Below are 514,500 nucleotides of genomic sequence, written 5' to 3' on the forward strand. Positions count from 1 at the left end.
AACTTCTTCATTTCCATCAATTATTACAATTTTTTTTATTCTTATTTTAATTTGAATACTTAATTTTCCTTATAAACTTGATAAGAAGGTCTTTAGTAGAAGTACAACAGAATATAATAAAGAGTGCATAATTAAAAACCGAGATTAGGGATTAAGGTTTCTCTTTTTATGATTAGATAGATAATTAACAGATCTGACATAGGCTTACCGGATTTTTAAATGCTTACCAGAGTATGTACCAAAGAAATACATTTTTTAATAAAAGTTTTTGTTGTTGTTGTTGTTTTGATTTTCGAGGCAATATATCGACGTAGTAAATTCATGCGTAGGCTTAGAAATTCCCACCAAAAAGCGGTTAAAATTTCACGCCTCCAAAACTTTGAAAACTTTTGCAGGATCATACTAATTAAGGCGATGCTATACGTAGTAATGCAGAATCATGTGTTTTTGTTTTGAAAATTTGGTCGCCTAGAAATGTTTCAAATGCTTTAATTAAATACTGCGAGTAAAATATATCTTAGCCTTTGAAATAATCGAGTATTTTTTAGATAATTTTTTTTATAAGCTCAGAAAAAAATAATGTATAGGCCTATGAAAACTGCTTTAAAGTTCAAAATCTCCTACTTACGAACCTATTTTGGGTTATGATTTTATTGTATAATGTGGCAAATTAAGTTATTTATAAAATGATTGAGAAAAAAATAATATTTATGCCTGAAAATCCACAAAATAAAATAACAGGCACTTTTTGGCCATGTTTTTTTCTTGCATAAATCAAAACAGGCGGATGGTGTTAAGCGGGAATTAAAACCTTATCGCCATGTACGTAAGGGTTGTTATTGATAGCGGCTCAATTTAAAATAGGCGGATGGTGTTAAGCGTGAATTTAAACCTTATCAACATCTACGTAAGGGTTGTTATTGATAGCGGCTCAATTTAAAATATTACACGACGAAGTGCATCGCCTTAAGATGTAATTTATCCGCAACAATTTTGTAATACATGAGTATGCTATGAAGCAAGTTAGTGATGTATCTCTTGGCTAAAAAAATTAACAGAAGCCAACACGTAGACAATTCCATGCTTTATAAGGCAAAATGAAAACATTGGAATTTTTCAATTTGGGAGGCGGGTATGGATACTATTTGGATATATTTATTGGGTAACCAAAACCCTTGATATAGGTCACCCCAAGTGGATCGCTAAGTTTGTTTACTTAGCAGTGGTACCCGGGTTCATGGGGTGAGGTTTGTCTAGGTCTTGGCGGCGGATATGTATGCCCACATGCTGCGTGGCGGACCGGATCTGGAGAGACTAGTTAAGGGAGACCTTTCGACCTCTCCAGCCATTCTCTCTCGACCCATCGCTTTGCACAGAAGTGGGAGGTATGGATTCATACATCCGTCACTCCTGAACACATTGACCACCAGATTCCTACCCACCCATCATACATTTTTCCTTTCCAGAACTTCCTCTCATTCTTTTCCCTCTACACAGCAACCCCGAAGATGTCATAAGTTTTTGTGAGGATTTTTTCCCTCGGGTCTCCTGTGTGGAGCTCATGTTAAGAAAAGGCACACGGTCTACGCTGCAATTGCATCAATTCGTACCGCGGGCACTATTTTTCAACTCTGCAAATAATGTAGGGGTCCGGCCTAAAGCGGTTAATAAATGATGTACTTGCATAAATTAGTATATTCCCTTGGGGAATCTCAAAAGTTCGCGTGCGCCACTGGTCATGGTATATTTACCGGACATTTAATAAATAAATCTTTGGCTGCAGTCACTCTTTGGTAATGAATGCATTTAATAATCATTCTGTCGACATTGCACTATTCGTCATTGCGTCACACGCCGCGCTTATGGCGAGATTTTTATTTACCCGCAATCTAAGGAAATTATTTAACACTTTCACCATTGAGATTAAAAGCAAATATTTTTTATTATTGACGACTAGATTTCTCGCTAGGAAAGTAATGCTTTCATGCTTATGGTTATATTTTCGTTTATTTATTTATTGATCTGATGTTGTAATTTTTTATGTATTGTAGTGTTACGTCACTACTTGACTGGAACGTTATTCTAGAAGTTTCCAAACAAGCTTATTTTTATTATATTTGTTTCTGTAGCAACGAATGTTCGAGAATGTTTTATTTTCCACCCAGATAAGCGACAAAGTGAACGAAATGGTCAGTACAGTACCAGCAACCGCGACATCGAGATCGAATTATTTTGCCTATGTGACGCGCTTCGGAACATTCTCGAACCTTCCTTTCGTAAATCATTTTGTTGTATTTTCTAAGTTTATTTATTTTTTTCGGATGTATTATTAAAAACCGCTTCAGCCAAATTTCGTAGTTATTTATTAATAAAAAGAATACCGAATATAACTACAGTATCATGTACCTTACTAATATTTTATTTTGTGTAAAATTGGCAAAAGTGCAAAAGTTAATGCAATAATTTTATATCCCAACTGTCCGGAAGCACTGGATGACATATAATATTAGGGTATGATTTGAGGCTGAAGGGAGTGGGGAGAGGAAGAAGAAAAGACACAAGAAGATTGCAAATTTCCTTACAATTACCTAAATAATTAAATCACCCCAGAAGTTTTGCGGTATGAGCTTGGAATACGGTCTACAAGTAAATAAGCTTTTTCAACGAAAAATTCTGTCCAATTAATTGAATTAACCAAAAACTAATCAAATAATGACAATTTTCCTCATAGAGTAATTCGTCACAGGTCATGAAAGTGTTAAGCGCATTCGCGACGCCAATGGCGCCAAGTTTAATAATATCACTATGGCGAATGCACGCGGTCTTTGTACTAAGAAGAACTCAAATTCCGTTTTGTTTTAATTAAAATTATTCTATTAGATTATTCACATATATAAATTTAGATCATTATAAGATCGTTAACTCTTTTTCTTCTTTTGATGTCTTCTTCTAACCGAGGTAGGCTATCATTATGGCACTGAGTGGTAGATACTACGCCTCGTATGTTCATCACCCACTAAAATGTGTTTCTGCATTCCCTTAGCCAACCTGTTATCCAATTACCTGTACCTGTCTGACAGTTGGGAATACCTACGTAAGTGACGATTGCAACACTTTATTGAAACCTCGTCAGTCTGCTAAGAAAACGAGGACAGTTAACATGAGTTCTCAGTTTGTATAATTCGTATATATTCGAATCTATTACGTGAATTACGAGGGTGGTCTGAAAAGTTAACCACCTCAACGCAAAGATGGCGGTACTCGTCAATAAAAGCTAGTGAATATAGTTGTGCATCTTTTGAAAGTTACTCACCAAAGTTTCGGCCATTTTGGAAGCGCAGTTTTTAGATGACAGTCGTTTGAGTGAGTCGATGTGTGTGTTTTTGTGAAAATGGAAAAATTGAGTATAGAGCTGTTATTAAATTTTTGTTTTTGAAAGGCAATACGCCTACGCAAATCAATGATGAGTTGGACTCTGTGTATGGGGACTCTTCACCATCATTTACCACAGTGAAAGGCAGCTGAATTTAAACGTGGCCGTAAGAACTTGGGAGACGATGTTGACCCGTGGTGTTCTCCAGGGCCAGAATATCGATTCGCAAGTGCTTCAGAAGATCAGGGGTAAGTCAGACTCCGTTCCCAATTCTAATAACTGTTAACCAGAGATGTGCGTTATTTCAAATAAATCCATTTCAAATGGAAATGCAAAATGCAAAATGGGTATCTTCCATTTTGCATTTTAAATGCTTTTCTAAAAACCATTTTGCATTTTGCATTTTAAATGCTTTTCTCAATGCATTTTCCATTTTAAATGCTTTTTTGCAACATTCTTCCTACTATCTCCACTCATCTTTTTTTCATAAGCCCCAAATATCAGTCGGTCCTCAACCTCGCTATGAGAGATAATTTACATTTGTCAAGTTGCTCCCTGGTAGGAGCCCTGGCAATTGAGTGATACCATTACAAAAAATACTGATTCAAACACTGAACATGGGGCGATGACGCTGTAATATTAAATATTAGATAGCAGTTTCTATGTTTGTACGTTGGCAACATTAGACCCGCGCAAATTTTTTGTGGTTTCATCTTTCATCGTTTATCTGTAGTCGTGGTGTTTTTGGATGTACCATCATGTAATATGTTTGTTCTACATTGATGTCCATTATTAAATGACAAAATTGTTTAAAAATTCTATAATTATTTTAATTGTTTGACCTGAGAAACCATTTTGAATTTTCAATGCATTTTGAAAATAGGTATTTTGCATTTGAAATGCTTTTCTAAAAACCATTTTGCATTTTGCATTTTCAAATGGAAAAGTTTTGACCCATTTCCATTTTGCATTTCAAATGGTTTTGGGTACCCATTTTGCACATCTCTGCTGTTAACCAGCTATCCCAAGTAGTTGTGTCAATTTAAAAGTTTAGAAATATTGATTATAGTTCACTACAAACTGATTCGCAAACAATTTGCGACCATAATCACCCTTGCGAAAAACAAACAGTCAAAACTAACCTTTGCTTGAAATCGCTTTAGGCACGTTTAATGACTTTCCAACCTCCATCTTACTCGTCTACTTCCCTTACCTCCCTTTGGCCTTAATAATATACCCCATTGTTTATACCAGAGTCCAACTGGCTTCGGACAGTAGATGGTAGTAACTATTCACATGAAAATTAAAATAAATAATATAACAGAAATGGGATTTGAGCCGTTCCAGTAGAACGGCCTACATTTTCTGACGTTTTGAGCAGCAAAAGGCTGTTTAACGGTTATGAATTTGATCGCTTGTCAGCAATTCATTATTTCACATGCATACATACAGTATCCATATTCCATACATAGTTCATACAGACATCCTGTATAACGTTACCCCCTGCCAGAGCCAAATGACACTTTTGAGCGGAGATTCATAAAATACATACAGAACTACAAGATACGTACTGTTGGCGTGATCATTTAAACGGTGGTAATAATATTAAAGATAGAATTTTTATTTTGCATTTAGGTAGGTTAAAAGTAAACTTTTATTTTTCAGTAACATATGTACACAATTTGGGGGTACCGCCGCCCGGGGAACCATTTATTGGATAACTAACTGCTCTGCCTTAAGTCACCCAAATGGTTCACTTCGTTTGGTGACTTAGCAGGGGTGCCCTGGTTCATTTGTGGGGGTGAGGTTTTGGCGACAGATGTGTGGCAGGCCGGATCGGTAGAGACTGGTTGAAGGAGACCTTAGGACTCTCAGAACCGCAGTGGGAGGGATCGATTCATAAATCCGTTACTCCTGGACATACTGACTCCCAAATTTCTACCCAGTAGTTAGTTCTCGATTTCAATTAGTATCCGACTAACTACAATAGCAGTACAGTGAAATCTAGTTTTGTTAGAGATAAGTTTTAGAAGTTTTGAACGCATTTCACTACTGTCCATGAAAAATCTTAAATATAACGTTGACATTGTAGATGCCTGTCATTTATTTCAAATATAATGTTCAATATTGGCTTTAGCGTTAAAAAAAATCATTAAAAATTATTCGTAGAAAAACAACTGCCATGAAAAGGCTTTTCGAACTTATTATAATATTTAGTTCATAATATTATTAATCCTTGAAAACCATTTTTTTTAATTGCGGTAAAAGTGCTGGTATTGAAATAAATGCATTAATAATTTGCAAAATGTAAACATCTTAAAAAATATTAGTGCAGCGGTCAAGTCACGTTGGATTACCTTAATGTCTGTACCAACGTGCCCAAATATCAAAAAAGTGAATATACACCTCATCACCATTCTTATCATTCGCAACGATGTCAAAGAAATCACCAAGTAAATCGTTTGATTTTTTTATGAGGTGGTGTGTTTATACCGGGTGTTTTATTATATTATTTTCATCTCTGATACCCGCCGTAAATGCCGGTAAAAGAAAGATGCGGGCCGTATCACGTTCAGTTCGTCGCCTGGCGCCGAACGCGAAGGTTGTGCATATCCCCAGCGTTCATGTCCGTTGTACCAACGATTTCTTACACGAAAGAATTCCGAAATTTTCCGCACTAAATTCTGTGCCCATTTCCGCGAAAATTAACCCGTCAAAAGCTCACACTGCATATGAGAAGTGAATTAAATATATGTTTATTAACTTTTTAAAGTTATTGTGATGTTTTTTACTTTCGAATTTCGCGACAATGATCAATAATAATAATGTGCGAAATAAATATTTACGAGTCACTTTCGCAAATTGGATAAGTGCTGTGGACCTTTTTTTGTCCGTTTAAAATATAACGTATGTTGTCACTAATGGATTTTCATTATTGGCGCTGAGAATCAGAGTGTCCCTTCAAAGGAGATAAAATAAAAGTGAAGACGTGAAAACAAATTATTTTTTTGAGGATTTATCTGGACTGTCGGTTGTAAATTTGATCAGGAAGAAACGAAAGTGAAAAAGCGAGTCAGTAAATTGACAATGACAATTGATGACAGATAAGTGCTTATTGAATTACGTTGCTTTCCCGCTGGTAGGAAAGAACCGAGTACCGACTTCTCCACTGACATTTACACGTGTGGCTTTCCGGATAGCGCTTTTTGCCGATGTGTTGATGTTTTTTTCTTATTGATTGAAAAGCTTTCGATGGTACAAGGCTATTGGTAAGATCCTTATAACATATTTCCACTATTATTATATATACCTACAATTGACTTTTCTGCTGACTATATTGTCTAAAATGCACAGCACTAAATTAACTAAAACAAAAACTTTAAAAAATACCTTGGTTAAGCCCATATAAAAAAAACATTTATTTTCTCCATACCGCGTATCGCCGTCACTATCAAAACACTTCGCAGAAAGAGCGACATTATCTTTGTGTGTATACAATTTAGAAATGCATAAGTAGGTACCTAATTAGAATGGTTTGGGCATGTAGAGCGAATGGACGAAGAAAGGGGTGTAAGTAGGTTATATGATGCAAATGCGAATGGTAGCAGAAGTCGAGGACGCCCGAGGAAGACATGGCACGATCAAGTGAATCAGATACTCGAGTCGGGCCATGTGAAGAGTCAGAATAATAGAAGAGTATGTATGAGACGATGCATGAATGTGAATGAGGCAAGAAGTGTGTGCTAAGACCGAGTTGTTTGGCGGGCCGTCCTCTCTGCATACCCCTGCAGTAACGGCGTGATGGTTAGTTAGTTATATATTTACAAATATAAATTTTAATTGTCATCTTATGTTAGCACATGCACACTCGTATGCTTTCTTCTCCAGGTGGCCCCTCGTTTCGGAGGTTGGATGTCATCGGGTCATGTGTGTAACCAATGATGATAAAACAAACAAAACATAAAATCTCCGTCGATAAGCACAAGCTAAGATTTGGATTAAAGAACAAATTGGTGATATTACCAAAAAATATATCTTAAAAAACAAAAACAAAAAAATTACTACACATATTGTACACCACCCTTATTGTATCTAACACTAGCTACGTACATATTGCCTAATTTTTCATTACTGTGTTTATTATTTATTTTAATTTAATTTAATATTTTTATTGTAGTATGTACTATTTGGTGTAAAATTTTAAAATGGGGGCTTAAAATCAATAATTTATTCTAAATATTTTTATTGCAAAACACTTGAGTTTTTAAATCTAAATTTTTGAAGATGCGCGTTACATAATAATTCAAAATGCAAGTCCGGTTGCCTTTGCTTTAGTTTCTTGATTAATGCAATTTTATTAACAATAACAAATATAACATGCGTAATTTAGTTTTCCTTTTTGAAGTAAAATCTCCAGATAAAGACCCAAATATCATATTTATTTTTACAATCCGAGAATATTTGGACTTAGTTGGGTAGTGGTTGTGACTCAATCAATTGTGATGCGAATCAATCAATTCTTTACGAGTATATTACCGGCACTATCCAGAGTGGCAGATACTCTCAGTATCGCCTTGGTGAAAGACCACCATTCACTTTGAAACATTGCTTGAACAGCCAATTTTTAGTGACTACATCTGGATAGCCAGGTACTTCCCAACCTTGTTTTTTCCACATCTTCCTCACTTCCCGTTCTCTTCATCCGCAAACCATTCAATTGGTGATGCCATAGTCTGGGCAGTTGAGACTCTTGAGCGGTATTCACATAAAAAGCAGAAAAATTATGTTCTAAAAATTCCAAAGCAATTAGAAAACCATCATTGCTTGTCATGGTACCTATCATCCTCAACATTGTCATCAAAAATACTAATTTCGGTTAGGGTCTGTCTATGTGTAATTCTGGTTCAATAAACTTGGATTTGTTTTGAATGTAAGTGTCATTTTCAAAATTTGAACTGATTGTGGTGTCAATAATTAAGACAAGCGATATAGTACCTACCTACTTCGACGGCCGGCGTGGTCTAGTGGTATACGCTTTTGACTACAGATCCGAAGGTCGCGGGTTCGAACCCGGCGTGCGCAAATAAATTTTATTTGATTAATTTGTGTTATTTCACAATTAATTAATTAAAATAATATATAGTATATTTGCGGCACGTTCCAGAGTGGAAGATACTCTCAGTATCGCCCTGGTGTAAGACCACCATTCAGAATTGAAACGTTGCTTGAAATGGCTTTAGCCGTGTTTGGTGACCAGATCTGAATAGCCAGGTACTTCCCCACCTTCCTCTTCCCCATCTCCCTCCCCTCCCCAATACCCTCAGCCTCACATCATACCCCAATTGGGGATGCCATAGTCTCACTGGCTCCAGACGGGAGCAGTTGGGACTCTTGTGCGGTAATACTGTAAAAAAAAAAAAAAAAAATTTTCTAATAATTTCGATTAAAATAATTAATAGAAAATTATTTTCATTCCATATTTGAAATGTGTATTTCTGTTGTTTAAAGTTCTTAGGGCTTTTCTTGACAAGTCTTCCTATTTTTGTTAAGATGGATTTATCAATCCTACAATAATCATAATTCCCGTGAGTTTTCACGTTTTATGATATTGTTTATCGTCTTCAAATTTACTTAAAGATAACGTAAAAATTCCACTGCTTTTTTATCAGCGCCTAATCAAAACAAAAATATTATTCAAACCTGTCTGGCCTCAAGAAATCAGTCGCAAAACGTTCCATTACCGTGGTCATTATTCTTTCAACAAGAGAAACGTTTATGCGGGCCTTACCGAAATGTGACCAAAGAAAACGAAAAAGCCATAACCAAACAATATCGCTACCGAATTACGCTGATAATAATAATAATATATAATACAATGGACCGTTTCTTTTCGCATTATTTTTATTTTTTATTTTATAAGTTATGCAGTTCGAACCAAACAATACTGTCCTTTGTAAGCCAAGTTTTATTACCTGCCTGCACGCATCACCCGATTTTCATTGCTCTTTTTAATGATTGAACTATCTAACTAACCATCAAACGTTTCTCCGTAGTGGTAGGCAGAGAAGATGTACCGGCAAACAATTCTGTCTTGGCACACACTGCGCGGAGAAAAATTAGTATTGCTAATTTATTAACTCTTGACAGGCCAAGATGCCAAACGAAACGTCTGTAACCAAGTGGGTCTTCCGACGACCCCATGCATTTTTCTGTCCCATGGGCTTTTAATAGAATTCCCAATTATTCAGTCAATCATTAATGGTAACTTATGTATTTGCACAGGAATACGTAAAATACTAAAATGATGTATCGAGTATTTAAGCTAATATAAGGAGGTTAGTAATTTTGGGTACTACTTACTCCCCCACTTGGCTGTGGGATAGTTAAGAATCTCTTCGAATTATTCGTAAACCGTTTAAAATTGGGATTGCAGGCCCTAAAGAGAATAAATTGATAGGTTTGACTTTAAGTAAAACACTTGTTCATAAAAATCCTAATATTTTTGCATTTCGTCATTATATATTATCAAGGCCAATGCACGTGCATGAACACGAGTTCCGATTTATTTGGTATTTACTAAAAGTTTATCAGGAAATGACCTGCAATCCCTCTTTTAACCGGTTAACAACAATTTGAAAGAATTCTAAATAACTATTTAACTCCGTTTGCTTGCTTCATTCACATTCATACATTGTCTCATATAAAGCTCTCTGTTATTCTAACTCTTCCTCGATCGTCCCACGTGTCGCGTCATATATTTTCTTTACACTACTTTCTTCTTTTCATTCGCTCTACATGCCCAAACCATCTAAGCGTTAGTTTCTTAATCTTACTCCTGATGTCTTTCATTCTTTGCAAATCTCAACATTTCTCACAAGATCATATTATATAGTTTCACAAGATTTTTCATTTCTACAGCATTCAATCTGAACGCTGTTCTAATAGAGCATTATTTATCAAACAAATGAAATTTATATTATTAAGAAAACAGCTTATTGTGGCGTGTTTATTGTCTTTTTTTCGATCGATTAACGGATATTCGATAGCTGCATAGCTCATAATGGAAATGGCGTCAAAATAGCGATCTAAAAATCTAAAAAAACTTCTAAAATTTCGTGCCGCCAGAGTAGAAGCAGAGACTACCGATCTAGACAATTAGCTGCTTCTGAAAATCAGTTTTCTACTTTACAGATTTATTTAATTTTTGTTTTTTTTTTTTTTTTATCTGGATAAAAATAATAATTATTTGCAGTGATTTTCGTTATGCCTGACTCATTGGGAAATGTTCCGGTAACGGGACGGTTGTGTGTAAAAATTGTTTCCTATCGAATGTTACTTTTTTTACCGAAGAAACCAGGACTATAATAATGGTGGCATATATGACGATCTAATTAGCTGTCGAAGAATTGGTACCCTTCGAAAAGTTTTGAAATGTTTTGAGAAATAATGAAATACGTGTTAAGCTGACTCTCAAAAGCATCCGCAACGTGGTCAGCTGCCATTAAAATATAGTATTTTAATGGATATAAGCTGACTCTCAAAAGCATCCGCAACGTGGTCAGCTGCCATTAAAATATAGTATTTTAATGGATATAAGCTGACTCTCAAAAGCTTCCGCAACGTGGTCAGCTGCTATTAAAAGAGAGTATTTTAATGGATATAAGCTGACTCTCAAAAGCTTCCACAACGTGGTCAGCTGCTATTAAAAGAGAGTATTTTAATGAATATAAGCTGACTCTCAAAAGCTTCCACAACGTGGTCAGCTGCTATTAAAAGAGAGTATTTTAATGGATATAAGCTGACTCTCAAAAGCTTCCACAACGTGGTCAGCTGCTATTAAAAGAGAGTATTTTAATGAATATAAGCTGACTCTCAAAAGCTCCCACAACGTGGACAGCTGCCATTAAAGGATAGTATTTTAATGGATATAAGCTGACTCTCAAAAGCTTCCGCAACTTGGTCAGGTGCCATTAAAGGATAGTATTTTAATGGATATAAGCTGACTCTCAAAAGCTTCCACAACGTGGTCAGCTGCCATTAAAAGCTCAGAAATGATTTTCACCTCATAAAGCAAAGTCTTTACCTTCAACGGAGTGCGAATAATTGTAGTTGTCTTGTGATTCTTCCACAATATTCAATGTTACATTTTGAAAAATGTTCTGGTGCATATAATACTCGTATATTCTTGTAATACTCTAAATTCTCCCAATTGAAAATAACATTCCCTGATTACCTTATTTGGTGTTTTGGGTTTGCTTCTGAGATATTTGGGTTTTGCTTTTGAGATGAGGTGATTAAAGTAACTAAATCATCATGATAATTTTTTATTATGACGTATTGCACTTCCTCCTTCTTTACCCAACGTTTCGGACAGCTTTACACAATTTAGAATCATCTTCAGGGCAGATGTGTAGGTTGTGATGAAGTGTGTGTTTATGTATGCATAAATGATATCGTGCTCTGCGCGCGTTAATATTCTTAGGAGTGGTATTTCACAAATATTTAGTGAAAATAATGTGGTTTTCAGAGTTTAGTTTTGGTGTAACCGTCAGGTACCGGATATCAAGAACCATTAAGCTTAGCCCCGTCACGTTGTCCCTATTGATATTAATGGGATTTCAATTGTCTTCGTAATTAGGCGCGCACGGTGTGTCTTGGGTCTTGCCAGTATTTCAGGAATAAATACAAAGTAACATTCAAAGCAAAATCTCAAATCATATTATCCAATTGTATTTCATTTAAATATCGTACCCGTTTACCCATTATCTATCGTAGTATGTTTTTTTATAAATATTTTTACGAACCATATGAAGTAACTGATCTTTTGCATTTTTTTGTAATATTCCCGAGAAGTCAATTTTATTAATAGCGCATTAAAAAATAACAATGTTCTCGCCCTGTTTGGGCTATCATTGAGTCAGGTCATCAATATCAGCAACCCTCTTTGGCCTTACACATATACAGCACATACATCCATCGATCATTCCATCCCATACTATTGAGTTTAGCAATCACTGCTGTAGATTTTAATACATAATTTCGCGAATCTTATCGATTCGCAGCATTTAATAACTGTCGTAGGCTATTTACGTCCCGCAGTACGGTAAAGGTAGTAATTTTTATGATAAATTGACCTAGTCCTAGGTCTCAGAGGCACATTGTTCCTGTAGACGTGGGGTCTGTTAGACCTGATGACATATCGCGGTCAGTAACGACGCGCGACGGTGCGCGGTGCTCAGCCACGCCGAGGGACTTCCATAGCGCGCGGGTTGCATTTCAAGTAGCCACTTTACATAATATATTGTCTAGCCAAGAACTATTTTATATTTTCGCCACCACCTCAACTCTTGTTTCATTCTGCACTCCCGATACGAACGCAGTTTAGAAACCCGGGTAGCAGAATTTTAAAGAAGTCTACAATGGATGTTGTGTGTTATGATTTCTTAAAATGATCCACCAAAAACAGAGTTTGCCTAACAGTTACGACTTATGACTTTAGAATATAATAAATAATAATAATAATAATAAAAACGTTTATTTGACAATAATTTTTTACATGTTTGCATATAGTTTGTATGAAAGAAATCAACCAACTTTAGATTTATTAATAACAAATATTTCGGTGAACAGTAATTTTTCTCTCATTTATTAAATTAGTAATAAATTTTCAAAAGAATTGTAAGTAAGTACTTAAATACCTACCTACTTAATTATAATCCATATATTTTATAAATTTAAATTTCAATAATTATATAATTTGTCAAAAGAAACTACACTATCTCAGTGACAATTCTTTTTCAAACTTTCTTCAGTAATGGTACCTACATAATATTGAAAAAATTCGTATAAGAAAGTCCAAATAAACACGAAGATTTTTAAAATAAAAATCTTTACTGAACCATTAAAACGGCCACCATCTTAAAACTGAAAAGGAACTGACAAAAAAAATACAGACAGACAACTGTCCAGTTAAAACATTTTTTATTTTATTTTGTACATCGTTTGATTTGTTTAGTTTATTAAACCATTTTTAAAAACTTTTAATGACCATTTATCTATAGTGTATTTTAATTTAAATATTTTAATTTTAATAATTTTATTTCAACTCACCAATTTTTGTTTTTGCTCTATAAGTTAATACATAATTATTTAATATTATTGGTTGATCATTCATTATACGCTACAATGCTGGAATAATATCATACTTTTATTAATATGTCGTTGCTTGAAATAGAACTAACTCCCAGCCACCCCTTTCCCCAAACTTAATTTAAATATACCAAAATTCCCCTCCGGTAGTAGAAGTGCCACACCTCTGGATAGTGAAACGCTTGTATTATGAATACAGTTATTTGAATTAAGACTCTTCGATTAAAATATCAAAGAAAACAATAGTCGATATCGTATTAAGTATATATTCGATGCAATGAATTGAATCGCTATTGTTGAATTTAATCGCTTCGGATATTGACATTATATTATTTGCATCAGTACGGTTGCATTCAAACGGCAAACGGTATTACTGCCGGTAAAATATTAACACCTTTTTTCCACGCATACCCACTTATCTTTTGTACTTGCATACATCGTTTTACATTGTAATATTTTTTTCCTTGCAAGTGGTTCTTTCTTTCTTTATTTATTTTTATTTGCTACCTGTTTTCTAAACATTTTTTGTACACCTTGTTTGTACATCGTTACAAACATAAATTTATCTAAGTATACGTAACTTCCTTTCTCGCCTAAAATACACTGAATTGATAATCTCCAGAATTTTGAACAATTTTACCGATTTGAAATGATGTGTGCAAATTTACATAATATCTTTCGAATCCTAGAACCCAATAACTGTTTAAAAATTATCCACAAGTATATGCAAAAAAGTTTTTTTTACAATTTTGGTGATTTTCCTAAATATGATTCACCCGAAATAAAATGTCTTATTTATATGGAGTGATAATTGATATATTACAGTCACATCCGCATGTGTGGAAACGAATTGAACACATCACCTGAAAAGACAATCATTAGATTGTGTATCTTTATCTTCACATTGTCAAAATTTTAATTAACAATTATAATTGAAATGATTGACATTCATTGGAGCAAAAGGTGAAGTTGATATGGAAGAGATTCAGTACACTTTCTCACAATGGTATTTCATACATTCATATAGGTACATATATGAATTTTTAATATCGTGGGTTAAAAAACAGCCTTTCAATCCGTATATTGGCTATGAATGTATTCTCTTTATGTTGGTATCTACCACTTGATATACTTAAGTATGATGTTGGTATTCTCCTTATGTAGGTATCACTTTGTGAATGTATTTTCCTATGGACCTCATATGGCACCGCAAAAAATGAATACGTGCGTTCTAAGATCTCATTTCACGTTTTAATTAGTGGTATTAATGAGGAGTGTTATCTCATCGGAAGCTGATTGTCAGTTACGACTTTCTTCAGATTAAACTTTCAAAGTTCGAACGGTTATTTTCATATTATTTCAGTTACTTTTTGACTAGTCAAATCTACCTAGGTAGATACTGTTATTTGACAAAACTTTCTTAATATATCTTATCTCTGAAGTAAGTAGTTTTTTAAATATGTGCAGATTTTTTGTTTTCACTTTTTTTACGAATGCACACGAGTTGAGGCGAAAATAGTATGGAGGCCTTTGTATCCACAAAATCTACAGTAAAATGAAGATTATCAGTATGTTTCTGATTAGAAGAAAGTTATAAATGTTAGATGGAGAGGAAAGAATGCGATGATGTTGTTGTGAGATTATAAATCAGAAAAGTTAGCTCGCATCAGGGAAGTGCACAAATATTTCGGTCTGTATTTTTTTAGTCAGAGTAGTTAATCATGAGTTATGGAGCTTCTTAATATCTAATAAAATGTTTAAAAAATCAGGAAAGACACCATAATTTGTGTTCCATATTTTTAAAACCTTACCTGATTGGAAAAATCTCGGGCGGTGCCGGGTGGTTACTTTAAGATCATATGATAGATTATATAAATATAATAGATTTAATAAGTAATACATATAAACATTTATTTTCCTTACAGTATTTTTCACAACCATAGCATTTAAAATTTTCCATTGAAAATTAAATCTTTGACGCTCAACTTTACGATTCGCCTGCATTAAAACGTTGAATAATTTCCTGATGTTGCCTTATTTTTCAATGAAGAACTTTTATAGACTCACTTTGAATTGAATCGCAGCGCTTAATGCAGCATTGTCACTTAAAAGGATTTTTCTAGGAATCAGCAATGGTAATAATTACCATTCAATTTAATTTGAAAAAAAAAAGTTGAATATGGTTAACACTTTGTGGCTTTTATAATTAAATTATACAATATAACTTCGTTTAAATCAATTATGCCGACCGGTTTCGGAAAAATCGTTCAACTCACCCAAATTTTTGTAATATTATTCATGTTAAGTCACTATTTATTTTTAGGAAGGAACAGTTGTTCCGAAACCGGTCGGCATTAATGTAAAAATAAAGTGGTGTCAATAAACTTAAATTTCCTTTCATTCCCTTACATGTGTTGTATGAGCTACGACTTAAGAACTCATAATGAACTCAATAGGTACTCACACAGATGCATTGCTTGCTTATAACACGTTTCAAACTTTTTATTCTTCTTCAGATAAGAAAATAGAATTGTTAATTTTTAAAGTAATAAAGAGGACTGAAACTTTTCGTATATTAAAATCCGATTAAATTTAACACCCTATTGGCCGCTTTTCGCTTATAAAGCAATAATTAGACATAATCAAGACGAAATACTGTTTTCATTATCGGAAGTGCATGCAATTTGCACCATTACACCCAATAGTGTTGTTCGCACTTTTGTTTCCTGCGAGACCTGGCCCTATTTGGAATAAGGTAACCAAAACCAATGATACCATAAAAATACAAGACACGTTAAATTCATACAAATCGAACAAAAAAAATAGCCCCCCTTATGAAATGGAGAGCCATTTAAAGAATACGTATGTACGAGTGCGATAGCTATATGAAAGGCCCGCTAAAGTATGTCAACTGGACTCAGTGCAGTGAAACAGCGCGCTTTGTCTCAGCACTGTATCTTCTTCAATGTTCTGTTTTATCGCTCTTCTGTTTTGACTTTTGACGTTTGGCGTATGCAAGTATGTACCTTACGAGACTCAAGAATAAGAACGTCGATTAATGCAGGTGTTTTCGACGGCGATTGAGAATCGATACCCAGAACAGACATTATCGAATGAGGCGAGTAACTTATGTAAGGAAAAATAAAATACTTCATTTTTATACAATTAATAATAACGTTTTTTGAGTAAGTAAAAGTTACTTCTTCAATAGATGCAAAATTACTATATAGCGTCATGTTAATTATAATAGAATGAAATACTTTGTATACACCACTTTTAATTGTAATAGAATGAAATACATTGCATTCACCACTTTTAATTATAATAGAATGAAATACTTTGTATACACCACTTCTAATTATAATAGAATGAAATACTTTGTGTACACCACTTTTAATTATAACAGAGTGAAATACTTTGTATACACCACTTTTAATTATAATAGAATGAAATACTTTGTACATACCTCATTTAATTAAAATAGAATACACCATTATATACACCACCTTTGTATACACCAATAATATATAATTATAATTTAATTAATAATAATCTACATGTTTCAAAGCCAATGACTTCTTCGTCAGGATAATGAAAAAAGCCATTGGCTTTGAAACATGTAGATTATTATTAATTTAAAGTGGTGTATAAAAGGTATTACATTTTCATATTAGTAAAATTGAGTTTACAACATTTTAATATTTGTCTGTATCGTCTCAAAACTGAGTAAGTAGGTTAGTACCTACTTATTTAAAACTTTAATGTAAATTACATGAACCTTTTAGCATCGCTTAAATTATTAAAAGTCATAATAAATTTCGATTCAAACCTTTGTTTCACAAATGAGTTGGCATTTCTCCCTACACAGATGGCATTCAATTTCTGCAATGTCATTAGTTTATCATTGGCAATGGTACAATTACAAGACAATAACGCCTCTCAACTTGGTGTTCAAAACCGGGCATCTAAAAAAATAATTCAAAATTATCTTGGAATTTTGTAATTTGATATTCTATTTTGTTTTGTTTCAGAAACTATAAGAAGAAAGAAAAGCGGACATCTGATTCATCATCCTAAAAAGTTAAACCGATATTTTTTTTTCGTTTAAAAGTGCCTCGAAGTGTATGAATTTGTGAGTGTTTTTCGATTTTTGCGACTGCACCCCTTTGGGCCAGAGCGAGTGAACGGATATACCTACTTTTAAGTGGTGTAGTTAATAAGTGTGAACGAGATGACGAACCTTGGCCGCATCAGGGTTGTAGTGCTGGGAGGACGCAAAGTTGGAAAATCAGGTCAGCAATTTTTTTATTTTTTATTTCCCTCAATGCATAATATATTATGAACCTACTAAGTTAAATCCTATGTCAAAAAGTTTTTAGTTTTATTGTGAACGACTGCAATTCAAAATCAAAAATGAGTACATAACATATTTTTCGTTTGCTTGCAAGTCAAAACACAAGTCCCAGCAAGAAATTAAACAACCGGAATCATAAAAAATCTCAACATAAAGAAGCTGACAGCTATTTTATAAAGCAGCAAAAACCCTCGTACGGTGAGCTCTGGCTTCAAGAAAACTGCATTGTTAATCTTTCTGCATTTTCTAGGTCGACGTTATCATTTTTAGGTCGCAACCTAATTTCCATTACTAGATATTATAGAGTATTTAAATGATGGCAACTGACGGTAACTAGAAAAAAATTAGAGAAGTCGTTACACATATTATTTTTTCAATAAAAATCGTAAATAGTCCCCCAAGAAAATAATATCTTTGGATTTGTACTAGTAAATCAATAAAATTGTAAATCAACCAAATAAACAATAGCAAGATTTGGTTGAACCTAACTGTTGACGCAACTATCTTCCTTTAACATTGTCCTTACAATTTTTCCCATCCTATTCTACCTACAAGTAACTGTCATTATCCGACTATACCCAGGTTTGTGTGACATTTTACAACAATAAACGTAACTGTCAAACCAGTTTATTGATGGAGCCTGTTGGATTAACATCTATTTTTTATCAGTGCTGTTATTGATATTAACTCAGGGTAGAAGGCTATGCAGTGAACATATTCGGTTCCCTCAGTGTGTTTCTTATCCAACCTGGATGTTATGGAAGCTTGTATGTGAAATAAATCATCTCCTGTGAGTGAAACCAAACATCAACATCTTTGAAGAATATCAAAGGGGTAAGTCGGATTTCTTCCTTACTCCATGTTCACCATTTCCAACCATAGTTTTGTCAATTCCAAATAATCTAACCTAACCGGAAATTAACAAAATAATCACCTTCTCAATTAAACTCTATTTCAGGGTGTTTAAATTATTAGTCGTGACGTCATTTGAACCCATGTTGGTATATTCCCATCTTTATTATACAATTAGGTCCTTTTGTAAGTGAATGTCCTAAATGACACCTGTGGTTTTAACGTCAAACCGAACATAATCTGAAGGCGGTCACAGCTGGCTTATAGAAACGAAGAGGACTGTGAAGTGGAATGATTAAAAAAAAACCTGTGAAAAAGTCGACCAACTAACCGTTGTAGAAATTCTTGCAACAAACAAATGCAAAGGTAAACAATGTATCACCAACAGATGGTGCTGGGTGTTATATCAATCAAAGACATTTCAAATCGAGACCCATTATTATTACAATTCGATCTCTCTAACACGCAGTGTAGAAAGTGTTTCCAAGAGGTCTTTGGGAGTGGATCCGCCAAAAATAGAAATAAAATATGTAACGTGACATATCTTCTTTCGTCTTTCATCACAGAGTGAATGTTTTGTTTGCCCCTCAAAAATCAGCAAATTTCTTTGAGCTTTTACCGCCTGCGTGCCGCTAATTATACCGGCCCATCTTTACATCATTTTACGAGAAGGACGTGAGAACGAGAGTGGATACAACTGTAAGTTATATTAATTCAAATTACACATTTTATTTTATTTTATATTATAGAAACAAACCGTTCATGATTTACAGTGATGAAACAATATACAGGAATTAGATATTTCATGTTGGGTACATATGATATGTTTCCTTGGGTTCCATGATAACTCAACACAGTGACTATTCAACACACTTTTAAAAAGTGATATAGTGAAAAATAATAGACGCGGGAATTGCTAAAATTTTAAAATAAATATTTTTCCGAATCACGAGATATTTGAAATTTTTTTCAATAAAGCAATCGGAGGGTTTTAAATTGGCGCATTTATATTACCAAAAGCAATCCAGTGGATAAAGTCATTAAAAACGATGAAAATAATAAAAATTAAACCTAACCTAACCTAACCTACTTAACCAAGTTAATAATGTTTTTGTTTCATCACTTTCCATGACTTTATATAACTTTTTAAAGATGTGATGAACTATCATTTTGATGATTCATCCGGTCACCGTTTCCTTGTAATGTCTAGTAAATGGTATGTTTCTTCCTTAATTATGAGGTGACGTTTGTAGTATATGGGTGTGTGTGTGTAATGTAAGGGTGTGTGTATGTGTGTTTGTGTGTGCGTGTGTGTGTGTGTATGCGCATCGAACAGTTTATATTTTTGACATGATGCCAAGTTTGAATTTGGGCAGTGAATCAGAAAAAATGTAAATGTTTGAGTGTAAACAAATATCATTTAGAGTGTGAAGAGCTCGGTTAATTGGCGAATTAGATGATGCATTTTTTTTATAATTAAGCGTGTGGAATAACACTGCGTGTTGTGTGCGTCTCATGTAAATAATTTAAGTTCAAATATACTAATCGTTTTGCTTCCTTGGAATCGGCTTTACCCGCCTATATATATTTTAATGATCTTTTGCTTTTTGCTTTAAAACGACAGAAGTTTGACATATTTCAACCGACCTACTCATAGTGATATGTTTTATATAAAGTGTGCCTACAGACCGATAAACTTCACTTTGCAGTCAGTGACATCGGTATTTTATTGGTGTATTTTTTATGAACATGTACATTGTGACTGACTCAGACAAAATAAGTATTTTTGATTTGGTGATATATCCCTATTGAAAAATATTAAAAACGAAACCTGATTAGAATTTAAAATATTATTACCTGATAAATATTGGAATCTAGTTATAATAAAGGGTGGTTTTATAAGTTTTGAATGGCAAATCTGAAAGAGTTTATTTTCAAAGAAAAAATATATAATTACATTTATTTTATCTACATTGAAAAAAAAATTTTTTTTTGTCAAAATTTGGTAACCAAGCATACAAAACAGATTTATGTAATATTTACGCGATGACCATTATGGTATACCTTTGCTGGTTTTGTACACCAGTTTTTGCCCAGTCATGTGGGTTATATTTTTGCGGTGTTATTGAATATAATATCGCCCAAGAAGAGATCCTGTGTGTTCTAATTATGAAATTATCTTCCGAACAAAAAGGTAAATTTTAGCATTTTTTTGTTCCTTCAAAAAACTTCCTTTTTTACTTTCTTCCTCGCGGCGAACTCTGGAGTAATAAGATTTTATACTTACCTCTATTACCGTAATTTCGTCGATTATTCTAACGTCTCGATTATATCGATCACTTACGTTTATTTAACATTTTTTACATTTTGATTTGGATCTTTGGTATTTTGGAATTGACCAATCGAGTCCGAAATTTTAACAACATCCGTATCTACGGAGTTAGAATAGATTACACCATTTTGAAAAAAAAACATTCTACTTTTTGTAATTAAAAATTTTGCAGTTTCGTTGGTTGGAGTGGAGAATGTTGAGAAATGCTTTCAATATTGCTTGGGTGAAAAACCACCTTTCCCAAATCCATTGACTGATACGGTTTCAGCTATGTTCAACCGGATGTGATTAACAAGGTACTTTCAAGCCTTAATTAATCCATATATTTCCCCTCCTCATATACTCCAGCCTCAAGAAACTCTTCAATTCCCATAGTCTTACCCATTGGCAAGATCAGATGATGATGGCTCACTATAAAAGTTTCACTAGATTTGCCTAAACCGAGAAATTCTCCATAAATTCATCAAGTATTTGCTTCAAGACTCTCCTCAAATCTTACGACTTTAGTTCCAATGATTCCAACAAAGTTGTGATCGAACTAAAAAGAAGAATAATCTCGTCATCACAATATTTAAACCAGAAGTTATAAAAACTATTTTTATCTCTAAAATTCCCCGCTCTAAAACTTTCTATAACGTTAAAAATAATTCAATCTGTCTCTTATCAAAACTGTCAAGAATATCAATTGGGGACAAATAGATCACAGCCTTACTTACCTACTTTCATTCATACACTATTCTTTGTTATTTAGACTAGAAAAAGAAATCGTTTCCTTATCAATCGGGTTAAACAGAACGAACAAATTGTTTAGAATTATAAACACGTACAATGATATGAGTAGATTAGTGAATACTTAATTACAAAACGACACATAACTAATTAGTGTTGATTATAAATTAATATAAGTCATCAATTTCAACAGAACTCGCAATTTTATATTTAATCATTATAACATTGTTGATGATTGATTTTAGCAATGTTGGACAGACTTGATGATTTCCGTTCTGCTTCTTTACTGTTGAGGAATGTATGAAGCAGGTGTGAATTCATTTTTAAACTTGAAACCAATAAATAACAATCAACTAAATACATAATGAAAATGCGTGTCAAGAATACATTTATCGTGTTATCATCATCTACCTAGCTATTTTCAAAATTTTACTATACATGGAATATGTACGTAAGTAAGATTTAGAATAACTCCAGACTTCGCATGAGATTCAACACTCTTTTTTTATTTGATAGTCGAAAAATGTGAAATAAACATGGCGTCATTTTTAAACACTTTTCTAATAGCACACGCGCTCATTTTCAGTTTGCTTCTCTAAATAGGATAAAATAAAGTCGCTATCCGCGTCTGTCTGTTTGTGCGCTTAGTTCTTCTAAACTACACAGCGGAGTTTGATAGGGTCTTCACTATCATTTAGAGAATTTCTCCCGGAAGGTTTATGTTTATAATACATGCATATTATGTTTATAGAAAGTAGAGAAAAGATGATGTTATATAAATCAAGTCGTAAAAATAATATTTTCGAACGTTTACATTACTAACGCTGACTATACCTTATGAGAAACATCAAAATAATATATTACGGAATTGTATATCTTAAAAAGGCCTACTGAAAAGCAGTGGCGGCTCGTGATTTTTGGGTGTTCTAGAGTGCTAATATTACAAAAAATGGCATTATCGCTGTTGTTGTAGCTGAAAAACATTGTTGTTTTTTTTTCCAAAATTCGATTTTTGTATGAAGATTTTCAGGAAATCCGTGCGGCCAAACTGAAATTTCCTGAAAATTTTCATACAAAAAAAATAATTTTCGAAAAAAAATTAAAAGTTGTTTTCAGCTACAACAACATCAGTAATGATATTTTTTGTAAAATTAGCACTTTAGAACACCCAAAAGTTACGAGCCGCCACTAATAAAAAAGTCCCCAACGGTATATGTCAATCTCATAAGAATAACCCCTAGCAACGCCAGGTACATGTCAGCTGGTTTAAATAGTTTGAACATAGTTCCAAATAGAAAAGGCTGTGCACATTTCAGTACGCCAGTACTAACCATTGGGAGTTTTTGCTGCTTCAAGATATTCTATACTTATAGGAGGCTATGATGTGGGTTCATTTTATAAAACTAATACCTTTTATGGAGGCTGTTAATCAGAATCTCACGTTAAAATCTTTTAAGCCGAATCGTGTTCTCACGAAGCCCTTACTCAATTTTCCGAAGGTATTATCGCACATTATTCAACTTGGTATCGTAAATAACCATTATTTCATGCATTGTGGTATTCAAAAAGAGTCGAAACTGCGACGTTTAGTGATTTGTAGCGCTCAAAATAACTGCCCTTGACATTATACTGAGCCAGATATTATCAATATGGATCTTCGAAAGGACAGGACGCGCATAAATCACATTATCTAGAATTCACAAAAATTCTTAACAACTTACCGAAGAAGGTTTTGACGTTCAATATTTATTTATTTATACATGTATATTCCGTTCCTAGGTTTTTAAAGTAGGTATCCTTCCTTTGTGAAAATACCATACTATACGATCAGAAAATACAAATTCCGTACATTGGCATTAAGTACAAACTTATCTTCGTGATCGAAGTCCGCAAAAAACATCTCTTTGCAATAATTGATTTATTGTGGTTAACTTTCCACGTATATAATAGGAATAGCTTGGTACTTTAAGGCGATGCACTACGTAGTAATGCATAATCACGTGTTTTTGGTTTGAAAATTTGGTCGCTTAGAAATGTTTCAGATGCTTCAATTAAATACTGCGAGTAGAATACATCTTGGCCTTTGAAATAATCGAATATTTTTTAGATAAGTCTTTTTATAAGCCCAGAAAAAAATAATGTGTAAGGCCTATGAAAACTGTTTAAAGTTCAAAATCTCCTACTTACGAACCCATTTTCGGTTATGGTTTTATTGTATAATGTGGCAATTTAATTTATTTATAAAATGATTGAAAAAAAAAAAATATTTGTACCTGAACATCCACAAAATAAAATAAAAGGCCCTTTTTGGCCAAAATATTATCTTGCATAAATCAAAAAAGGTGGATGGTGTTAAGCGGGAATCTTATCGCCATTTACGTAAGGTGTGTTATTGATTCAAAATATAACACGACGTAGTGCATCGCCTTGGATTCAGTTAGAACTTGATGTAGTTTTCAAAAATTAAAACATTTCGTAATTATAGTTTAAGATAATTTTCACGTGAAATTATTTTTCACCCACCATTTTATCTATTTGAGAAATAAATCGCATAATACGTTTTCAAATAGATAAAGATTATAATATAGTTGACACTGTCAGAAAGTCTTTCCCAACGTAAAATTAACGATCGTTAAATATATGATATTAATTCTGTCTGGAAGTATTGGGACGTAGTAAATAAGAAGCGACTCAGTACATATTTCATTACCTTATAAGACAATGTTTATTCTTTCCTGTCTTTCTTTCTAAGGCAATTGAAAACCACCTGGTTTTAAACGTCTTATGATCTATAAAAGTAGCATGCATAAGCATAATGTTTTTTGCATACATTTATCATCCAGGTGTAAGTGGAAAAATAGTCCTCTGTATAAATAAATCTTATCTAATGACGTGTGCAGATTACTAGACACAAATTCCCGGGTTACGAATAACCCTTCAATATTTGAAAATCTCCTACTACCACCACAGTAAACAGAAAATCTTGCTTGTGTTATGTTGGAGGACTTAGCCAGCCGAGGTTGGGACTCAAACGCGATGTCAACTCAGCCACCGACCGGAGATTTAGTTTTCAAACTTTAATAGCATATTTTAATTAAATGAATGGCTTATATATAGTTTTGGTGAACATTCTTTTGTTCTTAAAAAGCAATTTAATATTTATTTCTTGGTTGTTGTGCAATTCTTGAGTGAGTTCCTCGTCAAGGTTCCTTGGTGGTTTCATTTTTTTTTAAATTTCTATCTTCACAATCGACCATACATTTTCCATAAGATTCATTTTGGGGATATTTCCAGGTCACCGGGAGCGTTGATATTTGCACTTCTTGGAAATAATTGTGGACAGATTTGGCATTGTAGAGGGAATCTTGTCATACAATTCCATCACCAGATTTATTGTGATTTTAATTTTTTGATTAGATTTATAAATTATATAACAGGTGTAAAAATTTCCTCCTAAGATGAAAAACTTGCGAATTTGTGTCCGAGTCTAATAATCTGTACATTTTACATGTCTGTAGGAATCATGAATGATATAATTCTAATTATGACATACATTACATAAACATTTGTGTTTGTCAGTGTAAATCTTTTTGTTTTTAAATAAAAGGAATAAAAATAATGAATATACCTGATTACCCCCTTCTTTTGCACTAGTGCGTAATCACCCGCACATCCATCTTAGTAACCGCAATACCGCCGTTTTCAATCTCCTGTTCTCTTTGTTTTCCATTTTCTAGAGGTGTTATGTCTTGCACATACATACGTACATTTTACTAGGTGTATATATATTGTACTATGTATGACCAAGTACTCGCAGATGATCTCCATGGTAGAGAGATAAGCCCCGGCCCTGAACTCTTAAGATCGCGGGTTTCAATAAAGATATTTAACGTAAATATCTTCAAATATAAAAGATTTTCACCACCTTCCAGAGCGGAACAGATCTGAAAAGTTATTTTAAATAGCAGACATAACATATCCAAATTACCAGGTACTTTCCAAGCCTCAAATACATAGTCTTCAACCAAACCTCACATCACTATTCCACTTCAAGCGGTCGGAAGCGTTAATTTACCCCAAAAATCTCCCAAACTTTGGACAAAAGGCCTTCATATTGTAAAACTTTTTTAACGTTTCGCACTTCAAAGTGCAGCGTTCGTTCGCCTCTCTAATTTCTGCCCAGATGCAGCCTCTCAACTCTCCTCGGGGTCCGGAATATCGTTTACTGAGCGATTGCCGCGATGACGTACGACTCAAGACCCGTATTGAAAAACCATTGATTCAGAGGATGCGACGACAAACTACTATGGCGCCAAATCCCCACCACTTCCCCGTTAACCTCTTTTAAGCTAAATCATTTCAGATACAGATTCTACCGAAAGAGTTACAGGTTAGCGATCTCTGAAAAAAGGGGAAATGTGTTAGATTGTCTGAAACTAAACTCTTGAGCGTCGCGGAATTTACCCAATTTCTTCTGAACTTTCTAGGTACTACCTATTGGTGCTTCAGTTGCTGTAACAAAAGGTAGGAAAGTTATACGATGGTAAAAATAGAACCGCATTATCAATATCATCTCGTTTTTATAGAAACATAGAATTCGAGATTGCATCAGAAATCTGCATACATGCTTAAGACCCCGTAGTAAGTGTTCAATGATGGTTTGAAAGGGAGATATGTAAATACGAATGTTAGAGGGAGCGCGCTCATATTATGTGAAAATATTTAATAAAACACGATTAGTTTGAAATAGAGCAAAAATCTATCGACAAATGCTTTAGTTGCATTTCAAGATACACTGCGAATTTTTTCATACCTATACCATATTAAATAACAGAACAAAAAGTGTTTTTAATAATTTTCGGCACTTACTTTGCTATTTTTTTCTGTATGAGTAATTTCAAATAATTAACGTGTCATCATAATAAACGTATAGATATGATCTTCAAAATTAACATATTTTTTTTAGATCTTAAAAACTTGTTATAAATCGGTAGAAATTGGGATTGCGGAATCTTAAATCATACAATCTCTTCAACGCTTAGCCCTGGCATATTAGCGTGAAATTTATAAGCCAATGTGGTATAATCGTAAACTATGGGAGCTTTTAATTACTCATCCATCAACAAAATACATCAATAAACAGTGTGTTCCAAAATTTTCAACCGTCTAAAATAAATTCTAGATAAGTTTGAAACGCATACCAAGCCATATAGTAACTACGTGTGTTCCAGATGGTTTCTTACAAACTTTTCATTTACTTTTTCTGATTTTAAAGCCTTTAAATGACAACGGCTTTACAAAAAAGCTCAGTCGAAAGCCGCTGCCCGACACAATGAACTTATCACGCGGCCAACGGGTTAGTCAAAGTTCAACTGGCGCCAAGAGCAAAACTCTTCCTGTTTGCCGCCATCTTTCTTTTTTGACAGCTGCTTCGTCCTTGCGATGACGTATGGTCGAATTTTGAAACGAGATTCGCGGTTAAAGGCACGGCGCGCCACATAGCGGTATGCTATAAATACTTCGAACGTCCCGGAACAGCTTTGGAAGAGCTTTGGTTAGTGCAATTCCAAAGGACTTATTTGCATATTTGTAAGCGAACAGATGCTATAATTAGATTAAGGAAATTGATTTAAAGAAAGCTTCAAGCTGATTAAAGGAGTTCTGCTTAGCTTTTAATTTGTTTTTTTTTCAATGTAAATTTATGTTCTCGTAATGTCAATTAAACTAATAACCAAAATTGAAAACGCTTTGTGTGATAAATAAATAAAAAAATAAAATAAAATATTAATGTACCATACCAATACCAATCGTTGTACAAAGCATCGCTGAAGTTATTTCAAGCAACATTTAGATTCATCATTTCTCAACAAGGCAATACTGGAAGTAATATAATCACTATTTTTGAGCCCGGAACGAAAGATACTCTGAGAATCACCCTATTAAAAAAAACATTCAGCGAGAGAGAGATATGGCTTGAAATAGCTTTAGCTCTGTTTAATAATTAGATCTGAATAGATAGTCAGATACCACAACCTTCTCCTTGCCTGTTTCTGCACCCTCACCGCTTCCATTCTCCCGATATAGTTGCATTTTGAGGTGTCACGTGTTATAAACATAAATATTTTTGTGCTTCCGGCACGCGTCATTCGGAATTAAGGGGGATTAATTCCTTCAATGGTCATGGTTTATTACCAGATAAACATCAACTGCGGATTTTATTTAATCGTTAAATTAAAAAAATATTGAATAACCGTCACAAACGTACGTATGTATTTTAAATTATTATTATGTCTGCACTGTCAAATATTGAAATATCACAATTCACATAAAACTTTTAACAACAATGGTAAAATGAATATTATTTAAAGAATGATAAAAGCTTACATTAATATTTATTAATGAGGTGTGTTATTATAGCCTTCTTGTAACTAAATTTCGCGCAGTTGAACACATCTACTATTTCTGAGAAATGATTGCCTACTGAATGCAATCTAAGTACAATCGAGTATCTAAATGACTGAAATGATTATTGTTGCAATAAATAAAAATAATTTTTGATTGAGTCTTTCTAGTTTCTAAGTCTTCTATATGAGAGATCTAATAATTTTTATTCTTTTATCAAGTTGTTTTCATTTATGGTTTATATTCTACGATCTACTACTGGGGGTTATCCTTAGGATATAGACATATACCATCGCGGACTTTTACTGTAGGCCGTTTTAAGATATACAATTCCGTAGTACATTATTTTGATGTATCTCATGTTTAGCCAGCGTTAGCAATGAAAATATATTTTTACGATTTGATCTATATAACATAGAATTTTCGCTACTTTCTGTAAATATAATATGCATGTATTATATATTTAAACCTTTCAGGAGAAATTCTCTAAATGATAGTGAAAACCCTATTGAAATCCACTGCGTAGTTTAGAAGAACTAAGCGCACAAACAGACAGAGACGGATAGACTTTATTTTATACTATTTAGAGAAGATGGTAAAAATGGTTCACAGCAATCTGTCTTTATTATAAAATCTGAAGTGACGGTATTCAATTTATACATTGTCTCATAGGATCTATTCTTTGAACAGATTTATGCTTTATTGACGTATTACAAAAAAAACTTCGGAAAGTTTTTTAAATAAGAATGAGACATGAATGAATTATTATTTAATTACATGCTTTACCGCGATATGCACACGGTACGGTGGTAACAACTAACTGTGCTCAAAAATAACTCACTGATTATATTGAGCAGTGCAATCGTAAATATTAATATTTAATATTATATTTTATTCTCAGTAGCCGCTGGACTCGTCATTAATCATTACTCAAGTGTAGAAATTAGGCATTTTGTAAAAAGAGTCTTCCTTCGTAATTCAAAAATATCAAACATTGTCTGTGGTGTGCGTTCGTTATTCCTGCGCGAAATCTGGTTCAAAGAACAAATTCATTATCAAAATTGGAACTGATTGTGTGAAGAATAATTAAAACAAGCCATAAACAATTATAATATCCGAATCCGTTATTATTTGACGCTAGACACCCGTAAAAATCACGGAATGTAATTTAACTTGCCAGGATATACAAATGAGAATTTTTGTTTCTACAATAAAAAATAAAATAACAAATATAGAAATCATGTAAAATAATTAATTACAGTAATAAAATAATTACAGGTAATATATGCACTTTATCGCTTATTTGAATTTGAAAAGATTTATTATATTTATCTTAGCACGTACCCCGGTTCTAATTTTGAAAATATCACACTTAGACGAATGGGTAAAGAAAATACGATATCATTACTAGCGCAGAAAATCACGAGATTTAAATTCCAATTTTGAAAATGATTGATGCATTGATTTTGAACAAAAGCGGCGCTATACACATCATCCAAATATTTTTAATTTTTATTATATTATAATGGGTTTTATAACTTGTCTTCACACATCAGTTCCAATTTTGAAAATGACACTTAAAATCAAATCACATCCTAGATCATTGAACTTGAGTTATACAGACCCACAATCAAAAAAAGCATTTTTGACGATACAATAATTAATTATTATACAACCTTTTTACAAGTGCCTAGATATGAATTGTTATATTTGCGCAGTGGGGACGCATTTCTTCGTACCGATCTAAATGTTTTTGATGACATCAGCCGGTACAGAGAAATGCTACAGGAATACAACTCACGCAACACGATCATGTTTATTTAAGGCGTCTGCTTTATTAAATAACAATATTACAAACACATTACCTAATAACAATATTTTCGCGACCTAATAATCTCTTAATCTCCTGCAATCAAAGTGATTCGTGATTTTTCTTGAATTTACGACATATTAGTTAGCACTATTATGTCCTAGGAATTCCTAATGATATTACAATTTAAGGTTTTACTCAAAAAATTAATTCACTATAAAAATACTAAATTACCTATTAATCATGTAATAATTAGTACCCACATAAAAGGAGCCATAGAGCATAAAAATTTTTCCTGATTTTCAAAAAAATATTGTTTTTATTTTGCTATTCTATTATTTATTTTCAATAATCAATATCCTTTAGTATTAAAACTGGAGTTTGGTCTTTTCAGAAGTGTTAAATAACTGTTAGACTGTTATTTACAGATTTGGTGGGAACACAATAATAGAACGCGTGTTCCAATATAATGATTTATTAACAATTAAGTGCGGATTGTCTACGTCTTATCTCTGAGCTGTCGGTTTGGTAAAGAGGGCGAGCAGATGCATCCGTCATCTTTTATACCCCTATCAGTCATCTCGCTCTTACGCATTCAACAAGCAGGCGTACCACCAAAAACCTTTCTTACATCCTCCCCTACTAAAATTGAATGCCCCTATCTATATATATCATACCCTATTACTACATATTTCATTTACAATTTTATTTTATATATTTCATTTACTAAACAATTAACACAACATTTTTTTTTATAAAATTAACTATCATATGCCGCGTTTCTTTCTGCTTCCCTTCTCTTGTCTCGTCGCCCGTCCACTCCTCCTCCTGGACTGCGAGGTCCTCATCTTGGCCGAAGTCTTCCCTGCCATGGGTTAGACCTGAAACATGGAGAAACAGTATTAGAGTCACTTCTATTACGTAACATACCTGAGAGTTTAACTTCATCCGTCGACAGTTCCCTAGTGTCAGACGTACCGACTTCCGGCTTATCTCCCTCCTGCCATGAAACATGTAATTTCTTTATCTGGTCTAAATGTCTTTTCCACACCATATTAGACTTGTTAATTTTTATGATATATATTTTTCTACCTTTTTTTTCAACAATAACCCCAGGGACCCATAACCTATTACCCTGAGCTCTGAAATCTCTAGTCATCACTTTCTGACCTATATTCAAATCTGACTTATTTCTACCCTTATATTGTTTTTTCTGATTGAATTGACTCTGAATAACCTTTCTTATTACTTTTTGTTGACGAGTAGAACTTGAAGTATTCGTTCTTTCCTCAACCTTCCTAGGAATCAGAGAGTCAAATACTGTTCTAATTTTTCTTCCCATTAATAATACAGATGGTTCACACCCTGTTGTTGCATGAACGGTATTTCTATAGTCAGTTAAAAAGTTACCTAACTTTTCTTTATAATCTGAAGGAAATCTATTATTTTTACAAATTTTTTTAAGAAAATTTTTACAGGTTTTAACAGCATTCTCAGCTTGCCCATTGCTACTCGGGTGGTTAACTGGACTAGTAATATGTTTCATACCATTTTTCTTACAAAAATTTTCAAAATCCTCAGAACAAAAACACGTACCATTATCACTAACTAAAGTTGCTGGAAAACCAAATTGTGAAAATAATCTATGAAGTACTTCAACATTTTCTTTTGAAGACAGACTGTTCACTTCCAGACACTCGATCCACTTCGAAGAAGAGTCTATCACAATTAAAAAGTTTTTATTATGTAAGCTACCATGATCAATATGCACCCTGAACCATACTTCAGGTTCATAAGGCCATACTGCTAATGAACTCTTTTGTGATTCTGGTTTAATTTCTAAACAATCTCTACAATTTTCTGTTATTTTCTCCAAATCTAGATTAATTTTTGGCCACCAGACAAAGCTTTTCGCAATGCCTTTAGTCTTAAAAACCCCTAAATGAGATCTGTGTAACATCTTTAAAACTTCTTGTCTTAAAGACTCAGGAATAACAACTCTATGTTGATATAAAATACACCCATTTATCAATGACAATTCCAACCTTTTTTCCCAAAAAACTCTAATAAAATTAACATTTTGTGCCTTTTTTACTGATGCTGGCCAACCCTCGATAAGAAATTGTTTTACTTGACTTAAAATTTCGTCCTTTTCGGTCTCACTTCTTATCACGTCTAAAGACAAATTAAACCCGTTATTTTCAAAATAATTAATGTAACCAGACTCTATATTATCTTCACAGCTAACCTTTTCAATTGGACACCTGCTCAGAAAGTCTGAACAATTATTTTTCGACTTTACGTATTCAATCGTAAAATTGAACGATCCTAACATAACTGCATAACGCTGTAATCTTGACGCCGCAATCTTAGGAATTTCTCTATTCTGACCGAAAATTCTGACCAAAGGCTGGTTATCTACAGCTAAAATAAATTCTCTGCCATACAAATATTGATAAAACTTCTTAATCCCAAAAATTATAGCTGTTGCTTCAATATCCAAAATCGAATAATTTTTTTCCGCTTTATTTAAAGTTCTGCTTGCGAACCCTATTGGTCTTTCTACGCCGTTTTTAAATACATGGATTAATGTTGCTCCGATCCCATTCAAACTTCCATCCGTGACAAGTTTCACAGGAATATTCTCGTCGAAATGCGTTAAAATCCTATCCGAAGTTAATATTTTTTTTATTATCGCAAAACTGTTTTCTTGTTCTGTATCCCATTGAAACTTAACATCTTTTTTAAGTAAATCGTATAATGGTGACAATATATCTGCCATGTTTGGAATAAAATTACGATAATAACTAACCATACCTAACAAACTTCTCAATTTATTTAAATCACTAGGCGCTGACGCGTTTAAAATGGCTTCTTTATTCCGCTGACACGGTTGAATTCCTTGCTCACTTATTTTATAACCTAAAAATTCAATAACTTTTAAATTGAATTCACACTTTTCACTATTCACCGTTAAATTACAACTTTTTAACCTATCTAAAACGAGACACACGTTTTTTTCTAAGTCGACTTCATCTTTTCCTATAACAATAATATCATCCAAGTAGAACGTCATGTTCCGTAATCCTGATAAACAATTTGCCATTGCTTTAGCAAAAACTGCTGGCGCTGGTGCTAACCCAAACACTAAACGTTTATATTGAAACAATCCCAAGTGGGTATTTATTATTGTGAAACGTCTACACTCCTTTTTCAAAACAAACTGATTATATGCGGATTTTAAATCAATTTTAGCAAAAGCCTTGCCTCCATTCACTTTGGTTAATAATTCCTCAATTCTAGGTAACGGATACTTGTCAATTAATAACTGATTATTCACTGTAGATTTATAATCACCACATAATCTAATGCTACCATCTTTCTTAATCACAGGTACGATTGGACTCGCGAAATCACTATACTGAACTTGTTCTATAATACCGTTAGAAAGTAAATTACTTAATTCTTTTTCAACTTTATCCTTCAAAGCAAACGGCATTATTCTGTGATTACGAAATATCGGTACAGCACAATCTTTTAAGGTTAAATTCACTTCGTACTTGTTAAACTTTCCTATTTTATCCGTAAAAACTTCTGGAAATTTTTTCACTAATCGCTCTTTTAATGTATTCTGTTTTACACAATTAACGATCCCCGTTATCCCCACGTTAAAGAGATTCATGAAATCACGTCCTAAAATCGAAAGTGACGAACTACGCACGACAATAATTTTTAGTCGGTGTTGTAGACCATTATACTCTAGTATCGGTGTGAAAGTACCTACCACACCAATGAGCGTATTGTCAAAACTCCGTAAGCTCACGTTTTCGTGCAATAACTCAATACTGCTGAATTTATTGAGATAACATTCTTCCGGAATTACGCTACAAGATGCTCCAGAATCTACCATGAATTTATTATTTATTCCGTCGAGTGAAACTTCTATATAATATGGCTCAATACTTAGTACATCACCAACCATTCCATCCGATAACAAAATATTCACGTTTTTACGTGTTGTCACCTGTTTACACCGTTTTGCTAAATGACCTTTAGAACCACAAATTTTACATACATAATTTTTGAATCTACATTCTACCGCCGTGTGATTATTATAACCACAAACCGTACAATTACGCTTTGTAACATGATGAATCGGCGAACGAGCCCGATTACAGCTACTGCTTCGCTTGAAACTATATTCATCTCTCTTTTTCACATGCGTATTAGGTGAGACACGACCTCCGCCGACTGTTAAATTAGCTAAAACTCTGTTATCAGCTGATTGAGATTGGGTTGATGCTACAAGTTCAATACACTCTGCTACTTGCACACATTTTTCGAAAGTATATGATTCACTATCGAGAAATAATTTTTCTCTAATCTTACCGGGTTTACAACCTAATACAAAGAAATCTCTTAATTTCTCTGATAAACTATTCCCGAATTTGCAATTGCTAGAAAGAGATTTTAAACGAACAGCAAAATCGCGAACTGATTCGTCATTCCTTTGTTTAGCTGAATAGAACTGTGACCTTTCTTCAAAGAAACATTTTGTCGTACAACAATATTCATTGAGCTTAGATATTAAATCTTTTAAATCAACCTCTGTTACTTTTTTTTGGAATACACAAATTTACCAGTAAAGAAAAACAATCATCTTGCAAAGCATTTAGGAAAATAGCTCTTTTTTTAACATCCGATGCGTACTTTTCATCATTCACAAGGAGGTACTGCTCGAGACGGACCTTGAAGTTCTCCCAGTTACCGTCACGCAAACTGAAGGACCCCAATCCTGACTCCATGCTTCCTCTACCCAGAAGGTACCCACAAGACAAGAAAAGAAAAACAGAAAAAAACTTCCCAAAGATTTCTCCGCTCTCCAATCTGCTCCTTGGACCCTCTCAGGAAACCGCTCCTTGACCCTTGTTGCTGGATGGCTCTTCCCAGACCGCTCTGAGACCTGGCAACACCGATCCTTGACCCTGGTGCTGCTGATGGCTGCCCCCAGACCACTCTTGTGGCCCGGACCCCTCCGATCCTTTGACCCTTGGAGATGCTGCCGCTTGACGCCCTGGACCTTCCGTGCTTCCCCCTTCCGAGAAGCTGGCTGGCTCCAGTGGCTTCGTCTTCTTCACTCCTTTCAGTGAAGAAAAATTTCGGTCCGGCCTTTTTTACCGACCCGAATAATATGTTGCAATCCGAACTTTTTCGACAATATCGCGTATATTTTTCCTTGCGAAATCTTGCGCGTCGATTCTTTTAATCGTTGTTTTACAATTTCCGTAGGCTGCGCCACTGTTAAATAACTGTTAGACTGTTATTTACAGATTTGGTGGGAACACAATAATAGAACGCGTGTTCCAATATAATGATTTATTAACAATTAAGTGCGGATTGTCTACGTCTTATCTCTGAGCTGTCGGTTTGGTAAAGAGGGCGAGCAGATGCATCCGTCATCTTTTATACCCCTATCAGTCATCTCGCTCTTACGCATTCAACAAGCAGACGTACCACCAAAAACCTTTCTTACAAGAAGAAAATTACTAAATATGAAAATAATCTGGTATATTAATCAGTAGGTATTACTAAAAAAATCTTTAAATATCTACTTTAATTTTCACGGACCTCTCGCAAATTGCTTGTATTCAGAATATAACGTCTCGACTTGGACTGTTGCATTCCATTCTGACCACACATCATCCCTTGGGACTCACTGCTCTCTCACCGACAATAATTTAACGCCACAACTTGGACTGTTGCATTCCATTCTGACCACACATCATCCCTTGGGACTCACTGCTCTCTCACCGACAATAATTTAACGCCACAACTTGTACTGTTGCATTCCATTCTGACCACACATCATCCCTTGGGATTCACTGTTCTCTCACCGACAGTAATTTAACATCATGACTTGGACTGTTGCATTCCATTCTGACCACACATCATCCCTTGGGACTTACTGCTCTCTCACCGACAATAATTTAACGCCACAACTTAGATTGTTGCATTCCATTCTGACCACACATCATCCCTTGGGACTCACTGCTCTCTCACCGACAATAATTTAACGCCACAACTTGGATTGTTGCATTCCATTCTGACCACACATCATCCCTTGGGACTCACTGCTCTCTCACCGACAATAATTTAACGCCACAACTTGTACTGTTGCATTCCATTCTGACCACACATCATCCCTTGGGATTCACTGTTCTCTCACCGACAGTAATTTAACATCATGACTTGGACTGTTGCATTCCATTCTGACCACATATCATCCCTTGGGACTTACTGCTCTCTCACCGACAATAATTTAACGCCACAACTTGTACTGTTGCATTCCATTCTGACCACACATCATCCCTTGGGATTCACTGTTCTCTCACCGACAGTAATTTAACATCATGACTTGGACTGTTGCATTCCATTCTGACCACATATCATCCCTTGGGACTTACTGCTCTCTCATCGACAATAATTTAACGCCACAACTTGGATTGTTGCATTCCATTCTGACCACACATCATCCCTTGGGACTCACTGCTCTCTCACCGACAATAATTTAACGCCACAACTTGGATTGTTGCATTCCATTCTGACCACACATCATCCCTTGGGACTCACTGCTCTCTCACCGACAATAATTTAACGCCACAACTTGGATTGTTGCATTCCATTCTGACCACACATCATCCCTTGGGACTCACTGCTCTCTCACCGACAATAATTTAACGCCACAACTTGGATTGTTGCATTCCATTCTGACCACACATCATCCCTTGAGACTCACTGCTCTCTCACCGACAATAATTTAACGCCACAACTTGGATTGTTGCATTCCATTCTGACCACACATCATCCCTTGGGACTCACTGCGCTATCACCGACAGTAATTAAGATGCTAATGCATCGTCCATCGTTATATTTATGTGGACTTCTTCAGTGGACTGAAATAGTTAACATCTTACGTAACGTTGAGATGCGCGGTTCAGCTTAGAAGCTTTAATTTTTACTAATTTGAGCTTTTGGAAAACTGGGAAAAGTTTTTGAATTTAAACGCTAAAAATATGAAGATACCTACGTACCTATTACATTTTTATAAATGACGACTAAGGTCTAGTTGTATGAACTCCCGTCACATTTGACCTTTTCATTAAATAGGGCATTAACGCATTTTAACTAACTCCCGCCAATTTTCGGCCCACGTGCCAAAAGTAAAGTAGGTATTCTAAATGGTGCTTTTTTCCAATTTGGAAGGACTTCAAATATGGCGGGGTTGATCGACTAGGCCTTAGCTCAAATTCGGATTGTTTAATAAATATGTGAGTGTCCACGTTTACCCCAATTCTTCCGCTTGTTACCAATCTTCCACTTGGACTTTTATAGTTCCTATTATCTAATTAACACATTTGGGCACTTCCGATCGTTACAGTGTGTTCAGCCATCTAGTATTCTCAGTTCAGAAAGTGGTTATTAACGAATCACCTATTAATTATTTCAATCAGACGACTTGTAAGACATATTATCAATAAAATATAGATGCGATTAGATAATGAATTAGTATATATTATACTTAATTTATTCAAAGTCTCGTCTGCGCAGATCGAGTATGTTACGGTAGACTCTGCGCAGATAACGAACCGGTATATGGAGTATACTTCGGATTCGTGGATTAACCCTCTCAAAGGCATTTTTTTAAAACTCAGTGTGACCTCTTCTCTATAATAAAATACTATGTGAATACTAAACAGTTCAGCGACCAAAAAAGCATGTTTCTATTTCTCTCTTATTTATAAATTATGTTGTGTAAAAGATGTTATGTTATGTTGTTTTAGGAGTGTAAAAAAATGTTTGTCGAAGGACCTTGAATTTAGTGTAATTACCTCTGCACATGATACAATAATATGTTGAATGGAAGGAAGGACTCACCATTAGGAACATTGGCACTCGTTTCTTCCAGTTTTGTTCTTCTCACAGCAATGCTACTGAACACGTAATTGTTTGCACGAAATTGGCGCAGATGTAAAGATGTAATAAAATAAGCGAGGTAAGATCTCGCGCGGATGTGGTTTTTTTATAGTGAGCTATGCGGGTTATTGAAACAGACTGACTACACAATGTGCACAGAAAGGTGTAGGAATCGAAGTAGGTTGGACAAAGGAACAACAATATTCTCTCAGTACGGTGGTCACATGTATGTATATATGTGTGTGAGATGTATGTGTAAATTAATGTATAATGCGTATAGGCGCAACCAAATTATAAACAAATTTTTCTCTGAAATCACAAGAATTTGATTACTTAATTATAAATCATAATTTTTGTGTATTTTTTTTTTTAAATTTCTCTTAATGAATGATAAACGTCACTATCTCTTTCATCTTTTACTCACAATCGAATCTGACAATCGTTTAAAAAAAAATTTTAACTGTACATTCCTGTGAAATACTGCAGAACAGGTTACCTCTAGTAAGGTAGGTTATGTAAAGCATACAAATAAGATACATTATTGTACCAACTAATTTTGAAGTTGTTTTTATTTTTGTTTAGAACTTCGAAAATGCGAATTCTTTTTCCAAACTTTCTTCAGGTACCATAATATTTAAAAGCTACCTCCCGAAAGCTCACCATCTATTCAAAGTAAGGCTTACTTGAGTAAAAAAGTGAATGCATCAGATTTTCAAAAACTTAGTTAGAAAATTTGTCAATTATCTATTCAAAGTTAGCCCAAGTCAAAGTAAGCCATCTAGTCAAAGTAAAGCTTGATCGAATAATAAAGTGGATGCATCAGATTTTCGAAACAGGAAACAGAACGTACAAAAATCCACAGACATATGAATTGTCAAAAGTTAGAGTTAAAATAAGACCTGGCTATGCTTCTATTTCGCTATTTCTTAAAAAATATTTTTGATTTTACTTATAATTACTAAAGAATTCACCTTTATCCAAAGCCACCGTCTGGCTGTCTCAATTCTCGTCATATTTGTCGTCGTGACTAATCGGCAATTAGAATGTAGAATTTGATCAGTATTCGTATTTCCTCCTTTTTGCAACCTGGGTTTCTTCAAAATCAAGATTATCTCGTCCATTTCCTTAAAATACCTATACAAACAATTTCGTCTCAAATGTAGCCCGGGCAAGTGTTAAACCCCTTTACAGTATAATCGACATTATTTTGTTAAGTTTATTTGGATGCTCTACAAGTTAAAATATTTCTATCCACCGGTATGTAACACGTATTTATTAACTTATATAGGAGGATAATATATTATAATCTACTATTAATTACGATGTACTGTTTCGGCTAATATGTTATCTAATGCGATATTATTATTAACGTGGAAGTAATTAATTAGCGATTATTTTACTAGTCATGTTCCTATCGATTTTACTCTGAACGCAAATAGAACCATATTGATCGTATCTGTTAGGGTACCTACACCTACGTACAACTTTATCATTTATTCAGTGGTTGGCAACCTGATCCACTCTCGAGAACACCCCAAACCAATCTATTAATTTCATCTTTAAAAACATAACATCTGTATACAGGGTGTATCGGCACTAACCCGACAAACTTTAACCAGCTATTCCTTGGCACATTTGGAGTAAAAAATGTTATGGGCACTTTGCTGTCCGGTAGCATTTTTTTTTCAATTAAAAACAATTTTTTTTTTAATTTCCGCACTACATCACTGTCATTGGCATTGCGTTTCGTGTTAAACAGCTGTTATAAAGCAAGTGTGTCAAAAAGCGTCTTCGCTCTTTCGCACACACTAAATAATAATAGTTAAAAATGAGACGAATGGTGCCGTGCTATTTCGTTGTGACTGTAAACGTGCGCCAATATAGGTACACACGTGCATTATTCAACGGAATTCGAATAAAATATTTGCCAGATGGGTTTTCAAACTTTATCAAAGGATAAAACAGTGGTGACATGTGGTGAAAATATAAATAATAAATTTTTTATTAAAAAAAAACGTTACCGGACAGCAAAGTGCACATAAGATTTTTTACTCCAAATATGCTAAGGAATAGCTGGTTAAAGTTTGTCGGGTACGTGCCGATACACCCTGTATACATATTTTTGGGTTTTTTTTAAAGCTATCATGTTGGCATTTGGCAGTACCTAGTGTTACTAGAAATGCATAGAGAAAAAATAACACCACCCCTAACAGTAAAAGCACAGTGTACACCTATAATAAGTAAATATTGGTTGAAAGTGGTGAGTATTATATTTCTGGTTGAAGCTGACTCCAAAATGGAGATGACCACTTAAAATCGATTGGATCGCTTTCCGAAAGTCTTAAGCAAATAGTTAAACCTAGATAATACAAACAGAAAAATAGTCGCTGGAACTCCATGGACATAAATTTAATAAAAAAATCGTTAATCGTCAAACGAATAGTTTTAATAGGTAACAGATCAACCTGAAAAAAGACCAGGTACGATTTTCAAAGAGGTTACTTTATTTATTTCCTATTGATTTTAGGAACCTCATACATGACTGATAATAACTGACTGAGTGTAACAAAGTTCTGTCTTAACTCGACCATTTTGCATTAATATAAAAAATAGTTATTATTGTAGAAAGCAATCACTTTGTGGTTTGACATATTTAATAAAATAAAATATTTTTTTTGTTTTAAAATCACGATATTTATTAATTTAAGAACCGACCGGTTTCGCTTTACTTAAGCATCATCAGGGTACAAATTAATACTAAACAAGAAGTACATAATGTGTGCATATATATAACAAAATATAGAGGGAGACAACATGATACAAATATAAGCAACACAAAGACGGTCATAAAATACATTAACATAAGTGCACAAGTAATGGAAAAACCGCCAGATAATTATGTAGACTAATGGGTTATACCAATAAATCGGGAGAAACAAAGCATCAACTGGCATGGTGGTAAGGAGGTAAGAAGAACTGGGATTTTTTTTATGGGTTTATTGGAAACAGACCTAATATTGGACAATATGGACAAGAGATGATGATATTTCTTTGGACAAACTGTATAATTCCTAAAGAAAAATATTCATGGCTTAAAATTAAATAGGTAGGTATTTAAGTACGTACCTACAAATCGAATGATTTAATTTTGGTGTTGTTTTTAAAATACAGAAAATTAAAAACATGCTTTTTTGGACGCGAGTTCTACAGAACTACCTAGTACTACACGTACTGTGTTTCCTCTTTTCTACAAGATGAAATTCTTCAAGACCTCAGTTCACTACTTCCTTTCTCTAAAAAGGACCTACACACTGCAACCTCAAAGATGATTTAGGAGTAAACATATTTTTAAATCGCGTTTTTCTTCCACGAGCTTTTCTAAAAGCTGCACATTATTGCATCGCCTAGGTTGGTGACGCCTTTTTTCTTCTTCACTATTTAGATACTGAAGAACTTAATTAACCTAAACCTGTTTGCTTTACGCAAGATGGGCTGTGCTGATATTAAAAGGCTTAATCAATTCATCGTCGATATTCGTTGAAAGTAATCCTGAGAAAACATGTTCGATGGAAACGGGGGAGGAATATAATCAATTCGTTCTAACTTGGATTAAAATATCACGTCACTTTGGCTTTGCTCATAGTATCGGCAAAAGCTAAGCTTATGCAGGGTAAAGATATTAGTCGCGCTTTTACACAGGGAGAAGTCTTCAAAAGAACACCAATATGTTGGTTATGGTGATTGGTGTTTAGTTTTTCCTACATGTGGAAACCCGAAATACAGAATTTATTCTTCGAACTAAGCGTATTGAGACTGAGACCATAAACATTATTGTATAACATTTCATCTCAAGATACCAACTAAAGTGTCGACAAGCTTTTATAGCTTTGGTCACGTGGTTTTTATGGTATTGGTCGCATGGTCACGTGGAAGTTTGTTTTTCTATATTAGTTAGTATTTTTTGTTTTTAAATGATTTTGTATATTATTTTCTTTGATGTAAGTTTGTGCTTGTGTTTTAAGGAAAGAAAGGAGTACTCTTTAATATAAGAATAAAACTCTACTTTAGTGAACAAAATACAAAAAAAAGAAAAATTTTTAAAATCCTTAAGCGAAGTAATGATAAGTATACAGAGACACGAATAACAATTTTTAAAATTACAAAGATATATATCATACATAGTTATATTTTATCAGTGTAAGAGAAACGTATAATAAATCATAGTTTATAATTTATGAAACCAGTTAAAAATAGTATATCTTCTCACGTTTCTACAAAGTTTGGTATATATTTAACATTATGATTTTTAAACTGTACCTACTACGCAATGAATTCGGTGGTGTTTTCAAAATATTTAATTTATGTTAAGTTTTTTCTTGAAAGTTTCGAATTTTTCGGTTCTGTTCGTAGATCCGTGGAAAGATCATTGAATAATTTTATGCTTTTTTTATAATGATGTTGGGTTGCTGTTGCACGTGTAACAGTGTTACCGTTAGTCCTTTTATGGTGTTATTTATGACACTGGTATTGATTTCTGAGCATATATCGTTACTAAAGTAACGCTATTAACTTTAATAGCGGTAGAACTGAGAAGAATTGGTAAATATTTTTGGTTGGGTTAGGTTAGGTTTTTTTTTTAAGTGCAATGCTTGTATTCATAGTATATAACACGCTTTTATATATATATTTTTAATCTATTATTTGTAGTATATAGTTTATACATGGTGTCCGGAAACTAGTGGTTCAATCAGAAAACTGGTAAAACACATTTGAACACACATCACATTTGGAGTAATTTTTTTTGCAGGCATAACTTTTTTATTGATTTGATCTTTCGTTTTGGAGGAAGTCCATTTGTAGATTTTTTGTTGATATTGTGAGTTTTATTAGAACTCCAATAGGTGTATTTTGTAACAATATTCGCGATATATTTTCTCAAGTTCATTATAATTGGAAAATGTTGCTTGTGCAGTTATAGGGGACTTAGCTAGTATAGGATTGTACAACGCTCAAACATGATGCTTCGAACCACTCGACTACTAATGGCTCCAAATAATTAGCAAAAGACAGTTTTTTTGTTCCTGGATGATATGTGAATGTTTAGTTAATTTATTTTGCAAAATATACATTAAAAGTGCAAATCATCATGATTCACAATGTGTAAGATAGCACTGCGAAATTAAAATGTTTAAAATTATGAAAACTATCTTTGATTTACTGACTTTCACCGCTTGCAACCTGAGACGATAGCCCATAACATTTGGAGCCGTAAAATACACATAATTTATGTCGTAATCATTTTAATCTCGTAATGATTTGACAAATTCGGATCACATAAATAAAAATCGTGCTATAAAAGTCAAAAGCTCACCGTTAACTTTCTCCATATTCGCTTTTCGACCCGAGCGAACCAGATTATTCGATTGTAATAAAGATAATAATATATTTGTTTGTTTTATCCCAAAGCATACCTGCACAATATTCAATCACTTATATTAACATCGAAATGAGATAATGTACAGTGTTACGGTGCATTTCTCAATTTGGGTGATGAGTTCGGGTGCCGTCGCCCGGGATCCAATTAATTGGATAACCAACACCCCTGTCATAGGTCACCCCAAGCGGTTTTCTACGTTTGGTGACTTATCACGGGTGCCCGGGTTCGTGGGGTGAGGTGTGAATGTGTTTGTCCACCTGCCGCGTGATGGGCCGGATCAGTAGAGACTGATTGAGAGAGACCTTTTGACCTCTCCAGTCGGACTCTCTGTCGACCCATCGTCTTGCACCGAGTGAGAGGGATGGATTCATATGTCCGCCACTCCTGGACCCATTGACACTAAGATTCCTACGCACTCCTCATACCATTATCCTTTCTTTCCTTTCCTTGCATCTTTGAGGATTCTGTGTGGAGGTTCTTTTTTAGAATAGAAAGATGAAGACTTTCAAGGATAGAAAATGTATGAGGGGTGCGGAGGCCTCTGGTGGTCAGTTTGTCCAGGAGTGATGGGCGAAGAGAATCTGGTCAAAGAGGTCAAACGGTCTCCCTCAATCGGCCTCTCCTGTTTTGGCCCGCCACGCACCGGGCCTCCCTGCTAATTCACCAAACGAAGCGAACCACTTGAGGTGAAATAATGATAGATGTGTTGTTTACACAACGAATGGTTGGGCGGCAGTACCAAACAACTACTCCCAAATTATGAAATGTCTTAACACTCTTAATGACCACCATTACGTTGCGTTGTAAACACATGGATTGTGTGCTATTATTTATAGTTTGAAGATGTATGTAAAAAATATTTGTTATTGAAAAATCGAGGAAAAGTACAATGAACGGACCAGAATAGCAAGGTATTTATAAAAGTGTACAATACATTTCAACTTCCCTTCCCCATGTCTTTGAGCCACTGTATAAGGGCGCAATAAGAAGATTTGTTTGTCACTCTCGTCATAACCCGACCCTAGTATTTGAATCATCTCCATATCGTGTTTCTGCAGAAAACTTTGAGAGACAACGTTATCTGCCAGAACATGAACGAAACACATTTCCGACGAAATGTTGGATGTAGTCAATCAATCTGTTTTAGACAACAAATTTAGTCGGTAGATCGTAGGTACTTTCCCACATCATTACCTTATGCAAAGCCGTTCACAAAATCAAACATTCGAAATTTATTGTGCGCTTGGCTTATCAATGATAATGATAATTTTAAATGAATGGGTCTATTATAAATCTGATAAATTGAATACGTAATAATCGTAAGATGATTGAATGCTAATCTTCGAGTGAAACTTTTACTATACAGGAAAAGTCTTGTTATTACGAAAATCTCGCTTTCTCCTCGTTAATAAGTGGGAAGACGCAACTTTTTATCACACATTAATTTATTGTTTTCTTTGAACCTTTGTTCGTTTTTTTGTGGCGTGTTCTTAATGGCCTTAAAAAATAATTAACGTCGCCTTGATGAAGGCACGATTGTATCGAAACGGGGTTGGCAAGCCGCTATAAATAAAATGGCGAATTCAATGATGCATACAGTTTTTCATATGATACCTAACGTTTCATCACAACGCGATGATGCTAATAATTTCCAAAATATATTTTATTTTACTTCAGAGAGCTTTATGTTCAAAATTACTTTACAAATGCAAACAAATGACGTAGCATGTAGAATTTTCCTGTTTTTTATGAAACTTCCAAATGATACACGGGTATGAAATATAAAAACGGTTCCATGATAACTCAACACAGTGACAATTCAACACACTTTTAAAAAGTGATATAAAGTAATTAGAAACGTTGAAAAAAAATTTAAAACCTAACATAACCTAACCAAACCTAACCTACTTAACCCATTTAATAAAGTTTTTGTTTCATCACTTTCCATGACTTTATATAACTTTTTAAAGATGTGATGAATTATCATTGTGATGATTTATCCGGTCACCATATTATAATATCTAAACAGATTGAACCTTCATTAGTATTCATAAATATATTGTAATATTAAATTAATATATGAAGTTATATTTTATAATATTAAAAGTAAAGTAATATATTATGATATCTAAGCCAATTACACATTAAATTTCGTAAATTCTTCATCATTAAATTAAGTAAGATCGGGTCCCGAATCCTTTAAATAAGGATCTCGCTTTCGAACAAGCAAGAGTACCTAATAAATTTATAAAAAATGTGCACGTTAAATCGCCCTGACTTGGGTTTAAATCATGATTGACGTTTTGTTAAACATTAATTCATGTGTGTTCTCTCGCTGATGCGATTTTTATTATTTTTACAGCGTGACTTTTATTTTGTCGTTTCTTCAAGTTGAACCCAATAAAACAGGATCAATGGACATCCAATTAATTGATTTTCTTTTTGCGTTGTTCTACGGTCAAACATTTTAAATGATAATTGTTTTTATCGACCACCTCTGAATTCGAATTATCTTTGTTTCCAATGAAACGCACCTTAGTAATTCTCTATTAAATAGTTGTTTTATCTCTCATGTTCTTGTTACGCCGATGACACTTTAAAATGCTGTGTTTATTGGACGGGTATTGCAAAGGTGCCCCAAAAAACTAACTTCACAGATCCCATCGGCATATATGTATGTACAGTACACAGTTGCAATTAAACTAAACATGTGAATATGTAACCGATGTTACGCGAACACGTCCGAAATTTATCAATATATATATTATTATCAAAATTTAAAAAAAAATAGTACATGTAGAAATTTTGTTATTTTTTTGTAAAAACAAACAAGCCATGGTATGTAGGTAGGTACATAAAAGACACAAACGTGTTCAAATGAACATTCAATTTTTGTCTAGGTATTTATTTTTAGCTTTCTTTAAATACCTCGTCCAATAAACGTAGACAGACTGGATAGAACACAACACCGCTTCCTGTCTTTCTTGTGTATTAGGTTCGCTTGTTTCCGTAACTACAGTCAATTATCCTATGATTTTGACCTTTTTCAAAATTCGTTTCGCTCGCTCATTCTAGTTAATCTACTACTTCTAGAACTAGCATCTACAAACATGCAGGTTATTTCACCTAGACTAAGTAAAATGTTAGATTGTGTTTATTGATGCGATTGAGATACCATGCAATGAATGATGCCACTTTGACATTATCTATAATCTATAAATATTTTTTATATACAAATCTGTTTTAATGGTGTGGTGTGTTGATTCTTTCAAATTTCCATTCGACTAGCCGATAAATATTTGTTTAATAAATTTTAAGATTTTTATCTCGAAGCAGGAAAATTCTAAATTAAAAATTGAAAAGTATTAAAGATTGAACATCGGAACTGGTCAAATTTAATCTTATTTGGTGTGAAATTCAGCGACTTCGATGTAATAACATTCTTATTTAGTTTGAAATTCAGCGACTTCGATGTAATAACATTCTTATTTAGTGTGAAATTCGGCGATTTCGATGTACAAACATTCTTATTTAGTGTGATATTCGGCGACTTCGATGTACAAACATTCTTATTTAGTGTGAAATTCGTCGACTTCGATGTACAAACATTAGTATTTAGTGTGAAATTCGGCGACTTCGACGTATAAACTTTCTTATTTAGTGTGAAATTCGGCGATTTCGATGTACAAACATTCTTATTTAGTGTGATATTCGGCGACTTCGATGTACAAACATTCTTATTTAGTGTGAAATTCGTCGACTTCGATGTACAAACATTCTTATTTAGTGTGAAAGTCGGCGATTTCGATGTACAAACATTCTTATTTAGTGTGATATTCAGCGACTTCGATGTACAAACATTCTTATTTACTGTGAAATTCGGCGACTTCGATGTACAAACATTCTTATTTAGTGTGAAATACGGCGACTTCGATGTACAAACATTCTTATTTAGTGTGAAATTCGGCAACTTCCGTGATTAACGGTATCCACAAATTTCCTAAATCCGCGACGAGTATCGCGTTATTTTCTAGTAATACTTGTAAATAGTTTGTCTCATAACATGTCATTTATCGGCGTTTAAGTAACAGTGGATGGAAAAGAAAGTCGGTTGCGCTCGGCCGGCCGATTGCTGCACAAGTTTAATAATATCACAGAGAGCTACGTATTCAAATGTCACTCTGGTGTGACGCGGCCATGAAATTACAGATTACGCCCAATTCAACAAAAATAATATGACGAGCTTTCTACATAATATGAGGAAGGTGACTGAGGAATGATTGCGAGTTATGCTTAATCCGACGTTGGATTGCGAGCTTAATTCGATTGATCGCTGTAATTGATTGATTGACTCGTTGCAAGAAAGTATAATGCCTGCCCTGCAAAGTTATGTTATGTTCTTATTTATGTAAGTACCTAGCTTCTAAATTTTATGGCGTGCTGTAATTTATTATTGAATGATTTGTCATGTTGCATAAAGCTTGTGTTGCAAAAAAAGTGTTGTTTTTTAGTTGTTTTATTTTTTAAATTTTTCTTTATTCAGTGTTTTTGGTTATTACAATTATTGGGTATGTTAAGGCCACCAAGCTAGGCATATGCCCGTGTTGTGGTGGTTGATTATATATACAGTGCATTAAAATAATAAATCAAGTATGAAATATAGAAGAAATTATATAAATAATAAATTAATAAAGTATATGATTTAAAACACAATAAGGAGTATATAGTTCAAGATAATTCATATAGTATTTATTTATTTATTTTTTATTTACGAAATCAATGTACTAATAAGAAAAAAATTAACTGTTGATATTTTATATGTGCGAGTTAGTGTTTATGTGAAATACATTAAAATAATTTGAAACATAATGATTTGTCGTGATATATTATGCACGAACATTATAACTTCATCGCAGGCATCATAATAAATATCTAAAATCAATAATAGATACCTACAATCAATAATAAATACCTGAAATCAATAATAGATACCTTAAATCAATAATAGATACCTAAAATCAATAATAAGTACCTAAAATCAATAATGGATACCTAAAATCAATAATAGATATCTAAAATCAATAATAAATACCTAAAATCAATAATAGATACCTACAATCAATAATATATACCTAAAATCAATAATAAGTACCTAAAATCAATAATAGATACCTAAAATCAAACGATTGTAAATTGTATCATAGATAAAATTCGGAGTCATTGTAAGTAGATCAGGGGTACATTATACCAACAAATATTTACTAAGCAGAGGTTGATAGTAAAATTATTGATACCTATAAAAGTTCGCGAAAAGGTTTTGGGGATCGAGTAATGTAGTATAATATCCGAAGCCAATTTTTTCATTTTAAATGATAATATCACCGTTTTGCATATCAAACCGCAATGGAAAAAATCGATTTATGGAATGATATAAAGGAATTGAATAAAAAAAAGTTATGATCAATGCGTTTTTCTACATACTGACCACATACATTCTCAGGCCCACGTGCAAATTTGTCCTACATAACGCAAAATTGAATCGTAGTATCGAGATATTCAATGGATTTTACGTTTTGTTATAAATCACTTCGTGACGTCTTACTAAATCTATTAATTGTTCATCTCACATTTTAACGACAAAACCAGAAATAAACGCCAAACGTTAAAACAAACAATCAACTCATTGGAAGGCTTTTCACCAACGCCATTTTTCTTTCACAAGTCCCACGCTAATCTGGATAGCGCAGATTAGCGTTGCGTGGGGAGCCCCAGGGTTGCGTTGCGTGTGACAAGTGTGCTTACAGATTATATTTAAAAAAATATGTTTGGATTATAAGTTGTCCAGATGTCTTAATGCGTTGCTTACGCTGCATAGTGTAACCTTACCTTTATTCGTTCTCAAACCTGCAGTCGCAATACGTAATATATTAGGAATGCATTAAAGTTTCTTATGATTTATGAAAATTTGAGATTTTGGCTCAATCGATACCCATTCCTTGGTATCGTAATAAACACTAGGAGATACTAAACAAGCAACTATAACAGGCAGCGTGAGAGCTAGCGGACTAGCATGTATTAGTCATACTTCATACTGAATGTCTAGTGTCTAGTCGGCGAGGACAGAGCCGAAACCAGCCCATCTGCTAGACCCATCGACAAAGTATATATACCTACATCGATGGCTAGCGCTTTAGGCAGACCAAGAACACAATTCATGGACGACGTGTTGGTGAACTGGGAATATTGGAAAAGAAAGATTGCTTGGAGCAAAGGGCAAAGGATTGTCGCAAGTAGAATGGTAAAGCTCTCAAAGATGTTTATGATAGTCAAAAGAGAATAAGTGACGTATCTCTAACTCCTATATTTGTAAGTAACCAAATTTTACAATTACAAATTAATTGTAACTTTTATATTATATGTTCTCTTGCTTTACGTGGCTCCTACAATACATCTTGGTACCAATACTACCAATAGGTGTAAACAACGTTTCCGGAAGCGCACTATTATTCTTCATCCCTTTGTATAGTACTGTTTTGCGTATTCACTTTGTCCTTTTTTGGTAGCCTGTAGGAATAAAAGAACCACAATGCTTTCAGATCTCATACATATACGTACACGTCCGTAGGTTAATTGAATTCCTTTAAACAATCATTAGATTTACAATTATTATTCAAAAGTAAGTTATCAACTACAAGGCAGAAACTCTTCATCAGTAGATCTCGAAATTTGAACACATTTTTTTCTGGAATTTCTTTGGAAGGTCAACGTAAATAATTTCACCTGGTATCCATCGTGAGCTATTCTTAACAATGCGCCGTATAGTTTGCTCCATACTTTTCAATTGTTCAATCAGAAGAAAACACCTGTTATTATGTAAAGTGAGTGTCGTAAAATGTGTATCGATGCAAGTATTTACAAAATCATCATATTTCATCGTAATATTTTAGTGTCCGAGCACTTCGATAAATCCATTTGATCAGAAATCCAATTTTCCCCACGTGTCGTAAAATACATACCTCTCCCAACCGAAGTGGCTTCGGTCATAAATTCTATCTTCAATACGGAAGCCTGGTATGGTCCAACGAGTAGGTACTGCCAATATTCTAAACTAAATCATATTTGTGCGGGCCGCTACATTGTTTGACTTTATATTACTTTACATGGCGAGCGCTGCGATACAATAAGGCAAGTACTTATACCTTTATAGTTTATTCTCCCACGAATACGGGCTTCTTTGACATTTTCCCTTTGGCAATGCTGTGTCAATAAACCTTTGCAACAGAACTTATTCAGATGTGTTTCGAATACTACAAAATAACCATTGTTAGGTATAATATTTGGTAAAGTAAAATACTCAATGTCAATGGGAAAAGATCTCGCAAGTATGATGTCAGAAAATATTGATCCCGTTATTTTACGTTCATTTTCAGGATACGCCATGTACATGTAATTCAGGTAGGACCAAGTACTCGTACCCACCAAGTTTCACGTGATCGGATTCATAGTATTCCAGCCTATTTAATGAAGTTCACCAGGATTGTAATTATTTTTTTACTGGCGATGTCTTCTAGTTCTATAACGTAGCTCCCCAGAAGGCCGTTCCCGGATTTACTAAGGCTTACGAATTGTCCTTTTCATCCGAGATAACTGGAAACGCAGTTAACATAAAAGTTGGTAATATTTTTTAAGGTTAGTACAATTCCTTCCTTAAATAGAACTGGAATCTTCCTCTAGGTATCTGATCCTTCTTTTCTAAATAATTTTTTTCTTCATCCTCCTAATTTTTTCTGCAGCTGATGGTACCTACTTTCTACTCCCGATAGCTGCATGTCGACTGTATTTTTGTAAAGCCAAATTTTCGGGAATTTTGTTTTCAGTGGTTCCATATAGAATAGTGTACACGGTAAAGTAATGTTTGATGATTAATGCGTTTTTAATACTAAAAACTAAATTCATGCATTTTTTTGCCACATTGAAATAAAATTATTCAACTCTCAAATATCTCATATTTATAAATAGAATTTAAATATTTTACAATCCTAATATATATAAATATTCGTTTTAATCGTCTCCTGTAAAGTTGTAATTTTGTGGCTATTTTTTATGTGAACACAGCACAAAAGTCCCAACTGCTCCCAACCGCTTGGAGCCAGTGAGACTGGCAGCCCCAACTGGGGTATATTGTGAGGCGGAAGGTAGTGGGGAGGGGAAGGTGATGACCAAACACGGCTAAAGCCATTTCAAGCAACCTTTAAATTGTGAAAGGTTGTTTTTCACTAGGGCGATACAGAGAGTCACTTCCACTCTGAAACGTGCCACAAGAAAACTGTGTATTATTTCAAATAAATAAATTGTGAAATAACACAAATTAATCAAATCAAATTATAAGTTGAAGGGTTTTACCAAATTACAGTCAACTACAACTAGAGAACCCGAGTTGGTGTCAATCTTCAAAGCTATTTTTTAAAATAGTATATTACTCAAATTCGAACTTGCAGCCTCTAATCAATTGGTAAACATCTTACCCACTCGTCCACGGAGGCTCTGAATATCTTCTTTATTAGTATCAACAGATGTATTTCATATTTTCTCTTTTAAATAATTCATGTCAATAAACCTCAAGACCCGTGCTTCTAATTTTGCACAAGTAGCAAAAAGGAGAAACTGGACTTGTATGATTTATCGATCCACGAAGAGAAAAATGCGATTAATCATAAGAAAGAAATTTGGCTTTGATTTGTAAATGATAGTAAATTTGCTGCCCTATTTTGCCTGATGAGTTCACTAGACAAAGTTTATTTTAACCATTTAATAAGTAATAAACAAATCAAACAAGTAATTAAGTTTATTTATGGTATTTTTAATTGCTAGAGTCATCAATGACATATTTTCGCGATTTCGGTTTAAATTTGTTTATGTTTTCTTCTAATTTTATTTCTTCTGGTAATTGGCCAAATATCTTCATTGCTCCGTAAATCAACGACTTTTGACTTTTTTCTGAAGGGTGGTCTTATTTTGAATCTTTTCCTCGTATCGTGTGTGTGTTTGTGCTGTAGGTTTTCAAAATTTGTTAGAATTTCAACTGATTCAAAGCCAAATAAAGTACTGAAGTAAATCGTTATTTAAATGAATACATATATATTAATCCTTCATTTATTTTTCTTCAGTATAATTTTCATAGCTCTATTTTGTAGTATTGTCATTTGTTTCAATAATCCATACAATGCTACAACAGAAAAACGTATTGTACAACTATTGCGTTGTATACATTTTTACTGGAGACTGTAGGTATTTAGTGTTTAGGAATCTCCTTATTCTTTGCAACGGTGAAATTATGTGACAGTTGTTCAACAGAAATTCACAAAATTTTAAAGATAATGTTGACATTCTGTGAAAGTTCTATTCAAGTTATATGAAACAACTGGCACACAAACAGAACTTAAATATTCATTTTGAAACAAATTACAAAATAACAAAGTCCAGTTGTATACCACTTTTAATTCTTATCACAAAATTAATTACTTTATGACAGGTTTCAATGTTAAACTATTGAACTATGTTAAAAGTTTTATTCTTTGAAATGTCTAAAAAGTTAACAGAAGGGTCAATAGGTTATGATCTCTGTAACACAAATTATTTATATTCTCTTTTACCGACAGGGAAATCAGCTAATTGAGAATTAAGTGCTTTAATTTATCAGTTTTCCCTTACCATTGAAATGAATCTTATAAAAAATATTTACATAATGGTTGCACAATAAATAATAATGATAAATACACAACGTTTCTTTAATTCGTAGGATCATAGTTCAATATAATTCTTAAAATATCTGACCTTTGCCAATTCCATCAATAGTCATTGTTATAGCCGGGAACCTTTCAAACTCTTTCTTTTTAAAATCATATAAATTTTGTATTTCTCAACACTTGCTTTCACAGTAATAATATACGTTTTGTAAATAATTAAGTAAGTTCATATTATTGAAAGCGGACAGTTGCAGTCGTGTTGAACGCCGGAGATATGAATTGATCATCATGGGATGTTATTATTTCAAAAGGTTATGCGAAATCTTCACAAGGCGATCTTGATTGGCAATTAATTTAAGATTGACAAGTCGACACCGGAGATAATGCATGGAAACGGCAATCAATGACGCTTTAATAAATTCGTTGCGGATATCAATTATTTTAGCTCAAACTGGACAAGTTACGATTGCAAGTGGGTATTTAATTATGTGGGACAGGATATTTGCGCAAAGTTTCTCCTGGTTTCTTATCTCTTCGTTGGTGGACACTGCTCCTTTCGAAAAAAAAAATATCTTTATTACTTCAACAGCTTAAATAATTTATGTTTACACATTATAATAATACACATTTCTTCTACATTTTGACAAAAAAATCCTGTTTTTAGTTTTGAAGATGTGAGGTGTTGAGTTTTTCGTAGACGCTTACAATAACATTATCATTGACAATTTTTCGAATTCACTGCCCAAATTCAAACCTGGCATCACGTCAATAATATAAACTGTTCAATGCCTATACATATACACACGCACCTATATACTACACACGTCACCTGGTAATTACGAAATAAACATACCACTTACCAGACATTTTAAGGAAACATATCATAAGTATCCAACATGAATTCATGTATCTAATTCCTGTATATTGTTTCATGACTATAACTCATGTAGTGTTTTTTTCTATAATATCAACAAAAAAAATGTTGATTTTACGCCCAGCTGGGTTTTTACATAAATTTATCAACGTCTTTGTTTTTCAAACTTTTGGCTTCATATTCTTTAAAATCCTTTTTATATATGTGTTCGTCATAATTTGAAGCTGATCACGAAGATGAATGGAAATAAATAATACAGTGTTATTTTATATTTAGGCAATCGTTAGTTTAATATTAACAAAACCTCAAAGTAGCAGCTTTTTAGGACATGTAATATTTTTCTTTATTCTCTAATCATTCGTACTCTTAACATTTTTGTTAAAATCAGCATCTGATATTCTTCCTGTCATTTGCGACACGCTTCAGCATTTCCAGTCCATTCCTTCATAATATCCTCCAACAACTTTTATTTGGTATTCTTTCTGGTGGTGCTTTTTTAAAAAATCACCACCCAGGATGAAGTTTTGGAACTCAAATTGGTTACCATTTCATAGGAGAAAGCAGCTTTGCTTCATTGTGAATTCCATAATCTCACTTTTTAATTAGCCTGGTCCAAATCGTGGGCAACTTATGTGAAGGAATCCCAAATAAAGTTTTTTTAAAACAGTGTCTACGTGTAGAAAAGTTGGAATTTTTATAGAATTGTGTAATTATAACACTCTTCATAATTTTGTCTTCTTTATAAGACCCCAAACTCGAAGTATTTAATTCTCGATCGCGCCATGTCATGTTCAATCTCCCAACATCTATTTCTGACTACCTCATTGTGGGCAATACACATATTAAACATAATTGATCTGAAGTATAAATAAATATCTTGCATTCATTATTAATATTAATTCAGGAGTCGATTCGTATTCAAATTAATGATTCTACAAATAACAATGCAAATGGATCATTAATGCAGCGTGATTTGAAGACAGGCGTTAAAGAATTATTGTGTACTTTATTGAGCTTATACCCCGTAAATAAGCAGAATGGGTTTTGTTTTATTGGCGCCTTGATTGTTTTATTGACCGCTAATGGATCGTTCGCAGAAAAACGTGACTTTTACAAGAGTCAATTGGAGATTAAGTGGTCATCTTGAGTCAAGCTGGCACTGAGACCGACAACAAAATAAATACAATGTACTAAACCTGTATCGCTGCGGTCAGTTTTATGTTCAATACGACCGAGTTTTTTTTAGTTCTTTTGACAGTCTTGCTTTTCCTTTCTTTTCCGCGTTTCTCGTTATAAATCATTGTCACGCTGTTGTAGATCTGGATCATTTTGATATAAATTACTTAATTATGTATTATATTAAATGCGAATAATATTGAACGCAGATAATTCATGTCGTTATAACGCCTGTCGCTAATTCTTCCGGTTTCCGAGAATGGCAACATTACAGAAATTTTGCTGAAGAGATGAGTGCACTTTTCAAAGCATTTTCCCTTCCACCGCATAAGAATCTTACGCCGCAGCCTACGCCAATTAAAAAATTCCATTATTATTGTTATGACTGCCTGGATGGAGTCCCCGTTAACAGTTTTCTGGAGATCAAAGATATATTAATATACACTATAAATTCGTTGATTAATTTAAAATTAAATTCTTGATTTCCGACGAGGCTTGTGAAGTATTTATTTAGGAATTATTTTGGATTCATCGGGAAAAAACTTATTGAGAGGTGGTATACAGATTACATTACTCTGTATGACTATGTAGGTAACTAGTTGCCATAAAATGATGTTGAATTTCATCCGAATAATTAATAATTATCTGTGTGTGTTACAACTTACACCTTCGAACAACATACTTATCATGATCCTTCTCCTCGTGCAAATTACGCAGACGTCCTTGCGAAGAGAAATCGTTTTATTTCCTCTTATTATTTTAGTCACCCATATCTTATGAATAAAAATTATTATTCCCCGTGAATATATCATTAATATCAAAATGTTAATGTACCCACTATTATTAATTTATTCTTTAGTGGAATCATAGTGAATTAGAGGTTATATATACACGTTGCCCGGAAACTCGTACTACTAGAGCCTAACTGGTGAGTCTACATCACACAGCGAACCAAAAAAACATTTTATTTTCCATCTAAGCATTTCGTTTTTTTTTTTTTTATTTGTTAAATTTTTTCGGCAAAAAGTTTTAAAAAAACTCGAAAACGAAAGATCAAATCAAAAAAGTTGTGACCCAAAATCGACTCCAAATGCTATGCAGATTCAACAATTTTCCGCTTGTACCATAAATTTCTGGACACCGTGTATCAAGACGAAGGATAAAAAATAAATTATAAGTATAGTATATTTAGTTCACTGGACATAACAAAAGTTATTTCAAGAAAGGTTCCTTACAATGATTTTTGATATTTTTGGACTAAGTACGTATTCTGAGAGTACCTTTCACGCTTGTTTTCATAAAACTATTTATCCGTGATTTATCAAAAATTTTGCTTCTACAAATAATATTGCTTCGAACTTGTTTGGTAATTGGTGCTGCAATACAACTATAATAACATACAATTAGCTATGTATACTTACGTATAAAGTCCCTTTGAAACAAAATTAGATTTGTCCAACAGTATGTATATTTATCTCACATGATATTTTTTTCGTCCATTTTCCATGTTGGTCGTCTTTCAGGTGAATGAAAAAAAGGACGTGTACGATTTTGGTACCGTTTAAGATAACGGACGTTATTTGAAATCGGTCGCCTATTATTATTTAACGGAAGTACATTATGTGGTAATTTTCAATTTTTACAATTTAAAATGTGTATTTTTTACAACAAAAAGAAAAAAATATTTGCACATTTTACACAGTGTATTAAAAATATTTAATATATTATATTTAATATTGAAAAAATATATATTACACGTGTTTATCACTGATTGGGAACATGTAGGTATTACTGTACGGTATTGTGAATTGTGGATGTATTTTTGATGTTGACGGCAACTGCAAAAACAAATGACAGATGCTTGTTCAAGATAAGAAACAGACAAAGAATTTTTTTTCTAATGGCAAATATTTATATGAAAAAATATGAAAATAGCAAATATATTTTTCATACGGGTTCCGACACAGTTTCTATATGGGAATCGGTGTGAAAAAATGCATCGTGTAAAACGTGCAATGCTCTATTTGATTGCGCGCCTTCAACGTGAGATTGTGTTTGTTTAAATTAAGTAATTTACTATTTTTATTAGCTTTTATAGCGTCGACGTAGACGCGCCCGTAAATCAGCAAATGAAAGGGGCCTAAGGCGTGCCATTAAGTCGGGAAGTGTCATTTAAAAACTTTAAGCAATAAAATCGCACATAAAAAATAATCTTCCAGTTAATTTTGTATTTAAAGTCCAACCAATGGGCAAGCTCCTCGGTTCATTGAAAATGAGATATCAAACAGTGGTTTAGTATTGATTAACAGTGATTATTGATCATAATATTTATTACACCCATATAAAGCGATGGCTACCAGACAAGAATTCAAATAACGAAACGTCACCAACACCCAAGCTCCTCGATCAGTTAAAAATTTCACAAATATTAAATTGCTGAGTGATTTAAATTTTAGTATTAATATGGTTCTGTAATTCTACCCAATTCGACCTTCCTTGCAAATACCCGGACCTCAAGTAAGGCGATATTATAATTTTCATTCTTGGAAAATATTCATTGGAATAAATAACTTGATTTTGTTTGTGTTTACCCATTAGTTTCATGTTCGAAGCTTTGAACGGTTATTAGCGACTGGTTTTTCATTACTCGATCGTTGCCCAAGGATAACAACATGGTGTTTTGACGCCAGACAAATTTACTGTAGGTACGTTGTAAGTATGCCCTTTGAGTTCCACATAATTAATTACACGAACAAATCACCTATTTCATTTTGGTTCGGGAAATTGTCAAAAGCTAACTGAAATGACAGCCATCCTGCCGTATGCTCGAATGCTTTGTTTTATGTTCTCAATAGTGGCGGCTTGTACTCACTAAAATGGGTGGTGCACTAAAAATATTGCCACATTATCCCTATGTCAGGTCAGGTAAATTTTCAGCGGTGAAAGATACTAGCAATTATCAGTTTTGAAGCTTGTAGCATCTACTGCTCGGTATGCGAACTGTAAACTAAAGTGGCGCCATCTCACCATAGAGTTTAAGAGGCACTGGCGAGCGCCGTTCGTGTTTCGAAGAAATTTCAATACTATGGTCGACATCCACGCTATGCGCGTAAAGATAATTGATGTTCCCGGGTGACGTTTCTCCGTGAGCGATTTGGAATTCGCTCGCAACACGTGACTTACGACACGTGATACAAAGAAGGAAAATTCGAGCCAGTTGAATTTAACTTTTATAACTCTTATTTGCTTATCGGTTGACAATTATTATTTTTAGATTGACTGAAATTTCGGGACTGCGTTGCTCCAACGCTCCTTAAAGCTAGCCGCCACCGGTTCTTAAGGCGATGCCATACGTCGTGTGACATTTTGAATCAAGCCGCTAACAATAACACCCCTTATGTAGATGGCGATAAGGTTTAAATTCCCGTTCAACACCATCCGTCTTTTTTTATAAATACAAGAAAAAAACATCGCCAAAAAGTGGCTTTTATTTTATTTTGCGGACGTTCATGCACAAATATTTAATTGTTTTATGATCATTTTCTTAAGAACTTAATTTGCCACATTATACAATAAAACCGTAACCGTAAGTAGGAGATTTTGAACTTTAAAGCAGTTTTTATAGGCCTAATACATTATTTTTTCTAGGCTTATTAAAAGACTTATCTAAAAAATACTGGATCATCTAGTAGGCCAAGATGTGTTCTACTCGCAGTATTTAATTGAAGCATCTGAAACATTTCTAAGTTATCAAATTTTCAAACCAAAAAAACATGAATTTGCATTGCTACGTATGGCATCGCCTTAACATTAATATCTGAGTTCTGTTGACCGTGACTGTGCCTAGTTGAATTGGGAATCGTGGCAAATATTCTGATTAGAATATCAGAATTCAGAGGCTACATTGGTTTAGTGAAAACGATTCTCACATTTATTTTCTAATCTTTCATTTCTATTTATCTGTTTTATTTATTCATTTCTATTTATGTCTTGATGTTTTTTCTACTCTTTTACTTTAAGATATTAAAGACATATTATATTTCTGCCACCCCGGTACAGGCTCAGCCTAGTTAGTTGGTTTATATGAAAATGATGTATTTATATTTTAGTTAGTAAATAATATCAAAAAAGTTTATGGGACAAACGGCTTATGGGACTTTCCGAGAAATTATGTCAATAATTCAATAGATAAGGACAGGTTTTAATAGTTAAGTTTATTAAGACGAATTAAGATAAATAATTAAGTTAATTAAGATATTTGAATTGGCTAACGTTTGTCTTAATATTTTTTCATCATTGTCACTTCTTAAATAATAAGCTTTTATATAAGTCCCACTCGCTAAAAACTGAATGTCACCCTAGGTGTCTTTATTATCTACTTGTTTCTTCTTGGGAATAATGATTAATACCTAGGTATGGTTCAAATATTCTTATAATATAATGGCAAATTACCCATCTGGTAACTAACCTCATACATTTTTTTTATTTAATTCGTAGTACTCCATTTAATCTTATATATTTTTTCTTTATTTTTGAAATATTTGGTGTTTGTATGTAGTATTACTTTATGTTTGTGATTACTCTATGTTTGCTTCACTCAAATGTAAATTGTTAATAAATCTTCCTAGTTTAGCAATTTATTAAATCTTTCTAGCATTCCAAAAATACTGTGTTAACTACGTTCCTATAAATAGGAGCTGATTTATCCATATTTTTAAAAATAGTTTCGTACATATTCAGAAACAACCGACACGCAAAACACATTATGCAAACTAGTATAACTTTTAAAAAATGTACATTAATTATTTCATATTAATACCTATTAACGGATAACTAAATTTTTGAACATTTTTTTCTGCGTAAAAGTTATAAAAAATCAAGTGTGTTAATATTTCCTTAATTGGGTTCATATTTTCCTGACTTAATCTTACCAATTTACTTGTATTTATATATATTTGTGTTTGAACTATCCCGCAGGTCTTTGCTCGGAAGATTAATCGCAAAGACGATAAGTGATAAACGGATGAATTTGAACCCTGATTAACTACAAGATCAGAAGTTAAATTAGTCGTTTTGACCGCTTGATTGCAATATCGACAATTTCTCTTTATAGCCCAATAAAAAGGTCTTACAAACAGTTTGATTAAAACTAATCTTTTATTATCAATTTGTTATATAAAAATGCAATAACTAAAAGTTACGTTTATGCAAAATGTGTAGGTAGGTATCCAGATTTAAAATAAATAACTTCAAATCCCGGGGTGCGCAAGTAATATTCTTCAATCAATTTGTATAATTGCATAATTTATTAATTTAAAATAATATAATTTTGCGGCACATTCCAGAGTGGTAGATCATTCTACTATCTCCCTGGTGAATGACCACCATTCAGAATCGAAAAATTGCTTGAAATGGCTTTCGCTATATTTGGTGACCATATCTGAATAACCGTTACTTTCCCTTAACTACTTTCAGCCTATCAACATACCCCAAAAATTGGAGGTACCATAGTTTCGCGATGCTCATATAAAAATAAAAAATAAATTCACCTTCTTATTTTATTATCATGTGAATTTTTATTAAAATTTAGAATTCAATCATCGTGGTTTGGTAGTTCGTTGGTTGATTAATGTATTATAATAACGCAATGCCTTAAATTCAATCATTTTAAAGAATCAAAATTTACGAAAATTTGTTATCACAAGCATATAATATTGTGAAAGTTATATCGTAAGTATGACATTGTATGGTATTCACATTGTACATAGGTACATAGGTACAATGTGAATACCATAGATTCAGATAAACTTATACGGTAGTCACGAGAAAAGCTCTGAAGGCGGAACTAACAAATTTTGAAAGTTGAAAATATTAAATAATAATAATTGCATATCGGCCATTTTGTAAAGATGGTATCTTGTTTGACAATAGTATATACAACAAGTGATAGTATTTTATTTTGCATCGTTAAGGACGATTAAGGTCAAATCAGTACAAGCGGTACCTACGAGTACTTGCGGTATGTTGAAGTGAATTATTGGCAAGTTTAACCTTTTTAATGCTAGTGAACCAAAAAATACATTTTTGATAGTAGATAAGTGCTAACATTTTGTTTTTAGAGTTGATTTTCTATAATAAAGACAATCATTCCCGTGTTACGAATAACCTGACAATATTTGAAAATCTCCTACTACCACCATAGTAAGCATAAAATATAGCTTGTGTTGTGATGTAGGACTTAGCCAGCCGAATAATTGACACACACGCCTGGGTGGGACCCCCAGCTTATATTTTTATACATATTTATATAGACTTAATTTTTCATTCATAATGTGTCAAGCAAAGTGAGAGCAGAAACAGGAGTTTTATAATATTTAGTCACAAGCATTTATTCAATCTTTTTTTTAATTGTAGTTAGCTGAAGTCAAAAACTCGCATAAACATAATATTCGAGTTCTTTTTCTGACTATTTTCAATTTCAATTCAATTGAAATTGAAATTGAAAACAATTACAAAATGGTACATTGGAATGCGTTTTTAAATAAATACATGGATATAAACAGTTGGTATCAACTATACTAGCAGTAATAGAGGTTGCCTTTTAAAGGCAGCTTCGTCGATGTCCGAATTGATTCTGTCAAAGAGCAAGATTGCTCTTCCTACTGGCATGACCACCGGCAAGTGCTTAGTCCTTCACTGCTGAATTTTCAATAACACAAACTTATTACATCAATTTAGGGAAAACCACTGTTTCCACCACTTACTTATGTAATAGACCAATTATTCTCATCACGTTTATAAAACTTATTCCAGATTATCAGATAAAAAATTATCAAAAAAACTTTTTTTTTGCAATGAACTGAAACAACTTTTCACGATAAATATTCACACGTACTAAATATTTTCCCAAGAAAATCGCAACACATACAGATGCGTACTTATCAAGAATCAGACTGGTTTTCGTTTAAGCTTAATGAAGATTTTATCGACAAGTTTATAGACTTAAAACAAAAATGACTGAAAAAAACGAATTAGGTCAAAACCGACAACAGATTCGGGAGCATTGACTTTTTTTATTTTATTTATTTATTTGTTAAGACATACACAGTACAATAAGATACAGTTAGAATTTTTTTTAGTTATTACATAGTTGTAGTACCTATTACGTATGTCCATAAAATGTCATTACGTAATTTCGCCTGAGATTGTTATAAAAGGAAGGAAGTGTGTGGATAGATAATAATAAATGAATTGAAAATAAGAATTATAATAAGCTCACGAATTGTAATTGACTGTTAATACATAGGAGTTTTGAAAAATGATGTGAAAATATTTTTGAAATTTGTCATGCTAAGAAATTTAATAAGTTAGTTTTGTATGTTAGAAAGGAATCATGAAAGATGTCTAAATGTAGTAATTTTTCGTAATGGGTGTATGTTGTGATTGCGCGAGTAATTACTGAGTTGTTTGCTGCATTGGTATTGTTGGCTTCAATATGAAATAGTGTAGTGTGCCTGGTACGCCTCGTTGGAACATTTAAACCAATGACGGATAGTAATTCGGGACTATCTATTTTATTATTTAGCAGATTATGTAGAAACAACAGGTCTGACAATGTGCGTCTTTTTTGTAAAGTTAACATATTATTTGTAGTATTGTTGTATTTCTTGAGTAAATGTTTCGAAAATTTATTCTGTATACTTTCTACTAAATCTATGTATACCTTATAATATTGAGGATTCCATATTGTGGAAGCATACTCCAGTGGACTTCTGACCAATGAACAGAACAAAATTTTCAGAGTCTTAGCACTTTTGAAAACTTTGCATATTCTTAACAACGGTTTCTGTATTAAATACGTAGACATATTATTTTGACATCAATTTAACCAGTTCCACAAAGCATCTGCTCAATTAAATGTCGAATGCAAATATCTGGCAAGCGCAGTATTACTTTAATTGATTTCTATCAAAATAGACTAGCACTTTTGATCTAATCACCATTTTTATAGCGTATTTAATAGTTTTATGACTATTGACCACTAATTGATTAAGGATTTGGATATTTCGATTAAACATTTAAACGGTAGGATTGCTTTATTAAACTCTTTTTCTAATCGACCTATCAGAAACATATTTGTTAGGAATTCTATTGTACCTCATGGCGTATTTTTCCAGCTGTATACATTTTCTGTAGTCTATCGAATGGTAGATTGTCCACTCAGTATCGCCCTGGTGACTAGTGGAAGGCCACCATTCAAAACCAAAACATTGTTTGAAATGGAATTAGCAGTGTTTGGTGACCAGATCCGAATGGCCAGGTTCTTCCCCACCTTCCACATCTACCACACAGGTACAAACATCACGGTAAGAATACCTACAGCAATTATTGGAGATGCCATAGGTAAATTATTATAACAAACTTTAAATTAAAATAATTGCTTTAAATGGTTTTAGCTGTCTTTTGAGACCGGATCTGAATAGCCAGATACTTCCTAGCATTCATATATTCTTTTTATACCCCTTCTCTTACTTCCTTCAGTCTCAAAACACGAAAATGAGGTTGTTATATTAGGCTGGAAATATCACACTAAAAACAATGTTTACGTGTAATTTACACAAGTTTGTACAAGCACTACGAATTTATTGCGTAATCTGTTTGACAACGTTTTATGCCGTGAAAAAATATTTGATTGACGCAAAATACCGAGAAATAATTACTTTAATAGCAGAGTTTACCAGTACTTTGCAAATCACTGCTAGCATGATAATCGGGAAATTTAAACGATCTACTTGGCGCCAAATGCGATTGCGCATGCAGCAGGAATTATTTTTATTCATAGGTTTCATCGCTTTCCAATTTCGCAAAAAAAATAAAGAAAACATATTTGTACGTACTTATTCATTCCGTATTTCTAATAATCACGAACGCTGCATTTTTGCAGCAAAAGAAATTCTTACATAAATGAAAGAATATCTTTGTTTTAAACCACTTTATTAAATTTATATACATCGACCGGCTTAGGTTGAACTCAACCTTCATCAGGACAGTACAAATATAAACTCATTTCATATTACAACATCAGTTTATATTTGTACTGTCCTGATGAAGGTTGAGTTCAACCGAAACCAGTCGACGTATATAAATTTAATAAAGTGGTTTAAAACAAAGATATTCTTTCATTTGTGTAATAATGTCAAGCCACAAAGTGTTTGCTTCCTTCGATAAAAGAAATTCTTATGATTCTGTAGGTCTAAAGTCGGACACGTGGAAAGAATGCCAGATGAAAGGACCGAAGAAGTGACCAAGAAGCACACTGAGGAAGCAGTTTAGACAGACTCCGTGGAAGAGAATCGTGACAGGATGGAAAGGCCTGAGAACTAGCAGCGAATTTCTAGGGACCAGAGCCAGTGAAGAAATATTTCGGCGGTCTTTTGAAAAATATCAAAGTATATCTCCAAAACAAATTGGGTAACACCCGTATTTTGTTTGTAGGCAACCGCTACATATTGTAGCAAATTGGCGTACCTTGTAGAACTGTTGTAGAATCAGAGATACAGACAATACCACGAAGAACCTATCTCAAAACGTTTATTTACCACTAACTTCCCTAACTCAAGATACGCCCGTAACTTTGTTTATCTTTTTGTTGATTTTATATGGAGCAGCTTATAATGTCATTGGACGCGTCCCGGATAATCCACTTTGTTACGAATTATTTCTTTTTTTGACATAAGAAACGCGTTCACAATCGGATATTATTCTTCAAACTAACAGAATTATACGAACAACATTTTTTTTTCATATTAAATGTGTTTATTGCTCTACTTTGAAATTAGTAAAAGTGAGATACTTGAGTAGGTTGATTAGATAACCGACGACTTGTATCGAATGATGTCGCATCGCGGCGGGCTGATGAACTATGTTTTATAAATCATTTTTATTCTTCTTGTTGTTTCTTCTTCTTGTTGTTGCTTCTCTAATTGTGCTTGGATTATATTATGTTAGTTTGTTATCATCTGGACAATCTTCAATATATCCGGAACATTTCTATCGGAACTTACTGAACTTGTATAAATCATGTAGTTTACGAAGTCTTGAAGTGCGGTGTCTTCCTCTACTATATTTTTAGTGGTTCTTAAAAGATGTAACGTTTTTATAGGTTTTAAAACAGTATCCAGCTTGCAAAGGGTTAATCTCATTGAAGTGCGAAAAGATTTTTTCAGGGAGATCGGTCAGTGATTCACATTAATGTGCAATAAATCATCAAGTATTTCCTGCGAGAAGAGTTATGAACGTAGAAGAAGTCAATGTGCATGTTTGCGATATCCTGTTTTCAGATTAAATAATAAACTTGGATCTGTCAAATACACTAAGAAAAGTAAAGGGAAATTGCACTCTCCAGTGAATGTGACATAAATAAAAAATCTCGGTTATTCAAATCCATTCCTGCAAATACATACTTTATTGAAAGCTTGGTTTATTCATCGTGCATCAAAAACAATTATAATTATATTTATTTCACATTTATTTGGTTCTTCTTCTGGTGTGCTATCAATCGTAGGTGGGCACAGTAGCAAAACTGTGCCCTTATCAAACACATAGGTATAAAATCCATAAACGGGGAGCTTTTCTCTATCAACTTATTCATCCATCAATCTTTGTCTGTGTTCTGGATTTTAAGTGGAATAATTTTATACATCTGATAATCTTATAATGATTTCCAAAGATATTGGGAGTGCGTTATTTTATTTAACATCTCCTACACCTTGTTCTATTTAAGTTGTGTTAGTAACATTTATAAAAACGGCTTTTGCAGTGCCTACATCGTTGGGAGGAGAAACCATGTCAACATAGGCTTTGGGCAGAACATTGACTCGCCTATAGATAATAAACAAATGGAGATATGGCATGGAATCGATCCGACTGTCGCTGAGTTAAGTCCATCAAAGCGGCGGAGTCAATGAATGTTATGGGTCGCGATTTGAAGTAGTATAAGTTGAACGGATTCATGAGTTGAAGTATTAGTCATTGCCTAATACATCAACGTTCACGGTCCATCCTAGTTCCTATTATCTGTCACTTCTACCCTTTTGAAATCTATTTCCCCATGCCTCCCCTATTTTAAATTCGGACGGCATTCCCCAACATTGGAGTCATTGGAACAATTGAAGCCGTGATTCTACCTTTGGTGAGTAATTCTCCGTGGGTAATTCTCGCAAGGTGAACCCATGAGAATCAAATAAACAGTCTCAATGTCTAGGCCGGGACCTCTCAGCCTCGCATATTGTTAAAATCTCCATTAAACACTACTTCATTGTTCTCTTCTTCAAGGTCTCCGGCATTTAACTTACCATATTACCCAGAAACGCTGTTATTTATTATTTTTATCTTTTCCCTTTTTAATGTCGGACCTGAGACGTCCTTCCTTTGCACTGCTCTGGAAGTGCGATAAAATCAAAACATTTCGAGCACATTAGCATGAAATCCGCTAACAACCGGCAATGCGCTTCGTTCGATGTAAGTAAAGTTATAAGACACGCATGTTTTATATGCGTAGGTTTAACAATTGAAAAGTAGTAACATTGGATCACGATAAGAAATACCCACACTATGAAAAATATAGCGTAGATATTTCAACATACATTTCGCCCTAGTTTAGAATGCTCTTTTTTTTCAAATGTTTTTTCGCATTCAACAAATGAAAAAATATTTAAATAATATCGCGAGTTTAAAAAAGTTTCACGGATCTAGAAATTTAATTATAAAGATCTCTGCAATTATCATGACTCCAGAGCACACAGTTCTAACAATTTTAGTGAGGCATGTAAAACTGATTTTCTGGTTCATAGTCAAGCTCACAGTACCCGTTCTAGCAACTAAAATAAGTCGTTGATGTTTGAAATGTTTTTTCAGTGGTCGTTCTGAATAACTAAAGAAGGCCATTAACTTGCAACGTTATCATGAACGTTGACAATGATCATGATGGCCAGTAATCACTCACAACTTCGCACGCAAAAATACTGTAACTTCAACTTCGAGCAATTTTAAGAATCTCCATGCAAATCTCAGAAATACCTTTGTTTCTTATAAATGTAATGTATTCACACGGACATCAATCCTTGCGCATTCGTTGAAACCATTATAGCGAGCTTTTGCGTTGAACTTTTCTTAATATTCTTTTATAGCGTATACTTTTATATTATTATTTTTATTTTTTTCTTTTTCTCGAAGGCGTTTTCATTCGGTGTAAGGTTGTTCTAGTAATCAGGCCTTTTCAATTTCACTGATCTGATCAAATTAATGCAATCATAATTTGAAAGCTCCTTATAAAGAATCGATTTCTTGCTGTCCTTCGAGATTGGAAAACTTCGTGACGTTTTAAAATCAGAAATATTTTAATCGAATTTTAATAATAAATTATAATTATATATCGAATGAAGGTAATTCAAACTGGCTTTTGTGCTGGAATGAATTCATATTGTTTTACCAATTTTTTGTGTTATTAAGAAATTAAAACGTAGTTTTAGTGATGCGCATTTAATTAAATACGTTTCTTATGAATTGAAAGCTGAAATGTAATTTTGCTTGTAATGTTTAATCGTACATAATATTATGTTTCAAATCAGAAATTTATCATTTGAATGAAAAAAATTACGACTTCTGCCTAAAATATGAACAAAAGAAATACTGAATTACTTATAAAGTTTCCCTAAGTTGTTCCCACAAACAGTTCAAAATCAAAATCCCAGAAATCAAATCAAATCCCAGTTCAAGAATTTGTCTCCATTGAAACTAAATTACACAAAGACACACCACCAAATGATTATTTTTTATCTTATCTCAATTTTAGACAGTTTAATTGGTATTTTTAAGCTCCGTGTATCGTGATGAGAATCGCGTTGATAGTTGAAAGAGTTGCGTTGACCTGAATATTATACCACACTGAAAAGTTGTGCAAATTTCATGACGCCAGAGCTCACGGTTTGAGAGTTTTGCCGCTTTTGAAAAAAAAACCAGTGTTGTTTACGCTGTCAGTACCACCCTGGTGGGAAACATCAATTCAGAATATGAATGTTGCTTGAAATGGTTTATGTCGTGTTTAGTCAACTCCAACTTTTATCTTCCCCAAATCTTCTCGTTTCCACTTCCTTCACATCTTCACAACATTTCCAAAATTGTTGATGACATAATTCCATTGACTCCGGGCTCCTTTCTCATGAATTTTAATTACAAAACAAATGCAACACCTAATTCGCCAATCAACCGAGCTCTTCATTCTCTAAATAATATTTGTCTAAACTAAAAGACAAACATTTTTTCGGATTCACTGCCTAAATTCAAACGCTGAATTATGTCAATAATATAAACTGTTCAATGCGTATACTTATACACACACACACACACACACACACACACACACACACACACACACACACACACACACATACAAATACATACACACACTCACACACCTATATACTACACGCGTCACCTGGTATTTAAGGAATAAACATACCACTTACCAGACATTACAAGGAAACATAATATCATAGGTAAACAACATGAAATATCTAACTCCTGTATATTGTTTCATCACTGTAACTCGTGTACTGTTTGTTTCTATATACTATCAAATAAATAACTAATAAAATAGTCTGATTTCCTCCTAATTCCGAAAATATTATATGTCGTGCAATGTTGCATTAGAAACCGGACCCAACGATCGCATGAGTTAAATGCATTATCGAATAAAGTGCGAATCCCATTTAACAAATTCATTGATTCATTTAACAAACTCATATAATTTTATTAAACTTTCTATTGCAATTGCGAGCTTGATAAAGGAAAGACCATTAGCCTCAAAGCGAATCATTCCTCAGGCTCAGGCCCTATCAGCAATATTCTACCTTATGGTGTAAAGTAGTTGGTGTAATGCGGCAATGGTAAATATGGAACGGAATGAAAGGGTTCTAACACCTTCACAAATCAAAATAAATAGTTCAGCCATGTTCTTCCTACTGAACTCATTACTGGGGTGACCATTATATTATTATGGTTATTATTGGTATTTGGGCTGTTTTTATTTCACTGCAATCTTAACGTTTCACTTCTTGTCAAGGATTCGCGTCGGGGTTTATGCAACTTCCAGACTGTGGGTCGTTTTTAAAGATCTTTAAAGATCCCGTTTTTAATTATACTTCGGTAAAGAGGTGTTCTAAATCAAGGCGTAATATGACTTAAATATGTCAGATAAACGAAGAAATCTAAGTGGATTTACTGGCTTTCAACCGGAGTAATCAGTTTATATGTTTCCGTAGGTATTTTTATTATTTGTAGGTATGATATACAGGGTGTCCGGTGGTAAAGTTAACTTCGGGAGGTGATTCTACATGATGGTAGAAGTAAAAATTATCTTTTTTAGAAATTCCAACTTTCTTTTCCCATATCAAAACCTTTTTCCATAGAAGAATATTTATTTTCCCATACAAATAATTCAACTTTTTTACTACTTAAAACTACGTTAAAACGTTTGAATTTCGAAAAAGTTATCTTTTCTATTTCTATGTAGAATCACACAAATAAATGTGAACTTACCCCAGGACACCCTGCATATGAGCTTCGGAGGGTTCTATTGTACTGTAGGTACCATTTTATGAATGAATAAATAAATAAATATGAATTAAATAGAATGGCTGAATCTAAGACCGAACACCCGGAAATTACGGAAAATATTTTTTTGTTTTTTTACCTTTGTGTAAATTATAATGCACTAAACCATGTAAAATGTAAAAATCCAACATGGCGAAGATAATTTTTTTTAACAAATAAATAAACGATAATTGGAAGTCAACATCGTTAGTATTTAGTGTCTGAGAGACTCAAACTTATCAAAACGAGAAGCATGAAAAGATTCTAACATTGTGACTGGTGTGTGGCCGAGTGGTACATAGCGTAGGGTTCGAACAAATCAATATCTCCGTCAATATTGTAAGTATATTTGTGAAACATTTTCCTGTTAAAATGTTGTCAGGTTATTCATACCCTGAGAACGTTTGTCTTTATAAAAATATGGCAACCTTTTGAATTAGTACAAAAGTTCAAATCATTAAGATTGGTACTACTTTTGATGATGATTTTCAGAAAAAAAATATGGAATATAATACAATAAATATGTTGACTACTTATTCTAAAAAAAGGCAAAATATATCCCCAAAAAATGAAAAATTGAATACCACCGTAATAATACTTATGACCATTTTTTTAATTATTTATAATAATAGGTAATATAATAAATGATAAATAATATCTGACGAAAGTGCATAATAGGTTATATAATAAATGATCATGTAATAATTACGAATATATGATACCTTTTGAGAAAAAAAATGGAACGACAAATAATAAAAAACCTTGACTATTGAGTCTGGTTTTATTAACGTGTTTTATTTCACCATTGGGGTTCATTTCAACTGAATTTTTTTGATGAAATTACCTGAAAAATACAAAAAAAACTTAATTTAATATACGTACCTAGATAAAAAAAGTTTTTGTCTTTGGTCACCCCAAAATAATAGTACCAAGGTGTGATATAATTTCCTGCAAGAATTTAATTACATTCGAGTTACCCGCAGTTACCCCCAAGTGTCTGCCGTTCTCTCCGTGTGAAGTTAATGTTAAATATACATCATTCCACCACAATATGCCGTTCAACCATTCCACCTACCACCGTCTACCTTATAATATCTACCGTCTTACCACCGCCACCGCTGACGCGAAAATTGAATCGCTTTTATCATTTCCGCTAGATGGCCCGTAATGTCTAATGCCTGTAATGTTCTGATGGCGGCAATTTTCACTCAATAAATACAATTAATTTATAGTAACGTTATGTTATTTTATGAAAACTGACCGGTGTTACGACCTGAGGTAGTCACGAAGCAATTTGCTGCGTCACGTCACTGGATCTGGCATCTGGAACTAGACATGCTGACTTCTCGCCCGTTTTTTTTAAGGTCCTTTCCAAAAATTGGTTGGGCTTGTCGAAAATGATCTTTATATAAAAATGACAGATCACATGTTGTATGATATCAACGCATGTCTGAAAACTTTAGACGAAGAAATTTTAAACGTATATTACGAAAAAACATCCTCCCGCTATCACCAAATGAACACTTCACAAATTGCTACCAAAATTATTAGCGAAAAAATCCAGTTTCGCAGGTTTTTCAATATTTTTTTCTTATTGATGACTTCATAAATTAATATGAAGCCAATAATTCGAGGCATCGTATTTTTCCAAATTAAATAGATATTTAATAGCTGCTCAGCTCATGGTGAAAATGACTTTGCGAGTCAAATAGTTGGTTGTCGAAGAAATTTCCGGCGGAAAAAACAAGAAAATGACTGCCACAAGAAGGGCAATTCGGACATCTGCCTAGTCTGATGAGGGTCGTGAAATCCAAAACAGTGTAATAAACTAACACATAAAAAATATCTTTATTTAAAAGATGCAATAACTAATTTAAAATGTTTAGCTTTAGACACATGAGATTTGTAACTACCAGCTTCATTTTAGCACCCATCAAATGTAAAAATGTTTTACGAGCCTGCCAATGACTAAAAAACGAAGTTCTTCAGTTCTTTGAGGTTCCTGTCCCTCCATATTTCACTGTCAGAAAAAGTACCCTCCAAAGCCAACAATCGGGATGTTGGGTATTGTTGATGCAGAAGCGCTCAGAGATAAATCTTGGTTAATGTGGTCCATTTCTTCCCACAAACTGAGCTTAAGCCTGTATCAAAGATCATGTAAATCTTGCTCTGACCGTAAACCAGTCAAAACTCCATCCATATGATTTTTTAAATTTATTTTGTGTGAATAATTGTGGCATTTGGCATTCTTTATCGACTCTCCGTAAATCGGAAGGTACGTGCCAATTGTCTGAGGTTCGATCTGATTTTTTTGACAATTTTTGCATTCTTTATGATGAACCTCAATATATTTATTACTTCAAATGTGCAAACATTAGTCGAGCATTCTTTGACAGTGATTACTCCGGAATCATCACCACCTATCTGAAATACCACCATTTAGAATCGAAACATTGCTTGGGATTGTTTTAACCGTGTTTGGTAAACAGATCTAAATATACAAGCAACCTTCTCCTTCCCCGCCTCTTTCCCGTCTCTATGACCACACATATACCTCAATTTATTGGGACATAGTCCTATTGGCTTCAAGCGGTTGATACCAAAGATATTATAACTTATATTCTATTATCTTTGGTTGGGACTTATGTAAGGTAAAAAATTCCAACTACACATGGGAAAATCGGCTGTTTATTCAAATAAATTGAGTTAACAATTGTTGAGGTGAGTTCTGCTATCATGCATACTGCAAACTGTTCTCTTGTCCAATATTTTATTAAAATTTTTGGAAACTATTTTAATCTAGCAATAGCATTGAAAAATTACAACGACAAAAAGTCATATTATTAATTCCATAAGTATTTTTCAAATCTTCAATAAGATAAAATATAATTTCGAAACTAACAGTCTTAATATTATCGATGTAAAATTAAAAAAAAAAACATAGAAAAACTAACATGACCAAAACAGATTGTCAATGAAAACCTGAAGTTTACAAATGTTCGGGTGTAAGTACTCGAACAAAAGTAGTCAATCTTTGCATAAATTTAATAATAATAAGTGAATCAACCAAACTAACAATTGTTATTATTGTAATCCTATTCCCTTCAAATAATGTTTTTTTTAACTTCCGATTTTATTGTCCGGGTTAAATCTTCCCGATAGGAAAAACTAAACCCTTCCACACACTTTTCCATAAATGATCATCTAGTCAATCAACATTATGTAAGTGCATTATATAAGCAAAATAAATACAAGAACAACACGTCAACTCACCAGATATCAAATAGGAAAATAATTCACCGACTCCAGATATTTTCATATCAGAGGGTTCGGCTCGGTAGAACTTCTAACAGGGCCTATAAATCCTACTGTTCCCTCAACATAAATATTTAAAAATCTTTCGTTATCCTACATATATTCAAAATGACCGACTTTTGCATCTTTATATATAAATTTTTTGATAGATCTAATACGCCTAAATTTTTAATGAGAGAGCTAGGTATAATGCCAGTAGCCGAAATAACGAATGGTAATATTAATAATATTGTAACCCTATTCCCTTTAAATAATAATTGTTGTTATTGTAACCCTATTCCCTTCAAATAATATTTTAATAATAATTGTTATTATTGTAACCATATTCCATTTAAATAATATTTTAATAACAATTGTTATTATTGTAACCCTATTCCATTTAAATAATATTTTAATAATAATTGTTATTATTGTAACCCTATTCCATTTAAATAATATATTAATAATAATTATTATTATTGTAACCCTATTCCCTTCAAATAATATTAAATAAGACCTCAACACAAAGAAATTAGTAATTATGTTTTCGATCGTGCAATGAGTAGATTTACGAATAGTAATTACTGTGAGCAATTTTCAAACCCTACATTATTATTATAATATTTACTTACCATGTCATCGTATTAATAATGATGGTGTATTATATTAAACGTTATATAAAGTCCTCATTAAATTTACCGAGAAAATTCTATCGATGGCTCCACGCTTCATCCAATGCAACTGACATTTAGTTTCATTGACATTAGAAGATGTCAAATAGTTGATCCTTCTTGCAACTTTATTTATTTCTCTACTGTACCTTTACCTGATACAAGTAGAGGCAATTGCTTGCACAACGCACTATAAAATTTATTTCATCATACAATGCCTACATCAAAATACAATGTTCTCCGTTCTTCAGCGTACAATACAGCAAATTTATTTATGTGGATGCGTTTGACAGGACAAATAAATGCAATCTTTCTGGAGATAGGGTCTTCTATAATATAAGGACTGTAAGGAGTTCTTGAGATTTTGATGTACGATACCTAATCGGACAACAATACTCTATCACGACGCGTAATATCAGGATGAAGGTACTCATAACGGTGGTCCTTAAAGTCCTAACAACGATTGGTATGTCGTGGCATCACCTTTGACAATGCTCAAATCAAGGAAATCGGAACCGATTATCGAAGATCTAATAAAAATTTCTGAGAAATATAGTGTTCATTGTATCTGATAATACATCGTTAGATAATGCTAAGAAAATATTACCGTACGTCTTATTCAACTACGACCTCCGTGACAAAGCGGTAAGCTTCTACGTTCTGGGTTCAAAATAAAATTTTCACGTCTGGATTTAAATTAAAAAAATATGTTTTTGTCATGTTGTATCATATTATATTTGTATATTTTTATGCAACGTTCTTCAGATGACTACCTCAGTTTTCCCTGATGAGAGACAATATTTCAGAAATTTGTTGTAACTAACGTAACGTAACAGATCTGAATAATCAGATTTTTGTGTAACTTTTTTTTTTTTTTTGTTTCTTTACATGCGGTATCATTGTTCACATTTTAAATATTAACCTCACAGGACTAGCATGTGTTGAGGTTAATTATTTTACAAAATAATCAAAATAATACATAGCCATATCTACTATATCTTTCTATCTTTTTATTTCTTATTACATTTTATATCTCACCAAAGACGGCACAGGCAGTAATCTGACAATACATATTTTATATCTGACTACTGATAACACGAGCAGTAATCGTACAACAGGTATTTTATATCTCACCACTGACAGCACGGGCAGTAATCGGACAGTAAGTATTTTATATCTCACCACAGACAGCACGGGCAGTAATCTGACAGTGAATATTTTATATCTCACCACTGATAACAAAGGCAGTAAGACGACAGTAAGTATTTTATTTCTTACCACTGACAGCACAGGCAGTAATCTGACAATAAATATGTTGTATTTCACCACTGACAACTTGGGAGTATCTTTGTGGTTGACATATTGATGAAAATAAAACAATTTTAAATAAACGATTTTCGTGGTTATAAACAAAGTAATTTATTTATTTTCACTGAAAAGAAGTGTTTGTAAATACAAATATGCATAGTAACCATAGTCTCGTCGTAAGTCATATTATAGCAGTATTGTGTATTATTACCGACTCGGTCATAAATCACTAAAATAGACATTAAGAGTGGTACTGCCAGGAATCATTGGGATTATGACGTCCCCAATTTGGGTATAGACTGAATACAGTGGGGATGAAAAGTATATGCCTAATGCGAAGGTTGGGTAGTACCCAACTATTCAATTCTGGGAACCAAACACAACTAAAGCCATGAAATGCAACGTTTTGATTCTAAATGGTGATCTTTCAGCTTGACAATACCGACAGTATCTACTCCTATTCCTGTTCCTAAAAAGAGGTTCTATAGTTTCATTCAGCTTCCGGTAATTATTCTAGTCGATTTCTCTTGCGGTGACAAATTAAGATGTCATTTCTTAATCAGAAAACATTATATATAAATATATAGGTAAGTTCTTGTTTCATATTTCATAAAAAAACGAAAAAAAAAAATTTCCTACGAATATTATTGTATACTTCAAATCACAGGAATCAGAAAATTAAAACATGAGTAACTTTGTATGTCTATATTACGTCACAGTCTTACTGCAGTGTACCCAATCTCTATCATTAACTTCCCCTGAAGAAGGAATTAGTCACGAATGTCGATTTAACCTATTGATCATCAATTACAATAATTCTTGACATCAATTAGTTACTCAAATATTTCACGAATCGAGAATCAAACCACGTAACAAACTCGTGGGTAATGCTGCCTCAACCCTGTCTGTGAATACATTTACTAGTTCGTAATAATTCCTCTTTTAACATAATTCGACATAATAAGACATTTGATACGAGAGAAACTGATGGCAATTACTATGCACATATACATTCAATAAAAATGAATTTCAGATGCACAGTCAGATTGACATCCTGCTTCTTAGTGTTACTGCATTTATTTGGATCGGACTTGGGTAGACAAAAATAAAATAATTTTCTATCTAATATTTTTTCTTCATTTGTGCTACAACGTAAAGTATAATGTTCATGATAACCTTTATTAGTAATAACTATGTATTTATCTACTTTTAATGTCGTTATCTAATTAAAAAGGAATAGTAATATTGAATTTCAAAATATATCCAGGGGCAGTGCAATGCAAAACTTTCGAAAAATGAGAATAGTATAAATAAAATATTTTGGTAATTGGTATTTCGAAAAAAAATATTTATCTTTTTTACTTCTACCAATTTATTTTTATCATAAAATATGCCATCATGAAGGACTGATAAGTCAGTCTATTGAAGGACTGATATGTCAGTCTATTGAAGAACTGATAAGTCAGTCTATTGAAGGAATGACGTGTCAGTCTATTGAAGGACTGATAACGGGTGCAGGAGTAGATTTTTCTCAATTATCATTTTTTAATATTCTTCCGGTCCTGCCTCAAAGTGACAAAAATGTTTACGTTCCTACCATATCTATACGAGATCGTATCTAATATGTATCTACCGCACCGGAGCTTACCTTAAATGGTATCAATGTCAGTTTAACAAGTTTAATGCCACTTTACTGGCCGTGTCATAATATGGAAGAAAGTGAAATATCTACGTTGTATGGCACACGATTGATGCCCGATCGAGGTTGCCCACTTTCAAGGTATTCTCTCCTTTTATGGGAGACAAAAAAGTAAACTCGACAAAGGAATATTATGTTGTTTGTTATACTTACGCAACATGAATTTTTTTCTCATTTATTATTCTCGCTTATAACAGATGTTTCGGTGTTCAAATGTTTGAATTCCTACTGTCGCTTTCACGCATGTTAGCATTGTATTGATGATAGAGGATGTAATGGTAAATGCACCCATTACGTTACGTAATACGTTTTAGATGAGCTTATTTGGTACAATTGTGGCTTGAGGTGTATTTATGCTTACAGTCTTGTATACACGAGTGTTATTTATCCATTAGTGCTATATCTGTCACCAAATGAAACTTCCTCGTAAAAATCTCATTTTCTATTATACTCAGATTTAGATAATACAATATTATCAGATTTGGAAAGAGAGAATATTAAGCTTTCTCTTTACATATAAAAGTTTACCATGGACGAAACCGTATAATTTAAAAAAAAAATTACGATGTACTTTTCTCATTATTTTAAAAAACATTTGTATTTTACATAATCTTAGAAATATATTATTTTCTAAATTTAAAACATTAAAATCCGATTAAAATCGAGATCGCAGGTCCTTTCCTGTTAAATATTTGGTACATTCCTAAAACAAGTATTCATGCGCCTTCATTTTTCCTGATAATATATATATATTTTTTTTTAATCATATTATATTTATGAACACGTGTTCCGACATCGTGATAATACAATCCCTTTTTACTAAAATTTTAACGGGAAACCTATAATTTATTTTTGAAGGGCCTGCAGTCCCGTTTTTAACCGGATTACGAATAATTTAAAGAGAATCTCAATAATTTAGCAATATTTTTAAGTTTTCAATAGTCAGTTTAATTATTCATTTATAAGTTATATTATATTTCTATAAAATAAACAACCGCAAACTGATCACCCGGCCAAGATTTGCCAGATTTTTTATAATTATTTTTACATAAAACGAAAAAACAATAAAAATATTCACATTAAACCTTGGATTAGTCAGAACTAGGGAATGCAATCCCGCAAGAAAATGTCAATCCAGGTATTTGCGGTACTGAACAATCTTAGTCCCGCTGGATCCAGGTATTTGCGGGATCCAACAGAGCGGACTTAGATATTATAATCAATCGTATAATAAAGACCTAATACCTCGATCTACCAACCTTGTTTTTAGAGTTTTAAATTTATACCTTAACCACTTTAACCAAGTTCTTTGGGACATTTTAAATGATTTATTAATAGGTATACCTTTAGTTAGACACAGGTAAAGTTTAAGTCATAAATTGGCAAAGAATAAGATAAGACATAAATTTACATAAAATACCCGCCTCGGAACAGACTTTGTCTAGTGAGGTGGGTAAAAGAAAGCTATGTACACAAATGAAAATAAAATAAACGCCCGGATTGCCGGCACTGGAACTGAAACTGAACTGAAAATTAAATTTAAATAATAACGTTCACACGATAAACAATATTCTTGTACAATGAGCATCATAAGTTTAATTAAACATTATTTTGGAAATAGCTTCGTAAAAAAGTAAAAGTATTAATTGTGTCATCTGATAAACGGCTTCTGATATTGGACACAAGGTAGCCAGCGGCTGAAAAAGCTCGTTCAGCTTCCACGCTGGTTGGCACAATAGTCAGTAGCACATTGTAAGGTATGTGCCTTTTAATCCACCGGACTCGAAGTAATTCAGAGTAAGTGAGGGTAAATCTGTAGTTGCTCTCTTTCAGCTTTAAAAGATTTATTTATTTATTTAATATCAACGGTATAAATATACCATAAACAATGATAACATGTCACAGTTAAAATCGTAGAAATATTTAAAAAAAAGAATTACAAATATATGTGGCATTTGATTGTGAAATGACAGATCTTCAAAGATCTCAAAGATCTTGAATAACTATTTCTCATTTATATTAATGACCTTATGGTCCAATACTATTTCTCATTTATATTAATGACCTTATGAGTCTTCCCATTGAAGGAGACATAATGAGCTTTGCAGATGACACTGTCATTATATTCTATGAACAAAATTGGACAAGCACACATAAAAAAGCGGAGCAAGGTCTGACTGTACTCCAAAACTGGTTAAAAGCAAACTCCCTTACATTAAATGTGAGTAAAACTAAATATCTAACATTCTCTAAAAACAAAAGAGATTAACCAACAAATGAGCATACACTCAAATTCCATGAATGTCTAAACAAATATCCGCTATGTTCTTGCCCGCATATAGTCCAAACTAAAACAATTAAATATCTTGGGATCGTAATTGACGACAAACTTCATTGCGATGCACACATCGAAAGAACCTCAAAAAAGCTAATAAAACTCATCTATTCTTTCAAAAAAATACGAAATATCTTGTCCACTACAGATCTAAAGAGAGTATATTATGCTCTATGACACTCTCTATTGGAATATTGAATAATACGATGGGGCTCAGCATCATCAAACCATCTTAACCAACTAAAGAAAACTCAAAATAGGATCATAAAGACCATATTTAAGCTCCCCGTAAGGACGCCAACTTTACTACTGATATTTTTAATCTGTTTGATGTTCCAAGTTTACAAAAAATCTATGCTAAAAATATTCTAGTTCATCACCTAAAAATAAACCAGAGGCAAACCTCTCTCACGATCATAAAACCAGAGCCAAGCAAACAGACATACTAAATATTCCTAAATGTAATTCTACCTTTGGACAAAGAAGCTCTGAATTTTTAGCAATAATATTATATAATAAACTCCCTTTCAACATCAAACAAAGGAAAACGAAAAATAACTACATTAAGGACATCAAATCTTTGCCTAAGGAAATATCGGAGAAGAACTAGCTAATATATTAAAAACATCATCTTAGTCGCTGAAAACGTATACTAACATATATAGTCCCCCTCAGCACAGGATCTCATAGTGAGGAGGACTTCAATGATCTGTTTTAATTTTATATATATATATTTTTTTTTTGCATGTGCCATACAAAAATGTACCTTATTATTTAAAAAAGTAACTAGATAAAAAAAAAAATTAAGTGAAAATAACCCTTCACGTTAGTCTAACTAAATGAGTTTTTAGTTTCATATAAAGTGGTAAATAAAATCGGAAAGCGATTTTAAAAACTTGTTCTGTCGGCGTATTTTTAATATTAAAATCTGAAAGAGTCTTTCATCTGCTTTCCTGTATTTCATTTTTTGATATATTGAAAAACAGCGAACCTACGTATGTAATTGAATGTAAAACTGGAATATTTGATGACATAATTTGTGTTTAAGGGGTTAAACAGGTAGTGAAATTAAAAGCAAAGGTATTTTGGATTTTGCAACAGTTGTAGAATGTGAAAAGAATGACAAGATTACCATTTTAGTTCGTTCTGAATAATGAGATTCGTGAACACGCATTCTTCAACCTTAATTAAAAACCGAAAAAGATGTTTAAGTTCTTCTGCTTGCATATTTTAAAATGAAGTCGAATTCAATTAGTAAGCGACTCTGTATACTTATACCCAATAATGTTAAGCAAAAGTTGGGAAGGTGTGAAATGTGTTGACTGTGCACCGATATCAAAGGGATCAGAATTGCACAACATGAAATCAGTCCTTTATTATGCGGCAAAAGACAACCGTGTATGAAAGTTATGCACGGGTTAGGCGCCTCCCTTGACTGTGCACCGATACCAAAGGAAGAAGAATTGCACAGAACGAAATTATTCATTTATTATGCGGCAAAAGAATATCGTGTTTGAACGTTGTGCACCAATACCAAAGGAAGAAGAATTGCACAGCACAAAATCATTCCTTTGTTATGCGGCAAAAGGCAACCTTCGCTTGGCGTCTCACTTCTCGATGCTGCTAGTTTTTAGGGGCATGTTTTATTGAAATACCAGTAGAACAAACAAACACGTATCAATATAATGAACTAGACAATTACTACCCGAAAGAAGTAGGCGTGATGCTTTCTTAAATAGTGTTAATAAATGTATATCTGTTGCACTTATACTGTCATACTATAACGCAATTATTAAATCATTTCTGGTTCAAAAAATAAATAAAATAATTTCATGGTTTCTTACTTAATATCTCATCATAAAACGACTTGTGATTATTTATTCGACAAATCCCAAACTAGATGTTATTTACTCGCTGCCAAGTCCAATACCAACCTAATCCAAGCTATAACTCCTATCGTCTACCTACTGAATAATTTGTCCTAAATGTGTTGTACGTTGTCAGTAAGTGCCACGCATTTGTGTGTAATCCCCCATAGCCGTGCGGTACGATGTATCTCCGCTGTTAGAAATATAAATCACCCGGTCAGAATTCCTTCCTGAGTCACCGAGGAAAAGGGAAGACTAAACATATTTTAGTCCCGTGTGAAACCAGCTTTAGTACGTCAGGTAATTAAATGTAGTGCATTCCGCAATTCCTGCACCCGTCCTCAGTTCTGCATTCCTGGGAGTTAACTCTGTTTTACAATTCTCGCAACATTTCTTCATTAAAGTTTTTTTGTAATGCATAACTCAAATAGCTAATTACTCCAATATCCGATACTCAATTATAGGTAAACACATTATTAAAATTTTCAATACATATTTACCTGATTTAAAAGTAAGTTTTACTCGTAACATAAAAGTGTATTAAAATAAGTTTTTTTTTCTTTAAATTTTGAATTTAAGAAGTGCCGCCAAGCGATTTTATATATTTAATATTTTTCTTTGGAAATTATAATTACTCCATGATAATATTCATTCCAGGGTTTTCGAAAGTTTTCAATGAAAATTCTTGCGGCACTCAATTTTTACACTCCATATTATGTCAAAGACGATAAATGATTTAACATGTATCACAGTGCGATCAATTAGTTTAAGTGACAGAAAGTTTATTGTTGACTGAGGAATTATTTTTCAAATTTTCAACTACTTAATTGATCGTCCGGATTTGATATATTTTTTTGAAGTTACGTATTAGTAGGTACTTCTTAATCGGCGTATTCCGTCATCTTTTTTTTTTTTTTTATTGTGTTTATTTCTTGCTAGAGCAATCCCGATGAGTAACAGAACTCATTTTAGGACAGGAGGAACTTACAATTCATATGTAGGAGGTAGTAGGAACAATTTTACAACGGTATTTTGATATCAAATGTAAGTTTCACATTCAATACAGCATAAAAATTAAAAATTAAAATAATGACACGTTAAGTAGAACAAACAACAATAGAAAACAAGTACAGAAAGAAAAAAAAAACATGGATAAGATACAACAAGAAATGACAACACAGTTACATATTTTCAGTTCTTCTGTTTTGTAAGTGCTTCAACAAAGGACTCGAATTCTTTTAAATACCAAAACTACCTGACCTAGGAAAAGAACATGGGCAAATTATTTAATTTTATCCCCGTTGTCGGGAAACTTGTAGCAAATGCGGGAAACTAGTGAATCACCACATTATTAATCAATTTTGCCTTGTAACTTTTTTGAGCTTTCACTTTCGAGTAAATCGAGTCCAAAGTGCAAATTTATATAATTAAATTTTATAAAAAATCAGACGCTAGGGGGATGAAATTAGCTGTATAACTGTTGAAGTGTAGACCGGCACCAAACGTTTTTTAACCCTGTAATTTACGAAAAAATGGAAAAAAAGTTTTTACAAATAATCGAAATCCTCAGATCTATTTTCTTTTTGGATTCATGTACCTCGTAGTTCATCAGTACCTCGCTTGTTCTAAGAGTTTCCTGAAACTGTGTATTCACCTAATATTTTTATATTATTACATAAAACATTCAAAACTTTTATTATGCGTTTGAATCTTAGTGTTCCACTGAAAATTTTAACTCTTTCATAAAAAAATTTCATCATTTTAGAATATTGATTACAGATTTCACACAATTTTTTCTCTTGTTATTCTTATTTGCATAAAAATCAAAAAAATATATATATATTGTATGGCAACATGCTGATTTAAATACATAAATTATCAAATGTCACCTCCGCTGTTCAAATATTCTCAAGTGTAATAAATAATGTAATGTGTATTTAATTAAAAATCATTTCCATATTCTTCACATTCCCTGAACCAGTCGACGGAGACAAAATAACAGGAGCTCATAAACGTGTTAGGGTGATTGGTGTTAATTTCTGCAGTTATAAATAATAAATACTAAATTCATATCCATATATTTATTCTCATTCCCCGAACTAGTCGACAGAGCCAAATACCAAGAGCACAGAAACGTTTTTGGCTGATTTGTGTTAATTTTCGCAGTTGTGCTAATGTCATATTTATACATAATAAATACAAAATAATAATAAATTCAAAACGTGAACCTGCCGGCAAGAATAAAATACCAGGAACAAAAAAATATGATTGGGTATTTCCATTTTGTCATTATCATAACCTAACCTAACATAATACAATAATAAAATTATAATAATATAAATTTATGATCATAGCAAAAGTTACGATGTAGTAAGGTATTTCGACAAGTAAGATAGGAGATTTGCACAAATAAAATTTTGACGGTCTACATGAACGAGGGGAAAGGCTCTCGACTAGTTCGAAATTTTATTTAATTAATTTGTATTATTATACAATTTATTAATTTAAAATAGCATATATATATATATATATATAACTTAATAGTATATTTATATATATGAATATACCTACTACTAAGTTCTGAAACATGTCGATTTATTTTTTTCAATAGTGGTGCATACAAAACTATTTATGTTATTTAAAATAAAGAATAATAAACTCATCAGTGAAGAAGAAGATGATACTAATAATATAAACGAAACATGAAACAGAACAAGACACAGAAAAATATAAAGTTAACGGTCACAAATAGGAATCGAACCCAGGATCTCTTGTTTTACCGGGATGGGGGTCTTAACCAACTTGATTATTGGGAATTATTAATTAGATGTCGTATTTGTCGATCTCATATTTCAAAACCCATATTTTATATCGGTAAGACAAGAGAAAATGGGTTCGATTCTTATTTGCGACCGTTTTCTTCATTAATTTTTCTGTGTCTTGTTCTGTTTCATGTTTCGTTTATGAGCATGATGGGCATAACCTTCAAAATAAAATAATAAAGAAAAAGTTGTGCCTGATTGCATTGATTTTTATAATTTTCTCGTGACGTCGCGGATCTGAGCTACTAATTTATAGTGCAGTATTATATAAGTTTCAATGTAAATATTGGTCGTCTCAATGTATTCTCAGTTGTGCACTTTTCACTCTTCTCACATCTGTTCTCCTGTTACTCTGTTGCTTATCTAGTGTCAATATCATGCGAACATAAATTACATAATACATTTAAATATTACGTATAAATCATTGTTTAATACGTTAAAGGTATTTTTGCTTCATTTGTAAAACTCCGTAGCAACAATTTAAACAATAAAAACATTTTTCACAATACTTATATTTTTCTTTATAATCGTTTGTTTTATTAATTTATTTGTTTATTTTAAATAGGTCCCTAAACTCCTGATACAATCCTTCTACATAAATAAGTCAGTCACATTCATGTTCTCGTAATTTAAGCTTAAATTTAATTATGTGTTCTTATAATTTTATTTCTTCTTTCGCCAAATATCTGCTCTACCATTGCTCGGTACATCAACGACTTTTCACTCTAGGTCTGTTTTTTTTTTTTTTTTAATGTTTATGCCAACACAAAAAGTTTTTTGAAAGAAGGAGGTACTTAAGTAAAGTTGTTCGATGCTGAAAAATATTTTTGTTTAAATTTTGATCTTAAAAAACATAATTACCTTATTTTATCTGAAAACCGTACAAGAATCCTAACTACTCCCAACCTTCTTGAGCCAGTGAGACTATAACATTACCAATTGCGGTGTGTTGTGGAGGTTGATGGTATTGGGGAGGGGAAGGATATGGGGAAGTATCTGTATGCCAGATATGGTTACCATACACAGCTAAACCCATTTCAAGTAACTTATAGTAGTCTTACACGAGAGCGATACTAAGATTATCTTCCACTCTATAACCTGCCGCAAACATACTATGTATTATTTTAAATTAATAAATTGTGAAATTACACATATTATATAAATAAAATTTACTTGTGCACGACGGAGTGCTGATCGAGAACCTTAAATCTTAACCACCTTTCTTTTCTTTACTATTGGTTCCTTATAAAAGATATTGGCAAATACATAAATTAGTCAGTCATAAACCCCTCTTCAACCGGAAGACTCAATTCCACATTTACGAAGCTTCTAAAATAACATACAATAAGTTGTGTAACGATGAAATAAAGTGTAGTACGCTTCAAAGTCTACCAATAATTTATTATTCACATGTTAAATGAGCAAACATAAGATTTGCCTTTGAAAATACATCCCGTGTTTGTATGCGTTGTTAACAAAACACAATGATGAAATTAAAGTTTCATGTTTTGCGGTTGTATTCAAAACGATATTGATTATTTGTGAAAGAAACAACACATTTCGAGCTGTTAGCATTATTGTCTGTATTTTGCACATTGCATTTTCAATGAAGGAAAAAATGCAAAATTATTTGAGAGTTCAAATGTCACCTGTTAAACTAACAAACTGGTTGTGAGTTTTGTCGCTGATTGGTGTCCCTTGCATCGACCGTTATGCAAATCTTTTGTAACTTTTAAGGCTTTATCCATGTACGCTGATATTTACAGAAGGGTTTTTGTATTTCATCTGGACAAATGAACCAACTTGACGTGTCGCAATCATTGTTTATACGTGATACGAGTTAACCTACTTTTATTTTACGAGTTAATCACTTTTATCATCATCATTAACATCATACTCTTTTGCTTAATTAACAATAATACTTATTAAATCGGATTTATTATTGTGACATTTATACTATGATTTCAGGCTACAATTCTGTTTATAAATTATAAATTACACACCAATGGCAACAAATATGCTGTGTTAGATGTTTTTAATGTGCCTCTTTTGAAGTATGGAACTGTACTAATTTTACTAAGCATTTTAGCAGTGCAATTTTTAACGAGGTCACTGTGTAACAGGTTTTTTTTTAATTTCTTTCGTTAAATTTGTACTTATTTTTTTTTTCTTTGTCTTGTTTACTTAAATAATCTCATAAATTTTATTTTCTTTCTACTTTCTATGACTGCCAAAAACTATCATGTATGTAATTGGCACTTGTGCCGTTAATTCTAAATAAATAATTCATAACGAACTCTAAGCAGAATTCTTGCCTGAACACACGATGCAATAATTACAATAGCGTATTATCCAAGGTTGATATTTTCAGTTGCGAACTTACCAAATACAAGAGGTCCATAAAATAATATATCTCTAATGGTTTGTTTATATCTCTATTATGATTTGATTTATACATACAACCTCTCTCCATGGCTTTAAATGTATAGTTTTGTAAATTTTTCGTTTTATATAATCCTATTTTGTATAAATTTTTTAATTCATATTCCTTTCTCACAAATTTAAATAACTTATTCCATATTATGCTGTCTCAGTTAAAGTCACAAGGAGGAAATCCATAATTGGTTTTATTTAACTATATAATACTTATGTACAAACTGATTAAATGTTAACTATCGATTTCCCGAAAATGAATAAATATATAAATAAATAATAATTATAATGTTACGTGGATAAAAAAGAAGTTTTGCAATTTTGCTTTCTTCGAATCTATTTCAGCTATATCATCATAATAAAATCAAAACCAACCATCAATAAATTTAAAATCGATTTCGAAATTGCTTTGTTCCCGATCAAATCTATAATAAAAACACAATTAAAATCCTTATTTTAACTCAATGACGCCGCTTTTCAAATGATCCTTTAAAATCTAGGATGACTTGCATGTTGTTTTTAAAATTTCTTTCCATCCATCTTAACAAATTGTTATCCCGTCACTAAGTTAAACCTTCGTCGTATTTCTGGCGATCGAAGTAAAAAGTATTATAAAAAAAACGTTACACTCCTAATTATAACTATTTCCCAAAAAATCTTTGAAAATTACCACTTTTACGCAACAACCAAAAATCTCGCCACTGAAAACCAATCCCTAATATTACCATAGTAAGGATCAAGTTAACTTGACTGCATAATGAAATGAAGGCTTTATAAGGCTTTTAGGCAAGATACTCAGGTTTCTATTGTGACGCAATACAGTTTGAAACTAATACCCCCAGCGATGAATTATCCACAGTACGCCGTAGTTCCTGTGAGGTTTTATGGACTCGGGTAGGTACCCAATGTACCACGGGAATACAGGGCTGTCGATATATTCAGTTAATTTCACGCTGAAATTCAAGTACGTGCTGTAGTGAGCGCTGTAAGTGTTTTCACCGCTACTGTGTTCAGGATTCATTATTTTGCCTTCAAGAATGATTATGCAATCCTTTGTTGTTGAACATGCAGTTAGTAGTAGGCAATAAGCTTTTTTTCATGAGCATTCTGGTGTCCAGATTCGAACAGAGGCCTCTCTCAAATACCACAAGTTTTGCAAAAAACACACACTGACTTCATTAATGTTTGTTTAATATTTATCTCATTTTGATATTATATACAAGATGACCTTACTCGAAATTTTATTTAATTTTGGGCCGTTTCCGACATCTTCTTCCATCACTGAACTCCATCACGACTTGACATCCTGTAATTAATCTTTTACGCAGTTTTCCCATTTGTACATTATTCTATATCTTTAAATGTTTACTATCGGATATCACTATGTTACGGACCACCAATACGTACCAAAACATTATGCCGAAAAATTACTAACTATGTTTAGTGTCTTCAAATTTATCTTATTCCCATCTGATTCACTTCGTCACTTGCATAAGTCTCATAAAAATCCCCAAATTGCTGATGATAACATTGTTCCACTCGCTTGAGGAAATTGGGTCTATTGTGATTTATTTAATTAAAAATACGACATATTGAATGACCTCATCTAATCTGCCACTCCCTAGCCATCATCTTCCCCAACTTGTTTCTTCCAGCTTAATAGCATTCCACAAATTGGGGGATGCCAGAGTCTCATTGGCCACAGGCAGCCGGGATCTGGAATGAAAGGAAAACTTAAATAAATGACTGCATCTTCTAAGCCAGTGTTTCCACTCCCCCTTTACAACCCCACTCCCCCCACCTCCCCCACAAAAGCTCATTGTCTTCTAGGATCCCGGCGTGCCTTACCTCACGAAAGCGCAATTACACAAAAAAGGTCCAGTAAAAATAGTATCCATTAATGAAGATATTACGAACCGAGGAACACAACCTTAACAACAATGCGCCCCCTGTTCTTTACCAACAACTATGGTGGTCTTAGCCAGGGGAGTTCAGATCCTCTAATTCTAAGGTCACTAAGTGACGAGTGCTACTAGGTACTAGTCACTGATTTCTTTATTCTTATTTATAAGAAATCGACTGTATATCTAATTATAATTATAAATTTAAAGAGTTTCTTTTAAAGTTAATTGTGATAATAACTTAATTTAAGTTTCTGTATTTTATGCTTTATTATTTGTGTTTTACTGTGGTTTTAAATGTATGTTGTGATCTTCACGTAAAAGCCCAGTAGGACGTTAATAAATAAACAAATAACTAACTAGTTTGGCATCTCCAACATTTCAATACTATTAAAAAATCTTATTGAACATTTCAAAAATATAAAACAATCTATACTGTTTTCAGTAAAGTTGTCAAAACTCTTTATCCCTCGTGTAATAACGTTCGTGCTGAAAATAGTTCTGTTGACCTAGAAATTCCGTACCAAAAAAGTTTGTAATTTCAATTGTCTTATATTCTAGATAATAATTAAGTAATGCTAAAAATAAGTAAGAACATAAATTTCGTCACACTTTAAACCAGATTTTTTCATATTTTTATTTAAAAAATACACTTTGAATAATCTAAAGAAAATACGCATTTAAAATAATATTTAACTATAGTGGATATCAGTGACATTTTAAACAACTACTGATTTTTGTGTGAAAATATTTTTCTAGTTCCTTTTTATAATAGTGTAGATTTTAGATAATAAATATAATAACCATATGAAAACCTCCGAATCGATGCAAATAAAAGCTCATTGCGTGACACTTATACACTGATGTGATTCATATCAGAAGTGGTGATGAATAGAATTACAAATAATTTTGTAATTTTGTTTACTGTAATTTATTTCAATAAAACGATTTTGTGTTTTGAAAATCGTTTGGAGACCTCTGCAAATCTGTGCGGAAGAGAACCCAGTCACGTGGGCTGGTAATTGTCATCTGGCCGGGAACATTATCTCAGTATCTCTGGAATCTATGTTCCGCTGTACGCCGTCAGCCACCAAGCGATATCCTGGCACAATGTGCAAAGGAAGGAACCTGATCTGATCACCTATTGTTACCTGAAGTTCAAATAATGCACGTCCTTTTACTGATTTTAACAATATTAACTTTTATTTACGAAGAAGTTAAAATTTGTATTCTTTATGGTTGGCTATTAAAACATAACTTGCTATCTAACAACCACGCCATTTTCCACTGAAGTCGGTAGCACGCCATTTTGGCAATATTGGCACAAGTGTGGTGGCTGCGCCAAGATGCGGATAGTGGCGTTTTAGACACTGATGAAGTACGTAAGTATGAGATGAGGATTGTTATGAGTTGCCGGTTGGTATAATGACTACTGGTCGCAATGTTACAAGTATGGTGGATATGAAATAAGGACGAGACAACCTGTCGTACGCTTACAATATAATATTATATACAACCTATTAAGCTGTCTCTTATTCTCGATTGTTCCTTTCACACGCGTGGTTACTGGTACGTTCCTTACACTATGTATATGGTCCTTTGACATGTCCCGAATAGTATTTAGATCACATTAAATTCTCGTAAAATTACCTCAACTTTCTTACGCTCACTAGCGCGTTGTGCATACATTCTCATGAAGCTCTGTTAACCCTCTTATATACTGTTACCCTTTTTATAAACTTACCTTTAACGGAAAGACAATCATTTTCGGGTTATGATTTAGTTAGGCTTACATCGTTTTGTTTCAGATTTAGATATTCGTAAGACGGTTATGAATGGTTTTACTGCTAAAATACGTTTTAGGGTTTCATATACAGTGATGTATTATTCGAAGAGTTCTAGATGTAAGACAACTCTATACATAAGAAAAATTATATATAAAAACATCTTCACTTCCCTTCCATCGAGCATCTTCACGTCACTCGTCATGCAGGAAGGAATCCAAGACATCCCTTGCTCAAAGACAAAACTCTAACTTTTGGCTAAGAGTGTTTAACCTGATACCCGATACATGAAAATCTAAAAGTGCACGCATTCTGCGTAAATTGGCATTGATGTATTATACAATTGGTTAATAATTGGCTACTGGACTTGAAATTGGAGGGAGATTCGAGAGCGAAAATATGCTAACTTACAGATAAATAACAAATGTTTAGTACGTTCATATAATTATTTGATATTTTTGGTCTTTAGACCTAAAATTCCCACCACACTTCAAACAAACTAAAATAATATAAACTATAAACACGTCTTAATTCAGTTACTTACTTGCAATAATAATTCTTACTCATATATTATTACACATCATATAAACAATAAAAAAATTAAGATGCTTACCTAACTTATATATAAAGTAATTTCCACAATGTTATAAATTTAATGTTATGTAAAAAGTAATTTCTTCAATGTTATGAATTTATTGTTATGTATTTGTGTTACATTATCAATCTACTTAATATGAACTAACCTATCAATGTGAATTCCTGAAATGGGAATCCTTCCAAGTTGGAGTGCTGGTACCTACCTTGATTTATGGAAGTGAGGTATGGAACTGGCAAAGAAAGGATGAAAGTAGATTGAATGCTGTTGAAATGAGATCCCTGAGGCGTATGTGTGGTAAAACCATGTTTGATCGTGTGAGGAATGTGGAGATCCGCAAATAGTGCAAGGCTGATGCAAGCGTAATGAGTAAGATTAAGAAAGGGACGCTTAGATGGTTTGGGCATGTAGAGCTAATGAGGGAAGATAGGAGTGTAAAGAGGATATATGATACAAATGCGAATGGTAGCAGAAGTCGGGGACGCCCGAGGAAGACATGGCACGATCAAGTGAATCAGATACTCGAGTCGGGCCATGTCAAGAGTCAGAATAATAGAAGAGTATGTATGAGACGATGTATGAATGTGAATGAGGCAAGAAGTGTGTGCCAAGACCGAGTTGTTTGGCGGTCCGTCCTCTCTGCCTACCCCTGCGGGGAAACGGCGTGATGGTTAGTTAGTTAGTTAGTTTGGTAAACAATACACATAATATTAAATTCATTGGTAAACCAAAGACATAATATTAAATGCATTGATAAACCATAGACATAATATTAAATGCATTGATAAACCATAGACATAATATTAAATGCATTGATAAACCATAGACATAATATTAAATGCATTGATAAACCATAGACAGTGTATTAATTAATTTTTCCCAAAATCCTTCGTCAATAGAGATTCGCCTAGTGGGGCAGGTTATGTCAATTTAAACATACCTACGATTTTCGTCTCTTTATTACTGCGCCATTATGCATTTGTTCCATTACCATTAATAATTGTATATCTAATTTTATCTTTAACATTTTTTTTTTATATTTCTGTTATGTTTTGATGACAAATAAATCACATTAAAACAAGCAGACTAGATTTCATTTCTTAAGCAAAAGAGTTTTTGTATTACAAGGATATTGCTCTCAAATTTACAGTGCAGAATAGGTTGAAGATAATATGATTTATACCGCTAAACATGGGTTGTTGAACTGGAATTTACAAACTGCCAATTTGACGAATTTGCATAACCGCTTCCAAATACTATAGCCGACTTTAAATACTATGCTTAACCGCTTTACAATATAATAATACTGCTCCCCAATATAAATATGTATTCGATTATACTGTTTCCTTGATATAACTTCTTCTCGATTCGCCGAATTTCCAATACATTATACGAGTCGTTGTGTCAATATATTCCGGCGCCATGGGCAAGGTATTCCGCGAATGGCGCCTGGCTAACTGACTTGGCGCCTAGCAATTAGTGGCTTGACCTGGATAAACATAACATCGTGTTATTGACGTAAATCACAAACAGTTACAAATATCGTCTTCTTTCGAACAAATATGTTGCATATAGCCAGTCAATCTATGTAACTGACAAGCGACGTGACTTTTTTCAAATCCTATCGGCAAGAAAAATATTGAAGTCTTCTCTCCATTAACGACCATTATTCATTCTCGTTTAGGAGTTTTCCGTCCATAGAAGCTGTCCCTACACAAAACACAAAAAAATAGAAACACACCATTTTGTTGGCAGAATGAGGTTTTTTCACAAATTTAACTTGGAGATTGCACAGATTTACACATTTACAGTCTCTAAGGACTGAACGCGTATAAGTAGTAGCATCTGCTATGGTCTGGTCGTTTTGGTTTCACGAGCTTTCTATGATCCAGCTCTAATCTCTTCGACCACCCAACTTTTGCATCATGTGTATCTCATTTTTAGCATCTTCTTTTTGACATGGTCAAACCAAGTCATCAAATGGAGTGCTGGTTAAACTAGCAAGACACTTTTGAGGTGTGGGGCGTAGTTCTAGTGTCCAGTCTAGCTCAGTGGAGTCCCTGCTAGCTACATATCGATAGCGAATAAAATATGAAACCCAGCGTCACCCAATGTCTGGTGAAGTCATTGTTTAACATATTTATGCCGCTAGAGTGTAGAATGTTAAGAAGCCTGAGCCAAGTGGCATGGCAGAGGTACACTGGTACAAGAACAACGAGTTTGGCCACTTGTCGCTAATATAATGGCTAATGGCAACCTTTAGTGCCACTCGGGGGCTGGGAACAGCGACGATGGCATATCGGCGTTATCAGATCGCTATCTTTATCTTAGGCTCTTCGTGGGCATTTAATACCAACCTAAATAGATAAGGATGTACAGGTTCTATTGAATTTTGCATCTGCGTAGAACGTGCGACAGGACCGCATCTAACCACCGATCAACTATTAATACACAACATAAACCACCGATTAACGAATAATATACAACATACAGCCTGCATACCCTTGAGGTGATTTTTCACAAAAACGGCGCTATACAAGTTATTAATATTATTTTACATAATTATATTAAGCTCTGTTAACTTGAAAATGCTTTTTCCTCACGTTGCACCAAATGTCAACAATTTTTAGCTTTTATCTATAGAAATCTTTAGATCTTAAATCATTGAATGGGAATTATGTTAGTGATTGATACACCATATAATTCTTTACTACATCAATACCGATTTGAAAGAAAATTTATCACTTTTCGACTCCTTAGTCTAACGAGATTGATTTCTTCAAGAAATGATTTCGATACATGAATTCAATTTTACCGGATAAATTACGGTAAAAATAAGAATACCCGTGACTTTTGGTGAATACTCGAATAACGTACACTTAGTCAGAGACCATTCTCACATTAAATAAACAGCAAACATAATGGCTGAGCTTATACAAAAATGGACACGCTACAAGGGAAAAAAGACTATTGATAAAAAAGAAATCAAAAAAGAAAAGAAAATAAAAGAATTGAAGAGACCAGAAGGAACAACGGCCATCGGGAAGCCATAGGACAGATGAATCAACAACTTTAAAGATACGGAGGAAAGCTATTGTAAGCCCTTACCAAAAATAAATTAACGAATTGGGCAAATTAAAACTTAATAAAAAAGTAGACGACATATACTGTGAAATGTGTTATGAACGTTGTACATCCTTGCTCAATTTAATAATCTAATTACTAACCAGTTTGCCCACCACCCACATCGTTAGCTAACACGATGAAGAGATTAATATAAATACGTTTCTCAAAGATGTGAATCGTTTAAGTGCCAGAAAGAAAAATGCTTTAAATACAATTTGATTATTTTTTCAAGCCTTCGTCGATGTGCGTGTTAGAAAAATAATTGTTGATGGTCAATGATCCTAAATGATCATGATTGAATTTTTAAAACTTCTCAAAATCACCGTTATTATTCGGACGAACCCTTTTGGGTCGTCGAAATTGATCCAAATAAGTTCAATAACATGAATCTGGTGTATAATAGGCGGACCCTCACTCCCAATTTTATACTTCAAGGGAGATTTGCATACAATTATAGAAAGGTGCTTTCTAATAAAATATAATCTCATTCATAATTAATGGGTTGGCTTTGCCATAATCTTTATTGTAACCATGACATACTTAGCTATAAAATTAAGCGATTTAAGACAAAGTGATTACTTAGTTACTTAATCTAAGTGATTAATGTTTTTTTGGAGTGATTTAAACTGATATAATAGGTATAACATGAAATACAAGTATGGTAAAAGGTGGGCGGTACACTTTTTGACACACTTTAATACTTGAAACATTTTTTGTTTGTTTGTATTATCTGATTTACTGTTTATGAAATTCTACCAGCATCCACACATTGACAAGACGTTATGAGGCCGTTAAGGGTCAGAAGTTAGAAGTAGGTGCGGGCAGCTTTGTGGGTGCCAAAACTAACGTAGTATGATAATTATTCTAGTTATCTACCAACCCGAATGTATTGAATTCAACAAATTTTATAACAGTATCATTGCAATAGTTCAATTTTTGATCATGTCAAAATGAACTTTGGCAAAAAATAGGTACTATTCTTGTTACGTAAAAGTTACAACACAATGACAAGAATCTATGTAAGTAGAAGCAAAAAATATGTAATTTTAAACTTCTGTCAGGCGTCTTCGTCGAAATGAAATTTTATATCTACGAGTTTTGATCAAGAGCTTAATACTCACTGAATAGCGACGTTATACAATCAATTTATTGGTGGGAATAGACTTCTAGAAGCAGCATCAAACGATCGTGATCAACTGTCATTAAAAAATAAAAGCAAACCAGATATTATGCAAATATCATCGTGACAATGAACAAAGGCCCTCGCAAAACATTAAAAGAGCGATAATAATTCTCAATTTCACTTCGGAGAAACTATAGACTACCAACTACCTAATGATGGCCGGCTGGCAATCAATATGACCATTCAAGTTGAAGACACTGAATTTAAGATCGAAGTCAAACTAATAAGATTTAACCGTTATAATTATGTCTCGTTGCGGACTTAATAAATATGTTGACATTTTGTATTGAGAAATGGATGCAACCTGCATTTACGCTCCACTTTTTTGATACATTAATGTGGAGTGGATAGTAAATTATAACTAGCCTAATAACTAGATATTATTCTTCCTTCTTTGGTTTAGTGTACCTGATACGTTTAGAGTACATAAATTAGAATGCTATCACAAAAAATGTTGAGTCTTTATGTGAAATAAATAAGAGGACACAGTTATTACACATTGCTCTGTAACTACTTTCATGGTACCGTAAGAACTTATTTATAAATAACAACAAAGTTATTACGTATTGCTCTCTAACTACTTTCATGGTACCCTAAGAACTTATTTTGTACTCTTCTTATTATATATAACTATTGAAATGTTTTTCCCTAGATCTGAAGGATTTTCGGCTAGCAACAAGATAAAGTTTGGCGATTCATTAAAGCATCTTTGACTAATGAATATGATGTAGTAGAACATAAAACTTATTTTATTTGAGAAAATTAAAATTCACGCAAGAAAGCTCGTTTTTTTTAATATGCAAGTAACATCTTCTGTAATTAACTTATTTTAATAATAACTTAAAATACGATTATCACAAAAAAAAACTGTTGATTCTTGCAAAATAAAATTCCTTACAAATTTGGTGATAACAAATTTCTAAGGCAACACACATGCAACAGATTTTTAAGGTTTACCGCTGTAGTGCCATGAGTATATTTTGTAATAACTATTTATTAGAACAGAAAGTCGCTTAGGAGTTGAATTCATAACGCACTTTTGGGATTCATTTCGGACTCGCTCTCAGTCAGTATTAATACAGACGAGTAGTTTTTTTTAAATATGGAATTTGAATAGCGCTCTATTCAAAGTGTGATAAAATTATAATACAATTTTGTCTTATTATATTATAAAGGATTTCACTGCATGATCTAACTTTAGAAAAACCGCCACTGGTAACTGCACTCAATCTTTTGTCTTTACCGTGTTTTTAAAATACTGAATCATATGTCATTTTCGTCAATAAAGGTAGACACGTACTTATATTAAGCTAGTACTTAAAGTCCCTGGTGGCCCAAATAATTCAATCGGGCTCGAAGAGTGTCGCTCTACCACCTGCCGACTGTTCGGCAATTCTACCACCTGTCCAGCTGTTCGCCCAAATTACCTTGAATGACCCCAGAAGACTAAGAAACTCTTAATGACAGGCGTAGTGGAAGTAATAAGGTTGTGCGGATGATCTTTAATACGAATATAAGATGTAATTTTTTCGTTTCCCTGGAGGGCCTGGATAGTCCTTAAATATCACAAAACCTCTCCTGCTAAAGAAAGATCGTTCAAAAAACATGTATCGCTAGCCTTAATTACGGGATACAGAATCCAGTAAATAATGCAATTAACAAACCCTAAAAATAAGGAAATCATCATCATCATCACTTTTGGCTCTACAACCCCTGGTGGGTCTTGGCCTCCTCAAGAGTCTTCCTCCACTCATCTCGGTCCCGCGCCAGCTCTCTCCAGTTTCGAAGCTCCAAGGCAGACAAATCTTTGAGGACGTTGTCGCTCCATCTTAACCTTGGCCTTCCCAGGCTCCTTCTCCCTATCGGTCTTGAGCTCAGCAGGGACTTTGGTTCTTGATGCTCGGTCATTCTCTCCACATGACTTAGCCACCGAAGTCTTCCCAGTTTTATGAATTTTGTGACGTTTATCTCCTTAAACAAAGTATAGAGCTCATTGTTATAACGTCTGCGCCAAAATCCAAATAAAAATAAGGAAATAATGGATATTAAATGAGACCTGAATAAAATATGTTTATCTTGTGTTTAAACCACATAAAAAGTATTCAACCTACCTAAAAAACTATACTACGTCATTTAAATAAATAAAAAATTTATCTGCTAACTAGAAAAAACTGATGATTAGTTTATAAATCATTCAAGATTGCAATTATTGCTTTCAACAAGACGTTGCATATGTAGGTTTTTTTATCATAACAAAACACTGATCTGAGAAGAATGATTGAAACATTTTCAAGTCAAATTGTATATCCTTTAGGTGGTAAGAAGCTTTAACTCTTCTTATAACCTAACTAAAGGATACACAATTTGATTCTATTAAGGATAACTTAGTAGAGTCAAATTGTATTTCCTTAGGTTATAAGAAGCTTTAACTCTTATAAAAATCAAGGAAAAAACAATTTTAACATCTCGAATTCGCGAGTTTCGTGGTTAATTCATTAATGTTGAATGTTGAGCAACAATTAATACGAGTAGGTATAAATCTGTACGAAGACATTATATACCTTACAGGTAAATCGTGAAGTTGAAAAATGTGATGATATTTTAAACGTGTTGGACTTAATAGCTTTACGCTGAATGCTTAAGTACTTAAATACAACAGCATTAACCTAGACATTAATTGTCGATAAACGATTTTGACAGCAGAATTATATTTTTTTAAATTGACACAATATGCAGGGGTGGTCATCTTTATTGTTTTTATTTTAGAACAGAGATTTTAAATAAACAATTTTTGAAAGAAATCTTTGACTATCTAATTACGAAGGTTTTACCATTTTATGACTGACAAATGTATTTTCATTTGATGAATAATGAACAGATTATAATCGTTTTAATATGCCCAAATACATAGGGAGTACGCATTTTTAATTTAATGAATGTTTTGAGGAAGGGTGATTGAATTGGAGGTAAAAGTTGAAGTAAAGAGGAACGTAACGGTTAGAAAACCTTTTTCTTTAGATCTTCTCACTAAATACATCGAAATCTACTTAAAACAACGTAAAACTTGGATATGCGAAAATTTCACTCTAGATAGAGGTTCAAATATACCTTTATCGGTAGGTACTGGATATGGCTGCGCGGCATTTTTCATACAAAACTTAATTTTGGATTAGGCCAACCAAACTGACTGACCCTTTTTAATCAAAAAGTATAGCAAATAACTATAAGTATCTGAATTTCTAAAATTTTAAAATTATTTGATAGTTTATTGTTTACATGATGACATAAAATAAATTAAAAATACATCTTTTAAAAAGCGTTTTTTTGGTCGATATTTAAAATTATGTTTTATCCAATAATTGAAATAGTTGCCTCTAAATTCATGAAAACAAATAGGCAATATAAATAGGCAATCTCATCTGGTTTGAGGCACCAAGGTACTTGGAAAAAATCTTTAACTCTGTTTAGAAAAGGGTTGTAAGATTTAAAAAAAGGTAAAAACCCAATGTAACTACCACAAATAAGGCAACTACCCAATGTACCTACCACAAGTAAGAAATTATAAGGAAACATATTAATAAATACAATAAACCGTAGTACCTACTTGTACGTAAACTTTCCAACAAAAATCTTCAAACTTTTCTCAGTTCCACCGCTATAAAAATATATAACAATATAGCTTTGTATGTCTGTAACATACTTCAGTAACAATATATGCTCAGAAATGAATACTAGTGTTATAAATAACAGCATATAAAGACTAATATCGCCATGTCAAGAGTCAGAATAATAGAAGAGTATGTATGAGACGATGTATGAATGTGAATGAGGCAAGAAGTGTATGCCAAGACCGAGTTGTTTGGCGGTCCGTCCTCTCTGCCTACCCCTGCGGGGAAACGGCGTGATGGTTAGTTAGTTAGTTAGTTAGTTAGTTAAAGACTAACGGTACCACGGTTACGAACACCAGCAGGCAAACATCATTTTGTGTATAAAGGTATAAAATTATTTAATGATCTTCCCATGGACCTACGAACAGAAAAATTTCAGGAAAAAAGTAAAAAAAACAATTTTTTACACCAAGCGGAATTCATTCCATAAAATTACATTTTCGTATTCTTGTTTTAAAGTTATTTGTCAAATGTACGATATACTTTGCCAAAATGAGAGATTTACTATTTTTAACTGACTTCTTATTATTATAAACCATGATTAATTATATATCATAATTCACCGATGAAATATAATGCACGCGAAATTTATTTTTAGATATTATAACACGCTTATAAATAGTGTTAATAACACATTTATTTTTATTGTTTACATACTTTTGTAATTTTTTAAATTTATTTTTATGTCTCCGTATACTTATCCTTCTTTGTTTAAACATTTTAATTTCAATTTCTATATTTTGTTATCACTGGAGGTACAGTTTTTTCTTATATTAACGAGCACTCCTTACAGAAAAAAACATGTGCGAGCTTAAATTAGAAAATAATATAATAATGCTCAAACTGTACACTGCAGAATCATGTATAGTGGTGCCTCACACAACGAACGCCTCGCACAGCGAATGCTGCACACAACGAACTTCCTTTTCGTTCATTTCACGATTCATACAACGAACTTCGCTTCACACAACGAAGTCGCCCGATCTTCTACGATCACTACCGATTAATTGCATCCTCCCGCGCAGGCAGTCGTTAGACTCGTTAGTCACTGCGTAGTACGCTTAACTTACGCACGTATCGCAGCAATCGTTCTTCATTACGAATTAAATCGCACACGTATCACGGCAGTCGTCCTTTTAAGATAAACTCAACATTTTTTTTATATGATGGGTTCTAAAAAAAGCAGGAAGGTGATTTCTCTTGAAATGAAACAGGAAATAATTAGAAGGAGTGAATGTGGGGTAAAACAGTGTGACCTCGTCAAAGAGTTTGGCCTCAACAAGACCACCATTTTCACCATTTTGAAAAACAAGGATGCAATAAAATCAGCCAAAGTAGCCAAAGGAGTATCAAAACTATTTAATGAAAAACATAGATCTTCAATCCACGAGGAAATGGAGAGGCTATTAGCGATTTGGATTAAGGACAGGCAGGTGAAAGGTGACGTAACAACCCAAGATATTATCTGTTACAAGGCCAAGATAATTTATGAAGATCTAAAGAAAAACATCCCTGGAAGTAGCAGCAATCAAGATAATAAAGAAGATTTCAAAGCCAGCAGGGGGTGGTTTTTTAGATTTAAGAAAAGGTATGGAATCCACAGCGTTAATATGCATGGTGAGGCTGGCAGTGCTGATAAAAAAGAAGCAGAAAAGTTCTCTATTAATTTTCAAAAATTTATTATGGATGAAGGATACTGCCCACAACAAGTGTTCAATGCCGATGAAACGGGTCTTTTCTGGAAAAGAATGCCGAGCAGAACATTCATTACAAAAGAAGAGAAGAAATTGCCAGGACACAAAGCCATGAAGGACAGACTTACCCTTATGATTTCGTCTAATGCCAGCGGAGACCTCAAGATCAAACCTCTATTGGTTTATCACTCTGAAAATCCAAGAATTTTTAAGAAAAATAACGTTATTAAGTCCAAATTGCCCGTCCATTGGAAGTCCAATCAAAAAGCCTGGGTGACCCAAGTTATCTTCAACGAATGGATTCTGGAAACCTTTGCTCCTGCCGTGAAGGAGATGTTGAAGAAAAGAGAGAAACAAACGACTTTGGACAGGTTTTTCACTGCACCATCGGCGGAAAATGGATGAAGATGTGCAAGATTCGATTATTTCTTAAAATTAAAAAATGTGTGTTTTTTTCATTATGTTTTTAGATGTATCTAAATAAAAATAATAACAAAAAAATTATCTTTTTTTTATGTCATCTTACCATATTTTATGCTACAGAACGAATTGTTTTTTTTAACATGTATTGTTATGGGAAAACGCGTTTCACATAACGAACTTTTCGCATAACGAACTTGCTCCTGGAACGAATTAAGTTCGTTGTGTGAGGCACCACTGTATTATTATGTAAACAAAAAATAATACTATCTAGATAAAAAAAATATTATCAGAAAACACTACAAAATATTTATTGTGTCCCCTCCATTGTAATCTATGATTTGTTTCGTTTATATAATATGAATAAAATAAAACTAAAATAAATTGCATACATTCTGAGCAGTAAAATATTTGGTACAACTTTTTTATATCATCCAAAGATATTTCAGTTTGGTTGGATATTTTGGCCGCATATCCAAATTAAATTTTGTACGAAAAAGGCACAATGTAAAGTATATTTTTATTCTACTTCGGAAATTACCCACTTTTTTTCTCACATTGGGTTTCGATCGAGATTCATAACCAGCGATTCGCATGGTTCATTTTTTTCGATCGACATTAATTATCGGTATCAGGGGTCAATAAATACAATTTTAGAAATGATAGTATTTATATTCTCTAGTAAAGCATAAAGGCTCATATTCTTCCCCTTTCATTGAAATATTGTTACATAATTATTCATCGGAGAAATCGATTGCTTCAATATGATATGCTGGATACATCAGGTACGTGTTGTACCGACCAAACCCTAGTGGGAATAATGATGCAGGAACAAAATACATTTTTGAATAAAACACTATTTTGTGGAAGCCTTACACTAATCAGTGAGTTTTCGTGTATTACTAAAACAAATATATTATGTTAATGGTAATTCATTAGTGTGTTGATTGCACATGGGTCTGGTGCAGTGGTGAGAGTGATTTGTGGCTTCTAAATGTCTGCTTCCTTCGCTATTTATGTGTCATACGTGAGACATTACGAGAGTCACGTTCGTTAAGACCTCACGCTTTCTGTTTAGTATTGGAACAGTTTTGGATATTATCTACCATTTTTCCCATCATATTACTACAATCATACCTACTATCCATTTCCTTCCTTAAAAACAGCCTTACCCACACTTGAAAATGAGAAGATTTTTGTTGCATTGTAAATTGTCGCAAGTACAGCAGTCGAATTCGTGTCGTGTAGCAAGAAGGTGCAATCGTAGTGTCCTCGTTGTATTATTCACATGCTTTGTGCTAAATATCAAAATCATCTTGTTTATTACTTTTCGGAGGAAATTTCACACCGTGAACAGTGCAAGTTCGTCGACAGCTCTATTGCCGGGATTCTGGGGGATTCAAAGGTAAGCTGTTCCTTAATTTCACTTTTTCCCGTGATTTATTCAAAACCAATTAACTGAGCTCTTCATTGTCGTATTTGTTATGAATTTGATTTAAGGTTAGTGTACGTGTAATAGCGTTACACCTTCTTTCATAACAAATAGGTGGTCCTTAATTTTGTCATTAAGTTTTTTGTCAAAATATAGTACAATTCGGTAATATAATAGATTTGAAATAGCTTGAGCATTTTGCTGACGCCTTTCCGTGTAATTTCGCCTCCTCACGGGCTTTTTTTAAAACTTTTTGATATAGTGGCATACAGATATCCGTGCCAAAAGGCCCCTTTCTCTTTCATCGTGACTTTAAGTTATGGTTGTTTGAAAATATTTGATTTAGTTTTTGTGAAAAATTATTTGCAATTGTACATGGCTGCATTTAGGGGGAGCCTCCTCACGGGCTAACATATTGTCGGTAAGCTTTTGTTTTCATATGGTAAGTCAAGTATAATCCGGGTTGAGAACCCATGCACCACCAGGCGTTCCCGGCCTCTGTTCATTACTTATCCAGCCTTTCCTAAAAACTCTATGGTTCATTCTCCAACTTTGTCAGCTAACTGCGCGACTTCCCTCTGGATTTACTGGCATTCTTAGCCTTACATCTCTCTCGAGCCTCTTTATCTGCATTTCTTTTATGAAGAATAGAGCAGAGGTTCGATGCAAAGCACATATAATCAAGCTTCTTAAAAAGTAGAAAACTTACGTCTCTAGTTTTCGGATTTTATTTGAAAGCACCCTTATTATTCTTCTCTGCAATATATTTGCATACACGCATGGCCCATAAATACTTCTCCAAGACCAGCGCAATTATTTATGCTCCGTAATGATCATAATTAGCTCTATAATAAACTGATTTCATAACGTTTAGTCGTTTAGCCGTAAACTGGACACTGGACACAGACCGGGCTCACTCTTCCATTTTAACAGCACTTAATCAGAAAACGATTTGTCAAACACAACTACATACCTACTACAGTTTACCGCGCAAGTGTTGGCCTCTGTGTTTACATAACTGTTTATTTACTAAACCTAATCCTCTTTTCTTTTCATTTATGTGATACGAATGAGTTATAATTTAACATTTGTGAATTACTGTTTTCTTAAGTCAGTATGTCCAAAATAGGACCACTATAAGAAAATGCTGATGCTGATATGAAAGCATGTTACATATGGTTCCATGCTAACTCAATACAGTGACTATTCAACACACTTTTAAAAAGTGATATAAAGACATTAAAAACGATGAAATTTTTTTTTTTTAACGTAACCCTAACCTAACCTAACCCACTTAACCCAGTTAATAAAGTTTTTATTTCATCACTTTCCATGACTTTATGTAACTTGTATGATGATTTATCCGGTCACCGTTACATATATATATATTTCAACAGCAAAAGATTGAGTGGATTTTCCAAATTAATAAATATATATTAATTTGGAAAATCCACTCAATCTTTTGCTGTTGAAAGAGCTATGGTTTTTTAATGTAATTACATAAAATTATATATCTTTAAATAGCATGTTCCACGCTCTTACCGCAAAACTTTAGGGGTAATTCATGATAGTCTAAGAAAAAAATCCTGGTGAAGGTTTTAAACAAAGCAATTATAATTACCAATAAAAATATAATACGAATTGTCCAGTGTATTTGTAGCGAGTAATTGTTCGGATGACAAAATGGCCACCCTCACATTTCAAATCATAAATAAAACAGCCCAAGAAAATAGCTGAATGACTGCGAAGAAATAATAATTATGAAGGTGTGTTTATATAAACGTTTTGTTAACCACACAAGAATAATAAATGTATCATATCTTTTTTATTTTAACACTAATGAATAAAACGTATACAGTTTTTCAAGAATAAAACATGTGCAGACCACGCTCTAAGTTCGCTATATTTCGTGACTTGGCCTATTTCAGCGTATCGCTCACCATACATTCCCATTGGTAGTGTTTGGCGAGCTATGTGCTAAAATAGACTGAGCCATGATGCGTGTGGCGTAACGCGTCGCCTACCTAAACCACTCAAAGTTTTGCGGTATGAACATGGAGCACGGTGTATAATTGCATACAATATATGCTCATTTTTATACGTAAAGTTCGATTTTTAATTTCTAATATTTGAATTTGGAGTAGTCTTACTGGACAGTTTAATAAGATATTCATTTTGTACTCATATCTAACGTGCAATTAAATACAAAAAATCGATTACAGGTATAAGACAGGGAAATATCTTAACCTTTGTTCCATCATAAAATGTACCTTTACCTTTATCTATTGTGTTATAAATGCTAAATAAGTCCCCGCCACACAACATCCCCAAAGATGACATAGACAGCGAGGGAAATTATCTCAGGTCCTCCTATATTCATAAAAGGTTATCTTTATAGATATTTTTAACACATTGCAAAAGTATGGGATAGTGCAATGATTTATTGTAATCGGAGAAAAATAGGTAACAATTATTAAAGTGGCCATCACCACTTTGCACGACAGTAAAAGCTGGACAGAAATGAATATAAGCATATAACCAATGGCTCCTACCCACTGTATTTCCATAACATCTGAAGGAACATTATGGCCCACACGTCTTAACCATCAGTAAGTTAACTTAATTCGTTTCGTAATTTATATGTGGTTAACTATTAAAATATGATTTATGCAAATCCAGTACAGTTTTCGCTCTAACTTCGACGCTATTGACGACGTGATTATTGTTATTATAAATAATAAATAATAATGATACGAGTCATATTTTATAGTCACGTTAAGTAAGGTTGCTTTACGAATCTTGATAATAACCTAACCCATAAAATATTTCCTTTCAAATACGAATAAAGGAGGACTTTTATATATTTTTAAATTATCAAGGGCTGTAAATCGATAATTGGAACACGTTAAGCCCCACATACCCAATTTATACCGATTTATAACAAGTTTCTTGTTAATAAATGTTATTTTGATGATAATAATCTGTAGATTTGTTATGTCGAAACGTTAATTGAAATATGAAATGTTCTTATACCCGCACTATTATGTTTTTTTTAAAATTGTTATAAAATAAAATAAAACATTATGCATTTATTTCAATTTTTTAAATATCAATATCTGCCTACTCATCAGTTACAGTCATCTAAATGTTGATTTACAGCTTGGAATCATTTCAATTACGTAATAATAATAATTCCCCTTTGAAAATACACTCAGAAAATGAATTCCACAGTAGCTGAAATTTCAATAACTTCGAAAACCATAAATAATTGTACTTATCATAAAAAAACCATATAATATGGTATAAAATAAAATGAAATAATTTTGTCAAGCTGGCTGGTTCTAGACGGTCCCGTGTGCACTGGCGGGATAAACAGTCAGTATTGAACACGGCCACCATCTTGAAACGGAACGTACAAATTTATAGAAAGACCAAGTGCAAATGCTCGGTCAATAATCTTTCTTATTAATGTTTATTTTTTTAAATAAAGTGTTATTTTTTCTCTTCGAGTTGACAGGGATTTTGTTTCTACATACCATACACATGATACGATCGACTGCATTAATGTAATGATCGACTCTCTTAATCTTACATAGTATTATAATTGTTTGTTTTTTCTTGGATTTTGTGAAATTTCGCGGTATGAGCGTGAAACGTGGTGGAAATTTGTTAATAGCAATTCAGTTTTCACCTTCATGTATGTGAGAACTTCCCATTTGAGAACGAAGAAAAGTTAGCGCTGGAAAGTAACGAGAATTCGCGATATCGTTATTTTCATGGTCGTGTGCATAATATATTTACATTTCTTATGTTAGAAACTGTTACTCGATTCATTTTACAGTACTAGACACTGGATACTAACTGCTGCAGTTAACAGATGTAATGTACCTAACTAACTATTTATAACGACAGTTAATAAGTCCTCTGAAGTAATATCTTGTTAAAATTATGACATTTACGCTGCTAAACTTAATGCCACTTATCTTGTCGAGAATATTCTTGATCAGTTTATATGAAAGTATCAAAATCGACTACATTCATACAGCAAAATAATTAGTAATTACCTTACATATTGATTTACAATCTTAACTACGGAACAGAAATCTGGTTTAAAGGGAATTTACACCTATCGAACGGTGATCTCTCAGTCATGAAATTGTATAATTATCTATTTCTGTCTGAAATTTCTAGATAACTGTTTTCAGTTTTTTTTTAACATTTAAGGGTTATGAATAACCTTAGTTATTTGAATTCCTGCTTCTTTAGTTTTTAAAAGCGGGAAGGGTTATAAGAGAAGAATATAGAACCCTTATTGCCTGGGTGGGAACCCGAGGCATTTGTCCTATCGACTACCAACAGTTATCTCCATCCTTATTAATGAAAATCAATATCAATATATAATCCTGAAAGTACCCATAGGACTCCATCAAAAGAAATTTTTAAAAAATTTAATGTGTTCAGCATTATAAAACTGTTATCAAAAAATGCACTACTCAGTTTTAAAGAAAAATATGAACACCTTGCTGAACAACATACCTACTCTACAAGAACGAAATCCTCAAATCTAATAAAAATTCAAAATTAAATAATTATTTCGGCAGGAGAACCACTATTTCCATGCTATAAAATTATATAATGCCCTTAGAAAAGTATAAAAAAGATATCAAATTACGGCTAACTAAACATGAAGATGAGGAAATCATTAAATTTATGAAGTAACCCCAACGCAATCTACAGACAACAAACATAAATACTTTTTGCTTAATTTATTTTATATTTTTTGGGAACCAACAAATTAGAAGATGAGGAAATCATGATCAACACACATACAACTATCTACAGTCCGCCTCGGAACAGGAAAACCTAGTGAGGAGGACTGAGAAAAAACTACATCACTTTATATCTTTATGTTACTTAATATTGTATCTTTTTTACTTTACTTTATATTGCCGTTAAATAAGAAATAAATAAATCATAATTTAAAAAAAATACCGTCTACTAAGAAACACATAAAATTTCAATATTCCTTTCCAAATAACCATGTGAATATTTCGACTATATTACAACCACTGATATCGGACAGATTCCAGACATATTTTGTTGATGTTGTATTTTTAACATTACCTTCAAATAGGAGGCCACGAGGAATAAAAATTCCCTCAGGGAATGCTGTGCTCATCTTTGGGGATGCTGTGCGAAAGGTATTTTTAGGGAAAGGAAGGAGAGAAAGTTCTGGGAAGGAAAAGAGTAAGAGGGTGGGTAGGAATCTGGGGGTCAATGTGTCCAGGAGTGATGGACGTATGAATCCATCCATCCCACTGCAGTGCGACGCATGGGTCGAGAGAGAGTCCAGCTCAAAAGGTTTCCTTCAACCAGTCTCTCCCGATGTAGGTGTGCAAACGCATCCGCCGCACAGTGGACGGAATGAAGAAAAAACACGAATTAATTGTTTGATGGCTAAATATTAGTGCAATATATTTTTTAATCTTATTAATGAATTATAACTATTTTTAAGTAAAAATATTAATTTATTATTATAAATGGCTTTTTCTCCATTTCGTCATTAATTGTAGTGAAAAATTCTTAATGTTTTTGTAAAATGTAGGGCTCAAAATGTTAGAACCTGCCGCTATGTGGTATTTTTGTGTTGCGTAATTAATTAAAAACTATTTTAATTTCGCAGAAGTGGCATTTAATATACCCCGTTTTTTTAATGCCTCGAATAATTCTCTCCGGAGAATGCATATAGGCCTTCCTGAAAATAACAAAATTGTTCAAGGAAGGACAAAAGATGATCACAATTTATAAATGACATTAAAGGTGAGACTTCAGTCTACAATACTTATATATTCATAAATGGGAACAAACGATGTTTTGTTTCTAAATGCTAATTGAAATATGCATTTTAACAGCAAAAAAATTCAAAAATAGTGTAAAATTAGATGTTAGTTCAAATCTCACACACATGATATATTGATATATAGTTTTGTAAATTAAATTAAGAATACCTTGAGGAATGTCAGCCATAAGAAACTTTTGTAAATATATCCAAAAGTCACTTATTACACAACCGTCTCTGCTCACGCGTAGGAATGAACTGAAAAACGCGATGCCGAACATTCAACTTACGACACACTTTGCAGCGTTGCCAAACTTCCATCAAGCCCTATTGACATATTTAAATTAACACATAAAATGCAGATACTATTGTACTACACTAAAAAAAATTTAAATATTAAAAAAATTAACGTATGCAAAAACCACTTAATTCGCGTTTTTTTTCCATTCCGTCCAAAGTGCGCCGCCAAGACCTAGACAAACCTCACCCCATGCACAAGGGCACCCCTGCTAATTCACTTGGGTAACCTATGGCACGTTTGTTGTTGCTGTTGTTTTCTTTATCGTCGTCGTCTTCGTTGTATTTGTTGTTGATTTTTGTACAATTATACATATTGGACTGTTGGTATTTATACTCGAATATTTTATTTGAAATTTTTGTGATAACGCTTTCTTAGTTGTGTACATAATACATAATATAAAATAAAACTAAAAAGCTATGAAATTACCATCTGCAGAGAAAAAAGACAAGATGAAATGTTGCTTGTTTATAGATCCTTCGAAGAAAGAGGTTGAAGGTACCAACCAGTAGGTAATACTGTAATATGATTTAAGAAGCCAAAATAAAGTAATCAAGATCCGCAAGTAGGACATTTTTAAAGATTAGAGGCTCATTACCATAACAGAGCTTTAGTTAGTTAATATCTAACAATTAAAGAACAATGTAATTTTATATTATCTTTCAAAAACATTAAGAATTTTTCACTACAATTAATGACGAAATGGAGAAAAAGCCATTTATAATAATAAATTAATATTTTTACTTAAAAATAGTTATAATTCATTAATAAGATTAAAAAATATATTGCACTAATATTTAGCCATCAAACAATTAATTCGTGTTTTTTCTTCATTCCGTCCACTGTGCGGCGCCAAGACCTAGACAAACCTCACCCCATGCACAAGGGCACCCCTGCTAATTCACTTGGGTAACCTATGGCACGTTTGTTGTTGCTGTTGTTTTCTTTATCGTCGTCGTCTTCGTTGTATTTGTTGTTGATTTTTGTACAATTATACATATTGGACTGTTGGTATTTATACTCGAATATTTTATTTGAAATTTTTGTGATAACGCTTTCTTAGTTGTGTACATAATACATAATATAAAATAAAACTAAAAAGCTATGAAATTACCATCTGCAGAGAAAAAAGACAAGATGCAATGTTGCTTGTTTATAGATCCTTCGAAGAAAGAGGTTGAAGGTACCAACCAGTAGGTAATACTGTAATATGATTTAAGAAGCCAAAATAAAGTAATCAAGATCCGCAAGTAGGACATTTTTAAAGATTAGAGGCTCATTACCATAACAGAGCTTTAGTTAGTTAATATCTAACAATTAAAGAACAATGTAATTTTATATTATCTTTCTGTTATTATTTATGTTAACCAAATGTTGAATGTTATTATTTATTAGTCACAGAATGCAACTGCCACAAGTAATGCACCACAGATATCTAAAACAGAACCATAACAATAAACCACGCAGTGTGCACTTACACCTTAGAAATTTCAACTTCACATTTCACATTGAACTTTATGCACTATTATTATTAACACTGGATGTCCATAAAGTGGTTACACTACGAGTATTTCTTTAAAAGTAATGCAGATGTTTCTTGTGTGTGTTTTTTTTATTTTATATTTACTTTCCTGTAAGACAACAACGACGCATGGCTGTTACAAATTTATTAATTTATAGTTCAATTGAAGTTCTCCAGAAATTAAATGATAACCATTATTACTTACTAGTTCTGCTAGATTCATGTGCACTTTTTAAGAACACCCAGTTTTTTTAATACCATGTGAAAATTTGTTCAGCTTTGAATTTCTTTCTTTTAGGGTTCGTTTACTTAAAGTAATAAATAAAATTGAAACAAAGGGCACACCTCGCGAAGACCTCGAGAACGGTGAGTTCCGGTGTTATATTATTTTTGCGATATTGAATTACTGATTTATAAAAAATATCTTACATAAATTATTGGTAATCCTCTTAAAAACTGGACTGCAAGCCACTTCCTGATAAAATGTTAATTCATACTAATATGCGTTTGTCTTAATAATATGTAATGGCGAAATGCAAAAATATGTTTTATGAACACGTGTTCGGACATCGTAACAAAACATTGGTATTTAACTTAAAAATTATCAGGATACCTATCAATTCATTCGTTAATGGCCTACATTTATTTATTACAAGATAATACATTACAAAATGATAACACATTTATAATGTATTATTCTCAGTGAGAACTCATTTCGGGAAATACAATATTTGATTAAAGACAAGACAACATAAATACATTAAAATAAATAAACGCAGAAGTTATTTTGGAGTTCCAAAGAAAGAATGTGTAAGTCATTAATAAAACTGCTGAGGAAATAGCTTTTAAGAGCTTTTACCAATGTATAATACGGGCATGTGCCTAGCATGGTGGCTGTAGAAAAAAAACTGTAATTATTTAAATTTTTATAAATAAAGAATCACAAATTATTTTTTTTTATTCGTTGCCGGAAGTTTTAGATTACTAGGTAATGCGTTGTATTGCTTCTGAGCAATGCATTGTAAGGAGTTAATTCCAAATTTAGTCATGTAAGTAGATGAAGATAAGTGTATTTGATTAAAAGACTTTTGAATTTAAATTAATGACTGGTTTAGTGTTGGTGTGTGAGGAGTGTAGAATTATTTGTAGAATGGCAGTTGTGATGTTATACTTTGGCAGAATCGTAAAAGGAAGTATTTGTGTCTGTGAGTATATATCTTTGACATGTGTATCCCATGGTAGATTATATATATTCCGTACGGTTCTATTTTATATGACTTGTATTTCGGAAACGAATAATTTGAAGAGATTCTAAATAAATTTGCAATGGTCCGTGTGTTCACCATGCTGTGTCCAAGTTTGCGAGACGTTTTCTATGGACCAGTCTATATATCGGCACGCTGCACTCAAAGAGTCATGTTGATATATTGGCGTACCGAACCTAGCGGGTTCATATCTATCATGAGAAATGATTTTTCCTAATTTTATAATGTGAATCCATGTAATTTGCACTATGAATATAAAATTTAACATAAAAAAGAGAAAAATGAAACCGATTGAAGCAGTATCATAATAACTCCTATCAACCTATCAAAATCAAAAACTACTTTTTTAATAAGTATTCTTTACAATACTTTTATCTGTGGATTTTGCAGACATCCAGTTGCTCATACATAACGTATTATTGCAGTTGACTCGTGAATTATTATTATTGTGAATCTCTCCGTGTTCGGAGTAAGTACAGAATACAGACAGTACCCTGTACCTACACAGTACAGTGCAGTGAGGAAAAGTTAATGGCACGCGATGACAGCACTTTTGAACTTACATAAATACGCTGATTCACACTTGATGGACGCATAAAGAGCTATGTGCGAGTTAACGCGCTATTCGTCTGCATATGAGCCCATGTACCGGGCCTATGGCGGTTAGCGTATTGTTGACGCTTGACTGTTGATGGTTGACGTGAGGAATAACGGTGTAATGTAACTGTTACTGCCCTTTGACAGATGTACAAATATAATGTTAACATCTTAATATCTAGGTATTGCCAAACTTGCTTTGTTAAATAATATTACACAATTTTTAGCTCCGAGAGTTCGATTCTTCAATGTCGTCCGGTTGAATATTTTCACCGTGAAATCCCTAACTATCACTTAACATTGTTCACGTCAAAAACCTATTTCATTAGTAGTACCTAATTAACTAAATCATCCTTTGTTGGTATGTGATATCAATTTCTTGAGAGTAAGTATTTTAAAAATATTTGTCCATTTATCCATCTACGGAATAAAATTAAAATAACGCATAAAATGGCGTATGGGTAACGCATTAACATTGCTCGACACATCTAAGTGAATGATAATTTACCATGGAGCACTGAGTGGCTGGACAACAGTTGTTATTTGAATCGTTGTAAATGTGAAGAACGTACAGTAAAAAAAAAATTAAAGGTTAGCCAATATTTAAACTTTTGCAAGTTCAATGTTTGAACTCCCCTGGCCGCCGTTTCCGTAAGTTGATATCCACCTACCATTTGACACTTCGCGCCGGCAACACATACAATATCACATGGACGATAAATATCCCTGGCGATTTGTAATCATCCAAATAACAATTAATCTTACACGCAATGGAAGTATTTCACACCGCCATTCGCTATTATGCTCTCAGGCCGTACTCATACCCATACCCCATACCCAGTCCATACCCCCTGCCCCATGGACCATGCTTCCTCAGATTACCGGCAGTTTCATGCTGAAAGATTGCACTTTAATTTAAAATTGATTACTCAATAATGATACGTAGGTACTTATTACATCAGGCAATTTTAACCCTCGCTTGTAAGAATTAATATGTAACCTTTTACTGATGGATACTCACAGCAAACTTTAATCAACGTTTCATTTAATGATAGATGTCAACCACAACAGTGGGTTTACCATATTTTTCATCCAAGATCATATCATTACAGATACCTACAAATTATTCATTTTATTTTATTGTACACTTATATAATGTGGGAATGAATGTATTAATGTATATTGTCGATATAAATGATGTTAAAAGTATATTGGACAGATCACAGATATGGCATAGAAGGAAGCATAACTTAATTCACAGTAACTCCTCATATACCTCGATCTTATAATAAGTATCTTGGACACATACAACTTCTATTTATTGTGAAAAAACGACAGCAGATGCAGACGCAGCAATTTTAAAACTAAGGAATTTGGTGGACCACTAGAAGTCGTCACCACACAACGGTACCAATGGTACCATACACCATCCTCTAACTGTTCTCTATGGTTTATTCCATACAAAATGATAAAGAAACCCATCATTAAAAGATATATAAATCACATACAAATGATAAAACTGACGTAGATATGAGATCCTGTATTATCTCATAAAGATTACATTAAGAACGCCTTAAAATAGATCATCTGTTTAATACAGCATTACAATATGTTGTGAATGCATTTCTTTACTCTTGGTTCTAGATCGGACGATATAGGTAGGTATATGAGTTTTAGTAACGTACGGATATTTAAACTACTAAAGGCGTAACGAGCCATTAAGCTCGAATAAATATCTTTTCTGACGGCTCTGGTCGGTTGGATAATTTATTAATGAGGTTGAGGCGTATACATTATTTGATAGATGGACTACGCCCCTGAGGGTAGAGTTTTAAGTTACGGTTTTGTTTAGTTTCTTATAACATTCTAACGTATTGGGATATATTGTATTGTGATATTTAATGTGTTTTGCAGCAACTTGATGTTAACTTTTTCGTGCCCTTGATATAGTTCTAAACATCTTATATAGTTCCAACATCAAATATATACTTAATGTTGGCTAACAATTAGAGCACAACTTACAAAAGAACAAATCTTCATACAACAGTGCATCATTACATCATAATTCGGTACTTGTTAATATTGCGTATAAATGTGTTTTACTCGGTGCAGTGACCTAGGAAAACCGCTGCGCCACAACATTGTGAAATTGCGGACGCAGACTGTTTGCCACGTGCAATCGAATATTGCTGACGCGGACATTCAGCAACGAATGACCCGCCAGTATTAGCAATAAATTTTAAATGAAAGATATTGCAGGGAGTTAAATATATGTTCGAAACCTTGAAGCCCGTCTACTCTACAGAGAAAAATAAATAAAAAATCATCAAAATCTGGTATAAAATTGCAGAAATAAATAAATAAGTTAGTTGAAAAATTCTGAGTAAAGAAAAAAAAGTAACCGGAAGATAATTCAGATCTGGTCAATACAAACAGCTGACATTAAAAATGTTCTACTAATCTCAAACAAAACGTTAAAAAATGCAAAATACATTAAAATATAAAATAATATATTATTAAATCATAGCACAAAAAATATGCGTCCATTTTTATATATATTTTTTTAATTCACAAAACCCGAAATTGAAATTTGGCTGCATAACAATATCTGTTTTATTTTTTAAAGCACTTTATAAGTTTCACTGTATTTGTACGTATATCTGATTAAATTGTTAAAATTAATTTCCCAAATGTTCCACTGTTTGACAAACGAGCCCCAAAGCGTAAAACAAATTGACATTATTTTATCGTTACTTAAACAAAACGGTCAGTTCCTTACTTTATACAATCTTACAATACTAAACGCATGATTGTATGTTTTCGAATATAATACATAATTACTCATCTGATTTAGGCAGTACAGGGCCGCATTTAGAGATCATTAAAATCTTACCCTAGTTAAATGGTTTTAATTTTGTATTTGTTTTTACAAATTGATTTTAAATTAACCCACATAAATATATTTTTGATAGTTGTTTATATGGAATATCAATCTTGCATGAATTATTTCAAAAGAGTTATTTTTTATTCTGGTAATTTTAATTTGTTACTCTTTGTTCCATTCGCTTAGCAGTGTATTTTTTTAATTAATTTGCCTTAATTTTAATTATATATATTTGTGCAGAAGCAGCTCAAACTCTTGAACGGTGATCTCTGTTGTCATGAAATTTCCAACGAAACTATTTTCGGCTCGCAACTCCATTTAAAGCATAAGCTTTTAAGCTTCAGAATTTCGGAATAACCATTTTAATGTAAAAAAATAACAAAATCAAATACACTTATCTCGGTTGACTGTGATGAATTGCGTGATGTGAAACTTTCCTGCTTAATATAATGTAATGCGTAATTTTTTTCACTTTATTGTACTTTTAGTTTCCAAAAATGGAACTGATTGTGGAAATTAAGCGATAAAATATGTACCAAAATTATTTAATTTGATTAATAATAAATCACTCAAGGTGATTTTCATTTGATTCACTCAAGTGAATTTTTATAATAAACTCAATGCGTTGTTGAAGCGTGTTTCGTTCCATTTTTATTAATGGCGTAGTTTTTATTTGTCAAATGTTAAAAAATGACAGCTTCAAAAGTAACATCTACTGAAATAGTGGGCTATTTAAAATAACACCTCTTATTGGAAAACCCTGTATTTAAAATGTGTAATTATTTTGTTAAAATTTTGACACATTTAAATCTAAGCAAATACTCTATAATATTAATAATATGTCCAACTCCAGTGAAATAGTAGCAATATCGACAACTAGAGCCGCTAGTGTAGCATGTTGACTTTTGTATTCCTTTAAATGCAGGAAAATTAAATTTATTTAGTACGTTGTTTTGCGCTTTCTAATTTGTATTTTGATAAAAAAAATATTATTACCTATGTCCTAAACTGTAAGCACTGTTCGTGCAGTTTACGGATGTAATAATCACAAATAACAAAAACACTCACAAATCGTTTTCAGCATCAAACACAGAGTTAATAGCCACTTTAATATGTTTTTTTATGAATGAAAAAAAAACCTTAAGGTCGGATATAGCTAACATAATTTTTTTTTATTTCTAAAATTTACTAACGTAAAATAAATAATATTTTTTTTGTTATTTGTTTTTGGGGTATTATGCCGTGTTGCGCTAACTCCTTCTTTAGCCAACGTTTCGGACAGCATTGCAGTGTCAATAATCAGGGCAGATGTGTGATGATGGACACTGTAACGTTGGTGAAAGAAGGAGTTATCGCAACACGGCATAACACCCCAAAAACAAATAACAAAAATACTTTTGGCCCTGAAAATCTTAAATCATAATTGAATAATATTATGAGTCACATAAAATCCATTAAAATGTATGAAAGAAATCCTCATAACCCTAGGAGGCACTAGTTTAGCATGTTGCCATCTGAAGATGTGGGAAATATCAGAAGTTTTTTTATTTATTTATTGACGCCATATTGGGCTTTTAAGTACATTGCAAATTACAAATTTCATTTTTGACAACAGTATAAAACAAACAATAGAAAATCGAAATAAAATATAATGATTTCTCATACATTATTTACATTTAAAAAGTGGTGGACTAATTTGACTTTAAATGTATTGAAATTTAAATTAAATATGTCAGCGACATCACTTAGTTCATTGCCCAACCTATGTATTCTTTCTAACACAGAATTCGTAGCGAAGTTATTGTTGTAGAATAAAATATTCCGTCTAGTATATTTTGGAGGTAGGTATATGTAAAGATAGCAAGTTTATAGCGTCAGGGCAGTCTAACCTTGAATGAACAATTTTGTATAATAAAAGGAGATCAAATATTTTTCGCCTTTCAGATAATTTCGATAAGTTAAGTTTACTGCGTATATTGACATAATTGATTTCAATAATAGGAATATGTACCAATTTTGAAATTAATAAAACGTAAAAATTTATTTTGAATTTTTTCAATTTGTAAACAATGAGAGTTGAAGGTATTATTAATTTTAAAGGGTATTTGATCTAAATCAACGGTGTATTTTCGAAAGGTTAATATCTGATCGTCTCTGTAATTATTTTTTTGATATAAAATGATCCTGAGGTAAATATTTGATAAATAATTTCAGCTTCGCAAACCCTGCAATAATTATAATATCTGCATCAAATTGTCATAATATTGTTCTGTCAAGTTAAAATCAACAGAGAGAAAATCAAAGTTTACTATCGTCATTAATTAATCGTAAAAAATAATGTTCGGTCCTGCATTTCGGCTTTCAATACTCTCTAGGTCTTGATGAATCGGTTCAGATTTATCTTAAGTCCGTTATTTTTCTTAAACCGTCGATAATCATGTTTTAATGGTTCATCTATCCACGTGAGATGCCATCCAGTCGACAACCATGTTCAGGATTAACTAACTACCAATGGACCGATGCGACTCAGCAAGAATTGTCTATTTAAACAACGATAAATCCACGGGTTCCAATCCTAAAAATAATAACATTATTTGGTCGCAATAGTTTCATTCGTTTAAAAAGTATCAAAGTTTTGCTTTAAAGGGTGAGAAAAGGAGATGAGGGTGGGAGGTGGTTTTCCGAAATCTCATGTGACAGTGATCTTTATATTATGTTAAAGGTCGAGTGTGCAAAATTTCATCTATCTCGGAATTACACTGTCGGTTTGTATAAAAATCAAATCCACGCCGCTCGCCACAGCTTCTCCCTTATGTAAATATCCAAATTATCCAATCAAAAAGTCCAATTTTAAAGCTGTTCCCTTTCTCCCCTGTTACCCGCACCCTCCTCCCACTCCCCTACCAACCAAGCTTTTATGTTGTCCTCATCTTTTTTTTTTCTCTCTCAACGTCAACTCTTTAATTATACAGTAAAAAAGTTAGTTTATATTATTACGGTCCTGATGGAGGTTAATTATAACCGAAACTAGATGTACAGGGTTTTCCAATAAGAGGTGTTATTTTGGATAGCCCGCTATTTCGGTAGATGTTACTTTTGAAGATGTCATTTTTTGACATTTGACAAGTAGAAACTACGCCATTAATAAAAATGGAACGATAAACGCTTCGACAACGCATTGAAATTATTAAAATTCACTTGAGTGAATCAAATGCAAATCATCTTGAGTGATGAGGCCCATTTCCACCTCGGTGGCTTTGTCAACAAGCAAAATTGTCGCATCTGGGGCTCGGAAAAGCCAAGAGTTATTGTTGAAAAGCCTCTCTATCTTCAACGTGTGACTGTTTGGTGCGGTTTATGGTCCGGCGGAGTCATTGGACTTACTTTTTTGAAAATGAGGCTGGAGCAACAGTTACGGTGAATGGATTGCGCTATCGAGAGATGATTAATGATTTTTCATGGCCGGAATGAGATGGTATTTATCTGGATAATGTTTACTTTCAACGAAACGGCGCTACGTGCCACACAAGCAACGAAACTATTGATCTTTTACGATTGAATATCAAAATAACACCTCTTATTGGAAAACCCTGTATATCTCTAAAGTTGTAGAATAAAGTGGTTTAAAACAAAGTAATTTTTCATTTAAATTGTAGGTGATGTATTGATTAATAGGATTTAAACCTGTGACCTCAACTAGGATTAACTAATTAGGATTTGAACCTGTAACCTCCGGATTGCTAGTCGAGAACCTTACCTTGCTCTTCCGATTTGCAGTCTGCAGGATTCACTTACATCTTCTGGCCCACAAATTAATTATTATTATTATTTTATATTTTCTGGCAATAATGTATTCGATTATGCACTTGTGGCCATTATCGTGATTTATTTTTGGGTATTATGCCGTCTTGCGCTTCCTCCTTCTTTAATCAACGTTTTGGAAAGCATTGTAGCGTCCGTCATCAGGGCAGATATTTAAATTGTGGTGAAGTTTTGAAGTATTTGAGTATGCAGAAGTGATATAGTGTTGCGCGCGTCAATCTGATTAGGAGCGGTATTTTAATGCTATTTTTCGTGGATTTCATTAATTGCCTCCGAAAGCCATGCTCAATGCGTTTTGGGTCTCCACAGATCTTCAAGAACAAATCCAAAGTAATGGTCTTTTTCAATTAAGTACTCACCAATTGCCGATTTGTCAGGATGGCCGAGGTTGCACCCTCGAAAGTGTGAGATCCTTTTGGAGGTGGTCCGTTCTGTCTGGCCCACATACGCCTTGTCACATCTGGAGAACTTGTGGCCATGTCCGTAATAATTATAGTCACTTAGTATTATTCTGCCCTGATGAAGATTCTGTTAATATTGAATCTTGGCATAAAAAATAATAAGTGACTAGACAGTTTAAACCAAAGATTCTGTATTTATAAATGCAAAATAGTAATAGGCTGGTAAATCATAAATGCCTTTATGTTATTATGCACTTACATAACCAGTTAATATTTGTTAACAAGGATATACACACGTTTTCCATACAGATAATTATAATTACCCACATATCATACAAAGACCACCATTCATCATTCTTTAGTCGCAGTTGAAGGTTTAATCTCGGGAGAAGGGTTAACTTTACCTGCTTACGTTCTTTGATAGTTTGGTTATAGTAACAGAGCCTAATAGATTACGGTTAGGCTTTGCAAATCCCGCCACTTTTTCAAATCCCGTGGGATTGCGGGATAGAATTTAGATTTCTTTAAATTAATTTATAAAAGATTTGCGGGATTTTTATTAGGGGGTATTGAAATAAACATTTTTAAAAATTATTTTGTATCAATTGCATTATAAAACTGATTATTGAAAGGTAACATACTAATTCATTTAAGAAGACTTTTCTTATTAATCATCTTTGATACTAGTATACGTTGATAAAGCAGACTTTGATCACTGAAATGACTATCCAGTCATTTGAGATCAACTATCTTTGGTGCTAGTAGACACTGAAAACGTAACGTAAAAAGCATTTTAAGAAGATTGTGCTGTAGTCGCAGTGCTGGCTTCTGGGCATTCTGGGGCTTGCGCATCACTTTATTTACAACTTGCAAGCACGTGCAAATCAAAATGGCTTATTTTTTATTACAAATTAAGTACTTTTCAATACCGCAATCCCGAAAAACCCCTCGCATGAAAATATATTTCTGAAATCTGGCGAGATTTTGGGATGCGGGATTGCGGGATTGCAAACCCTAATTACGGCTATTTTCATTCTAATAATGTAATAAGTTTATTAGGCAATATAATCTAGCAGAGTTCGCCGTTTTAAAATAAACATGGTAATTTAAAACGAGTGTACGTTTCTCTCAATTAAACTTTATGTTCTGGGTGTGGCGTTGTTGTCGTTAATTAAGTCATTAGTTGTTGGTGATTTACGCCATTTATCACAAATCAAACGTGCAGTTGCTTTTATCTTAAAAAGATAGTCTTTATGCTCTAGACCCTTGCGAAAAAAAAATATATATATAGGCGTTGAGTCGCGAGAGAGTCCGGCTGGAAAGGTCAAAGGTCTCCATTAACCAGTTTCTCCCGATGCGACCCGCTCGCAGTTGGTGAGCAAACGCATCCGACGCCAAGACCTAGACAAACCTCACTACATGAACCCGGGCACTCCTGCTAAGTCACTAAACTTAACGCGAAACTAAAAGCGAACCACTTTGGGAGACCTATGGCAGATGTGTTAGTTATCCAATAAATGGTTCCCGGGGCTGACGATGACAATTATGACGAGCTCTACGCCTTTGCTGTAGTTGGGAATATCGCCTCTGAAACTATGTTCCAGGGAATCGGATTCAGATACGCAGGGTCGTATAACTTTATTGATTATGAAATGAAGGCATAAATTTTATAATAGTTTCTAACAACTTAATTATTTTTTTAACCCTAGATAACTAAACTGTTATCATTGTTTCATTGTAACTACACTTTCGTCGAGTGGACTACGCAATAAAACACTAGAAATAAATCAAAAATATTTAATTAAGGTAGGAACTTGTTACATGGCACAAAAGTAAGGTTTATAATGAACATATTAAGTACAACAACACTGGAAAAAATGCGGTCATTATTCTGGATACGACGAGTTGAAAAAATTGAGTCTTTAGTTTTGCACTGAACTCAGATAAGCTGTCGATCTTTTGCAAATGTGAAGGGAGTTTGTTCCAAGCTGTTGGGCCTGCTTCTGTAAAAGCCCGGTCTCCATAATTTGTATTGGGATTGCGCATAGGTACTGAGAGTCTACCTATGGCTGTTGAAGATGCTGACCGAAGGGTTGCTTGCCTAACATTAACATCGTTTGGAATGCAGAGTTCCGACAAGTAGGGTGGCGCCATGTCATGTACGGCTTTGAAAACCATCCTGCAGAGTTAGAATTGGATTCTCTCAGGGCACTAAATCCAATGAAGGTTCCGGAGATGTTGTGAGTTGTAGGCCTATTTGGAAACACCGGTTTTCAGCCTTGCTGAAGCATTGAAAACTGACTGAAGTCTGTCAGTGTATATTTTAGGGATACTTGCATATATGCAATTGCAATAGTCGTAATACAACATAAGAGTTTACCAATATCTTTGTGGCGTTAGCCGGAATATTTATCCTTATAAACTGTTGTGAAACCACCATTGATATCATTCATCTTCTCTGCCAGCTATTTAAGTCCTAAAAATACTAAAAAGCCATGCGAAAAATACACTAAATTATTGTAAGCAAGTATGATAGGTCGCCACACAACTTTGTCTATGTACTCACTTATACTTAATATCGTCTCATAAAATATTCTTCCCATATACTCGAAGTATTTGATTTTGAAATGTTCCTGGGGTGTTCACTTTCTCTAGTTTTAATCATTATATAAATAATTGCCAAAAGGAATTCCAGTAATTTTTTTTTTACTAGCTGATATTGCTCGGGGTTGTGAATGATTTGGAGTAAAGTTTTGAGGTTGTGAATTCTAGTGTACCTGAAAACTGAGTCTATTTTTAAGGTGGATATAATATTATTCTAAAGAATTGAAAAGTCTATTTTTTATAAATTTTTGTTTTACTTGATCGTGCCATGTTTTCCTTGGGTGTCCGCGACTTCCATCATTCACTACTGTATACCACACTTTTACTATTAAAAAAACTATATTCTATCGACTTTTATTCTACTCCGTATCTCATTCCAGTGCAGAGTAATGCGTTAAGTCTTCTTCGGGCGTCCCCGACTTTTTTTACCATTGTATACCACATTGTTACTAAAACTTCATTATATTGACATTGATATAATCCTAAGTCTTCCCTGGGCGCCCTCGACTTCTTCTAATATTCAAACTACTTTCTAAACACTCCTGGCAATAATAAGAACAAACTTTGAAATTTTAAGCTTAATCGGTCTACTAGTTTTCGATTATATAGAGCACAAACAAACAAACGAACATTTTACGTATAATTATAGATTATGAATGTTCAGCTTGTAACTTAAATACGAGTATTTTATTTATTTTTTACAAATGTCGATTTCAATGTCGATTAAAATAATTATGAGTTGGCCTTTTTCAAAGCCCGCCAAAACAATCAAAATCTGATGGAGTAGGTACGCGTGACGTCATACATAACTCGGTTTTGTAAGTAAACAGTAAGGTAAATCACACTCGGGTCGGTATGAAAAGAAAAAACCCAATTTAAATATTCAGTAAGATTTTAAAAAACACGAATTCTTTTGAAATAATTTGTAAGCCGCAGTTTGAACTTGAAACAAAATTGTCCGTATTTTTAATGCATGGGGCCGGCCAATCCGCGATGTAGCTGTTTAAGTGCTGTCCGAACCCGCTAATAAATCACAGGGCGTTTGAGTGTCTCACGGTTTTAATCATCTAATAAACATATATATTCAGAAACATCGTTTGTTGATCTATGTGAATATATGATGGACACTGTAACGTAGTCCGAAACGTTGGTTAAAAAACACCCCAAAAACAAATAACAAAAATATGTGAATTTATGTTTTTTAAGCCATAATATTTTTCACTCATATTCCTTTTGGCACGAAATAAGATGCTAATTTCCAAGGCACTTAAGTGTGTTTTTTAATATTTATTTTTGTAATTTCTTAATAAGAACTTACTGTGAAGATGAAACGCGTCTTTTGCAGTTTGTATCTGCCCCTCGGGTCTCGCCAAGTGTGTATTACTGTGGTTGAAGCAATTAAAGAAGAGAAATCACACTTCCCTTATAAAACCTTCATATAATTGAGCAGAACCTTAAGTGGAGCGCGAATCAGCCCCGGGGCAATGTAACTCGGGTGTTAAGCAGTCCCTCCTTGATTCAGACCAGCGTAAGTGACATAAACAGACCTGCATTAATCAATTTCCCCATGTCCCGTGCCCCATCGTGCAGAGACCATTACTGAAGACTGATGATGCAGCAATGTTGCACTGTGTACTGTCCGCTCGAGACAGAGCTCAATCTATCGAGCCTTGAAGGCCCTTTGAGCTTTCCACGTTGGAGCTTTTCAATACTTGAATAATCGTTGGACAAACGATGTTGTTTAGTCAGCGTGGCATGGGCTTAATGAAACTCTTGTTCTGTGTCAGTTGATCATTGTGTATTATTCAATTAGACGCAAAGCAGCGTGGTGGCGCACGACCCTTGCTGAGGGTACTTGCTTAATCATTGTCTATTTTTGAACAATAAAAGATTGTAAAGAACTATAGTAAAATACCACCATAAAAAGCTGTCATATAATGATTTGTCATAAATATATACAAAGTTAGACTATTTTTTTTGAACAGCGACGGAAGAATCATTTCTTACTTAGGATGACAATTAAGATGTGTATGTTATAATAAAACATTCAATTAAAACCTTGGTTATATCAATTAACTGATCTCAAAGGAATGAGAATGAGCAATGTAATAAAAACAACAAACCAATAACGGTGTACAACAGAGTGGAAAAATAAATCTCTAAACCTCTTTACTAACGTGTTTAAAAGTTTGCACAATTGGTGAACTACCTTTTACCCTGCATTGATGTTTTTTATCAGTTGAGTAACATTTAAAGCATGTTTATTATTGGCCTTAAAAAGGAGAGACAATAAAGCTTAGAAGTGACAGCAAGAGATTCGAAAAAAACTACAAAGTTCTGGTGGCTATCGCTAGATATGTCCGGAATACTACAGTACTGTGCAATAATGACGGTTACATAATGTTATGTGTATATATATACATTCCCCGGTGTTATGAACAAACTTTTAAATTGCCACTACAGTTATATAGTAGACACATTCGCACAAGAGGTTGGGAGAAGGTTAAGATGGTTATTTGGAACATAATATGAAAAACTTTGGGTTTTCTTAATAGATGGTGATTGATACTGAGTTTGATTGTGGCCAAGAGGGAAGATTCTATATGACTAAAAAAAATTGAAAAAAAGAATTACGTCGAACATCTAATGAAATCTCATCGAACTGATCTATATTAGGATGAACACCAAAAGAGCTTTAATTCTTTCTCTAAAAATTTCCATTTTGCTTTCGAAGCAAATCTTTTGTTAGAACATCGCCCTAGTTCCCAGTAACACTTGTACGGATGAAAGCTATCCACTTTCCCTCCGGGTATAATAATATTTGCCCTCGTACTTGCGTAGGCACTGACTGATTCCAGATTAATTATTATTTGCCTCAAACACCAGACAAATGACGGTGAAAGCATCGCTTCATATAATATTTACATTGTTTGTGAAATTGCACGTGTGTTTGGTGTTCGGAGGTGGTCTGGGGAATATCGCACGCCGTTCAAAGTTCCTCCAGTGGGCGTCCGCCAATCTGTACATTTGAATCACAGTAATACATAATTAACTTAAATGGTATGGTATTGCATAAGTTTGTTTATAAATATAACAAAATACATATCATTTTATCCGCTCGGGAAACCATCATTTGTGTAACCTGTTAAGAGTTCAGCAAATGGGAATTTAGCACAATACGGAATATCAATGACAATTTTCTCAAAGAATTTAATTCTGTTTTATAACACATAGATATGAATTAAAAACGAATACGCTGCCAATCAAATACACAATGACCTTATTCTCTGAAAAAAAATCAGTTTTTGGATTGATTTTTTAAAATTGAAGACACCTTAATAGTTATCAGTTGTGTAGGAAAGCGTTTATCACAAGGCACTTCTTATGATTTTCCTTGTGTAAAAACTACTTAAAATATTTTATTTTATACTTTTAAAAAGATTAATAAAGTGATTGAACAGTAGATAAAGTTTATAATTGGTTTTAAATTATGAGTTCAACCTACCGTTCAAATTAAAAAAATATCTGCATTTTATGAGGATTTTTTAAAGCATACTTTCTCGACATTTAAGCTCAGTACATTTTTTTTTTTTTTTTTTTTTTTTTAAGTCGGAGGCGGTTTACTTAAGTTCCCTGCGAGCACTTAGGCCATAGGCCCATTGTACTATCTCCCATTTTACCTCATTCCCTTGCCAGTAACCCGGTACAAGCTCAGTACATTAATAATTTTAAAAAAACTCTGTATCAATACAGCCAATACCGATTAATTCTCGTACCGATGCTAAATGATCTTTGGGAAAAATACCTCAGGCAATTGAATGCCGGCGTCAACATTTGCTCTGACCAAGTGCAGGGAAATTGAAATGCTCTAGCGATAATGTCGACAGTTGAAAAGCCAAAGCTCCGCGAGTGGCGCTTCTCTGGCCTTTAAAGCCTTAAGCCTTTGAGCAAATCTGCAGGTAAATATGTCTCTTGTTTCGATATTTACGTTTCACGTGGATGCTTTATAAAGTTTGCCGACAGCTCTCTGGGAAATGCAAGGCTATTGACAATTTATTATGAATTCATATACAAACATGAGCACGCAATGTGTTAAATGAGATAAATTAATAAAGATTCTTTGAAGGATGGTCAGTGAACTCTAGAGAATAAGAAAGTGTTTGTTTTGGGGACACTTTTAATCCTTATGGTGCTTTTCAAGATGTTTCCTCAGGTCAATTAAATTTTGATTGGTTCAAATTTTACCACTATTTGAAATGTTTACACAAAAAACGATGTTATCTTTTGGTAAGGTAACAGTCCAAGTGTTTCAAAATAAAGTGTTGATGGTCGTCAAATTTGACGAGAGTTTGACCTAAACTTTTTACACATATACCATCATCATCATCATCACTTTTGGCTCTACAACCCCTGGTGGGTCTTGGCCTCCTCAAGAGTCTTCCTCCACTCATCTCGGTCCCGCGCCAGCTCTCTCCAGTTTCGAAGCTCCAAGGCAGACAAATCTTTGAGGACGTTGTCGCTCCATCTTAACCTTGGCCTTCCCAGGCTTCTTCTCCCTATCGGTCTTGAGCTCAGCAGGGACTTTGGTTCTTGATGCTCGGTCATTCTCTCCACATGACCTAGCCACCGAAGTCTTCCCAGTTTTATGAACTTTGTGACGTTTAGCTCCTTAAACAGAGTATAGAGCTCATTGTTATAACGTCTGCGCCAAAATCCATTTTCTAGAACCGGTCCGAAGATGCGCCTCAAAATTTTCCTTTCAAAAACGTCCATTCCATTTAGGAGTCGGTTTTGGGTACCGCTGCCCCAAGATCCATTTATTGGATTACCAACACCTCTGCTATAGGTCACCCCAAGTAGTTCGCTCCATTTGGTGATTTAGCAGGGGTGCCAGGTTTCATCGGGTGAGGTGGGCTCAGGATGCACCTGCCCAGGCCTCCTGTGTGAGGGTTAATGTAAAAAAATACTCATCTTCCCAATATTAATAGTTTCATCTCTCAGAACAACAAAAATTTTCTGAATAATTGTTATGATAATATTTTTTTTAAATTCTAATTGTTTTTTTTTCTTTCAGGTAAATATAACATATGTCTACCATTTTTGGAACTTTTTCCACGTAATTCACAATTCAGCAGTCGAATACGGAACGGGTAAGTGAGCAAATAAATTTAAACTTCAAAAGTTACATTTACCAAATATCAAATTATATGGATGATTGGAGTCGAGTTCAGACGTAGAAAAGATGATATGTTAAATGAAGAGGCGGCAATTTTAGATAAGGCTTCATAGAAGAGAGAATATTTGTTTAGGGAAGGACAGTTAAAAAACATGTGATCTAAAGTTCCCACTTCTACACAACAAAATGTACAATCTGAGGAGTCAAGCACGTGAATTTTATAAAGGTGAGAAGGAACGGAACAATGTCCAATTCTTATTAGAATAAGTGAGGAATTTTTTTTTTATAAATGGGGGATTTAATTCACAACGGAAAAATATTAAAGGCTTCTTAAGCTCATGGTGTAAATCAACTCTAAGGTTTTAAACTAGTGCGCTTACCTGCAAAATTCTGTATTCATTGCAGGGCGCAAGAGCTCACTGAACGAGAGATTTGCTGCTTAAAACTGATTTTTTAATTCGAATAGGATGTCTGTCCGATAATAAATATTTTTTTAACCAATTAATTGGGCAACGTATCAAAATCTTAAACGCTAAAGATATCTTACCTCCGATATGAGAAGGAACCAGAACAAGAAAGAAGATAATTGAATCATTGAAATTTCCGAATTTCATAAGTAGGAACTTTTACATAAATATTGGAAAAAACTATTAACATTTGTATAAATTAATCACAGACCAAAGAAAGGATATAATGGAGCCGAAGCAAATCCTTCGTCCCATTAGGTGCGACGGGTCATAACTATCTGGCGTTAAGTGGGTTCCGTCAAGTAGTTAGTATTCACAAGTAAGGGTTGCTAACTTTTGAAATCAACCTTCGAGGGTGAGTGTGTGTGTGTGTGTGTTGTATAAACCTGACTGCGATATTTCCTTTGAACTTTAAATAAACCCTTCTTCTTCATAAGAATATGAATACGATCAAATGCTTACCTTAGATACCTATGCAAATAAAATCTCTCGTATGGCGAACAATGATATCACGAAACTTACACAGATTTTATTTAGAATTTATATATCAACGCACTCATTTTCTTCTCGGATATCGTTTTCAGTTTTATTTCTAGCAATAGCCAAAGCTCAAAAGAGCTTTGAAAAAATCATTGAAATGTCAAAAAGACAAAAAAAGCCGCCATTAAATTTTGTCAAAAAAATGCATTTGTTTAAAGAAAAAAATGTGTTTAAATGCGGAAGAAAGCGGGTAGCTAACCAGTCTCTTTATAGCTAGTGAACCACTGGGGTCTTCACAAATAGTATGGTGTTAATTATAAACATTTTTGATTTATTTCGATATGCCATCACGCTACACAATCAAAAATGTATCCCAAATTGAAATCTGTTTTTGAAAGTAGATGAAAAGCACAGATTTTAATTTAGAAATGGACAAATAAATTTAAATATGAACTTAAACATAGCAAATATATATATATATATATATATATATATATATATATATATATATATATACGTTTTTGGTGTTTTTTCCCCGTAAACTTTGTTAACCAGTTACAGAACGAGATTTAATGGGGCGTGTCATTTGGTGACAGAAATAGCACTAAGTGTCTCTACTGATTTTTGATGTTTCGTAACAAATAAAGCTTTATGTGGCCCGAGTAGTTAAGTGCTTAATATATGTATTTCATATTTATTACTCGTCACTGGCCGCGAAGAATACAAATACCACGCGTATTTCGAGCATTGTACAAGCGACGCGTGACAATACAAACACAAAGGATCGCCTCGATAATGAGTGATGAATAGCCCCGATTGCCCAAGACGAAATAGAACGCGGCATACTTCCAATTCATCGATTTCCCGACGAGTTCGATGATACATTCCTCAAATTCGTGACAACTCAAATTCCAGCGAGGATTATGTCAATCAAAAATCTATTGTTAAATGAAATGTGAATAAGGCCGCTATTTTTGCAGAAGTTTATTGAGCGATTAGTAATCTTCTTCGAGCGGTAATTCTACGAATTGCTATGGTATTACCAGTATTTTTTTGTGTGCAATGTTTCATGTTAGATAAGATTTTTTTTCGACTTTGCGCCTTGATTGCTCCCTAGAAACCATTTATTATTTATTTATTTATTTATTAATTAATTAACGGACTTCGTCCAATATATAACAAAGCGACACGAGATTTAGGACAATGTACAATGCAATATTAAATGATGGTATATAAAAGCAGAGACAAACAGGAAAAACATTAGAAAATAGAAATGAAATACAAGTGTCAAGTCAAGTCAAGACCTTGCTAAAACTAAAGTGATAAAAAAATTCTTACTTATACCAAAAAAATCAAGGAGTTGACGTGAGTTGACTATTCTACATATTCTGGACAATGGTGAATTATAAGCATAATTATATTTGAGATTAATTAATTAATTCTGAGATTTCCTCCAAGTAATACAATTTATTATGAGAAAAACTTTTACTCGGTCGTGCGTTGAAACTTGCTTGCCAGCTCACGGCCCTATACCAGTGTTTTTTTCTGCCGAATCAAGCGATGCGAGCCATTTCAATAAATGGGGTAGTGGTGTGGAGAGATTACACATCCAATTACAATTCAAGCTACAACTGTGCGATATGTGAGAGAAAATGTATATTACGGTCTATATATATAATATAAATATTTGCTCTATGCCCTTAGTGTGTAGAGTCTAGGCGCATTGCCTGATCTATCAAAATATTTAAATTCACCAAACCGAATAATTAAATAATAACACACAAGCGATAAAAGCGCTAAGTAAATGCCCCCAGGGCCCTAGGGCTCCATTCCAAGGTGCCCTGTAAGCTTGCTGTAGTATAGACCTATCATAGAATTCCATCTAGTTTTGTGGCGGCGCGACGGGCGGGAGTGTTTTTGCGTTTCGCGTGAATAAAATTGATTTATATTTTCAAGTCCCGTGTTCGATCTCCGACCTGGATAGCATTAAGAGAGGAGGATGAACATGATTAATCATATGCCTGGGGAAGTTGTTATGGCTGTTTGTATAAACAGCCATAACAACTTCCCCATAAATATGATATCTTTACTTAAATCGAACTATTTGAGTTTAGCCAAATAGATTCATAAACAAGCGTGCCCTCTTCAGGGCACGGTTAAAATATAAGTTAAAAAAACAGTAGGAATGTTATTTTTGTTTCGGGAAGAAATATCTAAAAGTGACTACAGGTTGATAAAATAATTTCAGGGAGGATATTTTTTTGTATGTGTTGTGATGCGAGTACAAGTGTGTAAAACTATACATAGCCAGTAGAACAAAGACATCCCCATATGTGGTATGCTATGAAGTAGAAGTAAGTAGAGGAGAGAAAAAATGGCGAAGAGTTGTCCATTAAATTTCAAAGATAATTTTAAAGTTCTGTAAAAGTTCCATTCAAGTTCTGTTATTATATAATGATTAGGAAGTTGTTTCGCATAGCTAAAATATTAACAGAACTTTCACAGATATTGAAATTATCTTTGAAATTTTATGAATTAGGGGCAGTAATTTAAAAAAGTAAATACAATTCACCGTTGTGCTATCTTTTCTATTTTTTTTCGTTTTTGATTGTTTTCCGTTTCATTCCAATTTTCACACAAGTTCTCTTAGTACGGGTTGTTTCACAGAATTTTAACAATTCATCATATTTCAAAGGTGAATATTCAAGTTCGGATACTATCCAAGTACTGTGAAACACCCATCCCATAGTGGATTTATTACAGAACTTGAATGGAACTTACACAAAACATGAATTTTAGCATTGAAATTTGATAAATTGTTCAAATTATGTGAAACACCCATCTTTAGTCATTTTTAGAAAAGGAACAATAATTTTCATGTAACTTTCAGTATTTTTTCAAAACAAACTTCGGTTGGCTGCAAAAAAAATAAAAATTGTGGTCTAAAACAATATTAGGTGGGTGGATACTGTGTTTTAAAAAAAATATTTACCTAAGTTCAACTCATCACGGAAATAGCGCTTAACGGTTATAGCGAGAACAATTAATTGGTCCCGTCTTACCAGGTGCAATCAAATACAACTATGATTTATTATTAATTATTTAGTTTAGCTTTCAAATTCCAACAGACCAGTGCAATATGCTTCCTCGGGGCGTGTGGCACTGCCTGCTGTATGAAAGTAGGAACTGGTACAAATAGCAAATGGGCTGTAAATAAAAGATGAAGCCAGTACGGGGTCGGGGTAGGCAGTGCGGGTTCCAAGTCTGCCGTGGGATACATGAAGTCTACATAGCTAAGTTTTTGACAGCTGCGAGTATTGCCGTTTATTTCTACAGGCGATTTGCTTTACGTTGACTGCGAGCGGACACATGTATGAGAAATTGAATATGCAATTTTAATTGCACATTTTATCTAGTTCATTTGAATATGCCTTATTAAAAAAAACACTTTTCAACCGTTATACGGTGTTTTTGTCACAAATTGCATAAAGACTGTAAAAGTTTACATTCGAGTTGGTGCTAATGAAAAATATCTCTAACTGGGCTACGATACAACTGGCAACTGGCACGTGAAATTCTCGTCTTGAAAAAGTGAGGTTACGTCAGACATATACATTTTTTATTTACTGTTACTGCCTGATTAATAAGAATTCTATGAAAATGATGCTTTTAAATATCATTAATATTATATGTACATCAACTTTTGTATTGCACTAGCAATAAACTCAAAATCTCCTTTTTGTTGATATTATTCTCTGGGAATTATTATGATATTTTTATTGAATAAAAGAGATAAAAAGTGAAGAGACGATTTTCGTACAGATTCCTTAAAAAAAATGTGTTTTCAAAATTTCGCATTCTCTACAATTTTTCGACGTTTGATTATGTGTTTTTTTTTCAACTTTTTTCATGTTTTAAATTAAAATATTTCAATTTATAAAAATAAAAGTGTATTTCAAAATACAATATTGTATCGATGATTCAATTCAAGATTGTATTTGTATGCCTTTCTTGAAAGATTTGAGTTTTTAAACGGACCAAACTATTTATTCCTATTCATATTGTGTATGTACAGGCGCAAACAAATAATTCGTCTTAATATTGTAAAGCATAACTTGTAAAAAGCGTACTTTATTAAAATTATTGAATTAACGCCATCTATGAACACATATATTATAGCAAACGTCGACTTTAAACATAAAAGTAATTTTATCTAGTAATTATTTTTATACAACAGATAAACAACCTGCTTTGCCTGTGTAAACAATGTGTATATTATTTATGAGGTTATGCGTAATGTTTGTCCTACTTTCTAACAACAAAAAAATAAGAAAAGGATATGTCCACATTTTTATCACTATTAAAGTTATTTCGCTCTTCATAATACGGCAATATTCCCGTACAAGTGTCCGGTTATAGGAGATACGCTTTATATTAATAGTATGATAAGCTGTCACGCTCAACACTTCCTGTGATACCAGAATTATAAACAACCTACCTGGCTGTTGTTCTACGGGCCTAGTTATACCGTGAGTGATTTACGAACCGTTGGGGCTCCATGCAAATCTACCTTTACTTTTCAGTGTTGTACGAACTACCTCTGACTTGAGATTAATTATTGTGGGATATCTTTTCGAATCGTTCTGCCAACTGTTTCTGATTGTTCGGAGGCTTCCCAGGCAAAAGAGATTCAATATTTGATTTCATATTGTTTATTATATTTTAATATAATAAACAGGCGAAGGTACGAGTAGATGTCTGATTCTAATCTCCCCAAGGTGGGGCAAAAGTAATATCACAATGTGAATGTGCGATAATTTTGGCAAATGGCGTTAAATGTCATTGTGCTTTGATATTTGTGTTGTAGACAGAAAGAGAAGTAGTTGACAACAAGAAATAGAGCGATACACACTTAATATCGCGGAATTATTGTTACTGCTTATTTGACCAATTTCCGGTCTGTCGTCCTGCACAATTTGCCCGAACTGGCTGAGCGTTTCGTGCAAAACTTCAAATAAACTTTTCGTGAAAACAGAGCCCAATGTTTTACCATTTCTAACAAAATGTCAGCCAATTCACATTATGGCATTACATTTGTCCCATTTGCGTTAAAAAACAGACCGGAAATTGGTCAAATATGCAGTAACAATAATTCCGCTTTCTTCAGGTGTTTATCGCTAATTGCTTTTGTCAATTAATTCCCTATCTGTCTACAGTTCTACAGCATAATATAACATAACAGCATACAGTCACTAAAAATACAGAACTTATAAGAACAATGGATTATAAATTTACAATCACATTTAGAATCCCATGGGATTCCGATAGTCCAATCAACCATGCTGTGGGATGATTCAAATAGGCCAAGAATTCCACATTATAAACCATCATTGCATACCGCACATGTTCAATGCGCAATGCCCATTGCGCAGGTACGGTGGCTGCAAGCACGTGCTATTCAAGGAAAAGTAATTTACCTTCGCCTTTCAAATAAGGTATAATTGGGAAGACTGGATGCTCTGTACTGCCCTTGCAAGAAAGAAGAAGGTAAGTAAATTTACTAAACTTTTTAAGGTTTTTAAACATACATTTTAAAGTATAACCTAGCTTAGGTACATATTATATAATATATATATTATGCTATTTAAACATCTACGTTATTGCGGCGCTTTGACGATGTTTACCAAAGGCACCAGGATACTTCTCTCGAGAGAAAACAAATTATGAACAACAGATTCAGGTATAATTTCAGATAAGGATGGTAGTGTTTCAAATTTTCGTTTTAAAGTAACTAATATCGTCTTCAATGGTTTAATTTTTTATTTTACTTATTACATGTAAAGGTTTATTTTTTTTACTTTTTGTGAAAAGAATGTAATAGAATATACATTACATAATACAAGTTTCGTAATTATATTACATTAACCAATTTACATTATATATTCATACAATGATCTTTAAACCGCTAAGTGTAATCAGTTTGATCGATAAATATGATTCTGATAAAACTGTTTGTGGTGCTACCTTTTTTTGATTTATCGTAGCGAAGTCTTGTTTTAACTCGACCATTTGGCATTTCATCTATGTGTATTTTTTTGTTACGTTCTGGTTTCGGTTCAAGGTTGTTGGATACTTCCTTTGTCAAATCGTAATAATCAATATGATGGTACGTTCCGGCCTGAGGAAATTTTGAAAAATGAATATAGAAATTAATCTGGTGGCATTTCTGTAGACAAGTTATATAATTCTGTATTTGATGTTGATTATTTATGATTAAATAGGTAGGTATTTAAGTTCCTACTTACAAATCTTATTATTTCAGGAGAAATTTTAATTTTGATTTATCAAATAAGACAAAATTAGAAACATATTTTAATGGACGCGAGGTCCACTGTACACATAACTACGAAGAAACTATTATCCTTCAAGGCCTGTGTCATCTTTGGGGATGCTGCGTGAAGGGTTTTTTAAGGAAAGAAAGGGGAGGAAGATTTGTGTCGTCAAGACCCAGACAATCCTCACCCCATGAACCCAGGCACTCCTGCTAAATCACCAAACGTTGCCAACCACCTTGTCTAACCTGTGTAAGAGGTGTTGGTTATCCAATGAATGGTTCCAGGGGCAGCGGTACTCACACCCACCTCCCAAATTGTCACTAGTAATGTACTAGTTCATTTTTGCCAAACTAAATTGAAAAATGGTAAGGTTGACAATATTTTTACTAACATTAGTAGTCGCCCTCTTTCGATATAAATAACATTTTTTGGATTATTTTCGTATTTTCTTTTTTTTTGTTGTTCTTATTATATCATTACTTATTTTCTATTTTTTCGCAGTTACTGCCTTCTCCCCGTGAAACGTAGTTTACTAGTAGAATCTAGTGAGAAATTCCAATACAATTCATGGGGTGTTGATTATTCCATGCTTTTTCTGCTGTAGTGTTAAGCTCGAAGGATATTATTGTTTTTACCTGTTTGTCACGTATGAATGGTGATTAACCTAGGCTGATTTAATTAATAAGGTGGTGGCATTTAATGCGTTGATCAAATATAGTTATAACACTTTATATCCCCATATTTGCTGGTGTCTGCAACTTTTTGATCGTTTACAACATTCCGTTGTTTTTAAACATATTAAAAGTAAAGTTACATGCAATGCTGTATTATAAGAAATGAAAAAAACAGTGGGTAGATATATTAAAAAACAGTTGCATTTGAGTTTTTTTCTATAAAATCTAAGCTGCCTTGCACAAAAATAAATATCGGATTCTCGAAAACCTAACAAGACGAAGCAATTAATAAGTGTAGGATTTACCTATCTAATAAATGAACGTACTAATTTCAGTTGGGTTAAGTAAGTAATGTGAAATATTCCGCACAAGAGTCCCAATTGCTTCCAACTGTCTGGACCCAGTTAGACTATGTCATCCCCAATTGCGGTACTTGAAGAAGTACTTGGCTATTCAGATCTCGTCACCAAACACTGCCAAAGCTATTTCAAACAACTTCTCAATTCTGAACGGTGATCTTACACCAGGGCGATACTGAGAGTATTTTCCACTCTAGAACGTTCCGAAAATATACCATATATTATTTTAAATGAGTAATTTGTGACATAACGCGAATTAATTAAATTAAATGTACTTGTGCACGCCGGTATTTGAACCCGCGACCTCCATTTTGCTAGTCGAGAGCCGTACCCTCAACCGCGGAGGCTGTCAAACAAGCAAGCGAAAAAGAAACATCGGACGAGCGATAAAGCAGGTACCAAGAATTCCTTATTCAAAATGAGTATTTGTTTTGGTTAGATAAATGAATGGAATGAAGATACGTTACTGAGCATGGTACCGAACTAGGTCCAGTGGACATACTTAAGAGGTCTGTTCACGTACATATTCTTAGAATTACCATCATTTTCATGAATGGTGTTTAATTTTTTGTTAGACTAGTATGAAATAACGTGTATTCCTTGTGCGTCCTCAACTTTTTCTACTATTCAAACAACTCTAAACACTCCCTGTCACTAATAATAACAAACTTTGAATCTTTGAACATACGCAGGCTAAATTTTTAAGTATTTTGAAGATTGGATAGGTGTCGTAATTTTTTCAAATTTACTAAGGACGGGTTGTTTCGGAGAATCTGAACAATTCATCAAATTTCAACGTTCATTTTCAAGTTCTGTGAAAGACTTATTCAAGTTCTGTTTTTATATCATTGTAGGCTAGTTGCTTGACAAAACTGAAATAAAAACAGAACTTGAAAAAATCTTTCACAGAACTTGAAAATGAACGTTGAAATTTGATGAATTGTTCAGATTCTCCGAAACAACCCGTCCTAACAGTCTGTACGTTATTTTCTTCTTTTGAAAGGCAATGATCGTTCGTTCAGAAATGCAAAACTTCACCGCCAGAAATAGCCGTACCCCATAGACATATGAATATTAGTAGACCTGCCCTAAGTGATTAAAAGCGTATTATCCCCACTCCCCATACCGGTTCCATTGGAGCCGGCTGTGCTCGCGTATGGCCTCAAGTGAAATTTGAAAACGTGACGTCATCATTCTTGTGCGAACTATGGTCGAGGCATCATCGGTTCATTTTACGAAATAACACGGCAAAATGTTGACTTGTTCTATGAAAACTTGTAAAAATAGATTTGAAAAAGAGAATAAACCCAATTGTCGTATTACATTCCATATATAAGCATTATTTTACTTTATTTTAAGCATATTCACATCGTATAATATAGATCAGTTTTAGAAACATATACTATCACATCGAGAAACGTCTGGACGCGAAACACATAGCTGGTTGGTTGCTGGGAAGTAAATTATGAACATTTATAAAAGTGTCTTAACTAAATACTTAAACGAAATATTCGACTCTGAAAATAGAACCGAATTTTTTTGACGAATTTGGACTTCTCAAATTTATTCATAACGTGGCGAGTAATTTGCGCTCCCATGTAAAAATGTCTATTCATTCAAAAGCAGATTTTACTTTTAAGAAGTAAATGGTGATATTATAATAGTCAAAAGTCAAAACATGGCTTAGAGATCAAAGTAATAATCAACTTACAAACATTATGAAGACAATGTAAAGACAATTCAAAACTAAATACAAAAATTTAAGAAAAACTACAGGCCGCCTCAGAACAGGAAACCCTAGTGAGGAGGACTGTGAAAAAAATACAAAAAATATACTTATATTATTCCTTAAACCTACATAATGTACAAATTTTGCTATTGATATTAATAAAAAAAAAAAAAAAAAAAAAAAATAATAATGCGAGATGCCTATTTACTGTCAGATTGATTTATTGACGAATCACAGTCAGCCTTACTCTCTTCGTTCTTCAACAGTTGATTTTACCCCTCGCCATTATCTTCTCGTCTATTAATTCCTATGTCTGTGCCGTACCCCATTAATCCTCAAACAAAAAGCAATGAAATTGATATATTTCAAAATGCCACTTCAGCACCCGTATACCCAATTTCTACAGATTCACAACAAGTTTCTCGTTTAACTCTTTAACCCTTTATAGGACAACATTTTTTTGACGATACGCCCTTAATGGTTTTATTTGTGTATTCTATATTCATTTTGATGAACAGTAAATTTTTTTTTTTTTTTGCTTTGTCTTTTTGAAATTTTAGATTTTCCAGCGGTCTTTTTTCTGACCGGTGTCAGAAATTTAGGTAAAAAAATTTTTTTTTAAATTTTTATTTTCATTGCAAAAAGACAGCTTGGTTAGGAAAATGTGCTTTTATTTATTTGCATTACAGGAGAATAACTGCTTTGATAATTTTATAGAAAAACTGATCAGGACGTGATTTTCGTAAATTTACTCATTTACATGTGAGAACTTCAGGGTGGTTGGTTAGATTCAAGACCTCTGTTTGTTACCTCAGAATGATTACAACCCATAAGGGCGATTATAACTTGTAAACATAAAGAAATATAGACCTTAATGCTGCAGGTCTCAAAACTATCCGTTTTTAGCTTATGACCTATAAAGGGTTAAGTTTTTAAGTTTAAAAAAAAAATGTTTTTTTGAAGATAATATCTATGCATTTGTTATGCTGAAATGTTAATTATATGAAATTCCATCGATAAAAAATATCAAAAAGTTAGCTCCGAAAATGATTTAAAACACGTTTTTTTCTGTTATTCAATATGTTATAGGAATGAATAAATTCACAGTGTATCTTTAAAAGCAACTAAAGCATTTGACAATAGATTTTTACTCTATTTCAAGCGATTCGTGTTTTATTAAATACTTTCACCCTTTTCGTTTAATTATTATCGTGTTTTAATATTAGAGCATTCCCACTAACTTTCGTATTTACATCTCATATCTCCCTTTCAAATCATCTCTGAATTGAACGCTTACTACGGCCTTAGGTGCCATTTGATTTAGGGCCGAGGCTAGTTATTTTGCATTGTAAACACCCGCGTTGATCGTATAGGGCTCGCACGAAATACATATAAACATTTTTTATATTGACGTCTAGTTTTAAATTCCTGCATTTCCCCGGGGCGTTAAACCTCCTTTAAGCCGTAAGAATTTAAAAGTGCGTAACCCTCACCTCATGTCCTTGGCGCTACGTTAATAAAAGGTAACAGGCGGTTTGAGCGTTTATTTTTAGTTCGCATTTCTCCGCCTCTGCTGCGCCAATATCGATCCCAGCTGCTGGGCGGAGATTTATCTGCTGCCTCAGCCGGGGAGCGAACCTTAAACTCTAATTTCGCGTCGAGCGCCTCAGGTGTCAGTCAGTGTTTGTTAAATGGATGCGATAAATTACCGGTACCCATTCGCAGCCATTTCTGTGCATTTCTCGTTCGAATAGGTGAGAATTCCCAATATTTGTATATTTTTTACATATCCTCAAAAATGTCAGACTTTCGGAAGAAATGAATGCAATTTATTATAATGTCGGAATATGGGGAGTTATAGCTGCTTATGCATAATAATCATTGAGATTTGATCATGTACACAAAGTCAACGTGTTTTATTTAAAATTTTTCCATCACAAAGAAACTAATTTTTGGCGGTTTTTCATGCAAACAAAACGACACACAGTGGGCTGAAAATCGCCTTTCATAGACATAGAGACTTGAATTTTCAATGGTATTTTTTTGGTTAGAAATGGATTCTGCTGATCATTACTATGCTATAAAATTTCGTACGAAGCAATTGCGTGTACAAATGAAGGAGTTATCATTTTTTTAAGAATTTTTTTTTAAATCTTCAAAATTGAAAAAAACGCTTTTTAATGTTGATGATTCATTTTAATGCTAAAATGAATCATCAACATAAAAAAGTTTTTTTTTCAATTGTGGATTTAAAAAAAAAAATCGCAAGTTGCGCCACAATACGAAGTATGTCAAAAAATACAAATAAATAGCAGTATATCTGTATGTAAGGATAGAATGGCCAACCTTATGATTCCAGAGATAGCCTCTTTTTTCATGTCAGTGCCATACATTTTTTTCTTAAAAAAATGATAACTCCTTCATTTGTACACGTAATTGCTTCGTACGAAATTTTATAGCATAGTAATGATCAGCAGAAACCATTTCTAGCCAAAAAAAATACCCTTGAAAATTCAAGTCTCTATGTCTATGAAAGGCGATTTTCAGCCCACTGTGCGACAGTCGCAAAATTACCAATTTAGTATTTACACATCAGAAATTGTTTGATAAGACAGTAAAAAAAATACTTATTCAATCGCTTCCTACTTCTGCTAGTAACTAAGGAATGCCTAAGGTAATAGTAATTTACGTTACTACATGTAACATCCTTCCAATCAAAGTGAATTCCACTTTTTGCACAGTACCTATTGTGTACAGTTCGTGTTATCGACGGGAAGAACAAAGCAATGATTCTCTCGCGAAGTCTTTGAGCAACCAATAACTCGATATGATTAGACTGTACGTGTACATACTGTACATGTACATCTCCAAGTATAAGCAATCAGTAATGCATTATCTGCATGTGTCAAATTGATTTGTTTTCCAATTATATCATCACTGTGGGTCATTGAGAGTCATTGACATTGAAGGATTCACTCACTGTGGTACATACTGACTACTGACGGATAATTTCGCTTATTCACAATCAGAACAATGTCTGTTAGTTGGATTGGATTCTGGCAAGAAGCATTACTCTTTGTAGCTCTTTGGACTCTGAACCGAGGCTTTCGGGAAGTTGGCATTCAGGATATGATTATCCGATACCACATTTTTCTTTAATTTAAAAAAGAAATTGATCACTATTAAAATAAAATATTTTAAGTGTAGTAAATGTCAAAGTTTGCTTGTTGTTGTATTATTTTTTTACATTAATGAATTATAAATAATATTATGTACTCGTACATTCATGTAATTCGTATTTAAGCCTATTTTGCTCTAACTCTACTTATAGGTACATTAACTAGTGTGTTATAAAGTAAAATAATATGATGTACCTACTTGTAAATTCATGTAATTCGTATTTTAGCCTAGCTTGCTTTAACTCTACTTATAGGTACTTTAAGTGGTGTGTTTTATTTATTTATTTATTTAAGGAGAAAATACAGATACAGACAGTAATTAAAAGATAATTTTGTAAAACAATAACTTAAGAGAATTCGCCTGCATCCTAACTATTTCTCACAGATTGACTGGTAGATAACAATTTTAAATACTTTTTTACATGTTAACAAGGAAAAACAACGTTAAATAATATGATGTACTTGAAAATTCATGTAGTTCGTATTTTAGTCTAGCTTGCTTTAATTCTACTTGTACATTAACTAGTGTGTTATAACGTTAAATAATATTATGTACTTTTAAATTCATGTAATTCGTATTTTAGCCTAGCTTGCTTAAACTGTACTTAAAGATACATTAACTAGTGTGTTATAACGTTAAATAATATTATGTACTTTTAAATTCATATTATTCGTATTTTAGCCTAGCTTGCTTTAACTGTACTTAAAGATACATTAACTAGTGTATTATAACGTTAAATAATATTATGTACTTGTAAATTCATGTAATTCGTATTTTACCCTATCTTGCTTTAACTTCACTTATAGGTAGATTAACTAGTGTGTTATAACTATTTTGTACGTCAAAATTATCATTTGATACAACATGTTTTTGCTCATTATACCCACACAGAGGCAACCTTTGTGGGTTCCGATTACTTGCTTTTGTTTTATATTTAAAAATTACTTTATTTTTATACCTATATAGAAAATATATGTTCTTACCTGTCTAGAAACAATGGGAAAAATATTGATTTAAAAAAATAAGGCATTATATTTATATGATGGTCTTAAAAATATTGATTTAAAAAAATAAGGCATTTATATTTATATGATGGTCTTAAAAATATTGATTTAAAAAAATAAGGCATTTATATTTATATGATGGTTAAAAATATTGATTTGAAAAAATAAGGCATTTATATGATGATATGATGGTCTTAAAAATATTGATTTAAAAAAATAAGGCATTTATATTTATATGATGGTCTTAAAAATATTGATTTGAAAAAATAAGGCATTTATACGAATCCCAACTCAAACACGAGAAATAATTTCTCAATTGAGTTGGGCAATTTTTTGTTAAAAATTTCTAATTTTTTCGCAATCAGCCTCGAAATATCTACATTTGTAAATTATTGTAATGTGTTTATTTATTCAATAAAAAAAATATATATTTATATGATGGTCTTAAAAAAAGGATTTTCATATCTATTATCAGGCTTACGTGGTTTTTCTTACCGGAGTAAGAAAAATGAGAACATAAATTGTGTTAAATCACAGTTATGTCAAACCTTTATTCTATGTGAAGCCTTACATAATCAGTAAAGTACTACTTATCTAACATAACCTAAATCACAACCCGGCCTAACCGCACTCAATCTTCCAAAACCACAGCCTCACAATTTGTATCTTCTTAACCCGCCTGACTTTGTCGTACTACTTATGTAGATAAGCGAGGAGAAATCATTGCTTTATTAGTGTTTAAATAAGAATTAAATCTTATTTGATTTCCTCACGACTTTGCAGCGAAAATGACAATCTTCATTTGGAGAAAACACGACTCGCTGCTCCACACACTTTGCGTTTGCAATAACTTTAATAAGAAAATAATCTCAATTTCAGAGTCAGGGAGATTTGTCTTTGCTTTTATTCGTGACTTTCTCAGTATGCCTTGGGACAGATTATCCATTCAAAGCGAAGGATTAAACTATTATTACTGGAAAGCAGACCCGAACTTCTATAAGATTAAAAAAACTGTCTTAAATGTGGATTCCGCACTCAGCCTAAGCCAATGAAACCATGGATCCCCAATGAGGTGAGTGTGATAGGGGTGAGGATGGGAAGGAGATGAGGGAGATGAAGGTTTACCAAACACGGTTATTACAATTTCTAGGAACTTTTTGATTCTGTTTGGTGGTATTATAGTTATTTTATCTATTAATTGAAACGGCCTGATGGGCTTTTACATGATACAAAGTTTAGGATTTACTGCATTATAGAGTGACAACATAAGGTTTTTATTATTAAAACAACAACAACAAAAAAACAACAGAAAAAAATCTACCAAAAACATAAAAAATGAACATAACACATGGTACACATAATTATCCTTTTAAATGTTCATAATATAAGAAAAGAGAAAAAATATTATAAAGAAATAGTGTTATATAATAGTGTATTATGTTAAATTATAATTATAATATAATATAACCAAGGCGATACAAAAATGCACTTATTTATATTATAATTAGTAAATTATTGAAAAGCGAACAAAAAATGGTTGGGTTAGGTTAGGTTAAGTTATCATTCCCGAAATGGAATAACAGAGTTCCATTGACTCCGGTCGCAGTTTAAAAAAATAAAAACATGTAAACAAATTGTTCTAAATAATACAAATGTATATTTTACCCATTATTTTTACATAGGTAAATATTTTTGTTATTTAAACATCATCAATCATCAAATATAGTAATTTCGGTTAAATGTAGTAAATTGCATTAGTCTGGTTAGGTGAACTCGAATTGTCATTTTCAAAACTGGATATGGCTTTGTGAAGAATTCAGACAAACGATTAAGTACTTGCCTTCAAAATATGTTAACAGAAAATATATTTCAATTATAATTTTCAAAATTGTAACCGATTTGCCAACAATTCAGATTTTCACGGATCTGCGCTGTTATAAGCACATGAAAGAAATAAAGTTATAATGCATAAATAATAATTCTAAACCTAATTCTACAAAACCTCCAGGCATCCTTATCGGACAGATAGTAAAAACGAATCCATTCGATGATTCGAACAATGATATTATCCTAATCAATCCTCCCCTGTCAACAAAGTCAGGTAAGTACCTACCACTACCCTCCTTAACCCGCCGAGGTCCATCCGCGTTCACGAACAATGATGTCTGCGTTCAGATAGCATCTTCATTGCCCGTATTTACAATAAATAATTAGGGCCCTCGGTCCATAGATAATTTGGTCCCGAAGGGTCATAGTTTGCTATCTCCGGGGCACAAAGGGCCTGTCGGATCCATTAGGTTTATCTTGATATAAATCGTTTCGTCTTTGAGTGATATAATTCAGTATTTTTTGTGTTTTTCTCGTTGGTGATGATTCCTTCCCATCTCTTAGTTTTATGGGAACTGAAAACGTGTTCATTGGACAATATCCCAGGGGGTAGGAAGTAGGAAGCTTAGTTAGTAATCGTGCGGGTAGAGCTCGATACTCTCAAAGGGTGCCGAAATACTGCCTTTTCTGCACAAGTTTGCCTGATTATTAAATTATTTGTTAAATGCAGAACTTGAAAAATTCATTGAATTATAAGTCAATTTTCAACTCGTTATCATTGCCCATAAATTCCACGTTTGGTTGAGGGTATATTATTATGTATTCATCATAGTATATTGACTATTCTTCGAACTATTAATTGCTTTTGCGGAATTGTACAGTGCTTTAAGGAGCCATTATTTTATCAATTATAAGTCTAATGCTGTAAAGCACCATTCAACTAAATTGTATGTAATCAATTTTATTCAACCCCTGGCCTTCAGAAATCTTTTCACACGGTCAGAACTTTTTAAGTATTGATTGTCGACTTGCTAATTATAATTATTTTTGATCATTCGCTTTTAAAAAATTATGAGTTATTTGTATTGATATATAATACTCGTTATTTGACATTTATTGAAAGCTGAATCGTCAAGAGAATTGCAAACTAGCTACTAGACATATTTTGTATGATTCATAGTTTTTATATATATTTCTTCGGTGAAATCAATAATCTTACAATAGTGTTAACATTTATTATTCCTGGAATTCAGATATCAGTCTGGCAAATACATCAAACCAGATTATTATAATTTGGCAAATCATAAAACACATAAAGGCGTCCAAAAAGAGTTGTTAGACTATTATTTACTTAAAGGGTGCTACGAAAATTGTTCAATAATAAATGTAATTAAACTGTTTACTTTAGATGTTTTAATTTTACGGCCATTGTTCCCAACTTTTCGAACGATCGATCTCTGGTTCCGATCAGTCAAGTGATTTGTTCAGTAACGTTTGATTCGCCTGTTTCCAAATATATTTACCGTTGATTTTCTTAAGTGGCCTCGCCCACTTTCATAGACAATACAATGACATCAAGGTAAAAAACTTTCAATGTTAAATTAGTATTGACGAAATAATTATTGTATTTATTTTTAATGCATTTATTTTTTTTAAATACTTTAATGCATAAATCAATATTTTATGTATTTTTAAACAAACGAATGAAATATTTTAAAAATAAAGTGTTAGTTTGACTTTAATGCCATCATGCCATTTTCATTCTGTCGACACTTTTCATAACTGGCCATCTACTGAGTCAAGTTTAATCCAGTAGTTTGGCTTCCATTGATTGGTCGCTCAGTCGTCACCAGTCCTAATCTTCCCGTTGGAAAGAGCGTAGTTGTGCGTTTGAGCAGTGTTGAGCCAAAATTTCGGCTCAACATCTGATCACAGTTTTTATGTTGTATAGTGTTTTTATGTCTGAAGCTTAAACCGCAAAAAAATATTTACAGTATTTGTTTTGGTAGACACATTCAGTGGTCAAATCACTCCCCCGGCAAGGAAGAGGTCCTGGGTTCAATTCGAATCTTTTTCTGCCTTTTCGTTAGTCGTTCGAGAGTCGTTAATATTGTCTTCACTGAAGAAGAGATTTTACTTATTAATTTATTCCGCTAAATAAATATATAATATTCAACCCAGACTCGCACATTGAAATAGGGATATATTTATCCCAAGACACTATCTAGATATCAATTTCATTCGGGTAGTATCTTGCAATCACACATAATAATAGCAACCAAGAATTATGCTTTAAGAAAATGAAGATAATGTTGGTAGTTCTCAGCCGATATTATCAATGTTCACAAAGTGCATTCCAAAATGCAATTGCTACATTAATTTTGGAAGTCAGTGTGATATTTATTTAATTATACAACTGTTCAAACATTAAAATAGTTCATTTGAAATGAACAACGTCATGGAATTTTACTTCGTAAATATTGATGAGTGAATCATGTTGAATTAAACAACAAAAACATTCTTGATGTTTAGTTACAAGTTATAAATTAAAATTGGCTTTGCAAATAGGTGATTATTTGACGACATCCATAAATCCACAGAAGGACTATTGTAATCTACTTAGAATCTTTTATTTATTTGTAAGAAACAAACAGCATACTCAATATAAATATTTATCTTATAATTAAAGGTTAAGGACAAAAAGTTTCTTATGCTGAAGTTTTATTATGTCTTAAAACTAATAAAGAGGAGAGGAAGACGAATATAGGATAAGGATAGGAGATGTTAACGAAACTTTCAATGTTCTTGGATTAATTTACGATCGTATGTGTTAACCCATTTCTTCCTCCATCCATTTACGCATCACAATATTCTCCTGATTTTCCTTTCTCCGCACGTCCGCTTTAATGTCTCAAAAAAAACAATCAGTTATTTTTATTTATCAATTTTCATCACACGTACAGTATTTTACAGTACTTTTGCAGTATTCGATTCAATAAATTGAGCCATATCTTCCAATACACATTTCCATACCCCGAACGGTTCATTTGAATACCGCACAGAGTTCCAACTGCTCCCAACCGTCTGGAGCCAGTATATTGTGAGGCTGAAGGTAATGGAGAGGAGAAGAAGATGGGGCAGAAGGAGAAGGAGTACCTGGATATTTAAATCTGGTCACTAAACACGGGTTAAGCCATTTCAAGCGACGTTTCAATTCTGAACGGTGGTCTTACACCAGAACGATACTGAGTACTTTTACAAGAAAAAATTTATTACAAGAAGCAAATTCAAGTACTCTAAAGTTACCTAGTCCACTCGGCCACAACCGCTACTGCATTACCATCGAAACCGTCAAAACCATCATCGTTCACCGCGCGTCACAATAACGCGCGGTAATTTCGTGTTAACCGGTCTGCTCTGCCGGATGATATAGTGTCCCTAAATAACCGGTTCGGACTGTAAATTACCCAAAATGTGTTGCAAGCTACCTTGACATTAATCTGCCGGGCCTAAGGTAGTTTGGGAGGGTTTGAATGACGGCGGACTTAATGATGTTATTAAATTAGTAAGGTAATTAATGGGTTCATTAATTCAACAGCATTTGGCGGTTAATCGAATCAAACTCGTCGCTTTTTTAAAAGGCCCTTATAAGCAATAAATTACAAACAAAATGAAGAAAAACAAGATTATCAAGCATTGTTTAAATGATACCCATGTTGGTCGAATTCGTTTCAGCGTGTATCCTAAGTTACCATGGTAATTTTTCATCGGGCTCTTTGAATTTTTTTTGTCGAAAATGAGACATTCCACAAAGAGGAAGCCATAGATCCATTGGATCCGGGAACTCTCAAATGAATAGATCTGAAAATATGCTAGGTTAAACGGCCTCCTTGGTAACGCTTTCGACTACGAATCTGGAAGTCAAGGGTTCAAATCCCAGCATGCACAAGTACATTATATTTAATTAATTAGTGTTGTTTCACATTAAATTCATTCAAAATAATGTATAGTGTACATGCGGCACGTTCCAGAGTAGAACATACCTACCTACTCTCAGAATCGTATAGTGTACATGCGGCACATTCCAGAGTAAAAGATACCTACCTACTCTCAGAATCGTATAGTGTACATGCGGCACATTCTAGAGTAGAAGATACCTACCTACTCTCAGAATCGTATAGTGTACATGCGGCACATTCTAGAGTAGAAGATACCTACCTACTCTCAGAATCGTATAGTGTACATGCGGCACATTCCAGAGTAGAAGATACCTATCTACTCTCAGAATCGTATAGTGTACATGCGGCACATTCCAGAGTAGAAGATACCTACCTACTCTCAGAATCGTATAGTGTACATGCGGCACATTCCAGAGTAGAAGATACCTACTAACTCTCAAAATCGTATAGTGTACATGCGGCACATTCCAGAGTAGAAGATACCTACCTACTCTAAGAATTGTATAGTGTACATGCGGCACATTCCAGAGTAGAAGATACCTACCTACTCTCAGAATCGTATAGTGTACATGCGGGACATTCCAGAGTAGAAGATACCTACCCACTCTCAGAATTGTATAGTGTACATGCGGCACATTCCAGAGTAGAAGATACCTACCTACTCTCAGAATCGTATAGTATACATGCGGCACATTCCAGAGTAGAAGATACCTACCTACTCTCAGAAGAGTATAGTATACATGCGGCACATTCCAGAGTAGAAGATACCTACCTACTCTCAGAATTGTATACTGTACACGCGGCACGTTCCAGAGTATAAGATACCTACGGTCTCTCAGAATCGCTCTGGTAAAAGACCAGCATTTCGAATTTGCGTTGCTGAAAAGGGTTATAGCCATGTTCGGTGACCAGATCTGATTAGCCAGGTACTTCCCAACATATATCAATATAGCATCACAACATACCCCGATTGGGGATGCCTTAGGCTAGCTCCAGACGATTGGGAGGAGTTTGGACTCTTATGCGGTATTCTCTTCATTCATAATTTACATACATGGTTTTAACGCACAAACGCCTTATGAATCTCAAATCAACTGCATTCATTCTAATTTCGTCCTTTCTCTATCATTTTTTTCTTTGTAGAAAGATCCCGATGAGTTACAAAACTCATTTTAGGAGTAATTTCAATGCCTTACTTTTATACATCAGAGTTGGTCAATAAATACGTAATGCATCTATTCGTGACATGAGAATCTCAGCGTCCTTTCGTCTTAACTTTAAATTAGATACCTGATATTCGAGCAGTGACCAACGACAGGTCTCTACCGATTGACAGGTTATGTCCTTTGGCACTTAGAGCGAGCATTTAATCTCCCAGCCACAAAACACGTGTCCCTTTTGTACTAAAACCAATACTTTCCTCTCCCATTAGGACTCCCATTGAATTACCTTATCAAACAAGAATTGGTGTTGACGCTGAACGAAAAAAAGGATTTGAGTAAAAGAAAAAGAAGAAGAAAAGAGAAGTGAGTGTTAAGAATGTCATGAAATAGATACGATTCAGGTGAAAAAAATAAAGAAGTTACTAAAGGTATCACTTGTCAACTTTTTTTGTTATATTTTTATTCTATCTACATACATTCTTACCTTTCATATCGAAAAACAGATTCTTAAAAAAGTGTTAGTTCATGTAAATTTAAAATTTAATATTACTAAGTAGGTAGTAATGTTTTTTAGTAGGTACCTTAAAATGAACATCTTAGGCCCGCACGAAGAAAATCAGCTAAATGCTAATTTATTAAAAATCTATTCAAATTATTGGTTTTTAGTTAAAAACGGGATTGCAGGCCGTTCCCTGATTAACTTTTTGTAAATTCTCAATATATCGGAACACGTGTTCATGCCATGATAATACATTTGTATTTTTTACTTACAGTGTATTAGAAAACCTATCAATTCATTTATTAAGGGTCTGCAATTCCGTTTTTAACCGGATTACGACTAATTTTTAAGAAATTCCTAATAAATTAGCAATTTTCAATATTAATAATTTTTTACTTAGAAGTTTAATCGCAGAAATTTAAATGTAACATTGTCATCAAATTTGACATTTGAAAGGTCCCCGCTAAACGCCGATTCTAGGTATATTTCAGCTCTCAGTCAAATTGTAATAATCTGACAAGCTTAACAACATGATAATTGTCTTCTTCTGCTAATCAAAATTTGTTAAAAAACTGAAACGTAACCTTTCAACTGTAAAAAAACAAAATGATGCTGAATGACCATTTGATGACAATGTTACATTTTTTTTTTTTTTTTTTTTTTTTGTATTTTCAAGGGAAATGAGGCAACATCCCTTTGAAATTATTTTTAAAATCAATCAATCAACATTTGAACTTATAAACTTAATAAATAAACTTAATAATTATTAGAACTTTATAATATGTGATTTGAGTGCAGTGTTTTAAAAGTGAATATTCGGAAATTCTCTCAAAAATATTGGACATAAGAAACGAGCGGCGATCGGTAAATACACCCCATATGTTGTCAACAATATTCTCGGAAACTGGGCAAGTTTGGACCCTAGCGAGTTTTTTTTATACTAAGTCCAGGCTAATTTATTACCCGACCGTCGCTTTTTATTGCGAGCACAATGCACCACTTCAACAATTACCAGGAACAGGATTACATGGAGATAAATGATGGACTTGCCAAACGTCATAGCGGTGCTGCCAGGGTCTCCTATCTATGTGAGGTGTCAGCGCTTTATTAGCAGCAGATACATACCTGGGCGCTGTTGTTGGACGGGGTGGACTCTCTTACTGCAGCAGCTGGTCCAGTTCCTTCACCATCTAGGATTCTTGCTGCAGAGACTCCATGTTCTATCTTCGTAGAACGTCACAGCGGTGCTACCAAGGTCTGGTATCTGTGAGAGGATAGTGTGTCAGCGCTTTATTAGCAGCAGACACACAGCGCTTAATTAGCAGCAGACACATACCTGGACGGATGACAAACCTCGTGCTGGCACTGTTGGTGGACGCGGTGGACTCTTTCGCCGCAGCAGCTGGCCCAGTTTCTTCACCACTTAGGATTCTTGCTGCAGAGTCTCCATCTTCTATCTTCGAGTCACCTGTTCCTATATTTCATTTTACTTAACTTAACTTCACTCTATTTTTGTAATATTTATATTTTCTGTAATACCTGCATCAACTGTAAAGCGCCCCTGAGGTGATATCTCACAAAAGCGGCGCTATACAAATTATCCAATAAATAAATAAATAAAATAAATAATTGAATTTCTGCGAACAACCGGCCCTTAATAATTTATCCTAAGAAAAATTACGTTGCTTAATATGGTTTTAGTTGGCTTTAGTAAATAACAAGATCAGAATACCAGGTAGGTACTTAACAACCTTCCTTTTACCCATATCCTTCTCCGCTTCATTCCCATTTATTAGCCTCAAAACATACTTTCCCCGATTAGGGATTCACAGTTCAGAAGGGATCGAGCGGTCGGGACTTTTGTGCGTTGTTCACATATATTTATTTTTAGTAACTATTTACTCGTTGCTAACTTATAGTTAACAACTTTACAGAATCCAAAAGATAATAAACAATAAATTATCTTTTCTCCAAAAAATGTTACTTTTTCGTTCAATTCCGTAAACTTTAAATTTATTATTAAATCCAATTGATAGTCGAGTCACATAACCAAACATTATTGTATGACACTCATCTCGATCGCGAGAAAAAACTCGTTCTGACTCGCTTTACACTTACGTACTCACTACTGGGTCTGAATAGGCAGGTTTCCCGCATGGATTGAACAATAAATCACTACATGGCGTTTATAAAACGATTACTCTGGATTTTTTATGGTGAAAACACCAGATGATCGTGGCAGAAGTCAGGAACTGGTATGACCAAATCGAACCAAAATGAAAAATGAACGAATCGGATTGATATCCAATAATGATTACTGATAAGAAGTGGATTAATTTGTCATTTCCTGTGTATAAGAAGTTGATTGATTTTAATTTATAAATAGCTTTTATATCACTTTCTCTTATAAAGCACCCTGAATTAATATTCATGAACTTCGACTGATACCTATACACGGTATCCGGAAATTAGTGGTACAAGCGGGAAACTACTCGTACATTACATTTGGAGATGATTATAACTTTTTTGATTTGAGCTTTTTAAGTAAGATATTTTACGAAATTTTCATTTTATATCCACTAGGTATTTAACAAGGTTTTATATCTACTATACTCGTCAAAATTACAATTCAGTACACCTTTAAAAAGTGATATAAAGTCATGAAAAGTGATGAAAAGTGTTGAAACAAAAAAAAAGTTAAATAGGTTACGTAGGTTAGGTTTACATGATAGTTTTTTTTTCATCGCTTTTAATTACTTTATATCACTTTTTACACGTGTGTTGGATTGTCATTGTATTGAGTTATAATGGAACCAGCCAATTTTAAAAATGTCTCCTAGACCCCAGACAGTCCAATGAAATTAGTTATTTGTTCTAGATAGAATTTAGATATTACTATTTTAAGATATGACATGACATACTTCTATAGGTTAACAGAAGTTTTTCATGTCGTACCTTACAATGTGTTCGACAAGGAAAGTAAATATGTCTACCTAACTACTAAAATAGCAATATCTTACAATGTGTTCGATAAAGATAGTAGATATGATTGCCTATCTACTGAAATATCAATAATATATATATAAATTTCTTTCGAAATTCAACGGATATATTCAACGAATTCAACGGATATATTCAGCGAAATTCAAAGGATATATTCAAAGAAATTCAACTGATATATTCACCGGATATATTTTATTTGTTCCGAAATTTTGAAATTGGAGAGCTTTTGTTTTCATCTTATTCTTCACTCATAAACTTATCTATTTTGCCGAGTCAATTTACAAAAGTCCTGCAAACGATTCATTCAATTCTAAGTAACCAATCGCCACTGTTTTCGGTAGAACTGTTCTATTAAATATAATCCATTGTTTCATTTTCTTAGAATGAATCAATGATTGGCTCCCATATCGTCTTATTCCCATGCTATTTTATAATCTTTTTTGATTTCCCTACCGTCGGGAATTTGTTATCTTGTCATGAGACTTCCACAAACACCATACAAGGGAGAGAGAAAATATTACACTAAACATAAAGAACAAAAGTAAAAACACAGAATTGTTTACAAAAATTAAATAAATAACATTGAAAAATGTACCCAGATGTAAACCAAAGAAAAATGTAAAAAAAGTTAAAATTAAAATTACAATATTAGAATACACGAAATGGAACTATTTTAAGTCTTATAAAATAATAAAATTGTTAAATTTAATTAAAAACATCAGTTTTTGGGTTCCATAATAACTCAACACAGTGACAATTCAACACACCTTTAAAAAGTGATATAAATTCATTAGAAACTATGAAAAAAAATTTAAACCTTACCTAACCTAGCCTACTTAACCCAGTTAATATTTTTTTTGTTTCATCACTTTCCATGACTTTATATAACTTTTTTAAAGATGTGACGAATTATCGTTGTGATGATTTATCCGGTCACCCTGTTTTTTTATATAATTAAATTTGAGTGTTTGTGTGTGCGAAAAAAAAGTCTAAAGTTAGGTTAGGTTAGTTATTTGACACGTATAATTCCAGTTACTGTAATTTTCTCCATTTGTAATTTCATCCAAATGTAATACCGTCCGTGTGTAATTCTGGCAGTGTAAAGATTGGTACGTGAAAATCGTCACCTGTGTAATTTTGTCATGTAACCTAATATGATATGTTGTGGGTGATCCCAAAACAATAAAACCATAATGACATTTTTCGTTATAAACTAAAAATAAAAAAAAAATGTAATGTTATAAATAACGTTGAAAAAATAAGAAAAAAATATTCTAAAAATTTGAATTCGAAGTATCGACTACGTGGTATGAAGTATCCGGCTTGAAGATTATAGATTATATTTAGCATAGTACATTGTATGTGACACAGTTCACCTACTGGTATAGTGGTACAGTGATATGACAGTGGTAGTAGAGAGGTAGTGGGTGACCCAGCTATATCCGCTGTCCAGAGTCCAGTCCAGGGCTGTGTCCCGGGAACTAAGTGACCGGGTAAGCGGCGAGCGGCGAGCGCTAAGCGTTGCCCGATCGCCCTAGTCCCTGTTGGACACACCACGCTCTTCGTGAGCAAAATTACCATCCATCAGTCATGCAATGCTGGACGTTGTGCCAACCCTAAAACGACCGAAAATCATTGTATAAAACATAAAAAATTAATTATATTACAGCGGGAATGTTTTTAAATATTTAAGGCGATGCCATAAGTAGTAATGCAAAATCATGTGTTTTTGGTTTGAAAATTTGGTCGCCTAGAAATGTTACAGATGCTTTAATTAAATACTGCGAGTAGAATACATATTGGCCTTTGAAATTATCGAGTATTTTTTAGATAAGTCTTTTTATAAGCCCAGAAAAAAATAATGTATAAGGCCTATGAAAACTGCTTTAAAGTTCAAAATCTCCTACTTACGAACCCATTTTCGGTTATGATTTTATTGTATAATGTGACAAATTAAGTTATTTATAAAATGATCGAAAAAATAATAATATTTATCCCTGAACATCTACAAAATAAAATAAAAGGCACTTTTTTTCTTGCATAAATCAAAACAGCTGGATGGTGTTAAGCGGGATTTTAAACCTTATCGCCATCTACGTAGGGGTTGTTATTGATAGCGGTTCAATTTAAAATATTACACGACGTAGTGCATCGCCTTAAAGTGTAAGATAAAATTTAGTATTAGAATGAAAAGCGCAAAAAAACTTTCGTTTTTAAAAAATGTATTATATCGTTATATGACAGAAGTGTGTTCACGTATTTTACAAAAAGCTAGCCAGCGGAGAGCTCTGACAACATGAAATTAAATCGGATCTATCTGTGTATAATGTATAGGTTTATGATACTGTTTTCAGCTCGTTTCACGCTGTCAAATAAACACAAGACGCAATATATTGTTTTTTAATTGATCGAAAAAAGGGCTCATTTTCAATTCGAACTGAGACGGTTAGTCTTAACACTTGTAAGTCGATTAGTGTGTAAGTTTTTTCGATTTCGCCTAAAAAATGGGTTATCTTCCAAATTCTAAATGAACATTTCGATTTGGAGAAAAGATTTTTAGATTTCTGGGCCAATTTTATGCTAGAAAATCGCTTTAATTAAATTAAAACTTGCTGAAAGGAGCAAATTCTACTTCTTTTTAATTAGTCCAGTTAGAAACAAGCCACACATACTTGATTGAAAGATAAGTATGCAAAATAACTATACAGTTTACCAGTTTAATTTAGTAATTTTAAATACATTTTAAATAATACATTATTTTCAAAATAAAGCCTTTCCTCAAAAACCTTCCACACACATCCACAAAATAGTACATTTATTTTAAGCCCCACTCTAAAAGTGGTCATTTTCAGGTTGATCGAGTGCATACAAATTGACGAGCTAACGTTCATGCCATTACTGATAACTGGTCGTGGTACAGTGGTCCATCCCAGCAGAGATCACAGCCTGCCAGTACCTAACTCTGCAGCCCACAGCTCCGGGTCTTTCGTCTCCTTTCTCGGGAACTGTTTCATTATTATTTATTATTTGCTGTACTTATACAAATTTCATCGCTAGTGTGGTATGTTTCGCTCGCGGCGATCTAGATTCTAGTAGAGTTGTCGGCAGTGGGAAGAGTGATGTTACGCATTACTTTACCAAGTTTATCGTTTGTAAAAGGCTAATGATTTTTTGTTTTGATTCATATCTATTTACGGTCAGTAAAGCATTGACAAATATTTATACCACTTATAGTTCTCACTGCATGACACTCCCCTTATTAGACACTACTTTAAACATCTTTTTAATAGCGATCCATTTTACTACAAGGAAGAAATAAATCTTTAAGTATAAAGCTATGATTTAAAAAGATACTTAATTAGTTTGGTCGACGACCTCCGTAGGAATCAACAGTTGTCAATGCAGATTACATCTTTAATTATGGGAGCTTTAATGAACGAATCTTAACACATTTTTATATGCGTTTTGATTTTTACTAAAATGAAAAGCTTAAACAGCTCAATATCATTGATACAATGATATCTGTTTTTAATTATCTTTTAAAACCTCCTCATCAGTTACCTCATCTTATTTCCCTCCCCAAATTCGCCAGCCTCGCAACACCCCTACAACAGGGACCTATAGAGCATTCCTGTATCCGATTCGGATCAAAGTATTGACTATCTACATATTTTTAACAGTTTTAAAGCAGGTGCAAGTCAGCGAACAAGGAAGCTTTCTAAGACACCTCCAGCGACATATCGACACAGATTAACATGGACAGCCTCTAACACGGTCCGTAGACAAGACCCAACGCGTAAATGAGCAGAGTTTCTGATTTCCTGTCGATCGCCGTGTCAGAAATGTCTCAGTTGCGTTTTGTCTACTGGACTTGTCATGACAATCTATTACATTCCCTGACCATGACACGAGATAGGATCTCTACAAGAGTTGGATGCTGTGTTATATGTTATTTTACCGTCTCTCTCCGCTCTCTTTGTAGCTAGAAAGTAAATTTCATGCATTCTGAACACCTCGGAGAAATTATTATTGGAGTATGTACATGAAGGGGTGCTAATCATTCGTGTTAGGCAATAGACATACCGGATAATTTTTACAGTACAATGCGATAATATTAAATAGTTTTCACGCCGTAATTACATGAAAAGCAAGGTAAGTAGAATACTAAGGTTATATATCGTTATTTCATTAAACATTAAAAGAATGACCCCTTTTCTTGTTTTAATATCATGATTTTATTGCACACAATTTGGGTGTAATACCTATCTACTTACATAATATCATTGATGATAGTTCAATACATCTTACCCTCAAATAAAATAAAAATGTTTCCAATTGAATTAATCTTTAGAATAACTCACTCCATGAAAAATAACTCACTTCATTTAAATAAGTTTAAAATCATTTAATTTTTAATTACTTACTTATTGCAATAAAACAATGTACACTCCTCTTCCAGCCACAAGCTAATGCTTCTATGGAAGAGGGGTCCTGAAATATTTTATCTTATATTGTAACAAACAAACAAAAATGTACTTATATAATAAATGTAATAAATAAAAAAAAAATAAAAAAAAAAAAAAATAAATAAAAAAAATCCCAAATGCTCGGAGCCATTGAAATTATAGCATCCCCAATTAGGGTATTTTGTGAAGCCGAAAGGAGTGGGGAGGGGATGTATGTGGCTTAAATTTTTTTTATGTGTCAAATGTTAACACGGCCAAAGCTATTTCAAGCAACGGTACAATTTTAAATGGTGGTCTTACACCAGGGCGATAATGAAACTCCACTCTGAAACGTACCGCAAATATACTATATATTATTTTAAACGAGTAAATCGTGAAATAATACGCATCATAAGGATGCACTATTCTGTATAAAGTAGTTAACAATAATATTCAATGCCCAGAGTTGCTAAACAATAATCCATTCAATGTACCTGCGCGTTCAACACGCTCTTGTGTCCTGTTCAGGGTTGATCATCGCAAAACGAACTCTAAGCAGAATTCTTGCCTGAACAGACTATGCAATAATTACAATAGCGTATTATCCAAGGTTGATATTTTCAGTTTCGAACTTACCAAATACAAGAGGTCCTTAAAAGAATATTTCTCTGATGGTTTGTGAATAATGTTTATGTCTCTATTATGATTTGATTTATACCCACAACCTCTCTCCATGGCATGCATTGTTTTGTAAATTTTTCGTTTTATATAATCTTTTGTTATGTATAAATTCTTTAATTCATATTCTTTTCTCACAAATTTAAATAACTTATTCCATATTTTGCTGTCTCAGTTAAAGTCACAAGGGGGAAATCCATAATTGGTTTTATTTTACTATATAATACTTATGTACAAACTGATTAAATGTAAACTGTCGATTTCCAGAAAATGAATAAATAAATAAATAACACGAATCAATCAAATAAAACTTACTCGTTCATGCCGGGATTCGAACCCGCGTCATCCAGCTTGCTAGTCAATAGTCTTACCCATCAACCTCGCAAGCCGTCAGATGTTTTTCAAATCTGGCCTCTAAACACGGCAAAATTCATTCCAAGCACCATCACAAGGGTTATAAAATGTTGAGAAGAAGTATTCATAATAATCATAAAAAAAATTATAAACTTTTTGTGCCACCATATTAAATTTATGTGCCGTAAAAGGGTGCAACAATCATTTAGTTGGTATATTAAAATTGTATTAATATATTGTCTGCTTAGTGTAGGGCAGTTACTGTCTCGCTCCTTGAGACGTGCCTGTTTAGTGTTTAAGGTAGTGAATACTGTCTCGCTCGTTGAGACAAGCCTGGGGCGGGGGATTATTAAATCACTGTTGCATAATAATATCTCTGCTTCAAATGTACAGTTGCCAGCGTTTTTATCGAGGGAAGTTGATGTGTCAAAGAATAAAGTATCACGAGGATAACGGCGAACTCTATTATGCCTCTGTGCGGTTACATTACCAGCACAAGTCAAAGTTTGCCATTTTTCAATTTGTAATATGTAATATCAAACCAACTCATCAATAATTACAATAAAAATGCTTTATTAATTGATAACGTTCCACAGAACCTTCAAAAATATTGTGAAGGTTTTTAATATTATGCATCACATAGCAATGTCCACTCGAGCGATTGGTGTCATATATACATTTACTAGATTATTTCATTTATACCATTCCTCAAAGTATTAATAATCTTCTTCTTTCGTATGGTGGGGGGGTCAGAGGGGGACATATTGGTCTGCGAGCCAGTCTAGGGCCTCAGGCGTCGCCATGTGGACCTCACCAATCCCGCCGGGGAATGAATGGAGCGGGCATTCGTTGACCACATGTTCGGTGGTCTGCACCGCACCACATTCACACATCACCGACTCTTTAAGGCCCCATCTGTGCATCATGTGGGCACAGCGGCTATGGGAGCACCTTAACCTATTGATGGCGGACCAGGTTTTGCGAGGCAATGAGAACCCAGGCTGTCTCTCGGTGGGGTCCTGTATGAGGTGGGCATTTCCCACGTTGGCCGTTTCCACACAAGTTTCAACCTATCTTCTGGGGTGAGAGGTAATCGGAGGAGCCTCTCTCCTTCCGCCCAGAAGGGCTTTCGGGACTTCAAGCGGCATACCGGGTGGGAGACGAAATCTTCGTACAAAGGTATTGCACTTTTTTGCAGCGCCTTCATGTATTCCCTCAGTGTTGCAATTACTCGCCTGATGTTTTAGTATTAATAATTCAAAAATTTGAAGCTGCTTACTGTGGTTTAGAGCCTATTAATACATCTAGATTGTTTCGCTTATCCCATATTTTGAGGTTCTATAAATTTAGCACAATATAAGCGATCACTCAAAACGTTTTTGCAAACTTATCATAATATGCCAAAAATTTCTCGAGTGGTTATGGTAAGTCTGCACGAAACTCTGAATTGATTGAGCGTAGCGGAGTACAGTTTTAAGTCGACCAGTTGGCATTTCATCTGTCTGTAAATTTGTTTGTTACGTTTATAAAATGGTGCCTACCGATCTGAAAAATGTTTGAAAAAAGAAATTTCATTTGGATGGTGACGTTTCTCTGAACAAATTGTATAATTCCTAATTTGAATTATATTTTATTGGTGAGACATGCAGTTAATACATTATTTATATTATTACATGTTTGCATCAACCAGTAAAATTTCCGCATAAAATATATTGTTTATAATAATAAAGCATAGTAATTAATGGAAAAATAAGATGTAATGATTTCAGAGGAAATTATGAATTTGATTTATTAAATAAGATAAAATTAGAAACTTTGAATTTTTGACGCGATGTCTACTGTTCACAGAACTACCAGTCTCTATATAGATTACATCACCATATTCAATATAATATGTACATAAATTATTGTTAATTGATTACAAACTTTCAAATATTTTTTTGATCCACAAATGTTTTTTAATTGACTTATATAAGAAATTTTTGTGTTCTTATTTATTTTGTTGCTAATTAATTAATCATATTTTGTATTTGTCGCTTCGAGTTTGAGCGTCTCAAATTATCAATAAATATAGTACTGCCTAGTTATATATCAATATCGAAAAGTTTGTTTGAGTGTCATGAAATTGAGCACCTCTAAAATATTTCTTTCCCACTGTGATGTCTGTACGAATGTGGATGAGTGCAAGCGAGATGGAATGCTTGCAAGATCTTATAAAAGGCGATGCACGTTAGTTGTGTGCTCTTTTACTACAAGCAGCTCCCCAATATATACCAGTAAATAGATCACCTAAGAGTATTATTGCATACTACCCGACACGCTACAATAAAGGCACGATAATACTCCATACTATACCCACGTAAATGAGTCTAAAAATTAAAACAAAAAAAAGGTTTCGGTCCGCACGGTTTTTCATAAAGGCGAAGATAAAATAAATTTACTGCATAATTGCATAGGTAGTTTCGTGTTCGTGGATAAGCAATACAAGCTGAATCGAATATTGAAAAGCATTATTTTGGTTTACTTTGCTTCCTAAAGATATGACTAATCAGAAAAACAATCAGCCTTCATCGCAATTGTAATAAAATCTGTTACACAAAGGTAGCGCAGACAGGGATGGCGAATTGCCTGCACTTACAAAGCTTAAATTTATTGCTGCGTTTCGAACGTTATCTCTTGCCCTTTCTGGTGTGCTTTTAATTCAACTTGTATCTGTTGGGTATACATTGAGAGTACACGCATGGCGACCTGAATTCCGCCAAACTTTAAGTGAAAATAAAACACGAGTAACTCGAGCGAGTGTTGTGACGTTTAACAACAAAATTGGCAATTCGCATCTTGTAGTATGCCAGCCGAAATGGTTCGGTTATTGGATCAAAACTTTCACACCTTCAGTTGGGTCACTATGCCAGTTTGGGCACTATGCCAGTTGGGATAATATACCAGAAGTGCCGAAGTTCAAGGCATTTTAATCTGGCAGGTTGAATCACACTGTGCGATAACATTCACGAGCTGACATATATGCAGCGGAAAATCTTTTAAAATGTTCATAAGTAAACATTGATAAAGTGCGTATTCGTAAAAAGCGGTTTCATTGTGGCTTGCGATAATTTGATTAAACTGATCGATTATTACAAACTTTCCCACTCTAGTTTACAATTACAACTAATGCACACTTCTCCCAAATGTTAATAGTATAATCAAATTTATTTCGCGCAGTTTAGTGATGTTTTACCTTAAGACCCGGTATATCGGTTGATTTAAAGCTAGGCTTGGTTGGAATGTCGAGCATAGCGCGGCTTAGAACATAATCCTTATATAGGTCGGATGCCTAGATATTAGTAATATTATACGTGTTGTCTTTGATTTTCAAAGAGGAAGGTTCTTTCTTCAATGTAAAACCAAATTACTGTCTACGTGAGTGGTACATCTGTGCTCTTTACAGTCATCGGGAGAACGAGAGCTTTTAAAATGTCAAATGTTTTTGGCATGATTAATTTGCAAATTGATTTTTTTTAAAGTTCCCCACTTCAGAGTGGTGCTGATTGAATTTTAAATAGTATTTGTTTGCTGGAATCAATGCCCTATTCATGAAAATATGACAAACAAACAGCTTACAACACTGTCAGAAGGTTGAAAAATCCCTCTTATAGTATTTTACTATACTATTTGTCTATTTTATATTATAAATTAATAACATCAACATCCCTCATCCCATGAATATAATAATCCATACTGATAAAATTATGCAATTTACGTATATTTCGGTAAGATCGAAGTACTTAATTCATTACGTATACGTCATATTTGATATTTGTTACTGTTAGTGCCTCGGTGTCGAAAAAGTGAACTATCCTGCGGCTTGGCAAGGCTTAGGCGGCCGATTTAGCCCGCTTAAATTCGATCGAGGAATGTCGCATTTAGCGAGAATAAGGACTGACTGATATACTGGTCTAAGTGGTTTTACCAGAATTGATGTATATTTATTTAGTTATCTTACCGGGGGTTCTGCCCCACGAATACTTCTTCTCTTAGTGACTAGATATTAATAGCCAGATACTTCTCAACTTTCAGCTTCTCCACATTTTCCTACTTCTCACTCAATTTAAAAATACAGATTGGGGATGCCATAGTCGAACTAGCTCCGGGAAATTCGGACTCTGATCCGGATTTCATATTTTTAAAACAAATACGTACAGTTAAATCATTTTAAAGTCTGCACATTTTAATGTATCTGTGCATACCGATGGGGGCTCAAATTGGTTTGAAAAGGTTAAGAAAAATCTTTATTTCATTCCATACAATTGAAGAGTTCTACTGCCCGGACTGTAATTAATAACATCCCTAAAATTATGAGTATTTCGTGATGAGACAAAGTGGCGGAGAGGCCGTAGGAGTGAAAAGTGAAATTTGAAGAAATACCTGGCTGTCCGTTTGTTATTATTCAAAAATACTAATTTCGGTTGTATTTATTATTATTTATTTCCAATAAAAATTATTTTTGCTGTCTTTTTCAAAACTTTAACAAGTATATCATGAATTCAGACAGGGCGATTAAGTACCTACCCGTAAATTAGTACATTTTCGAGAAAAAAATCTTAGTCACTCTGTGACAATTGTCGTTTTAGTGATAGATTTTTTACACAGTCTTTCTGCTTCACAAACCCTACGATTATAATATCCCGTGATTTTTCACGGTTCCGCGCCGGTATTTTAATATCGTGTAGACACCCGGATTCGATAAAATAGTTTGAACTCTCGCTTAAAGGGTATTTTTAATCCCCGGGTCAAAGCCGTATTTATTTTGCATAAGTAATTTATTATTTTAACCCAGATCGCAGCCTTAACCCACTGCTTTAACTAAGATTTTGAACCTGTTTGCGGACATGTGACCAATCCGAGAACTCACATGACGTTAGGTCAGTTACCTTAATAAGTCGGAGGGCCTTGTCCGGCGGTGGTACAGGTACAGGCGTACTATAGACTTAATAGTAGATAAGACCACACGCAAAATTAGAGCACGTGTATATCGTTAGTTTTACTCGGAAACGTGATCTCGTACCCTGGTATAGGATGCTTCGCTATTACCGTGGTATGGGACAATGTGGTTCCCAACCTTTGTGATATAGCATAGCTGGGGACAGTGGTCACGTTAAAATACAAACGTGATCTCGTACCCTGGTGTAGGATGCTTCGCTATTAACGTGGTATGGGACGATGTGGTACCCAACCTGGGTGATATAGCAATGCTGGGGACAGTGGTCACATTAAAATACAAACGCTATCTCGTACCCTGGTATAGGATGCTTCGCTATTACCGCGGTATGGGACAATGTGGTTCCCAACCTTTGTGATATAGCATAGCTGGGGACAGTGGTCACGTTAAAATACAAACGTTATCTCGTACCCTGGTATAGGATGCTTCGCTATTACCGCGGTGTGGGACATTGTGGTTCCCAACCTTGGTGATTATAGCATAGCTGGGACAGTAGTCACATTAAAATACAAACGTTATCTCGTACCCTGGTATAGGATGCTTCGCTATTACCGCGGTATGGGACATTGTGATTCCCAACCTTGGTGATATGGCACAGCTGGGGACAGTGGTCACATTAAAATACAAACGTGATCTCGTACCCTGGTACGGGATGCTTCGCTATTACCGCGGTATGAGACAATTTGGTTCCCAACATTGGTGATATAGCATAGCTGGGTAAAGTGGTCATATTAAAATACAAATATAACCTAACCTAACCTAACCCAACCTGGGTGATAAAGCATAGCTGGGACAGTGGTAGCATTAAAATACAAACGATATCTCGTACCCTGGTATAGGATGCTTCGCTATCGTGGTATGGGACGATGTGGTTCCCAACCTGGGTGATATAGCATAGCTGGGATAGTAGTAACATTAAAATACAAACGTTATCTCGTAACCTGGTATAGGATGCTTCGCTATTACCGCGGTATGAAACAATTTGGTTCCCAACATTGGTGATATAGCATAGCTGGGGAAAGTGGTCACATTAAAATACAAATATGATCTCGTACATTGGTAAAGGATGTTTCGCTAGTACCGCGGCGCGGGACAATCTGGTTCCCAACCTTCGTGATATATCAACACTGGAGACAGTGGTCACATTAAAATATAGCGCGGGGTCAACGAAGTCAATGAAAAGTCTTTGATAAAATTTTGACAACAAAAGATTTTCATTTTTTTTTCTACTTTACCGTACAGATTGAGCATCAAAACCCATTCGTTGAGTGGAATTTCTGCGTTTGTTTTTATCAACATTTCTAGAGTCATTTATCCCTTCGGTACCAGTGCACAGTTGGAAAACAAGCCAAAAGCGTGTCATACATTTGTATATTGTTAACATAATCCCTTACTAGTACGGGTCGTTTAATGATTTGTCGATCTTTGAGCCACCTACGTTGTGGCTGTCTTCAAGATCAAGGATTACTCCTTTTTTAACTTGAAAATATCCGTCATGCAGCACCTCAAGATAACAAAGGCCCGAGAAAAACCCCAGGGTCTTATGCGTAGAGTTAATAATAATAATAAATATTTTCAAAGTTAAAAATAAAACAAACGTACGATCACGTATTGTCGCCGATTACATCATAAACTGTCGATTTTTCAACTATCAAGTCCTATTTCGATACTGAATAACATATAAAAATTAAAACCAAAAAAGTCTTTTTTCGAGAAGAATTTGAAGATGTACGAAAAATGCAAAAATCTACTTCATTTTTGTAATAACATACCCCATTCTATGTCTCATAAAATTCCCAAAAAAATCATAACCCCTTTGCACTGCACTGCATTAACAACATAAAAAATAAATTTATAATAGTTCATTATGCACCACTTTGCATACAAATCATTTCAAAAGTTTGTCAATCGAGGTGGCTGCCAGGCAATTTCCCGTCACCTTAGATTTGGCTTCAATGCCATTCATATAAAATCACACTAATGCTCTCTCCGAAGCCTTTTATGTACATGTTCATGTGTATGTTAAACGTTCCTCATTTACCAACAAAATATTTAATAAACTTAAAAAATTAACATTTAATAAACCTTCGAAATACGATAGAAAAAACAAGGACGGTGAGCCAAATATGTTTGGGAAACCCTGGCGTAGGGCGTATATCACTTGAGTATTACATTATGCAGCATTCACACAGTATCTTGTATCTGTCAACTTAGCGACTGCCCCACATCAGGCGAGGGATCTGGGGGAACTAGAGTAGAACACTAAACTATACTGATTAGAAGATTGTCATTAATTAAACTTAGTTATCCAAATAATGGTGTAGGTTTAGGTTTGTGACAACATGTTATTTATTTGTATGAGTTCCAACTATTCAGATCCTGTACATTTATGACATATTCAATTTGTAAATCGTTTTAAATAATTATGTACTGTATTAATATCTAAAAATCTCTAAAAGGGGCGTTAATTAAGTAATAGATAAATAAATAAGGTTTAATGGTTCAATTATTATTTTTTTAAATACAGGTTAGTGTAAAATGTAAATTTTGAAGTTATGGAAATAATGTACTGAAAAATTAAAGTTTATAAAGAATTTATAAGAACAGTGTTTCAACATCAAAATCAACCAGGCATAATCTTAATTCTCATTGTTTTATTAGTCAAGTTTATAAAGAATTTATGAGAACAGTGTTTCAACATCAAAATCATTCAGCCATAATTGTAATTCTCATTGTTTTGATAGAAAATTAAATGTACGAGTAGGATTAATTGAACAAATCCAAATCATGCGGCGTGTTTCGTTGTGTCAATCTGTTATTTATTTGTGTGTAATTCCGCACTAGAAGATGTGTAAACATGGCTTCCTCATTTTTAAGAATGTTTGTGAGGCTGAATGTAATGGCGAAGAAAAGTTCTAGGGAAAAAACTGGATTAGGAAGAAGTTTGCAGTATAAATCGGTCAGAACTGTCTGGAATTTGCGGAAATATGACATTGAGTTGGGGAAAAGAATGATGCTGAAGAAATTGTGTAAGAAAAATGACATGGAGGTATCTCGATGGAGGTTTGGTCCTAGTAAAATTTTCAATTGTATTTTAAATGTGAAGGAACAACATATGAATAAAATCAAATTACCTCGCCAATCAAATCAAGAAAACCTTGCTGAAGCCATTTCTGGCAATGTTAGCCCACTCGTCGCTCTAGTTCGTTTTTGTCCAACAGACCATTTTTGGCGAAATTGAGATTAAAGTATGCAGTTGTTCTCCGAAAACGTTTATTTATACGATACAAGTGAAAAAAAATATTTTTAGTGTGTTTTCAATACGCAGTTTGTCTTAATTCCACCAAAATTAAATCAAAATTCCGAGCTTGTTTATCCAACACTGTGTCCTACATTCAAATTAAAAACGTGTTTTCTGCGTAATTTTAAACATTTCGAACGAATTTTACTTTAAAATAATAGTTTCATTACTTTAAATCATTTTATTAAGCTCAGAATGAGCTAATTTCATTGTATATGCGTTTTTCGTAAAAAAAACTTTGAAGCCCTATTTCTCCCGATTTACATTTTGGTCTGTTGGACAAAAACGAACTAGAGCGACGCACTGTTAATAATTCACCATGGTGACATAGGTACTCTGGAATGATTATTTTACAAGCAATAATTATTCGCCTGAAACACTCATCCACATTGAAAAATCTCTTGACAAAATATACATGACGCCAACGGGAGCTAAGCCGCCATAGCTCAGTGGTCAGAGCTGTCGACCGGAAATCGAAGGGACACGGGTTTTGGGTCCCGTTGGCGTCATGTATCTTGTATCAGGAGATTTTTCAATGTGGATGAGTGTTTCAGGCGAATAATTATTGCTTGTAAAATAATTGTTACCCTTTGTGCTATGCATAAAAAATCTTGTCTTAAACATTAGTTTACCAAAAAAATAATACTCTGGAATGAGCATGATACTTGTTTAAACGTAATACAGTAGCTTGCCCTTCAACCAATTTTATCAAGGTTATCATTGGATACCAATGGGAATCTTCATTATAATAACATATTAGCATAAATGTAATTTATCGTTAGGGCAAAAAACGATTTCTCTCCTTGTATCAACAACTATCAAATGCGCTATCAATTATAAAGTTATTAAGTTATAAATTTCAGGTAAAGTATCTCAGGGCTACTACGTTAGCAGTAGCTGTCATCTTTTCAATAATTTTATTTGTCTTCTCATAGTTTACTAATCCCACTAACCGAAGAAAGTCGTCAAAAGCAAATGTTATAAATAAAATTATTTACTAGAAACGAATTGAAATGCGCAGTAGTTTCTACATCGCATAAGATTTCCGCGGGTTGTGACTACATACCCCGGATGTACAATAGAATCAATGGTTAAAATTTTGATAGTCCGTCTGTAGATAAATAAACCACAGACAGGCCATAAAAACAACATCATTTGAGTCCATCGAGATAGATACTTCTCAATCCCATCCTAGTATGGAGCCCACACTGTCATAACTTCCGTCTTTATTTTAACAAAAGAAGAACTTAAAGCACTGTAGTTAAATTTGTTGAATGATAATAAACTATTTATCACTACAACGGTCGTAGTTTTATGGTTATCTGTGTTTAAAATTGAAAATCGCACCATCAAAAGCTCATAAATGGTAGATGCAATTGAATGATGTGCATGGTTTCCATAATGTATAGAAAGTTATTTATAACCCTTTTGGAACTTTAGGTATAATAGAACATTAATTTTATCATTAATCTTTACTACCTTTGGCTAAATAGTCAAGTATAAAAGTTCCTATCAATGAAATTTATGAATAAGTAAACTTCAAACAACTGCCGTAAAAATGGTTTTAGCAAATTTATTTAATGCAAGTAAATTCATATCTTTAATTTCCATTAGTGTGCTGCAACGATTTAAAATGTAATATGACCTCCGTCAGAGATATGTAAGCTCCTAAATACTAATATATTACTATAATAATAATAATAATATAATATCTTTATTGTGACAAATTTTCAAACTATAACTATAGAAATACCTGAAAGACTGTTTTATGTACATTGGTTTATAAATTAGATGAGTATATAATTTTATCAACGGAAAGTAATATATAAACAGTAGGTAAAATAAATGTAAATAATAGAAATGTTAATGTAGTTATGTATTAAGGTTTATCATAGCCCGCCTCACTAGGCTTAGCCTGTGTTGAGGCAGCTATCTACCAAGTTTATTTATAGTACTATAACGTACCTACAATTATATAAAAATACGAACACTCAATAGTTAGGTAGCATCGATTTTAATACATCATTTACCAAGTTCGTTTATAGTCCTAATAATATACCTACAATTATATGAAAATACATACAATAATTAGGTTGCATCAATAATTGCGAATTTGGATGAGTGCACCGGTAAAGGCCCTATCATTACTTTAATTTTTTTGTGAATGACATGTTTTTATTTTATCAGAAAGAATGTTGTAAAGTCTTGTCGCAAGATATCTAAAGTTTCGTTGACCAAAAGTAGTGTGCGTTACAGGAATTTGAAGTAAGTCTTTGTTATTGCTTCGAGTACAGCGAGTATTAGATCTTTTTTCGTAGTATGTATGTATATTTGTGTATAGGTGAGTGAGTATTGTTTTTGCGTATGTCTGCCGAACATCAAACATATTCATAATATTAAAGATTAAGTTCGAGTCAGTAATTAGAGGAAGCCTAAGAATTATTTTTATATTAGTTTTCTGTGCCTTTATGATTGGGTCTAGTACTGAACCTAAAGGTCGCCGATTTAAATATTAGTATGGGCATAGAAAAATGTATTTAACTAATCGATATTTTCTCATTAAAGTTTTTTAATGCGAATACCGCACTAGTCTATAGCCCACTAAACTGACAGGAGCCAGTGAAACTATGGAACCTCCAATTGGGGTATATTGTGAGGCTATTGTAGTGGGGAGGGAAATCAGATAGGCAAGAGGAAGATTGGGAAGTATCCGGCTAACCAGATCTTGTCACCAAACACGATTAAAGTAATGTCAAGCAACGTTTTAATTCTGAACGGTGGTCTTTCACCGGGCATCGTTCGCTCCGGAACGTGTCGCAAATATACTACCTGTTTATTTTTTTAATTATTTAATTGTTAAACAACAAAAATTAATTAAAATTTATAAACTCGTGACCTCCGGTTTTGTAATCGAGAACTTACCCCTCGACCAAGGAGATCGTCAAACATTTTCTATTTCAAATAAATATGGCATGAGTGAGATACGAACATTAGAGATGATACTTTGCTTGAATGGCCATAGCTATCTACTGTGACCAGATCTGATATTTCCTAACCTTAATCTTCCCCTTCTCCGTTCCTCAAAGTGCTTCCGTCTCACAAAATTTACTACCTCCGAACAGTTGCAACTCTTGAGCGGTGTAACATTAAAAAAAATCATGAAAAACTACAAGACTCCTTGCACCATCAATCTCTGGGTATCCGTACGAATTCTCCAATATCATTTTCATTTAAGAACCAAATCAGATAACAATGATGGCGAATGTCAATTAAAATGAAAACCCTTTTAAATTTCTCCTTAAGAGATTTCATCATTCAATTATAAACGTACCAGAAACTATCTCTCATCTCTGAACCCTCGTCAGAATTTGGCGTTTTGTACATTATAATAGTGCGGAAATTAAATTCTTAACCCGAATGCTATCAACTCAATGTTTTTTTTAAACTCAGGTACATTGATTCAATTTGGTTCCATGTAATCGTTAATTAATACGATGAACAAATATTATTTTATTTTTTATTATATAAGTACATTTTTGTTTATTTGTTACAATATATGATCAAATATTTCAAGACCCCTCTTCCTAAGATCGTGAATATTAAAAAAATACTCAGTTGTGATTGAAAAGATAATTTTCATAAAGTTACAAGTTACAATCTTTGAAACATTGGCCATCTTATCACAATATACTTGAAACTACTTCATTCTGTGCAAAGGAGGGCAGTCCGTCTGATTGACAATCCGTTGTTAACAGAACGATTTTCATCTCTAATGCACAGATGCAATGTATGCATGCCGAGTCTGTTCTACAGGTATTTTGATGGATCCTACTGTAAGGAGCTAGCATCTCGTTCACAGTTGATGTTGGTTTCATGAGAACGAATCCCATCTTCAACTCGTTCTCATGAAGTGTAAGTCGAACCATCATCTGATTTTCCTTCTTCAATAATTCTGACCTCTTTGAGAATCTAAATAATTTATTTATTATTTATAATCTATTCCTTCCTACCGTCCCTAGCTTAACCCGCCTCACAACACAGCCTAACCGGGTGGCGTCATAGTTTCCCTGTCTTTACACTGTACAGACAGGGGTGCTCTTGTGAGGTTCTCATTTCAGGAAAAGTCACGGATAATAAACACACTTAATATTTACTGATACCCATAGAGATTATTTTTTTCTGAATTCTTCTGGTTTTGACCGTGCGATTTCTGGGCCTAAAGCCAAATTCTTTTCACTCTTCCATGGATATCTTTCTTAATTTAATTTAAAATCACACAACTTTATTTATTTATTTCTCATAATATTGATAAGTATAAATATCCTTTAGAATAATGCGTCTGCATCATTTATAGATTATATACAAATACATAATACGTAAGAATAATGTTATAAAACTGAATTTAGCTATTCCATATAAAAACTCAATCAAAAAAAAAAATTTAAGCTGGATAATTATTAACAGACTGAATTAATTTCACTCAATCAAAAATGCTAATTTCGATTGGAAAACCAAAACTCGCCTAGCGGGATTTTGATTTCGGAGAAATCGTCTTTATTTTTTAATGAATATTGAGATAGTTCATATTTTCAACATTTTACGTACATAAACAAATATGTCATTTATAAAATTATATTTTTCAGTAAACACAACATTTATTTTAAATTGTTTCATTTTCCTTCATTCGTAAGACATCTTTAATCATTTTGTAAAGGAATTCTGTGATTCTGTTTTTTTTCTCATATGAAGTAATCTAATTCTATTATAATTTCTGGTTTCATAGCATATTTGATGAATATTTTTGATTAAATACTATTTCATCTTTCATGTATTTAGGAATTTGGCTATTCATATTTTTATGTGTAAATTGAACACATTACATAGCATATCTTTTTTATTAGTATTCAAATCAGCTTCTCTCTCACTATACAGGATGTATCGGCAAGTACCCGACAAACTTTAACCAGCTATTCCTCAGCACATTTGGAGTAAAAAATGTTATGGGCGCTTTGCTGTCCGGTAAGGAATAGCTGGTTAAAGTTTGTCGGGTACGTGCCGATACACCCTGTATACATCTCATTACCCTACTTTGAATAACTTCCAGCTTGTTCAGGTTTCCTTCGTTGACCAAATATAATATCGTAAAAATGAGCTCTGTATTGTTTTTACTTCATTTTATTCTTAATCGTCTAAAAAAATTAACTTTTTTGATACCTTTTTAGCACATATTCAAAATTGCTGTGAAATTTAGTTTCAAATCCAATATTACACCGAGATATTTGATTTCATTTACTTTTTCTATATTTTCATAATTAGTTGTCAAATTTATCCCTACTTTATGAGTTTCAATGCCTATCAAAAATATATATTGTTTTGTTTATGTTCAATTAGAACTTTTTTTAGCCATTTTGCAATATTTTGTAGATCTTCATTTATTTTATTGATTGTGTTAACGTACTCTTCACGCGAAACGTAAATTAACGTCTTGTTTGCGAATAGTCTAACTTACCAATGTTTTGTCGTTGTAATTATATCATTTATGTAAATGACGAATAAAATTGGGCCTAATACCGACCCTTGCGGAACACCTGGGTTGTTTTCTGTCGGTTCTGATACCGAGTTTTCAACTCTTGTTACCTGTTTTCTTTTTTGGAGATTATTAAGCTATGAATAGTCACATTCTTGTCCATCCTTGATCTTTATCCAGAATCTCGAGAGATATTGAAAAGAGGAAGCTTTGAGAATTTGGTTGTTCAGAAGTTGCCAACATAAAAGAATAATGAAAGAATCACAAACCCAAACATGCCATTACAAAGTCGCTAAAAGAGAAAGAAGAGGAGAGACATTCCTCCAAGATTGTCCGCATTGAAAGGAAGATGCAATCCCTATGAATCAGAGTGTCGAAAAAACAACAAAAAAGTCATAAATACAACAGTCTTCCACCGAATACTACATTATTGCGTACGTTTTTCTCTGAATATGTTGCCCCTAAAAAAACTTAACGTTTAATAAATGAACGAGATGATTTTGTTGGCCAATAAGCGGAATGCTTTTAGCTTTTACGGTTAAGAATGAGGTGGAACAGTTTATGATCCGTTTAACTATCGGAGAAGGAGAAAGGTTTATTAAATAATCTTTACGCCGCCCGAATCATATGAATGATGAGCACATCGAAAAAGAATTATTGTTCATGTTCAACCCTAACATTACACAAATAAATTAAATGGCCGAATTCAAATCTGCTTTAATAAATTACATTTCTGTAAAATAATCATTTTACTATATGTATTACTATTATTATATTGATATTCGTCACTTTTTAAAATTTATATTTTATAAATTTTATTGCGCAAATCTGAACATTTTAAGCTTGCTACGGTAGTAAAGATGTAAATAATATCGTAAATAAGGTCATTCTAATCCAAACATATGGCTTGTCAGCAGGTGCCTATAAATTATTATTACATAATATGTTTTTGAACTTTATAATAATCATCTATCTACACAATTCCGATCATTACTACCATGCAAACATTTCGATCCTCTCATTCAACTATCGTTCAATTTACCATTATCGTTCACACTACGAATGCCTTTCTTTCAGATAACTATTTTTCAACATGTATATAACCTAGTTAATAGATTTACATTTTCCCAGCGAGTCTCACGTTGCATGGCGGGCTGAGATCGGGAGAGACTGGTTGAGGGAGACCTTTTACCGAAGTGGGCGAGATGGATTCATACGTCCGTCTCTTCTGGGCTTACTAACCCCCAGATTCCTACCCACCTCTTGTACCTTTGACCTTCTCAGAACTTCCCATCTTTTCTTTCCTAAAAAGACTTTCCACACCGCATCCCCCAAAAAAACATAGGCCCTGAGGCGAATTGTTTTCCTCAGGACCTCCAGTGTGGAGCTAATGTAAAAAAAGCGTTGGGAATTACTGCTCTCTTCCTTACCTACCTGCATACTTGTCGTAAGACATAACCACGAAAGGTGTTACAAAAATTGCACGTTCACATCTGTCAGTGTCACAAGGTTTAGTGCAATAATAAACTCCGAATGTGTTACATCGCTGTGCTATTTTCTTTTGTAAAAACTTCAATGGTGAACGGGAAAATCTCGCATGGGTTTAAAAAAATGTGTTGTGATCATTGTGATGTGTCTACTTACTTGGAAGTGAACTGGAACTGCCATAATAACTGTCAAAATATTGTTATCGCCCTGACAACTTCAAGTGAGTACAACATTGTTTTATGCCATCCTTCTCTTGGTTATTTCTAACACAAGCCACGAGAATATAGCGCGTGTACAGCGTGGTCTGTAACAGGCATGAAACGAATAATTTCAGATTCGTAAACCTAATAAAAAATCTTGGAGTTTTTATATTTATGAAAGTGATTATTTTTTATTCAAATTCTATTTATAATTATGAGATATTGACAAAAAAACAATAGTTAAGCAACGGATTTTGGTCTTGGCAGGGTTGGAACAGGACCTCCTTTCCTTTCATTAGCGTCGCAATTGAATCGATCGTAACAAAAAGCTGACGGCTCATCAAACAATAGCTCTCCTGATTGCGGAACCGAGCCCTTTTCGCTTTCTCCGCCTGAACCGCTGAACTGTTTAATTCCCAGGGGCAGTAAATATAAAGCACAATGAGATAGCATTCGTCAATTCACATGAATAACATTAATAACCACTCTGAATTATTGCGTCCCAATGGATATAACTTCCTTATGGTTCATTTCACATACCTGGTCTTTTAGAGCCCAAAGGAAACTCAATAAAGCGAAATTATTTTCTAGGTGTGATCTATACTTTTAGACATTGGTTTGTTATTATTTTATATCTAACCACTCTAGAGATAAGCCCTACAAGTGTACTTAAAACCCTTAAATGCATACTGTTGCAAAACTGCAACATACCGTTCAAACCACCTTTAACTCTTTGGTGTATACTTAATGCATAGCGTTTTAGAATTATTAAGTTCACGGTAATATATTTTATCGAGTGGCATCACCTTTTTTTTCTTTCGCGAATGTCAAATGTCACTTTTTCTTTAACAAAGTGAAGATTCTCGAAAATTGGTTGGAGGTTAGAATTACAGTTTGGTTTTGCTGTTATTATTTTGATTTTCTTAGGTAAGTAGATACAATAATACAATACTTATATGTAATAACTCGTATTTTTCCGGTAGATTTATTAGTTTTGAGAAATTTTTTTAGGTTTTTTATTTTTTTTCATACGTAAATTGTTCATATTATTTTTTATTAAATACATGGTGTTATCTGCAACAATTTTTTTTTAATGAAATATCATTAAAAAATTACAACAAAAATAAATTCTTTATATTTCCCTGCATATGCATGTAAATATCTACAAAATATTTTTTTTTCCAGAAAAATTAATAAATCATGCATTTAAGGGTTCCGTGAGCCTGGAGTGAGTTCAAATTTATCTTCTCTCTTAGGATATTATTCATCAAACGTTTTCAATTATCGAAATTCTTCACAGATACATCATGAATTTCCTGAGAGGACTGTCTGGGCCTAGGAATCGAAAGGTTCGTGGAAATCGACGACATCCGTTTTCTTTTGAATCGGTTCTGTAACCCGGGTTACGCTGCTAAATTTAAATATATATATATAGGTATATATATTATATTTCAAAGCAATGCAACATTTTTTCATCAACTTTTATTTTGTCGTTGGAAACTGAATATAACAGTTTTCTATCTTTCAAGGATTTTATCTATGATGATTCATGAAATTTTGTTTCAAATAATGAAGTGAACTGTTGCGATGAAATACAGTGGGGTTTTGCTGCTCCATCTCCTGATTTCATTGAAAATTATGAAATGTAAAATTTAGGTGCAAATTAATCTGCCGGGCTAACCAAATATTTAAATGAAAAATTACACTCATGTAACGCCTCAGAAGTAAAGCAAGCTAAATAAAATATGTTTTTTTAAAACTTCCATAATGCCTCTTGAGAAAAAAAGGAGCAGATTACGGTATAGTTAAAGAGAATATAGTTAAATAGGGTATTTATAGTAGAGGGTTACTGACATATTTAAGACTTGAGAACAGTGAGTTACGACGTCAATACATTTGTTGGCCAATGTAATTATTTTAGTACGATTTCTAATTTGAAATATCCAATTAACAATGAAAATTAAAGCGGAACTGAAAATTCTTTGTAATTTATTTTAAATATTAAATCTACACTATGTCATATTTATGAATAATGTGTGCAGGGATTTAAAGGATTGTTCGTTAAGAAGGCTGGAGAAGCCGGTTTATAACGACAAAGATTTAATGATTTTGAGGCGTGTGTTTTTTAAACGTCCATTGCATTGTAGTGAAATATATGTCACCTAATTACACATCCTCATAAAACTTGTTCTTTCTGCTTTTCTATTATGGTCAAACATTAACACGTACGACTGTCAATTAATGTGTGAATATGGAATGTATCGGGAGCATCTCATATCCTTATCCTATATTCTTCTACCTCTCCCACTTACCTAAAATTACACAATAAACCTCCATCTTTAAGCAATTATTTTAGCTTACCTTCAATGAACTTATCATATTTATCGTTGTATTCTATGTTACAGCTGTTTGTTTACACAAATAATTATTACATAAACAGATTTTAAAAAGAGAGAACTTCAAGCTTTCGTATAATCTCCTTATATACAAATTCAGCCTGCCTATGTTTGTGCTCGCAAAACTCGAAAAGTAGTCGACCGATATTGCTGAAAATTTCAAAGTTTGTTCTTATTAGTACTTATTATTAGTAATGTTATTTAGAGAGTGGTTTATATGGTAGAAAAATTCGAGGAAGCCAGAGGAATATCCTTAAATCAATATCTCTAGAGTCGAATTAAAGTCGATGTAATGTAGTTTTATTAATAGTTACACTGTGGTATATTTGTAATAGCGATGTATTGCGAGGTCCACTATTTGAAACAATTATGGTAAACAGAAAACCGCCAAGGAATTCACCCGACCGAGGTTTGCCAATCTTATATAAATAAAAATGTAAATGTTCGCTTGTTCAAAATCTTAAAGCTCCGCAAGTTTTCCACCAATTGCTTAGAAATGTTGACAATACGTTGCATTCGAATAAGCGTGTGTTTTTATATACCATCTATATTATATACTCGTAGATGTCACCTGTGACAAAAGTCAAACAAATAACCAATGGTCACATCACGCACTGATAAAATTAGTAAGATGAAACGTGCTTATTATTTGGCCAGAAAAATATTAAACGAACTTCGAGATCAAGAAATAATACGAATAAGGACTAGAACAAAATATCGATTCGTATGAAATTAATACCGGATAATATACTGTAACTTCGGGACTCTATTCTACTTGAAAGTACAAATAAATAAGATTAATTACGTTTTTCTAAATTTCTACACTTTGAGAGAGTTTCCAGCTAAAAATATTTAACCACTCGCGATTGGTTGTATATATACACATTTACCAAATTATAAAATTAGTATCATTCCTCAAAATATTAATACCGAAACATATAAACTGCTTACATCGGTTTAAAACCAATGAATCCACCTTAATAATATTTATGTTCAAAATTGTAAATGGTAGTATAGACAGTCCTGATTTAATTAACCTCATTGAATTCCATATACCCACGAGAGCTACTCGTTCTAAAATTTAGTTTAAATGCAACAATATCAGGACTGAGTATTCCAAACACTTGCTTGTACCTAGGTTGCATGAAGTTAGTAATAGATACGCAGATGTGGCAGATCTATTTAACTGCACGCAAGGTAGGTACAAGAGGGCTATGCTATCAAATCTTTTCAATCAATATTAATTTAATCTAATTCTACCTTATTTGCACTATAGAAACTTATGTACTTGTATCTCTTGTTTACTTACTTTCTTACTCTCTAATGTCATTTCACAATCAAATGCCACATATATTTGTAATTCTTTTTTAAAAAATATTTTTACGATTTTAACTGTGACATGTTATCATTGTTTATGGTATATTTATACCGTTGATATTAAATAAATAAATAAATTTTTCCGTTTTTCAAATATTTTTAGGTTCTATAAATTTGGCACATTATGAGAAGCAATCTCTCAAAACGTTTTCGCAAACTTGCCATAATATACCGAAAATCGCTGGAGTGGTTTGTTTGTGTGGAAAAAAATATGGCCACTAAATCTCTGTTAATTTAGTGTTCGCAAATAAACCGTTATCAAATTGACGACTTTCATTGAAATGACAATAACCTGTGGATAATGTGACCGCTTGGGGCTGAGAGAAAGGAAAAAGTTAACAAATTGAAAAATAAATATTAAAAATGAGAACGTTCACACATTGAAATAATTGAGAACGAAACATAACAAAGTACGTAGGTATTCTGTTTAATGCATTGTGAAAATATATTTAAAATGGGAGTAATAAAAGTTGAAAGTGGAGCATCGGTGGAGACAAATGTATGAGTAAATTAAACTGAATCCGGATCAATATGCTTCAACTTTAACCTTTCGACCTTCGAAGTTATCGCAGATCTGGTTCGATTCGAAGTGTGGACAGTTATCTTAAAACCCCTCAGGTCCAGACAAAAAATATCGTGTCATCAAATATTCCCGCTTGACATTCAATTCAAAGAGATTCGCCGATTTTCAACGTATCCCGAAAAGAAATACTGTCATATTAGAGCAAATAAAATTTAAAAAACTTTTGTGGAAAAAAATAAAATGGCTACCGTTAGTTTTTGTTTGTAAGCTTAATGTGTGTAATTAAAAACGCTTTCAGTTAAACTGACGTATTATATAAATTATTGTAACTTTATTGTTATATATATTTAAACTAGCTGTACCCCTCCATGCGTTGCTGTGGCTTAGTCTTATCAGATAGATAAACAATAGCACGCTTATATTGTCTTCAATAATTAAATAATATGTCCGGAATCTTGTCACTATTATGTATTTTACAAAGTCAAACCATTCGCACAAAAGGTTGGGAGAAGGTTAAGTTTGCTCTTTTGAATTTTTTTAAGAGCGAAATTCTACTTGGTTATTTATAATTTTGAAAAGAAATTTGATGTTATTTATGTCATGGCGTTCATTAAATGTTTCTAATTTGAATAATAATCCGATAATCTGAATTTGAATATTATATGCACATCGTTTCTCCTGTTTCCTCCTGCTTTACATTATGACTTTAGCCATATTATTTATCTGACAAACTAACTTCAAATTCATAAATAATGCAACAAAGAAAAGTGTCACAACCACTTACCAGTAGCCACGCCCGGTACCGTGATAAGTCCCCATTAAATATCCCAAAGTGACCAAGTGTCTAAATATTACAACATTGTTGCACTCAAATGTTTGAATTCGCAAAAGTATCCATTGCTTATGCTTACGGGACTGCTAACGACTGGTACCTAACCATTATCTAGTGCCATAATTGAATTACCGTTTCGAGAAAAGCTTGATTTTAATATTATCTAATCATTACAATACAATGTATGAATCACAAATTTAGGGCTTGGTGCCGAGAGATTTTGGGTTTGGTGCTGAGATATTTAGGGTTTGGTGCCGAGAGATTTTGGGTTTGGTGCCGAGATATTTTGGGTTTGGTGCCGAGAGATTTTGGGTTTGGTGCCGAGATATTTTGGGTTTGGTGCCGAGAGATTTTGATATTCAGGAAGAGCGCTAAACTTGTCACTCATCAGTGTGACATTTTCAAACACTTTCCTCATATTTTATTTAAAGTAGTTTAGTGTCCTCTTTCATTAGAAAGAACTCTGATAATCTTCTAATCTTCTCCTGTTTCTATTGACAATCTTATACATACAGAAATGGTCCAAAAATCAAAATAAAAAAAAGTTTTTTTTTCATTTACCCAATACCCAGGTAGCCCTGAGGAGACCAATTTCTCTCAGGGCCATTGTCATCTTTGGATATGCCGTTTGGAGGGTATTTTTTAATGAAAGTAAGAAGAGGAAGTTCTGGAAAGGAAAAATAAATAAGGGGAGGGTAGGAATCTAGGGATTATTGTGTTCAGGAGTCGCGGACTTATGAATCTATCCCTCAATGTGTGGGTCACGACAGAATACTAGGAGAAAACAAATCAGTCACTCCAGGCGCATCTTGAACACACCCCACCCGATGAACCCGAGCACCCCTGCTAAATTAGCAAACGTGGCGAACCACTTAAGATAACCTATGGCACAGGTATTGGCATATTGTGCATGCAAACATGTTTTATTTCAACATTAAAAAAACTCTACTGCAGACAACAAACAAAACTGCAGATGTCAAACTATTGTTTGTTCCCCGCTATATTTCATTTACGCACTTCCAATGCTGTGCAACTACGCACTCTCTGGCCTAAACCACAAAACATAAACAATATCAACATGGTAAGTGTTTAATTATGTAACCTGAAGTTGACAACATAAAAACTAGTTACGACACCGTCACGTTGGCTAGCTTTGTTTTCCACCACGACGTGCGCCACATACGGGTCAGCAATTAGCGCCGCCATTGTGGGTGCTCGGCCGCACGTGGGGATTAGCGATGGTTAATTGTAGCTATTGCTCCGCCACATAACTAATGAGCGCGCCCGATGATCGCAGTTATTAATTTATTGCAGCTATTGGCCGCATTGGTTGAAACACTCAAACACTATGCCTTGTTTTAGCTTTCTTTGACGCACTGTTAGGTCTGGCGCCTCATAGGTAGGGGAGACTGAGGTGAACTGTAACACTGGGCAATTGTAACACCGCTTTTAAAATGAGAACTCCTAGAAAAGCTTTCTTCCAAAGTTTTGTAAAACACATCTGATGTTATCTATTAGGATTCACGTATAAATTGATCGGTTTCAAATATAAATAAAGTGTAACCTTATTCTAGATTCACAATGTCATAACCTTCCTATAGCTTCGTTAATACAAAAATTGTATGGAACATATTTTTTTCTAAATTCTCAATTCTATGTCAACGTCCCAATATCATACTCCTATGCGACGGATTCAACAGCTAGGAAACAAATATTCAGATGTTGTTGATATATTTAGTACATCAATTTCAATATATAAGCATACCCTATTGAAGTTTTTTTTTTCATCGAGTAGTGGAATATTTGAATAAAGGTATTTAATTTGATTTGACTAACATATAATAATTTTGTCAACTGAAATAGAAAAAAATATTTTGGAATTTTTATACGTTGTGCCTGCATTCTGTGTAGATCAAATCAAGTTGAGTGATATTTTGACTTTATATTTATTTTTCTGCAATTGTTTTAATAGTCGTTTCCTGCACTATTTTCATGTATAATTTCGTAAATATTTTTTATATATATGTATGTAAAAGCCTTAATAGGCGTGAAATAAATAAATAAATAAATATCTCATAAGAGTCCCGACACTAGTAAGAAGAAGGGTATAGAGATTTTTTTTACTTCCCGTTCTTTGGGTATAAAAAAATATTTCATTCGGTAGTTCTAGTTCAGTAGATCAGCAACATCAGCAGCTGTAGGCAAACTGATAGATTTGGTGATCGCGCTTCCGGAGTATCTGGGCCGAAGGCTTGGAATAAACTCCCTCCGGAACTAAGGTCCATAACAAGTCCAACAGAATTCAGGCCTAAACTAAAAACTTACCTTTTTAAGCTGTCATACCCTTAAATTAAATATACCATCCCTGAGAGAAAGTCCAATTATATCCAATTTTCCAATTACGTCCTAAATCTTGTATCTAAATTTCGCAAGTGTTAATCTCAAGTGACCTGTATTGTACTGTATATTATCTCCATATATAGTTAGTAATAACATAGATCATTGTAGAAATGTATTATATATTTGTACATCGCCTTTGAGGTGATTTCGCCCAAAAACAGCGCTATACAAATCATCCATTCATCCATCCATTTTTTATAAAAAAAAATTCACTATAAAAATCCAAATATTATTATTATTCTTTCCATCCGAAAAATCAAGCTGTAAATACCGTGTTCCAGGCAATACGTATGCCGTATATCTAACGAGAAACTTTCCGTAATAAAGTAGTGTGTAGTTCCTTCATATCTGCCTACCCCTGCGGAGAAATACGGCAAAGGTAATTTAGTTAGATACATTACGATAAAATTATGTTTATCGGTAGAAATTTCTGCCCACAACAGGCAAACGAAAATAATGTCAATATTTCCACTACAGGTTAAAATTTCCATAATTTGTAAACTGTTATGGACCCACGAGGAAATTAAAAACAGATTTTATTAAAATGGCCCCCCATTTAGTACCGGATGCAAGTTTCATAATAAAGTTATCATGCCAAATTCGTCGAATATAAAATTATACACTGCAAACACGAATGCATTCAAATTATAATCAGTGGGTTTAAAAAACTTTTGTAAAGGGTGTGCCAATAATCGCTTATCGTGACTTTAATAAAGTTTTTAAAAATATGATAATTTCAAGACAAAACTATACAGATACAAGATTCTACCATCTGGCCCCCGTGGTTGAAGAGTAAGGCTCTCGACTAGCAATCCGAAGGTCGCGGGTTCAGGATGAATTTGCGTTATTTCACGATTTATTTATCATTTACTTTCGGCACGTTCCAGAGTGTAAGATACTCTCAGTATCACCCTGTTGTACTTTTTTTTTTTTAAAGAAAGACAAACATTTCCGGGTTACGAATAACCTGACAATATTTGAAAATCTCCTACTACCACCACAGTAAACGGAAAATGTTGCTTGTCTTGTGATGGAGGACTTAGCCAGTCAAGGAATTGAACACACTACGCCTGGGTGGGACCCAAACGCGATGTCAACTCGGCCACCGACCGGTGAATTGAAATGGCTTTAACCGTGTTTGGTGACCATATATGAATATCCAGGTACTACATCAACTTCTTCTTCCTCATCTCCTTCCCCTCCCCACTGTTTTCAGCCTTACTGCATGCCCTAATTGGGGATGCCATTGTCTCAATGGCTCCAGACGGTTGGGAGCAGTTGGGACTCTTGTGAGGTATTCATATTAAAATTTAAATAAAATGGAAACAACAGATGCAAATAGTCATAGGAAAGCAGATAATCTATAATTTACGTATCCGTGTACATAGCATTTCTCGGGGGCTAGTTCTGGCGTCATGAATTTTGGATAAGTTTTCTGTTCGGATATAATAGGCCAAACCTACTATTTAACTCGTTAGCTACACGGTTTTAATGCATCTAGGTATACAGCAGTCGAAAATTGGACTCTGTATTATTTGTAGCATTTGCCAAATAATCAATATATTATAAAAATAAGTGTACTATGTGCTTGCCTCTAAAACTCAGAAACGATTCCCTGTACGATCAAGGGAGTTATATGGTGTGGTATTCCTCTATCCCACATCCATGAAGAAGGTTCCCGTTTTTACCTTAAGGGCGTACTTTAAAATATAATAAGGGCTGGAAGTTTCGCCTCTTAGATATTTCCATAACAGTCCAAAACATTCGAGAGTAATCGAGAGCATTCCACAACATTCCAGAACATTCTGGAATGTTCGAGAACATCCCGGAACATACCAGATCATAATGAACCAAAAACTAATAAATTAAAAAATTGCAGGCCGTTTCCTGATAAACTGTCCGTTTGTGAGCTAAGTTCTTTTAAACTATGCTACAGAGTTTGATAAGGTTTTCACTATCACTTCGGGAGTTTTATTTATAAAATACATGGATATTATATTTATTGAAAGTAGAGAAAAGTCGAGTAACTCCGGGTACACGTCAGCTAGTTTTCAATAAGAAAATTATATCGATAAAATTTAACAACTAGTAACAACTAACAACTTTTAGTTTAGACTTTGAATTAGACTTTGTAACTTTGTATACCTGCATATACAAATAACATATTATTTAACAACCGTAAGGTGATTTCTAGGGGTTATTCAATGCGCCCTATTTTTTTGTGATGGGATCTTTATTTTTATGCGGAAATAAGATGTTGGGGTTCTCAAAATACAATCAAGTTACCATATTTAAAGTCTTAAGTAAAATGTATGTAAATCTACTCTGAGACACCTCAAGATATAATATAACTAATGACCTCTTGCGACAAGTCAGGCAACAAGTATTTTTATATCTCAAACCGGTCCAGATTTGTGGCAAATGCAGATAGCAAGGAAGTGACCAGATTCCAGGAAAGTTTCCCGCGTCTGGAGATATCCCGTCTCGGACAATGCGGGACACACGCACTGTATCGTATCTTAACAGTCCAAGAGGGCTTTTTCTATTTTTGCGGTTTTTTTCGTATTTTCGAAGTCACTTGTGTCCGTAACAGCATATTCAAAAAAATATTTATCGTGTATGTTTTTAGATACATGTATGTTATATACAACCTGTTAAAAATAAATAATCTAAAAAAATATTTTTCTTACTTTACAGCTGTTTATAAAATAGTAGTTTTCAATAAATCGCCAATCGACCTCAAGATTACTTTCATCTGCTACTACATACAACATGACAAAAATATATAAAAAATATTTTTTGATAGAACATATCTCAACCTATAGGACCCAACTTCTATATTTTTATATAATAGCTAAGTAACTGTGTGATATTATTTTGAAAAACTATGTAAATACACTTACTTTGAAGTCAATTTTATGTATTAAAAAACAGCAATTTGAAAAAAAAAAAAAACCGTATAATTAAACGGTATTTATACTATCTTAATTGATAAATAAATTAAATTAATTTAAAGATTTAATTGGTGATATTCTATATTCATTTAAACTCTAAACACATATAAATGATTGCATTTTACATATTCAATCATAACGCGAAGATCGTTCGCCACAAGCGGTCGTTCGCGACGCTCTCTTCTGTAAAGTAGTGTTAAAAAACGTAAGGGTAATAGTTTATTTTCGATATACGTATATATTGTAGACATAAAATCAAAACGTAGACTTTGTTCATGTAATTTGAAGGGAGCGTGTCAAAGGTGAACAAGAATTTGAATAGCGTTGAGGCGAACGTTGTTGAGATGATTGTACCTTGTTATATATTACCTTCCAACTGAACAATATGTAGCAGGTCTTAATTATTGTCAACTCATCTCATTTGCTTGCGCCCGCTGTGGATATGTACGAACGAGACAGCAGTATTATAATTGCTTCCAGCAGTATAGACGGGCAGACGTATCGTATTTCATGTGCCTAGTGTTATAGGGCTGTGCAAATAGGTGTTTAATTATAATAATAATTTGATTATTTAATTTGGCTATTATAGCTCTTCGTGAATTGAACAAATGAAAATAAAATATAATTATATAATATAATATATGTACATATATATATATTTTTTTTGTAAAAGATTATATATAACTGTTTGAACCCGTTAGTCAATCTGCCAAAAAATGGTTTATCGGGACGTTATAAAAATACATATATAAAAATACATAAATATTGTAAAAAATTCGTAAATCATTTTACTGCCAAACTTTTTCACTATCACGATCTAGGCAAAAAAAATAGCACAAAAGTTCTATTATTTGGAATATTCCAATCTGTAAATATCCCTTAAATTAATTTTCCCCCATCAGAAACACCAGATAAAGCAAACAACACAAACCTGACCTCAATTATTTGATTTCCCAAAAAAAAATTATTCGCACATGCCGGGATTTGAACCCGCAACCTCTGCAATCGAAGTCGAGAACCTTACTTACAATAAAAATATCAATATCCACTTATTCCAAGAAGGGAAAGACATTATTCTAGTATATTTTTAAAGTGATTGTTACCATACCAAATTTTGGAAGAATCTTAAATGTGTATTTATTTATAAGCCTAAAAAGTTTTAACGTAAAAGTGGAATCATTAGTGTTTATATGAAAATATCAATATTTCATAGGAAACTATAATAGTCATTTTTTGTTTTTAACGAGTTTTATTATTCACAATGTACATTTGTTACGTATAAATTTTATTAAATTAGCGACCGGTTTCGACACGTCCGTGTCATTAACTAGCTATTACAAAAAATGTCTAGAAATTGTTACATAGTGAATGCCAAAGAAATACAAAAAACAATAATAATATTAATAAAAATGCATAACAATAATAATAAAATATTATTGAATTTTATAAAATATATTATGATAAAACTATACTAACAGACCGAACGATTAGTCATAATAGACCCGGTATAGTTTTACATGAAAATATTATAAAAATAGCTTATATCATTGATGTCGCTATTCCAAATTCCTGTAACATTCAAAAATGTGTTAATGAAAAAATAAGAAAATACACAGATTTAGGAAACGAAATAAAAAGAATTTGGCATTCTCAGACTATAAAAATATTACCATTCGTTATTTCGGCTACTGGCATCATACCTAGCTCTCTCATTAAAAATTTAGGCGTATTAGATCTATCAAAAAATTTATATATAAAGATGCAAAAGTCGGTCATTTTGAATACATGTAGGATAACGAAATATTTTTTAAATATTTATGTTGAGGGATCAGTAGGATTTATAGGCCCTGTTAGAAGTTTTACCGAGCCGAACCCTCTGATATGAAAATATCTGGAGTCGGTGATTTTTTTTCCCATTTGATCTCTGGTGAGTTGACGTGTTGTTGTTCTTGATTGTTTTGTATTTATTTTACTTATATAATGCACTTGCATAGTGTTGATTGTTTAGCTGATCATTTGTGGAAAAGTGAGTGGAAGGGTTTAGTTTTTCCTATAATAAATAATGATAATAGTACTTGGATGACTTGTATAGCGCCGTTTTTGTGCAAAAACACCTCAAGGGCGGAGGGGAAGATTATGGGGAAGATTTAACCCGGACAACAAAATGGGAAGCATAAAAAAAATTATAAAAACTGTTTTTTATATGCCTACTCACTGTCAAAACCAAAACTTTTAATTAAATAAATGTATTCTCAACTGTGTTTTATATTTCAATGTTATGACAGCCTACTCACTGTAAAAACCTAAACTTTTAAATAAATAAAAGTATTCTCAACGGTGTTTTATATTTCAATGTTGTGACAGCCCTCATCAGTCGCAAGTCGGAAGAGCCGGCCGTTGGGGAGTGTGCTCATTGAATTGAAATATTTCCAATATTTGGGGAAAAAATATTTTTTCCTAAATTCTTACAATTTTATAGGGAATTTTAGTTTACATGTTAATTAAATCAATACCTCTCTAATAATTATTTCATATGGAGAAGATGCAGATTTACATAAAACTTTGAGATCTCTTTCGACATTTATGTATTTTGAAACTAAAATAAGCATAAATAGTAGTGGTTAAACCCAGTAAAAAGCTCATAGTTTACTTATAAAATCAAATTATTTTAATCGTGGATATCCGCCAGTTTTTAAAAAGCCGTTCATATAATGTTTATCAACACATTAGGGAATCTCAAGGGAAAATTCCCACATTGTAGGGAAAAATAGAAAGCCAGCTACCACATAAACGGCTAAGATAAAACACGCTATTTTTAATTTGTCATCGGGAATGTTCGTTGTTGTCGATCGGGAGACCTCGGGTGTTTATGCCCGGATATTAGCATCAAACCACTTGTTCAGTAACGTTTTGGCGGAATTGTCTACAAAATACGATGAGGGCGACACAGTTGACCAATTTATTAACTATTTTAGTAAATTTCGACAAAATCGTTATCTCTGCTACCCTCTTAAGGTTAAACGCAACGCTCGTTGTATTCTACGTGTTCACAGATGGCGTTAATCAATTAATTTTGTTTAAATACGCTTTTGCAAGGTATTGCTTTACAGTATTAAGACAAATTATTTGTTTGCGCCCGTATATACGCAATATGAATATGAATCAATAGTTTTGTTCGTTTAAAGACTTAATTCTTTCGAGAAAGGCACACAAATGCAATATTTTACCGATGATTCAATCCGATATTGTATTTGTATGCCTTTCTCGATAGAATTGAGTTTTTATATGGACAAAACTATTTATTCATATTCATATTGCGTATATGAGGGCGCAAACAAATAATTTGTCTTAATACTGTAAAGCAATACCTTGAAAAAGCGTATTTAAACAAAATTAATTAATTAACGCCATCTGTGAACACGTAGAATACAACGAGCGTTGCGTTTAACCTTAACGTATATAGGTACACAAGCGATACATGGTGGTTTCGAACAAATTTAATTTCTTTCGGTTATCTATAATTTACACTTTTAAACTTTTGACTTTAAAAGATGTGTTTTTTTCAGCTCTTCATGATAACGTAACCTAATCCAATCTGCTATAAAAGGCACGGAGAAAATGAGTACGTCGAATTTATTAAAATTCTGTTAAAAACGTGGTGGCAAGCCATTTCCTTATAAAATATTAGTTTGTTTAAAATATAACGGAACACGTGTTCATGCAGATGCGCTATTCCTGATAAATATAATTACGAAATGCGACAATATTAAAAAATATATAAACACGTGCTCCGACATCCCCATAACGCATTCGTGTTTTAGTGATAGTTTGTTAGGAAATCTGTTCATTCGTTAAAAGCCTGCAGTCCCATTTTTAACAGGAATATGAATAATTTGACCAGATTTCCAATAAATTAGCAATATTTTATATCAGAAAAATTTCTCGTTGCGCTTATAAATACCGATAGAACAAATACAGTATTCATATCTGACGTGGATGTTGTAAGGTCTGGAAATCTATCAAACCGATTATCATTATCATTTTGTACAAAGTTAAAATTTGTTTCTGATAGGTAGCTAGAAGCTCTGACCAAAGATATACGCCAGAATCAACTTGGGCACATTTTTGATTGGTACAGGACCAAGAGTAGTTCCATATTACGTATGCACTATGGTAAATTTAAACTCTGTAAAAAAACGCATTATTTAAAATAACTTGAAACACAATAAATGAAAAATATTTAAAACCTATTTTCGGATAACACGGTTATAAATATATTACGATAATACCTGAGTTTCAACTGTAAAGCGCCTTTGAGGTGATATCTCACAAAAGCGGCGCTATACAAATTGTCCAATAAATAAAAAAATGAGAGTTTTACACGATGCTTTATTTCATACCAATACCCATATGTAAAACACATATCGGGACCCATATGAAAAAAAACTTGTTTTACACGATCATAAAAAAATAATATTTTGGGACGGTAGTAATAACTTGCTAAAAAATAGCAACACCTTTAATATAAAAATAAATCACATAGAAGCAACAATCATTTTTTCCTTGCCGTTGCAGTCAAAAATCATCAAAAATACCAGCGAATTTCACAATACGAAACAATTAGTGATAAATACACCTTCACAGTAAGTAATAAACGCTTAATAAATTATAATCTTTTTTATCAATATTTTAAATATTGAACGAAATAAACATGCAACAGAGTTACGTAAAACAATGACAGACGACATTTGTCAAATAATGTCCGCTATTTTAAACTGTACGAAAATAGATACAAAAATAGAACACAACCTTTTTTTCATCCCGAATCCATATGAAAAGATAACCCCTATGGAAACTGGACCAAAAAAAGCATCGTGTAAAACGCCCATTAGAATGTTTTCTCTACACCCCTTAGGGTTCCTGCAGTCTGTTTTCATGGCAAATGCATCCTTTGTGTAAATCCTTACCGCCTTGTTCGGTCTATCTCAATCTCGCGATAACAAACTCCACATTTTTTTAATGATATTTGTAATGTTGATAACTTTTTGGGAAACAATGTATTTCATGTATAGATTTGAAAGAAAGATATCCAGAACTTATCGTAAGCTTTGATATGGACTGTTTTGGACATACAATTCTATATATGAAGTCACGTGCATCGCTGCCATATATATTGGGGATATTTGCAAAAGTAGCATTTAAGGCTTCGAGCGTTCAAAAATAAGATGAAGATTACCGAAGATGACTTGAAAAGAAGAGAAGATGAATACGGATAATACAGGGAGCAGACCATATATTTAAAACGACTCTAGTTAATAGACGTACGTGACTGTTGTGGAAATATTTAATAAAACACCACTTATTTAAAATAGAGCAAACCTCTCTTGACATCTGAGTTAAGAAGCATTTAATAAAACTATTTTTTCATTATTATGGCATGTTAAATAACAGAACCAGGTTTATTGTTTTTTTTTTTTAATTTTGGGAACATGCTTTCCGATTTTTTTTCTATCTAAAGGATTTCACATAATTACTTTTTCAGCTTGTATGTTTTTTAAAAGCTTAAAAAAGGTGTTTAAAGGAAGAATGTTATATGTCGATGGATGTTCGAAATCCGGAAGAAAGAAACTATCACTTCTGAAGAATTAGGTGTTTTTGTCGTTGTTTGTGTGCAATTGTTATTGGTCTCTAGTAAATTTAGGTGAAAATTGCAGTAAAAATAAATCATAAATAAACAAATTAACAGCCTACCTACAAAATAAATTAAACTAAAAACAATATTCCACATAAATTCAGATTGGTGATCTATATTCTACAATTAAAATTATTTTAAAAAAATCTCAATACATTTCCGCAAATTATCTACATAAAGATTATAATGTTCAACATTGGTACCTACATAACTAATGAAATAATTCTCTTGATCCACTGAGTCAACTAACAAAATAAACAACATCTTGATAAAGAATGCATTCTAACACGACAGTATTGTGGTTTTAACCTATGTTTATTACAATGCAATTTACCTCGAGTTTTAGGCTAAATAACTGCATTTTAATGTTGCCTTTCATACTAATAATACTTTGCAAGTTTTTAAATTATTATTTCTTCCTGGCGTTTCATTAGGCCGGTGGCCATAAACAACGTGAATATCCACAACAATGTCCCTCCGTGGCGGGCGGCGCGAGAGATGAATAATTATTTATTTTATCTGAAACGTACATCTCTGTTTGAAAAGACCGAAAGACTGGAGATTATTTGTGCTTTATGAGACGCAAACAAATATAAATTTCAATAATTATTATAAGTACCAGTACAAGACCCGTCCTTACCCGAGGTCTTTTGGAAATGGATGTTGCAAAAGCTAATTTTGAAATTATTGCATTGCCAGCTGAAAATGATGGCACTGATCTAAAATTCCAGACAAAAGGAGTGCAAATTTCATGTTTCAAGGGCTCAAAGTTCAAGAGTTGTGGAAATAATTTTCTGCTTTAAAAAAAATAGTGATTTTTTAAAACTCCTTCAAAAACTTTAAAAAAATAATAAAAAAATGATTATTATTATTATTCTTAAAAGAGATCAAATAATTTTGATGATGTTACTATTTGATTTTGTTTTTTTTTATGACCATACAATAGTCCTTACAGGTTTCCATTTTGTAACAAATCACAGATATTCAGTTTTAAAACGATATAAAAAGTTGTAGAATAAAATAAAATGTATTCGCACTTTTTCAGGTTTAGAACCCGCTACACTTGAGCTAAAACTTTAACGTTCAGACACTGAGCTTTTTCTAATTGAAATGTAAATTTTACTTTTATGTGACTTTGGATAGCAGCCTATTTCAGGAAATAATGTAGTTTATTAACTTAATTAATTTCTTTTATTAGTACCACGCGGTGCACATAATAAAATCGCGTTTTAAATCATCGTTTATTGTACACTTTGGTATTATTATTTATTATGGAACGAAACGAAATCATCTATAATGCGTACTACAAACCTGGTAACTTTATACAGAATATGATTCGCTGTACAGGACTGTAATCATGTTATTATAAGGCAATAAAAGTCATTTTTACTGTCTCGTTTTCTTTCCGCTAAAGTTTTTTATACACAGTAGATAGACCTTCTCACTAAGCGATCTCAGCTTAGGTAATTTGTTCTGAAAGGGGAGTAAGTCGACACCTGCTGTGATTATAGAACTACGTCCATCTGACAATCGAGCGTCATGCCTACGAGGATATAGACAACCTCAGGTTTTTTTTAATATTATATTCATTATTTTGCATTCATACATCCTAGCGGATGGACTGCAGTCATTAGAACGGAGGCAATGCTATGTGTGTTATATCATTATTTCAATGGGGTTATTTGTCGCTTCGCGTTTGACACTTGATGCTAGATAATGGGTAGTTTTTTTATTGTTGAACTGCCGGTTTTTGTGTTTCCACCCTCCTAGAGCTCTCTTGAGGAAGCTTCAAGCCAAAAATGTGTATATTCTTGGTATATCTTATATTGTAGGTAATAGGCATTAAAATCGCTTGACAAACGAAGTCTAGAAACGTTGGATTTCAAGCACAAAAACATAAAACCAATATAAAACACACATCACTCACAAACACATAACATATAATATAAATATACCTATTTTAACTTTATTTCATTTTATTTAAATTTTATTTTACCTTAATTTTAAATCTATACTTTTAGTTTAAATTAATCTTAATATTATGTTTGTTTTTTTTCTTCACCAACATTATATATATTTTCTTTAAATATATTATGTATATTTTTTTAATTATAAAATGGAGGCCTCAGCACGGATAAGTTACCCAGTGAGGCCAACATAACTGGATTGTACTGTGAAATGAAAAATATTGTACCAAAATAAATAATAAAATATTCACTCATGTTCGTCAAAAAAAGCCTTACTTATGTGGATGTTATAAAAAGCGTGTCGCAAAATAAGTTTGCTATGTGAAATATTTATGTATCTTTTCTCACACTAGTTATAACATTATCTGTGACAAGCATAAAACAGTTTAAATATTATCAGATAAATAACAAAATATTATAAATTGTTTACCCTTGTGCCATACATAAAAACCTCGTATTGTAAACATTAGTTAACACCAAAGATATTAGAAGAACAATATCTTTGGTTAACACTATATGGTCGGGCATTTTACCGCCAAATTGGGGGCGAAGCGCGGGTGTTTTTTTTTAATTTCGGCGCCAAAATTAGACTTTCCGCAAAATATTCATATCTTATGATCTATTTGATATTTTTCGATGAAACTTTCAGTGTTTTACTTTAAAAATATGTCTCTATTTATTTACTTAGCAATGTATGTGTAATTCCTTTTTTTTATGGACAAAAACTTTCTACTTTCTTGGGAATCATAGAAAAAACAGTATTTCACAATCGAAATAACATATCGAAATTTATTCATACAAAATTACAAGATTATTAAGAAATTTTCAATACAAATAAAAAAAACTATAACCTAATAGTGCTTCAATGTGTGATAGCGTTCGAAACACTTTCCTTTATGCAGGGGCACATTGCAAAACTTGCACATGTACCGCGTTTCACTGCGTAGTTTGTGAGCGGAACATACGCGACAACGATTTTTTTTTGTTGTGTTTCAAACTCATTGTATTGACAGGTAGATACATCGGGTACCGCCGACAATAGAAAACACATGACCCCGCACCCATTTAGAACCCCTTGTTTACAAATTTCCCGCTCCTTACCGCTTTGCGCAACAAAACGAGTAAACTCGTCTCCCGCGTCTTACTGTAAAAAGGCGTATGACGAGTTTTCTCGTTTCCCGCAAAAAATGTGTTAAAAACGAAAGACTCTAAGAAACGAAGGAATAATTTATTAAAGCGGTATGGTCGCTAAAAGGTGCGTGTAAATATATTAAAAATTGCGTTTTCGACCTCGTAACCTCGCCCAATCTTTCTCTGATTTTAACATTCCATTAACCATAGCATTCCGAGAGCTTTCTCCAAATAATTAGGCAAAGTATATTATAATCTCCGCGGAGCAATTCAGCCGGCTCTGCCGATCACGTGTCAGCACGCACGTGCCCGCATTGTGCCGAGTGCAGAATGGATTCTGCAATGCCTTATTGCACTTTGTGCGAGGAACGCTGTTGTATGGCGCGCGCGGGAGGTTGTGGCTTGACTACAAGTTTGTGGCTTGGTGTGGTATCGCATATTGTATGTGGTACAATGTGTCTTCAGGGGTCAGAAACTGCACACAAAAGTGATAGGTATGTTTTTTCTGGCACGCATGAGATTATTCTTGATTATCCAAAGTTTATCTAGGGTTTTTGGTATTGTAGTTGTAAAGTTTGTTAATAAACTTGAGTATCGTAAATTTAATAAAAATCTCTTTAAATTATTGGTATTCTTGTTAAAAACGGTATTGCAGGCCTTTAACTAATGAATTAACATGTATCCTGATAAAAAAATTGTAAATAACGAATATATTAAGGTGTGGGAACACGTGTTTGATTTAAACAAATTTGATAAAAAGGTTACGGCCACAACTGGGACTGGGAAATTTTTTGTCATTTTTTATCAATCTCATACTTTCATTTTAAATTACTAACATTATACTTATTTATTTTCCATGTTTAGCCCTGCTATGTCACCAAATTCAACATATGGCAGAGATGTTGGTTATCCAATAAATTGTCCGCAACCATATCCGCCACCCAAAATGATGATGTAAAGGTCCGAAAAAACTTTCTAAATAGTGGTCCCCGTCCTTCCAACTCCTCCCCCCTCACCCAGGAGAGAAGCCGTCCCCTCTGTGAGTGCTAAAGCTATGCCCCTGCATGTAGGATATTATGATATGCCGTATGGAATATGAACCCCAGTTACAGATGGCAACACGTACAGTCAATGGTACGATGTTACGCCTATCCAGTATAGTAGAGCATACGAGCATGTAGAATATTATGTGATGTGGAATATGAACCTCTGTTACAGATGGCAACACGTACAGTCAGTGGTACGATGTTACGAGCATGTAGAATATTACGTGATGTGTAATATGAACCCCTGTTACAGATGGCAACCTGTACAGTCAGTGGTACAATGTTACGCCTATCCAGCATAGTAGTATAGTAGAGCATACGAGCATGTAGAATATTATGTGATGTGGAATATGAACCTCTGTTACAAATGGCAACACGTACAGTCAGTGGTACGATGATACGCCTATCCAGCATAGTAGTATAGTAGAGCATACGAGCATGTAGAATATTATGTGATGTGGAATATGAACCCCTGTTATAGGTGGCAACCCGTACAGTCAGTGGTACGATGGTACGTCATGACAAGCAGCTTGTGACTGGGACAATTAGGCTCCCAGTGGGCACGCTGCGACAGCGGGACTCGAGCCCGCGCCGAGATTGCAGATTGTGGCAGGACACGCCACGGCTAACCGCGAGCAGTCTGCCACAAGCTATGATGCCTGCAGCGTATTGGAGTTGCAGCAAGCACTACAGCATTGCAGATTGCAATTCTAGCTTAGTTCTTTCATGCGCTGACATGGTGAATGTGATAACTGCAATTATATCCATCCAAGAATATCCATTTTGAATCAATTCAAATAACAAAGTCACATTATTACCGTATTTACTAATTAGATTCTTACACGCCCGTTAAATGTTCGTGTGGTAAAGCCGACCTCGAGCCTGGTTTAAGACTGTTCTAACTAAACGATCTCCATGGTAATAAGTCAAGATTTTCACTGTTCCGACCTTACGTGCCATGTAATATTTACACCACGGTTTTTAGTAAGATTACCTCTTTAGCAATTTTCTAAATAGAAAAACAAATACTAATGTTAGTTAATTATTCGGAATCGCTGGACAAGGATTATATGAAATATTTTTAAATAAAACCTTCTGATTTACCTTAGTTACTATAAAAGGAATCTGACTGCATTTGGGATATTTTTAATTTTAGCATTTTAACTTTTAATTACGTAAATCGAAAATTCACTTTCGTTGTATGGGATGACGGCTGGAATGGTTTCTGTTGATAACATTTTCTTTTGTTGGTATTCCTGATACGAGTGGCTAGATTTTTTACCATATGCAAATACTAGGTAGGTTCTATTTTAGCCAAACTCGAAAAATAAAGTAAAGATATTTAGGTATGTTTTATAAAATTGAAAAATTAAAAAAGGTGAGGTTATGATAGGTTAGGTTGGATTATTATTAGGATATAAGTTAGGTTAGATTAGGTTGGATTATTATAGGTTAGGTTAGGTTAGGTTGGATTATTGTAGGTTAGGTTAGGTTAGGTTGGATTATTATAGGTTAGGTTGGATTATTATAGGTTAGGTTGGATTATTATAGGTTAGGTTGGATTATTATTAGGATATAGGTTAGGTTAGGTTAGGTTGGATTATTATAGGTTAGGTTAGGTTAGGTTGGATTATTATAGGTAAGGTTGGATTATTATTAGGATATAAGTTAGGTTAGATTAGGTTGGATTATTATAGGTTAGGTTAGGTTGGATTATTGTAGGTTAGGTTAGGTTAGGTTGGATTATTATAGGTTAGGTTGGATTATTATTAGGATATAGGTTAGGTTAGGTTAGGTTGGATTATTATAGGTTAGGTTAGGTTAGGTTAGGTTGGATTATTATAGGTTAGGTTGGATTATTATAGGTTAGGTTGGATTATTATTAGGATATAGGTTAGGTTAGGTTGGATTATTATCGGTTAGGTTAGGTATGTTGGGTTAGGTTAGGATATAGGTTAGGTTAGGTTAGGTTGGATTATTATAGGTTAGGTTAGGATATAAGTTAGGTTAGGATTTAGGTTAGGTTAGTTTAGGTTTGATTATTAAAGGTTAGGTTACTATAGTTTAGGTTAAATAAAACAATAATTATAATAATACCTAAATATAAATAATTTTAGTTTTTTAAGTAACATAAAAATGTTTTATTTTTCGAGTTTGGCCAAAACAGTACCTCATCCCATACAACGAAAGTGAATTTTCGATTTACGTAATTAAAAATTAAAATGCTAAAATTAAAAATATCCCAAATGCAGTCAGATTCCCTTTATAGTAATTAAGGTAAATCAGAAGGTTTTATTTAAAAATATTTCGTATAATCCGTGCCCAGCGATTCCGAATATTTACCTAATGTTATTAAAATTGATTCACATTAATATGTGTACAACGTACATTAATGTGAATAAAGTTGAATTACTTCATACAAATTGTGATTTATGGCAGATCATGTCACCTTGATATCATTACATCCGGGAATCACAGAAAAAAAATAATAAGAAATTATGTCACCTTATCAAGTTTTTCCATTATTCCAAGAATTAGGAACTTAAGTGAAATATATTATGTCTCAAAAATATGTATTACTATAGATCATCAAACGGTAATTCAAATTATTCGTTTTTTAATTCCTGCCATAAACATCCAAATTGATGGACTTGCCCTAAAATATCAGTATATAATAATATCATTTCAATTAGCTGGAGACAAACCACGTGAACATATTGTTGGCGCCATAGAATGCTTTTAATAATCTACGATCAATCAATCAGTCGTTCGTGGAACGTCGAAGAGTGCACATTAAAATAACCAGACCCTGCGCAGAAAATTGTGATATTACAGTGCGAGGTGCCTGTGTACTGTTAGATTCATTTATTAACATATCACTGAAGGGGATATGCCTACGCCTCTCCCCCTGCTTCGCGCACTTGGTTTGTTCCCCTCGCCCTCTGGGCAGCTCTGTCTCTTCCTTACTCTGAGATTTCTGTTAATTATTTATTATGGGATTTTGTTGATTTCTTACCCACCCTTGTGGGAATGGCCTTACTGTTTACCGAATAAACCGAGGTATATGACGTCACGCGTACCCCGTCAGATTTCAATGGTTTTGGTGGGCTTTGAAAAATTTTAACTTTGAAAAACTAACCTAACCTAAAAATATTGGGAAAAATACAAGTGATACACATTAAAAAAATTATAGGAATTCCTTATTGAGAAATACCGTAGCAGTTACAATCATTATCAAATTCGACTGTTATTTATTATATTATACAGGGTGTATCGGCAAGTACCCGACAAACTTTAACCAGCTATTCCTCGGCACATTTGGAGTAAAAAAATGTAATGGGCGCTTTGCTGTCCGGTAACATTTTTTTTCCATTAAATTAAAAAATAAATTAAAAAAATCCACACTCCGTCACTGTCATTTGAATTGTTTTTCGTGTTCAACAGCTGTTATTAGCAAGTGTGTCAAAAAGTGTCCTCGCTCTTTCGTACACACTAAATAATAAAAGTTAAAAATGAGACGAATGGTGCCGTGCCATTTCGTTGTGATTGTAAAAGCGCGCCAACGTAGGTACGTTCGTACATTATTCAACGAAACTCGAACAAAATATTGCCAGATGGGTTTTCAAACTTTGACAAAGGATAAAACATTGGTGACATGTGGTGAAAATATGAATTATAATTTTATATTAAAAAATAATGTTACCGGACAGCAAAGTGCCCATAACATTTTTTACTCCAAATGTGCTAAGGAATAGCTGGTTAAAGTTTGTCGGGTACGTGCCGATACACCCTGTATATTATATTATTATTCATTTTTCAATACTTCGTTTTGAGGTTTCGTCTTATCTAAGCGTCGTTGTCTGCCTTATTACAATACTCTTTCCCTATCGTTTATCGTTTCCCTGTTGACCTCCCCATTTTGATATATGCATTATTTCACTTTAAAATGTTCATTCAATGCATTCGTCTATAACAACATTGAACACAAAAACAATTATAACATGTAAACTATTTTCCAATCAAATTCTTCACACAGTATAATATAACATAACGTACAATGCACTTGATAATCTGTATCGATTACTAACAACCTCGTATTATTAATACAAAATATTTCCGCCCCCATTCAGCATAGCTATCGATCCTTGAATAATTCTCATTCGCATTTTCCGCCTACGTTTTATGCGGTTCTCCGTAAACTGCGCACTTCAACTGCGCACTGCACAACCGGCCTAGGGGCTGACTGAAGTAATGCCTTAATAATATACAGGGAAAACTATTAGAATTACTAATTACACAGCAGAACTTGTTATTATAAATAGTATTTTTTATATAAATTAAATAAGAGCTAAATTAAATCTCATAAAAGTACACGTTTTTTTATAACGCTATTAGAATAAAGAAGAATTGTATTGTCTTCCGTTTTTATATTTTATTGAAAACCAATTTCGCCACGGACTTGGTATATTTTGGTTCTAGCCCATTTAGCATGCTTCTCTCACACGTAACTTACATCAGTGGCGGATTAACCCTAAGGCAAAGTAGGCACGTGCCTAGGGGCGCCAGTTACAAAGGGGCGCCGGCGGGCGCCCCTAGAATTAAAAAAAAAAATATATAAACTTAATTTTGTAAGTAAGTATGCACCTGCTTACACAATATGAAAGATTATTTACTTCTGTAGAGATGCAGAGCTTCCAAAGCATACTCGCCTTCTTGATTATTCCTCCATGCCTCCATCGCATGATTTTTTAATAGAAGACCGCTCGCTCGTGGATTCGTTCGCGGGCGTTGCTAGATTGCAGGGCAAAGGGCGCAGCGGGGGCAGGGGCTAAGCGGCTGGCACCGGACTTTCAAACGGATGACGGGGTGACAGTCACACTCATCACTTTCAGCTTGGATGTCGCCGGTTACGCGCGCTTCTATTGATTACGTACTCGCAGCGGTATTTGTGTGAATGAATTAGTACATTGCGTTTTAGTTCATTACCCAAATAATGAGTGAATTGAAGAAGAAACCTAGTGGTGCAGCTTATAAAAGGAAGGCTAAGGAAAAAGAAGAAAAAAATCAAAATATTATAAAGCATACAAAACATATTGAGACATTTTTTTCTAAATTAAAAAGTGATGATTCAGAATTTTCTAACGCAATTCACAGTGCGTCTTCTACCGAGTCTATTCAATGTGAAATTCCTACTAGTTCTAAACAACACGATTTGTCCATGCTGCCTACTCCGTCAGCCGTAGAAGTTGTGAGGCAGTCGCAAAATAGACTGTTTATCGTGGGATGTGACCCAGTCAAGTGGGATATCAATAACGAAACACAAGAATACATTGCAATTAATGGATTTAATCAAAATCAAAATGCAGATTTTTCATTGAGTAAGAGAATATATGAAGATAAAATCTCACGTTTTTTAACAAAAACAATGTTTGAAAGAAAGTTGTTAAATAGAGAAAAACTTCTAAGGAAATGGCTTATTTACTCTCCAAGCACAGGTAAAGTTTATTGTGGACCTTGTTTATTATTCGGTGGTGGAACTAGTTTTGGAAAACAAGATGTTGGTTTCAATGATTGGAAGAACGCATCGAATAGATTAGAAAGCCACGAAAACTCATGTGAACATAAAACATGTATTTTGAGCTTGCAACGTAGATCTAACATTGACGGTCGTGTCGATCATGAGCTCGCCGCTCAATTTCTAGAAGAGATGACTTATTGGTGTGAAGTTTTAAAACGAGTGGTTGCCACTGTAAAATCTTTAGCATCGCGTGGTTTACCTTTTAGAGGACATGACGAAAAACTTGGCTCTCTTCATAACGGAAATTACTTAATGACGCTGGAACTCATAGCGGAGTTTGATCCGTTTTTAAGTAAACATATTGCTCAATATGGCGGCAAGGGAAAGGGATATACCAATTACTTAAGTTCTACAACGTGTGACGAATTTATTGAATTGATGGCAAACAAAATATTAACACAAATAAAACATGAAATCAAGATATCAAAATATTATTCGATAATAGTGGATTCAACACCAGATATTTCCCACATTGACCAATTAACTTTCGTGATCCGATACATTCAAACCGACGGTACGCCCGTTGAACGTTTTCTTAAGTTTATCGCAAATGTCGGTCACAAATCACAAGACATAGCAAATGCTATTATTAAAACATTGGACATGATTGAAATTATTATATTAGACTGTAGAGGCCAGTCGTATGATAATGCCGCAAATATGTCAGGCATTTACAATGGATTACAGGCCAAAATAAAAGAACTATGTCCCCTAGCAGAATATATACCCTGCTCTGCACATTCGCTTAACCTAGTGGGTGAATGTGCCGCTGAATGCGCTCAAGAAGCTTGTTGGTTCTTTGGTCTCCTTCAAGAAATCTACACATTTTTTACAGCTTCAACTCAAAGATGGCAAACTCTACAAGCACAAATAATCCTAGGTAATGATAAAAAAAATAAAACTACTGTCAAAAATCCATCTGACACACGCTGGTCAGCTCGAGCAGATGCTTGCAAAAGTTTGAAAGAGACATTTCCAGAAATTTGCAATGCTTTAATTGCTATCGAGAGCAATACAGAGCAAAAACGTTCTGTTGTATGTGAAGCTAAAGGCATAAGATTGGAATTAGAACGACTAGAAACTGCTTTCATGATCGTGTTTTGGGGTTTTATTTTAGTTCACATGAATAAAACCAATACAAAATTACAGTCCGTTGATATTGATATTTGTACAGTTATTCAAATGTATGACAGTCTGATTCTAATAATTTCTTCAGAAAGGGAAAATTTTAATAAATATGAAGAGCAAGCCTTAGAATTCGCATTAGTCAGAGAATATGAAAAGGACATCAAGAGGATACGGAAGAGAAAACTCACAGCAGATGAATCTGCCGAAGATATTACTTTTTCATTATCTGGTCGGGAAACATTTAGAGTGACAGTATATTTAGTAATTATAGACAGACTTGTCGTTGAACTTCAAAAGAGACGAGAAGCGTACAGCAATTTTTATACCAAATTTTCGTTTTTAAGCAATTTGGTCAATTTGAACACCGAAGAAGTTCAAAAGTGCTAGTATGTTAGTAACAATATATTCTAGTGATTTAGAAAAGTGCTTTGTTGATGAATGTATCCATCTACGTTCTTATTTAAGAACGATAGCCCGAGATGGAGATCTGCCCCGAACAACCAAAGCAATTTTACAGGTTCTAAGAAAAAAAGAACTTGAAACAATTTATCCAAACATTGACATAGCCTTAAGAATGTGCGTATCGACGGCAGTCAGCAATTGCAGTGGCGAGCGGAGTTTTTCCTGTCTAAAGAGAGTGAAAAATTATCTTCGCTCAACCATGACAGACAGGAGATTAAATTCGTTAGCCATACTTAACATTGAATCCAAATTACTGCTCTCTTTAAACTATGACGATGTTATTGACAACTTCGCAAAACAAAAATGTAGACGCAGAGATGTTTAATTTTTTTTGTGATTAGTATATACCAATTTTTAAATTTAATTCCCGTAATTAACCTGCTTGAAATTTAAATGCAAATGCATATTTAACTTGTGACCAACCTTTGTTTCCGTATGTTTCACAAAAAAATGTTTTCCATATTGCTCATCGTGCGTTTAATGTACATTTTATTAACATACGAGTGTACCAATCTAGGCACTGTTATCAAGTAAATACTTTAAAACCTCAATTTTTTCTGTCTCCTTTAATATCTCGAAACGTGTACATTCATTCTCAAAATCATAAATTTGATGTACACATCACTGGTATTATAAGTAAATCATTGAAAATGATTGGATTCATTCATAGAATATCGAAACCATTTAAACACCCCCAATCCATTATAACCTTATACAACTCGTTGGTCAGAAGCAAATTGGAATATGGGAGTGTTATCTGGAACCCACATTATTTGAAATATTCTAAAACTATTGAATCTGTGCAAAAAAAATTCTATCATTTAAACTTGGATTAAATGTCTCACTCAAATCTTATGAGGAACGACTACAACACTTTAATTTTACAACATTGGAAAAAAGAAGACAATTTGCTGACTTAATATGTTTATATAAAATTACTAGCGAGTTCCCGGCATGCGTTGCAATGCCATTAAATAAATACATTGTTTCCAGCGACCCCACCCCCCTCTCACACGGTACCCACTCCCTCCTCCACCCCCCCCCCCTTCCCGCGAACCCCCCCCCCATTTTTTATTTTTTTTATTTTTTTTTTTTATAATTAACGTATTCAATATTTTTTTTAAACTCTTAACAGTCAATTTTGATGGTGTGTGTTACGTAACGAAATGCATAAATAAACGAGTAGCAAACAATATGGCGTCCTTCTTTTTTAATGGATATTTCAAGGATCACAAACAAATATATTAAGAAATTTTAGAAACACGGAAAAAAGTGCAAATTTTGTGGGCATGTTCTTTTCAGTGATTTCTCAATAAATTAATACGACAGTTTACAGACAACCCGCATTGTATTTTCTATGTAATGACGTTGTAGCCAGTTGGAACCGTTTCGCAATGTACAGTTTTAGATCGTTTTTGAAATCAATAATTATGAATGAAGATATAAAAATCACATATTTTTAGTCCGATAATCTTAATCGGAAAAATAAATTTGAAATCTCCACACGGTTTTAACTGTATTCATAGTTTGTGAAAAAACTCATTGGTACCCAATCGGGCGGTACCGTGAAAATCTTAAATCATATCTACTACGTACTTTGATTATTCACAATTTTTTGGTAACTGACATTATCATTACATACCTGTAGGACAAAATCCGCCCAAATTTTCTTATCATTGTCACGCGTACTTGTATATGCCAAGTGGCATGACTTTCAGCTAGGCACTGTAGGCGATTGGCTGCCCATTGACTGGTATTACAATATATAGCAGTTAGCAGCAAGTGGTTGTGGGCAGCTGTTTAGCTTTGTTCCGCCGCCCTGCCGTATCCCTGGCGCCAGGCGCCCGCTGTGCCCGCCCCCGATATTACACTGCTAATTATACCCACTAGGAAGATCTATAACTATTATCGCATATCATATTATGTTACATATCATAAAAGTGTTACTACAAAAGAAATACATACTAAATCATGTTATCTATAATATTAACCATAATTATATTTCTTAGAATTTTCTGGCCTTAATCAGAGAGAGTAGGTACACATAATGTTTTTCATATCCATTGAGATACTCGTATAATGTTAATTCAAACGAACATTGCATTACTTCTAAGAAAATTAAGAAAATAAAAATCATTAGTGATGACGATACAGATTCATTTTTTAATTCAGGCATCAAGTTAATGATAAAAAAAATTTAATTTGAAAGCCCAAACTTTTTTAACATTAACTCACACAGGAGTGTTCTTTAGGGATGCTGAGTGGAGGGTCGTTTTAAGGAAGGAAAGGAGTTCTGGGAAGGATAAAGGTATGAGGGATATGTAGTGATTTCGATTTAGGATCAGTGTATCCAGGAGTGACGTATGAATCCATCTCTCCCACTGCGGTGCAAAACGTTTTGTCGAAACTCTGGCTGAAGGACCTCCCTCATCAAACAGACCTCTCTAGATCCGGCCCGCATTGCAGCTGGTAGGCAGACGCATCACCACCAAGACTTGGACAAACCTCACCCCAATAATCTGAGAATCCCTGCTAATTTACCAAACGTAGCGACCCACCTGAAGTGACCTATTGCAGAGGTGTTGGTTATCCTATTCCTGGGGCGGCGGAACTAATACCAACCTTCCAGATTGGAAGAATGAGAAAAATAATGCATATAATCGTTGATAATAAATCGTCTGATAAAATGTCTTAGCTGTTACTATATCTCTTGCACCACTCCTGATCTCGACAGTTAAAGTTTATCTCACTTTTTGTTTATTTATTTTTTGATCACATAAAATTAAGAACAGCTTTTAAATAATTCATACTAAACAAATCTCACTAGAATCTGAGTAACTACTTAACAATATATGATCTTCTCAAGTGCCCTTTTAGTTTCTAGGTCATTATGTAACAATTGTGTTTCTTTTAAAGTTTTCCATGGTTTATAAGACACATACTGTATTGATACATCAGTCAAATATATAATAAATCTTTCGCTGGCACTATGTATAAAAACTGTAAACATTGTATAACGGAACCCGCTTTCACTGGTATTGATAATATTGTAATCAAGTCGAATCTGTTTTAAAATGTTCAATTTAGTTTATGCAACAATACCTGGAAACTCCATTTGTAAAATTAAATCTTTACTTTCTCTCGTTTGTAACTGTGGATTAAAAAGGCAAAGCATCGCCGCAATATGGAGAGATCATTAGTTGGCCATTTAAGGTGTATATTTGGCCATTAGCTTATAAGCTGTTAAAGTTCAATTGAAGAAAATAATCAATTACTTAAGTAATTCTTGTCTACCTCCGTGACAGAGCTGTAAGCTGATGTCGTCAAAGGAATTTATTTAAATTTATATAAGCTATTTCAAATGAAAGTAAAATGATACGTATCATTAAATTATGCAGTATTTTTTACACCTTCTTTTTTCAAAATCATAATGTTTTGTGATGGCCTCCGTCGTCGAGGGGTAAGGCTCTCGACTAGCAACCTGGAGGTCGCGGGTTCAAACCCCGACGTTCGCAAGTAAATTATATTTAATTAATTTGTGGAATTTCACAAATTACTCATTAAAAATAATATATAGTATATTTCCGGCACGTTCCAGAGTGGAAGATACTCTCAGTTTCGCCCTTGTATTTTTATTACCATTCAAAATTGAAACGTTGCTTGAAATGGCTTTGACCATGTTTGGTAGCCAGATCTGAATATCCAGGTACTTCCCTATCTTCCTCTTTCACATTTGCTTCTCCTTCCCACTATCTACAACCTCAGAACATATCTTCATTTGGGATGCCATAGTCTCACTGGCTCCAAACGGTTGGGACTTTTGTGCAGATTCACATAATTTTTTTTTTTTTTTTTTTAAATCATGTGTTGAAGTATGCAAGTGATCAGATCCGACCACATACATACTTCATACTTCACGATATTTGCCTTACCTTCCTTTTTCCCTTCTCCAACTTCCTTCGGGCTCATTATACTAATGTTGACATGCCGTAGTTCCACCGGCTTCAGGGCAGTAGAAATCTTGTGCTAAATAATGCTAAAAAAATAAATTTTAATTAAGAAATGTCACCTAAAAAAATGACATGACGAAAACATGTATTAAAATACTGCCATTCTACTAAGATTGGTCGAGTGAAAAAATAAACTTATTTGAGTTAGAAACATGACTTTGCGTATGAATGTCCCGCGCGAATCTCAAGTCTCAACTGCTCCCAATTCTCCTAAGTAAGTGGGTCTATGGAATCGCCAATTAGGAGGCTGCAGGGGGTGGGGTAGGATGGAGATGGGGAAAAACCTAGTTATGCATTCTGCTCACCCAAACAGGGCAGTTCAAGAAACGTTTTGATTCTGGGTATCGATTCTCCAATCCAGGCCGCTCGCAATCGCAGTCGAAAGTACATACATTGGTCGACATTCTTATTCTTGAGTCTCGTCGAAGGTACATACTTACATACTACAAATTTAAAAGTCATTCCACTTGAACAACGAGTGGTTCGAACCACGAGTTATTCGAGTGAAAATCGAGGCCCTCAACAGTGGTCGATACTGAGACTGCCCACAGCTTTGGCGAGGTGAGTTTTGGGCTTCACTCTGAATTCTGTCAAGTCTTTTATCGCCTTAGTTAATGTAGAGATGGACTATTACAAAGCACAACATCATCCCAACTTATTATATGTTCTACCCTCAACCTGCCGATAGCTGATGACATGGCTTATCTGTCAATCTACATATCTGTCAGTATGAGCTTCTTGGAGGGGGATTCGTTTTGTTAGTCTTTGTTGGTTGATCGACCTCTGCCACAGTTAGATCTTGACCTCTGTCATGGTCTGAACTAGACCTCTAGCATGGTGAGGTCGCGATTGTTACAATCGACCAAAGAACTAACTAGGTACAAATGATATCAGAAGTACCTACTACTAAAACGCCTACTACTAAGTTTGCTGGACGCGTAATCGAACAAATAATTTAAACATTGTTAATATTTAGTAACAGTGCATATTTTACCACTGACAAATAAAGAATTATTTGTTACCTATATACAAACTTTCGGTAAAAATAGAAGTTTTGTCGCAAATTAGTTTATTTAGAATATGGATGTTCCACGTTATAAAACCCATAATAATCAAATCAGGAATGGTGAGAATTCTAATGGATTTATTATTTTTAATGATGAGGTTTGTCAAAATATTTCACCAACAAATTTAGATATAACACGTCTCGACGCCACCTAGTGAAAAATTCAGCACTAACAAAGCGTTTCTTACAAAAATAAAGTTGGTTGTTTACAGGTGAAAAAAAGGGTAATAAGCAACAATAATTGTGGAATGAAATAATAGTACTTATTGAATTATTTGCGGGTTTGGAATAAGCCGACGTGGCTTATTGGTTTAGAGCAGCTGACCGGCAATCAGAAAGCTGCGGGTTCAATTCCCGTCGGCGGCATTTATTTTTACTTTTAGATTTATTGTTATATTTTAGATATTTTCAATGCGTGTGTGTATTTCAGGCGAATTATTATTGCTTATTATAATTTGTTAGTATTCTAATTTTTTTTAAGGTTGTTTGTAATCCGGGAATGTGTGTCGTCTTCATTAAAAAACAATTGTTGTCTTTCTAACTTCCAGATTATTATCTTGATTACTATTTATTATCTTGTAAAATTATGTAAAAAATAAGTTCGAATTTAGAATAGCATTCCGTTAGTTGGCTTGTCGAGTAATTTCCCGCCAACTGGTCACGGCAGAGTGGAGTGTACCCGACTGCACCCGGTCATTAAGGTTATTATTGCACGTCACGCGGCCACGCACTTTTCACAATATACCGCCGCTCCGTGCCACGTGCAATGTTCAATGTGCATCACGTCGTATTGTCTGGTGACCCACAAAAATCACAAACGTTACTAATCGTATAACTTATCCCACCTAATTAATCAATTAACAAACCATCACGTCATTTACCCATTGGGCAGACAGTATTCTTTTTCAATTATTTATTTCTATACATAAATTACAGTGTCTACCAAATATTTACATTTGTATATAATACATAAATTTAGAACTGTTGTTAATGTGGTGTTTTTTTATTTTATTTTTTTTTATGCTGGGTGTGAGGTAGGTTTGAGTAGGTGACTCTGTGGTGGGTAGTGTTATATGTTTCGTGAACACCTCACTGGGAGAACCTGTGCTGAAGTGTTTACGTGGTTATGTTTAAATGGTACATGTATTTATGTGTATTGGTTAAATTTTCTTATATAAGTGTAAGTTGGGATTTTAATTTTTTTTTTAATGGTTATTGTACATTGTTATTTAAAGAAAAAGGAAAAAAATATTTATTTATATGCACATATATACATTCACCCATGTATACACATACATACATAAATACACATATATGCATGCATACACACATATAAATAAACACATGTATACATACATACATTCACATTCATCCATGATTATGTTTGGTTTGGTGTTATAATGTTTTGTATAAAGTGGATATCTTGTTTTTTGATCCAGGCTGTGATCAGTTTTTTGTGAATGTTTGTGTATGTATTTCCCATTAGTAGTAGTTTCAGAGGGGTGGGCATACAATTAAAAAGTTTTGTAGCGTTATACTGGAAGTGTCTTTGTCCGTGTGTGGTGTATGTTATCGGTATGTTCATGTGGGTATGAATTATCGGTATGTTCAGTATGGACCGCCGTATAGCTATTGTGTCTAATCAATAATTTTATTCCACCCTTTGACATTAAAATTGACCGGTTTCGCCCTGCTGCAAGTAGTTTTTCAATCCCAATATTTTCAGAGCATATTTAGCGATTTTTTTTATATCCAGGGTATTTCATATGCTCAATTTCTTAAACTCGACATCTGATTATCTTAAAAAAATGGCATATATTTTTAAGGAGTTTAAAACATAAAGTGATCAAGGGAAGTAAGTTATATTACGCCGGTAGAAATGACTACTATAAGAACCCTCAAACTTATTTAAGTTGATGAATCAATGTTGCCACTATCTTGGTATAAAAAGTTCGCAGTGCGAAAGTCATATTTAATACTCAGTAAATGCCTTTTCGCTTTTACTATTAAGTAGGTAGGTACCTGTAGAAAACTAAGCAAATAAACAATTTATTGGTAAGAAGATAGTGTCAGTAGTGCCTGTTAAATTGACACAAGAAATATGTGACATCGAATGTTAATTAATTTCATTTACATCACTTTCCTCCGACGGGTTTATGTGCAAGTAGATTTTAGTGAGTACGTGTATGTAATTGCACGTCAATGTTTAGACGGGATTATTTATCTAAAATTCTAAGACCTCCGCCACCAGAGGCGACAAGCTGCTAAAGTTGCTATTGGAACGTGTTCAATAACGATAATAGAAATCATAAGGACGATCTCCGTCTCATAGAATTTGACTCTCCATTTCAATTACCTCTTCCCAACGACGTAAGACTAATAGTTATTTTAAAGCAGAAAGTCTGCGAGGGAAAACAAGTAAGCAAGTCTCGATCCATGAGCTCTGGCGTCGATAAAATTGTGCGGTATTATATATCTGTAATTTTTATAAAAAATCATTTGTTCGACGTTTAAAAGCAATGCACGATTATTCGACTAATCGCATTTTTCTTTTCGTGCACAAATTTGTCGTACTTATCGCATGATGAATTATGATAAAATTTTATAGGTTGCAGTTTCCCCGCTGAAAACACTTTATAGCATATATTATATGTATGTTATTACAGTTTTTCTCAAAATACAGGATTATTCAATTTGCGAATAAGAGCCCTGCCCAACTTCCTTGTTCAGACGTCAATTTTAAATTTACCCTGAAACCGATATAATTCACCATGCCATGCAATACACGTCATTACACGCTATAAATACGTTCACATCATTAACAGGGTCGGATCTAGAAATAAATCATTTAACACCCCGCTTTCGTTTTTGCTACCAAGTCTAGTGATGCATTTCCAATAAACAATGTTTTAACTTTTTTTAACATCACTGTAAACTCAAGAATACGTGTGTTTTCCTTCGTGATTAAAATTATAGTGTATTTGGAACACTGAAGACAGAATATATTTTAAATTTGCATAATGAAAAAATGAGTGACCTTTTGTCTTTTTGTAGCTAAATATAAAATTTTACTCTCCAAGAGGGAGAAGTTTTTTTTTTTTTAAATTAACAAACTTGACACGTAATCTTTTTCATTCGATTAGTAATATCTGATAAATTAAAATGATCCCACCTAATATATTCCATGAAATGTTATAATAGAAAGTATTTATTGCGCGTTCATATTGCTCTATTCTACATTTTTAAAATTTGCTCTATTCAAAACGAAAGTTAAAATTGACTCAACATTGGATTACTATTTCCATCGGATATTTTATGGCGTATAAAACCTGTTCTCACTGTCATATTTCATATATTCTATAAAATGGATCATATAATAGATGAGATGAGAAGGTGCAATAACCTAACTTGAACAGAAGATCAATTTCTTTGAAATAAGAAATTATTTTATACTCTATATATATATTTATACTTATTTTTTTACTTCCTTTTTAAAATATTTGACAGAACCGATCATGTCTGAAGCTAACCGAAGAGAATTGAATATAATTTCGTTATTTACAAAAAAATCCAAATATGAAATGAAGCAGATAAATCCGATTTACACCAAAAATAAATTTGGCATATGAAAAATCAAATTTTATTTTAGCTCTCGTGGTTTTTCTTTACCGGCCCTGACCAAAAGTGTTAACATTAAACCCCGTTTACTGGGCTGTGTTCGGGGCTAGTAGGCAAGCGGTGGTTTGTATTCAATACCCATCATTACCCTATAATTCGTCGATTTTCTTATTGGACCCTGATTAATTCGAGTTAACCTTTCCGAATATTATAATAATATCAATCAGCGACCAAATGATACGCTTCAATTTCTGGGTTAGCGAAAAGCCACCCAGTAGCTTACTTTTCTCAATTTTTTATAAATATTCATTTATAAGTACACATTATTTATCTGTTCCACGAAGTCTTTCAATATTTTTCAGAGAAAAAATTTCAATCACACTCTTTAGGCGGTACCGGAGACCATTAATTTTGTATTTAAAAAAAGTTCCTGGTATTCCATAGAACATGAGTGATGTAATATCAATAAAAATTATTATACTCTTAGGTAGGTACCTACTATAGATGATCGTTAGTGTAGAAGGCTGTTAATTAATGAAAACCGTTTATTCTAATGTAGAAGAAGATAATACTGATAAATCTAAACGAAAAACAAAACAGAACAAGACACAGAAAAATAAAAAGGTGACGGTCTGAACTAGGAATCGAACCCAGGATCTCTGTCTTACCGGGAAAACTCCTCAACTATCTCGGCCATTGTTAAACTTGGTTGAAGACAATATTGTTAATTCTAAATTTGAAATATGAGATCGAAAAAAATTACTTAAAATAATTAAGACCCATTATTTCTCTAGGTCTTGTTCTTCTTCAATGATGTATTATATTGATGGGTATAAACCTTAAAAAAATTAATCCAATAATATTGAACAAAAATTTTATTTTTTAACGTGTGCAAAAATAAGAATTAAACAAGCTTCGAGTTTGGATATTAAACAGAATTCAATATAAGGTTTGTACAGTAAATAATAAAATTTAAAAAATAAATAAAACTATTACCACCAAACCTTAAAACTTACTAAAAACAATAATAATAAAGGTGAGTCCACACTCGACCACGTAAAACATTAATACACAAATAAAATTTTATTGTTTTACGGCCGATAATAAAAGCCTTGCGGGGGCTTTAAGGGATGCTGCGATCTTCAGATGAGTGTGCGAAACGCCGACGTTTGACCATCTCAGATCGTTAAAAAACAATCATAAAATTAGTGCCATCAGAACAAAAATAGTTACTAATGAGAAAACAACTTCTGCGTTTTGCGGCCAACTCAACTCGGAAATGTTATAGGCGGGTTTCACAGAGTCGTTAATATAAAACTGTTTTATTACCATTTAAAATACATCAATAAAGCGACATTTCTATGGAATATTACTGGTCGCTCGGTAATAATTATTATATTGATAAAAAAATTACACTGGAAACATTTATTTTCATTTTGTTGTTTCATGCAAATTTGAATATTTTTGTTGGAATTTCTCCAGTGAACTGAATAAATGCTCTTAATATAGCTATGTTTTGTAACTGGATCTAAAAAGAAGTAAACTTACCATACCTTTGAGTCTCCAATATTCCTTTTCTTCCCCACTTACTTCACTGGAACTAAGCGTTTGTAACTCCCGTGTGAAATAAAATTAAACAAATACATGTTACTTACTAAATTCGCTCACAACATGTCCAACACCAAAAAATTACATTGTTTAAACGAAGCACACATTTATGTAACGTTATATCCGTGATCTTTCTATTTAAGGGGTCATGGTAACCGGGTGTTACTGAAATTGTGTGTAACATATTAAATTCAAACAAAAACATAACAATTTTTATTTCTGTCATCTAATTCTAACAAAATCCCCTAGAATTCAAAGAAGACATAATACAGGAAAGGGTTATGTAATACAGGCTCAAATCATATAATTTTATTTAGTTATACATTATTTTATAACTCTCCTAAGTGTCATACTTTTATTCAACTACCAGCCGTTCGAAAAGCTCGCGTGAAAATTAAATGTCCCTCGCGAAAAATTCAATTTGCTCTGAGCACCAATTATGTGCCATAACTCATTCATTACACGCTTTTTACAGTGACTATTATTTTACCTGTCAGAACTTATGGGCAGTTGTGGATGATTTTCAATCACGGGCCTTGGTTCACTGAACTGAAGAGGATAGATACATAACGATGAAATTTGGGAACATTTTCAAAGGATGTTTACAGAAGACAGATTACTTAGTTAGTGTTCAATCATTAATTTGCAACGAAAAGCAACGAAATTTATTAAATATTGAAAATTGATGATTTTTTGTCCGCTTGGTATCAATTTTCACCATCTAACCTAATAGTCCAGTCAGTGGGGGATAAAAAAGGGCTCCACCTTGCAAAAGGTTAGGTAGTAGCGATTTTCACATATGTTGTTAAGATTGGGACTCTAAAGAAAAAAAAAAGTTTTCGACCTTGGGGGGGTCGAGCTCGATCCGCCATCTTGGATTGAAGGTGCCAAAATTTGGTTTTTTCAAAATAATTATGAAGTGGTTGATTTTACAACCAAATTGTTGAAGGCAAACTTAAAGACAACTAAATTACCTACATTTTTTGTAAATGGTATTTTTTGTAAATCTAATATGTAACGAGTTACAGCGGTTGAAAGAAGAAAATTTTGACAAAAAATTGTAAAACTCCAGTTTTCTTGATAAATTTTGTACGAACATATTACACAATATCATTTTAACGTATTTCTACGTTACAATATACTTATATAGCATCATCCGTGTACTCGATGACGTTGATTTGTTATAGTGGGATCCTAGTCTGCAGCTGACATGGCAACACTGATTGAGTCCTGGTTACAGGACGTTGCCTGGATGCTCATGTCTGCAGATGTTCTTTTCGATGAAACAATGCCAGTTCAAGTTTCACAAGAACGATTTTTAGCCAATGAAAATTACAAAGTCCGTCTGATTTCGATGCTTACAAAGCAATTTATACAGGATGATTTTACAGTTAAGCAGGCTGAAGAAGATGCTGATGAGTTGATTGTCAATACTGCGATTTCCTAGTGTTCATCATATGACGCTGTTTTCATTATTGGCGAAGACGTTGATCTCCTAGTTCTGCTGACAGCATTAGCACCACCCAACAGTAGTATATATCTTCGCAAACCCGGGAGAGGCAAAACTTTTGAAAGACTGTGTTCCGCGAATAGTGTGAAATACAAAGAGGCGGCTGAGAATATTCTGTTTCTTCATGGCATTTAAGGCATTTAGCGGCTGCGATACAACATCGTCCTTCTTCAACCAAGGAAAAACAAAATTTTGTTCGCTTGTGCAAAACGACACAAGACTCAATGCCATGATAGGAATCTTCAAACAACATGATGCAACACCAGAAGACATAGCAGTTGCAAGAACACGCTTTCTTGTTGCTTTGTACGGGGGTGACATGGATTAGGAAACCTTGGAAGAAGTCCGCTACAAACATTTCGCAAAGTCGACAACAAAAAGCAAATTCAATCTTGCCTCTTTGCCACCAACGAACGACGCTGCACGGTACCATGCATTAAGAACGTACCATCAGGTCCAAAAATGGTATGGAATCCAAAAAAATCCAGAAACTGGGGCTGGAAACGTGACACCAACGGGCTTGTTCCAGTAAGAATGACAAAGAAACCAGCACCCGAGACTTTATTAAAATTTATTTCATGTAATTGTAAAAAAGGATGCGGAGTTGCATGTAGCTGCACGAAAGCTGGATTGAAGTGTTCTATTGTATGTGGGTGCTGTAATGGTCAAACATGCTGAAATTCGCTAGAGGTTCACATCGATGTCGAGGACAAAGAAGAAGAGATTTTGTCAATGAAAGCCCAGAATCTCAGTATCGCAGGCAATGAGTTAGATGATGACATTGGTGACGAAGACTGTTATTAAGTAACATAATTTATAGTAACATAATTCATAGTAATGTAACATAATTTCGAAATCTACCATCGCTGGTATATCTGTGGAGTAGACCTACTGGAGAAACCAAAATAAAAAAATGCGCCATGTTCTATACCTCATGGTGGTGTGGAAATGAGTTTACGAAGTTGGGAATTTCATCATTTTTTAGAAAAATATTCACATTTCCGCCACTGTAACTCGTTACCTATTAGACTTACAAAAAAATACCATCTTCAAAAAATGTAGGTAATTTAGTTGTCTTTAAGTTTGCCTTCAACAATTTGGTTGTAAAAACGACCACTTCACAATTATTTTGAAAAAAACAAATTTTGGCACCTTCAATCCAAGATGGCGGGTCGAGCTCGACCCTCCCAAGGTCGAAAACTTTTTTTTTTCCTTAGAGTCCCAATCTTAACAACATATATCAAAATCGCTACTACCTAACCTTTTGCAAGGTAAAACTCCCCACTGACTGGACTATAAATTCCAATTTTTTATGAACACCCTAATAGGGAATTACAGTCATTTTTTATATGATAGTTCACCCTCTAACTTAAATACCAGTTTTTTTTTAAATTTAGTTTTCTTAGTTGATAATTTTTTTCAAAGTTTGTATATTTCAAAGACCGCCAAAATCTTCGAAATCTGACGAGGTACCCGTGACGTCATACGTACCTCGGTTTTGTCGGTTAACAGTAAGTACAATCCTACTTGGGTTGGTATGAAACATTTAACAAGATTTCTAAAAAGCGTGAACTCTTTTTAAATAATGTGTATACCACAGTGATAACTCGTGTGGGAGTCTTTGTACGAAATTGATCGCATTATTAATGCCCACGGCCGGCCTACCCGTGAGGTAGCGGTATAATATTCATCAGAAAACACCGAACAATCACAGGGCGTTTATGTCTTATGCGTTTTAAATTATTTTAAATGACAATGTGTTAATTTTTGCATATAATTATATAAAATAAAACTTATATGTTCAGAATCGGCGTTTGTTGGTCTATATGAGTTGGTGGCTGAGTTGACATTCTACCCAGGCGTAGTGTGTTCAGTCTTTCGGCTGACTCCTCCATCACTACACAAGCAATATTTTCCACTTACTGTAATGATATTAGGAGATTTTCACTACTGTCGGGTTATTCGTAGCCCGGGAATGTTTGTCTTGTTCTTGTATAAATAAATAAAATAAAGTTTTATGTAAACCATAACTTATTGTCACTGAAGTTCCTGATTGCTATTTTTTTTAGATTTAGTCGATTTCTAACAAAATGGGGCAATTTGAAGCGGTGAGCGGAATGGGTGCATATATTAAAATCTTAGCTAATAGCTAGTGGCGTGGGTTCCCTTGGAGCTTTAGATATGTTGTTGTATTAATTCTGCGCAATTAATAACAAACATTACAAATACAAATATTGTTGATTTGTGTGAACAGATGTTTTTTTCACAGACCTAAAGTAGATAAACTGAATTAATTTGTTATTCTTTCATCAACATCAACAATTTTCGCATCCTCTTCTTTCGAATTTAACAGTATTTAAATCTGTTCTTTATTTAAAAACGACAATTTTTAAATATTAAATATTTTATCGTTTAGTTTTCAATTTCGGCAACAGATGTCACTTACTTTATATGCTAATGGTCACAGATTTCTTTTGTTCACGGGATATATAAAATAATTAATGTCGTAAGTAGCCCAATGCCAATTATGGGTCTCGCTGAAGCCGACTTAGCAACGGGTTTCAGTTGGCTATTTAGAGCATTATTTTTATTACTGATTACAATAATGTGAAGCGTAATGTATTTTTTTTCTTTTCTTTTTCATCCTACTTATGGCGACGCCACCCATGTCTAATGTCGTAAGTATATTTTATTATTTGTGCTAAAATTTTAACCCTTTGTTGTAAAAGAGTATTTAAATTAAATATTTTCAATTTTTTTTTTAAATTGTCGTTGTTGTGCAATCAAATGATAAGATATATTTTGTGGGACTACTGCATACCCATTTTAGGTATGATGTGATGTTAAAGGGAGTTTTTTTAATGAAGTCCCAACTACTCTCACAGCCGTCTGGAGCCAGTGAGACTATGGCATCCCCAATTCAGGTATGTTGTAAGGCTGAATGTAGTGGGGAAGGGAAGGAGATTGGGAAAAGGAAGGTGGGGAAGAATCTTGCTATTTAGATCTGGTAAACAAACACGGCTAAAGCCATTTCCACGCACGTTTCAATTCTGAATGGTGGTCTTACACCAGGGCGATAATGACAGTATCTATCAATTATTCCACTGTATATAATTTGCTTGCACACACCGAAACTCATATGGAGAAAGGGAAGGTTGAGAAGTACCTATGCTACTTTGTCCTAATTTTTTTATTAAAAAATGTATACTTTGTATTTTGTAACATATTTTGCGTTCTTTTCTGTTTTAAAATTTGATAAATATTAACATTATGATATACGATTTATATAAAAACAGGCAGTAGGTACAATAAGTAAATTTAAACCTCTATCCTTTTATCAAATGAGGTAGGTACCTAGTTATGTTGGTATGTTTTACTTGACGGAGGGCTATTGAAAAAAATAATTCAATCTCTGCAGACCATCGGATCTTTGTAAAAAATCTTAAAAAAACATGTTTTTAAAAAAAAAATCAGTTTTGGTTAATTTTGATCCCGAAGGACTAATTTTCGGCAAAATAATTGCCGCTATTTTAAAGAGGACTAAATTTTCAACAATTTACAATAAAACAGTTGCTTTGAACTTAATAGTGTTCGACACACAGCTATTCAAAATTGCCCAAATTTTTCTTGGTTGTCGTTTTTAACAATTTTAGCAATTTTAACTTGGAAAGCTGTGAAATATCAGGGTTCCAAAAATTCAATTAACCCATACATGACTTCAAAAGAGCCCCCCTCCCCTCCTCCGATCATCGATTTTGATTCCACGTCGATTATAAATACCCACTCAAACAATATTCAATACCTACCAAGCTGTACTATAATATGTTTCTCTTAATAATAAGAAATCTCTGTTTTGAAAGGGTTAATTTGAATAGTGGGTGTGTCAGAGTATAGAGTTATTTGCGATATGGTTGGAGAGATGAATGCCAACACAAATCAAGCTAATACAAGAAAGCAGTTTAGGCCATTAATCAATTTACCAATTTGATGCGGACTTACTGATAAAACAGATGCTTTGGAAAGTGTTCAGATGTATCCATAGTTGATAGTTCATAGCTAGAACTAATCGATATATAACTAATAAAAAATACGTATAACTTCAAGATTACAATTAGCAATTAATGAATATTTTTTGCGAATACCGCACACCAACCAACTACTCCCAACCGTCAGGAACCAGCGAGACCATGACATTCCCACGTGTATATTGTGAGATTAAAGGTAGTGGGGACGGGAAGGAGATGAGGAAATACCTGGCTATTCAGATCTGGTCACCAAACACAACTAAAACCATTTCAAGTAACTTTTCTATTCTGAATTTTAGTCTTTCACCAGGGTAATACTGAGGAGTATCTTCCATTCTAGAATGTATCTCAATTATACTATAATAATATTTTTAGTTAGAAAATTCTAAAATAACACAAATTTATTTTAAAAAAAAATAGAACAAAACACTGAGGACGTCACGTATCTTAATATCACTAAATAAATAATGGAACAACTTTCGGTGTGCATCTTTGGATATATTATGCATCTTTCAAATAATTATTTCTTCTTCTCCTTCTTCTGGTGCTCTCTCCTATCGAAGGTTGGCTATCATCTGTAAAATCTTCACTCATCAGGCCCGAAAAACTGTGCTTAAATGCACTCGTCTAGTTATAAAGGCGGCATCTTCCACTGTTTTTTTTTGCAAATTTCTTCAGTTTCCCAAATCTCGGCACCTCTTACTAGTCTTAGGAAGCTGGCAGTATTTTACAATCGTCAGCCCTTCTCATATTCTAGGAGAACATATTCTACTTTTATCCATCTTTCAAACACAACTAGATGATGTCGCGATTCTAATAAAACCTAACACACCGGTTTCAATATTCGCCAAATCGACATTTCATTTTAGTTAATCCGTCCCGAGATTAATAAATTTGATTTGAAGATTTTACGACCTTACTTTGGCTAAAGGGTAAATTATCATTATCTGTTCGCTCAGATTTGATAGGATATGTATATACATATACAGGGTGTATCGGCACGTACCCGACAAACTTTAACCAGCTATTCCTTAGCATATTTGGAGTAAAAAATCTTATGTGCACTTTGCTGTCCGGTAACGTTTTTTTTTTAATAAAAAATTTACTATTCATATTTTCACCACAGGTCACCACTGTTTTATCCTTTGTCAAAGTTTGAAAACCCATCTGGAAATATTTTATTCGAATTCCGTTGAATAATGTACGTGTGTACCTATATTGGCGCGCTTTTACAATCACAACGAAATGGCACGGCACCATTCGTCTCATTTTTAACTATTATTATTTAGTGTGTGCGAAAGAGCGAAGACGCTTTTCGACATACTTGCTTATAACAGCTGTTGAACACGAAAAACAATACCAATGACAGTGATGGAGTGTGGAAATTTTTAATTTTTTTGTTTTTAATTGAAAAAAAAAATGCTACCGGACAGCAAAGTGCCCATAACATTTTTTACTCCAAATGTGCTAAGGAATAGCTGGTTAAAGTTTGTCGGGTTAGTGCCGATACACCCTGTATATTCGTATATTAAAATGACTTCATCTCTTCATTAATTTGGCAATGATGATTGGCTAATTAAACCTCCATCTGCATTGTTAGACCAAAACCTTTAAATTAATAACTTAATTGTTTCTGCGTAGCCGAACTGTAAAAGGTAAGACTACCTGCCTGTTATAACAAAAAGGGTTTTGAGTATTTATGGTAAAGAGCAGTGATTTCCAAACTTATGTAAATATGGTAACATTTCTTTTAAAAGTAAAAAATACATTAAACGGTAGGCTTTGGCATCTTGAAATCTACATACTGTTTTCTTTCTAGATTTCTGTAGAGCCACGCAACTATTTGCCAGCAGCTTGCAACATAATTACCATCACAAGCTATGCAGCTTTAAATCACCAATTTAATTAGGCATAACTAAAATTTAAGCTGTTTTGTTGGGCACGTTAAATAAATTGTTTCAAAACGAGAAAAATCATATGTCTGCAGCAAACCGTTTGGCGATCGTTGGTAAAGCGGAATTATAATACAGGTACATATGACATGGTTAAAAAAACACACCTTTTAATTACAGCATATTTCCCACGTGAAGAATTCCAATTTATCTGAATTAATAATTTTATTTTGCTGTGCTCATCATTAATTTATTTTAGGTTTGCATTTCCAAAAGCAATTTTTCAAATCGGCATAACCCGTAAAAATTCCCACAACGGTTTTAGGAACTGTTGATTTGGTTTATCAATAAATTATGTCGTGATACGGTGCGTGTTCGATTCTCGGCGAGTCTCAATTTGAAACTGTGTATGGATCTGATTTTTTCACATGGTGCTGCCAAACTGGGATTTGTGTTATTTTTGTTAAGTTTGATGGTCCTTACTAAAATGAATGTACTTTCAGCTGACATGATGACGATATAATAAATCTTTGGTACTGGAATCATTAATTTATCAATATAACTGTGTTATTTCTTTGAAATCAGTGAAACTTTATATTCGATAGGAAGAAGGAGATGAGTAAAACTAAACTAAAAATTTGAACATAATCAACTCTTTTTTTTACTGTGTTTTTCAATTGTACTTCCTTTTTCTACAATAAAATACAACATAGTACCTATTTTAAATTGTGATTCATCTAATTTTTTCTAGCAAAATATGTCATGACTTTTCGTAGTAGGCTCATCTCCTTTTTCCATTCGATACAGAATTTATCGTGATATAAGCATGTTTTAAAGTTCTACAGAAGCCTTTTTTGTCTAAGATGTCCAAGACGGGATATTTCTCTACCATTTATTTGTTTGCTAATGCTAATAAAAACACATGCATACCGTGCTGAAATACACGAGTTTACCACTTCATAGCGAACATACCTACATATTTTATATTTTACACAGCCATATTCTTTGGGTAATTTACTTAGGTATTTAGTTAGCTAATTGTGTTCATTAATTTCAATCCTCTTTTATTAAAATTAAGATAATAAATTTCAACCATTTTTTTATAATTAAGTTTCTACTTTAAAAAAGATTTAAAATAAATGATTGTCAAATAGTATTCTGTATCTCACGATTAGGCTACAGAATAGTTACAAATTTTATTGTTTAACAGGTTTGTACTATATTTGAACACTTATTGCAAGCATATACGTGTATACTTGATTTTATATATCTTAAATATGATAAATATGTTATTTTTTAATGTGCTTTTTAATTTTTTTCAAAAATGAAAATTTGTAAAACCCCAATGGGCGTCTAAATAATAAAAAATGTGTTCACTTATATTCTAATTATTATTGAAGTCAAAGTGGTAAAAACACTCACACAGATTGATTGTGTGGGCACTATATTTACATCACTTATGCGACAAAAATAAGTCTCTCTTTTGACTTCATTAGTTGGAGAATAAGATAACAATAAGCTCATTTTTAAATGTAGTAGGACAGTCTAGCTTAGAACAAGCGCCTACTTGGACGTCTTGTCAACTTGCATTATAGATCATTGATTAAGCCGTGACTGTTCATTCTAATAAAGTGTACTGGAAGAAATTCCACATCTTGTTCTTATTGAGAACAGATCACATACAGAATACACCCGCAATAATATTAAAGTAGCAGCTTTTCCAAAGCAAGCACAAAGCATTAGGTACCGCATATATATTTTTTAAGTTACCGTATATACCAAGTATGGGTACATTCAACGCGGTTTATAATTCCGTGGCAATTAACACAATGCCTCCCGAGGAATTAAAGCCTCCAATTACGTTGCTGCAAAGAAAAATCAACCCTGGGGTATCATTCTTCCTCGATGACAGCCCAACACCTTAACTGCAGGCTTGCGGCCGGCTCAGTGGTGATTTGTTGCTTCTTAAACTCCAGTGTGCACGCCCCTTAAGGCACGCAATTAACGTGTCATCTATGCCTACAAAATGCTATGTTCTATATCAATTATTGAAAAGATTAACTTGGTGAGATTCGTGCCTGCTTGGATACCTATTGAATAATAGTTGTGCTTATTTACTGTTCAAATGCCTATTTTTAAGTTTGTACGATGTAAGAATATGACGCAACAGCTGAAATTGTCTATTGATTCTTTATTCAATTGAAATGATACTTAAGGCGATGCACTACATCGTTTAATATTTTGAATCGAGACGCTATCAATAACACACCTTACGTAGATAGCGATAAGGCTTAAATTCCCGCTTAACACCATCCAACTTTTTTGATTTATGCAAGAAAAAAACATGGCCAAAAAGTGCCTTTTATTTTATTTTGTGGATGTTCAGGCACAAATATTTAAAAAAATTTCGATCATTTTATAAATAAATTAATTTGCCACATTATACAATAAAACCATAACTGAAAATGGTTTCGTAATTAGGAGATTTTGAACTTTAATGCAGTGTTCATAGGCCTTATACATTTTTTTTTCTGGGCTTATAAAAAGACTTATATAAAAAAAATACTCGATTATTTCAAAGGCCAAAATGTATTATACTCGCGGTATTTATTTAAAGCATCTGAAACATTTCAAGGGGACCAAATTTTCAAACCAAAATTACGTGATTTTGCATTACTACGTAGTGCATCGCCTTAATGTGATCTGCAGTGCTGAATTTCATTTACAGATTAAAATTAAACCATTTGACTAATAATTAATTGTGTGGTTTCAGTTTCAGTCTGTATTTGGTGTTAGTATTTTTCTAATGCTTTTATGTTGTGATTTTTAATAAAAAAGACTTGATAGTATTAATATTAAACTACTTGAAAAAGTGTAATTACTAATTAAATAATTCACGTGTGCTTTAATATTGAATTGAAAATAAGCTAAAGATGATTAAAAAATAAAATACTGTAATTTTACAAAAAAAATTATCATTAGAGAATTGTCACAAAATTTGTTGAAATAAAATATTATAAATAAGATAAAATTAAGAACATGTAAATACTGCAAAATAAACCAATTATAATAATACTGAAACGAAATATATACACCTGGTTAAGAGACATGTTAAATTGTATGACAGTGAAGCTAACTATATATTTTTATATATTTATTATTATTCATGAGATAAACGGATGATGTCTACGGAAATGAAAGGAAAAATATATTGCAATCACGAGATACGCGGACACGGGACAAGAAATGCAAAGCAAATTCGATTGTCCACGTGGAAAAAATCAAGCACTCAAAAATCTCTGATGTACCAGGTCATCCAACTTTACAACAAAATCCCAAATTAAATAATTGAGATTAAAAATATGATTATTTTTATTTAAATTAAGAAAGTATGTCCCCCTCAAATATTGATGTTTTGTTTGTGATTTAATATGTTTAAATTATTAATTTTGCCAAATAATGTTAATTTGTATATATGTTTCTAAAATTATTTGAATATACGAGGATGTGACCTTACTTAAGATTAATAAATAAATAAATAAAAATATTTTGCGTAATTGTTGTCTTAGTCATCAATTAAGAGATATCTAACAATTTTTGTTGTTTTAATCCACAACGATTATAAATAAATCACACATCACATTCCTGTTATCGTGTGAAACATAAAAACGCTGTGGGCACATTGGTCATAAAAAGCAATCAAATATTCGTTCTAATATCTTAAAAAATAATAACTACCTTCCGTTTATTAAAGGTTGCTGATGAATCGGTGCTAGTGTGAGGAAACAGCGTGTGTTGTCAGATACATCTCCAGCATACATCCAGTACCTACCTGGCACTGGCTGGTAGTTAGCGCCCGAGAGGAAATCTACTCGCAGATCGAGAGGTTGTACACTATATTGTGTACAGGTTCCCGGCAATCGCACCTCTCGTCTTGTTAGACCAGGGGAATATGCATATCAATTTTATTCATCCATACGGCGTATCAATACATCGCTGTGCAGCTCTCTCATTTCACACCCTGGGCGAAATTCAAAAGGAATAATACGAGTCTATCTAATTTCGCGTTTTTCTATGAAAATACATTACTATTTGGGACAGGTAGTATCAATTTTATTCATACATACGTCATAACGACACTACGTTGTAAAGCTTTTTTATTTCATACCCTGGGCGAAACAAAAGAATACAGCTGGTCTTAACACATAAGTAATACGTAACGATACGGTTAAAGAAAAAAATCACTTCCTTTCATCCGTACAGGGAATCGAGCTTCGTAGCTTCCTATTTCACACCCAGGGCGAAATTTAAAGGTAATACAGCAAGTATTTCAAATTTCACACTTCTGTATAAAAACACATAACTATTAGGTAACGATACATTTGAATCGAGATTTGAAGCTTCCTATTTCATGTCCTGGGCGAAAATAAATTAAAATGTTAACCTTTGTATATACAACTATTGATTGAATTTTTTTATTGTTATACATTTCACAACCTGGATGAAATGCGAGTTTTTTTTCATTACATCGCAACATAATTGACGATTCTAAACTTACAGAAAATCATATTTCAAAATACTTATTTTAAAACTTATTGAATAAGTATAATATTTAGGTGCATAATATAAACATATCGCTTTAAATTAAATTGTTTTATGCGTTTAAGAAATTGATTACAGTGTAAACCATCGAAGGTTATTATTAATTATACAATACTAAGTAACCTAAACATCGAAATAGCAAAAATCTGATACCCAGATTCTTAGCTTTGGAGAACATGTACGAGCTCACCTTAATTTGACCCATGACCACTGAGTTCCAAGAAATAATTGACAGGTACAAGCACATCAATAAATTCGTGTAATTAATCTTAAAGGTTTGATTTGAATTGATACAACATGGTTATAAAATACAAATACGAGACACGGAACAATTTTTTAAAATCTACTATTACTTTTATATATTTTATGAAAAAAATTCTAATGGTATTTATTAAAAGCTACAAGATAAATCTTTTGCTACGACAATAATAATTTGTTTTAAATAAGTGCTTTTTTATTAAGCATCCTTTTCTCTATTTACTATTTATAATAGGTAAATATTAAAAACAGCACTTATTTAAAACATGCTTTTATTAAAAAAGGATAAATAAGTGTTTTTTTATTAAAAAAGGATGCTTAATAAAAAAGCACTTATTTAAATCATATTGTTATTGTCGTAGCAAAAGATTTATCTTGTAACTAAAATTATAAATAGTAAATAGAGAAAAGGATGCTTAATGAAAAAGCACTTATTTAAAACATATTATTATTGTCGTAGCAAAAGATTTATCTTGTAACTTTTAATAAATACAAGTACCAGTAGTATAAGTAGTATAAGTAGATAAATTAAAAGTTACAAGATAAATCTTTTGCTACTTGTATTTATTAATAGTTACAAGATAAATCTTTTGCTACGACAATAATAATATGTTTTAAATAAGTGATTTTTTACTAATCATCCTTTTTTTTATTTGCTATTTATTTACCTCTTGGATCCCAGCACTTTGTTTGTTCGAGATACTTCCTGTTTTTATAGTATCATCTCGAATTAACAATAACAATAAACGCGGGATTCATAATATCGTTAAATTTTTACGCAGATTTTCTACGAAGCTCAGATCAATTGACTTTTTGATTATACCAACGTTATAATATCTGCCAGTGTCGTGTATTGATTTATGACTAGTGTAAACCCTGGATAGTTTTAAAGTTTGGGTATGAATTGTAGATTGATTATTAAATAAAAATAAATTAAAAACATATTTGTAAATTGAAATATTATTATATTCTGCTGATTTTGTGTACAACTTGGTGTACATGTTCCAAACCAAATTCATGGAAAAAAACATTTTTTCCCATTCAATTTTCGCATTTTTTTCCATCATCTTTAAAAATTTTTTAGGTCGTTTTTCTTAGGGGAGGCACAGTTTTCAGCCTTTGTAGAATGCACGCCATTGCTTCCTAATATATATATTAACCACCATTGATTTAGTCTAATTTAGTCTATGTTAACCACCCAACCCACAATTTGCGAAACTTTACTTTTTGATTTATTTATATATTTGGATGTTTTTTTTTCAGATTTATAAACATGCTAAAACCGTCAAACCTATAAAATGTAAAATTATTGATAAAATAATCAAGAATTAGAATATGACACGCAATAAACAATGATCGTTCTCTATCGTTATACAAGGTTTTCCAATAAGAGGTGTAATTTTGATATTAAGTATGCCGTTAATAGTGAAAAATAACATCAGTCAAATGACCACCACGACCACACCTACAGGACCATTTCCTTTTCATGAAATTTTCCATAACCAAATCGCAAAGTGGCTGCCTTATGTCCTCGATAGCCTCACGAATTCCATCTTTGAGGTCTTGAATCGACGCTGGGCTGTTGGCGTAGACCTTCTCACGTGGCCCCAAAGGAAGAAGTCGCAAAGTTTTAAATCACAAGATCTCGGTGGCCAATTGTGATCACCTCTTCGAGAGATAACACGGTCCGGAAATTTTTCCCGTAAAAGATCAATGGTTTCGTTACTTGGGTGGCGCATAGCGCCGTCTTGTTGAAAGTAAACGTTGTCCAGATCAATACCATCCGATTCCGGCCATAAAAAATCATCAATCATCTCTGGATAGCTCTTTCAATATCAAAATAACTCCTTTTATTGGAAAACCCTGTATTTATAAACATCTTACTTCTACCATTTAACACAGTGATGTAATAATATATTTTTTTAATTCGCAAACATTCAATTGCAATTAACTCAGCTTGCCAATGTGTGGGTTGGATGGCTTATGCGTAACATGATCCAATTATGCTTTTCAGTGGGATCTAAAGAAATAAATACGAGAAAATGTACTGAACATATAAGAATATATTAAATTCCAATCGCAGCGATATCGCAATCCTCTTCACATTATTCCGGTGCTAACCAAACTCATACTCGAATTATTCTTCGTCCTCATTGCTTGAGATCTTATTTCCATGTAATTTCCATATCTATCTGGAAATAATAATATGACCGTGAGGCTACAAACGTTTGCAACTACATCTGATAACTTCCACAGCCACTCGATGGCGCTGGTCTGCTGCTTCCAGAAGCTGGCTATTTTATTTTTAATACTAGAACTACAAACCGAATGAACAACATAGAAATCATCGCAGATAGAAGTTCATTTTCATCGCATGAATATTTAACTCGTGCCATTTTATTATTCCGTTCTCCTACCTGTGTTCCTCATCATCATAATAACGAGAGTATTAAAAATTTAATTAAATAATAACAGGGGCGTAGCTGAAACTTTCACATGGGGGGGTCCCAACGTCGGCTGTGGGCTAGGGGAAGGGAGGCGGTGGTTTTAACATTTCTTTGAAAGTTTTTGGGACATCTACCCACCACAACTTATTATTAACATCACATTGATAAAATATATGGGTGCAAAAATTTTTTTTAAATAAATTTGAATCTATGATCGTAACTGTAATTCAAAGAACTTGAATTTTTGTGTCTTATTCAAAATTGGAACTGTTTGTGTCAAGATTTCAGACAAGCGACAAAGTACCAACCTTTAATATGATATTTCAACAGAAAATTATTTTCGTTGTCATATTCAAAATTTAAACTGATATCTACGTGAAGAATTCAGATGTTCCTGTGGTTTTTCACTGGTATTGGTACTGAATTTTCTATTAATGTAATCCATGATTAGGTACCATTGTCTTTTTTTCTTACAGAATACTAAGGCCCATGGAGGGGGTGTTGAACCAAAATCTCCTAGATAACAAGGCCAAGACACTCATTCAAAGCAGCCTCTTAACTTGTTGGGATTTTACAAAAAAATCGTTTTAAGGCGATGCCATACGTAGTAATGCAAAATCATGTGTTTTTGGTTTGAAAATTTGGTCGCCTAGAAATGTTTCAGATGCTTTAATTAAATACTGCGAGTATAATACATCTTGGTCTTTGAAATAATCGAATATTTTTTAGATAAGTCTTTTTATAAGCCCAGAAAAAAAATTAAAGGCCTATGAAAACTGCTTTAAAGTTCAAAATCTCCTACTTACGGACCCATTTTCGCTTATGATTTTATTGTATAATGTGGCAAAATTAAGTTATTTATAAAATGATCGAAAAAAAATTAAATATTGCCTTAAATTATGCCTGAACATCCACAAAATAAAATAAAAGGCACTTTTTGGCTATGTTTTTTTCTTGCATAAATCAAAACAGGCGGATGGTGTTGAGCGGGAATTTAAACCTTATCGCCATCTACGTAAGGGTTGTTATTGATAGCGGTTCAATTTGAAATATTACACGACTTAGTGCATCGCCTTAATTTATTTTTTCAATAAATACTTATTTATTAAAACATCTTAAAGTGTTTTTTTATTATTTTTTTAATTTGATATAGATATAAGTGGGTACAGTGGTGTTATATTAATTACATATGGGTACAAATATATTTATAATCATAATCTCGCCAAAAAAGAAACTGGTTCTTGTGCTTGGTGAGCGAGTTACACTAATTAAAATATGCAATAGGTATATATAATAGGAACAATTGAAACTTCTCGATCATCTATATGTGTAGGTGTACATATATATGATTCTGTTACATACCAAAGATTGAGCAATTGAGAGATAAATTAGAAACATCTAAATGTTTTGGTTAATAATTATTTTTTAAATACTTTTTTGGAGGTTCTCATGCAAGTTAGGATGCCGATTTGATTCAATGTTCGGGCCTTGTGTTCTATGAGGTTTTAGTTGAACGCCCTCACCCCCAAGATGTTTATCATTAATTAACACAAATAATTGTCAAATTATTTTATAATTAAAAACACAAAGAAATAAAGTAGCACATCTGTATTAGATATTTGCTACAACTTTAGATTTAAAAAGATAAATTATTCAGTTTGGTAAAGAATTTTAGCCAAAATACACGATACCAAGATGTTCAAAATACATGCTAATCTGTCTCTTGGAGTAGGTAAGTACCTTTTTTATATCTCTGAATTATTTCACCAAATATTCAAGAAATTTCTGACCAGTTACATTACCACTGCGTGATGGCGGATATTTAGATATCTATCAGCTATTCCAAAACGCGGGTATTATCATAATAAGGTGGTCGTGCCCGATGCGTTTATCTCATAGGCTGAACGTGCCGGTGCCAGTGCCGTTCTGTTTACCATCTAAAGCAAACGTTTCTAATGTGAGGAACCCTTAACCCTCGAGGCACGAATGTCGAAGGATTGAATAAAATTGTCATTGAAATATTTAACATAAGTTGGCGTTTAACTTCTAACTTCTAACTGCTATTGTTTTGCAAGGCTTAATGTGCTGAACTTTTTAAAGTTCAATGAGTACCTACAAGGAGAAATGATAGGTGGCAAAATAATAACGGTTTACCGGTAAAATATTTAGAATGGGACAAACGTATTTTATAAAATCTCATCATCTACAGACATTCTATTTCAGTTTTAATAAAGAAACTCTGTGTTTCTATTCCTATAGCGCACTTGAAGTGAAACAACATAAAACTGCGCCATATAAATACTGTGTTATTATTATTAAAGGCGTTTATTAAAATGGCCTTCTGGGAATTGAACGCAATATGAATAATAATAAATATAAGCATTTGTTAATCTGAAAAATTATCACCATTATCACTATACTCACGTATTATCAGTATAAAGCGGAAAATCTGTTTGTGTGTTTCACAAAAGCTCTTGAACGACAACCTTTTGACATAAATTACAATAGAGTATTATCCAAGGTTGATATTTTCAGTTGCGAACTTACCAAATACAAGAGGTCATTAAAAGAGTATTTCTCTAAAGGTTTGTGAATAATGTTTATATCTCTATTATTATTTGATTTATATCTACAACCTCTCTCCATGGCTATAAATGTATTGTTTTGTAAATTTTTCATTTTATATAATCTTTTCTTTTGTATAAATGTTTTAATTCATATTCCTTTCTCACAAATTTAATTTACTTATTCCATATTATGCTGTGTCAGTAGAGGTAAAGTCACAAGGAGGAGATCCATAATTGGTTTTATTTTAGCTATAAAATACTTATGTACAAACTGATTAAATGTAAACTGTTGATTTCCCGAAAATGAATAAATAAATGAAACATGCACAACTTTTTGTAAATCTTAATTTGACGGTACTATTTTCAAATAGAAACCATTCGCACGAGCAATGGAGCTTTGAAATATGTATCTGATCGGTCAGTAGCTGAGTTGGCATCGGGTTTGGGTCCCACCCAGACATCGTGATTTCAATTTCTCGACTGGCTCCTCCATCAAGTCCTCCATCGCAACACAAGCAGCATTTTCCGCTTATTGTGGTGGTAGTAGGATATCTTCAAATATTGTCAGGTCATTCGTAACCCGGGAATATCTGTCTTTTTTCTTCATTAAATTTTTTAAAAAATATATTATTTAGCTATTTAAAAAGAGTGTTGAAACCTGAAACCTGGTCCAAAGTCAGGTTGTACCTACTAGTTATTGATATAAATAAATTTTGCTTATTCTGAATTCTCCTTTGTTTATAAATAAAGGGGGAAACTTCGAGAGCCATGATATTATCGTAATAATTTATTAATTATTACTCAACAATAATTAACACAGAGTCTATCCATTTACACACAGCGAAAGAGTACCAGGGGTGAGAAACCGGAAACGTTTAAAATCTTAAAGACGATAGCAAAACAACACTGCTAAGTCCAGAAATAAGCCAATAATAATAATAATTACAATGTAGGATTTCCTTTAATTTATTCACGAGCGAGATTGTGCGGCCAAAGCATGGTCTCCATTCATTCCATCTGATACCTCATCTTGTACCAGCTTCCTTCGCTTACCTGGCTCCATAGTCCATAGTCCCTTATCTGCTGGCGATTATTCCTCACGAAAGTCGAAGCGAAAACTATATTTAATAATCAAGATTCAAACAATGCTGCGACTTGTGGACAAAAGATAATAATATTACATTGCATTATAACCAGGAAAACATTCAATTGCATTCGTCTTTGTGTTTCTAAGCAATTAATTAACAAAAAATAATTCCTGCATACGTTTATAGCAGTGGCGTACAGCCAAAGTTTGCAATAGTGATTAATTTTTTGAGTTATTACGCCTTGTTCTCTACTACGATACGGTGACCTCTGTCCTCTGTGTAGAAGTGTGTGTTTACGTATGTAGAAGTGAAACCGTATTACAAGTGTTAATCCTCTTAATGTAGTTTTGGTGTAGCCGTTTTATACCGTATACCAAGAAATACATATTAAGCTTAGTCTCGTCGTGTTGTCTCTATATTTAAGGCGAAGCTTAGTGCCAAATCACTATTTGATTAATCTTTCTAACGAATTGGTGTACAAAATGAGCATCAAAACATATGCTATAGATAAATTGAATGTTTTCCTATCGTTTCGCTTGAGTAGAATACAAATAAAATAATAAATTACTCAATAAAAATATAAATGTAAACTATTAAAAAAAAAATTTTTTCAATAGAAATGTATGAACGCATAAAGGAAACAACTTTTAAAAACACGGTATTATTGCTAAGATTATCTGTGACAGTTTCACTTGATAACTTTTTGCTTTCTTATACAATTTTATTTACAGAAAAAAAAACAGTTTTGTGCTTGAAATCGAACGTTTCTAGACTTCTCAAGCGATTCGATACCCACAATATAAGGTATACCAATAATATACACATTTTTGGCTTGTAGCTTCCTCTTAAGGGTTTTCGTGGATTGCAGTAAATAATTGCCTCCAACATTCGGCGCGCTCGATGCGTTTCGCACCTTCTCATTTGGCACTTTTTTCCATGTTGAGATATTCAAGAATAAATTAGCTAATACTTTCCACTTTCAACAAAAAAAAATCAAAACATCATTTTGTCCTTATTATGAGCGTTTATAACATCATTTCGATATCGTTTTGGACGGCCTAAACGATTTCAGAAATCTCTTTTGAAAAGTCATAGGGCATATAACGCCATTGCTTCGTGTAATTAACTTAGTGTTACAAACCAAACCTCATCTCAGACTAATGTTACCTTTTATGTAAGTAATGATTAGAAAACTTGAATAGGGTTCTTGTATAACATAATATGTTTGTTCTGCCGTCAAAGGATGACCAGGTAGCCATATCTTATTCGTGCCTATTTCATAATTATTGTTCAACTTTAATTATGGTGATTGAATGATACGTAGTTATTGTGTTGTTAACGTTTATAACTGTAGGTTTGGAACGCATTATCTATGTTCTTACCTAGTACGTATCGTATAGTTTTTCAAATCGCATTTGTTAATATTCTTATCATATGAAAATATAATGGATTTGAACCCAGTTCAAAAATACCTATTAGGTATCTATTAGTTTATGTTTTATTCTCGTAGAATTGTATTTATTATTTTTTTTATGATAATCAAATTTAATAATGTTACTATTAAGTTCTGCAAGTTTTTTTTTTAATTTTGTATTATTGTGACAGTTGTTTCGGCGTTCAAGGCCATTTTCAAACTCTGGTTATGCCGCGTTGCGACGACTTATTTATATGATTCTATATACCCCCGTCTGGTTATACCGCGTTGAGACGACTTATTTATATGATTCTATATACCTTCGCCCAATTTCAAACTCTGGTTATGCCGTGTTGAGACGACTTATTTATAAACAGTCCCGGAATAGAAAGTGTAAGTGAATTTGAGACGACTTAGTTATATGATTCTATATACCCCCGCCCGATTTCAAACTCTGGTTATGCCGCGTTGAGACGACTTATTTATATGATTCTATATACCTACCCCCGCCCGATTTCAAACTCTGGTTATGCCGCGTCGAGACGACTTATTTATATGATTCCATATACCTCCGCCCAATTTTAAACTCTGGTTATGCCGTGTTGAGACGACTTATTTATATGATTCTATATACCCCCGCCCGATTTCAAACTCTGGTTATGCCGCGTTGAGACGACTTATTTATATGATTCTATATACCCCCGCCCGATTTCAAACTCTGGTTATGCCGCGTTGAGACGACTTATTTATATGATTCTATATACCCCCGCCCAATTTCAAACTCTGGTTATGCCGTGTTGAGACGACTTATTTATATGATTCTATATACCTACCCCCGCCCGATTTCAAACTCTGGTTATGCCGTGTTGAGACGACTTATTTATATGATTCTATATACCCCCGCCCAATTTCATTTATATGATTCTATATACCCCCGCCCAATTTCAAACTCTGGTTTTGCCGCGTTGAGACCCTTTGACCTCTCCAACTGATCTCTCGGCCAATCAATCGATATCAATTTATATCGGCCTTGACTTACACTTTTAATACGAAACCGGGTAGTATTTTCATTGATAAATTGATATGCAAAAAATTACATCGAATAATAATATTAATAATAAACCTAGTAATTATGATAGTCTCCAAAATAAATAAACCATGTTTTGTATTGATATCGCCATGTGAACTTGGGTCATAATATCACAATCAACCCAATGTGTTTATTGCAGTAACCGGAATGTAATGTTATACGACAACATTAAATATTTCTGACTCAATCAGAGTATATTATTTTGTTAAAGTAATCAATAAATTTAACTGTATTTCTTAAATACTTAAATTTCTGGCAATAAAATTGTTCGTTGCACTTATGAATGCTTTTATGGTCAAGGTCTATAGTTTACGTGTATTTAGGATTGAGATCACAAATTTTAATTCTAGCAGATGAACGGTTATTCCGAATTCTCTATATTTTAATCGTACAGCTCAGAGACAGCGGGATGATGGGGAATATTGAAGAATAAAACGAAGGTTGGACAAACCTGGCATTTCAGAAAATGTTACTTGAACTTTTATCTTCACATTTATGGGATATATCACATTGCACTACTCCTGTTAGCTATCTTCTAGGATAAATGACTAGGTATTTTTAGTCCTTTCTGTTCACGACTCGAGAATGATGGTCTCACACCAGGGCGTTACTCTGAGTATCTTTCTCTCCAGAACCGGAGTTTTTTTTATGTTTTGCATTTCCATTTATCATTTTTGAAATTTAAACAAACCTTACAATATTTTGAAACACTTAGGACGGGTTGTTTCAGAGAATTTGAACAATTCTTCAAACTTTAAAGGTAATTTTAAATTCAGTGAAAGATTTTTTCAAGTTCTGTGTTATTATTTCAGTCTTGTCAAGTAACTAGCCTCTCATGATAAAATAACAGAACTCGAATAGTACTTTCACAGAAGACAAAAATGAACTTTGAAATTTGACGAATTGTTTAAATTCTCTGACACAACCCATCCTTAGGTTTGGTTATTTTACAGAATTTGAACAATTCATCAAATTTCAACGTTCACTTGCGGGTTCTGTGAAAATACTATTCAAGTTCTGTTATTATATCATTATAGGCTAGTTGATTGACAGAACTGAAATAATAACAGAACTCGAAAAACTCTTACACAGAACTTGAAAATTAACTTTGATATTTGAAGAATTGTTCAATTTTTCTAACCCGTGCCAAGGATGGGTTGTTTAAAAAATTAATAATACATCGAATTTCAAAGTTGTTTTTCAAGTTCTGTGGAAGTTTTGTGAAAAACTGACCAGTAATAATATAATAACAGAACTTGAATAGAACCAACACAGATCCTGAAAATCAACTTTGAAATTTGATGAATTGCTCAAATCCTAAATAGAAACATTAGTGTTGATTAGAGTGATGTTTGAAAGTTTTCTAGGAAACGTGAAAATTAAACTTACTTACTGATTCTGTTGCAACTTGACAACAATTGGTAAGAATATTACGCAGGATTTTAATTGGCAAAAAACGACACGACTTTTACAAGGACATAAGGATACGGCACAGCATTCCAGAGATCACAAGTTTTAAAAACCGTCTTGTTAAAAAAAAGGTCGTATTTCCTTTTTCATCCTGACCACACCTGTAGACATTTGGTCTCCTGAAAATCTCTACCGACCAATAAAACATTAATAAAGATACTGAAATCATACCAAAATGTCAAAAGGTTTAAAAGTATTTAGAGAATGATCAATTAAAATGCTTTAATTTAAGTATTCCTTTTTACATAACCCCATTACGTAATTTATTTTATTTTTAATCGTACATTGGCATCGTGTCATTATCCTTTCAAATCGTGGAATCAATCAACATGCAAATTCAACGCTGATTAAAAAGAAGTTGATCGTATGCTCGTTGTTATTTTCACGTGAACTTTACGAGTTGAACTTTTGGATACATTACAAGGTGCTTTATAAGAAGCTGGGAGCTGTCGATACGGACAATGCCTCGGAAACCAGATGATTCACATTATTTCTTCTCATTCCATATAAAGGAGTCGGGCATGTTGCCACAAGACAAGTTTTTTCGATATGTCGGGGTATCTCTCAAGCCATCGCAAAACACCTCATTAAATACAACAACTATCAAAATATGTTAATGTACATATTTTATTATCTTATGGTTTTATTTTTAATGGTTATGTAATTCCTACTGTTAGTTTTGGAGTAATTACAAACTCACGCTTGAAATTAATACATTTTCATGGTTTATTTTAAAGAAAAGTTTCCTCTGCAGAGGTATTTTTAATTTTTAGATTTTTTATTTGTACAAACGTAATTATTCTAATCACACACTTGTTTTTACAATAGGTAGTCCGACAAAGCTATCACGTGACAGCTTGTATGCAGTTTCAACCAAATCATTATATCTGTTTTTTTAATGATACGTTTATCTTAATATTGTAAGAATAGGTACTGTTGGTACCTGGCATCGTATTACCTACACCTTTCCTTTTGATCTCCTTTATGAATATTATTGTTGCCCACCGACCCAATTCCTACCTTTCCTATGCCGACTTAGTTGAACTTTAGTTGAGTTGAAAAAATCGTCCTGTCAACATCGTTTCATTACGGAGCCCCCTTACTATTTTGTAAAAAAATATTATTATTATATGGCAACACTTTTTATTTTTTGGTTGGCACTACTGAAATTTCAAAAGTATTAAATTAAAATAGTTTTTAATTTGATTTTCTTAACAGTGACAAAATATGGCGGCGGACTCTCCGAATATGGTCATAATAACAGATCGCGAAGTGCAATTTTATTAATCGGCTGTATCTCCCTCAATTTATTCTTCCGCGCCTTAATTCTTTTTTTAATGAGTTTCTACACACTTTTCTCATCTAGAAAGTGCATTTTTATTCAATTCCCAGAGTTTGGCGTAATCTGCATTCCTCCCCAGATATTTTTGTTGTTAAACTGCAAAAACTCTCTACTAGCCAGCTCTGGAATCATAAAAGCGGCGCAGTTATTGGATGTGTAGGTATTTGCAAATATTTTTAGAAAGCTGTCGCGAGTTTTAGTCATAGATTATGAAACATCGAAATATCTGTTGGTAAAATCAATATTTTTCATTTGTTCAATAAGAAAAAAAATAAAAACTCAAATGAAGCTGCATAGTAACCACCGGTTTATTAATAAATTAATAATAAAATCTTTTCTTTAAATAACATTACGCCCAATCAGGCTGATAAGGATCAGAGACAGATGATCCTTTGATTTTATTCCTAGAGGAGATAAACACATATCTAAAACCAACAGTCCTTGATATACGAGAATGATGTCGGTAAAAAATGTTATCGATTGTATTCAACATCTTAAAAAAAATCAATGGTTACTGAAACATTGATAAATCCCAATTGCTTTTATTTTATCTTAGATCTAACAACTAAATTTACTGCTGTTAACTAATGCTGTTCTTTTATAAAATACACATTAGTTCAAATTGGTGCGTGCTTTAACCTTTAACTAACCAAAACCACATTCATTTTAATTATTTCAGAATTTCGTAGTATGCTTTTTGATCTAATTTTGATGAACTAATATTTTAAAATGATGTGATATCCTTGATTTAATATCAACCATAGTAACATGCTGTTCAATACGCAACGAAAAACCATATTAAAAAATCATGATTTTAAACTTTACACCTTGCTGTAATCCACTTACAAAATGCGGTCCATTTTCCCAGTAATGCTGGCAGGAATTCTGTCTACACGAGCATCACGGAATACCTGTACACCTGTATGTGTATACCTGTACGAGTAGGTACCTACATTCCAATTACCCGTCTCACGACGTACCCATGCCATCTTGTTGACAAATTGACATTTAGTTCATTCCATAGACAGTTGCATTCCATCACGATCCATTCCACTACGCTCCAAGGACGAATCGAGGATTTCCTTCGTCGTGATATATTCACATACCTACTTAAATTTATGTAGTATATTACGTTGCATTTATTATTATGATTAGTCATCTAATTTTGATCGATATGTTTTATGGTAAATATCTTTTATAAAAATAATTTTAAGTGATCAGTTTTATTTCGATTCTTCTTTATAATGACCGCTTAGTTGTCTCAGGTACATAATTATTACAAGTGGTACCTATGCACGGCTCATCGATCAACTAGTTTCATATAGGTACGGTGTCCGGAAACTAACTTTTCATTGTTGAAAATAGAAGACTTACAAGATTCTAGTGGAATTAGCGTTAGGCTTAGATGAAATTTTTATTAAAGTTTGGAACTGAATTTTTATTTTATCTTTCTTGTAACAGCAGAAAGAAACAATGTGGTCTATTACGTCGTTAGATTATAAGGACATTATTTTAAAAAGGTACATAATTTTAACATTCCAACACGTTTTGTTTCACAATAATTTATTTACACATGGTATAACATGTACATTGTTTTCTACATGGTCTCTTCCATTGTCAATATACTTGGTCCAGCGGTCAACAGGCTTGTGAATTCCTTCCAAGGAGGGGATTTTCGGTTGGTCGCGAATCCACTTTTGCACTTCTTACACGTCTAAGTCTGTGTCAAAGCATCTTTGAGCGGCCCAGTGTATTCCATCACCTCAAAATTCAGCTAGTCAATCGTTTGATAGGCAGAACCATACGTAGACTTACGTTCAAAGAAGACACTACATCACCGATGGTAGCTCGTCCACTAGCTAGAAACATCGTCCGGGTGGAGGTTAATGGGTGTCCTGCTCCTCCTTCGTGTTTCATACTGGTCCAGACATCTCGATATTTTAAACATCTCGATTCACAAAAAAAAACACTTTTACGAGATAAAGCACTGTCCCCATATTGTGATAAAATTCAATGACGAATTTCAGCCCCTTTCACATCCTACGACCAGAAAAAAAGACCACTACTCTTCGTTTCTCCTTGGTGCAAACGATAATAGCCGGAAGGCAAGCGACGCGATCGGGATCAAATTTCGCACACGTGACCTTACCAATTCTAATCACGCGTGCGCAGAAGACAGTATGACAACCTTGAAGGTGTGTTATGCCGAATTTTTTCATAGTTCTTGGTTCACCCTGATATCCTCCAATTTGATATATATATTACTTTAAAATGATCTTATTATTATTTTTCATGAAAATCGCCATTACACTAACTACAGAGTAAAACGTTCACTTTCATCTCAGCAAACACAGCATTCGCACAAGCCGGGCCATTAGCTCATGGCATAGTTTAACCGATGGTAATCGTAGTTGTAATGGACCTGAGTGATGGATAGGAGGCTGTGACGACGGACTAAGAAGATCTGTAATAACACACACCGAGTCACGACCCCTTGTTAGGCGGGGCAACTGGTTCACCGCTGATGCTCTTATTTTTGTATCTATGGACGGGCATTTCTACAAAAAATATACCGTTTACGTGGTATGGTGATGGCTTGTAGGCAGTTAAAGATTGTTCGTCTCCCATGATCCTTTTTCTGCTCTCTTAAGAAAATTTCCTGTCACATCTAATCTCAAAGTATGAATTACGATTTCGTATCTTCGTGACACCTTGCATACTCTTTTTTTTATTAATTACTACGTAAGTAATTTTGACATTTTTAAACGGTATGTAAAATTTAAGTATAGAATAGATACTGAATATGTTCTTCCTTTCACTAGGAGAACCTTTGCTGAGTCTGACTACGTTCCGAGTAGAATAAAAATAAAAAAAAACAGCCAATTTTTCGTCGATTTTGTAAATTTTTTTGGAAGAACTAATTTTTCAGCAATGAATGTGATTTTTTTAACCCGACGATTAAAACTCTGTAGATTGAGCGATATCTTATATTCATCATTATCATCATCATCCGATTGTTCAAAATTTAATTAATTTAAAAAATTGCATTTTTTCGGTTTTACTACATACGATCGGCTTTAAACCCCATCAATTTCAACCTTCTCCCACTCCCGCCCTACCATTTTACCATCTGTTACATATCCCCACTCCTGCCCTAACATTTTACTATCTCTTACCTTCCCCCACTCATGTCCTATCGTTTACTCTCTATTACCTCCCCCCACTATCTGTCCTAACATTTCATGTACGTCCACTCCTGTCCATTTTACTCTCTGGTACGTTCCACACTCCTGTCTTACCATTTTACTGTATATTACTTTCTCCCACAACTGTCCTTTCATTTTATTGTTTCCTTCCCTCACTCCAGTCCTACTATTTAGGTACCTTCAACCATCTAGTTCACCTCTCTTATCTGTCCAGCCCACAAATATAATGCATTAATGGTAAATAAGTAATATATTACATATTGTAATGTGATTTTATGATTTTCCAAATATAAATAAAAATAAATTGGTTAATAAATCCGGGACGCTGCACGCTGTCATTAATCTGTAGTACCTACTACTCTCTATCAATGATACATGAATTATTATCGTCCTTATACTTATTAATGGAAGCTTTCGGTGTAAATTAACAGTTTGTTTTCTCTTTACAGCGGTAACGGTACGCTACCTCACAAAGCGGTACATAGGGGAATACTGTTCCACTGGCGGTAAGTTCTGACGCTCATTATATTAGGTGTATAATTAACTATTTATAGCTGATTTACTATCGGAACTAGTTTTAAGAGGGTGTGCCATTTCAACTAATAATTCTATGAATTTAATTCAAACTGTTCTTTGGTTATGCTCGTTTTTTTGTTCATTTGAGTTATTACAACCACCAGGCAATTGCCTACATAACGCATTTGTTAAATATTTTATTAAAAATTTATTTATTACAAATTTTACAGACATTTTAATATCATCCTTTTCTCTAACCCTTTCACCACTCTCTAAAATAATACCAAAATTATAATAATCATAATTTAAAACTAGTTTAAAAATAAAATAAGCCTTCGAATGAAGGTGATTTTTCACTAAAACAACACCGTAGAACTGATCCAATTACTGACCCAGAACCCTGAGGTGATCTATAGAGTTCAAATCCCACTACGAGTAATTAGTAACTAACTATATTCTCGAAACGAGTTAATACCTTTTTATTTAAACGTTCATTGGGCTTTTACGTACATAGATACATATATTTAATTAAGAACACAAGTACATAATAGTTATAATAATCTTATAATCATAAAAACAAACTGATACAGTTATGATTAATGCATATTTGCTTTTTAAAGGAAGCAATATTCTCAAAGTTGAATATGTCGACAGAGCAATTTTCATTCCCCTTCCCATAATGCAATCTCTGAGAAAAAAAATTGTACTTAAAATTAGTGCGAGAAGCAACTACACTTAGTGGAGTGTCGAGTCTAGTGTTAATTATAATACTTATTATAAGATTATTAATAATACTCACCAGGTCATGACTGTATATATAACAATAATAAAACACCACAAATTTGTAATCTCTTTAACAATTCGGGTAGTTTAAGTAAATGTATTAAATCACTATTTTATTTTATTTATTTATAATTTTTATTATTAAGCATTGATATTGCTACAATTTTAATAATAACTAAAAAAGTAATCTCGCAAATCTACCACAAAGCAGGCTCTACCATTTTTTTTAAATGTATTTATTATTATTATATATAAAAAGCCCATTAAGCGTTTAAATACTTGATGGGCTTTTACATGATACATAATAAAAATAACACTTAATTATTTCGTTGGTAAATTTAGTTATGTGAATGTATATTGAATAAAAGTGACCAGATATAGTATATGTTTTGTACAGAGTACATAATATCTTCTATGGTTGCTGAAAACATTGTTTCAGAAGGAATGATATTTTTTATCAACTTCCGTAATTATGTTAATATTTTTTACTTCTACGATTGATTTTAAAGGCAACTTCTCCGAAACTAGTACCTAAGAGAGTTGAAGTACAATCATATTTTAATGATTAAAAATATATCGATACATACTCGTATATTCATCAAAACATTTATACAAAATCATTAGTCTGTTATGAAAAAATAATTTAATATTTTGTTGTAGACTAAAACACGTTCTGAAACAAGTTCGTGGCGTAGAAATATGATGTAGCGCCTGAAATATGATAAAGCTCTGCGTTCTACCCACCATAGATAAAAAGTTGTCGGTATTTTAATGGGATTTTCATTTCTTCCATAGAAAAAGGGAAATTGTGTGTAATGAGCGCTCTCCGGCAGTAGGTATAGTAGGTACTGCAACGCTTTGCAGGCGCCACATCGTCTCTCCAGGGGAACCAAACATTTTAGGATTTCTTCAAGATTCTTCTTTACATGATTTGACGACATTCCTATTATTTTAGAAAATCTACAACCATTTAGAAAATAAAATAGTGATATTTTTAAGAAATCATTGTGAACGGTGAAGTTATCTTACTGTCATGAATTTATGAGAACCACCAGACATTTCTATTGTCTTTCCATGATAATTAAATGCCAAAAAAATACTTCAACTATATATTTATTTATTGAATGCCGAAATTTAATACCTTGGTACATAAAATAAATATCATTCGATCCAATAAATTAGATACAATAAATCGATCAACTACTTTTTGCACATCCAGAGTCATAACTCTGCTTGGTTTATAATGGTTTACATTTCACCAAATGAAACAGTTTTATTTGAAATCATAAAATGTATTAAAGCGAACTTATATTGTAATATTGTTGAGCTAAATATATCTACAACATCTGAGTATATGTCTCCAAAATTATGGATTCGTCGCATAGGCACGTAATACTGCAAATATATATTATATATTCATACTTATTTTTAAAGTGGAGTGTCCATGAAAATGCTAAATAATGCTGTCTTATTGCAAGGATAAAAAACAGAGAAGACAACTAATTAATGAACATATCGGAATGACGGAAAAATGGTGAACGATTTACGTGTTGGTCTCTTCCGTTTTTGACCGTTATACATACCAGTTGTTCTAACATTATATACTCACTATCGGGGCCCATATTTTATTGTAGCTTTCTATGGATAAAACAATTTATGTATAATACATATATTGATTCTGATACAAAGAGCTAAAAATAGATTTTTATACAGTGTTCGAATTTCAAAGTGAAACATTAACCAAGGATTACGAACACATTTTCAAAATAAATATACTATGTATGTAATTGTGAATTTTATGTATAACTAGAGCATTGTCCATATATTGTCCTTCCCTGTAATATTGAGTCGATTTGCGATGAATGGCAAAAAGATGGCGTCAAACATAACGAGACATTCCTCATACTTGCTTAATATTGTATCTCGTCCATTAGACTAGTTAATTTTATATTTTGCAATAAGCAACTTTAACAACCAGATATTAATTTATCGGTTTTAAATAACACATACCCTTCTAAGCGCGCCCGGCCCGCTTCGCGCTAGATTTGTTCGCGGTACATACGAAGCTTTTTTATTTTAACCCCTTTAGACCGTGTATGAGTTAAAAATATTATTTTTTTTAATTTTACATGAATTCTGAATTCTTTGATACACGCTATTTTTTAATTGAATTTTAGCTTCTAGTTCAGGCAGTATCCATTTTTATATTATTCAAGATTATTTTTGTGTTTAATCGTGGAGCATTTGATTTGAAACGTTGAAGTTATGATCCTTTTAAATGTAATTTAGGGATACTTGGCAGAAAAGAAGGACAGGCTGATTACAGAATGACAAACATACAGATGTTTACAGAATTGTGATATAAATGTGAATTAAATAGGAATAAACTCCCAGAAGAATCGAGATTTATTAAAAATCTGCGGGAAATTACATGCATTAATAAATTAATATAAAGCCATGATTTTAAAGCCAAGTTTTTTTATTCCAAGAACCTTTAATTTTAAACTATTTTTATTTTGGACTCGATTTGTCAAATTTGTCAATTTCTGCTCCGGATTTCTATCACACATTTAATATGTCACATTTAATTTAACATGGGGTATAAACTATGAAAAAAATAATTTGTTATATTTTCTTATTTGTCTTAAATGAAAATGATTTGTCTAAGCTTTCTAGCTCGTGATAGAAATTAGACAATAATTACTGTTATTTTTATAAGCAATAATTGTTCGCCTGAAACACTCATCCACATTGAAAAAATCTCCTGATAAAAAATACATGACGCCAACGGGACTCGAACCCGTGTCCATTCGATTTCCGGTCGAAAGCTCTGACCACTGAGCTATGGGGGCTTATTTCTTACCCGAGAAAATATTCAATATATGCTAGTGTTTCATTCAACAATTACTGCTTTTTACATTTTTTCACCTGAGAACAACCAACTTTATTTTTATATTTATAAAATAATAAATAATTACTGTATTGAAATAAGAAGTTTTGAACAAAAAATGTACATGTTTTAAATTTACGAAAATTTTCAGTGAGAAAGTTTTCAGTGAGAAATTCAGACATTAGGTATATTACAGTTACACAAGTAACCTATTTAACCTTTTTTGTTTCATCACTTTTCATAACTTTATAGCACTTTTTATAGCTGTGTTGAATTTTCATTTTGATGAGTTATCCGGTCACCATTATAATTAAGATATATAAATAATATTTCATAAATGAATGTCTCTATTTAAAAGGAAATTATTAGAGCGTCGAAGGCGATAACACCGCTGTTAAACATTAATATCTATCGATATCTCTAACATTATTATGACCAGACAGTAATTTTCGTTTAATTTCCAACAGTGTATCATAGTTCCTATAAACAAGTTACGTAAAGTAAAGATTAATCTCCCTCCGTATACTGGACCTATTGTATTCCTTAGCACAATTAGTAATATTGTGGTGCATGATTTTCCCCGTACTTTCAGTGGCGTAACACCAAATACTTGGGCCCAAGATAAAACCTATAATTAGATATCTAACCATGTCCTTCCTACGAACATTTTTTTTATGAGTTGTACTCTGTAAATTTAGGTAATAGTTGCATCCTTTGACACGTCTCTTTCAATGTTTCATTCCTTTGCTTTTGGTCCTCTCTCCCATCGAAGGTAATCTTCACTTTGCGGAAGCCTAGCCTTGGAAATATTGATCAACGAGAGCATTACAAAATATTCTGGAGATATGTAACAATATGGAGATTTTCATTAAATTACCAAAAATGTTTTATTATTTTTTTAAATTAATCTATTTAATTTCACTTTTATTTTCTCGAATGAATTAATGCAATCTTGTCCCTGGGTAGAAAGGTATACTCCTCAGTCAAACAAAAAAGTGATGTATTTTTAAATAAACCTGTTAATAAAAATAGATGTATTATAGTTAAAATAACTCATGCATTATATTTAAAGTACTTATTACCTATGTCCGTACAATATCTTAGTAATTACGTTTGGAATGAAAATTGTTCTTAATCCTTACTAATCATGTAGCTATAAATAATATAACAAAAAAGTTTGGGGAGAGATGAAGAAAAAAACTTTAATGACGAATTGTAATTGACTATTTAAAGTTTAATGAAAAATTAAAAATAATTTAATATAACTATTAAAAAAAAAAAAAATTTAGCATTTGTATGTTGGCAAAGAATCATGATGTTTTTTTTGTGATGGGTATTAGTAGAAAGCACAAGTACATTCTTGCAAAGACAGATATTCAAAGATTGATGGAAGGCGTAGTGATGAATGACACTGTACTCCAAGGATTTATAAACTTGTGCGAGTGCAATTCCGCTTTTTTGTTACAGGCTACTTCTTACCCTATTAATATCAAACCTTTGATAGTAAAATATGAGGGTATTAGAAGAAGAAAAGGTTTTCATTCACCCTTCTTCTTCGTCTAATCAGTCAATATTATTATGTAATCTCTGTGGGGCTACAAGTTTGCTACGCCCCTGCGAATTTCTCACAGGCCTAATTTTAAAAATCTGTATTGTGATACCAAGTACAATAATAATTTCTCTCGATGAACTGCGCAGTGCGGGCCGCAGATTGACCGCAGGCGCTGGTTTAACAACGCTGGTGATAAAATGCTAGGTTCTTTCTTTGCAGAGATAGTTAACGCGACCCCGCAGTCTAGAAATAGCCTTACCCAACAAGAGTTTGCGTTTCCGTACAAATTTCTAGTAATACAAATGCAATTAATGAAAAATACGCTGGGACTGTGTCAACAAAATTAATTTAGATTGAATAACACCCACCAGGAAGAAAAAATATTATGCATAAAATCACCAATAGCTACTGGTCCTTGATCCTGGCAGGAAAAAAGTGGTTGTTCTTAATTTGAAAAAATAATTGTAAGCATTTAATTTTATTTTATAAATATATAAAATGAAATTTCAATTGTGTAGGTCTCTATACCGTTTTTTCGCTTAAATTTCAAAACTTTATAAGATAATCTTAATATCCGATGAAAAAATCTAATTAATGTTTTGATTTGAAATTTAAATCTGTCACGATACTGGACGAAACGTTGGCTAAAGAAGTAGGAAGCGCAACACGGCGTAGTACCCTAAAAATAAATCGCCTAATTAAAATTCTTCAAACAGAGCAATACAAAAGACAGGAAAATATCCCGTAAGGGGCCGTTCAAGTATTACGTAAGCAGATTTATATTTACCCCCTCTTCCCCCTTGTCACCAAAAGTAAGCAAAGCTCTTAACCCCCCCCCCCCTCCCATGCTAACGTAAAAATTGGTACCTATATGCATTTTTCTGTTAATGTATTCTGTTTTTAAGCGAGTACCTAAACGTATTAATTAGTTGTGGGAACCCCCGAATATGTATTCGGTTTTCAAACATAGACAATGTGTGGGTTGCCAATGTGTAAAAAAAAATAACTACTGCTGAGCAGTGCTGACGTAATCACTATCTCGACCCCCCCACCCCCCATGATATCAAAAATAAGCAAAGCAAAGACCCCCGTGCCCCCCTATAGTGCTTACATAATACTTGAACGGCCCCTAACCATCGATACACCTTGGTCTGTGGCCTTTTTAGTACTTTTTACACGTTTAGGTATTGAAGAAAACCAGTAGGGCGAATAATAATTCTGTGTTAACGTCATTAGACGAAAACATTAAAGAAACAATATATTACATAAATATAAGCATATATTGCATAAATGTAGGCAGATTTTAGATATAACACTAGGCACCCGGAAAACGTAAATCCAAATATAAATTTACCTTTAATAAAAAATAATCATAATTTGACAAGTCAAAATATTTCGTCATTAATAATAATAATAATAATAATGGATTACTTGTATAGCGCCATTTTTATGCAAAATCACCTCAAGGGCGCTGTAAATGTAAATGAAGATATAATATATCTCGACCTAATCTAGTGATAAACTACGTATTCAATAATACCTTTCCTACAACAAGAAAGTTGGTTGTTTACTAGTATTTTTTAATGAAATACTAGTATTTATTGAATTATCTGGCGGTTAAAAATGAGTCGACATAGCACAGTGGTTCCGTGCACCTGTTCGGCAATCTGAAGGTGCGAGCTCAATTCCTCAGAAGGTTTTTTCAATTTATATATGTGTTTTAGGCTAATAGTTATTGCTATAATGATTTGTTATTTGAATTAAAGTTCACGGAGTTCATTCATATTCAAATATTGAATCTCCAATCTATACCACGTAGCGCCTAACAAACAAATTGTTACAAATCACTAAATCTTAATGAGAATACCTGGTTAGCAAGAAGAAAGCTTACAAGCCAGCAGTTTAGTTAGAAATTCGAGGAGAAGCAGTTAGTTAGAATGACCGCCCCAGGCGACCGCTTCCATACTCCATACTCACCTGGGATTATTATTCATACCCGCCCTGCTGCCCTCTACGTTATACCTGTACACGTACACGTACAGGTCCCATCGTGACGTGCTGCGTGAAGAGGTGAAGGGTTAAGCAGAGAAATATGATGAATGATGCGGCACCGGATGCGCTAATTGATGAAGTGTAAACAAAAGATCGCAATAAACTGCCCGGTGAATGCATCTGACATTTTGTAAATTGTTAGTATTTACGCTGCGTTATGCATCGCTGACTTGCTGGGAAGCATTATCAAGAATATTAAACATATTGTAGGAATATTTTCCAGGTGTAATTAAACTGTCGAAAGAGGTACAGATCGTAGATCCATATTTTTTTCTGAGTAGAAGAACAAAAGAGGAACTGACGAAATAACTAGGTGGTCAGAAAATATCGACTGTAATTTATTTAATTTTATTAGAATAACTTTTTGAGGGTTTTATCCACCACTGTAATACATCATTGAAGATGAAGATTAATACTGATAAATCTAATAGTATACTTGCGGCACGTTCCAGAGTGCAAGATACTCTCAGTATCGACCTGGTGTAAGGCCATCATTCAGAATTGAAACGTTGCTTGGAATAGCTTTAGACGTATTTTACGACCAGATCCGAATTGTCAGGTACTTCCTTACCTTCATCTTTCCCATCTCCTTCCCCTCCCCACTACCATCAGCATCACAACATACCCCAATTGTGAATGCCATAGTCTCACTGGCTCCAGACGGTTGGGTGCAGTTGGGTCAAAAAAAACAAGTCGTAGAAAAATAAAAAGCTGAAAAAGAACCCCGTATCTTTGTCTTACCAGGACAACGCCTCAACCGACTAGTTAAATAATTAGGCCCCAATAACGATACGATACATTCATAAGCCACTAATCTCACTAGTAAGTAGGCAAATCATTTTAAAGGGGACGCGTTTTATTGTATTTGTGCAAAGAGTAACAAAAATATAATAATGCGTTATTTGAATATAAAATTACACATAAGTGGTAACATGAAAAGTATGATATGAATCAATTGACATTATCAACAAATCTTTGTTCAAGATGTTGTTTAGGGATGTCAATGGACAAGAGCAGGGCCGGTCCTGTGCAGTCGAAATTGGAGCAGTCCACTCCTTTTTTTTATTTTTTATAGTGAATACCTCACAAGAGTCCCAACTGCTCCCGTCTGGAGCCAGTGAGACTATGGCATCCCCAATTGGGGGATGTTGTGAGGCTGAAGGTAAGTGGGGAAGGGAAAGAGGTGAGGAAGGTGGGGAAGTACCTGGCTATTCAGATCTAGTCACTAAACACGGCTAAAGCCATTTGGAGCAACGTTTCAATTCTGAATGGTGGTCTTACACCAGGGCGACACTGGTAGTATCTTCCACTCTGGAACGTGCCGCAAATATACTATATATTATTTTAATTAATTAATTGTGAAATAACACAAATTAATCAAATAAAATTTATTTGCGCACGCCGGGTTCGAACCCGCGACCTTCGGAATGGCAGTCCAATGCGTTACCACTGGACTATGCCGGCCGTCAAGTCGGCAAGTCGGCACTCCTGGTGCCGACTTGCCAAGGTTTCAAGGAGCAAAGAAACCACCGCTGATAAAAACATAACACCTAACACAACACCCTTGGGGTTTTTGCTGGCGCCAGACACGGTTCGGCTCAGGGCCGGCCCTTTACAAGGGACATGTTGTTTAGCGGCACCATACACCGTGGCAAGACATCTGTTCTGCCATACGGTATGCATAGCAGATCGTGGTGCCGCCGTTGGCTGTAGTTGTTTGGTAATAATACTTCAATGTTAACCGTCAGTTTTCTTTTGACGACGGAAGGGTTCTCCTTCAACCGGTAATTTTTTTTTGGTTTATTATTTTTGTATTATTTATTGGTGTATTATTTTTGGATCAATTAGATACTATTAGTGCCACCTGTGAAGGTTAGGTTGTAGTATTTATGAAAGGTTCTCGCCTCTGCTATTTGTTTGTGTTTAAATCACGTCGGCAAGGACAATTCCTGTTTTGCGGCCTTTTGAATTTGAAGTTTGTCAACTGTCTTTGTCATATAAAAGGTTAGGTTTCATTAAACACGCTCTCTTGCTCAAAAACAATCAAAGGTTTCACCTTTTCTAAAGAATCAAAGGAACTGGCCGGTATCTAGAGTATTTTACTGTAAAAATTGCCTAGTCATATCATGTGAAAGTGTATATTCATTGTGAATAAAATAATGGTTTGCTCTCAACAATAATGGAGTTTAATTAAAAGGACCCTGATTTATAACAATTGGGTTTAATTCGTTTTATTGAGCATGGTGTATATAGATTTATATTAGTTTACTAGTACAAGTAGGTAAATGCACAATTGTCACATAAATTTGAAAGGCAGCAAAACTTCCACGAAAGTTTCTCCAATCAGCTAGCTACGCAAAAAGCTCCGCACAGAAAGCTTTCGCTTAATATTTCATCCAGGGGCTGTAGGCATCAGAAGTGTTCGCGTATTAGAAACTCTGGAGGGAGTTATTGTTAGGAGAAAAAGAGAAAAGCGATTTGAGAACATCTCAACCTACTTATCAAGGTGTTGCTGTTATTAATATCAGGTTATATTCCGAGCGGAAGGTAATTGTTACATGCGAATGATTGCTACCTGGCATCACGAAAACCATTAATTTGAACCTTATTACTTACAACAAAATATTACATTGGTTATTTTAAGATATTTTAAAGCTTTTTGATCCATATATTAAACACACAATCGAATTTCACATAATGCTGTTCCCTTCTTATCTGCTCAAAGGGTTCCCACCCAGGAGTCGCGAGTTCCTTCCTCTACTAGCTATGTCTTCAAAATTATTGCTCCAGCAACATTAATTTATCGCTCATGATAATGGTAGGTAGAGTATTTTGAACAGTCAGATTATGTGTAACCTTAGAATATTGTTTTTTTTAAAGCATATTATATTCTTTTTCTTCATATCATTTGTTTTTATCGTGTTTAGGAATGGTCATTGAATGTCCGACATCATATTTGATTGACTTATTCGATAGAAACAATCATTTTATTCGTCTCAATCATTTTTTTATCCAATCAATCAGACGTTGATTAGACATCTGATGATTATCATCACAAGTTACGGCGGGTATCGATTAAACGATGTGTAATCTGGCACTTTTTATTACGTCTGCAATACCTCTGCAGCAATCTGATTGAATCACCTGTTACATACGAAAAGTACCTTTAAATAATCACAATTATAAAATACTTACTAGGCTGAGACTTAGTCATGCGATATTTTGTGTTTTCTTCCTACATTTGAAGTCTAAACTTTAAGAGGAAGCTACATGCCAAAAATGTGTATATTCTTGGTATACCTTATATTGTAGGTAAATAATACTAATATTTGGCTAATTTATATAGCGCCGTTTTCGTGAGAAATCACCTCAAGGGCGCTGTAGACATTAAAATCGCTTGACAAACGGAGTCTAGAAACGTTCGATTTCAAACACAAAACTGTTTTTTTTTATTTATTTTGTAAGTAATTTTATAAGAAAGCAAAAAAGTTAATTAAGTGAAATTGTCACAGATAATTTACATTTATATTTTTTATTGAGTAATTTATTTTTTTATTTGTATTCTACTCAAGCGGAACAATAGGAAAACCTTCAATTTATCTAAATCATATTTTTTGGTATTCATAATTTACACCAATTAGTTATAAAAATTAGTCAAAATAATGATTTAGCATTAAGCTTCGCCTTACTAGAACGACACTTAGTGGTACCATTTTGATGAAAATTGTGATCCATAATGCAAAAGAAAAATACATGGCAATCAATTAAGAAAAAAAAAATTATCTGTAAGAGATTAAAATAGTAGTTCAGATATTTATTTAAATTTGTGACTCTTTAGTTCCCTGAAGATGTCACAAAAATAATGACAAATTAATTTAAATTTAATTATTTTTTTATGAAATAAAAACAAAGTTATTTAATAATAATAAAAATTATTCCAGAATAAAAAACCATTAATAAAAAATACAAGTTTTATAAAACCTATATCAATTTTTCCCTGTCAAAACAAAATGAAGTTCTTTTGATAGTGACAACAAACAAGTGACCGTCTGGTCTAGTTAAATAGGGTTTCGAAAAACCACCCCATACCCTTTTCCTACCACTTTAATCAGAATTTTGATACTTTTTGATGAAATTCTGTACACTTGTCTTTCAAAAAAGAGGAAAATTACTGTCTACATCCGATTTCGTAAAACGCGTAAGAATAAAGGCAAAGCTACACTGGGGAATTGAGCTGTAATATTCATAAATAGATATTTCAGTTACACAACCTACAAACCTAATCGTAAAAAGAATAACTTCTCGTAGAAGTGTTGGCCTAAGGTCTGGGTATAGCATTTCCCTAACAAAAGGCAGTTAGAGTTTAGACTGCCCAGAGGTCCCAACAGCCCAGACAGCACAATATGCAGATGAATAATGCCTCCTTACAATAAACCCAGCTAAACTAATAATGGCAGCAATATTAACATTAGTTTCGCGAATTTATAATAACATTCTGAATCGCAGAATTGATGTATAGACCGCCTAACAATGGGGGATTAGTTCTAGAAATCGGCTTCAGGAATTCATGCAACTTCAGTCCTAGTAGGTCTTCGGGACAAACCTGTAATAGTGAATGAAATCATATTATTTTTAAATTCAGATTTTATTTTATGAAAAGGTAATCTTTAAATTGAATTAAACGCAGATCTCAAATCATAACAAGTGCTGAATTATGTTACAGTGTTAATAATAAAGTATCCATATCATAATAGAAAATCTCCCCAAAGGAATGTTAAAGATCGACCCACAAGCTACTAAAATCATACGAAATATCAAAAAATATGTATAATTGGCTTCTTATTGACAATCAACACAAAGGAATATGATTCAATACAAAAAAATCTTTCAATCAATGTAATTAAAATCTTCAATAAATTTATTCGTTGGGACAAAACGCACGATGCTTAATACAAAATATAAAGCATTTGTGAGGTGCTATCAGCCATGATCTCAGGATGCTGAAGTACCGGCTCCGGGTACTTGTGAGATTACAATAATGGACATCTCTATTACATTCATCTTCCGTAGTAAGTACTAGACTTATCAGATAGCACATAATACTCCCGACACGGCGCTCAATCAGATGACATGATATTGAAACTGTTACAGATATCTGCTATTTTATACCTGTTCTTTTGTACCTGTTATGCGCTTTTGGTATTGCTAATAGAGAAGAATTGACGGCGCGGCGTCTTCACGTGAGAACCGTGTTATGTCATAGTACTAAAGAAACCACGGAATACTGTTTTTCTTACTATTGTTTTGTTATGTAGAAATATAGTTCGGTATATTATTAATTTGCTAAAATAACCGTAATGTTTTTAAATTTATTATACTCAATATGAAAATACGGTTACGCCTTGACTCGAGTGTCATTAGATACTTGTGATTAATAAGAAGTTGATAATAGTTAGTACCTATTCACTTTTAAGGACCAGTTGCTTTACAGAACTTTAAATAATTCATCAAATTTCACATTTAATGATATTCATATTTTGTGAAAGTTCTCTTCAAGTACCCACTGTGGGCCAGGTGTTTCCCAGAATTTGAATATTAATTTTGATAAATTGTTCAAGTTCTGTGAAAAAACTAGCCGTAAGATGATTTTCAGTTAAGGCGATGCACTACGTCGTGTAATATTTTGAATCCAGCCGCCATCAATAACACTCCTTACGTAGATGGCGATAAGGCTTAAATTCCGGCTTCACACCATCCAGCTGATTTGATGTAGGCAAGAAAAAATCATGGCCAAAAAGTGCCTTTTATTTTATTTTGTGGATGTTCAGGCATAAATATTTAAATGTTTTCCGATCATTTTATAAATAACTTAATTTGCCACATTATACAATAAAACCATAACCGAAAATGGGTTCGTAAGTAGGAAATTTTGAACTTTAAAGCAATTTTCATAGGCCTTATAAATTATTTTTTTCTGGGCTTATAAAAAGACTTTAAAAAATACTCGATTGTTTTAAAGGCCAAGATGTATTATAATCGCGGTATTTATTCAAAGCATCTGAAACATTTCTAGGCGACCAAATTTTCAAACCAAAAACACGTGATTCTACGTTACCACGTATTGCATCGCCTTAATATTATTAATTATTGAAGACAATATTACAATATTACTAAACGAAAATCTGAAACAAAAAATCAGAAAAAATACGGTCACATCTGGGACTCCAACCCAGGACCTTTGGATTGCCGGGACACCGCTCTACCAACTGTTCTAACGGGCCCCTATCTCCTTTGGTCATATTTAACTATATCATACTTCGAATAATAACTACCAACATTGTCTTAATTTTTCTCACCGCACATTTTTACTAACAACAATCTTTTAGATTCAATATTCAACCCGAACTAAATGCAATATAGACAGTGTCTTTAGATAAACATATAGCAGGCCCAGACGGAATACCCCCTAATATAATTGCTTATATCTCAAAAATCATAAGTCATCCACTGAGTTATATATATAATCTAAGCATTTCTACTGGTTGTTTCCCCCATTCCTGGAAACTCACGCGTGTGAGCCCAATTTTCAAAGCTGGAGACAAAGCTGATATTAAGAATTGCAGACCTGTTGCCATTCTGTCAACTATACCCAAAATATTTGAAGTGATTATTTATAAGAAATTACATCACCAAATTATGCCGTTTCTAGGAGAAAACCAAAACGGTTTCATGCCAAGAAAATTCACGGTATCAAATTTGTTAACATTTTCGCGATTGGTGGCCGTCGGACTGGACTCGAGACACCAAACCGATGTAGTGTATACGGATTTTGCCAAGGCTTTTGATCGAGTTGATCATGATATTTTATTACTTAAAATGTTTAAACTTGGCTTCGATCAACTGACACTTATCTTCTTCGCGTCATATCTAAAATCCAGAAGACAGTATTTATCAATAAATGGACAGGAATCTAAACAATTCCCCGCCTTGTCAGGTATTCCCCAAGGGTCAAACCTTGGTCCTCTGTTGTTCCTAATACTTATAGACGACATCCAGGTCTGTGTAAAATATAGCAGATGTCTTTTATTTGCGGATGATATCAAACTTTTGAGGGAAATAATATTTTACGAAGACTGCTTAAAAATGCAATCTGACCTTGATGATATAGCAGAATGGTCAGATAAAAACAAACTAGAATTTAATATAAAAAATGCGTAACAATGACATATACCCGCTCTCAGAAGCCCGTAGTTTTTGATTACACCATTAAAGAGAAAAAAATATGCCGAGTCAATAGCTATAAAGATCTCGGTATCGTCTTTGATCCCAAACTAACATTCTCGGACCACATATCACGACTTACTACAGCATGCTACAAACTCCTGGGATTTATCACCAGAACATGTAAACAATTTCACGACCCAGATGCAATGATAGCCATGTTTGATGGCGTCATACGAAGTAAGCTGGAGTATGCTAGTGGTGTGTGGACTCCGCACCAAACTAATTATATTAATATGCTGGAACAAATCCAGAAAAAATTCCTCAGGTATGTCTATATGCGGATGCGTGGAACTTATCCAAGGTTCATGCACCATGTGGACTTACTTGAGGCAACAAATAGATTTAGCTTGGAAACTAGACGTCATGCAAATCTTGCAATACTTAGTTTTAACATAATCCATAACTATATTGATAGCCCGTTCCTCTTGGAATGCTATGGTTTATACGTGCCCGAAAACTTCAGCCGTAGTCGTCGACACAACTTATTCAAAATACCATACGGCAGAACAGATATTCTAGCACAACATAGCATGACAAGAGGAATGGTGCTATTGAATGAAATCTCAGAAGCACTAGATATATATAATTCTTCTTTAAATAGCCTAAAGTTTTTTTTGTATAATAATTATCTTCATAGGTGTTAAGATTGTCAAATTGAGAATTGTACAGTAATTGGATAATCTATCTGTTGTGCAATAAGTAAAAAAAAAAAAAAAAATATATATATATATCTTATTTTTATTTTAATGTGCGACATCTATTGACTTTTCTGCAAGTCTAGCATGAATATTTATTTTTTGGAATAACTTAGTGAGTGAAAAGGCAAGGGTCCTGTGTTCTAGTCCTAGATGTGATCTATCTTGATTTTTCTTATTATTGTCTTCAATAATTAATTTTTTTTATTTTTTTATTTTTTTTATTGATACATTATTTTACAGTATTTCATATCTTAATTCAGTAATGTTGGCCTCACTGGGTTATTTACCCGTGCTGAGGCCCCATTTTAAAATATACGAATTTATACATTTAAACAAAAAACAACATTAAAATAAAGATAAATTTAAACTAAAAATAAAGATTAGAAATTAAAATTTAATTTTCACACTAAAATAAAAATATTAAAAGAGAATGGAAATCGGCATTTATAATGATTTATGTGTTTGTGCGTGTTGCGTGTTTTTTTTGTGGTGCGTGTATATGTTTTATTCTTTATGTTATAGAATTTTGGAAATATTGTCTTTTTTGTTCTTTAATCCATTTTTTTTTATTTTGTGTTTGAATTTATTTTTATTTTCCTCAATTTTTGTTTCAAGTGGAAGACTGTTGAATGCTTTAATAGCGTGGTATTTATGGTGTCTTTGTCCAAAGGTAGTTTTTACCGTCGGAGTTTTTATGTTTTTTTTATACGCTTTTCTGACCGGTCTATTAGTGATATTTTGTGTTTGTTGGGGTTTGTTTTTTTGGTAGAAAATGTAGTTTAGTAGAGTTTTAACATATAATTGGCGTATATCATGTATGTCACAGCTTTTAAATATTTGGTCTGTGTCGATTAAATATTAAATATTAAATATTACAATTGAGGTTTTACTCACTAAGTTATTCCAAAAAATAAATAATTTTTTTAACTTTTATTTATTAGGTTCTTAAAGAAGTTAAAATTATCTTAATATAAAGCAAACTCCATTTAATATTGCTTTACATTATGAGGCCCCGATGAATGGTCGGTATTAAAATATAGCTAAATGAAGGAGTGTAAAAATGCTTTATCACAATCCAAAGTATTACTTTTACTTTTACTTTAATCATAATCTAAGTTCATTCAAGTGTTCATTTTGATCGCGATTAACGAAATGAGATAAAAATTTCTCCAGCTACGCGCTAATTGTAATTCTGTCTTTAGATCGAAGATCGCAGGGTCAAAAGTTCGACTCGCAGCGGATGCGGATTAAATAATATTTTTTTTTTATAAAGAGAAAGGTTTTTTGTTATCTTACTATTGTCATTTTGAAAGTCTTCTAGAATTTAAGCTAGTAGAAATGACTGTTTTTTAACATTTCTATTTAGGAATGGGTAATAAATAGGCTGGGCCGTCAGTCGTTGAAATATTATTCTCTCAGTGATCTCAAAAGTCGTGTACCGATATGATTTAAACTTTGGCTCGTGGTACAAGGTCAACAGCGGTAGTCGTACGGTATATGCATATTACAAAATATTGTATATTTTTTTAATAACTTATGAATAATTATGTCTTTAATACTCGAATGTATAACATTTGGGAACTACGACATTTTCATTTTTTTTAATCTTTGACGGCCCACCCTAATACCTACATTGGACATGCTTGACTTGTAGGAAGTGCTTGAGATAGAAATGATAAGGATGCTTGGCCAACAGTAGAATAAAATAATTTTTTTTCCGAAAGTGCAACTTTTAAAGTAACGCGACATAGCCAAATTCGCTAAAATTAATTGCCCACCCTAAAAACTGAAAAATTCAGGGGAAATAAATTTCTTTTCAAATATTATAATAAAGTAGGTTATAGTATGTAGGTTACCTACCTACTTAATCGGTTAACTAAATTTTTCACACAATCAGTTCCAATTTTGAAAATTATACTTTAATTGAATGCAAATCCCAGATCTATAATAGAGTTGATTGAACCGGAGTTATATATTTTTCATATTTTTGGTTATGATTTTTTCGTGTCCTCTTGAAGGTGTAGCCTAATGGGTACGAGTATGTGTATCTATGAAAACCGCAAAACCGTTTGTTGTAATTTATGAATAGATTGGCTAGTCTCTGCAGCCGTGTTTACGATATCTTTGATTATGATATCAATCTGCTAAGTTCACTGCAGTTGACTCCAGATAGTATCGGCACGTTAATCATCTGCGACCGTGGTTTGCGCAAGCGCACGATTCTCCGTATAAATTTCGCAAATTAGGTGTTGCCATTTTACTAATAATGATTATGTAATGTAATATGATCATTAGAGATCGGCGATACAAAATAACGTACACCAACATGAGTAATGAGAAGGTCTTTTACACATTTGAGAGGTTCTCAAAACTAACCGCGTCCGAATAACTCTTAGAAAACAACAGAAAATGCAGTCGTACGGTAACAGAAGGGACCTTTATCATCTTTATAAATAGCGTGTGAAGGGTTGTTTTATTTTATGAACAAGGGGAGTAAAACACACTTATTATTGGAGTTGGAGGAAAGAAATTGGAAAGTGGGAAAAGAATTGAAAAAAGAACGAGCCGAAAAACCGATATATTCTCGAGTTGTGGCAAATGTCAATACAGTTAAAACGACATTAGACTATAATAACGGGGGTTTGCTCGACGCTCACATTTTAATTATTTTTAATGAACGTTTTACTTAAATCTCAAATGTTTATACAGGGATCCCTACGTATGCAAGTTATTTATATTTAATATTAATAAAAACAGGAACTTACCATTGAAATATTTTATGTAAAACGTTTTGAAAATTTTATAAAACGTTTTTCAACTATAATTTTCGACGATGAATTAGTAACTTCCCGAGAGATTCCTCTAGAAACATTTGAAAATTTATTAATACTTTCATCAAAAATAATTAAAATAAGCCTTACGAAAAGATAGATTTTCTATGCCTGCTAGGGAAAAGTCGACCATAGGTCCATCCATTACGCCGGTCCGCGCGCTGAATATTGTTTTTACACGAGTTCATCACGTATGTCGTTAAGATTCTCACTTTATTTTAGAGATTTGATGGGGCAAATTGAGCCGCAGATCTGTCCAATACACAGAGCCACGCATCGCATATTTTTGTGTACGGCTGCTTCACTTGCGTCATTCTGGATTTATTCTAGGGTATGATCTCGTCTTAAGGCGACACAAGACTCTAATAACGGTTACTCGAGGCTCGCATTTTAACTAATTCCGACGAATTCGTAACAACAATATATTTTCTTCAGACTGATACCCATGGAAATAATTTATTTATATTAGAGATCAATTAAAAATAGCAACTCACTATTCAAATATGTTTATTGGTTTGAAACTGTATGAAACGTTTTTTTAACTATAAAATTAGCGGTAAGACAACTTATGGTAGATTATATTTTTGCGGACGGTGAACGAATTAGTAACTTCCCGAGGTATTTATTTAGAAACATTTAGGTTTTAGTAATACGTTTATCAGAATTAATTGGGGCACCTTTTGCTGAAATAAATATAATACAAAGACAATATTTCCAGTTAACTTGTGTGTTTGATAGGCTGCAATCCATCCTGTAGAATTAACCTAAAGACTGTGCGAATGTGGTTGAAAAGAGAGATTAACTCTCAAGTAATCAGCAAAGCCATACTTTCTTAAATGATGTTTGATAAGATTTTTTATTATTATTTATTATTATTATTACACGCCCTAATGGGCTTTTACACACTACAAAGTTTAATAGTAGAGTATCACAGTTATTATAGATTCTACAAAATTAAAACAATAAAGGAAACATAATACAACGAAAAAAGAAAAAATATTAAATGTTACAACAAAAGCATATAATAAAATAAGATACATTAGTAAAAATGATAAGAAGTCTCACATAAATAGATATTCAAAATAAAAATAAAAATATATATATTGCGGAAATTATAGATGTCTATTTGTGTCTCGATCTATAAAAGAATTGAAATAAACAATATTTATATTGATTATTTTTAAGATGAAATATATCTCCCAGATCAGAGTATTTATTTCCGAGACTGTGAAGTCTTGGAATTGGGGAATTTTGATAAGACAGTGTCCTGGTGTTGTAAAAATAAAAGGGTAGTAAATTTCGGCAAGATCTTTTGAGTATGTGGATGCTGATTAATTGGAGTAACTCAGGACAGTCAATTTTGTAATGAAGTATTTTATGTAGTACTATTAAATCTGTGTTTATTCTTTTTTCAGAAAGTTTTAATAGGGACAATAATTTATCTAGTAAGTAATTCTGCCGGAATTGGTGATTTTAAGTTTTACAAACCTGCGATAAAAACTCACCTAACCTTTGAAAGTAGCTGCATATTCAGCAGCAGCTGCAAGACTATCCTCCGGATCTGTGATCTGTTCCGATCTGTAAGTTGTTGTAATACAGCTCCGGAGTAAATATCCGCTACCGCCATTGTCAGTCGCCGGGTTATTGTTTGAGAATTCACGACTTACATGTTTAGTGCCCTGTTCGCGGTCACCTAGACTTGCTCTTAGTCGTGTGGCATTCTGTACTATCGTGTGTAGTTACTTCGTTAATATTTTTCCCGAAGATTGCACTTTTTCAACGTTTAAATGGGTAAACGGAAATGTCTTCATGGTTCGATGTTGTCCATCAGGTAAATTATTAATATATTTTTCAATGTCTATATTGTCTAAAGACTCGATGGCTTATTTCTAGCAATATCTCAAACATTACAGGTTCCTAAAATTGGCGTTTGAATTTTTTAACTAAATTTTGATCTTAATTCAAATGGCTAAACGGAATAAACAAACTTACTTTTACAGCAGATTTTTAGAAATTTAATAGTGTATTCATGAAGAACTAGTAACTCTTTTATTAAAAAAAATAATTAACACTGTTTCAACATATTTACAATTTTTTTATTTGTGTTCATTATATGCTTTCTCTGCCAAACTAGACAATATTTTTGTGGTTTCCCTGTTGAAACAGGAGCAGATCAAAATTCGTAATTTATAATTCTAATTTTCCAGACCCTGTACTTTTAAACATTTTTTTAAATACAGCTAAAATAACTGTCGTACTGTTTTTCAGCTGACCTCAATTTGATAGAAAGCTAAACGGACCTAGAATCTTCGTTTAACGGTGATCTTTCAAATGCAAAAAATAGGGCTGATCGGCCATTTCACGACAATTTTACGTTGAAATTTCTATGAAACACCCCAACAAAAGTCTTTCTCATTCAAAGATATCTACCGATTACATTCAAAATATTTTTTTCGTTGAGACTATTAAATTTTGTAAATATGCAAGAGAAAAACACTTTATAAGTCCGTCCTATCTTTAGTTGTACCAGGTAAGAGAGCTGATATTATTTATAAGTTGTCCATAGACTTGTTGGGCTGTTAAATTTCAAGTAATTATCGACTACAATAGCGTTTTGCATTTTCATTAGAAGTTGTCCGTCATTCCAAGAGTTTATGGTTCTTCTTGTCCCACTCTGTTCTTTCTGTCCAACTATTTCTTGTTCTGCTGGACTGTCAAACTGTTTAAATGTCGAGGTTTATTTGCCATGCATGTTGAGTGTGGGTATTAGTGTCCCAGTTTTAAATAAATTGTCCATAAATCTATGCCTTTTTATTATTTGCTGGACCACACCTAAATGAATCTTATATGTAAAATCAATGATATACCTACTACATATTAAGGGAATCTACCTGCATGGCTGTACTTAAGCTTTGCCACCGTCTGCATCTAAGTAGGTATCTTTGCAATATTACGCTTTTGGCTTTCCGCATACCCATGTCTTCCATTTATATTATACATTGTATGGTTAGGAAGTAAACTCGTGTCGTGATCGTAGTTTTTAGTTTAAAAAGTATCATGCGCGGAGGTTATAGACTTGTAGGTAGAAACTTCGTACTGCGCATGCTCAGACTAAGCCCTGCGCATGCGCTGTTCCTGAGACTAAGAAAAAAGGAACATGGCGGAAGACAATAGACGGCGAAGGCTTCCCACTACGCGGTAAAATGGTAACGTTTTAGAAATATGTAACCGGGGAAAGGTACCTACTATAACTGAGATTCTCAAACTGTGATCTGTATTTATTTGTACATCGATAATAATTATTATTATAAGTTCACCTGATGCTGAAGAGTATGCATTAGTTCGATGGGATTTTCGCACTTTGTGTAGTAATTTGTTTTAAAATGTTTCACGATTGTGTTGTTCAATGAACCTCATCATATTTGCTGGACAAATCTCCCAACAAATATAATAACGTTAACCACTTACCACCACCTGTGTACCACTGACTTCGGAAGAAGTGAAGAAAATTCTTTATTCTTTGATTTGAACGTAATTTCATCGTGGAAATTACTCTCAATATCGTGGTTTGAAAATGCTTTAGCTGTATTTAATGGCGATATCTGAACTCTATTATTCTGTTTATCCTTCCTCTCTCCTTTTGTCCATCATTCGTCATACATCCACCACTCCAGTAGTAGCGGTCCTTGACTTTTCAATGATCTAGAGTGGTCAAATTATTGATTTGTAGCTGCAAATACGTGTTTATTTGTTAAAAATTTTAAATTTGTACGAAGACTTTCAGGAGTCTTTCAGTTGGGTGAAAAATTTTCAGCTACAACAACATCAGACGTATTTTTCAATCTTAACACTTTAGGCCACTGAAAGTCACGGACCGCCACTGCACTCCAAGTAGGTAGGACTTATTTCCAAGTAAAGATCTAAAATATCTTTGTTCGTAAGAATTTTAGTCTAAAGTCAGAAATACGTAAAAGTAATGCCTATTTTTAGAACCTTTTACGTGAATATCAGTTAAGCGAAAGAAGAAGAACAGGTATACAATGTTGCATTATTTCCACTGCAACGAGCATTTCATAAGAATTCATCTACAACTCTTCAAGTAACAGGCGCACTTGCATACAATTTACTCGGCATCGTAAAATGAGTTTTTATTATTTCGCTGAAGATGTGAATAGTTAACTTAATAGTTTCTCCGGTGCAGAACGAACACACCATGGCTGGAGGTGTGAAGCAGAAACAATACCAGAACAGGCCACGGGCGAGATGGCTCGTGCAAGAACAATACATACTGCTCTTATACCATTACTCGACATTGTATGTACCAGGGGCGGTTGGGGTGCTTCCAAGCTTGGCAAGGAACTTTAAAATTAGTCGGTGGAAAGTGACAGTTAAATTGTTAAGCGTCAGGTTTATATCTGAACATTAAATTCATTATCCGTGTTATCGAGGGTGTGCCGTATTCTATTACACGGAAATGGAATGTAAATCAAATCAACAAGGATACGACAGTAGGTATAAAGCACATTCAATTGGGTTTGAAAATCACGCGAAATGTGGAATTATGGAAACAGCTTACCTTGAATTCCCATGAATCCCGAAAATAGGGCTCTCGACGAACTTGCACTGTTCACAGGGTGAAATTTACTTCGAAACGAGATAATCTTTGATATGATTTTGATATTTGCAAACAGAGCACAAAGCATGTGAATATATGACTCCAATTCACGTCACGAATACGAATGTACTGACTTGCGACAATTTACAGTGCATCAAAATTATCTTCTTCTTTTCAATGCGGGTAGGGCCGTTTTTAAGGAAGGAACTGGATAGTAGATATGATAGTAGATATATGATGGGAAATGATAGTAGGTATTATCCAAAACTGTTTCAATACTAAACAGAGGGATTAGGTGCAACAATTAAATAAAATTATTGTTGAAAAAACAAGCTAATGAAATTAATATAATGTCTAATTTTAAAAAATCCACGTGTACCTACTCAATTCATACGAGTGATAGATCACCAAACCTTTCTATACCCGTCCCCTTCCCTTTCCCACTCCATACAGCCTTCAGCCTTAAAGTATTCCCCTAATCGGGATGCTATACTGTCTCCGGCAAGTTGGAAATTGCGTGCGTTTTCCAAAAAATAAAATTTTAAAATATAATATTTGTATTCACTGACCGCCCCTGACTTATATATTGCTTATGGCTTTTCTATGATGGGTAAAGGCTTACCGCTGAGAGCAGCGCTGTAATCTCTCTTTTTGTTATATGCATCGTTTATTAGAACGAGGGAGAGGTCACATCAGAGATATCAGCGGTTTTCAGGTGAACTGGAGTGAACAAAATTCTGCTGTCGTTGTAATGCTTCAAATAGACCGCAGAATTTACAAAACCGCAGAATTAAATGAGTTTTTAAACTTGTTCTTTCAAAAAATATATGTTATTAATGTGTTATAGGTGCTTCCAAAAGTTAAACAAGTAGGTATTTCTGTGAACAGTTAGTAGACCTCGCATTCAAAAAATATGTGTCAATTTTTTACTTATTTTAATAAATCAATACCAAAATGTTCTCTAAAAGAATAAGATTTGTAAGTAGGTACTTAAATACCTACTAACTTTATTTTAAACCATACATTTTTCCAAAGAAACGTCACTATCTCAATGATCATCATCCCATAATAAACAGCCATTGAAAGCCAATTAAAAAGAGCCATTAAAACGGCCATCATCTTAAAACTTAAATGGATAGTACAAACAAGTTTACAGACAGACAAAATGCGAAACTTGTCGAGTTAAAACATACAATTATTGAGCCACTGTTGAAGTTTGATACATAACGACTCATACAAGCTGATGCCGAAAATTTATATCAGCACTTCTTAGGTTCTAGACCTAGACAATAATGAAATTGAATGGTTGATTAATTTCACAGAGTGAATAAGGTAAGTTTGACCTGACTCCGCAGTACATCGGACACGCCCACCACTAAAAAAAAACAATTCTACAGATTTGTATATTCAGTGCTGTCACCTGTTATCTTTTAGTCACTTAAACTAACCAAATAATTTAAATTGTCCAAGGTGATTTTTGGCTTAACCTTATCTCGTATCTGACCTCGATTTTATTTCTAGCGAATTAACATCATTGAACCTGACTGAATCAATATTGTTTAGGTAGTTGGTCTAATACAGATCTACATCATGTCAAACATTCTATTGCAATACATGTCTTATTCCTAATCATGTACCGACTCCGTGGCGCAACGGTAGCGCGTCTGACTCCAGATCAGAAGGTTGCGTGTTCAAATCACGTCGGGGTCAAAGTTAATTGGATTTTTTTTTGCATTTTCCAGACAAAACCGAAACGTTTCAATAAAATTTAATAAAAACAAACATTTAAAAAAAATCATTATAACTGAAGCTATATTTTTTTCATTAACACACTACAGATTCTTCTGCTCGGAACCAGTGTAACTATATATGTGGCATTATTATCTTGGAATTATTTTGGACGAAAAACTAAGTTTCACCAATCATATCCATCAAATTGTGAACAAAGGTATGAAAACACTAGGCTTCGTATTAAGAACAACTAAAAACTTCAATTCTTTGCAAGCCATTAAACTATTATACGTATCTCTAGTAAGAAGTCTAATTGAATATAACTCAGTAGTTTGGTCTCCATCTTATACAATTCACATTAACAACATTGAGCGAATACAAAAAAAATTTCTACGTTTTATAAATTTTAAATTAAATATCCCTGTCGAAGACTTAAAATACAATTTCTTATTAAATACTCTAAAAATACATACATTAGAAGATAGACGTAAAATAAACGATTTAACGTTCTTATTCAAAATACTTAACTCTAAATTCGACTGTTGTGAACTCCTGCAACTTATAAACATACATACACCCACAGTAACAACACGACAAAATACAATATTCTACAGCAGCACACATAAGCGTAACTACATTGCCCACTCTCCGATACAACGATTTCACACCATGGGAAATCATTACTTTGGTGATGTTGACATATTCAATACCAACTTGGCAAGTTTTGTGGATCATTTAAAACATTTATTTCAACAATACTCCTAAACACATCATGTAAACCAACAAATAGCTGTAATTTTCTTTTCTTGTGTTTGTATAACTTGTTACATAGCTTTTATCAAATGTAATTTTATTCTTATTTTTTATGTTTGAAAGTATTTGTCAAATTAAAATTATACTACCAACCATGTAAAAGCCCTCTGGGCGTTAAATAAATAAATAAAATAAAAATAAAATAAAATATTATATATTCGTGATTTTTTGTGAGAGAAGTGGGAGAAGAAAGGTAGAAGAGATATGAAAATTTAAGGGGAAGGCCTATATTGAGAAGTACCTGCATGGCTTTTCAGGTCTGGTCATTAAACATAGCTAAAACCATTTCAAGCAACGTTTTGATTTTCATTATCAGAACTGTAATGATATCATCTACCAATCTAGCGAAAGTGAGTTTCCTCAAAATGAATTAGAACTCTTGAGGTTTTTAATGCAAATAGTCGTACAAGACATTCATATGAAAATTCGTAACTTTTCTAACTGACGAGAAGAAATCATGTCTCTAAAACATTTTAAAAATCTAAATATACACAGCGTCTGGAAAATCGTAGAACAATCGGGAAACTAGAACCAAAAAACGACTAAAATCGACGCATTTTAATGTATTAAACAATTAAACAGCTGATATTAACCCTCTAGCAACCGATTTTCTTTTTTAAATCGACCTAAAAAAATCGACTTTGGACTTCATTTGCTCGAAAACGAAGGCACAAATTAAAAAAAGTTACACCAAAAAATCGACTCCAAATGTGATGTAGGTATACTCACCGGTTTCCAGTTTTCGGACACCGTGAATTGTACTAAAAGTTTCGTATGGATAAACTCCAATATTTGCAATTTGTTATAATGATTACAGGCGATTTTTTAAATTCACCACGAATCGTCGCAAGTAATAAATTAGGCACCACTTGGAATTATTTACCCTCTTCGTATGTAACTGCTTCCTTACGCTCATATTTCTGGGTGTTAATTTGATTAACACATTAATTATTACAAGTTGACCTTTACTTACTCGTTTCTAGATTCGAGGCCACTTTTACCTTTTCTTCTTTGCCTTTCATACGGCGATGTATTATTCTATGGTACATGAAGAGGTGCATACCTTTCGTTGCCGCATCGGCGCACATCTTCAGGAACGCCTCGCATCTTAATATTAATCATCTCCTTCATCGATTGAATCGTGACCTCAAAGAGAGTCACGTCTTTAATAATATCTACAAATGTATGAACATTGCATTGTCCTAGACAGGGTGGTTCAAAAACACAAATGCATTTTATTTTATTTTATATTAAAAATTTTTTTCATCCTTTTTAATGTGAATAATGCACAATAATCGTAGCCGCTCTTGATTGCCCGGTACCAGTGGGACTGTGGCATGCACAATTGGCGTATGATACAATAGTACAATAGTAATTGGCTGCCATGGTCGCCAAACACGGCTAAAGCCATTTCAAGCAACTTTTCAATTCCGAATGGTGATCTTTCACCCGGGACAGTATTTTTAACAGTGAATTCTGACTTTTAGACCGTTTTCTTTTTTAAATGGATTACAGTTTATAGTAATGTGTATAATTGTGTAGGTATGTTGCACAATTGTCTGAGAAAAGATATTTAAGTAGATAACTTTTTTCTAAATATCTAAAAAGCGAAAAAACGAAGAAAGGAACGTAATGAAAATATACTTATAACAATTATTTAATAATTTAAATGTTGTATTTTGAATACTTATTTTTAAAGGTATGCACAAATTTGTGCCAATGTGCCAAGACCGAGTTGTTTGGCGGGCCTTTTTTTCTGTCTACTCCTGCGGGAAAACAGCGTGAAGAACGTGAGCAACAAACATTTTTCTAGGAAACACCTGAATTTTAGCACTTTCAATATAATCTTATCGTCTAATAAACATGAAATTTTTGCAATTTATAATATCGTATTATTTTCATTGATTCTTTAATTATTTTTATATTATATTATTTTTGGACCCTTCGTTACTAAATACTGCAGCAACAGGTGGTCGGAAACGACTCTGAAGCCCAATGTATATGAACTTGACTATCGCTTAGAATGCTGTACAGATAGAATAGTGGACAAAAACTTACAAAACATTATAGTTTCTTAAAAATATTATGTTTTATATCAAGTCATGAATTATTCAGTCCCTGGGCTACTCTGAGATTATTTCGTCATCAGATTCATGATTTATTTATAAATATTCCCGATTGACATTAATTTTCCAATAGATTTTCTGTTTCTTGAAATTTTGATTTAAAATATAATTGAACAAGTAAGCTGTAAATTACAACTTAATACGAAAATAATTTTTTTTTTTTTTTTGGTAAACTAATGTTTAAGACAAGATTTTTTATGATGATTTTTATAATTATTAATTATTGCTTACAAAATCATTGTTACCCTTTGTGCTATGCATAAAAAATCTTGTCTTAAACATTAGTTTACCAAAAAAAAATAATAATATTTGACAAGTTCTAGTATCTTCACCAAAAAAATGTAGACAATTTGTCTCGACGCCATCTAGTAAGAGAGTTATCACTTACAATGCTTTCCTCGTATAAAATAAAGTTGGTTGTTTCAGGTGAAAAAATGAAACAATCAGTAATTTTTTAATGAAACACTAGTATATATTGAATTATTTCGCGGATAAGAGATAAGCCGCCATAGCTCAGTGGTCAGAGCTGTCGACCGGAAATCGAAAGGACACGGGTTCAAGTCCCGTTGGCGTCATGTATCTTTTATCAGGAGATTTTTCAATGTGGATGAATGTTTCAGGCTAATAATTATTGCTTATAAAATAAAAAATAAAAACATATTTGACCACGCAGATGTATTATAAAGATTATTGTCAGTTCAATTTTTGTCGTTTCATATTAAAATAATGAATAAAAAATTGACAAACTTTACTTACTCTTAAAATGCTATCGATGTACCGTGTAGTACTAAAAGGCACAAAAATACCCAAGCGGTTCAAGTTAATTTAGATTTAGAGGAATCTGTACTTTTCATTGACCCACGTAAATAGGGCTTAAGAATTTCTCATATCTTATGGAATCTCTTCTTCCCATACAATCTGAGATGAAATAGTTCCGATCAGAAAGAAAGTGAATAGATAGTGCTCAGATACGGAATATTTTAACTGAAACTGATTATCAATGCATCTCAGTTACTTACGATATTAATGACCTTAACATGTTACACTCTTAGTTAAAGTCGACTTGGTGTTATGGGACCCTAATGTCACTTTCTTAATTTTATGTGATACCGCAAAAGAGTTTCAACTGCCCGGAGCCGGTTCCGACTTTGAGGCTGAATGGAAAGAGGAAGGGAAAGAGTTGAGAAATAGAAGTTTTGAATTACCTTGATGTTCAGATCTAATCACTAAACACGGCTAAAACCACTTAAAAAACGATTTAGAATGGTCATCAGTCTTAACAGGAAGATTCGGAATGTATAAAGCATGAAAACTAAAGGCCTGACATTCTGAAATGAGAAAGCTTATTTTTGCTCAACCCGATTATTGGTCATTTCAATCTTGAGCTTTAAAGCTTTAAATATATATATACACCTTCACAGAACAAGTCAAGAAGCAAAATTATTTCATCCTTTTTTGACATTTCTTAAATTATTAATTTGATGAAAGAGTGGTTAAGGCGAAGCTTAATGCTAAATCACTATTTTGATTAATCTTTATAACGAATTGGTGTACATTATGAGTACCAAACAATATGCTTTAGATAAATTGAAGGTTTTCTTATCGTTTTGCTTGAGTAGAATATAAATAAAAAATAAATTACTCAATAAAAAATATAAATGTAAACTACTAAAAAAATATTTTTTCAATTGAAATGTATGAACGCGTAAAGGAAATAACTTTTTTATTATTGCTAAAATTATCTGTGACAGTTTCACTTGATTCACTTTTTTGCTTTCTTATAAAATTATTTACAAAATAAATAAAAACCACTTTTGTGCTTGAAATCGAACGTTTCTAGACTCCGTTTTGTAAAACGATTTTAATGCCTATTACCCGCAATATAAGGTATACCAAGAATATAAATATTTTTGGCTTGTAGCTTCCTCTTAAAGAAAATATGTTTACGCAACTAAAAAAGTCTTTTTCACACTAATATTATTTGATCGTCGTGTTACGATTTAGAATATATTACCAGTAATGTATGATTTCAACGTGTAACATTTCTCGAATAATATGCAATCTGCTTTTTGTATTAGTTTTATTGTCTATTTCGAAAGCTTTGAGGTATTATGCAACCTGCAGACGAATGCAGAATGCTGTGATGCAACAATGCATACAACCATTATCATTTGTTAAGTAATTGATAGGCTTTCGATATAAAAGATGGGTAAAGTATACTGTATGTATAGAATCATTTGTCTGAAGAAGATAGAAACGTATTATGATTAGTCTTTGTGTAAAGCATTATTTATAGAATTCAATCTAGAGATTTTCTTTCATTACAGTGGTCCTTATTCTTGTAATATCCTCCTTTACCATAACCTTATATTAAGTTACTAACCGGTTTCGCGAGATTTTTTACAGATAATTCCAAAATTGGAACAAAAAAAAGAGTGTTGTAATGATAAAAAGGACGTACTGAAAATATCCCGACATGCAATTATGTCGAATTTTAATTAGCTATTTTAACGCTCTATAACTCAATGATTGAAATTACGTTGCGAGCTGAAAATATCTCATTAATTGCGATAACCCACAAAATCCACACATTCAATTCAGTACAAATTTCATGACGCCAGAACTCACCGATCGTGATTTTTTAGCTAGGCATTCAAACAACAGTTCTTAAACAAATAGTAAGTTTGGGTAGCGTAAGATGGACTTTAAGATGTTCTTCATTAAATTGAAGTAATAATTACATAATATAATAATTACTAACGGTTGCACAGAGAAATTTGTTATACAAATATATTCATTCTGCTGAAATACCTACAACCAGTGGTGTGCCATAGCGATTCGACCTAGGAGTATGTCAATGTCAAAGTTTAGCTACCATTGTAGGTATGTAAGCCGCAAAAAGCTCATAAATTTATGATTTTACTCTTGCGGTGAAGTCAACATAATTATAGAATTTTTTAGCGTCGTTTATGTGAAATATTACCTCAAGGCAGCTTTAAAAACGAGAGAAAAAACAGTTGTGTTAGTTAAACTATCTTATAAATATTAGTATTTAATTTACATGTAACTTTTTCCAAAAAAAAATGTTTTTGGTTTGAAGCCCTAGATATCTAACGAAGAAAAAAACGGAAATCCAATTGATAGTTTTAGATATTCAAAAAGTTTTCCGGTGGGCATTTTCATTATTTATTATTCTTTAAGCCCCCGTATACTCAACTTCTACCGATTTCTAACAAGTTTATCGCTAACGCTTTAAGTTTTTAGGTTCCAAAAAAATATACGTTATTTTTGAAGATAATATCTATACATTTGTTAAGCCGAAACGTTAACTATATAAAATTCCCTCGATAAAAAAATAGCAAAGTAAATTAGTTAAAACACGTTTTTTCCGTTATTTAATATGTTATAGGCATGAAAAAATTCACAGTGTATCTTTATATGCAACAAAAGCATTTATTGAGAAATTTTTGCTCTATTTCAAACGAGTCGTGTTTTATTAAATATTTTCACCATTTTTGCTTAATAATATAAGCGCGCTCCCTCTAACATTCGTATTTGCATATCTCCCTTTCAAACCATCTAAACGCTTACTACGAGGCCTTTAGGCTTTTTTTAATTTCATTAGAATGCTCTATGCTAGCAGTGCATCTGTGTGAGTGCTGTGTTCAAGTCTATCTTTTATAACGGTTACCACCGAAGCCATTACTGAAGCATTTCTAATGTACAGAATAAAAATAGTCGCTTGGCAAAATATTATACGATATTAAAGGTAGATATTTATTATAATTCAGATCAATATTGGCGGCCTCCCTGGTCTAGGGGTAAGGCTCTCAACTAGCAAGCCAGATGTTGATGCTTCAAACCCCGGAATGCGCAAGTAAATTTAATTTGATGAATTCGTATTATTTCACAATTTACTCATCTAAAATGGCAATCGCGGCATGTTACAGAGTGGAAGATAATCTCAGTACCGCCCTGGTTTAAGACAATGGCTGTGGCCGTATTTAGTGGCCAGATCTGAATAGTTAGGTACTTCCCCACCATCCTCTTCCCCATCTCCTTTCTATTCCTACTACCTTCGACTTTACAACATACCCCGGTTGTCTCACTAGCTCTAGACGGTTGGGAGCTGTTGGGACTATCGTTCGGTTTAATGTAAAAAATAAAAAGGTAGATAGGTAGGTATCGATTTTTGAAAAGATTATTTTTATAATTTGAATAATTTTCTTAATCAGTTGCAATTTTTTAAATATCTGGAACTCACAAATAAAATTACGTAATTAATTATTAACAAAGTATAAGTCACTAGTTGCAACTGAGTGGGAAATATTCTAGGTAGATATGTTCAATGCGGTTTTTCCTGCGGGAAAGGTAATATTTAAGACTTATAGCACACTGCAGCATTCCCGTTGCATTACAGAGTTTTATTACTATTTGCATACAATTCAGTGTGATTTGTATGACAGTTAATCTCGCAATATTGCGGAACGGTCGGTGCTTCGGAAATTCACAACCATTTTAGCTCCCGTAGTGTGTAGGACCCACCGGCCACCGCTGGAAGCCTCTCTTTCTGTTAAATGTGTTGTTTATGAGAAAGGAGTGAGGGTGTAACGAATATATCAGTGGTATTCCTTTAGATGTGTCCTTAGGTTGTAAAAATATGTTACAAAGAGATTCATAAGTCAGGTATAAGCGCCGAAAGTAAAGAAAAATTGATTTAAATATTCAAAACTAGAAAAACCCATTCGTAGCTTTAATTCTTAAGAAATGTAGCATTCATTATTGAAAAAATAGCTTTTCTAGCTAAATAGGATAACGTCAAGGAACGGGAGTTGGCAAGAGGGGAAAAACAATTAAATTAGCAAAATCACTTGAAATATGTTTATTGTATTATTGATTGAAACTCAACATGGCACATGTTTCTACCGTAGAGTTTGTCATTTTCGTTCTACTATCTGTCAATACAAGATTATAGCGACTAAAAAAATCTTTCTGCGTCAACACTATTCACAGGGGCCCACAAGTCGTCAGAGCTGCATCAGCAAATTCTCTGTGAACAATTTTTACAGCTAAGAGTAGCTGAATTATTATGTCTACAGTGACTCCATCCCTCACTTGCTCTACAAGCTGACTTTGAAAATGGCTGTTACCTTCCAGGAATTTACTGTCATCAACAGATTTGAATGTTGGTGCAAGCCTATTTTTACTTCCTAAAAGAATAGCGTCTGATCGCTGGTCATTCTGACATGCAATCGCAGGATTGAACATTTTACTTGAGTGCTCAAAAAATAGATTAGTGGTGTTGTCTTAAAAGTTCACAGTATCACAGAACTCTTCTGACAACTCTATCTTATTTGGGTTAAGACAACCTAGTCCTTTACCTCCTGCATAGCCTTTAAGGTTCACTAAAAACACCATTTATCGCTTTAAATCACGAAAATATCGTTAATGCTATGAATTCTATCTAGTCATAACATAAAGTTTCTATAGCACACCGGCTTTTTTTAACAACTTTCAAAATACTATTTGAAAAGAGATGTTTGAATGAATCTTAATGAAACTTTTTTTTTGTTTTCAGATATGCTATACAGACATAACATCGCTTTTGACAACGTTGCTTCAGAATTGGAAATCCTAGACACATCAAGATGCACCGTAAGTCCACTTCGATTTGTATAATTCACTTTGATAAAAAATAATTATATAAAAACAAGAACTAAGTAACCATTTGAGATAAAATGATTATGTGTAAACTAAAGCAAGTTTTGTCAATAATAGCAAGCCATTCATCGCAATAATAAAATATGAAAGGCTGTGGAGATAACGATCTGCGACGTGCAGTCAACTGACCCAAAAACACAATTACCAATATTACATGTATAGGTAGTAATGTTGAGTACCTACCTCATAAAGATGTACCACAAATGTTCCCACCCACCACCTCACAAAATATGTTTGTCTCAAATCTTTTTCTTTGTATTACTACAAAAGGTTTTGTTTTAATACAAAAAGTTTGTATTACTACAAACGTTTTGAGGTAGTCAAGTGGTGAGTAGGATACCTCAGGTAACGAGAATTTTCTAGGGATTTCTCCTTTTTGGTTCAACCAAACCTCACACCACACCTTAAAACCTCATTTCAGTATTTGAGTACCTCATATAAACTCATTATAAAATCATGTCCCACACGAAGATACTAATCTTTTAAAATTAATCGTAATCCAGTTAAAAATGGGATTGCAGGCCCTCAACGTTAAAAAAACATAAAGAGCACTTGAAGTGGAGCGCAGCATTAACCCAAATGTTCCGGGCGATGGCGCGGCGGGAGGTCGGTAGAGTTCGTTCGCGGTCGGAAAAATTCGGGCGACGTCGACAGCCACCACTTCCTACTTCCAACAACATTTTACCATGATTTTGCTAGGAATATACACTCTACCTACACAGGGTGTATCGGCACGTACCCGACAAACTTTAACCAGCTATTTCTTAGCACATTTGGAGTAAAAAATGTTATCGGCACTTTGCAGTTCGGTAACATTTTTTTCAATTAAAAACAAAAAATAAATAAATAAATCCACACTCCGTCACTGTCATTGGCATTGTTTCTCGTGTTCAACAGCTGTTATTAGCAAGTGTGTCAAAAAGCGTCCTCGCTCTTTCATACGCACTAAATAATAATAGTTAAAAATGAGACGAATGGTGGCATGCCATTTCGTTGTGATTGTAAAAGCGCGCCAATATAGGTACGTACGTACATTATTCAACGAAACTTGAATAAAATATTGCCAGATGGGTTTTCAAACTTTGACAAAGGATAAAACATTGGTGAAAATATGAATGGTAAATTTTTTATTAAAAAAAATGTTACCGGACAGCAAAGTGCCCATGACATTTTTTACTCTAAATGGGCTAAGAAATAGCTGGTTAAAGTTTGTCGGGTACGTCCCGATACACCCTGTATACCTCAATGACTAAAAAAAAACAATTTTGAAGTAAAGACGTCAAATTATATTATCCGGTTTTTTATACGAAATAGTTACTAAAGTGCATTATTTTCAATTTTTGGAAACTTAAGTATGTACATTTCATTACAACTTAAGTATGTATATCTGACCGATATACAGTGGTTTTCTAATAAAAGTTCGTATTGACCTATTTTATACCCAATAGTAATTCCAAATGTGACCTAAAGTATCACCGCGTGACGTCAGTATGGATGTAAATATATATGAATTGTAAATTAATCACAAGAACTAACTCCTGCGGCAATCTCGTAGGCATCTACATCAAAGTGACTTTAAACGTTTTAATTTAATTTATAAATGTCTTCTAAATTTAACAATTATTATTTTCATTCAACATCAAAATAATTATTTTTAACTAGTTCTTATAAGATTATTTAAGTTTATATGTCTTATGTTGTCGGGTCGCATAAAATACCCTTGACATTCACTCCCACCACTCTGAATCATTCTGAAATTTTATCATAATATGAATTAATTTAATGTTTTATTTGTTCGGGAATCTTGGCAGATTTTAAATCGTTAGTTTATGACCATATATGATTGATCAAGTAGGTATTTACCTAACCTAACCCAACCCTCCTCTTATTTGTCTCCTTTTTTCTCCCCAATCTCTTCAGCTTCACATTATATCCGATCTAGGTCACCATAGTCCCATTGGCTCCAGGCAGTTGAAAGTCTGCTGTAGTATTTAAATAAAAATACATTTCCCTGGTTCGCTGGTGTACCTACCAGTTGAGATACTGATTTTGCCGAACCCTTTGGTTCTACAGAACTAGTATTTCCCTGTTCGGGGTCATGCTACCTCCATTGTTTCCTTGACACGTGGATCATTTTCCTCGCGACCCATAAACACTGCCATATCTGACAGCTCTGGGTTTAATCCCCAATCACTCAACCCACTTTACAAATCAAGACAATTGGTCAAACAATCAATTTCAACGTAACCTGCCCCATAAGAATTCATACATTGAAACAATCCTTTTACACATTGTCATGAACTTTACTGTTAGGTTTTCATACATTTTGTGTTTAGCGTATGAGGTTGAAATTCAGTCAAAACACATTAGTTTTCAGCTAATCTTAGCACCTTGCAAAAAAAGTCTAAAATTTGATCTGTTAGGGGAGTTTCTAACTTATGTGTATTACACATTTCTACTATTTGTCTTCGTTTTATCGTTTGAGTATTTCTCGTGTGTCTAGGTTGCAAATAGTATTGGAACATATCTGCAATATTGTAGTACAACAGCCTGTATTGTATTCTTGCGGTTTGAAGTAACTACACACGAGTATCTTTCTACTGCCTGTTCTTTGTGCTGGACTTTTGTGAATATCTTCAATCGTTGTTCTGACTTCCTCAATCGCTGTTGAACTATCTGCCAACACCTTCCGGATTAGCATGTTGTAATGTTGAATAACAGTGTTCAGAATATAAATATCAAACGCTCCAGCTCTCAACATGAATGCAGAACGAAATACATTTTTAGAACAGTATCGTACACTAAACTGTAAAATAAATAAATCATTAAATTCTTGCCAACCTAAAACTCACTATTTTAAATACATGCATGTCATGATGAATTATTTTGTATGGTTTTTAATTAACCTTTTAAACATCAACATATCCTTTAGGATACGTTTAAATGAATACAGAAAGAAATACATTTTTAGAACAGTATCATACACTAAACAGTAAAAAAAAAATCATTAAATTCTTGCTAACCTAAAACTCACCATTTTGAATACATGCATTTCATGATGAATTATTTTGTATAGTTTTTAATTTACCTTTTAAACATCAACATATCCTTTAGGATACGTTTAAAAATTGAAAATAAATTGAAAAATTTTAAACGTATCTATGAAAATAACTAGTTATTTTGCAGAAACTACATGTAATAGATTATATGCTGTTTTTATAAACATTCTGGTTAGACGGTACAATTTACAAAAACTTATTTTTTTATGTTACGACAGTAAAATCAGATGTTGCAAGGCGAAAATTTTGGGTCGGCACACCAAGAGTTAATAAATACGTAATCAATTATTTTGTATAATTATTACCATTAATTAATTTGTATAATAGTTATCAAATTTTAATGCCAAACTTCAACGTACATCCGCAGGCTGTTTTAACGCCATAAACTTATGCTATTCAACAACTAGGATGATTCTGCTAATAAACTTTATTTCATTGGAAGGATGTTTCTCATTTCGTCCATGCCCTTCTATTACATACCTCTTCTCTCCAAGGAGAAAATTACCTACGAAAAAACTGATAATCACATTTATTATTTTTTAAATATAATATTTTAAATTTTAGATAAACACCAAACGTGTAATGTAATTTATTTGATTTTACGAGCACTCTTCTATACATGTACACAACTTCTTTGCAGACCACTTTCCACAGTTTCTAATCAAATATTAATAATAATGCGTAGTAATAACAATAAACTATGTTAAACTAAATAGCTAATAATGTGTTTCAATCGTTTTATATTATAGCAAACTTTCAAAGTCATGTGCTCCAAGTGGCCGGACTGGACTAGATTAAGAACATTTAATTCACTCTCATTTTCTCTAAAGCCTTTCATTAAAGATAATTCTCACTCACGAATATTCTAGTTACTTTTATATCGAATACAAAACCCCTTAGGTCCAGTTTTTCAGTTGCTTCTTAAGCTCGGCTTATGAGTATGTGTTACTTAAGCCTTAAAGCTCCATAGTAAGCCTTAAAAGAATTTAAGAAGATGGTTTGAAAGGGAGATATGTAAATACGAATATTAGAGGAAGTGTGGGAATATTTAAAAAAGAAATTATGATAGGCGTTAGTGAAAATATTTAATAAAGCATGACTCGTGTTGTGTTTTATTTTTGGAGTACTATGCCGTTTGCGTCACCTCCGTCTTTAACTAACATTTTGGACAGCATTACAGTGTCCATAATCATCAAATACACATCTCAAATCACATCAAAGAATAACTCTTTTTAAATACCTCATTTAAAATGTCAAAAGTAGCTTTTATAGAAACACAGTGATTTTTTTTCATTTCTGTAACATGTTGAATAAGAGAACCAACCGTGTTTTTCTTATAATTTTTGGAGCATACTTTGCTTGGAAATATGTTATAAATTGGCAGAAATTAAGAAGTTGTTCATTTTTTTAAACGCAGGAATGAATCGGGTATCTGTCACATTTTACTTAACTTAGTTAACGTACACTTTTATTTTGAATATTAAATTTGATATTTAGCCTTTTGAGTCTTGCGCTTTTGTCGTAAAAATAAAAAATCATTACCGTTCCGCCGATATATCAGCATGTTCTAGTAATGGTATCACTCTTACGGACACCAACGCGACGGGCGTAAATATTTCTCAAGCTGGACTTAAAAATCAACTGAAATACCTGACATTAAGCCGTAATTTAGAAGCAATTGAAAAACTGTGTCTACTATCTACAGTCTACACGAACCTATTAGAAGTATCACATTTGATTTTACAAACAAAAACTTACATAACTTATATATATTTGAAAATTTCACTTCATCCCATTAATCTTGCTGCAAATCTCGTTTTTAAATTAAGACCTTACCTTACATTGCACGGGACTGGTATATTATCGCATTATCTACAATTATAATTCAAAAAAAGCTATCACAACTTGTAAAACCCGTTTTGCCAATAATGAACCAAGAAAATAAATATCAAAATTCACAAATAAGATTAATTAAGCCATTTTATCTTCAGGAAGTGTTGCCCGACTGAGTGCTTGGGTATTCTCGAATTACTTTTTTTACAATATGATTAAGATTATAAAATAAGAAAAAAAATCATTCACACGGAAAGAAATATTTCACTAATTCTACCATATAAATCCAGGGATTGTTTATATGCATTGCCTTAAAGCGGAAGATTCTTTCAGTATTGCCCTGGTGAGAGATCACCAATCAAAATCAAAATAATTCGTATGATAATTTTATCTATTGTTTAAAGTGACTATCCCTATCCAGTGGGACTATGGCATCCCCAACTGGGTGGGTAAGATTGTAAATTACGACATTAATGATGTTTTTGTAGCTGAAAAAAAATTAAGTTTTATGAAAAATTTTCAGTTTGGAACTAAAAGATTTTTTAATCTGGAAAGAATCCTGAAAAGATTTTTTTTCAATTAATCGATTTCTGCCAAAGTTTTCAATCTTACTACACTAGCTCTAGCCACTGATGGGTGTGGGAAAGCAGTGAAAAAGAGGAGGAAATGGGGGAAAGGAGGTGGGGAAGTACCTGCCTGGCTCTTCGGATTTGGTCACCAAACAAGGTTAAAGCTATTCCTTACAAAGTTTCTAATCTATATGGTGGTCTTTGTTTAGTGATCAGATCTGAATAATCAGACTTTCTTCTTTCATAATATTCATCACCTTCCCACCTCATCCAGCTTAGCAACATTCCCCGATTCACTGGCTCCGGCTTATAGAATTTTTGGCATCAAAAATAATAATAATATTGTTTCTCAAATTGATAGGTGAATGAACTTAAAACTTATAACAACAACTAAGAAAGTTGGTTTCAAATAATATATTAATTATATTTATTTTTGTGAGTTTTATACAAAACTTGTGCGAAAGCCACGTGCCAACGACGACATTCAATGTTTGCACATTTTAATCAATTTATCAGTCAATTACGAAATTTCTCTTCGTGCTATAAGCGATACGTTTTTTTATTAAAAGGTTAATTTGAATAATGAGTCCAATCTTCACACATACAAACGTGTTATTACTGCTGTAAATATCGACTGTGTATTTGTGTAGGAAATGGGCCCTAAGTAGCAAGGAAACTAGCTAATTTCACTATAAAATTCCTGATGTATAAACGGAGCCAAATTGATTGATTAGTTCTTTTTCAAATATTTGTCCTTATTTTTAGTTCTAATTTCATATTTATCGATAACCTCTCGATATACGAACACAAATAAACCACACCAATAATTAAAAAAAAATATTGTGGTACCACCATATAATTTTTACTTTTTCTTCGATATATTACGTTTTGTTTGTTACTTCTAATATATAACGCTCATCTTATCCAAATTTTTTATTCTTTTTATAAATTGTCTCATAAAAGTATCATATTTTTTTCTTATGTACATGTTGTTTTTTCTATTGTCATCTTAAATGGCTAAATAATTATATTACTTGTCTTATCAATTTAGATCAGAAAATGATATTGGAAATTAATAATTATTATTTATTTTACATTCATTCTGAATGTCTAACTTTTCACTTAACTTTCTTTACTCTCAAAGCTTTCACTTTTAAACTTTACTTTAAACATTAAACTTCACTTTGAAAATTATCCCTTTATAACTTAACTTTAAATATGTGCTTTGTATAACTTTACACAATAATATACACACAGGGCCCGGCTCTGAGCCAAATGGCGCCTGGCACGAATAAAATTTTAGCGCCCCTTGTCAAAACCAGTAGACGCCTACGTAGATGATCACTGTAATCAATAATATTCTGATGATTTTTATTTTCGTGTAGCACCATTTACATGAAAAAAAATTCAAGGGCGATATGTTAACCTTGGCAACTCGGCGCTTGGAGCGGACCGCTCCAATTGCGCCCGCATAGAGCCGGTCCTGTAATACGCAAGTAGTTGCTTTATCAGGAGAGTGAATGTGATATATTATATAAAACAATATTATTTTAGTGTAATACAATTAATAACTCGTATCAATTTTAATTTAACTCTTGACAGGCCAAGATGCCAAACAAAACGTCTGTAACCAAGTGGGTCTTCCGACGACCCCATGCATTTTTCTGTCTTATGCATGGGGTCGTCGAAAGTCCCACTTGGTTACAGACGTCTTGTTAAATTGATATGAGTTATTAATTGCATTACACTATAATAATAATATAAAACAATATTATTATAGTGTAATACAATGAATAACTCATATCAATTTGAACTTAACTCTTGACAGGCCAAGATGCCAAACAAAACGTCTGTAACCAAGTGGATCTTCCGACGACCCCATGCATTTTTCTGTTTTATGGGCTTTTAAACTACAGAAATCCCAACTATTCAGTCAATTATTAATGGTAACTTGTGTATTTGCGCAGAAATACGTAAAATACTAAAATGATATGTCAAGTATTTAAGCTAATATAAGTAGCATAGTAATTTTGGGTACTACCTACTCCCCCACTTGATAGTTAACTGTTAACTACAATGACCAAGGTTAGCTAAAATTCAAAACATCTGTTTTCTGTACCAATGCCTCACAAAGAACTTGCGAACGGTTATCTCTAGCTTAATGAAATTTGCAAAGATTTTTCAATATAGAATTTCAAGCTCACTGCATCAATTTTCAACTCGTTACGTAATTGCTAAGATAAGCTATAGCGTTCTTAAATATTACCCAACCTGTCAAAAACAATATAAGGCTAATTGTTTATCTTTATATTTTCTGGTTGTTAGTTGAAAAAATAGGTTATTTAAACTAGGATATAGCTGGGTAATGACTTCTGGTCATCTATAAAACATTTCAATCATTTGAAATCATATTTCGATAAAGGAAAAAATTTACACAAATTGAACTCATCTTAGAACAACAATCACCCTTTATATTGAATAAACAATTATGTATTTCAACCTCGTACATATTCCTCAAATACTCTTCCTTGACATTTTAAATGCAATACATTTATTGTTAATGTTCTTATTCATATTTTACATGTTGAAAATGCAACTAGACTCGTCCCGCCGCGCAAGAATAACTTGTACTCGTATAAAAACAGATTATTATATTCAGTGACTTAATTTATAATAGCCGTTTACGTCGACCGTATACAAATATAATAAGGTAAGCTGTAAAGTTAATAATTCTCCAATTAATTTTATAATTAATGTAAATCTTATATTGATATCGTAATGTATTTGCGCCAACGATCTTGGTCTGGTCTTTAGAAGTGCGCTACATTAACACTGATTGTTTTTGTAAAACAAAATTTAAGCGTGCACTACTATAAGCAATCTTAAATATAATTTGAAAAATAATTGTTTTCTTTTTATGTAAACAAGAGTCTCAACTCGGCCTACACTTTTGGAGCTAATAAGAAAGACTATGGCATCCCCAACAGGGCTATGTTGTGAGGCTAACGGTAGTGGGGAGTGGAAGGCAATTGGTGAGAGGAAGGTAGAGTAGTACCTGGCTATTCAGATCTATTCACCTAATACGGTTAAAGCTACTTCAAGCAACAACGTTTCGGTTCTGAAGAGTATCTTTTTATATCATAGTATTAAACTCTATAATAAAATACCACTCACACTCAAAAACCTCAACACTTTAACATTTAAATCTCAAATAAAAAGCTGGATACTTAACATAGGGAGATCTGAAATAGAAAATTTACTGAGATCAAACACAGACTAAAACAGAATCAACTGAACTATACCAAAAAACACTATCTTACTTATTTTAAAATTACTTTAAAAAATATATATATACTACATGATACTTTGTTGTAATATTAATTTCTTATAATTAAATTATAATATGTAAATGACATCCTCAGCACGGGAGATCCCAGTGAGGATATCATTATATCTATATGTTAATAAGAAAAGAAGACAATAAATCATTATTATTATTATTATTATCTTCCATTCTGGAAAGTTTCACAAATATCGCTCTGGTTTCACCATTCGGAATCGAAACTTTGTTTAAAATGGCTTTAGCCATTTTTGGTGACCAAATTTGAATAGCCAACTACTTCCCCGCCTTCCTAGCCCTCATATCTTCCCCTTCCCCTTTTCCTTCAGCCTCACAACATACCATTATCGGGGATTCCATAGCCACTGGCCTAGTCACATAGACTCACATAGTAATTCCAGAAGATGTAATTTAAGTAGGTTTAATTATCTCCATTCTGGCAGTGTTATATTGGTACGAGAAATTCATGAATGTGTAATTTTGTCTGACATCCATACATAAAATATATTCATGCATGTGTTATTTCGTCTTGACATCCATACATACAATACATTCATGCACGTGTTATTTCCTCCTGACATCCATACATACAATACATTCATGCATCTGTTATTTCTTCCTGATATCCATACATACAATACATTCATGCACGTGTTATTTCGTCCTGACATCCATACATACAATACATTCATGCATGTGTTATTTCGTCCTGGCATCCATACATACAATACATTCATGTATGTCTTATTTTGTCCTGACATCCATACATACAATACATTCATGCATGTGTAATTTCGTCTTGACATCCATTCATACAATAAATTCATGCATGTGTTATTTCGTCCTGATATCCATACATACAATACATTCATGCATGTGTTATTTTGTCCTGACATCCATAAATACAATACATTCATGCATGTGTAATTTCGTCCTGACATCCATATATACTCGTACAAAGACCGGTCGGTGGCTGAGTTGACATCACGTTTGAGTCCCACCCAGGCGTAGTATGTTCAATTCTTGACTGGCTAAGTCCTCAAACAAGCAATATTTTCCGCTTACTGTGGTGGTTATCAAGTTATTCGTAACCCGGGAATGTTTTTCTTTCTTTTCAAAAAAAGAAAAAAGTAAGTAAGTCTTACATTGAAAAATATCAAATATTTTGGAAAACAAATTTGTTTTCATTATCACGTAGGTAAATAAGCTATTTTCGGCATTTAAGCTTTTACAAACAAACTGAAATACCTTGAAAAATTTTCATTAGTGAACAACAAAGCCTTTTGACACCTACTACAGAGATAATTATTATTATCTGTGCTAATTTGCGACTAATTAGAACAATAATGTTATTATTTCACGGTCAGTGGGTAAATGTCGCTGTCCAAGCTCTATTATACACGACCATTGAAATACGTTACGCGAGAGTAGGGTTGGGCGGGGCTAGTTGAACCAAGGGGCTTGTTGGGCCACGCCAATATCTTCGGAACCGAAAGACTTAGGAAGAATGCTGAACATGTCCTAGCAAGCTAGAAGTGTGGGAACCTCGCCACCAAGCATTCAGTGGGCACATGGCATCCGTAGCGTGTGTACGGGGATTTTGTGTGATTTTTGCTCCAAAAGTAAAAAAAGACGATCGACTGCTTTTTTGAAAATAGATATCAAGGATAAAGGTACCGAGTCAAGGTAAGTCAATTTGAAATTGGCGTTTACTTAACTTTATTTTGTTAATTGTGAATTTGTTATACATTTAGTGGTATATGAGTTATCCGATGAAATTTGTAAAAAAACATGGGTGGGGCTAATTGAACCATTTAGTTCAACTTGCCCCATTCAGATTCCTTACCGTAATTTTATACGTAGTGCAGTCATTTCACTCGTGAACTTATCAATAATACCGACTTTTTTTCACTTTCTAGATGCGTACACGGTATACCGACAACAGGCAAAATGAATGTTTCTCCCAATATCAACAACAATACTGTAGCATCTACATCTAGAAGTGGCGTTTACTTTTTACCCGAGACCGTTAGACCATTTACAAAGGCAGGACCTAGAAAACAGCTGCAAACAGCGAGAAAGAAAATAAGATCAGCTATTTTAACAGACACTCCTGAAAAGGATTCTTTTGCCCAAGAGCAATCTAAGAATCAAAAGACAGGAACAGATAAGGCAAAAAAGAAGGCAACTAAGAAAAAAATCTTCACATTATCAGACTCATCGTCCGACAATTGTGAAAAATATGCTTACCTAATTTGTGATGAGATTTATTCCCAGAGCTTTCCAGGAGAAGAGTGGGTTGGTCGTCACGCCTGTCTAAAGTGGGCACACCAAAAGAGCAAATCTGGATTTATTCCAATGTATATTTTCCGATTTTATCGATCAAATAAATCTAAGAAAACTTGTTTGATTTTACTCGGTTTTTTTAGATAAAATAATCGTTCTATTACCTAATTCTGTATTCTTTCATTATTTCAATAAGTTTACTTTAATATCTTAATTTGTTTTATTAAACCACGAGTGTGAATGATAATACGTATATTGTTCAACAACCCCCGTGGGATGGTTCAACTAACCCCACCTATGAGGCAAGTTGAACCGTTTCTCCTTCTGCGTAAAAATTAAAATATCTTGCATAAGGTCAACATATTATATAATTTCATGAATAACATTATAAAGCCAGATAATGAAGCTGTCTTAATAAATTGAAAAAATAAAAATATCTATAAGAGTTTTGAGTCTGGGGTCAAATGAGCAAAATCATGTTCAACTAGCCCCGCCCTACCCTACTATACGTTGTACAAAACACAAACGTTATTAATTACTTATATAAAAATAAAATAAATTCTACTCAACATTACTTAATCAAAAAGGATTTCTTCGTCAGGTAATCATAATATATTGAAAATAATAAAAAATTAAAAGTAGACTAATAAGTAGGTACCTATGGACAAAAATGTTATAATCTTACCCGATTAATTATATATTATTATTAACAAATAAATTAAATTATCATTAAATAGTTAATTATTACATTTATGTGTATAACAAACATTTATGTATATATCATAACAAAATCAAGCAGTAACTAAGATGTCTAAATAACGTAAGTATTCGTATTGATAAGTAAATAAGATGTCTAAATAACATAAGTATTAATAAGTAACTAAGATGTCTAAATAACATAAGTATTCGTATTGATAAGTAAATACGATGTCTAAATAACATAAGTATTAATAAGTAACTAAGATGTCTAAATAACATAAGTATTCGTATTGATAAGTAAATAAGATGTCTAAATAACATAAGTATTAATAAGTAACTAAGATGTCTAAATAACATAAGTATTCGTATTGATAAGTAAATAAGATTTCTAAATAACATAAGTATTCGTATTGATAAGTAAATAAGATTTCTAAATAACATAAGTATTCGTATTGATAAGTAAATAAGATGTCTAAATAACATAAGTATTAATAAGTAACTAAGATGTCTAAATAACATAAGTATTCGTATTGATTTGACGGCCGGCATAGTCCAGTGGTAACGCATTGGACTGCCATTCCGAAGGTCGCGGGTTCGAACCCGGCGTGCGCAAATAAATTTTATTTGATTAATTTGTGTTATTTCACAATTAATTAATTAAAATAATAATATATAGTATATTTGCGGCACGTTCCAGAGTGGAAGATACTACCAGTATCGCCCTGGTGTAAGACCACCATTCAGAATTGAAACGTTGCTCCAAATGGCTTTAGCCGTGTTTAGTGACTAGATCTGAATAGCCAGGTACTTCCCCACCTTCCTCTTTCCCTTCCCCACTTACCTTCAGCCTCACAACATCCCCCAATTGGGGATGCCATAGTCTCACTGGCTCCAGACGGGAGCAGTTGGGACTCTTGTGAGGTATTCACTATAAAAAAAAAAAAAAAAAAAAGTAAATAAGATGTCTAAATAACATAAGTATTAATAAGTAACTAAGATGTCTAAATAACATAAGTATTCGTATTGATAAGTAAATAAGATTTCTAAATAACATAAGTATTCGTATTGATAAGTAAATAAGATTTCTAAATAACATAAGTATTCGTATTGATAAGTAAATAAGATGTCTAAATAACATAAGTATTAATAAGTAACTAAGATGTCTAAATAACATAAGTATTCGTATTGATAAGTAAATAAGATTTCTAAATAACATAAGTATTCGTATTGATAAGTAAATAAGATTTCTAAATAACATAAGTATTCGTATTGATAAGTAAATAAGATTTCTAAATAACATAAGTATTCGTATTGATAAGTAAATAAGATGTCTAAATAACATAAGTATTAATAAGTAACTAAGATGTCTAAATAACATAAGTATTCGTATTGATAAGTAAATAAGATTTCTAAATAACATAAGTATTCGTATTGATAAGTAAATAAGATTTCTAAATAACATAAGTATTCGTATAAAATAAATTTAAGCGATGGCTCTTTGTAAAAATATATTTGGTTATTAATAATATTTAATTTACGTTTTAACATTTTTTAATTTCTAAAATTTAAAAGTCATAAAATTGTGAACCCACTGTATTCGTATGTAAAATTTTTGACACTTATTTATATCGAAATAACGATTTTTTTCCAAAATTTAATATGCAAATTCTGAATAATTATTATTATTCCAACACCTAAGCTGCTCCTCAACTTTAGTATTAAAATTTCTAACAAAGAAACCATTGTTTTCGAAACGTGCCGATCCTTTTCAATTAAATAGTGTTGTATACAAATTATTTTATTTTTATTTAGTTAAATGATGACTTGAAGTTATTTTGCAATTATTGAAGAAATTATTAATTACGACCAGCTACGGTACTAGAACATAGCATCATAAATAACTTCAATTGATTAATCATCTTTAATGACATTAGCGGTCAAGCAGTATAACATACTGGCATAAATTACTCTATAATAATAATTAGATTTTTTGTGAAGCGTTGTTTTTGGTGAAAAATCTTAATCTTTAATAATAATAATATTTTAATATTTTATGCAGCGCCAATTTTGTGAAAAATCATCTCAAATGTTATAATAACTACGATACCTATAGTCAAATAAATCGCACATCCAATAATTGTACGAAATTACCGGGTAATGTTTTAAATGAGCCAAAAACACACTTTTTTTACTTTTACGTTATATGTTTGCTTCTTATATTTTAAGTTTTAGCAAAATCACAGCACAAATTTTTCCTTTTCATTCTAATTTTTAAACCAAAAATTATTTCTAATTTTATCCTTTGAACTGTTTTTATATTTTTGCACGTATTCGATTGAATAGCTTATACATATCTTAAAATCTTCAAAAATATTAATCTTTCAGCGAGTATGGCCGTACTATTACGGCCAGAACAAAATACTCCCCACAGTATGGCCGTACTATTACGACCAGAACAAAATACTCCGCACAGTATGGCCGTACTATTACGACCAGAACAAAATACTCCGCACAGTATGGCCGTACTATTACGGCCAGAACAAAATACTCCTCACAGTATGGCCGTACTATTACGACCAGAACAAAATACTCCGCACAGTATGGCCGTACTATTACGACCAGAACAAAATACTCCGCACAGTATGGCCGTACTATTACGACCAGAACAAAATACTCCCCACAGTATGGCCGTACTATTACGACCAGAACAAAATACTCCGCACAGTATGGCCGTACTATTACGACCAGAACAAAATACTCCCCAAGCAGTATGATTTGAGCAGATTTTGCGAAAACTATGGTTTTGAATTTATTTATTTTTTATTTGTGTACTTCAAGAATGCTCACTCCTGGGACACAGTTTTTTTCTAAAAAGCTCACCCTCCGAGAGGATAATGAATAAATGGACACTGCGAAATTTAAATGCAGTAATTAATTTGTTCTTAATTTTTTAAATACGAGAACTTGTTTTTTTACATTTTTTTAGAAACTTCGATTGGCCCTCCGTAGTTACCTCTCCGTATTTACAAGAAATGCATTTATTTTATTATATTCAGCCTTTCTGACATTAGTATTTCACGTACCCAGAAAACACAGTTAAAGTATTCGATCAATTAGTGCTTCCTAGTCTATTCTAAATCAACGCTTTCCCACGAATCTGCGCACATAAACACAACTCTCGCTAATTATTTCGCCGACTCTAACAAAGCCATGCAAATATTGAGTTGGAATGTCAAGAATTCGCGTCTGTTTGGCCTTGTTACGTACAGCCTTTAAAGGAAAACAAGTCAGATAGTGAGGAAATCTTTCGATGCGTTTATCAAACGTGATGCTGATAAGAAAATTATATTCAGATCTCGAGCGTTTGTGTTTATTTTAGTATGAGACATCTTTTACGCGAACGGGAAAGGGGAACAACATCGCATTATCTCGTTTTCACAACTTTGGTAATAAACATGAGTAATATTAAGGTTTTTAGATTAATGTTTCATTTAGCAATGAGTTGTTTTGTGTGCAGTTATTTAAATACTAGTTTTACTATGCGCCTTAATCGAGGAATTACTTTTCTACCTCAGTTAAAATTAAAATTAACAGTTATTTATAAATAACGTTTAACATGATTCTCTTCAACACTTTATGTTTTTAAGCTCTTATGAAAAATATTAGTTTTTAAGATAATCTCTATTCAGAAGCCGAGTTGAAAAAGTAATTACATTTATGAAATTTCCTCGATTGAAAAAATCACAAAATATGTTCCGAAAGTTAAAAAAAACACATGTTATAACATGCGAAAGGTCTGGCATTTCATGTCTATAAATTTGTTTGTCACGTTCCGGTTCCGGTTCAAAATGGTGCCCTTGTTAGATACTACCTTTTAATACCGCCATGGTAAGCATAATCGTGGTTCCTACCACGAGCTGTCAAATCGGAATAATCAATATTATGGTACCTACCCGGCCTGCAAAAATGTATTTTGACAAATTGTTCAATTCCTTACTTAATTTGTTTTAAATGTTTCGTAAAATGTGTTTGCTTTATTTTGAGTACCTACTTAAAAATCTTATGATTTCATAAGAAATTTTGGTTTGGATTTATTAAAGAGAGATGCAGTCTACTATTTACTGCATTACTAGTAAGTAATAGTGGTGTATTGTCAGTTAACGCCTGCTTCCAGAAGTGGTTGGCAGCTTTATCTGATTGTGTTTGAGTTTCTCTGTCTGTATTTTGAGTTATTACAATACACATTGTTTAGTAATGCATTATATTATGTAGGACTGGCCTAGAAAAGGCTTTTCGCTTCACTTGATTAACCACGCCCAGAGGCCGCGGGGATAGAATTAAATGGTAATGGTGACGAAAGCTAGAAGTATCACCAAATTAGTAGAAGTGGGTCTATTGTGAATGAAGAATGGGTGCAATAATGTATGTAACGGAGACTTTGATACAGTTTTACATTAATTTAGCAAAGGGTAAACAAAATTTTTCTTTAGTGGCTTCACCACAGATCGTTAGTGCCTTCGGAAGTCGAAACAGCTGTCAAGCGTAATAATAATTACAGAGCAGAACTTTTTTTACACATAAACCCTTTTTTAATTCAACAACAATGCCTTAAACTAAAAGTCTTTAATTCATAAAGATTCTGGATTTTTAAAGGTTCTGGACTGTTGGAGTAAATATTTTCCTATCTTCATGGGTGGATTACAATTTTTAGAAAGTAAAAGTTAGTCAGGAATGTGTTCCTCTCTAACAGGCCTATTGATTCAACGAACCCAGTTTGATTCCTATTCATCCTTAAAAATTCCATCCCCACAGCATTCTTAAATATGAACCGAACATACATGAGGAACGCAATCATCTGGAAAACCTCCTGGTCTAAGTGTGAAATTATCGAATAAAATTAAATTTACACCATTTATTCAAGCTTTTTATGCTTTATGCCGTAAGTACTTTAAATAGAATACCGTCATATCTGAAGATTCTGTAGATGTATCGCACATTATCTAAGCACAGTGTGTCAGCTAGGGAAGACTGGGGACAATTGCACCACGAGTCAGTAATACCAGGACGAATAACTCGCTAGCTATAATAGGTACGCATATGATGCGTCTTCAGGCAATGGCCCTGATACGTGCGGACTGACACGTAGACTTGCCCGTGAGACACAGAGGAAAGAGGCAATTTTTGAGCGATAAAAGTAACTTTTTCGATTGCATCCATAGCACAATATTACAATCGAAATGCTCTCGTTGAACCTTTTTTACTAACCACATATTTCTTTCGACAAATTCGTTTATTTTAGGGCGGTTTTCGAAGCGTTCTTGAGTAGGGAACAACCAATTTTTTTTTTCTGTTTTGATTTGAAATGACCGTTTGAGATAGTTGTACCAATTTATCCACAGAAGCACAGAAAGGTAATAGTCAAATTGGTACAACTGTCCCCGGTCTCTCCTTTACCGATCCACCGCACTGTTGCCAGTGCCCAGGTCATCTACCCAAATAGGGCCGCTGAACGGGCTGTCACACGGAGAGAGAGATGACCATTGGATGAACATTGGATGTCTATGGTCTGAACACAGTACACAGTGACTTCCCAGTGACCAGAGTACTGAGAGTACCTACCCAGTAGCAGTGTGCTGCGTGTTTGCCCATGTAGGGGGTGCCAAGAAGCTGGAAGCGGATCCACAATCCACACAGCTTCCGCTCCACTAGATTATGTCAAAGCGTTGCGCCGGTAATTGCCTGAGACATCAGATTAAGACCACGTAGAAGCAAGCAGGGGCGTACTCCTGAACACTTCCTAAAAATAGTACATAACAGTAGATTAATTGTAACAATTGATTGTTGAATGTCGCGCTAAAGATTTATCCTTGTATTTTTTCCACATTATCTCACAAGATTCGCAACAACACAAAGCAATGGCGTCCATAGCTATCATCTCCAGTTTTGGGAAATGTTGTGAATTGTGCAGCTAAATGACGTAATTGAGAAGTACGCCGTTATTACATTTTGACACTGAACTTAAGTAAAGACATTTCTTGTAAGATTTTATTTCTGAATGTACCGCGGAATGTGTGTACCGTATATTATTTCGTCACAAAGACGTGAAAATATAATATATTTTGAATTTAATGAATGCTAATGAAACCGTACGTTTTTTAAAGCGTTATTTGCCCATATACAAGCTTTCAAAGCTTTGAATTTAAACATATATTTTTTCTGCCCAAGCGGCTAATGAATTAATTGAATAAATTGATACTTAAATATACGATAGTACGTTAAATCTTGTTTAAGTTAAAGGTTATTTTTAATATAATCCCTTGCTGGAATCAGATACTCCCATACCTGTAAGGGACCACTGGAATCGTTAATACTTTGCAGTAGAACCGAACTGCTCATTTATAAAACGAAAATCAGACCAACTGTTACCTATGGTTGTGAAACATGGTACCTAACGTAAAATGAATTATAAAATTAAAAACCTTAAAGACGATTGGGCCGCTGTTCACTTGGTCTCCATTCTATGATGTTCACATTAATCATATCGAATCCGTACAGCATCGCTTCTTAAAGGGACTTGCTTTGAGGTTAGGGCTAGAAAGGTAATTATCCTTACAGTGAACTTGACTTAAAATTAAAACTTTCTTCTTTAGAAAAACGTAGGAAGGACTTTGAATTCATCTGCATTTTCAAAATTATTAACAGAATGATTGATTCAACTACTTTGTCGCAACCTATCCCTTTCAATATCCCTTCCCGTAGACTCAGAAATAATGATTTGCTTTTCCTCAATCAACACTCCACAAATTATGGATACCATTCACCAATGTCCAGACTTGTCAACTCAAGTCAGGACCTTGAATTTTTTGATGTAAGCCCAAATGATTTCTTCAGTCATTACGTAATATTTTGTATTGATATGGCTGAAGTCGTGAACTCCATCAAAACCTTGATCCTGCTTGACGTGACATTATATCTATTATTTTTGTCATAGCTTGTGTCTTTTATTGTAACATTTCTGTTTCATTAACTTTGTGTAATATGTAATGTGTTAATTGGACTTGGTCCGTTAGTAAACAAATAAATAACGCCGGTTGATGACAAAAGATATGACTGTTTGTGCACCCCAATGGAAAAGCCCAGAGGCAATCCAGGGAAGAGGTTGCTAGTCAGTGTGTAAAAGAATTGGGGCAGGATAAGAAGTACCGAAGACCGCAGCCAGTGAACAATATGTGTGGAGGAGAGAGAATCCCACCCTGGGATGTAGCGTAGTAGATGATGATGAATTTTGATAGTCAACATTAAGAAAATCAAGTGCTCCCCTGAACAGATGTTCCACGCCTCTGGTTTTTGTCTCCATTCAGCACAAAGTGATCTATCGAGAGAGCTGTGTGATTTAAAATACTAGTTTCCAGCGTACCTATAATACTAATCGAATGTTATATGAGATTATACTTTACTACAAGGAATTATATTTATTACAATAAATAAATTGTGTAACGTAGGTACTAAAATCAAAGCGCTTTTATTAATATTTACGACATAGGTACTTTATTTGACTGGAAGTTTCACTGAAGTTGTTCAAAGCGGTATATTTAATTATTATTTAAATTCTTGCAATTCATAAGTTCTATTTGCATATATTTTGGCATTTGAATTGATTAAACCGGAAGCAACTGTAAATAAATTGATTTAAATTAGCTTTAATAATGAGTGAAAGTGATTTGTTTGAGTACTTGCTTGCAGTAATTTTAATATTTTTAGGCTTATCAAGCAAACGTTGAGGATGGTGATATTTGTACTTTTTTACGTAGGTAAATATATAATTATCTATCTGTTTATTTATTTATTCAAAAAATAGTGTAATACAATAAAATCATAAGCCGCTCATCTCACTCTGTCGGGATGTGCAGCTTTACAATATAGAAAGGAACATAATACACAATATTGAAAACATACGCATACATTATCTTTATTAGTGAATACCGCACAACTGCTCTCAACCATTTGGAGCCAGTAAAACTGTGGCATCCACAATCGGGGTATGTTATGAAGCTGAAGGTAGTTGAGAGGGGAAGGAGATAGGGAAGAGAATGGTGGGGAAGTACCAAAGTACAAAAACAAACACTAAACACAGTTATTCAAACTAAAATTTCAGCTAGGCAGTATGTTTATAGTTGCCACCAATAACATTATACAATAAACTAAGTAAGTATTACAAAGTAACCGTGGTGGCTTATCATCCAGAATCATAGGGTGACCATACTGATAATGACAAGAGGGATAGTATTAATAAAAAATAAGAACAAGTAAATGGAAATAAAACCTAAATTAAGTGCTTCCAGTCAGTAGGCACTTCTTTTCATTCAAACATTTTGTATGTTATCATAAAAATTACAATCAAACAGAAAATCTATTTGCTGAAGCTAATGAAATTTACAAGGAATCTGAATGGAATTTCTAGGTCAACCCAAATATGAAGCAGAAAATATATTTAAGTACTAGCTGTACCCCGCTACGCGCTGCTGTGGATCAGTCTATCTGTGCAGATAGAGAAACAATAGCGCGCGTTGCTTCTACGTCCACACCAACAGATGTAACTGTTTAAAAAAAAAATGTTTTTATCTGTCAAGCTGACATTTATATAATATAGAAATATAAAAACACACGCGTATTCGAATGCAACGTTGGGGTTGTGTCAAAATTTAAATGCAATCAATATGCAGATAAACAAACGGTTCGGCTCGCGGAAATTTTCTTATGTTTATACGCAGCAAAACACTTTTTATAGCGCAGTTATGCATAAAATGCTCAATATTAAGCTTTATATATATATTGAATATACTAATTTAGGTTAGGTTAGATATTTCTTCGTAATGCATTCATATTTGTTAAAAATTGAAACTGATTGTTCGAATTGTAGAAGGTTAGAAGAAATTTATTTTATTTTTATTTATTTAATTAATAATTCTAGTATGTCGTTTGTTTAAATTTTTGACGGATGATTTTTCAAATTTACCAACGTGTTAATTCAAAAGGTAAATTTCTGACGTCTGTTCAATTAATTTGTCAACAACAACTAAAATATAAATGAATTATATATTAACAATCATGTAGGAAAATATTACATAATATGTTTTTAGCTTCAAAAATCCTATAACAGTAATAGTATTCCTTGATTTTTAGCTTCACAAATCCTATAACAGTTATAGTATTCCTTGATTTTTCAGCTTCACAAATCCTACAACAGTTATAGTATTCCTTGATTTTTCAGCTTCACAAATCCTATAACAGTTATAGTATTCCTTGATTTTTCAGTTTCACAAATCCTACAACAGTTATAGTATTCCTTGATTTTTCAGCTTCACAAATCCTATAACAGTTATAGTATTCCTTGATTTTTCAGCTTCACAAATCCAATAACAGTTATAGTATTCCTTGATTTTTCAGCTTCACAAATCCTATAACAGTTATAGTATTCCTTGATTTTTCAGCTTCACAAATCCAATAACAGTTATAGTATTCCTTGGTTTTTCACGCCGGACCTGCAACCGGACTACTTCACGTTTCGCACAGAATGCTTAGAAAATGAATGTTGTAGTGACATGATAAATCCTATGAAAAATATTGTGTCAAAGCTGTGCAGTGACTATATTATGAACCTAGTTGTAATTAAATTAAACAAACACCAACCAATCAGATAAATAAATTATTTCAAGAATCTGCACTAAAATAAAACTACGTATTCCACATTTCGTTCCCAGGAGCCCGGGAGATAAAGGAGTAAGTAGGAGAATTAAACGAATCCTGCGAATACGCATATTATATACGCAACCTGCGTCCTGTTCTCAATTACCACGGGGAATAATTTAATTACCGCAAGGTCCGGCTGCTCGATCAATATAATGAACAATGTCGGCCTGATTCTATGCTGCAGATAAGTAATTCTCCTCTCCGTGCTCCAGAAACGACATTTAAATCACGATTTATCCAGGTAGTCAGTAGTCGGTAGTGGGACTGCGCTCTTGGACATATTATAATATGAGCATTCCGCTGCATTGGATTGCATGCCGAATTGTAATATATTAAGCGCAACGAAGCTGCATTTGCATTAACGTTTTAAAGATGCTCCACTCTATAAATACAGGCTTTTCCAATAAGAGGTGTTATTTCGAATAGCCCGCTATTTCGGTAAATGTTACTTTTAAAACTGTCATTTTTTAACATTTGACAAGTAGAAACTACGCCATTAATAAAAATAGAACGATAAACGCTTCAATAACGCATTGAAATTATTAAAATTCACTTGAGTGAATCAAATGCAAATCATCTTTAGTGATGAGGCCCATTTCCACCTAGGTGGCTTCGTCAACAAGCAAAATTGTCGCATCTGGGGCTCGGAAAACCCAAGAGTTATTGTTGAAAAGCCTCTTTATCTTCAACGTGTGACTGTTTGGTGCGGTTTATGGTCCAGCGGAGTCGTTGGACCTTACTTTTTTGAAAATGAGGCTGGAGCAACAGTTACGGTGATGAATTGCGCTATCGAGAGATTATTAATGATTTTTTATGACCAGAATTGGATAGTATTGATCTAGACAACGTTTACTTTTAACAAGACGGCGCTACATGCCACACAAGCAACGAAACCATTGATCTTTTACGATTGAATATCAAAATAACACCTCTTATTGGAAAAACCTCTACTTTGAATGTTTTTCAAAGACATTATGTTTTTTAACGAAGGCATTATGTTTGTTTCACGATTTTTTTCCATCGCCTCATTTATGAATTTACTGTACATGTAGTATTCAGTGTTTTCACTTCTTGACAGCTGACATTTGGTATGGATGTTCCGGGCTCATTTTTCGATGAAATTCAATAAAACCTGGCTCCGCAGTAAGCGTTAAAAAATTAGAAGAAAGGGAGATATGTATATAGAATGTTAGAGGAAGATCGCTAGTATTTATTTCTTTATTTATTAATTTAAACACCCTGATGGGCTATTACATTATACATATTTCACATAATTTACTGCATAATACAGTGACAACAGAAGGTTTTTTTTTAAACATCAACACAAAAATAACATTTTTTTAATTTCACAACATATCTACAAGAAAACAATAAACATACGCAATCGCTCTTTAAATATGCTACATAAAAATGTCATTCAGGTATCTCTTGAACACAGGAAAACCTTTATTAAATACCTATGTCGATATTTGAGGTGAATTTGTTTCCAAGTGTGTGAAAGCGAGAAATAGGTGCATTTATGTGATATTTGGTACTAAAGTTGTTGTTGCAGAATAATACATTTTGCCTAGTTGCTAGAGTAGGTACTCTGAAATCTATGAATTGCAGGGGTTCACAACAGTCTAGGTTAGAGTTAATAATCTTAAATAAAAAAGTTAGGTCATTTATTTTTCTTCTGTTTTCTAGGGAATGTATTTTAAGTGTATTTAGTAAGAATGTATAGTTTATGTGTTGAATAGGTATGTGTAATTTGAAGGTAATAAATCGTAAAAATTTGTGCTGCACACGTTAATATTTTTTTTTGAATCTGGTTTTATTGGGACCACACTATTGAATTGTAGGTACTCTAACAAGCTGCGTACTAGCGACAGATACACGATTTTTATAACCTCCAACGAATCGAAGTCTTTGATGGTTTTGATTATAAATCCCAGGGTCTTCATACCTTTGTAATAATAATAAATAGGCGAAAATTGTGAAAATATTTGATAAAACACGATTTTTTAAATTTTCTTTACAAATGCCTAAGTTAGATTCAAATGATACTCTGTGATTTTTTTCATACGAAAAACATATATTAAATTTCAGAACAAAAATTGTTTTTTTTAATTTTCGGAACATATGTTGCGATTTTTTTCTATCGAGGTAATTTCATATAATAACCGTTTCGGCTTCATAAATGTATAGATATTATCTTCAAATCAACATCGGTATAAATTCTAAATGCGGGGGATTAATGCAGTAAAGGGCATGAGAATAATTTACGATTAGCAAGTGGATGAAGGTATAAGTTGGGGACGCCCTTGGAGGAGTAAATGAGTGAGCTATTTCAAGAGTCTGAATAATAGAACAGCATACATAAAGGTATGAACCTTACAAATAATATGCCTCCAAAATGTATTAAGGATGGCTTGAAATAAATAATAAACATCGATTATTTATATAAAGTTACTATCGACTTTGCTCAGATAAACCAATGCATATTAAATGCAATAAAATCATGAAATTATCCAAAAATGCAGATTCAACGCAAAATAAACAGAGGTTATTTAATCAGATGTAGTTGACGCACTTGCAAATTGTATAAACCTTGCTTCGTCAATATTGATTGTAAAAAACATATCAACCAGTTATTATATTATATTGCACTCTGAATAATGAGTTGACCGGAGTAACAAACTGCTTCATTATTCTATAATGCAACTTGTTTGCATTGCGATAAATTTAAAGAATTATTAAAGTTGAAGAAATTTTAATAATACATTATAATCAATTTTACCGGAACCTTCTGCTTTTAGGACGTCTTCGAAGCCTTCAAACCAGTCCTAAGTCTCCACACAATCGACACGAATCATTCGAATTTTGTTAAAAAGACGACCTGAATTCATAACAATATGATACAATACTAAATGACTTATTTTAATTTTGGCAATTATTATTTCCTATTATATTTTTATTTTTTGGGGATTCGTTTTAAATCCCGCGGGATTGGAGATAGTATATGGATATCCCGCAGGAATTCCTGGATTTTTACTAAAGGGGATTAAATGAACTAAATTATGTAATTAAAACCTAAATACAAATATCAAGATACAATACTTATCAATGAATAAATTAAAGTTATTTGTCAGAAAAAAAATAATGATAATACTTTTAAATATCGAAAAAATTGTAAAAATGAGAGATTTCTTACAATCAAACTGGACACTACTCAGTTTTGTAAGACAATATGTAAAATACAAATGTAAAAAAAAACTGAATAAGTAAATCATTTAAAAAAAAATTGAAATGATGCATTATTTTTGTTATTTGGTATCAACTGACGTATTATAAAAATATTTTGAAAGGGTAACATAATAAGTATTTGAAGAAGACTTTTATACAGAAAAAAAACTAAAAATTATAACTGTCACAGTTATTCGAGTTCCGTGATCTTTATTACGAGTAATAATATTTTAAAAAAACCTTGATAACGTAATGAAATAAATATTTTAAGGCGATGCACTACGTCGTGTAATATTTTAAATTAATTTGCCACATTATACAATAAAATCATAACCGAAAATGGGTTCGTAAGTAGGAGATTTTGAACTTTAAAGCAGTTTTCATAGGCCTTATACATTATTTTTTTCTGGGCTTATAAAAAGACTTATCTAAAAATACTCGATTAATTCAAAGGCCACGATGTATTCTACTCGCAGTATTTAATTAAAGCATCTGAAACATTTCTAGGCGACCAAATTTTCAAATCAAAAACACATGATTTTGCATGACTACGTATGGCATCGCCTTAAGGAGAGTTTGATTAAAAATATGAGCGTTAAAACTTCGTAGGGCACTGTGACGCTTGCGTATTACGTGATTCGCAATTCTTAAGCATATGCAAATCAAAATAGCATGATTTTTGCCTAAATTTAATATTTTGACAATTCCGCAAATCCGCGGGATAAATATTTCTGAAATCCCGCGGGATTGCGGGATTGCCAACCCTAGTTTTAGCTAACCTGCTGAAGATGAGATAGGTTTATCCCTTTAATATGAATTGCGATGTTTAGGGACAGAAAAAAAAATTAACCTCTTTTATAATAAAATATAGCCAATATTGGAAAAATGTTAATAATCAATAAATTAGAAAAAACAGTTTTATAAAAAATGCTGCTTGAAAGATAACGGACCAATTTTACTGAATTTGAATTTGATACTTTACGTGTGTCATCCACCAACTAAGTCTAGATGGTGTTATTGATGGTAATAAATAATTTTGCAAATAGCACATTGCACATATTTTATAATACACGTACGTGGATAAGGAGCAGGTTCTTGCGCTTCTGATCTGGAAAATTGTTCGCAGTAACAGGTGTTAATGATTTTGCCTTTTCGATTTACACAAGGCTGTTCAATGTTAAAGCATTTGTGATTATAAAATATTTCTGCTGAAATGTTGAATTTATGAACGAATTATTAGTTACCACCCGACTTCATACATGTTTCAACGCTATCTACTCATTGAAACAAGCAATATTGCGGCTCAAATAAATATTTAAGCCAGAACTTAACGTTGCTTCTATTTGATTTTTTCCCAAGATTGTGTTTTTTATGAAATTACACAAAATTTCCGAATTCCTCGTCTCTGTAGGACTTTTATATAAAAAAATATATTTTTTTAAATACTGTTTCTTCTGAATGATCCACCCTCTCTTTCTCTGTCTCGCTCTTTTATATTTCTTGAAATACTGTTTCTTCTGAATGACCCACCCTATCTTTCTCTGTCTCGCACTTTTATGTTTCTTGAAATACTGTTCCTTCTGAATGACCCACCCAATCTTTATCTGTCTCGCTCTTTTATTTTTCTTGAAATACTGTTTCTTCTGAATGACCCACCTATTCTTTTTTTCGGCACCTGCACGGGCACGTGTTCAGATATATTCTGAATGACTAATTTTTTATAGGGAAATAATCAAGCCGATACATTTTTAACAGTAGGTATCTCGATAAAAAAAAGCCGCACTCAATTTGCTTCGTGTGTAAAGGTATAAAAAGAGTTTGTTTAAAATTTTATTGGAATAACTGCTTTATATAACTTTTGAAGGTTATACCCATCAATGTAATATATCACTGAAAAAGAAGATAATACTAAACATTCTAAACGAAACACGAAACAGAACAAGACAAATTAAAATAAAAAGGTAACTGTCACTAGTTATTATGAATCTTAGGTGTAAGCCAGTTGTGTTTATTATTTAATAAATATATTTGTACAGCGCCGTTGAGGTGATGTTTCACAAAAACGGCGCTATATAAATTAGCCAAATATCATTAATATTGAACTTCCTTCAACGAGTATATTGAATGAATACCACCACGTTCTGGTCTCCTGGAGTGTATTCATATCGAGTCTTAGCACCACTGCGGGGGACTTTACTGAGTCGCTGGCTGCCAGTTGTTAGTCTGTGGACGGAGTTTCTTCGGAGCATATTTGTCTTTCACGTAACGTCACTAACATTACAAATACCTACGTCATTCACATGACACGCTGACATATCGGCTTTCCTGATTATGGCAATAAATTTCTTGAATGTCAAAAGTAAAAAAGAGTTTAAAATGGAATCATTTGAATGGTCAGCATGATATTGAGGTTTTGATAAGCTCTAAAATTTTTCCGTTAAAATATAATATCAACTGAACTGACAAAATTGACCTATAACCAAACCTAAACTAACCCAACCTAACCTAACCACGCATTGAGTCTGATGTTTTTACGCTGTCCACAAAAAACACAATGTGGTGTCCAAATGATTAAATACATTATAATTTTTCCTTGCTAACCCAATATTCAAATGGCAAATCATTTAATTAATTGTCATTTAGAATCAGCTCTCCAAAATTACAACATGAAAATATATTGTTGTCTAATGATAAGTGAGAAATATTGTTTTGATTTTCATATCTTGCATTAATACGTTTGGTGTTTATTGTAAGTAAGTTATAAATAATTTACTCTTTTAAATGCAGGAAATAATAATATATTAATTTGTTTTCTATGCTTACTCGTCAGCTTTCAACAATATTAAACCTGTGACAGACCACGCTATAAGACAGATTATGCTTTAAGTTTAAAACTCAATATTGCTCGCCATAAAATCCCATACAGGCCTGTCACACCTGAAAGATGATGTTTTATAAGTGTGGGGGGGCGACGATAAGCGTTGCGATCTGCTAGCCAGGCTATATTTGAAAATTATGCGACCTTCTCTCCTACCCACGGTAGGAGAAGTCAGAGCAATACGCGGCTGTCATCTGTCAAAGTGACAGATCCCATACAATGAAATGATTTTCGGTGGCAGTTCACTAAATTGATCTGACCACCTCTGCTGAGTAAGATTATCACGTACCAACATATAATACTATATGCCACGCCCAAATTATGCGCGCATAATATAGCGTAGTGTGTCTAAGGCTATAAGCGCGCTATATTCTCGTAGCTTCGCCGATTTCAGAGTATCGCTCGCCATACATTCCCATTAGGATTGTAGGATTGTAGGATTGCAAGCCACGATGCGTATAGCATAATGTGTCAGCACCATTATACGAAAAAATGATACTTTTCAAGTTTTACAATAAGTATTTTGTTCTCTTTTGTATGATATGACTTAAAACAAATCTAATGCTGTTATTAGACTTGGTAGGCTTGAAAAAATTCACAGTTATTTTTTAAATACTACTTAATGCATTTGTAGAGTGATGTTTGCTCTATTTGAAATGAGAAGTGTTTTTTTTTTAAAGAAAGACAAACTTTCCCGGGTTACAAATAACCTGACAATATTTGAAAATCTCCTACTACCACCACAGGAAGCTGAAAATGTTGCTTGTGTTGTGATGGAGGACTTAGCCAGCCGAGGAATTGAACACACTACGCCTGGGTGGGACCCAAACGCGATGTCAACTCGGCCACCGACCGGTAATTATTTTATTAAATAATTTAGCTTATGCCTGCTAATCATAAGTTTTTTTTAAATATTAGCGCGCTGACATTCATCTAACATATCTCCCTTTTAAAACATCTTCTTTTTCTTATTGAACACTTACTTCCGTAATAAAACTTAAGCAAAAAAATAGCAATCAAATGATTAAAAAATCATTTCTACTTCTAAACTAATCACGATTTCTTTAAATTATTTATCATTTTTTTCATTTATTTGTCATCCAGAATAACCATTAGTCTACATTCGGTTGGTGACTGCATATTGGTTGCACCAGTAATATATACGTATAAGTAATCAGTAACAGTAACAATAACACATTGCATAGCGAGATTTCTTCAGCACAATTACCGCATAAGGACTGGCGACCCAGATGCATGGCAACGTGCAGTTGGATGCAGTTCGATGAAGGCACGGAGAGGGGAGGAGGGAGGGTGGTGGGGAGGCTGTGTTATCTCTACTTTCGGAGATGCTACTTTTACCTCTAAATTGGTGTCAAAAGACATAACTATACCATTTACTGTCTATTCATTCTGAAACATTGGAAATGGGGAATCTGAAGCGCGTATCTATAATACTGGCCGAGACTGGGAAGACACGAGTACAATTTTACACGTGTAAAATAAAATTATGCTTTTTCAAAATAGATTTGCTTAAATTTTTCACTATTTAGACATATGTGTATTTGAAAATCCTTTCTTCGAAATATTTTCATCTCACTTGAGCTGGAAGATTCTCTCAGATTTTCCCCGGTGAAATGCTGTCATTTCAAATCGAAAGGTTGCTAGAAATTTCTTTAGCAATGTTGAATATTTACTACTTATTTGTCCACAATATTCTTCAGACATTGAACGTGGTTGCCATTGTCCCACTGGCTTCGGACGTTTGGGACATTTAGGTGCGGTATCACATTAAAAAAATCCATTCATGATAATTACGTAATGTCTGGGCACCTGATTCTGGTTGCTGATTGTCAAATAACACTGCTTTTTATATCTTTTTGAAGTGAAACTTCTTTAGGCGCGTAATGGATTTTCGATGGACGGAGTAAAACCGAGTCAGGATCGACACGAAAATGCGGGTACCCCCACCACCGCTCACCGTTCACTGTCCCTCTCTCACCATATGCGCTTGTTGAGGTGGGGGAGCCGCTCACGAACGTTCTCTCTCTTCTCTTCTTTCCTCTCTCTCAGACACCAGCGAACTGCGCCACGCCAAGCATCAGCTGCTTGGTTAGTATACTGCGTCGTGAGTGTAATACGAGTGAAATACGTAATTGATTGTGGTTCATACGGTTTAACAAAAGAAGTTTCACTTCTGTCTTGCGTAGGCTTGACACACCCACTTTTTTTTTTTATAATCCTGTTTCCTTTCTTTTCACCACTCAACCATCACAAAACAATAAATAATGTTACACTTCTAGATTTAAAAAAAAGTCTTAATAAGAGTTTTTAAAATCACATGGATTTATTTTCCAGTACCTTATTAGATATATGGCCTGAAATATTTGAAAACCACTCATATTAGACCGTATTCTATCATAGACCACTGAACACTTCAACTACTGTAAATTACACCGCAACCCGCATCCTTTTCCAAAGAGTAAGTCTTACGCAAGGTACAAGAAAGAAACGTTAAAAGCAAGACGTACGATATGCGCATCGTTTACAGTTCCTCAAGTTCATTGCCATTGTTACAACTGATGAGAATGGTATTACTGGTAGTGGTAGCTGCTGGTACTTCGTCTTAACCACACTTTTGACAGTGAAACCATACAAGTACGGGTAACACAGCACGTGATCTGTCTGCGGTAAAAAAGAGCGGAAATTACCCCAAACATGATTGAATCGAGTAACACCGTGTTTTGGTACGATGCGAAGGTAACAAGTAAGGTGATTGAAAGAATATCAATCACAATTTTAGGTTTTGCCATCTTCTCTTTCACAATTCCGCCTTGCACATAATATACCTACCAAGTTAATCATCAAACATTCTCCGATCTTTCAGAGCTTTTGATTCATAGGTATATTCATTTTAAGGTAAGATTTTAATACTTTTAAACTTGAAACTGATTTACCTACGCGTTAATAACATTTAAAGAATTTAAAAAAATATATTTCAGTAACCACCCACCTATAAAATTTATATCTTATCTCTTATTTGATTTTTGAACCTCTCTTACTTTTGCATCTAATTTATGTGGAACTAATCCAAGTTTTTTTACAGTATACTTATTTTCTTAAGAACCTTGTAACTAATGTATGTGTGGGGGAAAATAATTTAAAATCCAGACATTTAGATAGATAACAAAAAATCCAGACATTTAGCTTTATAACAATAAAATTATATTAATTTATTTTTACTGGTAACAACTAGTTCAATCATAAGGTTCCCACAGAAACTATGAGATTTTGTTAGATTATAAATATTTTAGAGCATTCAAATTGGATTTATATAAATCTTTGACCATTTATTTCTGGTCATTATTTAAAAAAAATATTAGTTACCACTTTTTTTTCTTATTGATACTATTTGCATGGTCATTTTACATGAATTATTATTCCGTTTCAATAGAATTTATTTCAAAATCGATACGTTCCTTTAAAAAGCTTTATCAATGCTTAGTGACCAGCCTGATAAGACATGTATATCCCTCCTGAATTCCCCTTTTTCTTTTATTCTTCCCGATTCTTTCAGCCTCGCGATTTTCCCCTAAATTGTGATGTCACAGTCCCATTGGCTCTGGGCGGTTAGAACTCTTACGCGGTATCACAAAAAATAAATGCAATGTGGGGTTCAAAACGTTTGCGCAAGTGCAAATATCACCATAATTTTACCAGAGGCTTAAATTTTGTCAAGATAAAATCTCACTCTCTTCCTGTTGGGTATAAATAACAGACTTACATGAAAATCTTTTACAAAAGTTACTTTACGTCGACTACCTAACATAGAAAGCTCAGTACAATGCAAGTTGTATGTTGTTAGTTGTAACTACAAGTATATCAATTAGAGAATGCAAATTTATTAGCAAAATGATCAATTTATTACACGAGTTAATCAGACAATTGGCATCGTGGACATATTTATCGGAATTAATTTGTAAGTGATAAATAATTATTACTTATGCTAACTGTGCACAGAGCTGAAATTGGATATGAAATTAGCGTTTGAATAAAAGAAAACATGTTTAATTATTGAAGACAATATTAGCGATTTCTAAACGAAAATCTGAAACAGAAAAATCAGAAAAGGATACGGTCACATCTAGAACTCGAACCCAGGACCCTTGTCTCAGGCAAGACAAGGGTCCTGGGTTCGAGTCCTAGATGTGACCGTATCCTTTTCTGATTTTTCTGTTTCATATTTTTGTTTAGAAATCGCTTATATTGTATTCAATAATTAAATATTACAATTTGAGGTTTTACTCAATAAAGTTATTCCGAAAAATAAACAGAAAACACTTTTCTACGATGATTGACTTTACCTATGAATATAATATGTCGTCTTTTTTTACTGTAAAGGTAAAGTAAGTCTTTCTATGCTCTTTAGAATACATAATGGGAATGAATGCGAAAAAAAAATTGTAAATGTCACCTCGCCATAGATCACCGTTCGCGTGTGTTAGTTAGATGATCCTTAAAATGAACATCCTTATTCTGTTAACTATACATTATTATTGCAGTTATTCACTATAATTTGAAATTAAAACAGGAAAATCGAACTGAAATTGTAGGTATTTATGTTGGGAAGGCAAGGCTGAACTATTTTGTTATGATTTATAACTTACATCTTGATTGATTGTAGTTTTACAAAAATTTGGTCGCTTGTGTGAAGAGCCGAAGAGTCTCAAATTCTGACTACCGTCTAGAGCCAGAGGAAATCTGGCATCTTCGGTTGGGATATTTAATAAGGGCTGAAGAAAGTAGGGAAGGGAAGGAGACGGGGAAGAGAGTTGTGAAGTAAGGCCATCGTTTTTTACATAGAACAAGAAGTTTTCTTTTCTGCGACAATTTTATTACTGAATAATTTTTAGACTTTCTAGTTCGGTGCTGTTACTTGTGTTCCTAGCAATGTGTAAATCTTTCGTTTCCTACAACCGCCTCTGTCAACAAAACGACATAAATTAATAGAGCATTATAAATATTAGTAAGTGACAGTCAATTAATGTAGTGATGCAAATGCAGGAACGTTTAGCTATTTATAAGGCTTTATTTAAAGAGCTTTGTAAGTTCGCATGTCCAATCTCCCTATCAATTAAACACAAATAGCACATTGGAGCTACATAATGAACGATATTCATATTATTATAACATTGTTTAAGATCTCGATAAACAATGCTTTCTGGTGTCATTCTCAAAATTTAAATCCATTTGTTGTGAAGCGTTTAGTAATTAATAAATTAGATTGCCATATAAAAGGTCTTTTACAGATCTTATAAAAAACAATTTCTTGTATAAACGATGTTGCAATGTTTTAATATATTTATTACATTTTTTTCAAATTCACTTTATCAAAAAATTATGGTACAAACGATATGACATAATGCCTTCGTTATGACAATTGAATGGATATTTCAAAGAATAATCTCATTATAGAAATATGTAGCGAGCTAGAAATAGTTACGATGAAATTCCAGACAGAAAAAAATGTGCAATTTTCATGGGCTTAACATCTGATAGTTTTGATTGCTTCATACACAAACTTTTCACATTGTTTTTTAGTTTTCAAATACATTTTATGTATTTTATTTAAGCTTACCTTTAAATGAACCGAGGTTTAACTGGAACACACACATATTTCTGCTCTGCTGTTAGGGTACCTAATACGTAACCTCAAGCGACGTATTGTAAAATTGGAGCCAAAGGAGAAAAAAAAACTGTTGCTTTAGATTTGTTTTTAACTTAGATGCACATAACGACATAACTATAAAAAATATATTGTTTCGATGATATTTAAAAAAATATTATAACTTGATTTTCAGAATCAAACTTACAATGGTGACCAAACGATGAACTAAAGAAAAAACGAATCACTTTTTTTAATCCATTGATTTGAATGTATGCTCAAAATCTAACAGGCACACATACAACACCATTGAATAAAAAACTATCCTTATCAAATTGTAAACCTTTTTTAATTTGCATAGATGTAGGTATTCCTTCCGTAGTCTTTCTTTATCTTTATCATAGAATATCTGCGAACATAAACCCGGTGGTATTATATAATATAATCCAACCAAAATTGATTGAAGTGCTTCAATGCCGACAAAGAAGCCGCGTAGATCTGAAATATAAATATGGGGCCTATTATTTTATTGAATAGAATCCACGGATCGAATACGTAATAGTAATACATGAACGAGCGTTCCCCATACTGCGAAATGTACCTATCTACTCATGTGGATATAAAATAACATATTAACCTGTTGCAAAATATGTTTTATTTAAACGATTTAAGGACAAAAATACATACATCACCATGTTTAAACAATGCTTCGTAGAAGAACATAATAATGGAATTCTTTATGGAGTTCCACAAGGAAGTACACTAGGTCCTATTATATTTTTAATCTACATCATTGATCTTTTAACACCATTATCAAATTTGCAGATTTTCTTTATAATCTTATATAATTTTAGTCAAACTATATAAGATTTTATTTAAAGATGGCTGTGGTAATCTTGAAGCATATCCCACATTTTAAATGTTTACAACACATCTTCCTTTTCTACTATCAAAGATCCTTGGCTACGAATCCAATTACTTCGGCAATAATACCTAAGTAAAATTAAAACAAAATTGCATATTTGCAGTAGGTTCAAAAGTGATAAATGCTAACTGCATCGCCCTCGTGAATAACCCCATTCAGAATTGAAAATTGCTTGAAATGTATTAAACCGAGTAAAGTGACTAGATCTGAATAGTCAGAAACTTCCACAACATATAAATGCTTTAGTCCCACTGGCTCCTGGTATCTATGACTATTTTTGTGTATTCACATTCATATTTAACTCTTGACAGGCCAAGAAGGCCAAGATGCCAAACAAAACGTTTGTAACCAAGTGGGTCTTCCGACGACCCCATGCATTTTTCTGTTTTATGGGCTTTTAAACTAATGGTAACTTATGTATTTGCGCTGAAATACGTAAAAAAACTAAAATGATATGTCAAGTATTTAATCTAAAATAAGGAGGAAAGTAATTTTGGGTACTACCTACTCCCCCACTTGGCTGCGGGATTGTTAAAAAGAAAAACAAAATGTCTAAACTATTATAAAAGCAAACGTTCCGGCACAAATAACATAAATTTTCCCATTTGCTTCTATACGGAGCTACGTGAAATAACCCATGATTTTCTCATTTCTATGAATAAAAAATTGAAATTTCTCACAGAAATCGATAAATTAATAAAATTTTCGTAAGATATACAGTAAATAAAATCTATTCAAGTCAGTAGTATAGTAGGTATTATAATAAGAAAGCATTATACTCGAACATGATAAGTTGGATCCATATCGGATCCTATAAAATGGTTATACCAATTTCACCTAAGTAAAATGAGTAATCGAATAATAAATTTGATTTTATTGCTTTACCGTATACGATTCTGTGTCCTGTCGTGGGACAAAGGAATCGGATTTAATAGATAATATTTTACAGGCACATTTGAAGATCACGTACGTTTGAACATGGTTACATTATTCACTAAGCATTGTTTAATCAACGTTTTATTTTTTGGTTTTACGCCCAGCCGGACTTTTACATGGATTTTAAGAACAGAATATATCTAGTTAGCTATCGAAAATTACACACAAAATTTTTAAATAATGATGTAACAGTAAGCTGACAAACTGGATATGAACAATATTAGTAAAACATGTAACAGTAACATCAAATAATATAGAAACTAGAATAATACTACCTATCAGACAAATCAATACAACTACATTACCAGCGCTACTATTATTTGTAGGATTCAACAAAGTGGTTCAGATGACGCTTAGTTCTGTAAATGGAGTCAATAAATATATCAACCCAGTACCAGTACAGTACCCCCAAACTTGTGGCCCGGATCATGCATCCTATTGGTTAAGGCGATGCCATACGTAGTAATGGAAAATCATGTGTTTTTGGTTTGAAAATTTGGTCGCCTAGAAATGTTTCAGATGCTTTAATTAAATACAGCGAGTAGAATACATCTGGGCCTTTGAAATAATCGAATATTTTTTAGATAAGTCTTTTTATAAGCCCAGAAAAAAATAATGTATAAGGCCTATGAAAACTGCTTTAAAGTTCAAAATCTCCTACCTAAGAACCCATTTTCGGTTATAATTTTATTGTATAATGTGGAAAATTAAGTTATTTATAAAATGATCGGAAAAAAATTAAATATTTATGCCTGAACATCCAAAAAATAAATAAAAGGCACTTTTTGGCCATGTTTTTTTCTTGCATAAATCAAAACACGCGAATGGTGTAAAGCGGGAATTTAAACCTTATCGCCATCTACGTAAGGGTTGTTATTGATAGCGGCTCAATTTAAAATATTACACGACGTAGTGCATCGCCTTAATGAGTGTGTCTGGTAGTTGGTTGTGTTTGTATTGCAGAATAATGTTACATTTTGTCTTGTGTTAATAATATAATTAAAATATCTTTTTTTATTATTAAAATAAAACAATCACTTAGTAAACAGCACTTTTACTCATATATAATAAATGTACTAAATTATTGTTTTATTTTAAATTATAATGTCACATCACAAAGTCGTCGCTCTAGTTCGTTTTTGTCCAACAGACCATTTTTGCGAAATTGAGTTAAGTATGCAGTTGTTCTCAGAAAACATTTATTTATACGATACACGTGAAATTTTTTTAATGTGTTTTCTAGACGCAGTTTGTCTCAAGTCCACCAAAATTAAACACCATTCCGAGCGTGTTTATCCAACACTTTGTCCCGCATACAAATTAAAGACGTGTTTTAAATAATTTATTTGGAACAAATTTTACTTTAAAATAATAATTTCTATAACTTTAAATCATTTTAGTAAGCTTAGAATTGAGCTAATTTCATTGTATATGCGTTTTTCGTAAAAAAAAACTTTGAAGCTCTATTTCTCCTGATTTACGTTTTGGTCTGTTGGAAAAAAAGAACTAAAGCGACGAAGTATCTGCTTCATAAGAACAAATATCTCATTTTGCTCTGCGCCTTACGAATGAACATTATGTACGCTCAAAAATTTCATCCGCGAAACATTTCATACATTCTTATTGATTGCATTCTATCAATTTCCGATTTACTCATTATCTCCGGACACTTCGTCTGTATTAGGGACGCATTCCTTTCGGCTTCGTAATTTTGCTGAGGGTTAAATTTTCGGCTAATTTCTCCAGACCGATACGCCCATTAAATTCCCATATTGGATAATTCATAATCCTGATTTGTTGCCCCTTGGGTGTCCTTTGACATTGCGCAACTCCGTGCACTAACACCCACACCCTTAAAGGCTGAACTCGACGAAGACAAGCACAAGATGATTTATAAAAAGGAATATAATTCAAAAATCCACAAAAGAAATACTGCAATATGTAAGCTTGTATATACCTTTTGCATTGAACGTCAGTTTTGCTCGCTATGAAAACGCTAAAAAGTTTTATTATTTTATTGAACGAATACTCTAAGAAAATTACGAGGCAACTTGTTAAAACATCTGATTTAAAACAATCGATGAAAAAAAATTACGATACGTTAGGTTATACTTTTTACTGTGTACTTTAGTTTTGCTCGATGTGAAAGGGCTATTATTCTCAAAAACCAAACTCTAAGGACGGGTTGTTTCGGAGAATTTGAACAATTCATCATATTTCAACGTTCATTTTCGGGTTCTGTGAAAGACTTATTCAAGTTCTGTTTTTATATCATTGTAGGCTAGGTGCTTGACAAAACTGAAATAAAAACAGAACTTGAAAAAATCTTTCACAGAACTTGAAAATGAACGTTGAAATTTGATGAATTGTTCAGATTCTCCGAAACAACCCGTCCTAAGTAAAGTATAAGGTAACTTGTAAAAAGTATTTGAAAAAAACATTCGAAGAAAAACACTCTAGCATGTTAGTTTGTACTTATTGCATTCTTCGCCAGTTTTACTGTGAAAGGAAATAATTTTCTTAAAAAAGCCCAACTTAAATAAGATAATTTGTAAAAAGTAAAAAGTATAAGATAATTTGTAAAAAGGTGTTTATATTCAACCATTAATGAAAAAAATACTATACCATACAATGTTAGGTAGCACTTTTTTACACTATACGCCGGTTTTGCTTGTTTTTTCTTGAAGAAGTTTAGTTCAAGCATCATAAATTTTCCCAACAGCGCAAAGATGGCGTTTGATACGTGCGAAAAGCGCGCCAACAATGAAAACGCTAATTTTTAAATCTTTTCACTTCACGCATGCGCACTTTATATTTTATGCTTACCATTATGAGTTGAAGCGTGGCGTCACATAATCAGGCAAATCCGTTCGTAAATCAAAATGCACTCGCTAAATTCCTTTGAAATGCAACCAAGTACCTACTTACTTGCACATTTCTTTGTATGGAAAGCGCAAGCTTTGTATAACGATACTTTTTGTACGCAAGATTTGAATAAAGAATTGAAATTAAAGTTTCAGTTGAGCCATTCCTGGAGTTGTTTTGACTTCCGGGCCTTTATAAACATATTTTATTAAGGTCAATAATAATTATCACTTTAGTTCATTTATAAGCAACATAATCAAACAAAATTGTAAGCAAAGCAGAAAATTTCATTGTTTACGCGAGAAGAACATTGGATTGGTGAGATCTGAGTACTTCTCAGACATTATAATTTTGGCAAAACAACGAAACATGTAAACAAAAAAGTGAGGTTAAAAATTCTAACATAAAAAAGATACAACGTAAAGAAACAATAAACAAATATCTAAAACGTTACTTGTTGAAAGAACTTTAGATTGATTATACGCGGGGTTCTTTTCCATGCTCGAAAAGTAATATTTACTATTTTCAGTTCATTAAGCCATTGCTGGCCCGATACCATTGTCAGATGAAAACATAATATGTATTAATTATATTTGGCGAGCATTTGGCGGGATGTGTACGAACGTCAAAAAAAGATTAATCGGCCATATTCCAGGCCTTATTTGGCTGATTTTTTAGACATGTGCGAGTAAGTTTCAGAAAAGTCAAATAAACCGTTAGTTTTAGTTTAGTTTTGTTATTATTCACCACTTTTAGAATCTATTGAACTAAACACTGGAATGAAAGAAACATTGCGGCGGGAGAAGGAATTTCAAAATGGAAGATAAAAAGTTCGTAAATATAAGTATAGACGTAATAATTTCAACATAGTTACGTTATATTATATTCTGCGTTTTTATGCTCCAACAGTGGTCGATTGCGGTAACAGTATTAAAATATCTTAATTTTTTAAGTATGACAAACAATGAATATTAAATTACGACTTCTGTTAAGGCGATGCACTACGTCGTTTAAAATTTTAAATCGAGCAGTTATCAATAACAGCCCTTACGTAGATGGCTATAAGGTTTAAATTCCCGCTTAACACCATCCGCCTGTTTTGATAAATGCAAGAAAAAAAATGGCCAAAAGGTGTCTTTTTTTGTAGATGTTCAGTCATAAATATTTAATTTTTTTCCGATCATTTTATAAATAACTTAATTTGCTACAAAATACAATAAAATCATAACCGAAAATGGGTTCGTAAGAAGGAGATTTTGAATTTTAAAGCAGTTTTCATAGGCCTTATACATTATTTTTTTCTGGGCTTATAAAAAGACTTATCTAAAAAATACTCGATTATCAAAGGCCAAGATGTATTCTACTCGCAGTATTTAATTAAAGCATCTTAAACATTTCTAGACGACCAAATTTTCAAACCCAAAACACATGATTTTGCATTACTACGTAGTGCATCGCCTTAAACAAAAGAAAGTCGGTATTTAATAACTTCACATATTCGACTAATTTTTACTGATCTTGGTAATTACTGTGTTTTTACTTACCACGGCAGTATAAGTGTAAGGAAAAAAACATAAAATTGCGTAATTCATTTATTGACTCTTTCTTTTAAATATAGCTTGATTTTCTGGTCCTATCAGAGGTGATATCCTAGAGGTCCTATCATTTGGATAAAATAAAACCTGTAGACAATAGCCCGGAAAGAACTACAATCCTGCCAACAAAAGAGGCACTATTTTAATGTGTAGATTTTGTATCCGTAATATCTGCGGTAGCTCTAGAAAATATTCACTTATAGTTAGAATTCAACAGGAAAATTCAATAACAGAATTGCGAGTACAGTGCGTTGATGTCTTTTCTTAATATTTTTCAATACATCTTTTTTTTATTATTTGGGAAAATCAACAGATTATTTACATATATTCCGAGCGATTAGTCATAATAGACCCGATATAGTTTTACATGACAAAATTAAAAAAATAACTTATATCATTGATGTTGCTATTCCAAATTCCTGTAATATTCAAAAATCTGTTAGTGAAAAAATAAGAAAATACACAGATTTAGGAAATGAAATAAAAAGAATTTGGCATTCTCAGACTATAAAAATATTACCATTCGTTATTTCGGCTACTGGCATTATACCTAGCTCTCTAATTAAAAATTTAGACGTATTAGATCTATCAAAAAATTTATATATAAAGATGCAAAAGTCGGTCATTTTGAATACATGTAGGATAACAAAAGATTTTTTAAATATTTATGTTGAGGGATCAGTAGGATTTATAGGCCCTGTTAGAAGTTCTACCGAGCCGAACCCTCTGATATGAAAATATCTGGAGACGGTGAATTTTTTTTTCCCATTTGATATCTGGTGATTTGACGTGTTGTTGTTCTTGTATTGTTTTGTATTTATTTTACTTATATAATGCACTTACATAGTGTTGATTGACTAGCTGATCATTTGTGGAAAAGTGAGTGGAAGGGTTAAGTTTTTCCTTTGGGGAAGACTTAACCCGGACAACTAAATCGGAAGTTTAAAAAAAAAAAAAAAAAAAAAAAGATAAAATCCGATAACAGATTTTCACTTAAAATTATAATAATAATAAAAAATATTTAAAAAAAACTAAGGGTTCTGTACCCGTGGCCTGAGAGATTTACAAAAAATACAATATTGTAAATAATAAATAAAAATTACGCGCCTAAAGAAGTTTCACTTCAAAAAATAATAGAAGATGTAAGAACACAAAAAAAATAAAAATTTAAAGTTAACTGATATACTAATAACCAGCTAAAATTCAAAACATAATGTATTGTAAAATTTCAACACAGCAGCAATCAATAAAAGCACTACACAATAGCAATAATAACAATATAATAAATGTATACCTACAACTAAATTGAACACATGAGTATAAATTGGAAGGCAAGTAACTGGAAAGTATTCAAAGCAACAACATGATAACTTCCAGTAGAATATATAAAATTATTTAATGTTAGTTATTACATATCTTTTAAAGGTTCTTAAATTACATGTGAATACATATGTCCATATCATTAAAATTCTTATTAAATATACTACAGGCTCTGAATATAAACGCATTTTGTCTGATATTAGTAGAACATTTATGGAGATGAAAAAGTGATTTTTCTCTAGTTCTAACGCTCGGGACTCTAAAATTAATTTCAGACAGAAGGGGAGAACAATCAATAAAGCCATTGATAATTCTATGGAGATATATTATATCTGCGGAGTCTCTGCTAGTTTTTAACGGCTTAAGTCCATAAAGGTCCATCGAGCTGTTTACGTCGAGGTTTGAATTTAATTTGAAATTTAAATGATGGACAATTTTTTTCTGGATGGCTTCAATGCGATTTATGTAAATATTATATTGAGGATTCCATATGGGAGAAGCGAATTCAAGATGACTGCGAGCATAAGAAAAATACAATATTTTAAGTGTTATGATATTATTAAATTCTTTTCCAACACGGAATAAGAATCCTAGCATTCTAAGGGCTTTCTTAACAATCATATCAATATGAGCCTCAAATGTAAGTTTACTGTCAAGTATAACACCTAGATCACGAATTTGTGTATCTTTTTTGAGTAGTTGGCCAGCTATATGATAATTATGGTCAAATTTTATTTTATTTCTAGTGAAGGTAATTACATAACATTTAGAAGTGTTCAGTTGAGACGACTGAGGATACAATAATCATTACTTTACATTTATCATTTTGAATAATTCGCATTGTAATTTTATCCCCAAATTTACTTTTAACATCTTCCAACAGATGGCAGTGATCGATATAACCCAACTTCGAAATTTCGCCCAATGAAATACATAAGGTAATAGTCTCGAACATTCCTGGAAAAGGCCACAACTGCGCATGCTCAGACCAAGTCCCACATACCACGTGATCGATCGCTTCGGTTCGTTTAATCGATGATAGTAATAATATAGTCACCCAGCCTCCGTAAGAAAGTAAAGAAATTCCATTCCACATTACATCTGTAGCCTGTACAAAGATATCCCATAGATTATCAGCAGCTGACACTACGTCACCCGTAATGCTAAGATAATATGGGACGTATCAAGTCTGAATTCTACATCACCGGGTGTTTGTGAAATTTGATGCTTAGTTATTGAATGATCGACGATTATAACATGCATCACTTTAGACAAATATTGGTAAAAATCGATTGTTTTTATGGTGAAATTGTACTTCTTTGTAGTGAATTTGTTTCCTTGGAAACGCTGGTGTGGTCTGATTTTCAGTGCGCTTTTTCTTATTGAACAATTGAAAAATATGTGCCTGTATACCAAACAAGATAACGTCTTGCGTTATATTTTGTGCCTGTAGACCAAACAAGATAACTTCTTGCCTTAAATTTGGTGTCTGTGGACCAATCAAGATAACGTCTTGCCTTAAATTTGGTGCCTGTATACCAAACAAGATAACGTCTTGCCTTATATTTTGTGTCTGTAGACTAAACAAGATAACGTCTTGCCTTAAATTTTGTGTCTGTAGACCAAACAAGATAACGTCTTGCCTTATATTTTGTGTCTGTAGACCAAACAAGATAACGTCTTGCCTTAAATTTTGTGTCTGTAGACAAAACAAGATAACGTCTTGCCTTTTATTTTGATAAGTTTTTTCGAACCTTAATCTCATAAATAATTTGATTTTCTGGGCTGAAAATGACTGCGTTTACTTAGAAATTCCATACGTGCAAAGTTCATGAATCCAGAGTTATCGTACTTTTTAATACTTCATCACATAGTGTCAAATATATAAAAATGAATCATCCTTGTTAATTTCAGTTATAAGTTTTTTTTTTAAATTTAAAACATACTATGTTGAAGAAATAATAAATGAATTAATCAGACCATGAATTGTGTTGAGATTCAGAGAAATTGATTTGCTAACAAGACCATGTAAAACTCTGCAATATATCTTCAGAATGTGAATGAACCAATTTGTGACTGCGAATTAATCGATGACGGAATGAATCCGCCTTTTTCTTATTTCGGAGCTTTTGCCTCTATTGACGAATATATAATATCACGTAGGTATAAATGTACAATGTACACGTATGTGATATCAGTAATATGTTAGTATCGATAGCAACCTTAATTAGGGTGACAGGTCCGGCCGACTGTTGACAGGTGACGTATTGCCAGGACTTGTGGCTAATGACGATGGCGCGGGCGGGTGAAAGTTGGCCGCTGGAAAGCCGATGGCTGGAGATTGATGGTGCTAAAGTTACTGCGATGACACAGTCGCGATTATGTCGGACTTGGTGAAATACGTAAGAAGGAGTATTGATTATTGTTTCAAGAACATTATTTGTGCATGTCATTAAAGTACAGGTACTCCATCAAAATTCACAACAATAAAAGACAAAAGTCATGCATTCATGAAAATTTACTCATAAATTCTTCTTCACAGTAAGACAGAAGGAAAAATCTGGAGGTCCGCTCAAAACAAAGTGACGGAACACCACTTTAGGGGGTTAACCCTTGTTTCTGTACTAAATACCTGTCTTATCTCACTAAATATATACACGGTGTCCGGAAACTCGTAGTACAAGCGGGAAACTGGAGAATCTACACCACATGGGGAACCCAAAAAAACATAAAGTTTTTTGATTTGAGCATTTTCAAAAAAAAAAAAAAAAAAACCAAAAAAATATATTTTTCGGCTATTTTAGGGTTAAAGTTTTTTCTGGTGTTTAGGGTTGAATAACAGATGTTTTAACCCTGCAGAGCAGAAATATTTTATGATTACACCGGGTTAAATGAAGGGTGATTTCAAAATAATGCTTCAAATCCGAGTTTCTTCATTTGTTTTACTTTCAAATAGTTTTAATTAGTTGGGTACTTTGATCTTCAGTAATAATTTATAAGAATTTGATTAAAAAAAAAAAAAAAAAAAAAAAAAAATCAACTTCAAACTCGATTTACTCGATAACGAAAGCTCAAATAAAAAAAATATATACTACAAAATCGACTCCAAATGTGATGTAGATTCACCAGTTTCCCGCTTGTACTACGAGTTTCCGGACACCCTGTATAGATCCTACCGACTTGGGAGTGGTGTTATTCGATTCAGAACGAAAAAAACATTATAAACTAAACCTCGTTTGACCTCCCTCTCCCCATGGAGGTGTGTTCCATTTTACTCATTGTTTGGGCAGACTCTGTAGATCTTCATTTATGTGTACTACCAAGATGAAACCAAAGTTATGTACTTGAAATCAACATACGATCTGCCTACTGGGTTAAGCTGTAGATAATTTTGTTACCTTTTTTATGTGAACTCCGCACAAGAGTCCCAACCGTCTGAAGCCAATGCTGTCTGAAACTATTTCATTCCCAAATACTGCGGGATGAAGGGTGTGGGGATGGGAATGAGATGGGGAGGTTGAAGAATTACCTGACTATTCAGATCTAATCAACAAATAAAGCTAAAGCCATTCCGAGCAATTTTTCGATTCAGAATGGTCTCACAGGCTTCAGGCGATTTGGAGCATTTGGGACTCTTGTGCGGTACTCGCATTTAAAAAAATGATATAGGTACATAGACCTTTAAATTAAATCGTACATGGAGTTAAAATATCACAAAAATTGTGCCAGATTTTATGACAGATCAACTAGACGACTTAAAAAATGACAGCTCCACTCAGGAAGTTTGTAATTTCCTCCTATACTCCGGTTATATATAACAAGAAGGTCAGCAGGGGAAGTGGCCAATAATCACCTGTGAATATTACCTCAGATATAAAAGCTCTCCGCTGGAAGTTGGTATCGACAGAGCTTTCTGATATAGGAGGAAGATTACGGTGAAGGCTAAATTGGTTTACAATCCTGATAATGTGATGGTGATTACAAAAATTGATGCCTTCATGCAGGAAGCAAAGGTTATCCTTACAATCATAAAGCTCGCAAGCTTTCAATGTTAAGATTTGTAAAAGTTTTGCCTACTCTCAATCTATAATATTTCAATGTTTCATCGTGTTCTATGCGTCCTTTTTTCTAATGATTTTAGTATGTATAAATTGTGACCACTCCTTAAATCTAAGGGGCGATTCCGGTTTTACTTAAGGATAAGGAATTTACCTTAACATTAAAATTATCGGCTTTAGCGGCTATTCAAGTTTTACTCAAGGATAAGGAATTATTTTTAACCTTAAAATTAACGACTTTTTCATTAACTGCGATTCCAGAGGGGTGATTACGGTTCTATTTAAAGATAGTGAATTGTCTTTAACCTTAAAATTAACGAATTTTTCGTTAATAGTGATTCCATTTCTATGAATAATAGCGATAAAGTCGTTATTTTTAAGGTTAGGGATAAAAATAGCTTAACCTCAATTAGAACCGGAATCACCCCACTGTTCTTTCAAATTCCTTGTCCTTAAGTATTACTGGAACCCCTCTGGACTCGGAAATCGTGGATTTAAAACCTTTTGAGCTTAAAATGATGTTTTATGTGTAATTAAGTACTTTCTCGCAAATAAATTCATATTTTGTACTCGTATATTTGCTACTCATTCCAGAAAGAAATATTCTAATGAGAAAATGGTATAGCCCTGGTAATATACTACCAATCAGAACTGAAACATTGTTGCTTGAATCGGCTTTGACTGAATATTAATATCAAGATCTGAATATCCAGGTGCATCCCTCAACCCAACCCTTACCGCTTTTATAATTATAAAATAAATCATCTGATAATATTTCATATCGCTGTGGTGTCACTTTCAGACTTTTTATAACGGTTCTAATTACCTCATAATATTATTTTTAGAGTTGACACCAAAAAATAAAGGTTATTGGTTGAATACTTTACATCAATTAGGTAATAATAACCCTATTTCAGCAACCTTAAATGGAAATTAATGCATTTTAATAGTTATTTCATTCAAATCAATTGTTTCATTGGCGGCAATTTGATTTTTATGTGAACGTTTTAAACATGAACCTGAAAATTTTAGTTCCATGTTAATGTTAGTTTTTTCTAAACTTTTCGAAACTTAAAGAGTTTCTTTACTTGTTTAAGTTAAGTTAATTAAAAAATAAATTAAAAATTAAAATAGCCTAAAAAGCTGATTTTAATACTACAGGTGGGGCAAACGTAATCACCCTATTGGAAAACGCTAAATCTTTTGCAAATGGCGCCAAATGTCAATTCGGTTTTGACATTTGTGAAGTAAACAAACGCAGAATACAAATCGACAAGACATGAATCGGTTTTAGGAACTCGGAATAACAAGCAGTACCAAAGTTTATCATTAAAAAAAATTACAACAAAATAACATCGGGTGATTACTTTTGCCCCACTCTGTATAATGTCAAAACGTGGCGTGAAGAAAAGTCGTAAAATTATCCGTATTTTGAAAGAAATAGCTATTAAAATGCATTATTTTCCATGTCCGGTTGCTAAAATAATTGTTTCTCATTCAACAAGATATTCAACTGATACAAAGTGTTTTTAAAATAAAACTATATTTATCATTGATTCCTGTACAAGGCGTACATCTCTTTACGATCCGTTCATTTGTCGACGGATTGTATGATATTCCATAATCTAGTTATATTTGACCGGGCGGACAGCGCGCGAGACAAGTGTTCTAGCTAGAGACCAACAAGCATCAGTTCGCTGCAGCCAACCTGTTTATCTGCCAGCGCCGGTACCTTCAGCTGTCGTGTTTCCGTCGCGGTTCTATCCGACTGTTAAAGAGTGCATGGCGGTTTTTCTCTGTGGATCTCGGAACTATTTAGCCGCGTGGAAAATGCTCTAGACATGATTATTGCGGTGGCGAAAGAACTTTAGAGAATAATCTTCATTAAAACGTTGAAATCTGTGTGCTGAAGCAATTAAAACTCGGCACAGCTCTTTCCAAATATTTTCAGCTCGTAAAATACCGTAGTGCTTTGAATTATTATACATTTATCAGTTCATCTCTTCCTCGGTTTGCTCTTATATCTTTTCCACTAGGTCATCATTGGGAACCCACCAGGTCATGATTTTCGGTGTCCTGTCATCTGGCATTCTTTCTGTGCGACTAGAATCCCGGTATTCAGGACTTTGAGATCTACAGAATTTAACGATGGTCCCATTTTCAAGTTAATGATCAAGTCTTAATAAGACCAAGATCCGATATTCTTAAGTTATCGATCAAATCGGAAATGTCTACTAATTGTCAATCATATTCTGACCGTGCTCGCAAATATCTTTAACAGACCATAGATGGCGGATTTCGTCAATATCGTATTGATATATGATTTTATCAACCTACCGCACCAGATACTCATAAGAGACGATCAATATCAATTGTCAATAGTTACGATATCAATTGATAATTTACTGAGGCAATTGAAGCGATTGAAAATCGAGACTTCCCACTGACGGGGGGATGATGTGTACTTTATTTCAAACACATTTTAAAATAGATATTATGTAGTAAAAAACTTTAGTAATTTTTGGGGGTATTCGCTTAGACAGGGAATGGGATGTGTCATGATAAAAATAAGTAGGCTTTGGTATATATCTTCCCTCTCACCCCGCGGCTTCAATTTTTTCTCAAATAGGGAATAATCTCGAAACTTGAATAGGGCCTTTTAGATTCATGACCCAACGTAGCAGTCAGTTTAACCAACCTTGCTGTATCCTTTGCACCTACACAGCGTTAAAATTATTGTCGGAATAGAATCCGATCTGTGAAGAAAGTTGCATCGCGGGTCGATGAGTTCATTAGCTATAGAAAATCTTAGTTGGTTGGCGCCACTTCGCGGACATACCGGCAGCTGTCAATTCCTCTCGTGCTTGGGGCGAACGCTGTACGGTGTGCGGTTTGCGCAGAGGAATGGCTGGGAATTAGACCTGTCATCAAAATGATACATACTCGTACATGATAAGTTGCCATACAAAACAATATTACAAATCGTACTCGCTGAAACAGACTTTATTTTGTTTCTTTATTTATCTGGAGTAAAACTCGATGAAATTTAGATGATTTCAAAAGCAATAGCTCAGTGGTATCTGACCCCTAAATATGTCTCGAAGTCTACTCCCGGTAGCACTAACAACATCGTTCTATGTGTGTTTTATTATAATCAACTCGGAATGGTGTCATACATGTGATTTAATGGTATTCCATCAATACTTCGTTTGTCAAAAGATGCAACCTAAAGTTAATTAATTTAATGGTGAATTCTACATCAGTCCTCCAAAACTTCTGCAACCATCCATTTTTGCAATCATTCTCATTGGATAGCTTAAAAAATGCTATAGAAAATCTAAAAAATATGAAGAAATGCCAGGAACCATCCATGTAAGCTGTAGGAGAATTGAAATTAATTCTGGGAGTTATTGGTAAAATTGCCCATGTCAGTTTTTGTGAATTGATTTAAATACCAGAAAGTAATCAATATCATTTATTTGGTAGTATGAAAACTTGTGTCAGGTGTTCTAGGTTGATGAAATAGTGACCTATCTAATATAGAACAAATTGTTTAACATATTGTTTCAGATTTTCAGAAACCAATAATTATTCTTTTATGCTAGAGCATTGAGCCCCAGAAGTAACCATATCGCCTAGGCATAATAATTCAGCTAGATAGTTACGTTACCAAAAGTTTCAGATGCACAACTATGACAATTTATGGATGATGACACAATTCTGTTTCTCTTTTAATAAAATGACTATTATATTAATTTCAGAGCGAGTGCCTGTACGAGCACATCAGATGGGGAGAGGCCTTCGTGGTGGTGTACTCCGTGTGCGACGCCAAATCCTTCCGGGAGGCACAGGACCTGCTCACGCTCATCGCGCGCCTCAAGCTACCATCCTACTACACGGCGTTACTGCTGGGCAACCAGAGAGACCTCGACCATATCAGGTACAGGACTGTGCTTCGACATCGAGCAATCCAGAGCTCAAGGGTGGCCAACTTTTTCTTTCGTCCAAAAATCTTTGCGGCTTTTAAACAGAACAGAACCCTGAAAATTTTTCTTTATAATAATATTATTGTTTGCATCATCATATTATGACAGCATTCTACAGTTATTGACAATGTCCAAAAGTCTTTCGTCGCTGTTCAGGCAAAGTTACAAACCAGCAGGCACACGTTTTAAGGTGTCTAAATTTGAATGCCAGAGAAATAATCTCATTTGAATACTTTTGCTTTTTTGTTATTATTCGGGTAGATAAAACTTTGAAATTTTCGTAAAATAAACTTTAAAACCATATTTTAAAGTTTATGTAACAAATTTTAGCTTTCAAAATCTCGAAAACGTGTGCTGTGGTTTGGTGACTTTTGGCGACTGAACGGCAACTATTTTTTTTTAAATTTAAAATGCTAAAAATTTCTTTTTCCTTTTCCACTAAAAAATTCTACACTATCACGCTTTTTTGCCTAAAATTCATTTTTGCTCTAGGATGACTGAATTTTTAGAACAAAATTTTGCGAAGAGACCGAAGGGGTGATTCCGATTCTACTTAAGGATAAGGAATTCACTGTCCTTAACCTTAAAATTAACGATTTTGTACCTGTCGTCCGAGAGAACTGGAATCGCAGTTACCGAAAAGATGGTTAATTTTAAGGATAAGAATAATTCCAGCTAACGAAGTCACTTTAGTCACTGGGTATTAGACTGTTGGTATTAAACTCAACACATAAACACGCTACAAGGTTCATAGAAAACCTATTAATCCCAAAAGCAAACAAAACTATTTTTCAAAAAGGACCACACTACATGGCCATTGAAATATATAACAACCTTCCACGTAGAACCAAACAAATAACCGACACACTTAAATTTAAATCAACACTAAAAACATTTCTTTTAAACAAATGTCACTACACCTTGAATGAATACCTTACATGAATTGTTCCTGTTTATTTATTTTTTTATTTACTGTTATTTATTTGTTAACATGTAATTGTTGGGTTATGTGATATAATGTGTATTTGTTGGGTTAGCTGGAAGAAATAGGATGTAACCTATAAGTTATACCCTTTGTACTCTTTTTGTGCAATAAATATTTTTTTGAATTTTTTGAATTTTGAATTTTGTTGTATTGTCTGCTTAATTGGCTAAAACTAGCAACTGTTGTTTCCAGAGAGGTGTGTGTGGACGCAGGTCAAGAGGTATCGCTGACGTTCGGCTGCCAGTTCTACGAGGTGAGCGCGGCGGAGCACTGCGCCGGGGTGTCCCTGGCCTTCCAGTCGCTGGTGAGGGAGGCGAGGGCGGGTCAGCTGCTCAGGGCGCTGCCCGTCAGACGCAAGCTGGGGGTCAATAGCGTCTCCAAGGTGAGAGACATACCTACCTATACCTTCTTTACTTTTTTATCTACTAGCCACAAAACCGACACGCTGTTTTCATGTTACTTGTATTTTTTGTGAAAAACAAATTTTCAAAATCAAATAAAATCCTGAGTAGCACTATATCGCCTTCTTGATCATACTCGGATTATTTTGCTTTACTTTAAAACCAATATTGCGAAGAACCCAAATGACCGGTAGTGTTTGGATAAATGCTGGTGTAGCGTCAAAGATGACCGCCCTAATGCGGTCTCCTGCTAAAGATGTATACATTACATTCACCGATTCACCCTGTGTTGATCCGATTTTAGCAAACAATAGATTAAAAAAATATTTTTATAATCATCTTTCTGATATATTTTTATTTTCTATTACGTGTAAATAAGGTTATTGAATAATTTATAGAATATTTATTCGACCGCCATGCTAGGGATGTCCCTGATTATTAGATTCTAACTCTTTCTAAAGGAAAATATTGATTCGCTTTATTTCTTCGAAACGATACCTACAACATGGAGCAACTATAAAAAGTCAAACTAGTGCTTTCCATAATGGGGAACCTGTCGAAAGTACATGGAGGTCCTGTGGCGCTAAGCATCTCCTCATCCCCGGACATGAGATCCAGGATCTAGCTGACATTAATTCCATAGCCATTTATGATAAATGGATGGTTCTGCTGCTAATGACACCAAAACAATTATACGCAAAAGATATACTAATTTACGCATTCAAAAACCAGGACAACTTTACACAGACAAACTCAGACAGACTCACAAGATCCACATTACAACATAATATGTTGTAATGTGGATCTTGTGAGTAACATATTATGTTACACCAACCTACAACTAAAACAACTTTTGGACAAAGAAACATTCAGTATTATTCTATAAAAATATTTAATGTCCTCCCTTTTGAAATAAAAAACCTTAAAAAAATAACTGACTTCAAAAGAAACATTAAGAAATGGATTATGGATAAGGGAAGGATGAATATAGATATAATTTTGCAACCCAACAAAGACTAAAGCTTGTATTATGTTTTATTTTTCTCTAAATATTGTTTTTTACTTTTCTATATAGTATTTTAACATATGTACTTATACTCTTTCAAACACACAACCATTTACAATGTGTCCTTAGAACGGGGTACCCCAGTAAGGACACATTATCTTATATAAAAAATTGTTAAATAAAAAAAATAATTAAAAAAATTTAAAAAAATTAAAATTAAAAAAAATAAAAAATTGTTAACGCTTTCCACGTATTCGGTTTATGTTATTAGTTGCTACTGTTTATCAGGTAATTGTCCCTATTGCAAGAGAAAAAACCACCACATTGCATATCACTGTCTAGGTATATAAACTATTCTGTTATATCGACTTTTAACATGACCCGACTTAAGTATTTGTATATCATGGCATGTTGTTCTAGGCGTCCCCCTCGTGATTTTTTCCATCCCGCTTTTCCTCATTTTTACACGTGATTCTAATGTTTTTTTTTGTTTTATTTTCAGGTTATCGGAAACATCTTTGGAATATCAAACAAGAATGTCAGAAAAAAGCGCCCATCACTTAGTATATAAACTTTGAGTTCCTACGTAATACCTATATAATATTATTATTTTACAACGCTTTGTACATTATTTGTAATTTTAAAGAACTGTAATATTAAGTTAAGGAATTAAAAAAATAAGTTAAAGTGCCAGAGTGTAGAATAATTTGGGAAAAAATGGGAACTTTACAACATATACCCGAAAAAACAGCCCGTAATAAAATAACAGATATTGAAACAGTATTTTCGATATCCTCATTCAATCAACGAAAACATCTGTGAAGGCGACCAACTAACGATCAATAATTTGCCACTTTTGTTTCATAATATCTGAAGTGAATATGTATTTTTTCCAAAAACACAAGAAAATTTTAAATAAATTTTTACAGCTTACAGATAATTAATACTTCACCCATGAACACAGTTTATTATTATAGTAATTTATTTTTAAAACAATTATTATTATTTTTAGAACAGAATAGATAGAGCACGTAGTTTTAAAAGCTTGCGGAAAAATATTATTTAAAGTATGGTGAGGAATTCCAACTTTTATCAAAATGCAGGTAATTTTTTAATCGCGAGAATTCGCGATCGCTGGAAAACACGATTTGAAAATATATAATTACCGGCAAATTTCTTTCCGGTTGTTTTTTTTAAATAATAACTCTTCTAAAGCACGACAGAAACTTGGTCTCTGATGATAAGTGTCCAACTGTTGTTACTGTGGATATCGTATATAATACTCACACATGATACCAATAGTTTTTTGTAACATGTTTTCATAGTAAAATTGGGTAAACTTTTAGAATCGCTGGCCACGCTAAATACCATGTCGAACAAGAAAATAAACATGGCCGAACTGTCAAATCGCTGTTATATAAGTTTTGAAACTTATAGACAATTTTTTTTTACTTTAATGCATTATTTTCCATTCCCAGGGGTGTAAAAAGTTGGCTTTTATACTAACTAAGTTGAATGAAAGTGTTACTTAAATATTGTATTGGTGATTGAGTTTTTACACAGACAAAACTATATATGCATATTCATATTGCATATGTACGGGCGCAAACAAACAAATAACTGGGTTCAGCTGATGACGACAGAACTCTAATCATTTTTCAAGACCACTATAATATGATGTTATTTCTACTTATAATTAAAAAGAAAAAGAATTTTTTAAGGTCGTAAAATTTTCCATTGGAATTCCTCATTGAATCTTGAGCATTAATGTTTTTTTTAGTATGGTCGATTACTCCATACGATCTCATGTTACTTTGAAATAATGTATTTTTAGAATTTATTTTTCACCTTCTATTGACATACTTATCTCTGCAGGTGGTCAAAATAACATTTGTTTAAAGCATAATTGACAATATTATTAGCTTTGTAGTCGATGTCCTCAGTGGCCTCGATTTGTAAGGTAGATTATGTTAGTACAAAAAATCCTTGGAATTAAAAAAATCTATTTTTTTAGTTCCTCATTTAGCTGCCTGCAATGTTAAAATTGTTAACTAACCAAGTTACAAAAAACAGATTACAACGGTTCTCTCGGCAGTTCTATTATACCCAACTAATTTTTTTAACTTATCTCCTTTTTATTTTTGCCTACAAATATATACTTTTTTATGCATTTCGACGATAAAAAACCAATTACCGACTCGATTTGCTCTTCAAGTCAAATGGGAGGTAAGATCTCGGGTTTTATAAAATAGTGTATTTATAATATATGTGCGTTTATGCCATAATATATTGGAATCATTGTTAAGCCCCCGCATACTCAATTTCTGCCGATTTATAACAAGTTTTTAGTTAACTCTTCAATTTTTTCAACAACAAAAAAAATATTATTTTTTAAGACAATATCTAAACATTTGTTATGCCGAAACGTTAATTATATGAAATTCTCTCGATGGTTAAAAATCGCCAAGTGAGCTCCGAAAATTAGTTAAAAAACGTTTTGTCCTGTTATTTAATATGTTATAAGTAGACATCGGATTATATGCACTAACAAAGTGCCGAAATATGCATGCAAATATGCACTAAAAAGGACCGAAATATGCACTAAAAACTCTTGATTTGCCCAAAATATGCACAATGCAAAATCAAAAAACCATTTATATTTTGATAAATTTTAATTAAAGACCGTACAAAAACAGCGAAATATTCTTAAAATTATTCATAGTTTTTGTGACAATATACAACTAAGTATTTTTCCAAATTTTCGAGCTCAAATTTGTGACGTTTGTCACCCAGTATTAATTTGTACGCCGAAAACGACCTCTCTACGTCAACTGACGTCATTGGACAAAATTTAAAATCTGGCGCCATTTCTGGAGATATCTGCTTAGGCAGGGTATGACCTGTGCCATTGATGTAGGCATTAATGTTCTTCATATCTTCAAGACTCGGGTTTTTAAGCAAAATAGAGTCTAACTTTTTACGAATCTTTTCTGATATTGAATTAGGAAGGGCGTTGGCGAGTTCGATCATTGTTTCCAGTATTTCTATTGCTTTAATTAGAGGAAGGTTTTTTGTTTCCAATTTTTTTATAGTATCTGGTAACTTGTGGAAATGTGTTGAGATGAGGGCGATATTCTGTTTAATGGATGCGTCTTCAAATGCTAGCTTGCTTGAATGAATTGCAATGGCCTCAGAACTGTCAAATTGCCCAACTACTTGTTTTACGGCCTCAAAATTTTAGCATAGAATAATACTGCCTTTAGCCAAGTACCCCATCGAGTAACTATGGGTTCTGGCGACGTTCTAGCACACGCGACGGAGAGGAAATCAATTTATTAACATTCCCATACTCTTGCCGTATCTCTTCTGCAAGGCGATGAAACCCGTGAGCTAAGCAGGTAATGTGTAGTAAATTTGGATAAAAAGGTTTGGCCAGCTTTCACCATGTATGGCGCAGCATCAGAAACAAACATGCAGATTTTTTCATCAGATGATACCTCCCGCTATTAAACGAAATATGCATGATTTGGGAAAAAGGGCTGAAATATGCATTAACGTCGTAATTAGATAGTTATATGCATTTGCATATGCAAATATGCAAATGCATATTTTTTTTTTTATAGTGAATACCTCACAAGAGTCCCAACTGCTCCCGTCTGGAGCCAGTGAGACTATGGCATCCCCAATTGGGGGATGTTGTGAGGCTGAAGGTAAGCGGGGAAGGGAAAGAGGAAGGTGGGGAAGTACCTGGCTATTCAGATCTAGTCACTAAACACGGCTAAAGCCATTTGGAGCAACGTTTCAATTCTGAATGGTGGTCTTACACCAGGGCGATACTGGTAGTATCTTCCACGGTAGTATAATCCGATGTCTAGTTATAAGCATGAAAAAAATTCACAGTGTATCTTTAAATGTAACTAAAGCATTTGTCGAGAGATCTTTTCTCTATTTCAAACGAGCCATGTTTTATTAAATATATTCACAGTTTTTTTACATTAGCTAGCTCCCTTTAACATTCATATTTACATATCTCCCTTTCAACCATCTATGAACGCTTACTACGGGGCCTTAAGAATAAGTCCAATGAGCATCGTGCATGATGATTTTGTTTTGGTTCAGGAAGGATCTCTAATGAATCTGTATGTTCTTAATCGTATTTCCAAAACCGCAGTAACTTTTTGGAAAGATAACATTATATACATCTTCGAAACTAAAGCATTTAACAATCTAAATTTCAACATCTGTAAACTATGGAAAGTGTTCGTTATTATCGTTTGAACAGCCATATTATATAGAAAATAGAGCTCGTGTGTTCGTAGCTGTCTAATAACGAACGCAAAATCGAATGTATTTAATTTTGCAAGATAAGTTAAAAATTTCTATAAAATAACGCACACTGGCGAATTCGTCAAATTCATCGATAGTTTTCAAATGTCCATTAGAGTCAAGAATCGAGTAGAGTTGGTTCGAACAACGCATGCTTTATTTTATATATTGGTGCATATTATGTACATACTTCTGACAACCTTTTTGTTTACATACGTTTTTGAATAGTTTAAAATTGAAATTTTTTTGTTTTTCTTTTTTGGAGACGAATAACATGTTTGAGATATCATGTGTGAAATCAATGCACCTGTGTGAATACTGTGATCGATTAAACTCTAATTGCGTAATAGATCCTCCACACGATCCGACTTGCAGAACCCAATATGCTGGGTTTCAGCCAATCGGATCGTGTGTAGGCAACCGAATTATTATTATATTCTTTGTTGGAATAATAATAATTCGGTCGGCGGTTCAACATGTTGGGTACTGCAAGTCGGATCATATTTAGGGCCTAAAACCTTATAGAAGTCACGCTGTTTTTGATTATCTGTCTTCGACTGAAATTAGAGTTTTAAGACATTCTATTTATCTGTGATAAACATCAGTAGATATTATTATAACTATTTTCGTGTTCGTAAGAAATAATGTAAATATAAAGTTAAGTTGGTGCCTAATGAAGTTAGCATTAAGACTTGTATGCGTGTAATTTAATTACACATTTATAAACACACATGTATCGATATAAAGAGGCTTGAATGTATTCAACTTTATTTGTACAGTTGATAAAAAAAAATAAAGTGAGTTATATTTTTATCAGCAAATTTGTGAGTTTATTTTCCTACTCCCGTAAAAAACATAACGTTTTAATGCTACGACAAAATTTCGGCTTTTTTATACAACCTCCGATCTCCGTGATTGAGTGAAAATTGTGGCCAGCAAAATAAAAACAAAATAATGAACATCTTTATGTTAATACAGCACAAGATTGATAAGCTTCCAGATTCCAAAACGTAATACTAGAAGTCAGGATTTATTTCAGTGCAGAAATTCTGGGACTAACTCCCATATGTATTTCTCTTTGCCGAGAATAGTAATGGAGGGAAACAATTATACCAAGTCAGTCTACATCTTCAATTTATCTTTAAACAAATATAAAAAGTTATTGTTAATGTATATTTTTTAATATTCATGTGTAAAAGCCCCGAAAAAGGGTATTAATTAATAAATAAATAAAAGAGTCCCAACGGCTTCCAACAGTCTAGAGCTAGTGAGACCGGTTCCATGATAACTTAACACAGTGACAATTCAACAGACATTTAAAAAGTGATATAAAGTCATTAGAAACGATGAAAAATAAATTAAACCTAACCTACATAACCCAGTCAATAAATCTCTTTCCATGACTTTATATAACTTTTTAAAGATGTGATGAATTATCATTTTGATAATTTATCCGGTCACCAGTGAGACCATAGCATCCCTATTTTTGGGGTATGCTCTGAAGTTGAAGGTACGAGAGAGGGAAGGAAGGTGAGGAAGTACCTGGCTGTTCAGATTTGGTCACCAAACGCGGCTAGAGCCATTTAAACAACGTTTTGATTCCGAATGGTTGTCTTTCTCCAGGGCGATAGTGAAAGTATCTAGTACTCCGGAATGTCCCGCAAATATTATGTGTAATTAATAATTGTGAAACAGCACAAATTCATCAAACCAAATTTACTTGCGCACGCCGCGCCGGGATCATTGAACCGTAGCCGGATTCGTAGCTCAACCACATAGGCCGTCAATATCGGTTTTTTCATGGAATGTTTGTGACTCATGATATATGTACTCTAAGTATCACCCTGTTGAAAGACCACAATTTTTAATCTAAATGTTCCTTGAAATGGCTTTATCCGTTTTTAATGACCAAATCTGCCTGGTACCTTCCTCTGCCCATCTCCTTATTTATATTACAAATTTTATTTTAAAAAGTTTTATCAAAATAAATCAACTTTTATTTTCGTGGGTGTTTATATTTTTGATTTTTAATACACATTTAATTTATTTTCAGCAAATGATTATAAATATAGTGGTTTCCTTCGTTCTTCGTATTCTTCATGTTGTTTTATTATTTTTTGATGTATTTAAAATTTTTGCCTGAAAAAAGAAATTAAACGATTAAAAAACTTATTAAAATGTTTGGTGCGATCTTTTTCGAAGAACTGTCACTCCCCCGGACCTTCTACCCTGCACCAAGCAGAAGACATATATTCTTATGAACGCTTTACAAGACACCTTTTTCATCCCAATATGGAATCCATATCGGGACCAGTATGGAAAATCTTTGATATGCAGATATACGAGGGTACTGTAGTACCGACTTCTGCCGGTAGGACTGTGTACATTTACAGTTACCTTTCCCCAGCCAGTAATCCAAGCGCTGGTGTGGAAATGTCGTCCATTCGGTTGAGTGTGAATTTTTCGTTGACAGTTGTTTTGTGTGCTCGTTATTTTTAAGATGGCTGATAGCGCGCGGCTTTGAAGATTTGAAAACTCTTGAAATTTTAAAACGGCTTACAAGGAAAAATCAAATTTCAGAACCATAAATTTTTGTGGTTCTCAAACTCTGAATGGAGGACTCCTCTCACATTGAAAAAACAAATCAGCATTTTTTTGATGTTTGGTCTTTCTTGACGAGCTTTTTGGAACTTTTTGGGTCTTCCATTGGCTTGATTGTTGCTTTGTTTCAGGGCCTTATCCGTAGCACTACGATTCGTTACCTGTGTTATTCGGTATCTTGGGTAAAAAGTTTGGGTTAATTCGGAACTCTGTTCACGAAAATGGCTTAACGTCTCTTTTGGGTAAGTACCCCCCCCCCCCCCCCCCCACGGAAGTTGTCAATATTAAATAGAATAATATTGCAGGAAGATACGATCTTAAAAAATGACAACACCAAAATGTCAAAAAATAAAAATGACGATAAGTGTGAGGGGAACAAACCAAAATTTTCAATGACAGGTCAACGAATGAATCTGACAGTTTACAGGCAACTCGCATTAATCAATATTGAAAATAAAATCTGCTTCCGAATTACTAGTGAATGACAATTACAATGAAAACGATTTAATCAAAACAATCAAAGTGTCTCCTACTCCCCTCCGGCGCGCGGCGGGCGGCGGTAAAATTATCAAACGTTGACCGGTCCGCAGCGATAAAAAGGTAAAGCACTCATTGCATCACGGCGGCATATATATTATTTATCAAGGGCGTAGCTACAGCATTCACGGGGTGGGCTTTCGGCCTTATGGTGAGGGGGGGTTGAACGTGAGTGGAGGGGCAAGGGTTAAAGGGGGAGGGGAGGGGTTGAAAAATGTCTTAGAAAGTTTTTTGGGACCTCTACTTACCACATAACATTGATTAAAGAGAATAATATAGTTGCATTTTCCGAGAAAATCTACGAGTACTATTGTCTTTTTTCCTATGCAATACTGAGGGCGATGGGAGGGTGAACCCCCCTAACCCCTTATATACGCTTTCGTTATTTTTACAGAGGCGCTTATTAATAGGTTCCGGGCCGACCCTGTGCAGGCGAAATTGGAGCAGTCAATTGGCCAATGAGCCAAGGCTCTGATAATACCTAACATCTAGCAACACAGCCCCCTTGAGATTTTTACTAGCGCCAAGCGCCGTTTTGCTTAGGATCGGCACTGAGTAAATCACCCTACCTATAAGAAGTAGATTATTGCATAGCGTCACACAGTTTACTAATAAATTCTACTCGTAGGTTATTGTATACCAGAAAGCAGATATCTACTAGTAAATACCAATAAGTAGATTAATTTATGCGATTAATCAGATATGTACTAATAAGCAGATGTACGTATGTCATCCAGATCTAGCAGCTACAAACATACTAATAATAAAGCAATACATATGTGCGACTTGACAACATCAACAAAATATTTGTTTACCTTCCTGGGTTTTGCATTTTTTTTATCCTTCAGCATCTCGATGGCGCTGAAAGGAAATATGAAAAAAAAAATAATTTAGGTGTTTTAATTTTTTATATATAATTGGTAAGGGTCTTATATTGTAATCAAACTTTCATTATTTTGTGGATGCTATTCTAGAATATTATTTGAAAATGTGAAGGAAAAGTAAAATTAAGCTTGTTTTAAGAAGACTATATCGAAAACGCAGTGGAAAAGAGAGCTGATTTTTCCTCCCACGCCAGTGTCGACTTGATTAATAACTCACAAAAGCGAGGTACAAAACCCTTGAGCTCGTGCCCTCAGTTAAAGCTCGATCGCAAGCAAAAGAAGGTGCGCTGACGCACGTCTCTTAACATAAGCAGAAAGGGCGTGATTTATTAGTAATTCGCCAGCAATCGTAGGACTCGTATCCAGCTCCGCGCTGTATTCCATACGCTGCGCCGCACAGTACTGTGATCACAAACAAGGCAAGGGGACCAAACGAGTTCGCAGCACTGTCTTTTGTTTTTGCTCTAACTAGTAGTTGGAAAATTTAAAAACCTTTCAAATTCGTTATTTTCCAGTAATTCTTTGTTCGCCTCTGACATGTAGGTCACGACGCAACTCAGGCCCACGCCGGCATTGGCGGTGCCTGCCAGCGTGCTCTTGGCTGGGCCCTTGGGGGTAGCCTTGGCCCGGCCCTTGGAGGAGCACGCGGCGGGGGCAGGCGCGGCGACGGGGGCGGGGGTGGCGGCGGGGGCATGAGCGGCCACGGCGGGGTCGGGGATGCTCGCTGGGCGGCTCCGGCGGGGCAGGCGGTGGCGACGCGTCTTCAGCTTCCCGGTCTTGTCGGTCTTTACGGCTGCCTTGACAACTGAATGCATAAATCAGAATATATAAAATGGATAGGTACCTACTGCAGCCACATCCCTGCCCACAAACAAAAACACATAAAGCCCCTAACACACGTTGGGCCAACGCATTGGGCAAACGTTGGCGCCATCCCACCAACGTGTGAACGCTGTTGGCGGGTTGGCGCCAACATACTTTGATGTGTACACGAAAAAACCGACAATAATCGGGATGGCCGGCCAGCGTTGGCGGCCAACGCGTACAACGGCTATGTACACATGGCAAGTGGTTGTGTACACATTGCGCCAGTGCATTGGCCTAATCCATTACAATATACTAACTAGTGCCCCTAGCGGAAAACTTTCCGGACGTTGTTTTCTAAAACCACTAGGGCATAATCTATTCATGAGCTTACCCTCGACGTAAATTGTTCTTATCATATTATTACATATCATTCAATATCCATGTATACATAATTTGTCCTGATATATTAACTTGAAATCACAACCACGACTCTTGGACGTTGGGCGGCCACATCTCTTCACCGTTTGCTAACTCGTGCATCGTTTATGCAATATGTTGATCTTAGTTGTAACCTTAGTTAAACCCTTCTGGGTTATTGAAATATTTTCCAGAGTTCTGTTCGAAACCTCTAATTGCAGGTTGCTATCAAAAGTGATATAATGCTTTCGTATGTACACCATTAAATTAAACTAATTCATTGTAGGCAATGACGTTACAATATATCTAGACTTCGTATTGTCTCGCAAAATTAACATACAACGTGGTAAGTCAGAAACACTCTTATGTTTCCAGTAAATTAATAATTCAAACATTACTCATGTATGACAAAGATAAACATTACAGATATAACTGTATGAACGAAATAAACGATAGGACCGCGTGGCGTTTCTGTTGTTTTCCAAAGTTACACCGAATGCTACCTCCCGGCCGACGAAAATTACAAGCCTGGGCGCCTGACAGATTTTGAGGTGTCAAGTGATAAGTGCCACGCCATAATAGAGCAAAGACACTATTGCAAATGGCGGCGATTCCTGTTGGTACTCGTTGTTACTGCAGATTTGAATGTTGTTTTACCGCAAGCATATAAATAAACTGATTTATTTATTTATTAAAAAAATTGTTTTTAACCTAAAAAACATAATCTGCACATCTCACTAGGACATTCCTGTGTCAAAAAATACATATAAGTAAACATAATATAATAATTAAATTAAATTAAACCCACAAAAGAAAAGTTAATGACACGGTTGTGTCGAGACCGGTAGAAACAAATAAACAAAATTTTAGCAATAAATCTACGAAAAATAAAATAAAAATGTCTACAAAAGAAAAATTGGGCTCTACGTTTATAGTAATTTGGAAACAATAATATTCTTCTGTAAACTAAGGTTCAAGGTACCTGTGCTGACTTATCAGACACAAGCACAGGATAACCATACTAATAATTAGAAGATGGATAGTATGAATAATAAATTATAAGAATACAATAAAATAACTAAATGAAAAAAGGTTAATTGATATATATACACTATTTTAAACAGTGAAGTTTAGTAAAAGTGCTGATTTCGTAATTTGGCTATTGAGCGCCCAGACTTCTGCTCTAGTCGTCCTTTCATTTTCTCTATGACGCACAAAATCTTCGTATTATTTATAATAATCGAAAAAATAAGTTATTTGTGTATTTTTTAAGGAAATTTACTAAGACACGACCTTACGCGACGCGTGACAGTTTAGTACTAAAACTACGAAATCGAAAGCACTACAACTGACGTACTTTTTGCTTACCACTTAGATATTTCGGAAAAACTTTCGAATTCCCCTTCACGCAAAGGCTCTTTAAAAAAACAACACCTGATTTCAACTTAAATATCTAATGGAGACAACTATCTAAGTCGGGGGTTTTAGTAAAACAAAATTGGTTTTTAGGTTGCTAGTTTGGGTTATTTTAATAATTTATGGGTATTCCCTAACCTTCAAACATAACTTTTCAATTCAGTTATTACTCGCGCAATCACAATATACACCCATTACGAAAAATTACTACATTTAGACATCTTTCATGATTCCTTTCTAACATACAAAACTAACTTATTAAATTTCTTAGCATGACATATTTCAAAAATATTTTCATATCATTTTTCAAAACTCCTATTTATTAACAGTCAATTACAATTCCTGAGCTTATTATAATTCTTGTTTTCAATTCATTTATTATTTATTATTTTTATTTTTATCCACACACTTCCTTCCTTTTATAACAATCTCAGGCGAAATTACGTAATGATATTTTATGGACATACGTAATAGGTACTACAACTATGTAATAACTAAAAATATCTAATTGTATCTAATTGTACTGTGTATGTCTTAACAAATAAATAAATAAAAAAAATAAATAAATAACTTTGATTAAGAAAAATGGAACTTTTGCAAAAATGCATATTTTTCCATCTCCCTTGAGATAAATAATTGTTCCTAATAATAATTGAAACCAAGTATTTGTTATTGGTAAACTTGTCCAATTCTGCTGCATCCGAGTGCTTTTTAAGAAAACAACACTTGATAAAGTTAAATATCTAATGGAGATAACTATTTAAGCCAGGGGTCTAAGTAAACTTGCACAAAATAGGTTTTTATGGTGTTTGCTTGGGTTATTTTAATAATTTATGAGTATTTCCTAACCTTCAAACTTAACTTTGATTGGGAAAAAATAGAACTTTAATGAATATTTTACCATTTCCAACCCAGGGCCGGCCCTGATCCAAATGACGCCTGGCGCTAGAATAAAGCTCAAAGACGCTATATTAGGTATTTTCAGCGCCTTGTGTCTACGTCTCCTACAGAGCGGACTGCTCAAATGGCGCCTGCATAGGGTCGGCCCTGCTCCCACCACATAAATAGTTAAGTTTATCAATTTAAAAAAAAAACTACATAGTAAGAAAACGTACCTCCTATCTTTTTAGTTACGTTCATATTTTTATTCGAGGTTGATGGCATATTGATGAAGATATCACGTTTATTTGCTCAAAAATCACACTAGCCCAAACCGTATAATAAATTCTGGCGGTGAGGTAGCTAGTATTTTTGAAAACGACACGGAAGCCACTGCATATTTTTCAAAACTTTAAATGTAATGTCGTAACATTATCACACACAATTTTTTTAAGTAATCAAATATAATCCAGTGACATAAAATAAATAAGAAATAATTATGAAAACTTAAATTTACTGAACAAAAGAATACTATTTTTTAGAAAATGTAAATTTTTGAATTGTGTATGCATGACGTTAGTGCTTTCCCGTGGGCCGGTAAATCGGTATTTTTTAGTAATGGTATCACTTGACTAATTTCGCGATTCCCGTCCTTACCTTCATATATGTCTTCAATTTGTTATTTCATTCATAATTAGTGTTGCCAACCTAGCTCCTAGCTACATCTAGCTCTAAATTGAGGTGAAGCTCCAAAAAAAGTGGTTCATCTTCCTTGCTCGTTTTTTTCAGATGATCTATCTCCTTTTTTAATACAAAATAAGGTAGAAAAATACTTTTTAGGGAAAAGGGAAAAAGTACCAAAAGTATAATTCTAAATCCATTCTCTATACAGCAATAAAAATCGCCAGTCAATTTTAGACAAATCTCGTCTCATTACGTCTAGCTGCAACATCATCCCTAAAAATGGCATTAAACTACTGTGTTCATCTCGATGAAGATCTTTCACCCAAATCTCAAATTAACAAAACAGTAAGAGCTTCTTTCTTTCACCTGCGTTAAATCTTATCCATAAGGAGAAATATTCCGGCTAAAGCCACAAAGATGTTGGTAAACTCTTACGTTGTATCACGACTAGACTATTGCAATGGCATATACGCAAGTCTCCCTAAATTATACACTGACAGACTTCAGCCAGTTTTCAATGCTGCAGCAAGGCTGATAACCGGTGTTTCCAAATATTCCCACATCTCACAATATCTTCGTAACCTCCATTGGATGAAGTGCCCTGAGAGAATCCAATTCAAACTCTGCTGGATGTTTTTCAAAGCCGTACCTACATGAAATGGCACCAGCGGCGTAGCTACCTAGGGGCTACGCGGGGCAGTGCCCCGGGGCCCTCAAGCTCAGGGGGCCCTCGAATCCTTACCAGAAATCTCGATCGAACTGAACTTTTGGAAATTTCTCCCATTTTCAAAATAAATTTGACAGGTTGCAACTTGCAACCCCACTTTAATCATGACAACTCAGTTGAGAGAAATTCAAAAGTTATGCCTAGGGAATTCCCCTAAATTCTTTCTGTAGGTTGGCAGTGTTGTAATTTTAAAAAGAAGAAACCCAGTGGTGCATTTAAACGCAAACAACGCCAAGAAAGAGAAGATAGTAAACAAAAATTGCCTAAAATTGACAAGTTTTTTAGTCAGCCTTCTGCAAGTACATCTGGACAAAATATTTCTATTGATAGTGACTCAAATAATGTGGTAACTGCAGTGTTGGTTGAGAAGCCTACTGAAGAAGATTCGACAATTATTGCAGTTGGAGATACCTCCGCCGCCGATCATGTGAACGTGGATGATGTTTGCATGACACACATAAGAGCGGAGGGTTTGGAGGAACCACAGACCTCTACATTTTTCGAAAATGTGTACGACAAATCTTCTTATGACTTGGGAAACTTCACGAACAAAATATTAAGTGATAACGAAAACGTCAAATTCTTAATATGGGGCCTTTACAGCCTTCAGGACCTTTTCCAACAGACATCAACCAGAAAAATAGGTGTTTTTCAAAATCGTACTACTTTTCGTGTTCTAAATATGGGCCAGTTAATCGTTTTTGGTTGTGTTATTCCAAAATACTAGACGCTGCCTATTGTCAACCCTGCTGGTTATTTGTTTCACATAGGAATAATGTTTGGTGTACGGGAATTCGAGATTGGAAGCATTTATCAGAAAGAAAACAACACAGTTGTTCGAGTGGCCATTCGGAAGCATGTGCTGTGTATGAATTTTTGAAAAAAAAAACGATATTACAAGGAACTTGAAAATGAAATGAAAAAATCATTTTATTTAAACGAAGTCATTGATACTTTTGCGAAAACTAAAGCTAGGAAAAAAATGTAAATATAATTGTTATTTAGTCAGTTGGTAGGCCCGACCTTCATATAATAAACCCTTGAATCTTCTCTATTTCGTTTTATTAGCCAAACCTACACCTATTATTAATTGTAATTTATGTTGTTACTGTTTAATATTTTTATTACCTGCCCTGCAGTCTGCAGTGCACAAAAAAGAGCTAAGTAGTTAGCATTTTTAAAGTGTTTGTATATTTCATATTTTTATTTGATAAAACCTAGTCAGTTTACATAGCAGTGGGGCCCCATTTTTTAATTTGCCCCAGGGCCCTTGTTTACCTAGCTACGCCACTGAATGGCACCACCCCTACTTGTCGGAATATAATTCGTAATACATTCAAAGCGATGTTAATATTAGGCAAGTAACGAAGTAAGTAAGAAGTCACGCTGTTTAGATTATCTCTATTCGACTGAAATAAGAGTTTTAGGGCATTCTATTTATATTTTATAAACATCAGTAGATATTGTTATAACTATTACCCTATTCATTTACACATTTATAAATACACATGTATCGATATAAAGAGGCTTTAAGGTATTAAACTTCATTTGTACAGTTAATAAAAAATTAAATAAAGTGAGTTATATTTTTATCAGCAAATTTTAGTGAGTTTATTTTCCTATTTCTGTAAAAAAATAATTACCGTTTTAATGCTACGAAAAAAAATCTGCGTTTTTATACAACATCCGATCTCGGTGATTGAGTGATTATAATATTTGGCCAATAAAATAAAATAAAATAAATAATCAAGATATTTTATGTGCGTACGGCACAAGAGCCTCAACTGCTCCCAACAGTCTAGACTCTAGAGCTAGTAAGACGATGGCATTTCTAATTCTGGGCTCTATGCTCTGAAGTTGAAGGTAGGGGAAAGGGAAGGATATGGGGAGGAGGAAGGTAGAGAAGTACCTGGCTATTTATATTTGGTCACCAAGCGCGGCTAGAGCCATTTCAAATAACGTTTCAATTCTGAATGGTTGTCTTTCTCCAGGCGATGTCCTGCAAATATTATTTTTAATTAATAAATTGTGAAACAGCACAAATTCATCAAATAAAATATACTTGCGTAAGCCGGGATCATTGAACCCGTGGCATCCGGATTCGTAGCCAAGGATCGTAACCACTCAACCACGTAAAATACATTTTTCACATGGAATTCATAGAATTTCTAAGTGGTGGATAATTAAGTAATACACAATAATAATTCGGACGATGATGTAACTAGTATTTTACAAAGCGACACGGGAACCGCAGTATATTTTTCAGAACGGTAATAAACTTTTAACTATTCAAATATAATTAAGTGTCATATAAATAATTAAGTGTCATATAAATACAATTTTTTTGAATATGTGAATTTCATTGTCATAATATATGAATAATATGGAGGTGGTTGAGCTCGAAAACTGTTATTTTTTAAACATCGCGCGTCTGCTTGAATGTTGCCTACAAACAAAATAAAACTGCTGTCAGTTGCGGGTGCGGAGTGAGTGGTTTATTTATGACAACACTGAACGCTGACTATTCTCTCGGATTGATTTGGTATATTATTTGTTTTGAAAAGTTAAGTTAGATAAACGACAAAATGATCGTATCTAGGGCAGTTGTCTTGCGTAACTTGTTTCGGCAAATAAATGCAATCCCTCAAACGAACCCCGCAAAATTCCAAATCAGCAGGAGTATGAGGTAAGTTGTCAAATCTGACTTTCAGGTTAGATTACACTTACGTCATAATCAACATTTGGGTGTAAAAAAGATAGATTTTAGAGATAAATATCACGATTTCTGAAGATATCACTTTATACTATCCCTAATACCTTTATTTTGGTACTTAGCTTTATTTATTTTTTTATATTTTTCTTCAGTGCATGGGCATACAGGGTAGCCCCTCCGCCATCTTCCAAAAAAGCAATTGTATTAACAGAAGTCTTGTGTGGATTTGCTGTTTGGTGGATTCTTTGGCATTTATACACCGAACCTGAACATGTCACCGTAAGTATTGTGAACTGACATCTCGTATAAATGAGCCCTTTCATGCTATAGTTTTTCATCACTCACATCCTTTTAAGGTTTGCGTACACAAATAATAGTGGTAACCATGTATACCTGATGACCATTTAACTAGTAAAATGGATAGAGTGAAGGCTTGTATGGATTCATGGCATTAGGTCATTTCTAGAACTTATATCACTTCCACACAGCAATTTTGTCAAATTTGATCCAACTTAAATCCCTAAATTAAGATAACCTTAATTTGCTCAACGGGTGAATGTTTTATAGTAGTTTTTTGCCCTCCAAGTTGCCTCAATGCTCGTTAAAATAGATCAAATTTAGAATTTAACCGTACATACACACTACCTACATGTAATTTGTCATGTCTTAATTTGATTCTAGGGAGAGTGGCCGATTGTTGAACCATCAGAATGGACTGACGAAGAACTAGGAATCCCACCGGACTCTTTCGGGCCCGCTAAACGGGTGGAAAAGTAAATAATAATATTAATTAATAACATTGCATATCTTTAGAGCAGTTTTGTGATATTTCACCTCAAGTGAAGTTATACTGTTTAATACCTTCTTAACTTTTTCAGCGCTTTGCCAATGTATATAGAATAACAGAGCGCTGAAATCTTTTTGACAGTTATACATTTCAGTAGGCCGCTCTCATGTGAGTCTGCCGGTATCAGTGCGGCATAAATTGCATCATTACTGACCTGCTTGAGGCAGGGCATGGCTCTATGGTGATTGTATCAATAACTGTGTTGTAGAATTCAGAAATACTCTAAAAAGGATCGAAATGATAGCCTAGTCTCCTTCAATGGAAGCAATCTTCCCAATACGCCATTCATGGACGTGCTCAGTGTTACCTTGTTTGTTTTTATCAAGGCGATGCAAATGGCGAGAGACTGCGGCCAGTTGATGGTATTTGTGGAGGCGGTCAAATCGCAACCTGGGATGTACATAGTGATGTTTGTATGTAATTAATGGGTTTTTTTTTTCTTGATTTCAGGGAGAATCGCATGGTAGAGACTTACCTGGGTGGACTCCAGAGCACCGAGGCTTAGACATCTTTTCGCCTGAACGGGCTGTCTTATATAAAGTAGCATTGTTGGTTTGGTCCTCCTGTTATTCCTTACTATTGTTTCATTGTAATTATGTAATAACACTAACCACCAATGTAGAGTGTACATAAATAAATTATTGCAAAATTTATTACTTGCTCTTTTTTAACCTGGCTATCATTCATGAATCACATTATGGATGTCACGTAATGTGATTCATGAATTTTCAAACAAATACATACATTGTGTCAAAACGTGCCGCATGATAAAATAAGTTGTGTTGCAACGACAAGCATTGTAAAGTGTGCCAAGAAATCCACGGTGGATTTGATAGTAGCTAACCGCACTTGCTTCGATTTTATGGTATTTTCAATCTCAAAAAATGCTCAAAGCATACCAAAATAAATTTTATTCGCTTGGCAAGGAAATAATGTATCTTAACATCATTCTAGCTTGTCATTTCGTCACTTGCAAACATAAATTTTTTATCCTACCGCTATAATGTTGGGGTTCTAGTCTGTGGCCTCTTGGGCCTAGGCGGAAGTCCGCCCATGACCAAGATGATGCGATATGTGTGAATCTGACACTAAACTGGTAACATTAACTATAAAACATATAGTAACAAATGTGAAGTTATGACGCCAGTTATAAGCCTTTTTTCCCACAATTTTTTTTTTGTTCACCAAATCGACTAGGGAGCGCCCTTTTTTTAAAGTTTTAGTTAGGTCAGTGGTCGGCAAAGTGCGGCTCTTTGGCTCCTTGAGTGCGGCTCTGGCACAAATGGGCAGCAGGTTTCAGGAGTTTAGTAGTTTAACAGCAGAGCGACCTTAGCATTCGTCAAAAATCCTCTTAATGCTACGATAAGTGAGTTGAAATTTTCTCCTTTTGGCATTGACATTTATAGTAACTTTGAAATGAAAATGCAGGATTTAAGAAACAAGGAAATATGGAGCTCTAAATTTCAAAGTCTTTGTATTGATTTGGAAATATTGGAGAAGAACAAATGTGATCTTAGTTCACAACACAAGTGGTCTGCTTTGAAAGACCTGGAGAAGTAAGACATGATCATTTTTAACGTCTGGAATAGTATTCCTGACTCTTACGATCAGCTGAAAAAACTTGCGTTTCCTGTTCTTTCCCTTTTCGGCTCTACATATTCAAGCGAACAACCTTATTCAAGCATGAACTTTATCAAGAGTAAACTGAGAAGTCGTCTTATTGATGAGAACCTGGAATCGTGCCTAAAATTAAAAACAACAATATACAAACCTGACTTACTGAAACTTTGCAAGGACATTGTTTGCATTAAGTGTTCGTCAGTCATTGTCTTGATTTAAATTTATGGATTCCTTACTTTCATATTATTGTTTATCAACGAATAAATCTTTATTAACCCTTTCAGCCCCAGTGTTAATTGAAATTAACATGAAATTTTTGATTTTTTTTGCCGTAACGGTAGCGATTTAGAAAGCCATGTTTTTGTTTTCTTATAGCTTGTAGTATTTTCTCTGGCATCTATTTTTTCCGCTCGGTTGAAATCCTTATTCCCGTCACAACAACGATAAATATTTTTACATCATTGTGAATTTCTGCCGTAATTGATTACTTAATTTAAGGTGAGATATCAATATTTTCTTCTCGAATTACAAATATTTTAACACACTAAGATGTGTTCTATAATAATAACATCAGTTCAATTCACTGATCACAGTCATTTCCCAGAATATTGTAAATTAATTTCAATGTTCATTCAAATTAACACTGGTAGTGATGGACATGTTTTCGACTAGTATGGCGAATTTTTAAAGATTTATTATTCTAGATTATTCCTTTATTTCTGATTGAATTTTAGTTAAAATGTTATTTGTTTGTACCTAATGTAGAGATTATCACTACATTGCAAATGTGCATTTTTGACATGAAACAGTTTAATTTAAAGTTAAAATTTTTTTTAAAAGAAAGACAAACATTCCCGGGTTACGAATAACCCAACAATGTTTGAAAATCTCCTACTACCACCACAGAAAGCCGAAAATGTTGCTTGTGTTGTGATGGAGGACTTAGCCAGCCGAGGAATCGAACACGCGACGCTCGGGTGAGACCCAAGCGCTATGCCCACTCAACCACTGACCGGTCGAAAGTTTATTGTATTACTTTTGTGTTATGTTTATTTTACTTTAATTTTTAAAAAAATACCCTCTGACGCCCAATGTTAATCCAAATTAACATGGAAAAATTTCTAAAAAAAAAAAAATCAAATACCAAAAATTTTCAAATAATTTTCAAAGTATTATCAAGCATTACATATTTTATATATGTGGAAACAATAATGCGGGTGTGAAAGGGTTAAGTGTGAAAGCAAGTTTTATTCAGTGTACCCGTAATTTAACGAAGGTCTAAAATTATAATAAAGGTTTACTAAAATAAAAACATATTTGGCTCTCAGAATTTTTTTTAATCGTTCTAATGTACATATTCGGCTCTTTGGCCAATAAGTTTGCCGACCACTGAGTTAGGTAATTCATTGGTTATTTAGTTCCCAAAGACACCGGAAGTGGTCTTTTTGGTGGATCTTCCTGGCAGAATGTGTTTTTTTACTAATCTTATCTGCTATTAATGTCCAATACTCATTTAGTTCAGGTAACTTACATTTTTTTTACATTAACTTCACACAAGAGGCCCTGAGGAAAATAATCTTCCTCGGGGTCTGTCATCTTTGAGGAGGGTTTTTTTTATGGAGGAAGATCTGGGTAGGAAAAAGATTAAAGGGGTGGGCAGAAATCTGGAGGTCGGTGTCCAGGAGTGACGGGCGTTTGAATTCATCCCTCCCACTGCGATGCAAGGCGATGGATCAAGAGTCCTGCTGGAAGTAAAAAGGTCACCCTCAACCAGCCTCTCCAAATCTGGCCCACCACAGAGTAAGTGACAGATGCATCCACCGCCAAGACCTAGACAATCCTCACCCCATGAACCCAACCACCACTGCTAAGTCACCAAACATATAAAATTTTTAGGGTGAGAATTTATCTAAGGAATGGTTAAAATTATTAGTTAGATTATTCTACGGTTATCGCTTGGACTAATATGTATTGTTCAGAAAAACTTTTTTTTTGCTGATAAGTTATGAATGAGTCTACATATCAAAAGTACTAATTTCGGTTGTCGGTGCGTGGTGAAATATTCCTGTGTGAAATTATTCTTGTTCTTCTTCTTCTTTATGTGCCGTATCAGGACCCCCGACGTTGGCGATCACTCTAGAAAATGCCTCTTTGTCTTGCGCTGCCCGGAATAGCTCCTCCACACTTCTAATGCCGGTCCACTCTCGTATATTTCGCAGCCAAGACATTTGTCTCCTACCAGGCCCTCTGCGACCCTCTATCTTGCCTTTCAATATTAACTGGAGCAAGTGATACTTCTCCCCTCGAAGTACATGACCCAGATATGAAATTTTCCTGATTTTTATTAATCTAAGCAGTTCTCTCTCTGCTCTAGCCCGCCTGAGAATTTCTGTTCTTGAATTGATTAATTAATTCTTTTGAATTCTTGTTCAATGAGCTCAAAATTGCTTTGAAATTTTCAACTTGGTTCTGATTTTGTGAATTCAGACAAGTGATAATTTAGGTATCAACCCATAATTTTATTATGAAACTGTTTTATGTTTATTAATGAACTAGCTGTACCCCGCCACAAGTTGCTGTGGCTCATTTTGTCTATGATAGAGAAACAATAGCGCATGTTGCTTTTATGTCTAACAGATGGCGCTGCTTTAGATAAATATTTAATAAATACTTTGAGCTACACAAATCCTACAATCCATAAAATCCCATGATTTTTCACGGGTAGGCGCTAATTATAACTAAAAACAAATACAAATGTTTAAAAATAAAGAGTTATCGTTTAATCCATAATATACATACATAATTGGTTGGTTAACAAAATATTCAGACGAGTATTGATTGTAGCCGGAAAAGAGTTTAAGAATATCCAAGAGCATTTCTAACGGCAGCCGCAGCTTCAGTCTCGCCCAACTTAAGCAACAGTTCATACAGGTAGTTCAGTGATATCTTCTCTTCCAACTGTTAAAAGAAATGGTTCTAATGTTCAAAATAATTACATAAGCAGGTATTCAAAAATTGTCTACATCAAATTGATAGACGAGCCAATCGGGGAAAGAGGAACAAAACAACATGCGCGGGAGGCGGCGTGACTGTCCCACTTTCAGTTCTTAACCTTTCCGGGAGTATGGACGCTAATGGACGACGGTACACACTTTCGCCAAAGGAGTATGGACGACAGGGGTTGCATATTCATATTTGATGCATATTCTGTAAATATGCATCGTATTGCTATCTATGAGCATATTACTGTTACTTTATACCAATTTTAAACATTTTACATCGACAGAGATATTGGCTGTTATTTATTTTGCATAAAATTTAATCAAAAAAATTTTTTTTTTTTTTTTTGTAAAAAAAACTCACTCCCCAGAGCACGGCCAGCATTACATAACTTACTCCCGGAAAGGTTAAAATTAAAATCTGCTTGCGAATTATCAATATTTTCAAATTACTGGCTGCATAAAAAACTTAAAGTTCGGGTTTGTTTCCAAAATTTTATATTTTGATAGACACTTCTCCAAATATGTGATCAAATTTTGAGTCACTGTGCCAGGGGCTTTGTTTAAGAATGAACATTCAGATCCTGAGCGGAAAAGTCCCACAATGGACAGCACTGCAAACCTTTGCCTAACTTTAGCGAACTTTACTTTTCTGCACAGAGATTAATTTGGATGTCTATGGTGTACATAATATCTGACATTAGTCTTGGAAAATAAATGAAGAAAAAAAAGTTGGTCAAACACAGGAATGGTTAAAATATAAAATAATAAAACTTTAAAAAAAGGTGTCAGGTGGAAATGCTGTGTTTGTTCTACCGGAATTTCAGTGGAAGGTGCTCCACAGAATTGGTGTCACAGCCGAGAGACATATCAGACACGCGGCACACGACGAGTGGTTCTTATAACTTATTTGTGTTCTCAAAAGAATGATATGCGGCATTTGTGTTTTCTCCCTCCTATAACATTGGTCTCTTCAAGACTCAGGTTCATACCTTCATTTTCTTAACCCATAGAATAATCAATCCGCGTCTGTCTGTTTGTTTGCTTAGTTCTTCTAAACTACGCAACGGATTTTGATAGAGTTTTCACTATCATTTAGAGATTTTTTTCCGGAAGGTTTAAAATATATAATACATGCATACTTATAGAAAGCAGAGAAAATGCGATGTTTTGTAATCATGTTGTAAAACAAATTTTTCGGTGGCTTCCATTGCTAACGCCCCTGAGGTGATTTCCTCAAAAAAATTACGCTATACAAATAATGCAGTCATTATTATTAACGCTGGCTAAACCTTATGAATCTTATGAAAAAAATGTACTTCAAAATTTTATATCTTAAAAAGGCCTACAGAAAAGTCCAAGATGTCATATTTTCTAAGAATAACCCCCAGCAACGCCAAGTATACGTCGTCTAGTACTTGATAAAAGAGACATTTTGATTTTTGTGTTTAACAAACCCGGTGGAAGTAATATCCAAAGGCAAAATTAATCTATCAACACTGCAATTGCAGAGCTTCGTGACTTTCGTGGGCACTTTTCTTCAACACGGCTCCCAAAGGTTTAAAAAGACCATCCACTGATGGATAATAGAAACAAAGGAGATGGGTTATGAACTATCATTAGTATGAAAGCACGCACAATGCCCGTCGCCAACATCATTCACCCATACTGCTGCAAAAGGCATCTGCGCACAGCAACGCCAGCCGGTTTCTACCTAGACACCAAACGCAAAACTTTCATTGTCTCTACTGCTCTGATACTCCGTGCAGTTTAGTTGTAGCTCGATGACAGTCAGCACACTTGCCATATCTCTCATTTTCTATTATCTATAAAAATACACGGAGTGTTGAGTTAATAAAAATATGTGTCCAAATTATATAATAGGGTACCGTACCTCAATGTAATGTAGAAGTGTTCTACTGGGATTTTCTGACTCCTGACACAAGCTGATGAGACTGCTTTGGCCGAGCTCAACCGCTATTATTTTCCACATCCCGGAGTTGTTCAGCAAAGTGGTCACTATTTCAATGGTTTTCGAGTCCAGGAATCCATCTCCAAAGTCATATGGCTCCTCTTTCACCTGGTGAACAAACAAAAAAATCCTGTAACGAGTGGTACCTGGAGTGAAGACCTTTTCTTTTTACAACTGAACTTGCCGATTGTGCTCCGGAGACCATTCTTATACAAGCCACGCTGGAATATTTTGCGATGTGATTTTAATTCTTATGCTTTGACTCTTTGCACGCGGCCGTATCAACTGTTGTTACGGCAAAAAGTCCATACTCACACGCGGCTGTATCAACAGTTCATACGGAAACTTTGAATGCCGATATTCCAGCGGTCTTTTGACATAAATTTATTTCCCGCTCGCTTGAACATTCGTAGAACTATCACGATGCTGACATCTACTAGAATTTCTCGAAAATAAAATTGTATTTCATTAAAAAAACATCGATAATCAAGTGAGCCTCTTTGCGCCTTCGAGTGCTATAGTTTACAATTTTGTCAACGGATGGCGTTAGTTCAATTTTGTTATTATATTAAGTGTCATAAAATTTAAGTGTCCAGTTTTAGAAAAAGTTTTCATAACAAAAAATGATAAGTGCTCATGGTGTCCCACTTGTGTCTATCAACACAGATACGGTACGTCTTTGTATGAAATTTCATGATTTTGTTTTTATAAACATCTAAGAGTGTTGACACACGAGGATTTGTTATCATATTGTGGAGAATAATCTATTCTGTCTATATAGTCCAATAAATCATGCCAGAATGCTATAATTTGACATTTAATTGCGTGCATAGGTATTTGAAAATATGTACCGCGTACGGGTATAGATAAAACGGAGCAAATTAACACGTTCAAAAGGTTAAACACTGTACAGGGGACTAAAATCAGAATCGCTTGCATTAATACCACTACTCATTCTACTTTTTATTTTATAAATGCATCTTTGATTATTAAATAACTGTCTATGAATGTCAAAATTGATTTACATATTGCGGCGTTGCAAAAATGAAAATATTTGAGTTTTCAAAGTAGTTCATATTAAGGTCATTATTTCTTAGAAAACACCTTTTGATTGTTGTGTAGGGTATGTAGTCAGGTTTATGTAGAAACAATATTTTCATATAAATTTATTTTTTTACAGTTATCTCCCAAATGGGAGTTTTTTCTTTCTAGATAAAGTTATCTATTTTGGGGAAACATCTTACGATATAAACATGAAATATATTATGAATAATAAGATACATTATCTGGTAAACCAAAAACAATCGCAAAAATAAATAAATCTTAGTTTTCATTCAGGTATTCGAGCAAAACTCATCAAGGTAATTTTGGTGCAGCTCTACATATTTTCTGCTCAAACTTTCTGCAGATTAAACTTAGTGAAGCAACAAATGTCATGATCTTTTGGAAGCTGTAAAGTTCCATAAACACCGAGAACTTCATTACATCATACTTTATTGAATATACATAAATTACTTATAATTACTTGTACATAAGTGGACGACAACCTGATGGGTAAGATGCTCAATTAACAGTCGGTCAGATCGAGTTCAATACTCACAGTAATTAGTGACTGACTTATTCCCTTTTCAGCATAAGTTATGCTTAGTGAAAAGGTATGTACAATATACAGTGCGGCAAAATAATCTAGAAATTTATCCAAACATTATAACATTTTTTCATTATTATGCCAACACCAAGCTTCTCACTTTGTCTTTGAAATTTGTTTTCACATTAAAATTTCTTCACACTGTAAACAAATATCAACATCAGGAGGAAAAATTACAACTCAAAGAATTAATGGAACATTATTGGTCTAATATTGTAAATAATTGCTGTTTATGCTAAATATATAAATGACTGTTTGTTTCGTAAATAAATAAAAAACTCAATTGTATCACTTTTTATTTATAATTTTGATCTGTGATTTTGATTTAACATCGAATAGATGCATATTTGGTACATAAATTTCAGAAATGCAAAAAAAAACGCATTTTAAAGCTTGTAAAGCATCACATATTATTAACAGAAAAGTAAAATTGTCTTAGAATACGAGGTATAATCATCTCCTTTCGGAAAGTGCCACTAATTTCTGAACACAGTTTGGTTAAAGTTAAAAATATGTACTTGGATCATTGTACTTTTTTTAACTTACATTCATACTCCTATAAGGCATCTCGGTGATGCCATTTAAAACATTTTTAACAATCGCAGTGCCTCAATTTTTGTTTACATTATTTTGCCGACCTGTTCAAGCTGCCAGTTCACGTTGAGTAAAATAAATATGAAAATTACAACATGCAGCTGCAGGAAAATGGTAAAAGTATAATATAATAAAGAAAGTAATACATACCTCTACTTCCATTGCATCTCGAAATTTCTTACTGTCAGTCTCAAACTCCGTGTGTTTTTGGTTTGGTGATTTTTTTAATGATTCAGTTTCAAGATGATTTCTCACAACGTTGTATACCTAGAACAAAATAAAATGATCATTAATCCATTAAATAATTGGATAATGCTTTTAATAAAACAATAATTTGATTTCCAATATCCAAGTTTGAAGGGCCGAGAAAATACGTTTTACGCGGATATATGTCGTAGTTTTACGAGTTTACACAAAATATTTGAATTTAAAGGGTCGGCCGCGAAATTTCGATTTACGCGTAAATGTATCGTATATTTACGAATTTAATTCGAATATTTGAATTTCAAATGGCCCGCCGCGACGGAAATCTGCCGCGAAATTTCAATTTACGCAAAAATATACCGTATTTTTACTAACTTTACTTCGAATATCCGAGTTTAAAAATACGGCGCGACAAAAATCGGCCGAAAAATTTCGATTCACACCGAAATATGACATATTTTTACGAATTTACATCAAATATCTTTAATTTAAAGGGTCGGCCGCGACGGAAATCGGCCGCTATTCTCGATTTACACGGAAATATATCGTATTTTTGCGAATTTATTTCGAATATCTGAATTTAAAGAGCCGGCCGCGACGGAATACGGCCGCGAATTCTCGATTTACGCGGAAATATATCGTATTTTTATGAATTTAAATTCAGATGTTCGCAATAAAGGGCCGGCCGCGACGGAAATCTACCGCGAAATCTCGATTTACGCGGAAATGTATCGTATTTTGCGAATATCTCAATTTAAAGGGTAGGCTGCGACCGAAATCGGCCCCGAAATCTCGATTTACGCGTAAATATATAGCATTTTTACGAATTTTTTGCGTAAATCTAAATTTAAAGGGCCGGCCGCTACGGTAATCGGCCGCGAAAATAAAGAAATAATTGATATTAATGCGAATTTACTCCTAAAATACCACCCGGATTTGAAGAGTCGGCCGAGAAAATCGATTTTCGGCGTATTTATTTTTTTTTTTTTTTACATAAAATATCGAATTACGTGGGAATTCGTTAATTCGAAATTTGATTTTTGATGTCCTGTGGATTTCGAATTAACGAGGTTCTACTGTATATCATTATTGGCCAGTTTTTTCACTAAACTGAAATGATAAAAGAATTGAATAGAACTTTCACAGAATTTGAAAATTAACTTTAAAAATTGATGAATTGTTTAAATTCTGTGAAATAACCCATTCTAACACTCCTACCTACAAAAAACAAAGAAATGACATTTAAGTTTATTTAGGCAATTTCTTTCCTATTTTCTTTTATGATTTATTCCAACAATCTATGTTCTTTGGTTACTTCGGCCATGTAAAAATCTCACTCAACATCCCCATCTTGGTTTGCGTTCTATTTTGTTTTCCACGTAGTGCATCATCTGTCAGTTCAGAAGCACTGCTTTATCGACAACGCAAAATTCAAAATTTTTCTTTTACATAAATAATAAGTGACATAATTTTCTTTCAAATATAGCTGCAATAACTTCTAAACCAATGAAAAAAAACACGCACCAAAATTTTTCAAATAACTCTACTAACTGTTATCAACCATCAAATGAATCCTATAATTTCTATACCCGCTATATCCGATTTTTTGACAAAATGATCTGAGTATGACATCTTGTTCACATTTTTGCGAGCAACAAGAGGAGCCTAAAATTGAGTTTCAAAACCCTCCTTATCATGACCAAAAACCATGTTAAAACTGCGAGTGAGAAACCAAATCCGCTATATCATACAGAAAGTCACTATCAAAACCCGCTATATCGGATTCAACGAATCACAAGCAGTTATTTTGCCAAAATACAATATGGCCGCAGCTCTGACGCCACGCTCGTATGTCAAAATGATCTACGCGTGAGTTTCTAAACCCGCCATGTCGCCTCAGTTGACTTTCAAAATCACGAAGTGAGTATCAAAATCCGCTATATCCATTTTATTTATCGAAATTACTTAATTATTGCTAGACATATATAGAAAAATAAATGCTTTTCGAAATTTTATTACTCCAATTCATTATATAAAATTTTTTAATGCATTTACTTATGTACGCTAGAGATGTGACAGTTTTTTGCGGTTTTCTCCAAATCAATGAAAGTTGATATAGCGGGTATAGAAATTACACGACTCAAATATGCTCTACGACCGCAAGTTTTAATTCAGGTCTTTAAGGGATAAGGGTAATCTTGGCCATGTTTAAGCTGAATATTATATGAAAATACACAACTCATATGTATACGTTCATCCTGATGAAGAAACCATTGGTTTCAAAACACAACTATTATTTTGATTAAATAGTGGTGTATAAATTAAAATAACACCGCAAAGTAAAATTTATTAATGGAGAAGTGAATAATAAATATTTACCTGTACGTTGATATTACTCTTTGCAAAATCTATTGCAGTCATTGTGTTGTATTTCAACTCGGGATCAGCCTAAAAAAATACATAATACATAAAAATTAATTCCAAAAGGTAATAACACAATCTCACACCAAAACATATTTATTTATTGAGCGGCCGCTACACTACTCGCTTCGGCGCTTCGACGAAGTCCTCGACGAAGTTAGCCGAAGTCCGAAGTGCGTGCCCACACACTCGTGCAACTTCGCGAGTAGCTCAGTCTCTCGGAGTCCGTGCACTAGGCAACATGGACGTTCAAGTGGCAAATAAAGGATGTAAGTAGATTAAATGCTGTTGAAATGAGATCATTGAGGCGTATAATAATAATAATAATAATAATTGGATAATTTGTAAAGCGCCGTTTTTGTGAAAAATCACCTCAAGGGCGTATGTGTGGTAAAACCATGTTTGATCGTGTGAGGAATGTGGAGATCCGCAAAGAGTGCAAGGCTGATGTAAGCGTAATGAGTAAGATTAAGAAAGGGACGCTTAGATGGTTTGGGCATGTAGAGCGAATGAGCGAAGATAGGAGTGTGACGGCCGGCATAGTCCAGTGGTAACGCATTGGACTACCATTCCGAAGGTCGCGGGTTCGAACCCGGCGTGCGCAAATAAATTTTATTTGATTAATTTGTGTTATTTCACAATTAATTAATTAAAATAATATATAGTATATTTGCGGCACGTTGCAGAGTGGAAGATACTACCAGTATCGCCCTGGTGTAAGACCACCATTCAGAATTGAAACGTTGCTCCAAATGGCTTTAGCCGTGTTTAGTGACTAGATCTGAATAGCCAGGTACTTCCCCACCTTCCTCTTTCCCTTCCCCACTTACCTTCAGCCTCACAACATCCCCCAATTGGGGATGCCATAGTCTCACTGGCTCCAGACGGGAGCAGTTGGGACTCTTGTGAGGTATTCACTATAAAAAAAAATAAAAAAGGAGGATATATGATGCAAATGTGAATGGTAGCAGAAGTCGGGGACGCCCGAGGAAGACATGGCACGATCAAGTGAATCAGATACTCGAGTCGGGCCATGTCAAGAGTCAGAATAATAGAAGAGTATGTATGAGACGATGTATGAATGTGAATGAGGCAAGGAGTGTGTGCCAAGACCGAGTTGTTTGGCGGTCCGTCCTCTCTGCCTACCCCTGCGGGGAAACGGCGTGATGGTTAGTTAGTTATCTTTATGGTCCCTTTCAATTGGGTCCCAAATAACCGCCTCGGATTGGAGTGTTTCTAGGAACAAAAAAATTAGGTCCTGTGACCACAGTGTAGAAGCCATATTTTATTACGTATAGTCACTATGACTCTGCGCACGCACAACCACCAAACACGACGTCTCGAAGCGAACTGAAGTGAACCGAGTAGTGTGGGCAGACACTTCGTGTTCGAACTTCGAGTCCTTTGACTCGGGCGCATTTACCGACAATAATCGGAAGTCGGGCCAAGCGAAGCGAAGATGCCCGAAGCGAAGCGAAGTTCGTGCCCACACTATCGTATTAGGTCAACTTCGATCAACTTCGCGAGTAGTGTAGCTGGGCTTTTATAATTACTAACTGAACCCCGCAACACGTTGCTGTGGCTTAGTCTGTCTGTGCAGATAGATAAAAAATAGCGAATGTTGCTTTTACGTCTAACAGATGGCGCTATTTTTCATAAAAAAACATGTTTTTACCTGTCACAGGTGACATCTATCTAGGGTGACCGGGTATGTCATCAAAATGACAATTCAACACACCTCCAAAAAGAGATATGAAGTCATGAAAAGTGATGAAACAAAAACTAGGTTAAATAGGTTACATAGGTAACTATTAAACTTAGTTTTTGTTTCATCACTTTTCATGACTCTATATTACTTTTTGATGGTGTGTTGAATTTTCATTTTGATGAAATTTCATGGAACCATAATATAGATATATAAAAACACGTATTTGAACTTATAATAAAGGAATAAACGAATTTATATAGAAGATTAAGTTGGTCAAAGTGCAGAAAAGCATGGGTTATTGGTTAAAAACCATTTTTTTCTCTATCTTGAGGAATTCAAAGATGTTAACATATTAATCAATGAACTCATTAGATTACTTACTCCATATCGAAGTAAACTTTCGCAAATTTCATGGGCCCTCGGGTTGTCCAGACTACACGCTAAGTGCAACGCTGTGTGACCACCCTCGCCCATGGCGTTAACATCAATCTGAAAATATTAGAGGTTTAATGAGGTGTCGCTTAGATTTTTCATACATGTTATTATTATAATGTTGTTTATAGGTCTTGAAAGAATAAAAAAAAAAAAAACCTTGCGACAATTTATTTGAAGAATATTATATTGTGTAGCACTAACTTCTTCTTTAGGCAATGTTTCGTGATGGATAGGTTACATATATGTAACTTTTTAACCTAGTTTTTGTTCAATCACTTTTCATAACTTTATAGCACTTCTGTTGGAACCGTTTCGGACAGCATTACAGTGTCCATAGAATCCGGTACAAAATGGCTACAACAAAACTAAATGCTGAAAACCATTTAAGATTAACTAATTATACTGAAATACAGTCCTAAGAAGATTTGAGTATGTACGGTGTAGCATTTATCTATGTAAGCACACACTTCACTTCATCTTCAAATACACATTTGCCCTGATGATGGACACTGTAACACTGCCCGAAACGTTGGCTAAAGAAGGGGTTAGCACAACACGAAACAATACCCCAAAAATAAATCACGATAATATATACTGGCCGCGAAAATCTCAAATCAAATAATAAAATAATTTCATTATTTAAGGTGACACATAGATGATGCTAATTTCAGAGATTTTGGTTTCCCGTGTTGGCAAAGAGAAATTTAATAAAACTAGTTTGCTTACAGGATTGCTTATTGTCAGATAATACGGCATTCAAGGCCTTTCTCAAACTGTAGTCATAGTCAACTTTTGTTGTATGAATTTTATTTATAATTTATTTTGAATATTAAAATCAATAAGTTCCCCGGCTCCAACGTGGATACCTGGTAATTATAATATCAAGTGGTGTGTTCTTACTTTGGAATGCTCCAGGATGTAGTTGACGAGTACTATGTGGGGTTGGACCACAGCCAGATGCAGGACAGTTCGTCCGTTGGAGCGGCCCCTCACGTTGCAGTCTGCTCCGGCTCTGATCAGCCGGGAGACGGAGGCCAGGGAGCCAGACATAGCCGCCAAGTGCAACGCCGTCCAGCCAGCTGCAATATCAACAACAATGTTATGGTCTTGTAGCAATAACAATAAAGAAATATCAACATCATTCATTGCAAAAGTACCACTGATACAGTGAGTATATAGTTTTGGTATTAGTGAATTGTAGATTTTGAAGAATATGTCGAATCCACAATGTTTGCTCTTTCCACGGGCGAATTTGGGTACAGATTTGTATGACTCTTATGTGAAAATGGCATGAACTCCCAAGTGTCCGAAGCCATGGGCACCAGCAATTGGGGTAGTTTGTGAGACTGAAGGGAGTGGGGAAAAGGAAGTTTGGGAAGTACCTGGGTATAGATTCTCAAATCCAGGCCGCTCGCAATCACCGTCGAAAGTACATACATTGGTAGACGATCTTATTCTTGAGTCTCGTCGAAGGTACATACTTACATATGCCTAACGTCAAAAGTCATTCCACTCGAACAACGAGAATGGAATGACTTTGTCTAGAATCGAGGCCCTGGTTATTAACACACTTCCGGCAGAAGGATAGTTCTACCTTTACACCGGTCCTACTTGAATGGATGTAAAGGCTTTGCTGTCCAATAATTCTATATGAATATGGTGTACCAATCTTTTTGTGTAGGTCCCAACTATAAATATGTGATACAAGTCTCCCATTTTCTTATCTCCTCATCTCTTGTGTGGAAGAATATTAAATCAAAAGGAAACTGTAATAAACCTGTAGATGGGTAATAAATTCATTCATTTATGACACTGGAAATGCTGAAATGGGTAATAAATCCTTGCACTTAAGAAAACTGGAGATGCGGAAATCGTTCTTTTTTGTAATGTTTTGTGCAAAAGTGAATACCAATTTTTTACACATAAAACAACACAAAATGGGCCAAAACTGACTTTAACATCAGTTTATGGAGTTGTATTACAAAGCAGACTTTAATTTCAGACAGTACTTTTATAGTTGGGGTGTGGTGTATTAAGATAAAGGCATTTCAAGCAGAGTTACGATTTAGAATGGTGGTCTTTCACCAGGACGATACTGAGTATCCAGCGTTGTAACTAAAAAGTTAAATTGATAAAAATGTATCGTGGGTGTGTCAACGGGCCCAAAGTAGGCTCAATTTTTCCTTACTTCTGATGAAATCGATCCATTTTCAAATGTTCAAGTTCTTTTTTGAAAGGATAAATAATAATTTCATTCACCTGTCCATCCAGGAGTGGAAAAGTCTTTCATAAATTGGCGAAAACCGGTATAGATCACACTTCTAGAGATTATCTCTTCAGTGGTTGTAATAATAATATTTCGATGATTTGTATAGCACCGTTTTTGTGTAAAATCACCTAAAGAGCTCTGGCGCTATCTATATATATTCCACTCCAGAATAGTGCACATGTACTATACTTTATATAACTTAAATAATATATTCCACTCCAGAATGTGTATTTGCACTACACTTTATGTATCTTAAATAATATATTCCACTCCATAATGTACACATGTACTATACTTTATGTAACTTAAATAATATATTCCACTCCAGAATGTGCACATGTACTATACTTTATGTAGCTTAAATAATAAATAAAAGGTAGTGTTTTTAATTACCATTGTTGAATATATTGACATCCATTTCTTTAGCGTTTTTTGTGCTATAGTTGTTTTTATCCAGCAGCTGGACCATACATTCAGAGTTATCCTCCCTCACAGCCAAGTGCAGCGGGGTATTACCGTCATCATCAAGCAGATTGGGATCACAACCTAAACACATTCACAAATTAATCACACAAATCAAGCTTCTTTTAACAAATGTTTGGCCTATTTCAGCCCTCTGACCCAAATGTTTCGACTATATACTAAGATAGTGTGCTGAAGTAGACATTTTCGTTGATAATTTACACAGATTCAGAAAAAATGTCCTGCTATTGCTCAAAAATATGTACCAATTCTTCACTTTGGTTTGACAAGGTTCTAACAGAAGATTTCATTATTCTGAGTTATGGGCTTCCCAACATTACAATGTCTATAATAAATTTATTTATTTATTTATTTAATATCAACGGTATAAATATACCATAAACAATGATAACATGTCACAGTTAAAATCGTAGAAATATTTTTTAAAAAGAATTACAAATATATGTGGCATTTGATTGTGAAATGACATTAGAGAGTAAGAAAGTAAGTAAACAAGAGATACAAGTAGGTACATAAGTTTCTGTAGTGCAAATAAGGTAGAATTAGATTAAATTAATATTGATTGAAAAGATTTGATAGCATAGCCCTCTTGTACCTACCTTGCGTGCAGTTAAATAGATCTGCAACATCTGCGTATCTATTACTAACTTCATGCAACCTAGGTACAAGCGAGTGTTTGGAATACTCAGTCCTGATATTGTTGCATTTAAACAAAATTTTAGAACGAGTAGCTCTCGTGGGTATATGGAATTCAATGAGGTTAATTAAATCAGGACTGCCTATACTACCATTTACAATTTTGAACATAAATATTAAGTCGGATATAATTCTTCGATCTGAGAGTTTTAATAAATTTAGATTTTTCATCAAGTAATTATAGTTTATATGAGTCGTGTAATTTCTATACCCGCTATATCAACTTTCATTGATTTGGAGAAAACCGCAAAAAACTGTCACATCTCTTGCGTACATAAATAAATGCATTACAATTTTTTATATAATGAATTGGAGTAATAAAATTTCGAAAAGCATTTATTTTTCTATATATGTCTAGCAATAATTAAGTAATTTCGATAAATAAAATGGATATAGCGGATTTTGATACTCACTTCGTGATTTTGAGAGTCAACTGAGCCGACATGGCGGGTTTAGAAACTCACGCGTAGATCATTTTGACACACGAGCGTGGCGTCAGAGCGGCGGCCATATTGTATTTTGGCAAAATAACTGCTTGTGATTCGTTGAATCCGATATAGCGGGTTTTGATAGTAACTTTCTGAATGATATAGCGGATTTGGTTTCTCACTCGCAGTTTTAACATGGTTTTTGGTCGTGATAAGGAGGGTTTTGAAACTCAATTTTAGGCTCCTCTTGTAGCTCGCAAAAATGTGAACAAGATGTCATACTCAGATCATTTTGTCAAAAAATCGGATATAGCGGGTATAGAAATTATAGGATTCATATTTTCAATGGGAATACCGAGTTTAAAATTAATGTGTCTTAGGAATTTATGTTGAATTTTTTCGATTGAATCTGAATGTAATTTGTAGTGGGGGGACCAGATCGAGGAGTTATATTCGATTTGACTACGAACCAGGGATGTATACAAAAATTTTAATATTGAAATATTCTTGAAACCTCTGGAATTTCGAAGAATGAAGCCTAGCATTTTCATTCCTTTATTATTAATATTATTTATATGCGATATGAAGTTTAATTTAGAGTCGAAAGTTATCCCCAGGTCATTAATTTCTTCGACAGAGGTAAGGATTGAGTTATTGAGTTTATATGAATGAATAATTGGTTGATTTATTCTGTAAAATTTAATTGAATAACACTTATTTATGTTCAGATGAAGTTTGTTAAGAGAACACCAATTAATTAACCTGTTCAAATTATTTTGTAGACAGATACAATCTTCAGTGCTTTTGATTATTTTAAATATTTTTAAATCATCTGCGAAAAGTAACGTATTAATATCTTCATCAAATATATTTACAATATCATTTATGAACAGTAAAAATAATATTGGGCCTAAATGAGACCCCTGTGGTACACCACTGGTAGCTATAAATTGATTGGAAATGAACAAATTGATTTTTACAAGTAAAACTCTATCAGTTAGATAGCTAGTAAACCATTCTAAAAGTTTTCCGTCAATACCGAGCTTACGTAGTTTGATCAGGAGAATTTTATGGCATACTTTGTCAAAGGCCTTGATAAAGTCCGTATATATGGAATCGACTTGAGTTCTGTTAGCTAATGCGTTTGATATATAGTTTTCATATAACGAGAGATTTGTCAGAGTTGATCTACCTGACAAAAATCCGTGTTGATTCGGAACAATGAGATGGTTAATACATGGTGAAATTTTATCAAGTAATAGTTTTTCAAAAAGTTTAGGAATTACAGATAGCTTACATATTGGTCTATAGTTAGTAACATCACTTTTATTACCCTTTTTAAATATAGGAGTTAGATAACAACGTTTCCAAATATCAGGGAAGCACCCTGTGTCAAGGGATTGATTAAACAATAGAAAAATCGGCTCAGCCAGTGAAGTAATGCAATTTATCAGGATATTGGGATGTACATTATCAGGTCCAGCCTTTTTTTTTTGTCTAAGGATTTGATTTTACTTATAACGTCGTTTATGTTGATGTGTATGGCAGGGATATGTATGCTCTCGTTAAGCGATGAAGGTGGTATATAATTGTCTGGGATATCTTCGTCATAGACGCTTTTAAAATAATCAGCAAAATAGTTAACTTTTACATTCATGTCAGTACTACTCTTTTCTTTGAAGTGCATTGAAAGGGGTAAACCTTGTTTGTTTTTTCTAAGAGAGTTAACGTGAGTGAAAAAGTTTTGTATATTAGAAGGTATAGAGTTTTCGATTCCATTTATATAATTGAAATATGAATTTCTTGATAGTTTTTTACATTGAGTTCTATAGTTGTGAAATATCTTGTAGTCGATAAGAGAGTTCGATTCTTTAAAGTTTTTGTGTGCAATTTTTTTACAGATAACTAGGTTAATTAGCTCGCCACTGAACCATTTTGGGAACTTCGCTTCCTTGAAGTGTGAAAGTGGTACAAAGCTTTCAATGGCCTTATTAATAATTTTGTAAAATAATTCAAGATTATAGTTAATAGTATTATTATGGTGAAGAAATGACCAGTCTTCATTTGCAAGATATTGATTCATGTTAGAATAGTCAGCTTTGGAGAAATTATAAGTTAGGTTAGGAAGAACAGTTATAAATGCCGAATTTATGGCTTTTTTTTTTTTTTTTTTTATAGTGAATACCTCACAAGAGTCCCAACTGCTCCCGTCTGGAGTCAGTGAGACTATGGCATCCCCAATTGGGGGATGTTGTGAGGCTGAAGGTAAGTGGGGAAGGGAAAGAGGAAGGTGGGGAAGTACCTGGCTATTCAGATCTAGTCACTAAACACGGCTAAAGCCATTTGGAGCAACGTTTCAATTCTGAATGGTGGTCTTACACCAGGGCGATACTGGTAGTATCTTCCACTCTGGAACGTGCCGCAAATATACTATATATTATTTTAATTAATTAATTGTGAAATAACACAAATTAATCAAATAAAATTTATTTGCGCATGCCGGGTTCGAACCCGCGACCTTCGGAATGGCAGTCCAATGCGTTACCACTGGACTATGCCGGCCGTCATGTATAGTATTTTAGTTCTTCATTATAAACAAAGTAATTTTTAAATTGTATGTAGTTTTTAAATTCTAGAAAATACCTACTTGTGAAGTTAGAACCTCGTTTGACCAGCAAGGACACAATATTTCACTTTACAAGGTTATAAAGTTACTAAAGTCCTTTTACAGGTATGTATACACATGATTCTATTCAGTTCAGTTGTATACAGTACCCTCTTACACGAGTCACAAAAGTCACGAGCCGCCACTGGCTTTTTGCTCTGTTTTTTATACATTACAATAACTATGCATTCATTTTATTTGAATATTGTTTACTGGTCAATAAATATTATCACTCCATCAGAGACCAGGCTCAATGGAAAACTCCATATTTTAAGAAAAGGTCCCAAGCAGGACTGTGTAGTTTGCTCGAAAAGGGCAGTAAAAGGTGGCAGACGGGAAACCAGTGAGTACTGTGACACGTGTCCTATCAAGCCACGTATGCATTTTATATGGTACACACATACACGTACATTTCTTAAGATAACTATATCTTTTTATTTACTGCGTTACCAAAAAACGTTTTTTTCTAACTTTCTAAGAATATCGTAATTTTTACATTACACTCTATGGAGTGGCTGGTATACCATATAAAAAATAATTTGGAGTACAAAGGTATAATATTATGTATGACTTGTGTCTCTTAATTCTCTTTGTGAAGATTGCCCTGATGATAGCCAACCTCTGAAAGGAGAGGGTACCGGAAGAAGAATAATATTTGATTATTTTTCAATGATCTAATTCAATGGTAAGCGTACCCCCAGGGGTACGTGCTTGAAAGGGTACGCACATGCCCTGTATGAACCTTTTGGTTACAAGGAGTACACGAGATTGGGCTCTTTCTTGAAGGGGTACTCAGGAAAACTAAATGGGAACCACCACCGGACTAATTTAATTAAAAAAAATTTGTCTGCACATAGATATAGCTTACCAGCATTTAGCAGGAGTCCCATTATTTCATGTCTGAAGAAAATAATGGCGGTGTGAAGGGCGGTCTCTCCACGTTCGTTAACATAGTTCAAAATGTCATAGTTTTCCGTGCGGTTTATGATTTCTAGTAACTGCTCTACCATTTTTTCATGATTTGTCGCAACTGCCATGTGGAGAAAACTGCAGAAAAACAGATCAAAGAGTAAGAATAAGTGTATATATACAAACTGCTTATACAATAATTACAAAATGCGATACATAATAATGGACAACAAGCTTCGTTGAGTGTATTAAATAAACCATGTATTGTTATAATATACTAAAGCATGTTCTCAATCTAGCACAATTAAAAGCAGTTTTTTATATCTGCACAGACAGACTGAGGCACAGCAACGCGTGGCGGGGTACAGCTAGTACTAAAATAATATTATTATTACACTATCCGCGTCTGTTTGTTTATGTGCTTAGTTCTTCTAAGCTACACAACAAATTTTGACAGGGTTTCCACTATCATTTAGAGCAGTGTTTTTCAATCTTTGAGAATATGCGACCCCTTTACAGGTTGAAAAACTCTGGCGAACATCTTTGGCTATAGATAAAGACAAAAAGTTAGTAATTTTCTCTATTTTGTTACCTATATTCATTATTACGGCCTAAACTCTGCAAGGAAGCCGCGAGAGCTTTGAAAGTAAGTTGGTAAGGTTGCGTGCGACTTTGACTTGGAAGCCCCAGCTTGTGTGGTGAAGACATGTGTTCGCTTCATCACTATCTCCTTTATCACACAGAGGTCAGGTGGTTCTTAGAAGATGCCAAATTGAATATGCTAATCGTTTTTCTGACCCTGTTTGGCTACTGAAATTAGCATTTCTGGCAGATTACATATCTACCATATGTAGTTTCCTTATAAAGCTAGTTATATGTATTCTATTATATGAGACTAGAGGCTTTTGAGATGTGGTCCTATAGAAGACTGTTAGGAATTTCCTGGAGAGACCATATTACAAATGAGGAGGTTCTCCAAAGAATCGAAGGAGGAAGGCACCTGCTCAGGACCTTGTCCGAAAGGCGTGCAAGATGGATCGGCCATGTTATACGACAAGAAGGCCTCTTGCATGTCATAATGGAGGGTAAGACCGAGGGGACCAACTCTAGGGGACGCCCACGCCGAGAGTACCTGGAGGACCTGCTGGTGGACGTGCGCTGCTCATCATATGCAGAAGTCAAAAGAGCCGCACAAGACAGGGAAGAATGAAAGGAGATTAGATGAAATTGCTGCAAACCAATCCCAGGATTGAAACCAGAGAGAGAGAGAGAGAGAGATATGTATTCAGAGTGATGATTTTTTAATAGTATCTTTATGGAAACGCTAGCGTTTAAAGGGTTCTATTTTTCACGGGGGAAAGATTCCACAAAATACCGTGTAAAAAATACAGTACATAATGTATAGGAAAATAGGAGACACCTAAGAAAGGGTTTTATGGTTGGTTAGTTATTTAATTATTAAAGTTGAATGAACGCACCTGTCTCCATCCGTTAACTTGACATCAAACATCTCCAAAAGCTTTTCACTGGTTCCATTGGGCATCATTTTGAATCTCAATGTATAAGCCAAATTTTTTAACAGCTGTGAAAATAAAATAATTACATTGAATGTCATAAAATTAAAAATTAAATTAAATAAAAATGTGTGCAGTTTTCTTTTAGTGATGTAAAAATGATATTTAATTTTTACTAATCAAGAATTAATGTTTACAGTGAGTGTAAAATATGAATAATAAACATTATATTTATTGACAGTGCTCGAATTAAAACCATTTAACAACTGAAGCGCTAACTCTTCAGGAGTTTCAAGAGATTTGTTACAATTTCCTCTATGGAGAAATTCACAGATTGGGACAATAAAGAAAAAACTATTCCATTAACAAGAAAAGCGATCAGCCAGCACTGTAGGCGCAATGCAACATGTGAAGAAAGCAATGATTATTACCTTACTATTACAACCTTGTAAGAAGTATGTTGAGATAAATTTAGAAGAAAAAAAAACTCTCATTAAAAACATTTTTAAAGATCCATTATCTTCCCCTTTGTAAATTATTTTGAATTTAGTAAATTAACAAAGGAGTGCTTATTTATAAAATTTATTGTCAAAAAATACAAATGTTCTGTACAAAAATCCACAACCCAATTATAAACTAATTTAAGCGGAAAGGTCCAAAACCAGTTAACTATAAAGAGGTTACGAGTGCAACAAAATTTTTAAATTGTGCTAAATAAAAATTGACTTACCTTGTACTCGAAAGATTTTCTTAATACAATAACTATTCAGGGTACGAAACATACTCAAGGGCAGTGGAACTGTCTAATTCGTTGCACAACAAGTGCAGTGAAGTCCCCTTTCAAGCAAAAGTAACCAATACCGAAACACTGTTTATTTAATCGAAAATTTCATATTGCAGATGGATCATTGAATGCTTTCCATTTTATATATTACTTTGCAGGTATATGAAACTTTAAAATAACGCTATTTAAACCACAAAACATTGGAATTCTCTTAACTTCGAGATTGGTGAATTTTGTTAACATTTCATGTCATGCTCCATTCCATTCGTGCTAGTGAATATTGATATATGAATGTGAAAGTTTCAAGGAGTGAAGGTTTATGGAATAAACATATTTATTTCAATAAAATAATAACAAGCCTAATGCAAACATGTTCGCCAGCATTTGATTAAAAAAATGTACAATGCACTAAACTATTTAATAAAATGTAAAAGAAGCCATCCATTCTAGAAGTCATTCATAACAACAATGAAACATTTAGAAAATTGTGTAAACACCAAAATGCAAAATGGGTGCAATGGCAATCATCAGTACCTACACTGCATTCTGTTTTTATATGCAGGATAGTTCCATGTGTAAAAATAATGTATAAAAAATACAGAATATATTGTATAGGAAAATAGGTGATGGGCTCAATTGTATGAAAATGTTTCCAGAATGTCAAAAAATAAAATCACATTTGGAAAAATCTAGGATTCTAAAAATAACATATAACACCGTTACGCTTTGTTGACTTACTGTTAAGACCGTCTAAAAACAGAATTATTGAAGAACAGGAATATTGTAATATCCATATTCAATTATTTGATTCAAATCTATTGATGGATTTTTGTAAATACTGTAAGTGTAAAAGCAGAAGAAAAATTACATTTAAAAATTCTAAACTTCTAAGTACATACAGTGCGGTTTTCAAAATATGATAAAAATAGTTACAAATTGTCTCAAAACAATAAACAAAATACAAATGTTTAAACTACAAAAATTAAGCGACACACTTAGTTAAAAACATCAATACAATCTAATTACAACTGTCAATAACTCAAAACTGACAAAAGACAAGAAATGGCATCTATACCAAATCGAAAGACAATCTCTGCCACCACTTCACTGGGGGGGCTAGGGTTTTAAAATTATTTTTTTTGCATTTTTTAATTTTTTTTTTAAATAAATGCTTAATATGTTAAGAATATTGTGTTCAAATTTCAAGTTGATTGGAGCAAAATTGACGAAGTTACGAGTATTTTTATACCTGTCGGATTTTAATCCCTACCCGACCATACGTATAAGCCGAGCAGAGCAGGAAGCTGAGAAACAAACTAAAGAAGGCAGGATTCGTCGTAGACAGGAGCAAAAAGGTGCTTTAGACATCATGGATGATAGCAACATCCTTTATGGACCTGGCATTGATGATTCAGTGTGAGGTAAGCCGATAAAATTTGCTTATAATTAATTCGTTTAATACCAGATTTTTTAGTGTTCAAAACTTTATAGCGTTTTTCCCACAACTCACGTTTTCAAAGTCGGTGACCGTCATAACTTCAAAACTACTGCACTGATCCTTTTGAAATTTTGAAAACTATTTCTGTACATAATTTACGAGGTAACGCTGGAGAGTTTTTTTCAAATTTGTTAATAATTATTATTTTACAATAACAAATTAGCCGATTTTTTTCACTAAAAATAGCGTTTTTCCCTTCAAAGTGTTCCAAAAAAGTGAAAAATTAAAATTTCGAAAAACCCTCCCAGTGTTACCCGGGTAAAACTATTATCTAACGAATGAACTTTGATTTTTTGATTTCAGATGACCCAGCACCGAGTTATGAGGGGCACCGCCATTCTACTTTTTTTTGAGACACGTCCGAATAATTGCTGCCATTGCTGTGTTTTTTAATATTTCTCCGTGAAAATTTTATACAACATTCTTAAAATGTCATACTTTACTGTCCTATTAGATTTAATAAAGAAATTTTAACTGTGTTGTCACAAAAAATTCACAAAAAAATGCCTTTTTTCGTACGAATTAACCCTAGCCCCCCCTTAAGCCATTTCAATTTTAGATGGTAATACACCAAAACGTCAACCACGTTTGCCAAAGTATTAACTTTAAAATATCTACAACCACCATTTAAATTTAATCCATAACCCTTTAAACCAGTGTTACATATATTCAAATTTACCAATGAAGGATTAAGTCGACAACACAACAACTTATTATCGATATGCTAAAAGATAAAAAAGGTATAAAAAAAAAGATCTATTAACTATGAAACTGAATATTTTAAATATGGGAAACAATTTATGAATATAAGATAAACATATTTCTAAATAGTTTTTAAAATAAACCTACGTTAACTCTAAAGCTATGTGCCCACGCTAATTCATGCTCGATGGTTTTACGCTCATTCATGTCTCAACGTGTGTACCTTCTCGCTAAATGCTTTTTTGTTCGATGCGAAAAAGATTCAAGGATCATTACTCTTGCTCAACGTTCAACAGAAATTTATGATTTGTCTGGTGGTATATCTATGGAGTCTTGTGTCGAGCTGCTTGAGCATGGTTCCAAGTCAACATGTTCGATTAGGCCAAACTGTCAAGCATGAATATGCATGAGTACATAGCTTTAGAAGCAAATAAAGTTATTTTTTAAAGTTATTTGACAAACAATGCCCTCAATGAAATAAATCATTATTGCTTTCAAAAATTTACATCACATTATTTAATTTTGCACTATATAATATAGTATTGTTTAATAGATTTACACAAAAAATATTAACATTTAAAAAAAAAAAAAAATTATTTAAAAATGTTCAAACTGAACACATAATTTTTTTTAATTATTTGTAAATCTTAAAGAGAAAGCGCACACTCTACATTTAGAGCGGGAGCACACAGAGAGCGGTCAGAGTTCTACGTTCTAGTGACTGTTGACCGCTTAAGAGTTCCAAAGCACACAAGCGGCGTTCAAATTCTCGCGTTCTAGTTTCGTTTGGGTCTTTGCATATGCAACATGTCACTAGAAAGTTCATCATCCGATGAAGAATTATTGCTCTTGTGGAGCTTAGCAGCTTCTAAAAAGAAACGGAAGTATTGGGTGCACCCAATCAACACAACGCGAGAAGAACAAGGCGAATTTACTAGTATTTTTCAGGATTTACATAAAGATGAACAACGATTCTATATTTATTTTCGAATGTCGATTAATAGTTTTAATAAATTGTATAACATCATACAACCCGATATCGAAAAACAAAATACTAACTGAAGGAACTGTGTTTCATCAAAAGAAAGGCTGGCTGTATTTTTAAGGTATGTATTTATTTATTAAGGATAAGAAAAGATATTAGAATATTTAGAAATAATAACAAAATATACGAAAGGTTTATTTTTCCTAACCAATTCAATTAACTTTTCCGTGTTTGTAACCTCAGGCATCGCGGCGTTCTGGCGTTCTCTGCCTCGGCGGGAAAAGAACTCTTAGAACGCGACGTTCCATTTTGACCGCCGCGGTCTGACTGCCCGCTGTGTGCGTTGTTGTTATAGTATCAGTACATTCTAATGAACGCCGAACGCGGAACTCGGAACTCCTGACCGCTCTCTGTGTGCTCCCGCTCTAAGTAATATAAAATCTACTTTAATAAATTTAATTAAAAAAAACACTGCACATATCGTACTCAAACAGATGTAAGTGCCACACAATATATGTGTATCCATGTGTCTGTTTCATGTGAAGTTGTTGTTTGCTTGATATAAACTCATTTGATTAATATTAACAGCATCCTAAAATAACTAAAATAAAAAATAAAATTCTGTAAAATTTAAATAAAATCATCTAAAATAAGTATGTAACAATGTAGAAAAATAGTAATTGTTTGGTAAAACCAAATGAACTCAAGATGTCATCACACATATTTGAACCTAAAATTAATCTACGAAATTATTATATTATCACTATTGAACCTCGATGACATTATCCACAGATCTACTGTGGCAGATTTGAAAGTAACAACACGCTTCCTGGGCAATGCGAGACAATCACAATACCAAAATAATCAAAACCCAAAACCTTGCATCTACTTATTTATTTTTATAGTTAGTGTCTATGATTCAGAAATATATTTTTAGACATGCCTAACCAACCGATCCCGAATCAAAACTCCAATCCCTGTTAATACTACGGTGGTCATCTTTTATCACACAAAAGATTGAAATGAAATAGGATTATAACTATTTTAAATAATGCAGCAAACAGCATTAATTCATTGAAATTACAGTACAGTAGAATAAAACATCAAAATCAATTGCCAAATTGAATCAAATCGAATTGAATCAAATCAAATTGAATCAAATCGAATTGAATCAAATCGAATTGAATCAAATTGAATCAAATCGAATTGAATCAAATCGAATTGAATCAAATCGAATTGAATCAAATCGAATTGAATCAAATCGAATTGAACCACAGGAAACCAAAACTCGACGAGTCAAGTTAAAACTTACATTCAAAATAAAGTAACTTTTGTACATTTATTTTAACTTATGGTTAACATTTTTTTCTGATTTAAAAGTTTATATTAAAATGTAAGGCTCTCTTTACACACACTGTAAGTAAAATTTAAGATTTACGTAACTTTTGATAAGTTACTCACAGGAGCGTTTACATATGCATCCAATTTACAGTAATTAATGCTCACGGAAGTTTAACTTATGTAAGTGCTCACAGCGACCGGTACACCCAAAATTTTATTTGCAGCTTTATGGCTTTCTGTCGATTTTGTCAATAAAAATGAAAAAGCACAATTAAAGTGTTGAAATAGAAATTGACTTGAGAGGAACAATTGTCCACATGCTTTTGTGTTAACGGCGGAATTTAAAAATTAAAGAGTTCTTTAATTTTTATCCGAATACCAGCTGATGACAGCAAACGACTTTAAATTCAAATGCGTCACGTTATAAACAGAAACATTGAGATTAGAAAGGATTGGATCGATAAATAAAAAGAAGTATTTTCATTTTCAATAAACTTTTTTCCACCTAAAAAACAAATAATATCTCATCTGTTTTTGAAATCAGAATTTTTTTTCTGTTTACATTCATTTTCACAGGTAAGCACTAGGTAACCTATACCTAGTGCTTATTTGAGTTTTATCTAGTTATTGTTTTATATTGTTTTTTCAGGAGATAATAACATACTTAACCACTTACTTATATAATAAAAATACTAGTTTTTATAGGAAAACTACTTGTATTTTAACTTTGGACATCTGTGGCATCGGCACGTTTAGTTACCATTTCTTACGGTAAGCTTATCAAACTGATTTCATAAGCTGTGAGAAGGCTATAAGTTCGCACGGACGCGATTAGATCTGTCAAAAACTTATGTCTCTTGCGACTTCTGTAACTTGCTATGAATTACATTAAGATACTTACTTACAGTGTTTTTACATGGGTAATTTTGCCATATATCACTAACGTAAGCGACTTTTTAATAATAATAAGTGTTTTATTGTCTTTCTTTTTTGTAACAAATAGAGATAATGATATCCTCACTGGTATTTCCCGTGATTAGAAGTATGGATAATATAAAGAATTTATAAATACATTAAATAGTGTTTTTTTTTTAAATACATTACATGGTGTTTTTTTGTTCAGTTGAGTGGTTTCGATTTCAGTGTGTATTTGGTGTTAGTATATTATCTATTTATGTTTTGTATCAAACTTTTTATTTGAGATTTAGTTATAATATTGTTGAGTTTTGAATTAGAGTGGGAATTTGCTGTAGCGTTTAGTACCATTAGCGTAGGAAGATTTTTTGGCAAATTTTGTATTAGTACAGTAGAACCCCGTTAATTCGAACCCCGTTAATTCGAACCCCCGAAATATATCGTATTTTTACGAATTTAAATTCAGATATTTGAAATAAAGGGCCGGCCGCGACGGAATATTACTGCGAAATCTCGATTTACGCGGAAATATATCGTATTTTTACGAATATCTCAATTTAAAGGGTAGGCCGCGACCGAAATCGGCAGCGAAATCTCGATTTACGAGTAAATATATAGCATTTTTACGAATTTATTGCGAATATCTGAATTTAAAGAGCCGGCCGCTACGGTAATCGACTGTGAAAATAAAGAAATAATTGGTATTAATACGAATTTACAACTAAAATACTACCCGGATTTGAAGAGGCGGCCGAGAAAATCGATTTTCGGCGTTTTTTTTTTTTTTTTTTTCATAAAATTTCGAATTACGTGGGAATTCGTTAATTCGAAATTTGATTTTTGATGTCCCATGGATTTCGAATTAACGAGGTTCTACTGTAGTTGCTTTTTGGATATGTTTTTGACCCAGAGACCCCTTCGGGAACAAACTTGCATGTGTAATGGCAGCCAACACTTTTTTTCAACAAAACAATATGAAACACTTTTCTTGTAATACATAATGTAAGTACAATATTAAAACTTTTAATAAAATAAATATGTACCAATTTTCAAAATATTTCCAAACTAACTTAAAAATGTAAATTTAACCCATAGTGTGCCAAGAAGTCCATCGTGGGTTCGCTAGTATCTCACCGCAATTGTCTCGATTTTATGGTATTTTCGACTCTAAAAAATGCTACTAGCATACTAAAATATATCTATTCGCCTGGCAAGATAATATTGTATCTTAATTAACTTGTGGTTTCGTCACTTGCAATGTTTATTTTATCTGTGAAAAGGTTTGTTCATGTTGCAAAATTCCATGTCAAATGTCATAATTCCGATTTTCAAAAGTCAAAGTACTGTATTTATTTACAGGAAAGCCTCATATTATGATTTATTTTTACTGTGAAGGAACGTTTATTTAGTTGTAAAATATAATAAAAGTCAAGAATATTTTCATATTTCTTCATTGTATTATATTTTTAATAACATTAGAGAGAGAAATAAACATTTCTCTGAATGTAAATGGCTATTCTGGGGAAACTACACAGGATAGATGTATGTATACGATTTTTATAAATATATAAACACATTAACTAGTAAATTATTACGAAAATAGTGTCAACCAGTGCATGGCAGGCTGCTTGGCATTTTAACTGGCAAACTAAGGGTTAAGGGTGCATTCAATTTGGGACTTACACTAATTTGGTATAAAGTACAGTGAAACAAGTATTTTCAATGAACTGGAAAATCATGTAACGGGTTTTCCAATAAGAGGTGTTATTGTTATTTTAGTAACATCTACCGCTATTTCGGTAGATGTTACTTTTGAAGCTGTAATTTTTAAACATTTGACAAGTAGAAACTACGCCATTAATAAAAATGGAACGATACACGCTTCAACAACGCATTGAAATTATTAAAATTCACTATTATTAATTATTAGAATTCCATCGAAAAATCATCTTGAGTGATGAGGCCCATTTCCACCTCGGTGGCTTCGTCAACAAGCAAAATTGTCGCATCTGGGGCTCGGAAAACCCAAGAGTTATTGTTGAAAAGCCTCTCTATCCTCAACGTGTTTGGTGCGGTTTATGGTCCGGCGGAGTCATTGGACCTTACTTTTTCGAAAATGAGGCTGGAGCAACAGTTACGGTGAATGGATTGCGCTATCGAGAGATGATTAATGATTTTTTATAGCTGGAATTGGATGGTATTGATCTGGACAACGTTTACTTTCAACAAGACAGCGCTACGTGCCACACGAGCAACGAAACCATTGATATTTTACGATTGAATATCAAAATAACACCTCATATTGGAAAACCCTATATATGGGTCTCTAATTTGATCATTTTTTAATCAACTTTTTAAATGTGAAACTTCTTATGTGGTAATCTTATTTGAAGGTTTTTCCGAATAATTCAAATAAGCATCACCGATTTCCAACATTCAGTCTCAGGCGCTTGTCTACGATTTTTGGCTGAAACGACAACTCACTTTAAACATTACGTCAAGTGACTAAAGCTGTGCAGCACGGGTCGGCAATCTATAGTTTACGAGATGTAAACAGCTTCAGCAAAAATCTATCTTTTCTCAACCCAGGTGGCCGAGCCGCGCTTTACAGTAACAAGTGAATTTTTTTAAAGCTTGAAAATTATTGTAAGTTGGATGAATAAAGCGCAAGTGTTGCTTGACAAGTGATAAAGCAAAATAATGTGATCCCAAAACCACCTTGCAGCATTGAGGTATTAAAACAACACAAAACAGACAATATAAAGCATGCAATGTACAAGAGTTATAATAAGTGCATAGTGAAAAAATAGTATTACCTCTTTCGCCAGATCCGTATCTCTTTTAGTATACAACAAATCTTTTTCCTCTGAGGCTTCCAACTTAATCTGTTCCTGCGCCTCCGTGATCTTTATGAAAAATAAAATCAAATTATTATCAAATGTTATTAGTCAAAACTTTACTCTAATAAATAATAATAATATTAATTTAACTCACATTCTGATTTGATGTTGGGAGATTTTCGTTCTTAACTTGAGTAGCAACATTAGCGGAAGCGGGAACATCTGTACTACCGGGAGATGGTACCAAAGTTGGAGGCTTCATTACCATGGAAACACTATTGGCACTAGCAATAGCCTTGGTAGTGGTAGTGCTTACTGCACTGGCATTGGGAATGCTTGCGGTAGGAACAACCTTCACGACTGTGGGGGCAGCCTTTGCATTGGTGATAAGAAGCTTCATCTTATTGGTAATACTCGTTGAAGACGTGACATTTGTATTGGCATCACTGGTGCTTGGAAGCACCTTCAGGATTATGGATTTGCCACTGCCGGACTTGGTGGCAGTGTTGGTAACGGTAGCACTTGCAGAAGAAACTACCTTGACAGTAACCGAGCCAGCAGGCTTGATACTAGACACAGCGGGAGTACAAGTGTTTACCACGGGAAGTATCTTCGCCCCAGCAAATGGTTGTGGAGATGGTATGGCAGTCAGTGGGCTTACAGAAGTAGTAGCAATATTGGCAACACTGGAGACACTCGTGGGGGTGACGGTTGGGATGGTAGGAATATTTCCAACGGTGGTGGCAACACAAAGAGCACTTGTGGAAGCACTCGTACTTGCGACGTTCTAAAAATAAATTATATTGGATTATATAATATTAATTAATAAAATTTAAGCAATGCATAAAGCTTGCAGAATTAAGTTTAATTAACATACTTTGTTTTTGTAGGTGTTGACAATTTTCTTGCTGTCACACACTAAACGATTGTTATCCAAGTCAAGCACGTCCTCCATGGCTGCATCTGCAAGTATGAAAAAAACACCATATTGCATTTATGCATTTGTAAAGAATAAAACATAAACCTTTTGTAACCCAGTTGTTTTGTGTACCGTTTCACCATATGCTTTATTATAATCGGTCAAAAAGAACAAGCCAATATTCTCTTGTGTTGTTGAGCAAGTAACACAAAACTGTACTTGAATTCTCACATGAGGAGAGCCTGTCTGTTTCATTTACAAGGTTTGTAACATTATGTACACTGCATATTATACAGGTTGTCCAGGTGTACTATCTTCGCTAGGTGATTCTACATATTTTGCAGTATACAATTTTGTGCTCATGTCAATATAAAAAATAATTACATTGATAACAAAATATAAAAAGAAATAATTCAAATTAAGGATAAGTCTTTCCTTAGTACATCAGTTTATTATCACAAAAAATAACTTTTGTTTACATTTAATTTTTTCCCATACAAAAATATTTTTCCATAGAAGAATTTTTGTTTTTCCATATAAACAATTCAACTTTTTTACCTAATAATTGGATAATTTACATAGTCCCGTTTTTTGTGAAAAATCACCTCAAGGGAGCTGTGCGATATTTAGAAAACATATCCCTAGTAGGGAATTAGTAAGAAAACATATCCCTAGTAGGGAATTAGTAAGAAAACATATCCCTAGTAGGGAATTAGTAAGAAAACTGTCACTTCACTTTTTATGCCGTTTATACAATAAAAAAATATAAATATTTTTTTAACTTTCAACTGTCGATGAAAAAATCCCGCCAATTTGAAATCTTACAATTTGACAATTTTTCAGATTTTATCCATGTAATCATGCATAAATATTTGAGATAAACCGAGAAGAATAATTATTTATCTTTCAAATGACGAATCAAATATCTGTGGTTTGTAGAAAAAAAAGAAAGATAAAAAATACTTTTATAATGTATGGTTGCTCAAAGCCTCTAATGGAATATGATATTCGTGTCTAGTAATGTCTTTATAATGTATGGTTGCTCAAAGCCTCTAATGGAATATGATATTCGTGTCTAGTAATGTCTTTATAATGTATGGTTGCTCAAAGCCTCTAATGGAATATGATATTCGTGTCTAGTAATGTCTTTATAATGTATGGTTGCTCAAAGCCTCTAATGGAATATGATATTCGTGTCTAGTAATGTCTTTATAATGTATGGTTGCTCAAAGCCTCTAATGGAATATGATATTCGTGTCTAGTAATGTCTTTATAATGTATGGTTGCTCAAAGCCTCTAATGGAATATGATATTCGTGTCTAGTAATGTCTTTATAATGTATGGTTGCTCAAAGCCTCTAATGGAATATGATATTCGTGTCTAGTAATGTCTTTATAATGTATGGTTGCTCAAAGCCTCTAATGGAATATGATATTCGTGTCTAGTAATGTCTTTATAATGTATGGTTGCTCAAAGCCTCTAATGGAATATGATATTCGTGTCTAGTAATGTCTTTATAATGTATGGTTGCTCAAAGCCTCTAATGGAATATGATATTCGTGTCTAGTAATGTCTTTATAATGTATGGTTGCTCAAAGCCTCTAATGGAATATGATATTTGTGTCTAGTAATGTCTTTATAATGTATGGTTGCTCAAAGCCTCTAATGGAATATGATATTCGTGTCTAGTAATGTCTTTCCGAGGCTTGAAGGGTTAAAACATTTAAATTTTGAAAAGTTATTTATTTTATATAATTATCACTGTACAGTTTTTTCTTATTTCATTTATTTATTTATTCATTATCGAGTGGTATTCTATTAGTGCTCCGGAAACTTTTTTTAATGGCTGAACTTGCCGATGGTGCTCCGAAACATTCTGACATCATCCATGCTGGAATTATTTGCGATGCGATTTTAACCTTCAAGAGGGTGACAGATTACACTATAAGCTCAAAGCGTTTTACATAACTCCATATTGCTCACCATACAATCCCATACAGACCAGTCACACCTGAAGGAAGTGTTATAAGTGTGGGCGTGGCAACGATGATGAGCCATGATTTGGCAATATCTTTAAATTATCCGACCCCTTGAACGCAACATCAGATGAGAGTAGAGATGGCAGGAGTTCCAGTAAAGAACACCAAGGAGTTTGTCTACCTCGGGAGCAAAATAACATGGGACGGTCGGTCTAAGAGCGAGGTTGACAGCCGTATACATCAGGCAAGGCTTGCATTCAATAAAAGGTCGAAAATAATCGAATAATATAGACCTAAAACTGAGAATACTCCTCATCAAGACCTATGTATGGAGTATCTTGATGTACGGCTGCGAAACATGGTGCCTATCCGAAAGAGATAAACGGAGACTAGAGGCTTTTGAGATGTGGTCCTATAGAAGACTGTTAGGAATTTCCTGGAGAGACCATATTACAAATGAGGAGGTTCTCCAAAGAATCGAAGGAGGAAGGCACCTGCTCAGGACCTTGTCCGAAAGGCGTGCAAGATGGATCGGCCATGTTATACGACAAGAAGGCCTCTTGCATGTCATAATGGAGGGTATGACCGAGGGGACCAACTCTAGGGGACGCCCACGCCGAGAGTACCTGGAGGACCTGCTGGTGGACGTGCGCTGCTCATCCTATGCAGAAGTCAAAAGAGCCGCACAAGACAGGGAAGAATGAAAGGAGATTAGATGAAATTGCTGCAAACCAATCCCAGGATTGAAACCAGAGAGAGAGAGATCCGACCCCCTCTCCTGCCTGTGGCAAGAGAAGAGGTCAGAACAATTTACGGAGCGCCGTAATTACGCGGCTGTCATCTATTAAGGTGACAGATGCCATACAAATAAATGATATTCCGCAGCAGTTCCCTAATTAATCTGACCCCCTCTCCTGATAGTCCAGTAACCTTGTCGCCTGAAAGGGGGGTTTCGTTATGGTTAGTGGACTATGAGGAAGATAGATAAGCATAGTGACACCTCAGCATATAATGTGTGTAAACCAAGTCCAAATTTTTTTTTTTTTTTTTTAAAAAGAAAGACAAACATTCCCGGGTTACGAATAACCCAACAATGTTTGAAAATCTCCTACTACCACCACAGAAAGCCGAAAATGTCGCTTGTGTTGTGATGGAGGACTTAGCCAGCCGAGGAATCGAACACGCGACGCTCGGGTGAGACCCAAGCGCTATGCCCACTCAACCACTGACCGGTCATTAATTATGCATTATGCGAATAGCGTAATGTGTCTAAGGCTATATGCTTTGAAAAATATATAGAGGATAAAATCAGAATCACTTGGGCTAATATCAAATAGATTCTACTAATTATTTCATGAATGAAGCCTTTACAAGGCAAGAAATAAATTGTCTAAAATCAATTCTATGTATGCCAAATTAGTTTTCGTAAAATGGCATCACAAAAATTAAAATATTGTGTTTTCAAGTAGTATAAAGTTCATTATTTTTTTGTCTACATAGAACTAGTTTATATATTCAATTTTTTCGACATTTGACTCTTCTTTTTTTTTAGATAAAGTTAACTATTCTGAAGAAACGTGCAATATAAAAATGAAATATATTTTAATAGTACGATATATTATCTGATAAACAGAAAACAATCTAAAAAACATAAAATTGTAGTTTTTAGTCGGATATTTGAGCAAAACTCATCAAGGTAAATTCTGGCAATCGAGTATATATTATATATATTTTCTGCTCTGGCTCTAGACGGGTTAACGAGCATTCCTTTCCTAAACACAAGCAACAGCTTACATTAGGAAAGAATGTAATTATACTGCAAAATCTGTTGATCATCATGTAAAAAAAAATTTATATATATGTTCATAAAAAAATATAGATCACCTCCCGAAGTTAGTGCACTTTTAATATACTTACATATTTTATACTGCAAAATCTGTTGATCATCATGTAAATTTTTTTTTATATTTATATATATTCATAAAAAAATATAGATCACCTCCCGAAGTTATGCAGTTGTGCACTTATAGCACCATAAATTGTTTCATAAAACGGAGTAACTCGGTGGTGTCGTAGTAAAGTTAAAAAAGTGAAAGTAAAAAAATTGTTCATTGAATTTCTACTTTTTTTTTAAATTGTGCAAAAGAAAATAAATATGAGTTCAGAAAAACATACCCAAACTGAATTGGTAAGGCTGCATTTCTGACGATTCAAAAGGAGAATTCATCACCAGATCATTCCTGTCGATGCCTTCAAGGCTGCTCATCACCACAGGAGCCCCCATGTCCATTTCCCGGTTCGAAAGCAACTTTTCGGTCGGCCAAGGGCAAAGGGCTTCCTCCATAAATCTTTTGCTCTGGAATAATGCAGAAAATACTGACAATCGATATTTATTCTTCTGGTAACCTCTTTTGGAGGTAGGTTATCATCAGGGCAATATTCCACAAGCTGCTGAAGGTTGAAATAAATTGAACTCAGTAGGAAGGTTAGAACCTGAATGTGTTCGGGTTAGTTTTCTGCCAAACATAAACTAGTACATAGTCAAACGAACAGAAGAACAGTAGACCTCGTGTCCAAATAGTATGTTTCTGATTTTCTCTTATTCAATAAAACAAAACCTAAATTTCCTCTGAAATAATAAGATTTGTAAGTGGGTACTTAAATACCTACCTACTTAATTAATTAGAAACCATATATTTTATTAACATTTTTTTAATTTCAAATAAGGAATACAATTCTTTCAAAGGTCACTATCTCGACGACAATTCTTTATTCAAGCTTTCTTCAGGTAGGTACCATAATATTAGAAAAATGCTAATAAGAAAGTCCAAATAAACGCCAAATATAATAAACGACTTCACATTTGAAAATAAAAATCTTTACTGAACCGAAATGCAAAACGATTGAGTTAATGCGACATAAGACTCTAATAAAGTGGGTTTTATTTTTCTAGACGATGAATTAGTAAGTTCCACGATCAAGTAAACCAAATGCTTGAGTCGGATCATGTCAAGAGTCAGAATAACAGAAGGATATGTATGATATTAATGAAGAAAGGAGTGTGTGCCTTTCTGCAGGTAACGGTATGATGGTTAGTTAGTTACTCACGGCAAATTCGGGATCTCCGTCATAGGCTGTCACGGTGAGTGGGAGGTCATTCCCATACTCGGATGATTGAAGTGAGCTCAGCGAATTCTCAGCAGCACGACGTCTCTTGTGGTTTACGGCCGCCGGCTAAAAATGTAATCCACACACCATTAAGAATTACAGGGAAATAATTATTAACAAAAAATACAACCAAAGTCTCCAAATACAATAATATATTAATACAATTCTAGAAATTAAATAAAACAGAACGAAAAATTTTTCATTACTTTGGTAACACCGAATAAAAAATAGTTTTAGAACAAATTATTATAAGAATGTTAACGTCTTGATGGCTGGTTCTATTTTCATAATAACTGTTCTTTTGCAAAATGATGTTTTTGTAATGAATTGAAATATGAAATATTGTAAAAAAAAATGTATCAACAATAAAAAAAAATGTGTTTATATATTTACAAAAATAGTATTTAACCTACTGTATGTAGTTCCCCCACAATAGGTAATTAAATTCAGAGAAATGATTTAACGGAAAAACAAGGATCCCTTTCGAGAAAATGGATTTTGTTTGAAACAGCAAAATCTTTGAAAATAATAAATATGTTTTAATTAAAATTTTTACATAGTACTGCTCACCACACCCCAGATATAAAATTATTGTCTGAAATTAAAGCCTACATTTGTAATACTACTCCATAAACTTAAAGTCAGTGGTGGGCCATTTATTGATGTTTTATTTGTAAAAAAATAATGTCAGTGGTGGGCCATTTATTGATGTTTTATTTGTAATAAACTTGGGCCATTAATTTATTGAGGTTTTATTTGTAAAAAAATTGCGTATTTTATCACATTACAAAAAAAAACATTTTCGCACAAAATATTACAAAAAAAAACTTCCGCATCTCCGGTGCGATAACTGTACGGATATATTTATAGGATAGGATGTATTTATTACCTATACTATGGGTTCAAATATAGTTGTCTTTTGATAAAATATTCTTCCACACAAAAGACAAGAATTAGAAGATGAAGAATGCTTTTTCCACCATTCAAGTAGGACCGGCGTAAAGGGTAGAACTACCATTACCACCCGAAGTGTGTTAATATTATCCATAAGAATACGCCAGCGTTCAAGAGGTTGGAGGAAACATGGTGACCCATTAACTTTTAGATTGGTTTCAACAATTCAGAAATTATTCCTATTCAAACAGTATAAATTAGAAAAATGTACAGAAAAGCTTATTTAGATTTACAGTAAAATCCACTTTAGGAGAAATCTCACAAAAATGCACTGTAAAAATTCCATGGCAGCAATTCTAGAGGGAAGATGTCCCAGGAAAGGTTGGGGAAATCAACTCCGGGCGTTACGAGGAGGTACTGGGCCTGCAAAGGATGGAGGCCAGCTGAATTAACCCAGTTCAGGGGAGCGTAGGGAGCGCGGAGAACCCATCTCTCATGGAGTGGAAAGACTGCAATAGCCAAGGTGTGAACTACCGTGCTCAAGGCTTATTGACACTGACACGGACTTTCTATTTCTCTAGATACTCGTGGGACCAAAAATGGACCATTCTAACAAAAACTAGAGGCTTTTGGGGAATCTGGGGGGGAGGGTACCGCGGGACTTGGAAACAAACGCAAAGGAATGAGGTGAAATAGGAGATATCATAATGGGTCCATGGGAACAATCGGTATACAGTCTCTCTTTATTAAATAAATAACCCAAGACAGGGAGGCCTGGAGGTGCCTTGTTAAAGAGACAGGTCTCCAAACCGCATAGGACAAGGGGAAGAAAATGAGATAAGAGACGTTACCTTGTATTCAAAAGGTTTGGGATCCGATATGGCTCCATCTTTAGGCCTGAAAAGCTCCACGTAAACAGTCACTTTACTTCTAATATCTGTATTTTTATATGGAGGCGTCCTGGAAAACAAATAATACATTTTGAGTGAGTAAACTAAAAATTATTTCAAACATTTTGAGGGCTTAAACTCAAACAATGTTATCGACAAAAAACATACCAATAATAAACATTGTTTAACACAGCACTTTTTTTAGATAATATTGTGTGACTAAGTCCTTGAATTATTTATATGTTTTTGTAGATGCTGTTAGACGTCAAGCTCTCGATTTATACAAGAGCAAAAGATATGTGCCCCCATTGTGACCTTGGTGAGAGCATAGAACACCATTCAGAATTGAAAGATGGCTTGAATTGGTTTTAGCTGGATCAGAATACCTGACTATTCACGAGGGGCGAGGACTCAAGCTTGGAAACAATAATGTAACCGTGCCATCTGATAAAATAAACGGTAATGTGTAAATAGAAATGAGGAGGTCAATAGCCCGGTGCGTAGGACGCTCACCTAAGCAGTTGGTTTGATACTCAGAACTTGCTCCCTTTTCAAAACAAGTAATACTTAGTGAATGGATCTGTTCTATAAATAATACACTTATTTAAAAAAGAAACGAAGCTAGCAGTCCACAATGGGTTGCTGGTATACCTACCCTGATGTATGGAAGAGATGCATGGAATTGGCAGACTAAGGATGAAATTAGATTGAATTCTGTAGTAATGAGATCCCTGAGGCGTATGTGTGGTAATACCATGTATGATTGTGTGAGAAATGTGGAGATCCACAAAGAGTGCAAGGCTGATGTAAGTGTAATGAGTAAGATTAAGAAAGAAATGCTTAGATGGTTTGGGCATGTAGAGCGAATGAGCGAAAAAAGGAGTGTAAGGAGTATATATGACGCAAATGTAAATGGAAGACATGGCAAGATCAAGTGAATCAGATACTTGAATCGGGCCATGTCAAGAGCCTGAATAAAAGAAGAATATGTATGAATGTGAATGAGGCAAGGGGTGTGTGCCAAGACCGAGTTGTTTGGCGGTTCGTCCTCTATGCCTACCCGTATGGAAAAACGGCGTGGTGGTTAGTTAGTTATGAATGACCTACATGAAAACTATTCCAAACTGATGATGGACGTCCGTTTCACTGAATGTACCAAAATTGGACCAAGTTCGTTCGTTGTCTTCAACCTCAAAGAACCGGATCTTGATGTTTTCTTAAATCATAAAAAACAAAATATTTAGAGAACATTATTGTAATAATTATTAAAATAAATTTGATGTTTAATAACAATTACATAATCTGATAAAGGCAGTAATTATTACTTTTAGACACTTTTTCCACAAACATGTAAATTTCTTCGCCTCCACTGACGGATCCACTGCTCTTGCTCATTCGGGTTATTTTCAATGCTCCTGTTTCGGCACTTTCTGCAAAACAATCAAACAGCCTTTTAAGTTCATAGTTGCTACCCGTATTCACCAATACGGTGAATTTTAATTTTATTACACCCTTTTCTCTTATTGAACACTATTTAAAAATAGAATAACCGGACAACTTAGAACAGGGGTACACTTTTGAAAAGTGATATAAGGTCATGAAAAAAACTATGTTAACCTCTCGGACAAAGACTATTATTTACTTTGTGTTCCTTTGCGATCTGTCAAAATGTGAAAATTTTTGTGATATTTACGAGTTTTGTTAAAAGCTTCATAACTCACGTTTTGGGAAACGTAGCCTCATTCTAAAAGATGTTTTGGAAAGATTATGAAATTCACTATCGTATTGTATTGTTATACGTAAATATTTGCGTTTCTAAATATACATTTTCTGAAAACGTCAAAAATATGTAAAAATCGCTGACCATTATTTCAAAGCTGTGAAAAATGTACTTTTTTCTGAGTATCATAAAGAAATAACACTTTATATATTGAAGAAATATAATTAAAAACTATTAGTCACCTCAAAATATTAACCGTCCAAACTAAAATATTTTTAATAAATTATTTAGAAATGCAATAAATTATGAACGAACAAGATGACAGATCCAATCGACTTAGATAATGCACCTCTACATTCCATAGATATTCTTGAATACAGACGCGTAGCGTTATTCATTATCAATACTCTGTTTTTTAAATCATGGCAATCCGTATACTAGTGATGGAAATAAATCGATTTTTGTAAAATCTCACGCGTTTACGTGAAAAGACGTTCTAATGTCTTGACCGCTATTATCATATTTACGTCTTTTGACGTTCTAATGTTCTGAGTGGTTAAGTAGGTTACATTATGTTAGGTTTTTTTTTTTGTCACTTTTAATGATTTCATATCAGTTGTCATGGAACTAAAGAACACACAGGAAAAGTTGTGCTAATTTCATGACGCCGGTGAGTTCATGTGAATATTATCAACCTTAATTATTATTTTTTTGATAAATTAATGTTTTTAAGACAAGATTTTATTTATGCATAGCACAAAGGATAACAATTATTTTTATAAGCAATAATTGTTCGCCTGAAACACTCATCCACATTGAAAAAATATCCTGATAAAAAATACATGACGCCAACGGGACGTTGTCCGTTGTCACGTTGTCCCGTTGGCGTCATGTATTTTTTATCAGGATATTTTTTCAATGTGGATGAGTGTCTCAGGCGAACAATTATTGCTTATAAAAATAATTATTATCAACCTTGATTCAGTTTCATTATAGACATTCAGAAATTACACACAGGAAAAGTGTGTTAATTTCATGACGCCAATGCATTCATGTTAATATTATCAATCTTGATTTGATTTCACTATAATAATAATAAGATTTTTAACTATTTATGTTGAGGGATCAGTAAGATTTATAGGCCCTGTTAAGAGTTCTACGGAGCCGAACCCTCTGATATGAAAATATCTGGAATCGGTGAATTATTTTCCCATTTGATCTCTGATGAGTTGACGTATTGTACTTGTATTGTTTTGTATTTATTTTGCTTATATAATGCACTTGCATAATGTTGATTGACTAGATGATCATTTATGGAAAAGTGTGTGGAAGGGTTTAGTTTTTCCTTTGGGGAAGATTTAACCCGGACATATAAAGTCGGAAAAATTCAGGCCATTTTCAATATTACAATAATATTAATTAAGATTGTCTAAAATGAATTATAAATTGATGTTTCCATAAAGTCGGATCACCACCCACCAAATGTGTTCAAAACATTGGGTTGGGGCCACAATGGTTTATGTTTTCCATTGGCCACAGAAAACAAAAACATTAATATTTCATTTGTGCACAAACATTTGGTTCAATATTTGTGTTAATAATATCTCTGGAAACCTTTAGAATAGGTCATATTTTGATGTAAAAAATAATTACTTACTTAAATTATCGATGGGCTTCGATGTAACAGGATCGCATATTTGTTGAAAATTACTGTCATACGCCGTAAAACATAACTTTACTGAATTCATGTTTATGTTCTTGGCCTGACTCTCACAGTCGGCTTTCAGCTGTAATGATAAAACCAACAAATTGGTTATTAACTTTATCATCTGCATAAATAATACATATATTCAATATGATATTAATTGAATATATGTATTAACATTTATTATTAATAGTCAACTATTGCTTACTTGTCCGCACTTTTCTAGCTACATTCGACACACTACATCATGAAGAATTCCAGTAAACTTAATATTCATCATCTAACTTATATACCAGTTTTTTTTTAAGCACGTTTAATAGAACTAGGACTGCTCTGCAGGGCAGGACACATAGAAAAAACGAAAGAAAGTCTACTAACGGAGAGGCTTCTAATTAATATTCTACTTCTTTCTTACTATAAATCATCTAGGTCTGCGAACCAGTCTAGGGGCTTCAGTCAACCCCGTCAACGGAGCGGACAATCATTGACCGTATGCTCGGTAGTCTGCACTGCGTTCACACTTCGACGACTCTTTCTCTTTCGATTTAACTCCTCAGGCTAATTTATTCAATTTTGCGAACTACAATTGACATATAATGGGCTTAGAAAAAAATTACTTTGGAGCTCCTAATCGCATGGCATTGGCTTGTCACATGGAACATTGTTATTCTAAATGGTCGATATGCCATGTTCATTTCATTGTTTCTTTTAATTTCGCTAGATGCCCCTCGTCATTATTACATAAATAAATAAAATAAACATTATAACACATTTTTATTTTCTAGACTAGGTCAATTCTGGACAAAAACGTCCACACTCTCTTGTAATAACTTCACAATAAACTCCACTACAGGAACATCATTCAAAAAACAAAGTATAAAGTGTAAATTATAAATATGTACTGACATACTGTCAGATATTTACTTACACGGGTCTCTTCTTCCAGGGTTAAGGAATCCTTTGTGGTTTGGAGCAGTTCTTTCCTCTTCTTGTACAGTTCAATGTGTACTTTCTTCTTGGCAGTGTGAACAATAGCCATGCCAGGAAATCTGAAAATGCAATTGAATATTAATTACTGAAACAATATTAATACACTTTACATGGGGTAGGTAGTAAGTAGTGCTACCTTTTATGCCGGTCCTCCTTTAATGGCGGGAACCACTCTCTTCATAAAGGTTCCAACTAAGTATATAAATATAAAAAATTGTTATACTAATTGGTAATAAACCATTACACTTATGCACCGGAGAGGTGCAGATTTTCTGTGAATATCGGCAGATTTTTGCCGAAATCGGCAAACCTACCAAAATTTTGGTAGGAATGGCATCACTGCTAACACGAGTAAACAATACAAACAGTTGTTTAAAACGTGTACGATTACTCGATTGGTCAATCAATGCCCAGACTATATCCGTCTCACTCTCAAAAAACTCTCAGAAAACAATAATAATTTGTAACATATAACCTATCTTTTTGACACTTAACCTCTCAGAAAAGGACTTTTATTAACTTTGTGTTCCTTTGCGAACTGTCAAAACGCGAAAATTTTTGTGTTATTCACGAGTTTTGTTAAAAGCTTCATAACTCACGTTTTGGGAAACGTAGCCTCATTCTAAAAAATGTTTTGGAAAGATTATGAAATTCACTATCGTATTGTTTTGTTATACGTAAATATTTGCGTGTCTAAATATACATTTTCTGAAAACGTCAAAAATATGTAAAAATCGCTGACCATTATTTCAAAGCTGTGAAAAATGTACTTTTTTCTGAGTATCATAAAGAAATAACACTTTATATATTGAAGAAATATAATTAAAAACTATTAGTCACCTCAAAATATTAACCGTCCAAACTAAAATATTTTTAATAAATTATTTAAAAACGCAATAAATTATGAACGAACAAGATGACAGTTTCAATCGACTCAGATAACGCACCTCTACGTTCCATAGATATTCTTGAATGCAGACGCGTAGCGTTATTCATTATCGATACTCTGTTTTTTAAATCATGGCAATCCGTATACTAGTGATGAAAATAAATCGATTTTTGTAAAATCTCGCGCGTTTACGTGAAAAGACGTACTAATGTCTTGACCGCTATTATCATATTTACGTCTTTTGACGTTCTAATGTTCCGAGTGGTTAAAACATCACTACAATAATCCGACAATAACTATAACTGTTTAGTCAAAGTATTTACTTTTTATTAATTTCATATCTAATACATGAATGGTTTAAAGCATGTCCACTGTAGAATAATAATAATGGTAACTATGGAAATGCTGAGTTCACTCTCTCGCTCTCCCCTACTAACTGTAATCTTCATATTCACTTGAGTAAATGTACAAGTATATATAACGAAGCATAATTGGAGCTACCTGATCATTCACACAAAACATATAATGTAAATTTGAGTTATGTAGTTTAAACTGTTCATCTTTATAAATAATTTATATTATGCCTTCGACAAACCACGCCATATTTTCGTGGCTTGGCCTATATCGCTCGCCATACATAATCATTGGGAATGTATGGCGAGCGATATGCTTTAATAGGCGAAGCCATGAGAGTATAGCGTAAATCTGTAAGCCCCATTACCCTGACACTATATGTCCTAACCCACACGCATTCATAATTAAAATGAATGCAATTTGAAAATTTTTAAAATTGAAACTGAAGTCATAGAGTGCTATTCAGTGCTATCGCGCTGCAAGAGTTACTCACGAAAATTGCAACACGGCACTGCATGCTTTTAAGCGTGTTTGCTGGTCCTCGGGTGAACGCTTGTTACATTTGAGTGCGGTGTATTGTGGTTGGTGCGTGTCTTGATAACTGTATTTATTGTTTATCCTACTAAAATAAATACACCCTAAAATGAATTGATATTTGTCATCATGTTGGATGTTAGTTCTATTCGGGACAACATATCAAATGGCAGCGATACTAAGGACGATGAGATCTTTGTTTGACAAACTTTTTTGTGAAACCTTTTTTTAAAAGTTTTTATAAACTTTTTTTATAAAAATTAACGTAATTTTTGGTATTATTCCTCCAACAAAAGTTTTTACAAAAACATTTTTGTTTTATTTTTTTGACATTTCTTGACCTAGACGTGCTCCTTCTTCTGATGCATAACCAACAGCCTGTTTCAATTTATTTTTAATCTCATTACTTCTTGAAAATATTGTCAAAGAAACCAATTGTTATGCTGCACAATTTTTGAACTGAAGAAATTTGAAATCGAATTCACGGACAAAAAAGTGGACATAAGTACTGTGAATGAAATAAATCATTAATTGCCTCACTGGAAATGGTGATAACAATAGGAGCAACCATTTTTCTTATTGGAAAAGTGATTCCAATGATAATAAAAGGCAATCCAACCTCATATGAGCGCGCTGTGACTACATGGACTTTGCTCGGGAAAACAAGATTATGAAGCGACATAATTTAATATTTTTTGTAAATGTAAATGTGTACTTTTTTCAATAGAAGCATAAGATATCATTTTTTACTTATTTAATTGCAAAAAGAATCATTAAAATTTGTTGATATTTGTCCAAATTATTGCATTTTTATTTAATCCCATACTTTTTATCTGTACATACATACTTGCAAAATAATCATAGATGCAAAAGACAAAATAAGCACTAAGATGGTTAATACACGCGGCAAGAGTCAAATATTCTGACGTGTTTTTCTCAAAACTCTGGACATACAATAAGTATTCTTTAAACCAAACGGGGGTTTTGTGAGTAATGTCAAAAATAAAATATAGATTTGAATAGTCAGGTACTTCACAACCTTTCTCCTGATAATATATAACATACCCGAAATTGAGTATTCCCAGTCCCACTGGTACCGGGCAGTTGGGAATCTGATGTAGATTGTAGATATAGGTACAACTACAGTAATCTCATTTCATAAAAATGTTGACATACCTTGCAGTGTAGCCTTTGTCTGGGCCCACGTACTCCACGTGGGGCTCGTTAATAACGTCATCCTGGAAGCGCACCACCAGACAGTGCGGATGTACACGAGGGATCTCGGTGTCTTCATTCTGCACCAGCGTGCACATAATCTTCGCATTCCCATCATAATTCTTCAGCTGGAGAACAAAGGTGACAAATTAGCTATGTGTATCTAGTCAATTGTAATAACTGACAAAACAGGATGGGAGTCGAATGGTTTAGGACCGAAAAATGACTCATAAAGAATTAAAATGAACCATAAAAACAAAAACCTAATCAATCATTAGAAATGGTAAAAGATGCATCAAAATTCCATTCATATTCAATCAAATTCAAAATTTACCTTATAAAACTTGTGGACTTTTTGTATTGAGTGACACTTGCGAAAGTTTCGTTTCATTCTAAATAAGCATAAATTACTGATTACTCATACTAAGAACCTAACAACCTATTTTGTGCATGTAATTCATTCTGTGGCGGTTAAGTAAATAATCACCCTAATTTATTTTTTACAAGTAACCGCAATATCTACAGTTACAAAACACACTATCTTTTAATATTCTCCTGACGAAGGAAGGGTGCTTCCGAAACTGGTAGTGTGTAATTAAAATTAAAGTAGCAAATTTATATATTTTTATTGAAAAAGTTACTTTGAAAGTTCAGGCGGAAAATTCAGTGCAATATTCATGATGCTAGAATTCACTATTGACTATTATAGAACTTCCAGCGGGGCATACAAACAAAGCTTTCTGTTTTATATTAAAAAATAATTAAAAAAATAATTAATTATTTTAATATTTTAGTAAATACCTTAACAGTTGGGAAAGTCTTCTTATTCTTGTTGATATGCGAGTTTCTTCCAATCAGACTCCCATGAGTTCCGCCCATCTCACTTTTGTATCTGAATCTGAACATATCCACAGGTTCTTCCACTATTTCCAGCTGAGGGTTCTTCCCAGTAAGACCTAGGTAAAATTTATATTTCATTGTCCACTGATAATCAAACAAACACTTGATAACCACAACACTAAAATCAGTTAAATTATTGAAGAATTGTTCACCAGAATAGATACAGTAACTATAAGCCAAATTTACTAAAGAATAATATTGTTAGTCAGATTTTAGAAAGTGGATGAAGCACAAGAACACTACTTTACAAATAAAAAGGAGGAAGTCAACTGTTTGAAGTTCAGTGATGGAATGACCGAAATTTTTATTTCCCTAAATTTCAGACTGAAATTTCCCCATATTTCCTTAGATCTCAGAATGGATTTCTGTGCAGTATTGCAGTACTGAATTCCCCACAATACTTTTTCGAATCAATGGTGGGGGGTTTCCAGGGAATATCAGAGAAGAAAAATTCCTCACAATATTTTATATTATTTCATATAAAATATTTCCGCAAAAGTTTTTAATATTTCGAAATTTTCACAGAATATATCAAAATTTCAATAAAATATTCACAGAATTTGCCATAATTTCGTCAACGTTTCAGAATTTCGCTAGATTTTTGTGCCTATTCCCTTTTCCCTAATAAATATTTTTCTCCCATAAATATAGGGAAATTTGAAGTATATCACATCAGAATGAGGTCACTTGAATTGATGGTCTAATAATGTTTACCAAATCAAGGGAAGTCCACTTAAGGGGAAACCCCTTTCTGTTTCTATTTAACTCTGACCACATTCACCAAAAGCTAATCAGGAGATTTAAAATGAGTCATCGCATTCAGTCCTTTTAAAGTTCGAAAATAATGTTATTTGTTTAATAACTCTTTAGATACATATATTTATATGGACTCGTTTATAAAATCATACAGGATAAATAGGGTGTATCAGCATGCAACCAGCAATTCCTGAACATATTTGGAGATAAAAATTTAAACGTCATTTTGCTGTCAGGTAATATATTATTTTTCTGTAGACAACAAAAACGGTTGAAATTAACCCCATAATGTTTTTCAAATTTGATCTAAAAATTTACAACTTCGGACTCGATTTACTTTGAAACCAAAGCTCAAATCAAAAAACATTATATCACAAAATAGACAAAATGTGGTGTAGATTCACCAGTTTCCTTGTACCAGTTTACTTGTACTAAGTGTATTGATGTTTTTGTACATCTTATCAGATAAAGTTTGTATTAGGAATTTTATCACAAAATTACCAAAATAGCTACTTATAATCAGAGATTTTTTTTCCTCCATTTTGTTACTAAGAAAGTTTAATAAAGAAACATGACCTCATATGATTTGAGATTTTCACAGTCTAAAGTATTATCGTGATTTATTTTTGGGGTATTGTGTCGTGTTGCGCTGATGGATCTTTTCTTCAGTTCCTTATGACTAAGAATTAGTTACTCCACAATTGTACACGGTTGACATTCTATATAACGAGTCGTTTCTACAACTCGTGGAACGATTTTCCGTGTATTGCGATTCCACCATTCTACATGGATCTTTTCAAGACCCAATCAAAAAGACCCTCCACACAGCGTCTCCAAAGATGACAGAGTTAGTAGGTTTAAAAATATATAGACAAAGTTGGTAGACAAGAGAGCTGAAGGCGCCTTATTGAGACGATGGGGAGGGTACCTGCTGGGAAGAAGATGAGAAGCATAATAATGTATATATAAAACTTACAGTTCGTATATTTATGAATGACATTGATGCTCCAATGCTCCAACCGTGGCACCTGCTGCATAGGGGAGCTGGCAGAGTCTGACGAGCTGGTACTATGCGGCGAATTGAGGTATACGTGATTCAGAGGCGAGCTAACTTCATCGTCAGACTCGCCGCACACCACGGCATAGTATTGTGGCGAGGAATCCCCATCCTCGTGCCTCGTGGCGTTCATCAGGATGGCATTCAGATCCATTGTGATGTCGTCTGAAATATCTTCTTGTATAATTACATTAAATAACTTTAATAAGTTCATATTGCTGAAATATTTTAAACAGTACATATTATGAAAAGCATTATTCGTAAGTTTCGCATTAAGTTTGTGTTAGTATTTTTCAACTAATTATCTGCGGAGGCATGCAGAACAGTTATACCACCAAACAACTGTGTTTTGGAACACACACCTTGCTTCATACCGTCTTCTGTTGTGCCAACTCTTGACATGACCCGACTAAAGCACATAATATCGTTGCCGTTCACGTAACGTAAGTAACCAACCCACATGCACAAGTTCTGTGATATCTGTTTTTAATGTTAGAGGAATAATCTTTTTATTGTTATGCAGGTAGATGCTTCACAACACACGTTAGCTTTCAAATTAGCAGTATCTCAAAAATGTGTGTTGTGGTTTGGTGACTTTTGCATGAACGGCGCCATATTACACCTTGCGTAATGAAAACAATTTTAAAATATAGTGCATCTTCTAACACACTTTTTTTTTCACACACTCTCTTGCAAAAATTCTATTGTTTTACATTGAAGGTATTAGAACATAAGAACAGGTGATGTTTGTGTCACCACATCTTATTCTGCAAGCATACGGAGTCCATCCGTTATTTTACGATAAAATTGTATTGTTTTACGTCGAAGATAAAAGAACATAAGAACATAAGAACAGGTGATGTTCGTGTCACTACATCTTATTCTGCAAGCGTACGGAGTCCATACATAATTTAAGATGAAATTCTATTATTTTACATTGAAGATATAAAAACGGGTGATGTTCGTGTCACTACATCAGTCACTGCAAGCGTACAGAGTCCATCCATAATTTAAAATGAAATGATTGCATAAGTATTGCTAGATAGAAGTAATAGAAGTGATAGAAGTAAAACAACACAGTGCTTGATCCCCAAAAGCATACCGATGATAGCTCCGTTATAACCTCTATCTCATAAATAATGTATGTACCATATGGGATTATAACTGAGCAGTTCTTCTATATGCAAAATCTTGATTCCCTGCACAAACAGTTCCATGGAACAAGTTTTAATTACTAGTTTTTTAAAGTTCAGATAGAATCACAGAATTTAATGCAAAGCATGTATAGGAGGTAAGCTAACATCAGCCCAAGAACACAGGTTTCAGAGACACACAAATATCAAACCAAATCAGCAATCACAAGTTTAAACAACACATTTTATAAACATTGACAGGCGGTTAAAACAATAAATAATATTATGACTCACAAACATTTCAATTCCTATCATTTGACATGAATTTAATTAGAAAAAAACATTAATTAACGTTAAAACTGCAAAACTTTAAACATAAATTGGAAGTAATTTCAAGAGCACTGACAAGCAATTCCAAAATATTGAGTCATCGGAAGACAAATAGATTAAAGATGTGCAAATGGAGAGCACAATTATGGCTAAAAAGTGATAGCAAAGAACTGATAAATATTGTTATTCGCATAAATAAGATAAGTCATTATCATTTGATAAAACAATAATTCCCGGAATTTAAAGTACTCTGACTTGGCACAAAAGCTATCTGATAATAAAATAGTGTATTTTTATTTAGTACATTCAGTAGCAAAGTTGTTATTTTTACTCTATGTGTAGCATGTGTTAGTCATAATGTTGTTAGAACCACAGCTATCACAACATCCGAAGTAGTAACATATTATAAACATGTATGTGGAACCAGCTCTTCTACATTGTGGATGTTATGAGCAATGGGAAGAAATACATGCTGTTATCTGTGTTCAAAGTTATGCATGGATAAATAACAGAATTACTATTGACAAAAGGAAGGAAGATTGAGGTTATACATAAATGTAAATAACTGAAAGACAGTGTACAGAATTTAATAAAAACAGAAGTCATTCTTAAACTAATCAAATTGGTATATAAGTAATATCCGAATATTGCTTATCCAAGTTTACTCTATTGTCTCATTTATATTGACAGAATCCCGGAAATCTATTTATTCAAGTGAAACCATATTTTCTTCATTGGTAAAATCAGAATTTTATAAAGTATGATTCAATCTCATTTGGTTGGTTTTGATTAGGTATTCATTTGTTGCTATGGGCTCTGGAAATAGTACACAAACCAAATTCTATTTCAAAACATGATTTTGGGCGTGGGTTTGTTGCTCGACAGGTACTGTCAATTCAACAACAATTTATAAGAAAACAAATATTTTATTTATTAATTACAGTGAAACCTCTATCTATCGTTCCTCGAATAATCGTTTTCCCGGATGTATCATTTATTTCTTCTAGTCCGAATTCATTTCATACAAAAATAGATCGCATCGATCGTTTCTATGTCCACCATTTTCCCGCATTCATCGTAGGAATTACGTCGCGTAATTGATATTTTTTGTCTGTGTTTAAACGGCGCCAGACGGCACTCGTTACGATGCGCGAAACTTTTGAGAGAGAAAGAGAAAGAATAACAGTTTGTCGCCGCCATCAGTCGCTAGTTGTCGTCAGTTGTCGCTAGATACCCGAACTTAGTGGAGTGTTTGCAGTTATCCTTTTTGGGCTTTTAAACTATTTTCGAAATGAGCCGTTTGATGAAAAAAGTACGTACTCTTCAAGAAAGATTGAAAATTATCGAAAAGGTGGAAAAAAACCCCGCTGAAAAACGCATCGATATAGCCAAGCGTTTAGGAATCGCGGCATCCACGTTAAATTCTATTTTCTTGAAAAAAAAACGAAATTCGGGAGCAAATTCAAAAGTGCGGAAAATCTTCGAAAACTAGAAAAACCAGTAAAGAATCAAAGTTTAGCGAACTGGAGAAAATTCTTATCTCTTGGTACCAAATTTGACAAATTTTAACAATTTTGCTACTTTCGACGACAATATTCCAGCTTGTGGGATAGAAACTATCGAAAGCTTGTGTGACGCAAGATTGACGGAGACAACAAAAGAGGTCGATATTGATGAAGAGGAGCCCCTGCCTGTACCTTCATTTTCAGAATCATGCACCTTCTTTGAAAGATTGAAAACTTTCTACCACGCACACTCAATAACTGATGCCGAAAAAGCTGGAAATATACTGTTGACTTGCGGAAATAAAACAGTAAAAAAACAAATGTCCATGAAAGATTATGTATTTACAATGCAATAAACTTTTTAAAAAAATTGGTTCTGTTTAGCTTTGTATTTTTTTAAATAAATACATTTATTTACATCTAAAACTTATTTTCTTCTTATAATTTTAATCTACCAACGGTTATGCAGATTGGGAGGACGGTATCTTCACTGGATCGTATCTCCTTGTGTTTTTTTTCTCTTAATCCCGCATTCATTGTTTTCCCGCATTCATCGTTTATTTCGATAGGTCCCTTTAAAACCAATAGATAGAGGTTTCACTGTATTTGGTTATTTTCTGGTTGTTTATATACACTAATTTAATCTACCTATACATTTACAATGTTCTATTGGTCCCCGTGGAACATGCAGAAGCAGGCCTAGTAGTGGTTATTTTGTATAAATACTATGTATTGTAATTAAATATCTATTTTATAAATAAATGTGAAATTGATTGCAATAAAAATAAAGCTGACAGACTGGATATGTGTAACAAGATAGCTGCAGCAATAAAAAGCAGAGTAAAGAAGAAAGAGCACATAAATTATAGAAAATAAATTTTCAATCACTTATTGAATAATTATGTTGGCCAAATGTTAAGTGAAAACATAAAATATCATTTGAATTATTTACTTTCCCAAGCATAACGATGATTTATCGCTTAATACCTTTTGGAATTAAAGTTTCAGTGTCAACCAGCGTCTTCATGTGATCACTCAGGTGATTGTATACTAAAATAAATAATTATAGTCAATTATCACCTGTAATAGTCAAATGTAAGATACTCTATGCACAAATGATAATTATTGCATTCCTCCTGGCTCTATCAAAATATGTGATAATCTAACTTTAAAACTCTATTTCTTCTCTAATGCCTGCTCTGCACTCTTGGCAAGACTTCTCGTCGAAACATTCAACGAGGCTTTTTCCCCGAGACGAAGGATCTTGCGTGCTATATATTCACCCTCGCATTACGCAAATGTTATTTGGATTATTACTTTATATTGGTTGTGTTGTGGATAAGTTCACCTGATACCAGAACCCCGTCCAACATAATTGTTCGCCTCATGTCTTTCGACTCGGGACAAAAAACTGAAATGGGACGGGAGCGCAGGCAAAACCAACTACATTCACAAACTCGGCTTCCCTCGAGTAGTCTTATCGAAAGTATAGAACAGGCATAATGATGTTAACATTATCTAGGTTAAAATGATAATTGTATAGGGGCATTTTTGCCAAAGTTTGTTCATTGGATTTTTGTCATGTCCCACGAATTGGTTTTGTTTTTTTTTCATAGTTACATATTATAAAATATAAGTTACATATATATTTTTAACATGCAAAATTATTAATTTACTTTATTTAGTCAGTTAATCTGCTTATGTATTTAATCAATTATTTAGTAGTGTAGTGGGTTATTACCATGTTCAATTCAACAAAGTCTGATTTGGAAATTAGTTTTAGTTGGGTGAAATTAAATTTGTGGTGTCTTAGATAGCTTACATTTTATATTTTTGGAAAACATACAGTTTTAACGTAAATTTGGACCAACATTGAAAAAATCTATCCATTTCGTGACTATATTTATGTATTTACTAATGCTCTTTTTAGGGACCTTTCCATAGGTATAGTTTATAAAATTACAACAGTAATAAATATTACTATTACAACATTTTTTTTACGGGTATACATAACTGAACTAACTGGCAACAATCTTTTGTATTTATTAAGTGATATGTTAAAGATGTCCACTGATGAATCCACATCACTACCCTCCATTAGTATTCTGAGCAATGAGGAGTACATATTATGGTAATTAGTCCCTTAATTTCTGCACTACCACCTTCAAGATTCGGGATGAGTTATATTTATTTATTGTTTCTTTACATTGTATCTTTTTTTACGTTAGAAATTTTAACCTCACTAGGACAAGCCTGTGTTGAGGTTAATAATTTTACAAAATAATAAAAATAAAATATGGCACAAAGATTATATTATGTTAAGGGAACAATATTGTTGCATTAACCCATTGGCCTCCGAATTGTTTTGTACCGAAGTTTTAAATCTGCAGTGGTGTACTAAATCTTACATAACTTTTAAACTAAACATGCAAACGAAACAATTTTTTTTAAATTTACTCGTTCATTGAATTAAGGTATGCAAAAAATATATGCATTTTTTAAAAAAATAATAACAATATGATTAAACGAGGATATAAAAATATTTTTTTTATAAAAACGATTTTTTTTCTTCTTTTTTTATAATTGGATTAAGAAAAGTCTTATATTAATCATACTTATGACCATAATATATTTTATTTCAATTTGGGCTGATGTTAGCCGCCCACCACGCATTTTACGAACAAGCTTGTCAATTCCCGAACCACACGCTATTTTTAAAAAAATTCAATGACGCTGAAATATAACTAAATTTCAATCGTAAATATCAGGAAAAAACTGTACCAACGGAGTCCTGCCAATTACTACGAAATGAATGCTTAATTATCTACAGAGCGTATGGCATTTAAAATTTTAAACACAGATGTCAATAATGTATCCCTTTTTCGTTTTTAAGCCAACGACACCAGACCCGCCGGGACGGCGTCGTTTGAGGCCAATGGGTTAATGTTTCTACGAATTTGGTACCTACAAGAAATTTGAAAACTTAATGTGTTCTGGAAGGCTATTAAATGGAAGTGGAACCTGGTACAAATAATGTCTTTGCCCAAATGAGGATTTAGGGTGAATTGCCATAAAGTTCAGACCAGAGCCAATTCTCGTAGTACGAATTTGCTACATTCGTTTTAAATTCACGATACTACATTCCTTATAAAGTAACTGTGTAGGATATCTAATTATTTTCTTGTACATAACTTTGAGAATCAGTTTTTGGGAAATATTAAGTGGTTCTATTACAGTCTTCATGCAGGGACCCCAGCACACTATATTATACGAAAGCAGACACTGAATTATAGCAAAATAAACTGTTTTTAATTTTTCCGTGTCTAGTACATGTGTGAGATCATTAAAAATATATATAAGTCTCCTAATTTTATTTACTAACATTTCGACATGATCATTCCACCTCAAAAATTTATCTATTTTGAACATTTTTTAGGTATTTGAAGCTGTCTACACTTTCCAAGGGTTGCAGTTACACATTTGCAAACAATTGTGAATAATCAAATTATGAGAGGTAAATGGCTGACTTTTATAAGAAATGCTAAAACTGATGTATTTGGTTTTTTGTGCATTTAAAGTTACAATATTACTACTCAGATAATTATTAACTACTCTTACTTGAATCACATTTTTCAGAAGATTCACTTCAATTTTTACCCTCAAATATTAAGGCAGTGTCATCTGCAAAACTAACAATGTTACCTGGAATTTTTAGACTGCATAAATCGTTTATATAAATCAGAAATAATATTGGGCCGAGCACAGTACCTTGTGGGACTCCAAATAAAATTGATTTACTGTTGCTTAACATTTTATTTATTTCTACTTGCTGTGTTCTATCACTAGGGTAAGATCTGAACCAACGCATTGCTGTATTCTTAATGCCTAAAGTTAATAATTTCTTACGCAGCTCGTAGGAAACCGTATCAAAGGCCTTTGATAAGTCCAAAAATACTGCTATAGCTTTGTTGCCATAGTCCAGTGCATTTATGACTTTAGTCAATACCTTTAATACAGCATCACTCGTACCTCTATTCTCTCTGAAACCGAATTGGTTGTCGGAGAGTATTTTGTATTTTTTTTAAGAATGATACTAATCTTGACTTAGCCAGTCTTTCTCTAATTTTTAAGAGAGTATTGAGCAAAGATGTGGGTCTGTAACTATTAACATTTTGTTGTCATTATTGACGTGAGAAGGATATATGCCATTCTTAAAACTAAGATTAACAATATGAGTATGACCAGCCAACTCATAAACATGCTGTTTATACACCATGATACTTATGCCATCAATACCACAGGAAAAAGACATTTTTAATTCATTTATAACTTTAGTAACTTCATGAATGCTAGTAGTTTTAAAATCAAAGCTATATCTTGTAACTTGAGTACCAGGTATAAAATTGCTAACAAGACACATTTCGTTGGTTTTATTTGCACTGCACAAGAAATGAAGATGCATGAAGAATTTATTAACATGGTCGGTAAAACTATATGTGGATTCTCCTCCAATGAGATAATTTTGTTATTGAATTCCAATTTTTTTATGGACACTTGCTCCTTTTGAATATTTATGGCTTCCTTTATAATCTTCCACTGTTGCTTGGTATTAGTATTGACTTTTAGGGTCAATCCGCACCAAATCATCCAGAAAATTTTGGATTTGTCACCCACCATCTCAGATTTTGATGAAACTTTAAATTTTTAATCCTTCCATATAGATAAGAAAATATACCAAATTTTACCTTCCTACCTCAACTCGTTTTTTTTATGGGCAGTTGAAGTTTGGGCAAAATAAGCGTTTTTACATATTCCGAGCACTCCGGAAGAGCTTGTACCTTCAATGAAAAAAAATTGTATCTTTGTCATTTATAGTGCAAATGCAATGAAAATTTTCAATATTATCAAGAAAACTATGCTGATTGCAGAAAAAATAAATAAACCCTTTACATTTATCTACTTGACTTTAAAAAATTACCAAAAGTAATTTTTTAAGTAATTTTTGGGACGGAAAAGGTACTTTACAAAAAAGCAATATCTCGGGAAGGTACAGTGTTAATGAAGTAATTTTTTTTTTATTCATATCTACAAATAGCATAGAATCACATACAAAAATAAAATTCATGGCATTTTACTTGCTTCAATAAATAAAATCCATTAAAACTTTTTTCAAACTTTTTGTAATTTTTTTTTTATTCTTATCTACAATAAACATAGTACAACCTAAAAAAATAAAACTCCTGGTATTTTGTGTGCTTCACAGTGTAGAAACGTTTTTAAAATGAGAAATCTTAATCATACAGAATTGTTCCAAGTTTTTTAAAATCTAGATACTGTATTTGCAAATAAAAAAAGTCAAACTTATTCGGTCCTTTACAACATGCTGGTAAGCTTGCAATGTAAGCTTAAGGCACCAACAAAATAATGTACCTTGTTCCTTACCCTGAATGCATACACCATAGCAATATTTTATAACAAGATCAACTTTTTAACTCTTTTCAATACAAAGTTAACTCTTTAAAAAACAAATACAATAAAAATAAAACAGGCAATGTAGGATTAGGTTAACCACTCAGAACATTAGAACGTCAAAAGACGTAAATATGATAATAGCGGTCAAGACATTAGAACGTCTTTTCACGTAAACGCGCGAGATTTTACAAAAATCGATTTATTTCCATCACTAGTATACGGATTGCCATGATTTAAAAAACAGAGTATCGATAATGAATAATGCTACGCGTCTGTATTCAAGAATATCTATGGAACGTAGAGGTTCATTATCTAAGCCGATTGGATCTGTCATCTTGTTCGTTCATAATTTATTGCGTTTCTAAATAATTTATTAAAAATATTTTAGTTTGGACGGTTAATATTTTGAGGTGACTAATAGTTTTTAATTATATTTCTTCACTATATAAAGTGTTATTTCTTTATGATACTCAGAAAAAAGTACATTTTTCACAGCTTTGAAATAATGGTCAGCGATTTTTACATATTTTTGACGTTTTCAGAAAATGTATATTTAGAAACGCAAATATTTACGTATAACAATACAATACGATAGTGAATTTCATAATCTTTCCAAAACATTTTTTAGAATGAGGCTACGTTTCCCAAAACGTGAGTTATGAAGCTTTTAACAAAACTCGTAAATATCACAAAAATTTTCACGTTTTGACAGTTCGCAAAGGAACACAAAGTAAATAATAGTCTTTGTCCGAGAGGTTAAATGAAAGTACATTACAATAATATTGTTTACAAATAAATGTTCAAGTTCATTTTTTACTTTTATTCTTGATCTGACCCATAAGATGGTTGAACTTTTGATCAGCATGATGAACGTCTTTTTCAAGAAAGTAGTAAGCTCTTCCTGAACCTTTTGTTGTGGGAGGGTCAACGATATTAAAAATATTTTGTAGTGGAACAAAACAAATATCTTCTTTTTGATGTGGCCAGTAAAAGGATGGAGCTGGGCCAAAAGGATGCATAAACTTGATTGATACATCACACTCGTCTTCATCTTTGGAAACCACAAGTCCAAAAAACCAATGGTTGTCATATACGCAAGCTACATAAGAGTTTGTACAAATTTGTACCATACTTAGTTGCTCAGAGCGATTTCGTTCCCCACTGAAGTTAAAAATCAAAGCATAATCTGAATCTGAACTTATCCTTTTTGTGCCAACTTCATTTTCAGACAGAGGAACAAAGCAGTGGAAACCTCGAGTGCCTGGTATTGTTTTCGCTTGTGAAAAACGCTGCTGTAATTGTTGCCTGCAAGTGAATAAGCTTTCTTTTCTCAGCAAGTAAAAATATATATTTTCTACTCTCGACTGACAAAACTTAAAAGTTTTGTCTACAGTTGTGATAGTGTTGCCAGGGCCAAGTTGCAAACTTTCTCTAGTTAGAAGACGTTTTACTGTTCCACCTATTCCATCACAGGGAGATTTCCCATGACTCGTAGCAAAAAACGACCAACATGCTTTCAAGTTGAAGTCTTTTTGATGGTGACACAGATTTAAAAAGTTTTTGCAGTTTTTATATTGCGCTGCGCAACCATCAGTAAAATAATGAACACTTTGAATTTGGGGAAATTTTTGATTTAAAAATTGAGCAACAATTTTTTTGCTTAAACTTACATCATGTTCCAAGTCATCTGAAATTACACACAAGCTTGACACTGTGAGATCTTTGCCAGGCTCTTCACAAGTGTAAATTACCACTGGGTGGAGTGAACAACTGTCTTGCGTCCAGTGGTAACCCTGGACTTCATTCTGGATAACATAGGAGAAGTTTTCACTGAAGTCTAATAACACAACAGCTTCATTTATCTGAAGCTGTGCTTTTAGGGACTCTTTGAGATATTTTGATTGAGACTTTGTTATAAAAGAATGAGGAAGAAGTTTTACAAGACTCTTCACAAGATGTTCTACATATTCATGAAAGGGAACTGTAACTGAAACCTGCTGTGTTCTATCAGTAGTTACCCATGCACTGTATGTAATTTCATCTTCTTGGTCCCATTCTTCAAATTTTTCTAACAAATGTTTCTTAAGATTTTCACTAGATGTTGAACACTTATCGCAATGTCGAAGCATACAGTCTCTATTGTTCTTTGGGCACACTAAGTAGTCCATTAAATCATTGTACGTTTCTTCACTGTCACAAGCATTAAGAAGCAACACTACATTTTGATGAATTGCACAAACGCAGACAGAATGAGAGCCTGGAGAACCTACTGGCACACACCATTTGGGACGCAACCAACAAAATTTCGAAATCCCAATTTTTGAAGCAGGGTATTCAAACTTGAAGGTAGCATAAAGTTCATTCAGGTTACAAAGCAATAGTCTTTTTTGTTCATAAACATTTTTGGTTATGCTAACTTTATCTTTTTTCCCTGGCATAACACGAGAAAATTCATCGTTTTGGTAGAAATTTTTAACCAAAGTAACTGTTCCTTGGTCTAATGGTTTTCCTTTTTTTGGATCAGGTAAAGCAATGATACCATTTTCATTTAGTAGCTCTCGTGCTTTACGAACTGAGTATTCACCAACACTGAATTCTTCAGCAACTTTTTTTCTACTCCACGAAGTTGGAGCGAGAGTTAGAAGCTGAATTCTCTCACGGCGTGTAACTTGTGTTTCCAATGTTTTTTTAACCAACTCAACAAGCCTGTCCATGTCATTAGCTTTTTCTTGAATACATCTTGGTATTTTTGCATCACATTTTAATGGGGAAAATTCTTTTTCTAAAACTTTACTTACTTTTTTCTTTAAGGTTGAACAAGCAGAATCTAACTTCCGTTTAGCGTAACTAGACTTACTGTGGGATGGTATTGCATGTAGTTTAAATGGAGATTCTCCAATGTCAGTTAAAGAAGTGTTGATTTCTTGTAAAAAAATTTCTTTGTTTAAAACATTTTCAACTTCACTTATGTCTTCTTGAAAAGTGTTAAGCTCTTCAATTTCATTGTTAAGGTTTTGGCTCTTACTAATTTTTGCTCTGCATGCATTACAAATTTTTTGTCCAGGGATTGCTTTATTAGTTACTTTTAGAATGGTATTAATGTTCTCTGAAAATTCCAAGGATACTGTTCTTAAAGTTTTTGTAATTTTCCTTTTGTGGCTTTGGAACGGGTCAAAACAAGCTTTTTGAAATGTTTCATATTTATTTAAGTTAAATATTCTGTGGTGCTCACAAATGTTGAAAACCAAGTCTGTAGATACAAAACTTCTTTGTTGAATAAGCTTTTTTTCAAATTCACTTAACAAATCCACACTCGTTAATTTCTCTGACTTAGTATAACTTTTTTTGTGACATTCAGTACCATTATGTTGTCCCACACTACATTTAACTAAACTTGTTTCGATTAGAGACATTTTAACAACGTACACCATAACATGAAACAACTACTGTATTTATATAGATGATCACTGCTTTGAAGCTGACTCAGAACTAAGCATGTCAGAGGAAACAAAGCATGTAGTATCCTGCAAACTTAGTGATGAGGCAGATAGTAATTTTCATGTTCTGTCTTGTTCTTGTTGCAGATACATCATTTCCATGTAGTGACTTGTCTCTAGGACTGTTTCTTTGATATTAGTCCATTCATTCAACCTATATTACTAGCTATATACCTAAACTATAACTTGCCCAATTACAAACTAAAAATAGATATAAAAAAATCACAAAAAGTTTGAAAAAAGTTTAAAATGGATTTTATTTATTTTTGTATCTAGATTTAAAAAAACCTAGAACAATTCTGTATGATAAAGATTTCTTATTTTAAAAACGTTTCTACACTGTGAAGCACACAAAATACCAGGAGTTTTATTTTTTTAGGTTGTACTATGTTTATTGTAGATAAGAATAAAAAAAAATTACAAAAAGTTTGAAAAAAGTTTAAAATGGATTTTATTTATTGAAGCAAGTAAAATGCCATGAATTTTATTTTTGTATGTGATTCTATGCTATTTGTAGATATGAATAAAAAAAAAATTACTTCATTAACACTGTACCTTCCCGAGATATTGCTTTTTTGTAAAGTACCTTTTCCGTCCCAAAAATTACTTAAAAAATTACTTAAAAAATTACTTTTGGTAATTTTTTAAAGTCAAGTAGATAAATGTAAAGGGTTTATTTATTTTTTCTGCAATCAGCATAGTTTTCTTGATAATATTGAAAATTTTCATTGCATTTGCACTATAAATGACAAAGATACAATTTTTTTTCATTGAAGGTACAAGCTCTTCCGGAGTGCTCGGAATATGTAAAAACGCTTATTTTGCCCAAACTTCAACTGCCCATAAAAAAAAAACGAGTTGAGGTAGGAAGGTAAAATTTGGTATATTTTCTTATCTATATGGAAGGATTAAAAATTTAAAGTTTCATCAAAATCTGAGATGGTGGGTGACATGGCCTGGATGATTTGGTGCGGATTGACCCTTTATCCAGTTTCTTTCTGTAATACGCTTGCTTTGTATATTTTATAATTTTGGTACACCAGTTTCTATATCTCTTATAATAAGCCAGCAGTAGTTGAATATTATTAAACTCTCCTCGACATTTGTTGTGCAGTTTGTCGCGGGTTCTCAGGCATTTGATAATTCCATAATTTATCCAAGGTTTTAAGTATTTCATGTTATGTTTTACATTTGTACAGACAAGCAACTTTCTAAATGCATTTTTAAACGTTTTACGAAATTTTCAGTAGCTGAATTAACATCTTGCGATGACAGGACTGACTGCCATGATTCCTCCTTTAATTTAGCCTTCAAAAGATTGTTATCTATGACGGTTTTGATTTTTTCACTATCCTTTGCTATTTTCTTTAGTCTAAAGCTCATAAATCTCAGCAATACCGCATCATGATCTGTTATGTCAGTAGTGAAGACAGCTCCCTGTGGTTCAAATTTAGATTTTACCATAATGTGATTGATGCAACTTGAAACAGTAGACGAAACTCTTGTAGGTGAAATTATAATTGGCTTTAAACCGTGAAAAGCCAAAAGTGAGAGGTATTTTTGAGTTTTAATATTATTCAAATCCAAAGTATTAATAATTTATATAATTAGTATCTGTACTGCTTTAACTCATGATTTACCATAAGAAGCATAATCTGTCTTACTCATGTCACCGTTTCGACGAGGTGAGCTGTCTCAATACCGCCCAATGCTGGCCCCGCAGCATGGTAAAAACTTTTGTACACATCGGAATATGCACAACTCATTTGCACTTGCGCGGAAGTCTTGTACGAGAAGATAGCTCATATCCCAGTGGCGGGAATTATGATTGGAGCGTTCTTTCGTACATCAATGACTGGGACACAGATGTCGTTGTAAGTTAAGTTTAGTGAAAACTGAAGACAAGCAGTGCAATGCACAAATGCACCTACCAAGGAACCGCCCCTGACTTCTGGTAATCGGGTATTGGTGGAAACTTATAAATAAAACCTAAAGTAACAGAATTGAAAGCATAACAGCATGTACAAACTTTGGTAAAAATGCCCATACGAGAAAATCCTGATGGTCATAAATACATTATGAGTCAACCAGAACAGAATGTGAAATAGATGCATTTCTTTCAGCTAGGATGGATGAGTGGGAGAGACTGTCGAAACCATAGACATCAAATTTAATAGACTTGCCCTGGGTATCATTTTGCATCTGGAGACAATCACCAGGAGGTTCTGAGAAAGCTTTGAACAACGAAACCCTGCGCAGAAAAGTAAAGTTTGCTAAAGTAAGGCAACAGTTTGCAGCGCAGTCTGAAACCTTTAATCGAACCTCCTTCAAATCAGAGGGTATATTGTAACACATTTGTAAAAATGTCTAAGCAAATAGTGTAACAAAATAACCAATTTTGGAAACAAACCCGAACTTTTGTTTAATTTTGATTTGTACTTAAGTTTTTAAGCAGACAGCAATTTGCGGGCCGTTGTAAAAAGGAATAGTAATTTGTGAGCAGATTTTATTTTCGTGGACTAAGTAGTGATAATACAATGCAAATCTATCAATTTGGATGTCTATGGTAGGCACCATAATACAAATTTATCTGTGCACTCGGAAACGTCGCTACTGTATTTATTGTAGATACAAAGATATATTTTTTTTAAAACGTTTGTTGGTAACTATTTTAACCGCCTGCATAAAAAGTTTGTAAATCTGTAAGTATGTACCATAGATAATAGAAACAAAGGGATATATGGCAAGGAAGTTTGCCGACTATTGCCGAGCTAAGACAAAACTGCATGGACAATAAGAGCGGGTAGGCAATAAAAGTTATGCGTTTGGTGTGTAGATACAAACAAAGATGGAACACAGCTGTTCATTGATGCATTTGCAGCAGTGTGGGCGATGGCAACACTTTTGTATTTACAATTTGATACTAATAATGGGTCATGGCCCATCTTCCATGTTTCTATTAACTATGACAACTACTTAACAATAATATTATTAATAATGTGATTTTTTATAATGGGTACCGTTTTTTTTTCTTTTCTGGATCACATTTGTGGCCTTCTTGGGAAGTGCTCCGCCCCCATCCACTTTCCTCTTCAAACCAAAGGGCTCCAGCTCAAATTCTTCACGGGACAACGAAAAGGAATCAGGCTCCCGGCAACCTAAAAATATACTAAATTATATAATACCGTAATAAGAAAGCGATACTGCTGTGACTGTCTACGAGTGTGCTACGAGCATAAGAACTGGGCCACAGGTTGTGCATCTCAGGTTTATAGCAAGTAAATTTTTACAACTGAAACCAATAACAATCTCGCAAGCCAGTGATTTATGACAATTGTGATATTTTTCTTGGCAGCCTCGAGCCAGGTGATTTGATGTTGAGTGTTTTGAGAAGGAAATTGAGAAGTATGAAATGAAAAATCTTTAAAACAATCATTGATTATAAATTTTATCAAGAAAACTGTATTTATCTAATACCATGGAGTAAAGAACAATGTCTTCCATACAAATTTAAATGGAAACAAATGTTCCATTTAGCCCAATAGCTCCGCAATCCGTCTCACTTACAGTCGCCTGACATCGTAGATCTCCATCCCATTTGAATATTATAAAAACAGTATTGTATTGGAAATTTAAGCCTGTATTAGGACATTGTAACACGTCCACGAGGCACTTCTTGTGTTATTCTTTATTCTATGACTAATACATGTATATTTTTTTTAATGAGTAATAATCGTATTTTGAAAAGATATTACATTTAAATTGGTGAATTTATTGACAGTAGAGGAATGTAGGCAGGAACATATGAATTTATAAGACCTATTTCTGATATAATGAGTAATGGCCATAAGGAGCAAATTTTGTCTGTCCCTTCGTGCTCGTTATAACCAATTTTTACTGTATTTAAATATCCTACAAAACCTAAATAACGCAATTTTAATATCATCAGTCACTTGAATGTATCGTTAACATAATTAAAAATATGATCTTTGTACGGTTAACAAAATGACTACCAAAATATGTAAAACTGCAATAATGGACTTCAGTTATTGTTTACTTAGAGAATATCGGAAAACTGTAAGGACGGGTTGTTTCGGAGAATTTGAACAATTCATCGAATTTCAACGTTCATTTTCGGGTTCTGTGAAAGTCCTATTCAAGTTCTGTTATTATATCATTGTAGGCTAGTTGCTTGACAAAACTGAAATAAAAACAGAACTTGAAAAAATCTTTCACAGAACTTGAAAATGAACGTTGAAATTTGATGAATTGTTCAAATTCTCCGAAACAACCCGTCCTTACTATATTAGTTGGGCCCATAGGAATGGATTAATAACCAATACTGTGGGTTGTTTACGTAGGTGAGTAGAGAGTAAGGGAAAACTGTTTCTGTATTTGTTAGACCCTCAGAAACGGATCAATGACCAATACCGTAGGTGAGCAGAGAGTGTGGGAAAACTGTTTCTGTTTTTGGTAGACCCTCAGAAACGGATCAATGACCAATACCATAGGTTGTTTACGTAGGTGAGTAGAGAGTATGAAAAAACTGGAATGGCGAAACTGGAAGGGTCTCTTTCAAATGATTTACCTGTACAACTGATATGTTTCCACAACTTTACATAAAGTTTTATCGCAAAATACACTGTTTTCATTAGTTTTATTTCAGAACCATAGTGTGATAAGAGTGGTCTGCATTATTTGCAAGCTCTACCAAAAATTTGTACTCAATTAAAAATAGGGTATTTTATGTTTACCTAATCACTGCAATTTTAATAGGCACAGATTATGGAAATTACAATTCCTTTCAATTTAATTACTACAAAAAGACAACTATTTACATTGGGAGAGATGGTAAAAGATGCATTAAAATTCCATTTTATCCAATTAAAGTTCAAAATTTACCTTATCTTATAAAACAATCATTTTGCTGCTATTTTGAACTTTTTTAGCATGGAGCGACACTTGCGAAAGATTTTTTTAATCTAATTATGCATAAATTACTTAATTAACCCAAATTAAGAACCTAATAACCTATTTTGTGCGTGTACATAGTTGTTTCTTATATTAATTGTTGAAACAAGGTGTATTTTCCGTAATCTTTGCCTCAAAGTACGGCGTTTAGGGAAATAGTTACCAAAACATAAAATAACAATGACAAGCTTATTTATTTGCTAATTATGTACTGAATCAAATAGTAATATTATACCTACTGAAATAGAAACCAAGCAATAAACATAGAATAAAGAAAGTTGCTTAGAACAATAACATAGTTAATCTAAGCAACTTGATATAAATTATCTCCAGTAAATGTTTTGTCCGAAAACTTTTATACAGTCAAAACTGGTGTATTTATTTTTCGTGTTTACATGTTTTAAGAAAGTAAAATATTATTATTATATCAGTTTAATAAACACAAACATGCAAACTAAAACAATATAAAGGATTTAAATTTGGGAACGGCTATGATATACTGTTTACACATTTAACGAGACCTTGAAGTTTATCAATAAGGTTAGGTTTGTGTTAGCGTGTGCCTCAGATCGTGTTTCAACTAAACGTTAATATTGTAGCTATATTATTTAATAGTATTATGTAATTCACCGAAGCACTTCAAAATAATTAAAAAATACTACACCATCTGCCAAAAAAAAAACTGTTTCTTGTTCAAAAACAAGAGGACTTGAAACGGGTGTTGGTGACATCTTTCGAAAACTGATCCAAAGTTATTATGAAATAACTAACCACAAAAGCTAGAAAAACTCTTACCGTGTGCACTGAAAAAGCAGATATTTTTCACAAACAACTCCAATTGCTTTGATGTTATTTTCCTGTTAGGTATTGTTGAAAGGTTCGCACACTTACAAAACGTATTAAAATGACATTAACTGTAAGAAATTTGATGTAAAAAACGAATAGGTCATTCGACACTCAACTCAATCGTTGTTTTCAACAACGATAACACTTTTAAAGTAATTCTACGCTATATAACAAACAAAATGCAATACGACGCGAACGAACCCGTAACGTTCAAGGAATACCAAAGAATAAAGAAGCGGAAAAAATGCTTTGGGTCGCACTTCGCGCTGGTCGCCCGGGCCTCCCCGTATTCGCGCAATACTGTCCGCCGGCACTACAGCAAAAGGTCAAAGCTAGTTACATCAACGCGTTTCATCATACAGGGCACGCTTTATAGATTTTTTTACATACGTTAATTTTCCCAGACAGCCTTTTATTATTTCGATCAATGACAAGGTTAGGAAATTGAGTCACAGGTTCTTCCCCCAAGACAATTATAAATCATTAATAATCACTGCCATTCGCTAACCAATGTGGAAAAAACGGTGATAATAAAGAAACCATTCGATTTGAGTTAAAATGCGAACTAACCAGTTAACACACAAAGAAGGCAGCCATGCTTTCGCAGTTTTGTCAAAAAGTCTATTTGTACCACTGTATTGCATTGTATCTACTCTTTTCAGATATTACCATAGATAGAAATATGTCATCTTGTTATTTGTACGAGAATGATTCCATTGTTTTATTTTACTAATATGAGTAGAAAACTCTATTCTCATGATTAGACAAAAATATAAGACATATTATTATGATGTCGCTTAATCTATTTTGGTGAGTAATTTTCATATTATTACTGACTAGGTACCACCATTTTACGTCTACGTGTCCATAAACCTATTTTGAACAAATTCCGGTATACCTACGTAATAATAATTTGGTATTACCTCATGTGTACTTAAAAGAATTACACAATCGGATAGCGTCAGGGAAATCCGAATAGCATTTCCACTGTCCAATGAGACGACGAATTCATCCATAGAAACCTGTTTCCCATAGAACGTTGTGAGCTCTCATTGACCGTAGTGATGGGCAGAAGCGAAACATTTACTTGATCGAAATAATTTAATCGAAACATGAATAGAGATGGACTGGCAGCGGCATACACCAACATGAGAAGGGAAATCTATACTACTCAGGAAGTGACCCACAGGACAGAAACCGTCGAAACGGAGTTGCTGTATTTGTCATGGAGAAGTATGTAAAATTTGTTAAGAATTTTGTACCCATCTCGGACAGAATAATATTATTACAATTACACTGTCAACCCATCAACATGAATATTATTCAAGTGTATGCACCAACAGCGGAAGTGAGATATGATGGTGATGTGGAATCTTTTTATGACTCACTAGCCAGTACATTGCAAAGTTTGAAAGGAGGAAAAGTCAATTTTGTCATTGGAGACTTAAATGCCAAAATTGGTGAAGGTCGCCGCTCTCATATAGTTGGTGAATATGGCTTAGGCATAAGCAATCAAAGAGGTGATAGACTATATGAATTCTGCCAGGATAAAAATATGGTTGTATTAAATACCTGGTTTAAACTCCCGAAAAGAAGGCTTTATACGTGGAGATCACCCCAGGATGGAACAATCTATGATATTGTCAGGAACCAAATTGACTATGTGTTAGTAGACCATAGATTCAGGAACTCCGTAAAGAGAGTCACCACGTACCCTGGTGCGGACATTGGTTCTGACCATGTTTTGTTAACTGCCGATATTGTTTTACGCTTAAAACAAATAAAAAAGCCCAAAACCAAAATTAAAATGGAAATCTCGAAACTCCATGAAGAAGTGGTCAGAAATAGGGTATCTCAGACTTTGAACGATAATATTAGGCTACTCCCTTGTGATCCATCGATAGAAATACAAACACAATGGGATAACCTTAAGTCAGTTATACGTGAAACCTGTGATGCAAATTTGAAAGTTGATAAGCAAATTAGAAAAAAGAATTGGATGACTGACCACATTTTGAACTTAATGGATGAGAGACGTAAACACAAACATAATGAGACACAATATAAAAACTTACAAAGAACGATTAGACGTGAAATTAAAAAAGCCAAAGAAGAATGGATGAAGTCACAGTGTGAAGAACTAGAATCGTACAGTCGTAGTCACAATGCATTCAAACTTCACAAAAAATTAAAGGAAATTACAGGCACTTCTAGAAGAATTACTCCATCATGTTTAGTTGACGATTCCAATAAATTAATATTGGATGAAAAAGATATTTTACAAACATGGGAAAAGTATATTCATGATACATTCAAAGATATTAGACCTGACATTAATATTCCCAATGATCAATTGCATGGACCATCGATTTTAAAATCAGAAATTCTTCATGCGATAAAGACTTCAGACAATAGAAAAGCGTGCGGACCAGACGATATTCCAGTTGAGGTGTTGAAGCTCTTTAATGATGAAAATGTTGACTACCTGTTGAGGTTATTTAATTCTATATACGACACAGGGAATATACCCCAAGATTGGCTAAAATCCACCTTCGTGACATTGCCTAAAAAACAATACCCTAAGAAGTGCAGTGACTATCGATTAATAAGCCTGATGAGTCATGTCCTTAAATTATTCCTCAAAATAATACATGCCAGGATACGCAATAAGTGCGAGCAGGACTTGGATGACACCCAGTTTGGCTTCAGAAATGCGTTTGGGACGCGTGAGGCATTATTGTCTATCGATGTACTATTGCAAAAGTGTCGTGACCAAAGAAAGGAAGTTTTTGCCTGTTTTATTGACTACGAAAAGGCATTTGACAGGGTAAAACATGCTGACCTAATGAAAATGCTTGCGGATTGTAACGTTGACACCAAAGACCAGAATTTCATAAAAAACCTGTATTGGTTCCAAACAGCAGAAATAAGACATGGGAATGAGAGATCTAATGCAATTGCCATTCAGCGTGGAGTACGACAAGGCTGTATCCTGTCGCCACTATTGTTTAATCTCTATTCCAACTATGTCTTTAAAAGAGCCCTAAGTAATACTGAGAAGGGTCTTAAGATCAACGGAGTTGTCATTAATAACATAAGATACGCAGATGATACTGTATTACTAGCTGACTGTATCGATGACCTCCAAGACCTATTAAATCTTGTTAATAATGCTGGTGAGCAACTGGGCCTAACAATCAACGTCAATAAAACAAAATGGATGACTTTTGGACGACTAGATCACTCTGAATCAGTGATACAGTTAAATGGTTGCAATGTCGAAAAGGTCGAAAGATTTAGATACCTCGGCAGTATTCTCACGGAGACTCTTGACCCAGATGTAGAGGTTAGGTGCAGAATTGAAGCAGCAAGAACTGCGTTCATTAAAATGAAATCCCTCTTCTGCAATGATAATATCAGCTTAAAACTAAGGCAGAGAATGCTAAAATGTTATGTGTGGTCGGTCTTGTTGTATGGATGTGAAACATGGACTTTGAAAGTAAATACCATGAACAGGTTAGAGGCTTTTGAAATGTGGCTTCACCGGAGAATACTCAAAGTACCATGGACCGACATGATCACCAACACAGAAATTCTCAGGCGGGCTAGAGCAGAGAGAGAACTGCTTAGATTAATAAAAATCAGGAAAATTTCATATCTGGGTCATGTACTTCGAGGGGAGAAGTATCACTTGCTCCAGTTAATTTTGAAAGGCAAGATAGAAGGTCGCAGAGGGCCTGGTAGGAGACAAATGTCTTGGCTGCGAAACATACGAGAGTGGACCGGCATTAGAAGTGTGGAGGAGCTATTCCGGGCAGCGCAAGACAAAGAGACATTTTCAAGAGTGATCGCCAACGTCGAGGGGACCTGATACGGCACATAAAGAAGAAGAAGATGAATAGAATCGAGTGATAAATCGATTTAATCGCTCGGAGTTCAGCGGGAGCCGATGTTGCCGCACATAGGCTGCGTTTTTTATTCTCGGGGGGGTTTATACATATTGAGGTGATTTCTCACGAAAACGACGCTATATAAATGAGCTTAATATTATGGTACATATGCATCGTATTGCCCATTTTCTTCGACTACGAATTTTAATGCTTTTCATTTCCACGAATTCAATCTTTGGTAGAAGAAATAATACAATATTTCATCCCCAAGATATAAAAACCTGGACATTAAATTAAAGATCTGAAAATATGAAATATCTCATTTGTCAAGCAATCCGTGTCCGAGATATTTTTGATGTATTACGGATTTGGGAATCGATTTGAAATCGATGAATTCTGATCAATGACGCAACTGCTTTTTTATCGATTAATTCTGACCAATAAATTGACGGCAGAATCGATTCCTTGTTCGATGACGTTTCAAAACGATTGTCTAGGACTGTGTGTTAATATTTGACAGAATCGATTCCTTGTGACGTTTCAAAACGATTGTCTCCGACTGTGTGATGATCTTTGACAGAATTGATTTGTCCCCATGACAATGAATCGAAATATTTAAATGGTCAAAAATTTAGAGCAAATCATCGATTGTACCCATCTACATCTGTGTCCATAGACCTAAAAAGCAGGATATCGATCGGTGGCCGAGTTGACATCGCGCCTGGGTCCCACCCAGGAATAGTGTGTTCAATTCCTCGGCTGGCTAAGTCCTCCATCACAACACAAGCAACATTTTCCGCATTCTATGGTGGTAGTAGGAGATTTTCAAATATTGTCAGGTTATTCGTAACCCGGGAATGTTTGTCTTTCTTTTAAAGAATTAAAAAAAAAAAAAAAAATGGTTGACGTTTTTATTCCTGAGTCTCGTCGCTGGACGGATCAATTTGTGAACAATTTAAAATCGCGGGGTGAGGAGGAAGATGTATGGAAAATGCCAAAACCTACCTGAATTTCTTATTGACGTATCCCCTTCCTGGTCTCATCAAATACCCCCAAATAATCTTAAGCCGTTATAACTACATTAACAACACAAAAATAAATAAATCAAATAATTGTTCATTATGCACCACTTTGCATACAAATCAGTTCAAAAGTTAGTCATACGAGATGGCTCCCAGACAATTTCCCCTCATCCTAGATTTAGCTTCAATGCCATTCACACAAAATCGCAATAATGCTCTGTTTAGGGCTTCTTAGGTCCCATGGATCTATAAAAAGCCTCTGAGGAATTAATTGTAAAATTACCAGTCTTCTCTTCTATTAATCATTTTGTGTTGCCCTGAATACATCGTCGTAAAGATGATAGACCCTGGCGTGTAATTTGATCATAGTATGTGCGCACAAGTAGTCAGTAATACCTACGAAATTACCAGAAATTATTAATACACCATAACTATGTATTGTATTTTCACGATAAAAATTTCTTGTCATTGAATGTTTATGTTGATTTTTTACCTGAGAAATTCAATGCAGGAGCCTTTCCGAAACCTCCAGTAATGTTCGATTATAATATGATATTATTATGTAACATTTATATTGCATATTATTTCAATTTTCTGACCCCTGTTATGATTAATTAAAACAATAACACAGACACTTTTTATAACCAGGACGGTCGGGTAACTTACCAAAGTAAAAACTCTAGTTATTTTTCCGCCAGCAGCATTATTTTATTACTGCTGAAATTCTAGGTTTTTAGTTTTTAAGCAATATTGATTTTGAACACTAACATTATATTATTATCATATACTGCATTTAAAAATTTGAACCAAAACATGTTTATCTTCCGTTTTCAAGTAAACTGAAACAAAATGTCTAGAGATCCGGAGACAATTGTTAGTAATTGGTACGTTAGTAGCCGCTAACGCACGATGGCGGTTTGTGGGGTTGAAAAGTAGGGAGGCCCAAACATTTTACATGTACATGAATACCCACACATGACTTAACCAAAAAGTTCTAACTATTACCTACGTCAAACTATAATAATAATAGTTACTAGCCGCAAACCCAAGATGGGCCCCGTCAACTGCAAATTCACCCTACTAAATCAATTCAAACAACAGCCTTTCTCCGTAGGCCATGCCATGTACATCACAAAATTTTGGCACTAGAACCAAACTAAAATGATCGGTTCTACTTTGGAAGTGTTGTTCGAGGCTCGCCTCAAACTAAACAACGCGCGACCACGTCATCTTTCGTTCCATGCATTGACATAATAATTCATCTAAGGTTCCATGCAACTTACTCGCCTCCTTCCCCTAACATGAAATCAGCGGCTCTCGGAGGCAGTCTCTATCTCTGCTTCACTAGCGTATTATTACTGTACTTGCGTTGTGCAGTAGCTGGGTGAGCGAAAATCCACGTGTGGCCGACCGCGTCACACTTGTGTGATGAATTATAAAGAGAAACAATCCTAGTGAAATACGAAAATATTAATGGTAATATTTTAATTAAAGTAAATTTAACACTTGGGTAAACAATGTTTAAATTAAAGTAATATTATATTTTGGGTGTATGAATATGTGAACGGTATCCTTTTCCCCTTTTCTCCTCTACTTTTTTAGGAGGCATAGCCTCCCCTGCCTCATTGCACGAACCATTGCCTCACTGTTCTGTCAAGAATTTTGAACATAGTTTCGATAACCTCAATGGTAAAGCGGTAAGCTTCTAGACAAAGTTCGTGTTTTACATCGAAAACATTATAAATTCTTAAATTATGTGGCTAACAAGTTTCAAATAAATATTTTTTTATAAAAAACAAAAATTAGTGACGCTCACAAAGTAATTGGTTTTCAATATAAATATTTTTAAATCAGCAACAAATAATATGACATTATGAAAAGAGTATATAGAAATTTTGAGTTTCTCTGAAAGCTGTGAACAATAAAATGAAGCCAAAAACTTACGAATTAACCCCAATTTGCAATGAAGCCCTGAGGAATATGGTTGAATCTAAATAAAACTTATTGTGGGTTTTTTTCTTTTAGCGTTTTTTGTAAAAATGAGAACCCGATAATACTGATATTACAGTTGCGAAGACATAATTGAAATTAAAAATTCGGGTAAACTGCAGGCCCGACAAAAAACATAAGCGATTGTAATATCAGAGTCATATTTGCAGCTAATTTGTCTTGATAGCAATTTATAATATCTAAAATTATTTTAACCACAGTGCATATACATTTATCACAAAGCACTTTTTTTAGGGTGAGTTGCCTAATACAAAATATATATATTTTTTATCAACGTTGAAAAAAAGTAAAAATACCTACTTACAAAACCAAAGGAACCGGTTCCTCTCTATTCTCTATTCACTGCACTGACTGCACTGCTGAACTCTATTCTCGACTTAAAAGTTGTCTATGGTTCTTTTCCGTTTCCCAGACCGTCAAGATGAAGTACGTTAAACAAATTATCCGGAATTATTTTATTTATCGTAATATTTGACATCTAAGTGACATATTTGTGCATATTCGTTAATTTAAAAGCTTCGCTTTCTTTTTATTTATAAAAATTATGTATTTCCAGGATCGGATTGTGCTCGTACAGTGGATACAAAATCTACCCCGGACATGGCAAAACCCTCGTCCGGGTTGACGGAAAGGTTCGTTTCACTTGTGTTTACGCCCGATATTACCCACAACAGTGTTTAAAAAGTGCAAATATAATTTCAGTGGAGTGTCCAGATTTTAATTTTTGATTAGAATTATAAAATACCTTACTTTGACATTGTTCGTGGTTTTGACATTTAGGTTATGTCTCATGTTTTCATTTCTCTTTCAGTCCTTCACTTTCCTCAATTCGAAATGTGAGGCCGCCCATCTCATGAAGAGGAACCCCAGAAAGGTGACCTGGACCGTCCTTTACAGGTGAAATTATTATTTATGCAGAATTAGTGATATATTTACGAGTGAATTGTACTTACCTGACATTTATCAAACGCGTCCAAGCTAGTGAGGAATTAAGTTTTTAGTGTGCTCATTCCTCTATTCGCCGGGCGATCTAAATAATAATTCACTCTAATTCCCAATAATTGTGATTTTCATAATTGTACAAATATCAACATGCTTGGACATTGGCATCATCTATTGAACTTGTCGCATGATAAGTTGCATTAAAGTTCATAAATACTAGTAAATTTATGCACACATTATTACAAATTATAATGTTGTTTTCATGTTTCATTTGGTTTTTAAAATGAAAATCAAATAGCACAATAATATGTGAATATTGTGTTATTTACAAAGTAGCACTATTTCAGTTTGTATTTTTAGTTTTGGTAAAATCTTTAACAGTGATTTGCGCTCTTCTCGTGTCTCCAATTTCGTTTTATTGCTTTTGCGAGGCGTTGTAGGTATTTGTGTTGATAAGAGATAATCATAGTTTTACATTATGTGTGCTAAATTGATTTATTTGTAAAAACAGTGTTTGCAGCATTGACTATTGTACTGTGCTTTTGTTCTGCACGTATTGCAGCTATTATTATTACATTGCATAATTACAGGAAACAATATTGACCACATTGAATAAGGGAATGGTTAAATTTCACAGTATAACTGTTAAAAAATAAATCTTATCCATAAATGGATAATAGAGTTGACACCTTACTTTAATATCTGCAGCATCTAATGCCTTTTGACCCGAAAATCACTAAAAGCATCATTTATACTGATTTGAAAGAAAACTGAACTAATGTATGCAAAATCTTTAGACCCACGGGTACTAGACAGGCTAATGAATTGATTAATTACACCCAAAATGAGGTGAAATTGACCTCACTTCGGCCATACCAGACACATCGACAAGAGTCTTCTATCTTTTCAGTGTATTAGTCCATTTTGCAGCCCATCTTTTTACACAGCATCTACAAAAAATACTCATTATAATTGTAGCCACATTACAATCTAAGTAGTTTTAGTAGCTATACTTCATATTCAGATGTAGCATAAATTATGCGATGCATGAAGTTTCACTGAAACACATGTTTTTAGCTTTGTAAAGTGCCCCAGGAAGATAGTCACAGAATATCTACGGTCTGTTGCAAGTTTCTTTAAGTGACCACGATCTGTGATTGTATTTCAGGCGGAAGTACAAGAAGGGCCAGGAGGAGGAGCAGGCCAAGAAGCACACCCGCCGCACACAGAAGTTCCAGCGAGCCATCGTTGGGGCCTCCCTAAGCGACATCCTCGCCAAGAGGAACATGAAGCCTGAGGTGCGCAAGGCACAGAGGGAACAGGCCATCAGGTAATACATATCTCCAACATGGTGTCATTTCTAATTTACTTTAGTGAATATTGTTTCCAAATTGCCCGGAGCCGGGACTATGGTTACCCCCAATTGGGGTATCTTGAGAAGCTGAAGGTAGTCGTGGGAAGAAGGGGATGGTTGGGAAATAACTGGCTTCACTAAACACAGCCAAAGTCATTTCAGGAAATAATAGTATCTTTCGGCATATATGTATATGAGAGAGAGATAATGTTATGCTGGATCAACCCTTGCTGTGAGCTATATCACTGAGGCATTTGGCAAATCATTTTCTGGGGAGCCTGTGTCCATTTCCCATAACCCCTCCTACAATATATTCGAGGGAGGAGTAACCTATTTCTCATAGTTGAGGCCGTCGTCCCACGGGTCAGTAAGAAATCAACATAAACCGGTGCTGTAAAACGCTGCGCATATAAGTAAAGGAAGGTAAATGTCTGCAGCGTAGTCCATTGCGGGACTTTTCTGCGCAGGATCTTACAGCACTCAGTTTATGTGGATTCTTTACTGACCCTTGGGACGATGGCCTGAGAGTCATAATCATCCCTATGTGAAGTATTTCCTTCTCCAGTCCTTATAATATTTGTCTACTTTCGAGGTTTAATTTTTTTGATTTGATTATCAATGAGCGAGGATTAGTAGAATTCACTTGAATTTCTGTGGTTTGTTCTTTACTTGTTCAATTTTTAAACTTGCTGCTCTTTGTTTGTGTCAAAATTTGTGCGGTCACAATAATAATACATTAAAATCCATAAAAAACCAATTACTGTTCATGATGACAATGAAAGACAGCAAATTTTGTTTTATTTAGTTACTTCCCTACTGGTCTGACCAAAATGCAAATGGCTCCACCACTAGGAAGAAGTAATACCATTACTAAACAGTATCATTTCTGATTTCAATGTGTTTTTACACCAGTGAGACTCTTCTCAGTTATTTCATTTATATATATAGTCATTTCCTTTTAATTCTCTAATTAAAAGGAAAATCCTTATGATTCTTGAAAGAAACCTGCTGACTCGATCTTCAGTGTCTAGTATTTTTTTACTGACAGAATAACTTCGTCATCCCACTATGACTTACAACAGTAAACTGGACAAAACATAACATATTAAAATAATAAGTTAGATTAGTATCACTTTTCAGTGTGTGTCATGGAACCACCTCAAACAAGTCTCCTCCATCATACGAAGAAGAATACTGATTAATGTTTGTTTTTTCCAGGGCCGCCAAAGAGGTAAAGAAGACCGCCAAGGCCCTGAAGAAGCCCGCCAAGGCTGCGCCCGTCAAGAAGAAGGCCGTGCCCAAGACCAAGGCCGCCAAGGTTGCCAAGAAGCCCACGGCGCGAGTTGGAGGAAAGCGATAAGCATTTACCACCAACACAATAGCGTTATTCTTTGTACACTAAGGTCTAAAAATAAATTTACTTAACAAGTAAGCGATTAGTTTTATTTTGACAGCATTCTGGAAAGAAATTAGGTGATCTATTTAACCCCTCAGGCTTCGACAAAATAATATGTTGTCAAATATTCATGAGTGTGATTGAGACGACCTACTCTAATGCCAATAGGTTGACCTTAGTAATGTGTTGTTACATTCGCTCTCTCACTTTATCTACTGAAAATTAATAATAACAAGTTATTAATATATATAGGGAATATTCAAACACTTTCTCATCACATATGCATAAGAGCATTTTGTAAATCATTTACGCAAACGTCCTTTTGACGGAAAACTATTTACGCAAATGTCTTTTTGACGGAAAACTATTTACACAAACGTCTTTTTGACGGAAAACTATTTACACAAATGTCCCTTTGGCGGAAAACTGAAAATAGTGTATTTTAAATCACTAGAAAAATTATTCATTGACATAAAAAAAGGTACATACCTTCATTATCGTGATTTTTTTTAAATATAAAAAAAAAGCGAACATATCCTATTACCATATATTTATTTGTCACTTTGAGATCTCTACAACGTATGCTTTGTAATGGCATTGGGTTTAATACAATCAAAAAATAATAATTTCAAGCAGTTGTATAATTTTATTGCAAGACAATAACAAATGTAAAAATTACAAAACATTATATATTTAGGAGCTGCCTTATTCACAGGTAGTGTTAATTAACAGGTTAAAACATGAAGTATCAATAATAAGTAAATAACTTGAAAACACTGATTATTAACATTAATTCATTTCTTTTTTTAAAACGGACAGTTTAGTGAGGCAGGCATCTCTCCAGGCCCTGCGATCCTGAAGCTTGTCTATGGGACACATCTCATTTAGCTGCTGACATATGACCTCACATCCCTTGGCATCCATTCTAGGAGTTTCGCCCATAGTCTCACTGACTGCGTACATTGTTTTAGCATACCTGAAACACAATTGTACATATTGAACTTTGACAATACTGACCTTTTTAAATCAATCTATCCCATCACCAGTGGCAGCTCATGCGTATTTTATACGCAGGCGCTGAGCTGACTCCGGGAGAAAATAAAGGTCCATGCGTGAATTTCTCTAATTTGTTTTAAATCGCTATATCTTTGAAAATAATCGAAATATTTTAATAAAAAATTTTACGTAGTAACTCAGCATACCCAAGCTATAAAAGTACTAAACCAAAATCGAAAATTATTTGAAATGCAACTCAATTAACCCTGTAATATGTTTATTACGGTCCGCCTATCTGTATTTACTCATACCTGCTTTCTTTAACTACGACCGACATCTCTCGCTCGCTTGCACATAGGAGTTTAGTGGGTGCGGAACAGAGAAAGAGATTCGGATCGAATTTCAGTCATAAAAACACTCATTCCAGGAATTGAATTATTTCACTAACAAATAATATACTATCCTTTTGTTGAAATACCGATGTAAACGAAAGGCACGAAAATAAATTTAAAAAAAGACTTGCATTACGATTCGATAATTATGTACATATAGTTAGAACCTTTACAAAGAGATTTCTATATAATATTCATGTAAAAACATTGAATAATTTTATTTTTATTTTTTTTATTAACATTCAAACCTGCTAAACTACTTATGTAGTTTGTCAGCAGGTACATAATGACAACATTTTTGCAATAACATGGTACAATGGTAAACCAGTATGTATAATGTTGATGATAAATTAACAATAAATGACAAGTTGGTTAAATTACAGAATTGTATAAATATAAATATGTAAGAAGCAGTATAAGCCTCATATAACAAAAACAAGCACAAATGAATTTAATATGAACAAATGAATATAATCAACAAGTACTTCTATGGTTTTATAATATAAATAAGGTAATACAAATTAATTCTAAATATGATTTAAGATTTTCACAGCCAAAAGTATTTTTATTCTTTTTTTTGGGGTGTTATGCCGTGTTGCGCTAACTTCTTCTTTAGCCAACGTTTCGGACAACGTTACAGTGTTCATCATCAGGGCAGATGTGTGATCACACAACCCGAGTTGACAGTATTATGAAATGCTTAATATTCACTTGTAATTTATAACTAGTGTTCAAACTTTGCATGCTCCATCTGTGTAAAACCTACAAAAGTAATATATCTAAACAGCAGATAAAGAAGGGATTGGAGATACCAAAAAGGCGAAGGGAGCAAAAACAGCTGGTGCACGTTTATCCCACAGGTCGGTAAACAATCGACATAAACCGAATGCTGCAAGCCCTGCGCAAAAAATTAAGTTCTCTATATTGAGGTAACGGTCTGCAGCACAGTTCAGTGTAGAACTTTTTTGCGCAGGGTCTTGCAGAATTCGATTTGTGTTGATTGCTTACCGACACGTAGCATGGCGGGATAAGTTGTTATTGCATCCATCTCTTCAATTGACTCCTGCTTTTTATCAGAAAGAATACACTTGGTTTTGTTTTGAATAGATATATGATATGATAACACCGCCATGTTTATTATGGACACAATCTTGCATTCTTTCTGCGTTCACAATGAATTTGTCAAAATCTCAACTTTTAGTAAGGGTTGTTTCGGAGAATTTGAACAATTCATCAAATTTCAACGTTCGTTTTCGGGTTCTGCGAAAGTTTTATTGAAGTTCTGTTATTATATTATTATAGGCTAGTTGCTTGACAGAACTTGAAAATATCTTTCACAGAACTTGAAAATTAATGTTGAAATTTGATGAATTGTTCAAATTCTCCGAAACAACCCGTCCTTAATCTTGTATAAAGAAAGAAAAGGTACCATGAACTTGGGTGCAATTTTATTATAAAACACCATTTTGTTATTTTAAGATGCAATTAATGATTCGACTTGATTTTCAAGATACCATTCATATTTACAGAGATGATCTACGTGTGCCTAACCACATTTTGATTTGATTTTGAAACAGCTGTCACAATAATACAAAAACTTGCAGAACTTAATACATCACAATTACATTATTAAATTTGATTTATTTTGATTTATAAAAATGAATTGAAACATTCACATTTAGGTCGAAAATATATTGTTCGTAAACATGTACAAATATTATTATTTCTGGGTGTTGATAAAGCGGGTATCTCACAATCCTCTCGATAACTCTCCATTATAATAAATAAATATTTCAATTGGTAGAAAACTCAGCTAACTTATCTGATACACATATGAGTATATATTCATAGGTTCCGAAGGTAAACTAGGACTATATAAATAAATAAATCGAAAATAATACACTATCCTATGGATAGTGCTTATCGAGAGGATGGTGAAATACCTCCTGAATTAGACAAACCTTACAAATAGGTAGTTTTAGAGGTTTGGTAACATATGTTGATAAATAAATATTGAAAACTAAAGCTCGGACAACGCCTGGGACTTCAGCTAGTACTTATATATAGATAACAATAACTGAAGAGTGAATACATTATTGTAGTTTATCATGAAAAGTGGTACGTGTTTGCACAAGATAACTTTGTTTGCAAAATCATTCTCGCTTCACTTAAAAAATCCTAAGTGTTCAGATAGGCTTGTTTTTCTCTGGAAAATGTTACTTGTTTATCTTAGATTCAATCTCATTAATTGTGTGACATTGAAGTACTATTAACACGTCATTCACATTTACAATACTTCTGGTTTGCAGTTAATATTATAATTAATTGGCACTCAATCAAATTAAATATCATTATCGATTTTTCTAAAGACAGGTGACTTGTACAGCAATGTTTTTTTAATACTTTTGCACGGTAAGCCACAGTCAATTTTTGTCTGTTTTCAGTCAGGATTAATTTGTCAGCACTCATCAGTAAACTTATTTCTGGTAAATTACCAAGTAGGTGGTGATATTTCTTCAAAGATATTTTTCTGCCAAACTTCAACATTTTATACAGAATGGGCACTTTTATAATTCCTACAGCTACGGCAAGTACTTTGTTTGTCTCATTTTCAATAGCTCTGTTTTACACACTGTTATTTAGAATGTAAAAAAAGAGCCGCAGCATTATTGTGATAAAGAATGTAATTTTATGTTTTGTTTGTGCCGTTTCGTAGCCATAGGAATTATAAAATCGTCCAAACACTTAAAATGTGGACTACCGAGAGAATATTCCTGACATTTGCATATAAATTTATGCAATATTCGTTTCCCAACAAATAACATGAATAATTTATGAAACCGACCTGTCTAAGTAGCTCTGCATACCCTCTGCATTTAAATGGGCCGTCTCGAGTGGACCAAGGAAAGCGTATCGCATTCCCAATCCTTCCGACATCACCTTGTCCATGTCCTTCACGTCCAACACCTTGTCGGTCACCAGTCTCCACACCTCATTTAGAATTGCATACCTAAAGAAAGCAAACACTTCAATATTAGCACCAAAATTCTCCAAATAGATTCATTTTCAGTAAATGGAAGGTGGCTCCACCATATCAACAGACAAAATTGACAATTGAAAACATAATTAAGTTCTATCCCTAAACAAATGTGGGTTGTTGGAAGAAATAAGCTTATCTTTATGCTGTGTAATACTTATCATCGACGAATATACAATACCGCCCAAAAGCCAAAATCTAATTGTGCAGGAGAGACAAAAAACTTTGGAGGAGTTTCCATGTCATGTCAAAACTATGTTGTAGTGGGACAATTGTATTTCATTCAAAATTTAACCAATGTCGGTTGTCTGGTATTGCCTATTTGAGGCTGTGCGTGATATCTAATGGTAGTATTATGAATTAAGTCTACAGACAATAGGCGGAGTTTGCTTCTCTATCAAATTTCATAAAAAAAATGATTTTTAGATTGTATGTCACTTATGCGGCATTGTTTCTTCGTCGTCGTTATAACATGTATGTAAAATGCGAATAGAATAAATCTAAATCAACTAACAGAAGATTTAAATTCTGATACATGTATAAATATATATTATGTAAATAATATTACCATGTTCAATATTCAAAACTTTAGTTCACAGTCCAGCTACATGTTTAATCGTAATATTTGAATCATTTTTATAGCACCGTTTTTGAAAAGAATCACATCATTGAACATGATTAAAATAAAAATAAATGAACATTAATTAAAATAAAATGAAATTTTTTCACTATGAACAATGCTATAAATAATATCTTAAAGCATACATAACAAGCATAAGAATTTACATAATAAATAAACAATAATAAGAATTTTTTGATAAAAATAACAGTAGAACTTGTTCGATCGATCATTTTACATGGCCCGGGATGACCAGGACCAACTGGATCTTGTGATCTTAGATCGATGAGCCGCCATATTCGTCGAAGTTGAAAGTACTCGATCTTTGGCAGGGTTAAGTAGTTAGACCTTCGAACAGTACCCAATGTATACTGCTAACGCGTATTAACAGCTTTAATTTAACTTACTGGATACGATTTAGGACAAATCCTGGCAATTCCTTGGACAAGGATACTGGGGCTTGGCCTATTTCTTCCATCAGTTCCCTGGTCTTCAGAGCGACTTCGGGTTTTGTCCATGGGGAGGGAACCACTTCCACCAGGGGAACGTAGTACGGGGGGTTCACCGGGTGGGACACAATAACCTATAAAGTTAACAAAAATTCAATGAATTCTTCAAATTAAACCCCATGTTTATCTGAAAGAATATGTGTTACCAAAAAATGAAGCTGGATATTACATGGTACAAAAATGCTGGCATTAGGTTCTTGTTACATGTGAAATAAGTTTTTTTTATCCTATCAAATTACTGTTTGAAACACCCCAAAACAAGGTTTAAATTTTCACTGTTGAGATAACAATTTGTATGCATATAGTAAAATAATAAGATTTTTACAGTACTTACTCCAAAAACATATTTTCTGGTGACAACTAGATACAATGAAACATTCTTATAAGGTTTTTTTTAACCTTATACCTGCATTATGTGGAATAAATTAGGCCCTTTTTAAAGTTCAGTCTTTAAAGGACCAAAAAAACAAAACTTTTAAAGCATGAAAACTTCTTACATGGGTACCTTATAAGTGGGTTTCACTGCACATAGAATTTATTTTTAAATAATTCATACCTGAGTCCTGTGTTTCATGTGTTCAGAGAATAATGAAGGAACGAAGGTGCTTGTGGAGCTTGATAGGATGGTTGTATTGTTAACTATGGCATCCAAGTCTGTGTATAGCTTTTTTTTCAGTTCAAGGTTCTCAGGCACACATTCTTGGACAAGAAGTGCATCCTTGACAGCATCAGCAAGACTCAACGATCCTAAAACCATATATGATTAAATAGCATCGTCATAATAATTATTACCATTCAAGAACATTCCGTAACAAAATATTGCTGTGGTAAAATCATTAGTGTAGTTTTCCAAGGGGCTGGAAAAAAAACTCTTGTGTGCCACTGTATCCAATATGCACAAAAAATCATTTCTCTGAGCTATTTCTGGGGGAACATTGGTATGGGTAGCAGTAACAACTATGATATTTTTATAAATATATATAAACATTATCTGGTAAGGCAGTACAATTTACAAAAAATCAGTTTGCAAAAAACTAGAAAGTTATTACGAAAATAGATTCAACTGACGGGTGGCGAAAATGTTGCGTCGGCACGCCAAGAGCTAAGCGGGAAAACTTTGTATGTGGGATAAATTGGGCCATTTTCAAATTCAGTCTTCAAGGGACCGGAAAAACCATACTTCTTTAGCATGAAAACTTCTTAAGCGTGTTTCACTGTATTTAAGTGGTAAGAAAATATAATATGTAGTACATGCGTTATAGATCTTAACTACAAAGCAGAAAATCTGTTTGTGAATCCCACTAAACTTTCCACAGAAATTGCACAGGTTTGTCTATAAGCGACGAATGAAACTTTGATATATTCATCGACAACTGTCGAGAGTCGTTAACTGGGACGCCATTAAAAAAATCCCAAGATTTTCATTTGTCATCTCTAACAATTTCCCCTTCTAGGATAGAAAATATATATATTTTTTTTTTTTTATTATTGTAGAAAGTTTTTTATTATATAGAAAATATTTGTTCATGTGAATCAATACATGTGATGTGATATTATAATTTAAATCGGACTTTTATTTAGGTTGATTTGGCTATTGATGACTTTGCTATTAATGTAACTCTAGTATTAAAAGTCAAATACTTTAGTTGTTCCCTACTGTCAAAGAGCATTCTCTTTCCAATCCACCACCTACTCCTACTAGGTGCTCCTAGTAGGAGTAGGAGAGGTACCCTAAGTAAAAGCTTAATATATTGGTAACACATGTTACATACTTGTAGATTTTAGATTTTAGTAGATTATTGTACTGCCCGGAAGAAGCTATAGTTGTAGCGAAACCTGGTCGGCATTGAGTAAATTTCAATTTGGCACACGCTGCAAGAATGTGGCATTTTATTTGAAAAGTGGCATGCGGCAAGGAGGTAGCATGTCTCCAGCACTCTTCAGTGTATACACTGATTAACTAATTCGAAGGCTTAATAACACAAAAATTGGTTGCCATATTCAAGGAATAATAAATAATATTAATTACGCAGATGATATGGTTCTTCTAGCACCGTCACTTATTGCACTAAAATATGTGAAGCTTTTGCAAAATATCATAACCTTATATATAATACGTCCAAATCAATCGTTATGGTTTTTAAATGTAAAACAAACTCATGCAAACACCCTCAGTATGGCTAGACGGAAGGAAAATGGATGTTAGTCGTAACGTAAAATACCTGGGACATATTATCACAGACGACCTAAAAACATCAACGATATGGAAAGACAATGAAAGAGCGATATCCATTAGAGCAAGTATGCTGTCAAGGCGTTTTCACTTTTACAGTACAAACGTCAAAGGGATACCATTCAACGCATTCTACACTTCGCTATACACGTCCGAACTGTGCGTAGATTACACTGCATCCCAATGGCGCAAGCTAAAAGTCAATTACAATAATGCTAATTGCCGACTATTCCGCCTACCGAGATACTGCTGCGCTACGGAAATTTTCCTGGAGTGCGCTCTTTCAGAGCACTTCTCCGCCACCACATGGGAAGCTTATGGCGCAGCTAAGCCAATCAAATAATACAATCATCACTGCCATGGTTGCCTTGTTAGAGTCCCCTTCAATGGCTCTCTGGAGACGGGAGACGGTCAAATATCCTCCATAAACAGCTGCTTGAATACATTTTTGTGTTTAACATTTTTCACTTCTTTTCCGCGTTTAAAAGAAAACTTTGTTTCGCTGTTTTTATTTTATGTCCTTATTCTATTGTAATTTTGTCTAATTTATTTATCTGATTTCTTTTTTTTTTGTTATTTCAAAATATATACCCCTGCATACATTCTGGAATAAACTATTATTATTATTATAAAAAATAAAAGTGGTGTTTACGCGGTAATTGTTTTATTTTAAATCAAAAAAATAGGGTCACACTAAGTATAGATACTGATTGCCTATGAAATATAAAATAAATCTAATGAAATTACAAATAAACACATTAAAGAAGTCAAGTGCACTTGACTTAAATTAACTTTTATCTTTCGCCAAACTAACGCAGTGATAGCAACATTGATGTAATAATATAATTGAAGGTATCAAATGACTAGGAGCATATTTCATATTATCATATTTCAATGACACTGCAGAAATGAGAGATTCATTTTTAAAGGGTCAAAAACGATACTAAATGATGTCAATCTATTGACACTGGTAAAGCTCTTAATGAGGCCCACATTATCAAATACCTAATGTTAAAAATACAAGTTACTGTATCAAATAAAGATAACAGTGGTAACTAGCTGACGTATGCCCGGCATTTCTCGACTTTCCTCTATATTTATTTATTTATTTTGTGAGAAACAAACAGCTTTTATATAATATACAATGATAGATATAAATATACAAGTTAACTGAAGTCAAGCCACAGAAGTTTCTTATGTTAAAGTTCATTAGAAATGAAGTTTTAGTATCTTAAAATTAATTTGGTGTTAAAGGAAGGGGAGAGGAAGAGGAAAATAGGAAGAGGATAGGAGATGCTGCCAATACATTCCATACTCTCATATTAATAATTGATCGTACGCATTACTTCATATCGATATTTCTTTAGGTTATTACCAAAAATGTCAATGCTGTAAAATTTTGTATTATATTGTGCACATATACGAGGAATTGGGGAATTTTTTCGAATTAATGTAAATGTATATGTAAATCTTCCGGAAGAAATTCTCTAAATGGTAGTGAAAACCCTATCAAAATCCGATATTGTGATTTTACTTTATAATACACCGTGAACATGTATTATTTGTATACTTATAATTGTATACATACAAAAAATATAACCGCTTGCGAAAAGATACCCATTCAAAGAATATGTGTGTATGAATGAAATAAGTATACATATACTTTTTTAAGAAATACAAACACATCCGAGTTACGAATAACCTGACAATATTTCAAAATCTCCTACTGCCATCACAGTAAGCGGAAAATGTTGCCTGTGTTGGGATGGAGGATTTAGCCAGCCGAGTATTTGAACTCACAACGCCTGGGTGGAAACCAGATGCGATGCCAACTCAGCCACTGACTGGTCAAACGGTATATGAATGTTCTGCTAAAGTATATAGTATTGGACCTAGGTCAGTGAAATCACTCGCATTGTCTCAGTAATACATCTTCAGTCTATTAATTCATCAGAGTGTAAAAGAAAGCATTACGCCGATCGTAGGCAAGTAGTACTAATAAGACTTTGCCTGATATATGTAATGTGAATATCAGTGTCTTACCTTTAATACAACTAAACTGCTCATCAGCATTCAGTTTTCCTCTTAGCAGCCCCTTTTCCTGGAGAGAGGTCAGCTGCTGACGGATATCTTTAAGGGCAGACTCAATTTGCTCGGGTAAGATGTCAAAAATAACTATTTGGTATCCCACCGATGCAAAGAGCATAGACCATGAACGGCCAATTAACCCACTGAAAAAAAAAAAAACATAAAATAACTTCATTTTTAAATTTTCTCCACACAATTTTACTGTGAATGCATACCGACACAAGAATTAAATTGCGTTTTTTAATAAATAATATTGATATAACTTCAGTTTTATCCGCTCTTTAATAGCAATAATACCATACTAAACCACAACATAATAATAATTGGCAACGTTTTGTTGGACTATTAAAAATAACTACGTTAACCTTTGGACCAGAATACCCTTTTTAGGGAAATCAAAAATGAACTCTTAAGTGCAAGCGATTCTGTTAAAAAATTGTATGCACTTTATCATGGCATACAGGTTTAAATTGCATATCAAACAATTCCAGATAGGACAAAATTCCATTGCCAGCAGCGCATGAACGGTTTGTTGACGGGAAAAAATTCTTGTCACTGCTGCAAGAATTTCCAGAGGTATAAAATGCATAAATATAATTTAAATTTTAATATTATTATTATACTTAAACTATTTGAAACTTTAAGGTAATTATTAAAATTTGCCATTCTTGAGAAAAAATTAATGGATTGAGATTTTTAAACTTTCTTATAATCTTAAATGTTGATAATCACAAAACTGCGTATTTTAATATGCTTATTATTTATGAAATCCTAAGTAACCAAATTAAGTAACAAAGAATCTGTATTATTTAATAATCTAATTATTGATAATGATTTAATTACCTGCCAATGATGCCAATCTTTTCACGCTGAGTTTTGGACGCCATGGTTCATTTGACTCTTCTGTTTGTAAATCAACTGTGCTCTTGTATTTATAACTGGTTAAATGAAATCACAAACAATTACGTAATTTAATTGTTTCAACCCTTTAACTGACGTATTTTCAAACACTTGAAAAAAACACACCAATAATAAAAAAATATTTTAAAATTCCGATGGGGTATTTCACCATTCTCTTGATATCTTATCCATGGATAATGCAAATTAATAAATAAACAAATAAATACTCGCATTAGGTAGAAAACTCGGCTAAATTCCGATATATAGGCAAATTCGAGTTCTGAAATGTAAATATATGTTATCTTATGGATAAGCTATCAAGAGGATGGTGAAATACACCCATAATTATGTATGTATAGTGTAGTAGCTGTAGAAAATTAAAACTAAATAATTTTACTTTTTGTTCATGTTTTAAGAACAGGAAAGAAAACTTGACCAGAGAAGTTGAGAGAAGATTAATATAGCCTTTACTTAGCCACCAAAGTACGAGCTACCTATTGGCAGTTTTATCATAAAAACTAAATACATTTAAGTGAGTCCTATGTCCAAAGCTGAACATAAAGAAACGGAGAAGAAAGAAAGCTAAATCTGAATGTGGATTTATCATACGTAATTTAACATTGGACCTATAGTAAACAATTATAATATTGGATGATAGACAGCATGACAACTGGCATTCGGCATGAGAGGGTTAAGTATCAAAGATAAAACTGTGTATGTATATTTATAATTGATAAGCTGTATACATAAAGCGATGATGATAGCATCATATTTACTGCCTATTTATGAAATAACACCTATCACCTACATAATACTCCTATATTGAATAAATATTTTGTTATGAGAAATATTTTGTAACAAAAATTATAAATAAATGTTCTGTTTTGGCTGCAGTTTTATCCCTTTTATTTGAGGTTAGGTTGGACATTATTTCTCCTCCTTTTTGGTCAGTCTTGGCGGTTGGTAGTTGTGAGGCATTTCCTTTTGCAGTTTCTGGCCTCTCTTAACTTATGTTACTTAGCTGCCTTTGCTGAACCTAAGGAGTCGAGGTTCTTGGACTTTCTCAATTATTTGCACCAACTTGCTTGTTAGTCAAAAATTTTTGATTTTAATTTAGTGAACCTAGCAACCCCAGGAACCAATATGGTACAGCCTACAGCATAGGTTGGATCATAACAAGGATCAGTCCTAACTAACCCATTCCTGAATCAGCCTTTAAGGATGTCTCACCAGGAACCCCCCAACAGATGATCTCACATTACATGATGAAGTGAGGAAAAACTTTCAAAGATAATGGTTTGAAAAGTCAAAGATAAGATGGAAGAACTACCTAGAAGATGGGTTTACATGCAACAGTCGATGAAACAATTCAATTACAGCCATACAATCTGGTAAAAACAAGTTTATGTGTATCCATTGAACTAGTACAATAGATTATCCACCATAATATAGGAATGTTCCTAGCACAGCAAGTGAAAAATACACCAAAATTTTCACCAATGCAAATATGAAAAAAAAAAAGATGTAAATATAAATATATTAGTCCCAATACTTATAATTCAAGAGTGAAATGTGAAAAATAGTTGTTGATCAAACAGTTGGATAGAAAAGCAAATATCAAGACTAATAAATATAGAAAACCTAATCTCTATCAATATATTCAATAGTAAATATAAGTTCTCTAAATCAGTAGGTTTCTAAAGACTGCCGAGGTTTATAGGTAATATTTCATCACAAGGTTAAACTTTCGTTATTATGTTTTTTCCATTGTGTAATTTTCAGTTTCACTTTTTTTACATTTGGTGATTTGAACCAAATAAATAAATAAAAAGTATATTTCCGAGAATCTGAAAAAACTATCCTGTTTCAAACTGATTAATATAAAAAGGCAGGCATATTTAAACCAAAAACATTACAAAACAATCAGGTATTGTTTGGGAAAAGTAATAATTATTATCATAAGAACAGAGCTTAACTGTTGCTTGGACTAATATTTATATTGCCAGAAAATTTGGCCGGCTGAAAGAACTGAGGTGAGTTTTGTTAAAAAATTGTAACTTTTTAATGTCACTTGGTTATTTCTTAGAAATAGTAAGTTCAGTAAATTTTCCATACTCCGCTTACTTCGTACTCACAAATTATTTTTTTATTAACTTACTATAAGAAATAACTATTTCGTCCAAATTTTTTTCAACGCTTAAAATTTTCAGTATTTGACGCCATATATGCAGCGGCGTAGCTACCTAGGGGCTACGCGGGGCAGTGCCCCGGGGCCCTCAAGCTCAGGGGGCCCTCGAATCCTTACCAGAAATCTCGATCGAACTGAACTTTTGGAAATTTCTCCCATTTTCAAAATAAATATGACAGGTTGCATCTTGCAACCCCACTTTAATCATGACAACTCAGTTGAGAGAAATTCAAAAGTAATGCCTAGGGAATTCCCCTAAATTCTTTCTGTAGGTTGGCAGTGTTGTTAATTTGACGGATATTGATATGTCCGTCATTTCGGTGTAGGTTCATTTATGGTCATTTCCCAACGACACTTGTAGCGTATTAAAATATGGATAAAAGAAGAAACCCAGTGGTGCATTTAAACGCAAACAACGCCAAGAAAGAGAATAACAAAACAAAAATTGCCCAAAATTGACAAGTTTTTCAGTCAGCCTTCTGCAAGTACATCTGGCCAAAATATTTCTATTGATAGTGACTCAAATAATGTGGTAACTGCAGTGTTGGTTGAGAAGCCTACTGAAGAAGATTCGACAATTATTTCAGTTGGAGATACCTCCGCCGCCGATCATGTGAACGTGGATGATGTTTGCATGACACACATAAGAGCGGAGGGTTTGGAGGAACCACAGACCTCTATATTTAAAAACTAAATCCGACTAGATGGTCCAGTAGGGTCAATACGATATATGCAATAAAAATTGGTTATTTTGATATTATCAAAGCATTATCAGAAATAGTTCTAAAGAGTCCTAATAAAGATGAGCGTAGTGAAGCAGAGAGTATTAAAACAAAAATGCTAAATTTCAAGTTCGTGTTGCTTTGCGAATTCATGCACAGTGTATTGAACGACATCAATTATGCATCCAAAACTTTACAAAAATGCGACATCAATTTGGGCGAGGCAGTTTTAGCAGAGACCAAAGCATAGTTACAAATTTATAGAAATGATTTGGAATTATTCAATTGCAAAGCCAGTGAAACTGCAAGAAAATATGGTATTGATACCCATTTTCAAGAAAAAAGGCAAAGAAAAGTTAAAAAACATTTTGATGAATTAGCCGCTGATCACCGATTTCCAAACCGAGAAAAAATATTTAAAAATTGAGATTTTCAATAATGTACTAGAAGTACACAGTACACAGTAATATCTCAATTAGATACACGTTTTATTGGTATGAGTGCAGTCTGTCATATATTCGATTTTCTAACACCAACATTTTTATTACATGTTGATGAAGCAACTTTATTAAAAAAGTGTGACGAATTCCAAAGAAAATATTCAGATATAATAGGCCCTAGTTTTTTACTTCAATTTATTAATATTTACCATCTAGTTTTACCTCAACTAACTCAAGCATGGACTGTTCACCAATTATGTAAGGAAATAATGAGCAAATATGGAGTGCTAATGTTATTATTCTTTTCAATTCCTGTCACTTCTCCAGCAGCTGAAAGGTCATTTAAAAAATAATAAAAAATTATTTAAGAAATAAGATGGGCCAAACTCGACTCCGACATTTATCGCTAATAGCAATTGAAAACAAAACCGCATCAAGCCTGGATTTAAACGAAGTCATTGATACTTTTGCGAAAACTAAAGCTAGGAAAAAAATGTAAATATAATTGTTATTTAGTCAGTTGGTGGGCCCGACCTTTATCAAACCTACACCAAGTATTAATTGTAATTTATGTTGTTACTGTTTAATATTTTTATTACCTGCCCTGCAGTCTGCAGTGCACAAAAAAGAGCTTAAGTAGCTTAGCATTTTTAAAGTGTTTGTATATTTCATATTTTTATTTGATAAAACCTAATCAGTTTACATAGCAGTGGGGCCCCATTTTTTAATTTGCCCCAGGGCCCTTGGTTACCTAGCTACGCCACTGCATATATGATCTTGTTAGTACTCATATTTGCAGAAAGGTTCCACATCAATCTAAATGCGCACAAATTATTTAAATAACCCAAGCTAAGAAACTCCTTTTTCCATCTCCTTCGATGTAAATACTTGTTTCTTGTACTAAATACGATGAAACAAAGTGTTATTTCGATAATTTGGACATGTTGAAAGTGGTGTATTGAAATTTTACCATAAACTCTTTAAAACTTTTTAAGATTTTATAAACAAAATATATTAAAGTTTTTATTCAGTCAATTTCAGAAGAATAAACGGATGAATAAACAAGAAGAGCAACAAAGGCAAACGGAATAATAAACCATAAAACCACCAATGTTTTGTACAACCATGACAGATTGTTCCTGCCACATAAAACTATTTCAAATCTAGGTCATAAGCCTGACGTAAAAGAATTCAGAATCCATTAAATATATCAAATACTATAAAAATATCAGTCAATTGGAATACCTAACCACATAAAAATATCACCATTTCTGTTCTAGTCCAAATTTTTGATTACCTATCAGAATACTAAACTGATAAACATAATAAATAACACTCGAGGGAAATAAGTGACGCGTACAGACACGTCACTAAATAATAATTTATGTTTATGTAGAAGCCCGTTAGAGTTCAGAAATGCTTTTTAATCAATTCAATTTGTTTCTTTGTTAGATTCGATAATACAACGATTGAATCATTGAATGCACAGAGCATAGATGTCAGCATAAATAAACGGATGTCAGGAATACATAAATCAAAGTTAATATAAAAAATAAATGTTTTAGAAGCGGAACATATTGTATACCAGTAATATGAAATGAGTTTGATATCATATATTATAAGTACATGATACAAGTAATTAACATAAGTCATTTGAATTCGACGTAAATATATTTTTATTTTGACAGTTTTGACATTTACCACTGCTGCCAGTGATGCCATACCGCGAAAAAGAAAATCGGTAGATTTGGGTTAAAAATATTGGTAGATTAGGTACGAAAATCAGTTGAATTTCAGAATGGATTTGTTTGGGGCATTGCTCACTCAGTATTGGATTCTCCAGAATATTTTTTTCAAATCCATGGGGGGGGGGAATAATTCCCCACAAAATAAATATCTAAATAGAATTCCGAAATGTGATTCCCCACAATAACTCTCCAGATTTCGGTACTTCAACCTGGCAAAAGTGCAAAATACGGGGTTAAAACAGGTAAACAGCTGCCGATCGAGGAGCAAAGGAAAATAATGACACTCAGTAAAGTTACAGCCGGTATTTTTTAGTAATGGTTTCACTAGGCTTACATATCTTGCTATGGCCCCGTATATCAGTCAGTTATGTACCTATCCTCACTATGAGAGATATTTACTTCTGTCGAGTTACTCCCTGGTATGAGCCCTGGCAAGTAATACCATTACAAAAAATTCTGAAGGGGCCTATGACTCCTATTAGAGAACAAATTGACAGACGTAAATATCTCTCAAGCCAAGCATAAAAGGAAACTGATAATACCGGCCCATTTTATGTTCGCTATGCAAAAGGATTTAAGTCCATCAAGTTGATCTCTGGTAGGAGCCCTGGAAAGATAAGCCTGGTGATACCTTTACTAAACATACTGATATACCGAGTCATAGCCAGATAGATTTCATAAACACAACCATTCCAGACAAACTGTTTCTTCGCATCTCTCACAGATGGCCACTGAAAAATTCCAGAAATTACACAAAATACTCATCCTGACAATGCCCCAGATTTCTTACTTTTTTCAGTAAACTTTTCAACTAACTTTCAAGCTCCCCTGATGTGATTTTCTCACGAAAACGGCGCTATACAAATAATCCAACTGTTATTATTTTGAAATTCAAAATCTCCCAGATCTGGGGACTTCTCCTTAGAGATACCGATACCATCACTGACTGCAGTCAAAGGTAGAGATGGTCGATATTAATAGTGCCTGTCCCTGTGACTTTGCTATTATTAAGCACTCAAAAATTTACAATAACCCTAGTCTGTGCGATATTTGAACATTTGAGAATCTCCCAAATAAAGATGAATGTGATGTAGGACGTAGGCACCTCATACCTTGTGTCGAGTTTCGTCCGGTTTCAGAATATGCATAGTCAAAACGTATAATACTTAGTTAGTATTAAACGTATATTAACTAGTTAGTATTAAAATATTTGAAGTACTTCGAACGTCAAAAACTTTATGGGTGTTCCAAGTATTTGGATTAGGGAAACACTCTTATGTGGGCGAGTAAGCGAGAAATAGTATCGAGACTTTTGGTTCTAAATTCAGTATCATATCCTAGTACATAGTTCTATAGGAAGAGGGTTTCCCTAGTATTTGAATACTAGGGAAACACTCTTCTTATGTAGGTGAGTAAGCGAGATGCCTATAGATATCCTCTGCCCACGGATGTATATGCAAGACGCGCAATACCTAAGAACAAATACTAATTAGGAAAGAATCTTATATACGCTTAACCATGGCTTCACCCAAAGTAGTTCCATGGCTTCACCAGACTTCACCTCGGTTTTTGAAGTTTTCGGCCGCATTTTTGCACGTCTTGACAGGTATATCTAGTTGTTAATGACTGAAATCGGCACGACCCAATGATACCCCTCCCAGGTTCCTACCCCCACCACACGGGATATACTGGCCCTTTTAAACAGCACTGTCTGTTTTGCTGCACCCTGTATATTATTAGGAGTAGCAAACCTCATAATTTCTCTAAATACCCAACCCACCCTATAAAATCTAAAATTTAACATATCCTTAAAAGTAAACCATAAAAAATCGGGAAAAGTCATAAATAATCATTTTATTGATTGCGATTTGATTTTTTATTGTGTAATATGACTAGAAATTTTTAAAACAATATCTCTTAAACTGTATCACATAGCCGTATTATCAAGCAAACAGGGCCGGCCCTGAGTCAAACGGCGCCTGGGTCCATTAAAAATCTCTGTACTGTATTAGTTGTTATCAGTGCCTTGGCTCCTTGGCGTCCGTAGCAGACTGCTCCAATTGCGCCTGCACAGGGCCAGCCCTGCATCCAAATGACCGCTATCTGCTTCGAGCTCTCCATATCCCCTGCCATTGGAATTATTTTTTTTCATTAAAATGTCAACATCAAACTACTTACTTTGTCACATGACCCGACTTAACTGGAATATTCTTTGATTCACTTGATTATGCAATATCTTTCGCAAGCATCCCCGATTTCTTACCATTGACTTTGGCATCATATATTCCCCTCATACTCCTCTCTTCCGTACAGGAATGTACGGAGATCTCATTAAATAAAAAACAAAACATCCAAAATTATGCAGATCGTTTGTACCGTCTTACTTTAATCACAATTGCTAGTCTTACTTTTAGCACAATTTATTATGATTAGTGTATTACCTACTCAATTTGCTTGTCATATTATTCAACAAGATAGTGTTACTATTATGTAATTGTGTTACAATTATGTATTATGTAATGTAATTGTGTACTTGGCTGATAATTTGAAACCTGTTAATTTTACTGTCCTTAAAAGGGAAACCTTCCTAGTTGGACAGTCAAAAGCTTCCTTCCATATAATGCAACGTATCTTTTCAAAATAAATAAATAAAAAATATTAACCCCTTGGGCAATTTTAGGAAATGTTCTGCACAGACAACAAACACCCGTAGAGTCATTTTGGGAGATATATCTCCCAGCCTGATTTGGTTTCGTAAAAGTTATGATATCTCATTTTGTATTATGGTGAGATATATATTAAATGTTAGAAAGAAAGAAAACAAACATGCTTTCGTTTGAGTACAAAAGTTTACCATAGAAGCTCCCAAAAAATTTGAAATAATTCTAAGACACAACATTTAGAAATTGAAAAATATTTGTCAATGTTTGCAAATTTATTAATAAATATTTTTATATAAAACGAAAAAGTGAAGTGACAATAACTTTTATAATAGCTTTGGCTAATTAAATATGTTTTTTTTGTTTCACGTAATGTGGTATTTACAGTTTACTGGTTTACACGATAAAAACCATCGGGTAAGCAACTTTATCTACGTTTGCCTTCAAATTTTAATATTTTTAATTTCATGTCGATTTGTCAACTAATATCTGTCTTATGTGAGTCACACGAATGCTTTAAAAAAAATAAAGTATTTTAAAATAAAACAGTGAATTAATCTGGAATTGAATGTAATGTAAAAATATTTTCCGCATAATCTGCAACGAGTGCTCTCTGAGAAGTACATTGCAAAACTTCAAAAGCTGTAGGGGTTAACTTTCTGAACGCCAGCGTATACTCAGGTATATGTTTAACAAATCATTTCTCTGAATGTAACTAGCTATTCTGGGGAAACTACATAATATGGTAGATTATATACTGTTTTTATAAACACATTATCTGGTAAAAACAGTACATAAACATAATTTTGTAAAAAAAGTTATTACAAAAATGGAATCAGCAGGCATGTAACGAAAATTTAGCGCTGACCATCAAGAAGATAATCAATATTCTAAAGCATTTAACATTTATTAATGAAAAACAGTATATTTTGAGAATTAACAGTTTTTTTAATTCAAGATCAGAAAGAAATATTTTTTGGATTTCTAAGACTAACATTATATCTAATTCTATTTACAATTAATACTTTATGAACAAAAATGATCTAACAATTAATTACATAGTTTTTTTCTACAATGTTGTGTTTGAGAAAATGTACGAAAACTTAATCAGTAAAACAAATTATGTATGAAAGTGTATTGTGGGATAGTCATAATTTATCTTGTATTATCTTTAGGTAAAAAAATTCTTTACTTGAAAATAATTCTTTACTTAAATGCATGAATAAAATTTAAAATGATTACAGGGCAAGATTTAAAATACCTAGAGTGCCATGATAATAAATCAATAGTATAAGTTTATTACCGCAATTAAGATTTGCACTCCAGAGAATTGTTAATTTAAAAAAAAATCAACACACATTGGTTTACGGACCCCCTTACTCATAAACATGGTGTAAATATTACGTAGCGCGTAAGGTCAGAACAGTCAGAAAGTTAAGTCATCAACATGGCGTTTGTTTGGTTAAAACGGTCTTAAACCAGGGTCAAGGCCGGCTTTTCCACACCAACCTTAAACCGTGTGTTAGAATCTAATGAGTAAGACGGTTAGGGTCTGCTGTCTGGATAGCTGTGGTGTGACTTACCAGGTAAGTATGGTACTATATGTTATCTGCCTGTACAAAATATAAATAAATAAGAATAATAACATATGTACATTCTAGCATCGCGTTCATCAATCAAATGCATTGTACATATAGCTTTGTATTAGTGATCGACGAACCGGCGGATGCAATCTGTTCTAAATTGTTTGTAAATTAATAGTTTGACTAGTCTATAGTTAGTAATAGATCAAGTAAGATAGATCATTGTAAAAATGTATTATATATTTGTACAGCCCCTTGAGGTGATTTTGTACAAAAACGGCGCTATACAAATCATCCAAATATAATAATTATTAGCGGAAGATCTCTGAGATCAAATCCCAGTTATGGCAATAAATTTGTTTCTCGTGTGGTTTTCTATTATGTGAACAAAATTTCGAAAAAAGAATAATGTGTTGTCATTTAGAACAAATCAGTTTCAAAATTTTATACACTTTTAACAAACCAAATGTTACTCAATGCATTTAAGAATCTGAATCATTCAGTAACAAATTACTGAGAATTCATTGAGCACTTACATTTAGAATACTCAACCTTAAAAGCGATTTCTCTTTGCGATTCTCTTTGCAATAAATGGAATTAGTTTGATCAAAGTGAAGGCGTGTGCAAATAAGTAACCGATGATGGCACCCAGGCAACAGGGGATGGGCCACACTTGCCATGGTCTGTCCCAGTCCAGAGGGATCACTATTCCCCCGCACCACGTCCCGAAGATTGTGAGTAAAATATTCTGCTGTAGCATCTGCGTCATCTTGTCTGCGCTGTACCACTTCAATCCAGTCAAGAGGGTGATAGTTGCGTCAACCCCATATTGAAAGCATGATGGGAAAACAGTCAGAACCGTCAACAGTAAAGATAACATAAATGTTTCTTCATGCTCAGTTGTTAGTGGCGCTCCAAACAGAATTATCAAAACGAAATAAATAGCCACACAACATGGTAACATAATAAGGGCCTTGAAGACATCTCTTGATCTTATCTTTATGACTTTCTTGGACTTCACGTGCTTGGCATCTTTCAAAGTTGAAGCGTCCGGTTGCGCTATCGCAAAGCCGATTTTAAACAATTCTGCCAGCAAAAGGGCCAATAATAAATAGCCTGATGAATATTTTCCGAGGCGGTAAATGTTATTTGTATAATATAGCACGAATATTATGGATGGAATGTAAATACATGTCAATGTACTACAAAATGTCACTATTTTCACTGAAGTGTTTTCCTGTCGGCGAAACATTTTATCGTTGATTTGTGATACTATCTACTCTATGAAATAGAATCACAGTTTGCCTAATCGGCCATGCAAATTATTTAGTTAAGTTTAGCCGCTTTAGTCTGGTTAAATCGGGCGCGATCATAAATAAGCCACTCACACTCACTATCAGACGGCTTTTGACCATAGATATACAACTCACTAGACTAGATCGATGGGCTTTTTGTATGAGGAAAGTTTGTAGTGAAGGGCAGGATCGAAACATCAAATGAATCGATTTAATCGCTCGGAGTTCAGCGGGAACAGTAGCTGTGGACAGAGGTTGCGTTTTACATACTCGTAGCTTCTTTGGTTGCTAGATAATATCATAATTAAACAGCTCATATCTAATACCTAACATAATACAATTACCAAACAATAATTGCGCAATCCCAAATGCATATCAAATCATATTAGGTAGTACGTAACACAATGCAACAGTGGGAAGAAAATTTCGTTTGTAAAGCAATCCGAGTCCGATATTCGGACCAATGACGTGACTGCTTTTATATCGATTAAATCTAACCATGACAATCAATCGAAACATTTCGATTGTCAAAAAGATCGAGTAAATCATCGATTGTGCCCATCTGTATTGAAAAGGTTTTTCATTGTTTCGAATCGGGTTTATTTGTTGGTGCTTCGATTATCATAATATTTTGCCCATCGCCACCAATCGCCACTGACGTCTCGTGCCATCGCTAATCGCTGCACAACCAATTCGAAACGTCAAAAAGCTGTCAGTGATTTATTCATGGTGGGTGCAGGTGGGTGGCACAAAGTTAAAACGAAAACATGGTTATTTTAGAAAAATCATAAACGTCAGTAAGACCTAATCTGTTATTTAAGAAAGATTTGTACATGATCCATTTTAACAGTTGTATGTCATACTGTAATATAGTATAAAGCAGCAAAATGGCAAACTTCAATGATGATTCACTCAATATTGATACAAATAACTTCAATTCTGAAGCTTATCTTTCGGATCTTCTCAAAGACGGTAATCTTAAAACTATAATGGACAAAGAGTGTGAAATTATTCGAGAAAGTCAATACTTGCATTCTGAGATGCAGACCCTGGTTTATGAAAACTACAACAAATTTATATCGGCCACAGACACGGTCAGGAAAATGAGAAGTGATTTCAAGAACATGCAAACTGAAATGGAACAATTGAGTGAGAACATGGACAGTATAACAACATTCAGTGAGTCTATTTCTGAGTCCCTGAAAGACAGTAGAACCACAGTTGGACGTCTTTGTGGAACGAGGCAACTGCTTCGACGATTACAGTTTTTGTTTTTACTTCCATCGCAATTAAACGAGTACCTCAATAAAGGATTATATGCCGAAGCAGTGAATGAATACCTTCATGCTCAAAGAGTCTTGGAACGTTACGGCAGTCAGCCCTCTTTCCAAGGAATACAAAGGGAATGTGAAGAAATAGTTGGAGAATTAATAGTAAGACTTAAAGAGAGATTGACTTCTCATTCGACATCAGCCGCCCAGCTTGCTGAAAGTGTATGTCTTCTTGTAAGACTTCAAGGATCGGAAGAGGCCTTAAACGAAAAGTTCTTGTGTTCTTCAGAACCGAGACTCTTAAATCATTTAGAAAATTTGAAGGATTCTGGCACGTGCTCCGATCTGCTGGAATGGGTGGAGAAGGGCAACACGGGACTTCTGGCTGACTTGGGTATAGTCGTAACTTCTTATGGTGAAATGTTTCTACAGTCTGAATTGAACGAAAACACAGTCGGCCTTCTAAATGATTTCACCGACAAGATCATGAGCAAATATCTGGATCTGGCTAAGATTCAGTTTGAAACAAACACTAATCAGAGTGGAACAGAAGTTCTAGTCAGAGGGCTGGACAAATTTTATCGAAGACTACAAGCCATGAACCATCACATCCAAGGCAATGACTATGCCAATGAAGCTACAAACATTGTTATATCGGTTATATCTGCCAAGGGACACAATCACTTTGAATACATCAAAGGTCAGTTTTGGGAACGCCTAGTCAGTATTAGACAAGGTCTCGCGAGTAAAGGAAATATGGACCTTAAGGAGATGCTCAGTTCATTGCAAGTTTTCATAATAGAAAAAGTACAAGCTTCTCTACAGGACCTAATGATATTCTTACAGAGTGGCCTGTCATTCAGCTTTAAACCTACCTGCGTCTTCAGTGTCATTGAAGCTTGTACTAACTTTATCAAAGACACTTTGACTGATTTGGTGGCGGTGGTAAACAGTTTCTGTACTCAGCAGTCCGCAAGCAATAACACTCCAGCCCAGTTACTTCTTATCCTTTCTAAACTGTGCTATGAACTCCAAAGTTCTGGAATCCACGGGCTCTTGATGCAGGCTGAATCACTACTAGACAAGGCTAGTTTCTTAGGAGAGACTGTTCGCTTTTCAGAAAAGTTGGAGACTTCTCTTTGCAAGTGTACAGGAGACGGAGCACAAGTATTGCTGGACTGCTACGTCAGCCGTGTGGGGCTGCAAGTTTCACAGATGCTGAGAGTTTCCGTATTGTCCAGGGAATGGGTGCGAGTTCTGGAACCTAGAGGAGTGCGTGCAGTGGCTCGGAGAGTCTTGGAGGCTTTAGGGGCAGCAGAGCAGGATGCCCAACAACTATATGAGTCAGGAGGCGTTACGAGGCAGTCCAGTGACTCAAGTCGGCGCACCCACAGCCTTACAGCTTCCAGACTACCCTACCGATCCAACTGGTCCAACGGGGTTCTAGATTCCAGCCTCGCTTCCAATATAAATAAACTATTTTCCGAAAAGATTGAAATATTCAGCCCTGTAGAAGCCAATAAAGTTTCCATTATGAGTGGAATTGTAAAGATAAGCCTGAAAACTTTCTTGGAATGCGTGAGACTGCGTACCTACAGCCGTTATGGCTTGCAACAGATGCAAGTGGACATACATTACCTTCAGTTATACCTTTGGAGGTTCGTTCAGGATGAAAATCTGGTTCACATTCTTTTAGATGAAGTGTTGGGTTCTGTTATTAATAGGTGCGTTGACCCACAGCTGATGGAGCCGAGTGTTGTGGATATCATTTGTGAGAGGGGTTAAAGAAAGCGATTACTTCGTCATTCCTTATTAAGTTTATTTAAGTGTTGAATTAGACTTTTGGACTTTGACGAGTGAATACACCTTGAAGCATAAATTTATCATGTTATGGAAGCAAAAGTAATATGTTCTTTAGATATGCCCGTATTTTTAAAATACTACAACGTTGGTCGAACCCGATAAGAGATGGGGTTAGTAAAGAATGACCACCACCTCACACTGTACACTGGGCGGGGGGCAGTGGGTTAAATTCTACAACGTTGGTCGAACCCGATAAGGGATGGGGTTAGTAAAGAATGACCACCACCTCACACTGTACACTGGGCAGGGGGCAGTGGGTTAAATTCTACAACGTTGGTCGAACCCGATAAGGGATGGGGTTAGTAAAGAATGACCACCACCTCACACTGTACACTGGGCAGGGGGCAATGGGTTAAATTCTACAACGTTGGTCGAACCCGATAAGGGATGGGGTTAGTAAAGAATGACCACCACCTCACACTGTACACTGGGCAGGGGGCAATGGGTTAAATTCTACAACGTTGGTCGAACCCGATAAAATATGGGGTTAGTAAAGAATGACCACCACCTCACACTGTACACTGGGCGGGGGGCAGTGGGTTAAATTCTACAACGTTGGTCGAACCCGATAAGGGATGGGGTTAGTAAAGAATGACCACCACCAGGCAGGGGGCAGTGGGTTAAATAATTGCAACTTGTATGTATTGCATTCATATTTTATAAACTTTATTCTTCTATTTATAATTTAGGTTAAAAATGTAATTGACCTTTTAGGAATTCATAATTGATATCTTGAGTCGTGGAGATGCAAAACCCATATTTTTCACTAAATAATGTACAATAGTTTTGATATTGATAGCATAAGAGGTATTATTCTTTTTATATTCAAGGTGTTCCAAGCAGTTTTTCGTGTAACTCTGCAACTCAATTAAATCATTATTAGTTTAATAGATATATACATAAGTACATAATAACAATGTTAAAATTTATAACATCTTTTATTTAGCTCTCATTGCCTGTTGAAGTAACATTTTTGTTTACAAATTAATATAATTTTATCACAGAAAATCACATTTCCTACAATAATAATTACAAGTTTCCATTATAATACAATCTTATAAATAATTATGTGAACAATATTTGTGATACTTTTGATTTATAATAACAAATAAAGGCAACAATTATTATTACGTTATACTGGAACAAACACCTGGAAATCTCAATGGTTCTGGCTGAAGTATAAACATTCCGTTGATCTTTTATTTTTGATTAAAATAATGTTATAAAAGTTTTTTTTTTTTTTTTTTTTTGTTTTTGGGGTGTTATGCCGTGTTGCGCTAACTCCTTCTTTAGCCGACGTTTCGGACAGCGTTGCATTTATACCTTGATACTGGGTACATCTACTCTAACCGCTGTCAATCGGTTTTCTAATTCTAGAATTCACCACAAGATGGCGCCACTTCCGTTGGCATTTCGCACTTGGATGGGCCCCAGGCTATCATAAATACTGTGCTTTCAGAATTCGCCACAAGATGTCGCCACTTCCGTTGGCATTTCGCACTTGGACGGGCCCAGGCCACAAATAAATAAGCACAAACTCGACAACCAAAATTTACACATCTTCGGATCTACCGGATCTGCCCTGATGATGGACACTGCAACGCTGTCCGAAACGTCGGCTAAAGAAGGAGTTTGCGCAACACGGCATAACACCCCAAAAACAAACAACAAAAATGCTTTTGGCCGTGAGAATCTAAAAACTTACATGTTATAAAAGGTCTTCATTATATTAAAGTTATTGCTTATTTTCTATGCATATATATGAACTATCAAGATATAATATTACAACGCTAGAAATATATTAGTTTATGGAGAATGTATATAAATTCTATAAATATTAACTGAACATAAGTAGAATCTCAGTAATCTGGCATTTTAAAAGTGCTCCAACTCCAGTAATCTGGCACTATTCGAGTTGTGGATGAGGTTTTTTTAAAAAGGTTTGAGTTTGTGAAAAAAAGTGGACTTGAGATTAATTTTGGTAAACAATAGTAAAACATAACCTAAACATAAACTAAAATAATACTCCACATTTTCATGTTTTTACAATCCAGTTTTCAACACTTTTTTGTATTGGTATTTTACCAGATTAAAGAAATTCTACTATATTTATGGTTTGAACTCTTAATGTACTCAACTTCTCAAAGTCTTCTTCACTTAAATTAAGTAATATTACATGATAATAAATCCTATAAACATAAAGTCCTTAAAAACATAATATAATATTATGATTCAGTTTTAACAAGTAAATAATAACCACGAATTGTAAAATATGTAAACACTACTACATAATAGTCGTTTGGCTGGCGGAAAACCCCAAAAAAGGGGGCAAGAAATATATGACTGAAAGGAGTTAACATCCAAATCTGGAGAAAACATAATGTGACTATTAATTTCCCTTTGACCTCTCTAACTGGTCTCTCGACTCATCGCCTTGCGCCGCAGTGGGATGGATATATTCATTCGTCCATCACTCCTGAATACATTGATTCCTAGATTCCTACCCACTGACCTTAAAGTTAAAAAAAAGATTTTTTACTGAAACTGTTCATTTTTCCGGCATCTTGTTCATTGTCCGCAAGGAAAGTGTTCTGATTTTAGATAGTGGACATTAATTATTCAGACTTATCCCCTCCTTCTTTTCGCACACACAATTCTACACGTAAATTCACTTACCATCTCAACTCAATTATCTTATTTAATCTGTTTCAAAGTGAATCTTTGTAAATGGAATGGTTATGAACTTTCTATTCTCATAATAATAAATACATAAGCACAAATTTCCAAACTGTTCATTCTGGTAGATGAATAGTAAACAATAATTGCAATATAATATAACAATATCAAATATCCATTACACTGCATCACTCATAACATAATGATCGATATGCAGTCGAAATGGCCATATGGGCGCTTGATATAACTCCAAATTATGTGTGTGTTATGGGCGCTTGATATAACTCCAAGTTAAGTGTTTTTATGTACGCTTCAAAAATTTTACTATCTTATAATATAAATCACGATATATTGCAGTAAAAGTGGCACATATATCTTATTTTCGAATGTATATTATTATGTAATATTTCTCCAACACAAATCTATTAGACTTTCCAGTAACCTTTAGAGGTAACTGGGTGACACCATCATTAAAATTTATCTAATAATAGTTAAATTTCCATATAATAATGGATAAATGCGTGGGGTAACTTGTGGCCCCACACGGAAACCTGATTAGTTTTTCTATTTCTGGTACAGATTTGTGAATAACTACAGTTAGTTTTGTCATAAGGCACACTCATCGAGATGTCCTAATATGTAATTGAAAATATGTATATTTAATTCGAGAAGGGAAGGAAAACCACCCTAAAAATCATTTTTTGGATGTCCAATAAATTATTGAGATCAGAATGATATGTTGAATTAAGGAAACAGCTGGATGAGATTTATTTATCTGATCCTCATCAACTTATAGATGGTGTCCGGAAACTAGTGGTACCAGCGGGAAACTGGTGAATCTATGTAATCTAATAGTTTACAGACACCATGTATACTCATCACAAGTATAATCATTATTTAGCTATCTAAGAAAAGCGTTAAAGCATTGATAAGTTAAAAAAAAAATAATAAATACATACAGGTAATCCTCTTTGATCGCGGATTTCGGACACTTGCAATTCGGACACTTTCACAAAAAGCCTGTATCGTTTTCTGAATGTTATTTTCTGCTCAATTGAAATTCAACCGTCCGCCATAATAATCGATTAATCTTTTGTTTGTCCTGTTTCTACCAAGCCCATACCTCCAGATGGAAAATGTATGATTAAATACATCAGGCCAATTTCAAAGTACCTATTATATCAAGCGAGATGGTATTTAAGGTTACCCGGTTTACTGTTTACCAGAAATACACAAGTACGTATGACGCAATGAAAGAGAATTACTTGTATAACAATGCAGAAGTACACCTAGTATTGGAATAGATTGTATATTAACCACTTGACAGATGGCATATTTAAATTTAACCATCTACCTAGCAGTGTTTAGGTAGCTGTCGTTCGACAGGTTAACCCATTATAATATAATTAAAAATCAGTCTTTTCGAAGTCCGAGTGGATCGGGGCTAGGTGCTCCTATAACTTCGCTGGTAGAATTAACCATGTTGATGACTTTCATCTGAACTTCTTTGTGGTCAGGCGGTGGGATTACCACCAATGATTGTTTTGAGTTACCTTTCTTGTTGTTTTTGCTTTTGACCACTTTGGTAGGTTCTTGACTTGTCGAAGGCTTGACTGTTGGTTTGGTGGCAGGCTTTTTGCTTGGTTTTATGGGCTCGGGGCTACTAAGAGTGCTGGCTTCATTGACTTCCACTGCGGGTTCGACTTCCGGAGGCGTATGGTATCTACTCTTCAATAGAGTACACAGCTGGAACAATGGAAAATTAATTTTAATAAAAAACATAGTTTTGTCCGACATTTTACGTCGACTATGCAAAAGCATGTAATAAGTTTGATCGCTTTGATCGCATCAACAATATTAACTCTTGGTGTGCCAATGCTAAATTTTCTCCGTCCGTCAGCTGATTCTATTTTCATAAATTTGACTGTCTTACCAGATAATATGGTTATGTATATTATTTAGAAAATAGTTTATTATCTACCATATGTAGTTTTTCCCCAGAATGGCATAGGGAAATGATTATTTTTATTGTGCCTAATGGCAACTTCGGCACACAGTAAAGAGTTGTAAAGAATAAAGTTACTTTGTGCTCTTATTCATAATTCACACCACAAACTATTTGCTTCCAACAAAAAATAAATCAAAATGATATTGAAAGCGTAGCCAAAGAAGAAGATATGATTTAAGATTCTCACAGCCAAAAGTATTATTACGATTGAATTTTGGGGTAATAAGCTGTCTTGCGAATGGTAATTTGATGATGATGGGCACAGCAAGGCCTGAAGCGTTGGCTAAAAGAGAAAGAAGAAGCGCAGCGTAGTTTACTACTCCAAAAATCAATTATCATTACATATAGACAAAGATGCTTGTAACTAAAGAAGAACATAACCTTTAAGATGGGTTGTTTTACAGATTTTGAACAATTCATCAAAGTTAAAATTCAAATCAAATTCTGTTATTATTTCATCATGGGGCCGTTGCTTCACAGAACTTGGATAATAACAAAACTTGAAAATTAACTTGTTCAAATTCTGTGAAACACCCGTCCTTAGAAATGCAAAATAGTGGGTTTCAAAGTTCAAAGAGGAAGTTACCGCAAACGGAAATATAACTAGGTTGTAGTCAAAGATATTAGAAGAACGAGATATGCTATGTTGGCCACCGGACCGTAGTCGGAGTACTACCAAATTAGGGTACTTTGAATACTATCGGGACGTGTACGCACAGAAATCTATTCTATGTATTAGTGCGTATACCTTAGCGTAAGCGAAGGTGTGCAGTAGTATTGGTGAACAAAACCGGCGACACTGGGCAAAACAATTCCACACAGTATGAACTGCTCATAGCACATCTCGTTCTTCTAATATCTTTGGTTGTAGTAAAACATTGTATGACCATGCCAAAAATGTTTAGATCCGGAAGGAATGCAAGGTTGATGTAAGCGAAAAGGTTAAGATTAAAAAAGGGACGCTTAGATGGTTTGGGTATGTAGAGCGGATGAACGGAGAAAGGACTGTAAGGAGAATAAAACGTGGAAGTTAATGGTAGAAGAAGTGAGAGACGCCCGAAGAAGACATAGCACAATCAAGTGAATCAAATACTTGAGTCGGGTTATGTCTAGAATCAGAATAACAGAAGAGTTTATATGTGATGATTTATGAATGTTAAAGAAGCAAGGAGTGTGTGCCGAGGCAGAGTGTATTAATATTATGTGACATCTATCCTCTCTGCGGAGAAATGGCATGGTGGGTAGATTTTAACTGAATTCGGTAGATTTTCATCACTGGCGTGATAGTTAAGTTACAGTTGCTACCCATGAAAAATCATGGGTTGTAAGTTGGCTCAATTAGATCCATTTTTAAAAATGGCCTGCATAAGTAATGGTGTGTTTTCACCTGATCTATTCTATGATAATAATGTTGAAGTCCATTCAACCTTAGGTTTCTATTTCTTAGAAAAGCCTGTTCTCACAGATTCTATGAAAGAGATCAAAGAATAAATCAGGTGAGATCCGGCTTAAGCCATATAAAATATATTATAGGTACCTACTCAATAGCTTGTCTGCATTTGAAAAATTCTTTTAAAATTTGATAATTTTCTCAACACAACAACACGCAATAATGGCTCTAGAGAGCTTCACTTTAGAGTTCATTGTCGAGTCAGTTAGAAGGGCACGACATCCATCGATTCCAATTTTAAAAAGTTCACTCTCGTAGGGACGGACAAACTAAGGAAGTTATGTTTTACTAGCCCAGACCCGTGAAAAATCATGGGATATTATAATTGTAGAATTTGTGAATCTGAAAATTTATATAACGAACACATCAGAACAAGGACAATTGCTGCATAATCAAGAAAAATATTCACAAAATGTACTAATTTATAGGTTGGTATTTCTGAATTGAATTCTCGACTGATCAGTTCCAATTTTGAAAATTACAATTAAAATAATTTTCTGTCAACTGTGTTTGGGAAACCAGTGTTCTACTAAAATCCATGTTTTTTTTAATGTGATTTGAATGCTAATTTATAAAGAAACGTGTGAAAGGCAGGATCAGAATTGCTTGTGCTAAATACCAGTATGGAAACAAATTTTTATTTATAATAAATTATCTGTGATTTTTCTGTGCAACATTTTTTCATAAGGTTGCCGAGTCCCACAGTCAACAGGCATTAAAAATAATTTCCTGTAAAAAAATAATTTTCTGAATTCTTGACACAATAAGTTCCAATTTTGAAAATAAAACGTAAATTCAAAACAAATCCGTTTTCGAAATCAGATGTAGACAACGACCGTCCTCTTGTTTCGAAGGTCAAGTGGGCATAATCTCATCAATCTCGGAATAAAACTGTAGTAGATTTGCATAAAAATCAAAATCCACACCACATTCCCGGTTTCCACCACACTTAAAAATATAAATAGATTACCTCCCGAATGCCCCCCAGGGCCTGCTGGGCGGGGTGCGAGGGGAGGAAGGAGGAGGGGATGGAGCGCTGCAGGGTGGCCTCGTACTGCTCCAGTTTCAGGTTGCAAAGGGCCATCACGCTGTGAGCATGGACCAGTTCTTCACGCAGTACTTCTGTTTCCTGGAGACAAAAGTAATTAATCTATAACCACAATACTTTATTTATTATTATTTTGTTTAATAGCTAGAACATTTTAAGCGACAAAGATTAAAAAAAATATCGCTAAATAGTCCATTAGTCCATAGTCCAGTAACTGCCATTTATTTCCGAAGCAGTGCTAATTTTACGATGTTCGTAATGTAAGGTGGATGGTATTCAATAAAATAAACATTCGCTAATAACTTTGGTTCTCCAAGTATATTTTTTGGTGATTTTGCGTGATATTTTATTGTTGACAAAAATCAGTAAAATGTACCTGAAGAGTATACCCATCAATGATTCCCGCATCATCAACTGTACTTCCAACTCTGATATTAGCAGGAATCACTTCTTTTTTTTCAGTCACCGAAACCCTATAACATAAAAACACACTATTCAATGAGTTTTGCCTTTTGTGAAACTCTCTTATAAGGTTTTTCAATGAACCGGACATAAAATTTTAGATGGAATAAATTAGACCATTTACTAATTTCACTCTTTTACCCCTAGGGACCAAACCCTTGAAATTAGCAGTGTTGAAGAGTGGTACCCGTGCACGGTTCGAAGCACTGCAATTGCAGTATTGATCATGTACCTTCATTTTGCCTTCAGATAACTTCTGATTTACTTTACTAGTTATTTAACCTGTCAGGCCTCTGGCATATTATGTCAGAAGGTCCGAGTATTTGCCCATTTTTGTTTCCGAAAACTAAAAAACTGTTTTGGAAAGGTTTTGAATTATTAGAAATGAACATATAATTTTTTTTTTACATGGCTCACTTTACATTTTTACTGAACTAAAATTACAAGTATTTACAGTCACCTCACATTTTGGTTGTTTCATGTTTTTCACCGACTAGGAACACAAGACAAAATGTAACATTCTTCTGTAATACATACACAACCAACTATCAGACACACTCACTAACCAATAGGATGCATGATCTAGGCAACAATGTTGGGGTTACTATAGATATATTTAATGACACCATTTATAGAATTAAGCGTAATCTATACCAGCACTTAGTCGAATTCTACAAATTATAGTAGCGTTGGTAATGTAGTTTTAGTGATTTGTCTTATTTGTAATATTGTTTTATTTTATGTTACTGTTATGTTTTACTAATATTGTTTCATATTTAGTTTTTTAATTTATTTTTTATTATATTGCCATCATACTTGTAATCACAGTTTTATTTATATAAAAAAAAATTAATAAGTTTTTTATTTGAATTTAAAGCGAGGAGTTTTCTCTTTCTAACACCATTTAGATCATATTTGTCACCATGACATTAAATGAGACACAACAATTTCTGTGAGACCATATGAGTTGTTCCCTAAAGCGAACAATTTCCCTTAGGGGTTAAAAACAAAAATGTCAATTCATCAAGTATGGCATTGTCTACATGTTGATTTAAAGCAAAACTTCGTAAGCATGAAAACATCTTATGTGGGCTTCACTGTATTGAGTGTTCCGCTAAGTTTTTTAGGCTATTTATCTCAACAGAAAGATGGGTGTTTTCACATGCAACAATTTGTCTTGGATCAGTCTTTATTCACTTACCGAGGTCTGGAGGATTTAGGTTTTGGTTTTCTTTTGACTTGTACGGGTGCAGAGTTAGCCCCGCCCACAGTGGGACAGGTGAATGGACGCGGTAGTGGTTTGGTGTACTGGTCCGGGTGTTTAAGGTATAAAGCATGATCGATGATGTACTGCACATCGATGGTGGTGGGGTAATGCATCAGGTGGGTCAAGCAGACTATCGCATCGCTGTTTAGTACTAGAATATGGAAAATTTAATTACATCAAATAAACATTGCATTATGTATTGTGTTACAAAAACCCTTCAATATTGTAACTTACCATAAGATTTTAACCGTTTGAGTGCCAAAAAAACTCATACAGTTGCTTGTAAAATGCCACCAAAAAAACATTATTTTTTATGAAACTATATATTTTTTTAAAACCCCATAAATTCTTTGAATTTTCAAGGATTTCGATGATTTTTTCGGTGTTTTATTAAAGAATATTGGTTTAGAATCACGCAGAGGAGGATCCCGAAGTCCAGCCGTTTCGAAAAAATGAGAATTTTACGTACCGACGTACGCGCGAATCAGAACACGACTGACGCAATCGACGGAAATCGACGATCGGCAATCTTCGTTAAAACACGAATCGACGAAAATCGACGATTGGCACTCAAACTGTTAAACAAAAACATGAATTATGTTAAGATATTTTGTTTGAAGAAATATTAAAAAAAAAACACTTTAAGGACGGGTTGTTTCGGAGAATTTGAACAATTCATCAAATTTCAACGTTCATTTTCGGGTTCTGTGAAAGTCCTATTCAAGTTCTGTAATTATATCATTATAGGCTGGTTGCTTGACAAAACTGAAATAAAAACAGAACTTAAAAAAATCTTTCACAGAACTTGAAAATGAACGTTGAAATTTGATGAATTGTTCAAATTCTCCGAAACAACCCGTCCTAATTCTTTTAGCTGCAACAACTTTAGTACATATTTCAATATTGTGAAAATTTAAGTTGAGCGGCAGGATACAACTTTTTAAAATTTATATTAACTTCATGTAGGAGACCTTTTATCTCGAGACCTAAGTCGTGTTTGGGGATGCTGTGTGGTGGATACTCTTAACGAAAGAAAAGAGTGAAACTGAATCTTGAAGGGACCCATGTTGCAGGCAGGAGGAAACACCAGAACGAATTGTAAAACTGCCTCTTCCTCATGTGGCAAAACTACATGATTAATCGCGAAAATCTAGTAAGAATATTGTGCAATTTACATAAATATAATTATTACTTTGTAGTTGTAGGTAGGAACTTTCATATCTGGCATAATAATTTGACATATTCATTTATTAGCGAAAAATATGCATGGAGTGAAAGAGAACATAAATCGTTTAGCGGTGTATGTCCAATACCGCGGAAGAAACATTTGTAAAAATGTTTAGGTGGGACAAAAACCATTTATAGATACAAGCACACTTGCTTGCTTATGTACTGGGGATAGTCCGGTACCATCCGGTATTGACTTTGACTACTATGTACTTAAGCAGTCTATTGGACAATTTCGTAATTTAAAAGCTCCAATCAATGCGGTTCGTGCTGTTCAACTGAAAGCAGAAATAACGTACTTATTTTAAAATTATTGGCTTATATGCAGTATTTAACTGACATAGACGATATACTGTCTGATGTTTAAATAATGTTTATACAACAACCTTGGTACTTATTAGATTCTTACGCGCCGTTTCGGCATTTTCACTATTCCAACCTTATGCCATGTAATGTATATTATAAGTTTATAAGTAAGGGGCAAGTGCCTGTAAATGTACGGAATTGTATTTAGTTGTGTTACTTACAGAGTGATCTTATGGCGATAAGCATTGCCACCATTGTGTACCCGGCTAAGGAGAAATCTTTCCCAGCTGCAAATATTGCATCCCACAAAACTAGCAAGTCATGAAGGGCGAATTCTCTGCCAAATAGAACTCGTAGCCAGCGTCTGTTGAAGAAAATATCAATTGAAATGAAATATTGGATCCCACAAAACTAGTACACAACTTACAAAATCAGACTACAGGAAACTAAATTTTAACTATGTAATAACGGTTTTCAAAAAATATGTGAAATGCCTTTTTGTAAGTTCTTTCAGTGCTATTAAAAATATATACTACTTCTGCATTTTAGCTACCTGTGTAGGCGTTGTATATACATCGACAATATTGTTGTAGTGAAAGATATTTTTAGTTTGTGTGACTCTATTAGGAACATATTATAACCAATTACTTGATATATAAATATACCGCACAGTTGCATGAAATAAAACCAACATGCTGTTATGAAAATTATTATTTTGTTGGAAAAGTCGTACTAATTAATAGAGGTACTAACAGACGACACCGATTATTACATTTGTGATCTAGACCGAAAGACAAGGCGTTTTTTCACATTAACACAAAGGTGAAATAAAAGAAATCACACCACAAAATTGACTCCAAATGTAATGTAGATTCACCAATTTCCAGTGGCGATCGGTGACTTTTTGTAGAAGGGATGCTGGACATCAAATGTCTATACTCGTACTTACTACGTACTTGATATCAAATATGCACGTCTAGACGCTAGCCCACGAACACGATACAATTAGGTACCGTTTAAAATTATCTCCATAACTCAACATTTCCAGTATCCAGAATAAGTTTTTTTTCCGCAAATGGCTGAGACAAATTTTTTTTTCGCATTAATGATTCAATAATACAACCACACAATTCACTATTATCATTTAGAACATGTTGGCGAAATTTTTATTTATTTAAATTATGACTAAAAAGTAAATCGCAGGTTAATAATTCAGTATTCAAGCTGAAAGCAAACTAACAAAGCAGCGCGCGCATACAATGCAATGGATTAGTAATAGAGCATACGATTCTGTGCATTATACATATGAGAATTAAAGACGGCTTTTGTACGTTGGATGCTGTCATTAATATCGTATAAAGTTAGTGTCTCAGTGCGCATGCGCAGAAAAAACGTACGTTCTAGCATTATTGGATACGGTTTACAGATCGCTTCCACACCACAGTGTGTTTTACGCGTTTCAATTTTTTTTATATATTTTTTTTATTGAATAAATAGTTAATACATTTCAACAAACAAGTCCTGCTAAGCCAATTGAATTGGCTTGTCAATAGGTGCTTAAAATTTAGTTACATATACATTTTTATAAGTTATAATTTACATATTATATCTACAGAATCAACATTTTTTCATACAAATTAAAGTTAATATTTTTTTTCCGATAGCCAATTTTTCACCATATATTTAATCTTATTCATAGATTTACATTGCTTTATAGTGTCAGGTAATAAATTAAATATCTTCGGTATGTTGTATTCAAACATTCTCTGTCCGTATTTATTATTAAATTTCGGAACTATTAACCCGTCATTGCGCGTGAATCTAATACTGTATTTATGTTCTAATTTTTCTTTATGCTTTGAGAATGTATGTGTATTTAGACTCTTTGTATTGTGTCGTTTGTTGTGCGTACACAGAAATAGGACGATAATATGCATGTCTTAAAATAATAATATTTGTATGATTTTTTACAGCGCCATTTTCGTAAAAAAAATCACATTAAGGTCGCTGTAGAAATATTAAAATATTTTAATTGCAGTATTGCTGTTTACGGCTAGAAGTCCAAATCTTTTTACTCTAAAATGCTAGGTATGCGGAGCATCCACAGCATGTATGGACGAACCACGCCTGCCAGTTTCCCGCTTGTATTACGAGTTCCTGGTCAGTGTGTACAGACAGCACGCCATGGATCACACTATGGATGTTTTCAGTGAATTGATGAGATGTGCTATTTTGGGGGTAGATTTTTTTATTGTTAACTTTATTATTTGAAGGTCCTGGCATAGACTGAACTACAGAACTACGTTGTGAACAAAAATTATCATAAGAATGTTTATAAAAATCAAAAAATGCTTACATTCCAAACAACGAAAGCGCAATGTCACAATTGTGAAGATGTTCAGCTAATTCTGGATCTTGCGGGATGAGGAGGCGATCTCTAATCAAGGCGAGATGCCGGACCACTTCATTCTCTGGTCTTCTGTTTGGCACCTGCAATGAGAAAATACTTATTGTAATATAAAAATTGCGTTTTGAATATTGTTGATACAACTAATACAATAAATTTACACCCACATTGGGATTTTTGGTGCACGGAGGGAGATGTGAAGTATTTGTAGGAATGTCATTTAAACGATAGAATGTTTCAATTCCAGCCATTATTGTCTTGAACAGCGCACTGAAATAGTAAATACATAGATTTTGATGAAAAAAATAATGTGTGAGAGATGATTAGTAATAATAATTTGTACTAGAAATTAAGAAAAAATCTAATAAAATACTTACTAGCTGTCATGTTCTAGGAACTCAGGATTCATTATTTCTGCTAGATCTTCTCTGTAAAGAATGAAATCAGTGAATGATAAATTTTATAAGCCATACTAGCTGTACCTCGTGACGCGTTGATGTGGCTCAGTCTGACTGTGCAGATAGAGAAACAATAGCGCATGTTGCTTTTACGTCCAACAAAAGGGGCTGTTTTTTTTTAAACAAGCATGTTTTTACCTGTCAGGTGATATCTATATAATATAGGCATATGAAAACACACAAATATTGGAAAGCATCGTTGTGTCAAAATTTCAAAGCAATCTATGAAGAAATTTCGGAGATTTAAGATTTTGAACAATTGAACATTTACATTTTTCTTTGTATAGATTTTAAATTGAAGTTTATTTGCAATAATTTTAAAGTTATAATAATTTAACAGATCATGAATACCCAGCATCGTAGATACTATCAGCATCGCCCTGGTGAAAGACCACCATTCAGAATTAAAATGGCATATTCCGCGTTTAGTGAGTATATCAACATTCACTTGTCAGATCTCGCTATCCAGATACTTTCCAATCTTCCTCTTTCCTATCCCCTTCCCTTCCCCACATTCTTCTACCTCACAAAATACTTCAATTGCGGATGCCATAGTCCCACTGCCTGGAGGCGGTGAGGACTTTGGTGCGGTAATCACAAAAATTTAGTTTTTTTTTGCTCTTCAAAACTATCTATGTATAATATATTGCTCCCAGAATTAATTTTAGCAGCAAAATAGGAGTACCGGTATATAAACATAAGGAAAAGTTTACCCAATAGGACTGTGTTCCGCGGCTCTATGGTCACACTGTAAGACAAAGAGGAGAGGAGCCAATATCTCATGCATACCCTGCCGGTACAACAGGAGGGGAGTCTCACGGGCAAAGCAGAACAATACGTTGACCTAGATAAGAGAAACATTATTTTAGCCTTATTCAAAACACATACATTGTGTCAAAATGTGCCGCTTGGTGAGATAGAGGCCTATAAGGCCAGCACTGAAAAGTTAAAAGCCAGTAAATCGAATCATATTTTTATGCATTTTAAACCATATTTCGCTGACATTGCGGGTAGCGCAACTGTTTGTTTGCAGGGTCATATTCTGAGAACTTGATAAGGGATTGCTGTTATTCCTTCAGGTAATCATTAAAAGGGTCTTACTTTAGCATTAGCAGGTAACAGGTAGAAACAAATTCAATTCAAACATGGACGAAATAATATGGAAGGTAAGCTGTTTCTAAATAATTATTATCGTTAACATATGTCAAAATATTTTAATAACGCTTATTCATTATTAATATAGAATTGACTGTTATACAATAATTGTATAACAATAAATAACCGTTTTAAAAATAATGAAAACAAGAAGTACTCATTTCATATAATATTTTTGCGAGTTGCGCTAGAGCAACGTCAGCGAAATACGGGGGTAAAAAGTTTTGCATTGTTTAATCATAATTCTCGGCTAATTGCGTGTTTTTTTTTCTGCATAGGATGAATTCAAAGAATTTTTTTACGGCACAATAGGCTGCCGACTTCATCGCAGAGAATTGGAATGTTAATGATGATGATGGCGGAGAAGATATTTCAGAGATAATCGTTTTACCGCCTGAAGCCTCTGAACTTACTGATAAAGAGGATTTTGAGGACAACGATTTACAAGAAGAAGCCACATTTATCAATACAGTCGGGGATACGGAAGGAATTTCAGGAGTCAAAAAGGCTGGTGAATGAACCTCCAGTAATTCCATCACAACCATAACCATCAACATCTTCGTCGTCTGTGCAGAGAGAAAAGTGTTGGAAGATAGGATAACAACATTGAAGATTTGAAAAAAAAAATTGTGTGTAAATCGTGTACCGAGTTCTTTGAACTATTTTTTATTTTTTTCAAATAAGCCAAAAATGAAAACCGGTATTTCATAAAAACAAACAAACACAGCTATCGATCTTTCGTAAAATTCGGTGTGAAAAACTTGGCACTTGAGCAATTCTACTGAATTTGAAATACGAATATGGGCGAATTATAGAGCTCGACTTTGTGTCTTCAACTACATAGTAAAAATAAAAACTAATTATAGTAGTTGTCGAATAATCGAGCAGCGGATTACTGAGAGAGAACTGTAAAAGCAGAAAGTTTGTAAAATACCAAAACCTTACCATAGTCGTCTGTATTTCTTCCTGCTTGAAGAATTCTACCCCGGGAAAACTTCTGACTACATCTAGATTGATTAGGGTTTGTAATTCGGCATCTTGAAAGTGCTGGTTCCAAATACTCTGCAACATCAAGAAAGCATAACATAAGATAAGTGTTCACAATTCAGAGAGAGAATGCTTTGTTTATTTCATGGGAGTTTCCCCAACTACCTGGAGCCAGTGGAACTATGGCATCCCGAATTTGAGGAATGTTGTGAGGCTGAAAGGCGATGGGAAGAGGGGGGTTGGAACTTGGGAGCATTCTAATATCAAAAAAAGTAAACAAGTTTTTTTATGTACCTCATCTTGTTGTGAAAGTGGATTGTCATCTGGATGAACACAATTTCTTGGGTCACATGATAATTTTTTTTTGATATCAGCATAATTCTTTCTATTCAGTCTTATTCTAAAAAAGCAACAAATAACAGAAGTAAAAATGTGTAGTGTAAATGTTAAAAAATTACCATAATTTTTATCTTCATCCTTCTTTGAAAACATTGTGTGAAAAGTTATTGCACAAGTTGACTACTTTAAAAAAAAAGTAGAATATAATATAATATACTAGCTGACATGTACCCGGAATGCTGGGGGTTATCCTTAGGAGATCGACATATACCATTGGACATTTTTCTGTAGGCCTTTTTAAGATATACAATTCCGTAGTACATTATTTTGATGTATCTCATAATGTTTAGCCAGCGTCAGCAATGTAAGCGCCCGAAAATATTATTTTTACGACTTGATTACAAAACATCGATTTTTCTTTACTTTTTATAAATATATAATATGCATGTATTGTACATATAAACCTTTCGGAAGAAATTATCTAAATGATAGTGAAAACCCTATCAAAATCCATTGTGTAGTTTAGAAGAACTAAGCACACAAACAGACGCGGCTAGCGACTTTATTTTATACTATTTGGAGATAATGCAACATCTAAGATCTACTACATCTAGTACACACAACATGAATACAATTAAAAAATGAATCACAAAGAACATATTGAAAAGAGTATCCAAAAGAGCGCTTTCGATTAAAATTTTTCAATAGTTTTGACACCAAATGTACAACAAATACAAATATGCTAAAAATATACTATTAAAAAATACAGAATCCTCACTACACTATCCATCACACTCGATCAAATCAAAATGACATTAAAAAAAACTCTTCCCTGGATATAAAACAAATAGAAAAGTTAAATACACACAAATCAAGAATTAAAATCTGACTGAAAGAGGTCAGCGAAAAAAGCATTAAAAACGACATAGAAGAAAATTAAATAACTTTAGTCAGCTTCAGCATGGGACCCCCTAGTGAGGAGGACTAAGAAATACCATTATATTTAAATACATCACAATTTTTTAATGAAAATATTTTATATAGTCGCTAAAATAAATGATTAAAACGGAAATGGTCTAATATACTTTATACTATGGGTGTGTGTGAAGTCATCATCATTATCACATGCAGTAATATTTACATTTTAAATTCGATTTGTGACAGATGTTTACTTCAGAACAATAATTATTAAATGCATAAAGACAAAGCACAGACCAACACAACAACAGCTGCTGTATAACCTTTGTTCTTGCTTTGTAATTCATGCCTATTCTCATTGTGCTTCATTGCAACACTGATAAATAAATAGTTTTGAACATTGTGTGATAAAAACAAGTACATAATTAAAGGAAAGCATCATGGCATTTTCACCAAAATTTGTGCAACATGTTTTATCATTTTTTATGCTTTCCATTCCGTTACTTTCATGTTTAATTTTTATGTTTCCACCAATACCAGATTATTAAAAGTCAGAATTTTTTTTCACGGTGGAAATTAACCAAGTTAGCAATATTTTAATATTTCCGTATTATAGTGGACTAACTTGAACAGATTTTTGATCAATACAAATAAGTATTTTACATTAATAAATGTATAATGTTAAATCAAGGAAAAAAAGGAAAAGTAGTAGAGCATTAAGATTGAATATGATTGAAATTAAATATAAAACAAATTAGTGGCAAAGATTAGAAAAAGAAAAACATATAGAGGCTAAGGACAGCGACGTCTGGAGCCGCCTTATCGATGCGATGGGATCCCAACCCGAATAGGACAAGGGAGAGAAGATGTATGTGTATAACTTACGTTTCCAGCCATTTATCTGAATCAGGAGGCAAGACCTCCAGGAGTAAGGCCCAAGCGAGGCTGCGGAGACGAGCGCAGCGCAGAGCACCCGTCAGAGCTAGCCGTCTTACTTCCTCTACACCTGCTGACATCTGGCGCCATTCTGAACTGAAATATTCACATAATTAACCTTTACAATGCGTGCTGGATTGATAACTTAAAACTTAATCCATCCCGCACGCAGCTCATTTTGACACAATGTACGAGGTGTGTAATTAAAGTGACGAGACATTTTTTTTGGTTTTTAAATTATGATTTTACATTGTCTCCTTCAAAACAGATGCCTTGAGAAGCCACGAAGTGTTGGAGACGATTTTTAACATTTCAAAACAGTGCTGGAACTATACATACAATTGCTTTCAGTTGGCATTTTCAATGTTCTCCAATGTCGCAAAATGTCATCCTTTGAGGTGAATTTGGGAAATTTTTTTCTTGGGAAAAGAAAAAGCCACAAGGACTAAAATTTGTTGAATAGGATGGCTAAGGAGCCACAAGGATGTTTTTACTTGCCAAAAACTCTTTAATTGAAATCCCTATCTGGCCAAGCAAAAGATTTTTCTGAACCATTATTGCACAGATTTTCAATGTGATGAATCGGTGTGAGTCAAATTCAACTCTTTCCCGATTGTCCTGACCAACGATCATAATGTAGAAGAACCCATATTCTTTGGAAATTTACTGCTACAGACTTTTGCTGCAAGTTATATCTTCAACTGAGTCATGGATTTCTGAGAATGCCCTAAACTACATGAAAACCAGGGCCCTTGACAAAAAACTGTCTTCATAGGCCTGTTGAAGTTTTACAAAAGTTTCCCTTGCAAAGTCTGAAACTAAACAATGGATACGGACCACCACTTAAGGGACTCTAGTAAGTTCAAACTAGTAACATAGGTGCATCAGATGTTGGCCTGCCTCACCCAAAATGGGAAATCAGCAGGAACCATATGGAATGCTATACTACCAGTCTCATTACTTTATTTTCACACCTCATATGTGTTTTAATGAAGCTTTGTGGATCACATAATATGCGACATCCTTGTACGGGTATAGAAGCCCAATGGTCACATATGAAAGCTGCGTAGATAAGGTTTAAATCACCAGTAAATCAAAATAACATTTTGCGGTAAACTTTTAGAATCGCTGGTCACGCTTAATACGAATATGTATTATTCTGAAAAAAATACTTTGATTCAAATTAATTACTATTTAAGACAACTATTTGCCTTCTGGGGGAATGGAAAATACTGCATTTAAAATGACAATTACGTGAAATAAAAATTTCATTTAGTATGGGATGACCGCCATATTGATTTTTTCATTCACATGCTATGACATTTTGGTGTGTCGGTATTCCTGTATACATGAGGAATACGGAACAATCAAAATGTCAATATGGCAGCTGTCCCATTCAAAAGCAAATTTAAAACTTTACTCCAAATCATTCACAACCCTGAGCAAAGACGGGTACACGTCACCTAGTATCCACAAACCCGAGCAACACCGGGTACACGTCACCTACTTTTGCTATTAATAAAGCCAAAAACCTTATAACCGTCACACACTTGTTTTATCTCGTTGTTTTTCACCATTTTTAATTAAGATAAAGAAAAACTTTAAAAGTATTTAAAGCAGTAATGTTTTCAATATTGTTACAAGAATTGAATGATAGGAAATTTATAATTACGCTATTTTTGCCATGATGAAAATGAAGATGTGAATAAATTTGTAAGTGAACCTTCAGTACTGTAATTGAATTACTAGTGACTATTACTGCTATAACTAATGTAATGTTGTTTGTCAAATTAATCAAACAGTTATTGCAAAATTTAAGTGACTCCATTCATTGTTTGCATAGATAACACAATTATTATCAAAAATTAAGTTGGTTGAATCAATAGCTATAAATGTCAACAAATAAACAGGACAAGGGTTCAAGAAACAAATATAAACAAACAAATAAGTATTTAACAATAAATAATTAACTTAAATCCTAATGTGGAATCATTCTTATGCTTTGTAAATAAATGTTTAATTTTATTCAATTAAAAGCATAGATAACTGTGATGAACTTGTCGAATTCCGCTACAGGCTTAATATGCAAAAAAAATATATAAATGTCACTTGGTTTCAACTTAATTACTACAAAAAATAACGGTAAATTTTGGATAGGGCCTGACACGCTTATTACGAATAATTTTTAGAAAAAAACTTTATATTCGCCTTAATTACTATAAAAGAAAACTTTTTGCATTTCGGGCGGCGGAAAATTATGCATTTTGATTTTCAATTGCATAAAACCAAAATTCACTTCGCGAATCGATGTGGCGACAACGCGACGCCATTAGGAACGCACTGTTATGTTGGTATCACTGATGCATTAACAAGAGCTAAATACGACCGTTGCTATCTTCGTGGGATGCCGAGGTTTGTGTAATATGGTTTGTGATACAAAGGAAAGTGCCCCTTAATAACGCCTGCTCGCGTCAAGGCAAGAAAAACATCCCAGTTTTCAACTAGTTTACCGGCTACGCTAGGTTTGTGTAACATGGTTTGTGATACAAATCAATGTATCAGGGATACCAACATAACAGTGACGTACCTAATGGCAGCTGATTGCCGCCGCATCGATTCGCGAAGTGAATTTTGGTGAACGCAATTGAAAATTTAAATTCATAATTTTCCGCCGCCCGAAATGCAAAAAGTTTTCTTTTATAGTAATTAAGGCGAATATAAAGTTTTTTTCTAAAAAATATTCGTAATAAGCGTGTCAGGCCCTATCCAAAAATTACCAAAATAACTATTTATATGCTGGGAGATGGTAAAAGATGCATTAAAATTATTTTTTTTCTCATTCAAAGTTAAGTTTGAAGGTTAGGATATACGCATAGATTATTACAATAACCCAAACTTAACCCTATAAATCTATTTAGTGCATGTTTAAACCCCGACTTAAATAGTTATCTCCATTAGATAATTAAGTTAAAACCAAGTGTTGTTTTTTTTAAGAGCCTTTGCATGCAGCGGAATTCGACAAGTTTATCTTATAATTAAGTTTGGTTGTACTGGAAAATTGTAAAAGGAATAAGGTAGTTACTCGTATTTTTTAAGTCTTATGCTGCTGTCAGATAAATCCGGAGAAGGGGTGCTGATTTTGGAAAAAGAATCGATGCTACTGTCATCTCCAGCTGATTCAGCGATTTCATCAACCTGTCAAAATGTTCATTTTTAATAACAATTATTATTAGAAATAAAAAAACAGTTTAGACAAGGGAGCATACCATTTTGAAGATAATAGATTTTTAATATCGCATAACAATATGATATTATATAACAGTAGGTAGTATAATCTTATGAATAATCTTTAAAAGATATTATTATTGAACACAATTAAATAATCTCAAATCTCAGAGATAAAAATAATCCGTTGACAACCATAGAACTGAGATGATCTGAGATCGGCCATGATTTGACGTACCCGAACCATGTAGTGATGGGCAGGATCGAAACATTTACATGAACTAAATATTTTAATCGAAACATCAAAAGAATCGAAGGAATTTAATCGATCGTAGTTCAGCATGAGCAATAGCCTCGGACAGAGGGAGGGGGGGGGGGGGTATATACAAAAATATATTTTTTTAAAGCTGCCTCAATACCCTAATTTTATTTCCAGTGTTCCACCAAAATAGTGGCTACCTAATATTCATGAACTACTAATTGTACTAATGTTTTTTTAGCCCCGAGTGTAGTATCAGGAATACCAACGTATGAAAATATCGTTGACAGAAATTATTGAAAATGTTCGTCATCCCATTCAATTTTCATTTTATGTAATTAAAAATTAGAAGGATAAATTTAAAAAAATCCTAGATGCAGATAGTTTCCTTTTATAGTAATTAAGGTGAATCAAAAGGTTTATCTAAAAAAAAATAAATCGTTAAATCCAAGCAAATAAAATGTTCTTGATTACGTAAAACGTAAATTACACCATGAAAATATAATTATAAAAAGTAAGGTTAATTTATTAAAGCTGTGTTGATTCCATGTAGTATTTTGTGTTAAAGTTGAAGTTACAAATCATCGTCAATGTTGATGTTCAAAACGCATTTTTTTATTTAACAGGGGAGTTGCCATTCGATTGGGCAGCCTTGTGCAGCGGTTTTAGATAGGGACTTAAGGAAAGGATTTATTAATGCGGATCTTGAAAAGGCCCGGATTATACGAAGCAGGAAAAACGGAATTTTATGTGTTTTGAATTATCGAATATGTTAAATATCTTAATATGTAAAAATCACCTGTCACTCTGATTTTAATGAAATTTTGTGATTGTGTATGGTTAGCTCCAGCTTGAAATATAAGATAGTTTTAGAACCAAAAAACTTTTTTTTTAGATTTCTCACCCAAAAATTAGTCAGTGAAATCATGCTGCTAGCTCCTTAGAAGAGGCCCTATTAAAATAACTGTAAAACATATTCAGCTTGCCCGCATTGCGTATGTGCATTATATATGACAGCCGATCTGTTAACAAGGGATTGTTTACGAGACGGACCGCCCTCTTTTGCACAAAATCAAGTTGGTTTATCAAGTATTGTGGGGCTCCAGCCCAGAAGTGGCTCCCAGAGTCAATTCTTGGGTGTACTGGAGATTTGTGTAGGGTTAGCAGCTGGTTACTATTGAAGAATCTGCTAGCCCTACAAAAGAAGTCCAATTTCTTGGAACCAGATTTACTCGGGCTTTTACAGAGCACCGATACTGGAGCCCATAAATAAACCACTTAGCCGGTCTAATATAATTACTCAAAAATTTCAATGGAGTCTATATTGCGGAGAGTGTTTCTATCGAATTGCACCAAACAGTCATTGATCTCCCTCTTTGCACAAAAAGCGTAATGTAACAAGTTTAGTGTTGTGGTCCTATTTACATATTGTTTTTACAGATTTCGAGATATAACGTAAGAATTATTTCTACATGCGTAAAATATTGAGTAAATGAAAAAAATTGAAAAGGACTATTTTTATGAATCAATCTTTTTAAATAAGAAATAAATGTAAATTATCAGCACCTATTACAAAAAATTACAAAAATTAGAAAAACTACATGATTATTTCAAATAAGCTGAACTAATTATTTCTAGCAACACCAAAACATGTTGTTTTTTCGCTTGTTGGCAAACACATTTGTCGAAAAAAAATTGAATTGAAGTTTTTGGCCTGCGTCTATTGGCATCCATTTTCTATTTGTATCTAAAATTATGTGATGCTTACTTGATACGGTAATATTGTGCTATTTTTGATTGAAATTACTTATTATTTCCTCCATTATACACAAGACTCTATCTTTTACGTATTTTTGTAGTAGGTACGTATGCATGCAACTAACGGTATATTTCACGAAGATGCTTTTTCACCTCTTATAACTGTCATTGACATTGCTTTGCTAATATTTACTGTATTCGTATTATTTTTCATTTATTGTTTTTCGTCGGCATTTCTGTCAAATTGGTTGCATTCTGTGATCAAAATTACGCAATTTTATCTTGATTTGCGCTGGGGTCGTACATACCGCACATTTAGGACACTCGTCGATGTGTTTACTTTTTAACTTAGATTTTAATATATGCCGCCCTCATTATTGTTCTCTATTTTATAGTAAGAGACTGTTTTTCGTTTCCAGTGATGTAATTGATAAATATGGACACTGATAACAATGACCAAAAGTTACTAAATGTCGACGCCAACACAAGCTCTGGAGATATGAGCGTTTTGGAGGTCTCTGCCAACCAAGATGATACCCTTAGCTATCAGACTGCGGATGAGGAGAATAGCTCCAAGTACTTCTCCATGATTGAAGGAGACTCCACACTGGAGGGCTCCTGCAGTGTGGACGCCACTCTGGATAGCAAGTCTGACTTGAACTCCTCCTCGATCATAGAGAGTGAGAGCGGTGGCAAGCCCTCCCAGGTGCTGAATAGTCTGGCCAACCTAACCATTGAATCGGTGAACAAGCTCCATATACATGAGAGGATCGACGCAGCAAACATCCTATCTGGTGGAGTTGACATTTTTGATGACAATGAGAATTCTTTGGATGAGCACGAACTCGTGATAGACGATGACGCTCATCCTTCGGAAAAATCAAATGATTATCTGGAGAACAGTGCAGACATTTCCGGAGACATGCGCTACAAGGGCGCTAATCCGGAAACAGCTGGAGAGGTAAAGGAAACGGGGACCAATTTTAACAAACATTTTGAATTATTTAAGAAGAGTGGAGATGAAGAAATCATCAGTGAAGAAGCTGTGAAATCAGAGGCTGTGGTAGTTAGTAAAGAGGGTTGCGATGAGAAGGTGGAAGTGGAGGCACCAAAGAAGGAAGTTGCGGAGGAGGTACAAGAAGCTGAAGCCAAGACAGACAACTACAGTGCCCTACTGCAGAGCAACCTGCCCGAGGGCAGCAGCGAAGTCACCCTCGTCATAGACGACAAGAACACGGAGGCCATTGACATTGGGGAAGGAGTGTTCATTTACAAGCGAGACGATGGCGAATTAACGGCCATACAGATTACAATGAATGAAGACGGTGTCACCAATTTCAAGTGTCTTCACGTTGGGTAAGTTGCAAACTTATATTATTGCTTTTATTTCAAGGATACACAAAATTCTACATAATATTATTAATGTCATGAAAAAGCACAACTGCTGTCTCCGCCATTATCTACCAATATATTTTATATTTTTTTGTCATAATTGGGTTCCTCGGTTCTACAAAGATTCTACTACCTTGTTTCAAAGAAAAATCTTGTAATTAACACACTTCTGGCGGGGTAGTAGTACTTTTTACACCGGTCCTACTTGAATGGCCGAAAGGCATTTCTATCCTATAATTTTATCATCATTCTCTTTGTAAGGGTTCCAACTATATATATACATATTTTAAAAAAATGTGAACTAAATCTTCCCCATCAGCACTTCTTTTGTTTGGAAGAATATTTTATCAAAAGGAAACTAAATTAAACCTGTAGAACGGGTAATACGTCCTTACACTTATCGCACTGGAGATGTGGAATTTTTTGATTTTTTTTGTAATGATTTCTGCGAAAATGAAAACAATTTTTAGGTAATGTAATAAAATATGTACATTATTTACACATAAAACATCACTAAATGACCCAAAACTGACTTTAACTTCAGTTTGTGGAATTGTATTACAAAAGGGGGGCTTTAATTTCAGACAATAATTTTATATTTCATGTGTGGTGAGAACTATGTTAAAAATTTGTTAATATATTTAAAACAAAATCCATTTTCTTGAATGGGACCCTTATTGTCATTAGACATTTCTGTGAGAATGTTCTTTAAATAAAACAAATATCATTTATGCTCTTTATGTTGAATGTTCTTTAAATAATCAAATATCATGGTATGGTTAAAGAGAATTCCATTCAGAATACATATGGTAACATGAAAAAGTACAGTCTGATGCTTTTCTTTTTACCAACACCTTTAAAAAAATTAATCTTAATTTACAACATTTTGCCTGTGACTTTATTTAATACAATGACTAGTGACCGACCGAAACTATATTTCAGCCGAAACTGAATTTCGTCCTCTGTTCTAGTTTCGGCTGAAACTGAAACATATTTTAACAAGTTTAACAAACCCTCTATACCTGAAATTAGGCAATTAGGCAGTTAAACTTGGAAGAGTTTATTCAAGTTATCTAGTGTTGAATAAAGTATACAATGAAATTAATGAGTAAATTAGTTTACTTTTAGCGCTTTTTCATCCGTTATTATGTAATGCTACTGTTATATAGGCCACGTTGGTGCCAGTGTTATATAGGACCACGGTGGTGCGCCAGTGTTATATAGGACTATATTCCCAGTGTTATATCCCACGTGGGTGCCAGTCGAGGATATAACTCCATCTCAGGGGGTAAGGCTCTATAGTACGATATCCAATGAAATAGGTACTTCGGTATGGTTGGTTTATTATCAATACAAGGGGTAATACTAGACAGTTACAGTGAATCAGTTTAAGACCTGTTTATACTACGGCAAGCTATGAATCTAGGGCTCAGACGGGGTTAGGTATATTATTGTCTCACGTGTTGGCTAACGATGCATGGCTGGAGTGGGCACTCTGGAGTACAATGTGAAGGGACAGGTGGCGCAGCCACCGAGATTTGTAAACTTGGTAACTCCTACAAAACACTTAGCCGATTTTAGGGCAAACCGGGTAGGTACACGAACTCCTACGCTAGTGGCTGAGCCAACAGCTTGCGGGCTGAATCGTGGTGTTACCTCAAGGGCTGCTCCTGCGCAACTGTTGAATTCTTCCGTCCGCTTCCTGTCCATCGGGCAGGAGAGGGGGAGCGCTCTGCCGTATAAGGCAATGTCCACGCTTATTGGTGCACGCAGATCACCTCATGCGTAACACGCGATGCCCGCGTGTAGTATTGCATCATTTCGTGACCATATAAGGTAATGGCTTGCGTATTCGTTCCTCTATTGGCTGTAAGCTCGTGGCTTCACTGTTGACATGCGCCGGCCACGTGATCAGTAGATGCGGCCACGAGGGTATGAATGTATATGGGCAACTCATAACACTACATATACATATGCTAGCCTTAAGGTGATTTTCTCACGAAAACGGCGCTATATAAATAATCCAATCATTAATTAGCCGAACTGCCGAACTGAACTACAACTTATGAAAAAGGAACAAAGCAGCCGCAAATTGCGCAAAACACCGCTTGCAGTTGCTTCGTTCCTTTCCTGTAATTCGTGGTTCGGCTCACGTTTCAGTTCGCAAATGTACACGTATCATTAGAGTTGTTATATAATTATTTATAATTTTTCAATAATGTCTAAGCAAAATAATTGTGTAAAATGTCTGAAATATAGTATAAAAAGTTGTATAAGTCTACAACATCCACACCGGGGTTGCCAATTAAATAAAGATTTTTACGAAATGGGTTTTTTGCAGGGACAACCCCTTTCTTGACTATCCAACCATACTGAAAATAATATTTACATTAATTGTGTGAACGCACTACATCGTTTACAGCAAATTTTCAAAAAAACTCATTCGTAAAGCCTGAATGAAAGAGAAAATGACTGGATAATAAATTTTAGATAGATTTTGTGGGGAATTTGAAAATATCTTTATATTTTGCGGATATTTTAGAACATATGCATTGGCAACTCCGGTCCACATTTACATTTGAACTGATGAAAATATTTTGATGCAGGTTTTTAAACACCGGTAAATTGTTTTATCAGGTGCTGTCATGGATGCATTTTTGCACTTCGATTCAATATGATAATGTTAATGATGAGATGCTAACATTCTACCTTGTGTTCTTCGATGTTAAAAGCTGTTAATCTTAAGAATAAAAAACGTCTCGACTCCCTTACAAAAAATAGCGCTGGTTGAAAAAAAAAATTGACTTTTGGTTATCGGTGACGTCACGGATCACGTCCATAGATTCAATGCGTTTTTTGGAGACCCGAAAAATTAAAACTGAAAATTTTTTTAACTACTAAAACTAACTAAAACAGTAAAAAAGTTGGAAGGTCATTATTGATAAAAAAAGGACTTTGGTTATTTAATTTTAGTTTATACTAACTGTACCCCATCACGCGTTGTTGTGGCGCAGTCTGTCTGTGTAGATAGAGAAACAATAGCGAGTTTTGCTTTTACCTCCAATAGATGGTGCTGTTTTTAAAGTAAAGCATGTTTTTATCTGTCACAGGTGACATCTATATAATTTAGGTAAATATAAACACACACATAAAAATTCGAATGCAATGTTTTGTCAAAATTTTAAAGTAGTTGGTTAAGAACTTGGGAGATTTAAGATTTCGAACAAACGAACATTTACATTTTTATTTATATAGAAGAAGATTATTAAATTTTAAACATTTGCAAAATAATGTTACTATATTGGTAGGTACGTACCCAATAATAATTTGTATCCAAATGCAACAGCCTTAAGCTTCGGACCCCCTGATTGGCAAACGCCGCGGCGCGGCGTTCTGTCTCCAAATAGACAGGGTCTGACAAAATTGCACAACTCATTTAAAAAAAAAGATTTTTAATAGTGATTTATTTTTGGGGTATTATGCTGTGTTGCGCTACCTCTTTCTTTAGGGTATGTGATACTTGAAGTAGCCCAACCTAGTGCTGAGGAACCGTCAAACAACATCACTCACGTGAATAGCCCGACAAGGATTGCGGCTAAATAAAGTAGCTCTCGGTACATTTAATACGTTTGAGTATATTGGATGCACGGTTTCTTCTTCAGGAAGGTAGTTCATGTTGTGCACCTTTTACTGGCCCGGATCGAAACCAATCTCTGTCGAATTCTATTATGAGTCTTCGCTTTTTTGGAACAAACATGAAATGACATGAAACTGTATTCACAACATGACATTATTAATGGATTGAAACTGACAAAAAAATACAAATAATAGTAAATACATTGAATTATACTAATATAATAGTGAATTCATTATCCAAATAGAAATTATTAACAAAAACATGTTTTAAATCGCACGTTACCAATCACAAATCACGGCTGTCGTATTACTCATATTGCCGTGAAAATGCACCTGTCAGCGCATTCACCAGTCTGCCAAAATGCAATGTTGCGATACATTTTTTATTGGTAATAATTTTAAATGAAATTCTACAGTCTTTGTACAATGTGTAACAAAAACAACGTTTAACTGTGGTTTTTTTTTTATTAGTAAGGCTGATAATATCAAAATAAAATCGACACATAAAAATATCTGTACAAAACTGGAATGAACTACTCGTGAAAACTCATTGTGACATCGGAAGCCACCGATGCAGTGATGCCAAACAAACAAGTTTTGATATCATAGTGTTTTATTCATGTTTAAATAAGGTTTTATTAATTCTACATATAATTAAATATAATAAAACTTATATATGTATTCAGAATCGATGTTTGTTGATTCATATGCATATATATTTTTAAGTCTAAGTATATTTGACTGCAGTTACTTATTGCACAATGAAAAAAAATTATTAAATAGTGGACCCAGAGACAGGGCCGGCTCTGAACCAAACGGCGCCTGGCACAAGTAAAACGTCATGGGTGCTGTAATAGGTGTTAGGTATTATCAGCGCCTTGGCTCCTTGACAAGTCTGCGCCCAGAGCAGACTGACCCAATTGCGCCTGCACAGGGTCAGCCCTGCTTAGAGAGAGATCATACGTATGTTATCAACGATTGTCCTCTTTCTTCCTACACGTCTTATATAAAAAAGATAGAAGATACTAGATTGATGACATCACATGCAACCTCTTTCTGGGACTAGTATATTATCAATTTATCCGAAATTGCAATCATCATCATTGCAAGACCATATTGAGCTTAATTTACACAAAAACGGCGCTATACAAATTATCCAATTATTAATATTGACCTAATGTATGCTTTTTTATTGCAACGGAATAATATAAAATCTTGCAAAGTCAACAGATTTACCAACATGCCATTATGCAACGGACAAGTTAGCGACATCTTTCTTTAAATCTTCCATTGTCAACAAATTTACCAACACGCTATTATGCAACGGACATGTCAGCGACATCTTTCAATAAATTTCACCTTTATTCAAGGTAAATGATTCAGAGGTTCAGATAAGTGGACATTTTTGGTGGGTATTTCGCCTGCCATTGCAAAGGATATCTCTGTATTGTGGTGTTATTTAGCCTGGTAAAGTTCTAAGGGCCGTCTTTTTCAACAGAAAGCGAGCTAAATTTAAATTTTAACTATCATTTAATGTAACACTGTATTTCTCATACGTTCGTAGTATCCTTGAATACGCATCACAAGTGTGGAACCCAGGCTATGCAATACATAAAAATAGAATTGAAAGTGTTCAAAATAGATTTCTAAGATACCTTAATTTCCGCTCTTTTCGATCTCATATTAGTAATGAAGACTCTGCAAAGTTCTTCAATATACAGACGTTAACTTTCCGAAGAAATATAGCAGATTCGGTAATGTTATTTAAAATTACACACAATTTAATTGATAGTCCTGATCTTCTTCAACGCCTATTATTCCATGTTCCCAATCGCAACAGCAGACAGTCGCTTACTTTTAATCTCCCTCATTGTAAGACCAATTCCAAACAAAACTCATTTATCTACAGATCCACACATTCATTTAACTTAAATTATTACCATATTGACATTTTTAACTCTACTTTACGCGACATAAAACAAAAACTCAATAATCAACAAAACTCAAACTAGAAGTTCAATTCCTATATATTCCCGTCCTTAATCCTTATCCTATATTTCCTCCTCCTCACCCCTCACCCTCCTTTATTTTAATATTTTCTAACTAAAGAAGAAATTAATTTAAGAGAACATCTCTATGACATTGTACACCTTACCATTAACTATTCATCAGTGGAAAGTTCATAATTGGCATAATTAACTATATTATTATTGTATCATTGTATAGTTAAAGATTTGCTGTCAACTTTTCCTAAAATGTATAAATAAATAAATAAGTAACAAGGATGTTAAATAGGACCACGCGCTGTTTTAAGTACAATTTTGCTATTTTAATTTTGCAAGTAATAGTTATGAGTGTGGCCAGTCTAAAAAGCAGAATATTCCCCAAAATAATGTGAAAAAACATGCTGAATTATTTTTTAGGTGCTGCCACACCGGCGATTTTATCTCCGATCTATGGTGACAGCAGACATTGCAAACAGCTTTACTGCCAAAATATCCTGCGGATTTTACTTTCGTATTGTACGAAAGTATCTACAAAATATAAATATGGCTGAATATATCAAGAAGTAGAAATATGTTTTTATACTTGTTTATTGACACGGCCTTACTAAACATTATGATAATATTACTACGGGAACAAGACTAGCAATTTTTCTTGGAAAGAAATTATGAAGTTGAACTGGTTGCGAATTAGGTACTCGGATGGTAGTGCTAAGTGATTCATTCTATTCAACAAAAACTAGAATTCAATGGATTCGGGCATCAACAAGCATCAAAGCTTGGTTCAACTGCAACATGCCTGAACCCATTCTTCTAATTGCTCGGTGAAATGGAATATAATAAAGTCACAAAGGTACTAAAAATATGGCTCATGGGTTAGAAAAAAAACAATACCAAGTGACGAGATCTTTCGACATACGATACCGCGCTAGAAATCCCGAATCATTACAAATAGCATATTATTTATATGCGTAGGTGGTCAAAATGTTTTTGTTTTTCGCTGTAACACATTTTAGATAAGGTATTCATTGTCACTGTCATCGTATTCTGTAATATTAATCATGATTAATAATCGTTGATTGCTAATAGTATGGAAGATCTACAGTCTCTCGTGTCTAGGATGAACGAAGTACATATGAAGAATGATTTAATGATGAATGTAAGTAAGTCTAATGTCATGGTGTTTGAAAGAGGGAGTATGAAAACAATGTGCAATATAGTTGTGAATGAGGAATACATGGAGCAGGTGGATGAGTTTGTGTATTTAGGAAGTATGTTTACGAGGGATGGGAAGGCTGAAAGATATTGAAATAAGGGCAAATGCAGGTAACTCCATTTGGAGGACTGAACGCAATTGGCGCTAACTATACTTGAGTCAGGCCATGTCAAGAGTCAGAATAATAGAAGAGTATGTATGAATGTGAATGCAGCACTGTGCCAAGACCGAGTTGTTTGGCGGTCTGCCCTCTCTGCCTACCCTTGCGGAACCTGTGTGATGTTTAGATAGTTTGTTAATAATGTAAGTAATGTCGAAGGGCGCAAGTTCGTACCTTTCCGCCAACAGAACTGTCAAATGTGTCAAAATGACTAAGTAACTATTGGTTTTTGGAATGTAAAAGCTAGAGTTAACCCTTATAGATCATAAGCTAAAAACGGATAGTTTTGAGACCAGCAACATTAAGGCGATGCCATAAGTAGTAATGCAAAATCATGTGTTTTTGGTTTGAAAATTTTGTCGCCTAGAAATGTTTCAGATGCTTTAATTAAATACTGCGAGTAGAATACATCTTGGCCTTTGAAATAATCGAGTATTTTTTAGATAAGTCTTTTTATAAGCCCAGAAAAAAATAATGAATAAGGCCTATGAAAACTGCTTTAAAGTTCAAAATCTCCTACTTACGAACCCATTTTCGGTTATGATTTTATTGTATAATGTGGAAAATTAAGTTATCTATAAAATGATCGAAAAAAAATTAATTATTTATGCCTTTTTAGCCATGTTTTTTTCTTGCATAAATCAAAACAGGCGGATGTTGTTTAATGACGGGAATTTAAACCTTATCGCCATCTACGTAAGGGTTGTTATTGATAGCGGCTCAATTTAAAATATTACACGCCGTAGTGTAAGTGTAGCTTTAAGGTCTATATTTCTTTATGTTTACAAGTTATAATCGCCCTTATGGGTTGTAATCATTCTGAGGTAACGCACAGAGGTTTTGAATCGAACCAACCGCCCCGAAGTTCGCACATGTTGAGTAAATTTATGAAAATCGCTTTCTGGTCAGTTTCTCTATAAAATTATCAAAGCAGTTATTCTCCTGTAACGCAAATAAATAAATGTACATTTTTCCTTACCAACCTGTATTTTTGTAATGAAAAAAAAAATTTTAAATCAATTTTTTTCTTTTACCTAAATGGACACCACCGGTCAGAAAAATGACAATTGAGGAAAATTGAAAATTTCAAAAAAAAAAATTATGTTTTTTCTGTTCATCAAAATGAATATAAAATACATAAATAAAACAATTAAGGGCGTATCGTTAAAATAAAAAGTTGTCCTATAAAGGGGATGTAAAACACGCAGTTAAATTGATTGAAAAACGCATTTTGGTAAAATTAAACTAACAAGCGTTGAAACAGACGGCCCTAGATACAGTCGTAATTAACACACTGGGGACATTTTTTGACTATATCATCTAACATGAGATACAACCAGCAGACACTGGACTTTATTAACATGCAAAAATGAGGTTCGAGACCTTGGTGTGATTTTCGAAGCAAATTTCTCTTTCAAATCCCACATATTTGATGGATATGAATATGAAAATGCTTGGATTTGTTCCCGTAATGCGAGATCATTTACTAACGAATTTGCAATACGGAGAAAATATGAATCCCTTGTTTGCAGTATCCTCGAATATATCTCCATTATTTGGGCCCCTTCTGAACAAAACCATATCCTAGAAATAGAAAAAGTACAAAAGAGGTTTATGCGTTACCTATATTTGAGAGAATATACGTACCATCCATCTTTGTTCCATTTTTATAATGCTCGATTTTAACACCTTAGAAGCACGCCGAAAAATATTTTTAGTCAAACGTTTTTTTTAAACTAATCTCTGGAACTATACTTGATCCACTTATATTGAAAGAGGTTAACTTATATGTCCCAAGTATACTCATGGGAGATCCCATGCACTTTTTTACACTCCAAAAACGAGGACTTCTGCCTATCAGAACTCGCCAATCAACAGAGCGACTCAACTGCTTAACGATTCTGCATTGACCATCGACATTTTTAACGTCACTTACAGACAGTTAAGCAACTATCTTTTGACATAGATAGATTCAAGCTGGATTGTAGGAGCCATATTAATCAAAAGAAAATGTAATAAATAATAAAATGTAATTATGTATGTATCTAAGTTATAACCAATTAGACATTGGAAATAAATGGCTAAGATAAAATGTTTTCTAGACAGTCAGAGATGCTATTTTCATGAAGAAAAAAAAAAATATATAGGATCCAGAATGTTATTAGCGCAAGCGATTCTGATTTTGACCTCAATACAGTTTTCAAAGGATTAAGGTTAAAATCGCATCGCAAAACAATCCAGCACAGATGATATTAGAATGGTCTCCGTTGACCTATCGGTAATTATAGTCTTAAAAAAAGGCTCTTGTGCAACATTGATTTTAATTCATTACTCTTTTTATTTCCAGTAAAAATGAAGACGGTAACCTTGAGGTATATGAGGAGCAAGTCAACCAAGTCCCGGTTACAAATGAGGAGTTGGAGTCAATGAAAGCTAAGGTACGTTACAATTTGGGTAATAGGTGATGCTTATTGTGGCAATATTTTCTTATGTTACTGCATATTACTTCTGTTTCTACAATTGCAAGCATATTTTACCCAAAATTGGTGCAAAATTTGAATGACGTAAAAGTGGGTGCTATCCATTATACCCAAGTATCACATACATAAAAATCGCCACCTACTTAATTTTTTTTTATTTTTTTATGTGACACCTCACAAGAGCGTCCCTGCCTGTGCAGTGTACAGACAGGGGAACTATGTCACCACCCGGTTGGGCGGCGTTGTGAGGCGGAATAAGGTAGGGGCTGTAGGAAGGGATTTGTTAATGCGGGCCTTGAAGAGGCTCGGATTATAGGAGGGAGGAAAAACAGGTGCCGGTAGCTCGTTCCACATACGAGCCGACTTACACAAAAACGAGTCGTAAAAACGGCTCATTCTCATGAAGCCAACGTCAACCGTGAACGGGTGTTCAGCTCGTGTCCGTCGAGTTTCGCGCACGTGCACCGGTGCATCAGGAATCAATGCTGCTAGCTCCTTGGAGCAGGCTCCATTGAAATACCTGTAGAACAGACACAGCATGCCTACATTGCGTCTATGCATTAGAGAAGGCAATCGGTCTGTTAACAACGGATTGTCATTCAGACGGATCGCTCTCCTTTGCACAGATTCAAGCAGGTTTATTAAGTATTTTGGGGCACCAGCCCAAAGGTGGCTCCCAAATTCAATAGTTGGGCGGACTTGAGACTTGTACAGGGTCAGCAGCTGGTCACTGTTGAAGAATCTCCTAGCCCTGTACAAGACGCCCAACTTCTTGGAGGCCTGATTTACTCGGGCTTCTATGGATCCCCGATACTTAAGCCGGTCTGATATAGTAACTCCAAGCATTTCAATGGAGTCTTTATTGGGGAGAGTGCTCCCATCAAATTGCACCAGACACTCATTGATCTCCCTCTTTGCCGAAATCAGACACGCTTGGGTTTTTGAGACGTTGAAACTGACCAAGATCAATGGATCAAACAGTAATAATTTGCCAGAAGGAGTTTTCTAACACATGAACCAAATGTTGAATTTATCTAATTGCTGCTTTCCAAACAGTTAGATAATTTTACAGACTGTAATTAATTTTATTTAATTACAGGAGCTTTCCAATGCCGATGAAACTGTGGATATTCAAAACACGGGAGAAGTTCAACTGAAAGACAGCTCTATTGCCTGTGAAACCGTGGACATTCAAAGACCGGGAGAAGTACAGCCAAAAGCCATCTCTGTTGTCAGTGAAACTGCGGATATTCAAAGACCGGGAGAGGTACAGCCGAAAGCCATCTCTATTGTCAGTGAAACTGTGGACCTTCGAATCCCGGGAGAAGTACAAACTAAAGACATCTCTATTGTCAGTGAAATTGTGTACATTCAAAGCACGGAAGTACAGCTGAAAGACATCTCTATTGTCAATGAAACTGTGGACATTCTCCAAAAAACTGAAGAAGCACACCTGAAAGATGTCTCTATCATCAAACAAACTGTGGACATTCTTCAAAGCTCGGAAGAAGAACAACTGAAAGACATCTCTATTGTCAACGAAATTGGGGACATTCAAAGCACAGGAGAAGTACAGCTGAAAGATATCTGTACTGTCAATAAAACAACTGAGGACATTCAAATTACAGGAGAAGTACAGTTGAAAGTCAAAGATATCTCTACTGTTAATGAAACTGTGGACATTCAAAGCATGGAAGAAGTTCAGCTGAAAGATATCTGTACTGTCAATGAAACAACTGAGGACATTCAAATCACCGGAGAAGTACAGTCGAAAGGGGAAGATATCTCTACTGTTAGTGAAACTGTGGACATTCAAAGCACGGGAGAAGTTCAGCTGAAAGATATCTGTACTGTCAATGAAACAACTGAGGACATTCAAATCACCGGAGAAGTACAGTCGAAAGGGGAAGATATCTCTACTGTTAGTGAAACTGTGGACATTCAAAGCACAGGAGAAGTTCAGCTGAAAGATATCTGTACTGTCAATGAAACAACTGAGGACATTCAAATCACCGGAGAAGTACAGTCGAAAGGGGAGGATATCTCTACTGTTAGTGAAACTCTGGACATTCAAAGTACGGGAGAAGTACAGCTGAACGATAACTGTACTGTCAATGAAACGACTGAGGACATTCAAATCACGGTAGAAGTACAGTTGAAAGGAAAAAATATCTCTAATGTTAATGAAGCTATGGACATTCAAAGTATGGAAGATGTACATCTGAAAGACATCTCTAATGTTAATGTTTCTGTTGACCTTCAAAGCATGGAACAAGAACAGCTGGAAGACATCTCCACTGTCATTGAAACTGGAGACATTCAAAGCACCGAAGAAGTGCAGTTAAAAGAAATCTCCCAAGTTAAGTCAGAGGTTTCTGAAAATGGTGAAACTCCAGAATTTGTCACTGAGAAAGCCAGCAGTGAGTTTGAAATTGAGACAGTAGCAGCAGGAGGTGTAATTGTGGATCTTCCTTCTCCTGTTACCAGTGTTTGTGATGTTGTGCTTGACAAATCTGACATTCATTCTGACACTGCTAGCATTGACAAGAGTGTAGAGAAAGATGTTATTGAGAATGCTACTGTCCCTTCTATCTCTATTCCAACTACAAATGAGAATCTGGATTATACAGCAGAACTTAAAACCATATTAGAACCCCGTCTCGAGGTACATTTGACTAAGGATGAATACGCATCGGACTCAACATATGATGTTTCTTCAGATACGGGCATATGTGACGAAATTATGCTAACTGCTGACACTAAAGAAGAACTTGACCATCCAAAACCTGACAGCATTTCCGAATCTGCTGAAAGTATTGATTTATCTTCCCCAGAAAAGGAAAAAGTTGCATCAGAAAATGATTTGGAAGATAAAATTGATGTGGAAGTTTCTGAAAATTTCATTGAATCCGAAAATGTGATATTGCAAATCAGTAGTCCTACCACAATTCCGTTATCAGATGTGAAAATCGACTTACCAACAGAATTACTTTCTAGTTCGATTGAAAATAGTGATAAATTATCAATAATTGTTGAATGTAGTACAGAAGCAAACATATCTATGGCTATTTCTGAGATAATTGAAGTGAAAGATATTGATAGTGTAGATTCAAGAAGTTTTAATGCAACTAGCCCTTTGTCTCCCAAATTGGGTATTTTGGCAGAAGTTGAAAGTTCCAAGAATGATGTAGTGGTCTTGGCAGAAGTAGCAGAAGTCTCCGATGAACCCAATCTGAAGCAGGATGTAGTTTCTGAAGAGGTGATCACTTTGGGGACCGTTTGCGATGATGGTAGTAAGTTGGTGTTATCTTCTGAACATGAACCAAATCCACTACTAACAATTGAAAGCACCAGTTCTGAGCCATTTGTTGCAGATTTAGTAATGGGCCCTGAAGAATGGCTAGAATCAGAGGAACCGGAGATTAATGCTACAATTCCTGAAAATAAACCTGTTGAAGTTTTGCAAAGTGAAGAAGAATCTTTAGAAGCTAATATAATTGAATTGTCCGATGAAGAGTCAGCTGATACACAAATCGTTCCTTGCCCACAGTTCACTGTTGAGAGTGCCACAGTTAAAGACTCTCAAGTAGATTTATCAGACGAAGGATCATCTGGAATGCCTGAGAGTTCAATAGAAGCCAAGAATAAATCAATAGGTCTTGTAGCTTCTTCTAATATTCCACCAATTGCTTCTGAATCCTGCAAGCTCAGTGTTATTGCAAGCACAGATAATATCACTCTTTCACGCATTGAAAGTCAAAACCAAAGTACGGAAATAGAGATTTCTCCGATATCGCCGAATGAGGTTCCAGTTCTTCAAATATCAGATAATTCAGATTCTGATGACACCATTGAAATATCTTTGGCTGATGAACCAACAATTCAACCCATCATTTCTAAAAATCATTTTGATGAAATTGAATTTAACAATTCCATGAAGCTAACTTCTGAAAGTAATCTCAAAAATAGTTTAGTGAATACTTCACCATTGAAAACACTTCAATCCCAATCCAGTGTGGAATCAGAAGATGATCCGGAGGACGATGACTATGTGGAAGGAGAACCGGTTACTGGAGACAGTGGAGTGGAATGGATAGCAGCCACTAGCTCCCAGTGTGAAACCACTGCTCCTGTCAAAACTAGTTCCAGTGCAGATACTTTAGAAAAACCTACAGTACAGAGTATAGCGGACCTTAAGCTTGGGGAGAGTTCAGGTATCTGTTCCGGTGAAACTAAAGGTATGTGTGATGTGGACAAAGAACTTGCTGCACCTCGTACCGAGAGCCAGGAGGTATCAGATAATAACAATGATATTTCTGTGGATGGTTTACCTGTCAAAAAAGTAATAGATGTGAAATCAATCCACGGTGCAGGGAAAAATGTCGTTTCAGAGGTTGATTTTGATAAATTTGTAAGAAGAAACTCCATTCCATTGTTGGAAGTGTGCAATCCAATTGAATTTGAAGATGTGTCGCAAACTGTTAAAAGAATGTCAGTTCCTGTTTTAGAAGAAGAATGTGAAATTGTTCCAATTTCCACTCTACCTGCGAAAGAAATGCCTCTGCCTACGTTGTCCAACAATAGAGTCAAAATTGCATGTAGTGTTACCACTCCACCATTGCAGAGAGAAGTGGTTGTAAACAAAAAGGCAATTTCTCCACGTGAAGTGCCAACATATAAACCCACACTGCCTCAGCTATACAGATCACCAGTTAAAGAAAAATCAAATTTTACCAAAAATTTATCGTCACCACTTGTGCAAACAGCTTATAAACAAATCATTCCAAATAAAAGTGCATTACTACAAAAAGGTGATGTAAAAATACTGACCAAATATACTGAATCTCCAAGTCAACCATTTACAAATGTTTCAAAGTTAAGAACATATTCTCCAAGTCATAAACTTAATTCTAATCTGAAACCAGCGTCAATACAAAACAGATCCCAACAAAATGCCTTCAGAGAAGTAGATAGAGTGCGAGTAGTTCAAACAATTTCTTCTCCCCGACCACATCAATTACTAGTTCAGGCTAACCCTACAATTGCAAATGTAAGTCTTGTTGGAGACAAGTCCCCTGCGGCTAATCGACATATTATTATGCATCATAAAAACAATTCCCCCGCGGCTAATCTGGAAACTATTACGGATCATAAAGACAAGTCCCCTGGTGCTAATCGAAATAATATTACAGATCATAAAGATAAATCTCCGGGGACTAACCTAAATATCATTTTGGATCATAAAAACAAGTCACCTGGGGCTATTCGGAACACTACTACGGATCATAAAGATAAATCCCCCATAGCTTACATTGAAAAAACAAGTGCAACCAACATTATAAGCGTAAAAATTCCTGTAGATACTGAAACAATCAGTTCTGCAGAAGATTCCCCAAATTCAGAGCAAAAGCCTCAAGCCAAGTGCAGGCAGCCTAGAAAACAAGTGTTTACTCCGGTAACCAGATCTGATATGGAAATCATTTTCCCAAATCTGTACAGCAATGCAGAGGAATATAAAAAAGAAAGTGAAGCGAAAGCTCTAAAAATGACACACAAATTAAAGGAACGGGATATAAGATTTAAACAGTTGTCCAAAAAGGATCCTGCGAAGAACATTTTAGATAAATCTCCCAAAACAAGTCCGAATACTTCATTATCACCTGGTACTAAACCTGTTACCAATATTGATCTATCTCTATCTCCCGAAAGAGAGAGTAACATACAGAAAACTCCTGACTCTGCAGGTCAACCAGAAATTATGAATCTTGATAACAGTGTCTCAAATAGTCCTTTATCAAGTTCCGCAAAGCGGAAACGCGGGAGACCTAAGAAAAACCAAACAGTTTCAACAGATGTTTTGAAATCTGATGAAGACTCTCCATTAAAAAAGCATTTTCCCAATGAGACATCAAACATTACAGTCAAAGTGCCAGTCGAGTTAACAGAATCTCCTGTTAAAAAAGGTGAGAAAGCGAATGAATCTCCCGTTATAGAGGTAATGAAAACTAAAATAACTTCCATAAAAGAAGGAACAGACCCTGAAGAAATTCCTGTTAAAGAAGGGACAAATACAAAAGAAATTCTCGTTCAAGAAGTAACAGAGACAAAAGAAACTTATGTTCATGATTCCAGAGTAACAGAGGCAAAAGTAACACCTGCTAATGATGTATCAAGGGCGAAAGAGACTTCTGCTAAAGAAATATCAACGGTAATAGAAACTACCGTTAAAGAAGTTTCAAAAGTAAAAGAAACTTCTGTGAAAGAAACACTCGTTACAGAAATATCAAAGGTAACAGAATTTCTTGCCAAAGAAGTAACCAAGATGAAAGACACTGTTGAAGAATCGATGAAGTTGAAAGAAAATTCCGCTACAGAGGTAACACGGACGAAACAAACTCTTGAAAAGGGGGCAACAATGAATAAAGAAAGTCCTGTAAGAGAGGTAACCAAACCAAAGGAATCTTCTTTCCAAGAAGGATCTAAGTCAGAAGACAGTCCTCGCACAAACCCTATCTCACCATTTGGAAAAATCAATGATAATATCAAATGTCCCATGTGTTTTAAAACCTTCCGCACTGAAAATGTTTTGTTGAAGCATGTTAAACATTGCAATGGAATTATTGATGTAGAAACCATTAAATCCCCCCGAAAACGTAAAATCACCACAGAAACTCCCAAAGATGACCTAAGTTGTAATACACCTGAAAAGAAAGCAACTGAACCTATAATCCAGGGCTATGATAGTACTCTTAAAATCACAGCAACTAAAGGTACAAGACCGGAAATTATTAGTGATGTTACAGACAAGATACAGACCAAACTTGATCCTAGCTTAAGTGATAATTTACCCAAAAAGAGAGGAAGGAAACCCAAAGTAGCAGTTTTGAATGATGAAATCAAAGCAACTAAACCTGATACATCTGATAGAGACTCGCTCACCGACCCTAAAATACTAGTTAAGTGCGAAAATATTCCGGAAAAGAAAGGATTACAACTTTTTACTGAATCATCTAAAATTAAATCGATAGAACCTGCAAATGAGCCCTCCTTTGAAGTTTTACACCTGAAAGAAATTGTTGGAACATCGCAAAGTGCTAAAAAAACACCAGAAGTGAAACAGCTCTCCGATAAAGCTATCATGTCATTCAATCAACATAGGCATGACAAAGAATTGTCTAATGAATTAACTCCAGAGAAAAAAAAAGTGATTTCAGATGATTCGGGAAATGATGCAGTGATAATTATGGAGTCAGCCAAAACGGCATCGCCTAAATCTTTTTTGGGAACCATTACTATTGAAGATTCCTTTTCTACATCATCTTTAAATCACAAATTTGAAAATAATGTAGTGGATAAATCTGGCGAAAAGGTATTGAGTGCAGTGAAAGAAAAACAAGAGTCAAATCTAGTTTTACCTGCAAAACGTGACTTGGATGAACTGAATAATTCAACAGAAATAGCCAAAAACTTTTATGATAAAGCCTCTAAAGAGAAGACAACCGGCGGCGGCAAAAAACTCCCAGAAAAACCACCAACAGCCATGGCATCTCCAATGAGTCGACTTGCTAAAATTAAGAACACCAAACCTGTTGTCAACTGCCCAATTGAATGTGAAGTATGCGGAAAGACTTTCAGGCAACTAGCCCACATGGTCTATCATCGTTCCAAACACATTGTAGATGAACCTGAACCTGAGCCTGAGTCTGAGCCTATAGGGACTGTAGAGACCCCTAAAGCCACAACACCCAAAAAGCCAGTTGTTATTGAAGAGCAGGTAGAGAATTATGTTGAACCAGAAACAATGTTGAAATGTGAGATTTGTCAGAAGGGCTTTAGAAAACTACACCATCTAGTTGAGCATCGTGAGCTGCACACAAACAGTGAATCAAGATCACGCAGAACTTCGGTGGCCAGCGTGAAAAGTGAACCTGAATCTGCGGGATTCCGTTGCGACACTTGTGACAAATCGTTTAGGAAATTACACCACCTGGTGGAGCACCGGGAACTGCACATTGCCGAAGCACTTCAATCTCTGCCACAGCCGGCTGTGGAAGCCAAGCCAATGGAGGATGCTACATGTTCTGGATGCGGGAAATCCTTCAGAAAACGTCATCATATGGTTGAGCACAGGGATATCCATTGTTCCCCATCTAAAAAGGGTAAACTTGATGATTCTTCTAATGATAACAATATACGCTTGTCTGTCGCCAGTTCCACCAGTGAGGACGGAAACAATTGTGGAATTTGTGGCAAATCTTATAGAAAGCTTCACCACATGGTAGAGCACAGAGAAAGTCACACTGAAGTTAGGGAGGAGAAAAGCACTAATCTGCCTGAGATTTTGAATACCAAAGACATTATCCACGAATGCTCAAGGTGCTATATGGTATTCCCAAATGAAAACTCCCTAAACAAGCATGTTACAATTTGCTCTAGAAAAAAGTTATTGAACAAATCAAAATCAATGCAGCAAGAAATGATGCATTTAATAGATGACTTGGCTATTTTACCTGTTGTGCCTGACAACATACAGTGTGAGGAGAGTGTCTCCGAATCAACTGACACTGTTTCTAAACTAGAACCTGTTATTACAAAATCAAGCGGCACTGCTTCTAAATTAGAACCTGTCATTACACATGTCCCAGAGAATAATCAATTAAACAAATCCAATGATATTTCTGATCAAAATATTGCTGCCAAGAACCAAGATGTTGAGGTATCTGTTTCTCCCAAACCTGCAGCACAGAGTGAAATTGTGCCTGTTCCCCTAACCAATGAAAGAGCACCACCAAACCGGCCGGGTAGAAGATCCCTCTTTTCAAATGATATTTCGAGAACAAAAGAACGAGAGGTTCCTAAACGGAAATCACTTAACATCGATCCAGTATCTTCAAAGCCTCGGGAATTCGCAAGTGTGCCAACAAATCTTAATGCAGGTTTCCAGAGGTCTTTAAGAAAATCTCTAGTTGCAAGAAATCAAGAATCCTCAAAAATTGAAGAATCAGAAAAGAAATTATATACTTCCCGCAATTTAAGAAAGTCTACTTCATCAGTCGATACCGTTACTTCAAGAACTTCTAGCAGAAGATCGATAAATTCCACTACTTCTATTGATTCCAAAGATCCTATTAGGAAGACAATTTCTTCTAAGGATTCTATCACTTCGAAATTGAAAATACCCCTGCGAAAATCTCTCGTGTCAGGGTTTCCAGCTAATTCATCTTCAGTAAAAGCTAAACCTTTGGCACCTGTAAAAACTACATCCAAATTGGCCGTCAGGAAGTCTTCAATCCAGTCAAAAGATGATGAGCCCAATGTTAAATACATGATCAAAGAACCCAGAGACATCACAGAGCCTCAACCCAAGTATAAAATCAATCCAGAGTTTAACAAACCCAATAGAAGATTGTCACAGCCTTTGGCAGCCAAGAATGTGAGTAAAACGATCATCAAGCCTCGTAAAAGGGTTAGTGAATCAGCCCTCTCAGGTCTCAAACTTCCATCTGCCAAGATGCTGAAAGCTATTATAGAAGAGTCTGAGATTCGATATTCATTCCCTAAAAGTCCAAAACTGAAATCTGAGAGCACAGATCAATCTGCAGCGGTGCCATCCACATCCATTTCCAGTTCGAGTACAAAGAAACCTATCTCGGTCAAAGTCAACAGTCGACTACCAAAGATTAATGAAAACACCAAGAAAACAAAGAAAGTCATTTCATCTGTTCTGATGTCACAGAAGAGGAAATCACTAGGAGGACGCAACTCCATGGAAGGCAGGAAACTGCCCGGTCTTGCCAAGAAAGCAGCTGCCACTGCTACTTTGCAGTTGAGGTGCTGCGGACAAGTTTTCACTTCTCAAGCTAATCTTTCAGTGCACAGGAAAACGCATAAAGGTTTGTGGAATTCATTCATTTTACTTATTTATTCATTCAATTGTTGAATCATTGACAATCTCAATATCCAATCGAGAGATTTTTGGCATATTATGGCAATTTTGCAAAAATGTTTTGTGTGTCGTACTATGCCAAATTTATAGAACCTAAAAATATGGGATAAACGGCGAAATCTAGGTGGATTCATCAACTTTAAACCGCAGTGAGCAGTTCAAATCGACAGTCCCTACGTAAACTTGGACATCTTCCAAAAATGTATTTTTAAACTTTTTTCTACCGATACATTTGAAATACTCTTCCACGCAATACATAATTTAAAAAAAAATGTTTCTTCCTTTTTAAGGCAAAAAAATGACATAAAAACAGACAAATTCGCTCACTTTTTTTTTAAATAAAGTTACATATATGCGGACATGTTAGTATGTCATTTTCACATTGGACGTCCGTCAATCGCTTCCGGCTGCGTAACCTGGTTGTACTCTGCGCGGCCAGTGATACCACTCCTTCCAAAATTGTGGTAGACATACTGATTTCAGCTAAAATCTACCGAAATTTGTGAAAGTCAACTGAAATTTTTTGAAAATCTACAGAAATATTTGGAAATCTACCGAAATCAGTTAAAATCTATTGATATTCATAGAGAATGTACCGAAATTTTGTAGTGGCTGGTGAATTTCTAGGGAATTAAACCTTCTAAAATTCGCTAGTTAAATAAGTTTGTAGTAAAAATGTCAAAAGATTGCATAAAAATAATTGTGATTCTGGTAAAATATTCGGTTTGCTTTTTTGTAAATCCAATGATATATCTGTTCAAATATTGCTCAGCACGACGCTATTATGTGATGTATTATTATGAATAAAATTCATAGATCAAGCTAGGTACCTACTCAGATATCTGGTGAATGGTAAAACTATCGATACCTTGCATTTGCAGCCAGCGTTTTCAACTCTTAAGAGATTACAAGAAATCGATGATAATAATAATTTTGCACCACATAGTTTTGTGTTATTCTAAAACAATGACTTGTGGTGACCTATGGCAGAGGTGTTGGGTAGAGAGGACAGATCACCACTCGACTCTATTGCGGCACACACATCTTGCTTTAAACATTCATACATTGTCTCATATGTCCGACTCATGACGTGACCTAATTGAAATATTTGGTTCACTTGTACCCTGGATTGAGCACACGAGAAATTATTTTTACATCTAGCATTTATCACCACATTGTTTGTTAAATGTGCCGTATAGAAATAAACGAACATGTGTTACTTTTTTAATTAAAAAATATATACTACAAGCAAAAACTGAAAAAGGGCATGGATCATCAGGTAGTAGGTATGTACCTACATAGCTTGGTGGGAAATATTGAATCTTGGTAAAAAAATGAAACCCGTTTCATGCGGTAACATATTTTGTGTTGAAATTGTTAATTCAAACACATTTGGTTCCGGCCGTTCAGGAAGACGAGCACTTACAATTAAAATTACTTAAAAAATATAATTTACACTACAACGTTCTTAATTCAGCAAGTGAGATTACTGGTGTATCAGTTAACAGCATCTCACAGATTTTATGTGAAGGGAAGTCAGTGCGCCCTACTGTCGAATTTGGCAGCCATCTCGGGTCTGGAGCCCCTAAATACCTGAAAAAAACCCTACACTCTGTGCAAAAACGGGCGGTCCGTTTGATAGATTCCCCAATCTTAACAAACGGACTGCAATCTTTAGAGCACAGGCGTCAGGTAGGTATGCTGTCCTTGTTCTATCGGTATTACAATGGAAGATGCTCTGAGGAACTAGCGTCATTGATCCCTTCGGCACCGGTGCGTAGTCGGGATACACGCCAAACGCGCGCCCAACATTTGTACACGGTTGACATTTGTCACATGAGAACGGGCCGTTTCTACGATTCGTTCTTAAGTTCAACAGCTCAGCTGTGGAACAAACTGCCGGCCTCTGTGTTTCCTCCCTCCTACAACATGGGACTCTTCAAGACCCATGTTCACTCCTTCCTCTCCACAAAAAGACCCTCCACACAGCATCCCCAAAGATGACATAGGCCCTGAGGGAAATTATTTTCTTCAGGGCCTCCTGTGTGGAGTTAATATAAAAAAAAAAAAACATAAAAACTATGAGAGGTGGTGAAGGAGAAACAACTTCCACATAAGAAAAAATATTGTTGACGATTTTTGGAAAGAAGCGATAGGTATGTTGAAAAATTCGCAAATTTTACACAACGCTTAAACTCCATGTGGCGTTGAAGGATTGCTAAATTTTAGATAGCGGCAGAAAATATTTACGGAAACCTCTCATGAAACTTGAAACTTTTCTTCAGAAAAAATACAAATCACTTGTAAAATATATATTATGTATCGGGAACCATGTAATACTGACTTTGTATCTCTTCTCGATCTTCATATAGCATTGTACATCGTGCAAGCAGCATAAAAAAGGATCTAGTTAACGCCAGCAAGGCCACCATAGGCCTTTGTTATCCGGCAACCATTTTTTTTTCTTCTAATCATACGATCTCCCCGGGCGTTGATTTAAGTTACTGAGTTCAACAATCCTCCCGATGTCTGTCTCTTTTCAACATATGTGTTATGCCGTTAGAACTTCAGATGCACTCTTTTTCACAAATATGTTTTGTTTGGGTAATATTTTTTTGTATGCAAACATGTGCGCGAGTTTTGGCAAATGTATTTTTTACATGTTAGTTTTGCGATCAAATTGTGTGTTTTTCTAAGACCTATGATTTATAGGTAGAATTTTTTTTATTCAGATAAATATATCTTATGTGCGCAAATCAATAATTCATCTCAATATTCAGAAGCGTAACGTGTTATTATTCAACAATATTGAAAATAACGCCATCTATCGGTGTGAAGATTCTAAAAATATTTGAAAATAACCTTAAATACATAATCTTTTAATGCTTTTATTAATTGTTTTCTATTATTACGCGGGTAGATAAAACTTTGAAATTTCTGTTAAAATTTTAAAGTTTATGAACATATTTTAGCTTTCAAAATTGCAGTACATTTTTTACAATGTGTGTTGTGGTTTGGTGACTTTTGTTTGAACGGCCATGATATTAAATAATAATTTATACAAGGATTTTGAATAATTAGATGATGTTCATCATGTACTTTTCCTTCTAGTGATGCGACAGACACACAAGTGCGACTGTGGAAAGGCTTTCGACACGGAGGGGCTCCTGAAAAGACACATCCACACGGAGCACACCCCTCCCAAATCCTTCAAATGCACGGACTGCGGCGCTTCGGTGCGCACCGCGGCTCAGTTCGCCAAACACAAGAAGGACCACCAGACTTACCCACCCAAAGCCAATGCCACCAAGAAGGTAATCAAACCCACCACCAAACTTCAGACTGAATCTGCCCCAAAAATTCGTGACACCAAAAAAGTTCCCGCAAAAACAGAAGAAGTGGGTGCCAAGAAAGGCGTCAAGCGAAAAATCGCTCACGGCGGAGTGCCTCTATCGGATAAAATGCGCAAAGCAATGGCCGGTGTCAAATTTTAAATTATCATAAGGATCTGTACATACATTTGTTATTGAAATCAGGAAGGCCTTGTCTTTAAAATGTCGAGAGAATCATATTTGGTATAAGAGTGGAAACAAATTTTTTATGTAAATAGATATCAATATAAAATATATTTTTTCATTGTAGTGTTAATTTTATATCCTCGTAGGTAATAAGGTAGCATTTATGTATGTTTGTTACTTTTCTCTTTGAACATTGCATTCAAATGTAATCATTATTTTTGTCATTGTTTATCTCATTCTAAGTAAGTTTTTTTTCAATATGGTACAATAAATCACTATTTTTATATTATACACAAAAGACCTTATGTGTGATTTATCTTAAATATAATTTAAATGCTTTGATTATCTGTTTTGCTTAAAAAATCACGAGTTTTTAGTTTTTAGTGAGCAGGTATGTTTACATTTCTTGTATATTATTTCTCTATGGGGTTGCTTATCATTGTTAACTTTAATTATTTAGTGCTTAAATTAATCTTATAAATGTGATGAACGGTCGCACAACAAGTTTTGTGATTTCATTGCCGACTGTATTATTGACATATAATATCTTACTTTTCTTTCTTTTGAATTATTCTAGGTGCGCATCCCTTTTTATGTAAAACCAAAATTTGGATTTCAGGCCAAAATACTCAACCGAACTGAAAGATATTTTTTAAAATCAAAAGACAGCAAATATCTAGTAAAGATGAGTTACTTTATTTATTTGTGTTTTAAATTACAAAATGTAGTCATCAAAGAATTAAATTTTTCATAAGTTGAGAGGCAACTTTGGCAATTATTTGTGAGTTAATGACGGCCGGCATAGTCCAGTGGTAACGCATTGGACTGCCATTCCGAAGGTCGCGGGTTCGAACCCGGCGTGCGCAAATAAATTTTATTTGATTAATTTGTGTTATTTCACAATTAATTAATTAAAATAATATATAGTATATTTGCGGCACGTTCCAGAGTGGAAGATACTACCAGTATCGCCCTGGTGTAAGACCACCATTCAGAATTGAAACGTTGCTCCAAATGGCTTTAGCCGTGTTTAGTGACTAGATCTGAATAGCCAGGTACTTCCCCACCTTCCTCTTTCCCTTCCCCACTTACCTTCAGCCTCACAACATCCCCCAATTGGGGATGCCATAGTCTCACTGGCTCCAGACGGGAGCAGTTGGAACTCTTGTGAGGTATTATCTATAAAAAAAAAATAAAAAAAATTACAAAAAATATGTATTTTGCTCTATTTACTGTGTAAATATGATAAAATAGAAAATAAAAACGATTAAAAAAAGCATTTTGATTGGCATAAATTTAAATTACTTGATATTTTACAACCGTTGAAACACAAAATTTGTTCTAACGGTTGTATGTAAGTGAAAATGTTTTTTTTGACAAAGTTTTATTTTTCATTATATTAACACAGTAGGTAGGGCAATATTATCTTTTTAATAATTACAATTAACTTGCAAAAAATGCCAAAGTTGCCTCAAAAATCATGCAAAATTGAATTCTTTAATGCAGTGGTTCTTGACCTTTTTAGAGGTACCGAACCCCACCAGGTACATATGCGCATTCACCGAACCCCTCCTAATTTGAAAAATAAAACTAGATTTTTACAAATTCAAAACATGGTATATATTTATATATAGGTGTACAAAATGAAAAAAAAAACAAAGATCAAAACATTACATTTTAATGGTCAAATCAAAACATGAAACATATTAATTATTATTTATTTTAAATCAGTGTGACTTCTGCTGTTGCCTTTCAGAAACCAATTCAGAAATTCGCGGCTTTACTTCGGCAAGTGCCACTCTCATGTCATTTTCACAACAAAGTTTATTCCTCTTCTTCGTTTTTATATCCAGATCTTCGAAAAGGATTGCTCGTAAAGATATGTTGTAACAAACGGTATAAACATCTTTCTTAGCAATAACACTGTAGGTTTCCATTTGTTGACACCAAAACGTTGAGAGCGATGTTGTTCTGAAGAGTTGCTGTTGAACCTGGCTCTGCTGTAATCGCAAGCTCTACCGCTGCTTGATCACCTCCAGCCAATGATGGACAAGCGGGGCGTGTCACCACGAATCATATAAGTCGGGGGTGTTGACCTCCACCGAACCCCCGAGACTGACTCACCGAACCCCTGGGGTTCGATCGAACCCAGGTTAAGAACCACTGCTTTAATGCCTTATATATCATAATTTAAAATACAAATAAATAAAATAGCACATATCCTTACTAGATATTTTCTATAAAATTTGATTTAAAAAAAATCATTATTTAGTTTGGTTGGGTATTTTGGCCTCAAATCTAAATTTAATCTTTGTATGAAAAAGGCTACGAAGCAGTTCCACCTGCTACAATTATTAATCACCATACGGGGCTGAATCCCATGAGAGCATCAAACTCACCATAAATCCGCATGGGGGAACATAGTCCCTTGTAAAAAAATAATGATTTAATATTTTGCATACCAATTAATATTATCTTTGCAATTGGATTATTTATAATTTTATGGTTTGGACATGTTTGTCTCGATTAATTATTATTATTATTCGTGTTTCTGCTCCATTATCATTACTTAATTATTAATATAATTGACTTATTTAAATAATATGACTTTTCCAGGATGTTTTTTTATTTCATAAACTGCTTAATGATATGTGTGTTGATTAAAAGAATGACTATCAAAGTTACTTATTAAAAGAATTCTCATTGAATCAATATATATTACAAATGTGCCAATCATGTTATTTTCATTGTTAAGCGGTCTCTGACCCCAAATTTATATATTGAGTGATCTTATTGATACTTTTTATTCTTACTGTATTTATTTTCAGTCGACAGTAGTCGATCAAATATTTTAAAACTATGAATACTTGTTCAATCTTTATTATTTCATTTTTGTGTTTTCAATATAAAAAAAAATAACAATCTTACCTCATGTCTCACAAACTGCAGAAGTGAAAACAACCCCAGACTAATGTGTATTTGGCAAACATTTTAGTGTGGTTCAATTAACTACATAAACTCATTTGTGTTTGTATCAGTCCAAATATTTAATGTTGAAAGATGCATGAGGGGTTTAAGATTAAAAGATTCCCGGTCACAAAAGTGCACTTGGAGACACTTCATTTCAAGAGTACTGTGTTTTTTTTAATTAATTACAAAACATGATTTATGATTAGAATTAAACTTCACAAATCAAATGTTATTGAAGCCTCAAACTTCTCACTCAAAATATGTTGTTGATTATTATTATAATCCAATATTGTGTACTTTAATTTTTCAATTTTCCAAATTATTCATTTTATAATAATGTTCTTTTAAATTTTCTTCATTATAAAGTTAGGATTCCGAGATTGGTGGCAGACCACAGACTTAATACTAAATGTCTTATATTAAGTCTGCGGTTTGCAGTCTGCCGCCGACCTCGGAATCGTACTTTTAGGACGGGTTGTTTCGGAGAATTTGAACAATTCATAAAATTCCAACATTCATTTTCGGGTTCTGTGAAAGATTTTTTCAAGTTCTGTTATTATTTCAGTTCTGTCAAGAAACTAGCCTATAATGATATAATAACTGAACTTGAATAGGACTTTCACAGAACCCGAAAATTAATGTTGAAATTTGATGAATTGTTCAAATTCTCCGAAACAACCCGTCCTTAGAGTTTGTTTTAGAATAATTAAGAGTATCAATGAATGAAGATTTAGTTTCTATGATTTTCTTTATTTATGATTGTTTAAGTAATAATATTCTTTTATTTTAATTTTACTTTCAGGGTTCATCATTTATGCTCTAATATTGGATAAAAATGACTGTTTTAATAAAATATCAAATAAATCTAATTTCTTTTATTTATGATAAAATCTTACTTTTTTCTTTAGAAATCAAAATAACCGGAGAAGAAGTTTTTGAAGTAATCGATTGTTACGCGAATATCCATTACTTATCGATTGGAACAAATGTGTGGACAATTTCAAGTATGGTAAGAAAAATAAAATAAAATTTATGTTTATTTAATAAATCTTAAAAATTATAGTTTTTAATCACCATGCCCTTATTGCAGTTGACTTTAAAATAGTTCTAGATGAGTAATGTGATGTGACTTTTTAAAATGTTTTAAATGGCATCACCAAGATGTCGGGAAAATGAATATAAGATTTAAAAAAGCACAGTGGTCCAAATCCATATTTTTTACTTACCCTTTTAAAAACATTTTTTTTTAAATATGCATTCAATTTTCCAGATGGGGACATCTGCTCCCACTGACCGTTTAGGGAAATTAGAAATTATCACTGGTGTCACAAATTGTGCCAAAAGACATTGGGCAAACCAATGACTAAATAAAATACCTCAGAGGGACAAAACGTTGTAAGGAAACAATAACTTCATTACATTATTTTTTAACTCAGGAGAATGCACTGAAAAGTTTGAATGTCACGATTCATGATCCTTTCTCCAAATGGCAAAACAAACTCCACTGCTGTCTGCTCTAAATTCACTTGCGTTGGGCAAGTTTATTCCGTTTGCGCATTCCTAGAGAAATTATTAAACATAATAAAACGGTCATGTTTCGTAGCGTCTCATAGAATATAGCCCTTATTGTGGGTGGGTACATATGTACCTGTTTTTCAAGATTGCCCTATAAAAGGTTCCTCTTGTTCACCAACATATCCTTAACACACTATTAAAAAATCATTCCTCGTAGTGTACCTAGCTTTTCTGGAGAAACGACTTTAGGTAGATTATATACTTTACTAGCAGTTAAAAACCCGCTCCGCGGGTTTTTGCTGCTAGGCCCTGCGGGCGGCACTTGGTTGGGCTGCGCCCAGTTTAAGTGATATTAACAACAGTTACATTTAATAGATAGATATTAGGTCATTCACAGAGAGAGGGTGAGTATATATTGTTAAAACACGGAACAGGAAGGAGTTAATGAATAATAACATGCTCAATTTAGGCATAATAAGAATGACAGTTGTTTGAATAAATGAAATTTTACGTATTTGTGATGGATTATTTCAAATGAAACACTATTATTGACTACATGTCTACAACTGATATTAACTGTTATGGTACCTAATATAATTTGCTCATAGGAGACTTGCAGTGCTTAAATATGTGTTACAACCGTCAATGTCTATAAGTTGAATCAATATCGTATAGTTTGTCACAACAATTAAAGATAGTTACAACAAAGTTGACTGAAATAATACATTATTACATATTGATTAATTGTACCCGTGTTTATGGATAAAAGGAGGGTAATGGTGCAATGTGATTAGCAGTCGGTTTAATTAAAAGGTGTGAATTTTACTCCAACTGGTGGTAATTCTTTTCCTAAAACTGTTACTGTATCTAATAAAGTTTAAAGTTAGATTATATATACACCTTCATCAGGAGAGTAAAAATCTATATATAAAGGTAGATTATTACAATATAGCGCCCCTGAGGTAATATCTCACAAAAGCGGCGCCATGCAAATTGTCCAATTAATAAATAAATATAATGTTTACATTTTATTATGTACGTATGCATTGATATACAATGGAAATAGATAAAATAATGTTATCCGATTAAACTTTATTTTATTAAAAAACAAATAACTTTTTTAACTTCACTTTATTATATACAACCAATACATGTTTCATGAACGAAGTATACACCGAAGTCAAAAATTAAATATAGATTACAATTGGAAAAAAGAAGTGGAAGGAGGGGGGAGGGGTAAGAGTAGGCTGGGTTTATAAGAATTATGAATTACAATATGAAAGACCAGTTAAGTGGGAAAATATTTAAAAGAGAGTTTATAAAAAAAAATTCTTGTTAATTACATCTACTTTTATAAACATGTTCTCTTATTTCTAAAATTTCGAAATTATTTATTTGTGATGCTTTATATCCTGTGTGAAGTATTTTAAGACCTGAAATTTTTTTTTGCATATAACCATAAAACAATATATTCATAAGACAAATAACATTTAATAACGGTTATTCTAATAAATTGATAGTTGAAATACTAAATAAAATAATTAAACATATTATCTTCAAACGGTATTTTTACCCTAGTTCTTAAGATATAAATAAACAATGGCGTAGAATTCTGTTTGTGGATAACGAAACTTCTAAAATGATATATATAAACATTCCTGGTACTATTCAACCGGCGTTTTACACTAATAACAGAATGAATAAATATATTCTTAATAATATAGATTGCGAAAATCAAACAAAAAAATCAGGAGTTTATAAACTCAATTGGGCTGGATTTGTAATTTATTTTACAAAGGTAGAACCAATAGAAACTTTGAAGTCAGAACTAAAAAATATCTCAGGGTTCTAAATGGAAATAGTGAATATGAGTTTGCAAATCATCTTTTGAATCACACTTTCGATAAAAATTCAGGTCTTAAAATACTTCACTCAGGATTAAAGCATCGCAAATAAATAATTTAGAAATTTTAGAAATTAGAAAACATGTCAATATAAAATCAGATGTAATTAATAAGCAAAAAAAAAATTATAAATAATAATGAAAAATGCCATTGCAAAGTAGAACTAAACTTCCAGAAGAAATCTTATTATTAAATGCTTGATGTTCAAGTAATTTTGCATATTTAAATATACGCGCCAGTCATTTGATTCGTTTCTTCACCGCCAGAGGGGCGCTCTGTCGGCCACCTAGCCGCGATGCGTATCGGGAATCGGCCATATTGAATTAACGCCTGCTTTTTTCGTCAAACGTCAAACGTAATCACGTAATTGTGGATAATTTTCACTGTAATGTAATTAATCCAATGGATTATGAACTTTCTAAGACATATTTTCTTCGATATTATCCAAAAATTGTATGAGCAGAAACGATATTTTTTAAGAAATATCGTATTACATGTGGCGATTCTATTTCAGTATGAAATGGTGTCTTAATCTTTAAAGTCTTATTTAAACACAATTTGAATTTGACCAATCACAGGGCCTACACCGTCCAGACGCTGGAGTAATAATATTATCAGATTATAAATGTATGGACACTTTATCTTGTAAGACGGTACACAGTACAATTTACGAAAACATCATTTAGCAAGTTATTCACAAGGTGAAAATTTAGCATCAGTGATCAAGAAGTTAACCAAACTGTCTTCAGAAATTGTGGTACTTTTGGATAGGAGATCATTCTATATTATATTCTAATTTTATTTTTAAAGTTTTTTTTATTATATAATGCTTTGCTAGGAAGATGAAGATGAAAAGGCGTTTTTTGTATTTTTGAAATTTTTGCATCAAAATATCCATTTATTAGATTTTAAATGAAAATAAAAACAACATCAAAATTGTAAAAAAAAAAACGTAAAATCTATCTATTGTTAGCTGCATATTTAAATATTGGCGCTACAGTCGTTTGGTTCGCTCTTATGCTGGCAGAGGTGCGCTCTGTCAGCCAACAGGGAAACTACTCCAGCCACCATGTGTATCGACCGGTAAAGAAGGGATTGACTGAAGACACCCAGGGAACATGCGGTTCCGTCCTAACGACCGACAGCCATCGGCTGGGATTTTGAACTGCGCGATGCGCGATATAACCTTAATGAATATTGTATGTTATTATTGTCATAGACTGTGAAGACAATATTATATTTAATTTTAACCATTTACTTAGCGTTTTATTATTGCTAACAATATAAATAAAAGCATATTTAGTCAGAAAGGTTGCATCCCCGCGCACTGCGTGGGACAGTCTCCAGCCTATGTGAATACATTTTTTGAGAAATCGGGAGTATATTCTCCCTTATTATGATTATACCAGGTAAGAACTTAAATAGAACCTCCACAGAACTTGTAAATTAACTTTGAAATTCGATGAATTGTTCAGTGAGTAACTTTTAAATTAAAGTTATATTATATTATCATCTAGTATGAAACTAAAAAATAAGACCCAGGTGTTTCAACTCCAGTCACATTATTGTAAGTCATTATAAATTGGCATTCAACACCAATATTTTTCATGAGTCAGTTCATATCGTTGAATGATAATTTTTGGAAAAGTATTATAACTCTGAAAACGTGTTAAGGCGATGCACTACGTCGTATAATATTTTAAATTGAGCCGCTATCAATAACAACCCTTACGTAGATGCCGATAAGGTTTAAATTCCCACTTAACACAATCCGCCAGTTTTGATTTATGCATGAAAAAAACATGGCCAAAAAGTGCCTTTTATTTTATTTTGTGGATGTCCAGGCATAAATATTTAAATTTTTTTCGATCATTATATAAATAACTTAATTTTCCACATAATACAATAAAATCATAACGGAAAATGGGTTCGTAAGTAGGAGATTTTGAACTTTAAAGCAGTTTTCATAGGTCTTTACATTATTTTTTTCTGGGCTTATAAAAAGACTTATCTAAAAAATACTCGATTATTTCAAAGGCCAAGAGGTATTCTACTCGCAGTATTTAATTAAAGCATCTGAAACATTTCTAGGCGACCAAATTTTCAAACCAAAAACACATGATTTTGCATTACTACGTATGGCATCGCCTTAAAAAAACTGAATGGTGGATACTAATCAATAAAATAATACATTGTTGGTCCGCCCCTGTCTTAGACAGACAACGACAGACAGTTCACTTCTCATTAATATTTTAGTCACCCATGATAGATTTTTTCTACGTGGCCTAGTGAAATATATGGGTAATTGCTTGTGTTCCTAATAACAATTTATTATTATATCGCTTTATCTACAGACTACAGATTAAGATTTCACCAGGGGAATATTAGATATTCAGATGCTTCTTCTGATAGCCAAATTCTAAAGAATCAAATTGCAACAATAACCCAAGACCGCATACCACACTGAATATTAAAGCAAAACTAAAATCTGTAAATATATGATAATATATATAGATATAAATAAGAAGGTGGGAGTTTTATTAACCCTTAGTGTGCCGATACACCCACCATGGATTCCTACAAGCTGACTGCAGTTTTTTGACATTGTGGTATTTTGAACCTTAAATGCTCCTAGCATACAATTTTTTTTATTCGCTTGGCATATAATCATTATTATCTGAATATTAGTTTAGCTTGTCGTTTCGTCAGTGCAAATATGTTTATTTTATCTGCGAAAAATGCGCGGAGCAAAATTCCATCTCAAAAGTTGCAGTTTCGATTTCCACTGTATTTATTTTCAGGAAAGCTTTATAAGACTTATTTTTATTGTGAAGAACGCTTATTTAGTAGGAAAATATCTATACATAATATCAATAATATAGGGTGTCCGGGGGGTAAAGTGCGGTAACTTCGGGAGGTGATTCTACATGATGGTAGAAGTAAAAAAGATAAATAACTGCCCATAAGTAAAAAAAATAAGTAAGTGTTTCATACCAACATAACTTCGCTTGATATCTCACTCACGAAGCCCTTGATGTCTGGATGAGTGATGGCTTATTATATAAATTATACTAAACTTATTTTATGGATAACAACTCAATTTGTTTATTCTGCTTAAACTTTGGGTATGTGGTAAGGAGATGAATGAAAAAGGTTGTGAGGTCATAGCGTTTATTGAGTCAGTGTAGTAGAGAAAGATGACTCCCGACCGATGCTCACGCAGTTGGTGGATGTAGTCGATGGTGAATTTCCCGGGCCGAAGATCGATACCGCGTCAGTTGATGTAGTCAGCGGCGTATTCCCCAGGTCGAAGATCGACACCAGATGTAAACGGATATGATGGTGGTGGGTGGAGTGGTCGAGCCGATGAATTCGGTGGCTCGACACCGCGTTTGTGGAGACCGGACTTTTAGGTGGTGTTCAGCACTAGGAATGACGCTGAGTCTTCCTGGTGCTCCAGTGTGAAGTAAGAGAGCCGAGGGTAGGGTTGACCTGGTCCGCAGATGATGCGAGCGCGAATGAGCTCACAGCGCGGGAGATGCAGGCCGGCGAAGATGTCGCAGGGCCGAGGCGCGTGGGGGGCGCCGGCCAGGGATGATATCACAAGACCAAGGAGCTGTTGTAATCCCACGAGTCGATGATAATTCGTAGCCTCTTCTTTAAGTTTGTGCAACGCTGGGCGTAATAGGTCCGTGGCCCATGGCGACGCGGTGAGGTAAGAGCGGCCGAAGCGGTCGCCCGATTCATTTAGCGGCGAGCGCCCGTACCGGGTACTCACTTGTAAGACTGACGCCGCAAGCAGCTTTATGAAAATGGTTGGCAAAAGAAGTATACAGCATTATATGTAGGTATTATTATAATTATGGTTATACATGGTATATATGGTAATAAGTAGGTACACATATGAATTAAGAAAATATGTATATCTCAATTATTAATGTTTCTTTTTTTGTGACTTTAGTGAAATATTTAAAGAAAGATTATGTTTGCCAAACAATGTACATGTTTATAAAACTATTAGCACACACGAAGATGTGAGCTAACTTAAGATTAATAAATAAATAAATAGTTAAAGGTTAAATAATACTTCGTACTTAAACTTTTAGAAATACAAGGGAACGTTTTTAAGTTCGCGGAATGGGGGGTAAGGAGTGGAAATAAAAATCCAAATTTATTTTTCCTTTTCAATATATTCACCAGCTACCCTAATACATTTTCGGATCTTTCAATTAACTTATGTAACCCTAAAAAAAAGATTTTGTCTTTGTCTACAAAATACGCCGAAACTGCATCCTTCACTTCTTTTTCCCACGAAGTTCTTTTTTAAGTTAATAAAAAAAGGAAAAAGGTAATAATCACTGGGAGCCAGGTCAGAACTGTAGGGTAGATGTGGCAAAATTTCGAAGCCCATCTTCTGGCAGCCATCGCAACACGGCTCTTGTTAACAGGCGCGTTGTCGTGCAGAAGGAGGACACCTTTGGTCAATTTTCCTTTTCTTTTCTCCTTGATGGCTTCCTTTAATTGCTCCAAAATTGAAGCATAGTAAACTCCGGTTATGGAAAAACCTTTATCTTTGTATTGGATCAACAGGAGTCCCAAAAGACTGTCGCCACGATTTTCCCAGCCGATTGTGACACCTTTCTAAACTTCTTGGGTGGTGGTGCGCCTTTCTTGTGCCACTGCATAGAGTCCTGTTTAGACTCAGGTTTATAATGATGAACCCAAGTTTCATCACCAGTAACAATTTGAGCCAACACTCCATCTTTGTATTCCCTACAGAGGTCCGAGAATGCACGAGAACACTCCACGCGCTGTTGTTTTTGAGGCGGCACGGCGTGAGCATTCTCGGCACCCATCTTGCGCTGACTTTAGTCATGCCAAGATGGTCGTGAAGAATTTTGAAAATGGTTGTATCTGATACTCCAACAATTTCTGCGAGCTGTTTCTTCTTTAGTCGGGCATCTTCTATTATTAATATGTACGTATGTGTGGTAAAACCATGTATGATCGTGTGAGAAATGTGGAGATCCGCAAAGAGTTCAAGGCTGATGTAAGCGTAATGAGTAAGATCAAGAAAGGGACGCTTAGATGGTTTGGGCATGTAGAGCGAATTCGTTTTGGATTAATATTCGAGATGTTCATCGGCCATTAAAATGTGTCATACATTGCGTATATTATTTAGACAAATTGTATGATCATGTGAGAAATGCGGAGATTCGCAAATAATGCAATGCTGATGTAAGGTAAGCGTAATGAGTAAGATTAAGAAAGGGACGCTTAGGTGGTTTAGGCATGTAGACTAAATGCTATGACGGCCGGCATAGTCCAGTGGTAACGCATTGGACTGCCATTCCGAAGGTCGCGGGTTCGAACCCGGCGTGCGCAAATAAATTTTATTTGATTAATTTGTGTTATTTCACAATTAATTAATTAAAATAATATATAGTATATTTGCGGCACGTTCCAGAGTGGAAGATACTACCAGTATCGCCCTGGTGTAAAACCACCATTCAGAATTGAAACGTTGCTCCAAATGGCTTTAGCCGTGTTTAGTGACTAGATCTGAATAGCCAGGTACTTCCCCACCTTCCTCTTTCCCTTCCCCACTTACCTTCAGCCTCACAACATCCCCCAATTGGGGATGCCATAGTCTCACTGGCTCCAGAAGGGAGCAGTTGGGACTCTTGTGAGGTATTCACTATAAAAAAAAAAAAGGTCTAGAAGTGGGAACTTTAGATCACATATTTTCGGTTGTCCCTCTCTAAACAAATATCCTCTCTTCTATTAAGTCTTGTCTAAAATTGCCTTCCCTCCATTCAACATCTCATCTCTTCTAAGACACATTCTCACATTATATAAATTCACCTTCCGCCACTCCATAATTTGAAATGATGGCCTAGAACACCTTGAAGGGTGAAAGCCAGAAACATTAGTAAATTTTCTTTATTTAGAACGCGATTTTAGACTTTTTCGCCCAACTCTATTCTTTACACTTACCCTTCATTAGTTTAAATTTGTTTTCACTGTACATAAAATATTTGTTTCTATATAAACGAGCACTCCTTTCCTATACACAAGAACCGGCTTACTTAGGAAATATTAAAACAAGAAGTTCCTACCTAAGCTTCAAATAACATTCACTAAAACGTCATCTGGAAAGGGAAGGTTAGCTTGGCGCGAAAGACTTGAATGGACAGTAAAAATTGTTTAAATTTTTTACTTTTTTCTTTCTCGACACGGTTATCGCTGTTCTGGCTTAAAATATAAAATGTTTCTCTGATTTAGCCGATTAAAAATCAAGATAAACCGCCAATAGTTTCCCGGCAAATTGGTGATTATTCAAAGGTCTCATCAGAGTTAAATATTTAATAACGAATGAGCCAATGAGGGAACCTCTGCGAACATAATAATATATTTGCATAGAATTATTCAAAATGATGGACTGAATTTCATAACTCTATTTCAAACGATCGGAACGAGTTCAGCAACCGATTAGATGTTGGCCGTGCTGCCAAGGGGGTCATATTGAACAGTTATAAACCGTATTTATTAACTTTATTGTAAGAATTATCTAATATAATTTACTTCGTATTTGTCACTAGTTCGAAGTTTGAAATATAGAGTTACGAAATTGATACCATCATTTTGTTTAACCGAGTGGTTAAGCGTGAAGTCATTGAAAATTAAAATGATGCTCACGTTGAGCATTAATGTTGAGTTTTTGATGTGAAACAATTTTTGGCGCTCGTAGGGGGGTAAAACCGACTCTTGCGTAGCAAGCGTGGCAAGACGGGACGATGCTTCATTCGGCTGGCCTCGTGACTTGTCGGCTTTTCCCGGCCCCCAGAAGCGTATATTTGTTTCTGTTCTCACTAAAATTGGTAATGGATATATTTTAAATGATTATGATGGATTTTTAATTTGAAATATATTTCTTTGTGCATATATTTTAATGATAGTAAAATAATTGATTTGTTATCAAAAATATAAAGACTTGTTTACTTTCTTTTTCATTTCCTTCAATAAAAATCTGTTTCGATATTTCACATCTGCCAGGGGTCCCGTGACGGCTATTATTGTTTCTGAAAGTTTTGAATCAATTGTTATGAATATATACCTACCTACTACTACTTTGCCGGGTCCTGAAATCATATAAAATGCTGGGACATTATGGTCCCCCACATGTATACTGCTGAAACCGTTACCTTACATTCGGACTTTACTTTTCTGCGCGGTAGCCTGGAGTGGCGCGTGGTACCGCCGCTCCGAAGTGTACTTGTGGAGGAGCCTATTGACACCAGTGTTGCCAACTTAATTTTAAAAATAAAGCTAGACGTCTCCCGAAAAAGAGCTAAAACCTTGTACAGCGTGAATTGGGACCGAAACAGTGGCCCGAAATTTTTATTTCCCTAAATTTCGCACCGAAATTTCCCTAGATTTCTGAATGGATTTGTACAGGGTATTATTCTCCATTTGCTCAGTGTTGGATTCCTCACAATATTTTTTAGAATCCTTGGAGGGGGGAGGGGAGTGTGAATTTTTCATTTTTCTCAGCACAATATCAAACACAACTAAATGTTAACGGATAAATAATACTCGCCCTGTTGTCTGTTTTCTCCAAGTAAATGAATTAATCAAGTGATTACGTTCTGGATGTAACTAACAGCAATATTTAAATTAATTTCAGTACAACCATTTTATTTACACATATATTTTGTATCATATAAAATTGTAAAATGGGCGCCTCAGTATGAATAAGCACAACATATGTTTATGAAAAATATTAAAAATTCAATTATTAAAAACTCAATTAATCTAAAATGTCATTGTAACATTATATTGTTTATTTATAACGACATTATATATGACTTCTTACATTTTCTGTACCCTTCTTTTTTTTGTTTTGTTTTCTTCTAACTACTGTGAGTTGTGACACATTATTTTATATTTAAATAATTAATAATTAAAACAGAAATCTGTTTTGCCTTTACCGATAAGTCATTTCTGAAATATAAAAGTTTTTATCTGATTTTATTAAATTGACAACCAAATAAAATACTCAGATATTTTTTTAGAGAAATTTCTTAAGAAATAATGTATTTTAATGTCTTCATTTTCTGTATCTGTTAATCATATGTCGTATCTCTTTCATGATTTGATACGGTGAAGTCATTGATTGAGTATCTGTTTCCTAAAAGCTTTCCTCCCATAGGAAGTGTAATTTTGGATTTCGGCATTTTGAGAAAACGGAGGAACCTATTCGTTTTTCCTCATTATTGTATAATAATTTGAAATCTCCTCATTATTGTATAATAATTTGTAATCTCCTCATTATTGTAAAATGATTTTAGCGAGTGACATCAAAACGTCCTAGATCACAAGGTCGGGACATTGAATCAGATCAGCCTCCTAACTTGTATGGAAACCTCCAAAAACATAGTTATATGTATTTTTTTAAAATAACTAAAACATTGATTGCAACAATAATATTTGGCTGTCATCAGTTGTTTTGTTTTGCTCTATCTAAAAATAATTTTATACCATTCTTTTTTGCTTTCTGGCAAAAAAAAGTGTAGTGTGTTGTGCCTTGAGGTTTCTTCTCCCTCCTGATCTTCCAGGAGTCACTTTTCGCTGCTGATTTCCAGATATTTATAAACTTTTTTACTTCTGTCATTTTCCATACTATTGTTGTAGTTGTTTACTGTTGTGAATAATGGAGGAAGATTTCCCTCCTGGACCCCCTACAAAGCCTCCAGATCCCTCTCCGGACCCCCCAGATGGGGAAAATGTAGAAATTTCTGACAGTGATTCTGTCATTTTAACTTCTACCAAAAAAAGGAAATTTACTCCTTCTTCCCCAATAAAACTTGACTCGCCTTCGACTTCACAGTCCCCACCAGCACTTTCTCAACTTCCTCCAATAAACTTTTATTCTCCTCATTCCCGTGGCCCATTCATAGTATACGCCCAAAAAACTGAGCAAGGGAAACCATCCACCCTCTTGAATTTGGCAAATTCCTATCAAATAGCAAGAATCTTTCAATCAAGCCTGGAGGTGTAAAAGCCGAGGGTCGCTTCCGAATCTCCGTCGAATTCCTCTCAGGGTCAGCTGCCAACAGTTTCATCAAAAATATCTTCATTTCATCTAATTCAAAGTTCAAGGCATATATCCCTACTTTCAATGTCACTCGCATGGGCCTGGTCAGAGGTATCTCGACCGATCTGTCCATCGCAGAAATTCTGTCTTCAATTTCAACCCCCCAACACATTGGCAATCCCATAAAAGCCAGGAGGCTAAATTACAAGGACTCCTCTGAGGGTATAATTTCTTGGAAGCCCTCCCAATCTGTCGTTATCACCTCTGAAGGTCAATCTCTTCCCTCCCATATATATTTATTCTTCAACTCATTACCAGTTGAAATGTATACTTATCCCACCACTCAATGCTTCAATTGCTGCCGTTTTGGTCATACAAAAGCTGCATGCAGATCTCAACCCAGATGTTTTAAATGTGGAGAAAACCATGCAGCTGACCAATGTCCTTCTTCCTCCTCACCTAAATGTTTTAACTGCTCAGGCTCACATACAGCCATCAACACTTCTTGCCCAGAACAATCTCGCCAAAAAAAAATCAAAATTTCTATGGCCTCTCAGAACTTGTCTTTTCTGCAGGCTTCTAAACTATTCCCGCCTGTCAAAAAATCATTTGCTGAGGCTTTATCCAGCAACTCCTCATCCAACCCTCTTCCCTCCTCTACAAAAACTTCTTCTCGTTCAACTAAATTCACATACAAAAATGCTATCTCTAAACCGGCTCCTGGATACGATCAGCAACAACACAACTCACTGCTCTTAAATCCCAATGGTTCATCTCTTTCAAATGCCACAAATGGGTGTGCAAATAATTATAATCCCTCCTCAATGAACTCTCATAAACTTTCTGAAAAACTCTCCCAAGACAATTCTTCATTTATCCAAACTCTTATTATGCTTCTAATTGACCTCATTTCTTCTCAAACTAATCTACCGTCCAACGCTGCTACTATTATTTCCACATTAAAATCATTTATTCAAAATGACTCTTCAGGATGTCAGAATACTTCAGTGGAATAGCCGAAGTGCTATTTCTAACAAATCTGATCTCCTTAACCTATTAAATTCCAACTTTATTTCTTTGGCTGCTATCTCGGAGACTTGGTTTACTCCATCCACCCACTTTAATGTGGGAGGGTATTCCTGTCTCTGCGACGACCGCCCAGAAGGTACGGGCGGCGGTGCTGCCCTTTTTATTAAAAAATCAATATCATTTTCCCCAATAAATAATATCAAACCCCCAATGCTGACTTCCAAATGGTTGCAGCTAAAATAAAGGATACATCCTTTATTTCAGTCTATCTTCCCCCAACAGCCCACTTCAATAAACAAATTTGGTTGCAAATTGTAAGTCAACTAAGCCCTCCTTTCTTTATTTTAGGCGATTTTAATGCCCATTCCCCCGTCTGGGGTTCTGCTTTCTCCGACCGAGATGTTCGAAGTGTGATGGATTTCCTAGATCAATCCAACCTTTTCCTTTTGAATGACGGATCTCCTACTAGGATCTCACGCCCCAGCACAAACCCCAGTGCAGTGGATCTCTCGATATGCTCTACTAGTCTAGCTTCTCTCACCTCGTGGGTGGTGTCCCCCGACCCTTGCTCCAGTGATCATTTCCCGATCACCATTACTTATCAAACTTCTTTCCAATCAGACAAGTCTCATATTTCGACAAAGATTAAAACAAAACACACCAAATGGGATGAATTTAACTCTCATATGGACCAGTTCCTACTCAATTTACCCGCCACCGATACATTTTCCGTCAACGATGATTATAATAACTTCAAATCAATGCTCATAACTGCAATAAATAAATCAAATCCTCCCCCTAAAACTAAATCTCTCAAAAAACTCCCTCCAACTCCCTGGTGGGATGAGGAATGTTCCAAAGTAGTAAGAATTCGGAAAGCTAAATCTCTTTCCTATCGTTACAATATGACTATGGAGAACTATCTTAAATACAAAAACGCTGAATCCAATGCCAAAAGGGTATTGAGGTCAAAAAAAAGATCCGGATGGTACAACTTCTGCGGTTCAGTATCTCCGAACACTCCAATTTCGGAAGTTTGGTCTATGATCCGAAGATTTCGTTCCTCCTTCAGTTCACCATCTCCTCGAGCGTCTCATTCTAAATGGATAGATGAATTCTTGGACAAAATTGCTCCTTCTTCTGTACCTAACTTAGATGAAATAACGCCCATCTATAATACTCCTATGTCTAATCATTGGGTAGACTCTCCATTCACCTTAATTGAGCTAAAAAATTGTTTATCAACAGTCAAGGACTCATCTCCAGGCAGAGATGGTATACCTTACAGCATAATCAAAAATAGTAATGATAATGTTCTAAACCACTTCTTAAGCATCTTAAATAAAATCTTCCAGACTGGTATAATGCCTGATGACTGGAGTTGTCAAATAATCATCCCTATTTTAAAAACAAACAAATCACCAAATTCTGGATCCAACTACAGGCCAATCGCTCTTTCATCCACCCTCAGTAAACTTTATGAAAAATTCATTAAAAACCAATTAGAATTTTTTGTTGAGAGTAAACAGCTTCTCTCTCCATCTCAATTTGGATTTAGGAAAAAAAATCCACTCAGGATAACCTTGCCATCATCAGCACTGATATTAATTTATCAATTTCTAAACAGGAAGTTTGTCTTGCCGTCTTTATAGATATAGAAGGCGCCTTTGACAATGTTTCCATCCCAATCCTTAAAAAAAAACTTCTAGGCCTTGGCCTTCCCCCCATGTTTGTACAATCTATTATTAATCTATTTCTAGATAGAAAAATTTTCATTGAACTTCCAGATATTTCTCCTCAAAGTAGGTCTATTTGGAAGGGTTTACCACAAGGCGATGTATTGTCCCCCTTACTGTATAATATATACACATATGATATGCATGTCACTATTCCCCCAAAAATAAAAGTTATTGAGTTCGCAGATGACATAGCTTTCTTCTTATCATCCAAAATCATCCCTCTCGCCGTCAAATATCTTAACGAAGCCATGCCTGCCCTTTGCACATGGCTCACGTTAAATGGTTTTGAACTTTCAATCCAAAAGACTCAGTGTGTCACCTTCTCAAACCGCCATAAAAACCCCCCCGTTCAAATTTTATTTAAAAATTCTCCAATCCCCAACGCTTCTGAAGTAAAATTTTTGGGAGTAACATTTGATAGGAAACTTAAATGGTCTTCCCATATTAATAATTTAGTTACTAAATGCGAAAAAAATATAAATATCATCAGATCATTATCTGGCGTTTGGTGGTGAGCTCACCCTACTTGCATTAAGTTGCTTTACAACGCACTTATTCGAAGCCATCTTGACTATGCCTGCCCACTTTTTAGTACTGCCTCAAAAAATGTACTTGATAAATTAGACAAAATTCAATCTAAATCTTTGGGAATTATAACTGGAGCGATGCAATCATCACCCATCAATTCCCTTCAAGTAGAATGTTCTGATCCTCCTCTTTATTTAAGGCGTCAACTATTTGCTGACAAATTTGTTCTTAAATGTTTAAATTCTAAATGTCATCAGGTTATCCCCAGCGTCTCGTTGTTCATTGACTCAACCCATTCATCTACAATCAGAGCTTCAACTAAACCTCTTTCTGACATCTGTAAAAATTTTAAGTCTCTCTCAGAGCTCCACATCATCCAAAATGATCTACTTCCCTTATACAAATTAAAATATAGTCACGTCACCCTATCCCCAACAATAATAGAAGAGATCGGAATCCTTAAAAGTCATTCCAATCTCCCGGCCCGAACTGTCAATAATATGTTCAATGACATTATTTCATCTAAATGGCCCAACTTTTCTCTTTTATTTACTGATGGATCCAAATCTCCCGACTCTCCTAACTGTGGTATAGGTATTAACGTTTACCACAATAATTCTAATGACAGAATATTTAATTCAATTTCAAATCAATTTTCAACATTTTCAGCCGAGTGTATTGCAATAATAGAATCTCTCAAATATATAATCAAAAATAATTTTGAACATTCCCTCGTTCTCTCCAACTCTCTCAGTTCTCTCCAAAAACTTAAATCCAGTCCTCTTCTTCATCCTGATGATCACTTTGTATGCCTTATTCGAGAGATGATAGCCTCCATTCAAAGCTCTGGTAAAACTGTAACTCTGATTTGGATTCCTGGACATGTTGGTGTCATGGGTAATGATATTGCGGATGCCTTGGCAAAACAAGGAGCGTCCAACCCTGTTGTTGACCTCGTAAACCACATTCCCCTATCTGACATTTTTTCCATCATCAAAGATAGATCCGCAATGTTTGGTCGGAGTATTGGCACATTGCTAGTCAATCCAAGGGAGCCTGCTATGCCTCAATACAAAGGACTATTCCATCAAAACCGTGGTTTCAGCAATTTCCTCATTTTTCCAAAAAAGAAATTTCTTCACTCATTCGAATGAGGATCGGACATTGTTCCGTTCCTTCCCATCTTTTTAAAATTCACGTTGTTGACTCCCCAGATTGTACATTCTGTGGTCTAGAAGTGGGAACTTTAGATCACATATTTTTTGGTTGTCCCTCTCTAAACAAATATCCTCTCTTCTATCAAGCCTTATCTAAAATTGCCTCCCCTCCATTCAACATCTCATCTCTTCTAAGTCTGAACTCGACTCCAATTTTCATTATAATTTTGAAATTTGCCTATTTAAATAAAATTAATATTTAAATTCACCTTTCATTTCTCAATAATTTTAAATGATGGCCAAGAACACCCTTGAAGGGTGAAAGCCAGAAATAATGGAAAAAAAACTAAAACATTTAAAAATGGTTTAATAAATAAGAATAAATTGAATAAAAAAATTAAAACGAATTATTTTGCAGAATCTCATACAAGTTAGGAAGCGGCTTTGAATGAGTGTCCCGGCCTTGTGATCTAGGAGGTTTTGGTGATTTATTTACACACATTCTTTCCGATCCGCACCATTAAAATTTTTGTTATTTTCTCTGTAATATAAATACGAGTTACATTAAATTATATTAAAAATAAGGGCATTCTAGGTTAAGTATTAAGTCATGTATAAAATATTTTACTTTTTTAGGTATACCTTTTCAGAAAAGTATAATGTAAAAGAGGAGCTGTAGTGACTGCCAAGGGAGCCACGATTCTTATGTTGGTTGGTACGTTAGATTTATTTTTCTTCTATCAATATTTACGTTAGTAAGCAGTGTAATTTTGTTTATTTGTTTGAATTGGTCATTAAGGCACCGAATATCAGCTGGAAGATTATTGTATTTTTTATGACTTGGTTTTGCATTTTGGGTTTTTTTAAAATTAGGTGTTATAAATTGGTTTGAATATTAATGAAATTCTCCGGGCTTATTTAAACATTAGAGTAATTATTTATATTTTTTTAACGCAACGCGCAGGTAGGATTGGTATGGAATATTCTCATCATTTTTGAAAACGTTTAATATTTTCTTGATGAGGATTTATGTGAAAACTTATCTTGATAATCTACACTTTTCGGAGATCTCGGATTATTGGAAATTTTACTTCCGAAAAATAATTGCTTACGGAATATTTATATTATATTCTTATTTTTAAACGTGTGGTGTCGTAATTCGGGCATATGTCTTGTAATAATAGTAAGATGTTTGTCGTTTTTATTACTTTTAATTTAGTGTTTTTTTTCTTTCATTTCTTTACTTTTCATGACCTGAAATACCTTGATAAAAAGTGGAAACTTCGTTAGATAGCAACCACCGGAATATTATAACTAAAAAAAATTGGTTGAAATTTTGAACAAATTAAAAATCACATTAAAAAAATACAATAACTGAAAATAATATTTACTAAAAGCAACTATATAATAAAAATTAGTTAAGCGAATACCAAATTAAGTGGGCCTCTAACTACAAACTATGCCGCTATTTAAGGGGCCAAAGACCGATAGGTCTCCTGGCCTAAGAAAATTGATACATATGGTCAACTAATGCCCGCTACATTAATTCCCCTGCGGGATTGAAGAGTTTCACATGGAGACGCCTGAGGCCCTAGAATGGCTTAAAACTACTTATATACTTATAAGTAGTTTTAATAATTATTATTTTACATAACTACACACTTCAGATATTATTCAGATATAGACTTACAAATGGTATCGAATTTACTTTCATTATTATGGAGATTTACTAGATATATTTCATTCGGTCACTGACGTACTTACATTAATATTGTAATTTATCTATTGGACACGCATGTTATGAAATCCAGAATACATTTAATATTATGCATGTTTATTATTTGTAAAGAAATTGGAATTTCAGGTCATGCAACAGAAATGGTCTCGGAAAATCGCTCGCTGCATTTGCCGCCAAGCATATTTTTTTGGCAGTTTCAAACAATAATGACCGGTTCACACCAGACGATGAAAGCAAAAATAATGCAATATTTTTGGCATACCAGTGTGTAGTTCTATTAGTTACTATCCGACATCCGATGAGGATTCAACTTTTTGTTATTTTAATTTAATCTCTTTTACTTAAATATCAGATTTTAATATAATTTGTCCAAAAACATAATGGATACAGACAAAGTAATAATTGTGTAGTTTTCGTTATATTTTATACTCATACAAAACTTTTATATCTATGCTTTAGTTTTAATGATGTTTCTTAACCCTTAGTGTTTTTTTTTTTTTTTTTTACAGTATTACCGCACAAGAGTCCCAACTGCTCCCGTCTGGAGCCAGTGAGACTATGGCATCCCCAATTGGGGTATGTTGTGAGGCTGAGGGTATTGGGGAGGGGAGGGAGATGGGGAAGAGGAAGGTGGGGAAGTACCTGGCTATTCAGATCTGGTCACCAAACACGGCTAAAGCCATTTCAAGCAACGTTTCAATTCTGAATGGTGGTCTTACACCAGGGCGATACTGAGAGTATCTTCCACTCTGAAGTGTGACAAGAGGTCCATCGTGGATTTCTGAAATTTGTACCCATAGTGTGCCGATGAATCCACCGTGGATTTGCTAGCAGTTTCCCCGAGTTTTATTGTATTATGTAACATAATGGCATACTAAAATATTTTTTTATTTGTCTGGCAATGAAATAAAGTATCGTGATAGTATTCTGGACTCTTGTTTCGTCGCGTGCAAATATATTAATTTCATCTTTGAATTTTTACAATTTACCGGTTATATTCACAGGATAGCCTCGTATAATTTAGTTTTTATTATGAAGATCACTTATTTAATTTATATAAAATATAATAAAACCTAAAAATATTTATTATATATTTATTTATAATATTAGAGAGAAAAATGATGTCTTTGAATATATGTAGCTATCCTGGTGAAATGATTAGAATGATGTATACATTTTTATTAATACATTAAAAAATATATCCAGTAAGACGGTACAATTAAAAAAAAACTAATTTTGCGAAAAACAGTAAAGACCAGTGGTTTCACGGAATTTGAACCATTAATTAAATTTCAAAGTTGATTTTCAAGTTCTGTGAAGGTTCTATTCATGTTCTATTGTTATATCATTATTGACCAGTTGTTTCACAAAACTTAAATAGTAACAGAACTTGGATAGAACCTTCACAGAACTTGAAAATCAACTTTGAAATATGATGAATTGTTCAAATTCTATGAAAAAACCCGTATTAAGTGTCGGCCGGCGTACGGCGGGCGATTGGCATCATACCCCGGGCACACTAAGGAGTACAAGGTGGCGGGAGGGTGGCATTCCAAGGGTTAATGCACCACATTCAAAAGTTGGGGTGGATATTAACATTGTTTTATTCTATTTTTACTAGGTAGGTTCTATCTTTAATCTACGTTTAGTAATATTTTTTGGTACATTTTTACTTACCTATTTGTAATATTCTTATAATAATTAAATTCTACCCTGTAGAATAAAGAATGGTCTACTCTTTATAAACACACTGTTATTTTTTATACCAACGTAAGTACCTACACCAATACTTACTATATCTATATGGGATTTGTGGGATTTCACCTCAACCACAACCTCCCCAAATAGTAGTTACTAGTTTCTACCCGGCCTTACCGAGTTTTCTTACTTGCCTTGTTTGCAAATAATGGACGTATTATCAAAGTTATGGTGTGAATAACATCGCGAGCTGATGATAGTTGCGTTGACCTAGAAAATAAACATAAAAAATATACAACCAACAATATGGCGGCTTATCTTATTTCAGACAGCCGAAAAGATATTTCACAGATGTACACCTCATGATGGAAATTAGGTACATTGTTAGCTGAAAAAAATGTGTTGACTTAAGAAAATATAAACCAAAACCTATGCGTTTTTTATGACGCCAGCGCCAAACCAAAAAAAACTGCTATATATTTAGGTACCTACAGATGTATCCGCGTAGGCTACGACTATTTCTACAAATAGTTCTTGAGTTCAACAACTCGGCTGTGGAACGATTTGCCAGTATCTGTGTTTCCTCCCTCCTACAATGTGGGTATCTTCAACACCCATGATCACTCCTCCCTCTCCTCAAAAAGACCATTCACTCTGCATGCCCAAAGATGACGTAGGCCTCGAGGGAAATTATATTTATAACACAACATGGAACTCATTCGAAAGTTCCTATTTTGACCACCGGCACAGTAATTTTGTAACTAACTAACTAACCATCACTCCGTTTTGCGCAGGGGTAGGCAGAGAGAACGCAATGCCAAACAACTCGACCATAGCACACACTCCTTGCCTCATTCACATTAATACATCGTGTCATACATACTCTTCTGTTATTTCGACTCTTGACGAGACCCAACTCAAGAATCTGGCTCAATAGATCGTAACATGTCTTCCTCAGGCGTCATATATTCTTCTTACACTCTTTTCTTCGTTCATTCGTTCTACATGCCTAAACCACCTAAGCGTCCCTTTCTTAATCCTATACTCATTACGCTTACCTTACATCAGCTTTGCATTATTTGCGAATCTCCACATTTCTCACATGATCATACAATTTGTTCATAAACAATTTGTCCAAATAATATACGCAACGTATGACACATTTCAATGGCCGATGAACATCTCGAATATTCATCCAATATAATTAATATTAGTGCGAATATAATAGACCGTCTACAATCAATTAGAATTGAAGAGAACTTTAAATTGATTCTTTCCCTTCGGTTGACAATCATGTAAATTACAAAACTTGTTTTGAGAGCAACGATCCATCAATCAATAAAACCATTTTTTATAATACATACGCCATTATTTATTAATAGACGTCTCATGTTTAGATTTATATCATTCATGTATTATAGTGGTACATACTCTCAGTATCGCACTGGTAAAATAACGATATTCCAAATCTAAATCTTGGTGTAAATGGCTTCAGGCGTGCTTGGTGACCAAATCTGAAAAGTTAGGTATTTCCAAAAAATCCCCATTTTCTACTCCTTTCTCTAGACTTAAAACCTTTGGAATTCTTGCACAGTACTCAAAATAAAAACAAGAAATCCACCGTGGATTTGCTACTTTCTCACCGCACTTGCTTCGTTTTTATTATTGTCCATTGAACCTTAAAAATGCCCCTATTATATAGGGTTTTCCAATAAGAGGTGTTATTTTGATATTCAAAGAAAAATGCACATTTTTTAATATAAATGATCAAACGTTTATTTTATTATAAAGAGAAGTATATAGAAGTATGCCGTTAATAGTGAAAAATAACATCAGTCAAATGACCACCACGACCACGCCTACAGGACCATATCCTTTTAATAAAATTTTCCATAACCAAATCGCAAAGTGGCTGCCTTATGTCCTCGATGGCCTCACGAATTACATCTTTGAGGTCTTGAATCGACGCTGGGCTGTTGGCGTAGACCTTCTTTTTCACGTGGCCCCAAAGGAAGAAGTCGCAAGGTGTTAAATCACAAGATCTCTGTGGCCAATTGTGATCACCTCTTCGAGAGATAATACGGTCCGGAAACTTTTCCCGTAAAATATCAATGGTTTCGTTGCTTGTGTGGCACGTAGCGCCGTCTTGTTGAAAGTAAACGTTGTCCAGATCAATAACATCCAATTACGGCCATAAACAATCATTTTATGACCGGAATTAAACACACAACACCTCTTATTGGAAAACCCTATTTATTATATCAGCTTCTTGTTATTATCTGTGAAAATAAAATGTCAAATGTCATGATTTCGATTTTCAAATGGAACTTACTTTTTCACATAACTTATTTTTATTATATTTTCTAGCTTATTTATCTGGAAAATATAATAAAACTCAAGAATATTTTCGAATTTTAAATAATATATTTTTTTAATAACATTAGAGAGAGAGAGAGAAAAAACATTTCTCCGAATATAAGTAACTATCCTAGGAAAACTTCGTAGATATATTTTTTTAATATGTCAACACATTATCTGCTAAGTCGGTACAATTTACAAAAAACAGGTAAGTTATTTCGAACGTCATTTTCATCATGATTTATAGTAATTTAAAATACATATTTTACTGCCAAAAAGACCTTACCTCGCTTCAAGCATTGCATTTAACAGATAAAACAAG

The 514,500-nt window shown here is 33.8% G+C and overlaps 9 protein-coding genes and 1 non-coding gene across 20 annotated transcripts; 6 read left to right on the forward strand and 4 right to left on the reverse strand.

The window, feature by feature from the left end:
* Positions 1-5,965: 5,965 nt before the first annotated feature.
* On the forward strand, positions 5,966-324,548 carry LOC149423071 (ras-related and estrogen-regulated growth inhibitor-like protein A). The gene is made up of 7 exons (XM_089632840.1): positions 5,966-6,642; positions 17,554-17,814; positions 237,318-237,374; positions 270,338-270,414; positions 319,242-319,420; positions 320,644-320,833; positions 322,361-324,548. Exons 2-7 carry the CDS (start codon positions 17,754-17,756, stop codon positions 322,427-322,429), a joined length of 633 nt encoding a protein of 210 aa, XP_089488966.1. The 5' UTR covers positions 5,966-6,642; positions 17,554-17,753; the 3' UTR covers positions 322,430-324,548.
* On the forward strand, positions 261,728-261,799 carry TRNAW-CCA (transfer RNA tryptophan (anticodon CCA)). The gene has a single exon. It is a non-coding gene; the product is annotated as a tRNA-Trp (tRNA).
* A 13,078-nt stretch (positions 324,549-337,626) lies between the features above and the next one.
* LOC149423073 (uncharacterized) lies at positions 337,627-339,349 on the forward strand. Its single transcript, XM_089632842.1, has 4 exons — positions 337,627-337,822; positions 338,002-338,128; positions 338,531-338,622; positions 339,147-339,349. The coding sequence occupies exons 1-4, from the start codon at positions 337,722-337,724 to the stop codon at positions 339,199-339,201; spliced, it is 375 nt and encodes a 124-aa protein (XP_089488968.1). The 5' UTR covers positions 337,627-337,721; the 3' UTR covers positions 339,202-339,349.
* Positions 339,350-343,069: 3,720 nt separating this feature from the next.
* LOC149423074 (nuclear factor NF-kappa-B p105 subunit-like) lies at positions 343,070-406,672 on the reverse strand. The gene is made up of 25 exons (XM_089632449.1): positions 406,621-406,672; positions 403,254-403,391; positions 392,252-392,314; positions 388,216-388,473; positions 386,385-386,539; positions 385,545-385,711; positions 382,530-382,650; positions 381,554-381,683; positions 379,502-379,606; positions 379,284-379,392; positions 378,138-378,246; positions 376,333-376,458; positions 375,400-375,580; positions 371,204-371,289; positions 370,481-371,113; positions 370,303-370,392; positions 361,226-361,329; positions 359,707-359,885; positions 354,960-355,112; positions 353,198-353,376; positions 352,244-352,351; positions 350,113-350,181; positions 347,680-347,796; positions 345,210-345,395; positions 343,070-343,274 (listed from the first exon to the last, which is right to left on the reverse strand). The coding sequence occupies exons 3-25, from the start codon at positions 392,289-392,291 to the stop codon at positions 343,173-343,175; spliced, it is 3,507 nt and encodes a 1,168-aa protein (XP_089488575.1). The 5' UTR covers positions 392,292-392,314; positions 403,254-403,391; positions 406,621-406,672; the 3' UTR covers positions 343,070-343,172.
* A 6,647-nt stretch (positions 406,673-413,319) lies between these two features.
* Positions 413,320-416,700, forward strand: RpL24 (ribosomal protein L24). Its single transcript, XM_089632468.1, has 5 exons — positions 413,320-413,398; positions 413,529-413,604; positions 413,784-413,869; positions 415,083-415,244; positions 416,487-416,700. Exons 1-5 carry the CDS (start codon positions 413,394-413,396, stop codon positions 416,626-416,628), a joined length of 471 nt encoding a protein of 156 aa, XP_089488594.1. The 5' UTR covers positions 413,320-413,393; the 3' UTR covers positions 416,629-416,700.
* Positions 416,701-417,290: 590 nt separating this feature from the next.
* Had1 (beta Hydroxy acid dehydrogenase 1) lies at positions 417,291-432,490 on the reverse strand. Of its 10 annotated transcripts, none has more exons than XM_089632459.1 (7): positions 432,374-432,490; positions 427,382-427,548; positions 426,494-426,681; positions 422,774-422,964; positions 422,116-422,291; positions 420,898-421,062; positions 417,291-417,640 (listed from the first exon to the last, which is right to left on the reverse strand). In XM_089632459.1, the coding sequence occupies exons 2-7, from the start codon at positions 427,423-427,425 to the stop codon at positions 417,454-417,456; spliced, it is 951 nt and encodes a 316-aa protein (XP_089488585.1). In that variant the 5' UTR covers positions 427,426-427,548; positions 432,374-432,490; the 3' UTR covers positions 417,291-417,453. The 10 variants fall into 10 exon arrangements, with proteins under 10 accessions (XP_089488585.1, XP_089488593.1, XP_089488586.1 ...); XM_089632467.1 differs by having other exon boundaries at positions 427,382-427,476; positions 432,374-432,392; XM_089632460.1 differs by lacking the exon at positions 432,374-432,490 and adding an exon at positions 432,086-432,211.
* A 3,656-nt stretch (positions 432,491-436,146) lies between these two features.
* On the reverse strand, positions 436,147-438,190 carry PIG-F (phosphatidylinositol glycan anchor biosynthesis class F). Its single transcript, XM_089632843.1, has one exon. It carries the CDS (start codon positions 438,029-438,031, stop codon positions 437,333-437,335), a length of 699 nt encoding a protein of 232 aa, XP_089488969.1. The 5' UTR covers positions 438,032-438,190; the 3' UTR covers positions 436,147-437,332.
* Positions 438,191-438,818: 628 nt separating this feature from the next.
* Vps51 (vacuolar protein sorting 51) lies at positions 438,819-442,423 on the forward strand. The gene has a single exon (XM_089632452.1). The coding sequence runs from the start codon at positions 438,962-438,964 to the stop codon at positions 441,128-441,130; it is 2,169 nt and encodes a 722-aa protein (XP_089488578.1). The 5' UTR covers positions 438,819-438,961; the 3' UTR covers positions 441,131-442,423.
* A 496-nt stretch (positions 442,424-442,919) lies between these two features.
* On the reverse strand, positions 442,920-462,256 carry TBC1D5 (TBC1 domain family member 5). Its single transcript, XM_089632453.1, has 14 exons — positions 462,119-462,256; positions 461,935-462,047; positions 458,802-458,948; positions 456,954-457,059; positions 456,618-456,734; positions 455,231-455,361; positions 454,437-454,487; positions 454,227-454,329; positions 454,009-454,142; positions 451,874-452,016; positions 450,054-450,270; positions 448,767-448,863; positions 448,313-448,471; positions 442,920-445,630 (listed from the first exon to the last, which is right to left on the reverse strand). The coding sequence occupies exons 1-14, from the start codon at positions 462,119-462,121 to the stop codon at positions 445,298-445,300; spliced, it is 1,854 nt and encodes a 617-aa protein (XP_089488579.1). The 5' UTR covers positions 462,122-462,256; the 3' UTR covers positions 442,920-445,297.
* Positions 462,257-464,025: 1,769 nt separating this feature from the next.
* On the forward strand, positions 464,026-489,232 carry LOC149423080 (uncharacterized). Of its 2 annotated transcripts, none has more exons than XM_089632450.1 (5): positions 464,026-464,112; positions 464,514-465,450; positions 474,849-474,939; positions 476,081-484,874; positions 488,039-489,232. In XM_089632450.1, exons 2-5 carry the CDS (start codon positions 464,531-464,533, stop codon positions 488,419-488,421), a joined length of 10,188 nt encoding a protein of 3,395 aa, XP_089488576.1. In that variant the 5' UTR covers positions 464,026-464,112; positions 464,514-464,530; the 3' UTR covers positions 488,422-489,232. The 2 variants fall into 2 exon arrangements, with proteins under 2 accessions (XP_089488576.1, XP_089488577.1); XM_089632451.1 differs by having other exon boundaries at positions 464,076-464,198.
* Positions 489,233-514,500: the final 25,268 nt, after the last annotated feature.

The sequence above is a fragment of the Hesperophylax consimilis genome, chromosome 6 (assembly GCF_061612785.1).
Source record: "Hesperophylax consimilis isolate HC1 chromosome 6, BYU_Hcon_1.0, whole genome shotgun sequence".
Classification (NCBI taxonomy): domain Eukaryota; kingdom Metazoa; phylum Arthropoda; class Insecta; order Trichoptera; family Limnephilidae; genus Hesperophylax; species Hesperophylax consimilis.

Bases quoted from the DNA above. Each gene is read 5' to 3' on its own strand.
- LOC149423071 (XM_089632840.1), top strand. From the start codon at position 17,754: ATGACGAACCTTGGCCGCATCAGGGTTGTAGTGCTGGGAGGACGCAAA. The intron at 17,815-237,317 runs GTCAGCAATTTT...TTCTCTTTACAG, and splicing joins ACGCAAAGTTGGAAAATCAG to CGGTAACGGTACGCTACCTC. The intron at 270,415-319,241 runs GTAAGTCCACTT...TATTAATTTCAG, and splicing joins TAGACACATCAAGATGCACC to AGCGAGTGCCTGTACGAGCA.
- LOC149423073 (XM_089632842.1), top strand. From the start codon at position 337,722: ATGATCGTATCTAGGGCAGTTGTCTTGCGTAACTTGTTTCGGCAAATA. The intron at 337,823-338,001 runs GTAAGTTGTCAA...ATTTTTCTTCAG, and splicing joins CAAATCAGCAGGAGTATGAG to TGCATGGGCATACAGGGTAG. The intron at 338,623-339,146 runs GTAAATAATAAT...TCTTGATTTCAG, and splicing joins CCCGCTAAACGGGTGGAAAA to GGAGAATCGCATGGTAGAGA.
- LOC149423074 (XM_089632449.1), bottom strand. From the start codon at position 392,291: ATGAAGACGCTGGTTGACACTGAAACTTTAATTCCAAAAG. The intron at 378,247-379,283 runs GTAGGTCATTCA...TTTGTTTTCCAG, and splicing joins CAGTTTGGAATAGTTTTCAT to GACGCCTCCATATAAAAATA. The intron at 350,182-352,243 runs GTAAGTAATCTA...GTATTTTTTTAG, and splicing joins AAAGTTTACTTCGATATGGA to GCTGATCCCGAGTTGAAATA.
- RpL24 (XM_089632468.1), top strand. The intron at 413,870-415,082 runs GTGAAATTATTA...ATTGTATTTCAG, and splicing joins ACCTGGACCGTCCTTTACAG to GCGGAAGTACAAGAAGGGCC. The intron at 415,245-416,486 runs GTAATACATATC...TGTTTTTTCCAG, and splicing joins CAGAGGGAACAGGCCATCAG to GGCCGCCAAAGAGGTAAAGA.
- Had1 (XM_089632459.1), bottom strand. From the start codon at position 427,425: ATGGCGTCCAAAACTCAGCGTGAAAAGATTGGCATCATTGGCAG. The intron at 422,292-422,773 runs GTATGAATTATT...TTAACTTTATAG, and splicing joins ACATGAAACACAGGACTCAG to GTTATTGTGTCCCACCCGGT. The intron at 421,063-422,115 runs GTAAGTTAAATT...TGCTTTCTTTAG, and splicing joins TTTGTCCTAAATCGTATCCA to GTATGCAATTCTAAATGAGG.
- PIG-F (XM_089632843.1), bottom strand. From the start codon at position 438,031: ATGTTTCGCCGACAGGAAAACACTTCAGTGAAAATAGTGACATTTTGT.
- Vps51 (XM_089632452.1), top strand. From the start codon at position 438,962: ATGGCAAACTTCAATGATGATTCACTCAATATTGATACAAATAACTTC.
- TBC1D5 (XM_089632453.1), bottom strand. The intron at 454,330-454,436 runs GTAAGTATTTTA...TTACTATTTCAG, and splicing joins TTCCTAGAACATGACAGCTA to TGCGCTGTTCAAGACAATAA. The intron at 452,017-454,008 runs GTAAGCATTTTT...TTTCTTCAACAG, and splicing joins GCGCTTTCGTTGTTTGGAAT to ACGCTGGCTACGAGTTCTAT.
- LOC149423080 (XM_089632450.1), top strand. From the start codon at position 464,531: ATGGACACTGATAACAATGACCAAAAGTTACTAAATGTCGACGCCAAC. The intron at 474,940-476,080 runs GTACGTTACAAT...ATTTAATTACAG, and splicing joins TGGAGTCAATGAAAGCTAAG to GAGCTTTCCAATGCCGATGA. The intron at 484,875-488,038 runs GTTTGTGGAATT...TTTTCCTTCTAG, and splicing joins GCACAGGAAAACGCATAAAG to TGATGCGACAGACACACAAG.